Source organism: Aquarana catesbeiana, linkage group LG10, assembly GCF_042186555.1.
Source record: "Aquarana catesbeiana isolate 2022-GZ linkage group LG10, ASM4218655v1, whole genome shotgun sequence".
Lineage (NCBI taxonomy): Eukaryota > Metazoa > Chordata > Amphibia > Anura > Ranidae > Aquarana > Aquarana catesbeiana.
This window is the reverse complement of record NC_133333.1, coordinates 110323553-110900268: the sequence shown is the minus strand read 5'-3', so window position 1 is coordinate 110900268 and position 576716 is coordinate 110323553. Positions and strand designations below refer to the sequence as shown.

The following is a 576716-nucleotide window of genomic DNA, read 5'->3' as shown; positions in this document are numbered from 1 at the left end:
ACTGGAGCAACTTTAACTGGCCTCTGGTGACACAACCCACTTAAAGGGCCAGTTCCCGCCGATGGCAAGGGGTTAAGTTGTTGAACCATTGAACTGTAAACAGGCTTTTCACAACAAAGGCTCAAATTAGATATATGAAAACATAAAAAGGAGCCTATAGCTTCACCTGCTGGCTGTTAAATATTATTATACTTTATTAAATATTTACCTGCTTAAAAAAAAGAAAAATACTTAAATACATAAAAAAATATTAAAGAAAATATATGTAGAACCAATATATCACTCCTTTAACATAATGTGTGCTAAAAACCTTTACTCTCATTTATATAACTATTATATTATAAATAATGTATATGATATATTTTATAGCAGTTTACATATTTTAGCAATTACAAAGCAAATGGTAGAAAGGCCATGCCTATAAGACATTTTATTGTAAATGGGTATAACAAGACTTGAAGAATAAGTGCTTATATATTTAGTAAAAAAGACTAGCAAATTCTAATTATAAAGCTAAATTATCAACAGAAATGGTATAATTACAGTACGATAAAGTTACTGTGCAGCAGATGTTAACCCCACTATAAGCACACTGCTCTTTACTGATGATGTAGGGTTTCCATGTTTCATAGGCTGTTCACCTCTCTTGTAATATAAATGTGGATACAAAAATATTTAGCACATACGGTAAGAATTTATTAGGTGTCTGACCATGAATGTAAGCAGACTTATGAAAGCTGATTAAAGAGTGTTTTTCACTCCCTTAGATGAGACTAGAGAAGGATAAGTTCTCTATAAACCTTGATGTGAAACATTTCTCCCCTGAAGAGCTGAAAGTTAAAGTGTCAGGAGACTTCATTGAAATCCATGGAAAGCATGAGGAGCGCCAGGTAAATTGCACATCTATAATCTTTATTGCCGCACACATTGCCACAAATTGTGTCTTAAGATTGGAAATGCTGTTCCTGTGCCCTTGGGCAAGGATTACTCTTCACCATCACTTCTGTCATGTCAGTAATCTCGCCCATCTCTAGTCCAGTCTGCATTTAGAGAACTGTGTGTCAGACATCAAAGGGTTATGTAGGACCATCCAGTGGAAGCTGCCACTTCATTTTGAAAGGTTGTGTTCTGGAGCTATTATCATTATTCGTTCTTTATTACCTGGCAAGTTAGTTACCTGGAGCAAGAAAGTGTACGTCAGGAGTAGAAACACCTGATATGAAATTGCTTGCTTCATGGTAGTGACTGACTACGTGATGCCATCCCTGAAGCATGCACCATCAAAAAATGGTTAGTATTTTTCTTTTGCGGCTACCAAATGTAATTATGTATACTAATTGCTAAAATTCAATAAACAAATTTGACAAGAAACCCCCTCCCCCCAAAAAAAAAAAAAAAAGTTGGTAGTTGAATATTTCTAACTAGTTCTCTTTTAGGGGCTAAGGAGTGCTGAAGTAATCTCTTTCTGTGCAGTCCAAGGCCATGTAAATACAGCAGCTCTACAATATACTAATTATGGGCATTTAGACTACTTTATGAACCACACAATAGCACCAGTATATCTGGCACATATTTATATAAACTATTCTCACCATGATCAAGTTCCCCTGTTATCCATAGCCACATTCTTCTTTTCATTGTGTCAATTACATAAAAGGTTCCTGATTATGTGTTTTGACCCATCTGGGGCTCAGCAGCTAATTAGAGGCACTAGTCATGGTATGAATCTTTTGTCTGGTTGAAGGAGGATTCTAAATATGATAAGATTATCAAGGGTGAGCTGTCCCTACCTTTTCCATAAATATACATTCATATCTAGACACAGAGTCTTCTAAAGCATTATATATGAATTAATACAAATAGCTAGGTGTGTCCATTCCATAAATGGTGAATTTAGAATGGTGTGTTGTAGTAAAAGAGACCATGTCACTTTCCCCATGTAAAGCTCATTGCCCCGACCCAGTTATGCTCACCTTTCCAGGAATCTCCTGATGCAGCTGGTGTATAATACTTGGTGCGTCCAGGCATGGAGAAGCACGTGACCCGCTCCTATGATGCAGTGTTCAGGCTGATTGGCCAATCACTGTCACTTGATGGAGAGGGCGATGTTTCAGCTCCCTCTAGTCTCCAATACTAGCCAACAATGGGTATTTTGGAAGAAGGAAAGCTGGGGGATGGCTGATGAGGTAAGTAAAACTGGGTGGGTGGGACTTTATACAAACCCTCAATATATTTCCATCTCACACATTCTTGAGCACAGCCTGAAGTAGGTGGGCAATTGCCAACAGGTTGACTGGAATTATCATAAATAAAAAACATATCATATGTTGCCAGCACACCATGAATCCATAATCATTAGTCCATGGTGTACTAACAACAGGTGTTCTTCTTATGCACAAAACCCTGTCACTTTGCCCATTTAGGTGTTTCTTTAAGTGTAATTGTCATTAATAATGCATAGCGTTTAATAATATTTGGTGTAAACAATGTTTGGTGCAAGCCTTCAGCAACATTGATTTGATGGTGGCTTCACCAGAGTCACACAACTCTACACTGTGATTCCAAATTGGCTATACAAATATGGGACATATGTTTTATGCATCAATAATAATTTAACATGGGATGTAACAAGCTCCAGTATTATGGTGACGTTATCACATCAAAAATCAATGAAAAAGTACAGGAAGCTCAGTGTTGATGCTCTTCACATTTTTCAGACTCCTGTATCCATAACTTAATTTACTTGAATATGATGCAATTCTCCAATAGCCCTATGCACATTAATGAATGGTGTAATCTAAACTACCAATCTTTATGGAGATTAGAGTATATTTACTGTGGGTGCAGAGCTAAATGTGTGCAATAATCTCTATTTTATACTATACAGTGCAAGTTATAGGAGAGATAGTTCTGTGTACTAGAGGGGCCATCTTACTGATGTCATGGATACTGGTATGTAAAGTGTGAGGCTTGGGGGTGGGATACAAAGGAAAGCCAATGAGTGTGCTGAGGTCAGGACCAAGTGGAAAGACCAATGTGTGTGCTGCTGATGGGATACAGAGTAAAGACCGATGTGTGTGCTGGTAACGGTATACAGAATAAAGACCGATGTGTGTGCTGGGTTACAGGTGAAAGACCAATGTGCGTGCTGGTGGTGGGATACATGGGAAAGACCAATATTGCTGCTGGTGGTGGGATATATGAGAAAGACCAATGCCTGTTGGTGGTGGGATACATGGGAAAGACCAATGTGTATGTTTGTGGTGGGATACTTGGGGAAGACCAATATTGCTGCTGGTGGTGGGATAGATAGGAAAGATCAATGCGTGTTGGTGGTGGGTTACATGGGAAAGACCAATGTGTGTGTTGGTGCTGGGATACTTGGGAAGACCAATGTGTGTGTTGGTAGTGGAAAACATGGGAAAGACCAATGTGTATGTTTGTGGTGGGATACTTGGGGAAGACCAATATTGCTGCTGGTGGTGGGATAGATAGGAAAGATCAATGCGTGTTGGTGGTGGGTTACATGGGAAAGACCAATGTGTGTGTTGGTGCTGGGATACTTGGGAAGACCAATGTGTGTGTTGGTAGTGGAAAACATGGGAAAGACCAATGTGTGTGTTGGTGGTGGGATACTTGGGAAAGACCAATATCGCTGCTGGTGGTGGGATAGATAGGAAAGACCAAAGCGTGTTGGTGGTGGGATACATGGAAAAGACCAATGTGTGTGCTGCTGTTGGAATACTTGGGAAAGATCAATGTGTGTGTTGGTGGTGGAATACTTGGGAAAGACCAATGTGTGTGCTGAGGGTGGGATATGAGGGAAACATCAATGTGTGTGCGGGGATAGGATCTTGCTGCCCTGCTCTGGATTAGCTGTGGGTTTAGCGTTCTGATGATATGAGGTTTTTGTTTTTCTTTACCTTATATCTTTTGGTTGAAGTCTATGGACATGTGTCTTTTTTTCAACCTGAGTACTTACTGTACCTAAGTAGATGTAATATAATGTTGAATTATATAATTACAGATATTTGATCAATGCAAAAAAACTATAACTAATTTTGTTTATTTCTTCTCAGGATGAGCATGGCTATGTTTCCAGAGACTTCCAGAGAAGATATAAAATCCCAGTGGATGTTGATCCCCTATCCATCACTTCATCCTTGTCCCCAGATGGAGTGCTGACAGTGTGTGGACCCAGGAAACAGGGTGATGTCCCTGAACGCTCTATCCCAATCACTCGTGAAGAGAAGGCAGCTATTGGAGCTGCCCCCAAGAAGTAGAGTCTCTCGCCTATTCCAGACAAACAAGATACCTTTCCACCCTGCCAGAGAGAGTGCGCGCGTACTACATTGCTACATGTATTTATTTGTGCTGTCCTGTGACCAAATCAAATTACTAATACAAATAAAAGCAAGGAGAAGCATCTTCAAGTGTACGAGTGATGATTGTCTTGTGCTGTGTTTAAAATGAGCAAAGTTTATTAAAGTGTATCTAAACCCAGGAACAAAAATGTTATATATTGATCAACTTACCAGTCTTTTGATCTGGTGAATGCATTTGTTTTCTTTTTTCTTTATTCTTACCTGTGATTCTTCCAGGAACATGCTTCCCGTTCTAGGTGACAATGTTCACTCACTGTACTGTATCCATGTAGGAGTAGTGTTGTTACCCTAGGCTGCCTGCTTCTGATTTGAACTACAGAACACCTTCCATCTCTCCTCATCTCCATAGCATAGGTAGGATCAACAGGTATTTTTTTGCAGTTATAGAACAAAACGATTTCAATGGTAAATTTAACAGATCAAAAGATTTGCTACATATACTTTTTGCAGCCCCAGTTATCCAGACAAGTTACAAACCATCCATAGGAATAAAAGGAGTAGCAGAGCAAGTGCGCACAAGTTACAGGACCCAGTCGTGGCCATACAGTAAAGAAATGAGGATGAAGGTAACTATTTTAGTGCAGGTTATACTGAGCGAGACATCAATGTTCATCGATAGTAAATTTAAATCATTTTTGAAGCCACGATCACAGGACCATAAATTGTAAAGCATGCAATAGCCAATATAAATTAAATGCATAGAGGTCTGTTTGTTAATATTTTCACCCATTCACACATTTTTTTTCACTTAAGATTCCATTAGAAAAATGTGTGACTCTTGGGTGAAAATGTTCATAAACAGACCTCATAGTCTCCTGCATTCAGAAATTGTTTTACATCTACTAGCGGAACAGTTTATTATAGTGCATCATTGGTGTAGTAGTTATATGGTATTCCATCCAAATGAAGATAGCTGGGCAGAGAAGGGGGAACTAAAAAGCAGGTCAAAGCAACATCTTATGAAAACAGTATGTAGTAATCTTAACATAAATACCACACTGATAATAAAAAGGCATTTGATCTAAGATGGTGTATTAGCAGAATGGCCCCACCTGCTGCAGTAACAAAAAAAAAAAAAGACTTCACAGTAATTGCCAGGAAAACAGGGCTTAAAGTGATTGTAAAGTCTAATTTTTCTATTAGAATAAAAATTGTGTTATACTTGCCTGCCCTGTGTAATGGTTTTGCCCAGAGCAGCCCAGATCTTCTTCTTCTTCTCGGGTCCCTGGCTGGAGCTCCTGGCCCCTCTCTCCTGTTGAGTGCCCCCACAGCAAGCAGCTTGCTATGAGGGCACCCGAGACGAGCTCCAGCTCCGTGTGTCTATTCAGACACGGAGCTGCTGGTCGGCCCCGTCCCCTCTCTCTCCTGATTGGCTAACTGAGTTTGATTGAAAGCAGCTGGAGCCAATGGCAATGCTGCTGTGTCTCAGCCAATCAGGAGAGAGAGTCCCAGATGGCCGAGGGACTCGTGGACATCGCTGGATAGAGAGGAGGCTCAGGTAAGTATTAGGAGGACTGAAAGTGGCCGCTACACACAGAAGGCTTTTTATCTTAATGCAAAGAATGCATTAACCACTTCCCAAACTGCCTGCTGTACGGGGGGCACGCGCGCTGCCGGGGCCGCTGTCGTGCACTGATTGGCCACAGGGGGAACCAATCTGCAGGCCCGGTGGACGCGATGTCTGCCGGCCACACGCAATTGCTCCCCGCAGAGACAGAACGGTGGTCTGCCGATGTAAACAAGCAGACGGTCATGCTGTCAAACATGGACACTCTGATCTAGTGTTAGAAACACACTGAGGGAACACTGTTAACCCTTTGAGTGCCCCTGATGTTAACCCCTTCCCTGCCAGTGTCATTTATACTGTGTCAGTGCATATTTTTAGCACTGATCACTGTAATAATGTCACTGGTTCCCAAAAAAGTGTCAAGTATCGTTCTAATTTTGTTTATAGCCCAATAAATACAAACCGCAGAGGTGATCGAATACCACCAAGAGTAAGCTGTATTTGTGGGAAAAAAGTCATCAATTTTATTTTGGTACAGTGTTGCAGGACCGCGCAATTGTCAGTTAAAGTTATATATAGTTACATATTTACATAGTAGGTGAGGTTAAAAAAAGACACAAGTCCAACATATGTGTGTGATCATAAGTCAGTATTACATTGTATATCCCTGTATGTTGTGGTCATTCAGGTGCTTATCTAATAGTTTTTTTAAACTATCGATGCCCCCCCACTGAGACCACCGCCTGTGGAAGGGAATTCCACATCCTGGCTGCTCTTACAGTAAAGAACCCTCTACGTAGTTTATGGTTAAAACTCTTTTCTTCTAATTTTAATGAGTGGCCACGTGTCTTGTTGAACTCCCTTGCGCAAAAAAGCTTTATCCCTATTGTGGGGTCAGCAGTATGGTATTTGTAAATTGAAATCAAACCCCCTCTCAAGCGTCTCCTCTCCAGAGAGAATAAGTTCAGTGCTCGCAACCTTTCTTCATAACTAATATCCTCCAGACCCTTTATTAGCTTTGTTGTCCTTCTTTGTACTCGCTCCATTTCCAGTAAATCCTTCCTGAGGACTGGTGCTCAGAACTGGACAGCATACTCCAGGTGAGGCCGGACCAGAGTCTTGTAGAGTGGGAGAATTATCATTTTATCTCTGGAGTTAATCCCTTTTTTAATGCATGCCAATATTCTGTTTGCTTTGCTAGCAGCAGCTTGGTATTGCATGCCATTGCTGAGCCTATCATCTACTAGGACCCCCAGGTCCTTTTCCATCCTAGATTCCCCCAGAGGTTCTCCCCCTAGTGTATAGATTGCCTTCATATTTTTGCCACCCAAATGTATTATTTTACATTTTTCTATATTAAACCTCATTTGCCATGTAGTTGCCCACCCCATTAATTTGTTCAGATCTTCAAGGTTTCCACATCCTGCAGAGAAGTTATTGCCCTGCTTAGCTTAGTATCGTCTGCAAATACAGAGATTGAACTGTTTACCCCATCCTCCAAATCGTAATGAATAAATTAAATAGGATTGGTCCCAGCACAGAACCCTGATGGGTGGATCTCAATGGAACCACGTCACTGACGTATTTTGCCACTAATTGTCTTCAGGGGGGCAATTAAAGTGGTTCTAAAGCATAAACATTTTTCACCTTAATGCATTCCTTGCGTTAAGGTAAAAAATGTTTAGGCATCAGCATTCACCCTCACTCTTCCTTTTACTTACCTGAGCCCTCATTTGATCCAACGCTTCTCTCCCCTCACTTCCAGGTCTTGTTGGCTTTGCTAGGGCACCGAACATGGCAAAAGAACAAGGGTAGGGATGCCAAAAAAAAGTATGGTTTTAATTATAACACATAGCCAACAGAACACCTTACGGCTAAAAATCAACTGGATAAAGTAGCTAGATTCACACCACAGTGACCCAGAACAGCCTTAGTGGAGGCCCATGTTGTCACCCTACAACTATTCCTGGCACCCTTTTAGCAGGAGCCCACGAAGTCTACACATCCTGAGTTGAGTGTGTTACCATTGCTGTCATAGAAACCATGTCCTAAGCCAGTTGGCTAACCGTGATAGACCAACCAGCGATGATTTTGGATGATATCTACAGTTTGTCCTGCTGGTTCTGCTAGAGAGTGACAAAAAAAGATGTCCTTACAGCTTAAGCAAAGCTTTAGCCTGTGAGCTTGCTCAAAGTATCACAATATAAGGGGCATGGAACCAGTTATCCTTAGTGATCCTGCACTAAAGTCACCTTGGATTGCAAGCCAATATGGGTATAAACACTACCCGTACTAGGCAGAATGCCAACAAGGATCCCTCATAGCCTAAGGCCCAGATCCTGGCAAACCTCCTGACTGAGGAAAAAACCCTTGGCGAGGCTGCCTTCATGACTGAGCCTTTACTGAAGCCCTGGACTGAAAGAGATCCAATCTGCAGGAGCAAGTCACCAAAGGGTCCTAAAGGCCTTGGTCCTGGCAAACTTCCTTGTCATCATGGCTCAATTTTTTGCTCCAACTCCAACCAGTCACCAAAGGATCCCTTCTAGCCTAAAGCCCTGATTAAACTTCCTGGCCGATGAGATAGCCCTTAGAGAGGCTATCCTCATAGCTCAGTCTTTACCCAAGCTGGACTGAAAAGAGATCCTACCTTAGACTGACTATGAAGTCCAGAGCAAATAGTAAATCCCACATAGAGAGTCTAGGCTCTCCCTCGAGTCCCAGATGCAGCCCCCCATCAAGGTATTAGATGAGAAAGGGATAGTTCACCCAAGGAGAAATTGAAAATAATAGGGACTTCATAGATCTGCCCGGTAAGAGAGCTTAAGATCAGTTGAAGTCCAGAATGTACCTGACCTGAAGACTGAGGCAGAAGAAAACAAAGCAGTCCAAATCAAACAAGCTTTATTCAAATCCTGTTGTAGGATTTATAAATAGAGAAAAACTGCCAAGTGATCCATCTCTTCATCTCAGGGTGAAAAACTGTAAAAGAGATGAACAAGGGTGGAGTACTGCACCCTGAGACCTTCATTGGCCAATGGAGAATTACTGTGATGATTGCCATGATCTTTAGCAATAGACCCCAAAAGACTGTATATGGATCGGACTGAAGGGAAAGCATATGGCTTGCGAGACCTTTCCTGATCTGTCACAGCAGCAGCACACAGGGCTTGGCCCAGGCTCCCTGGGAAAAGGCTTTCCAGCTTGTAATAGTAAGGATATGCTAGCAGATCTAAGTCTGAAATCTTAACCAGAAATTAATACCACTTAAAGGCTGAATGTAGGAACCAATGGGCCACAAAATATGTATTCCTCCCAGAAGTTCTGAATGTAGACTCATTGAAATTTTACAGCCATTCCTCTCCACCCAGTTCGCATACATCTCTACATCTCTCAGTAGACTGACCCTGCAGGTTCCGACCTGCCCCTGATGTAGAACACCACTGTAATGTTGTTCAGCCTCATTGGAGATTAAAGAGTATTAATTTCTGTCTATCACTTTCTTACTTCCAACAGAACCCTTCTACTGGCCACAAACAGGGATTATCTGTGAAAGCTCAGTGCAATATACAGTATCTCACAAAAGTGAGTACACCCCTCACATTTTTGTAAATATTTTATTATATCTTTTCATGTGACAACACTGAAGAAATTGCACTTTGCTACAATGTAAAGTAGTGAGTGTACAGCTTGTATAACAGTGTAAATTTGCTGTCCACTCAAAATAACTCAATAAACAGCCATTAATGTCTAAACCGCTGGCAACAAATATAGGATTTTTAAAACCGCTTACCTGTAAAATCCTTTTCTTTGAAGTACATCACGGGACACAGAACCATAGTAGTTACTATGTGGGTTATAGGCCACCTTCAGGTGATGGACACTGGCACGCCCTAAAACAAAAAGTCCACTCCCTATATAACCCCTCCCACTACTGGGAGTACCTCAGTTTTGTATCAAAGCAATACACGTGTATACCAAAAGAAGGGAGGGACCTCTGTGTCCCGTAATGTACTTCAAAGAAAAGGATTTTACAGGTAAGCTGTTTTAAAAATCCTATTTTCTTATCGTACATCACGGGACACAGAGCCATAGTAGTTACTATGTGGGATGTACCATAACAATGCCAACTGAAGGGAGGGAGACACAACAAAAGTAGGGCACTAAGCGACTAGAGGACTTATACTGCAAGGTGATATCCTCATGACCTTTTAGGCTCGATGAACATCTATGCATGTTGCTTTTGAGCGTTTCTGCAGTGATTTTTGCGGTGCTTGCCGCGTTTTTAGACGCGCGTTTTTACAGTGATTTGCATTTTTTTACACTGTATATAGTTGGTTGCTAAGGAGGGGGCCGGGAAGCTGGCCGCTGCATCCTTCACAACCGATGAGTCATCAGTTGTCAGCGGGCTTCCCGCTGAATGTAAAAAAAAAAATTGCCGGCTAAAAAAAAAATAGAGAGAAAAAACAGCATGGGGCCCCCCCCAGGTCCATACCAGGCCCTTGGGTCTAGTATGGATTCGGAGGGGACCCCCCACACACCAAAATTAAAAAAAAAAAAAAATGGCGTGGGGGTCCCCCCAAAATCCATACCAGACCCTTATCCGAGCATGCAGCCCGGCAGGACAGGAAAGGGAGGGGACGAGCGAGCGCCCCCCCCCCTCTGAACCATACCAGGCAGCATGCCCTCAACATGGGGGGAAGGGTGCTTTGGACTCTGCGCCCCCCACCCCAAAGCACCTTGCCCCATGTTGATGGGGACAAGGGCCTCTTCCGACAACCCTTGCCCGTTGGTTGTCGGGGTTTGCGGGCAGGGGGCTTATCGGAACCTGGAAGCCCCTTTTAACAAGGGGGCCCCCAGATCCTGGCCGACCCCCATGTGAATGAGTATGGGGTACATTGTACCCCTACCCATTCACTAAAAAAAAAAAGTAGTGTAGTGTTAAAAAATAAAGTAGCCCGTTTTTCACAAGTCTTTTTATTAAAAATCTTCTTCTCCGCTTCTTCCTCCAGTCTCCCTCCATCATCTCTCACATCTTCATCCTCTGGTCTTCTCCTTCTCCCCCTGCCTCTTCTTCTTCCGCTCTTCTTCTGTCTTCTTTGTCCAGTATTCTTCTTCCTCTGCCGCCGCTCCAGCCGACGACCCTCCTCCGATGCTGCGTCCCGCTGATGTGTCAGTGCCGATGTCCTGCCTTTCTTAAATAATGATGGGGGCGTGGCAATCGGATTACGTCATCCGGAGGCCACGCCCCCCTTGTGGCGGCACGGACCCATCATGCCCCAGGCGGTGACGTCACAAGGGGCCGTGGCCTCATGATGACGCAATCCGATTGCCACGCCCCATCATTTAAGAAATGCAGGACATCGGCGCCGACAGATCAGCGTGATGCAGCATCGGAGGAGGGTCGTCGGCTGGAGCAGCGGCAGAGGAAAGGTCATTTCTGTTTTGGACCATTTTTCTTGGACAGATGCTTCTTCCAGGACTGCTCACCAGACCAGAAGGCTGGCATCTGTTGTCACCACCTTCCAGGTAACTGGTAGGAAGGACTTTCCTTTCTGAAGATTCTTGGATATCAACCACCAACTGAGGCTTTGACGCACTTTGGGGGATAAACGCATCGGGAAGTCTAAAGCTTGGATCTTTTTTTTCCAAGTTGACAGGATACTGTTTTGCAGCAGTCTTGAATGAAACTGCGCATAAGGAATGGCCTCGAATAACGCTACCATCTTTCCCAACAATCTCATGCAAAGTCGAATAGAAGCATTCATCTCTGCTTTGACCACCTGAATCAGTTCCCTTATGGAACTGATCTTTGCTGGGGTAAGAACACCCTTTTCTGAGCTGTATCTATGAACAGGCCCAAGTACTGCAATCTCCTTGATGGTTTTAAGGAAGATTTCTCTAGGTTGAGAATCCAACCTAGATATTCCAGGAAGCTGACTGTGGTGACCAAACTCTGGTTTAGACGGGCTACCGACTGATTTATCAAGAGTAGATTGTCTAAATAAGCCAAAATCGTTATCCCCTGAGCCCTTAATCTGGCTAAAGGGGGGCCAGAACCTTTGTAAACACTCGAGGTGCAGTAGCTAGCTCGAAAGGTAGAGCTACAAACTGAAAATGAAGATTTTCTATCTTGAAGCGTAGATATTTCTGGTGAGCGGGGCAAATAGGTATATGTAGATAAGCATCCTTGATGTCGATTGATGCTAACAGTTCTCCACCTTGTAGAATGGAGACCACTGATCGGATTGACTCCATGCGAAAAGAGTGGATATTCTAAAACCGATTTAGATCTTTGAGATCCAAAATGGGTCCGACATCCCCATTTGGTTTTGGTACCGTGAAAAGGTTTGAATAAAACCCTAACCCTCGCTCTTCCATGGGGACGACTGATATCACTTTTTGAGACAAGAGATGATCCAAGGCCAGAAAGAGAGACCTCTTTTTTCCTGGGTCTCTGGGAACGTTTGATCTGAGAAAACGAGGAGACGGGAACTCTCGGAACTCTAGTCTGTAACCTAGACATATTGAGGAAGCCAACCATTTGTCTCAACACTGTTCTTGCCATACCCTTGAGAACTGCAGAAGTCTTCCCCCCACTCGAGCAAGCAGGGGCGCCCCTTCAAACGCTTATGCCGTGTACACACAAGGGCGGACTTTTTGACTGGACTGGTCCGACGGACTTTCCGATGGACTTTCGACGGACTTTTGATGGACTTTTGAACGAACAGACTTGCCTACACACGATCACACCAAAGTCCGACGGATTCGTACGTGATGACGTACGACCGGACTAAAATAAGGGAGTTGATAGCCGGTAGCCAATAGCTGTCCTAGCGTGGGTTTTCGCCTGTCGGACTAGCATACAGACGAGTGGATTTTTCGACCGGACTCGAGTCCGTCGGACAAATTTGAAACATGTTCCAAATCTAAAGCCCGTCAGATTTTTGACCGAAAAAGTCAGCTGCAGGTCCGATGGAGCCCACACACAGTCGGATTGTCCGCCGGATTCGAGTCCACCCAACTTATCTGTTGGATCCTTCAGCATTTGAGCATTGTCTGTCGGACAAGTCAAGTTTTTATCCACAGAGGATATAGCAGCGTCAATAACTGGAATCCCCCATTTCTTTTTAAACTCTTCCTCCATAGGATAAAGTGTTGAAAACTTCTTTGGAGGAAAAAACTGTTTATCTGGGTGCTCCCACTCAGAATACATAAGCTATTTTAGTAATGAATGGATAGGAAAAGCATGAATAGCTTGGGGAGGATTTAGCGAATCCAAACAAGAAGTTGGCTCATCGACTGACTCCGCTACTGGCAGCAAAAATGTGGAGCGGACCAATTCAGTGAGAGATTGTACCAACAACCTTTCCTGTGAACCTGATCCATCCGTATTAGACTCTTCAGAAGAGGAGTCATCAGCCTCTTCCAGGTCCCCTGAGAAAAAAGCATCATCTCTCGCCCCCTTAGTCCCACTCTGGGATGCGATTAAGGCATCAATTTTTTGTTCCAAGCCTAAAATGGTTGAGGAAAAAACCTCTTCAGTAATATATACAGGGGCTGCAGTGCTAAAAGCAGCTGCAACACCCAACGTCCCTGATGACTCACTCTGACCAGCCATATCACTCTCAGGGGAGGAAGCCATCTTTTTTGAGATGATTTTAGGCTTCCTAGTGGCTGAAGAAGTCTTTCTAGAGCCCTTTTTTAGGTGTTTTTACCCCCCCTTCCGGCCATAGCCCGATGCACAAAGCAGAGGTACGACCAGAAGGAACGCATCCACTGCTTGAGCAATAGTCCAGCCCTGCCGCTGCTGTTAATGCTCAGCCTGATGCAATAGTAAATGTGTCAAAAGGAATGCCTGTGTCACCAAACCTCTTTCATGCCCCTCTTGCTCTTGTGTCCCTCCGCAGCTTGCAGCAGTAACAATGGTGCTTTTAAAAAACACACTTTCCCGCGCTGGACCTTGGAGGACGCCAACACTGCGCTAAGCCCTGCCCCCCCTCCGTCGCCTATGGCCCCCCTCCTCTCTTTTTTAAAAAAGAGCTTGGGATCCTATGGGATAATTTTTGTGAGGGAGAAAAATGTTGAGGAGGGAGCCTGGAAGCTGCCGAGTAGGGCGGCGTGCCGTTAGTTTTTTTCTTTTTTCTCCTGGCGCTTCTTCCTTGTGAAGAGGGGGAGAAAACAGCACAGGTGGGGGGTGTCTGGTGGGGAGGAAAATCCCCCCAGACTTACAAGAGGTCTGCTCCATACAGCCCGCAGTGGTAACACTTAGGCATGACAACATTCACTAAATTAAAGGAGACATTCATAAGAAAATTAAAAAATTTCTTAGAAAACTCCACTTACCTTTTCCACCGCAGGGTTTTCTGTGGTAAAACCAACAGACCCAATCTTCACCCTTCACGGTGGGTTCCATTAACAAACCTTCAGGAGCTGGGGTCCCTCGGGGAAACCCACAATCCTGGACCTGTAATAGCACCACCGCCAGCAAAACTTTATAGCCTTAATACCCAAAGTACTGGATCCCGGGGTCCAGCTCTCTAAAAAGAGAAGCGTTTACAGGCAAAACCTTGTTTCTTCTGACACGAGGTACCATTCAATTCGGCCAAAAAGACACATTAAATGGATCTGGCTGCATGGCTATCCACAGCAAGGATTGTTCCAGAGGAGCTCAGCACAGCACATCTTTACTTGTGACCAACACTTTAGACACTGGCGAAAAAACTGTACTCCCAGTAGTGGGAGGGGTTATAAAGGGAGTGGACTTTTTGTCTTAGGGCGTGCCAGTGTCCATCACCTGAAGGTGGCCTATAACCCACATTGTAACTACTATGGCTCTTTGTCCCGTGATGTACGATAAGAATGTGAGTACACCCCTAAGTGAAAATGTCCAAATTGGGCCCAATTAGCCATTTTCCCTCGTCGGTGTCATGTGACTCGTTAGTGTTACAAGGTCTCAGGTGTGAATGGGGAGCAGGTGTAATACATTTGATGTTATCGCTCTCACTCTCTCATACTGGTCACTGGAAGTTCAACATCATGGCACCTCATGGCAAAGAACTCTCTGAGGATCTGAAAAAAAGAATTGTTGCTCTACATAAAGATGGGCTAGGCTATAAGAAGATTGTGAACACAGAAGGCAGCGAAACCGCTCATAGGATACCAAACACTAAGCCAATACAGGAAATACTCCCACACCCACACAGGTGTCGGCTTTGCACGATGAGTAGACAATGAATCAAAGAGGTCTGGATGGCCACACTACCATGAAAAAGCACCTTTATTGTAGTAAAATATTACAGGTCACATTAAGGTGGATACATAGGACAAGAGACAGCTAACGCGTTTCACATCGATAGATGCTTACTCATAGCTAAGAAACAATTATCACAACTGAAGTATATAAAGGAAGGTAAGTGATCAAAAGCATGTATAACACCTGGAGATTAAACTCTGAACCAAGCGAATAAAGACCACACCTCTCAAGACTCATTCAGTTGTGATAACCTGTGAATGCCCAGATACAAATAGCAAGAAGACAAAGAATTAATTAAATATAGGAAAAATAAGGTTAAAAAACATTTGTGCATTTGTGCATTTACATGGAATGAAGTAAAATGAAATACAATCATGCAGAGCTGGGCAATCGCGAAGAAATAACACAATGTAGCAGTACATAGAAAAAAATAAATAAATAATGAAAGTGAAAAATAAACATATAAATTGTTGCATTTACAATGGATAGTGTCATTATAACAGACATAATCTGAACCCCTGTAAATACATAAAGGTAAGGTATCATGAGTATTACTATAAATATGTCCGTCAAATGAAACACCATTAAACATCATAACATCAGATGTGCTAGGTGGTATTATTCTTCACAAGCCAAACCACCACACACCAAACAGATACCCAGAAACACTAATAACATAGCACTGACACTGGGACATATCGAAATGGGGTTTCCAGAGATCGTCCGAAAAAACAGATAGGGTCAGTGGCAACCTATCCCAAGTCAAGTGTCTTAAGACCATATTTAAACTAATCTAAAGGGTATGCTGGAGTGCGGGAAGGAACAAAAAACTCGAACATATAACTAGGATGTACTCTGGTATTTAAAAAAACAAAAGCATTTAAATGCATATATATATAACCCAAAAGGTAATCGTACGCCAGGAACAAGAAAAGAAAAAACTATATGTACCGTATTTATCGGCGTATAACACGCGCCGGCGTATAACACGCACCCCACAAGTTTAGGAGGGAATTTTAAGGAAAAAAAACTTTTAGGAGGGAAGTTTAAGGAAAAAAAACTTACATTAAAATGCCCATCAATGCAGCCTTATCTGTCCATCTGCAGCATTTTCAGTGTCAGTGCAGCCTTGCCCCAGTGCAGCCTTGTCAGTGCAGCCTTGTCAGTGCAGCTTTGCCCCAGTGCAGCCTTGCCCCAGTGCAGCTTTGCCCCAGTGCAGCTTTGCCCCAGTGCAGCTTTGCCCCAGTGCAGCCTTGCCCCAGTGCAGCTTTGCCCCAGTCCAGCCATGTCAGTGCAGCTTTGTGCACTCGCCGCCGACATACACAGCCGTGGGTAGATTCAAATATGGCGCCGAGAATGCAGGGATTCGTCGGAGCCGAGATACACATACCCGAGTGTTCTCGGCTTTTTTCGGCGCCGCCGTCACGCCCAGTTCCGCCCCTTGGACCTGTGTTATGTCCATTATAGGGCGGGACTGGGCGTGACTGTGAGCGGCGCCGAAAAAAGCCGAGAACACTCGGGTATGTGTATCTCGGCTCCGACGAATCCCTGCAGTCTCGGCGCCATATTTGAATCTACCCACGGCTGTGTATGTCAGCGGCGACCGCGGCAATTGCCGCGATCGCTCCGATGACACAAAATCGGCGGGGATCGGCCTATAACACGCACCCACGATTTTCCCCTGATTTTCAGGGGAAAAAAGTGCGTGTTATATGCCGATAAATACGGTATATACTGAGTGACCAATCTAACCACAGTTTTTATATATAATTCAAAATTCATAAGTATAGGAAGAATGTGGTACAGAGGGTCAGACCGTATAGTCTATAGGTTGTAAATTATAATTAATAGAATTCAACTCAGAAACCAAGAAAAAAGCTACAGAAAGGAAGAAGAAACAAAAAACAAAAAACAAGAAACCGAAATAAAAACAGAAAACAAGCAACCACACACTGAAATAATAGATCCGTATATATGGAATATATATTGCTAAAGGATCGCAGGCTGTATGTTCAAACGCCAGATTGCAGCGTTACGGAGTGAGAAGTCTCGCTTCGTGCGCTGCAAACTTTGAATGCAAAAAAAACAGGCACCTAAAGTATCTCTGTCATAACACGCCATAGCAAGGATGTTGCAACGTTTGTATGACTTCATAACATTAAGGGTATTGAATGCAAATGTTGAGTACAACACCAATATCGACATGAAAATTGTGTCTAAAATCCAAAGCAACACAAACAAAGAAAAAAATGTATTACGCTATAAGCCTGACCATATGAGGCTGAACAAGGGTAAAAAATCACAGACTATAAACTAGAATACAGGGCTGCAGCGCTAAGAGGAGAGAAGTCTATCCTCATGTGCTGCAATCCTTGATTGCCAAAAGACCAACGCACTGTTAATGGAATCTATATATTAAAAAATACGTGTGAATATGAATGTGAAAGTTGAGCGAGATGTCACCATAAACATTGAAATACATATAATATTCCGCTATAAACATGACCATATAAGGTTAAACGAGGGTAGAGAACCACATGGACCGGACTGGGGTCGAGAAGGGTAGAGAAGTTAGGGTACAGGACTGCAGCCCTAAGAAGAGAGAAGTCTCACCTCATGCGCTGCAATCCATGGTTACCAAATGTCAAAACATTGTTGATGAAATCTATATATCAAGGATAAGTGTGAAGACTGAGCGAGATGCCACCATGGACATTAAAATACATATAGTATAAGGCAAATAAATGCTGATTTTCCATAATAAAACTATAGATGGAATAAATTTCCTAAAGAGCCAACCAGAGACATTATCGTCAGCATTGATGTATCCATAACATAAAGTGTAGTGTATTGGGAGGTATAATAAACGAACCTCTAAAGCAACTAGTAAAAATGGGATACGTCCCATTCAAAGTTCAACCCAGATGGTTAACGGGTGTCCAAAAAGAAGATCCATTTAACCTCCTGTCTACACAAAATTTTAAATTTGTCTCCTCCTCTGGGTGGTCTCTTGATTTTCTCTAAACCCTGAATAGCAAGACTAGTGGTGTCCTTCTGATGATGGACATTCCAGTGCCGAGCTACATTAGTTGGATGATTCTTAGTGATGTCGTATAGATGGTCATAAAGCCTATCCTTTAGCCTACAAGTGGTCCTGCCAACGTATTGTACTTGGCATTCTGTACAGGTAATTGCATGCACGATGTACTGTGTGTTGCAATTTATAAATGAACGTAATTTATGTATACGACCTGTAGAGGTTGATACCACCTTGTCACCTTTTAGAATAAAAGGACAGTAAGCACACCCATGATTACTGCATTTAAAGGTGCCTCAAAAAGATAACCAGGTGTTATGCCGCGTACACACGGTCGGACTTTTCGTCTACAAAAGTCCAACGGACGCTGACGGACTAAAGCTGGCTGGTAATCCGATCGTGTGTGGGCTTCTCCGGACTTTCAACGTACTTTTTTAGCCTCAAATCCGACGGACTTTAGATTTGAAACATGCTTCAAATCTTTACGTCGTAACTACGACGGACCCCGAAGTCCGCTCGTCTGTATGCTAGTCCGACGGACAAAAAAACGACGCATGCTCATAAGCAAAAACTAAACGGAAGCACTCGGTCTAGTAAAACTAGTGTTCGTATTGTAGGTAGCACATTCATCACGCTGCAAAATCTGTGATCGTTGAATGCAGCGCATTTTATTTCTTCTTTACGAATGCTCTAAAGAACGAAGGTGTTTTGCTGTTCATAATCAGAGTTCTCCCAAACTGATTTCTGGATTCTTTTTCTCTTTGATCTCATGAATGATATAGTATGCTTTTTAAAAACAATGTTTCCATACTAATAATACTTTTTCCCTTTTTTTTTTTTTAGGTTTGTAAAGTTACCACAAAGAACCCATTATTCTATTTTTTTTTTCTAGTGATTATTTTTTAGTTTTTAGATAAAGTTAACCCAAAGCACCGTTTTTGGTTATGTAGATTTTTTTATTTTCAAGACTTACCACTTGAACATTATTAACATTAGTAATGTATTTTTGGTGTGTTTTTTTCAAACTCAATGAGATTGTTGTCCCTTGTTAATTTAACATTGTGTGTAAAATCAATGATTTCAAAGAAAACACATAAAGTCTTTTGCTAAACTCAAAAAAGATCCATTTATTCATGGTCAAAATAAAATAAAGAGCAAGTCAACGCTGGCAAAAGTCGGTGTACAAGAAAATTGGGATCTTGCGGAGTCCATATAAGAGGGAGCACAATCTGGTCCAAGAATCCCAGAGATCAACAGCACCAGCAGATGATCTAGATGTCCCCAGACTGTGGTCCTACAACAGCCTGCGTCTTCTGTCAGACCAGACTGAACCCAGGTCATCACTTTCTTCTCTTCCCTGCAGCCTTTCCTCCACGCTGCCCTGCAGCCTTCCCTGTAGCCTTCTTTTGAGGCTGTGGTTCTGGTGTTTCAGTTGTGGCAGGAGGAGGAGGAGGAGGAGGAGGAGGGGGGGCTGCCTCATGTAGTTGGGTGTTTCGTGTTAGCGTGCCCTGCAGCCCCTTATGGATTGTTTCCCCAAATAGGCGCTCACAAATGAGGCGCTGCTCCCAATCCATCTGAAGAAGCCTGCTGGCTAAGTAGCAGCCATAGGATTCTTCCACTTCGGGGGGGCTCCTTAAAAAACGGGTGGCCTCTTGCATGAGGCGCAGGGATGCGTCCTGTGTGACCATCCCCTTCCTGGCCCTTTTTTTGGGAAGGTGGAGGGGAGGCACTTGGGATTCGGTCAGGCTCCTACTGGGCCCAGCCACCTCACTTGGCCCAGCCACCTCACTGGGAGCAGCCACCTCACTGGGAGCAGCCACCTCCTGCCTGACACTGGGCCCAGCCTCCTCCAGGATGATGGTGAATCCGGCCTCCTCCAGGCTGTCCATGGGCCCGGTCTCCTCCTGCCTGCCACTTTCCCCACATTCCTCCTGGATGGACTCATCCTGTGTATAAAAAAAGGACAATAGTTTGAGTATATTTTTTTGGGTTCATCAATGACACACAGTTTGCTTCTCATGAATAGCAAATTCAATGTGAATACATCTCTTTAATAAAAGAGTCTAATCAGACACCCTAATTATTTCAAGCAGGTGCCAAACATATTTAGCCACTACTGTCAATTGATATGTATACACAATTTTGAGTGCAAAATTATTTTAGACAATTATAACATCCAGTTAACATCATTAATATTAGTACAGTAAATATTTGTTAAAATAATTTACCTGACTCCAGATGGTCATATCCGGTTCATCCAGGATGGAAGACCCAGCTTGCTCCTCATCAGCCTCTGCTGGGGTGGAGGGAAGGGTGGAGGGAAGGGTGGAGGGAAGGGTTGAAAGTGATGGCCTGGCTTCATTCTGGTCATCAAGAAAACGGAGTTGATTGTAGTACCACAGCCTGGGTACATAAACATCATCTGCTGATGCTCCTGATCTCCTTGATTCCTGGATCTTCTTATGCTCCCTCTTATACATGTTCCTCAAGACCCCAATTTTCTTGAGCAATGTCTCCATTGTTGCTTCCGGGATGGTCGCCTGGACAAAGGACAGAAGTCTCTCCAGCGTTGACTTCCTCACATGCTTTGCATAATACTGAGGGTGTTTCACCTCCAACAAATTCCTCATCTCTCGATATTTAGAAATAAAAGCTGTAAGGAACTCTGGATCCTTAAATAGGGGATTCATTATATCTGGAAAAGATAAAGTCACAAGACAAAAAACACTTATTATAGGTTTCTGCTAACCCCTCATCATCTTCTCCCTATGTAGGCCTCATCAATCTATCAAGCCATATAGGCCGCTTGCTACAAAGTCATGACCATAAAACCCCAAAAAAATATATTTAAAATTACCTTCGTTTTGTAACGTCCTGGTCCACTATCACCTACGCACAGAACGTACGTACGACACGTGCGCAAGGGCCCTCTTTATACACTACGCATGTGTGAAACTCCGCCTGCGTCGCCCGCCCCTGACGTTCGAAATTAACTCATGTTCTCCGCCCCCTAATTCGACGCACAGAACGTACGTACAACACGTGCGCAAGGGCCCTCTTTATACACTACGCATGTGTGAAACTCCGCCTGCGTCGCCCGCCCCTGACGTTCGAAATTAACTCATGTTCTCCGCCCCCTAATTCGACGCACAGAACGTACGTACGACACGTGCACAAGGGCCCTCTTTATACACTACGCATGTGTGAAACTCCGCCTGCGTCGCCCGCCCCTGACGTTCGATTTTAACTCAAGTTCTCCGCCCATTTTTTGTTACGGCGCGTAGTGGGGTAAATAATGGCGGAGACACCTGATATGTTGACGACCTCAGGTAGTGGAGACAGCCCGGAGGCCGGAACGTCAAGATCTGTGAGGCCTAGATTTAAGGCCTCTAATATGAGTTTTAAAGAGATGGTGGAGATGGTGGCCATTCTTCACAAAGACGACTATGATGGGAAGTATGGGCCGTACGCACGGCCAAATTTGCGCAAGGCCAAAATAATGGCGAAGGTCGTGGACACTTTGCAGGCATCTTTTGGGGTCCAGCGCTCCAGAGATCAACTTAGAAAAAGATGGTCTGACCTGAAACTCAGGGAGCCGGATCAATACAGACGTATCCGGAAAGTTCTTAAAAAAAGTAAGTACTTGTCGTGTTTTTCTCTTGTGTTTATTACCTTGTATACTGCTCCATGTGCTTTTCCTTCCTATACGATTTTTTTGTTCATCGTTTTAAACGATCTTTTACTAAACCTCGTTACATATCTATAGATAGATCTACCTATCTATCTATCTATCTATATATATATATATATATATATATATATATATATATATATATATATATATATATAGAGAGAGAGAGAGAGAGAGATATATATATATATAGAGATATATATATATATAGAGAGAGATAGAGATATATATATCTATAGATATATATATATATATAGATATAGATATATATAGATATATATATATAGATAGAGAGAGAGAGAGAGAGAGAGAGAGAGAGAGAGAGAGAGAGAGAGAAATATATAGAGAGAGAGAGAAATATAGAGATAGGTAGATAGATAGATATAGAAATGTAAAACATTCTTTTGGAATATTTTAAGTTATCTTTTTTTTTTCTTTACATTTAGTTAGATATTTAGAGATTTTGTTCCAGATATAGAGAGAGAGAGAGAGATCAAAAGATTATTAACTATATTTTGAGATATTGATATCTAGATATCTATCTATACGATATGTCTTTATAATTTTAAATATTGAGGTAAAATAGGAACTCTACACAAACCACTTCACTACAAATGTTGGAAAATTACTATGTACTAAAATATCTGTGTGCTAAGTAGATTAATAATTTTTTGTTTCACATAGGGGAAAAATCACTCAGCCAACAAGAAGACAGTCCACCCCAAGCCAAACATGATTGGGAAATCAGCCCAAGTCCCACTGAGGATGTGGAGGAAGGAGAGGTGGGCGACATGGGCACCCCACCAGGTGAGTGTCTGACACACCAGCTTACGGTAATCTATACATGGCTGCCTTTTGTTTAATGTAATTTGTCTACTCTATTTTAGGGGATCTGGTTGTGCTTGATTCAAGCAACAGTGCCACCCCCGAGGATGTGGAGGAATTATGCTACATGGGCACCCCACCAGGTCAGTGTCTGAGACAACAGCTTTATTATGGTAAGGTAAACTATGTATGTGTGCATATTTCTAAATACATTTTTTGGTTTCATTCCACTTTAGGTACAAGAAGTGACTATTTCACCTCAGAAAGTGCCCAACGGCTAATTGGTCAAATAATGGCCTGGAATAAGGACATTGATGAAATGCGTAATCGGCTGGATCGTATGCAGCAGGAAATGAAGGACATGATTGATGTTTTGGGTCGAATCTAAATGCCCTTTTTGAAACCCCAAAACATCAATCATGTCCTTCATTTCCTGTTTTGCTGACCCCATTCTGGGCCTTCTCTTTATTTTTTTGGCTGAACAGAAATGGCTGTTTAACCTAATTTAAAAAAGGAGGGCTGTTTCTCGTAAATACCTAAAAAATCCACAAAAAAATAAAACTTGATTTTCTCAAAAACCAAAAAAAAAAAAAAAACTTGATTTTAAAAAAACCAAAAAAAATAAAAAAACTTGATTTTAAAAAACACAAAAAAAAAAAAAAATTGATTTAAAAAAAAAAAATTTGATTTTCTCAAAAACCCAAAAAAAAAAAAACTTGATTTAAAAAAAACAAAAAAAATAAAAAAATTGATTTTAAAAAACCAAAAAAAAAACTAAACTTGATTTTAAAAAAACCAAAAAAAAAAAAAAACTTGATTTTAAAACAAAAAAAAAAAAAAAAAAAATTTGATTTTCTCTAAAACCCCAAAAAAAAATAAAACTTGATTTAAAAAAACCCAAAAAAAAAGAAAAAAACTTGATTTGAAAAAAAACAAAAAAAATAAAAAACTTGATTTTTAAAAACAAAAAAAAAAAAAAAAAAAAAAAAAAGCCTGTTTGCGAAAATCAAAAAGCCAAAAATATTTTTTTGTGGATTAGGGAGAAATATTTAAATATAATTATATTTTGCAAAATTATTAAGAGATCATTATATTTTTGTCTATGAACATTTTATACTAAATGCAGAACTGAATGCATAACAACCATTAATAAAAACATCTCCTTATAGGAATTAAATAAATGTGTGGTTTGTTATTTCAATGCTCAGTATCAGTTTGGTTATAATTGTAAAAAAGTTGTTTACAGTGGCAATGGAGCTTATTTAGACATTTAAAATTAAAATACAGTTGGCACTACAACTGCTCGACCATAACCTAGGAGACAGCCCAAAAGAAAGGCAAGCAATAAATATAATGCAAGATTTCATCAATATTTTTTTTATTGTAAAAAATTAAATATCCTGGCCCATTGCAATGGCCCCCCTACCCATAAAATAATTAACATATTGCTGTCTAACTTGACGGGCACTTTGGGGGGCCAAGCCAGTACGGACAGTATCCAGGCCCGTAAGGTTGGCATCTATTTGTCCGGCCTCAGGCCCAACTGTGCCTATATAATTCTGAGAATGTTTGTTTAAAAAGTTGTGCAGAATGCAGCACGATAAAATTATAAAATTAAGTTTGTATTCCGCCAAATTAATGGCTGTTTGAAACAGGCGGAACCGGCTGGCCAGAATTCCAAACGCATTCTCAACCACTCTTCTAGCTCTGGCCAGCCGGAAATTAAAAACCCTCCTCTCCGGGGTGAGGGTTCTTTGGGGGAATGGCCTCATGAGGTGCTTGCTGAGAGCGAAGGCTTCATCGGCAATGAAGACAAAGGGGAGTCCTTCCACGTTATCCGCATCAGGTGGCAATCCCAGGCCACCACTCTGGAGACGCTGGCAGAACTCCGTCTGGGCAAATACTCCTCCATCCGACATCCGGCCATTCTTCCCCACGTCCACATATAAAAATTCATAGTGTGCCGACACCACCGCCATTAAAACAATACTGTGGAACCCCTTATAATTAAAATAGTATGACCCCGAATGGGGTGGTGGCACGATGTGGACATGTTTCCCATCTATAGCCCCTCCACAATTGGGAAAGTCCCAACGGCTGGCAAAATGGGATGCCACAGTCTGCCATTCCTGTGGCGTTGAAGGAAACTGGGGAATCAAACAAGAAAACCAAAATCAATTAATTTGTAAGCTAACATTGCAAGAAAATTAGACAATTAAAAACATTAGTCCCCAGCATCAGTATAACATTCAATAATTTAATTCTTCTGGAATAACTAATATGGAAAGGCACACTTATCAGATTGCTCACCCCCTCTGATGGAACATTGATTACATTTTAGGGGGTTGTGAAATCCCTAAAAAAGATTACTTTTAGGACACGCAGGAATTTAGGGACTAAAAAGGCTACAAGACTGCAGTTGTCGCACTCTGCAGGTGCAGTTGCTAACCAGCTTACAGTAAATGAGGTAATGTAAAAAGGCATTCATGTTGCAAGGAGTACACAATCACATGCAAGGGCAATTAATGAAAACACTTTGAGGCTTGCATATGATTTGATGATGGAAATCAGCAGAGCTTCTGCTCATTTACTAAAGCACTGGAACAAATGCACTTGTAGAGTGCACATGCATTTAGCAAAGTGCAACATATATTTGCTTTAGACAAATCAACACCACAGAACATTCAAGCAAATTTTTACGAGGGGGGGGGGGGTGTGTGAAATCTAGCTAATTGCTAATTAGCAGCACACTATTTGGAGTGAGTTTAGGTGGGGGGGGTTGTGAAATCTAGCTAATTGCTAATTATAAGCACACTAAATACACTCAAACAAAATACATTCAAAATGAGTAAACTAGGTGGATATGTTCACATCACTGCATGCTGGGGGGGTTATTGAAGGAAAATATACATGCATGACAAAAAATAACAGGAAAAAAATCCAGCATGTGTGAGGATAAAAAGGGGACATTCACACTATATTGCAATGATGGTAAGTAGTGTTTGAAGCAAGAAATACATTACATTATCAAAGATTACATAAAAGAACATGTGATGCTAATAAAAGAAAAATATCTTACCTTAATATAGTCCTTCTGCAGGACCTGGATGATGGCAGAACAGGTCTCTGGGATAATGATACCCAGAGCCTGGGGGGAGATGCCTGTCGAGAACTTAAGGTCCTGCAGGCTTCTCCCTGTCGCCAAGTACCGCAACGTGGCAACTAGCCTCTGCTCCGGAGTGATGGCTTGCCTCATGCAGGTATCCTGCCTGCTGATATAGGGGGTCAGCAAAGCCAACAAACGGTCAAAAACGGGGTCCGTCATCCGGAGAAAGTTCCTGAAATCCTCAGGATTATTCTCACGGATCTCACGGAGCAAAGGCATGTGACAGAACTGGTCACGCTGAAGCAACCAATTCTTGGTCCATGAACTCCTCCTCGCCCTGTTCATGGACTGGTCTTGGGCTGAAGAATAAACTACAGCACCAAACACATACAATGCACGAGCTCGACGACGAGTACGTACAGGTAACATGGTTTCAAAACGGTCGGCTGGTCAGAACGCACTTAACAGAACGCACTGAAGAACAGCAAGGCCTGTGAAGAACGACCTGAAAATCAGGAACGAGCGGCCAATAAAACAAAGATTTCTCAATGCCAACTGACCAAACGCACTGAAAAGCAGATACAAACCTCACAAGCACAGACTGAACAACAGTTAAAACGAACTGAAAAATACGAGTCTCACAAGCGCGAATCGTCTCTCACCAAACTTCTACTAACACGAGATAAACACGAGATTAGCAGAAGGAGCCCAAAGGGTGTCGTACGGGCTATTGAACTTCCGTTTTATAGTCTCGTCGGACTTGGTGTACGTCACCGCGTACTAGGCTGTCGTACTTTTGTGTGGTCGTGTGTAGGCAAGTCCGTTCGTAAGAAAGTCTGCCGCAAGTCCGCCGAAGGTACGCCGGAAGTATGTCAGACAGGCTGTCGGACTTCTGTAGGTGAAAAGTCCGACCGTGTGTACGCGGCATTAGAGTTTGCTGTACTAGAAAATAAGCTGGGCGATAAAAGATCACCTAGGGATGGGGGCCTTCTAGAGACCATGCGTATCCCCTTTTGAAGAATGTGAGAATATATAGGGTCATGTTGCAATACCGGAAGGTATTTATTGACTATTTTTTTGATTTTAACAAACTCTTCACTATACGGAGTGGAAAAAGTGGGGATATTAGATTTTATGTGTTTCCCCAGGGGTTTATCAGTGAGTAATTCATGTCTGGGGGTACGATTGGCAATATTAAAACCTCGATCAATGATAGAGCTTGAATACCCCCGAGACTTGAATCTAGCTGTCATAAGTTTAGACTCCTGTTCAAAGTTGTTATCTTTACTACATAAGTAAGACACTGCTCGTAAACCGGAGGTATGAGGTATGGAGGAATAAAGGCTTGAAACATCACAGGAGATCCAACAGTACTCATCATGCCATTCAATGGTGTCTAGCTTGGCCAATAACTGCTTTGTATCATGAAGATAGCTGGGGAGTTCTGTGACTAAAGGCTGTAGTTGTTGATCAACCCATTGTCCCAGGCGCTCATTGAGTGAGCCAATTCCCGCGACAATTGGTCTGCCCGTGAGAGGAGAAAAGCCTTTATGCACTTTAGGTAAGTGGTGAAAAATGGGCATAATCGGAGACTCGGGTATTAACATCTCCTTGTCTTTAATTGACAAAATCCCTGTGGAAACCCCTTTATCAAGGAGAGATGAAAGTTCTTTCTTGAAAACGTCCGTGGGATCTCCCTTAAGAGCAAGGTATGTGTCCCTGTCTGAAAGCTGTCTTAAGGCTTCTTCCTTGTAGGCTGATGCTTGCATAACAACTACAGCTCCACCCTTGTCAGCATTTTTAATTATAATAGACGGATCATTCTGTAGTTCCTGAAGAGACACTTTTTCTTTGCTGTTAAGATTGGAAACAGACTTGTGTGAAATGGTTTTAGCTAGACTAACAAGATCCCTTTCAACCAGTGTTTGGAATAGATCCATCTCACTTCCCCTCGAGTTGATGGGGTAGAAATCGGATCCAATTTTAAATAACACTGGGTTCGGAATGGAGGAACCTGTGTCTATGTCTCGACTTGATTCGTGTGCTAGATCAGTGAGATCAATGTGGGTGCAGACATCTGAAAAAAGTAGAGGAGAAAAGGTAGACTCACCACTAGGAGACAGGTCCGATGGAACTGGTGGAGCATTGTCCCCTTCAGAAAAATAATGTTTCTGTAAAGTAAGTGTACGTGCCAGTTTGTTGACGTCCAGAATCGTGTTGAATAAATCGAAGTGGTGAGATGGACAAAAGTTCAGACCTTTAGAAAGGAGTGAAATATCAGATTCAGATAACAGACGTGTTGATAGATTAATTAAATTCAATCTCTCTGTGTCTTCCGACCCCACAGCTGGTAACGATTTTTGTCTGAATCTTTTGTATCTTTTTCCACCTCTTCTCTTTTACCTTTCTTTTTCCATTTCTTTCAGTTCCGGACCTGTACCCCTTGGTTTAAAGGCGTGCTGTCTGTATAAGAAGATTGCCAAGACCCTGAAACTGAGCTGCAGCATGGTGGTCAAGACCTTACAACGGTTTAACAGGACAGGTTCCACTCAGAACAGGCCTCGCTATGGTCCACCAAAGAAGTTGAGTGCACATGCTCAGCATCATATCCAGAAGTTGTCTTTGGGTAATAGATGTATGAGTGCTGCCAGCATTGCTGCAGAGGTTGAAGGGGTGGAGGGTCAGCCTGTCAGTGCTCAGAACATACGCCGCACACTGTATCAAATTGGTCTGCATGGCTGTCGTTCCAGAAGGAAGCCTCTTCTAAAGATAATGCACAGGAAAGCCAGCAAACAGTTTGCTGAAGACAAGCAGACTAAGGACATAGATTACTGGAACCATGCCCTGTGGTCTGATGAGACCAAGATAAACTTATTTGGTTCAGATGGTGTCAAGCGTGTGTGGAAGCAACCAGGTCAGGAGTAGCATGCTGGTAGGAGTGTCATGCTGGTGGTAGCATGGTGGTAGGACAGTCAAGCATGGTGGTAGGAGAGTCATGGTCTGGGGCTGCATGAGTGCTGCAGGCACTGGGGAGCTACAGTTCATTGAGGGAACCATGAATGCCAACATACAGGGCCGATCCCAGACGGGGTGCACAGGGTGCAGTGCACCCGAGCGCCAGAGAGGTGGGGCGCTGAAGCGCCAGAGTGCTCCGTTCCCTCCTCCTCCTCTTGTTTGTGTCCAGCGCCGGTGTTCTAAGAAGAAAAGGCTCCGCTGTGTTAACTGCTCAAGCCCCTCCCTCCTCCTTTCAGAGAAGGAGAACAGCCAGCCGGAGATGAGAATGGAGGCAAAGCAGCTGGTCTCTCTGTGGAGAGAGACCAGCCGTGCAGTGATGTCGCGTGGAGGGGCGGGGCGGGGCGGTCCGTGCCTGACACGTTTTCCTCTCTGTGTCTCTCACTCCTGCCTGTTGTTTACTGATCTGTACTCTACCCGGGCGGCACGGCTGCAAACTGTCCTCTCCTCTCCAGCTGCCGCCCGGGTGTTTTTACCGTACCCTAATGGAGGGGGGTCTATACTAATGGAGGGGGGGTCTGTCCTGGGGGGTCTATACTAATGGAGGGGGGTCTGTACTAATGGGGGTCTGTAGTAATGGGGGGGTCTGTCCTGGGGGGTCTGTAATGGAGGGGGGTCTGTCCTGGGGGGTCTATACTAATGGAGGGGGGCTCTGTCCTGGGGGGGGTCTTTACTAATGGGGGGTCTGTACTAATGGAGGGGGGTCTGTCCTGGGGGGGTCATTACTAATGGAGGGGGGTCTGTCCTGGGGGGTCTGTACTAATGGAGGGGGGTCTGTCTTGGGGGGTCTGTACTAATAGAGGGGGGTCTGTCCTGGGGGGGTCTATACTAATTGAGGGGGTCTGTACTAATGGAGGGGGGTCTGTTCTGGGGGAGTCTATACTAATTGAGGGGGTCTGTACTAACTGAGGGGGGTCTGTCCAGGTGGGGTCTGTACTAATGGGGGGTCTGTCCTGGGGGGTCTGTACTAATGGGGGGTCTGTCCTGGGGGTCTGTACTAATAGAGGGGGTCTTTCCTGGGGGGTCTGTACTAATGGAGGGGGGGTCTGTACTAATGAAGGGGGGGGTCTGTCCTGGGGGGTCTGTACTAATGGAGGGGGGGTCTGTACTAATGGGGGTCTGTCCTGGGGGGTCTGTACTAATGGAGGGAGGTCTGTCTTGGGGGGTCTGTACTAATGGAGGGGGGTCTGTCCTGGGGGAGTCTATACTAATTGAGGGGGGTCTGTACTAATTGAGGGGGGTCTGTCCAGGTGGGGTCTGTACTAATGGGGGGTCTGTACTAATAGAGGGGGGTCTTTCCTGGGGGTCTGTACTAATGGAGGGGGGTCTGACTAATGAAGGGGGGGGGTCTGTCCTGGGGGGGTCTGTATTAATGGAGGGGGGTCTGTCCTGGGGGGTCTGCACTAATGGGGGGTCTTTACTAATGGAGGGGGGTCTGTCTTGGGGGGTCTGTACTAATGGGGGGGGTCTGTCCTGGGGGGTCTATACTAATGGAGGGGGGTCTGTACTAATGTAGGGGGGTCTGTCCTGCGGGTCTATACTAATTGAGGGGGGTCTGTCCTGGGGGGTCTGTACTAATGGGGGGCCTGCATTAATAGAGGGGGTCTGTCCTGGGGGTCTGTACTAATGGAGGGGGGTCTGTCCTGGGGGGTCTGTACTAATGGGGGGGTCTGTCCTGGGGGGTCATTACTAATGAAGGGGGGGTCTGTACTAATGGAGGGGGTTCTGTCCTGGGGGGTCTGTACTAATGGAGGGGGGTCTGTACTAATGGAGGGGGGGTCTGTACTAATGGAGGGGGGTCTGTACAAATGGAGGGGGGGTTTGCACTAATAGGGGGGGTCTGTACTAATGGGGGGTCTGTACTAATGGAGGGGTGGTTTGTCCTGTGGGGGTCTGTACTAATGGAGGGGGAGATCTGTCCTGGGGGGGTCTGTACTAATGGAGGGGGGGTTTTCCTGGGGGGGGTCTGTACTGAGGTAGTGGTTTATACTTAGTGCGGGTTCTGCACTGATGGAGGGGGGTCTATACTTAGTGGAGGGGGGTCTGTACTGAGGGGCGACTATAGTTGGTGGAAGGGGGGTGACCCCAACCCTAGTGACGCCAATGCAGCTGCGGGCTCTTCTTTCCCCCCTCCCTCTCGCGCGCGCTGCTGTACTAGTGAGCGGTGCTTGCCAGCACAGCCGCCCACTATGTATCTTCCCCCGCCTTCATATGCCCAGGGAAGAAACAGAATAGAAAAAGGGGCAGAGAAGAGGATTGTGGGACATATAGTCCCGAGGACTGGCAGCCCCACTGTAACACAGAAACTGCAGCCCACACAGCATGCTCATCTGAATGGGAGAGAGAGAGAGCCAGGAGCCTGGGAAAGCTTTCAGGGAAGTACACCCAGTACTCCAGAGGGAGAGGACAGTGCTGAGGGAACACCATCAGAGAGAGAACCCCGCTGCCCTGCGCCACCAGAGGGAAAGCCACACAGCCTAGCGCCATCCCTGGCGGAGAAAGGAATGGAGTCATTGCAGGAATACAGATCTGGGTGCTACCCAGCGGAGTCGCCATGGGCAATTCAGAGTGAGCTGACTCCTGATCAGAGGAACCGTTGCTGTATTGCTGGGTCAGGTGAGAGGGCCGATCAGCCATTATCTACTAACGTCCATAGGAACTGCAGTCTCTGACCATCTCCTGTACTGTGTATGCAGTCTCTGACCATCTCCTGTATTATATCTGCAGTCTCTGATCATCTCCTGTACTATGTCTGCAGTCTCTGATCATCTCCTGTATTATGTCTGCAGTCTCTGACCATCTCCTGTACTATGTCTGCAGTCTCTGGGCATCTCCTGTACTATGATTGCAGTCTCTGATCATCTCTTATATCCTGTCTGCAGTCTCTGACCATCTCCTGTACTATGTCTGCAGTCTCTGACCATCTCCTGTAGTACGTCTGCAGTCTCTGACCATCTCCTGTAGTACGTCTGCAGTCTCTGACCATCTCCTGTAGTATGTCTGCAGTCTCTGATCATCTCTTATATCCTGTCTGCAGTCTCTGATCATCTCCTGTACCATGTCTGCAGTCTCTGACCATCTCCTGTACTATGTCTGCAGTCTCTGACCATCTCCTGTACCATGATTGCAGTCTCTGACCATCTCCTGTAATATGCCTGGGGGCTCTTTCTAACAGACTCTTTAACAGAAGCCATCTCTGTGTGCATCAGAGAGACCCCCTCCAGGTCTCATTAGTGTAAGCTCTTTGTTTGAGTCGTTGCCATAGAAACATTTGTAAAGGGGAGGAGTTGGTAAAATGACCATGCCCATGTGGGGGCGTCAGAAATATTTCTGCACCCAGGCGCCGGTGACCCTAGGATCGGCCCTGCCAACATATACTGTGACACACTGAAGGAGAGCATGATCCCCTCCCCTTAGAGACTGGGCCGCAGGGCAGTATTCCAACATGATAACGACCACAAACACACCTCCAAAACGACCACTGCCTTGCTAAAGAAGCTGAGGGTAAAGGAAATGGACTGGCCAAGCATGTCTCCAGACCTAAACCCTATTGAGCATCCGTGGGGCATCCTCAAAAGGAAGGTGGGGGAGCACAAGGTCTCTAACATCTACCAGCTCAGCAATGTCATCATGGAGGAGTGGAAGAGGACTCCAGTGGCAACCTGTGAAGTTCTGGTGAACTCCATGCCCAGGAGGGTTAAGGCAGTGCTGGAAAATAATGGTGGCCACACAAAATATTGACACTTTGGGCCCAATTTGGACATTTTCACTTAGGGGTGTACTCACTTTTGTTGCCAGTGGTTTAGACATTAATGGCTGTGTGTTGAGTTATTTTGAGGGGACAGCAAACTTTCACTGTTATACAAGCTGTACACTCACTACTTTACACTGTAGCAAAGTGTCATTTCTTCAGTGTTGTCACATGAAAAGATATAATAAAATATTTACAAAAATATGATGGTTTGCTCACTTTTGCGAAATACTGTATGTTTTTTTATGATTTACAATAACATCGAAGGCAGAAAGACATATGGTAGCTCAGGCACATCAAGTCAAGTGCAATTGACTATCTTTATCCAAACTGTCATTTATTACTTTTTTACATGAGTATCAGTATTGCTACTAATACTTTTTTTCTTTGAATTGACAGGTATTTTTGGTTTTCACGTTGACAGATTTTCATTTTCACATGCATTTAATATTACCTCTGAGCTTTTGATCTCCAGATAAAAGTTGTGTACTAGTCAGTTGATATCTGGATGGTTTCTATAGATTAATACACTGTAAATCAATGTCCAATACATGTTTAATTAAAAGTTTCATACTTGAAATGTTAAAACTATTTCTACAATAATTCTTAACTATGCTTTTTTTTGGTCATGTGGGTTATTTAGTATAGCATGTTGATCAGAAATATTGGGCGATTAGCTGCCATAGTCACTCATGTAACATGACTTTTGAAGAGTTCTGTATTGTGGTGGACCCAGTTCAGGTTGATGTCCTGGAAACACATGGGGCTCTTTTTTGTAAACTGAAAAAGAATAACACATAGTTTAATAACTTACTGTAGATACAGAACACATATAATGCCTAAGTCAAAGTTTCATGTTGTCACTGTGCAAATCAGCCTTTCTTGGTCTTTACCCAATGACATTGTACCTCCAACACACAGACTGGTCAAATCAACCATTTGCGGGCAGTGTGGGCTCAAGGGGGAAGCTGCCTTGGGCCCCACAACAATGACTAGTCCCTCTGTTCTCAACTGCATAAGAGCTGGGGGAGGAGAAGCAACAGCACACTGAGCTTCCCAGTGAGCTTCCCAGCTAGAGAAATGACCATGGTGTGTTCTCCTGCTTAGTGTGGTCAGTTTATAATAGGAAAGCAGAGGGACTGGCAGGATCACCAGGGATTTCATATAAAAGAAGCAATACAAAGACAACAGGATACTTTCTCATACAAGTGCATGGTACAGCAAGCACATATCAGGAATATGAAATGTTGGGGTAAGAAAAACTCTAAAGTTTTCAAAATGAAAGACAGAAGCAGATGCCATGTGTTACTGCTCCAGATTCTGACTACTCCAAGCTTCAATTTCTCCTCAAAGTCTGGAGGTTCAGCACTCAGAGTAAAGCTCAGTTCAGCAGCCGTTTCTTCCCCATTACCTCTCTGCAGAAATAAATTTGTGATTGCTTTTTAGTAACTGTAGATCCTGAGTATAGTCCAGGATTGTGTTTGGACCAATTGTTTTTTGCCCTGTAGCCTTTCCCTCAACACACAAACAGCACTCCTTGGGCTTCTTTACACAGCTGGTGGCCCTTGCCTCCCCTCATAAAAATAATGATGTCTTAGCAGACAAAATGCGTCGGGTTGAGTCTTTTGCATATCATTGCATTTTGGAATACCTTGGATACCATGTCCTGGTGATATTTTGACAATATGCCTGTTACTTCATATGTTCTACTTTTTAAATACATTTCACAGTGATGGTTTTACACTATGTGGAGGCATTTTATTTTTATGAGTTTTGGACTTCATGATCAAGCAAGAGGACCTGCCTTTTGGGAGGACACGGTGTCAGATTCATAAAGTTACTGCATAGACCACTAGCCTGAGGACATTCTGCTTGCCATGCTTGTTTGACTCAGTGCTGCTGGCATTTGAGTCCATTAACTCCAGTAAGCGTGCTCAATCTCCTCTCTGGGTGGTGGATGCACGTGCTGTGGTGACTCCTTTAGTGGACATTGGTGGTCTCTCATAGCAACTATTGGAATTGAACATCTGTAGTTTTCCTCTTTTGGACTTTTTTGCACATACTCTTTTGGACTTTCCTTTGCACTTTACAGATTGTTTGCATGTAATTATTTGATAATTTGCACTTTGTATCTTATTTTCCACATTTCATTTGTTATTACACTTAGCGCAGCACTTGTTTTTATATTTATCACTACACAATGTTCTGTCAGGTTGTAGCGCTAGCAGCTTTCCTTATTCATTGACATTAGCGCAGTAGTGTTTTGTAAATATCTACTTAGAATATGTGACCTGCTTCATGAGCATATTCATCAATCCCTCAGTGATGAATATTCAGGGGTGTATATTAACTTCCTCAGACGTTTTTCTCAGCATTAACCCTTTAACACCCAGTAACCAGCTGAGGAACATTAACCCAGCATATCTGATAACCACTCAACACTAATTCCTCAGCCTGTGTGAGTCATCTCCTCAGTCCCTGGTCATGTATGTTAACCCATCAGCATCCAAAGTCAGTGATTTGGGAGCAGGGGGCAGGGCCAAATCCCACTGTCTGTATCTATAGATGCAGACAGCGAGGCTTGTGTGCCCCGATATCCCTAGTCATGTAGTTTTTTTTTTTAATCAGGAAATAATTTTATTGAGTATAAAACAACTTCCAATGTACAAACATTTCAGTTTCAGATGTGTATATATACATACCGCATCTATTAATGCAACATCTCATAACATAGGCATAGCATATGATGCCACAATAATCGTACCCCTACTCAGTCATACAACTCACATGACACAAAATATACTGCTCCATAATGAGAGTATTTCCCATATGGGTTATCCATGAGGTAACCGTGGGTGGTGAGGAAGAATTCCATCCCATTAAAACTATCTTTCTAGCCTGGAATAGTGCCCGGGAGAATGCAATTCTAACCATCTCCTCCGGAATCGCCTCCTCTAGGACGTAGACGGTACACAGCAAATCGGATCTAAAGGTACAGCCACCTGAAACACCTGGTTGAATGTTGCAAGTACTCCATTCCAGTAATGAAGGAGCTTCGAGCAATGCCAGAGGAGATGGAAGAGGTCCCCAGGGGTTTGCCTGCATCTACCATACAAGGGTATAATACAATACAATGGGCCAATCTGCCCATCCTATGAAGCTTTTTTGGGGTATAATGTATAGTGGAGACACTTTTTGAGCTACATTTAGAGAGCAGATAGAGATAGATTGAAGAGCTTCCTCCCACTGATCCCCTGTGAGTGGTCCTAGATCTCTCTCCCATAAAGATATCACCGCGTTGGGGTGAGCTTTTAAATATTCCATTAGCAACATTTGATAACACTGGGAAATGATTCCCTTAGTTTTAGTGCTAGATTGTAACATGTGGAAAATAGGAGTAGGTGATATAACCCTCTCCCCTGCATCGCCCTGCACATGTACAGCATGCTGCAGCTAAAGATATGCATAAAGCAAAGTTGTTGGTAGATTAAACTTGATTTGCAGTTTGGGAAATGATTTTAGTTTTCCATTTTTAAATTTGAAAACTGACTAGTATTCGACAAGATAGGCAAACTAGGTTTGAAAAAGTGTGGAACCCCTGGATCGCTTATCTCCAACTCACCCAACCCTACTCTTTTCTGATTCTTTCCCTAACCCCCCCCCCCTTCCCCTTTCCTTTTCTCTTTAATTTTTTTTTTAATTTCCCTGTTCTCAGTTCTGTAATGCCATTCTGGTAGGATGCTGTTAGGGGATGGTAAAGTCTTCTCAACTATGCTTTAGTCGTGATTAACATGTTTTAGTAATGTTTACTGGGTCAGGAAAACTGATCCTATAGGATAACGCATCCATGTTGTAACTATTACATGTCGATTAATGGAACGTAAACATCTGTATGTTGACTTAAACATGTAATAAAAACCATTGAAACAAAAAAATGGGGGAAGTCATTAACAAGTGAAGGTTATTTCAATGTCATACACCAGGGATCCTCAAACTACGGCCCTCCAGCTGTTGCAGAACTACACATCCCATGAGGCATTGTAAAACTCTGACATTCACAGACATGACTGGGCATGATGAGAATTGTAGTTCCTGAACAACTGGAGGGCCATAGTTTGAAGACCCCTGTCATACACTATATATTAAAAAATGTCTGTTTTTTTTATCTAATAAATGGCTCTACAAAGGGCAAAAAGCAAAAAAATATTTCTTAAATATAATTTCACTTTGTAGCTAAACATATTACAGAAACGTTTGAAAAATAATGCAGAAGGAGTGATTCATCTTACCGTGCTTCCCAGCTGAACCCCCTTTTCTAGCGTAGTCAGCAGAATGAGAAGTTTCATAATAGTGGGCGTACTGAAACAGTGAAATCGAATTTATATTAATTCTGCAATGTTTCCATTCTTATAATTACCATCTTTCAAATAATGTAACGCAGAGGGACTTTTCAGTCTCATTGAGAAATGACACTCATGAACATAGAGCTGTGAATGGAGGGTCCCTGACCCCCTCAGGCATCATCAGGTAGCTGCTTAATTAACAGAAACACTTTGCTTAGCATAAGAATAGAGAGGAGAGGAGGAGATGATGATTTATCGTAGGGGCAGCAACAGTAATAAAGACTGGATTATTCTAATCTGTTTGATTTATTTCTCCTTCAGAAAGTGGATAGCCTTTAACCAGCAGTCTAACTAATGCAGCGTATGAATGCATGCACAATTGTGGGTGTACATTGTTGTTTATTGTTATTGGCACCCCAAATGCAACAAAGAGCACATTATTCCTCGCCAAATATTGCACGACAAACTAGCAAAAATGCGTGAAGCTCAAAAAGGTGTATGTGCTTCTTTGCTCCGTTTATAGCATATAAGGCAGCCCACTGAAATGAAGTCAAGGACCACCCATAGACATGAGATCATTCTTCAAAAGCTGAGTACAACTGTTTGGGACAACTATGACCTTGTGTTCAGGAGCACATACAGTGCCTTGAAAAAGTATTTATACCCCTTTAAATTTTCCACATTTTGTCATGTTACAACCAAAAACGTAAATGTATTTTATTGGGATTTCATGTGATAGACCAACACAAAGTGGCACATAATTGTGAAGTGGAAGAAAAATGCTAAATTTTGTTCAAAATTTTTTACAAATATATATGTGAAAAGTTTGGCGTGCATTTGTATTCAGCCCCCCGAGTCAATACTTTGTATCCTTTCACTGCAATTACAGCTGCAAGTCTTTTTGGGGATGTCTCTACCAGCTTTGCACATCTAGAGAGTGACATTTTTGCCCATTCTTCCTTGCAAAATAGCGCAAGTCTTGCCACAGATTCTCAATTGGATTCAGGTCTCGACTTTGACTGGGCCATTCTAACACATGAATATGCTTTGATCTAAACCATTCCTTTGTAGCTCTGGCTGTATGTTTAGGGTCGTTGTGCTGCTGGAAGGTGAACCTCCACCCCAGTCAAAATCCTTTTGCAGACTCTAACATGTTTTCCTCTAAGATTTCCCTGTATTTGGCTCCATCCATCTTCCCATCAACTCTGACCAGCTTCCCTGTCCCTGATGAAGAAAAGCATCCCCACAACATGATGCTGCCACCACCATGTTTCACGGTGTGGATGGTGTGTTCAGGGTGATGTGCAGTGTTAGTTTTCTGCCACACATAGCATTTTGCTTTTAGGCCAAAAGGTTCAATTTTGGTCTCATCTGACAAGAGCACCTTCTTCCACATGTTTGCTGTGTCCCCCACATGGCTTCTCAAAAAACTGCAAATGGGACTTCTTATGGCTTTCTTTCAACAATGGCTTTCTTCTTGCCACTAATAGTTGTCCTGTGGACAGAATCTCCCACCTGAGCTGTGGTTCTCTGTAGCTCCTCCAGTGTTACCATAGGCCTTTTGGCTGTTTCTCTGATTAATGCTCTCCTTGCCTGGCAGTTTAGGTGTATGGCCATGTCTTGGTAGGTCTGCAATTGTGCCATACTCTTTCTAATTTCGGATGATGGATTGAATAGTGTTACGTGAGATGTTCAAAGCTTGGGATATTTTTTATAACCTAACCCTGCTTTAAACTTCTCCACAACTTTATCCCCGACCTGTCTGATGTGTTCTTTGGCCTTCATGATGCTGTTTGTTCACTAATTCCGTGTACACACGATCAGAAATGCCGCCAGCAAAAGACCAATGTGAGCTTTTGGTTGGAAAATGCGACCGTGTGTATGCTCCATCGGTCTTTTGCTGGCGGAATTCCAGCCAGCAAAAGATTGAGAGCATGTTCTCTATTTTACGGTCGGAAAAAGTTCCTATCTGAAAATGCGTTTGTCTGTAGGCAATTCAGACACGCAAAAAATCACGCATGCTCGGAAACAATTTGACGCATGCTCGGAAGCATTGAACTTAATTTTCTCGGCTCGTCGCAGTGTTGTATGTCACCGCGTTCTTGACGGTCGAAAGTTCAGAGAACTTTTATGTGACCGTGTGTATGCAAGGCAAGCTTGAGCGGAATTCCGTCGGAAAAACCATCCAAATTTTTTCTGACGGAATTTCTGATCACGTGTATGGGGCATAAGGTTCTCTAACAAACCTTTGAGGGCTTTATAGAACAGCTGTATTTATACTGAGATAAAATTACACACAGGTGGACTCTGTTTACTAATTAGGTGACTTCTGAGGGCAAATGGCTCCACTAAATTTTAGTTAGGGGTATCAGAGTAAAGGGCGCGGAATACAAATGCACACCACACTTTTTAGATATTTATTTTTTGTGTAAAAATTTTTGAAAACCATTTATAAATTTTCTTTCCACTTCACATTTCTTTCCACTTCACAATTACAGTCAGGTCCATAAATATTGTGACATTGACACATTTCTAATCTTCTTGGCTCTATACACCACCACAATGGATTTGAAATGAAACAAACAAGATGTGCTTTAACTGCAGACTTCCAGCTTTAATTTGAGGGTATTTACATCCAAATCAGGTGAACGGTGTAGGAATTACAACAGTTTGTATATGTGCCTCCCACTTTTTAAAGGACCAAAAGTAATGGGACAATTGGCTGCTCAGCTGTTTCATGGCCAGGTGTGTGTTATTCCCTCATTATCCCATTTACAAGGAGCAGATAAAAGGTCCAGAGTTAATTTCAAGTGTGCTATTTGCATTTGGAATCTGTTTCTGTCATCTCTCAATATGAGATCCAAAGAACTGTCACTATCAGTGAAGCAAGCCATCATTAGGCTGAAAAAACAAGACAAACCCATCAGAGAGATAGCAAAAACATTAGGTGTGGCCAAATCAACTGTTTGGAACATCCTTAAAAAGAAAGAACGCACCGGTGAGCTCAGCAACACCAAAAGAGCCGGAGGAGACCACGGAAAACAACTGTGGTGGATGACCGAAGAATTCTTTCCCTGGTGAAGAACACACCCTTCACAACAGTTGGCCAGATCAAGAACACTCTCCAGGAGGTAGGTGTATGTGTGTCAAAGTCAACAATCAAGAGAAGACTTCACCAGAGTGAATACAGTGTGTTCACCACAAGATGTAAACCATTGGAGAGCCTCAAAAACAGGAAGGCCAGATAAGAGTTTGCCAAACAACATCTAAAAAAGCTTTCACAGTTCTGGAACAACATCCTATGGACAGATGAGACCAAGATCAAATTGTACCAGAGTGATGGGAAGAGAAGAGTATGGAGAAGGAAAGGAACTGCTCATGATCCAAAGCATACCACCTCATCAGTGAAGCATGGTGGTGGTAGTGTCATGGTGTGGGCATGTATGGCTGCCAATGGAACTGGTTCTCTTGTATTTATTGATGATGTGACTGCTGACAAAAGCAGCAGGATGAATTCTGAAGTGTTTTGGGCAATATTATCTACTCATATTCAGCAAAATGCTTCAAAACTCATTGGACGGCGCTTCACAGTGCAGATGGACAATGACCCGAAGCATACTGCAAAAGCAACCAAAGAGTTTTTTAAGGGAAAGAAGTGGAATGTTATGCAATGGCCAAGTCAATCACCTGACCTGAATCTGATCGAGCATGCATTTCACTTGCTTAAGACAAAACTGAAGGGAAAATGCCCCAAGAACAAGCAGGAACTGAAGACAGTTGCAGTAAAGGCCTGGCCATCACCAGGGATGAAACCCAGCGTCTGGTGATTTCAGGCTTCAGGCTGTAACTGACTGCAAAGGATTTGCAACTAAGTATTAAAAAGTGAAAGTTTGATGGACGATTGTTAATCTGTCCCATTACTTTTGGTCCCTTAAAAAGTGGGAGGCACATATACAAACTGTTGTAATTCCTACACCGTTCACCCGATTTGGATGTAAATACCCTTAAATTAAAGCTGAAAGTCTGCAGTTAAAGCACATCTTGTTCGTTTCATTTCAAATCCATTGTGGTGGTGTATAGAGCCAAAAAGATTAGAATTATGTTGATGTCCCAATATTTATGGACCTGACTGTATGTGCCACTTTGTGTTGGTCTACAACATAAAATACCAATAAAATACATTTACGTTTTTGGTTGTAACATGACAAAATGCGGAAAAATGTCAAGGTGTATGAATACTTTTTCAAGGCACTGTAAAGTGGAAAATGTTTGGGAGGACTTGCATTATGGACAGGAGTAGCTCCCTTGAGTTCCAGCTAAATAGGTGGTGGTTGATATAAGGTCAGTAATGGCACATTCATTTCAGAAAGTAATTGAAGCTGGAATAACCAACACAAAAAATAAGCAAAGCTGGGCCAATCGGAGTCCTTTAATAGCCTTCTACCCACTTTCATCAGCAACATAGCAGGTAATTGGTGGTCTGAAAGGGATAACGCCCATCAGTGTTTGAAGGTCCATCCACAAAAGGGTTACTCACTTTCAAAAAGATAATCTGCTTAAAGAGCAACTGAATTCTGGAGGATGTGCCCAAAAAAAGCAGACAAATGGTAAAGGATTAGTCAGTAGTATTGCCTGTGGTTTTTCCGGCAGCTGATCTTTGCTTGTGTGTCTGTGTCATATGGTCAAATTGGTAGAGGCTGGGCTTTGCTTCCTCATGTCAGAGCCTCCAGCAAGGGGAACAGTGAGCAGCACAGTTGTGATGTGACCAATTCTTACTCCAAATCTTCTGAGACTAGCAGATGTAGCAGTGCCTTTGATCTCATATTATCGATATGCATAGCTAGGAGGCTCAATACACAGGATAGCCTAGACCAGTGATGGCGAACCTTTTTGAGCCTGAGTGCCTAAACTGCAACACAAAACCAGCTTCTTTTTTTCAAAGTGCCGAGCGTCGCTATGAAAAAGGTATACAGCGGCATGTCATTTATTGTAACAGAGGGGATTGTAGAAAGAAGACTCAGTGGCTTAACAATCACTAAGTCACAGAATGCATGTCAGACACCTTAAGGCTGGGTTCACACCACAGCACGCAGTGGCTCACAGCCGGGGGTCTGGTGCATCTCCATTCACCGTTTCAGGTCCGATTTCAGCCTGAATTTTGAGCTGAATTTGGACCTGAAACGTACCAAAAGATCCATAGATCTTTAGATCCATATGGATCCATAGATCCATAGAGAGCCGTTTACAATCTCCTACTATGCAAATTGGGTATGGGGAAATTTGCATCCAATTCACATAGGTGTGATACCAGCCTTACTGATCTTGTGGCAGCCACCTGTTGCTGCTCTCTGCATATGATAGCAGCCATGGGGAAGGGTTAGAGGTGGAGATTATGGTCACCATACGGAGCAGCTTGCAAACAGAAAGAATGGGGTGCATATCAAAAACATCTTGGAGCTCTAGTCAAGTTTACTGAGCAAGCAAAGATGGCAAACAGCACTGCACACCTCCTACCTCAAGCCACACCCCTAACAGGGCCTAATCATAGAGATTAGGGCAGTTGTAGGGTGGGGAGACCATTTAAAGATCTGTAATACAACAGGCTTGACTAACCATTTCACAGTTGTTAACCCATTAAAAGCATTCAAAAACAGTATAATGTGTCCCCATTAAAAATCTCACCGGCTCCGGCGTCCAGTGTGGGTGTGACTTCCAACCCGGTATCTCACTCCCGCACACCCCAGGCACGTCACTGCTGGCCCCAGAGCCATGTGGGAGCAGCTTCCTCTAGTCCACTCCAACCCCGGAATCGTCACCGCTGGCCCCAGAGCCGTGTGGGAGCCGCTTCCTTTCGTCCACGCCCACCCCGGACATGACACTCCTGACCCCAGTCAATACTTGTGGGAGATGGGAGGTGTGTTGTGGACGAGATACAGCTCGTATGGATGGCTGGTCAGTGTGCGCTCTTCTTCCTGGCGTCCTGGTGTGCCCACAGAGAGGGCTCCGCGTGCCACAGGTTCGCCATCACTGGCCTAGACATTTTCACATACAAGGAAGTGAACTGCTATCTTTAAAGAAAATCTGTAAAGTGAAAATACCAGAAATTTCCACTGTGGTCTTATTTTTAAAGGTGCAGGCTCTGGAGCTGTTATTCTGATCATATCAACCATGAAATCAGTGAACTCTGTACTGCGTCCTACATGTTTGTCCCTGGTCAGAGATTCACTGGGCTGTAAAGCAAGAATCAAGATGACAGCTCTGAAGTGTACACATTTAAAAGTCAGCAATGGCAGCTTCCATAATACTATTCTCACTAGTTCTCCTTTAATAAAAAATAATATAGTGCTAGTGCAATAGACCCTATGTACGGTCCTGCAATTACTGATCAGTTTTGATCAGTTTTGCTTTTAGACATTTTAATACACAAAGGGGGAGATTTACTAAAGCTGGTACACACAGAATCTGGTTCAGGTGTGCCTAGTAACCAATCAGCTTCCAGGTTTTATCGTCAAAGCTTAAGGACGGGTTCACACTGGTACGACAAACGTTCCAACATTGGGAGCTCATGTAGCATGACATGTGAAAATCAATGTTTCCATATGAGAGCTGTTTTAACTGGTCCGACACAAGTTGGTACGACTTTAAAAATGCTCCCTGCACTACTTTGGCCCGACTTTGATCCTACTTCAGCCCATTGACTATCACTGAAGACGGTCTTAACTGATCAGACTTTGGCATGCGACTTGTGCTCTGATGATCTTGAAGGGGAACTCCACGACAAATTAAAAAAAAAAACGGCATGGGTTCCCCCTCCAAGAGCATAACAGGCCCTTTGGTCTTGTATGGATTTTAAGGGGAACCCCTATGCCGGAAAAACGGTGTGCACGCAGGGCACTCAGCCTGGCAGGTCAGGAAAAGGGGTGGGGACGAGCAAGCCCTGCGCTCCCCACCCCAAAGCACCTTGCCCCCATGTTGATGGGGACAAGGGCCTCTTCCTGACAACCCTGGCCGTTGGTTGTCGGGGGCTGCGGGCGGGGAGCTTATTGAAATCTGAAAGCCCCCTTTAACAAGGGGGCCCTTAGATTCCGGCCCCCCACAGATTCACAGTCGTAGGACTGTTGTGCCGTACCAGTGTGAACCCAGCCCTATTGAAAAGCTGAAGGTAGACGCTGATTGGTTACTATGCACAGCTGAACCAGATTCTGCATGCACCAGTTTTAGTAAATCTCCCCCAAAGTCTTTTTATCAGTGGAACCATATTGTCAGACAGAATAACAGTAACCAAGTCACTCTAAACTGTAGATTTAGTGGATGGCCTCAAACTGATGCATGAATGAAAAAAAAACGACGGGGTCGATTTACTAAAAACAAATATACTGTGCACTGCAAGTGCAGTTTCTCTATATCTGAGGGGAAGCTCTGAAATGAGGGGCAGCTCTGCTGATTTCGATCATCCAATCATGAAATCAAGCAAAAATACAGCTTTTTATTTTCCTTGCATATTCCCCTCAGAACTAGAGCAACTGCACCTGCAGTGCACAGAATATTTACCTTTAGTAAATCCACCCCGAAGTGTGTATGCCCTGCTTTAGTCTGTGGCTAGAATGTCCCTATACCTCAAAAAGTTGGGTCATTGTATTAAGCATACATCAACCACAGCTGTTAAACCTCATGCATGTTTTTAATGCTGCTCTTAAGAGCATCTGGGTTTATTTTTTCTGCCTCTAAACGCCCCTGCATGTTATCCTACTGTATGTGTCCATGCACACATAGGTGTTTAGAGGCAGGAGAAAAAACCCACTACTAGTGTGTCCAGGAACAGTGGCATTTTGGCACATGTATTAAATTTTATAATAAACTGACACGCTAATGGACTATTGTGGTGTCTTGTATAGTGTTATATTATGGCAAACATATAAAAATGTGTATTGACGTGACCATATAAGATCTACTAGAATCTTATTCTAAATGCCGTGATAATCCTTTGTGCAGGTGATAAAATATATAAATATTTGAGATGGTGTTGATTATTGCACTTCTTCCTTACATTAAAAAATGTGTATAAAGCTGCACCTCTGCTAAAGTGTTCTGATACCACTCCAAAATAATTTGTTCTGGCCCCTGAAATTAATTAATGCTCAATCGCTAAACGCACCTACCATTAACATGTGTACACGTGCCAAAATATGAAAATTATATAAAGTGAGATAGTGCGCTAAATACTTTTCCAAAATATAGTGATGAAAATATTAAATAATAAAATCCATAAATAAATATTACCCAGGTAGTTACAATTAATTGAGATCTCTAATATTGTTCCTAAAACAATATGCGAATGTGTATAAACTACACCTCTGCTTTCTAACACCACTCCAAAAAATGAAAATTGTGTGTATAGTGAGATAGTGTTCTGATACCATTCCGAAAAACAGAAATATATAAAGTGAAATAGTGCACTAAATATTTTTCCAAAATATGGTTCTACATTTCTATGTATGGGCTTTCTGGCATCTAAATTTATGAAAGCAGTCAGATATGTGTATTGGAATTAGTGTATTTATAAGATTGCCCACTAGATGGAGTCAACAAGGAATCTATATAGCCTATAGAGAAGGAATAGGTTGGTATACCCATGCAATAAATTGTAATTAATTATTTGACCAATAGAGGGAGTCAATGTTAAATACAAGAAGTGAATCAGTATTGATTGGCAACCGGTACGCTATAAATATGGAGCCCGACCGTCACATGGCTACCCTTGATAAAGTCACGTGACATGTGACGCAACGCGTCGGGAGGAGCCAAGTGACGTCATCCGGAGTGTTTTTGCATTGCTCTGATCCACACTCGCAGAATAGAGCAAGGAGGGGATCGCGGTGGGCGGCTGACTGCTCTATGGGCTCGAGATACGATACTCATACAGTGAGTGCATCTTGTTTTGTGTTACCATAAGGCTTCATTAGTAAAGTTCATTGCGCAATGAAAGTTTTATGTATTTTGTTTGCATGAACGAAAATTGAAATACTGGAGCCAAGACATCATTGAATTCCCAACACTCAGCGGGGTATTGTGGGTGTAATTGGAATGTAAGCTGATTCCCATTCAATCAGGGAGACAGACAATCTACCAGCGAACACCAGCTGTCTTATGAACTTAATATTTACACTCACTGAGGACTATTATATAAATGCATTATAAGACGCTAACAACTGCATATTGACCTAGGATTAACATAAGCAATCTTAATGAACTGAAATTACCTGTGTAATATTTATTTATGGATCATATTATTTAATATTTTTATCACCATATTTTAGAAAAATATTTAGTGCACTATTTCACTTTATATAATTCTGTTTTTCGGAGTGGTATCAGAACACTATCTCACTATATACACATTTTTCATTTTTTGGAGTGGTATTAGAAAGTAGAGGTGTAGTTTATACACATTCGCATATTGTTTTAGGAACAATATTAGAGATCTCAATTAATTGTAACTACCTGGGTAATATTTATTTATGGATTTTATTATTTAATATTTTCATCACTATATTTTGGAAAAGTATTTAGCGCACTATCTCACTTTATATAATTTTCATATTTTGGCACGTGTACACATGTTAATGGTAGGTGCGTTTAGCGATTGAGCATTAATTAATTTCAGGGGCCAGAACAAATTATTCTGTTAATTAAATTATTTAGCACCCAAGTGCTTGTAGTGTTACACGTTACATGCATCAAGCATTTTTTCTGCCAAAATGCCACTGCCAAGCAAAAAGGCATCTAGAAGATATGGCCAAAGCATCCAGTGTGCATAAGGCCTAATGGTAAAACTGTGGTCAGTCACTTCCTAGTCTCCTCACATTCCCATTGGCCAATAAGGCCACCAATCATTTTTGTGACCAAAAGGAAGGCAAGTGAAATGGAACAAGCCATGAACGATGTTTGCCTAACAGTCCGGCTCTCTGGCTACAAATGCATGGTGCATGCAGGCACCTGGAGGCTTTTATTTTTTGCTATAAGGCTTAAGTCATGTGACTTTTTACATGGAGGAAATGCCTGCAGAGTTTTCTTTTTTAAACCTTGGCAAAAGCTTGATATACTTGGGCATATCAGTATTTCTTCATTAGTACCTGAGAAGGCAGTGGCTTCCTTTCTTCGAGTTTACGAAGGTCATAACGTTCCTGGTTCCAGTTTCCAAGTAATGTCTTGTTGGAGTAGGAATCCTCCTTAGTCGTGCACCTCCAACCATATTGCTTGAGCTTGGCATTAGGTCCAAAGTCCACCCATACCTCACCATGTCCATCAGCTTTTAGATCAGAACTAAAATAGGCCATTCTTTTCTAATAAAATAATTTAATTAAATGATTACTCATCTGCACTCACCAAACTTTGGTGTTGATGTTAGCTACAAACAATTGCACAGCCGTCACTGATGCTGATGTGTCAAATAAATGCTTAAAATGAGGGTTTAAAGGGAAGGTGGGTACTATTATGTGTGTGAGAAAACTACACTCATGCTCCTAATCCACTTGAAGTCTTAAGTCATGGACCGGCAGCCTGCCTCTCCACCTCCTCAGCAGTAGGCCTGATCACGCATATGTAGAAATGTTTGTATGCTTTATCATACAGTATCTCATAAAAGTGAGTACAGCCCTCACATTTTTGTAAATATTTTATTCTATCTTTTCATGTGACAACACTGAAAAAATTACACTTTTCTACAATGTAAAGTAGTGAGTGCACAGCCTGTATAACAGTGTAAATTTGCTGTCCCCTCAAAATAACTCAACACACAGCCATTAATGTCTAAACCGCTGGCAAAAAAATGAGTATACCCCTAAGTTAAAATGTCCAAATTGGGCCCAAAGTGTCAATATTTTGTGTGGCCACCATTATTTTCCAGCGCTGCCTTAAACCTCTTGGGCATGGAGTTCACCAGAGCTTCACAGGTTGCCACTGGAGTCCTCTTCAACTCCTCCCTGAGGAGAGCTGGTGGGTATTAGAGACCTTGTGCTCCTCCACCTTCCATTTGAGGATGCCTCACAGATGCTCAATAGGGTTTAGGTCTGGAGACATGCTTGGCCAGTCTATCACCTTTACCCTCAGCTTCTTTAGCAAGGCAGTGGTTGTCTTCGAGGTGTGTTTAGGGTCGTTATCATGTTGGAATACTGCCCTGCGGCCCAGTCTCCAAAGGGAGGGGATCATGCTCTGTATCAGTATGTCACAGTACATATTGGCATTCATGGTTCCCTCAATGAACTGTAACTCCCCAGTGCTGGCAGCACTCATGCTGCCCCAAACCACGACACTCCCAACACCTTTCTTGACTGTAGGCAAGACATAATTGTCTTTGTACTCCTCACCTGGTTGACGCCACACACGCTTGACACCATCTGAACCAAATAAGTTTATCTTGGTCTCATCAGCCCACAGGACATCATTCCAGTAATCCATGTCCTTAGTCTGCTTGTCTTCAGCAAACTGTTTGCAGGCTTTCTTATGCATCATCTTTAGAAGAGGCTTCCTTCTGGGACGACAGTCATGCAGACCAATTTGATGCAGTGTGCGGCGTATGGTCTGAGCACTGACAGGCTGACCCCCCACCCCTTCAACCTCTGCAGCAATGCTGGCAGCACTTATACATCTATTAACCAAAGACAACCTCTGGATATAATGCTGAGCATGTGCACTCAACTTCTTTGGTCGACAATGGCGAGGCTTGTTCTGAGTGGAACCTGCCCTGTTAAACCGTTGTAAGGTCTTGGCCACCATGCTGCAGCTCAGTTTCAGGGTCTTGGCAATCTTCTTATAGCCTAGGCCATCTTTATGTAGAACAACAATTCTTTTTTCAGATCCTCAGAGAGTTCTTTGCCATGAGGTGCCATGTTGAATTTCCAGTGACCAGTATGAGAGAGTGAGAGTGATAACACTAAATTTAACACACCTGCTCCCCATTCACACCTGAGACCTTGTAACACTAATGAGTCACATGACACCGGGGAGGGAAAATGGCTAAATGGGCCCAATTTAGACATTTTCACTTAGGTGTGTACTCACTTTTGTTGCCAGCGGTTTAGACATTAATGGCTGTGTGTTGAGTTATTTTGAGGGGACAGCAAATTTACACTGTTATACAAGCTGTACACTCACTACTTTACATTGTAGCAAAGTGTAAGTTCTTCTGTGTTTTGTCACATGAAAAGATATAATTAAATATTTACAAAAATGTGAGGGGTGTACTCACTTTTGTGAGATACTGTATCTCTGATTTGTAAAGGAAAAAATCACATGCTTTTCAACTTGCTAGAAATTGTGACTACTCGAGGAAAAGTCTATTCTCTAGCAGAGTCCCCTCCCTCCTTATAGGTTATAGCCAACTCCTCTTCTGGGAGTGTCTAATTACTGTCTGTGCTGGCCCAGCTCCTTCGACCCTCCGCTCAGCTTCCTACATAACTTTTCGGTAGCATTAAGGGGAGGAGTGAAAGGGAATACTGTGTCTAAGTCTGTTGGGGCTGCTGACATCACATCCAAAATGCAGTCTCGGGACTTTTGGGTGTCTACATCAACATATCTCCACATTGTTTTCGGCCACTGCACCCTTTAAAAGTATGCAAAATCTCAAGGCACCCCAGTCTAAAATGGAAACATAAATGTTACTTATCAATGGCAAACCTAGGCCTGGGACAATACACACAACTGCCTTGATGAAATTGACTTCACATCAGACATTTCCCCTCCTCATCTGAGGTTCTCCAATCACATAAGAGTCCACCCTTCACAGCAGGCCCACCAGCATCATAGCAACCCATGAAACTGATCTAGGACAAGCTGGGTCCCATGCTCTCACCACCCCAGGGAAACCAGATGGCACCCTGGTTGAAAAACACTGGTCTACACAAAGGAGGATTTTACAAGGAAATAACAATATCATACATACAGTAAAATACATTTAAAGGTTAGTTTGCCTTTGCAGAAAAAATGAAAAGATGACCTAACACCATACACCCGTCCCACCCCTCAGTACCCGCTGCACCTACCTCCATAGGTGATGAGCTGTTAGTGGACAAGCAACCAGTGTAGCAGTTCAGGGATTTGAAATTCCCACTCCTCTCCCCCCTTGATTCTGCATTGCTTCTGGGACAGATCAAAGCAATCGCTCTGATCTTTCCTTGAAGCGCTGCAAAAGAAAAAAAGGAAAGAATAGCGATGGTTTCAAATCCCCAGAGCCCTACACCAGTTTGTGTGTTTGTATGTGTATCATGTAATATGTCCCCAGTCAATTACTTTCTCCTAAAGCATGTGCCAGTAGTGAAACTACCAGGGGCTCAAAGGTGGCAACTGCAACTGGGTCCTGGCGTTCCACCAATGCAAACCTCAGTGGGGTTGACACACCGTAATTCCGATCTAGGTAAAGAGTCTCTGATGGAGGCTCTTTACGATGTGATCAGCCGTGTCCAATCATGGCTGATCATGATGTAAACAGGAAGAGACATTTATCGGATTTTACTCACTCACAGTAAAGTAGAGCCGATCGGCTGCTCCTCTGACAGGGGGGGGGGTCTGCGCCCCCCACGGATGCCCAGCCACCCAGGACCACCAGGGATGCCACCAGGGATGGCCACCACTGATGACCACCAGGGATGGCATTCCCGGTGGCAATGTGTGCCCACACATGATGCCAATCAGTGCCCACTAGCAATACCTGCCATTGCTTCCTAATCAGTGATGCCAATCAGTGCCATCTGTCAGTGTCAATCAGTGCCACTCATCACTGTCCATCAGTGCCACCTATCAGTGCCCATCCATGCCCAGTGCCACCTATCAGTGCCCACCAGTGCCGCCTTTTAGTGCCCATCTGTGCCACCTATGAGCGCCCATCTGTGCCGCCTATGAGTGCCCATCTGGGCTGCATATCAGTGCCCCCTACCAGTGCCCATCAGTGTCGCATATCAGTGCCATCATGAGTGCTCATCAATGTTACCTCATCAGTGTCCAGCAGTGCTGCCTCATCAGTGCCCATCAGTGAAGGAGAAAACATACTTATTTACAAAATTTTACAGAAAAAAATGTTGGTCTTTTTTTATTTGTCTAGCAAAAAATAAAAAGCGCAGAGGTGATAAAATACCACCAAAAGGAAGCTCTATTTGTGGGAAGAAAATTATAAAAATGTTGTTTGGGTACAGCGTAGCATGACCGCGCAATTGTAATTTAAACAGCGACAGCGCTGAAATCTGAAAATTGGCTTGGGCAGGAAGAGGGGAAAGTGCCAAGTATTGAAGTGGTTAACAAGGCTTACAATTCAACACTGCCACAAATATGTGGCAAGTTAACCTTGCTATCTGGGCTCCCATCTGTGGGAGGGAAGAGGGAGAGGGAACTGTCAGCGCAGGCTCTGGGCTGTATGAGAGAGATGCTCTCAGCTTAGAGACCTGCTGAGGAGGAACTGATAAGCAGGCACTGATAGGGGGGGTTGATGGGCACTGATAGCTGGCACTGATAGTGCTAGCTATCAGTGCTCATCAATGATGCCTGATAGCCAACATTGATAAGTACTGATAGGTGGCACTGATAGGCGGCATTGATGAACACTGATAGGCTGCACTGATTGGCGGCATTGATGAGCACTGATAGGCGGCATTGATGAGCACTGATGGGAGGCACCGATAGGCGGCACTGATGGGAACTGATAGGCAGCATTGATGCGCACTGATGGGCAGCATTGATCAGCACTGATAGGGGGCATTGATCAGCACTGATAGGCAGAACTCATAGGCGGCATTAATGAACACTGACAGGTAGCACTGATAGGCTGCATTGATGAGCACTGATAGGTGGCACTGATAGGCAGCACTGATGGACAGCATTAACGAACATTGATAGGCAGCACTGATAGGCAGCATTAATGGGCACTGATAGGTGGCACTGATCATCAGAGCTCTGATGATCAGTGCCCTGATTATCAGTGTAAACAATGTACTGACAATGCCCCTGTTGAAGTTCATGAAGGGTGAACCTTACTCTTTCCTACGCTTGATTTTATTGTTTTCACGTGATCATGTTTTTATATCGTTTGTTGATTATTGGTTATATCCAATAAAATACGTCATTTTCATCTGCACTATTGGCGTCCTATCTATCTTTTTGGGAACCATGCATGCTCTGGAGACTTGTTTGTGGCGGAGAATTCCCCCTTGGGCTTCTGAACGGACAGTCGTGACGTGGACCATAGAGGATAGATCCCCCTTGAGATCCGGGATTTCCAGGACCAACCATCGTCAAACCATCGTCCATTAAGGATCTCAGAGCCCGTTTGATTCAGTGTCACCGGCATCCGAATCTACTCCTGCTGGTAAGCGTATTCCATCTATTCACTTCCTATGATCGTACAACTCATGATATACAAGAGAAGATCAGTCCAACATTCGTATTTAGCCTATGTTTGGGACTCTCTTGTATCAGATTCATAGCCATACATTGGGACTTTACTATATCCCGTCTAATATTAAATTTTTTGGTATTATGCTTCATGTGTTTCAGCTATGTATATATTGGTAATGGTCACCATGTCTGATGTGCCTTTTACCATTGGTTATCATTTTTAGCGCTGCATTTCACTTTTACTTCAATGTACTGACAGTCTTGCCGGTTAACGGCTCTCCTTTCCTCACAAAGACAGTGTTGGAGGAAATGACTGCCAATAACCAGCAAGTTGGTTTACATGTGATCAGCTGAACACATGGTAAAGGTCCACTGTGATTGGCCCTTTACCGTGATTTGTGATCAGGCTTGGATGGAAGGGGGGGTTGGGGAGTGGCCTCTTCATGGTTTCTTGCACTGGGGCCCAGAAGGTTCCTATTACGCCTCTGGCATGTGCCCAGTCTCCAACAAATCCTATTGCATGTTTATGGTCTCTGTCAGTCTCCTGAAGCATGTCCATATTCTCCTGTATCATGTCCCCAGTCTCTGACCATCTCTTGTATCGTGTCCTCAGTCTCTGACCATCTCTTGTATCGTGTCCTCAGTCTCTGACCATCTCTTGTATCGTGTCCTCAGTCTATGACCATCTCTTGTATCGTGTCCTCAGTCTCTGACCATCTCTTGTATCGTGTCCCCAGTCTCTGACCATCTCTTGTATCGTGTCCTCAGTCTCTGACCATCTCTTGTATCGTGTCCTCAGTCTCTGACCATCTCTTGTATCGTGTCCTCAGTCTCTGACCATCTCTTGTATCGTGTCCTCAGTCTATGACCATCTCTTGTATCGTGTCCCCAGTCTCTGACCATCTCTTGTATCGTGTCCCCAGTCTCTGACCATCTCTTGTATCGTGTCCCCAGTCTCTGACCATCTCTTGTATCGTGTCTAACGATGAGCTCAGGCATGTTCGCAAGTCCACGCACCCGTCAGGAAAATGACACTCTGCAGCGCTAATCACAGGTAGTGAGACATTTGCTGATCTGTGCAGCTGCGGATGTCTCACTACTTGTGATTAGCGCTGCAGAGTGTCATCTTCCTGGCGGGCACGTGGCATGTGGACCTGTGAACATGCCTGAGCTCATCCTTAATCATGTACTCAGTCTCTGACTAAAATCTGTTGTGTGTCTGCTGTCTCGGAACATTCAGTTTTATGAGTGGCCCTTGGGTAATGTCAGGCCCTTGGGTAATGTCAGGGGCCACACTTGAGACCCACACTCCTAGGAAGTTGCCCACCATCTCTCTAGGCTGACAGAAAACATGTGATATAAAATGACAGACAGATGCTATAGATGGAAGAGGGGAGGAGCACTGCACCATCTCAATCACATCAGTCAAACTATCAGAACAAGCAGTCCCCGGTTCATGTTGTCATTGCCCCCAGACAGATTACAGATCAGAAATAAGGTGGGGGTCACATCATCATATTCTATAATCTGTATACTCTGCACTGTGTAAACACACACCTGATCCTTCCACAGCTCTTCAATTCACCACCGCGAGGTGAAGCTTCTTTACCGTTGCTTGGTAACAGGGTCCCGTCTGACGTCATTAATATGCGCCTGTTAGGAAGTGACACATGGATGTTCTCAGTGTGTTCGGGAGAGGGTAATGTTTCCTTGCGGGGGGGTCGTGTAAGGGGGGAGCTGGGGTGTCAGGATGTACGTAGTCTCTATAGGTTATCAGGGGTTCCCTGGCTCCAGGGGCACATCGTGCCTAATAATACCGACCGAAATCTTATTCATCTGGGAGTTAATTACTGCTTGAATCACTGAGATCCAACCAGCCGCTGTTCTATGAATGGAGGATTCCCCTCATCACCTGTAATACCGACCACCCTGTACAGTGCGGGTGACAGTCATGTGATCTGTATAATGAATACTCCCTTTACCTGAGGACGTGTGATCATTCATCACATCCACGTAGAATGCCAGTCTGTGCAGCACAAGACACATAGAGCAATTCTCCCCACACCGGATTGGATGTGACCCTTTACTTTTAACCAGCCCTTGGGGTACTATTCCTCCCACTGACACCAATGATGGGGCACTATTCCTCCCACTGACACCAATGATGGGGCACTATTCCTCCCACTGACAGCAATGATGGGGCACTATTCCTCCCACTGACACCAATGATGGGGCACTATTCCTCCCACTGACACCAATGATGGGGCACTATTCCTCCCACTGACAGCAATGATGGGGTACTATTCCTCCCACTGACACCAATGATGGGGCACTATTCCTCCCACTGACAGCAATGATGGGGTACTATTCCTCCCACTGACACCAATGATGGGGCACTATTCCTCCCACTGACAGCAATGATGGGGCACTATTCCTCCCACTGACAGCAATGATGGGGCACTATTCCTCCCACTGACACCAATGATGGGGCACTATTCCTCCCACTGACACCAATGATGGGGCACTATTCCTCCCACTGACACCAATGATGGGGCACTATTCCTCCCACTGACACCAATGATGGGGCACTATTCCTCCCACTGACACCAATGATGGGGCACTATTCCTCCCACTGACACCAATAATGGGGTACTCTTCCTCCCACTGACAGCAATGATGGGGTACTCTTCCTCCCACTGACACCAATGATGGGGTACTATTCCTCCCACTGACACCAATGATGGGGCACTATTCCTCCCACTGACACTAATGATGGGGCACTATTCCTCCCACTGACACCAATGATGGGGCACTATTCCTCCCACTGACACCAATGATGGGGCACTATTCCTCCCACTGACACTAATGATGGGGCACTATTCCTCCCACTGACACTAATGATGGGGCACTATTCCTCCCACTGACACCAATGATGGGGTACTCTTCCTCTCACTGACACCAATGATGGGGCACTATTCCTCGCACTGACACCAATGATGGGGCACTATTCCTCCCACTGACAGCAATGATGGGGTACTCTTCCTCTCACTGACACCAATGATGGGGTACTATTCCTCCCACTGACACCAATGATGGGGCACTATTCCTCCCACTGACAGCAATGATGGGGTACTCTTCCTCTCACTGACACCAATGATGGGGTACTATTCCTCCCACTGACACCAATGATGGGGCACTATTCCTCCCACTGACAGCAATGATGGGGTACTATTCCTCCCACTGACAGCAATGATGGGGCACTATTCCTCCCACTGACAGCAATGATGGGGTACTATTCCTCCCACTGACAGCAATGATGGGGTACTCTTCCTCCCACTGACAGCAATGATGGGGTACTCTTCCTCTCACTGACACCAATGATGGGGTACTCTTCCTCTCACTGACACCAATGATGGGGTACTATTCCTCCCACTGACACCAATGATGGGGCACTATTCCTCCCACTGACACTAATGATGGGGCACTATTCCTCCCACTGACACCAATGATGGGGCACTATTCCTCGCACTGACACCAATGATGGGGCACTATTCCTCCCACTGACACCAATGATGGGGCACTATTCCTCCCACTGACACCAATGATGGGGCACTATTCCTCCCACTGACACCAATGATGGGGCACTATTCCTCCCACTGACACCAATGATGGGGCACTATTCATCCCCCTGACAGCTATGATGTAAGCAACCCTCCCTGATCTCAGTATAAATTAGCATTTAATGGACTTATGATCAGGTGGAGACACAATGTCTGCTCCTCACTCTAAAGACAATAGTGTAGCTTAGTCACTATGCAGACAAAGGACGTTGGTCTTTTGAGATACAGAAAACAGTAACTAGGCCCACCTCTTATGATTAAACCCAAAAATATATTAAGTACACACGTTCCTGTAACAATATATCTATATCACATACATATATAAACAGGGCATGATAATTTAATTAGAAAGTCCTCACAATGGTTCCCTTGAAGCTCCTTGATATAAATATGAATTTCCACACCAGGTTCTGTGATTGGGGGGGGGGGGGTGTCTGTGATTGGAAGCGATCTGTGATGAGGGGGTTGTGTGTTATGGGGGGGGGGGTCAATCATGGGGGATCGATTTGGGGGGTGAGGGAGTGTCTGTGATGGGGGGGTCTGATGAGATGGATTTGTGATGGGAGGATCAGTGTTGGGGGGGGGGGGCGGTCTCTGATGGGATGGGTCTGTGAATGGGGGGGTGTCTGATGGGATGGGTCTGTGATTGGGGGGGGGGAAATCTGTGATTGGAAGCGTTCTCTGATGGGATGGTCTGTGATGAGGAGGGTTCTGTGATTTTTGGGGGGGGGGGGGTGTATGTGATCGGAAGTGATCAGTGATGAGGGGGTTGTCTGTGATGGGGAGGGTTCTGTGATTTGGGGGGGGGGTGTCTGTGATTGGAAGCGATCAGTGATGAGGGGGTTGTCTGTTATGGGGGGGGGGGGATCAATCATGGGGGATCGATTTGGGGGGTGGGGGAGTGTCTGTGATGGGGGGGGTCTGATGAGATGGATTTGTGATGGGAGGATCAGTGTTTGGGGGGGGGGGTCTCTGATGGGATGGGTCTGTGATGGGGGGGGGGGAATCTGTGATTGGAAGCGTTCTCCGATGTAATGGTCTGTGATGGGGAGGGTTCTGTGATTTTTTTTGGGGGGGGGGGTGTATGTGATCGGAAGTGATCTGTGATGAGGGGGTTGTCTGTTATGGGGGGGATCAATCATGGGGGATCGATTTGGGGGGTGGGGGAGTGTCTGTGATTGGGGGTGTCTGATGAGATGGATTTGTGATGGGAGGATCAGTGTTTGGGGGGGGGGGGGTCTCTGATGGGATGGGTCTGTGATGGGATTGGTCTGGGATTGGTCTGTGATTGGGGGGAGGGGGGTGTCTGATGGGATGGGTCTGTGATGGGGAGAGGTCTGTGATTGGAAGCGTTCTCTGATGGGATGGTCTGTGATGAGGGTGAATGGGGACGGATCTGTGATGGGATGGTCTGTGATGAGGGGTGTCTGAAGGGAAAGTCTATGGTTGGGGGGAGGGGGTCTATAATGGCATGCCCTGGGATGGATGGGAGGATCTGTTCATTGTGGGGAGGAGTCTGTAATGGGGGGGATCTATGATGGTGGGATCTGTGATCAGATGGTCTGTGATGAGGAAGTTGTCTGTAATGGGGAGGTATCTGTGATGGGATGGGCTGTGATGGGGAGGGGATCTATGATGGGGGGGTGGTCTGTGATTGGGGTAATCTATGATGGGAAGGGGTCTGTGGGAGGGATCTGTGTTGCGGGGGGTCTGTAAGGGGATGGGTCTGTAATGGGGGGAGGGGTCTCTGATGGGTGGGCTGGGGGATCTGAGATGGGATGGTCTGTGATGAGGAAGTCGTCTGTGATGGGAGGGGATCTGTGATTGGGGGGGTCTGATGGGAGGGGTCTGTAATAGGGGGGCGGATCTGTGATGGTGGTAGGTGTCTGTAATGGGTGGGAGATCTGTGATGGGATGGTCTGTGTTGAGGAAGGGGAGGGATCTGTAATTGGGGTGATCTATGATGGGAAGGGGTCTGCGATGGGAGGGATCTGTGTTGCGGGGAGTCTGTGATGGGATGGGTCTGTAATGGGGGGGGCGTGGATCTGTGATTGGGGGGATTGGTGATTGAGGGGTCTGTGATTGGGGAAGGGGGGGGTCTGTGATGGGGAGTTGGTCTGTGATTTGGGGGTGGGGAGGGGTCTGTGATAGGGAGGGGCCATGATTGGGGGGGAAATCTTTGATGGTGGGACATGTTAAGGGGCAGGGGTTGGATGGGGAAACTGGTGGCTAGTAAAGCCTGGTACACACTATTTTTTTTTGTGTTCAACCGAACGAGTTGAACGAAAAAAAACCTGTTGGCTCCGGTTGGAGCCGCTGTGCTAACTATGCAAAGTTAGTTCAGCGATCTCCCCTGCTAAGCTGTTGTGTTCTGACAGGGGGGCGGCCTTCCCACCAGAACACTCTGATCAGCGCTCTCTGCCATTGGCTGATCGGGAGTCAGTTGGCTGCTGGTTTTCCAGCATGCTCGTCCGACAGAAGTTGGACTGGGTGGCAAACACACAAAGCGAATGTCAGCTGTTTTATTTTTTTAACTGACCAATGTCTCCTGACATTCGGCCCGTGTGTACGGGGCTTTACTCTTAAGGCCTGGCTAGAAGCTCAGGACTTGAAATTTTTAGCCCTTCAATACACTATTTATTGATAGTTTTTATGATGTGGGTTTAATGACACTTTAAATGTAAAAGACTAAATCACTGCAGGTGTCCCAGATCTATTTCACATACTTGTTTGAGGAGCCAGAAATGATGAGGATGGTCGCTTGCACAATTGCTATCTGAGCACCTCTTGAAAATGAGACGGGGTCTGCAAGGATGATGGAAGGGTCCCGAGTGCCAGGGGATGAAGCTGAAGACTGAAGCATGGGAGAGGTGGTATCCAACAAACAGAAATACAGTGAATAGGGCAGGATACACCTTGTTCAGCTATAAGTGGAGGTTGGCAGCAGGGTAGAGTTGATAGGCAAAATCTTGGTCAGAAGTCCTGGCCGAGGTCAATAACAACAGAGATTAGCGGCAAACCTAGGCAGACAAGGATAATCAAGGAGCAGGATGAAGTCTAAGGATGAGCTCAGGCGTGTTCGCAAGCCGCACGTGCCGAGCCCGCCAGGAAGTAGGCGCTGCGCTAATCACAAGCAGTGAGACATTTCCCGATCTCTGCAGCTGCACATCGGGAAAAATGTCTCGCTGCCTGTGATTAACGCTGTGCAGTGCCGACTTCCTGGCGGGCTTGGCACGTGCGGCCTGCGAACACGCCTGAGCTCATCCTTAATGAAGTCAGATGAAATCCAGGTCAAAAACTAGGAGAGACATAAAGTTTAAGATCAGGAATTGCAGGAATTTGGACTGAAAGACCATTCTGCAATGATCCTTTGTAGAACTGGCTTTTCAATATCCCACTAGGTGGCAGCATCTATGGTGGACATGTAAGCACAATGTTTAGTTAAAGGGGTTGTAAACCTTTGAGGTTTGAAAAACTTCCTGTAATGCTGCAGCCCCCCCCCCAAGCCCCCGCTTTACTTACCTGAACCCCCTTAATCACATCCGGGGATGAGCACACCAGCAAAAGCCAGTGTCTCGGGTCCTGATTGGATGCATTGACAGCAGCGCAGCAATTGGCTGCTGTCAATCAAATCCAATGACCGGGGGGGGGGGGGGGGGTGCAAGGACGAGTCATACATTCGGCTTCTCTGGACGCTGAATGAATGACTCGGGAGCATGCCTGCAAGGTAACCCCCCCGGGAGAACGCTTTTCCTAGGGGGTTATCTAATGTGGGAAGGAGCCGTGAGAGCCACCGAGGAACCCCAGAAGAGGATATTCGGGGCCACTCTGTGCAAAACGAGCTGCACAGCGGAGTTAAGTATGACATGTTTGTTATTTAAAAAAAAAAGTGTCACTTTAAGCTTTTGTGCCCAGAAACCTATACTCATTTATGTACATGAGCTTTGGCTCGGTTCACACCTATGCAGTTTGCTTTTGGTGGTTTTTATTTATTTATTTATTTTTTATTTTTTTTTTTTATGCTTGTTTTCTTTTTTTCTTTTTTTTTTTTTGGCCAATTTGTTGTTGGGCAGATAAAAAATGAAATATGTGCTTTTCTGCAGCTTCTCTATTGAACCAAAAATGCACTGTTTTGCATTTAAAAAGTCCCTGACCCTTTCCAAAAATGAAGCAGCTGAAAAAAGCATAGATGTGAACATGTACCATAGGAAAAAAGCACTAAAATATGCATAGGTGTGAACCTGGCCTTATGGCTAGCACAATCTCCCTGATGGCCAATATGATGTTCTAGACACTCTGACTATATTCAGAAAGCATTGCATTAAAATTTAGTCTAACCTTGCTCTTAAATTATCTATAATACTTTCTGTTTCCCTTAATACAGGATTGAAGCAGAAAGATGCCATGTATCTTGTTAGTGGGCGAAGGGAACTTTTCTTATTCCGCATCCCTCGCTAACTTCAACCAAGGGAAGGATCTCATTGTTGCTACCTGTTATGAGACAGAAGATGCAATATCCAAACAGCCTTTCTCATCTACCAATGTGGAGCAGCTTAAAAAAAATGGTAAAAAGGAATACATGCTTTAACCTTTCATCATTATTAACCCAATCATTTCTGCTATTGCTGGAAGTCCAGCAGTGATAGCTTTAGCACTGGTTTTGGCTTGTCACACACAAGCAACTCCCTGAGCTCTAGCCTATCTCTAGTCTTAAAGTGATTTGCAGAAGTCCCAGTAAAATTGCTTATATTTTTTATGACCTGTCATGTTCTAAAACTTTATTATTACAAGTGAAATGCCAAGGCATTGTGTTTGAAACCCTTGTAGTTCCCTCTGTTGACAGCAAATGCAGGGCACCAAAGAAAAGTCTGTAGAAGCCGTTCTGAGATGGACCACCACCAGCATGTCCCCATCTCTGATACCTTTACGTCATGTAGTTGGTGGTAATGAGTGAGCAGTGTATAATTTCCTGAATCCCTGCCTCAGAACCGGGTTTCTATTAGCCCTTAGCAGTCAGACGGATTGTCAAGAGACAATTCTTGAACAGAATTTGAAGCCAATAAAAGGTAAAGAATGAATTAAAGTGGTTGTAAAGGTGAAGGTAAAAATACTTTTTAATAGTAGCACACTGCCCACCCCCCTAAATACTCACCTAAGCCAGATCTGGATCCAGCGCTATGCACATCCGCAGCAGCTCTTCTCCCCTCTCCCTGCTTTCACAGGCTTGGCTAAGAGCAGCGGGAACCACTGGCTTCTGCTGCTGTCAGTCAAAACCTGTGAACAGAGTGGGGCCGAGCTTGGCTATGTGTCTGAACAGACGCAAACAGCACAGCTCGGGATCGAGCACACACGAGTGCCCCAATAGGAAGCAGCTTCCTGTGGTGGGCACTCAGGGAGGGGGAAGAGCCCGGAGTGATGTCAGGGGACCCCAGAGGAGGAGGATCAGGGCTGTTCTGTGCACAACCATTGCCCATAGCCTTTAAGTATAACATGTTTGTAAAAAAATAATAATAATAACTTTAAGACTGACATTTTCATAGGAAACACTGTCCAGCTACTAGAGCTGCACGATTAATTGTTAAAGAATCAAAATCGCAATTCTACTCCCCTCCCGATTTTAAAAAATAATTTCCTGATTCTATGTAACAAGTGCAGAGTTCTCTGCTCACTTCCTGCAGCTGAAGAAAAAAATAAAATAAAAAATCCAGGCAGCCTGCCAAGTTTATCTCAACATTGGAGATAAGGAGAAACATTGTAACACTTGGTACTTCTAGATCAAAGGGATGAACTTCTGTCTGTAAATGAGGTCAGTTTAACCACTTAAAGACACAACCTTTTTTCTGACACTTGTTGCTTACAAGTAAAAATCTGTATTTTTTTGCTAGAAAATTACTTGGAACCCCCAAACATATATATATATATATATATATATATATATATATATATATATATATATATATATATATATATATATATATAAAAATCAAATATTCCGCGCTTAGGATCAGTATTAGCAAGGAACTGCAGCCCCCCAAGCAAAATGGAAACACCGAAGTGAAATCCACATAACAAAAATGTTCTAATAGGGGAATGGCGCTGTTCACAGATAATGGAAAAATCAAAAAACGCACAAACACAACCCACCAGAAAATGGGAATGTGAAAATGTGAATAAAAAATGTGAAAAATTAATGTACAATAAATGTGCAGTGTGCACCAAAGTCCACAGCAAACTATGTGAGAGAATCTGACTAAAATCCTGTAAGTTAATCCATTACATATATTACATGAAGTGTGAATATGCAAGTCACTACCATAAGTGAAAAGATGCAAAATCATACATGGTACAAGATGGATAAAGATGACATAAAAAGTAATATCAGCATTTAAAAAACCCACTCACGTGCCCAATACCATAGACAATACATAAAAAATACATGTAAATGGGCCAAATAAACATCTGTGATCTTACTGATATAAATAGTAAAAAATGTTGATAAAAAAAGTGTAATTTGAAGTGAATTAATCAAAAAATGAGAGTAATAGATATGTGCAATCAAACAAGTATTAAATAAGTTGGTGTATGTGATACAATCAAAATCGTCCAATGTAAATTGTCCAGTGAAGGTATATCAGACAGGTATGTAATCCCCAGCGAATTTCAATGTTAGTGTATCCGTGTTTGGCAGGCCCCCTCTTGTGCCCTCACTCACCAGAAAGCCCAACCCCTGCAGGGGTGAAGGGCATGAATAAATCCTGTGGCCGGAATCCTGGAGACCCGGAATCCCCCTCTCAGGTTGAGCGATCCCCTTCCAACTAGATCCACATTGTTCTTTACATAAGTATCCACCGGAACAAATCCATATGTATGGAGAAACAAGGAATCCTCATAGTGTAAGTCTTAAACTACGCAGAGGGTTCTTTACTGTAGGTGCGGCAAGGATGTGGAATTCCCTTCCCTTCCAGGCGGTAGTCTCAGCGGGGAGCATCGATAGTTTCAAAAAATTGTTAGATAAGCACCTGAACGACCACAACCTAAGGTCTTAAACCCTCTGCGTAGTTTAAGACTTGCACTATGAGGATTCCTTGTTTCTCCATACATATGGATTTGTTCCGGTGGATACTTATGTAAAGAACAACGTGGATCTAGTTGGAAGGGGATCGCTCAACCTGAGAGGGGGATTCCGGGTCTCCAGGATTCCGGCCACAGGATTTATTCATGCCCTTCACCCCTGCAGGGGTTGGGCTTTCTGGTGAGTGAGGGCACAAGAGGGGGCCTGCCAAACACGGATACACTAACATTGAAATTCGCTGGGGATTACATACCTGTCTGATATACCTTCACTGGACAATTTACATTGGACGATTTTGATTGTATCACATACACCAACTTATTTAATACTTGTTTGATTGCACATATCTATTACTCTCATTTTTTGATTAATTCACTTCAAATTACACTTTTTTTATCAACATTTTTTACTATTTATATCAGTAAGATCACAGATGTTTATTTGGCCCATTTACATGTATTTTTTATGTATTGTCTATGGTATTGGGCAGGTGAGTGGGTTTTTTAAATGCTGATATTACTTTTTATGTCATCTTTATCCATCTTGTACCATGTATGATTTTGCATCTTTTCATTTATGGTAGTGACTTGCATATTCACACTTCATGTAATATATGTAATGGATTAACTTACAGGATTTTAGTCAGATTCTCTCACATAGTTTGCTGTGGACTTTGGTGCACACTGCACATTTATTGTACATTAATTTTTCACATTTTCACATTCCCATTTTCTGGTGGGTTGTGTATTTGCGTTTTTTGATTTTTCCATTATCTGTGAACAGCGCCCTTCCCCTATTAGAATATATATATATATATATATATATATATATATATATATATATATATATATATATATATATATATATATATCGTATTTATCGGCATATAACACGCACTTTTTTCCCCTGAAAATCAGGGGAAAATCGTGGGTGCGTGTTATAGGCCGATCCCCCCCCAATTGTGTGTGATCGGAGCGATCGCGGCAATTGCCGCGATCGGCGCCGACATACACAGCCGTGTGGAAATTCAAATACGGCGCCGAGACTGCAGGGACTCGGCGGAGCGGAGCTACACATAGCCGAGAGTCCTCGGGTTTTCTCGGCGCCGCTTACAGTCCCGCCCATAGGGCGGAACTGGGCGGGACTGTAAGCGGCGCCGAGAAAACCCAAGGACTCTCGGCTATGTGTATCAGCGCTCCGCCGAGTCCCTGCAGTCTCGGCGCCATATTTAAATTTACACAGGGCTGTGTATGACGGCAGGGATCGCGGCGATCCCACAAAGCTGCACGGGGGCAAGGCTGCACGGGGGCAAGGCTGCACGGGGGGGGGCAAGGCTGCACGGGGGGGCAAGGCTGCACTGGGGCAAGGCTGCACTGGGGCAAGGCTGCATCGGGGCAAAGCTGCACTGGGGCAAGGCTGCACTGGAGAAAAGCTGCACTGACATGGCTGCACTGACATGGCTGCACTGACATGGCTGCACTGACATGGCTGCACTGGGGCAAAGCTGCACTGACAAGGCTGCAATGGACACTGGGGCAAGGCTGCACTGACAAGGCTGCAATGGACACTGGGGCAAGGCTGCACTGACACTGACAAGGCTGCAGATGGACACCGATAACGCTGCATTGATGGGCATTTTAATGTAAGTTTTTCTTCCTTAAACTTTACTCCTAAAAGTTTTTTTCCTTAAAATTCCCTCCTTAACTTGGGCGCGTGTTATACGCCGATAAATACGGTATTTATTAGCAGAGGCCCTAGAGAATAAAATGGTGGTTGTTGCAATATTTTATGTCACACTTTATTTGCACAGCGGTCTTTCAAACGCAATTTTTTTTGGAAAAAATACACTTTAAAATGGAGTTCCACCCAAAAGTGGAACGTCTGCTCATTTGTCTCCTCCCCCTCCGGTGCCACATTTGGCACCTTTCGGGGCGGGGGGGGGGAAGAGAGGTATCCTGTCCCTACTTCCGGGAGTCCGGGCCACAGCGAATTATGTCACAGCTCGGCTCCCTCCACCGCCAGGCCAGTAGGAGAGTGCAGCTCTGCCTCGCACATGCACAGTAGGGACCCAGCGTGAAGCCATAACTCTACACTGCCGGGTTCCCGTACTTGCAATGGCGGCGGCAGCACCTGACAACTATTGGAAGCATCAGCTGCGGTGCCGACATCGCTGGACTCCAGGACAGGTAACTGTCCTATTATTAAAAATCAGCAGCTGCAGTATTTGTAGCTGCTGGCTTTTAATTTTTGAAAAAAAAAAAAACATTAAAGTTAGCCCAATTTTTTAATTATTTTTTGTGTGATGTGAAAGATGATGTTACACCATGAGTATCATGATCTTTATTCTAGGCAAAAAAATCGTGATTCTCATTTTAGCCAGAATTGTGCAACTCTACCAGCTTTATTACGTTTTTATAAATCGCTACATTTCAAATTTTACATCCACCTGACCCTAATCCCTAAAATGAATGATAACCTCTCCTCCAAAACTGCAAGGGACTCACCTGCCACTTTATTAGGTACACCTTGCTAGTACTGGGTTGGACCCCTTTTGCCTTCAGAACTGCCTTAATTCTTCGTGGCATAGATTCAATAAGGTGTTGGAAACATTTCTCAGAGATTTTGGTCCCTATTGACATGATAGCATCACACAGTTGCTGCAGATTTGTTGGCTGCACATCCATGATGCAAATCTCCGGCTCCACCACATCCCAAAGGTGTTTTATTGGATTGAGATCTGGTGACTGTGGAGGCCATTGGAGTACAGTGACCTCATTGTCATGTTCAAGAAACCAGTGGTGAGATGATTTTAACTTTGTGACATGGTGCGTTATCCTGCTGGAAGGAGCCATCAGAAGATGGGTACACTGTAGTCATAAAGGGATGGACATGGTCAGCAACAATACTCGGGTATGCCGTGGCGTTTAAACTATGTCTAATTGGTACTAAGGGGCCTGAAGTGTGCATTTAAAGTATCCCCCACACCATTGCACCACCAGCCTGAACCATTGATACAAGGCAGGATGGATCAATGATTTCATGCCAAATTCTGACCATTTGAATGTTGCAGCTGAAATCGAGACTTGTGAGACCAGACAACATTTTTCCAATCTTCTATTGTCCAAAATTGGTGAGCCTGTGAGAATTGTAGCCTTGGTTTCCTGTTCTTAGCTGACAGGAGTGGCACCCGGTGTGGTCTTCTGTTGCTGTAGCCCATCTGCTTCAAGTTTCAATGTGTTGTGCGTAGTTATTTGAGTTCCTGTTGCCTTTCTTTCATCTCAAACCAGTCTGCCAATTGCCGCTCACTAGATATTTTTTTTGAACCATTCTCTGTAAACCTTAGAGATGGTTGTGCGTGAACATTCCAGTAGATCAGCAGTTTTTGAAATACTCAGACCAGCCTGTCTGGCTCCAACAACCATGCCATGTTGAAAGTTGCCTAAATCCCCTTTCTGCCCCATTCTGAGGGTTTGAACTTCAGCAATTCGTCTTCACCACATCTAGATGCCTAAATGCATTAAGTTGCTGCCATGTGATTGGCTGGTTAGCAATTTGTGTTACCAAGCAATTGAACAGGTGTACCTAATAAAGTGGTCGATGAGTGTATCATATCCATGTTTTCTTTCATCAAGTTATTTTCAAAACAAAATACTAAAAAAAAAAAAAATGTCAAAAAGAAATAAAAACATGCACACAGTTTTTTTGCCTGTTCCTTTATTAAAAATGAAAAAAACAGTGTCCCCCGATGTAGAGCCATCGTTTATTATGATGCCTGTCGTACCTGAAAAAAGAAGAAAAAAAAAAAAGCTCTGCTCAGGCCAACGTCAACGTTTTTTCATTCAGCTGTCAACGTCCTTGTTAAGGCAACATAGGGACAAGGTGCTTTGGGATGGGGGGCGCAGAGCCCCCCTGCCCCAAAGCACCCACTCCTCTCTGTTGAGGGCATGTTGCCTGGTATGGTTCAGGAGGGGGGGTGGGCGCGCGCTCGCTCATCTAACCCCCCCCCCCCCCCATTCTGACTTGCCAGGCTGCATGCTTTATTTTTTTTTTCATTTTGGTGTAGAGTTTCCCTTAAAATCCATACCAGAATGGAGAGGCCTGGTATGGACTGGGTGGGGAACCCCACACCGTTTTCTTCATAGATTTTTCATCTATATTGCTGGGAGCTTGGCATACATTACAGCCGCGAGCAAGTTTGTATAAAAATTTTTTCGTTAGAAATGTCATTATTGATGCGGCATGTTCTATACATGGCACATATGCGCCACTTTACAGGCAGACTAAGGGGATCCCCAAGCACGATATTTAAAGGAGTATTTCATTTTTATTGTTTTGTTTCACTTTAAGCATCATTAAAATCACTGCTCCTGGAAAAACGTATCAATGCAAAAAAAAGTTTGGGTCCCCATACACTTTTTATGGCAATAACTTGCATATAAGCCTTTAAAATGAGGACTTTGGATTTTTTTTTTTTTTTTTTATGTTCGTGTCCCATAGACTTTAATAGGGTTCGCATGTTCGCTAGAAATTTTTGCCTTTCAAGGTATTCTGGTGCGAACCGAACCAGGGGGGTGTTCAGCCCATCGCTAGTGGTTAGTTACAGAGAGGTTGATTTACTATGCAGCTGTGTATAGTAACCAATCAGCTTCTTGGTTTTATTGTCAAAGCTTTATTGAACAAGCTGATAGGATAAGTTCACCTTTTTTAAAAAAATAAAGAAATGCACCTCTTTTTGCAGGTAAAAAAAATGTGCATTTATTTATTTTGTTTTTTGGGAGCCTGGAAAGCATTTGCACCCACGATCAGCAGATCGTGGGTGCAATACAGGGCTCTTGCAGACTGTGTCCGTATGATATATGGCCAAACAGCTTACTGATTGCCTTCCGCCTGTCACATCAGGGAGCCAGGGAGGTTCAGGGGGGGGCCAGTGGATTTGTAACGCATTACATGTTACACTCTGAATATGGGTGGAAAATGTAACCTGTTACAAAAGGTGAACTTCTCCTTAAAGTTAGAAGCTGATTGGTAACTATGCAGAGCTGTACCAGATTCTGTGTGCACCAGTTTTAGTAAATCTCTCCCACTGTGACAATTGTTATTTTTGTATTACGTCTCTACTAACCCTTATTTTATATGACTTTTTCTGTCTTTGTTCTACAACAGGAGCTCTGGTATACTTTGAAGTGGATGCTACAAGACTAAAAGATTATGTTTTTCTAACTAATCATCTTTATGACCACATTATCTTTAACTTCCCACATTGTGGGAGGAAGGCCGGAGTGAGGAAGAACAGGGATTTGCTCTGGAAGTTTTTTCTTAGGTCAGTAAGCATGCTTTTAATGAAGTGGACATATGTGTTTATGCTTTTATAATCCTATCCTGAATGTGTAACAGATGAAGAGCACTATCCTATGTCCTATCAGCAGCTCCATCTAAATTTTGTCTCTCCTTTAGAGGACTCCTACATCCCCCTGCATTCTCCTGTACAATGTTATATTCTTACCTAGAATGTTTTCCTCCTCTTCATTGCCTGCTCATGCTGTCACAAACACAATAGCTTACACAGTCAGATGTCATTCCGAGAAAGCTTATCTAAAGCACACAGCCAAACTACACAGAATGCATATAATGACCCAGCACACAAACACTTTTTATAATAGCACTATTATTGTTGCATTAAAGGAGAAGTCCAGCCTGAGCATTTTAGACTGGGCTTCTCCTAAGGGTCACAGGAGTGCAATTTTTTTTTGCACTCCTGTGACCCGTTTTCAGTGGAGATCGGTCTGAAGTCCGCATTCATCCGATGTCCGATGACATCACTGCCATTAGTTGAGGCACCGCGTCATCACGACTTCAGAAGTCTGGATCTGCCAGCTGCCTTGATTAATGGCAGTCTGAGACGGCCTCTCCCCGCTCCTCCACAGCTCATCGCTCCAATGAGCGTGTAGAAGCAGACCAGGACTGTCAGTCAGCATCGCTCTGCTCGGGGAGGAGTGAAAACTGAGCCATTGGTGGTCTTCGATGGCTCGGTTCTCAGTGCAGAGATGCCGGGGGAAGATGCACCATCGGTCTGATGCGCCATCCACCGAGGTAAGTATGATTAGAAAGAAAAAAAACCATACTTTTCTTTTAAAGGATAAGTTCACCTTCTTAAAAAAAAAAAATAATAAAATAATGCACGTTTTTTTGCACGTTAAAATAATAAATGCCTTTTTTTTTTTTTTGGGAGCCTGTAAATCAAGGGCCAGATTCAATGTATGTGAATGTATGGAGGGCCGCATTCACCTGCTAATAAATGAAGATAATAATCTGGACACCTTTACATTATTACACAGCCCCCTCACTTCTGGACTCCTTTACATTGCACAGCCCCCGTACCTCTGGACCCCTTTACATTACACAGCCCCCACACACACACACACACACACACGTTATGCCTTAAAATTGCGCACGCCCTTTTTTTTGCACTATCTCTTTAAAAAAAATATCTGATCACTTTTATTGGTGTCAGAAGGAATGTAAACATCCCTTGTGACAGTAATGGGCAGTTACATGTACTCTTTATGGAGGGATTTACAGACCCCAAATCCCTCCTTTGCACTTAAAAGCATTCAAAACGCAGAGTGAATTGCTGTAATTTTTTTAAAATTTGACGGCCCTTTAAAGCGGAACTTCAGTCATTTTTTCATCTTTCCATCTATTAAATCTTCTGCCCTTGTTGTTTTAACTTTGAATAGTAAAAAAAAATTTTTTTCAGCCCACCCACACACCTGTACGCACTCAGCCCCTTCTCATGCCTGTATGCACTCAGCCCCCCCCCCCCCATACCTGTACGCACTCAGCCCCCCTCACACCTGTACGCGCTAAGCTGCCCCCCCTCACATCTGTACACACTCAGCTGCCACACACACACAGCTCTGCCGTCCCCATCGCCCCTACACAAACAGCCTCCTCCCTTGTACTCACGGCTTCCACTTGTAAGATGGTCTTCCTTCTTATCCCAGGCCTTGATTCCACATGTCCTTGTGAATATACATTACTGTACAGCACACACGAGGGGCGCGCATACATGAAGCAGCCAGAGGTGGCAGTATAGAGCTCGATGTGAGCTCAATGAGAGAGCAGCCGACTCACATGAACGAGAGCCAGCCCAGCACAGCTACAGAGCACCTCTTGTACCCGCCACTGTCTTGTCCCAGTTCTGATAGCCAGCCTTAACCCCCCCCAATGTGTGTCATGACATCGCTTCCCTTTTACTAGATCCGAGACCCGGGTCTCCGGACCGCTGGCGGATGCTCCAGTTGGTTGCTCGGGCCTCGCAGTGGGACGGGAGAGCCCAGGCGAGCCGCAGCGGGAGGGGGGGCATTCCGTCCCGCTGCTTGGAATAACAGCAGAGCGGCTTCTTAGCCGCATCAGTTGTTATCCCAAGAAAGATGTCCGGGGTAAAAATGTCTGCGGGCCGGGTGCTTGTGAATTCATCACATGCACTCATGGGCCCGACATTTAGCGGCAGGCTGGGTGTGGCCCACAGGCCATAGGTTGCCGACCCCTGCTGTAAAGCATTGCACCAGTGATCAGCATATTGCTGGTGCCATGCAGGTGTCTACAAGAGCCAGTGTATCTGCTTGCCAGTACATCCTGTAAGGGCAAGCAGATACAATCTGACAGAAAGCATGAAGGAATTACCACGGTGCTTCACAGACGCCGTTGTTCTGTCATAATCTCCAACCTATCAAAAACTCTAACTGCTTGTACTGCATATGTGCAAGAAGGGCTTTCTTCTGCACATCGGATTGCAACGTAAAAGCCATCAACTACACCAACTCCTCTTGCCGCCGCACCACGCCTGTGCGGTTTTCGTGTAATACGCGAAAATAATTCCATCAAATTCTCCAACTGTTATGGCAGCAGTGCGCATGCGCGGGAACACTAACATCCCCTGTCACATCTTCCGACCGTCAGAGTTTTATCATACGAGATTCAAAGCAATGAACATGATGAACTGAGAATATAATGTACGGAACAATGTATTTGCAGAACTATGTTCACACTCGCATACATATCCACACATTGTTCCGTACATTATCTTGCCAGTTCAGGGGATGTGAGTCTTCCCGTGCAATCTAAACGTAAGATTTTCATGTAAAAGGCATCAAATAGACCAACTGCTCTCACCGCCGCAGCGCACCTGAGGCATTAACTAGACCAACTGCTCTCTCACCGCTGCAGAGCGCCTGCATACCACACACTAAAAGAATGCCATCAAATACTCCAACTGCTGTGTTTTTTTCTTCACTCTCCATCTATCTTGTTTGCTTTATGCGTGAAAGAGACGATCGGAAGATCAGACAGGGGATGTCAGTCTTCCCGGGCAGGCGCACTGCTGCGATTTCAGTTGGAGTATTTGATAGGATTCTTTTAGCCTGTAATACGAAGGCTGCGCAGGCACGCTGCGGCGGCGAGAGCAGTTGGTGTATTTGATGGCTTTTACGTGACAATCTGACGTGCAGAACAAACCCCTTCTTGTGCACATGCTTGTGCATAACCAATGCACAATTATTTGATGCCACAGGCGCGCTGTGGCGGTGAGAGCAGTTGGTCTATTTGATGCCACAGGCGCGCTGCGGCGGTGAGAGCAGTTGGACTATTTGATGCCTCAGGCGCGCTGCGGCGGTGAGAGCAGTTGGTCTTTTTGATGCTCAGGCGTGCTGCGGTGGTGAGAGCAGTTGGTCTTTTTGATGCCTCAGGTGCGCTGCGAGAGCAGTTGGTCTATTTGTTGGCTCAGGCGCGCTGCGGCGGTGAAAGAGCAGTTGGTCTATTTTATGCCTCAGGCGCGCTGCGGCGGTGAGAGCAGTTGGTTTATTTGATGCCTTTTACGTGACAATCTTACGTTCAGATTGTGCGGGAAGACTCTCATACCCTGAACTGGCAAGATAATGTATGGAGCAATGTGTGGATATGTATGCGAGTGTGAACATAGTTCTGCAAATACATTGTCCTGTACATTATCTTCCCAGTTCATCATGTTCATTGCTTTGAATCTCGTATGATAAAACTCTATCCATGCATCTCCTTTTTGGTTTATGTGTGTGAGACGGTCGCAAGATTTGGCAGGGGATGTTATTGTTCCCACGCATTTGCACTGCTGCCATAACAGTAGGAGAATTTGATGGAATGATTTTCGTTTGTTACACGAAGACCACGCAGGCTCGATGCGGTGGCAAGAGGTGTTGGCGTAGTTGATGGCTTTTACGTCGCAATCCAATGTGCAGAAGAAAGCCCTTCTAATGCCCGCACTACATTACATTACAAGCATTACAAGCGGTTGGAGTTTTTGATAGGTTGGAGATGACAGAACGCTTGCATGTGAGAGATTCTCCTGTAGTATGTCTGCATAATGGCAGATGGGTTCTAGCAAAATAAGCATATTTACTTGATGCAGATATAATGTGCTCAGCAAAATCCGGTAGATGAGTTCAAGATGGCTTTACAGAGAGGGTGGATGTTTCTTATCGTACATCATGGGACACAGCTATAGTTACTATGTGGGTTATAGGCCACCTTCAGGTGATGGATACTGGCACACCCTAAGACAGGAAGTCCACTCCCTATATAACCCCTCCCACTACGGGGAGTACCTCAGTTTTTTCGCCAGTGTCTAAGGTGTTGGTCACGAGTGAAGATGTGCTGTGCTGAGCTCCACTGGAGCAATCCTTGCAATCCTTGCTGAGGCTAGCTATGCAGCCGGATCCATTCATGTTGGGCCAAACTGAATGGTACCCGGGCCTCATGTCCGAAGAAACGAGGTTTTGCCTGTGACGCTTCTCTTTTTAGAGAGCTGGACCCCGGGATCCAGTACTTTGGTATTTTAAGCCATAAAGTTTTACTGGTGGGGTGCTATTACAGGACCAGAATTGTGGGTTCCCCGAGGGTCCCCGGTTCCTGAAGGTTTGTTAATGGAACCCTCCGTGAAGGGTGAAGATTGGGTCTGTTGGTTTTACCACAGAAAACCCTGTGGCGGGAAAGGTAAGTGGAGCTTGCCGACCAGCTCACGCCAATATACGTTGGCAGAAGGGCACGTACAGGCATATTAACGTACCTGTACTTTGCCCTTTAAGATGCGGCTTGTGGGCGCTCGTGCGCCGCAAGCTCCGTGAGTGTGATCGCAAGTCCCGCGGACTCGATGTCCACGGTCATACCCGCGATCGTCTCACGGAGAGGAAGAACGGGGAAATGATGGCGTAAACAAGCATTTCCCCGTTATGCCTAGTGACACTGACACTGATCACAGCTCCCTGTAATCGGGAGCGGTGATCAGTGTCGTGTCACACATAGCCTATCCCCCCCACAGTTAGAACACATCCCTAGGACACACCTAACCCCTACAGCGCCCCCTACCGGTTAACCCCTTCACTGCCAGCCAAATGGTCCAGGGCTGAAGTGGTAAAAAAAGTAAATGTTATGCCACTGGGGGCTGTATGGAGCACATACCTTCTCATGCTTTCCTCAGAGATCACTCTGTGTCACAGAAGCAGCAGGGTTTTTTCTTCCGGCTAGCAGGCAAACCTCTGGTGAGTTTGGGGGGGTTTTGCTTCCACCAGACACCCCTCACCTGGGCTGGGCTCTCCTTCTCTTCATGAGGCTGAGCATTAGGGGAGAGCTAAAAAACGATTGGCGATGCCATTTTCTTTCACCGCCCCTACACGGCGGCGGCTTTCAGGTGTCCTCCACGCCATCCCTCCCTCACACACAAGCCAATCCCCTTGGATCGGAGGCCCGCGTTGTAAAAACTCCATTGTGCTGGCTGCAAGTTGTTGGAGGGACACAAGAGTTAAGATGGGCATGAAAGAGGTTTGGAGACACAGGCATTTCCTATTTGACACATTTACTATTTGCATCAGGCTGAGCCTTAATAGCAGCGCGAGTGGCTGAACTATTGCTCAAGCAGTGGATGCGATTTCTTCTGGTAGTACCACTGCTTTTGTGCATCGGGCTAAGGTCAGAAGGGGGGTTGAAACAGCCCCCCCCCCCAAAAAAAAAGGACTAAAAGGGTCTCCCTCAAGCTCTGGAAAGCCTACTCATCTCTACAACGGCATCCTCCCCTGAGAGGGGGTGGCTGGTCAGAGTGAGCATCGGGGCCACGAAATTTTTGCAACTGTTTTCAACACTGCAGCCCCTGTTTATGTAACTAAAAAGGTATTTTTTCCTCAGCCATGATAGGATTGAAAAAAAAAAAAAAAAAAGGTTAGCGGCTTTAATCGTATCCCAGTGTGGGACAAAATGTGACAAGTTCTCTTCCATTACCCAGGACCCTCAAACTGAGGAACTAGGGGCAGGAGAAGATGAATTCCCTCAGGGGACCGTGATGAGGCTAATGACTCTTCTGAGGTGTCAAATGCGGGCGGATCAGCTTTCACAATCTGTAAGATTGATGGTGCAATTTCTTGCTGAATGGTCCGCTTCACATTTATGTACCCTTAACTGAGTGTTTGGGTTTGCTAAAGCGTCAAGCTGTGCATACCTTTCCTGTCCATGCATTGCTTTAAAAGCTTTTTTTGTATCTGAGTGGGTCACCCAGATAAGCATATTTTCCCCTCCTAAAAAGTTTTTTTCACACTTTATTCTATGGTGGAGAAAATTTCCAAAAAGTGGGGTATACCAGCAATTAACGCTGCTATATCCTCTGTGAATAAGAGTTTTGTCTTGTCCGGCATGCAATGCTTAGGGATCCAATGGATAAAAAGTTGAAATTCCTATTATTAAAAAAAAAAAAAAACAAAACACTTTTTTTTTCTCTGGCAGATTGAGTGTCTCAGCTTGCACTGATAGTAATTGGTTAATCGTTGAGAGACCAGTTTAAACAGGTGTTCAAGGTTATCCTGCTCAGCAGGCTCAGGATCTGGCAAGCTACTAGCAGTTTTATGTTTGCAATAGTTGCTTTGAGAGATTCTATCCTTCAAGCCTTGCGCCCTTCGCTAAGCGTCGTGCAAAAAGCTCCTGGCTAGTCTTCCTTTTGTGGTGAAACAGCTATTTGGGGATGATTTGGGTAATACGTCCAAAGAAATTCTAGTGGAAAAAGTACCCCTTTGCCATTTAAGAAAAGGAGTAAATGTATTTTCATTTTAACAAGCTCCTTCTCCTGTGCCAGGGGCATCAGCCTCCAGGCAGTCACGACGCCCTCCGCCGTCAAGATCAAAGGTAATCCTCAGGGTCAACCCCAGGGACAAAAGAGGTCTTGGGGGAGGAAACCTACAAAATACTGAAGCCTCCTTATTAGGAGACGCCCTGCTTGCTCGAATAGGGGGAATTCTTCTGCAGTTCTCAAGGATCTGGCAGGAAGAGTGTCGAGACAGATGGGGGACTTCCTCAATAGTTCCAAGGTACAAACTGGAGTTCCGAGAGTTCCCGTCACCTCGTTTTCTCAGATCAAACGTTCCTAAGGATCCAGAGAAAAAGAGGTCTTTCTCTCAAGCATTGGACCATCTTTTGGTATGATCATGGTGGTCCCCATGTAAGAGCAGAGGTTGGGGTTTGGTTCAAACCTTTTTTCCCCAAACCAGATGGACATTCTGGATCTCAAAAATCCAAATTCAATTCCTAAATATAACTACTCTTTTTTCGCATGGAGTTAATCCAATCCGTTATCTCCATCCTACAAGTAGGAGAACTTCTGGCGTCAGACATCAAAGATGCATACCCCCATGTGCCTATTTCCTCGCTCACTAGTAATATCTACTTTTCAAGGTGGAAAATCTTCATTTTCAGTGTGTAGCTCTGCTTTTCGGTCTAGCTACTGCACCTTGACTGTTTACAAAGGTTCTGGCCCCTCTTCTAGCCAGATTAAGGGCCCAAGGTATAAAGATTATGGTTTACCTAGACAATCTGTTCTTGATAGACCAGTCAGTAGCCCACTTATACCACAGTATGGTCACCACATTCAACTACCTGGAATATCTAGTTTGGATTCTCAGCCTAGAAGAAATCTTCTTTAAAACCATGAAGAAGGCTAAAATACTTGGGTCTGATCATAGATACACCCAGAAAAGGGTATTCTTGCCCCAGGCAAAGATCAGTGCCATAAAGGAACTGATTCAGGTGGTCGAAGCAAGATGAATTCTTCTATTCAGCTTTGCATGAGGTTGTTGGGAAAGATGGTAGCTTCATTCGAGGACGTTCATTATGCTCAGTTTCATTCGAGACTGCTGCAAAACAGTATCCTATCGGCTTGGAACAAAGGGTTCAAGCTCTAGATTCCAAATGTGCCTGACTCCAAAGCCTATGGTCACATCACCCTGAAAGCGCCCAATCTCATCGGATCTTGGAGGCTAAGCAGGGTCAGGCCTGGTTAGTGCCTGGATGGGAGACCGCCTGGAAATACCAGGTGCTGTAGGCTGGGTAAGCCGGAGCCTCAGTTTATGGTTAATAACCAAAAATCTGCAAAGGGAAAAATCCTTCCTTCAGTTACCTGGGAAATGGTAACAACATATGCCAACCTTTTTTTGGGTTGGGGAACAGTCCTTGAAGAGGCAACCGTCCAAGAGAAGTGGCCCATATCAGAAATGGCCTTGCCTTTAACATTCTAGAAATTCAGGCAGAGCACTTGGTCCTGAGTGCCTGAACATTCAGTTTACAGAATTGTCGTGCCAGGATTCAATCCGACAATGCCACAGCAATGGCCTATATTAATCACCAAGGGGGCACAAGAAGTTGTGAATTATATCCTATCTTGGGCAGAAAACAATGTACTTTGCCTATTGGCAGTCTTCATTCTAGGAATAGAAAATTTGCAGGCGGACTACTTGAGTCACCAGCAGTTATTCCCGGGAGAATGGTTCCTTCACCCCGATATCTTCATGTCAATATGTCAAAGATGGGGGATCCCAGACGTAGATCTGTTTGCGTCCAGGTTCAACAAAGAAATTGACAACTTTGTGTCAAGAACAAAGGATCCGATATCATGCGGAACAGATGCCTCACTATTCCCGTGGAATCGGTTCTCACTGATTTATGCATTTCCTCCTATTCTGCCTGCGTCCAAGACTTCTTCACAGGATCAAGCAGGAAGAGAAGCCGGTGATTCTTGTGGCACCCAGCGTGGCCCAGGAAATCTTGGTATGCAGAGATCCTAAAGATGGCGGTAGGGGACCCATGGACACTACCGCCATGGCCAGACCTTCTCTCGCAAGGTCCGGTATTCCATCCTACTTTACAAACGCTAAATTTAACAGTTTGGCTATTGACCCACATTCTGGAGACGCATGGGCTGTCAGGTGCAGTGGAGTCTACTCTGGTTAATGCAAGGAACCCGGCCTCCAGAATCATATATTATAGAGTCTGGAAGGCATATGTTTCCTGGTGTGAATCCAGGGGTTGGCACCCCAGGAAGTACTGGTATATCCTAGGTAGAATCCTTGGTTTTCTACAGATGGGATTAGAAGTAAAGCCTGTCTTGAGTACTATCAAGGACCAGGTTTCGGCCTTATCGGTATTTTTTCAGCGACCACTTGCTTCAAACTCTTTGGTTCATAGCTTTATTCAAGGGGTAACGCGGCTTAAATCCTCCGGTTAAGTCACCCCTGAACCCTTGGTACTTGAATTTAGTCCTGTCGGCATTACAGAAACAGCCTTTTGAGTGGACACGACATATGCTTTTGACAAGGAAACTAGTTTTGCTGGTAGCCATATCTTCTGCAAGAACGGTATCAGAGTTGGCTGCTCTTTCTTGTAAAGAGCCATGTTTAATTATTCACAAGGATAAGGTTGTATTGTGTCCTCATCCTCCTTTCTACCTAGGGTAGTCTCAGGTTCTCATTTAAACCAGGATATTGTTCTACCTTCATTTTTTTCCTAGAACCCCGTTCTGCAGAAGAAAAGTCACTACATTCTCTTGATATGGTGAGAGCAGTCAAAATCTATTTAAGAATGACTGTTCGGATTCGAAAAACGGATGTTTTGTTTGTGTTGCCTTAAGGTCCTAAAAGAGGACAGGCAGCATCGAAATCTACTATTTCTAAATGGATTCTACAAGTGATTTTTCAAGCTTATGGGAAACAGATATTCCGCGCTTAGGATCAGTGATAACAAGTAACTGCAGCCCCCCAAGCAAAATGGAGACACCGGAGTGAAATCCACATAAACAAAATATTCTAAAGGGGAATGGCGCTGTTCGCAAATATAAAAAACCAACAAATGTGATGCGCAACCCAAAAAAAATTTTTTTGTTTGTAATAGAAAAAAGAAAAAAACAATATATATTAGAAACAGTAAATGTGCAGAGTGCCCCAAAGGTCACAGCAACGTGTGTAAGAAAACTCTAACTGAAATAGTATAAATTAAACCAATACGTGATAGCATAGGATGTGAATGGGTGGGTCACAACCATAAGTAAAGAATTGTTGCAAAATCGTGCATGGTAAAAAATATCAAAAAGTATATATCATAAAGAATGTCATAAAAAGTAGTGTCCAATATCATATGTAATACATACAAAATGTGTATAGATGACCCAAATGAACTTAATGTTCTTCCTGATGTGAATAGTGAATGAATAAATGTGTTATGAAAGTGAAAAAAGTGAAAAATAAATAAAACATAAAAAATGTTAAATAAAATATAAATAAATTGGCATATATATTGCAATCAAAATCGTCCAATATAAATAGTCCAATGGAGCTATGTCTGACAGGTGTATTATCCTTAACGAACAATGATGTTTGGTGTATCCGTGATTGGCAGGCCCCCTCTTGTGCCCCCACTCACCAGAAAGCCCAACCCCTGCAGGGGTGAAGGGCAGAAGTGGATCCTGTGTCCGGAGTCCTGGAGCCCCGAAATCCCCCTCTCAGGTTCAGCGAGCCCCCTCCTTCTGGATCCGCGTTGTCCTTCACAAAAGTATCCGCCGGAACAAAATCAGAAAGCCCAACCCCTGCAGGGGTGAAGGGCAGAAGTGGATCCTGTGTCCGGAGTCCTGGAGCCCCGAAATCCCCCTCTCAGGTTCAGCGAGCCCCCTCCTTCTGGATCCGCGTTGTCCTTCACAAAAGTATCCGCCGGAACAAAATCAGAAAGCCCAACCCCTGCAGGGGTGAAGGGCAGAAGTGGATCCTGTGTCCGGAGTCCTGGAGCCCCGAAATCCCCCTCTCAGGTTCAGCGAGCCCCCTCCTTCTGGATCCGCGTTGTCCTTCACAAAAGTATCCACCGGAACAAAATATGTGTGGAGAAACAAGGAATCCTCATAGTATAAATCCGTTTGGAAATAAAAGTTTATTATCAAAAGAATAAAAGTTTAAAAACGGGAGCTGACAGTGCTCTCCTGGTAAAACAAAAGCGGATGGTGTATAGGTAGCGAGGTGACGGCGTGCGTTCCACCAGCTCAGCTGGTGGAACGCAGGCCGTCACCTCGCTACCTATACACCATCCGCTTTTGTTTTACCAGGAGAGCACTGTCAGCTCCCGTTTTTAAACTTTTATTCTTTTGATAATAAACTTTTATTTCCAAACGGATTTATACTATGAGGATTCCTTGTTTCTCCACACATATTTTGTTCCGGTGGATACTTTTGTGAAGGACAACGCGGATCCAGAAGGAGGGGGCTCGCTGAACCTGAGAGGGGGATTTCGGGGCTCCAGGACTCCGGACACAGGATCCACTTCTGCCCTTCACCCCTGCAGGGGTTGGGCTTTCTGATTTTGTTCCGGTGGATACTTTTGTGAAGGACAACGCGGATCCAGAAGGAGGGGGCTCGCTGAACCTGAGAGGGGGATTTCGGGGCTCCAGGACTCCGGACACAGGATCCACTTCTGCCCTTCACCCCTGCAGGGGTTGGGCTTTCTGGTGAGTGGGGGCACAAGAGGGGGCCTGCCAATCACGGATACACCAAACATCATTGTTCGTTAAGGATAATACACCTGTCAGACATAGCTCCATTGGACTATTTATATTGGACGATTTTGATTGCAATATATATGCCAATTTATTTATATTTTATTTAACATTTTTTATGTTTTATTTATTTTTCACTTTTTTCACTTTCATAACACATTTATTCATTCACTATTCACATCAGGAAGAACATTAAGTTCATTTGGGTCACCTATACACATTTTGTATGTATTACATATGATATTGGACACTACTTTTTATGACATTCTTTATGATATATACTTTTTGATATTTTTTACCATGCACGATTTTGCAACAATTCTTTACTTATGGTTGTGACCCACCCATTCACACCCTATGCTATCACGTATTGGTTTAATTTATACTATTTCAGTTAGAGTTTTCTTACACACGTTGCTGTGACCTTTGGGGCACTCTGCACATTTACTGTTTCTAATATATATTGTTTTTTTCTTTTTTCTATTACAAACAAAAAAATTTTTTTTGGGTTGCGCATCACATTTGTTGGTTTTTTATATTTGCGAACAGCGCCATTCCCCTTTAGAATATTTTATTTTTCAAGCTTATGGTTTAAGGAGGAAAGTTCCACCTTTTCATGTTAAAGCACACCCCACTAGGGCTGTTAGTCCTTCGTGGGGGTGCATCACCAAGCTTCCATGGTCCAAATCTGCAAGGCCCCAACTTTGCCTTCAGTCCATACATTTACCAGATTTTATCAGGTGAATGTAAAAAAGCATGAGGATATCGCCTTTGGGCGTAGTCTGCTGCAGGCAGCAGTATAACTCCTCTAGTCTCATGTTGCTCTAATTCTGTTGTGTCTCCCTCCCCTCAGTTGGCATTACTATGGGACATCCCACATAGTAACTACTATGGCTCTGTGTCCCGTGATGTACTATAAGAAAATAGGATTTTTATAACAGCTTACCTGTAAAATCCTTTTCTTTGAAGTACATCACGGGACACGTGTATTGCTTTGCTACAAAAACTGAGGTACTGCCAATAGTGGGAGGGGTTATATAGGGAGTGCACTTTTTTGTCTTAGGGCATGCCAGTGTCCATCACCTGAAGGTGGCCAAAGGAATTTTACAGGTAAACTGCTATAAAAATCCTGTTTTTACACAAACATGAAGGTTGCAGATGATGCAAATAATGGCGCATCAGGAGCCCTCACACAATAATATAATTTACAGAGTCACAGAAAGTCTCTGATTTCCTAGATATCTTACTAGTATGTGTATCACTGATGAAGGGGCATTTGATAGCGTTATGTGCATCAATGTCCCTGTGTAACAAAATATAAAATCAAAAAGAACATCACAACAAAGCAGAAATAAAGAGGTCGATTTACTAAAACTGGAGAGTGCAAAATCTGGTGCAGCTGTGCATGGTAGCCAATCAGCTTCTAACTTCAGCTTGTTTAAATAAAATTTGACAATAAAACCTAGAAGCTGATTGGTCTCTATGCAGAGCTGCACCAGATTTTGCACACACCAGTTTTAATAAATCAACCTCAAAGTGTCTAATAAAACTATTCAAAATGATGTAATCAGTAATCTAAATTTTTCTTATTTGAAATATGAACACTTTCATCACGCACTACAGCAATTCACTGAAATCCATGAGCAATCCCACTTCCTGTGTAGACGCAGAGCCCATGCTAGTCCAGGTCTGACCTTTATTCTATGAAAGGTCTGCAGCATTTGCTTAAAATGTATTGCGCTTTCTACGTTCCACCACTAGATGATCATTGTCTACTCAAATCGCCTGTAGCAAATGGCGTCAAAATAGTGTGATCTCATTTAAAATTCTATTGGGATGAAACGCCAAGATATACTCTGTAAGGTGCTTACACTGCACTAGTGTAAAATGCTAATTCATTTCACTTTGCTGTAAGTGTATGCCTAATACTCTAATACGCTCACCTTCCTGCTGTTCCACACTGCACACCAGATGTGATATCTGTAGCAGACACTTCCAAAATATATACACATGGACCGGAAGTGACTGCTGATTATGTGTTTCTGGTTCGCTTGTTGGTTTCCCAGTGCATCCTGGGAAATCTCATACCTGCAATAGCCCCAAAACAAAGCGAAGCTAACGCTAAATAAAAGTCCTTTTTAAAAGCTTCAGGTGCCGTGAACAAGCATTGTCATAGACTTCTGTGGAGGCTTTGGAAATGCTTTAAAGCACCAAGAAAGCGACAGGGGGTATAATTTTTAAATTAAAGCAAATGCAACATATGAATAGAACTGTAAGGTAACCTTTTAATTTAGTGACAGGCGTTTTTGATTGGCAAATCTTTTCTTTTTTTCTTTTTTTTTTCCCACAGTAACTGTGGGCTATAATCCCTATAATGTTTATTTTTGCCCTCTTTGTCACATTGGGGAGATTTACCTTCACTTCCTGTCCCATATCCAAATAGGAAGTAAGAGGAAATCCCTGCAAATTAAGGGAATCTCCAGGTCACCAGAACTAGTGTCCCCATTGGAAGATTTCTCCTCTCTTACTTTTCTGGGCACAACCCAAAATTTGGGATTTTCTTTTACTTTCAATGTTAATGGTAGACAGGACAAATAGAGGGGGAATCTCCCATAACGGGGACACAGACAGCAATACAAACTGACAGGTGTTCTAATCCATCTCCACTCCAACTAATCCATCTCCAACTAAAAAAAAGTTTTTCCTTTTAGTTATACTTTAAATTTTGTTCAGTGGTTTTAGCTGTACATTACGTGTTATTTATTGGACATGTTTTTATGTCAAAAAAGCATATTTTTTAGATTGCTATTGCAATGTTAAGAATTTCCTAAAATCTGTTAATACAGAAAAAACCCGCAATTTTACAAATGCTGAAAACAGGCAATTAAAGATGCCTGAAAGTTCCTGTTTTTCATAGCACCCTGGAAATTCCTAAACATAGGGTTCTCATAGTGAAAAGGATTCCTTTAGCTCTGAAACTAGAGCACTGACACTGTCTTCTGCCTTACATTTCCCTCAGTGCCAACCTCTGAGCTTCTCTAACCAATAGAGACTTGCATTAAAGGAGGGCATGCATAACGGAGCGACAACTTTCTAAACTGAAAATACCAGTTGTTTGCATATTAAGAGTATTTGGTCAGGGTCTTTCGAGACATTGTGTAAAACTACAAAAGGTTCCAATGGACACATTTCGGTTTTATTTCTGATTAACTATAGCAGTCATTCTCAACCAGGGTTCCTTCAGAGTTGGCTAGGGGTTCCTTAAGTTGTGGCTAACTGACGTTCCATGTGAGGGTGCCTGCATAGTTCTAGGTTCAACACCATTTGGCAGAGCGAGAGCTATAACAATAAGGATGGCATTATGATCCCCAGTGTAAGCTGGTAAGTGTAAGCTTTCTTCCCACTGACCACCACCAACGAAAGAGGCATTTTTCCAAAGACCACCAATGGTCTACTCTTAGCTGGGGTTCCCTGAGGCCTGAAAATAATTGCAAGGGTTCTTTTGGGGTAAAAAGGTGAAGGAAACAGCCTGAACCCTAGTGACATTTTATGTAAGTATATACAAAAAATGCACTAACTGCGCATTTGTTTTTATTTGTTCTTTAGCTGTGTGGAAGTCCTTGCTCAGAAAGGAGACATTCATGTGGCTTTGTGCCAAGGACAAGGTGGCACTCCTGCTGATGAGCCTAGGAGGGAGTGGCATAATAGCTGGCAAATAGTGGCTATGGCAGCAAAGGCAGGGTTCATCCTAAGTGCTGTGGCTCCCTTCAGTTACAACCAGTACCATGGTTATCAGAGCACGGGATACAGGTAAACTATAATGTCAGCCTGGATTTAACTTTTTGATGTATGTGGTATGATTGTCTTGGTGAACAGTGATATATGTCTGAAGGGCCTTACCTGGCTCATAAATCTGCTGAAGGTTTGCATGATGTTGTGTTTTTTTTTTTTTATCGAGGAAACAAGGCATATGATCTACAAGTTTTTATTTTATTACCAACAGGCAGTTAATTGAGAACCTTTTACAGATAATACCAACTACTTCTGCTGGATCTGCCGTTCTTCTTTTCCTGCAGAAATTCAAATTTAAAAGAAAAACATGAGGCTGCCAAGCTGGCGAACAATTATGGTTAAGTGGCTTTGTGAGACTGCCTCCTATTCTGAACTCTTAATGGTCCACCTAAAAGTGATTTGTCCGTCACTGAATCACCCACCTGCTTCAAGACCCCATTGGTAGCTTTTCCCTATTAGATTTCCTGCTCTGTCCTCTGCTGCATCATTATGAGGCAGAGTGAGGGGTGTCTTGCCTCCCCAGTTGCATTGTCTGAAAACTCTGTTATGAAACCCTGCTGTCAGACATTAGAAAGCTTGTTTGCCGTTCAGCCTACCTGAACCTTGCATTTGCATAGCAAGAGACAATACTCTGCTTTACTAGAACCCTCATGATGGCCATATCTTCTGCACTTAGGACAAGCTTTTTCAGTAATGTCGTGTCTTGTGAATTTCATATAACCTATTTACAACATTTCAGTTTCTGTAACAATGTTCTCTTATTTTTTTTTTAGAACCTTTGCTCTGTTTAACGTGTGTGTGTATATGTATGTATGTATGTATATATATGTGTGTGTGTGTATATATATATGTATATATGTGTATATATATATATATATATATATAAAATGGGCAGATGGGCCTCCTGTATGCATTCTCACTTTTGTTCTTTTTTTCTTTCTGTTGTGTTTTTTTTTTTTTTCTTTCCTTTTCCCTCACACATCTCATGTGGTAATGGTGATTTGTCCACAGAAGCCAAGAGAAGTCCTTCCATGTGGATGGCTCATTGAATCACATTTTCACCAGAAGTCTACCACTGGATAATTTGACAGCATTACATCTGATAGATAGACTAACAGACTCGTCGGCTTCTGTCCAGGACCAAGAATACTGTGACAACCAAGTATTAAGGTGATTTTAATGAGATGTATATGTTGTGAACATCTCCAGTCACGTCATGCTCAAACCATATGGATTAAATATACAGTACGAAAGGTCAACAGAGAGACTAACATCTCTCCCTCTAGGGAGAGGGAGAGATGTTGACACCAGGATGCTTATGATGGAACACACTTTGGGTCATGAGGTCCACAGTATCGGCAACAAAATTGTTTCAAACTCATAAAAACTAGAACCGATTACAGTGTATGTGCTACTGATAGTAACCATTCAGGTTTAGCTGCAACATTGTAGAAAATTATGTGTATAGATGGAACGAAAAATAAATTGATGACCTTTACTAATTATGATCAGATGATTAAGGGCCTGAACTGGCCAGAAACCCACGTTCCGTGAGTGTTTCCCCCACTGCTTTCAAAATGTACTGCAGTTGCCATCTGCAGCGGGTTTCAGTGTTAATTTAACACCCAAACGCAGGTTGCAAACTCACTGCGTTTGCCTGCACTGGATCGCATGGTACAGTAGTATCATGCGATCCAGTTCCTGTTTGTTTTATAAAGAAGTGCATGCATTTCTTTTGTTGTGGTATGGTGCGATTTCAGCCTGTTCAAATGAATGGGATGAAATTGCACTTCACCCGGATCACATGTGAATCGCATAGTAACGCACAGCACATTCCTGTGCAATTCATGGTGTGTGAACTGGCCCCTAATGCAGACCCCTTCAGGTTTTCCAGGAACCTTAAAACATAGGGCATGTAAACAAAAAGGTTTTTCCACAACTCTCTAGCAATGTTAAGAGCTGGCCTGCTCCTTACTGCCTCCTGTGCCCTCTCTACTTTCCCATCTTTGTGAATAGCAATCTTATTGGCTAGTAGGAAGGGGAAAGCCAACTTTTACCATCTCAGGGAGGTGTTTGGTGTTTTGTGCAGTCACCTATCATGTTACCACATTGGCAGCTTTATGAAACAGACAGCTGTGCTATAAAGTATAACTAAAGACAAAACTTTTTTTTTTTTTAGTTTTGGAGTGCAGAGGGATTAGAATGCTTATGAGTTTTTATTGCTGTCTATGCCCCCGCTAGAGATTCACCCTCTCTATTTGTCCTGATTATCATTACTATTGAAAGCAAAAGTAAAAAAAAAATCTCAAATTTTGGGTTGTCCACAGAAAAGTAATAGAGGGGAAATCTTCCAATGGCATCACTAGTTCTGGTGACCTGGGGGTCCCCAAGGAATTCTCTTAATTTGTAGGGATTTCCTTTCACTTCCTGTTCAGCTATGGGAAAGGAAGTGGCTGATGGATACTCACAAACGAGCTTAAAATATTTTTTAATAAATGTTACCAGTGGTAATGCACTAGGTCGGTGCGCCCTCCTTTCTTTTCTTTTTTGTAGTCTATGAATACCCATTATTCTGAGGAGAGCTGCAAGACGGCAATTACCACTGAGGCATTCGGTCATACCACACATTGAGGAACCCATTACCTGAGCGCAGGAGAGATTTCTGGTTAAAGGAAGTGACGGGAAATCTCCACAACGGGACACAGATGGCAAAAACAAATCTTACAAGGGTTATAACCCTCCCTCGCGCTATCCAAAATGAAAAAACAAAATTCCTATAGTTCTACTTTAAAAGAGAAGTATGGGTGTTGGATTCATACTTACCTAGGTGGATGCAGCATTGGTCCAATGCTGCATCTATCCTTCAGCGCCTCTATCACTGAGAACCGAGCGATTGAATACCGCCGATCGCTCAGTTCTCACAGCTCCTTGAGCAGATGGCTGCTGTGCCCCCTCCTTGCTCACAAGAGATCTAGGCTGGGGAGGGGGAGGGAGAGGCTCGCTGAGAGGCTGAGTCGGGTGCCAGTCCAGGCATGTGGACGGATCCCGACTCCTTGGTCGTGATGCCGCTTGAGCATGTACCGACTCAGCAGACAGCGGACTTCAACTCGCGCTCTGCTGAAAACGGGTCACAGGAGTGCAAAACGAACCGCACTCCTGTGATCCACAGGAGGAGTACAGCAAAACAAGCTATGGCTGTACTTCTTTTTTTAAAGAGGAACTTTTGCCAAAAAAATTGTATATGCTGAAGAAAGCTACAACCTACTGTATGTTAGGTTTATTTAATTTCTGTATGGGGAGTGTTCCTCTTGCATCCTGTCACACCATGTATGAAGATTAGAGAAATCAAAAAAAAAAAAAACTAAAAACTTTAACTTTGCCCACTCTACTAAAATCAAAATAGCATTTGTTTATGTCTGACCATTATGTAGAAATGTTCCTCAGATCCTGTCCTGGTCTCCACACAGGAAGTACAGAAGAATATATTTCAAGTGAAGCAGCAGTGTAAGCCTGAGAAAAATTCCAAAAAGTTTTGCCTTTTACTTTGGTTTTAATCCTTTAACTGCCACGTCCTTGTTCTATAGCTCCAGGCAATCAAAGTGTTAAAAGAAGCTCATGAGCTTGTTTTAAAGTGGTTGTAAAGTCTGATGGGTTTTTTTATCGTAATGCATAAATGCATTTTCTGTGTGGAGCAGCTCCCATAATACTTACCTGAGCCCCATCTCTCTCCAGCGATGTCCACGACGGCCTCAGCCGTCCGGGACTCTCCTTCTGATTGGCTGAGACACAGCAGTGGTGCCATTGGCACCCGCTGCTGTCAATCAAAGTCAGTTAGCCAATCAGGAGAGAGAGGGGGCGGGGCCGAACCGGGGCTCTGTGTCTGAATGGACACACAAAGCTGTGACTCGGCTTGGGTGCCCCTATAGCAAGCTGCTTGCTGTGGGGGCACTTGGCAGGAGGGAGGGGCCAGGAGAGACGAAGAGGGACCCGAGAAGAAGAGGATTCGGGTTGCTCTATGCAAAACCACTACACAGGGCAGGTAAGTACTGTATAACATGTTTGTAAAGCCTCGTATTTTTATTCTCTGAAAATAACAATCATTTTACAGTGTAACTTTCCTGAAAAGCTGCACGATCACTCCTGTAGTTCGCACAGAAGATCCTTTTTGTGTTCGATCATTAGTTATCGGAAAATATATTATTGTTCAAGCCAAAAATCTGAATTTTAATATTTTTGTATTATGGTTTTGGTTCCGAATATGGGAAAAACACCCTAAAAGATAGGCACCACATCCCTGAACAAAATTATGAATACAGAGAAAAGACTAAAGGGATTTTGACGGTGCAAGCAAACTAGACATAGAGGAAAAAAGTTTTTTTTCTAAAAAAGACAATTTATTAATTCAACCATTAAAAAGGAACATACAAATTGTACATAGTATCAGAAATTACAATTCTAAAAACATGGTGGTCAAATGGAATACGAGTGTGTATTATGGTTTAACAGATGATACTTATTGCATACTAGCCCGACATGTTTCGCATTGTCGCTTTTTCAAGGGATATGCAAACTGGTGGTGATATCATCCAACACTCTTAGTGATTCTAAAAAATGAGAAATTGCATAAATAACATTGGATTTTATATTGAAACATAAGATAACACAAAGACTGCGCATTGTCATCACCGAAACAGCATTAGTGGTAATGCTTACCCTCAATATTGACCCAACAAAAAACCTCGTCAGTCCTAGCGTGCACCAACCCACACCGGGGCAGCGATGAGGCCAGAGAATGCAACCACAGGGAACAGAAGGATGGAGCTGAGTATAAATTATAAAATGCCATGTGTCAAAAAAGAGAGAATAATATAGTGGTATTGAAAAGATTTTCACTGATATCTTTACAACCAGTCTTATATCTTTTCAACACCACTATATTATTCTCTCTTTTTTGACACATGGCATTTTATAATTTATACTCAGCTCCATCCTTCTGTTCCCTGTGGTTGCATTCTCTGGCCTCATCGCTGCCCCGGTGTGGGTTGGTGCACGCTAGGACTGACAAGGTTTTCTGTTGGGTCAATATGGGGGTAAGCATTACCACTAATGCTGTTTCGGTGATGACAATGCGCAGTCTTTGTGTTATCTTATGTTTCAATATAAAATACAATGTTATTTATGCAATTTCTCATTTTTTAGAATCACTAAGAGTGTTGGATGATATCACCACCAGTTTGCATATCCCTTGAAAAAGCGACAATGCGAAACATGGGCTAGTATGCAATAAGTATCATCTGTTAAACCATAATACACACTCGTATCCCATCTGACCACCATGTTTTTAGAATTGTAATTTCTGATACTATGTACAATTTGTATGTTCCTTTTTAATGGTTGAATTAATAAATTGTCTTTTTTAGAAAAAAACTTTTTTCCTCTATGTCTAGTTTGCTTGCACCGTCAAAATCCCTTTAGTCTTTTCTCTGTATTCTGAATATTAATATGTTTTGTGAAAAAAATTTGGTTTAGTAGTGAAAAGGGTTGAAGAGGTTATAATACTTTTTTGTTTTTGTTCTTCTTTAGGCAGTTAATTGGAAGAGAGAGATTCCATCCCGTCAATCTGCTGTATGAAGAACTTATTGAACGTTTTCAAACAAACTTTACTTTAAACACTTTTGATGATGAGTTTCCCCTTATTTGTGAAGTGTCCAGTTTCTCGAGTATTTTTAAGTGTCCGGAGTCATGGAAAAATGTTTTCTATGTAACAGATAGAGACGGGATTAGATGTGGAAGTGTTGATGGTACACAGGGGAGCCAAATGAGTAGTTCTCAGCATAATGTTGCTGAAGATTCAGTTCATGATTCCAAAGCTAACAGCAGTGGTCTAAGTTATTTAAGGCCTTCCTTGACTTCTTTCATTAAAGACATAGCTGAGAGATCCAGCCTTATACCAGGTACTCTATATGTGCTCAGTGGGCCTGTTTTCAGAAAATGTTTAATCTCTCCATGGATGATGCCGGTCTACCAAGAACTCATCTTGTTTTTGTGCTGCTCTCCAAGTGACACAAAGTCAAGTCAGCTTCAACTGGTGATGGAAACCATTGAGAATGCCATGGCCTCTATTACAAACTCTGTTTTACTGAATGATGAACTGGATTTCAGTAAACAACCTTTAAATGTCCAAGGCTTACATTTTTATCAAAAGACTAGTGTTTATTATTTTATTAACAATGATTCTAATGAGATGATTGGAACAATCAGGATAGTTACCTCTGAAGAATTGAGCAGTGATCGTAGCTTTATTATAATAACTCTTAATCTGGATTTAATGGCCATGTGCCTTTTGGGCATTGAAGACTGGAGACAGCTTTGGACAGATGATGAGCGATTCATACAACAGTTCAGTCAACGGAAGTTAAAACCATTTAAGAAGTTTTCTCTCTACCCTCCATGTTATACCCATGATATTAGTTTTTGGGTTGAAGATGGTGCTGTGTTTGATGAGATTGAGTTTCACAACATAACCCGGAGAGTGTCTTGGGGAAACATTGTAACTATCGAGCTGCTGGAACAGTATGAGGATGTGAAAATGGGAAAAAACAGTCGGTGTTATAGGATGACCTATCAGTCTTGTGATCAAGCTCTAAGTTATGAATCGGCATTAAAAATTCAACTGCAGTTGAGGGAAGAGCTGGGAAGATGTTTACATATTACTCTGAGATAGACACACTTTAGTGTGACTGGAAATACAATCAGTTATGGTCTGGTACAGACTGGTGTTTTGCAGGCGTTGGTTATTTGTGTCCCTTCAACACAAATGTTCAGTGACCAAGAAGTCATGTATTGTTAATGGAAACATGTATTGGGAGAAGCTAGAGGCTGGTGTTGCTGAAAATGATAGTTGCTTGTTATGACGATACAGTGGATTAATGTATATGTAAATCCTTGCTTTGTATAACGCCTATTAAGGTGAAAGTGCAACCCATTTGCGTGTGTGTGTGTGTGTGTGTGTGTGTGTGTGTGTGTGTATATATATATATATATATATATATATATATATATATATATATATATAAAATTTATATATATTTTTTTTTTTATTTTTTAAGTGATGACATGACCTAAGCTGCATAAGGGGCTTAGAGAGCTGGGGGTAGAGCCTGCAGGGTGTGTGTCAGAGGGAGGAAGAAAAACTGCCGTACGCTGATCTTCCCAGTGATTTGCTTTGCGGGGGGGCGTGTCAGCAAAAATCTGACCATTGGAATGCAGGCATGCTGTGCTCCTAATACAAAGATGAAAGCTGACCACGGTGGGTTAGATGTGCTTCCATGCCTAGCATGGTTCATTTGATATAGGAAAGCAGGAGGACTGGCAGGATCACAAGGTGTTTCCCACAAAGAAAGCAATACGAAGAGAACAGGATACTTTTTAATACAAGTACATGGTACCACAGACAAATATCAAGAATATGAAATGTTGGGGTAACATTCACTTTAACCACTTAATGACCAGGCACTGATGCCGCACTGCGTCGCTTTACCTGACAGTTGTGCGGTCATACGACGCTGTACCCAAATATAATTGTGCTTTTTTTCTCCACAAATAAAGCTTTCTTTTGGTGGTATTTGATCACCTCTGCGGTTTTATTGTTTTGTGCTATAAACAAAAAAAAGTGAAAATTTTGAAAAAAACAGTACTTTTTGCTATAATACATATCCAAAACAAACACATTTTTTTTCATCAGTTTAGGCCTATATGTATTCTTCTACATATTTTTGGTAAAAAAAAGTGTAATAAGTGTATATTGATTGTTCTGCGCAAAAGATATAGCGTCTACAAAATAGGGGATATATTTATGGCATTTTTATTTATTTTTTTATTAGTAATGGCGATCTGCGATTTTTAGCGGGACTGCGACATTGCGGCGGACAGATCGGACACTTTTGACAATTTTTTGGGACCATTGACATTTATACAGCGATCAGAGCTAAAAATAGCCACTGATTACTGTATAAATGTCACTGACAGGGAAGGGGTTAACACTAGGGGGCGATCAAGTGGTTAAATGTGTTACCTAGGGAGTGTTTCTAACTGTGGGGGGATGTGACTGCTTGGAGGAGGGAACAGATTGCTGTTCCTAATCAGTAGGGATAGGAGATCTGTCACTCCTCCCCTCACAGAACGGAGATCTGTCTATTTACATTGACAGATCTCTGTTCTGTCTCTGTCAGGAGCGATCATGGGAGGCCGGCAGGCATTGCGACCGCCGGCCACGCAAGCTCTTAAAACGGCCGACGTACCGTTACGGCGATTCACCCAGGGAAGCCAACCTGGTGCAGTGTAACTGTGGCGGCTGGTCCTTAAGTGGTTAAATATTTGCGAGGGGCTGACAAGGAACAAGCATACAGATCGTGAATTTTACCCCCTTCCTGCCCAGGCCAATTTTCAGCTTTCAGCGCTATCACACTTTGAAAGACATGCACGGTAATGCAACGCTGTACCCATATCATGTTACTTTTTTTTCACACAAATAGAGCTTTCTTCCGGTGGCATTTAATCACCACTGGGTTTTTTATTTTTTGCTAAATAAATGGAAAAAATGCAAAAATTTTGAAATGGAAAAAAAGACATTTTTCTTTGTTTCTGTAACTTAATTTTGCAAATGATAAATCTTTTTTTTATAAATTTAGGCCAGAATGTAATCTGCTACATTTCTTTGGTGAAAATAGCCCAAATCAGTGTATATTATTTAGTCTGTAGGAAAGTTATAGAGTCCACAAACTATGGGATCCATCAATCCTGATGTACTAACTGCCTCCAATCTAATTTCTTGAGGCACGAAAAATGCCAGGACAGTATAAAATATCCCTCAAATGACCCCTTTTTGGAAAGTAGACAATCCAAGGTATTCAGTAAGAGGCATGGTGACAATTTTTTGGAAAATTAAGAACTATTCAAATTTCTATTATATTAAATATATATATATTTTTACATTTTGTAGATACTGTCACCAGTGCAGTACAGCGCCATCATTTAGCTGGTGTGGCGGTGATCAGAAACACTGACTGGTGACCGCATGTTAAAAAAAAAAAAAAAAAAGTATTCAAAAAATAAAAAATCTTTTTGTTTCAATTTTTTACATTATTTTTATTTTTTTACATAGTGACCAGAGCAATACAGTGTTACCACAGAAACACTGTACTACTCCTGTGGGGGTGATCAGGATATTTATTTCATTTTTTGACACACTATGGTTGCTTATAACTGTGAATTTTACAGTTTTAAGCAACCATTTTTTCTGAATGAAAACTAACTCATTCAGTGTTTATATTGTGATTGGCCACAGTTAAACACATGGTACAGATGGGCTGTGATTGGCCCTGTCTGTACCATATGATGACTGTGACTAATCTCAGAGCTCATCATAATAGTACACAGTGGAAGGCATGTAACAAAGCCTTTCATTGTGGTTCAACTGTCATATGATCAGCAGTGATTGGTCACAGTGGTCACATGGTACCAGCAGCGGGGCCAGTAAAGTGATCTGTCATCAGCCGCGTCCGGTGGACACGGCAGGTGACAGATCATGGCCTGTGGCATGATACTGGGAGGACGTCATATGACATCCTCCCAGAACAACAGTGCTCCCCCTGGCCATCATATTACGATCGACCTGGTGGAAAGGTGTTAACTTACTTGTCTTCATGATTGTTTTGTTTCAGTAAATCAGTAAGTTTTGAAGCCAGAGGCAGCCAAAGTTCTAGTCAGCCCCCTTATCTCTATTAGTACAGATTTCTTTTAAAGACACAACAATGCTGCATTAGCTGTCCCTACACAAACAAGTCCCAGAGGTCTCTACAAACTTCCATTCTCTCCCACAATAAATGCATATGGTATTTTGTATGTACTTCAAACTGGTAAGCTGTTTTATTATGACACTGTATGGGGATGATTTACTAAAGGCAAATTGGCTGTTCACATGGCAAGGGAATGTGGTGAAAATTCACTTTGCAAAGAATACAGAGTCATGTCCAAGAGAAAAACGGCATTGCTGGTTTGCACTTGATGGGATGAAAGAGGTCTGCACATCATTTACTAACTGTTGAACTTCCTATACATAGTGAAAATTCCCTTGCAAAGTGAGTAGCCTATTTGCCTTTAGTAAAACAACCCCAACGCATTCAAAGATGTTTGACTTCTATATTACTTATTTATTAAAACATGATGTTTTGACATTATATTTTTAAAGTTTTTTTTATTGGGTAAACTAAAATGCAACTACTGCTAGAGACATCTTAGTGAGCTAACCATTCGGAGTCATTAGAGTTCTTCAATTTTATAACAAAAAATGTCCTTCCTGCTTACTCTGTGTATCTTTGACTAACTTAGTGATATTTATTTAAAAGCACTTTAGAGGTGTCAGAGGTAACCAGTAACAAATAATTAAACAGTATCCTGCATAAGTATTGTTTTACATGCTCATATTACAAGAAGAATTCAGTAAAGAATGCTTCAAGGCTAGTGAAGGCTGGATAATATAGCAAGCTCGGTCTTTGTGAATGCGGTATATGCTGTATTCCTCAGATGAGTAACAATATGCTGATGTAAGGGGGATACTGATGATAAAAGAAAGAAATAAAGAATAGAAAGGACAATTAGAAGGAAAGCATTCATAGTCATCAGGAAAGGCATCTTATTGATCACTATGGATGATGACTTTTGTTGCAGTACTTGTCTGTAGTTTGTTTTGTTAACTCCTCCTGCCACCTCTGGGTGGCTCTTTAAGTGGGCTTTAAAGCCAGATGCTGAGTGGCTTCCCAATCATGTGACCGTTAGGATTAGCTGTTACAGAAGTCACATGATCAGGAGCCATGACTGAGAGCTGTTGGAGAAAGTTTTGGTCAGTGTGCTGGGAGGATGTCGGCACACAACCTCAGACCTCCGTGGACACGTTTGGTGGCTGGGCATTAGGGACCACTTTTCCTGCCACTGCTCCTATGCATTATGTGGTTGGGAGGACGTTATTAGCACTCAAAATCGTTAACCATTCTTTTGAAACACATTTTTCTCCAATCGTATTCCAGGGCAGCATCCAAGAGATAGGTTCCTCCTTCCTGCAACAGGAAACACATTAGTCCACATTATACATTTGTTAGTCTCACCTGTGTGCCTCAGTTGTTTTGAGTTTTCTCCGGACCCACAGGAGCTGCAAACGTTTGTTATTTTATCCAGTCTCTATGCTTTCTGTAGGGGACTCCCTGACCAGCATCCCATTCAGCCCAGGGGGCCTTGGGAGGGCGAGCAGGGGCAGCAATCTGAGCCTCAAGGCTCTGCCTGAAGTTTCGCCTCTACAGAGGGGTATGCAACTATCCCCCCAGCTCCACTACATGCCGCCGGCATTTTTTCCCCTCAGCTACTGCTCCTCGATGGTGGAGGGCCGTCCGGCTGAGCCCTTCAATCCAGGTGCTTTAGTGCTTCCCTCACTGTGCAGGCGACCTGACCGCCGACCCTCCTGCCCACCGATCGTCATTTCCGATCGCGCGGTCCGGTCGGCTGCCATCTTGGTGGAGGCTGGAGCCTCCAGGGCAAGTACTAGAGTGAGTCGCTTCCGGTAACATCACTTCCGGCCGGCTGCAGTGCGGATTTTAAAAAATGACAAAAGGCCTTTAATGCTTCCCTCCCTATTGGAAACCAAGGAAGGAGGACGCCAGGGAGGACATGGCAGGTGTGTCCACCAACCCGCAGGGGGTTAGCTGGGGCTGGAGCAGGAAGCAGAAAGGGCTCTCCAAGCAGAAGATCCCGGTGGCTGGCCGGACGCTTCTCTACCCTGACCTGCAGATCTTGCATGTCAGGACAGCTCCAAGGTAAGTCAGAGCACTCTGGAGTCACCTCTGTCTTTACCTCCCTACAAACCGTACAATTGCATTGTGCACCGCTGACCTCACTCAGGCCCTTTGTGCTTACTTGCAAAGACCCCAGAGGAAAAAAGGGCGCAAATGTAGACAAAAAAGAATTACTCCTGCGCTCGTGAAGGCGTTGTGGGTGTAAATTGGTAGTGCTGTTTAAAGTGAAAAAACTGGAGACTGGAGGGGTCGTCTGGGAAAGACTGCGTGGGAAGGGTGGATGAAAGCGCGTGATCAAACGCTTACGTCAAAAACACAGTTTATTCATGTACAATGGAATACAAACATGTAAGAAATATATAAATACACTACATTTTGTAAGAGTTAGGTTACAAAATATGCAATTAAAAGTGGGACATGCCCGTACAAAGGCAAGTATTTAAAATTAGGCTGATGCGTTTCGAGGATAATCTCTTCATCAGAGCCTTGGGAACAGGAACACAGTCTGTGCAAACCGGTAGACTAACATATACACACACATATAGAGAGGAGTGGCTGGTTGGGAGATGTAACAGGTGATGAATAATTAGTTCTCCTTATCTCCATATCAGTCCACCTCTAAGCGCTCTATGAGGTGTAGCAAAAATATTTGTTTCCTTTTTTAGTGTGGGTCTGTCAGGTGTACCTGTCTCCAAAGCTGTGTAGGGAAGCTGTAGCCTCCGTTCCTCCTTGGGGGCTGGAGGGTCGTAAATACTGTGAGAGTGGGAGGTAGATAATTGCGCTCCCCAGTATTGCTGTCATGTGCCTGTAGAGGTCTGTGGCTGTTTCCGTCCACCTGAGATATGGATAATCTAGTGGGAAGGACGTGCAGGCTCATTTAAGAGCCAGGAGGGGGCGGGCTTGTGTGAGTCCTTGTGGCGGACCTGTAGGTGGGTGGGTCTTGCATTGGATCTTACATCTGCCTGTTCCCGGAGGAGGATGATCTTGCTATAAAGAGCACTATTGGGCCAATACGCTCAGCAATAGAGAAGCTGGAGGTGCCAGCAAGCTCTAGCCAAACCAGTACCTCATCTACCAGCAATGTATATATCCCCTTGGGTAGGAGGGAAGAGGTGGATCAGCCAGAACAGGCGGTCGATTCGGATAACTCCAAACAAGACTCCGAGGGCGGCTTATGCTGGGATTCCGAGGAGGATGACTCGGCATCAGAGGGTACCCTATTTCCCTCAGAAGACACGGTAATCTTCTAATAATAATAATCTAGTGCAACTTGTCGTGCGACTTAGGATTGCAAAGTCGCATGACAAGGCATACCCCATAACTTCCAATGAGTACCGTTCATATCTGTGCGACTTCAAGTCGCAGTGACTTCAAGGTGGTCCCTGTACTACTTTGGTCCCACTTTGATGCGACTTGAGGTCCATAGACCTCAAGAAAACACAGACATGGTTTCAAGTTGGATCAGAATCGTGGCAAAATCACTGCAATAGTGGAACAATAGTGTTGCAATAGTGGAACCCTGATTAAAGGCTATAGCAGACACACTGACATTCAAAGAGCAAAAAGCCGCAGGGCTTTCCCTGCACAACAAAATATACAAGGGATTGCAGCCCAGAAAACCCAGAACGTTTCTGGTGCATCAAGCTCTCAAAAGCATAGTCAAGAGGGAGTGAGAGAAGCCAAAGGAGAAGCTCTTCATACCAGCTACGGTCAAGCGCAGGTATCCATTTGCAGAGGAAGACACCAAGACTTGGGCGAAATGTCCCAAAGTGGATGCCTCTCTCGTGAGAGTCGCAAACAAATCTGACTTAGCTTTGGATGATGCTGAGCATGGGAAGAAGGGGCGGCGATTTTGAATCCGGCAATAGCTTCCACCTGCACAGCTTGTGCCCTGCTAGCTGTCTGTCTCAACTGCAAGCATTGCTAGGAGACATGCCAAGGGAAGAATTAGTGAGGACCATTCCCACATTAACCAGAGTGGCAGCTTTCCTAGCGGATGTCTTGGCTGAAATAGTAAGATATCTTCTAGGGCCATGCCCTGTGGCTGGCAGTCATGGGAGGGGACATCGCCTCCAAGAATAGGCTGTGCGGGATCCCATTAACAGGAAATTTTCTGTTCGGGCCAGACCTGTAAACAGTCCTGGACAGGACCGCAGCGAAGAACAAAGGGTTCCCCCAAGAAAAAAAGAAGAAGGGGAAGGCGCCCTTTCATCATTCCAGGAGATTTAACAATGAAGCTGCTCAACAGAAGAGCGGGGGTATGCATGGCCACAATAGACTTGATAAGACGCATACTTACATGTACCCATAAAGAAAAGTTATCAAAGATACCTAAGGTTCGCTATCCAGGGGCTGGTGGCCACCCTGCATCTGCAGTACACATCTTTTGCTTTTCAGCATCTCTTCTGTGCCCAGATTCTTCTCAAAGATTATGGCAGAAGCACTAAAGGGCCTGAGACAGCAAGGCATAAGCGTGATACCATATCTAGACAATCTGCTGTTCTTTGCAGATACAGCAAAGAACCTAGAAAACAAACTCTGTGCAAGTATTTCCTATCCACAAAACCTGGGGTGGATAGTAAATATAGAAAAATCGTAGCTGACCCCAAGCCAGAGGTTGGTATACTTGGATTATGTGCTAGACACCAGAGTAACCAAAATCTTCCAGACGGAAGAAAAGAACGAGGAAGTGATAGGACTGATGATGTTCTCGATCCCAGCCATCACCTGGACACAGCTCCACATGAGGCCTCTACAGAATCACATTTTGACCCAGTGGGATGGTGATCCATCATTCTTAGAGATGTCCATTCCTGTCCCTCGGTTGGTCAAACAATCTCTTCGGTGGTGTTTCAATCTGCTTCGTTACGCAGAGGGGTGCAGATGGGCGCAAGCCAACCCTGTGAGGATCACCACAGACGCCAGTACCCTAGAATAGGGGGCGCACATGGGGAATCTCTATACACAGGGGAGATGTTACTCCAGATGGTCTCGAGCCTCCTAGTATATGAGGGGATTAAAAGCCGTAGAGGAAGCGCAGGGAGCATTGCAACCAGCTATCCATGGCAGAGATGTCCGAATTCAGTCAGACAACGCCACAACCGTGGCATACCTTAACAGGCAAGGAGAGACAAAATCTCCTTGTTTGAGCCTGACGGAAGCAACTCTGTCATGGGCCAAGACAAACATCCGATCAACCTCGGGCATCCACTTGAAGGGGATAGACAACACGCTGGCAGACTTTCTAAGTCGAAAGACCATAAAACAGACAGTGTGGTCTCTAAACCAAGCAACCTTCTTGTGGATCACGCAAACCTGGAGAGTACCCGAGGTAGATCTGTTTGCCTCAAAGACAAATGTGAAACTGCCAAGGTTCTTCTCGTTGGATCCCACAGATGGCAACATCAGAGTGGACACGTTCAATCAAAGCGAGGCACACTAGTTGTGTTATGCATTCCCTCTGACCGCTCTAATACCAAAGGCGAGCCAAAGAATCAGGGAAGATGGGCAACAGTGATACTCATAGCACCTCATTGGCCCCAGGGAACATGGTTCAGTCACTCGAAGAAACTGTCTCCAGCCACAACTGATACAGCAAGACCTACCGGACCTCCTATCACGAGGGCCAGTCAACCACCTGAATCACAAACTCATGAAGCTTTCGGCTTGGTTACTGAGAGGGTGAGGCTGCAAAATAAAGAACTGTCAGACAGAGTGATTGACCCCATTCTAGCCAGCACAAAACCCCATAACTAGAGTGAGAAGGAAGTTTGTCTCCTGCTACATGAACAAACAGGATTCCGACAAAGAATCATCCCAGCGATTTAGGATTTCCTGCAGGAGGGAGCAGACTTGAACCTCTTTCAGAGCACGCTGAAGATACAAGTGGCAGCACTCTCCCCTTGTCTGGTCACAGAGGACCCGTTTATAAAGAGATTCCTGATCTCGTTAAATAGAGCCAGACCCGCTAAAGTCAGCAGATCTCCGACATGGGACCTCTCCACGGTGCTCAGAGGATTCCTCTCTCCGCCATTCGAACCACTGGAGGAGTGGTCAGATAAAAATCTTACACTAAAAACCGCACTCTTAGTGGCCCTAGCATCGGCCAGGGGAGTGGTTGAAAGTCTCAAGTCACGATCGAACCCTACTGACTGATCCAGACAGATAAAATAGTCCTCTCGCCAAACCAAAGTTTTTCTACCAAAAGTCTCTTCAACCTTTCACGGGATGCAGAATGTGGTTATCCCATCTCTTCCTATGTCAATGGATAGCAGTAAAGAGACACATACAACAAGCTAGACGTAATACTCATAGCTTATCTCGAGAGAACAAAAGGCTGGCAAAGAAGTACCACGTCATTTGTCCTCTATGCAGGAGTCAATAAGGCAAAGCAGGCATCAGGACGCACGGAGGGATAAACCTTGCCATACAGATGGCCTATTGGGCACAAAACATTGCCCCCCAAGTAGGGTCAAAGCCCACTTGACCAAAGTCTGGGCAACCTCAGTCGTAGAAAAGGCAGGGGCAACTCCGGAGCAAATCTGCAGGGCAGTGACATGGTCTAGCTTCAGTACCTTTGCGAGGCACTACCGCATCGACCAGCTGTCAAGGCCAGACATTGGTCGCAAGGTGCTCCAGGCCTTATCCTTATTGCTTGATACATCCTCTCAGATGCTGCCCTGGAAGACGATTGGAGACAACAGTGTTAGGTACCTGGTAACTTTTTCTAGGAAGTCTTCCAGGGCAGCAGTAGTTCCCACCCTAAGCAATGATACCAGGTATTGCGGGGACGCATTGGCTTACTGAGAGTTCCTTCGGTGCTTTAATACTACTGAGGGACACAGGTGAAACTAATGCCCTGTACACACGATCGGACATTGATCGGACATTCCGACAACAAAATCCATGAAATTTTTCCGACGGATGTTGGCTCAAACTTGTCTTGCATACACACGATCGTTCTGAACGCGGTGACGTAAAACACAGTACATCGGGACTATAAACGGGGCAGAAGCCAATAGCTTTCCTCTCTTAATTTATTCTGAGCATGCGTGGCAATTTGTGCGTCGGAATTGTCCACACACGGTTGGAATTTACGCGAACGGATTTTGTTGTCGGAATATTTTATAGCCTGCTCTCAAACTTTGTGTGTTGGAAATTCCGATGGAGCCCACACACGGTCGGAATTTCCGACAACAAGCTCCGATCGCACATATTCCGTCGGAAAGTCCGACCGTGGGCATAACAAATTTATAACAGTGGACTAATGTGTTTCCTGTTGCAGGAAGGAGCAGCCTATCTCTCGGATGCTGCCCTGGAAGACTTCTTAGAAAAAGAGTTACCAGGTACCTAACTCTGTTTTTTTTAACTTTATAATCTTTATTGAAACATTTTTTTTTTTTATCATCATTAACATACAAACAACAGTTTTCCCCCCTCCCCCCTCCATTTTACATATACATATACAAAAGTGAGTAGAAAACGTGATCTTGTTAAAATTCTTAAGTATTTATTATATGGTAATCTCATCTTCTTCCCTTTCATATTCCATTCTACTCTATCAAGACTCCTTCCTCACTCCAGCCATTCAATTTACTTTAAATCGACTTAGTCCACTTATTCATTCTTGCCACACTCATACTCCCATTTTACCCAACATCTCTCTTTTCATTCTTGGTCCTTCTGTCTTCCTAATTTTTATATATCACATCCTGTCTACCCCTCTCCCCACCTTAGCTTTCCTTCTTTTTACTGCTGATTCATTTCTCATTTTCGTCTTTCATATTATTCTATGGGGGTTATCCCTTCACATCCCACCGGGGTTTCCAGATCTCTTCATATTTCTTTACTCGGCCTTGTGTGACATATACTGTTTTTTCCTTCCATATTGTCTCATTCGTGCCACGTTCCCACTCTCCACAAGTTGGGGGCAACACCGATTGCCATCTTTGTGCTATCAATTTTCTTGCCTGGAATAGGCATCTAAGAATTGCAATCTGGGTATTTCCAGGATCTCTCTCCCCCTCTATGTAACCCAACACGCATAACCTTACGTCCATTTTCTTTTTTTTCTTTTTTTTTTTTTTAATTGTTTTTTTATTGTATTTTCAAGACAAACAATACATACACAACTCAAAAACTGTGGTGCATATACAAGGTGACATAAACATCACATGGCGTAATACTGTGATTTGTATTATTAATCCTATAACAAGCTAAACTCATGGTACGCTTCTTCCTGTATCCATTCAAAGGTCTTAAGAGACGTCATGTCCTCTCCCCCAGTTATAACCAAGGAACTCAATACTTTAATTATTCTCAACCCCTATTATGTTATTTTAGAGACTTAATTAGGCTGTTTCTGCTTCATGCAACCATGCACGCCAGACTCTATTGTATTTAATTGGGCATCCTCTATTAAAGTAGGTGTCTATATACAGAGGAAGGTTATTATTAACCAGACTTTTCCATTGTGTGAATGAAGGAGGGGTGGGTTTCTTCCATTGTATGGCAATGTTCTTCCGGGCATAGAAGAGCAACAACCTACGTACTATTTTAAATTGAATCAACCGATCACGCATAGAAACTAATATGCTGAAAGGAAAATCCCAGACATCGTCCCAGTCATCATTGTCCAGCGAGGGTATGTCAAGCTTCCAGCGAGACCAGAGTTTATCAAGAGGTGCGAGAGACACATAGACCAAATGCGCGTATAGCTGTGAGGTAGGTTTCTCTGCACACTTAGTTCTGAGTGTTTTCTCCAGCCCCGACTGAACCATGATGCAGGAGGCGCGTGGAAATTGCGCAGCAAAAGCATGTGACATTTGGAGATAACGAAATTGGTAATGATGTGGTATGTTATGCATAGAAGAAAGATGTGAAAGGGGAGATAATGACATTCGTGACACTATGTGGGAAAGGATTTTTATACCATATTTGGTCCATGCGTAAGGGTCTGGAAGTTTGTAAATGTGGGGTAAAGTGGGGTTCAGCCAGATCGGGGTGTTAGGAGAGATCTCGGTTGATTTGTACTTTTCTATAGCTAGGCCTGCCCGCCAAGCCCGCAGGGTGGTACGCATAGAGGGTGTCAATGGATATGGGGCTCGAAGGCCTCTAAATATAAGAAATTGTAGTGCTTCCAAAGAGCCCACTATCGTAGCCTCTAGGACTGTGGATGAATTAGTTTTGTCAGGGTGCAGCCACCAGGCCACCATCACCAGTTGGATAGCTAGAAAATATTTGTAGCAATGAGGAAATGCCATACCACCCTGCGTTGTCGGCCGCATCAAGGTCGCCAACCGATATCTGGGTGGTGAGGGGCCCCATATAAAGGATGAGAATAATTGATTCAGTTTTTTAAAAAAGGACTTAGGTATTCACTGAGGGGAAAGAAACAAGAAAATACTGCGCTGCCATAACCCCCCCCCCCCCCCAAAAAGCAGCAGTTCAAATTGTGAGATATACACAAAAAACAACAATAAACAAGAAAAACCTGCGCTATAACATTAATAGGTATGTGAGTACATGAAAATCAATTAATGCATAACAAAGTTCATAAGGTAGGAGATCCAGAAAATCTTCCATAAAAGTAAGGAGAGTCCCAAAGCATATTCCCTCAATAATTCACAGTGAAAATTTGTGTAGAAAGCTTGCGATAAACACCACTCATAGTGATCTGCCACCACGTGAAATTCACGCTTACCAGAAAGCAAGCTAATAAAGCTTGTATGTGAACCGGGATCCAAAATGCCCAACCGATGATGCAGCTTCTCTTCTGTTCAGCATGGCTAGGGAAGTGCGATGGATGATGGCTCATAGACCAACCCGAACTCAGAATTATGAGGACAAAAGAGAGGTGGCCATAGTTAAATCCGATACACAGAAGTTTATTATAAAAAGTATAACACTTACAAAAAGGAGTAGTTAAAAGAGCAGTTCGCCGGCCGGCATAACAAGCGCCCATTCTCATCAAAGACGCAATGACGTCAGAGCGGCAACCTCCCGACATACGTTTCGTCTATAACTGACGTCGTCTGGGGAACGGGCAACGCTCTGACTCATCGTAATAAATACACGTAAGTATAACCACGCCTAGTTGTGACTTCTCAATGGCGGAGAAGAAACAGCCAATCCCCTTAGCAGATTGGAATTTCAGAAGCGCTTAAATTAATGATAAAAAACATGTTTACCATGATAAAAGGACAAGAGCAAAAAAAAATTATATAAGTTTAATGTTAAGTGCATCAAAAGTTTACACTATCGTTACCAGGCCGGTGAGTCATAACCCCGGACCGGCACATATATCTGTATAAATTGAACATCACTGCGCCATCTTGTGGAAAACAGGAAAACTGTCACTAATTAAAATAATAAATCTTATCTAATATAAATCGAAAATGAAAAAGATTGAATAATAGTCATAATGGGACCTAAAAAATATATAGAAATATGCTCCAGAGAGTAAAAATACTCCTTGGTATATGGAAAATGTAATAATATAAACCATAAATATACCAAGAACTAAATGGGTGGCTTCAATCAAATGGCAGGCAAAAGTGCTGGAAACCGAAAGAACAAATAATATCAATTAGCTCCATTAAGGTGTCACACCGAGTTCACATCAACGAATAAGATTCAGGCAAGTCTTGAAATACCCTCTCTAGTCTTGAAATACCTTGCATCAAAGATCCGCCCCTCTAATGATATGTATATTTATCTATCCCTAGAAAGATGGTTTTGTCAGGGTTTTTATTATGAACTTCTGAATAGTGTCTAGAGACGGGATGTTTGGGGAAACCATTGAGGATGTTCATCACATGCTCATTGAGTCTTACCCTGAGGGGGCGTTTAGTCCCACCCACATACTGCAGCCCACAAGGGCATTGGAGCAGGTAAACTACCCCCTCAGTGGAACGTGATGAAAGGCCTAATCTCAAACTCTGCTTGGGTACTAGAGGACCTGAAAACATGAGTTCTCCTATGCGACCATCTATTTAATGAACATATCCTACATCTCCTGCATTGATAAAATCCTGTGAGGTTATCGAAAAATCCCTTCCTAATGAGAGGGGGGTCGATAATGTTGGCAGCAACACTATCCCTGAGGGAGGGTGCCCCTCTGCAGACAACCTGCCGTTTTGCAGGAAGAATGGTATTGAGTGTTTGGTCATTAGTAAGAATGTGCCAATGCTTCCTAATCAGTTGACCCACTGTCCTATGTTGGATGGAATAAGTAGTTATAAATGGAATTGAAGGCGCTCTATTATCATTGGGCATTCTTTCCCTGAGCAGATCGCTCCTATTAATTAATACTTCTTCCAGAGTGTTTTTAAGAAGTATGTCTGAATAGCCCTTCTCCAAAAATCGCTTAGTCAGAACATCCGCCTGAAGGAGAAACTCATTGCTGTCCGAGAAATTCCGCCTCAGGTGAATGTACTGACTTTTAGGCACCGACCTAATCCAGGCTTCATGATGACAGCTATCGGTAGGAATATATGAGTTACGGTCAGTGCTCTTGAAGTAGGTAGAAGTGGTAAACTGGCCATCCCTCACTATAATAGTCAAATCCAAGAAGTTGATTTCATGTTGGCAGGCTTCATAATTAAGGAAAATCCCCCTGGTGTTTATATTAAGTTCCCCAAGGAAAGAGTCCAAATCCGCCTTATCGCCATCCCATAGGAGGAGGATGTCGTCGATGTACCTAGCCCACAGAACCACCTGGGGTCTCTGTTGGGCATAGACGACATCCTCCTCCCAAAGTGCCATAAAGAGGTTTGCCAAACTGGGGGCATATTTAGCCCCCATGGCGACCCCTGTATTCTGCTTGTAGAACTGTCCCCCAAACCAGAAATAACTGCGAGATGCAGCAAATTGGAGTAACTCTAAAATAAAAGATATTTGTTCATCCAATAAGCCAGAGTCACGCCTCAGAAAATATTCAACAGCAAAAAGACCTAGAGTATGTGGTATGACAGTATAAAGGGACGTGACATCGGCTGTCACCATCCATAATCCAGGCCTGGGGGTATGCTCAGCCAATAGGTTAATCACATGACGTGAATCCTTTATATAGGAAGGTGTTTTCATGACTATTGGTTGAAGATAGAAATCTATATACCTGCCCACCCGGGACGTGACGGAATCGATGCCACTCACAATAGGACGTCCCGGGGGGCAGGTAGGGTGCTTGTGGATCTTTGGTAAATAATAAATCACCGGTGTCCAAGGCGCCCTTGGTACTAGATGTAACTTCTCTTTCTTATTGAGGATTCCCAATTCGAAGCCCCTTTGTACAAGGACTTCCAATTCCTTTTTAAATCTGACCTTAGGATCATGCTGAAGTGGGTATATGTATTCACATCACCTAATATTCTATGCATTTCTGCAGGATAATCATTTTTATCGAAGATTATAATCCCACCACCCTTGTGAGCAGGTCTGATGACCAAACCCTTATTTTCACACAAGAAGTCCAGACCAGCCACAAACTCTCTATCGGTTTTCACCTTTTTAACAGGCAATTGATCCAAATCCCTGAGTACTACATCCCTGAAAACTTTCAGGGAAGGGGCTAAAGCCCCAGGGGGATTAAATAGGGAAGCATTTGCAAGCCTCGAATGCCTAAAATCAGTAGATAAGATTCTATTGTCCTGAATGGGATTAGAGGCCATGTAATGCTTGATGTTAAGTTTCCGTATAAACTTGTGTACATCCATGTAGGTCTGAAATGTATTCAGCCCACATGGAGGGGCGAATTTTAAACCTATACTCAACACAAATTTCTCAGAGTCGGTCAAAACAGCAGTACTCAGATTGAATATCCCATCATCTGTTATGATTTTTTTCTCTTTAGCTCATAAACTTCTCCCTCCTCTGGACCCTCTTTTTGGTCTATCGGCCTTTTTGTGCCCTGACTGGGTTTGTGAAAACCCCAATGCTGGGCTTGACTGGAAGGACCAGGGCTAGCGAAGTCCTCACAATTACCGGACTTAGAGTGCTGTCGTAGGTTAGGCATACCTTCCCCCCTCATATGGTTGAGATTATCATTCGGGCCTTCCAGATCTCGTAATGGACAGAAGTTATTATATGTGCTCACATTATAATCAACCTCGTCTCTCCTTTCATATATACTATTGGTGTCAAAATGTCAAAATTCGGTTGCATACCTGGATGGTCAGACCTGGGCCCATACAGGGTGTTATACCCATAATGGGAACTAGTCTCATATCCGGGGTCGCGAGGAAATGCGAAAGCCCCGCCATTCTTATAATGATAATTCTGTCGTTCTTGGCCAGCATGGGGGGGAGGGTAACCCTGACTGTTCACCAAGTTCCCATAACCTCCACCACGGCCACAACCAGAAGAGCCACCCGCACCTCGGGGCCGCCGAGGAGGTAAGGGTATATGGTTAGGAGGCACCCCACCTCTACCTCCCGCCCCTTGTCTGAAGGGGGATTGATTGGATCCTTGCTTCCCTCTTCGGGGGGGTCCGGGGTAACCCCTGGTAGGTCGCATAGGGTTGGATGTAGTCTTCGGCGGAGGGGGAGCTGGATCCTCATTTACTGGTACCCCAACCTCCATGGCACTGTTAGTTGTGTTGGCCTGTTCGGCCAGCAACTTTTTTTGCCACTCAAAAACTACCCCCCCTTGATAATCTAACAAATCCCTATTATACTTCTTTTTCTTTTTGATTTTTTTGCTCTTTGTCCTCTTTCTCTAAAATCTTTAAAAGCAAGGATGATTTATCTTTGTACTCAGCACCGTCCTTCAAAGGGCTAAGTTTATCTTTGATGATCTTAATTTCCTCGTCTAACCGTGCAAGTTTTGTGTTTTTCCTTTCAACGAGGAATTTAAGGAAATCAATCCCTGCAGTGTTAAAATACGCAAACCAGTCTTCAAGTTGGATGTCCCCTTTCTGAGGACTGACCTCCCACCTGAGACTACGGGGGACCATCCTGTTCTTGACGTAAGTCTCTAAATAGGCAATGTCCCACTGTGTATGGAGTTCAGAGATGGTCAGATTTTTTAGCCTCATGAAAAGGCCACTTAGATCTCCTTCATCACCTTTATATGTTTCGAACACCCACTCAATATTAACCACCCTAATGGCTCAATATTCAAAGATATCCATAGTGTTTAAACCTAATGTAGATAATAAACAAACCCAAATATGGAGAAGAAACAAATCATAAAAATTGTACATACAAATAAGTGCACGTGTAAAGTGGAGGAAGCTGCAGTAAAAATATCAACATAAGCATAAAGAAACAAGAAAATACTGCTCTGCCATAAAAAACCCCCAAAAGCAGCAGTTCAAATTGTGAGATATACAAAAAAAACAACAATAAACAAGAAAAAACTGCGCTATAACATTAATAGGTATGTGAGTGCATGAAAATCAATTAATGCATAACAAAGTTCATAAGGTAGGAGATCCAGAAAATCTTCCATAAAAGTAAGGAGAGTCCCAAGGCATATTCCCTCAATAATTCACAGTGAAAATTTGTGTAGAAAGCTTGAGATAAACACCACTCATAGTGATCCGCCACCATGTGAAATTCACGCTTACCAGAAAGCAAGCTAATAAAGCTTGTATGTGAACCGGGATCCAAAATGCCCAAACGATGATGCAGCTTCTCCGTGTTCAGCTCCAATGCCCTTGTGGGCTGCAGTATGTGGGTAGAACTAAACGCCCTCTCAGGGTAAGACTCAATGAGCATGTGACGAACATCCTCAATGGTTTCCCCAAACATCCCGTCTCTAGACACTATTCAGAAGTTCATAATAAAAACCCTGACAAAACTATCTTTCTAGGGATAGATAAATATACATGTCATTGGAGGGGCGGATCTTTGGTGCGAGGTATTTCAAGACTAGAGATGGCATGGATACATAGAATTAAATGCTACACACCGTTCGGGTTGAATGTTGAGATAGATCTAAGCGCATTTATTGATAACGCTTAATATTGCCTGAATCTTATTCGTTGATGTGAACGCGGTGTGACACCTTAATGGCACTAATTGATATTATTTGCTCTTTCGGTTTCCAGCACTTTTGCCTGCCATTCGATTGAAGCCACCCATTTAGTTCTTGGTATATTTATGGTTTATATTATTACATTTTCCATATACCAAGGAGTATTTTTACTCTCTGGAGCATATTTCTATAAGTTTTTTTGTTCTTTTATCATGGTAAACATGTTTTTTTATTATTAATTTAAGCGCTTCTGAAATTCCAATCTGCTATCTTCTTCCAGCTCTTTTGCCAGCGGGGACCCGGTCTGCTGCCGCTGTTTTGTCGTCGCTGTCTTGTTGCGTCTTCTCTTCTTCCGATGTTGACACGACGCTCTCTTCGGCTGGAATGCTTTGTGCGAGCTGCGGAGCCATTTATATAGGCGGTGACCCCGCCCCCTTGTGATGTCACGGTCCCAGCATGCGCAGGGACTCTGGCGTCATAAGGGGGCGTGACCCCAGAGTCCCTGCGCATGCTGGGACCATGACGTCACAAGGGGGCGGGGTCACCGCCTATATAAATGGCTCCGCAGCTCGCACAAAGCATTCCAGCCGAAGAGAGCGCCGTGTCAACATCGGAAGAAGAGAAGAAGCGACAAGACAATGGCGACAAGACAACGGCAGCAGACCGGGCCCCCGCTAGCAAAAGAGCTGGAAGAAGATAGCGGAGGGACCTGGGAGAAGAGGCGGAACACCGGGAGAAGTCGGAAGAAGACCCCCCCCGAAGTCGGAAGAAGCTGCCTAATAAATTACTCTTAAAACCTGTGTACTGTGTTTTTTTTTATTGACACTTTTCCCTAGGTGAATGGGTAGGGGTACCATGTACCCCATACTCATTCACATAGGGTGGGGGAGCCGGGACCTCCGCCTGCAGATCCCGACAACCAACGGCCAGGGTTGTCTGGAAGAGGCCCTTGTCCTCATCAACATGGGGACAAGGTGCTTTGGGGTGGGGGGGCCCGCATGGCGCCCACCTCCCCCAAGGCACCCACCCCCCCATGTTGAGGGTATGCGGCCTGGTACGGCTCAGGGGGGGGGGGCGCTCGCTCGTCCCCACCCCCTTCCTGGCCGGCCGGGCTGCGTGCTTGGATAAGGGTCTGGTATGGATTTCGGGGGACCCCCACGACGATTTTTTGGCGTAGGGGGTTCCCCTTACAATCCATACCAGACCTGAGGGCCTGGTATGCCCCTGGGGGGGAACCCACGCCGGTTTTTTCATTTAAAATTTGGCGTGGCGTTCCCCCTCAGGATTCATACCAGACAGCTGTCAGCACTGCCTGTCACTCATCGCGAAAGGAAAAAAAAGTTTTCCTTTCCCGATGAGTGAGCCAGCGTGACATGAACAGTACCCTGTCGCCGAGAACCAGCGCGATGGTATCGCGCTAGAAACACAATCTCGCTGTCAGGTACTGTACGTAGCGCCTCAGCCACCGGTTCAATAGCTAAGGAAAATAAGGCTGGAGAGAGAGGACAGCCCTGCCGGGTTCCTCTAGTAAGCTTAATGGGAGCCGATAGTCCACCCCCCAATCTCACAGATGAAGTGGGGCATTTGTATAATACCTGGAGCCATTGAATAAACAACAAGGGGAATCCCATTCTACGCAATGTTTCCCAAAGAAAAGGCCACTGTACGGTGTCAAAAGCCTTTTCTATGTCAAGTGAGGCTATAGTTCTCAAACCCGTGTTGTGGTGCTGGGTATGTATGTTGGTATACAATCTTCTGAGGTTGACGTCAGTGGATCTACGTGGCATAAAGCCAGTTTGATCTGAATCAATTACTGACGGTAGTAGGGGATATAGTCGTAGAGCGAGTAATTAGGTCAAAATTTTAAAGTCGTTATTTAATAACGCAATTGGCCGGTATGAGGCGCAAGATGTTGGATCTTTAGGGGATTTGTATATTAATGTCAGATATGCATGATACATTGAGTCAGGCAATTTCCCGTCTTTTAAGCATATATTATATAACTGGGCAAACAGGGGTGCCAAGAGGTCTCCATGTGACTTATAAAAGTCAATTGGAAGACCATCGGGCCCCGGTGCCTTTCCAGTGGGGAAGGATTGAATGGCATTCAGAACTTCTAGGGCTGTGAATGGCCGAACTAGTGTCTCACGCTCCTGGTCTGAAAGCCAGCCCAGCGCCAAGGTATCTAACAAGTCCCGCAACCGCTCAGGCTAGAAATCAGAGGGCAACGTGGAGGTATATAACGTTTCGTAAAAGGTATTAAACATTTGCAGAATATCAGAGGGGGAAGTTACCATTTCACCATTAGAGGTCTGTAGGGTGGAGACAAGTGTGAGTGGTTGGTCATTCTGCGCCAATAAGGCCAGCAAGGGGACCATTTTTGTCGCGCTGTTCAAAAGTTCTCTGTCTGCCCCTATGGGCTTCAAGTCGTGTGACCTCTGTCAAGTGCAAATTCAGTTCTCTCTGGGCTGCCATAAGCAAATCAAAGTGAACTGGTGTGGGATCTAAGCTGTACTTAGAGGTATGATTTGTCACCAATTGCTGTAATAGTTGGGTCTCTTTTAATTGTTGCTTCTTAATGTGGGCTATAGATGAGATGTATTGTCCCCTTGTATACGCTTTTAACGGGTCCCAAGTGATTTCAGGGGAGGAGGACCCCGTGTTCCGTTCCCAGAAATCAGCTAGGAGGGGGGGTATCATTTCGGTTAGTTCTGGATGGGAGACCCAATGAGCCCCCAACCTCCACAGTGCAGCACTCCGGGATGCAGGAGAGTGGAGCATCACTACCAATGGGCTGTGATCAGACAATCCACTTGGCAGATAAGATGCCTCCAGCACATCAGCCATCAGTGGGAGATTGGAAAAGGCCAGATCTATACAGGATGCAGTTTTGTGGGATGCTGAAAAACACGAATAGAGTCTGGTTGTAGAGTGCTTCCACCTCCAAATCTCTTCCAGGCCTACTGCCTGAGCCCAAACGGAGAGAGCTGTGCAATGATACTTAGGTGGAGCAGGTCTGTCTAAGTCTGGGGACATGATAGCATTAAAGTCTCCCATAATTAAAATTTTCCCAGGGCAAAAAAGGTGCAATCTTTTCCATAACCGCATATAATATTGCAGGTGAGAAAGGCAGAGGAATATACATATTGATGACAATATACCTGTGAGACCAGAGTGTAAATACAACAATAACAAATTTACCCTGTGGATCCATGCACACCTCTTCAATCACACAAGGGAAGTTCTTGTGTATAAGGATCGACACTCCCCTCGCATAAGTAGAGTATGTGGCGTGTATAGCCCTCTGTATCCACAGTTTTTTCAGTGTCAGGATTTTGCTGCCCATGAGATGGGTTTCTTGAAGAAGAATGAGTTGGGGGAAGTGAGATTTTAAGTACTGGAAAAGGAGAGCTCACTTGAATTTTGATCCAAAACCTCTGACATTCCAGGAAAGGACAGTGAAGGAATCAGCATGGGGATTAGCCATCTAAGATAAAAGGTGAGAACCAACTAGGATGAGTGGGAGAGCGAACCAGAAAGCAAACCATGAACAGCAAAATCCTTGATATATTACACCATGTATTAGCAGCAGTTAGACTTATCCAAAACCATACACCAAAAAAGAAAAAACAGAAAAAAAAATTAGAAACATTTTTCAACCAACCCAGGCACGGTGTGCCTTTCCTACTATGCCCCATCTCTCTTACAAAACAAGGGAGAAGGCTGGGGATAGTTTTACCCCTAAACAAAAAGAAAACCTTAGAACTGTAGTGGCAACCTTAACTTGGTGCACTACACTTACACGCCAGTCCAGAATCAGAGGGTAAACCTCAGTCAGTCTCCTGTAACTGGTGAGGCTCAAGTAGCCAGGAGTGGACTATGACCATCCACCAAAGTCCACCAACAGGGGATGTGAGAGTGGTGGTCTTCGGATCAATGAAAGGGAGAGGGGGGGGGGGTGTGCCAGAAAATAGAGCGTCTGCCTTATATGTGTAGGTGGCTATGTCCGCAGTTCAAGGCAAACAGTCCGGCTCTAATAGATTGCTTAATAACTCCACATGCAAGAAAGGCTGGGAAATGAAAATAACAGGGGGGACTGCAGAATTCCAGTATAAGTCACGGATCATCGTTGCTTAAATAATAAATGAACAGCAAGTCTGGAACACTGTCAAAACAGGGGAGTTGTCAGCAGTATCCACATGTAAAAGTATATTTCGAATAAAGCAGGTTTCCATATTTGCCATATATGAATATCACTTACGACCATCCAGCCAACATAACGCTGTCTCTGGGTCAGTAAAGAAATGTGCCCGATCAGCGTCGATCACACGTAGCTTGCTCGGATAAAGTAGGCTGAATTTCAGGCCTTGTTCCCGGAGGCGGCGTCTGGCTTCACTAAAAGAGCGACGACGTTGTTGTATCTCCGGTGAATAATCGGGGAAGAGCATAATTTTTGCATTGTTGAAACGTAGGTCCTGCTTTTCCCTGGCAGCTGCGAGTATTAGTAGTTTAATAAACGGAGGAGAAAGGGTCTTGGAGGGGCCGAGTAAAAAGATGATCTGCACTCCGATGATTGCTCTTAAGAAGTATAATATTTATTGACAATCCACAGTGACCAAACGCAAATAAGAACAGTTGACGCGTTTCAGCCTATAAGGCCTTAGTCATAAGGGTCTTGGAGGGGCTCCAGGAATCGGTGGAACTGGAGGCACCCTGTGTGCCCTCTCCACTACAAAGGTAGGAGGCATGGCAGGTAAATCTAGCAGGGAGACAAGGAAGGTTTCTGCAAATTCAGCAGGCCTGGTACCCTCCGCTCGTTCAGAAAGGCCTAGCACATGGATGTTATTTCTGCAAAGTCTATTTTCAGTGTCTATAGACTTTTCTTGTAAGGCCTTGACCTGTAATTGTAATGCGCGGAGGTCCCGGGAGTCTGATCTGGTGTCATCCTCTAGCTGGGAGATGCGGCCTTCAGCCTCTGTAAACCGGGACCTAAATTTGTTCATGTCATGTCTAATCAAGCTGACATCTGTGACCAGGTGATCAATTTTGACCATTACCGAGTCATTCCCTGCTTTTATGGCCGCCAATAGCTCCGCATGAGAGGCTGTATGGGCGGCAGTTAGGTCAGAGGGGGTTTCTGTGCTTGCAGACATCATGATTGTTGGAAGCCTCGTGGGTGAGATGGCGGCCGACGACCGGGTGATTGCCGCGGAGGAAGAACGGAGCTTACCCAGAGACGGCGGAGGAGTCCTCGGGGTGCTGTGATTCCTCTTTGACCCCAGGGTGCCGGATTAATGAGGAGTGTTTAGCACAGAAATAAGAGTCAGGATGAAGGTAAGAGCGGAGCTCAGCCTCAGCACGTCTTCTCCCTCTTACATCCGGTCACGTCCCCTCCCCTTACGTCCATTTTCAGAGATCTCCCGAATACCAGGTTTATAATTCCGTTTACTTCCTTCCAATACTGGTAAAGCTTCGGGCACCTCATGTGGATTAAATCCCCTTCTATTTCCCCACACCTAAGGCAGCTGGCATCTTATCTATGGCCAAGCAAAAATAGCTTTTGAGGGGTATAGTATGTCCTATATAACAGAAATAAATGTGACATCCTTTGTGAAGGGGAGAGTGAAACCAACGGGCCCAGTTCCAACGTTCTATTCCACTGCACTTCAGTTATAGTCCCTACATCTTGTTCCCATCTCCTGCTACTTGACGGGGCTTCTGCCCCCTCCAAGCTCCATAAATAAATAAATAAAAAATTATATATATATATATATATATATATATGAGATTAAACCTTTTAAAGTTTTTGCATTGATTATTTTCTTAAGCAAAGGTATCCTGCTTCATTCCAGGGTTCTCTCTCTAAATTGTTCTCCTAGAGCATGTCTAATCTGTAGGTACCTGAAAAAGGACTTATTCGGTATAGAATATTGTTCTCGCAATTCCTGTTCTCTCTAATTGTCCTCATCTTCTGGATTTCTCCCAAATTTCTATTTTCCCAAAGGGGGGCGTACTCTGTGAATCCCCTATACCCCAACAATACCTTCGCTGTATCCCATACTCTTGTCATTGGATTTAATGTGGGGAGCCTAGAGAGGAAAGAACCCGCCTCCCATGGCTTCCATCAATGATCTATGCGGGGTATTTTGTAGCAGCATTTCCTTCCCTGCGTATCCCCCTACCGACCAGTTACTCCCTCCCATATATTGTAGCTGTGCCGCCAAAAAGTAGCTCCAGGGATGTGGGACACGGACTTCTCTGTTGAGGGTAATGGAAATAATTAAAAACTTTGGCCAATTTTCCGGGCTTACCGTAAGCCGGGATAAATCTACATTGTTGCCTGTAGACTCTCTTGAAAAGACCCTAGCCTGATGAGATCGCCCAGATTGAAATATTGGATAAATTAAATACCTGGGAATAAATGTTACGAGAGACCCCAAACAATATATTATAAATAATATTGCCCCGCTTTTAGTTAAATTTAGGGAAAAAAACAAAAATTTGGAATAGACTCCCATTATCTGTAGCAGGACGATGTAACTTGATCAAAATGCTATGGATGCTGCAGCTCCTGTATGTATTACATAATTCCCCAGTGAGGGTGTAAAAAAAGTGGTTCCAAAAGATAGATGTCATCTTTAGAGAATTAATATGGAAAGGAGGGACGGCAAGAATTTGATTGCGACTTACAACGCCAGTTTACTAACACTCAAAAACAACTGATCATCAGATTTTCCCTGAAAACATCCATCTGCACAAAGACACAAGAACTTAATTACAAGATACTAACTAGGTGGTACTATACCCCTACCAGACTTCACAAGTTCTTCCCGGATACCTCTGACAAATGCTGGAGGTGCCAAACAGATAAGGGGACACTCCTCCATATCTTCTGGTCTTGCCCTCTACTGCAAAATTTCTGGACGACAGTCCAAACGATCACTCAAAAATTCACGGACTACCCGATAAGCGATGATCCAGCTTTCATTCTGCTGCACGCCACTACCATTCCAACTCCGAAATACAGAAAATCAATAGTACGACATCTATTAAATGCAGCCAAATCTTGCATCCCACTATTGTGGGAAAAATGCTCACCCCCGACTATAGGGTTATGGCTGCGCAAGGTGGAAGAGATCAGGAGATTGGAGGATTTAGTCCTTACGGCACAGAACAAGCAGGAACAACACCTACAGGCATGGACACTCTGGAGCATGTTCATATACTCAGATGAAGGAATAGCTATGTTAGCTACTTGATGACACAATATAGCGGATATCTCACATAATAGATCCGGGTCTATGGTCCCCACAGGTCTCTCCCCCCCCTCTACCTTTTCCCCCCTCCCCTTTTCCCCTCCCTGATCCTCTCTCCTTTGTTCTCTATCTCTCTATTTTCCTTCTATCCTTTTTTTTCCTTCTTCTCTTTATAGGATCCTTACGTTCCCAATTTGTTTGGTTTCTGGAATATTTCTGAGAGTTTTCTGAACACTGGGAACACATGGTTCAACTAGACATGCAAATACGAAAAAATAGTGCCAGAAACCGTTTTTATATACTCAGTTTCAGTTGATTTATATCAGCTAATGTTAAATACAAACACTGAATGTCTGACCATAAATATTGTGGTACTTATACACGTTAGGTCATATACTCACCAACTATGACGATGGACACTGTATTGTATTTTATATGTTGACTCTCTGTCTATGGAAAATAATAAAATTTATATTTGGAAAAAAAAAAAAAATTTGATTGCGTACCCTACAATTACAAAGAAATGAGGGAGGGGTGGCACCTAAAAATAGTAGCAGGTCATCTGCATATAATGCACCTTTTTCTTCCACTACCCCCTTCTGAATCCTCTTACCTCCGGGGAGGTCCTAATGGCTATTGCCAGGGGTTTGATTGGGGGGAAGAGCAGGGGTGACATAGGGCACCCCTGCCTCGTCCCCCTCAACAACCAGAATTTATCAGAATATTCATTATTTACTCTCACTTTTGCTTCTGGTGTTCTGTATAATATTTTAATCCAGTTGGTGAAGGTCGGCCTAAACTGAAACCCTGCCAATACCCTCCACAGATATTGCCACTCCAAACTATCGAAGGCCTTGGTGGCATCTAGAGACAGAATGGACCTTGATCCCTCCCCATCTGTCAGGACCTGTAAATTCAGATATACCCGTCTTATATTGGTGCTGCTGGATCTTCGAGGTATAAACCCCCGACTGGTCGGAGTGGATATGTTTCTGAATTATTTTATTTAGCCTAGCAGCTAATACTTTGGCTAAGATTTGTATATCTGTGCCCAATAAGGAAATGGGTCTATATGAGGAAGTATGAAGTGGGTCTTTACCTTCCTAATGTACCACCACTATAGTAGATTCCATCATAGATGAGGGAAGCTCTCCCTCTACCGCCGGCCAGTTTAAGACCCTTAGCAGCTCCGGGAGCAAAACCTTCCCGTAGTGTTTGTAGGTCTCTGCTTGTAGACCGTCTGGACCTGGGGATTTCTGGCCTGCCATCTCCATTGTAGCCTGCTGTAGCTCCTCCAATGTTATAGGGGCATCCAGGTCCTCCCTGTCAATGTCAGAGAGTCAGGATATTGAGACCTCTAAAAAAAAAAAAAGAGTTAATTTCCTCCTACCGAGAACTATACAGACCCTCATAATATTCTTTGAACTTATCTACTATTTCTGGTGTATATGAAGAGGTCCTACCCTCCCCTATTCTAATCGTGGGGACCACCGATGGAGATGAGTTAGTCTTAACCAAGTGGGCCAGCATTCGCCCTACACTTTTCCCCTCCCCAAAGTCACCCTGTTTCTGAAAAAGTTGTTTATTCTCTGCTAATCAGGCCTCACCAAAAATAGAGACAATCCGTCGTCAACAACGTTACCCATCTGCGTCCTCAATGGGAATCTATCCATTTTTTGGTCCATGACCGTGTTAAAACCTCCCATTGCGATGACCGGCACACCAGGCTTGTCCAGAACAAACTCCATTAATTTATACAGAATTTCAGTTTTAAAAGGTGGAGGGACATATAGGTTAGCCAACACATAAGTTCTTTTCTCTATCAGACAATATAGAAAGATATATTGTTCATCAATTTTGATCTGCTTGCAAGTGAACATCACCCCAGATCTAATCAAAATGCTCACCCCCCTAGATTAGGAGAACAGAACAGAATGATACTGGGTTCAAAAATCTCCATATCCCAATTGGGGTATAGAGGCCTTGGTAAGGTGCGTCTCTTGCAAGTAGAGCAATCCCAACCCATACATCTTTACTGTAGAAAAGACTGCGCTTTTTTTAACTGGCTCTCCCAATCCCTGGACATTCCAAGAGCATATAATTAACATTTTAGCCTGCATAAAATTAACCATTTAATCATTCAATGTGCCAAATTGCATATAATTCAGGCCCAAAAACTATTTGTGTGAATTCTATAAAAATTGTGTAATCTTTCTTTCTTATCCAATACCTATTTTTCTTGTGTTTCTTCTGTGATACTTTTATAAAAAAAATGTCATATATAAAGTCAATTTCTTCTTCATACAGCCCCTCAGGAACCATTCATACCAATCATACCATTCATATCTCTCCCCTATCTCACTCTTATCCTCTTTGGGTTTGTATTGGGGACTTCTAAAGTGACCATTCCATGTGTTCATAGTGAAAAATATTATTACTTTAGTGTACAACCCCCCCCCCCCCAATAAGTAAAACAACCAATAAAAATACCAAAAAAAGAAATTTCCCCAATATACACATTGTTCCCTTTAACCTAAGTTCAACCCCCAAACCCAAGCTCCTTTTATATTCTAAATCTGTGATCTACTATGTCATTAACTCAATTTGTGCTATCTGTTGTACTCTTGGTTTCAATATTCAAAACATTAATTTTTGGTTCATCTATAGTTTTCCCTTATGGGTTGCCAGCCACCCTGCCACTCCTTCTGGGGTGTAAAAGAACAAAGTCTCCCCTAGGGCGGTTATCCGCAGTCTTGCTAGATATAACAAGGCATAAGTTACTTTCAATTGCTGTAATTTATGTTTAATTTCCACAAACTTAGCCCTCCGTTTTTGCAGTTCTGGTGAAAAGTCTGGGTAAATGGAGACCCTGGCACCATTATAGAGGATGTTTCCCACTTCTTTGGCTTTTTGTAATATGGTCACTCTATCCTTGTAAAACATTTTTACACGGAGCGTTCTTGGGTGACCACCTGGTGGGGAAGGTCTGGAGGGCACCCTATGCGCTCTCTCCATTGCAAAAAAGGATGAGAAAGTGTCCTTTCCAAATAATTCCTTAAACCACTTTTCCAGGAATGCTATAGGGTCTGGGCCCTCACTTCGCTCAGGGAGCCCCACAATCCTTACATTTTCTCTACGCATTCTGTTTTCCATGTCATTCATTTTTATCTCATAGTTAGCTATTTGTTCTCTTACAGTTCTTATCTCCTGCTCAAGCCATCCTCTACTACACTAACTCTCCTCTCCAGGGCAGTTGTCCTCTCACATACTTTTTGAAAGTCATGCCTTACAAAGGATAGCTGGTCAGACACTTCACATAAAGAAAACTTACAGGAGTTGATTGCTTACAGGACCTCTTTCAGTGACGGTTCTCCTTCTGTTAGGGCTCCAGCCTTTGGTGGGGACTCTGGGGTATCTGGGATAACCTCCCCTGTGGATTTCTCTCCTGTGTGATCTGTCTCCAATGCTGTTGCTTGACCTTGGCCTTGGCTTTTTCTCATGACTGAGGCCCCTGACTGCATTTTAGATTGTTCTGTTGCCCTCCTTTTGTGGGTGTCTGCCCTGGGGTATGCGCGAATAGCTCTAATTTAACCGCTGCCTGGTTCCCCTTCACTGTTCGTTGTGGCTTTGTGCTGGCGCTATCCTGCTGTGTCGGGTCTTACCCTCTCTTCCTTGTCGTGGCGAAATATTATGTTAGCCGAGCACCTCCTTCACCAGCCTCCCCCACTTGGGACCAGACAGCACTTACTCCTCACCGAAAAAGGAAAGCGAGGAGGGCACCCAGACATGCACTCAAAACAGCCCCAGGGATATTCTTATTCAACTGCAGATATCCCAATGTCCACCAGCTGCCACTATAGAGCAGGCTAACCCCCCTCTGTTTTCTATGGGATTGTGGTTGTGCAATGTCCACTCACGGTTTACCACGGGATCTCTCTCCTCTCCTGGCTCAGTCTCAGATGACCGTCGCTGCCCAGCGTGTCTAAGCTCTCCCTTTCTCAGTTGCTGGCTGGAGGACACTGGCCTTCCGTGTTCAGCACGCAGCTCGCAGAGGATGCTGTTGGGAACACTGAGGGCTCTCCTCTCCGCTTCCCCGGGTGGTAGTCAGCTCCCCCGGGTAGAGGTGACTCGTTCGCCGTGGCTATAAACTGGCCAGCGTCACTGTCTCTTCATCCGCAGACAGAATCTCTTCTGGAGCTGCGGCGGGAGCAAGGGCACACACGTCCTCCCAGAATATCCGGTCACGCCCCACCTTTCTAACAAATTTAGTACAATCAGGGCCACATATTGGTTTAGTGGTTAGCACAGGATTCTTGGTTCAAATAATAAAAAATATAGGTACCTGTGGTGTACTTCCCTTTAACCGATTGCTGACCGGCCATAGCCGAATGACGGCTACAGCGCGGTCGGATTATTCTGGGAGGCCATCATATGACATCCTCCCAGAATCGCAGGCCCCCCGGGAATGTCCATGACCATTGGGTCTTCCAGACCTTGCGTGTCACGGATCGGGGTAAAGGGCCAATGACAGTGGCCGTTTACCACGTGATCCGACCAGTGACAGAGTGATGACTCGTAAACAAACCGGAGCGGCTGATCCCCTCCTCATGCCGATCGGTACAGTGTGTGAGGAGAGGAAAGAGCCGGTGCAGCAGCGCTGTAGTCTGGATCTGAAGTGCCTACAGCGCTGATCTGTGCCCACCCTTGGTTCATCCATCCATCCTCATTCATGCTCCATCCCTGGTTCATCAATCTTTATTCATGGTCCATCCCGGGCTCATCCATCCTCATTCATGCTCCATCCCTGGCTCATCATTCCCCATCCATGGATCATACCTGCCACATCAGTGCTCATCCCTGCCACATCAGTGCTCAGGCGTGCCACATCAGTGCTCATCCATGCCACATCCATGCCACTACAGTGCCCATCAGTGCCTCACAAAAGTGTAATAGGTAGTCAAATTAGATTTGAATTGTATGTCCCTAGAACACTTGATGGTGCTCCCTGCATGTTGGGCCTCTGTATGTGGCCAGGTTGTGTAAAAGTCTCACACGTGGTATTGTCATACTCAGGAGGAGTAGCAGAATGTATTTTGGGGTGCAATTTGTGGTATGCATATGCTGTGTGTGAAAAATAACCTGTTAATATGACAATTTTGTAAAAAAAAAAAGGATTGTGGGAAAAAATTACAACTTCAGAAAACTCACCATGCCTCTTACTGAATACCTTGGGCTGTCTACTTTCTAAAAAGGGGTCATTTGGAGGATATTTGTACTTTCCTGGCTTGTTGGGGTCTCAAGAAATGAGATTGTCAGTATATCAGGTGTGATCATTTTTCAATGATTGGCACCATAGCTTGTAGACTCTATAACTCTCACAAAGACCAAATAATATGCACTTATTTTGGTTATTTTTACCAAAGATATGTAACAGTATAAATTTTGGCTTAACCTGACTGAGGAGTGTTACAGGCAGCCTCATCATGGGAAATGTAGTTCCAAAACATCTGGGGTGCCAAGGTTTGCCATCACTGGTATAGTCTTTAGTGGCGGCCCCGGTGTCACCCCTCTGGCGGGTGTCACCCGGTGCGGGCCACACCTCCATAGTAACGCCACTGACTAAATACCTTGGAATGTCTACTTTCCAAAAATGGATCATTGGGGGGATTGTACTTTCCTGGCTTGTTAGTGTCTCAAGAAATGAGGCCGAAATGAGGCCAAAATTTATACTGCTACATATCTTTGGTAAAAATAACCAAAACATGTGTATATTATTTGGTCTTTGTGAAAGTGTTAGAGTCTACAAGCTATGGTGCCAGTCACTAAAAATTGATCACACCTGATGTACTGACGGCCTCATTTCTTGAGACACTAACAAGCCAGGAAAGTACAATCCCCCCAATGATCCATTTTTGGAAAGTAGACATTCCAAGGTATTTAGTCAGTGGCATTGCTATGGGGGTGTGGCCCGCACCGGGTGACACCCGCCAGAGGGGTGACTTCGGGGCCACCACTAAAGACTATACCAGTGATGGCAAACCTTGGCACCCCAGATGTTTTGGAACTACATTTCCCATGATGCTCAACTACACTGCAGCATGCATGAGCATCATAAGAAATGTAGTTCCAAAACATATGGGGTGCCAAGGTTAGCCATCACTGCACTATACTATATTGCTTGGAGCGATGTGAGCAGGGTATCCAGACGTGTAAGGGAGGCTGCCTGTAACACTCCTCAGTCAAGTCAAGCTGACACACGGGGATCCCCAATATCAGTCCTGAGGCAGCTGAAGTTGGTGGATGGAGCTGGGGGTGTAGCCGCCCCTCCACTCCTCCCACAGACCCCTTCACTCTGGCTGAAGGAAAGATAGGTGAAGACACAGCCCGGATCTTCATCTGCAGGCATGAGGCATGCTGTAAGTTACTGCACACTGTCACTACATAGAGTCCTAACCTGCCCTATACCACCTCAACCTGTCCTCCTGTGCCACCCTAACCTGCCCTGTACCACCCCTACCTGCCCTGTGCCACCCTAACCTGCCTATACCACCCCAATCTGCCCTATACCACCTCAACCTGTCCTCCTGTGCCACCTTAACCTGCCCTGTACCACCCCTACCAGCCCTGTGCCACCCTAACCTGCCTATACCACCCCAACCTGCCCTATATACTACCTCAACCTGCCCTATACCACCCCAACCTGCCCTGTGCCACCCTAACTTGCCCTGTAAGAAAAAATATGCGGCGCTTACTAATAACGCTCAGAGGATGGTAAGTAAATATGTAAAACCAACAACCATACCAAGAGAAAACAAGAACGGAACTCCAGGTATTGATTATGTCTATACAATTGATCTTCCACTACATTGTGCAATCAAAGGTCACGAAAAACCAGTATTGCATCAAAGGATGAAATATCTAAAACAGGAGCAAATCCTATATATTTAAACAAAATGTGAATAATCAGTAGCTGTTTCTAAATAGTCCATAACATGTGTAACATGAATAAATATCAATAAATCTACTGAGTGTGAGAATAACTGTAATCAATCATTTAGTGGATCACTCAGTGGATCATTTATTGATATAAATGTAGTAATGTAGTGAAAGATCAATTGTATAGACATAATCAATACCTGGAGTTCCGGTCTTGTTGTCTCTTGGTATGGTTGTTGGTTTTACATATTTACTTACCATCCTCTGAGCGTTATTAGTAAGCGCCGCATATTTTTTCTTATTGGTCTTTAATTGGTGTGTGAACACTTGTATGGTGGCAGCTACTGATTATTTTTTATATTTTTAGTGTATATTTTTTATATCTTTTTCATTAGCTTTTTTGTGGTGTGTGCACAAGTATCTATTATTCTGCCTAACTTGCCCTGTATCACCCCTACCTGCCCTATACCACCTCAACCTGCCCTGGGCCACCCTAACCTGCCCTATACCACCCAAAACAAGGTTGCTAAAAAGGGGAAAGCTAGAAAATGCGATGATAAGTTGAAGATCTTGACAGTGGAATTTACACTACTAAGGGAGAGCGAAGTTATTCTCCTCCAGAAGGGTCTTAATTTTGCCCGAGATAGATGGAAAGGAGAAGCTGCGCTATATAAAGATGCGGGTCAGCGATGCCTTATGTGATCCAAAGATAATGAAATGCAGTTCAAACATACGACACCCGGGTGAGCTATATCCTTATCAGTGCCACCGCCTATTAAAAAACTCTCTTACCAGATGGTAAGCAAAGACGAGCGGATGGCTATAGCTCAGCCAAAGCCTTTGCTTAAACGGAAGGGGCGTCCAGGCAGGGGTAGTCACTGAATTGAGTGCGTGCTCCAATCCCTTTATGCCATAGATCTCCCATAAACCTCTGGTACCAGTTTATCCCGCCAACAGCCCCAATCAGAGAGACGGACAAAGTGCCCCTTACCCTACCGAACCACCTGGCTATAGCCATCCGCTCGTCTTTGCTTACCATCTGGTAAGCGAGTTTTTTAATAGATGGTGGCACTGATAAGGATATAGCTCACCCGGGTGTCGTATGTTTGAACTGCATTTCATTATCTTTGGATCACATAAGGCATCGCTGACATCTTTATATAGCGCAGCTTCTCCTTTCCATCTATCTCGTGCAATTTCTGCTATATGCTGCTGCTTTTTGGACTTTGTTATTTTTAAATTTTTGATATTATCAATAATTTTTATTATCTCAATAAGATTGTTATATATATCTAGCGCGTTTTTTTCCTATATATCTTAATTTTGCCCCCAGCAGTAATGCTAATTTATTTGAACTATTTAGGGATTTACATAAGTATATCCGCAATATCACAGTTAAACGTTATTATAGTTTGAAAACGTGAAAATTCTGATATTGCTTTAGAACCGGATGAACCTAGTATGAGCGATATAGACAAAGAGGCAATTAACATCTTGGAAGAATTACTGTTGGAGGGAGGGTTTGAAGGGGAGGTCCCTGTATCTACTCTTTTTGATAACCACCTTTCACATGCTACCTTCCACCCTAAGTCTGCATTTTTATCCATATCATATTAAAAATGAATACATTAAGACTTTCTATGCCACGGTATATGTGGACTTTCGCAAATTGTGTGAATCGCTACAAGGGAAGGTAAACATGCAAAATCTCTCTAAAACTGAGAAAGAGGTTCTGTTTGCCCTTGAAAACAATCATGAGTTAGTTATTCGTATGGCGTATAAGGGGGGAGGCATAGTAGTTCAAGACAAAATACAATATCTGAGGGAGGTGCATAGACTCCTTTCAGATAGCACCACCTATGAATTACTTTATGCAGATCTCCTCCCTGGGTATAAACTAGAATTAAAGTGGTTGTAAACCCTTACAACACACTTTTACCTACAGGTAAGCCTATATTAAGGCTTACCTGTAGGTGCTATAAATATCACCTAAACCTACACGGTTTAGGAGATATTTACAAATCCCCGTACAAGGATTTCTTCTGCGCATGCGCCGACCTATTCGGTGCATGCTCACTTTACAAATCTCTCGCTGTGCCATTCCAAGGGAAAGTCATGCCGTGACTGGCGGCTCCCGCGCGCACGCGCGGGAGTGACGTCACGCGACTCCGGCCAGTCACAGAGCCGGAGTCCGCGACCCCGGAAGGAAGATGGACGCTCCCAGCCGGCAAGAAAATCGGGGACATCGCAGGCTCCTGTGTCAGGTAAGTGACACATAATGGGCTACTATGCGATGCATAGTAGCCCATTATGCTTTACCTTTGCAGGGAAACAAAGAGGAAGTAAACCCATCAGGGTTTACTTCCTCTTTAATAGAATTGATAAATTAAGCTTTTTGCCAAGGTAAAATACAAAAATCTGAAAAACCTATTTTTCTTAAGTAACTATCTCAAGGCACTGTACTTCTGTCCAGGGGCGTAACTACCACCAGAGCGACCCATGCGGGCGTTATGGGGCCCGCAGCCAAGTGGGGCCCAGTGAGGATGAGAGCACCGCCGGCACAGTCTCCCAGCCAGGGGAAGAGAGAGGAGAGGAAGAGGCAAGCTGTGACCTGTGCCCAATGCAGCGTGACCTGTGCCCAATACAGCGTTGCCTGTGCCCAATACAGCCTGGTCTGCCTGTGCCCCATACAGCCTCACCTGTACAGAGGAAGAGGCAAGCCACCCGGATCAGCAGAGAGCTGAATTGCCCAATGTAATAGCTTTCATTAGAACTTCCAGTGTTCCCGGGGCTCACGTCACATAGCTCCACCTCTTGGCCCGGCGCCTTTGATAGATAGAACGCCAATCCAGTGCGGGACATGTGACGTCATCAAAGGCGTCAGGCCAAGAGGTGGGGCTATGTGACGATGAGCCCCGGGAAGACGAGAAATTCAAATGAAAGCTATTACAGTGGGCCATCCTGCTCTCTGCTGATCCGGGTGGCTTGCCTCTTCCTCTGCACAGGTGAGGTTGTATGGGGCACAGGCAGACCAGGCTGTATTGGGCACAGGCAATGCTGTATTGGGCACAGGTCACGCTGCATTGGGCACAGGTCACGCTGTATGGGGCACAGGTCATGCTGTGTGGGGCACAGGTCTCGCTGTATGGGGCACAGGTCACGCTGTATGGGGCACAGGTCACGCTGCATTGGGCACAGGTCATGCTGCATTGGGCACAGGTCACGCTGTATGGGGCACAGGTCACGCTGTATGGGGCACAGGTCACGCTACATTGGGCACAGGTCATGCTGCATTGGGCACAGGTCACGCTGCATTGGGCACAGGTCACGCTGCATGGGGCAAAGGTCACGCTGTATGGGGCACAGGTCACGCTGTATGGGGCACAGGTCACGCTGTATGGGGCACAGGTCACGCTGCATTGGGCACAGGTCATGCTGTATGGGGCACAGGTCACGCTGCATTGTGCACAGGTCATGCTGCATTGGGCACAGGTCACGCTGCATTGTGCACAGGTCACGCTGCATTGACACTAGGGCAGCTGTGGGGGGGGGGGCTGTTTGCAAGGGGGCCCCATACAACATTTTGCTATGGGGCCCTGCTATTTCTAGTTACGCCCCTGCTTCTGTCACATACCTAAAGTTCACAAAGACCCTGTATGTCCACCAGGTAGGCCTAAAGTGGCCAGTATGGATGGAATTACCAGCCGAGTGTCTCAATATGTAGACACTTTTCTCCAACTTCTGGTCACTTCTCTACCTGCATACATCAAGGACTCTGCCCAGGGTATTTGTGGTTTTCGTTGGATGTGAGTTTGTTATACACTTCAATCCCACATGATGGTGGATTAGGGGCAGTTGAATATTTTCTCTCCGAGGCAGATTACATGCATCCAACGCAATCAGAATTTATCTGCCAGTGCACGCGGTTTGCCTTGGAAAGAAATTACTTTTTATTCCAGGGCCTTTCTATAGACAGATATCAGGCACCGCGATGTGTGCACACTTTGCACCATGCTATGTCAATCTGTTTATGGGATTATGGGAGAGGTTTCATATCTGGTCCATTACAGGACCAGATATGACAATGTGATTGTCTGGATTTGTTTCCACATTTTGTCGCTCATAGTTGAGGTATACCTATGATGACAACTACAGGCCTCTCTCATCTTTTTAAGTGGGAGAACTTGCACAATTGGTGGCTGACTAAATACTTTTTTGCCCCACTGTACACACATTCAGAAACATCAAGTGTGTTTTTCCTGATGCCAGAAGATGGACATCTAGGAGTTTTGGCCAAAGCGTCCAGTGTGCATGAGGCCTAAAGTGCTATTTATTCCTACCAAGGTTTTTTTCAGGTTCTAATACAAAGCCAAGCTGATTGTGTCTCATAATAAGCAAACGTGCCCTTTTTTAATTTATTTTTTAACCTTCATTTTACAAATGTGATCTCCCTTGTTAAATGTAATCCACTCTATTTACATCAATTGTTTTGTGTGCATTGATTTACACACTGAAATGCACACACAATGTGTATATATACAGTGCCTTGCAAAAGTATTCACCCCCCTTGGCATTTTTCATGTTTTGTTGCCCACAACTTTGAAGATTTTTTTTTTATTGTGAAGCAAACAACAAATAGGTAAAAATAACAGAAAAAGTCAATGTGCATAACTATTCACCCCCTAAAGTCAATACTTTGTAGAGCCACCTTTTGCGGCTATCACAGCTCCAAGTCACTTTGGATAAGTCTCTATGAGCTTGCCATATCTTACCACTGGGATTTTTGCTGATTCCTCCTTGCAAAACTGCTCCAGCTCCTTCAAATTGCATGGTTTGCGCTTGTGAACAGCAATCTTTAAGTCTGACCACAGATTTTCTATTGGATTGAGGTCTGGGCTATGACTAGGCCATTGCAACACATTTACGTGTTTCCTGTTAAACCACTCAAGTGTTGCTTTAGCAGTGTGTTTGGGGTCATTGTCCTGCTGGAAGATGAACCTCCGTCCTAGCCTCAAATCATACACAGAGTGGTACAGGTTTTGCTCAAGAATATCCCTGTATTTAGCATCATCCATCTTTCCCTCATCTCTGACCAGTTTCCCAGTCCCGACTGCTGAAAAACATCCCCACAGCAAGATGCTGCCACCACCATGTTTCACTGTGGGGATGAGGTTCTTTGGGTGATGTGATGGGTTTGCGCCAGACATAACGTTTTCTTTGATTGCCAAAAAGTTCAATTTTGGTCTCATCAGACCAGAGCACCTTCCTCCATACATTTTGGGAGTCTCCCACGTGTCTTTTCACAAACTCAAAACTTGCCATTTTGTTTTTTCTGAAAGTAATGGCTTTCTTCTGGCCACTCTGCCATAAAGCCCAACTCTATGGAGCGTACAGCTTATTGTCGTCCTATGTACAGATACTCCAGTCTCTGCTGTGGAACTCTGCAGCTCCTCCAGGGTTACCTTAGGTCTCTGTGCTGCCTCTCTGATTAATGCCCTCCTTGCCCGGTCTGTGAATTTTGGTGTGTGGCCGTCTCTTGGCAGGTTTGCTGTTGTGCCATGTTCTTTCCATTTGGTTATGATAGATTTGATGGTGATCCTAGGGATCATCAAAGATTTGGATATTTTTTTATAACCTAACCCTGACTTGTACTTCTCAACAACATTGTCCCTTACTTGTTTGGAGAGTTCCTTGGTCTTCGTGGCAGTGTTTGGTTAGTGGTGCCTCTTGCTTAGGTGTTGCAGCCTATGAGGCCTTTCAAAAAGGTGTGTATATGTAATGACAGATCATGTGACACTTAGATTGCACACAGGTGGACATCATTTCACTAATGATGTGACTTCTGAAGGTAACTGGTTGCACCAGAGATTTTTATGGGCTTCATAACAAAGCCGGTTACGCACATGCCAATTATCATTTTTTTTATTTCTGAAAAATAGTTTTATGTATATATTTTTCTAATTTTACTTCACCAACTTAGACTATTGTGTTCTGATCCATCACATATAATTTAGATTAAAAAAAACATTGAACTAATGTAACAAAATAGGTGAATACTTTTGCAAGGCACTGTGTGTATATATATATATATATATATATATATATATATATATATATATAGTGGGGATCGAAAGTTTGGGCACCCCAGGTAAAAATGTGTATTAATGTGCATAACGAAGCTAAGGAAAGATGGAAAAATCTCCAAATGGCATCAAATTACAGATTAGACATTCTTATAATATGTCAAAAAAAGTTAGATTTTATTCCTATCATTTACACTTTCAAAATTACAGAAAACAAAAAAATGGCGTCTGCAAAAGTTTGGGCACCCTGCAGAATTTATAGCATGCACTGCCCCCTTTGCAAACTTGAGACCTGCCAGTGTCATGGATTGTTCTCAATCATCGTCTGGGAAGACCAGGTGATGTCAGTCTCAAAGGTTTTAAATGGCCAGACTCATCTGACCTTGCCCCAACAATCAGCACCATGGGTTCTTCTAAGCAGTTGTCTAGAAAACTGAAACTGAAAATAGTTGACGCTCACAAAGCTGGAGAAGGCTATAAGAAGATAGCAAAGCGTTTTCAGATGTCAATATCCTCTGTTCGGAATGTAATTAAGAAATGGCAGTCATCAGGAACAGTGGAAGTTAAAGCAAGATCTGGAAGACCAAGAAAAATATCAGACAGAACAGCTCGCAGGATTGTGAGAAAAGCAATTCAAAACCCACGTTTGACTGCACAATCCCTCCAGAAAGATCTGGCAGACACTGGAGTTGTGGTACACTATTCCACTATAAAGAGATACTTGTACAAATATGGTCTTCATGGAAGTGTCATCAGAAGAAAACCTCTTCTACGTCTTCACCACAAAAATCAGCGTTTGAACTTTGCAAATGAACATATAGACAAGCCTGAGGCATTTTGGAAACAAGTTCTGTGGACCGATGAGGTTAAAATAGAACTTTTTGGCCGGAATGAGCAAAGGTAAGTTTGGAGAAGAAAGGGCACAGAATATAATGAAAAGAACCTCTGTCCAACTGTTAAGCATGGGGGTGGATCAATCATGCTTTGGGGTTGTATTGCAGCCAGTGGCACAGGGAACATTTCACGAGTAAAAGGAAAAATTGATTCATTAAAATTTCAGCAAATTTTGGATGGTAACTTGATGCCATCTGTGAAAAAGCTGAAGTTAAAGAGAGGATGGCTTCTACAAATGCATAATGATCCTAAACACACCTCAAAATCTACGGGGGATTACATCAAGAGGCGTAAACTGAAGGTTTTGCCATGGCCTTCACAATCTCCTGACCTCAACATTATTGAAAATCTATGGATAGACCTTAAAAGAGCAGTGCGTGACAGACAGCCTAGAAATCTCAAAGAACTGGAAGACTTTTGTAAGGAAGAATGGGCAAAGATACCTCAAACAAGAATTGAAAGACTCTTGGCTGGCTACAAAAAGCATTTACAAGCTGTGATATTTGCCAAAGGGGGCAGTACAAGATATTAACTGTGCAGGGTGCCCAAACTTTTGCAGACGCCATTTTTTTGTTTTCTGTAATTTTGAAAGTGTAAATGATGAAAATAAAATCTAACTTTTTTTGACATATTATAAGAATGTCTAATCTGTAATTTGATGCCATTTGGAGATTTTTCCATCTTTCCTTGGCTTCGTTATGCACATTAATACACATTTTTACCTGGGGTGCCCAAACTTTCGATCCCCACTGTATATATATATATATATATATATATATATATATATATACATATATACATATATATATATATATATATATATACATATATATATATATATATATATATATATATATATATATATATATATATATATATATATATATATATATATATATATATATATATATATAATGTTTTTATTTTGATAAACTCGTTTGCTTTTTTTTTTCCCCTTTAATTGTTATCTCTAACCCTTTTGTTATCCGGTCCATACATCGTACAGACCTGACAACGGGGGGGGAGGGGGGGGGGGGGGTTTACACACATTCCCAGTTGCTACAGCCACCAAGATTGTGTGTAAAACTTCCAACCAGGCTCCTGCCTGTAAGATGGAAGAATTTGGGCAGATATGCTGCTGCCCGAATTGCTTCCCCACGCCTGTGGTATCGCCCATGTGATAGTAAAAAAAAAATTTAAATAGTAAAAAAATAGTACAATAGTTGGTATGCACACAAATTCAGGGTTTGACATGTTGGCTATCTTTTTACTCGGTGCAAACTCATCTTTTATATTTTACCAAACATTCTGTCATTTTATCGCTCTTGTGTTCCCAGAAATTAACTGTAGTGTATTTTTAACTGAAATTTTGTGTTTCATATTGCCTTTGCGGTAATATCGTATGACATCAAAAAATTGGAGCTACTACTGTTTTATTCTCTAGGGTGTCTGCTTTCAGACAATATATAATTTTTTTTTGTGTTTATGTGATTTTCAGGTCTAAAATTATTTTTTAAGCACGTGTAAAAAAAAACAAAAAAAAAAAGCAGAAATGCTCTGTCAGCAAAAGGGTTTAATCACAGTGAAGCAGCCACACCTAATTTTTTCTAGCCACACCCATATTTTGCCAGTGTACACATAGCATGCCACATTCTTACCCTTTTAAGAATTGTCCCTCTTTGTCAAGTTCAAATGTTGGAAGGTATGCATCCTGTCTTATCACCCTATCCCCTAACAACCCCCCACCTCTTCCTCATACACTGACCCTTCACATAGCTGCCAACTGTCCCGGATTTCCCGGGACATTCCCGGGACTTGGACTTCATTCCCGGATTTGTGGTGTCCCGGGAAATGTCCCGAAAAATCCGGTTCCCGTTTTCGAAACCGCCGCCGCCGTCGCTAGAGGTCGGCGGCCGGCGGAGACATTGTCTCCGCCGGCCGCCATTTTGTGGAAGTTCAGGAAGACGGCTGGGGGGGGCTAGACGAAGCTTCTGCGTCGCCGCCCACCCCCTGCCCCGCTGCCAGTCTGATATGGAAAGGGGCGGGGGTTCTAGCCATGCTGCGGACACACCTCTGAGGTGGGGGGGGAGCGCGCGCACCGCTGTGGGACACCTGATGTGAGTGGGGGGGGGGCACTGGGGACACCTGATGTGAGTGGGGGGGCACTGGGGACACCTGATGTGAGTGGGGGGGGGCACTGGGGACACCTGATGTGAGTGGGGGGGCACTGGGGACACCTGATGTGAGTGGGGGGGGGCACTGGGGACACCTGATGTGAGTGGGGGGGGCACTGGGGACACCTGATGTGAGGGGGGGGCACTGGGGACACCTGATGTGAGGGGGGGCACTGGGGACACCTGATGTGAGGGGGGGCACTGGGGACACTTGATGTGAGGGGGGGCACAGGGGACTCCTAATGTGAGGGGGAGCTCTGCCGGGGACACCTGATGTGAGGGGGGCTCCGCCGGGGACTCCTGATGTGAGGGGGGGCTCCGCCAGGGACTCCTGATGTGAGGGGGGGCTCCGCCGGGGACTCCTGATGTGAGGGGGGGCTCCGCCGGGGACTCCTGATGTGAGGGGGGCTCCGCCGGGGACTACTGATGTGAGGGGGGGCTCCGCCGGGGACTCCTGGTGTGAGGGGGGGCTCCGCCGGGGACTCCTGATGTGAGGGGGAGCTCCACCGGGGACTCCTGATGTGAGGGGGGCTCCGCCGGGGACCCCTGAGGTGAGGGGGGCTCCGCCGGGGACCCCTGATGTGAGGGGGGGCTCCGCCGGGGACTCCTGATGTGAGGGGGGGCTCCGCTGGGGACTCCTGATGTGAGGGGGGGCTCTGCCGGGGATTCCTGGTGTGAGGGGGGCTCCGCCGGGGATTCCTGGTGTGAGGGGGGCTCCGCCGGGGACTCCTGATGTGAGGGGGGGCTCCGCCGGGGACTCCTGGTGTGAGGGGGGGCTCCGCTGGGGACATCTGACGCAAGGACGGACGGCTGGTGGCAGGTGACACACTCAGGGATCCCACTGATTCGGCATTATGGTGAGTTGAATGATTTCATTTTATATTACAATGTAATAATAGAAATATTGCACTTCAATCATCCTGACACCATAACAACCATGGTGCCGGGATGATTGAAGTGCTAACACCAGGTGTTTGGAGTATCTTTACCTGCTGATTGTTAAACTTTCTAGAATACACATATTTCTATTGTGTAGGATCTGGGGCTGCTGTCCCGTCATTGCCCCCTCTCTCCCCCTCTCCATCCCTCATTCATTTCAGACTCTAACCACACCCTCTAGAGCCACGCCCATTTAAGCCACGCCCACAATTTCGCGTAAACCACGCCCATTTTTCGCAGCGCCGCACTTATCTATGTTTGCTAGGCCACGCCTGCTGACGAATGCCCCGCCCCCTAATTATTGGACAGCTCCGCCTACAGCCACAAAAGTGTCCCACGTTTTTTTTTTACAATGTTGGCAACTATGCCTTCAGCATAGCCAGCATGCTTTCACTTCCTGGCATACCCCTCCCAGAAAGCCCATTACATATTTTCTCTGCAGATATTTACAATTATCCAGCCAGGATTGGGTGAGCTGCAGTCTGGAGCAGTAGTGAGCACCCCAATTTTTGTAGAATGGACTGATCTGGGAAAAAGCTGTGATCAGATTGGAGGTGGTCGAGGTGTGCACAGATCTGCACCTATTCAGACCTCTCCTTTGGCCCATTCCCGTGCAGATGTCACTCTCTGTGATGAGCTCTGTACAATTCCATAATGTGTGTGCTCATGTGATCTGTCATTACTGATCCAGGGTTGTCCTCCTCCTCCTGAACCTTACTCCTGACTCATGTCTCCCCTATAATGAGCGGGCAGACAGGTCTGATCTCCTGTCCTACATGCTCCTTACAGGTGATAAGGATGACATCACTTTTCTAAATATATCAGTGGTGGCTTCCATATTTTTTCCTCATAATGTAATAACTAATAGGGATACAGACAGCAATAAAAACCTGACAGGTGTCCTAATCCCTCCCCACACAAAACTAAGAAAAAGTTTGGACATTGTTGATGGGAAAAATGAGCAACCTGTGGTGGAAGGAAAGAAAGTTGCAAAATCTCTGGCCTACTTTAGTTCACCTTTCCCAGAATCTGATGAAGCCAACAGTGTACTGTGATTACAGCTGAATTATGCCCCTTCTGTTGGTGAAGGGCAGGGGTAGGCAACCTGGGGCCCTCCAGCTGTTGTGGAACTTCATTTTCCATGAGGCATTGCAGGGCTGGCAGTTACAATTACTGTCAGAGGCATGATGGGACTTGTAGTTCTGCAACAGCTGGAGGGCCCTAGGTTGCCTACCCCTGGTGTAGGCCATTTACGTACCTCTCAGAGATGGCGACTATCCTGTCCTGCCTTAATGCTAGTATATTGCTAAGATCATTCCTGTGCATGCGTTGTTTGTGCTCTCCTCAGTCAAAGGAGCACTGAGTTCAGAGCTACTGTGATCAGGAAGAGGGAGTACACATGTGCAGGGTTTTGTATGTAGTAACGCCAGGGAACACCCTAGCAATGTTCTAGCAACAAGGCACACAATATTAGCACAACTATTTATGAAATTTCAGTACAAAATTAGACATGTGAGCCGTCAATAAATTTGTTTAGTTTCGTTCCGTTTCGTATGAAAATGAATTCGTATTTCATAATTCGTGTCCGAAAATTCAATTCGGATTCGTACGAAATACGAATTTTCGTTAGATTTGTAAACTTTTCGCAAAATAACGAAAGTTTGTTATGATGAATTTATCATTATGAGGGGCTCCCACCATCCCTGTGCTGACTTCCTGCGTTTTTAACCTTTAGGTTCGTTAACTTTTCGTAAAAATAACAAATGTTTGTTATGATGAATTTATCATTATGAGTGGTTCCCACCATCCCTGTGCTGTGCTGACTTCCTCTGATTGGTGAACAAAATACCAGTCACGTTTCTGTTGTAACGGAATTTGGAATTCGTTACCAAAATTTCGTATTTCGTATAAAATTCGTAAGCATAGAAATTCCCATAGGGTTCCCACCATCCCTGTGCTGAGTTCCCAGGTCTGCACACCTGCTGTGTCCATTATGAGGGGTTCCCACCATCCCTGTGCTGAGTTCCCGGGTCTGAATGTACACCCGCTGTGCCCATTATGAGGAGTTCCCACCATCCCTGTGCTGTGCTGACTTCCTCTGATTGTTGAACAAAACACCAGTCAAGTTTCTGTTAATTTGGATCCGAAATTCCGAAATTACGTTATCGAAATTTCGTATTTCATATAAAATTTGTAAGCATAGAAATTCCCCGTGCTGAGTTCCCGGGTCTAAGTGTACACCCGCTGTGCCCATTATGAGGGGTTCCCACCATCCCTGTGCTGACTTCCTGGGGTTTTAACTTTTATGTTCGTTAACTTTTCGTAACAATTACGAATTTTTGCTATGATGAATTTATCATTATGAGGGGCTCCCACCATCCCTGTGCTGTGCTGACTTCCTGGGTTTTTAACTTTTAGGTTCGTTAACTTTTCATAACATTTACGAATATTCGTTATGAATTTGGAACCGAAATTCATAAACGAAATGTTGTATTTCGTACAGAATTCGTATGCATAAAAATTTGTATTTCGGATTCGTATGAATGTACGAATTTCTGGAAATTCGTACGAATTTTCGATTCGTACGAAACAAATCGCACATGTCTAGTAAAAATACACTACTATGAAGTTAAAAGTAAGTTCTCGCTAAAAGTGAACCTATTGCACACAGCTATATACCCTTCTAGCAAACTTTACATAAAAATAGGGATTTTTAGTTCCCATGCATTGCAATGCATGTTTAAGCTGGCCAACTGCGTCAAAGTAATCCCTCTCTGGCCAGGCCCTACACTACACTGTACTGATCTACACTACACTACATTACACTAATTTACTCTACTCTAATCTGCTCCACCCTGCCCTAATCCTCTCCACCCTTCCGTAATCCACTCCACCCTGCCCTATAACCCAGCCCTAGTCCACTCCACCCTGCCGTAGTCCGCTCCACCCTGCCGTAGTCCGCTCCAACCTGCAATAGTCCGCTCCACCCTGCCATAGTCCGCTCCACCCTTACCTATAACCTAGCCCAAATCCACCCTGCCTGAATCTCCTCCACCCTGCCCTATAACCCAGCCCAAATCCACCCTGCCTTAATCCCCTCCACCCTGCCCTAATCCACCCTGCCTTAATCCCCTCCACCCTGCCCTATAACCCAGTCCAAATCCACCCTGCCTTAATCCCCTCCACCCTGCCCTATAACCCAGCCCAAATCCACCTTGCCTTAATCCCCTCTACCTGCCCTATAACCCAGCCCAAATTCACCCTGCCTTAATCCCCTTCACCCTGCCCTATAAGCCAGCCCTAGTCCACGTTCCATCCTCCTAGTGCCTCTACGGGCCACGCTCTATCCGCCTAGTGCCTCTACAGGCCTGGCTCCATCTGCCTAGTGCCTCTATGAGCCATGCTCCATCCACCTAGTGCCTCTACAGGCTGCGCTCCATCCGCCTAGTTCCTCTACGGGCCTGGCTCCATCCGCCTAGTGCCTCTACGGGCCTTGCTCCATCCGCCTAGTGCCTCTACAGGCCTGGCTCCATCCGCCTAGTTCCTCTACCGGCCTGGCTCCATCCGCCTAGTTCCCCGCTGAGCCTTGTTCCATCCGCCTAGTGCCTCTCCTGGCCTGGCTCCATCCACCTAGTGGCTCTACGGGCCGCGCTCCATCCGCCTAGTGCCTCTACGGGCCATGCTCCATCTGCCTAGTGCCTCTACGGCCCACGCTCCATCTGCCTAGTGCCTCTACGGGCCTTGCTCCATCTGCCTAGTGCCTCTACAGGCCTGGATCCATCTGCCTAGTGCCTCTATGGGCCACGCTCCACCCACCTAGTGCCCAGCCGGGCCTGCCTCCATCTGCCTAGTGCCTCTACGGGCCTTGCTCCATCTGCCTAGTGCCTCTATGGGCCTGGCTCCATCCGCCTAGTTCCCCTACGGGCCTGGCTCCATCTGCCTAGTGCGTCTACGGGCCGCGCTCCATCCGCCTAGTGCCTCCACGGGCCATTCTCCATCCACCTAGTGCCTCTATGGGCCTCGCTCCATCCGCCTAGTGCCTCTACGGGCTGCCCTCCATCTGCCTAGTGCCTCTACGTGCCACGCTCCATCTGCCTAGTGCCTCTACGGGCTGCGCTCCATCAGCCTAGTGCCTCTACGGGCCACGCTCCATCTGCCTAGTGCCTCTACGGGCCTGGCTCCATCTGCCTAGTGCCTCTACAGGCCTGGCTCCATCTGCCTAGTTCCTCTATGGGTCTGGCTCCATCCACCTATTGCCCAGCCGGGCCTTGCTCTATCTGCCTAGTGCCTCTACAGGCCTTGCTCCATCCACCTAGTGCCTTTACGGGCCACGCTCCATCCGTCTAGTGCCACTACGGGCAACGCTCCATCCATCTAGTGCCTCTACGGACCACGCTCCATCCATCTAGTGCCTCTACGGGCCACGCTCCATCCTCCTAGTGCCTCTACGGGCCGCGCTCTATCCGCCTAGTGCCTCTACAGGCATGGCTCCATCTGCCTAGTGCCTCTATGGGCCATGCTCCATCCACCTAGTGCCTCTACAGGCTGCGCTCCATCCGCCTAGTGCCTCAAGGGCCTGGCTCCATCTGCCTAGTGCCTCTACGGGCCTTGCTCCATCTGCCTAGTGCCTCTACAGGCCTGGCTCCATCCGCCTAGTTCCTCTACGGGCCTGGCTCCATCCGCCTAGTTCCCGCTGAGCCTTGTTCCATCCGCCTAGTGCCTCTACGGGCCTGGCTCCATCCACCTAGTGGCTCTACGGGCCGCGCTCCATCCGCCTAGTGCCTCTACGGGCCATGCTCCATCTGCCTAGTGCCTCTACGGGCCACGCTCCATCTGCCTAGTGCCTCTATGGGCCTTGCTCCATCTGCCTAGTGCCTCTACAGGCCTGGATCCATCTGCCTAGTGCCTCTATGGGCCACGCTCCACCCACCTAGTGCCCAGCCGAGCCTGCCTCCATCTGTCTAGTGCCTCTACGGGCCTTGCTCCATCTGCCTAGTGCCTCTATGGGCCTGGCTCCATCCGCCTAGTTCCCCTACGGGCCTAGCTCCATCCGCCTAGTGCCTTCACGGGCCACTCTCCATCCAACTAGTGCCTCTACGGGCCTTGCTCCATCCGCCTAGTGCCTCTACGGGCCTGGCTCCATCCGCCTAGTTCCCCTACGGGCCTAGCTCCATCTGCCTAGTGCCCAACCGGGCCTGCCTCCATCCGCCTAGTTCCTTGCCGAGCCTTGTGCCATCCGCCTAGTGCCTCTACGGGCCTGGCTCCATCCGCCTAGTGCCTCTACGGGCCGCGCTCCATCTGCCTAGTTCCTCTATGGGCCTGGCTCCACCCACCTAGTGCCCAGCCGGGCCTGCCTCCATCCGCCTAGTGCCTCTACAGGCCTTGCTCCATCCGCCTAGTGCCTCTACGGGCCTGGCTTCATCTGCCTAGTTCCCCTATGGGCCTAGCTCCATCTGCCTAGTGTCCAACCGGGCCTGCCTCCATCCGCCTAGTTCCTTGCTGAGCCTTGTTTCATCCGCCTAGTGCCTCTACGGGCCTGGCTCCATCCGCCTAGTGCCTCTACGGGCTGCGCTCCATCCGCCTAGTGCCTCCACGGGCCACTCTCCCTCCACCTAGTGCCTCTACGGGCCTGGCTCCATCCGCCTAGTGCCTCTACGGGCTGCCCTCCATCTGCCTAGTGCCTCTACGTGCCACGCTCCATCTGCCTAGTGCCTCTACGGGCTGCGATCCATCAGCCTAGTGCCTCTACGGGCCACGCTCCATCTGCCTAGTGCCTCTACGGGCCTGGCTCCATCCGCCTAGTGCCTCTACGGGCCTTGCTCCATCTGCCTAGTGCCTCTACAGGCCTGGCTCCATCTGCCTAGTTCCTCTATGGGTCTGGCTCCATCCACCTATTGCCCAGCCGGGCCTTGCTCTATCTGCCTAGTGCCTCTACAGGCCTTGCTCCATCCACCTAGTGCCTTTACGGGCCACGCTCCATCCGTCTAGTGCCACTACGGGCAACGCTCCATCCATCTAGTGCCTCTACGGACCACGCTCCATCCATCTAGTGCCTCTACGGGCCGCGCTCCATCCTCCTAGTGCCTCTACGGGCTGCGCTCTATCCGCCTAGTGCCTCTACAGGCCTGGCTCCATCTGCCTAGTGCCTCTATGGACTGTGCTCCAATCCGCCTGGTGCCTCTACAGGCTGCGCTCCATCCGCCTAGTGCCTCTATGGGCCTGGCTCCATCCGCCTAGTGCCTCTATGGGCCTGGCTTCATCCGCCTAGTTCCCCTATGGGCCTAGCTCCATCCGCCTAGTGCCTCCACGGGCCACTCTCCATCCAACTAGTGCCTCTACGGGCCTTGCTCCATCTGCCTAGTGCCTCTATGGGCCTGGCTCCATCCGCCTAGTTCCCCTACGGGCCTAGCTCCATCCGCCTAGTGCCTCCACGGGCCACTCTCCATCCAACTAGTGCCTCTACGGGCCTGGCTCCATCCACCTAGTGCCTCTACAGGCCTTGCTCCATCTGCCTAGTGCCTCTACAGGCCTGGCTCCATCTGCCTAGTTCCTCTATGGGTCTGGCTCCATACACCTAGTGCCCAGCCGGGCCTTGCTCTATCTGCCTAGTGCCACTACGGGCCTTGCTCCATCCGCCTAGTGCCTCTACGGGCCACGCTCCATCCGTCTAGTGCCTCTACGGGCCACGCTCCATCTATCTAGTGCCTCTACGGACCACGCTCCATCCATCTAGTGCCTCTACGGGCCGCGCTCCATCCTCCTAGTGCCTCTACGGGCTGCGCTCTATCCACCTAGTGCCTCTACAGGCCTGGCTCCATCTGCCTAGTGCCTCTATGGACTGTGCTCCAATCCGCCTAGTGCCTCTACAGGCTGTGCTCCATCCGCCTAGTGCCTCTATGGTCCTGGCTCCATCCGCCTAGTGCCTCTACGGGCCTTGCTCCATCCGCCTAGTGCCTCTACAGGCCTGGCTCCATCTGCCTAGTTCCTCTACGGGCCATGCTCCATCTGCCTAGTGCCTCTACGGGCTGCGATCCATCAGCCTAGTGCCTCTACGGGCCACGCTCCATCTGCCTAGTGCCTCTACGGGCCTGGCTCCATCTGCCTAGTGCCTCTACGGGCCTTGCTCCATCTGCCTAGTGCCTCTACAGGCCTGGCTCCATCTGCCTAGTTCCTCTATGGGTCTGGCTCCATCCACCTATTGCCCAGCCGGGCCTTGCTCTATCTGCCTAGTGCCTCTACAGGCCTTGCTCCATCCACCTAGTGCCTTTACGGGCCACGCTCCATCCGTCTAGTGCCACTACGGGCAACGCTCCATCCATCTAGTGCCTCTACGGACCACGCTCCATCCATCTAGTGCCTCTACGGGCCGCGCTCCATCCTCCTAGTGCCTCTACGGGCTGCGCTCTATCCGCCTAGTGCCTCTACAGGCCTGGCTCCATCTGCCTAGTGCCTCTATGGACTGTGCTCCAATCCGCCTGGTGCCTCTACAGGCTGCGCTCCATCCGCCTAGTGCCTCTATGGGCCTGGCTCCATCCGCCTAGTGCCTCTACGGGCCTGGCTTCATCCGCCTAGTTCCCCTATGGGCCTAGCTCCATCCGCCTAGTGCCTCTACGGGCCACTCTCCATCCAACTAGTGCCTCTACGGGCCTTGCTCCATCTGCCTAGTGCCTCTATGGGCCTGGCTCCATCCGCCTAGTTCCCCTACGGGCCTAGCTCCATCCGCCTAGTGCCTCCACGGGCCACTCTCCATCCAACTAGTGCCTCTACGGGCCTGGCTCCATCCACCTAGTGCCTCTACGGGCTGCGCTCTATCCGCCTAGTGCCTCTACAGGCCTGGCTCCATCTGCCTAGTGCCTCTATGGACTGTGCTCCAATCCGCCTTGTGCCTCTACAGGCTGCGCTCCATCCGCCTAGTGCCTCTATGGGCCTGGCTCCATCCACCTAGTGCCTCTACGGGCCTGGCTTCATCCGCCTAGTTCCCCTATGGGCCTAGCTCCATCCGCCTAGTGCCTCCACGGGCCACTCTCCATCCAACTAGTGCCTCTACGGGCCTTGCTCCATCTGCCTAGTGCCTCTATGGGCCTGGCTCCATCCGCCTAGTTCCCCTACGGGCCTAGCTCCATCCGCCTAGTGCCTCCACGGGCCACTCTCCATCCAACTAGTGCCTCTACGGGCCTGGCTCCATCCACCTAGTGCCTCTACAGGCCTTGCTCCATCTGCCTAGTGCCTCTACAGGCCTGGCTCCATCTGCCTAGTTCCTCTATGGGTCTGGCTCCATACACCTAGTGCCCAGCCGGGCCTTGCTCTATCTGCCTAGTGCCTCTACGGGCCTTGCTCCATCAGCCTAGTGCCTCTACGGGCCACGCTCCATCCGTCTAGTGCCTCTACGGGCCACGCTCTATCTGCCTAGTGCCTCTACGGGCCTGGCTCCATCCACCTAGTGGCTCTACGGGCCGCGCTCCATCCGTCTGTGCCTCTACGGACCACGCTCCATCCATCTAGTGCCTCTACGGGCCACGCTCCATCCTCCTAGTGCCTCTACGGGCCGCGCTCTATCCGCCTAGTGCCTCTACAAGCCTTGCTCCATCTGCCTAGTGCCTCTATGGGCCGTGCTCCATCCACCTAGTGTATCTACAGGCTGCGCTCCATCCGCCTAGTGCCTCTACGGGCCTGGCTCCATCTGCCTAGTGCCTATACAGGCCTTGCTCCATCTACCTAGTGCCTCTACAGGCCTGGCTCCATCCGCCTAGTTCCTCTACGGGCCTGGCTCCATCCGCCTAGTTCCCGCTGAGCCTTGTTCCATCCGCCTAGTGCCTCTACGGGCCTGGCTCCATCCACCTAGTGGCTCTACGGGCCGCGCTCCATCCACCTAGTGCCTCTACGGGCCATGCTCTATCTGCCTAGTGCCTCTACGGGCCACGCTCCATCTGCATAGTGCCTCTACGGGCCTTGCTCCATCTGCCTAGTGCCTCTACAGGCCTGGATCCATCTGCCTAGTGCCTCTATGGGCCACGCTCCACCCACCTAGTGCCCAGCCGGGCCTGCCTCCATCTGCCTAGTGCCTCTACGGGCCTTGCTCCATCTGCCTAGTGCCTCTATGTGCCTGGCTCCATCCGCCTAGTTCCCCTACGGGCCTAGCTCCATCCGCCTAGTGCCTCCACGGGCCACTCTCCATCCAACTAGTGCCTCTACGGGCCTTGCTCCATCCGCCTAGTGCCTCTATGGGCCTGGCTCCATCCGCCTAGAGTCCCTACGGGCCTAGCTCCATCTGCCTAGTGCCCAACCGGGCCTGCCTCCATCCACCTAGTTCCTTGCCGAGCCTTGTGCCATCTGCCTAGTGCCCAACCGGGCCTGCCTCCATCCGCCTAGTTCCTTGCTGAGCCTTGTTTCATCTGCCTAGTGCCTCTACGGGCCTGGCTCCATCCGCCTAGTGCCTCTACGGGCCGCGCTCCATCCACCTAGTGCCTCCACGGGCCACTCTCCATCCACCTAGTGCCTCTACGGGCCTGGCTCCATCCGCCTAGTGCCTCCACGGGCCAATCTCCATCCACCTAGTGCCTCTACGGGCCTGGCTCCATCCACCTAGTGCCTCTACGGGCTGTGCTCCATCCGCCTAGTGCTACAGGCCACGCTCCATCTGCCTAGTGCCTCTACGGGCCTGGCTCCATTCGCCTAGAGCCTCTACGGGCCTTGCTCCATCTGCCTAGTGCCTCTACAGGCCTGGCTCCATCTGCCTAGTTCCTCTATGGGTCTGGCTCCATCGGCCTAGTGCCCAGCCGGGCCTTGCTCCATCTGCCTAGTGCCTCTACGGGCCTTTCTCCATCCGCCTAGTGCTTCTACGGGCCACGCTCCATCTGCCTAGTGCCTCTACGGGCCTGGCTCCATCTGCCTAGTGCCTCTACGGGCCTTGCTCCATCTGCCTAGTGCCTCCACAGGCCTTTCTCAATCCGCCTAGTGCCTCTACGGGCCACGCAACATCCGTCTAGTGCCTCTACGGGCCGCGCTCCATCCTCCTAGTGCGTCTACGGGCCGCGCTCTATCCGCCTAGTGCCTCTACAGGCTGCGTTCCATCCGCCTAGTGCCTCTATGGGCCTGGCTCCATCCGCCTAGTGCTTCTATGGGCCTGGCTCCACCCACCCAGTGCCTTTATGGGGCCTACCTTCATCCGCCTAGTGCCTCTATGGGCCACGCTCCATCTGTCTAGTGCCTCTACGGGCCACGCTCCATCCATCTAGTGCCACTACGGGCCACGCTCCATCCTCCTAGTGCCTCTACGGGCCGCGCTCTATCCGCCTAGTGCCTCTACAGGCCTGGCTCCATCTGTCTAGTGCCTCTATGGGCCGTGCTTCATCCACCTAGTGCCTATACAGGCTGCGCTCCATCCACCTAGTGACTCTATGGGCCTGGCTCCATCCGCCTAGTGCTTCTACGGGCCGGGCTCCACCGACCTATTGCCTCTATGGGGCCTGCCTCTATCCGCCTAGTGCCTCTACGGGCCACGCTCCATCCGTCTAGTGCCTCTACGGGCCACGCTCCATCCATCTAGTGCCACTACGGGCGGCGCTCCATCCTCCTAGTGCCTCTACGGGCCGCGCTCTATCTGCCTAGTGCCTTTAAAGGCCTGTCTCCATCTGCCTAGTGCCTCTATGGGCCGTGCTCCATCCACCTAGTGCCTCTACAGGCTGCGCTCCATCCGCCTAGTGCCTCTACGGGCCTGGCTCCATCCGCCTAGTGTCTCTACGGACCTTGCTCCATCCGCCTAGTTCCCTGCTGAGCCTTGTTCCATCTGCCTAGTGCCTCTACGGGCCTGGCTCCATCCGCCTAGTGCCTTTACGGGCCTGGCTCCATCTGCCTAGTGCCTCTACGGGCCTGGGTCCATCTGCCTCGTGCCTCAATGGGCCTGGCTCCATCTGCCTCGTGCCTCAATGGGCCTGGCTCCATTCGCCTAGTGCCCAGCCGGGTTTGGCTTCATCCACCTAGTGCCCCATCGGGCCTAGCTCCATCCACCTAGTGCCCCACTGGGCCTGGCTCCATCTGCCTAGTGCCCCACTGGGCTTGGCTCCATCCGCCTAGTGCCTCACTGGGCCTTTCTCCATCCACCTAGTGCCTCTACGGGCCACACTCCATCCGCCTAGTGCCTCTATGGGCCTTACTCCATCCGCCTAGTGCCTCTACAGGCCTGGCTCCATCCGCCTAGTGCCTTTACGGGCCTGGCTCCATCCGCCTAGTGCCTCTATGGGCCTTGCTCCATCAGCCTAGTGCCTCTATGGGTCTGACTCCATCCACATAGTGCCTCTTCGGGCCTGGCTCCATCTGCCTAATGCCTCTACAGGCCTTGCTCCACCCGCCTAGTGCCCCTACGGGCCTTGCTCCATCCACCTAGTGCCCAGCCGGGCCTGGCTCCATCTGGCTAGTGCCCCGCCAGGCCTGCCTCCATACACCTAGTGCCCCACTGTGCCTGGGTCCATTTGCCTCGTGCCTCTATGGGCCTGGCTCTGTCCACCTAGTGCCCCACCGGGCCTGCCTCCATCCGTCTAGTGCCTCTACATGCCTGGCTCTGCCTAGTGGGCCTGGGACCATCTACCTCGTGCCTCTACTGGCCTGGTTCCATTCGCCTAGTGCCCAGCCGGGCCTGGCTCCTTCCACCTAGTGCTCCACTGGGTCTGGCTCCATCCGCCTAGTTACTCTACGGGCCAGGCTCCATCCACCTAGTGCTCCGATGGGATTGGCTCCATCCGCCTAGTGCCCCGACGGGCCTTGCTCCATCCGCCTAGTGCCCTGGGAGGCCTGGCTTCATCCACCTACTGCCCTGCCAGGCCCGACTCCATTTGCCTATTGCCGAGTCTGGCTTCATCCGCCTAGTGCCTCTACGGGCCTGGCTCCATCCGTCTAGTGCCGCTTTGGGCCTGGGTCCATCTGCCTCATGCCTCAATGGGCCTGGCTCCGTCCACCTAGTGCCTCTGCAAGCCTGGCTCTGTGCCCCACCGGCTCCATGCCCCCATGGCTCTGTGCCCTACCGGGCCGTGCTCCTTACCCCACCAGCTCTGTGCCCCCGCTGGGCCTGGCTCCATCCGCCTAGTGCCACGCTGGGTCTGGCTTCATCCGCCTAGTGCCCCTTACTGTATCATATATCAAAATATATTTTTTATACATATAGCAACAATATACATTTTTATGCATTTAAATTTTTTTTTTTTTTTTAACAACTTTTCACTATCCTGCTGTAAATGTGAAACAAAAAAAAGGTGTTACACATAGATGACAACACGGTTATGACCAAATTCATCAATTTCATATACAAACTGAAGGTTGATGAAGTCTTCTAGAGTTAGGGTGGCTATCTCCCAGAACTCGATCCTCTGGGGCACTCTTCTGTTTCCATCCTGTGGAGGAAAAAAAACAATTACTGCTCTGCAAAGAGGGCATGTATTGCTTTGCGCCATCCATGTTCCGATGCAGGTCAAGTGAAATAGGTGGGAGCAGGGTAGAGTTGTGTTGTCCTCTCCCACATCCATTTCACTCAAACAGATGGAACAGGTGGGCACCTCCTGATACTCCCTGGCCGGTGGTCTGGCTGGTGCAGGCTGGTCCTCAGCAATGATGCGGTCCCTTGGAGATCGACTTCTATTGGGCCTGGCATTCTGTCGCTGCTGTCGAAGAGCTGCTCGTGTTCGGTGAGCAATGGGTGAATCCATGCCTGTAATAACAATGGCAGAGATTTCAGCATTTCTGTCATGTAACCCTTTCTATCACAATTTTAAACTTAAATGACAAGGGCAAGTGTCTTATTTCTAACAAATTGTGGCATGTGGCTGTCTCATAGGTAAACCTAAAAATAGGAGATAATTTACCTACTTCAGCCTCCACGATGTACCCATACATCGCCAGATTGAAGTGTTTATACCTGCAGCTATAGGCATCATCCCTGTATCTATTCTTTTTAGCCAGCAATGCTCTTTAATGTAAAAGTGATCCTAGGGGCTACTTTAGTAATAAGAAATTAGCCGCTGGATCGCTTTTACAGGCAGCGGAAGAGGCAAACCCCCCCCACTCTGCCGTAGTCTTCCCAGATTCTTCTGTCCCACCCAGGAGCCCAGGACTGAAGCCAACAGTTTCGCCAGCTGACCATATAGATGACTGAGGATAGGAACATCCCCAGATCTCTCCATAAAGAAGATCTGTCACTCTTCTGGCTATCATAAGGGATATTGTTCATCCCTTGTGATAGCCATAAACGTGAACATAGAAACTAAGAAGTGCAAAAATTAAGGAAATCAAAAATAAATAATTATTAACATAGAAAAGGTTGGGGATGAGTGGCGCTGCCTATGAACTGAAACGTGATATAATAAATCACCCTTCACAGGTGGATATTACAGTTAGATACCACAGTTAATTTGAACAGTGTTGAGTGCTCTAATTCTCCTAAAAAAAACCCATAATGCATTCATCAATTGGTTATTGCGTGCATTACTAAAATTTACCAACACTGGCTATAACCATTTTTATTCCTAAATGAAATAAAGTTCATCTTACACACAAGTGTATAACCACACTCAAAGTGATCAGTTGAAGTCCACCTAATGCAAGGTTTTAGGATCACACTTAAGAGTGGTAAAAGTATTTTAAGTGCTTTGCCAAGCACCGTGCAAAAAACAGAAAAAAATATATAGTAACGATAAAAAATAAGCAGTCCATTAAAAAGTCATAACATAATTTTTCAAGTGACTTGTGCTGTTTCAAAGTGACTTGTGCTTGTACTTGATTCCAATCCTAGTGCCAGAGTGATAAAGTGACTGTTGTGCTCCCCCTTTGGATCCCTATTCACCAGATCCTGGCACCCCTGCAGGGATAAAACACATATGGTGAGTGTGCGATAGGCTGCTGGATCGATCGTTCCCTCCTTTCACTCGTCCTGGGAAAGCCAGAGCCTCCAGGCCCTCTGGGGACAGTTTCTGATATCCTGTTGTCACTAGGTCAAGGGGTGGTGGTTTCTTTCTTTGTGACCCCAATAATGTATCCTCGTGTAGAAAAGAGATGGGCTCCAATAGTGTAATTTCGGGTAAACAATTTTTATTAAAAAACCAACAGATTTCTAAAAACAGAATAGATCAAAAGTCCCATAGGTGGATGGGTGGAAAAAGCCAACCCGAATCCACTAATTTATTACTTAACAAGGTATGTAGGCTATTTCAGCCCTGAATTCAATTTTAAACCATAAATTCTTATTTGCTGTGCCTAAACATTGTATTATAAACGGTGGCAAAACAGAGTTTTTCTCTCTAGGGACCAAATCCAGTTGTCCCAGGGGACACTAGAGCAATAGGGGGGTGAATTAGTAGAGGTGAAGGATGTTAGGGACAGGACTTATTGTGGATTGCAATAGATTACAAATACTGCATTCAGTAATAAGGTTCCTTTTGTGCTTGGACTAGCACTTTGGATACTCACTGTACCCGGGTTAGCACCTCCAGATGTGCTTCATATAAGCCTATGACCCACACCATGTCCCCTATTTCTTTGGGAGTTTCTGGGTTTTACTAGGTAATATCTGGATTGCAAAGATTAATTATAGCGGATGGTGTTGGAGGGACCCCCTAGTAATTCCCAATCCGACCACTGGGGTGACTAGAGCAGTGGGACGGATTAACGTAAAGGGGCTTGGAGAGGATAGACTTAGTGGGGATATGTATAACTCTACCACCATTTATAATATAATGTTTAGGCACAGCGTATAAGAATTTATGGTTTAAAATTTAATTCAGGGCTGAAATAGCCTACATACCTTGTTAAGTAGTAAATGTCTGTTTCACTTGTCATATCTAGAAGTGTAATGGGAGAGCAGCGATATGGGATAGTAACCTGATCTGACCCCGGAACATTAACTACTTCTGATTCCTAGGAATATAAGTTAGAATTCAATATATTCCTGAACGGTATAGCATTATGATTATGGATTATTAGTGCTCATTCTAAATACCAATGGGATCAGCATAACCCCCTTTACCGCCCACATGCAATTAATTAAGAAAGGGTGATGGATCCTGCATGGCTGCTCTCCATAAATGACATGAGTTGTACCAAGATGGCACTGCCTCAGACGACGTCCTATGATGAAACACGTAAGGCAGAGCCACGCACACACGTCACTTCCGGTTAAACGAGACTCCGGCTGGTGGAACGCACACAGACTGAGAGCACTCATTTTTCCCCATTCTGTCTTTCAGGACAGCATCATAGAGAGACCTTGGCTCCTCCCATCCCAGGAAACACCGCCTTAGATTTCAAGATTTAAGCCCCACCGTCCCGCTAGCCCCTCAGTTCTGGTGTTTCCTCCGGTGGGGAGACACCGTTAAGGGGCCAAGGGCCAAACAGCCAGGGAGGCTGAGGCAGATCGTTTCCTGAGCGGGAGGGGGGGACCAAGGTCTCTCTTTCTCTCCTTCTCTAGAGAATCCTACAGTCTGAAGGGCTAGCTGGGTACCTGAATGACTGTACATTACGCGCCTCCAGCTTCTCTTGGTGAAGAGTAAAGCTGGGGGAGTCCGCTTTCCTCTGTCCGGTGGTGGCACAAGGGGGAAGTACATTAGGCCGCCCTGCACTGTGCAGCCAGCATGGAGCTCTGAGCGCTGGGTCGCATGGCGGGTGACGTCAGTTCCGGCGGGGGTCAGTGCTTCCGTCTGACCCACGGCTTCCGGTTCCGGCCACGGGGGTTGAAAGCGGGCCGTGCGTTGGGCTGGTGCTGCCTCATTTTTGCTGTGGGGACAGCGCACGGAGGAGAAGAAAACCACTGATCCTCAGCGGGAAATGTCGGACGCGGAGGCTTCACGAACTGCTTCTGGAGAATCCAGCACCAGCCACTCAAAGGTAAGAGGAACCCTGGGGTGGTGTTCCCGTATCCTTTTTTTTCCTGTACGCTCCACGGGTGTTTGTCCCCCTTGGTGGTAGGGGGGAGGATGGATACAACTAGGACTCTGGTGGTGGTTAGTCCTGGGAAGAGCACCCCTAGTGGCCCTCTGTGTGAAGTGCTGGTGGTAATGGTGTTTTTTTTCTGACTGCTCTTCTTTTTGGGTCTGTATTTCAGAGTAAGTCTGCGGACAAGGTCAAATCGCCCCACAATTCAAAGAAAAAAAAATGTCCCTCATGCAGAACCACGATGGGTGAATCCTGGTCCAAGGCACTCTGTAAGGAGTGCATAGAGGGGTTTGTGAGAGAACAGGCAGCTGAACAATGTACGTAACTAGCAGCGTCCGTCAAGGAACTTTCTAGCACCGTGCAGTCCTTTAAATCGTTTGTTTCTAGTTTCCAGTTGCCACAACCCCAGGTTAACCCTCCACCAGCACAACAGAGTATTGCTCCAAGCTTAATGGATGCTCCCTCTGGGAGTGGAGAGAATCCAGGAGGCTCCAGAGAGGAAATTGAGGAGGAGCCTAATAGCATTTCTTCAGATTCCCAAGGCGAGTCGGAGGGAGAGGAAGTGGATGGGGAATCCACAAAAACCTCTCGCTACAAACTTTCTCTGGAAGAAGTGAAGGAGCTCTTAGGAGCTATCCATACCACTTTAGGAATCCAGGAGGAAAGGAAGAAGTTATCGCTCCACGACCAGAAGTATAGGGGCCTAGGGGAACATAAAAAGAAGGTGTTTCCGGTCCATGATGTCTTGGTCGATGCCATCAAGAAGGAGTGGCAAGACCCGGAAAGGAAACCTTTCTTTTCAAGAACTTTGAAACAGAGGTTTTCCTTTGCAGAAGAGGAGGCGCTAGTATGGAATAATTCCCCTAAACTAGACGCTGCCTTCTCACAGGTCTCCAGGCATACTGACCTGGCCTTTGAGGACATGGGGGCGCTCTCAGATCCCATGGACAAGAGGATGCACTCGCTCTTGAAAAAATCCTGGGATTCTTCCCTGGGTAATCTCAAGCCTGCTATGGCGTCCACAGTGGTGGCACGGAACATGGAATATTGGCTGACACAAATTAAAGCGCATATAGAAGCAGGAACGTCTAAAGAAATAATCCCGTCTTCTTTTCCCATGCTCCTTAAGGGGGTGGCTTATCTTGCGGACGCCTTGGCAGAATCAGTGCGTATGTCCGCAAGATCTGCAACCTTATCCAATTCAGCAAGGAGTGCCTTATGGCTTAAGACGTGGCAGAGAGATAGCGCATCTAAGATCAAACTCTGTGGAATCCCCTCTCACAGGGGACTTGTTGTTTGGACCTGGTTTGGAGGCCGTCTTGGATCGGACGGCCAACAAGAAAAAGGTCTTTCCGATAAAAAGGAAATTTGCAGAGACTAAAAGAAAATCTCGCCCTCGGAGGAAGTTTGACCCCCCAAAAACTGAACAACAGAAGAAAGTTTGGGGGCAGAAGGTCAAAGGGCATGGGGGGGCTATTTTTCGCCCTCCTGAACAGCCCAAAAAGACCAAATGACGGAACCACAGTGGGAGGAAGGTGGGAGGAAGATTGGGGTCCTTCCTCCCACAGTGGGAAATTATCACCTCCAACCAGTTTGTATTGGGGATCATAAGAAGAGGATACCGGTTGGAGTTTTGAAAACCTCCACCACTCAGACTCCTTGTCACCGAGCTGCCAAAATGCGCAGAAAGGTCATCAGCTTTTCTTTCCTCCCTACAGGAGTTGGAGGAACAAAAAGTGGTAGTACGAGTCCCAACAGGAGAGACAGGCAGAGGCTTCTACTCCCACATCTTTGTGGTCCGCAAACCGTCGGGAAAGTTCAGGCTCATCCTGAACCTGAAGCCTCTGAATGTCTCAGTCACCTAAAAGAGGTTCCGAATGGACTCGATCTACTCGGTGAAAGCTCTTCTTCCCCCGAACTGCTTCATGGCATCGATAGATTTGAAAGATGCTTATCTGCACATTCCCAACGCAGAAGGATACCAGAAGTTCCTCATGTTGGCGGTAAATACCAGAGAAGGGACATTTCACTTACAGTTCAGGGCCCTCCCCTTCGGGCTATCCTCTTCTCCCCGCATCTTCACCAAGGTCATGGTGGAGGTCCTGGCTTTTCTGCGACTCAGAGGCATCTCGGTAGTCGCATACTTAGACGATCTGCTCCTGTTTGCCTCTTCCCCGGATCAATTGTCTCGGAATCTACAGGTAACAAGAGACATCCTGGAAAATCTAGGGTGGCTCTTGAACCTGGAGAAATCTAACTTGGTGCCGTCACAAAGTCATTTTCCTGGGTTACATGTTGAATTCAACAAAGCAGAAAGTTTTCCTTCCCTTAGAAAAGATCCAGAAGGTGGACAGGGCAATGTTATTACTCCAGGGAAACCATCAGATATCTGTAAGAAAAGCTATGTCAGCTTTGGGCTTACTGACACCTTCGCTCCCAGCAGTTCAGTGGGCAGGGCTGCATTTTCGCCCTTTACAACTGTTCATCTTGAGGGTTTGGGACCACAGTCAGGGGTCTTTGGACTCCCTGATAACTGTGCCGAGTCAAATCAAGAGATCCCTCTGGTGGTGGAGAAAGGGGGCCAATCTTTCACAAGGTCTGGATTGGGTCCTACCAGTGTCCAGGACCATCACGACCGATGCGAGCGGCACAGGTTGGGGTGCGCATCTAGATTCCAGGATGGTTCAGGGCGTCTGGCTGAGAAAGGACGCAAAAAAGTCCTCGAACTGGAGAGAATTGAGAGCTATAGCCTTGGCACTCAGAGCCTTTCAGAGGGAACTCCAGGGACAGCATGTGCGAGTCTGATCAGACAACTCCTCAGCAGTAGCCTATATAAACAGGCAGGGCGGTACCAAAAGCAGATCCCTGTGGGTCCTGGCAAAAACTATTGTCAGATGGATAGAGGCAAACATTCTGTCCCTCTCGGCAGTGCATTTGAAGGGGAACAAAACCAGGTGTCGGATTTCCTCAGCAGGAAAATGCTGAGGGAAGGCAACTGGGTTTTGAATCAGGTGGTCTTCGAGGCAATCTCTCGAAAGTGGGGGATGCCATGTGTAGACCTCTTTGCTTCGAGAGAAAGACGCGTCTCTTCTTTTCCCTTCACAGATGGGACGGAGCACTCGGTGTGGACGCACTGGCTCAGAGCTGGCGTTTCGCCAGGTGCTATGCCTTCCCCCCCTGTACTGATTCCAGCAGTACTGAGAAAGTTCCAGTTGGAGAGCACAACTCTTATTTTGATCGCACCACATTGGTCCAGGAGGCCGTGGTTTTCCATCTTGAAGGGTCTAGCGGTGGAATCTCATTGGATTCTGCCAGTCCAGGAGGATCTTCTTTCTCAGGGGCCGATCTGTTGTCCTCAGGTGGAGCGGTGGAGCCTCGCAGCTTGGCTACTGAGGAGGAATTGCTGAGGGGCAAGGGTTTCTCAGATCGTTTAGGAACAATCCTCCTAAGTTGCAGAAAAAGGGAAACGCAAGCTATCTACCTGAAAGTGTGGAAACGTTTTAATAGCTGGTGCACAGAAAGTTCCTTTGATGTATGCAGCTCTGTAGTGGTATTAGAATTTCTGCAATCAGGGGCGGACAAAGGGTTAGCCCTTAGCACCCTGAAGGGACAAGTATCCGCTTTGAGCGTTTTTCTGGAAAAACAGCTAGCAACATATCCGTGGATAGCCAGGTTTTTTAAAGCCTTGAGCAGACAGAGACCAGTCAGATTCTCCCCCTTCCTGGTGTGGGATCTTCCTTTAGTTTTACAGGCCTTCACGGTGGAACCATTTGAACCATTAGAGGCCTGTACGTTAAAATTGATCACCCTCAAAACGGTGTTTTTGGTGGCGATCGCTACGGTAAGGAGGGTAAGTGAACTTGAAGCCCTCTCTATTAGGGCACCTTTTTTTCAGGTGCTTCCGGACCGTGTAATTTTTAGAACCGATCCGGCCTTTTTGCCGAAGTTGGCCTCTAATTTTCATAGAGGCCAAGAAATTATTTTGCTTACCTTCTGTTCGAATCCTGTGAGGGAACAGGAATATATTTTTCATAAATTGGACGTTAGAAGGTGCGTCCTTCAGTACTTGGATAGTACTAAACAGTTTAGAAAGTCTGATTCCTTTTTTGTGTTATTTTGAGGGGCTAGGAAAGGATTCAAAGCCTCTAGGCATAAAATAGCCAGATGGTTAAGGTTAGCCATTATTCAGGCTTACGTAGTCGGGGGGTTGGAGCCCCCAGAAGGCATTAAGGCACATTCCACCAGGGCAATGGCGACTTCTCAAGCAGAGTGGGCTGGTGCTTCTCCAGAGCAGATCTGTAGGGCTGCAACGTGGTCCAGGTTTGACACATTCATGAAGCACTACAGATTGGACCTGCTGTCAGCAAAAGACCAGGCTTTTGGGCGTAAAGTACTGCTCGCTTATCCTCTCTATGGTGCTGTCCTGAAAGACGGAATGGGGAAAAATTGAGTTACTTACCCGTAACATCCTTTTCCAGGAGTCTTTCAGGACAGCACTGGTACCCACCCAAATTATTGGATACTCCTGAAGAACTCATCGCATGAGACCGTCAGGTATGATAACAGTTAGTATGACGTGTTCTTGTGTCTCCCCAGCTGGCCGGAGGTACTCTTGAAGAACTGAGGGGCCGGCGGGACGGTGGGGTTTAAATCTTGAAATCTAAGGCGGTATTTCCTGAGATGGGAGGAGCCAAGGTCTCTCTATGGTGCTGTCCTGAAAGACTCCTGGAAAAGGATGTTACTGGTAAGTAACTCCGTTTTTTAAATTAGTGGATTTGGGTTGGCTTTTTCCACCCATCCACCTACGGGACTTTTGATCTGTTCTTTTTTTAGAAATCTGTTGTTTTTTTATTAAAAATTGTTTATCCGGAATTACACTATTAGAGCCTATCTCTTTTCTACACGAGGATACATTATTGGGGTCACAAAGAAAGAAACCACCACCCCCTGACCTAGTGACAACAGGATATCAGAAACTGTCCCCAGAGGGCCTGGAGGCTCTGGCTTTCCCAGGACGAGCGTAAGGAGGGAACGATCAGTCCGGCAGCTTATTGCAACTCGCCATATGCGTTTTACCCCTGCAGCGGTGCCAGGATCTGGTGAATAGGGATCCAAAGGGGGAGCACAACAGTCACTTTATCACTCTGGCACTAGGATTGGAATCAAGTACAAGCACAAGTCACTTTGAAACAGCACAAGTAACTTGAAAAATTATGTTATGACTTTTTACTGGACTGCTTATTTTTTATCGTTACATATATTTTTTCTGGTTTTTGCACAGTGCTTGGCAAAGCACTTAAAACACTCTTACCACTATTAAGTGTGATCCTAAAACCTTGCATTAGTTGGACTTTAACTGATTACTTTGAGTGTGGTTATACACTTGTGTGTAAGGTGGACTTTATTTCATTTAGGAATATAAACGGTTATAGCCAGTGTTGGTTAATTTTAGTAAAGCACGCAATAACCAATTGATGAATGTATTATGTTTTTTTTAGGAGAATTAGAGCACTCAACACTGTTCAAATTAACTGTAGTATCTTACTGTAATATCCACCTGTGAAGGGTGATTTATTATATCACTTTTCAGTTCATAGGCAGCGCCACTCATCCCCAACCTACACATCTTTCATTTTATTGGTGCTTCATTTGGGGCATCCTAGGGGAGGCTGCAGCCTAGCCTATACCTAAGCGCAGATTCTTCAATATATATACATAGAAAAAAAATTGAAAGCGCCCCTGTCCCCCCATGCTTATGCACTAAGGCAAACACATACATAGGTCACACACATATATGTAAATGGCATTGCCACCACACATCACACATGAGAGGTATCGCCACAAATGTTATAGGGAGAGCAATAATGTTAGCACCAGACCTCCTGTGTAACTCTAAACTTGTATAAAAATGAAAGTGTAGCACTATTCAACCATAAAAAATTATTAAGGTAAATGAACTCCTTAATACAAATACAAGAAATACCCCAATGTGCAAGGGATATAAAAAAAATATTACAAAACTAACCCAATAGGGAGGTGGTACGTGTTACATATAAACTGCAATGCATTATACATATCTTAGTTGAAAAATGAATAAATCAAATAAAGTGACAAAATAAGTGAATAAAGTGATAATATCACAATAAATGTGAATAAGGTGCCAATATGCAGACACAAAAAGAACAACTGGTGAAAAACAAAAGTCCAGAATATAGCTGACACGTGTGTAAATAAAAGTCCAAGGATGAAGAAAATAATCCTGGAAAACGCTTGGAGAAATATTCATCAGACGTCAACACCTCAGATGAACTAGAATAGTAAGTAAGCCACCACCAACGAACCTAAGGAGGCTTACCAGATGTCGATGATTTGGAGAAGCTTATACCACCCAAATCATAAAGGCTTTTTAAACCAGCTGGCTGAAAGGGTACGACTGTCTGGGTAGGCACAACAGATCCTGGTTCGAATCTACAACTTGGCACAAACGATCTTGGACATCAACTTAGGGGTAGCACTCCAATAGGAGCCAGAGATTCGGTGTTCACATACCATGCAAAAATTGGATAGAAAAACTTGCATAGCATGATACTGCAATGCCACAAGGGCCGTACTGCCCCATTGGTTGTTGTGGTGAGGAGCCCCAGGTGCGCCCCTGACACCTCCCGTCTCTGTACCCTGCAGTACGGCCCTTGTGGCATTGCAGTATCACGCTATGCGAGTTTTTCTATCCAATTTTGCATTGTATGTGAACACCGAATCTCTGGCTCCTATTGGAGTGCTACCCCTATGTTGATGTCCAAGATCGTTTGTGCCAAGTTGTAGATTCGAATCAGGATCTGTTGTGCCTACCCAGACAGTCGTACCCTTCCAGCCAGCTGGTTTAAAAAGCCTTTATGATTTGGGTGGTATAAGCCTCTCCAAATCATCAACATCTGGTAAGCCTCCTTCGGTTCATTGGTGGTGGCTCACTTACCATCCTAGTTCATCTGAGGTGTTGACATCTGATGAATATTTGTCCAAGCGTTTTTCAGGATTATTTTCTTCATCCTTGGACTTTTATTTACACACGTGTCAGCTACATTCTGGACTTTTGTTTTTCACCAGTTGTTCTTTTTGTGTCTGCATATTGGCACCTTATTCATATTTATTGTGATATTATCACTTTATTCACTTATTTTGTCACTTTATTTGATTTATTCATTTTTCAACTAAGATATGTATATATGTATGCATTGCAGTATATATGTAACACACATCACTTCCCTATTGGGTTAGTTTTGTACTATTTTATTGTATTAATATCCCTTGCACATTGGGGTATTTCTTGTATTTGTATTAAGGAGTTCATTTACCTTAATAATTTTTTATGGTTGAATAGCGCTACACTTTCATTTTTACACATATTGCTTTAGTCTATAGCTGTGTTGGCTGCTGTTTATACCTTATTCCACACAGCGCTGTGTTCCCCCCTTTTCTAACTCTAAACTTGTAACCTGTAAAGGCTTTTAATGCGTCGTCTACGGATAATTTAATGTACTGTTATTCGTCATCAGTCCATGAGCATCCTCAATTTTAAAGCGTGACATGTTAGGAATCTTTTTACTATGCGTAATGTTGTCATTTATATTTTACAAAACAATTAGATATTCTATTGTGTTTTTGTGCTTTAAGATTCATTAAAGTGGATCCCCCCCCCCCCCAAAAAAATTGCATTTGAAAAAACGCTGCGCAAATACCGTGTGGCATAAAAAATTGCAACCCCCACAATTTTCTCCTCTAGAGCTCCTGCTTTTAAAAAATATATATTATGTTTTGGGGTTTCAAGTAATTTTATAGCAAAAAAATGCTGATTTTTACAAGTAGGAGAGGAATGTCAGAGGATGAAGTGGTTAAAGCGGAGCTCCACCCAAAGCAGAAGGTATATAACCTCACATGGTCAGTTTGGATTCAATTCGGACATTCTCCAAAGTTTGTCTCTTCTGTATAATTTGTTGCTCTACTGTCTGCCAGTCTCGATTAGATGCCCTGGCTTCATTCCTCCATTGCGCTCGAGTCCCAGCCCCCCTTCCCCCCATTTTTCCCCCCTTCCCTCTTCCCCCTCTCTACCTTACCTCACACTGTACACCCTTTCTCTCTCCTATATAGGTTACTTGCATATTGATTAATTTCCGGATGTCTATATACTGATTACTTAGATTACATCTACCACTTTACTACTTACCACATATTTATGACTACATAGATGGCAGAATTGATACTCGTGTCATTCAAGATATTGGCAGAGGCTCCTTATATACTTGGTTTCATACTGTTTCTATATTGTATTTTTTACAGCTATTAAAGTATTGTGTTTACGCCCATAAGCTCGCCCTTACAGGTGATTACAATAACTTGGTACACACCCTCTATTTGGTCCAGAGTATGCTTACGTTCTTTTTCCTACTAAATGCACCACCAGTCTCTTTGTATCGCCTGTAATGTACCAGTGGTGGAAAGTGCATTCTTTGTGATCTACAATTTCTCTATTTATTAGTTATGTAAGGTTGCTCTCAGCCTCTCATAATCTAGGGACTGCTGTACAGAAAATCCTTGGAGTACTAGGATCCAAAATAATTGTGAAACATAAATAGTGCTCTGTCTAACCGTGACATTCAAAAAACAGCATGTCATATGTGCATCAAAGTATAAATAAAAATCCAAAGTAATCGACCTTGTAAATATATAAATCAGTATAGAATTTAACACATGCAACACTAAAGCCTTAGTGAGTTAATAACTGAATGTACTTAAAGGGGTTGTAAACAATCATGGTTTTTCACCTTAATGCATTCTATGCATTAAGGTGAAAAACCTTCTGTAGTGCTGCAGCCCCCCAGCCCCCCCGTTTTACTTACCTGAACGCTGTCATCCTCCGGCCCTGAACGAGCACACCAGATCTAGCTGGTGTCTTGTGCCTTGATTGAATATATTGATAGCAGTGCAGCCATTGGCTTCCGCTGCTGTCAATCAAATCCAATGACATGGCATCAGGGGCAGGTCTTGGGAAGCACGCCCGCATGGGTGTCTACCAAGGAGAGCCTTCTCCAACGTGGACACTCAATGCGGGAAGGAGTCACCAGCGCCGCTGAGGGACCCCAGAAGAGGAGGACCGGGGCCACTCTGTGCAAAACAAACTGCACAGTGGAGGTAAGTATGTTTGTTTACAACCCCTTTAAAAAGTAGTTCCTAAATACACAAGTACATTCGGTGTTAAATGACTATTACACTCAGAAACCCTATTAAAAGGGATTATGTGACAAAAAATGTAAAAACAAATCAAAGATTATAGTGAAATCAAAAATGTTCATAAACTGGTGAGGAAAAGTCCACTAATATCCATGGTGTCCATACATATTCATGGTATTGCAGTGTCCTCGTGCACAACAAATGCAAAGTGTCAGTGCTCCACCACCGTGTTCTAAGCAAACTAAATGGCCACTTACCAGAAGTTTAGATCCACAAGCGATACTATGCACATTTCAAGTGTACTGATAAAATGGATACCAGTTTATATTTTTGATTTCACTATAATCTTTGTTTGATTTGTTTTTACATTTTTTGTCACATAATCCCTTTTAATTGGGGTTCTGAGTGTAATAGTCACTTCACACTGTTAAATTCAATACTGATTTATATATTTACAAGGTTGATTACTGTGGATTTTTATTTATACTTTGATGCACATAAGACATACTGTTTTTTGAATGTCACTGTTAGTGCACTATTTATGTTTCACAGCAGTTTCTCTATTTGGTTTTCTTGTGTAAAATTTGCAAATGCAATAAAAACAGACTAAACATAAAGGCAGAAGGTTTTTTACCTTAATGCATTTTCTGCATGCAGCTCTCTCCCTTACACTGGCCAGAGCCTGATCTTGATCCAGTGTTATACACAAGAGCAGAGGCTCTCTCTGCTCTCTCCCTCTTCATTGGCTCAGAGACAGCAGCAGGATCCTGTCACAATCACAGCCAGTGAGAAGGGAGCAGGGGAGCAGGGCCGTATGGACACACCGAGCCAGCTTAGGAGCGGGCCCAGGATCTAGGTTGCTCTGTGCAAAACCATTGTAGTATGACTTGTTTGTTATTTCAAAGATACAAAAAAAATAGGTTTAGAATCACTTTAATGGTCAGATTCATGCAAAAGTCCAATGATGACTAGTTGAATTGAAATGAAACCTTCATAATCTTCTATTTACAGAGAACAGAGCCATCTATAATACAACATACTGCACATTTTCATGAAAAATACACTTAAATGAATTTCAGTGCACAAAATAATACCCAATATTGCTGGTAAAATATAAAAGGTGATGTTGTGTCAGGTAATTCATTACCAAACACCAAGATTTAAAATTGCACACTCCTGTGAAAAGGCAACAAACTAAGGTACCTGAAATTGTCCATAGGCCACACACATAAGCCTTTATAGGTTATCTGTTTAAAGTTAAATGTGAGCTCTGGCTCTAGATATATTGCTCTCACTATGAGGTTCACAGTGATACCTCACATGTGTGATGCAATTATTATTATTTTTTTATTACATTTTTACACTTTTTTAAAATGTATTTTTTTCATTCAACTTTATTGCTATTACAACGAGTGGACAAAACCCCTTGTGATAGCTTTGGGCAGTGACAGCCAGGTACTCTTCATGGAGAAATCAGGGGTCTGTTGGTTTCTTGATCCCTCCTCTGCCCTGCAAGACAGCTGATTAGATAGAGGTCTGCTTTTTACTGCCCACAAACACAATATAATACGCAATTTTTTTGATAAAATATAAAAGATAATGATGCGTCAGGTAAATATATGCCAAACAATTAAAAATGTAAAATTGTGAATGCATGTGAAATAGCGACAAAGTACGCCACCTAAAATTGTCCATAGGCAATGATTTAAAAGCCTTTACAGGTTATAAATTTAGAGTAAAAAGGTGAGCTCTGGCATTTAAAATGATTGTTCTCACTCTGATGTTCAAAGCAGTACCTCATTGAGTGATGCAATCGCTGTTTACATATGTGTGCAAGACCTACATGCGCATTTGGGTGTGTGAACAGGAGACGGGGTGGTTTACATTTTTTTTCATATTTTAAAAATAAATAAAAGTGAATGGGCGGCTGTAAAAATTGATAACAGGATTATGGCTGCTGCTGCACCCATAATCCTAGTATAACCGCTTTTCATCCAGAATGTACAGTATATATATGTATGCAGAATGGCAATTGGTTAACCTCCCTGGCGGTATGATTATTTCAGATTTTTGATGCTGAAAGCAGTACAATTATTTTGCATGGAAATTTGGCGTTTTATATTGTAGGTCTGTAATTCCTAGGAATAACTCACTTAAATATGTCCAAACAAGAGTCTAGTAGACATCCCGGATATGATAAAGTTTGAAAAACTAAATCATAAATTATAATATAATAAATAACTATAAATAATTATAACAAATAATAATATAATAATAATAAAAATTATTTAATAATGTAATCAAATCAAAAACACTGAAATTTGCTCAGTTGCAGAATTGTCGCTGTCGTCACTTTCAGTGTTTGATGACGGATTTCCCCACAAATCACTATCGCTCAATTGTGCAAGTGATTCTAATTTATTATCGCTGTTTCCTAGCTGGTCTAAAACCACTTTTGATGTAAAGGGACGGTTTTGGTTGCTATGGACAATCTCCAGTTTCCAGGCAGAAAGAACAGTATTTATAATATAAAACTGCATGTAGGGCACTGGACAAACCACTAGGGACAAAAGGGATGTGAAATAAATTGATACAGTAATGTAATCTGTAAGATTACAGTGTACTGTATATGTATTGTGTGTTTTACTTTTTGAATTTGGCGCCGTTCTCCATCCCCGTGCGTCGCAACGCTCGCAGGGAACGGAGCTCGGCTCCGTGATAGATCGAGCGGAGGACAGCTCGCTCACAGTGTGGGGAGACATTGCAGGATCCTGGGGACAAGGTAAGTAACATGTACCTGGATCCTAGGATGTAATCCCGAGTGTGGCTCGTGTTTACCGCTTTTGGTACTGAAAATCCACCCCGAGCCACACTCAGGAATACCACCAGGGGGGTTAACAAATAAACGCTAAATAAACAATTTGAAACTGGTAGCAAAATTAAATTATTTAACAAGGGTGGAAAAGGAATTCTTCTCCCCTTTAGCCTAGGTTCACACTGACAGCAGGAATGAAATAGATTTTTTTTTACTGCATGTCAGTCACGACATCGGGGGCGATTTCAGAGACATATGTGTGGGTTTCTGCACAGATCCAAAAATGTAAGTTATTCCTGCGCTACCTGGGAAAAAAGGTGTACACACGGACAGCTGCGGACACCGAATGGGATCAAACAAAGCCCATGGGCGGTAAAAATATAATATACAAAATGGGTGCTGCACTGACCTAATAAAATAATGGGGTATGATACCCTATAACAGTGTATACTTAATACAAAAAACTGTGAAATCATATATAAATAAACAGTGGCTATGTACACGGTGTGTAACCTGTAGAACACTCTCTCGTTTTAAAATCATCAATATGTGTCCAATGTAGCAATACCAAGCATGCAGGGAATAAGCATATTCAATCCTCATGCATGTGTAAAAACTTAAAGTGCTATTGTGCTGATGTGAAAAACAAAAAATAAATAAGAATATTCTATAAATATATCTGCCTGTGCAAACGAATATTGTGAACATAATATAAAAGACAAGTGCAGCGCAATAAAAATGTATACAAAAAATTATGATGGGATATCTATAATAAAATATGGATGGAGATAAAGTCCTTATTAACTCATAAATGGAAATAGAACTCCCACTCTCGATCAAAACAGGATAAATCAAATCTTCTCAGATACTCTTGTAAATTCAATCTGTAGGAAATTGCGCTTACCAGAACTGTTGGACCTCTAAATTATAGGAGGTCATACGGGCCTGATAACCAGAAACATCAGCAAAACGGCTTGGATCACTTGGATACTTATCCTCATCCACCAATGGCTCTTACAGGCTGGAGACCGTGTGATTCCTAATACAGCGTTCAAATATTCCTTAATCAGATCTCATAAATGCAACTTACTCCCAGACTGGGAGTAAGTTGCACTGGAGCTGACTGTGGAGACTAAGGATCTGATTAAGGAATATTTGAACGCTGTATTAAGAATCACATGGTCTCCAGCCTGTAAGAGCCATTGGTGGATGAGGATAAGTATCCAAGTGATCCAAGCCGTTTTGCTGATGTTTCTGGTTATCAGGCCCCTATGACCTCCTATAATTTAGAGGTCCAACAGTTCTGGAATATTTGAACGCTGTATTAAGAATCACACGGTCTCCAGCCTGTAAGAGCCATTGGTGGATGAGGATAAGTATCCAAGTGATCCAAGCCGTTTTGCTGATGTTTCTGGTTATCAGGCCCGTATGACCTCCTATAATTTAGAGGTCCAACAGTTCTGGTAAGTGCAATTTCCTACAGATTGAATTTACAAGAGTATCTGAGAAGATTTGATTTATCCTGTTTTGATCAAGAGTGGGAGTTCTATTTCCATTTATGAGTTAATAAGGACTTTATCTCCATCCATATTTTATTATAGATATCCCATCATAATTTTACGTATACATTTTTATTGCGCTGCACTTGTCTTTTATATTATATTACTTTGGGTTGGTGAATCCTTTAGTGTTCAGCTTGCATAGTCCTTTTATTTGTTAATTTTTTGCGCTAATTGTTATTTTATTTTTAAAGAATATTGTGAACATACAGGGATCAAAAACAATTCCTTTTGCATAAAATAACCAAATGGCATATATAGTATACAGTATAGTGCAAATAAGCAAAATTGTGCAAAATCAAGCAAAGTATTGGAAATGGTGCAAACACCGCAAAAAGTACAAGATGAATATGTGGCGTATATATTGGTCACTTCCCAGACCCTATCGCCCCCATCACATAGATATGTCCTTATACACACCAAACGTGTGTCACATATATAATATTTAATAAAGTGCTAATAAACAAAATATGTGCAAAATCAAGCAAAAATATTGCAATCGGTGCAAACAGCGCAAAAAAGTGCAAAGTGAATATGTGGCGTATATATTGGTCACTTTATTTTTTGTTTTTCACATCAGCACAATAGCACTTTAAGTTTTTACACATGAATGAGGATTGAATATGCTTATTCCCTGCATGCTTGGTATTGCTACATTGGACACATATTGATGATTTTAACATGAGAAAGTATTCTACAGGTTACACACCATGTACATAGCCACTGTTTATTTATATATGATTTCACAGTTTTTTGTATTAAGTATACACTGTTATAGGGTATCATACCCCATTATTTTATCAGGTCAGCGCAGCACCCATTTTGTATATTATATTTCTGCACAGATGTCTATTGAAATCGCACCCCAAAGTCCCCAAAAGTAGTACAAGAACTTCTTTCGAGAATCGGTGCAGCGTCGCACAGATTCAGACGGTGCCATTGCCGGCAATTACCGCCGATTTGGCATGCGATTTGACATGTCAAATCACATGCCAAATCGCTGCAATCTGAACAAGAGCTTATGACCAGAGTCAACGCCCAATCCTAATTTTGCAACTTTGACATGTGTTCGTAAAACTATGCATATCATCACAACTACTTGTATCCGGGTGGATTATACTGTACCTTGTTTTTTTTTCAGGACAACTTTCAGCTTTCATTAGGTGGGAAATGTTAAAGGATATCTACTGATTTTTATTATTATCAAAGGGAAAACTGGTCCAAAAAGTAGAAAAAATAATATTCTTTAACCACTTCGTATCCGGGCCAATTCTGACACTTCTCTCCTACATGTAAAAATCTACTTTTTTGTGCTAGAAAATTACTTAGAACCCACAAACATTATATATATATATTTTTTAGCAGAGGCCCTATAGAATAAAATGATGGGTGTTGTCATTTTTTATGTCACACGGTATTTGTGCAGTTTTTCAAACACATTTTTTTTTGAGGAAATAAAATAATAATACATTTTTTAAAAAGCACAATATTTACTCCAATTTGTTTGTATCATGTGAAAGATGAAGTTACGCAGAGTAACCAGATACGTAATATGTCACACTTTAAAATTGCATCTGCCGTGGAATGGCAAACTATGGTGCTTTAAATTCTCCATAGGCAACGCTTTCAACGCCTTTACAGGTTATCAGTTTAGAGTTACACAGGAGGTCTGGTGCTTGAATTATTGCTCTCATACTGATGTTGGCGACAATACCTCACATGTGTGGAACGATCACCCTTTACATATGCTTTCGCATTTGCGCGTAAGCACAGTGGGGTGGAAGTGCTTTAATTTTTTTTTTTATTATTACTATTTATTTTATCCAAACATTTTTTTTTTTTTTAAACGTTTAGAGCTCGGGAAAGGCGGCAGAGGGAGGGGGTGACCCCCTTCCGCCACCCACAGAAGTGATTAAGTAGCTATTTAGCCAATCAAATCACTTCTGCCACAAACAGAATCGCTGGCTGAAAACAACCCATACTGGAATGAGGCCTGTAGGTGCAGACATCATCCTGGTATATCTACTTCAACCCGAGGACTTCCGTAAATGTCCCACGGGCAGGAAGTAGTTAAATTTAGCTGTATATTTTAGGACATCACAATGTATCACCACCAAAAAAACCTGCACAATAAACTCTCCTGTTCTTGATGATTGCAGCGATACCACATATGTGTGTGTGATTTGTTTTTTGTGCCCATAATAGAGCCAAGAAACAATAGTATGTATTGTGAGAACACATATATGGAGCACCCAGGTTTAAAGTCCACTTCCTGGATGCCTCATATATGTGTTATGCGGTCATGAAGGGGTTAATATGGTACAATTGTCATACCTGTTGGGTCACGTGGTGGTATTTCACGATTGTTGCGGTGTGGGTGCCGCGGCATCTTGATGGTACTAGATGGTATCGCAGGTGAATGAAGGTTTACCTAAAAAGAAATAATATTAATACTAATAATAATATACAACGCTATAATAATAAGAAAAATGTAGAATAATAGTAGTTAATGGCGGTTATTGCTGGAGTCTAGCTTCAGAGAAGCGCCTCAGTCGAGATCCTCTTCACATCTGCCTGTCAGGACCCCTAGAGGACCCCCAAACATCTGCACCTGTGCAGAGATCAACTGCCAACCAATTACAGTGCTGGCCTTCTCACACTAGCTGCCCCTATCCTTTGTCTGAAATATACTGGCTCATACAACACAGTACCTAAATGAAATTGAGCTTATTCCATTGTTATTAAACAAAAAAAGCTTTATTATGGTATTTAATAAACACTGGATTTGATCATTTCATAATATAAAGGAACTGTGACAGTTGCTCTGGTATCAGGCAGTGAGAAGGACAGACTGGGAATCCTTTGTGGGGTCCTGAGAGCTGTAGGGGAACCAGGAAGTGGGTTATGGAGTTGGGCTGAATGTTGATTCAGTCGGTACATATATCTGTGTTCTGTGTGTGTAGTACTGTGTATGGAGGGGACCCGGGTCACTTCTGTCCGCAGGCAGGCTAGGCTTTCATATTGTGTGGTGACTGAGCCCTTCCATGTCTGAGAGAGGGCTGAGTGTCACTGGTAACCATAGCAACGGTGTATACACTTCATCCCTGTGTGTACTACATAACCCTGTGTGTATAAAGAGCCCCCTAAAACATACATACCTACCTGTATACTATGTGTAATGAGCACCCACATGTCTACCTTCCTGTATACTGTATATATAAAACCTACCCCTGTATACCTACCTGTATCCTGTGTGTATAGAGCCTACTCATGTATACCTACCTGTATACTGTGTATAATTAGAGCCAACTCATATATACCTAACTGTATACTGTGTATATTGAGCCTACGCATGTATACTGTACCTACCTGTATACTCTATAACTGATAATTGTGCGGTCAGTGCAACAATGTACCCAAATCAAATTAATGTCCTTTTTTCCCACAAATAGAGCTTTCTTTTGGTGGTATTTGATCTGCATTTTTATTTTTTTGCATTATAAACAAAAAAATACTGACAATTAAAAAAAAAAAAAAAAAAAAAAAATATATATATATATATATATATATATATATATATATATATATATATATATATATATATATATATATATATATATATATATATATATATATATATATATATATAATTTTCTGCTATAAAACATATCCAGTAAAAAAAAATTTAAAAAAATCTAATTTCTTCATAATTGTAGGCCAATATGTATTCTGCTACATATTTTTGTTAAAAAAATCCCAATAAGCGTATATTGATTGGTTTGTGCAAAAGTTATATCATCTACAAACTATAGGACATTTTTATTTAATTTTTACTAGTAATGGTGGTGATCAGTGATGTATAGTGGGCTATGATGTTAACTGACACTTTTTTGGGGACCAGTGACAGTAATACTGTGATCAGTGCTAAAAATATGCACTGTCACTGTACTAATGACACTGGCTGGGAAGGGGTTAACATCAGGGGCGATCAATAGATTAACGGTGTGCCTCACCAGTGTTTATGTGAACTGCGTGAGGTGCTTTTACTAGGGAAAGAGATGGAATGTAGCAGGGACACAAACGCCATCCCTTCCCCCTGTCAGAACAGCAATCTGCCTTGTTTACATAGGCAGATCAGAGTTCTGTCTCTCTGCCTGACGATCGGCTAGCGGACATCTAGTACCTTGCACCCGCCAATTGGCTTTCGCTGTGTATAGTGAAACGAGATGTATTTATACATGATCCGGCACACAGCTGCCACCCTGTAGCAATAAAGCTAGTATAAGGCAGTCTGGAAGTGGTTAAAGGAGACGTTCAGCCTGGGCTCATTCAGTCTGATGCTGCATCCACCTAGATAAGTATGAATATGGGATAAAAAAAAAAATCCTATACTTCTCTTTTAATATTCAAAGTAAACTCACTCATCCATACATGTCTCCATGCTTTATTTTGTTGAGAAAAACATCCCCAGCTTTTTTTAGCAATGACCATCTTGAGTAGGGGCAAATGATTCATGTAGCATTTACTTCCTGGAATCCATCTGCCCTTAGTTCAGACATGCAGGCAGGAGTGTGTGCTTAGCTGAGAAAGCCTCTCCTTCCCTCCCCCAGATGAAAGAAGAAAATACCCATGAAGACTCCTGGGAAGTATGACATCATTTTAGCCTAGACCAGAAACCAGGAAGTAACTGAAAAAATTAAAAAAAAAAAAAGATTAAAACAAGTAAATATGATATATCTTCTTATCTAATTACTCATGCTAGCAGCATAAACATTTAAAATAGTTAATGTGATTGAGAGAGTTTAGTTGCACATTAAGACTCCTTTCACGCTGAGGTGGTTTTCAGACATTTTAGCAATAGAAATAGCCTCTAGCACCTGAGAACTGCCTCCCATTCATTTCAGTGTGTCTTTTCACACTGGGGCGGTGCATTTGGGGGACGTTAGGAAAAGTCCTGCAAGCAGCATCTTTGGGGCGGTGTGGGAGCGCTGTATACAGCAATCCCAAAATGCCCTGCCCATTGAAATGAATAGGCAGCGCTTCCAAAGCGCCTGAAAAGCGTTTCGGAAGCGCCACAACATGGGCGTTTTAAACCCGTTTGGGGTTAAAAGCGCCCCTGCTAGCGGCCGAAAAGTGTCACTAAAACAAGCTGCGCTTTAGCGCTAATGCAGCCCCTGTGTGAAAGGGGTCTAATGTGTTTATCTTTGATTGATTGACAACACCTGCTCACCACCATCCCATATAAGAAAGTGGAGAGATTGGCAATCTTATGAGAACACAGCGCACCTGGCACTATGATATGGCAATAACAGAACACAGCGCGGTGTACTGCAGCTTTTATTGTATATACGCTTTGGACTGTAAATCTAGCCATTTTTTTCCTTTCTATTTTTAGTTTGAAGATTAGTTCAAAACTTTGTTGTGTTTTTTTATTGCTCACTTTGTCACATTTATGACTTATTCTGTCCCAGTTACAGCTACCATAGCACCAGTATGCTGTCATCAACATGCCATTTCATGTTTTTTTTAATTCTTTATTTATTCCAGATATGCCAGGAAGTAAAGACATAAAACTGGTCACAAGTTAAACTGACTACAGATTGTTTCACAATTGAAAACAAGATCAACAATCATGAGAGGTCCTCCCCCCGAAACAAGGTGGTAGAGAAATGACTTTTCAGGTAATTTCAGCAAATAGAGAGGAAGCACCAGCAAATACAGACATGCTTATGAATTGTGTCATAACACTTGACCACAATTAGGAGACGCTAATGAAATTACAATCCATTCCTTATTTTAGATGTCATTATATTACATTTTTATGTTTCTGTGCTTCTTTATGTAATGCAGGGAGATCATGGTTGGTGCGAGGTGCTGGCAGGGAGCTGTACAATAGCTTCCTGAAAGCATCACCGCACCGTCCCTCGGTACTCTTCTTAACATGCCACAGCCCTGATGCAAGCAGTGTGTTGGCTCTTGAAACGAGTTATGCAAAAATGCCTTGATGCACAGATGGCAATCTGGAGGAGTGGGTCTTCCTAGGCAGGCTTTAAAGAGGAAGGAAAGTCCACTTTTTAACTCGTACCTATAATAAGGCTTACCTGTAGGTACAGTGAATATCTTCTAAACTTGCATTGTTTAGGAGAAATTCACATGGGATGCAGCCATTGATGTCACCGGTGCATGCGCTATGAAGGGACAGTAAACCCTACCCAGAGCATCCATACAGCCCTCAAACTCAGAAGGGTGAGGATGGAAGCACAGGGGAGCCGTGACAGCACTACGCTAGACTCCATGTGCGGGTAAGTCTGTCATAATGTGCTTGTATGCAGTGCATACTAGTACATAATGACTTAAACCTGCAGGGGGCTTTTTTTATATTTTTGTGGTGGTTTACTACCACTTTAATTAGCTGAAGTTTGCCTTTAATTTGTTAGTCAGGTCCATCTAAATCTGCTAGTACATCTAATGCCGTGTACACACCGGCAGACTTTTCGACCAAACTCGTCCGCCGGAACGAATCCGTCGGACAATCCGACGGATTCGTGTGTGGGCTTCATCGGACTTCCGACTGACCTTTTCGGTCGAAAATCAGACGGACTTTAGATTTGAAACATGTTTGAAATCTTTCCGACGGATTTAAGTCCGGTCGAAAAATTAGTTTGTCTGTATACTAGTCCGACGGACGGAAACCAGCTCTAGGGCAGCTATTGGCTACTGGCTATCAACTTCCTTATTTTAGTCCAGTCGTACGTCATCACGTACGAATCCGTCGGACTTTGGTGTGATCGTGTGTAGCCATGTCCGTTCGAAAAGTCTGTCGGAAGTCCGTCAAAAGTCCGTTGAAAGTCCGTCGGAAAGACCGTCGGATCTTTGATGCCGAAAAGTCCGCCCGTGTGTACACGGCATTACACTACCCTTTCCCTAGATTGACAATGCTGTTGTCCAAAGGTGGAGATGCTCTTAAGCTGTACAAAAATTCTTTGTACATTCAATCGAAAATCGCAAAAAAATAGTGCAGGAACCTTTTTTTCAAATCGGTGTGGCACTGCAAAGTAGGAGCCGCACCAATTTGAACCATTGCCGACAATAGGTTGAGACTTTTCATGCGATTTGGAACCGCATGACAAGCAGCAACGGTGTGAACGGGGGCTTAATGATTTCTATTTCTGCCAGTCCTGAGAATTACACAGCTCTGCCACACAGCACAGCCAGGCTTGAAGTATAGTAGATCTGATTTTTCTCTGCTGCCTGGATACTGAAAAGATATGCTGTAGTCTGATGAGCTCATTTCTCTGTTACTTTGCTCTCTCCTCCCAAAACTCACTCGCTCACTATGTTGCTTCTCCCTCCCCAATCTGAACTCTGCTGTACAGGGACTATGAGTGGCTGATACCAGATTGAATATAGGTGTTTACACTGCTTGCATTGTAAAAAAAAATGAAAGATCATAGCTGCCAACTGTCCCGAATTTCCCGGGACATTCCTGGGACTTGGACTTCATTCCCGGATTTGTGGCGTCCCGGGAAATGTCCCGAAAAATTCGGTTCCGGTTTTTGAAACCGCCGCCGCCGCCGCCGCTAGAGGTCGGCGGGCGGCGGAGACATTGTCTCCGCCGGCCGCCATTTTGTTGGAGTTCAGGAAGACGGCTGGGGGGGGCTAGACGAAGCTTCTGCGTCGCCGCCCACCCCCTGCCCCGCTCCGCCTCGGCCCGCCCCGCTCCGCCTCGGCCTGCCTCGGCCCGCCCCGCCTCGGCCCGCTCCGCTCCGCCTCGCCCCGCCTCGGCCCGCCCCGCCTCGGCCCGCCCCGCTCCGCCTCGCCCCGCCTACCCCCCGCCCCGCTGCCAGTCTGTTATGGAAAGGGGCGGGGGTTCTAGGTGGGGGGTTGAGCGCGCGCACCGCTGTGGGACACGATGTGAGTGGGGGGGGGCACAGGGGACACCTGATGTGAGTGGGGGGGGCACTGGGGACACCTGATGTGAGTGGGGGGGGCATTGGGGACACCTGATGTGAGTGGGGGGGGCACTGGGGACACCTGATGTGAGGGGGGGGCACTGGGGACACCTGATGTGAGGGGGGGACACCTGATGTGAGGGGGGGGCACTGGGGACACCTGATGTGAGGGGGGACACCTGATGTGAGGGGGGGGGCACTGGGGACACCTGATGTGAGGGGGGGGCACTGGGGACACCTGATGTGAGGGGGGGGCACTGGGGACACCTGATGTGAGGGGGGGAGGGCACTGGGGACACCTGATGTGAGGGGGGGAGGGCACTGGGGACACCTGATGTGAGGGGGGACACCTGATGTGAGTGGGGGGGGCACTGGGGACACCTGATGTGAGTGGGGGGGGGCATTGGGGACACCTGATGTGAGTGGGGGGGGGCACTGGGGACACCTGATGTGAGGGGGGGGGGCACTGGGGACACCTGATGTGAGGGGGGGACACCTGATGTGAGGGGGGGGCACTGGGGACACCTGATGTGAGGGGGGGACACCTGATGTGAGGGGGGGGCACTGGGGACACCTGATGTGAGGGGGGGACACCTGATGTGAGGGGGGGGCACTGGGGACACCTGATGTGAGGGGGGGCACTGGGGACACCTGATGTGAGGGGGGGAGGGCACTGGGGACACCTGATGTGAGGGGGGGAGGGCACTGGGGACACCTGATGTGAGGGGGGGACACCTGATGTGAGTGGGGGGGGCACTGGGGACACCTGATGTGAGTGGGGGGGGCACTGGGGACACCTGATGTGAGGGGGGGACACCTGATGTGAGTGGGGGGGGCACTGGGGACACCTGATGTGAGGGGGGGACACCTGATGTGAGTGGGGGGGGCACTGGGGACACCTGATGTGAGGGGGGGACACCTGATGTGAGGGGGGGCACTGGGGACACCTGATGTGAGTGGGGGGGCACTGGGGACACCTGATGTGAGGGGGGGGGCACTGGGGACACCTGATGTGAGGCGGGGGCACTGGGGACACCTGATGTGAGGGGGAGCTCCGCCGGGGACTCCTGATGTGAGGGGGGGCTCCGCCGGGGACTCCTGATGTGAGGGGGGGCTCCGCCGGGGACTCCTGATGTGAGGGGGGGCTCCGCCGGGGACTCCTGATGTGAGGGGGGGCTCCGCCGGGGACTCCTGGTGTGAGGGGGGCTCCGCTGGGGACTCCTGGTGTGAGGGGGGCTCCGCTGGGGACTTCTGATGTGAGGGGGGCTCCGCCGGGGACTCCTGGTGTGAGGGGGGCTCCGCCGGGGACTCCTGGTGTGAGGGGGGCTCCGCTGGGGACTCCTGGTGTGAGGGGGGGCTCCGCCGGGGACACCTGATGTGAGGGGGGCTCCGCCGGGGACTCCTGATGTGAGGGGGGCTCCGCTGGGGACTCTTGATGTGAGGGGGGCTCCGCTGGGGACTTCTGATGTGAGGGGGGGCTCCGCCGGGGACTCCTGGTGTGAGGGGGGCTCCGCTGGGGGCACCTGATGCAAGGACGGACTCTGCTCGGACATCTGAAGCAAGGACGGACGGCTGGTGGCAGGCGACGTGGCAGGTGACACGCTCAGGGATCCCACTGATTCTGCATTATGGTGAGTTGAATGATTTCATTTTATATTACAATGTAATAATAGAAATAATGCGCTTCAATCATCCTGACACCATAACAACCATGGTGCCGGGATGATTGAAGCATTAACACCAGGTGTTTGGAGTATCTTTATCTGCTGATTGTTAAACTTTCTAGAATACACATATTTTTATTGTGTAGGATCTGGGGCTGCTGTCCCGTCATTTCCCTCTCTCTCCCCCTCTCCCCCCCTCTCCATCCCTCATTCATTTCAGACTCTAACCACACCCTCTAGAGCCACGCCCATTTAAGCCACGCCCACAATTTCACGTAAACCACGCCCATTTTTCGGCGCGGCGCGCTTCGCACGCCGCACTTGTCTGTTTTTGATAGGCCACGCCTGCTGGTGAATGCCCCGCCCCCTAATTATTGGACAGCTCCGCCTACAGCCACAAAAGTGTCCCACATTTTTTTTTTACAATGTTGGCAACTATGAAAGATGTAGTAATGAATATCCAGCAGATTCGTGTATGTATTTTAAAGTAGAGCTAATGGCAAAACCTTTCATTTGGGACAGAGTAAGGGAGGGTTATAATCCCTGTTGTATTTTATTATTATTTTTTTGCCATCTGTGCCCCATTAGGGAGATTTTCCTTCACGTCATGCCCCATAGCCAAGACAGGAAGTGAAAGGAAATCCCTCCAGAATGAGGGAACTCCTGGTTATCACCAGGGTCACCAGAACTAGTGTCCTCATTGGAAAATTTCCCCTCTATTACTGCTTTAAGTGTCAAGCCAAAAATGGGATTTTCTTTCACTTTCATGGGGGCAAAAACAGCCAAATAAACCTGATGTTCTAATACTTCTCCACTCTATCCAAAACAAAAAAAAAAAAAGTTTTGTCTTTATTTATACATAAAATCTGCCCGGAGTGAGCCATTAAATTTAATATTTAGGAAGGAGTTAAAGTATAGCTAAAAGAAAAACATTTTAGTTTTGGATAAAGTGGAAAGGGATGAGAACACCTGTCAGGTATTTATTGCTGTCTGTGCTCCTGTTAGGCCCTATTTACACCTGTGTGTTCTAGAAATGAACGCAGAAGTGTGCATTTTTGCGCATCTTGCTGGGACATGTGCAAAACATGCATTGTGCTTGCAGTGGCATTATCTTTCAATGGTACCCCAAAGGCTGACAGCATACGAGCAATTTGTGCATAGCAAAACAGGCCACAAATGCGCCAAAATGCGCTGTAAAATATAAATAAAATGTGAAGCTTCTTTGTCATGTTTGCCACGCATAGGGCAGCCCATTTAAGTGAATGGGCTGCCCTATGTGTGTAGAGTGAAAAGACGTGAGGTGTGAATGGGACCTTAGTGAGATTTACCCTCTCTATTTGTCCCTTTAGGTTACCAAGCGTGAAAGTAAAAGAAAATCCCACATTTTGAGCTGTCACCAAAATAGAAATAGTGGGGAAATCTTTTCATTGAGACACTAGTTCTAGAATACCTCCAATATGGAGGGTTTTTCTCTCAATTTTTGTTTCAGCTATTGAACAGGAAGTGAAGGGAAATCTCCCCAATAGGCTGCAGTGAGGAGCAATGCTGCAGATGGGCACTGATCAGGCTGCAGTGAGGAGCAATGCTGCAGATGGGCACTGATCAGGCTGTAGTGAGGCGCAAGGCTGCAGATGGGCACTAATCAGACTGCAGATGGGCACTGATAAAACTGCAGTGATGAGCAAGGTTTCAGATGTGCACTGATCAGGCTGCAGTGAGGAGCAAGGCTGCAGATGGGCACTAATCAGGCTGCATAGAGGAGCAATGCTGCAGATGGGCACTAATCAGGCTGTAGTGAGGAGCAAGGCTGCAGATGGGCACTGATTAGACAGCAGTGAGGAGCAATGCTGCAGATGGGCACTGATTAGGCTGCAGATGGGCACTGATTAGACAGCAGTGAGGAGCAATGCTGCAGATGGGCACTGATTAGGCTGCAGATGGTCACTGGTTAGACTGCAGTGAGGAGCAAGGCTGCAGATGGGCACTGATTAGGCTGCAGATGGGCACTGGTTAGACTGCAGTGAGGAGCAAGGCTGCAGATGGGCACTGATTAGGCTGCAGTGAGGAGCAAGGCTGCAGATGGGCACAGATCAGGCTGCACTGAAGCTGCAAATGGGCACAGATCAGGCTGCATTGAGGCTGCAGATGGGCACAGATCAGGCTGCATTGATGCTCACTGACTATTATTTTGCTTCAAAGTGGTTTATTTAAAAAAAAAAAAAAAAATTCCCTGAAACTTCCCTCTTAAATTGGGGTACATGTTATACGCTGGCACATGCTATACGCTGATAAATATGGTAATTAGCTGAGGTTATATGCAAATTTCTACATTGCCTGTAACTGTAGAGCTTGGCTAGCCCCCTCCTGCTTATCACACTTTCCAATTAGCCTGTTATTGCAGTGGGCATCTTCATGTAGAAAAAAGGGACTGGAGATGTACAAACAGCAGATGCAGTATTTTACCAATCAATGTGTTTTTTTTTTTTTTTAACACTCTTTTCCATTAGAGCCCACTTACATAGTTGTAGTATGTCATGTGTTAAAAGGCATTGTGTTCAGGTAGCCTATTCATTTGAATGGGCTTTCTAAAGCACCAGAAAAGGTGCATGTGCTATTTATATAAGGCTTCTTATATTCTCATCCACACCTTGCTGGAAAAGACTAAAGCCTCATACACGATCGGATTTTCCGCAGACAAAACCTCAGACTTTTGTCCGAAGGCGTGTGCCTGGATTTTGTCTTGCATACAAACAGCAAGGAATTTTCAGCCAACAAACACGAACGTACTGACGTACTATGTGGTTTTTTAGCTCTTTAGCGCCACCCTTCGGGCTCCTTCTGCTAATTTCGTGTTAGTACTAATACTTGGCTATGTGTTTTACTTCAAATGACAGTTTGAGAGTAGGCAGTTACATAAAAAAAAAAAATACAATGTAAAATTAACAAGGGACACCAACATAGTTGTATCTTTGATCTTAAAAACTACGGGATAATGGTGTTGTGGTAACTTGCCCCCCCCCAAAAAAAAAGCATAATAATATTATTCTTGATATCACTAGAAAAAAAAGTCTTTGAAAATTCGTTTGCAATAACTCCATCAGTATCACCAGCAAAGCAGCTTCATTATTATCCCATTTAAGAAGAAGAGAATGTGCGCTGCATTTGGAGATTTCATAATTTGCCACGTCACAAATGTTAATTCTCCATTATGAATGCTAGTTTACAAGACCGACCACTCCTGGCTCGTCCTTGCTTCCGAGCATGCGTGTTTGTACTTTGGAGTTTTGTCCGACTGACTTGTGTACACACGCTCGGAAAATCCGACAACAGACATCTGTCCACGGAAAATTTTAAAGCCTGCCATCCAACATTTGTCTGCGGAAAATCCGACAACAATTATCCGATGGATCGTACAAATGGTCGGATTTTCCGCCAACAGCCTGTCATCACACAATTCCCACCGGAAAATCCGATCGTGTGCATGCGGCTTTAGAGTTCAAAGGGTGCTATGGCAATTGGCAGTTCGTTAACCGATAGACCACATAGAGGAAATGCACCAATCAGCCATAACATTATACCCATCCACCTAATATTGAGTAGGTCCCCTTTTGTTGCCAAAACAGTCCTGACCCATCAAGGCATGGATGGCACTAGACCTCTGAAGGTTTGCTGTGGTATCTGTCACCAAGCTGTCAGTAGCAGACCCTTTAAGCCTCCGCTGGCTTGCTCCAGTTCTGTTGCTCATGTGCCCATTGTATACTCTCCTTTAGCTGTGGACTCAGGTCAGCACGAGCACCCTGACCTGTCTGCCACTACTCAATACACAATAAACTGCAATGCATTGTGTGTTCTGACACCTTTCTATTGGCACCTGCATTAGCATATTCAGCAATTTGAGCTACAGCAGCTCTTCTATTAGATCAGACTACAAGGGCCAAACTTGGTAAGTCCTGACCACTGCAGATCGGGAACATCCCACAAGAGCTGCGGTTTTGGAGTTGCTCCTACCCAGTCATGCAATCCTTACGTTTGGCCATTTTTTTTTTGCTTTCAACACATCAACTTCAGAGACAAAATGTTCACTTGCTGCCTAGTGCCTAATATATCCCACCCACTTTCATATGCCATTGTAACAAGATAATCAATATTATTCACTTCACTTGTCAGTGGTCATAATGTTATGGCTGATTGATGTACAGTACGTCACGAGCACACCATGGATCTTTGTGAGGCGACTTAAAGGCTGGTTTCACATGGGTGTTCTCCGTAATGTGCATCCGGCTGCTCAGCAGTGGATCTCTCTGCTGATCCCTGCTGAGTAGGCATAAAACAGGCGCGTGTCCGCTCCGCTATGTAGAGCGGACATGGACACGGTCCCGCTGTTCTCTAAGACGCTGTCAGGTGGAAATGGACTGATTGTCCGTTTCCATCCTACTGTAATCCGATCCGCCGGAGGGAACACAGTCAAAGTGGTAGTAAACCGCATTAATAAATAAAAAAAGAAAGGCCCCGGGCAGTTTAAGTCATAATGTGCTAGTATGCATCACATAGCCAGTGATGTCACTGGCTGCATCTAAAGTAAATATCTCCTAAACGTGCACCGTAAAGTTTGGGGGTTGTTTAGCTCAAGTGTAGCACCCACTAGCGAGAACAGTCCACACAACTGATTCCTTTTCAGGGCTTTTTGGCCCACTTTTAATAAAGAAAATCAAACAAGGTTCCAGTAAAAGTGGTTTCCCTCACAGGGGGTTTTCACCGCCAGCAACAAATAAAAGGATATTCAGCCTCCTGGCTTACACATGCAGCATTGCAAACAAAAAAACAAAGCCACTTGGCTCTCTTCAGCAGCAGACGCACCACTGGTCAGGCTCCCACACGGAGCTCTCCTGACTAATGTCAGCAACCTCAGACTCAAGTCCCTCTCCAAAAAGGGGTCATTTGGGGGGTGTTTGTACTGTCCTGGCATTTTAGGGTCTCAAGAAATGAGATAGGCCATCAGTACATCAGGATCGATTAATTTTCATATATATATATATATATATATATATATATATATATATATATATATATATATATATATATATATATATATATACCATATTTTGTGGATTCTATAACTTTCACACAGACTAATTAATATACACTGTTTGGGTTATTTTTACAAAAGAAATACTACTACATTTTGACATTTTGCAAAATTTTATAACAGATTTTTTTTTTAACCACTTCCCCTGGAAGATTTACCCCCCTTCATGACCAGGCTATTTTTTGCGATATGGCACTGCGTTAATTTAAAGTGGAAGTCCATGCTAAAGCTAAAATCCCTGCATCTATAGCCACCAGCAATTCTAACACTAACCTCTCTAGCCCTGTAAAGAAAAAAATCAGTATCCATACCATACCTAATGACACTGGCAGGGAGGGGGTTAACATCAAGGGCGATCAAAGGGTTAAATGTGTGCCTAGCCAGTGTTTTTGTGTACTATGGGAGGTGCTTTCACTAGGGGAAGATATGCAGGGACACAGGATCCATGCCGTCTCTACTGACAGACTGCTGTTCTGCCTCTGTACCGAAGAATCGACGGGTGCTGGTGGACATTGAGCCTGGGTTCACACATATGCGAACACAGACATCGCATGTGATTCACACCCGCATTGCTGCGCCGATCACATGCGATGTCTGTGCAATGCGAGTTCAATTGGATTCGCACAAAAAAGGTGCAGGGACTCTTTTTTCCCGCACTGGAATCGGGTCCAATTCCTGTCCGAATCCACAGTTCACACTGCGATCTGTGAACCGATCTGGGGGTGTCATTAACATTGTATTGACACCCACAGCGGTTTGCAGAGGGCAATGTGAACTGCCTGCGGGAGAGATGCGATGCGGGAAACTGCACTGGAATCGCACTGGTTCCCTCATCACTATAGTGTGAGCCTAGGCTGAGTCATTTTCACCCGCTGACCGACAGAGCTGGATCTCGTGTATGTATATGTGATCTGGAGCAGAGGTGCTGCCCTGTAAAAGTAAAATTGCTATAGGTTGGAACTTAAAGAGGAGGTCCACCCCACAGCAAAAAAGCTAAACATACTGTAGCTGCTGACTTTTAATATTAGGACACTTACCTTACCTTAGGACACTTACCGAGCCGGTGTTTCTATCGGCTCTCGAGTTATGCCGCCGCTATTCCTAGTAAGAGAACCTGGCATTGAAACCCAGTTCCCTACTGCACTGCACTTCCTGAATGGCCTGGCGGCGGGGGAAGGAGGCAAAACTTCTGGGGGATCGCGCCACATTGTGATGTCCCGGAAGTGGGCACAGGTACCTGTCAAAAACCTGCTCCTTCCTGAAAGGTGCCAAATGTGGCACTGGAAGGGGGGGGGGGGGGGTCAGACCAGCGGAGCTTCTACTTTTGGGTGGAACTCCGCTTTAAGTGGTTAATTTCAATATTTTTTTTGTTTATTTGGCAAAAATAAAAAAGCCCAGTGGTGATTAAATACTGCCAATAGAAAGCTCTATTTGTGTGAAAAAAATGGTCTAAATTTCATTTATGTACAGTGTTGCACGAGCACACAATTGCCAGTTAAAGTAGCATAGTACTAAATAGCTAAAAAAGCCTTGGTTCTGAAGAGGGTAAAACCTTCCGGTGCTCAACCCAATTCCATTAATACAGGACATTTTTGTATAGATGAGGCACTTTTTTCTTTTTTTTTCCAAGGAGTGAAACTATAAGAATTATTTCTTTAATCCTTTATTTTTCAGTAATAACCTAATAAAATCAGCTCGGACTTCTGTCTCAAAGCTGATTAGCACTTTAACTTTTACACGTCAGAGAAAACCTCAGCACAACGCGCATGCGCTGTTTTGCCAGAAGGAAACATGGCGGCCAGCTGCTTTCCAAGGAGTTCTGTCACCCGGAAGTGAGTTCTATTGCCCACGACAGTAATGGCGTCCAAGGGGGCTCGGCAGCGGAGTAAAGGAACCGGTGGTGGTGAAAGGGAGGATAATAGCGGAAAGCATAGAGAAGAAAGCCGGGTGTCCGAGCACCGAGCCGAGTGAGGGGAGCTCTTTGTATGACACGCATGCTTGCTTTGGGAATGGCGGTTCTCTGCCCAGTGTCCATAGAATACAAGTAGAGCTGGAGTGCACATGTCTGTGTACAGTGATGGGGCACCTCATATACATGAATGGGGGAGGGGGAGTACTAGATGATGGGGCTTATCACATTTATAGTGGAAATGGTTTGGAATGAGATTTTTTTTTTTAGTTCCAGCCTTTTATTCATTTGTGTCAGGGGCTTAAAGTGTGTCAGTAGCCTGGACTTTGCTTCCAATTTTAGATAGAGAAGGGTTCAAATCCTTGCCAGCTTATTTTTTCCGCTGTGTCTTGCTGGGGAGATTTTTCTTCACTTCCTGTTTTTGAGACACAACAGGAAGTAGGAAGAAATTGTCTCTTTGTAGACAGTAGTCACTAAAACAGTTGTCCTTATTGGAAGATTTTCCCTTAACACCACCTGCAGCCAAGACAACCCAAGTGGCCTTTATGCACATGGCCATATGATGTAAAATTCAGGTGTATATCCCCGATCAGGAGCCACAGCTGCTGCATACAGCCGCCCATGGAAATTTGTTACAAGATGCGGCTGTATGCAAAGGATACAATAGTACCTGTGTGAATGTGCGCCTGAGCAGAGACGCATAACCCTGGATGCAGACAGCCTGTATGCACGTGTGTTTACGTCACTACCGGTGTATAGCACATCTTTTAATTGATTTCTATGAGCAGCCCTACACAGCAGCTGTAGCTAGTGGGTGGGGAAATGCACCCAAATGTTATGCCATGCACCTATGTGCGTGAGGTCTAAGGGTACATCGCCATAATCAATTTAAAAATCATCAACACAGGATCTGGCTGGCAGAAGGATCCCGTGTACAAGACACATAAAATGGTCCATTGAAGTGGTTCTAAATCCCCCCCCCCCCCCGCCATACTTACCTGAGCCCAATCCAGCAATGTGCATGAGAGCAGTGGCTCTCACTAAGGATGTGCTCTGGCGTATTCGCACAGCCCATGTGCAGAGCCCGACAGGAAGTTGGCACTGTGCTGCGCTAATCACAGGCAGTGAGACATTTTCCTATCTGCAGCCGCGCATCGGGACAATGTCTCACAGCCTGTGATTAGCATAGCGCAGTGCTGACTTCCTGGCGGGCTCTGCACGTGGGCTGTGCGAACACGCCTGAGCTCATTCTTAGCTCTCCCTGCCGTCTCACTCCTTCCTGGGCATATCAATAGCAGCAGGAGTCATTGGCTCCCGCTGCTGTCAAATGCTGTGCAGAGAGGGGGGCAGGGCCGATCCTCCTGCTCTGTGTCAATAGATGCAGGCAGGGCAGCTCGGGAGCAGGCATGCACAGGTGCCCCCATGAAAAGCAGCTTTCCATGGGGGCACTTGCCGAAAAGGAGGAGCATGGAGCACCAGCGGGGAACCCCAGAAGAAGAGGATAGAGGCTACTCTGTGAAAAACTATTGCGCAGAGCAGGTAAGTATAGGCATGTTTGTTACTTTAATAAAAAAAAAAAACCCAACGTTTTGGGAAAAGGGACAATTTCATGAATTTTAAAAAACCAAACAGTAAAGTTAGCCCAATTTTATTGTATAATGTGAAAGATGATGTTACGCCGAGTAAATAGATACCAAACATGTCACGCTTTATAATTGCACGCACTCGTGGAATGGCGACAAACTATGGTACCTAAAAAATCTCCATAGGGGACACTTTAAATTTTTTTTATGGTTACCAGGTTAGAGTTACAGAGGAGGTCTAATGCTAGAATTATTGCTCTCGCTCTGACGATCGCACATGTGTGATTTGAACACTGTTTACATATGCTGGCGTGACTTCCGTATGCGTTTTCTTTGCTGTGCGAGCTCGCGGGGACGGGGGCGCTTTAAAAAAAAATGTTTTAATTTATTTTATTTTTATATTAATAAATTGTTTTAATTTTTTTTTTTTTTTTTATCACTTTTATTGCTGTCACAAGGAATGTAAACATCCCTTGTGACAGTAATAGGTGGTGACAGGTACTCTTTATGAAGGGATCGGGGGTCTAAAAGACCCCCAATCCCTCCTTTGCACTTCAAAGTATTCAGATTGCTGTTTTCGGTGATTCTGAATACTGTATATTTTTTTTAAAACTGGTGCCATTGGTGAACAAACTGGAAGTGACGTCATGACGTCGCTTCCGTGTTTACAATTAGGAGACTGGAACGAAGCCGCTTACCGCTTCGTTCCAGTCTGTCCCTAGCCGCCGGAGGCGGCGGATTGGTGATTGGGCCTCCCGGTGGAATGGGAGGCAGCAGGAGGGGGGGACATCCCCTCCCGCTCCTCCGGTATAACATATATAATTGGGAAAGCGATCGCCGGCTCTAAAAAACAGTACGGGGATGATGCCTGCAGCTGCGGGCATCATCCCGATATAACCCCCGAAAGCTGAGTACGCACATCTGCGTACGCTCGGTGGGAAGGGGTTAAATAATTGCCTCTGTATTTGATTATTACTAGTTTTAGTAATAATTTAACCACTTGCCATCCAGGCCAATTCTGACATTTCTCTCCTACATGTAAAATTCTTCATTTTTTTGCTAGAAAATTACATTGAACCCCCAAACCTTATATATGTTTTTTAGCAAAGACCCTAGAGAATACAATGGCGGTCGTTCCAAATTTTTATCTCGCACGGTATTTGCGCAGCAATTTTTCAAACACTTTTTTTTTTTTGGAAAAAAAAAACAGTATCATGCTTTAAAAAAAAACAAAACGTTAAAGTTAGCCCAATTGTTTTGCATAATGTGAAAGATGAAGTTACGCCGAGTAAATAGATACCTAACATGTCATGCTTCAAAATTGCACACATTCGTGGAATGGCGCCAAACTTCAGTACTTAAACATCCTCATAGGCGATGCTTTAAAATTTTTTACTGGTTACATGTTTTGAGTTACAGAGGGCTAGAATTATTGTTCTCACGCTAACGTTCGTGGTGATACCTCACGTGTAATTTGAACAACGTTTTCATATGTGGGCGGGATCCGTTCTCTGACTCACTGATGGAAGCGGTGAGTTGGTAGAAGCACCGGAGGGCGGCGGGAGGGGGGATGTCCCCTCTCGCCACCCGTAAGAAAGATCAATCGGTGCAACAGCCGCTATGATCGTTATTATGGTGTAGGGAATCACCAGCTGAAAAAGACGATATCTGAATGATGCTTGTAGATGCAAGCATCATTCAGATATCCCCTCTCAGTCAAGGACGTCCTATTACGTACCTTGGGCGGGAAGTAGTTAAAGTGGTTGTAAACCTCAGACCTGAAATATCAACCTTCTGTAGTGTGTACTTGTCTCAGTCCAGAGCACCAAGTGTCATTTCTGTCTGCTGATTCCTTCCTCTACTATCAGCATGAGTCGCTTCCAACAAGTTTTCCTGACACCAAAAGAAAAAAAGGTGATGGGAGGGATCTCCAGCTGATTGACAACCTCAGCTCTGTTCCTGTGTGAAGGGGGGTATATCCCTTACCTCCAATCAGCTCTCAGAGTTCTCCTCACTGAGCTCTGCAGTGTGTAATTTCAGATTTTCGCCCCCTTTATTCTGATAGTTCAAACAAGTTTTTATAAATTCTGCACTTTGAACAGATGTAGAGAAGAGAAGACTACAGGTACAACTTGTGTAAGAGGATTTGTTTCATCTGTGTATCACCAGTCACTTCACTGGGTGTATGTAAGGGCTTACAACCACATTAGGTAATGACTAACTCTTGAAAGTAGAAGTCAAGGAAAAAATTGATGGAGGAAGAGCTGCTTTAATCAGTAAAAATGTAAATTAAAGCAATAAGTCCACGAGGCAGCATGCACCTCGTTGGAATTAACCCATAGTAATCCAGCATATTTTACAAAGTACCGTATTTATCGGCGTATAACATGCACTTTTTTCCCCCTTAAAATCAGGGGAAAATCGTGGGTGCATGTTATACGCCGATCCCCCGCTGATTGTGAGCGGAGGATCGAGCCTCCGAGATACATAGCCGAGTGTACTCGGCTCCGCTCACAGTCACGCCCAGTCCCGCCCTATGATGGACATAACACAGGGACTGGGCGTGACTGGCTCCGCTCGGGACTGCGAGAGGACCCGAGAGCTGCCGAGATACACAGGACATCCGGCTCTGTATGTCGGCGGCACCATTTTTAACTGGAAGGCTGCACTGACAAGGCTGCAATGACACTGGACAAGGCTGCAGATGTACACTGAGGAGGCTGCATTGATGGGCATTGAAATGTTTTTTTTCCTTAAAATTCCCTCCTAAACTTAGGGTGCGTGTTATACGCCGATAAATACGGTAACTGAATTCCTGGACTTCAGCTTTAAATACATGAGTTTGTTATTATTTCCCTCAATTGTTTATATATGGTTTCCAAACACATTCTGTTTTTAAGAAGTAAGGCCCCTTTCACACGAACGGATAGGCGGACCTAAACAGACGCTCCATGCAGGTCTATGGAGCGATGGATGTTAGCGGGGACCATGTATGCTGACATCCGATCCGCTAAAATCAGACGTATGGCCCTACGTTCGCATCCGTCCTGGCAGATTGGATGAGATCTGATGAAAACGGACATGCTGTCCGTTTTTGTCCGATCCCTCCATAGGAATCAGCGGCGCACTGACAGGCCCCTCCCCGCTCAGTGAGCAGAGACGGACCTGTCATCCGCCGGCTCAGCGGAGTGCAACGGAGAGATCTCCTGCTGAGCTGGCGGACTCCGCTGAGCGGATCCGCCTTGTATGACTGAAGCCTAAAATAGTTGTATGTAATTTATTTGCTTTATCTATACATTTGTGTTTTGAATTTACAACAGAAATAACCACTGGGTTAAAGCAGAGGTCCGACAAAAAAAAAAAAAAGTTAAAAGCCGAGCTACCCGAGCCGCCCCCCCCCCCCAATCAAATCATTCCCTGCATCTATTACCTTTTGTACCACCACCCCCTCCCTTTAGAATGTAAGCTCTATGAGCAGGGCCCTCCTGTCCCTTCTGTATTGAACTGTACTGTAATTGTGTTGTCCCCCCTCTACATTGTAAAGCGCTGCATAAACTGTTGGCGCTATATAAATCGTGAATAATAATAATAGAACACTTACCTGTCCTGGAGTCCAGCGATGTCGGGTGCTGGGTAAGGGAACCCAGCAATGTAGCCTTACGGCTTCACGCCGGGAAACCTACTGCCCATCCATGAGGCCCCACTCCTTTCTCCTACTGGCCCGGTGAGAGGGGGAGGAGGAGGGAGCCCCGCGGTGATGTCATGGGCCGTGGCACGGACTCTGGAAAGTGCAATCAGGATACCTGTCAAAGACAAGTATCCTGCCCCCCCCCCCCGAAAGGTGCCAATTGTGGTACCGGAGGGAGGGGGGGAGACAAATGAGCGAAAGTTCCACTTTTGGGTGGAACTCCGCTTTAATAACATTTGCCATGTGCAAAGTGCTAAACTTCCTTTCTTGCCCTGATAGTTTTGAGTTGTCGTGGTTTAATGTCTCGTACATAGCCTTTAGATTTGCTTTTGTTAAAATGCTATTGTAAGAACCTACTATTTTATTTTTTCCTGAAAATAAAGCAAAGTATGATTTACTATTAGTTGGGCCAATAAACATTTTTGTTTTTTCTATTTTTTAGGTCTACGTGTAGTAAAGCGGGCCAGGTATGGGCACCAGAAGGAGCTACTGCATTTAAATGCCTAATATCTGCTAGGTTTTGTGCAGCTCTTCTCAGCAATATCTCAGACTGCGATGAAACCTTCAATTACTGGGAGCCGGTGAGTATAGAAAATGCAGTGCTGCATGGTTGGGCTACTTCTATCACGTTGATTTTTATAGCTGATTTATATATAGAAGTTTAAGGGTACCTTCACACTGGGCCGGCGTGTCCCTTAGTTTTAGTGGTGCTTTTAGGCTGCTAGCGCTGCGCTTTTAACCCCCGCTAGCGGCCGAAGAAAGGGTTATTAGCACCTGTGTTGCGGTGCTTCTGAATCGCTTTTCAGGTGCTTCAGAAACGCTGCCCATTCATTCCAATGGGCAGGGGTGTTTTAAGAGCGCTGTATACAGTGCTCCCATACAGCCCCAAAGACGCTGCTTGCAGGACTTTTCCTGTCCCGCAAGCGGACCCCCCCAGTGGGAAAGCACTCGGGCTCACACTGGGGAGGCATAAGAGGCAGTTTTCAGGAGCTATTTTTAGCGCCAAAACGTCTGAAAACGGCCTCAGTGTGAAAGTAGCTTAAAGGAAAATTACATCTTATATTAGGTTGTTTTTAAACAGATGCAGAACCACTAGGTTCTATAATAGGTGTTGATAAAGGATAAGGACATTTATCCAGAGCTGAAACTAAAGGTGGCCAGAGATGGATCGAAATTTGACCCGTGTGTATGGCTACTGCAGTTGAACAGAAATTAATATACCGGTCATCTTCTGTTCAACCGCCATGTTGTGGAAAAAAAAAGTTCTGATCTGTGTATTCTGACAGCAGGGTAGTCTTCCCGATGTCAGAATAAAATAGCGCAGTGGGGAGAGACTCCCATCTACACAGTGGGATGGGAAAATCTGTTCAGTTTTTATTCCTTAAGCCTGAAAACTGAACCATGTATGGCCAGTTCCAGCTGGAGTATGCTGATCACAGAGGCTTGCTTGCTCTGCAGCTTGTCTATTCTGAAACAAGGTTAAAGAAACCCTGTCACTATTTAGGCCAAGGTCATTGTGCATCTTGATAGTCCACCCCCCACAGGGTAAACTCCCTGGGGACCTTGATGTAATGAGGGGGGCTCTGGGGACCCTGATGTAAGGGGGGATCCGCACTCAGACATGTAATGATTATATACCTGCGTATGACTTTCTTTTTTTCGCTGCTATGGGCTCTAGCCCCAGATCTTTTGTAGACCTAGAAACGCCCCTGGTGGGGGGGCCCCTTTATGGTTTCTTACACCGGGGCCCTGAAGATTCTAGTTACGCCTCTGCACCAGGCTAATCTCCAGAACTAGCTTTTACTGGTAGACTCCAGCAGGGAGGCAGGGTGGCAAGGGAACATGAATGGATACATATACTTGGTGGGAGAGTGGACTATCAGTTTATCTTCTTAACTTTGCAATAACTTTTTTTTTTTTTTTTCCCATGAAGACTCACTACCTCGTTTATGGCAAAGGATTTCAAACATGGGAATATTCACCAGCCTATGCCATACGCTCTTATGCTTACCTTTGGTTACATGCATTACCAGCTTGGTTCCATGCAAATATCCTTCAGGCAAATAAGGCAAGTCGTGATTTATTTTTAACTATATATACAAATGTTTGACATGTTGGATGAGACTAAACCCATTGATTTAAGGCTACTTTCACACTGGGGCGGGGGGCTTTACCGCTGTAATAAAAGCGCCCCATTGATTCCAATGGCAGGGGCAGTAGAGGAGTGGTGTATACACTGCTCACGCACTGCCCCAAAGATGCTTCTTGCAGGACTTTTTCTAACGTCCTGCAAGCGCACCGCCCCAGTGTGAAACCACTCGGGCTCTCACACTGGGGCTGCAGGGGAGGTGTTTTTCAGGCGCTTTACAGGCGCTATTTTCTTTATCCTACATCACATGGACACAGAGCAGCCATAATAACTAACTGGGTTATACGCCACCTACTGGTGAATGGACACTGGTAAATCAATCAAACAAGAAGTCCTCCCCTATATAAACCCTCCTACACAGGAAGTACCTCCGTTTTTTTCGCTAGTGTCTGTTAGGTGGATGGTCACTGATGTGACATGTGGTCCTTGGAGCATACTTGGAGGTCTGAAAGGTTCTATTAGGAATCATGGACTTAATCACATCCATTCGAAAAAGCTATCAGCCAAAATGGCTGGTACCTAAGCCTCATTGGAAGGAGAGAAGATTCCTTTGCCTGTAATGCAGCCTTATGGCGCTGGACCCTGCGTAATGAAACCCTGTGCAGTGTTTGTTCTGACCATGGTGCTTTCTGGCAGGGTGCTATACAGGTCCAGGTGAGTGGACCCCAGATTAAGGGGGACCCAGTCTCTGTAGGTCTTTTATGACAAAGCTCGCCATGATGGGTGAAGATTGGTCTCCTGTTATGTTCGGACATCTGCAGCAGGAATGGTAAGTCTGAATTTTTGCAGTTTTCTCAAAAAAAATCTATCTGTTCTCCCGGTGGCCACTAGGGGCAGTGTGCTGTTTAAACATGCTTGCTGTGTAGAGCTGCACAATTAATCGTTAAAAGATTGCAATCTCAATTCAACCCCTCTGACGAGTTTCCCAGTTCTTTCATGTAACAAGTATAGAGAGTTCTCTGCTCACTCTGCCAGTCTGCCAAGTTTTTACCAACATTATAACTCTTCCAGCTTAGATCAAAGGGATAAAACTTCTGTGTGTAAATGCAGGAAGTTTAACCACTTAAAGTCTAAACCTTTTTCTTACACTTGTTAAAATCAGATTTTTTTTGCTAGAAAATTACTTGGAACCCCCAAACATTATATATATTTTCCCTAAACGTCTTTCAGGACAGCACTTGAGAGAGTGACTCCTCCCCTTGCAAACAGGAAACACCTCTTCCACCAAACTTTAAAAGGAGGCTCCTTTCCACACATTGTCAGTTTTTGTGTTTCCTCCGGAGGGAACACTTCGTGGGGAAGTCAGGTGCTGTCCTGGGAGCTCAGGTTTCCCGTGTTTTCACCAAATGCTTTTTTACCTCATGAGAGCTTTTCCTCCCATTCCACAGCTGAGGTTAGGTGCTGCTGGCTGGGCTCCCTCTCCCTCTTCATCTGGGCTCAGGGTGAGTCTGACTGTCGTGGGCATCGCTCCTAGGCGGCGGCAAGGCAGGCGGTGGCCGTTTATTGTGTTTTTTTTCTCCGGTCCACCACCTGTTGCTATTTTCACCACCGTCATCTTGGGGATGGCAGCGGGGCTCCATCCGCCGGAAGTGAGGCATCCGGGAAGGGGGCGGTGCCCACGGAACAGGCGTACGGCGTCATTTCCGCCGGAATTCGCAGAGGGAAAGGGGAGGAATGGGGCTGGTGCTTATTTAGCGGTTCTGGTCCGGTGCATTGGCGCTATTGGAGTCCAGAACCGGCGTTTTAGCCACACAACACAGCAAGCGCTCCCGATGGAATCGATGATGGCAGCGAGTGGGACAGGCACCAGCAAGGCCCAGGTAAGGGGCAGTTGTATACTGTCGTCCTTGTACTGTGGGGTGTCTCTCTGTCTCTCTCTGTCTCTCTCTGTCTCTCTCTGTCTCTCTCTGTCTCTCTCTGTCTCTCTCTGTGTCTCTCTCTCTCTCTCTCTCTCTCTCTCTCTCTCTCTCTCTCTCTCTCTTCCCCCCCCCCCCCGGTGGCAGCGGCCTGTCTGGGCACATGAGGCAGTTTAGTTCTTACTGTGCACCTGTGGTGAGCATCCTTGGAAAAAGGACAGGTTGTCTCACTGGGATGGTTTCTTCTTTTTGCCTTATGGCAGGCCAAGAGCTCTGATCCAGTGGCAAAAAGGAAATGCCCTTCATGTAAATCCAAACTACCTGAAGGATAGAAGAAGACGTTATGTGAAGCCTGTATTGATTTGCTAGTTAAAGAAGAAGCTTCTTCCGCTTGCAGCGACTTGCGTCTGTTAAAAAAGAACTTGATGCGACTATCCAATCATTTCGCTCTTCGCTAGCAAACCCATCCCTGGGTCAGCCTACCACCTCACAGTCCTCTCAAGGCTCACTTATAGTCCCGGCGGTGGAGACTGAGGCATCTCCTACCCCAGAGGGACATTCCCCCTCTCAATCTGAGGATTCTGATGAGGGGGAGGAAGGAGAAAATTTACCTTCAAAATTTAAATTGTCTTTAGAACAGGTAGATGGCCTGTCAAAAGCAATCTATACCACACTGGGTCTGGAAGAGGAAAGAAAGGAGTTATCTCTGCATGATAAAATGTATGCAGGGCTCAGGGAGCACAAAAATCGCAATTTCCCAGTACACTCAGTTATTTTTGAGACTATTAAGAAAGAGTGGACAGAGCCAGAGAGAAAAACTTTCTTTCCCAAAGCCTTAAAAAGACGTTTTCCTTTTGATGAAGATCCAGCGGCGGTTTGGAACAAAAGCCCCAAACTAGATGCCACGTTTTCCCAAGTCTCGAGGTCAACAGATTTGGTATTCGAGGACATGGGGGTGTTAAGAGATCCCATGGATAAAAGCATGGACCAGCTACTAAAAAGGGCATGGCAATCCATCATGGGAAATCTTAAACCTGCTATGGCTACTACGGTGGTATCCAGGAATATGGAGTTCTGGTTAGATCAACTTAAGGCCCATATCTCAGCAGACTCACCAAAACAAGAAATTTTGGATTCATTTTCGACTCTGTCTGCCGCTGTTGCATTTATTTCTGATGCATCAGCGGAATCAATTAAAATGGCAGCTAGATCTGCTGCCTTAGCTAACTCGGCCAGAAGGGCTCTGTGTTTGTAAACTTGGCCGGGGGACGTGGCATCCAAAAACAAGCTGTGTGGGATACCGTTCCTGGGAGACTTGCTTTTTGGTCCTGACTTAGATGCGGTTCTAGATAGAACAGCTAATAAAAAGAAGTCTTATCCCAATCAAAAAGAAAAACGCAATGACTTGTGCGTACCAGTGGGGGGAAGGCTTCAAAGTTTCCTCCTCCTTTGGGCCAGCATGACAGAAAGTCAATATATTTTAGACATGCTGTCCCAAAGTTACAGGATAGAGTTTTCGGATCACCCGCCAGAAAGATTCTTTGTAACAAACTTACCAAGGGGTCTAACAAAGGCCCTGGCCATGAAAAACCTTTTAAAGGATCTGAGGCACCAGAGGGTAGTGATACCAGTATCCCCAGTAGAACAGGGTTAGGGCTTCTATTCACACATATTTCTGATAAAAAAAACATCCGGAAACTTCTGTCTTATCCTCAACCTAAAACCCCTGAACAAGTCAGTCCTATACAAAAAGTTTTGTATGGACTCAATTTTCACAGTCAGGAACATTCTGACAAAAGATTGTTTTATGGCATCAATCGATCTGAGGGATGCTTATCTTCATGTTCCTGTAGCACCTCAGTCCCAGAGATTCCTGAGGTTTGCAGTGAATATGGGCAAAGAGAATATTTATCTTCAGTTCAGGGCTCTTCCCTTCGGCCTGTCGTCATTACGAAAATAATGGTGGAAGCCCTTGCCCCTCTTCGACTCCGGGGGATTGCGGTAATTCCATTGGACGACCTCCTCTTTTTTGCCCCATCCAGGGAAAAGTTGCAGGAGGATCTGAACAGAGCCCGCAGTCATTTGGAGTCACTAGGGTGGATAGTGAATGTTCAAAAATCGAATTTCATTCCAGCTCAGCGAGTACTGTTTCTGGGATGCTTGATAAATTCGGTGGAGCAAAAGATTTTTCTCCCAGAGGACAAAAAGATCAAGGTTCAGAGGGTAATAACGGCCCTACAAACATATCAACTAATTTCAGTCCGAAAGGTTATGTCGGCTCTGGGGACATTAACCTCTTCTATGCCAGCCATCCAATGGGAAAGGCTGCATTTCATTGCTCTCCAGAGGTTCCTTCTAAGAACATGGAACCACAGGACAGAGAGTTTGGATACGAAAATAAAGATCCCCACCAGAGTCAAACGTTCACTTTGGTGGTGGAAAACTCAGGTGGTACTGCAAAGAGGTCTTCTTTGATCTTTTCCAAACGGAAAAGTGGTCACAACAGATGCCAGTTTGCGGGGATGGGGGGCCCACATGGGTCAGGCCTTAGCACAGGGAACATGGTCCCAGTTCGAGGCCCAAAAATCCTCAAATTGGAGAGAGCTAAAAGCGGTTGCCCTAGCATTAGCTTTCTTCTCTCAAGACCTCATAGGTTGCCACGTCCAGATTTTGTCGGACAATGCCACTACCATAGCCTACCTGAACAAACAGGGAGGCACAAGAAGCAGGGCTCTTCACTTACTCTCAGTAGAGATTCTGGAGTGGGCGGAGAACCTCTTACTATCTCTATCTGCAGTCCATCTCAAAGGCACATTAAACAATGTGGCGGATTATCTGAGCCAACAAAGTTCAGGAATCAGAGTGGAGTCTGAACAGGGAGGTATTTGCATTAATCACCAGTACTTGGGGCCTTCCGCAGGTAGACCTGTTTGCTTCAAAACAAAACACGCAGCTCCCGAATTTTTTCTCCCTTCAGAGAGACAATTGTTCTCAGGGGATACATGCTCTGGCACATCCGTGGGATTTTCACCTAGGGTATGCTTTTCCTCCATTCCGGTTAATCCCACTAGTGTTGTGGAAAATACTGAAAGAGAAGAGTATCAATAATTTTGATTACTCCATATTGGCCAAAGAGAGCTTGGTTTTCCACGATTCTTCAGTTGGCAATCAAACCATGTTGGCATCTTCCGCTCAGTCAGGATCTGTTGATTCAGGGGCCAGTGCATCATCCAGATGTAGGCAGGTTAAAGCTCACTGCCTGGTATTTGAGGAGCAATTAATGAGAAGCAAAGGCTTTTCAGAACATTTAACTACTACGTTGCTTTCCAGTAGGAAAAAGGTAACCAGGGATATTTACGCCAAAGTATGGAAAGTCTTTGTTTCTTTCTGTCTTTCAGAACATAGGGAGGTTAAAGACCTAGTTTCAGTGCTGGAGTTTTTGCAAAAAGGTGCAGACAAGAATCTTGCGGTCAGCACTCTTAAAGTGCAGGTGGCCGCTTTGGGAGTTTATCTGGAGAGATCCTTATCTTCAGAAACTCAGATCATGAGATTTTTCAAAGCACTTTCCAGGTTTAGACCGGTCCCAGTGAGGCATTTCCCAAATTGGGGTCTCTTGGTGGTTCTGCAAGCTCTGGCAAAAGAACCATTTGAGCCTTTACAGGCCATATCCCTAAAGAATTTAACTTTGAAAACTATTTTTCTGGTCGCAATTACTTCAGCAAGAAGGATCAGCGAACTGCACGCCCTATCAGTAAAAGCCTTTTTTGTCAGTTTTTCCTGATAGAGTTGTACTTAAAGTAGATCCAGGGTTTTTGCCAAACGTGGCAAGCTTTAGTAACAGGTCTCAGGAGATTACTCTACCAACCTTTTGTGCTAACCCTACGGGTGAAAAGGAAGAGCAGTTTCATAACTTGGACGTAAGACGTATCCTATTACATTATTTGGAAGTAACAGAAGGGTTTAGAGCTTCAGATTCCTCATTTGTTCTTTTTTCTGGAAACAAAAAAGGCCAACAAGCATCGAAAGGATCATTGGCTAGATGGCTTAAGACCGCTATTTCTGTAGCCTATTCTCAAATGAGTTTATCTTCCCCGCTGGGAATTAGGGCTCATTCAACGAGAGCCCAGGCCACTACATGGGCAGAAAGCGCTGTTGCCACCCCAGATCAGATTTGTAAGGCGGCTACGTGGTCAAGCTACTTAACGTTTGTCCATCATTACAGACTGGATCTCCTGTCAGCAGGGGATCAGGCTTTTGGCAGAAAGGTTCTGCAGGCTGTGGTCCCTCCCTAGGGGGGTAAGTCTCTATTATCCTCTCAAGTGCTGTCCTGAAAGACGTTTAGGGAAAATTCAAGTTAGACTTACCGGTAACTTGTTTTCCAAGAGTCTTTCAGGACTATTATATATACTGTGACTAATCATATCTCGATTATGTGTTCCAGTTTGGGGCCGGAGGTTCCCTACTACTACTGACAATGTGTGGAAAGGAGCCTCCTTTTAAAGTTTTGTGAAAGAGGTGTTTCCTGTTTGCAAGGGGAGGAGTCACTCTCTCAAGTGCTATCCTGAAAGACTCTTGGAAAACAAGTTACCGGTAAGTCTATCTTGAATTTTTTTTAGCAGAGACCCTAGGGAATAAAATGGCGATTGTTGCAATATTTTATGTCACACTGTATTTGCACAGTGGTCTTTCAAACGCAATTTTTTGTGAAAAATACACTTCAATGAACAATAAATAAAAGAAACAGCAAAGTTAGCCCAATTTTTTTGTTTAATGTGAAAGATGATGTTAACGACGTGAGAATTGTGATCTATCTTCTAATCAAAAAATTTGCGATTCTCATTTTAGCCAGAATCATGCAGCTCTATTGCTGTGTACTGTTTAGTCATGTGGGCTGCCACTAGAGGGTGCAGGCTTGCTCAGTATGGTCTATTTTCATATAGGTAGGACGTGGAAGGGGCGGCCATGTGGTTAGCAGGGACTCTGGAGACATAACAGCAACCCATGGATACTAACAAAGTGTGAGTACTTACTATGGGAGAACTGTGTGGCATACAAGTCATGATTATATGCTGCATATTTACAACTTATCTGGGGGAACTGTACAACTGTAAGTCTATACAACCCTGAATGGATTGCAGTTCACTTTAAAGTGCTGTTGACTGCTCGGAAGGCAGGTGCAGCGTAGTATACATGCTTGCAAACTTGTTACTTAAATGCATGTTTAAAGATACACCTTTGGAAAAACATGAGCATGGGTGGCCCCAGGCCCGCCCTCCACTCGATGCCCCGACGAGGCGGGCGGTGCCCCCCAGAACGCAGCCCTCTCCCCCCTGCAGAGGCTGGACCGAAGACGGGCATGGGGCCAACTGCAGTTAAGCAGGTGCATGGTTGCTGAAACGCACGGTGGCTGAAACACACAGTTGCTAAAGATACATGTTTTTACATATTCGCATAAATATACATGGTTATACGTGTTGGCATAAAGATACACGGTTGCACAAAGATGCATATTTTATTAATGTTTGCATAAATATACATGATTGCATGAAGATGCATGATTCCATAAAGATGCATGTTTATACATGTTTGCATAGATACGTGTTGTATAATATAAGTTGCATAAACGCATGCTTGCTTATTGCGTAAATGCATGTTTCCAGGGGCATGTATTGCATAAGTGCGTGTTTTGCCTAATCACATAGTTGCATAAGCACATGCTTACATGCTTCCATAAATGCATATTGCTTGAACGCATAACTGTCGTGTCTTCATTGTACTACATACGTATATGCTTATTTACATGAAACTACATACATGTGTGCTCATTTTCTTGGGACTACGTGCATATGTGCTTGTTTGCCTGGGATTACATGCATATGTGCTTGTTTGCATGGCAAGAATACTTGTATACCTGCATGTTTGCATACTTGGGTACCTACATAACGGCATGCCTGGGTACCTGCATACTTGCATGCATAAGGGGTTGTATAGCAGTAAACCAACATTGTTTTAAGCGTGCATCCTTGGAGGACTGTGTATTAGGTTGGCTAATATAGTTGCTACGTTATTTACCGGTTATACCAGTTAAATGGTTCCAGAAAGGAGAGGCAGCTGGGGGAGGCAGGTGCACCGCTCTCAGGTTCAATGATCTGGCAGTGTCCACATCCCCCGATGGACAGTGGTGTCAGATGCATCTGAGCCACTGTGGGGTTTGGCATTGCAGTATTTTCCTGATGCATTCATTTTTTATCAGATGGACTGCAGCCACATCACCTTGATCATGCCTGATCTCTGTTGATCGAAGACTAAGCAGGATCAAGCCTGATTAGTATATGGAGGTGAGACTGCCCGGGAACACCAGATGCTGTAAGCTTTTCCCCACCTGTGTGAGGGAGGCATCTGAGGTTGCTGTGTTTTTTTGAGAGTATCTCAGGCCAGAAGATCTTAGGGCAGTCTCTGAGGTGGTTTTTTGCTTCATCTTTAGCCAGTCAAAGCTTGGTAGGTAGGTACGCCTCTTTTTGGGCTTCGGGGTCTGCCACAGTGTCAACAGTCTTTTGCCTTGCATTTGACTTTTGGAGTAGAAGGTATGAGCTCATTATATAAAAAAACAAACAAAAAAAAAAAACCCTCAACCGGTAGCGGTCCCAAAACCAAATGGGGACATAAGGTCTAGCTTAGAGCTTAAGCCGCTGGACATCCTTCTGTTTCAGATAGGCTCTGTCCATTTAGATTTGACCTCTGCGAGAGGTAGATTTGGCGGTCCATAGTCATCAATGACGCATATCATGTGCGTTTTTTCCAGGCTCATCAAGAGTCTTTATGCAAATTGCAGTGCCAAGTTGTCTTTTTTTATTCCTGTGACTCTGCTCTTCGGGCTAGCCACAGCCCTGAGGGTTCACAAAGCCCCCAGTATTGGACTTGCTGAAAACGCAGATTTGCCAATCTCAGTTTACCTCAAAAATCTTGGTTTAGGAAGCAGTCTGTTCCAGATTTTCCTTTGATACATTTCTGCAGGAGGAAGTTGTATCTAGGTCAAGGCACATTCCCTATGTACTGTCCCTACTCCAGGTCTTTTGTAGAGGATCATTCTCTCTGGAACATGAAGTTCCAGGCATTGGATTGCCAGAGGGCTCTGTTACATCTTGGTCATGCTATTTCCGGTTCCCTTGGTTGATCGTGCTGGCCAGTGGAACGCACGCCAGTAAAGAGTGCAAGCCGGAAGACACCATTAGATCCAGATACACGCGATCAGCCTCAGTGCTGGGCTAAGGCACGATATATATGTATGCAGCCACTTGGCCTTGTCTTTTATTTGATGTTTTAATAAACAGGATTACACTATTGGTTTCCCTTTTATATCTTTTCTCACATACCCCATCCATGGTTTTGGTGAGGAGGGATATTTGCCTCAACAGTCTCCTTCATTGAAGCAAGTCTATCTTGCTAAAAGCTTGATTTAGCCTGCTTTTTAATTAGCCTCCCTGGCGGTTTTCCCGAGTGTGGCTCGGGGTTAAAATTCAGGACCATTAGCGGTAATCCCGAGCCACACTCGGGATTACATTGCAGGATCCTGGTGCGGCTTTACTTACCTTGTCCCTGGGATCCTGCGATGTCCCCCGCTGTGTCTGCGGGCTCTGTCCTCCTCCGAAGCCTCTCCGTTCCCTGCGAGCGGCGTGACGCACGGGGGCGGAGCCTGGCGGCAAATTCAAAAAATTGTAAAAACATAACACATACAGTACTGTAATCTTACAGATTACAGTACTGTGTGAAATTATTTCACATCCCTTTTGTTCCCAGTGCTTTGTCCTATGTCCTGCATGCAGTTTTATGTTATATATACTGTTCTTTCTGCCTGGAAACTGGAGATTGTCCATAGCAACCAAAAAGTGTCCCTTTACATCAAAAGTGGCTTTAGACCAGCTAGAAAACAGCGATAGTAAATTAGAACACTTGCAGAATTGAGCGATAGTGAATCGTGGGGAAATTTATTTTATTATTATTTATTATTATTTTTTTTAATTATTTATTTTTATTTATTATATTATAATTTATGTTTTTGTGTTTCAAACTTTATCATACCCGGGATATCTACTAGACTCTTGTTTGTACAGATTTAAGTGTGTTATTGTTAAGAATTACAGACCTACAATATAAAATGCCAAATTTCCATGCAAAATAATGGTACCGCTTTCAGCACCTAAAATCTGAAATAATCATACCGCCAGGGAGGTTAAAGAGGTCACTTCTATCTGGTAAGCTGAACCCACATATGGAGCACATTGGGTGTATTTATTCCAGTTGGTGATGGACTGTTTACTAATGATGCCACTTAGAAGATAACCAGCACAGAAGAGTCCTATGCAATAGGACTTTTTGTTATTAATTCTTTATCAATTTTTCACTATTTTGTTCACAATTATTATGTATATGGATTGTATTATTTTATTATATGGCACATTGCACTTTAATATGAATATAGAGGTATTGCTTTATAGGAATACATAAATACTATTGCACATTATATTGGACCTTATGAGCGCCCCCTCACATCCCACCAACTATAGCTGAGGATGTCCTAGTGAGGTCTCGCTTCCCCCATGTTATTTTTCAGACCTTGATATATCCACCCTGACTGTGCCCTGGGCACACCCCACCGCATGAGTACAACCCTTAGAAGATTACTAACCTTCTATGTTTACCTATAACCTATACACTTTACAAACCCTAGATTGCTGATTTTTACCTTAAGAGGAGTTCCAGTCAAAAAAAAAAAAAAAAATTAAAAGTCAGCAGCTACAAATACTGCAGCTGCTGACTTTTAATTGGACACTTACCTGTCCCTGGGTCCAGCGATGTGGGGGATCAAAGCCCCGCTCGTCTCCCCCTCCGTTCACCGGCATTGCAACTGTGGGCGCCGGGCTGTGGCTTCACAGCCTGGCACCCACTGCGCATGCGCGAGCGGCACCGCGCGCCGTGATTGGCCGCTCAGTCACCTGGGACCTTTAATGGGTCCCAGATGATTGACAGGAGAGAGGGAGCAGAGCCGAGCCCTTCCTGTGCCGAGGGGGAAGTGATGTCACCAGCCCAGGCACTGGAAGAGGCAGACTATGAGGGACCCCTAGCAACAGGCATTTAGAGGTAAGTAAAAAAAATATCCAAATGTTTTTTTGTATTTTTTTTTTTTTTTTTTTTTTTAGGATTTTTCATGTAGTTTTTTTTTTTTTTGGGTGGAACCCCACGTTAGTGCTGGGAATTCTACTGTAAATCCTACTCACTGATTGGCTTATGCAGCTGTAAAACTGATAACAGGAAGGTTGCCCTAAACTTGCTAAATGTTTTGTAAATGCTCAGTAAATCTAATTCTCCTCAGAATTGTCTTTAAAGGCGAAAATTAAAACTCTGTCGCTTCATCCCAAAAATCTACAAAATGGACTCTGCAATAGAAGACTGAATACCTTTCTCTCAGGCACATGGCAATTTCTTTACGTTTGTCACACTTCTGGGTGTGTTAAAGTTTAGTCCCTGCTGCGCTCTGTGGTTCCTCCTCTGACATCACTACTCTGTCCTGTAGAAACATTGTAACTCATGGGAGAAACCATGGCATGTAGTCGGGCCTCCCAGAGGAGAGGTAAGCAGCCACAGTCTTGAGACCGATAATGACGCATAATATTCCATTATTTTAGTAATGCTGGTGGATTGAAATTTATAACGGCATTACCCATTTAGTTTAATCTGTAATATATTTGTTAATGGCTTTAATTCAGGAAGTATCATTACAATCTAAGATGACTATTTCTGACTGTGACATTTTTTATAACATTGTTTTGAATCTTTATACTTGTGCAGTAGGCTGTATGATACATTTTATTTATTCTCTGTTATTTCTTCCAACAGGTTCTCGTGTTTTACTTCATACGATGTTTCTTAGCTTTCATTAGTTGCGTGTGTGAACTTTATTTCTACAAGTAAGTGTCCCATATTACATTTACTCCAGGTCAAAAAGTTTAACATTTTTGTAATAAAAGAAATGCTGAATGCTTATTTCACGTTCATATATACATACTGTACCTACAGGCCAGGACAAAGCTTCTTTGAAGAAAAATAGGAAGTGGACGTGGGACTTTAGATGAAGCATGTCATTGTGGATAATGGATATGAGTTGATATTAAATTTAAATTGATATTATTAACCCCTAGGGGTGGTCCATGATGTTTGAGAGCATAATGAATAAATAATATATTAAATTAATATATAATACAAATATAATCATAAAAGATTAACATAATTAAAATAATACATTTAATACCGACAATCACAATCAATGGATATGATACAATTGTTAGATAAATGTAAAATTACATATCAAAAATACTTTTCTTGACAATGAAGGGATCACTTTGGGCCATACTCATACTACATAGTTTTTGGTGTTCAGAATGTGCACACACAACACTCATCAGATAGGTGGCGAGAGTATCTGTGTCAGTCCATGGCTGCTGGTTCCCCTGGTCCTTTTTCCGATTGCTCGGGGGGCTGGATGTTACCCTGCCTCAACCCCGGGTGAGACAGTTCATTCCAGACCACCTTGCAATCCTGTTGCTGGAGTTGGGTTTAATTTACGGGCTGTTCTCTTACATATGCATCTTACCCCTGATGATTGGCAGAAGTAATGAAACGCATCGGGTTGTCAACCAAGGGTGCCCAGCTTAGCTAGTTCCAATCATAAATTTCAACAACATTACCATCCATTGTCTGCTTTGATTATGTGATTTAAGTATTTTTGATATGTGATTTTACATTTATCTGTACCAATTGTATTAATCATGTCCATTGATTGTCGGTATTAAATGTATTATTATAATTAAGTTAATCTTTTATGATTATATTTGTATTATATATTATTATATTCTATTATTCATTCATTATTCTCTCAAACATCATGGACCACCCCCTAGGAGTTAATAATAACAATTTAAATTTAATATCAACTCGTACATCTATTTATATCTATTATCCACAATGACATGCTTCATCTAAAGTCCCATGTCCACTTCCTATTTTTCTACAATGTATTTAGGGATGGAAGCATGCTATTGTCTTTTTAAGGTTGCGATGGGTCACATTTGATCTTCATTTTCTCAAAGCTTCTTTGAAATCTAGAATCCAGCTCTAAAAATAATGGAGCCAGCAATAATTAGCTAGCTTTGATCTATATATACAGTAACCCCTCCCATAGCAGCAATGATATTTTATTTACTACAGGTACTTATATAGCGCCATCAATTTACACAGCACATTACGTATATATTGTACATTCATATCAGTCCCTGCCCTCAAGGAGCTTACAATCTAAGGTCCCTAACTCACATTCATACACTACAATTAATTTATACAGGACCCAATTAACCTACCAGCATGTTTTTGGAGTATGGGAGGAGACTGGAGAGCCCAAAGTAAACCCATGCAGGCACAGGGAAAACGTGCAAATTTCAGGCAGGTGGTGCCATGGTTAGGATTCGAACCAGCGACCCTAGTGCTGCTAGGCAGAATTATAAAGTTCTCTTCCTACCTGCTTCCCAGCAGCTATAACTGGACATTGATGCTACAATATTTAATGATTACCTATATGTCTTACAGCAGCTGGGCATAGTGGTGTTCATTAGTATAATCACCTTGCAGATTTACTAGCCAGATTAATGACTGGTATGCATTGCTATGAAGTGGGTCCCAGCAACCCCTCCGCTCTGTGTCGTTATATGATTTATGTTAACCCTCTTGGTAGACTCCAAAGGACTGAGTGGCACTCAAAATTCCACCACTTTTCCCCTCTGAAGGTAAAACAGGTGCTGGCTTGAAGAGCCCTTCTCCGTTAAGTATGTGTCTATTAGTGTCCCACAGAGGCCGCGCACATGATGACGCCACTCCACATAAAAGTTTTATTCAGCCAGTACTGACATGCTGAAGGTCCCCCCCTAAAGCCATGTCTCTTTGATGCATTTCACCCTGATTGAACTTTTTTGTTTTTATAGAGAACCATGAAGCCCATTTGGGATGAAATACATCAGAATGGTGTGGCTTTAGGCACAAACCTTCAGCATTTACAGAATCGGATTCAAAGATTTCTTTATTTTCTTGAATATGGAATTTTGTGTTCTAACACTGCACACTAAGAGTGGACTGAAGAGTTGGTTGTGCATCTTTGACACTGGCAAATTACAAGAGCAGAATAAGCAAGACAACTGATCTTTTTGCATTTATGTTACTGTAGCCAAGGGTTTGCTACTATGGTTATTATAGTTGAACAGTTTGTTGTTTCAAATGAGTTTGGCTCCCTCTAGTGACCGCTGGGCTCTGTTAGGATTTTTCCCTATTCCTTAAGAAGGAATGCAGCAAAGTATTGTGGGAGATTTAGTTTGGAGGAGGAAGTGACTCTGTTAGCTGGATCAGCCCTGAACTACAGGAGAGACAATGCAAAGCACGCAGCACTGCCTGCTCGGAGGAGGGATAAAAGAACCAGCGCCGCCTGCTTTCAGCCTCTCTGGACGCCATTCAACACCTGCCAGAAGGAGGTCTGTGTGTGACCAGGAGTGAGAGACTGAGGCCTATACAGCGCAGAGCCGGATCGCCCGCCTCTGGGGGATCTTGAAGTACAGCCTTGCTGTCCCATCAAACGGACCGGCCTGCGCTTCAGGGCAACTGGAAGCCCCTGCACTTCAGCCCAATCGGCGGCGCCATCTTCACCAGGTGGAGACACCAGGAGGGGATTCCGGATCGAGCCTCACAGCTGTTGGAGTCCATTGTGGTGAGAGGGCACCTGCCCGTTCCAGTAGAGAGTACAGTACTGCTGAGTGAGTTCTTTCTACAGACTGATGGTGAGACTTGTAGTTCCACGGAGGTGAATCTACTTCTTCACAGTCATCATACAGCTGGACTTTGGGGCCTTGTCTTTCTCCCCTGCGCTGTAAGGTCAGTACTGTATTGCACTCACATGTAAGAAGGAATCTACAAGTGGTGATATTTCTTCAAGTAATCAGTCATCAGCATATTTTTTGTTCTACAGTCATTTCTTTTCCCTTTGTCTTTGTGGATTACAAATACTGCAGTTTAAACATCAGGCTAGCTGAAGATATCTGGAGTTGAAAGAACTTTATTCGTTTTCCTCTTTTACCAAGCACTGCTGCTCTACTTAAAAGTTGAACTCTGGCATATAGCCTAGGGGGAGCCTTTGAGTATATGCTAGACTTTACAGAGAACTCAAGAACTGTGTTCTTGAATTCAAAGAATATATACGGCATTTTGGTCTGTGAGTTGAGGCCTCAGCGGGAAGGTATTTAATATATGTTTTGAAGATATTGAGTACTTATCCCTCTGCCCACCTCTTCACATGTACTCCTTAAAGCAATTATAAGGTTATAAGTTCTGTATATTTGTATTAAGTGATAACAACTGTCAATTAAAATTTGTGTTTATTCATGCTCTTTATTGAGCTCCATTACTTATTTTAGTAAACTTTTCTGAGTGGTTCAGTGATATTGTGTGAGTTTCTCATTGCTAAGGTCACATTGTAGAATGGAACCCAAGGTGTCAGAGGTAAGAGAGGATCTGCAGAGTCGGTGTAGCCAATGGGGTATAGAGTCAATCAGCATCCCTCACGGGGGTACCGCTACATTACTTTAATTCTGTTGTATATAATTACATGAGTGAAGTTTTTGTAAACGTTACCTTTCCAGGCGGTTTTATAAAACTTCGTGTGATTGCTCACTACTGCTGAAGTTGTGTAGACATATCAAGTTTTAGTATATGCCCATACATATAAAGCATTCTCAGGAAGTGTATGAAAACCTTGATTGTGTTACATTTTCTATCCCATCTATTTTGAAATATGCAATAAGAGCTAATGTATTTTTTTTTTTTCTAGAGCTGTATGTAAAAAGTTTGGGCTCCATGTTGGGCGAATCATGTTGGCTTTCCTAGTCCTCAGCACAGGAATGTTTTCTGCAGCTGCTGGTAAGTGTGGTGTAATTAGAGGACTGCATATTTTCATTGTGGGGCAGTGAGCAGATTAAGGGTGCTCAATTCTGTTATAACCAGAAAAAAAGGAATTCGGTTCCACTTTTTTCCCTAGAACACAATCCTACTTTGGGATTGCTGTAACCAAAAAGTTCTCATTACTGGTTTCAATTAGAGTTAAGATTCTGGTACATAATAAAACAGTCAATGCTTGAAGTAGAAACCATATTTATTGATATACCCCAGTATATATAGATTTTTGTCTACATTTCATAAATACCCTCTGAAATGCATTATGACACACTGCCCTTTAGTCGTACACTCCTTTTTTTTTTTTTTTTTTTTTTTTTTTTTTTTTTAGGTTGGTTTCTTTACATCTGTTGCATTAAACAGGCCCATTAATTTTCCACATATCAAAAATGCACTTGACTGACTTATTCCAGTGCACCAAAAGGCAACACATTTTCAGTGCAATCATTGTGCGCAGTGGGGTACCATTAAAAACAAATGGATACATAGTCCATAGTGTATACATCACATGTTGTGCCAAACATTAAAGCACATGAATGCGTGCATATACGCAAGTGTAAGCATGACCACTTTAGTTAAATGTTACACAGGGACTGGGACTAAATCTCCCATCATTCTTAGTTGCTTATTCATACTTTCAAATACCAATTTCGCAGTAAGCAGAAGAATTTTGCTGTACCATATTTTCTTTGAGGTCAATTATATCTATAAGTGTTAATACAAATGCTTTTTGTTTGGCAGCTTATCTTCCTAGCACATTCTGTATGTATACTACTGTAATAGCCATGACCGGCTGGTATATGGAGAAGATCTCTGTGGCGGTACTCGGTGTGGCTGCTGGAGCTATCTGGGGCTGGCCATTTAGTGCTGTTCTTGGGTAAGAAGCAGTTGAAACAAAAAATGCTTCAAGGAAACTGTTTATAAACAAAAAAAAAATATCTGTCCTCAAAGGGAAACTCCCTATTTTTTATGTGTTGACACATCATCACCAATCTAGACCTCAATGACCTCAAACTACCTAACAATCCTGGTATATTGCAATTGTATGTTTCCAGAAGTTTCTATATCTCTCCCTTGATTACATGATAATTACACCTGAACTACAGGTACAGTATAAAGGATACAAATTAAAGTGATTCTAAAGGAAGGATTTTTTTTAAAATAACAAACATGTTATACTAACCTGCTCTGTGCAATGGTTTTGCACAGAGCAGCCCCAATCCTCTTTTGGGTCCCCCGCTGGTGGTCCTTGCTCCTCCCGCCCCTGCCTAGTGCCCCCAATAGCAAGCCTCTCGCCATGGTGGCACTCGAGCAGGATCAAACTCAAAACAGCGCTCTTTGTGTATAATTACACACACAGCGAGGCTCAGCCCTTTCCCCTGCTCTCTCGTCATTGGCTCACTGGGTGTGATTGACAGCAGCAGGGGCCAATGCCTCCCACTGCTGTGTGAGCCAGTGAGGGGAGAGAGACCCGGGAGAGCTGCTGCTCTAGTGCACATTGCTAGATGGAGATGGGGCTCAAGTAAGGGAGGGGAGCTGCACGCAGAAGGTTTTTTACCTTCATGCATAGAATTAATCACTTCAGCCCCGGAAGATTTGGCTGCTCAATGACCAGGCCATTTTTTGTGATACGGCACTGCGTTGCTTTAACTGACAATTGCGCAGTTGAAGCGATGTTGTACCCAAACAAAATTGACCTACTTTTTTTCCCCACAAATAGAGCTTTCTTTTGGTGGTATTTGATCACCTCTGCGGTTTTTATTTTTTGCGCTATAAACAAATGAAGAGCGACAATTTTGAAAAAAAAAAACACTATCTTTTACTTTTTGCTATAGTAAATATCCCAATTTTGTAAAAACAAAAACTTTTTTTTCCCTCAATTTAGGCCGATATGTATTCTGCTACATATTTTTGGTTAAAAAAAAAATCGCAATAAGTGTATATTGATTGGTTTGCGCAAAAGTTATAGCGTCTACAAACTATGGGAAAAATTTATGGCATTTATATGGCGTTTTAATTTTAAAATTTTTTTTCCTAGTAATGGCGGGGATCTGTGATTTTTAGCGGTATTGTGGCGGACAGGTCGGACACTTTTGACACATTTTTGGGACCATTGACATTTACAAAGCGATCAGTGATATAAATATGCACTGATTACTATGTAAATGTCACTGGCAGGAAAGGGGTTAACACTAGGGGGCGATCAAGGGGATAACTGTGTTCCCTTTGTGTGTGTTCTAACTCGGGGGGGGGGGTGTGGGACTAACTAACACACACAAACCCCCATGCTGCCGCTCGTGCACATGATCGCGCTCGCCGGCCACACGAATTGGGTCTTGTGCTGTGTAGCGCTCGCGCGCCCTCTGGTGGCTTTCCTGGGCAAAGCCGTATATGTACGGGATTTCGCCCAGGAGAGACATTCTGCTGCAGTATATCTACATGAGCCGGTCGGGAACCGGTTAAGGTAAAGACGTTGAGCCTTTGGAACCACTTTAAGCTGCATTCACACCTGGGCCTTTTGAATCGCTGGCAGAATCGCCACGATTCTGTCAGTGATTTCAAAACGCTCTGGTAAAATGAAAAATCACACAATGTGCATTTCAGATGCCATTTATTTAAATGGCCCTTATAAACGTGGTGCGGTTGGGCCACGACTGTGACTGCAATCACAGCAAACTGCGCCACGTGAAGCTTGTCACCCAAAAGTAGCTCCTGAACTCGGCGATAAACTATTCTAAATACATGACCTCATCAGTCTACTGCTTCTATTTCAAGTCAGTAGGATGGGGTGTGGAGTAGACACCTTCTTTTTATTCCTTCTAAAAAGCGTCATCCACCTGCTTGTGCTCTCTAGCAAGGCTGTGTAAGTCTCAGAACTAAGTGTAAGGAAATACAAATCCTTTGGCAGATAACACAGCTCCTATATATGTATGCGTTTAAAGCCTAAGTTTAGCTTAAAACAGAGAAATTGGCACAAGGGACATAACTTACTTTTAATTTGATGTGTCCATTCTGCTGATTCTTCGTGCTTTTAGGAGAAATCCCAGTCCCACTGCCAGTGTAGCGGGGGGGTTATACTACACTAAGGGGCTGTCAGAAGCTCATCACAAGAGCTTGACTATGTCCGCCCTTTGCTGGCAGGTCTGCCATTTCATAGAAGCTGTGCTACAACTTCAATGAATGACCCAGGATATCTAAATGGTGGGGGGATAGCTATCAATCATCCACCCATCCCCCCCATTTAGAGATCCAGTGTCATTTGTTGAAGCTGTAGTGCAGTTTCTATAAATGTGGGATCTGCCAGGAAAAGGCAGATCACATACTCAATGTAAGTTATATTAGGGACCTTAGATTGTAAGCTCCTTGAGGGTAGGGACTGATGTGAATGTACAATGTATATGTAAAGCGCTGTGTAAATTGACGGCGCTATATAAGTACTTGAAATAAATAAATATCCCTTCTTCTGTTTTTAATTTAGCCTAACTTAGTCTTTAATCTGTGTATTTAGCTTGTTCACCTGGAGTTCAGCATTGATGCCCATGCTGCTCCAGTGAGCGCTAGGGGAGCAGAGCAGAAAGCAGGTGACTGATAGTCACTGTCCTCTGCTCAGTGAAGGCTGAGTGATCAGTGGTCATGTTATCGCTCAGTTCTCGGTCTTAGAGCTGTCGGGAGACAGCTCCAGCATCGGATCGATGATGCAGCCATTTAGGTAAGTATGAATGTTTGTTTATTTTTTTTTGCAATCCCGCAGTTGTCCTTTTAATTGTGCTCATGGTTTGTATTTGTAATCTTTGTCTGTGTTCTATTATTTTTGGAAATGTCACATAAATATAGCGAAAAGAAAAAACAAAGGAATCTAAACAGCACCTTGGTGTCAAATATTGCCAAGTTTAGTAAGACAGTTTTCTGCTCAGAAAATAAATGAGTCTTTCCAGGAGCAACTACTTATAATCCAGGTTTTTGCTGACTCCAGTAGAAATATGTGTACTGTTTATCCACATTCATCATTTTTATGAGCGGAGGCAATTAATAATATTAATATTAATAATTTGTAAATATCTTTTACATGCATGGGAGCTGGTATGATTTGGTCTTTTTTTTGTCTAGATCCAAGTTACCTGTTTTAATAATTGATTAAAGATACAGATAGTATGATAAAGTTTATATTTGATTTCACCAGTTTATGTAAATGTCTGTAATGACAAACTATATCCTGCACATCTCAAATCTACAGGCTTTGTCTTGCCATACATACTTACATTTCTCTGTTCTAGCCCTGTGGGGTGAATGAGAGAAGTTAGTAGATTCCAACAGAACACTAAACAGGGTGGATGGAAGAATCTCCACTGCTAGCTATTGTATTCAAACAGCACCTACGGCTGTCAGAATACCTGAACAATAGATTCAGTCACTGTTCAGCCAACAATTTTCCACCAGCTAATTTCATCAAAGCTTGCCAAGCTGGGTGGTGCGAACAGGGCCACCACCCACAGCTTGGAATTTTAGCTATTTATGACCAACTTTTAGAGCTAAAAATGGAAGCCAAGCTGTTTGCATTTATCGAATATGTCCTTTCTCTTAGAATCAGGAATTATTGGATGTAAGCAATTTAGCAATGTGATAAGACTTAAGGACACAATTATTCAGTAATATTTCATCTTGTTTTTAAGGTTTCCCATTGCCTTTGACTTGCTGTTTATGAAACAAAAGTGGAAGAGTTTTATAAATTGGTGTGTGGTTGCACTGATAATATTTCTGGTAAGTCTGTGAGAACATACCAAAGCATGGTTTTCACTATTAGTATATTTACACTTGGACATAGATGCACAAGGGTGTCATAAACTGTTTTATTAAGTTATGTTTATAGTGTTTTACTGGTTTAAGGATTAGATTATAGTGTGGCTTTTTTTGTCTTTATATGGTGTATCTGTGAAAATATCTTTTCTTTTTCATACATCATGGGACAGAGTTAGGCTAATATTCATTACCTGCTGGGTTATACTTCATCTCCAGGTGAATGGACACTTGTAGACCAAAGGTCTTTAGACAGGAAGTTATCCCATATATAACCACTCCCATGCAGGAAGTACTTCAGTTTTTTACCAATGTGTGCAAGGTGGATGGCACGTTTGTTTGAGCTCTCTGAGCTCCAGGTCTCTAGTCCCACAAACGGTTCTTAAATGAATTAAGGGATTGACCGATTGGATCCATTTGACACAGGCCCTATATGCTTAGATAAATGGTACCCAAGCCTCCCAAAGAAGACTCAAGATCCTGCAAGGTTTTGCCTGTAATGCGACCTCTGGGTGCTGGTCCCTGCGAAGTGGAATCCTGGGCACCACAGCGCTAAGGCATTCCTGCAGGGTGCTGTACAGGTCCAAGGGAGTGGACCCCAAACATAAAAAGGGCACCCAGTCCTTGAGGGGCCTCAAGTGACAAGAACCTGCCGTGAAGGGTGAAGATTGGGCTCTTAGTTTCTTGTTTTGTAAAATTCTTTTTGTTAAAGTATTTTTTGAGACAAACAAGTAAACATTGAAAAAGGGACGGTCCTGACACAACGCCCGTCCCCTCCATGACCAACATGGTCAACTATGACACAACATTCCAATCTAGCTAACATAGGTAACTGACTGTGTGTACTCATTGAAAAACCTTCCCTTACCCCCCTCCCCCCCTCCCCCCAACAGCCCATAACTCAGTTCACCACAGTCCTCGGATGGCAGATTCACCCTAAATCACAAAAGGGACACTCCGGGATACATACCACGGACATACTGATGTGGCCAATGTAATGACAAGGCAATGCACGTCTATCACCATCTGATTATTTCAGTACCCAGAGGACATATCTGCAATTATTTAATCCCCACCTTCAGCATAACCGGGAAATATTAGAGGTCTTTTTAGCCCAGGCTCCTGGGTCCAATTTTACAGCAGATGAAACTGTGGGCAGACCTATTCAACAGTTTCATCTGAGTTAAACCATGCTTGCCAGACTTTGTTAAACTTTTTCCCGCACCCCCTGGAGTGATACGTTGCCTTATAGTGGGGCATCATGGAATTCACAATCCCCTTCCAAAAGGGTACACTGGGGGGTGCGGAGGACCTCAATTTAAGTAATATAGCCTTCCTCCCATAGAAGAATAGGATGTTCAGTAACGTTCTAAGAGCCCTGGAGGGAACCACCTCCTCTACCAGGCCCAATAGACATACCCTAATTGATATCGGGATAGTTACCTTCAGTATGCCTTCTAAGCAGGAGGCCACTCCTTCCCAGAAGGTCTTTGATCTGCGGGGCATTCCCAGAAGATGTGTTTAGCATCAGCCGGAGAAAAACTACATCTCCAGCACTCCGAGGAGACTGACGGGTAGATTAGTGCTAACCTGGCAGGAGTGAAGTAAATTCTGTGTAAAATTTTGAAGTGTATTAGTCTATCCCTTGCAGAAACCAAGTGTTTTTAGGGGTGATCCCACATATCGTCCCATTCCTCCCCCTCTATGTCAGGGACTTCCCCCGTCCCATCTCTCCCTACACTTAGTGCCACCGGATTCCTCTTAAACAGTTCTTTATACGTAACAGACGTAACACACAAAGTTTTAGGAAGGTCTTCCACCATAAGCATATCTTTCAGAGCCGACGGGATGGACTCGCACGCTCCCTGAATTGAGCTTGGAAGGCGTGGCGAAGTTGTATAAACCTGAAAAAAATATGAGTTTGGGAGATCGTGCCTTATCTTAAATTGATCAAAGGACAGGAGTACCCCATCCCTTGTGATGTCCTTTAGGAGCTTTATTCCCTTGACCGCCCACACTATGGGATCCGAGAACGAGTAGAAATGTGGCAATTTAGGGTTCCCCCACAGCGGTGTCTGTGGTGAGAAGCCCAAATAACTCGGGCACGCTAACCCAACCACCTCCTCCCATGCCTTAATAGTAGCCTTCATGGCCAATGTGAGGGGTAGATCCGATTTTGTACCTCTGTGGATGGCCAAACGAAGGGCCTCGTACGACCCTAAGTGAGCTGCTTCCACGACAGTAGCGGAATCCCCATCGTCAGATGTCAACCATTTATGGGCAAACACCATTTGACAGGCAAGATAATATTTCCTCCAGTCCCCTCTTGTCCCCAGGGTTCTTGAAGCACCTTGAGTCCTATGCGTGGCTGTTTGGGGGCCCAGAGGAATGAAGTAGTAATGCCATCCAATTGTTTGAAAAAGGACTTAGGAACCCACATAGGAGCATGTCTTAAGAAGTACAAAATGACTGTGAGAATTTTCATTTTCAGTAAGTTTATCCTCCCTATAAGCGACAGTGGGAGCCTTTGCCAGGCCTAAGCCTTTTGCTTAAAGAGTTTCAATAGGGGCACCAAGTTAAGTGTCATATAATCAGTACTGTCAGCTGTAATCTTAACTCCTAGATATGTGATGGAGGAAACCCACTTTAGCGGCAAACTGTGGTCAGCCTTCTCGCTAGCTTCATCATCCAAAGGCAGAATGGAGGATTTATTTAAATTCACCTTCAGGACCGAAAAGGTGGTAAAGTCATTCAGAATTTTCAGGGCCGCCTGCAGCGAGGACCCAGGGTCCTCTAGAAACAGAAGCATGTCATCCGCATATAATGCCAGACTTTCCTTGTCGGATGGACACAACGATTCTGGTACCAGCATCAGGCCCCGAAAGCTTAAGATGGGTAAATAACCTTCTTAAATTAGTATCAGTAGACTTTCTGGGCATGAAACCCGTTTGGTCAATATTGACCAGGGAGGAGATCACCCCGACTAGCCTATTGGCCAATACCTTTTGTCAAAATTTTCAGATCCGTGTTTAGCAGAGCAATAGGCCTGTAAAAGGAGCAATCTAGAGGATCTTTACCTGGTTTCAGTAGTAAGACCATATACGCATCCAGCATGGAGGCTGGAAGCCTATTTAGTTCCAAACATTGGGCCAGAAGTGTGTTCAGTCTTGGAGCTAACTCATCAGCATAACTTTTGTAGAAGTCTTCAGGAAAGCCATCCGGCCCCGGAGCCTTATAGGGGGTAAAATAAAAAATAGCTGCAACTATCTCCTCATTTCTGATCTTATCATCCAACGCCAACTGTTCCGCTTCAGATAACCTCGGGAGGGCTAGACCCTCCAAGAGGGCATCCAAAGCAACCAGGTAATAGCTCGGAATAAGGGCATAAAGATCGGCCAAGAAATCCCTAAATTCGGCTAATACTTCCACAGGGTCACTGACCAGATCTCCACCCTTACCTCTAATAACCGGGATGTTTGTTATCTTATTATCTACAGCCACCAATCTTGCCAGTAACTTCCCATTTTTGTCTCCCTCCGAGAAAACAGAGTTCGCCCTGTGTTTTGCCTCCTTATGAGCCAAATCCGTGAAATGCAGGGAGTGAAGACGCCTGGCCTCCATCAGAGGCAAATAAGTGGTATCAGAGGGACTGCTGGCGTGTTTCTCCGCACATTCCTTTTCCGTGTCTTGTAACCTGAGGATTTCAGCATTATGGGCCATCCTTTCAGATTTAATAGCAGAGATACACTCCCCCCTTACCACTGCCTTGAATGTGTCCCACACCACAGGAGGGTCTGCTGTATCCTCATTAGTTGACCAGTACGAGGTGATTGACTCCTGTATGCGGGAGGACACCCGCTCATTTTGCAACCATCCTGGAGAAATCCGCCTTCCCCCTCCCAGCAGAAAAGCTAAGATTGAGGGATAAGGGGCATTGATCAGATATACCCCTGGCCATGTAATCAATGTCCTTCACAAATGGCAGCAAGGCCTGGCTACCAAACGCTAAGTCTATCCTGGCCGATGAGCAGTGGGTTAACGAGACGTGAGAGTAGGCCCTGCGAGAAGGGTTTCTAGATCACCACAGCTCAGTTAACCCAGTCACTGAAGCCCAGGAGAGAAGATCAGCAGAACCCATCCTCCCTGGATTGGACGAGTCCAACGCATCTAGAATAGCGTTGAAATCGCCCATCAGTATAAGAGGGAGGTGAGCAAAGGGAGCCAATCTGGTAAATATATCATGTAATACTTGCACATTAACAGGAGGAGGTACGTAAACATTCGCCAGTAACATTTTGTGTTGATAAATGTCCAGCAGAGAACACCTGGTGAACAGTACATGGTAGAGCCTTACTGATAAGAATCGAGTCCCCTCTAGCAAATGTAGAAAAAGTGGCATGAAAGGCTTTTTGAACCCTGGGCCTGCGCATGAGGCTCGTTTGAACTTGTTATTCAGTCCTCTCACATTCCAGGACACAATTTTTGCATATTTAGCCATTAACCTGTTGAAACAGTTTTGAGTACCAGGAACCTGAGTGCAGCACCCTGTATAATCTACAGGTGCTAGCTGAAAGAGAGACCAGTGCCACACACAAACTGTATATTTTCCCCCTTGTGAGTAGTGAACTGAGTTATAACAATCCCCCCCCCCTCCCCGCTATCATACCAGAACTGAACAAAAAAGAAAAAGAAAAACACACAACCACTGGTATGCGGCTTAATCTCAAACTCCTAAAAAAGGGGAGAACAAAAATAGAATAGGAAGTCTTCAACCTTGTGACGAACTGTTTGGCAAATTAAGATGACTGTCTTGCGTGTCCTCATGGAGCCCCGTGGGATAAGGATCAAGGAGCTTTATTCTGCCTATACTTGGCTTTATAGCAGAGCTTTTGACTTGGTCTCATGGAGCCATCTAGTGGCTCCCAACAGGTATAACAATGTAAAAGTATAAACTTGTGGGCAACAGGAGTGCTGCAATGCAGGTAGTCAGATACAGCCCTTTTATTTTCATTGGAAAGGGGATAAAAACCAAAATGATAAATGAAAACAACACAAAAGGAGCACGGCAAGTGTAGCATACCACACTGGTTTAAACCTCCATGGCCCCAGGAAATCTTGGAACAAACATGTAGTACCTTGCAGACTTAGGGATTTCTGTCAAGCCATTCACTGGCCTCCAACGGGTTATCAAAGAATTTAATTGTTCCTTTATATTGCACCCTGCTGGGATACAGCATGCTGTACTGGATCTCCCTTTCTCTCATCCTCTTGCGGACATCATTAAAGGATCTCCTTTTCCGTTGAGTTTCAGCTGAGAAGTCGGGGAACAGCATTACTTTTGTATTCTCAAAGCGCAGTTCCTGATGTTTCCTAGATTACGCCAGGATCATATCCCTGTCGCGATAATTGAGGAATCTAACCAAAAATGGTTGCGGGAAAGCACCAGGGTGGCGAACACCTGTGGGCACCCTGTGTGCACGTTCTACTACATATGTAGGGTGTAGGTCGCCCAATTACAGGATCTGCTTTAAAAATTGCTCAGCAAACATGGCGGTTTTAGCCCCCCCAGCCCCTTCAGATAACCCCACCACCCGGACATTATTCCTCCTTTGTCTGTCCTCGGCGTCATCGGCTCTATGCTGGAGGGATCTTACCAGCTCCTGCAGCTCAGTCAATTGCGTGCCCTGTGAGTGTGATGCATCCTCCACTTCGGAAATCCAGTCTTCTGCTGTAGTGAGCCAGCCTCGGATTTTATCCAGGTCATGCCTGATAAGCGTGCACTCTGTAGCAAGATGGTCGATTCTTACCATTACTACGGCCTTGCTGGCGTCTATGGCCTCCAGAATGGGTCTGGTAATCGCGTATGAATCGCATCCCCCATTAAATCACCTATATTTCCTTGGGACTTGAATTTGGTGCTGTCTGTGTTACAGAAACAACCATTTGAACCTATTAAGTAAAATCCGTTAGACATGCTGTCCCGCAAGCTAGTCTTCCTGATGGCCATCACCTCGGCTAGAAGGGTGTCGGAGTAGGCGGCCCTTTTGTGCAGGGAACCATACTTGATCCTTCTCGACCTATTATGACTTGTACCATCCTTTTTGCCAAAAGTGGTGTCAGCCTTTCATTTAAATCAGGACATTATTTTTGCCTTTTTTTTTCTCTCAGCTTTGTTCGGCGGAAGAGAGACGACTGTAATCTTTGGACGGTGTCCGGGCAGTTAAGGTTTATTTGTCTAGATCTGCGGAGATCCGAAGATCAGACTCCTTTTTTTGTTTTACCAAAGGGACCCAAGAAGGGGCAGGCAGCTTCCAAAGCTTCCATTGCCAATTGGGTCCGTCAGTTGGTCATTCAGGCCTATGGTCTGATTGTAGGGCTCCTCCCTTTTAGGGTGAGAGCTCATTCTACCAGGGGTGTTGGAACCTTCTGGGCTTTTTGCCATTAGGTATCTGTGTCTCAGATTTGCAAGGCTGCCACCTGGTCTTCAGTGGATACGTTCACAAAATTTTTTCAAGTGGATGTTCGAGCAGCCGAGGATTCGGCTTTCGGCCGCAGTGTACTGCGGGCTGCCGTATAAGGTCTGATGGCTTTTGTTTGGCAGGGTGTCTCCCTCCCCTCAAGGCTATTGCTCTGGGACGCCCCGTATTGAATATTAGCCTAACTCTGTGTCCAATGATGTATATAAAAGAAAATAGGATTTTTTTCGTCTTACTTACCTGTAAAATCCTTTTCTTTGAGTTAGGGGTGCAACGGATCGTCATCGATCCGTGATCCGTACGGATCAACCTCCGCGGATCAGGACACCCGCGATCCGCGGCTTTGGCCTAGCTCCGGAGCGGCGGCCATCTTGGTACACCCGGCGGCCATTTACCACGTGATCGCTCCGTCAAATGACGGAGCGATCACTTGTAACAAACCGGCGTCATGTCATGACGCCGGTTCCTCTCTCCCCTCTGTGTACTGATCTGTACAGTGGAGGGGAGAGATCAGATGGCAGCAGTGCCAATACTCTGCAATGCCCTGCCAATACTCTGCAATACCCTGACGATACTCTGCAATACTCTGCAATGCCCTGCCAATACTCTGCAATGCCCTGCCAATACTCTGCAATGCCCTGACAACACTCTGCAATGCCCTGCCAATACTTTGCAATGCCCTGCAATGCCCTACCAATACTCTGCAATGCCCTGCCAATACTCTGCAATGCCCTGCCAATACTCTGCAATGCCCTGCCAATACTCTGCAATGTCCTGCCAATACTCTGCCAATACTCTGCCAATACTCTGCCAATACTCTGCCAATACTCTGCCAATATACCCGCCAATACCCTGGCAATACCCTGCAATACTCTGTCATACCCTGCTAATATATTATTACAGTGGGGGAGATTGTGGATATTACAGTGGGGGAGATTTTTTTTTGTTGATCCGAACCGTGTCTCCTGATCTGAGGAATGATCCGAACCGTGAGTTTTTTGATCCGTTGCACCCCTACTTTGAGTACATCATGGGACACAGAGATCCCTCCCCTCATTTTTGAGGATTCGGTGCTTGCTACAAAACTGAATTACTTCCTGTATGGGAGGTTATATAGGGGATCACTTCCTGTCTAAAGACCTTTGGTCTACCAGTGTCCATTCACCTGAAGAATTATAACCCAGTAGGTAATGAATATTAGCCTAACTCTGTGTCCCATGATGTACTCAAAGAAAGGTTTTACAGGTAAGTATGACGAAAAAATCCTACTTTTCAGCAATTTCATATTTTTCAGTTTTTGAGGTTCTTGAAGCGCAGTTAATCATTTCAGATACCAAAGCATGCTTGTGATCTGTAACTTTCTGTGACCAGTCTAAAATCTATGGTCACAGTGAAGATGCTTGTTGCTAAACATGTTGACCTCTAGCTAGTGATTACTGTCAAGCTATTGATGGGAACCATTAGATCCAAAGTGGATAAGGCTATTGGATGTATACAAAAAAGATTTACTTTTTAGGCACAGGTACGCAAGTTTGATAAAAACATTCAGTTTATAAAAAAAAAAGGGATAAAAACATTCACGTCTCATAAAATATCACATGAAACACATATTGCCTAAAAGGAATTTGTATCCAATACCACTAAAACCACCACAACCTAGTTCTGGTAAGTATCACATGTCCATGTGGAACAATAATCAGTGTCCAGTCAGGTTTGGTGTACGTGGATATGATATACAGTTGCTCTACATGTTGCGCGCTTCCTCGGGAGCTTAGGCTAGTGTTCTAAATAGACAAAACACATAATTCAAAAAAAATAATCATAATAACATTGAAACACATAACCTGCTGATCATACATTACACCAACCGACTCCTGGAGCAAACCAAAACCATGGAGACACACATAAGACAGAAGGCCGCCACAGCAGGAAGTATGATGAAATCAACCACAGCGGTGCCAAATTAGATAAAGATATATCAAGAGTCTTGTCAACAATATAATGCCCCGTACACACGGTCGGATTTTCCGATGGACATTCCGACCGTGTGTGTGCTCCATCGGACATTTTCCATCGGATTTTCCAACACACAAAGTTTGAGAGCAGGCTATAAAATTTTCCGACAACAAAATCCGATCGCGTCAATTCTGACCGTGTGTGGCCAGTTCCGACGCCCAAAGTGCCACGCATGCTCAGAAGAAATTCCGAGACGGAACAGCTCGGTCTGGTAAAATTAGCGTTCGCCACGGATACAGCACTTTCGTCACGGTGCAATGTAAAAAATGGTTTAATACAGCGCACTCTCTTCTTCTTTATAATGTGAGAAGAATGAAGTAGTTTTGCTGCTCATATTCACACAGACTTCTCACAAACGTCTTTCTTTATTATTTATTATGATTCCCTCAATATATTTTGATTTGTCACATCTGACCAATTTTTTTTTGTTTTGTTTTTAATTGTAAAAAATTTTTTTTCAAGGCTGTTTTATTTTTTTTTAATTGGTTTGCTTTTTAACCAGTTAACCTCCGCCATACCCCGCCATACCCCGCCATACCCCGCCATACTCCGCCATACCCTGCAATACCCCGCCATACTCCGCAATACCCCGCCATACCCTGCCATGCTGAGCCATGCTCAGCTGTACTCGCCCTCTGTATGTGGCCAGGCTGTGGAAGTCTCACACATGGGGTATCGCCGTACTCAGGAGGAGCAGGAGAATCTATTTTGGGGTGTCATTTTTGGTATGTACATGTTATGTGGTAGAAATATTGTATAAATGGACAACTTTGTGTTAAAAAAAAAAGCGTTTTAACCACTTCCCGCCCGCCGGCCGTCATACAACGTTTTTGACTTTGTGCGGAGATATCTGAATGATGGTTGCAGCTACAGGCATCATTCAGATATCAGCTTTTTCAGCCGGCGATTCCCTACACCATGAGAATGATCATAGCAGCTGTTCCACTGCTTGATCGTTCTTACGGGAGGCGAGAGGGGACGTCCCCCCTTCCCGCCGCCTTGCGGTGCTTCTACCGACTCACCGCTACGATCGAAGCCAGGATCTTTTTTTTTTTTTTTTTTTTTTTTTAATTTCAGGCTTCCCAGCCTAGAGGTGAGATGTGGGGTCTTATTGACCCCATATCTCACTGTAAAGAGGACCTGTCATGCCATATTCCTATTACAAGGATGTTTATATTCCTTGTAATAGGAATAAAAGTGGTCAAAAATTTTTTTTTTTTTGGAAAAAAGCATCAAACTAAAATAAAGTAAAATGAACAATAAAAAAAAATTTTTTAAAGCGCCCCTGTCCCTGTGTGCTCGCATGCAGAAGCGAACGCATACGTAAGTCCCGCCCACATATGAAAACGGTGTTCAAACCACACATGTGAGGTATCACTGCGATCGGTAGAGCGAGAGCAATAATTTTGGCCCTAGACCTCCTCTGTAACTCAAAACATGTAACCAGTAAAAAATTTTAAAGCGTCGCCTATGGGGATTTTTGAGTAGCAAAGTTTGGCGCCATTCCACAAGCGCGTGCAATTTTGAAGGGTGACATGTTGGGTATCTATTTACTCGGCGTAACTTCATCTTTCACATTATGCAAAAACATTGGGCTAAATTTACTGTTTTGGTTTTTTGTAAAGCACAAAACAGTTTTTTTTCCAAAAAAAAGCGTTAAAAAAATTGGTGCGCAAATACCGTGCAAGATAAAAAGTTGCAACGACCGCCATTGTATTCTCTAGGGTCTTTGCTAAAAAAACATATATAATGTTTTGGGGTTCTAAGTAATTTTCTAGCTAATAAATGATGATTTTTACATGTAGGAGAGAAATGTCAGAATTGGCCTGGGTGCTCCATAACGCCTGAAGGTGCTCCCCTGCATGTTGGGCCTCTGTATGTGGCCACGCTGTGTAAAAGTCTCACACATGTGGTATCACCATACTCGGGAGTAATAGCAGAATGTGTTTTGGGGTGTAATTTGTGGTATGCATATGCGGTCTGTGAGAAATACCCTGCTAATATGGCAATTTTGTGGAAAAAAAAAAAAAGTAAATAAAAAACCTTGATTTTGCAAAGAATTGTGGGAAAAAATGACAACTTCAAAAAACTCACCATGCATCTTTCTAAATACCTTGGAATGTCTTCTTTCCAAAAAGGGGTCATTTGGGGGGTATTTGTACTTTTCTGGCATGTTAGGGTCTCAAGAAATGAGATAGGCCGTCAGTACTTCAGGTGTGATCAATTTTCAGATATTCGCACCATAGCTTTTGGACTCTATAACTTTCAAAAAGACCAAATAATATCCACCGATTTGGGTTATTTTTACCAAAGATATGTAGCGGTATAAATTTTGGCCAAAATATATGAAGAAAAATTACTAATTTGCAAAATATTATAACAGAAATGAAGAAAAATGTATTTTTTTACAGATTTTTCGGTCTTTTTTCTTTTACGGCGCAAAAAATAAAGAACCCAGCAGTGATTAAATACCACCAAAAGAAAGCTCTATTTGTGTGAAAAAAAAGGACAAAAATTTCATAAAGATACAGTGTTGCATGACTGAGTAATTGTCATTCAAAATGTGAGAGCACCAAAAGCTGAAAATTGGTCTGGTTAGGAAGGGGGTTTAAGTGCCCAGTTGTCAAGTGGTTAATAAAGAATATTTTTGTGTGTGTTTTGTGTGTCAAGTTACCACAACACCATTATTATCTTATATTATTGAATCTCAATGAGATTGTTTGGTGTTGGTGTCTCTTGTTAATTTAACATTGTATATTTGAAATGTACCTGCCTCCTCACCAACAAACTGTTTTTTTGGAAGGAAAACACACATAGGCGAGTATAATTGAACCAAAAATGCCTTTATTAAGGGCTCAGGACCAAACAAAGAGGGAGGAAACGCTTGAGAAACAGCAGAAATTGGTGAAGCCTTTGACCCCCAGGGCAGACATCACTTATTTTACTGCAAAATTGGTGGCCTGAGGAGTCCATATATAAGGGAGTGCAGTCTGGTCCAGAAGTCCCAGAGATCATAAAAGCATGCAGATGACATGTATGTTCCCAGGCTGTGGTCATACAAGAGCCTGCATCTTTGGCCAGACCAGACTGAACCCAGGTCATCACTCTCTGGTCTTCCTTCCAGGCTTCCTTCCACGCTGTGGCTCTGGTGGTGGAGTTGTGGCAGCAGGAGGAGGAGGAGGATGGTCCAACTCAATCACGTCGGTCTTGGGTGTGATTTTGCCACTCACCCCCTTAGGACTTTATAAATAAGTTTCTCACACATGAGGCGTTGACCCTCCTGCATGCACTTAAGTTTGGTGGCAGCCATGCAGGCAAAGGCCTCTTCAGGAGTGGGTAAGGCTCTGAGGGACGCAGAAGCCTCCTGAATGAGCCTGAGCGCAGAATCCTGCATGTGAGTCACCTTCCTCTGTCTTTTGTATGGAAGGTGGAGGGGAGGAACCTGCGATTTGGTCAGGCTGCAACTGGTCCCAGGCTTCTCCTGGCTGCAACTTAGCCCCGCCTCCTCCTGGCTGCAACTTAGCCCTGCCTCCTCCTGGCTGCCACATTCCACAGCCTCGTCCTGGCTGACGTCTTCCTGTGTATGAAAAAGGGACATAGTTTTAGTTTTTTATTCATCAGTCACACACAATTGTCACCTCATGACTGTTGCAAATTGAATGTTAACAAATATAACAGACTATCATTCTGAGCCCAGCATTTTTCATTCTTGACCCAATTATTTTTGCCCACTACTGTCTATTGATATGTAAAAAACTTTATTAAATCAGCAATTAGTGATCAATAATGACATCTAGTAAAGATCATTTATTTATTGACCAGAAATCTGTAGAAGAATGCTATACCTGGCTCAAGCTGGGCTCCTCCACTTCTTCCTGGCTGGAAGTCCCAGGTTGGACATCAGAAGCCTCAGTTGGGGTGAAAGGAAGAGTGGAAGGAAGGGTTGAGAGGGATTCCCTGACTTCAGTGTGGTCTGACAGAAATCGCAGTCTCTCATAGTACCACAGCCTGGGGACATAAACGTCATCTGCTCCAGCTCCTGATCTCTGGGAATCCTTGACCTTCTTGCGCTCCCTAAGATAAGTGCTCCTCAGGCCACCAATTTTGGCTTTTAAATAGGGGATGGTTGCCGTGGGGACCACCGGCTTCACCAACTCCAGCAGTTTCTCCAGCGCTGTCTGCCTCTTTTGTTTATTATTGTAATGTGGATGTTTCACCTGCCACAGACAGGGCAGCTCCCTGTACTTGTCTATGAACAGGGGGAGGAAGTTGTGGTCATTGACGTTATCCATTTTATCTGCAAGACACAACACAAGATAAACCCTAATGTCAGGCAAAACTCTCCTAATCTTGTTACAATATAGGCCTCAATCTAGAAGCAGTATAGGCCGAAGTTTAGAACTTACCTTCGTTATCACAATCGGCGCCTCCTATACTCCTTCCTCCGCTCACAGATCGTACGTACTACGCACGCGTGTTACGCTTTATACACACTGCGCATGCGTTTAACTCTGCCCACCCCTGACGTTCTTTCTAGTCTATTCTCCGCCCCTTTTCGTTTGGCGCAGTGGGGGAAGAGCACATGGCGGAGTCAGAGCAGGTGCGTGCTAATTATAGCAACGAGGAGGAGGGGGAGGAAAGCCTGGAGCCGGAAACGTCTGGATCCAGAAGGAGACGATTTAAGGCATCCAATATGTCCTCTGGGGAGATGTTGGAGATGGTCGACATCCTGAAGAAGGACGAATATGACGGGAAGTATGGACCTTACCCCAACCCCAATGTCTGAAAGGCCAAGATCATGGCGAAAGTAGTCAAGAGTCTGCACCGGAATTTCGGGGTACGACGATCGAAAGATCAGCTCAGGAAGCGGTGGTCGGACCTGAAATTAAAAGAGCATGAGCAGTACCGAAAGATCCGGAGAGTGCTGAAAAAAAGTAAGTAGTTGTCCTGTGTTCCTATTCTTTTTGTATTTATTACGTTCGTGCTGCTCCATGTGCTTTTCTTAACTGTTGTACAGTTTAAAATGGCAACTTTCATGTTCATTGGCACATTATTCGTTCGTAGCAAACATATTTCTTTCGGCCTATAAAACACCATTGTTTTGGCCATATGCATTTGCCCACGTTTTTTAGGGCCTACTTGTCTGAAAATAATTTGGTTGTGTAGATGGGTTTGTTACTAGAATGAAATGCAAACTAGATTCTGTGTAAGGAGAGGACACTCAGCAGCTGTTTACACATCTGGACGCTGGAGCACTAGTGTGGGACACATGAACACCCTTTTTATTAGGGGGCCCACACAGGTGCTCCAGTGTATACTATAGGGGTGTCTCCATCTGTGAAGCTTGTACAAGACAGGTAAAGTATTGAAGCTTGACAAAGGACACTGAAAATTCTACATCTTGGAACTCTGCCAAAACAGACAATTGTACCCCACTTCCAAGCAATGTTTCATATTTATAGTTCTGCCATCAAATATCTGTGTGCAAAGTATACCATTTTTTATTTTACATAGGGGAGAAAAGACTCAGAGGACACCCCTCATCCGAGGAGACCAGAGACCCCCCACCTCTGGAAGAAGGGGAAATACACCAAAGACAAGAAGAGCAGGAGGAGGGAGAAGACGTGGTGGAACTAGTCACCACAACAGGTGAGTGTCTGCGACCACAGGCTCAGGTAAGAGATGGATGCCGGCATATTTATAATACATTTTTTTTTGGGTTTCTATCTTTTTAGGTAATCGTGATGTTGTGGATCCAGGGCATTTCACCTCGGAAAGTGCACAGATCCTGATCGGGGAAATCATGGGGTGTAATGTTGCATTGGAAAACATCAAGAAAAATATCAATGATGTTATTCAAAAAAATAAGAACATCCTTGATGTTTTGGGGAGAGTTTAAAACCCCTCCAAAGACCTTTCTTTTATGGTGTGCTACAATTTTTAAATTTTTTGAAGAATTGTAGAAAAGCCAAATTTTGAAGATGCACACAGTGTGTCAACATGTGCTATCTGCCATCACGGGAGATCAATGGACGCGTTTTGGGGGTGCAAACCCTTCCTCAATAATAAAGTAGCTGAGAGGAAGGGGTTGCTCCCCCAAAACACGTCCCTTGATCCCCCGTGATGGCAGCTAGCATATGTTGACATTTGTAAATTGGTGTGCATCTTCAAAATTTGGCTTTTCCTGGGGTGACTTCACCCCATCTGAACGCAATATCAAACACAGTTCCTAAATACTCATGTCTGATATTGCCTTCAAGTTATACCTAATGTGAACTTTGTAAGTTCAAGATTTGTGTCTTGTTGGTTTGAAACATGCCTGTTTTATCTTAAATGGACATTTCTACTTTTTCTGATGCCACCCCAAAAATTGTTATACAACAAACATGTTGGTTTGTTTTACAAACCTTTTCTAAATGCACATGTGATTGTGCAGGTATTAAAAAGATTGTTAATCAAGAATGTATGGATAATTGTATCAACGCTACAACACTTTTGTGTTGCTCCAATTGCTGCTTTCTGTGACAATGGGTGTTATTTCATAAGGGCAAATCCACTTTGCACTACAAGTGCAGTTTCATCTGCACTTGTAGTGCAAAGTGTCTTTGCCTTTAGTAAATAACACCCAACAGTGCTTTGTATAAGGTTACACAATCACGCCATTTTCAGGACTCCACACATTTCTGTCAGGATCAGCTAAAACAAACACAAGCAGTAAATGTCACCAAAGATTTGCTTAATTATTTATTTTTATTTAATAAAGGTTTCACACAGTGTCTGGCATATTGATAGCCCCCCTACCCGCAAAGAATTCAAGGTATCTTAGCAGGACATCACGGGCACTCGGGGGGGGCAAGCCAGGACGGCCACTTTCAAGCGCCGTCAGGGTTGGTTCATTTTGAATTCCAGCTTCAGGCCCAACTGAGCCAGCATAGTTGGCAGAATGTTGCCGTAAAAAGTTATGTAGAACACAGCACACCAGGATAATATGATTCAGTTTATACTCCGCCATATGTATGGGTGTAAGAAATAGGCGGAACCGGCTGGCCATAATTCAAAATGTGTTCTCCACCACTCTTCTGGCTCTGGCCAGCCGGTAATTAAAAACCCTCTGGTCCGGAGTGAGGGTCCTCATCAGGAATGGCCGCATAAGATGGTCCCCCAGCGCAAAAGCTTCATCCGCAATGAAGACGAATGGGAGTCCTTCCACATTGTCTTCTGGAGGTGGCAAGTCCAAGCTGCCATTCTGGAGACGCCTGTAGAACTCCGTCTGGGCGATGACTTCACCATCAGACATCCGGCCATTCTTCCCCACGTCCACATACAGGAACTCATAATTAGCCGACACCACCGCCAACATCACAATACTATAGAACCCCTTATAATTATAATAGTATGACCCCGAGTTGGGTGGTGGGATGATGTGGACGTGTTTCCCATCAATTGCCCCTCCGCAGTTAGGAAAGTCCCACCGCTGGGCAAAGTGGGAGGCCACAGTCTGCCATTCCTGTGGCGTGGAAGGAAACTGTTGAGGAAAATAAAAAAAAATGTGTCTTTTTGCACATTAAAACATGGAAAGCAGATTAGACACAAACATTCTTGGCCAACATCAAGATAACATTTATTAATGGGAATTTTTAAAGACCAAAGTATAAGGTACACCTATCATATCCCCCCCCCCCCCCCCCCCCATGGGCCATTTCTAACATTTTGGGGGGGGGGGGAACTCTTGGACAGGTAACCCTCACCACTTCATTGAGAGATGAGGGCCTAAATAATATGTGTTACTTTGAACAGCCCCTCCTTAGTTACACTATTGGCAGCCCACTGGACAGGTAAGAAGTGTCATAATACAAAGATATAAATACATATTGTTCACATTTGAGCACCTTTGGAAATTCTGCTATTACCTATCAAGATGATAATAATAGTATACAAAAACTTTAAACAGTACCATTTGAAAGTATACAGGCAGGCCTTGTCACTACATGCTTTAAGGAATTCATCCATAAATCTGACCACTAAAGAGATGGGTATAGTGTGTATGGGTTTGGCAAAGTCAGCAGATAGATGATTGAGGATAGATAGAGAATTGGTATCAGCTGACTTAGCAGTTGGGGGAGGGAGGGTTCCAAATGATTTGTGGACCCCCAAAAAAAGCCTCTGGCACTCTGCCTGAATTTAAATTACAAATCACATTTAAAAACATTTTAGGGGTGTTTGGGGTAAAGCACTACTATGGAGCTGACAAAATATATTGTTAAGTGACTACATGAGGTGAATATAGGGCCAGGAGAGCATGCTGGGGAGGTAAGTGAAGGCAAATATGTATGAAGGACAAAAAATGATTACATAAAAATCCAGCATGCATGAGGACAAAGGGGACATTCACAGCATATTACAATCATGGTAATTAGGGAATGAGGAAAGAAATACAATATATTATCAAACATTATATACAATAAAATGTGATATTAAAGGATAAAAATCTTACCTTAATATACTCCTTCTGCAGGACCTGTATGACGGCAAAACGGGTCTCTGGGATAATGATCCCCAGAGCCTGGGGGGAGATGCCTGTCGAGAACTTGAGGTCCTGCAGGCTTCTCCCCATCGCCAAGTACCGCAGGGTGGCGACGAGCCTCTGCTCCGGAGTGATGGCTTGCCTCATGCAGGTATCCTGCCTGCTAATATAAGGGGTCAGCAAAGCCAACAAACGGTGAAATACGGGGTCCGTCATCCGGAGAAAGTTCCTGAAATCAACAGGATTATTCTTACGGATCTCACGGAGCAAAGGCATATGACAGAACTGGTCACGCTGGAGCAACCAATTCTTGGTCCATGAACTCCTCCCCACCCTGTTCATGGACTGGACTTGTGTCAAGGTCAGGACCCCAACACCAAGCCCCCGCACAGCACGAACTCTATGAGGAGTACGTATACGCAACATGGCTAGAAAACGGTCGGCTGCTCAGAACGAAGTAACACAACGCACTGAAGAACAGCAAGGCCTGTGAAGAGTGACTTGAAAAACAGTAACGAACGAACAAGAACACAATGACTAATAAAAGTCACGCGTAGCTTGCTTGCACGCACTGAAGAGCAGATATAAACCCACAAGCACAAACTGAACAGCAGAAAACGATCTGAAAACCACGAGTCTGAAAAAGCGCGAATAGTCTCTCACCAAACTTTTACTAAGACGAGATTAGCAAAAGGAGCCCAAAGGGTGCCGCGCTTGGTTCTGAACTTGCCTTTTCTAGTCTCATCGTAAGTGGTTTACGTCACCGCATTCTTGGCGATCGGAAATTCTGACAACTTTGTGCGACCGTGTGTACGCAAAACAAGTAGGGGCCAACATCCGTCGGAAAAAATCCTAGGGTTTTGTTGTCGGAATGTCCAATCAATGTCCGACCGTGTGTACGGGGCATTAGAGTTTGAATAAAGTAAAAAAAAATATAAGTAAAATAAGGCTAATAAAAAACATGGTCACACAGGCTATGTAGGTGGGCTGGCTGAAAAAAATGCGAACGATAAGGGCGAAAGGTATGGTATGTATCGCCCCTCCCACACTGTATCTAGAAAAAATAAGAATATATATATATATATATAATATATATATATATATAAAATTTCAATTCAAAGTGGATAAGGAATTGTTTGTGTTGATGTGTGCCTTATTGAGTATAAACAAGTATATCCGTTTTTTATTTATTTAATTTTACAAAATTTCAATACAAAAACCCCCAACAATTGGGGGGGACAAAGAGAAACATACAACAGAATGTGCCTATCTCACAGGATATAAGTAAGAAAATAAATAAACCCCCCAATTGTCCCTCCCCTGCCCGCCCTCCCGCCCTCCCTCCCCCCCTCGTCCCCTGCAGACTGTTCACTTCCACTATAAACATAGCGGGTTAAAGTGCTCCTGTACCTGAATTACTGCGTAATGGCTTCCACGTAACACTCGTTTTTATTTAAGGCTTCCCATCTGCCCCATTTACCCCTCTCTTCCACTTGGTCCCTTTCTAAGTAATCCCCTACCTCTACTTTCTCTAGAATGTAGGTTTCATTTACTCTTGCGATCTAATTCCTAATCCTCGGTGCTTCCGATTCCTGCCATTTCTTTGGAATTACGTTCTTTGCTGAATTTAGCAACACCGGGATTAGTGAGGTCTTATACCCTCTTTTTGCACCTTCCGACCCGTGGAACAAACAGTCCCATGGGTCGAACTGGATAGTCTTGCCTGTTATCACTTCTATTAAGCTAATCACTTCCTGCCAGAATATTTTAATTTTGGGGCAATCCCACCATAGATGCGCCATAGTTCCCGGTGTCCCACACCCTCTCCAGCAATTGGGGGACCTATCCGGTAGAAACTTACTAACGTTGACAGGAGTCATATACCACCTGGCCAGACACTTATAATTGCTCTCAGTCATTTTCATGTCGGCTGCCGTTCCATGCGTCACCCCCAGGATACTCCTCACCACTCCTCTATCACAGAGTGCTCCCAATTCCTCTTCCCATTTTTTAATAAATGGCGGTAGTTCCAGCCCCGCTCTACTTATCAAAATTTTATAAATTTCAGAAATATTCCTCTTTGCTGTGTCGCTACAAAACAATTTCTCTATCGCTCTGTAATCAGCTTCCTCCCTTAAGGGGCCAGGAAGACTAACAAAGTGCGTGAGCTGGCCATATTGCCACCCATTTAATAACATTAAATCCCCTTGTGCTACTAATTCCTGAAGTGTTCGAATTTTCCCTCTATTAATAATATCCCTTAATTGTGTTTCCCTATCCAAAATCCAATTTCCACCCACCTTCTCCATCCCCGGAGGGAAATAAATATTATCTTTTAAGAAAATTAAGGGAGAGTTATACTCCCACTTATTAGTGAGGTGGATCTGATCCCAAATTTTGAATGTGAGGTGCGTTATATAATGTGTGTCAGTACCTAGATTCCTGTGCTGAGGGGGGTTCCAAATCATATGGTTCAAACGTGTATTACTTAACCCTATTTCTAAATTGACCCACCTTTTATTTTTACTGCCTTTTTCCCAATCTAGTGCCCGTGATATTACAATCGCTTTGTAATAATTTCTGAAATCGGGGATAGCTAGCCCACCCCGTGCTTTTTCTCTACTCAACACTGTGTACGTTATCCTAGGTTTCTTATTATCCCATACATATCTACATATTAAATCTGTCAATATTCGAAAAAAAATTTGCGGTAAAGGAATAGGGAGCATCTGCATCTTGTATAACACCTTAGGGGCTAACACCATCTTCACGATATTAATTCTTGAGATTAATTTTAAAGTTTGAGAGCTCACTAAATTTTCTCAGTGTGGACAACAAATTGGGTATCGTAATTCTAGGTTTAGAGATATAGAAGAGTACATCATCGGCAAAAGCAGCCAGTTTGTGTTCCACCTTACCCACCAAGCAGCCGCTAATGTCCGGATTTTTTCGGATCGTAGCTAGTAGGGGTTCTAGGGTTAGGACGAAAAGAAGCTGGGACAGCGGGCATCCTTGTCTAGTCCCGTTTTCCATGACGAACAGTGTTGAAGGTAGATTATTAACCTTCACAAATGCGGTTGGTTGGTTATACAGTATTTTTATCCATTTTAGCATTGTTGGCCCCATTCCCATTACTTTGAGCGTTCTAAACATGAATCCCCAGTCTACTCTGTCGAATGCCTTCTCGGCGTCTATCGACAGAAATAGACCTGGGGAACCACTTGCTTTAAATGCCTCCATTATAAGAAGAGACCACACCCTGTTATCTCTTCCTTCTCTCCCTGGAACAAATCCCACATGGTCCGGATGGACCAGGTAGGCCATTTTTTACTTGAGCCGAAGTGCCAACACCTTGGCATATAATTTAGTATCCACGTTTAAAAGCGCAATCGGCCTATAACTCGAGCACAAGGTGCAGTCTTTCCCCTCCTTAGGAATAAGTGTCACTGATGCCATTAATGCATCCCTGCACAATTCTCCCTGCTTCCCCAGCCCATTCCAAACCTGGCATAGCCGAGGGACCAGGGAGTCTTTACATTTTTTATAAAAGTTGGTTGTAAAACCATCCGGCCCAGGACTCTTACCCGGGGGGGATGATTTTAGGGCCAAGTGTACCTCCTCTACCGTTATCGGTCTCTCTAGCTCTATTCTATCTGTTTCTGACAGAGTAGGAAGTCCCGCCCCTTTTAAGAAATCTCTCATCTTCTCCTCCTTATTTCCACCACATTTTTCCCTCTGCCCAACCGAGTAAAGAGAGGAAAAAAAATGTCTAAATTCTTCTATCTCTCTGGAAGTATGTCTCAGTTCGCCTTTTTTATTTTTGATCTTCTCTATAAAGTTCTCGTCCTTTTTTTCCTTATAATTGATGCCAGGTGTTTCCCTACCTTATTTCCCCTCTGATGGAAATCTTTTAGCTATTTATTCCTAATTTTAAATGACTCTTCTTCTAATAACTCCCTTAGCTCTTCTCTTTTTATTATCAGTTCTTTAAATACGGACCTTTCATTTCCCCTGGAGGCTTTATGAAGCTGTTCTAGCTGATGTATTTTGACTATGAGACTTTTTCTTTTTTTTTCTTTCTCTCTTCTCCCCCATACCGATAGATATTAAGACCCCCCTTACGTATGCCTTAAAGGTCTCCCAAATGACTACCTCCGAGATCTCTCTAGAATCATTATTTAGGAAGAACCCATCTATCTCCTGCTGGATTTTCTCAACAATATTATCTTTCTCAAGGAGTTTTTCATTTAACCGCCATGTGAAAGGGGCCCTTTGAAGTCCTTTAATCCTTACTGTTATCGTGGCAGGGTCGTGATCTGACAGAGTCAGAATCTCTATCTTCGACTCCTCTATCGAGTCCAATAAACTGTGGTCTACCATCAGATAGTCCAGCCTTGAATAGGTCCTGTGGACCGGTGAGAAGAAGGTGTAGTCCCTCTCCTTAGGATGCTGCACCCTCCAGACATCTATCAATTGGCTGTCATGGAGCTTTCTCCCTAAGCTCAATAACAGATTTTTACCTGCCTCCCGGATTCCAGGTGACCTATCCAAAGCTGGATCTAAACAGAAATTAAAATCTCCTGCTATATCTGTTTTTAAAGGGTCATTTCATCTTCACTAAAAACTGCCTCTGCAGGTAAGGGGCGTCTGTAGATTAAAACAAACTGCAGCTCTGACTGAAGTTGAATAATGCCTTTTGCTATAGGTGTAGGCCATTTACAAACCTCTCCAAGCCTGACTGGAATACTCCCAGAACCATGCTAGCATGTTTCTAGGTAAGGCCTAGTTGTTACGGTTTGCCTCCACCATCACGGGAATAAGCTTTTTCTCTAATTCAAACCCCCTCACATGTACAGTATCTCACAAAAGGGAGTACACCCCTCACATTTTTGTAAATATTTTTTTATATCTTTTCATGTGACAACACTAAAGAAATGACACTTTGCTACAATGTAAATTATTAAGTGTATAGCTTGTATAACAGTGTAAATTTGCTGTCCCCTCAAAATAACTCAATACACAGGCATTAATGTCTAAACCGCTGGCAACAAAAGTGAGTATGCCACTAACTGAAAATGTCTAAATTGGGCCCCAAAGTGTCAATATTTTGTGTGGCCACCATTATTTTCCAGCACTGACTTGACCCACTGGAGTCCTCTTCCACTCCTCCATGACGACATCACGGAGCTGGTGGATGTTAGAGACCTTGCTCACCTCCACCTTCCGTTTGAGGATGCCTCACAGATGCTCAATAGGGCTTAGGTCTGGAAACATGCTTGGCCAGTCCATCACCTTTACCCTCATTTTCTTTAGCAAGTCAGTGGTCGTCTTGGAGGTGTGTTTGGGGTTGTTGTTATGTTGGAATACTGCCCTGCGACCCAGTCTCCGAAGGGAGGAGATCATGCTCTGCTTCATTACGTCACAGTACATGTTGACATTCATAGTTTCCTCAATGAACTGCTGCTCCCCAGTGCCGGCAGCTCTCATGCAGCCCCAGACTATGACACTCCCACCACCATGCGTGACGGTAGGCAAGACATACTTGTCTTAGTACGTCTTACCTGGTTGCTGCCACACACGCTTTTTTGTGCATTATCTTTAGAAGAGGCTTCCTTCTGGGATGACAGCCATGCAGACCAATTTGATGCAGTGTGTGGCCTATTGTCTGAGCACTGACAGGCTGACCCCCCCACCCCTTCAACCTCTGCAGCAATGCTGGCAGCACTCATACGTCTATTTCCCAAAGGCAACCTCTGGATATGACGCTGAGCACGTGCACTCAACACCTCTGGTCGACCATGACGAGGCCTGTTCTGAGTGGAACCTGTCATGTTAAACCGCTGTATGGTCTTGGCCACCGTGCTGCAGCTCAGTTTCAGGGTCTTGGCAATCTTCTTATAGCCTAGGCCATCTTTATGTAGAGCAACAATTCTTTTTTTTCAGAGCCTCAGAGAGCTCTTTGCCATGAGGTGCCATGTTGAACTTCCAGTGACCAGTATGAGAGAGTGAGAGCGATAATATCAAATTTAACACACCTGCTCCCCATTCACACCTGAGACCTTGTAACACTAACGAGTCGCGTGACACCAGCGAGGGAAAATTGCTAATTGGGCCAAATTTGGACATTTTCACTTAGGGGTGTACTCACTTTTTTTTTTTGTGTGGTTGAATAGGTGAACATATTTGAATGTAAAGAGCAAAAAATGTAATGTACAGTTATAATCCCAGTCAGACCCCCCCCCCAATGTCTGTAATTCACCGTGAATATATAAAAACTACAATGCACTTGAAATAAAATGACAAAGATGCACTGCAGTAAAACAAAGTGGTCACGGGTAAAACTAGAAGTCCAGCATTTCAGGAGAAGCAAAAGATCTAATGCTGCTGGATGGCCAGGGGGGAAGCTCCAGGATCATGTAAACCAGGGGTCTCCAAACTGCGGCCCGGGGGCCAGATGTGGCCCTTTACTTGCTTTTATCAGGCCCTTGGGGCATTATTTCATCCACTGATACCGACAATGGGGCATAATTCCCCCCCCCCTACTGAGAACAATTACGGGGCACAATTCCTCCCAATTACACCAACGATGGATACAATTCCTCCCAATTACACCAACGACGGATACAATTCCTCCCAATTAATTACACCAGTTATGAGGCAAAATTCCTCCCAATGACACCAACAATGGGGCACAAATACTCCCACTGACACCAACGAAGTTGCACAATTCCTCCTAATAACACCAACAATTGGGCAAAATGACACCAACGATGGGGCACAATTCCTCCTAATGACACCAACAATAGGGTCAATGTTACCAATTATGGGGCACAATTCCTCCCAATGACATCAATGATGGGGTACAGTTCCTCCCAATTACACCAATGATGGGGCAAAATACCTCCCAAAGACACCAACAATGGGGCAAAATGACACCAACGATGGGGCACAACTACTCCCACCGACACCAACGAAGTTGCACAATTCCTCCTAATAACACCAACAATTGGGCCCAATGACACCAACGATGGGGCACAATTCCTCCTAATGACACCAACAATTGGGCCAATGTCACCAATTATGGGGCACAATTCCTCCCACTGACAATAAAGATGGGGCATTGTTAATTCCCACAGATTACTTCCAGTGGCCACAGTCCGGCCCCCCTAAAGTCCGAGGGACAGTAAACTGGCCCCCTGTTTAGAAAGTTTGGAGGCCCCTGATGTAAACAAACAAAGACATAGAAATACAGCCCTGAAGGATCATAGTGCAGTATATTTAGTGACCATTTACTGGTAGAAGATTAAAATAAAATGCAGTCACAAACATTGGTGTGAAAGAAGGGCATGTTATGTAATGTGCTGGCAGGCTAATCAAGTCCGCACCGACCCTCAGAGGTGCTGTGAAAGCCCAGCTGGGCTGGATGGATAGACGACTGTAGCTAAAGTGCCTCCATGCACAAGGGGGAAAGCCGCCACTGACAGTCCAGACACGCCCATGGGATGCCATCACACATCGGGGAGGCTAAAATGCCGGTGCAGAGAGATGTGTTTCTAGGGCAGTTCCTCTTTCATTAGTCTCCATATTTGAATGTTGGTTGATAATGACAGTTGGTAGACTAAATTATCGCTGGTCTTGATATCCAGACTTGCTTATCTGAGAAGTGACAGTCACATTTACTGGGTTACTGCTGTAAATTTTTGCAGGCACTATATGCAGGACCCTGTATCTGTACCCACTGATAGAATTGAATGTCTTTCGATGCAACAGACATTTTGTTTTGTGTGCAATTGGTATAATGATAATGACACACCCAGGGGAAAGCAGAGAAAACCAGGAAAGTTTATTTTAGCAATAGACTAAGAGCAACAGACAACCTTGTAGCTTTATGTATACATTACAATAACTATAATAACTCAATAACTTTCTGGACAGAAAAAGCAAAGCTTTTACAGGTTAGCCAGCCAAACATAACCAGTAATGTGTTTCAGTTTTTGCTCTGGGCTGATATTGTATCTTTCTTGGAAGAGGTTTCTCCTGGAAGTGCCTCATACTGTCTTGACATTCATTAGCTTTGCTTTATTATGGTTATAAAACAAAATTAGTAAATTTGGATTTCTCTGTTGCAGGTTCCCCTGGTGGCCATAGACAGTTATTACTATGGAAAGCTTGTCATAGCGCCTCTTAATATTGTGCTGTACAATGTCTTTACACCTCATGGACCTGATTTGTATGGTAAGTGGCTATTTCTCATAAAGCTGTATACATTTTTATATATTAAGTTAAGTCTTGACTTGTTGTTGAAGCTTTTGTTACGGTAAAAAAAAAAAAATCCTGTTCCCTTTAAAGCATGTTATACAGCATAGTGCTTTGTGCTATGTAATTTGGCCCCCTGTATAACCTAAAATAGCTGGCTGATTCTGCATGGTTCCTTCCTCCCACCTGGTCTATTATGGCTGCTAAACCCTGACACCGTGGTCAGTTTACGTGCCTCCATCATTCGCAGCCCTGCTCTCCTCTGTCCTCTCCCCCTCCCTTCCCTGCCTGATACCTCCGTACACTCCTCAGAGTTCTCGGGCCCTCCCGCTATAGCTGTCAGCCAGGGAGAGGAGAGAGCCAAGGAGTCAGCATTTTTTCTATATAGCAAAGACACTGGGATACTTAATATTATTTTACAGAGGGGATAGCATTATCATAATTTAGTGGCTTGACAGCCACTTTAACTATTTTATATAATGCTAAATGTAAAATAATGGACCTAGGAAAACAGAATTTCATGCTGGAGTACAATATTGGGGGTACAGTGTTGGCCAGCGCTACAGAGGAAAAAGATTTGGGGGTACTTATTTCAGATGATTGCAAAATGAGCAGTGTGGCTATGCAGTAAGAAAAGAAGATTCTAGGATTCATCACTACAGGTATCACCAGCAGGAGGAAGAAGGTCCTGATTCCCCTGTATACAGTATCTTACAAAAGTGAGTATGCCGCTTTCTGTTGCGGGCATCCGCCTTCTTTCCTCGGCTCTAGCCTGGTCCGGTCCCCATGCGGACCTGTGCACTTGCGGCGTGCGGCCAAAAATTTAGGTTGCGGCCTGCTAGTCCGCACGGCCACGCCGGACGCATCCGTAGGTGCCCTCTCTGCAGGGTCTCAGCCAGTGCCCCCTGTGAGGGGTTCAGTGGTGCCCCCTGTGTGGGGTTTCCGTAGGCGCCCCTTGTGCGGGGTCCAGTGGTGCCACCTGTGTGGGGTATCCGTAGATGCCCCCTGTGCGGGGTCTCGGCCGGTGCTCCTCGTGAGGAGCCTGCGTCAGCGCACCCTGTGCGGGACCTCGGTTGACGTCCCCCGTGTGGGACCTCAATGACGCCCCTGTGCGGGGCCTAAGGCGGTGGAGGTCTCAGTCGGCGCCCTCCCCTGCCTCATCGGTCTCGACTGATCCTTTGTCTTGCTCTGCCATTGTGGATGTGGCCCACCTTGCGGGGTTGGTGGCCACACTCCCTGTCCTGTCAGTGAGGTTGTTCCTCCACAACTGCAGTGGCGCACAAGAAGGTGTTGGTTGTTTCCCTTATTACATCTGTGCAGGAAACTTTAAAGATGGAGGATGCAGCTGTGGCTGCAGTAGAAGTGCCAGTTCCCTTGGCACCCATAAACTGTCTCACACGGCAAAAGCGTTCCCTTCTCCCTCCTATTTTGGGATATTTGTTCATAAAGACTGGGAGTGTCCAAAGCGTCCCTTTGTGGTTCAAAAAACGCTTCACTGTGAGGTACCCCTTTGTGGGGTCCTCCCTTAAGGAGTGGACTGTTCCACCAGTAGTGGATCCCCCTGTCTCTAGGGTGCACAAGGCAACCATGATTCTGGGAGGAGTCTCTGGCTTTTAAGGATCCGGCTGTCATGGAGGGGGGGCAGATTCCCTCTGCTTTCGCTGAGTTGGCGGACCAGTTGGTCTGGGGGCTGCAGTTTGTATGCGATGTCTCTTGGACACAGTTCCCTTGGTTGCTAAGCTCTCTGTTTCTACAGTGGTGCTTAGACATGTATTGGGGCTTAAGTGTTGGTCTGCGGACTGGGCTTCTAAAAAAGCTCTGACTCGGTTACCATTTCAAGGCAATTGTCTGTTTGGGGCTACCCTGGATGACATTGTTACGAATCTCAGAGGAGGGAAGTATAAATGCCTTCGACAGTCTGAAATGGGGAAAAGGGCCTCGTAGCGGATGCGGTCCTTCTTCTCAGCATACAATGGACCTGATCTGGTGAGACGAGAGCGGGGCTCCCTAGACCCATGGACATGAAGGCGCGCCCTCACCTATGTCCTAGTGTCCCGGCCTTGAACCCCGAAAAGGGTTTTTTCCTTCCAATTGGCGTCTGTCACCGTACTGTTGGCAGTTCTCCTTGGGGCTGCGCAAGCCCTGTTGCTTCAGGGTGTGCTTGTCCCGGTTTCAGTGGGTACAGAATGGAGTCTGTTCACATGGTGGTGGCATCCCTTCATCATGGGGACTTTTGGGCTTCTGTCGACATCACAGATGCTTATTTGCGCACTCCAATGTGTGCCCAACAACACTTCCTCCATTTTTCTGTGGGAAAAGAGCATTTTCAGCTCGCGGTGTTGACGTTTGGTTTCTCCTCCACCCCTCGTGTAATCACAAAGTTGTTAGCCCCAGTTCTGGCGTGGTTATGTACGCGAGGGATTGCGGTCCTGGATTGCTTGGACGATCTTCTTCTGCAAGCAGAGTCCTCGACTACCCTGAGGGGGCGACGTAGCTCGCTTTACAGACCTCAGTTTTCAGTTGGCTTCTATACTACCTGAAGTCTGCTCCGGCTCCTTCCAGAAAATTGGATTATCTGGGCCTGACTCTGGCTTCATCTCTGGCCAGAGTGTTTCTTCCTCTGGACAAACTCCAGAAGTTGCATGCTGCGTTTCAACTACTGTTGTCTTGCAGGTGGGCCTCCCGGCGGTCCTGCAGGTTGGTGTTGGGCCTTATGGTATCTACCTTCGAGGTGGTTCCACTTGCGTAGTTCCATACAAGCGCCTTTCAAGTGAGATCCTGGCGTAAAGTGCCCGAGGTCTCTGTGCTACCGGATTCGGCTGAGCCAGAAAACCGGGGGTCCCTGATCTGGTGGCTTTGCTCTCCGGGATTTTGGCAGGGCACATCCTTTCTCCCCTTGTATTGGACAGTGGTCACCACCAATGCCAGTCTGTCCTTGTGGGGAGGTGTCCTGGGACTGGGTTCTGCTCAGGGTCATTGGACGCTGGAGGAATCCGGACTGCTGATTGATATCCTGGGACTTTGAGCGATCAGACCATGTATGGATCGTGGAGATTGACTTTGGGGGGTACGGATCCAGTCGGACGATGCCACGGTGGTGGTCTATGTCGATCACCAGGGAGGAATGAAGAGTGTGTTGGTAGCCCTGACAGTAGCCAGCATCCGGTGGGCAGAACGCCTTGTTCCAGCCCTCTCCGCTGTATGCATTCTAGGAGTGGAAAAATGGCAGGCGGTTGCCTCAGTCGGCTAGTGTTGGTTCACGGGGTGGTCCCTTCACCAGGACATGTTTCATCATATATGTCAACGATGGGGCACTCCAGAGGTGGACCTGTTGGCATCCTGGCTTAACAGAACGGTACTGAGGTTTCTGGCAAGGTCACAGGCTCCTTGTGTGGCAACTGCAGACACTCTGGTGGCCCCGTGGGGCCAGTATAGTCAGATTTACGCCTCTTCACCTCTCAAGATTCTGCTGCGGCTTTTGCGCAGGATCGAGGCTGAAGGGATTCCTGTCATTCTAGTGGGCCCGGATGGTCTTGTCGGTCTTGGTACGCCAACCTGGTGCTCTTGGACACTGACGTCCCTTGGCGACAGCCTCTCATGGAGGTTCTACTGTCCCAAGGGCCGATTTTCCATCCTGCTTCAGTCGCTGTTTTTTTGAAGGCCTGGCTGTTATGAGCCAGGTGCTGAAGTTACGATGCTGCTGAAGGCTAGGAAGCCTTCCTCTGGGAAGATTTACCACTGGACATGGATAGCATACATATCCTGATGTGAGGCTCTTACCATTTACCCTCGTTTTTTCTCGGTGGCTCGGATTTTGACCTTCCTTCACAGGGGGGGTTGAGCAGAACTTGACTTGAGTACCATCAAGGGCCAGGTGTCGGCCTTGGCGGCTTTCTTCGGCGTCCCCTGGTCTCGCACTCCCTAAAGCGGACTCTTAATCAAGAGGTTTGACATCTGCCTCCACCGGTGCGGTCGCTTCTACTGCCGTGGGATCTACTCTTGGTGCGTTCAGTTCTATGGGAGCCTCCCTTTGAAAATATTCGAGAGGTTCTTCTGCTTGCTGTGTTTCAGATGGTGGCTTTATGGTTGCTATCACCTCTGCTCACAGAGTGTCGGAACTGTAGGCGTTACTGTGTCATACGTCTTACCTGGTGATCCACAAAGATGAAGTGGTTCTTCTCCCTTGTCCATGGTTCCCTCCTGATTCCTTTTGATTAAGGACGTTGTATTGCCTTTCCTGTGTCCCAGGTCAAAATGTCCTAAGGGATCTACCTTACATGCCCTGGATGTGTTCGGGCGATTCGAGTGTATTTGGCAGACACAGGGCCTTTTCGGAGATCAGACTCACTGTGATCACGGACGGGCCAAAAAGGGGGCTGTCTGCTTCTTCTGTGACCTTTCTAGGTGGCTCAGACAGACGATGACTCTGGTCTATTTTATCAGGGGTTGGGTTCCTCCTTTCCCTGTTACGGTGCATTCAACCTGGCTGCTTATTGCTTCTGGGGCCTTCCATCATCAGGCGCCAACTGCGCTGGTTTGCAAGGTGGCCACTTGGTCGTTGGTGTACACTTTCACAAAATTCAACAACTTGGCTGTGCTGGCATCTGAGGATGCTTCTTTTGGCCGAAAGGTGTTGCAGGCTGCTGTTTAGAGGGTCTATTCCCTCTTGAAGGGGTATTGTTCAGGTTGGGCTCCAGTTTGTTTCTGTGTTGAGCTCCTGTTACCTGGTTGGCTCTTGTGTTAGCCTTGGGATTTTTCGTTGTCCCACCCCTCATGTTTGGCACTGCTTTGGGATGTCCCTATGGTTCTGGATAAGGAAGCGCTGTGTCAGTGAACGAATGAAGTGTCATTCCTGATGAAGTGTCTTTACACGAAATGCATAGATAGGATGCAACCTCGTTTTAGTTATTCATCTTTGTAATTATCAACCTCCTTATTATTTGCTATTCTCTTACACGGAGTACACACTCCATACATTAACTGGAATGTGCTGCCATTTTGGTTTAAAGGTTGTATGTACATGAACTATCTGAATATGTGTTTGTCATTTTCATATGTCTAAACTGTACTTCTTTCAACATTTACATTATGTAGTGGCTTTTAATGTACTGCATACTGAGTGCGATTCTATACCCTCTTTTATGTGAATAAAGTAATTTAGTCACTATATATATCTTGTCTTGTTTAGCTGCCACCTTCCTCATACAAAGTTCCAACTTCCCTTCTATTATTCAAATGAACGAATGAGAAAATAGGATTTTTGACTTACCGTAAAATCCATTTCTCTGAGTTCATTGACAGACACAGCACCCATCCCTCTATGGAGTTTTTAATGCTTCTGACACTGCTTGGGACAAAACTGAAGGCCTATAGCAGAGAGGGGGGTGTATATTACCTAGGACTGCTCATGGGCGTAGTCAAGTCTTTTTTCTGCCTGGTGTCCTACTCCTGTAGGGAGCGATATAACCCTATGGTTCTGAATAAGGAAGAGCTGTGTCTGTCGATGAACTCAGAGAAACAGATTTTACGGTAAGTCAAAAATCCTATTTTTTTTACTTTTTGATTTAATTTTTAATATTCTATCCCTGTTCAGAAGTGTCACACTCTTCCTCTAGATGTCTTTTATATGGTTCTTCTTCCAATTCCCTAAGATTCTCCTTATCCATTATGGAAAGAACGTCATCAAATGGAGACTAGCCAAAATAAATACATTGCAGGAAACAAAAATCTAAATGTTCCTTTAATAAATAGATTGGGGGCAGCTACCTGCCGTGGTGATTGCGCCGTGATAAGGAACAACCGGAGGCCCGTCCCAGTGTCCAGACGAAGCTACGTGATCCATTTGCGAAACGTGTTGACGTCACCAGCGTCACATGATGCCTCTCTCCAACATGTCCCGGAAGGGATCCCTTTGAGGGCCAGTGAAGATTGAGGGATATATGCGTTACTTGGCACCTATATCAGATGGCATCTGGAGGATTTGCATGAAGAGAACATAGAAGCTGTGGAGGAGTTTACCATCCGAGGCCATCAATGGAGGAGGGCACTGTCCCAAGAGGGTTTTGTATAGCCAGTGTTTTGTACCTTATGTTGACTCACACATACTGTGTGGTGGAGTGACAAGGCTAGCTACCCTAACCATTATATATCCTATATTGAATATGGAGTGCATGTTTTTTTTGCTACATGACCGGTGTACTGATAGAAAATGACAGTTTGAATTGCTTTGATGAGCCCATTTATTCAGCACTACACGGTCTTTCTATCTCTCCTCCCAGCTCCAGTGTTCAATCTGCTTACATGCAGGATACCGCACAGTCTCCAATATATCCGTGATTAGGACTATTGCTTTGTATTACAGGATTACAAGAGCCTATTGCCAGTGCATGCGCATATTCCATCTGTTGATGAACATTATCTTTGTGTAGGCGTGGCATGACTGCCTGTGCATAGATTATCTGGCGTCCAGACGAGTGTATACATGTTTTATGTGTAATTGTTTTTTGTTTATGTTCATTGTGGTTTGTGTTGCCCTATCCACTGACTATTTAGCACAGTAGCCACTTGATTTACATCACGTTTAGGTGCTAACCAATTTTCCTTCAATGGAGGGTGATATATGAATTTTAATCATTCAATAAATATTTTTTTCCTTAATCCCTACACTGTATGCTGTGTTGCTCATTTGGTCATTCAGTTTTCCACTACTATAGTGGGAATAATTTTTTGCATTATATGCAGTATACTGACTAGAGTGATACTACCTACACAAGGTAAACGGTGACTATTAGTATACTGACTAGAGCGATACTACCTACACAAGGTAAACGGTGATTATGGGATATTCGTGTGAATTGTCACACATAATTCCTTGCCCTTTCAATCCCTTTTTCTTTTTGCCCCATTACATCTAGGGCATAGGGGTGCGTCTCTAGGCTTCCATTTAAATAGCTTCTCGGGTGTATAATAGGTCCTATGTAAGATAAATAATTGGGTTAGTTTTTGCGTAGGGGATAAAGAGACCATGGGAAAGGCTGACAGTACCGCTGCCCATTAGTCATCTGATATAGGCCCCAGACCTCGTACCCATTGTATCCTTGATGGTATGTCCATCGATTCTTTGAGCTTATTATAAAGTATACTGTATAATTGTGAAATTAAACCATATCTGGTATCCCTTTTATCCAGTAGTGATATTATTATGGATTTATTAAGTTTTTATTTCTTGGGTAGGGGCCTGCGCCTGTATGGCATGTCTAAGCTGTAAGAATTGAAAGAATCTTTGGTTTGGGATCCCATATAATTTAGTACTTAATTGTGCAAAGGTTTTTAACACATCATTCTGAAATAATTGTGCTATATACCTCAGACCTTTTAGCCTTCCACAAATCAAACCCTTCCAATTTCATGAATTATCCATAGCTAAAATTATTCCATGTTGGAGTGAATAGTGTATACCCCTCTATACCTGTAATATATTTTTCATGTCCTGCCATACTTTATCAAAAAGTTTACCCTTTAAAAAAAACCTTTATCACGTAACTGGTTTCTTGTCTCCAATAAGGATATTAATGGATGTTCGCCATATACCGACAGCAGTAGGCCCTGCACAAGGTCAGAGTCCAAAGCTGTCATCCATCCGACAAAATGCAACTGTGAGGCTAAAAAATAACTTTTAGGATGGGGTATAGCAAGCCCCCCCTGCATCTTTAGCTAACATTACTATAGTCAATTTAATATGGGGTTGTTTTTTTTGCCAGATAAGTTCTCTGAATAGGGATTCAATCTTCCTAAACCAGAGTGAGGTAATCCATATGGGGGAATTGTGAAGTATATAAAGCAATTGCGGGGTCCAAACCATTTTAATAAGGTTAGCTCTGCTGATCACTGTCAGTGGGAGTTTACACTAGCTTCGGCATTTAGCTAATAATAGTTTGATTCAGATTGGTATAATCCTTTACATTTCAGGATATCTCTACCCCTAAATATTTCATTGTGTGCTTAATTTGGATTTGAGAGGCTTGATCTGGCAATCATCTAGTGGCAACAATATAGATTTATCCCAATTGATCCAGAAGCCTGAAAATAGCCAAAATGCAGAATTGAGGCTCATAAGTTCTATTAATGACTTTTAGGTATCCCCCCAAAAAATAAGAGCATCATCTACATATAGGGCTATTTTAGTTTCTTTACCTTCGCGGAGGAATCCCGTTATTCCCGTTGATTGTCAATAATAGCTATAGCAAACAATGGAGACAGGGAACAGCCCTGTCTTGTTCTTCTGGACTGTGGGAAGGACGTGGATACAGTATCGTATTCTCAACCTCGCTTTAGGGTCTTTATACAACAATTTCAACCAATTTAAAAAACCATAACCTATACCAAAAGCAGTAAATACGTCCCCTAGATATTCCCATTCCATCATATCAAAAGCTTTCTGGGCATCCAGGCACAGTATGGCTCTTGTGCCTACATTATCCATAGGTAGTTGCATATATAAAAAAGTCTGCAAATATTTGTTGATGATGCTCTTGTAGGGATAAAACCGTTTGATCTTCATGGATTAGAGTATTAATATACAGTGGGTACGGAAAGTATTCAGACCGCCTTAAATTTTTCACTCTTTGTTATATTGCAGCCATTTGCTAAAACCATTTAAGTTCATTTTTTTCCTCATTAACGTACACACAACACCCCATATTGACAGAAAAACACAGTATTGTTGACATTTTTGCAGATTTATTAAAGAAGAAAAACTGAAATATCACATGGTCCTAAGTATACCGACCCTTTGCTCAGTATTTAGTAGAAGCACCCTTTTGATCTAATACAGCCATGAGTCTTTTTGGGAAAGATGCAACAAGTTTTTCACACCTGGATTTGGGGATCCTCTGCCATTCCTCCTTGCAGATCCTCTCCAGTTCAGTCAGGTTGGATGGTACACGTTGGTGGACAGCCATTTTTTAGGTCTCTCCAGAGATGCTCAATTAGGTTTAAGTCAGGGCTCTGGCTGGGCCATTCAAGAACAGTCACGGAGTTGTTGTGAAGCCACTCATTCGTTATTGTAGCTGTGTGCTTAGGGTCATTGTCTTGTTGGAAGGTAAACCTTCGGCCCAGTCTGAGGTCCTGAGCACTCTGGAGAAGGTTTTCATCCAGGATATCCCTGTACTTGGCTGCATTCATCTTTCTCTCGACTGCAACCAGTCGTCCTGTCCCTGTAGCTGAAAAACACCCCCACAGCATGATGCTGCCACCATCATGCTTCACTGTTGGGACTGTATTGGACAGGTGATGAGCAGTGCCTCTACCATAAAGCCCCGACTGGTGGAGGGCTGCAGTGATGGTTGACTTTCTACAACTTTCTCCCATCTCCAGACTGCATCTTTGAAGCTCAGCCACAGTGATCTTTGGGTTCTTCTTTACCTCTCTCACCAAGGCTCTTCTCCCCCGATAGCTCAGTTTGGCCGGACGACCAGCTCTAGGAAGGGTTCTGGTCATCCCAAACGTCTTCCATTTAAGGATTATGGAGGCCACTGTGCTCTTAGGAACCTTAAGTGCAGCAGAAATTTTTTCGTAACCTTGGCCAGATCTGTGCCTTGTCACAATTCTGTCTCTGAGCTCTTCAGGCAATTCCTTTTGACCTCATGATTCTCATTTGCTCTGACATGCACTGTGAGCTGTACGGTCTTATATAGACAGGTGTGTGGCTTTCCAATCAGTATAATCAAACACAGCTGAACTCAAATGAAGGTGTAGAACCATCTCAAGGATGATCAGAAGAAATGGACAGCACCTGAGTTAAATATATGAGTGTCACAGCAAAGGGTCTGAATATTTAGGACCATGTGATATTTCAGTTTTTCTTTTTTAATAAATCTGCAAAAATGTCAACAATTCTGTGTTTTTCTGTCAATATGGGGTGCTGTGTGTACATTAATGAGGAAAAATGAACTTAAATGATTTTAGCAAATGGCTGCAATATAACAAAGAGTGAAAAATTTAAGGGGGTCTGAATACTTTCCGTCCCCACTGTATCTAGATAACCTGATTGCAAGCACCCTGGCTAGGATCTTAACATCTGAGGTGAGGAGAGAAATAGGGCGATAGGAATCTTGTATTAATGGATCCTTTCCCTGCTTTAGAATCACTGCTATTATTATTTCTTGTATTGGTTCCTTTGAGTTTTTGTGTTCTAGAAGCAAAATTTAACACTTCCAGAAGTTCAGGTAATAAAATCTGACCATATTTTTTGTAAATTTCTGTCAGCAATCCATCCCTGGGGCTTTATTATTACGAGTCTGTTCTACTGCTTGTTTTAGCTCTTCTAGAGAGATAGGGCCATCTAGAAATTCTCTTTCTATTGGTTTAAGTTTGGGGATATCCAATTTATCAAAAAATTGTTTAGTTTGATTCGTTACCTTTGACATCTTATGCCGCGTACACACGAGCGGACTTTCTATCCTACTTGGTCCGGCACACTTTCCGACGGACTTTGTCCGCCAGGTGCGCCGGACTTTAAAACGAACGGACTTGCCCACACACGCCGGGATTTTCCGGCGGGCTAAGTCCGCCCGTCTTTCCGACGGACTTTCGCCGGAGTTCCGGCGGACTTTCAGAATGAACGGACTTGCCCACACACGGACAAGTCCGTTCATTTTGAACGTGACTCAGGTGCGACGGGACTAGAAAAGGATGTCAATCTTGCCGCTTTTATCGGCTAGATTGACACCTTGCGAGCCCCGTCGCGGGGCATACCAGGCCCTTAGGTCTGGTATGGATTATAAAGGGGAACCCCACTACGCCGAAAAAACGGCGTGGGGCCCCCCCTAAAATCCATACCAGACCCCGATCCGAGCACGCAGCCTGGCCGGTCAGGAAAGGGGGTGGGGACGAGCGAGCGCCCCCCCCCTCCTGAACCGTACCAGGCCGCATGCCCTCAACATGGGGGGGTGGGTGCTTTGGGGGAGGGGGGCGCCCTGCGCCCCCCCCCCAAAGCACCTTGTCCCCATGTTGATGAGGACAAGGACCTCTTCCCGACAACCCTGGCCGTTGGTTGTCGGGGTCTGCGGGCGGGGGCTTATCGGAATCTGGGAGCCCCCTTTAATAAGGGGGCCCCCAGATCCCGGCCCCCCACCCTATGTAAATGAGTATGGGGTACATGGTACCCCTACCCATTTACCTAGGAAAAAAGTGTAAGTAATAAAACACACCACACAGGTTTTTAAAATATTTTATTAAACAGCTCCGGGGGGGGGGGATCTTCCTCCGGCTTCGGGGGTCCCTCCGCTTCATCTTCTCCCGGCGTCCGGTTGGTTCTTCTCCGCTCTCCGGCCTCTTCTCCCGGTGTCGCAGGTCTTCGGCCGGCCCCTCCGCTCTCTTCATGTAGCTCTATTGCGAGCGGAGGTCCGGACTTCTGGGCTTCTTGGCTTCTTGGCTTGGCTTGGCTTGGCTTGGCTTCTCTTCTCTTCCCCCAGATGTTGACACGACGCTCTCTCCGGCTGGACTGGTCTCTGAGGGCTGCGTTGTGACTTATATAGGCGGAGACCCCGCCCCCATATGATGTCACAGTCCCTGGGCATGCTGGGACTGTGACGTTTTAGGGGGCGTGGTCGACCACGCCCCCTAAAACGTCACAGTCCCAGCATGCCCAAGGACTGTGACATCATATGGGGGTGGGGTCTCCGCCTATATAAGTCACAACGCAGCCCTCAGAGACCAGTCCATCCGGAGAGAGCGTCGTGTCAACATCTGGGGGAAGAGAAGAGAAGAGAAGCCAAGCCAAGCCAAGAAGCCAAGAAGCCCAGAAGCCCAGAAGTCCGGACCTCCGCTCGCAATAGAGCTACATGAAGAGAGCGGAGGGGCCGGCCGAAGACCTGCGACACCGGGAGAAGAGGCCGGAGAGCGGAGAAGAACCAACCGGACGCCGGGAGAAGATGAAGCGGAGGGACCCCCGAAGCCGGAGGAAGATCCCCCCCCGGAGCTGTTTAATAAAATATTTTAAAAACCTGTGTGGTGTGTTTTATTACTTACACTTTTTTCCTAGGTAAATGGGTAGGGGTACCATGTACCCCATACTCATTTACATAGGGTGGGGGGCCGGGATCTGGGGGCCCCCTTATTAAAGGGGGCTCCCAGATTCCGATAAGCCCCCGCCCGCAGACCCCGACAACCAACGGCCAGGGTTGTCGGGAAGAGGCCCTTGTCCTCATCAACATGGGGACAAGGTGCTTTGGGGGGGGGGGGGGCGCAGGGCGCCCCCCTCCCCCAAAGCACCCACCCCCCATGTTGAGGGCATGCGGCCTGGTACGGTTCAGGAGGGGGGGGGGGCGCTCGCTCGTCCCCACCCCCTTTCCTGACCGGCCAGGCTGCGTGCTCGGATCGGGGTCTGGTATGGATTTTAGGGGGGGCCCCACGCCGTTTTTTCGGCGTAGCGGGGTTCCCCTTTATAATCCATACCAGACCTAAGGGCCTGGTATGCCCCGCGCTCGCCGCAATAGGAAGATTTGTTTTTCCTATTGCAGCGAGCGCGAGATGCAACACCATGCCCTCGTGTCGTATTTGGTCTGTCGGACCAGCCTACACACGAGCGGGCTTTCCGTCGGACCAGCACACACACGAGCGGACTTTCCGCCCGAAACTGAGTCCGACGGAAAGATTTAAAACATGTTTCAAATCTTGGTCCGGCGGGCTTTTGGGAAAAAGTCCGCCGGAAAAGTCCGCCGCCGCCCACACACGGGCGGATTGTCCGGCACACTCTGGTCCGCCGGACCAAGTATGCCGGAAAGTCCGACCGTGTGTACGCGGCATTAGACTCATACTTAGGATCAACAAATATACTCTGAATACTACATTATCAACCTCCTTGTATTTTTAACTGGTGCAGTAGCTATTGGGTCCTCTTCGGCTTGAGCTTTGACAGCCAGCATATGCCCTACCTGCTCCCCTGTCTCATAATGTTTTTGACTTTGAAAAAAATCTAGTATTTTCTGCTTTTGTTAAAGATAAGTTTCTATATATTTTCTGGGCAGCCTGCCAAACTAAACGCCCCTCATAGGTAGGATCCGTGATAAATTCCTGCTCTGCCTGATTAATCATTACTCCTTGTAGATAAACCTTCATGGCACCCCACACCATCAATGTGGAAGCCGTGACCTTGTTGTTTTTAAAAAATTCTACTAGTAATAATTCTATTAAGTTCTCCTCTGGGATTAAAGATAACCACTGTGGATTGATTTTTCATGGTGGGGGGGATAATTGCCCCCCCAAGCTCCGTGGTCAGTACAAGAGGGCAGTGACCCGAAAGGCCTCTAGCGCCATATTGAATTGAATCGAACCATGGGAGAAAATTAACATTCCCTAGGGCCAAATCACTTCTTGATAAAGATCCATAAGTGCTCGAGGAGCATGAGTATTCTCTTATTAACTTATGTCTTAATCTCCACACATCTACCAGCCCCATCTCCTGTATTTGTCTGGCAAACCCTAGTTTTATTCACCTTCCTTTTATCTATAGTGGTGTTAAGTCTATCTTCCTCCTCATTCAATGTGTTATTAAAGTCTCCCATCAATAAGATTGGGAGACCTGGCCATTGTGCCATTTAAAAAAAAAAAACAGTTTTCAGCACTTCATCATTATAAGGAGGGGGGGATATAGACATTCACCAACAAAAATTTTATATCATTCAATGAACATAGTAACATAATATAGCAACCTGTAGGGTCTTTAAACGCTGTTTGCATGAGAACCGTAAGGATCGACAGATCAGAATACTCACACCTCCTACGTATATAGGGTGGAACTGATACGGAAATCTTGATGTGTCAAAAAATGCTATATCCTCTCGCTCAAAATGGGTCTCCTGCAAAAAACTATTGCTGGTTTGTAGAACTTTGTTTCAAGAACTTCTTGCAAACCAATTTGATGCAGTGTGCCGCGTATGGTCTGAGCACTGACAAGCTGACCTCCCCCACCCCTTCAACCTCTGCAGCAATGCTGGCAGGCTCATACTTCTATTTCCCAAAGACAACCTCTGGATATGACGCTGAGCATATGCACTCAACTTCTTTGGTCGACCATGACAAGGCCTGTTCTGATTGGGACCTGTTCTGTTAAACTGCTGTATGGTCTTGGCCACTGTGCTGCACCTCAGTTTCAGGGCCTAGGCCATCTTTATGTAGAGCAACAATTCTTTTTTTCAGATCCTCAGAGTTCTTTGTCATGAGGTGCCATGTCGAACTTCAAGTGACCAGTATGAGAGAGTGAGAGCGATAACACCAAATTTAACACACCTGCTCCCCATTCATACCCAAGACCTTGTAACATTAACGAGTCATATGACACCGGGGAGGGAAAATGGCTTATTGGATATTTTCTCTTACTCACTTTTCTTGTCAGCGTTTTAGACATCAATGGCTGTGTGTAGATTTATTTTGAGGGGACAGCAAATTTACACTGTTATACAAGCTGTACACTCACTACTTTACATTGTAGCAAAGTTTAATTTCTTCAGTGTTGTCACATGAAAAGATGTAATAAAATATTTACAGAAATGTGAGGGGTGTACTCACTTTTGTGATATACTGTGTGACAATGTAAAATACTGCATGTGTATATTAAAATTTCTATATTAAGATTTTTTTGGCGATAAAATAGTAATTCATAAAGAAATGCAGACATTTCTTACTGGTTCAATTGACTGTGATCTTTTTTTTTTTTTTTTTTTTTTTTTTTGTATTAAATAATTTTTCTTTTTTGTAAATTTAAACTTGTCTCACATTTGAATGTTTCTTGAAAAGTTAAAATTGCATTTTGTCCGCTATGCGCCATGTGCTTGAAAAGATGATTGTCTGGATAACATTTTTCGAAAGAACAATACATTTAAAGTGATTGTAAACAATCACCTTGTAAAACAACCCATTCCATTTAAAATAGAAATGAAAGGCAAAACATTTTTGTATAGATATAAAAAAAAACATTATAGATACCTTTTTTTTTTTTTCTTTTTTTCTTTTCTTTTTTATAAATGATCACCTTCCCTCTGTTCTCAGCTGCATAAGAAGCTGGGGGGAGAACAAGCAGCAGGACACTGAGCTTCCCAGTGAATGGCTGTGCAGCAGGGGTGTGTCAGAACAAGTCTGATCATTGAAGAAGAGTACACTGCGTTCCCAGCATAGCTAGTTAACTGCCCACACTGTGCTCTCCTGCTTAGTGTGGTTAGTTTTTAATAGGAAAGCAGAGGGACTGACAGGAACACCAATGATTTACATAAATTAAGCAATACAAAGAGAATGGAATAATTTCTCATACAAGTACATGGTACAGCAGGCACAAATCAGGAGTATGAAGTGTTGGGGTAACAAACACTTTAAAATGCAGTAGTGGTAGTACATGTAGTAGTTCTTGAAAATTTGAAATACTTAACATGGTAATGTGTTGCAGTCCTAATTTAGACAACAAAAATATTTTCGTCAACTAAAACATTTCCGATGACTAAAATACAGCTAAAACTAAAATGGCATTTTAGTCAAAAGACTATGATTTAAACTAAATCGAAATTTTACGTCAAAATTAACACTGGTTATATATCACAAGGGCTAAATCTGTGTCTGTAGTGTATGTTCAAACCTTAAAGTGGTTGTAAACCCTTACAGACCACTTTCCCCTGCAGGTAAGTCTATAATAAGGCTTACCTGTAGGTACTGGAAATATCTCCTAAACCTGCACAGTTTAGGAGATATTTACCATATACACTTGCGCCGACATAATCGGAGCATGCACACTAAAGAAAGGGCAAGATCATGCCGTTTCTATAGGGCCCGTACCGTGACCGTCATCTCCCGTGACTCCGGCCAGTCATAGAGCCGCAGTCCGCGGCCCAGAAGGAAGAGGGGTGAAGATGGATGCTTCCACCAACGGGACATCGCGGGCTTCGTTTGCAGGTAAGTGCCACATAATGGGCTAGTATACGATGCATATTAGCCCATTATGCTTTTACTTTGCAGGGGAATTGAGGAAGTAAAACCCATTAGGGGTTTACCAATACCATAAATACTTGTTTTTAGATTTTTATTCCAGGGGTATATGAGTTGGGAAATTCTAGAGGAATGCTTAAAACTTTTTTTTAAAAGTCAACAGCTACAAATACTGCAGCTGCTGACTTTTAAAATAAGGACACTTACCTGTCCAGGGCGCCGGCAATGTCCTCACCCAAAGCCGATCTGTCTCTCGGGTGGAGGGCGCTGACATCTTCGGTAAGGGAATCAGGAAGTGAAGCCTCGCAGGCTTCACAGCCTGGTTACCTACTGCGCATGCACGAGTCACGGTGTGCGTCCTCACTGGTTCCTGCTGCCTTCTGGGACCTGTGTGTCTCCCAGAAGACAGCAGGGGGATGGAGGAGGGGCCGGACATGGCGTAGATCACCACGGAGCCTGCAGTTATCTATGCCCGGAAGTGGGAGAAAATACCTGGATTATACAGTTATCTGCTCCCCCCTCCCCCCTGAAAGGTGCCAAATGTGACACCAGAGGGGAGGAGGAATCCGATCAGCAGAAGTTCCATTTTTGGGTGGCATTCCACTTTAAATAATCATTTACAATTTAACTAAACTTGTACGACTATACCTAAAACAGTTCAGACGACTAAAATACGACTAAAACTAAAATGGCATTTTAGTCAAAAGACTATGACTAAAACCTAAGCCAGTGCAATATGTTTCCCAAACCTGCAAATTAATTTAAAGCTTTTACATAATGAATCTTCTACCTCTCAAGCTCCTCACATACTTTAGAATCTGACTGTTCGATCTCCTTTAGGCTCCATTCACACCTAGGTGATATGAATGGCGGGCATAAGTGCCGAGATTCTGCTTGCGATTCCAAATTGCGGGATGCGTTTGTGATGACATTACTTTTTAATGGCACCCCAATGGCGATGCCATTTTTTGCTGTGATGAATTGGAACGTGCGAAGCTTGTCGCTCAAAAAGGAGCAGTACGATTTATCAATGCAAAATCGCACCCTGATTGGGGCGCCATTAAAAAGTAATGGCATCGGAAACGCGTCCCACGTTTTGCTGTGATTTTGGATTTGCGGGCAGAAGCGCGGAAATTACGTATAGATGGTGGAATTGCTGCAGCGATCTGACCGGAGGTGGGAGCGGGTTCCTGCTAAAACCAGCTACCTACTCTCCTCCCCCTCCCCCAAAAAAGTGCCAAAAGTAGAAGAGTAGGGGGAAGGAGGGTATAAAACCAAACTTCCCATTTCCAGTGGATGCCACCTCGCACAAGAGATTTTTCAGCCTTCCGCCAAAAGTTATTTGGCTGTTCCTTATATGCACATCTAGCTAGAGGTAATTGCAATTATGTATTCATTTCAACTTGGCACAGTTACACCAAATAAAATATCTCACATATGCTCAAAAGGATCTTTACAGATGCCACAAATCCATCAGCCTAAATACCATTATAAGTCCATTAAAGCGGTATTAAACCCAAAATCAAAAATGTAATATATTGCATAGAAATTTTGGTGCTGAACCGAAAATTCAGGATGCACTTGGCCGTAACCGAAAATTACAGTTTTTTTAAATAAAGATATATTTTTTATAAATAATTGTATTATATTTTACTTTTTAATTAATATTATTAATTTAAATGAATATGAATTTATTGTCGGCCATTATCGACATTTTCAGCACAAGAAAAGCTCAAGAAAAATGCATCCCTTTAAATTCTATGTATGTCTTCAAACTGGCCCATTGCGCTTCCATTGTGGTAAAAATCTCGCTTGCTGCATTTTTGGTCAGTTAAAAAAATGCACCTTCCTCTTGATATACATTAAGAACGCATCAATAACGCACCCATGTTACCGTTTTTGCTGCAGTTTTTGAGTCCCATGACCTATGACAAACACATGGTGGCAAAATTGCATTGAATGGCTGCATTAGTTTCCTTTTTTTTAGGCTTTTCTCCCCTCTGTTTTTACCTGGTGGTCTGGACAATAACATACAGAGTGCCCCCACTCTGGATGGAGGAGCCCAGGGGGCACCTTTTGGAAAGCAGCATTATCGGTCTGGTGGTGGGAAGTGTTAGATGTACTAGCATTTTAAAATGCACTAACATATTGAAGCCAAACTCCAGCTAAAACTTTGTAAGTTACAGCAGGAGCAGCTGACTCAGGCTTTCAGTGGCGCACTGAGAGGCTGACCCAGCTGCCAGGCATCTAAGCAGATTCTGACATTATTGTCAAGATCCCTACTCATCCTGGACCGTCTCTGTGACCTCAGTCAACAGCAGGCTTTAGTCCACTGTCGGCTGAATTTCGGTCACAGGAGTCCAGAAATAAGTGCACTCCCTGTGACCCACAGGAGAAGTATAGCCAAAAGAGCTTTGGCCGTACTTCTCCTTTAATACCACTTTAAATTTCCTTCAAGCTCTGTGCAGACTCCCTGGACAAGCAGTGATATATTTCACATGAGCAGAGAATTTGATTTCTGATACATTACTGTTGACACGCCTGCAAGAAAGTCAAATTAGTTTCTGTACCTTTCAAAAAGAACACACTTGCCTGCAAACGGTATGAAATAGAAAGGCAAATTTTAATATAAAATAATATTGATTATTAAATAAAAACAATAATGTGTAAGTATCTGTTAGCTTTGGAAGAGTACATTCTGATTATTTTCTTTGGGTTACTGTAGCTAGGAATTAGCACTTTTCTTCTCTATAAATCAGTTTTCCTTTAAAGTGGTAAAAAAGTCTAAAAAAATGCTGGTCTCCGTGAAAGTTTAAGGGCACAGTGTGCTAGTATGCAGTGCATTGAAAGACTTGACTATAAAATGAAGCCCTCCGGCGGCATACTGTCACCGCTGACAGGGCTTTCACCTTCACCTGGTCTTCCTTCTGGGTTTGCGGGCTGCAGCAGCTTGAGTGGCCGAGCCACGATGACATCACAGCCGCTGCACAGAGCTCTGGATTGACAGCACAGTCATTGGCACTGACACTAAACCTGGTGCACTCAGAATCTGCTGCAGCTGTGCATGGTAGCCAATCGGCTTCTAATATTCAATTAAGCTTTGGCAATAAAACCTGGAAGCTAATTGGTATCAATGCAAAGCTGCACCACATTTTGCACCCTTCGGTTTTAGTAAAAAGCCCCCATTGTGCCCTCAATTCAGAGCGCAGTGTGCATGTGCTGGTGACGTCACTGGCTGCAAAACATGCAAATATCTCCTAAACGGTGCACATTTAGGAGATATTATTTTTACCTACAGGTAAGCTTTATTACAAGATCACCTGTAGCTAAAAGTGACCAAGCAGAGTTTACTACCACTTCAGACATTCTTCTAAAGATGCAAATTAAATGATGTTTCATTCCATAAATACCTTTACCAGGTAGCAGCTGAGTGCAGTTTGTAAAACGATCAACAATTTAAGAAAATAATCTGCATAAAAAACAGCTGGGGTTTAGGGGTTTTTGTGGACAACAGTGATAATCTTCCCAGATTGGTTTGCTTTGCATTAAAAGTGTGTTAACCCTTCTTTCTTCTGATAACCATCTGTCAACTACAGTATGTATCAAGAGATCTCCTTTTTATCACCTTGCTCTAGCCTTTTTGTATTGTTGCAAGTCTTTATTGGTGGGCACACTTTTACATTGGGGAAAAAAAGATTTATCTTTTGTCCAGCAGGGTGCAGAATTGAACCATCTTCAAAGCAAAACCAGCAAAACCTTGATTTCACATCCTTATATATTACCAACGATCCTATTAAAAGGTGTATTAATGCAAAATGACATTGATCTGTATCTGTGTTTAAAAGGATAATATTCATAATAGTAATTACAAAATCAAATACATCTACATATTGGAATTAATGAAGATTCTGTATTTCCAGATGTCTCAAAGAGTTTTCTTTTTTCAGTCTCCTTAACAAGGTCAGTTATGGTTGCATTAATAAAAAAATAGGATAGCAAAGTAGGATATCACTTTTACTTGGATAGAAGGTCTTTAGTGGATGAAGAGAGACCTTCTCTATGCTGAAACAATAAATATGAGAGTTCATCCATTAGCTCCACAGTGAAGTCCGGACACAAACTCAGGTGAACTACATTCTTGGCAATGTAGCAAACCTATGGACTAACAACGTTCTATTCCTTTTTCCCAATTGTGCTTCTGTGTGGTCACACTGTTAAATGCATCCCTGGTGAAGTGGCTGTACCAACACACATTGCAACAGCATAGTTCAGTTTTGTTACAGTCAGGCGGTGTTCCAGGGCAATGATATTCAGCTGACACTAAGACCCCTTTCACACTGAGGCGCTTTTGTGCTAAAAAATACACCTGAAAAGCTCACGAAAACCTATTTCCATTTAGATCAATGAATGCTTTCACACTGGGGCGCTGCGCTGGTGGGGTGGTGAAAAAATCCTGCAAGCAGCATCTTTGGAGCGCTTAAAAAAAGCACCTCAAAAATGCCCCACTAATGCCGCAAAAGCGATTGAAAAGCGCTGCATTAATGCCGCAAAAAACGCCTGATGTTTATGGGCACTTTTCGAAGGCCTCAGTGTGAAAGAGGTCTAATTTATATGTGCATGTGGACAGGAAGTGACTGAGATATATATATTTCTTATCGTACATCACGGGACACAGAGCCATAGTTACTATGTGGATTATAGGCCACACTGGCACACCCTAAGACAAGAAGTCCATGTCCTATATAACCCTTCCCACTACTGGGAGTACCTCAGTTTTTTCGCCAGTGTCTAAGGTGTTGGTCACGAGTGAAGATGTGCTGTGCTGTACTCCACTGGAGCAATCCTTGCTGGGGCTAGCTATGCAGCCGGATCCATTCAAAGTGTCTTTTAGGCTGAATTGAATGGTACCTGGGCCTTGTGTCCGAAGAAACGAGGTTTTGCCTGTAAACGCTTCTCTTTTTAGAGAGCTGGATCCCGGGATCCAGTACTTTTTGGTATTAAGGCCATAAAGGTTTACTGGCGGGATGCTATTACAGGTCCAGGATTGTGGGTTCCCTGAGGGTCCACGGCTCCTGAAAGTTTGTTAACAAAACCCACCGTGAAGGGTGAAGATTGGGTCTGTTGGTTTTTGCCACAGAAAACCCTGCGGCGGGAAAGGTAAGTGGAGTTTTCTAAGAATTTTTTGAATTTTCTTATGAAATGTCTCCTTTTGTTTAGTAAATGTTGTCATGCCTAAGTCACCACTGGGGGCTGTATGGAGCACATATCTTCTCATGCTTCCTCAAGAGATCATGCTGTGTCTGGAACAGCAGGCTTCTTTTTTTCTCCAGCTAGCAGACCTCCAGTAAGTCTGGGGGGGTATTCCTCTTCTCCAGACACCCCCACCTGGGCTGTACTCTCCCCCTCTTCACTAGGAAGAGCGTTAGGAGAGAACAAAAAAAACCAAAAACAAAACATTGGCACACCGCCTTACTCGGCGGCTTCCAGGTTCCCTCCTCGCCATTTTCTCCCTCACAGAACGATCCTGTAGGCTCAGAGGCTCGTGCTCGCGAAAACTCTTTATTTAAAAAAGAGGAGGGGGGCTGAATGCGACGGAGGGGGGCTGGGCTTAGCGCGGCGTTGGCGTCCTCCAATGTCCAGCGCGGGAATGTGCTTTTTAAAAGCTCCATTGTTGTTGCTGAAGGAGGGACACAAGAGCAAAGAGGGGCATGAAAGAGGTTTGGTGACATGGGCATTCCTTTTGACACATTTACTATTGCATTAATAGCAGCTGCAGAGCTGGACTATTGCTCAAGCAGGGGATGTGTTCCTTCTCGTAGTACCTCTGCTTTGTGCATTGGGCTATGGTGGGAAGGGGGGGTAAAACACCTCAAAAAATGGCTATAGAAAGACTTCTACAGCCACAAGGAAGCCTAGAACCATCTAAAAAAAGATGGCATTCTTCCCTTGAGAGTGAAATGGCTGGTCAGAGTGAGCCATCAGGGACGTCGGGTGTTGCAGCTGCTCTTAACACAGCAGCCCCTTTATATATTACTGAAGAGGTTTTTTTCACAACCATTTTAGACTTGGAACAAAAGATTGATGCGTTAATCACATCCCAGAGTGGGACTAAGCGTGACAGGTCCCCTTCCATTACCCACGACCCTCAAACTGAGGAACAGGGGATGAGAGATGACGAATTTCTCTCAGGAGACCAGGAAGAGGCTGATGACTCCTCTTCTGAAGAGTCTAATACAGAAGGATCGGGCTCACAAGAAAGGTTGTTGGTACAATCTCTCACTGAATTGGTTCACAATTTTTCTGCCAGTAGCAGAGTTAGTCGATAAACCCACTTTTTGTTTGGGTTCGCTAAAGCCTCCCCAAGCTATTCATGCTTTTCCTATCCATTCATTACTAAAAAAGTTTATGTATACTGAGTGGGAGCACCCAGATAAACAGTTTTTTCCTCCAAAAAAGTTTTCAACACTTTATCCTATGGAGGAATAGTTTAATAAGAAATGGGGGATTCCAGCAATTGATGCTGCTATATCCTCTGTGAATAAAAACTTGACTTGACCGGTAGACAATGCTAAAATGCTGAAGGATCCAACGGATAAGAAGTTGGAATTCCTATTTAAAAATAATATTTCGCTGGCAGGTTCACTAGCTCAGCCTGCGCTGGCAGCGGTGCATGTCAGTCCTTAAAAGACCAGTTTAAACATGTGCTCAAGATTATTCCTGATCAGCAGTACCAAGATTTGGCCTGGATATCAGAGGCGTTATGTTTTACAATAGACGCTATAAGAGATTCTATTCTCCAGGCCTCACGGCTTATGCTCTGGCTGGTGCATGTGTGTAGAGTTCTATGGTTGAAAAATTGGTCAGCCGAAGAGCCATGCAAAAAGCTTTTGGCTAGTTTTCCATTTCACGGAGAACGGTTGTTTGGGGACGATCTGGATAAATACATCCAAAGAGTTTCTAATGCAAAAAGTTCCCTTTTACCAGTTAAAAAGAAGTTTAAGCGTTTTTCTTTTAAACAAGCTTCTTCTCCTCCAGTGCCAGGAGCATCAGCCTCCAGACAGTCACGACTGCCTCCACCGTCAGGTTCAAGAGGGTTGACCCCAGGGTCAACCCCAGGGACAAAAGAGGCCCTGGGGAGGAAACCCACAAAACAAAATACTAAAACCTCCTTATGAAGGGGCGCCCCCACTCGCTCGAGTGGGGGGAAGACTTCTGCATTTCTCAAGGGTCTGGCAGAAGATCCAGAAAAAAAGAAGTCTCTTTCTGGTTTTGGACCATCTCTTGTCTCAAAAGGTGATATCGGTGGTCCCCATGGAAGAGCAAGGGTTAGGGTTTTATTCAAACCTTTTCCCGGTAACAAAACCAAACGGGCATGTCAGACCCATTTTAGATCTCAAATATTTAGACCGGTTTTTGAATATCCACTCTTTTTTGGCATGGAGTCAATCCGATCAGTGGTCTCCATTCTACAAGGTGGAGAACTGCTAGCGTCAATTGACATCAAGGATTCTTACCTCCATTTAACTATTTTTCCCGCTCAGCAGAAATAGCTACACTTCGAGATAGAAAATCTTCATTTTCATTTTGTAGCTCTGCCTGTCAGTCTAGCTATTGCACCTCAAGTATTTACAAAGGTCTTGGCTCCCCCTTTAGCCAGATTAAGGGCTCAGGGTATAACGATTCTAGCTTACTTAGACGATCTACTCTTGATAGATCAGTCGGTAGCCCGCTTAAACCAAAGTTTGGTCACCACGGTCAGCTACCTGAAATACCTAGGTTGGATTCTCAACCTAGAGAAATCTTCCTTAAAACCATCAAGCAGATTGGAGTACTTGGGTCTGATCATAGATGCAGCTCAGAGGGTGTTTTTACCCCAGGTAAAGATCAGTTCCATAAGGAAACTGATTCAGGTCAAAGCAAAGAAGAATCCTTCTATTCAACTTTGCATGAAATTGTTGGGAAATATGGTGGCTTCATTCGAGGCCGTTCCTTATGCTCAGTTTCATTCGAGACTGCTGCAAAACAGTATCCTGTCAACTTGGAACAAGAAGGTCCAAGCTCTAGACTTCCCAATGCGTTTATCCCCAAAAGTGCATCAAAGCCTCAGTTGGTGGTTGATAACCAAGAATCTCCAAAAAAGAAAATCCTTTCTACCAGTTACCTGGAAAGTGGTAACAACAGATGCCAGCCTTCTGGGCTGGGGAGCAATCCTAGAAGAAGCGTCTGTCCAGGGAAGACGGTCCAAATCAGAAATGACCTTGTCCATCGATATTCTAGAGATTCGGGCAGCTCGTCTGGCCCTGAAAGCCTGGACGCTCAGATTACGGAATTGTCCTGTCAGAATCCAATCCGACAATGCCACTGCAGTGGCCTATATCAATCACCAAGGGGGCACGAGAAGTCGTGCGGCCCAGAGAGGTGAATCATATCCTATCTTGATCAGAAGACAACATTCCTTGTCTATCGGCAGTCTTCATTCCAGGAATAGAGAATTGGCAGGCGGACTACTTGAGTCGCCAACAGTTACATATAGTTACATAGTAGGTGAGGTTGAAAAAAGACATAAGTCCATCATGTCCAACCTGTGTGTGTGATTATATGTCAGTATTACATTGTATATCCCTGTATGTTGTGGTCATTCAGGTGCTTATCTAATAGTTTCTTGAAACTATCGATGCTCCTCGCTGAGACCACAGCCTGTGGAAGGGAATTCCACATCCTTGCCGCTCTTACAGTAAAGAGCCCTTTGTTGTTGTTCCCGGGAGAATTGTCTCTTCATCCCGACATCTTTCTATCAATATGTCTAAGATGGGGAATTCCGGACCTGGATCTGTTTGCGTCCAGGTTCAACAAAAAGATCAACAACTTTGTGTCAAGGACAAAGGATTCGCTGGCATGCGGAACAGATGCCTTGGTTTTTCTGTGGGATCAGTTTTCACTGATTTATACGTTCCCTCCTGTTCTGTTGCTTCCGTGACTTCTTTGCAGGATCAAGCAAGAAGGGAAGGAGGTGATTCTTGTGGTCCAGGAGATCTTGGTATGCAGAGATCGTAAAGATGGCGGTAGGGGACCCATGGACCGTACCACCACGGCCAGACCTTCTATCACAAGGTCCGATATTCCATCCTATCTTACAAACACTAAATTTAATGGTTTGGCTATTGAGACCCACATTCTGAAGGAGCGTGGGCTGTCAGATTCAGTAGTTTCTACTTTGGTTAATGCTGGGAAGCCGGCCTCCAGAGTCATATATTATAGAGCCTGGAAGGCATATGTCTCCTGTTGTGAATCCAGGGGTTGGCATCCCAGGAAATATGTCAAAGGTAGGATGCTTGAATTTCTATAGATGGGAGTACAAATGAAGCTGGCCTTGAGTACTATCAAAGGCCAGGTGTCAGCCTTATCGGTTTTTCTTCAACGACCACTTGCTTCGCACTCTTTGGTTCATAGCTTTACTCAGGGGGTAACGCGGATTAATCCTCCAGTTAGGTCACCCCTGAACCCTTGGGACTTGAATTTAGGCCTGTTGGCATTACAGAAACAGCCTTTTGAGTGGATACGAGATATTCCCTTGGTCCTTTTGACAAGGAAATTTGTTTTTCTGGTTGCCATACTTTCTGCAAGAAGGGATTCAGAGTTGGCTGCTCTTTCTTGTAAAGAGCCATATTTGATTATTCATAAGGATAAGGTTGTATTACGTCCCCATCCTAATTTCCTACCGAAGGAAGTGTCAGATTTTCATTTAAACCAGGATATTGTTCTGCCCTCATTTTTTCCAGAACCTCGTTCTGCGGAAGAAAGGTCACTACATTCTCTTGATGTGGTGAGAGCAGTCAAGGTCTACTTGAAGGCGACTGCTCAGATTCGTAAAACAGATGTTTTGTTTGTGTTGCCAGAAGGTCCTAAGAGAGGACAGGCAGCATCGAAATCTACTATCTCTAAATGGATTCGTCAAGTGATTGTTCAAGCTTATGGTTTAAAGAGGAAAATTCTGCCTTTTCATATTAAAGCGCACTCCACCAAGGCTGTTAGTACTTCCTGGGCAGTGCATCACCAAGCCTCCATAGCTCAAATCTGCAAGGCCGCAACTTGGTCTTCAATCCATACATTTACCAGATTCTATCAAGTAGATGTAAAAGGTCATGAGGATATCGCCTTTGGGCGCAGTGTACTGCAGGCAGCAGTATAAGTCCTCTAGTCTCTTAGTGCACTACTTTTGTTGTGTCTCCCTCCCTTCAGTTGGCATTGCTATGGGACATCCCACATAGTAACTACTATGGCTCTGTGTCCCGTGATGTACGATAAGAAAATAGGATTTTTAAAACAACTTACCTGTAAAATCCTTTCTTTGAAGTACATCACGGGACAAAGAGGTCCCTCCCTTCCTTCTTTTTGGTATACATGTGTATTGCTTTGCTACAAAACTGAGGTACTCCCAGTAGTGGGAGGGGTTATATAGGTAGTGGACTTCTTGTCTTAGGGTGTGCCAGTGTCCATCACCTGAAGGTGGCCTATAACCCACATAGTAACTACTATGGCTCTGTGTCCCATGAAGAACTTCAAAGAAAAGGATTTTAAGCTGTTTTAAAAATCCTATTATTAAAAAAAAAAGGTGAAATTCAGACGTGGCACATTTGCATCATGGCAGGTTGTTTAAGTGCAGCATAAAGCTGTTGCTTTTAAAAAGGCCTTCTCCATCTTCCATTATTAAAGCGGAGTTCCACACATTTAAAAGTCAGCAGCTACAAAAAGTGTAGCTGCTGACCTTTAATAACCAGACACTCACCTGTCCTACGGTCCAGCGATGTGGGCTCACAAAGCCCCGCTCCTCTCCCCCTCCTCTCTGCGGCGCCGGTTTTCTAACTGTGGGTGCCTGGCTGTGACTTTACAGCCTGACGCACACTGCGCTTGCGCGAGGTGCGCTGTGAATGGCTGGGCAATCTTCTGGGACCTGTGAGGTGTCCCAGAAGATTGCGGGGAGGGAGGGGGGAGAGGTGATCTTCCTTCTGGCGCGGCGGCGCCAGGAGAGGAAGTGGGTGCAGGGTGCCTGTAAAAACAGTGTGAGGTGAGGAGAGCCGATAAACGGCATCTCCTTATTTACATGTGTTCAGCTGTGATTGAACACAGCTGATCACATGGTTAAAGAACGGCATGCACACCCCTGCGGCGAGACTGGGCGGCATCATATGAACAAAGCATTTCCCTCTACTAGCCTGAATCCAAAGCACCTACTGTGATTCCTCTCTTATTGCTCATCTCTGCTATCTGCATGAGTCACTGATGAGACGTTAGGCAGTGGCTACAGCCAAACAACAGTTCTTACTACTAATACATTGATATGTGAGACCCCACATTTTTGATTCCTCTAATGACAAAAAGAATAGAATGTATCTCTGTGCAGAAAAACAGATCCATCTATTAAAAGTAATATTTTGTGACTTTGTACTTATATTAGTTATGGTCAGGACTAATGAATAATAATTGTGTAAAATAGTTGCTGTATTGTCCATTGAGGGACAAAGGAATGTAGTAATTACTTAATTCCTTGGGGTTATACTGCCTCCTTCAGGAGGCTTGGACACTGGCAAACAAAAAACAAAAAAAAAATGGTAAGCCAGCCCTCGCATAACCCCACCTCCAACCATCGTGCCTCATTTTTTTCGTAGGAGTTTGGATGCCTTTTCCTCAGCTCTGTGATATGGAAGAACTGGCTAGTTCTGCTAATTGAACAGACCTGAAGAATCGTGATCAGATATAGAAGTGTGTTCAGCAGTTGCGTCAGTATGGTTTTGACAAAGCACGTTTGCTGTGTGAAACCTGTTAACCTCTTCCCTTTCCTGTCTATACGTCTGTATACTGTGTTGCTCTTATGGATTTTAAATAAAGGCATTTTCTAGATTTTGGAGTTCAGCCATCTGCGTTTCTTGTTCATTTGTATTATTGCAGCTGCGACTGGGTGTACACCTCATTCTAGAGAACATACAGCCATGCCGCTGTTGTGTCAAAATACCCAATTCATCAAGAACTCCAGTCACATCACTTCCGGTTTCTGTAAAGCATCAGTAATTGGAAATTTAGACGAGTTGCTGTTTTGACACGCCGGCAATCGTATACACTCTGGTACGTGATATGAGCAAACGTTGTTCGTCTGCCCGATACTAACCAACAACATGGTCGCCTCTGAGGCGGCAACAACTTTTTCCTCCTTACCAGCTGTTCTGTTAAAACAGCAAACTCTTCATGTACCGGAGTGTACACGTTTGCCGGTGTTGTGTCAAAACAGCAATTCGTCTAAATTTCCAATTACTGATGCTTTACAGTAACCGGAAGTGATGTGTTTGGAGATCTCAATGAAATGGCTATTTTGACAGAACACCAGCTCACCTTTGAGCAGGTGGACTTTGTCTACCCAGCAGCTGATGTAGGACCCTGATGGACTGAAAGATTAAAACTCATTCCTTGCAGATGATTAGTTTTGGGTTACACCCATTGTGCTGCTTGACTTTCTTCAGGACTTACAGTATCCCACTTTGGATGGATTTTGTGTCTTGCATCTACTAATAAGTCAACCTTAGGGCCTTTTCTTTCTAGCTTGTGGAATACCAATTAGACCTCTTCTGCTAAGCCAAGAATCATATAGTCTACGCTTTGAGCTTAGCAGATTTATTTTCCATTTTATGGGATTATGTGGGGAGTTCCTTTTCACATAGCCCCCCCACCTATTCTTGTGTTGCCTCTCAGTACTTTCCATTTCTTCTTCTTTTGATATATCTGGAATTTGAGCAAGGCACAAAACTGGTCTTTTGAACCTGTGGTCATTTAGTCCCACTAAATATTTTCCAAAATCAAGTCCGGGTGGTAATTTATACCTTCCCCTTCTCTCATCCTGGGAGGATTATCCTTACGACTGTTTTAACTTCACTACATCGGGTCAGTTCTTTAATTTTTTTCCGCTTTGTCTGGAGCCTCCAAAATCTGCACCTCCAGAACAATTTTAGTACTTCTCCTGTACCTGACTGGATCACTGACTCGCTGCTGTATCCATTCTTGTATCCATCCATACTGAACACAGACTGTATAGTCTCAATTATAGCTTCCATTTTCCTGTATCTAATGTTCCACTCTTTATACAGTAGGGGTTATGCATGCGAGGGCGCCTACTTTATTCCTTACAAGGAAATATCTATTTTTTATAAGGCCTTTACTTTCCTGTGAGGTCAGTAGATGGGACATTCTATTACCCAGTTGCGGAGTTCCCCTCAGTGGGCTATTGTATGTCCAGATGCTTTCATGAAGTCCATTTACTGAAAGATCCTCTTCCTACCCTCTGTCAGGCTAATTGTTCTTAGTGCTAGTACATGGATTGTCTTGCCTATCGACTATGGGGAGAGTTTCTCCTTTTACAGGGCTCTACTTCATAATTCCTACTGTAGAGTTGTGTACTTAGTAAATGGGCAGACAGGCTATACAGTGGCTACTACTCTGCTGACAGACCTTTAGGTGTGAGTTTGGAATTATCCTAATCTTTCCGGTCCTGATGTCCTTGTAGTCCAATCTGCATTATAGTAAATCCTCCTCATTGCCTACCCTTTTATAATGATGCTGCAAATCCTCTCCCCTTTTCTTTTGAAGGGATTTAGGATTACTATTCTTCTTTTTCCAGTATATGGATTCTTCCCTCTCTTCATTTGCATTTACGTATGAGAGGATAATTCTTTCCAAGCAAATCTCTTGAGATATTGTTTATCTATCAGGTACATCCTTCAATTTATGGACTTCCATATCCCAGAGCTTAAAGGTTAAGAGTGCCTCCAGCTGTTAACTGTATTTTTTTTTTTTGGACGTACCCAACCCTTCTTTCCCTGAAGTTTGGGGTTAAGGGTATTGCTGTTGTTTGGTAGAGAGTTTTGTTTTTACATATCATACCTTGTCTGTTTGCTCTTCCTTTCCCTGTAATTAAGGGTTGAGTATATAAGATTTCAGCGTTAATCCCAGTATACATACATTTTTTGTAGATCGCCTTAGCTATTGGTCAAAAATATTTCTCCTGTTCAGGTAGTTTCTCCTCATATCTGTTTTTCTTTTGGTGGGCGATTGGTTGTCCTTTACATAGATAATTGTGGTCCATCATTCTTTCAGGTAGCAGTTTTCTTTTCGTGTTAATTACCTGTCCTGTTCTGGACCTCCAGGTTGATCCTTGATGTCCTATTTCAGTTGTAGCAATTTCTATATTTGCTTTTGTCTTTGTTATCTAGCCTTTGTTCAGTCATTGATTACTTATAAGATTACCCTTATAATACGAATAACACATCTATTGGATTTTTTAATGGCTATTGGCCACCCTTCAGTTGGACTGCTTATGGACATCCCAAATGTCTAAGAATTACTTCATTCCTTGTCCCTCAAAAGATGATCAAGGAAATTATTTTATTTATTTTTTTTTTTACTTACCGGCGTCTTGTAGCTTATTAAGTCCAAATCTCCTGAAGGAGGCATTATAACCAGAATGTATAAGAATTAACTACATTCCTATGTCCATCAATGAACTTAATAAAAAAAAAGATTTTACACCAAGGAAAAAATATCCAGCCAGCAGGGGAAGTATTGTGCTTCTTTTATTTAGATTTTGTATCTTATTAGCTTCTGCTGTGAAAGTCCTGTTGATTTATAGAGCTCCGTAGCTTTGAAGTTATTCTAAAGGCTTGCTTTTTTACCCAAAATAAAAGGAGGTTTATGCTTACCTGCTTGGTGCAGTGGTCCTTTTCTGGGGTTCCCCGACGATTCTCTTGGCTCCTTCTTTTCTGTGTGTGACATCAGATGTGCAGGCTTGCTTCTGAGTGAGGGCTGTGTGTGTCTATAGGCAAACACAGCGTGGCTTGGCCCTTGCTCCTGCGCCCCCTCACTGGATTTGATTGGCAGTAGAAGGAGCCAATGGCTCCCGCTGCTATCAATATGTTCTGTGAGACTAGGGAGAAAGAGCAGCACTGCTCAAGGATGCACACATTGGTATTGATGTACTAAAACTGGAAAGTGAAAAATGTGGTGCAGCTCTGCATAGAAACCAGCTTTCGTTTTTTTTTTTTTGTTAAAGCTTAATTGAACAAGCTGAAGTTGAAAGCTGATTGGCTACCATGCACAGCTGCACCAGATTTTGCGCTCTCCAGTTTTAGTAAATCAACCCCATAGTTTTGTTCCTCTGTTTCTGGCCTTGAGGGGTAGACCCCTTATCTATTTTCCAATGTCTTCTGCGTTTCTTGTGTATAGCTTGGTACTCTTCTAGGTCATTCTTTTTCTCTTACCTGGGTAAGTGTAATAGTTTAAGAATATAATTAATGCTCTGTGGGTGTGTCAGCTTTTTTGTTGTGTTTTTTTTTTGTACTTTCACAATGGCTCCTGCCAAAAGGGGTGATTGCAACACCTGTAAATATTTGAAGTATATCTTTACGTTTTAGTTGAGTTATCATTTAGCATGTTTGACTCAAATGTGATAATATGCAATGCACTTTAAGGTGACTCTGTCACTAATTTAAAACCATAAAAAAGGTTTCTTGTGAAATAAAACTCACCCATCTCCCTCTCGTGGCAGAGCTGATCTTTGCTCTTTTGCAGAACTAAAACTTACTGAAGGATCTTCATCCAATGCTTCGTATCAGATGCCTGATGCCTCTCTGTGTGCCATGGTTCCTTCTACCAGCCCTTACATTATTACAGGACATTGTATGGCGGTCGGAAGACACCACAGCATGCATGCGGGGAGCAAGCATTCTTTAAGGGTAGCTCAACAAGAGACCAAAGATCAGTGATAGGACAGATACGATTTAAATCTTTTATTTGCAGGGAAACTATTTTTATTCTAATAAAGAAAATGTCTATAAAAACAAAACAAAAATATATAAATTTGTATTTATATATATATATATATATATATATATATATATATATATATATATATATATATATATATATATAAACTCCCTTAATATAAAAGGGATGCTAATATGTGATAGCAATACACTTTAAAAAACACAGTTCAAAACAAGGTGCACTGGATGTTTCTTTCCAAAAAGTAAAACAAACAACACCGTATGGCCGAAACAACTAATTGATTAGTTGATTAATCGATTATGAAACTAATCAATTACTATTTTCATAATGGATTAACTTCAGCCCCGGAGGATTTGGCAGCTCAATGACCGGAGGACTTTTTACAATTTGGCGCTGCGCTGCTTTAACTGGTAATTGCGCGGCCATGCAATTGTTTTTTTTTTTTTTTTTTCACAAATAGAGCTTTCTTTTGATGGTATTTGATTGCCTTTGCGATTTTTATTTTTTTGGGATATAAACGGAAAAAGACTGAAAATGTTGAAAAAAAAATTATATTTTCTACTTTTTGTTATAAAAAAAAAATTAATGAACTCAATTTTAGTCATACATTTAGGCCAAATGCCTTTGGTAAAAAGTCAAGTGTATATTTATTGGCTTATGCAAAAGTTATAGCGTGTACAAACAAGGGTACATTTTCTGGAATTTACGCAGCTTTTAGTTTATGACTACTTATCTCATTTCTTGAGGTGCTAAAATGGCAGGGCAGTACAAACCCCCCATAAATGACCCCATTTTGGAAAGTAGACACCCCAAGAAAATTGCTGAGAGGCATGTTGAACCCATTGAATATTTTATTTTTTTGTCACAAGTGATTTGAAAAATGAGAAAAAAAATACACACTAAATGTTGTCACTAAATGATATATTGCTCACACATGCCATGGTTATATGTGGCATTACACCCAAAATGCATTCTGCTGCTTCTCCTGAGTATGGGGATACCACATGTGTGAGACTTTTTGGGAGCCTAGCCACGTACAGGACCCAGAAATCTAAGCACCACCTTCAGGCTTTCTAAGGGTGTAATTTTTGATTTCACTCCTCACTACCTATCACAGTTTCGAAGGCCATAAAATGCCAAGATAGCACAAAACCTCCCCAAATGACCCCATTTTGGAAAGTCGACACCCCAAGCTATTTACTGAGAGGCATGTTGAGTCTGCGGAATATTTTGCCACAAGTTGCGGGAATATGAATTGTTTTTTTTTTTTTCACAAAGTTGTCACTAAATAATTTATTGCTCAAACATGCCATCTGCATATGTGGAATGACACCCCAAAATACATTCTGCTGCTTCTCCTGAGTACGGGGATACCACATGTGTGAGACTTTTTGGGAGCCTAGCCTTGTACAGGACCCCGAAAACCAATCACCGCCTTCAGGCTTTCTAAGGGCGTAAAATGGTGATTTCATTTCCCCACTACCTATCACAGTTTCGGAGGCCATGAAATGACAAGATAGCACAAAACCCCCCCCAAATGACCCCATTTTGGAAAGTATAGACACCCCAAGCTATTTGCTGAGAGGCATGTTGAGTCCATGGAATATTTTATATTCTGCCACAAGTTTCGGGAAAATTACAATTATTTATTTTTTTTACACAACATTGTCACTAAATGATTTATTGTTCAAAAGTGTCATGGTTATATGTGGAATTACACCCCAAAATACATTCTGCTGCTTCTGAGTACGGGGATACCACATGTGTGGAACTTTTTGGCAGTCTAACCGTGTACAGGACCCCAAAAATCAATCACCGCCTTCAGGCTTTCTAAGGGCGTAAATTTTTGATTTCACTCCTTACTGCCTATCACAGTTTCGGAGGCCATGAAATGCCCAGATTTCACAACCCCCCCCCCCCCAAATTACCCCATTTTGGAAAGTAGACACCCCAAGCTATCTGTTGAAAGGCTTGTTGAGTATTCTGCAGATCTTGCTTTTTGTCACAAAGTTTTGAAAATTTAAAAAAGAAAAAAAAATACATTTTTCTTTTCTTCTTCATTTTCAAAACTAAATGAGATCTGCAAAATACTCACCATGCCTCTTAGCAAATACCTTGGGGTTTCCAAAATGGGGTCATTTGGGGGGAGTTTGTGCTATCTGAACATTTCAGGGCCTCCGTAACTATGATAGGTAGTGAGAAGTAAAATCACAATTTTACGCCTTTAGAAATCCTGAAGGGGTCCTGTCTGCGGCTAGGCTCCCAAAAAGTCCCACACATGTGGTGTCCCTGTACACAGGAGAAGCAGCAGAATGTATTTTGTGGTGTAATTTCACATATAACCATGCCATGTTTGAACTTTGTGTAAAAAAAAAAAAAATAAAAAATGTAATTTTCCCGCAACTTGTGGCAAAATATAAAATATTCCATGGACTCAACATGCCTCTCATCAAATAGCTTGGGGTGTCTACTGCTCCATAGGAGGGACCTGCGGTTCTTGCACCTCAATGTCAGGAGAAGAAGGTCTGGGTCTGGTACGCCTGACCTTGGCAGGGGCTACAACTCCATCGTCAGAGCTATCTGTCAGGGTGCCGCTTCTGTCTACAGGTTCATATTCTGAGCCTAATTCTGACAGATGAGTGACTTCCTCTTCACTATCTGTCATGTTCAGAAACGTGTAGGCCTCTTCACTAGTGTACCTTCAATTTGACGTTTTGCTCTCTAAATTTACTGGTCCACTAGTGAGACTTGCAGGTAAAAAAAGTTCCTGACTGTTAGCGACTGATTCAAACGCTACCAAAAAAAACTGTTAGCGTTCGCAGGGATCAGGCCTGACTCTGCGAATGCTGCAGTTATGTGTGTTGTGTTTTGTAAGTGACAGTGATCGATTGATACTGCACTTGGGTGGGCAGGGCTTGGCTGGGCGGAGGGGATAAACGCAGGTGCTAGCAGGTATCTGGGCTGATCCAGCAAACACTGTGTTTTTGGGAACACAGTGTTTTTGCCGCTTAGCAGATTTGATTGGTCTCAAATTATAGGGATCAAACAAGCTCATCACAGGATCACTCAGATCAGGGATATTCCTCCACAGGTTCATCATATGTGGGGATACTTGTAATGCAGCAAACTCTCCAGCGGTATAGTTGTCCTGTAGCTGAAACGATATCCTTATCCAGGAAATCTCCAACAGTGGGATAAATCATATGGTAGAAAAGAGAGGCTTCATGGTGCAGTATTCTAGTTATAAAAATGTATTGAAAAACTTCTTAGGCACTGACATCCAAAAAAGATGGTGAACAGTACATTCAAACAGTCGCGGCTCAAGCCAGCCAGATGGTACGTAGTGACGTCAAAAACAAGTGCTCCACCCGACGCGTTTACTCATACAAGGCATTGGCTTGCCTCCGTTCCCAGTCGATGCCTTGTATGAGGAAACGCTTCGGGGGGAGCACTTGTTTTTGATGTCACCACGTACCAGCAGTGCCTAAGAAGCCTTCCAATAGATTTTTAACTGGAATACTGCACCATGAAGCCTCTCTTTTCTACCATATGATTTATCCCACTGTTGGAGATTTCCTGGATAAGGATATCGTTGCAGCTACAGGACAACTATACCGCTGGAGAGTTTGCTGCATTACAAGTTATCCCCACATTGGATGAACCTGTGGAGGAATATCCCTGATCGAAGTGATCCTGTGATGAGCTTGTTTGAGATCTATAATTTGAGAACCATCAAATCTGGTAAGTGGCATTGTTTGTTTTACTTTTTGGAAAGAAGCATCCAGTGATTTCTTTAGTGTCCTGCAATATTGTTCACTATTGGAGCACCTTGTTTTGGACTTTTTGTGTTTTTTAAAGAGTATTGCTATTACATATTAGCAGCACCCTTCCCTTTTATATTAAGGGAGTTATATATATTGTTTGGTTGCACACTTTTTCTTTTTATACACATGTTATTAGCTGAATATTCAGGCTACTTAAGTTTCAGCACCAGTGTGTCATATTTTTCTTTAGGGGTAGCGCAGATATTCCACTATACACAATAAAGAAAATGTGCTTTAACGGATAGGCACCCCCTTTTTTTAAGCTAGATTTAGCCCTCCTGTATCCTTCACAACAATTTGCTAAACAGATCCACCTACTGGAACTCTCGAGAAAGCCAAGTTGACATTGTCCAGCCTTCCTAGGGCTGGCACAGGCTTCACGTTCTCTTCACCCTGAATGCTTTGTCATCTGTTGAATGTGCAAAATCAGATACATTTGGGATGTAAATTGCAGAGCTATATAACACTGTACATCATGATCCATATACTCTATTTGTGTGATAGAGGCCTGGAATAATGAGAAACCACTTTTTCAGTGTCTACCAAAATAGAAAGCATGTATCTCTGCAAATTGAAATGAAGCTCCGCTCGTGAAGCTTTACACAAGGAAGCCATGGGTCTGTAATTTTCAAATCCCTACACCACTGTCACTATTTTGAAAATGAGGAACCTTATCCTAGTGTTCTAGCTTTGTGAATTGAACGTTTTCTATATCTTTTTTTTTTGTAATGTGTTTTTTAAAGGGTTTCCTAGTGCAGTCTTTTAATCTATGTATTGTAATTATTTGATCAAAAACACGGTTTATAGAGTATTGCAATTTTAGTTTCTGTCTGTAAGATGCTTCTGCACTAGTATGTACCTAAATGATAAAAGCTACATGCCTTTAAACATGACGCACTATGAACTTTTATGTACTCCGTTCTTTTTTACTTCTTTGCAGACACCTTGCGTCAGCAGCTGCCTGATACTGTTTCCAGTGACGCATTGTGTCCATCCAGTTCAGCTGTGACACACGTAGGGAAGAGCTCCTGATTATAACCCTGAGCAGAGATAAAGGCTGCTTCTGCTTTTTTAATGAGCTCACTGGGGGAGTCAGGGAGCGTGTTTATACTGAAATGTAAAAAACTGTCCTCCATGCAGGGCAAACATTTTCCTTTATAATCATCTGAAAACAGCTTTTAGCTAGTGCTTTGTTCATTCTAATTGCATTTCCATTGAAATTTCTCACAGAACTGCCTATATAAATCAGAATGGAAATATACAGTTTGACACTAGCTAAAAATTCAGTTTTCAGTACCCATCAGTTGGCAGAAACAATACTTCCTATTAACACAGGTCCAGTATATTGAATTGTTGACTGGTTCCAAAAAAATAAAAATGAGCACAGTAATGATAGATATGTGATGATGCTTAAATGATAGTTTTATTTATTTATACATTTGGCTAAATTCAAACTGACTTGCAATAAAATGCAGGGAAAATTAATGTACATTTCTATCCATTTTAATGCATGTTTTGACATGCATTGACACACATTTTAGCGTGCGTTAAAATGCTCTGCAATATGCAGGATTTCCTGTGACGTCACATCCTTGCAGTGAATGAAGTGTATGTATTCTACACTTCACTTTAAGTAGGTACAAAACAAAAAAAATGTAGCTGTGTGATATGCTAAATTGTGCATCACACTGCCCCCTAGCGCAGCTAACAATAAAGAGCGGCCGCAGTGGTGAATTGCTCCGGCTGCTCTGCGATTTAACGGCTTTTCTGTGTGCATTTGCCCTTAAAGCTTAACTCCAAGCTGATCTAAAAGGCACACATTAGCCAAAGCTTTTTTTGCCATACTTCTCTTTTAATTCAGCTCTGTAATCATGAACACATCTTTATTTATCTTTTTATTGTAGGTATCTGAATTTGACATGGTATCCGCCTCCTAAAGTCTTATGTTTTTTTCTTAAAAATAAACATGTTATACTTACCTGCACTGCGCAATGGATTTCCAAAGAGCAGCTCCCAATCTCCTCTTCTTGGGTCCCCCTCCAGTGCTTCTGGTCCCTTCCTCTTGCAGAGCGCCCCATAGCGAGCTACTTGCTATGGGGGCACCTGTGCATGCTCACTCTCGAGCTGCCTCTGTGTCCATAAGATTCGCAGAGCATGGCTCAGCCCTGCCCCTCATCACTGGCTGTGATTGACAGCAGCGGAAGTTAATGGCTCCCACTGTTGTGTCTCAACCAGTGAGAATGGAGAGACCCGGGAGAGCTGCTGCTCTCGTACACACCTCTGGATCGGGCTCAGGTAAGTATTGGGGGGCTGAGAGAGGAGCTGCACACAAAATTAATAGAATGCAGAAAGGTAAAAAACCTTCAGCCTTTACAACCACTTTAAAATCTAGTTTAAAGATTATATAGCAGAGATTGGGTGGGGGTTGAGAGGATAAACATCACAAGGATCAGTCAGGTGCAATGCAGTTAAAGGTGTATATTGATAGGAGAATAATTAGTGTGACAGAGAGATTAGCTCCTCAATGTGCTGTTTCTCCTTTCACTGTCCAGTTATAGGGGGGTGGTGGTGGAGAGTTGACCTACAAGTAGAAGTGAAAATGCAGCAGAGAAAGATGAAAGTCTCCTACCCTGCCAGAATGGTCTGTGCTGTGTAGCAGAACTGTAAATCTCTAGAGTATGGACAGAAATACAAATCATTTGGCATGTAAAACATCCTGCATATATACAATTGTGCTCATAAGTTTACATACCCTGGTAGAATTTATGATTTATTGGCCATTTTTCAGAGAATATGAATTATAACACAAAAACTTTTCTTTCACTCATGGTTAGTGTTTGGCTGAAGCCATTTATTATCAATCAACTGTGTTTACTCTTTTTAAATCATAATCACAACAGAAACTACCCAAATGACCCTGCTTAAAAGTTTACATACCCCAGTTCTTAATACTGTGTATTGCCCCCTTTAACATCAAAGACAGCTTGAAGTCTTTTGTGGTATTTGTGGATAAGGCTCTTTATCTTTGCAAATGGTAAAGCTGCCTATTCCTCTTGGCAAAAAGCCTCCAGTTCCTGGAAATTCTTGGGCTGTCTTGAATGAACTGCACGTTTGGGATCTCCCCAGAGTGGGAATGATAATGAGGTCTTGTGACTGAGATGGCCACTCCAGAACCTTCACTTTATTCTGCTGTAGCCAATGACTGGTCGACTTGGCCTTGTGTTTTGGATCATTGTCATGTTGGAATGTCCAAGTACGTCCCATGCGCAGCTTCCTGGCTCATGAATGCAAATGTTCCTCCAGTATTTTTTGATAACATACTGCATTCATCTTGCCATCAATTTTGACCAAATTTCCTGTACCTTTGTAGCTCACACATCCCCAAAACATCTGTGATCCACCTCCATGTTTCATAGTAGAAATGGTGTACCTTTCATCATAGGCCTTGTTGACTCCTTTCCAAATGTAGTGTTTATGGTTGTGGGCAAAAAGCTCAACTTTGGTCTCATCACTCCAAATGACTTTGTGCCAGAAGGTTTGAGGCTTGTCTTTGTGCTGTTTGGCGTATTGTAAGCGGGATACTTTGTGGCATTTGCGTAGTAATGGCTTCTGGTGACTCGACTGTGCAGCCCATCTTTCTTCAAGTGCCTCCTTATTGTGCATCTTGAAACGGCCACACCACATGTTTTCAGAGTCCTGTATTTCACCTGAAGTTATTTGTGGGTTTTTCTTTGCATCTCGAACAATTTTCCTGGCGGTTGTGGCTGAAACCTTAGTTGGTCTACCTGACCGTGGTTTGGTTTCAACAGAACCCCTCATTTTCCACTTCTTGATTAGAGTTTGAACACTGCTGATTGGCATTCTCAATTCCTTGGATATCTTTTTATATCCCTTTCCTGTTTTATACAGTTCAACTACCTTTTCCCACAGATCCTTTGACAATTCTTTTGCTTTCCCCATGACTCAGAATCCAGAAACGTCAGTGCAGCACTGGATGAATAGTGCAAGGAAGGGTCTGTCAGGAGTCCAGAAACTCATTGACCTTTTAGAGCCCTTTCACACTGAGGCTGTAAAGAGCCTCTCCTGTCTCTCCAATGTGAAAGCCCGATTGCTTTCACACTGGAGCGGTGCACTTTCAGGGTGGTAAAAAAAGTCCTGCAAGCCGCATCTTTGCAGCGCTGTAGGAGCGGTGCATACGCCGCTCCTAAAGCGCTCCTGGCCATTAAAAACAATGGGGCAGCACCGCCAAACTGCCAAATTTGCATGTAAAACTTGGCAGGCTGCCTGGATTTTTTTTTTCCAGCTTTGAGAACTCTTTGCACTTGTTGGAAAGATTGTGACATGCTGTTTTAAAGATCGGGAAGGGAAAAAGATTGCGATTTCGATTCTTAATGATTAATCGTGCAGCTCTAATACACACACAGGCACTAATTACAAGCAAACAGATCCCAGGTGAGGATGGTTGCCTTTAATAGCCATTCTAACCTCTTTGTGTCAACTTGTGTGCATGTTATCCGGCCAAATTCACCAGGGTATGTAAACTTTTGAACAGGGACATTTGGGTAGTTTCTCTTGCAACTATGATTTAAAAATAGTAAACACAGTTGATTGATAAATGGCGTCAGCCAAACACTAACCATGAGTGAAAGAAAAGTTTTTGTGTTATTCATATTCTCTGAAAAATGGCCAAGAAATCATAAATTCTGCCAGGGTATGTAAACTTATGAGCACAACTGTATATTTTATCTGTGTATTCAGTGGTTTGCCGGTGTTCAGCTGTAATACTATTTTTTGACACCCCTAAATGTATAACCCAGTGTTTCCTCCTACTTGGTTTTCATTCATTTTGATGATGCTCAATACATATACCGTATATCGAGCAGCAAGATCTTGCTTAGGGTCCACTGTTTAAGATGGCAGAATTCTATGCACTACTTTTTCTAGCTTTAGAAGTTAGCCCAATGCAATCTAGGCTGCTGTCAGCCAGTGCTTTAGCTGAGTTAAAAGCGAACACCTGCAGATGGTAGTGAACCTCTTAGCTGGGTCACTGAATGTCCACGATTAGTCCAAATCTTAATTTTCACAGCCATATGTAATTTTCTGGCAGTTACTTACCTTCTTATGTGTAGACGCTGTCCTGCCGGGCATCTCAAGTTGACACCTCGCTGGTGCTTGTCTTGTTTAAATTTTACTCTGCTAAACATGTTCAGGATACTTATAAAATTCTCTAAATACAATCTCTGATGAAGAGCAGAAGTACTAGTCTTTGAACATTCAAAAAAACACTTCAGCTTCATAAAGATTATCAGTTTTTAGATCTTTCTTTTGGGTGCAGGTGTTGCCCCTGTTAATGGAGTGCATTTCTTTATCTTCAATTCAACAGTTACTAGTTATAGCTAAGAATGATAAAGCTTTACACTTGGTGATACTTTTCACCTGTCCTGTTTGCCAGGTTCCCACTGGTACAGGGAACTCTAGCAAGAAGTTTGTAAAATGAATTTGAGTGCAAAATTTAGGATGTATAAATTTCAGTCGGACCTTACTGCATCCAGCAGGAGAATTACACAGTATGTATTACTTATACCCTTAAAAAAAAAAAAAAAAAAGCGCTGGTCTCCTGGTCGGTTACATTTATCACAAGGGCCAGATTTTCCTAATGGATTCCATGGCATTCATAGGCCAGCCAGAAGATGAAATTCCTCTAGCATTTTCTGAGTTCAGCCTATGTTGGAGGCTTTGTTTGGGTGTCTTTGAGATCCAAAGTAAAGGGACGGATTCCTGTACCACTGTCTGCCCTCCTCTGTGAGTTCTGACAGTGTGTGCTCTCCAATAAGATAGAAACCAGGGATAAGTACAAAGTTTATTGAAGTTTCAACAAGCTAATCCTGTTGTATAAGGTCTCTTCTGTCTCTCCTGACGCTAAAGCTTTACAATGTTTTTGCTGTTTTGCCACCACAGAGACTCTCCCTCTTCTCATTCACCTCAGTTCTCTCCAGCTACCCTCCCCCCACCACTTCTCTCTGTGCTGTACCCTTTTTAAGTGGCATTGATTGCAGCAAATTGCCGTAGCTGGTAGCAGCTGTCACAACACTGCGGTGATTAAGAGCAGCGCTTGTGATTTCCCGGCTGATTGCATCGATCAGATAGATGGGGAGCAGATTTATGAAGGAAGGTGAACTCCCGCAGCAGTCAAGCAGTGTTGTTTGTCTTCTTAACTCTGTTTATGCCATAGCTTTCATTGGGTTTCAGTCATATTCAGTGTTTTTTGTTTTGTCCACATGTGTAACACTGCATACATATCAAGTTGCAAAATTGCACTTAGCATCCCAATGTTGACAGATAATTACGGTTCAGAACTATAGTGATGACTTTAAAATAATCTTTCTTTTGTCTGTAGAGCCAGATCATCCACAAGGCAGTGTAGGCAGAAGCCTACGACCCAGTGGATGTCCAGCTACAACCTCCTGCAGTATACCAGGGGATATCACATTTGGTCAAAGCTGTGCACCTGCCAGTCATTTCACAAAGCAAGATGTGGTTGTAGGCAGTTGGTGACCTATTGGCTGAGCAAATGGGTTAGCTTCTATGTGCCTAATACAGTCCTTAATAGAGTTAATTGAACAGATGCTCTGGTTGCGCCTGAATCTATGCCTACAGAAATTAAGGCTAGTCTGCGCACCAGCTGCATTTACTTTTTGCCCAGAGAATCTCTTTACGCTTTAACGCAATATCTGGATTTAACCCTCACCTGTCCTAAAATCCTGAATATAATTGTTTTCCTTAAAGTGTTACTAAACCCACAACAATAAAATCAGTGTGTATATGCAGTAAAGCATGCTTGTTATACTCACTGTGGAAACTAAGGGGTTAATCCTCTACATTATGTAAAAAGGCTGTTCGATCCAGTCTCCTCTGATCATCTCCTTCCACTGACTCCAATCTATTTCTTGATATTTACAGAGTCAGGGAACAGGCTACACATGCTCAGTTTGGTGTGTATTGCTAGAGAGTTTTTTTTTTTCTTGGGAGAGTGCATGTGATCAGCACAGGGCCAATCGGCACTGTCCAGACAGAGGGTCAGGGGTCCTGCATTCTCATAAGACAATCGTGGGAGAATGATAACTCCTACAAGCTTTAACCAGACACTTATAGAAGTCACAAGACCGCTGCTATATACTGCTAATGAGAAAAGGTATTTAGCAGTTTATATTTACTAAAATAATTGCATTTCCATGTTCTGTGTACTATGGAGGATCAGATATAGTGAATGCAGGGTCCTGGGTTTAGTAACACTTTAAATGTGGAGTCTACATTTCCTGGATTGTTTAGGGCCTGGGACATTGTTTTAGCGCTTCAGAACCTCCATTGCACTTTTACAGATTTCACATGTGATAGAAGATACCATAGGATATTATGACAATACTGACCTCTGGCTCAGCACATGTATCTGGTGGCCCCTTTTACTCTATTGTAGATGCTGGCATGTCACATTGTAAAAAAGAAGTGGGAATATTTGAGGCATGTAATGACTTTTATTTCTAAAGCTGTTGTGAAGCAGGGGCAGAATCCTTACAATGCATTTCACAGTGGACTTATCCTTGAATACTTTCACTGCCAGTGACGTAAGGCTTACACCAGAACAGAAATGTTTTCAATTGGCTAGCTTGGTAAGCCTTATGTCCTTGGAATTTTTTTCTGCAGTAAGCTCATGGTTGGTTTAAGAACCATGACCTTGAACGGTTTAGATTAAAAGAATAGCTGTTGTAGGCGACTGACAAGCTGCTGATGGCAGCCATTCATTACATCTTTTTAAAAATACATTCATTCAACTCTAAATGTGGCAGTGCACTGTGTTGCAGTATCCTGTATGCCTGCATCATTTTATCACAGCGCACCTATGCGGATTGGGCATTAATTACCATGATGAATAGGTATGAAGCCAACCTCCAGATTTTTAATGTCTTATTTATGGTTTTGTGTACCTTCAAATAATTATTAACTCAATGTAGTTGTTTTTCTTATAGGCCCCTTTCACGCTGGGGTGGTTTGCAGGCGCTATTGCGCTAAAAATAGCGCCTGTAAACCGACCCGAAAGTGCCGCTGCTGTCTCTCCAATGTGAAAGCCCCGAGGGCTTTCACCCTGGAGCGGTGCGCTAGCAGGACGGGAAAAAAAGTCCCGTTAGCAGCATCTTCGGAGCGGTGTATTCACCGCTCCTGCCCATTGAAATCAGTGGGACAGCGCGGCTATACCGCCGGCAAAGCGCCTCTGCAGAGGCGCTTTGCAGTGGTTTTTAACCCTTTCTCGGCCGCTAGCGGGAGTAAAACTGCCCCGCTAGCGGCCAAATACCGACGGTAAAGCACCGCTAACAATAGCGGCGCTTTACTGCCAATGCCGCTCCCGCCCCAGTGTGAAAGGGGCCTTAGATTTAGTAGGAATCTTTTAAGTTGTGTTTTATTTGTGTGTACTAATAGAGATTTTAGTGTGTTTGTGAAAATACTGTTTTGATAAACACTTGCGCATGTACATAATAGGTAGCATCACCTTTTTACTTTTATCATTTCTGTTCTTTCAGAAATTGTATGGTTTGAAGGGTCTTTTACAAAGATTGTAAGTGGAAAATTTGCAAAAATGGTGTGGTGACCTGAGGTTAAAAGGGGAGCACAGGCTCTGGCAGTGAAAGGGATTAAAGCAGATCTTTGCTGAATGTGAGCACCACAAATGAAAAACACTGTTTAATTCTTTTTTAGTATTCAAAGCAAACTCTCCCATCCATCCATGTCTCCATTCTTTATTTTGTTGAGAAATCACTTTGAAGAACATCCCCCTAGCATTTCTGGTTGTGGCCATCTCGAGTAAAGGCAAATTATTAATGTAGCATACTTTATAGAATCCATCTGCCCTTAGCTCAAGCATGCATGCAGGAGAGTGTGCTTAGCTGAGAAAACCCCTCCTCTTCTCCTTCCCTCTTGAAGACTCCTGGGATTCATGACATAATTTGCCTAGGCAAGAAGCCAGCAAGTAACTGAAGAAATGTAAAAAAAAAAAAAAAAAAGTTTAAAATCGGTAAATATTATATACTTTCCTATCTACAGTGAGGAAAAAAAGTATTTATTTTCCAATAATTTTTATGGAAAATTGTACATGTCAAATTCCAAGGCAAAAGATTGTTTACATGAGAGGTATTTCTGTATACAAAGTGATGTCTTAAGATACTGGAGATATGGGCAAAATGATATATTTCAACAAATGTACTTTTTGTATTTCTTATCTCAATATACTATAACATAATGAACTACAAGAGAATACCTGCAACAAAAAAAAAACAAAAAAAAGAAGAAAGGGTTAGCACATTCTTGGATCCCTGTCATTAATTTAGAATTCCTGAGGATGAAGAGGAGGGATCCAAGGTTCATATCGGCATGTGATGTTACATGATTGTGGGAGAGGAGGCTAAGCCATGAATCCTTGTTGTAATTTGAGTCTGGTAGAATCCCCACCATTTTTCATGTTAGGAAGTTGGTATTTATCTAATTGGGTTTGTTTCAATAAGATAACTTTGTGGTCGCACATGTCAGCAATACGTATCAAGCCCTTGTTAGTCCACCATGCGAGCCCTTGAGGTTTAAGACCTGGGGTCAAATCAGGATTACCAGTCAAGGGAGCCAAGGTGGCATGAGAAGATTTAAATGCATGAGGTTTCAGCAATCTGCCCCATAGGCTTAGAGAAAAGGATAATGTGGGGCACATTATGATTGGTCTATCTCTCGTTCGTAGCCACATCCTGTGATCAGTTTGGGATGGAGAGATGATTCAATTTTCATCCTATTTTCACCTATTCACCCTGGGTCTCTTGTCCCCCCAGATAAATTTCATAATCTTGCTCTGCAGCATATTAGGATCGGACATGCGAATTGCAACCGGAAGTGTTCTAAATAAGTACAACAACCTTGAAAGAAGATTCATCTTTGAGTACAGTCTACCGCACCACGACGGCGTATTGCTGGCCCAGCGTAGGAGATCCGCTGTCAGTTTCCTATATAAAGGAGGATAGCTGGCCTGATACAGGGTATGTAAGGAGGGAGTTAAAGAAATTCCCAAATACGGAAGAGCCTCTCTTTGCCATTTAAACTGAAACAAGTTTTGCATTAATTTCACAGTGTCTGCCTCCAATGTCAGGTTAAAAGCACCGATTTTGAATGATTAATTGCAAGACCCGAGATAGCTGTAAAACGGCAATATAAGGTAGGTAGCAACGTTACTGGGGATGAGAGAAGCATCAATATATCGTCAGGGAAAAGGGCACATTTGTGCTCCCTATCTCCACAATATATGCCTTTCATATCTGGGTGACCTCTAAGTTTGATAACCAAGGGTTCCAGGCCCATTATAAATATGTGTACAGTGGGGACGGAAAGTATTCATACCCCCTTAAATTTTTCACTCTTTGTTATATTGCAGCCATTTGCTAAAATCATTTAAGTTCATTTTTTTCCTCATTAATGTACACACAGCACCCCATATTGACAGAAAAACACAGAATTGTTGACATTTTTGTGAGCTGTAAGGTCTTATATAGACAGGTGTGTGGCTTTCCTAGTCAAGTCCAATCAAACACAGCTGAATGTGTAGAACCATCTCAAGGATGATCAGAAGAAATGGACAGCACCTGAGTTAAAATATATGTGTGTCACAGCAAAGGGTCTGAATACTTAGGACCATGTGATATTTTAGTTTTTCTTTTTTAACCACTTAACAACCGGCCCATAGCCGAATGATGGCTACAGGGTGGTTTCTTAACTCTGGGAGGGCGTACAGTGACGTCGTCCCAGAATACCATGGCGCGCACCTGAGAACATCCGTGACCGCCATCACGGATCCTGGTAAATGGCTGCTGATCGCGGCCATTTACCATGTGATAGCTCCGTCAAATGACGGAGCGATCACATGTAAACCGGCGTCATCTCATGACGCCGGTTCCTCTCCGCTCACACTGTACCGATCAGTACACAGAGGGGAGGAGAGGGGGAGGGATCGGATGGCAGCAGCGCTGTGGGCTGGATGTGCAGTGCCCACAGCGCTGCTCTGTGACATCCAGCCATCCATCCCTCAATGCCCTGCAATACTCTGTAATACCCCACAATACTGTGCAATACCCTGCAATACCCCACAATACTGTGCAATGCTCTGCAATACCCCGCAATACTGTGCAATACCCCGCAATACTCTGCAGTACCCCACAATACTCTGCAATACCCCGCGATACTCTGCAATACCCTGCGATACTCTGCGATACCCAACCATACTCTGCCATTCCCCACAATACTCTGCCATTCCCCGCAATACACTGCCATACCCTGCAGTACTCTGCCATACCCTGCAATACCCAGCCATACTCTGCCATACTTGGCGATACCCCGCCATACTCAGCCATACCCAGCCATGCTCAGCCATACTCGGCGATACCCCGCAATACTCTGCCATACCTAGCCATACTCTGCAATACTCTGCCATACCCAGTCATACTCGGCGATACCCGGCCATACCCTGCCATGCTCGCCCATACTCTGCCATGCTCGGCTGTACTCGGCCTCTGTATGGGGCCAGGCTGTGGAAGTCTCACACATGTGGTATCGCCGTACTCAGGAGGAGTAGGAGAATCTATTTTGGGGTGTCATTTTTGGTATGTACATGTTATGTGTTAGAAATATTGTATAAATGGACAACTTTGTGTTAAAAAAAAAAAGCGTTTTAACCACTTCCTGCCCGCCAGCCGTCATACGACGTCCTTGAATTTATGCGGGGATAGCTGAATGATGCCTGCAGCTACAGGCATCATTCAGATATCAGCTTTTTCAGCCAGCGATTCCCTACACCATAAGGACGCTCACAGCGGCTGTTTTACTGCTAGATCGTTCTTATGGGAGGCGAGAGGGGACATCCCCCGCCGCCCTCCGGTGCTTCTACCGACTCACCGCTGCGATCGAAGCCAGGATCTTTTTTTTTTTTTTTATTTCAGGCTTCCTAGCCTAGAGGTGAGATGTGGGGTCTTATTCACCCCATATCTCACTGTAAAGAGGACCTGTCATGCCATATTCCTATTACAAGGGATGTTTACATTCCTAGTAATAGGAATAAAAGTGATCAAAAACATTTTTTGGGGGAAGCCTAAAATAAATAAAGTAAAATGAGCAATAAAAAACAAAAAACAAATTTAAAGCCCCGCTGTCCCCGTGTGCTCGCATGCAGAAGCGAACGCATATGTAAGTCCCGCCCACATATGAAAACGGTGTTCAAACCACACATGTGAGGTATCGCTGCGATTGGTAGAGCAAGAGCAATAATTTTGGCCCTAGACCTCCTCTGTAACTCAAAACATGTAACCAGTAACATTTTTTATACCGTCGCCATTCACAAGCGTGTGCAATTTTGAAAGGTGACATATTGGGTATCTATTTACTCAGTGTAACTTCATCTTTCATATTATGCAAAAACATTGGGCTAACTTTACTGTTTTGTTTTTTTTTTTAAGCACAAAAACGCGTTCGAAAAATTGCTGCGCAAATATAGTGCGAGAGAAAAAAACGACCCCCATTGTATTCTCTAGGTTCTTTGATAAAAAAACATATATAATGTTTTGGAGTTCTATGTAATTTTCTAGCAAATAAATGATGATTTTTACATGTAGGAGAGAAATGTCAGAATTGGACTGGGTGCTCCAGAACACCTGAAGGTGCTCCCTGCATGTTGGGCCATTGTATGTGGTCACGCTGTGTAAAACTCTCACACGTGGTATGCATATGCTGTGTGAGAAATAACCTGCTAATATGACAATTTTGTGGAAAAAAAAAAAAATCTTGATTTTGCAAAGAATTGTGGGGAAAAAACTTCAAAAAACTCACCATGCATCTTTCTAAATACCTTGGAATGTCTTCTTTCCAAAAAGGGGTCATTTGGGGGGTATTTGTACTTTTCTGGCTTGTTAGGGTCTCAAGAAATTACTTCAGGTGTGATCAATTTTCAGATATTGGCACCATAGCTTTTGGACGCTATAACTTTCACAAAGACCAAATAATATCCACCGATTTGGGTTATTTTTGCCAAAGATATGTAGCAGTATAAATTTTGGCCAAAATATATGAAGAAAAATTACTAATTTGCAAAATTTTATAACAGAAACGAAGAAAAAGCATTTTTTTACAGATTTTTCTGTCTTTTTTCTTTTATAGCACAAAAAATAAAGAACCCAGCGGTGGTTACATACCACCAAAAGAAAGCTCTATTTGTGTGAAAAAAGGGACAAAAATTTCATATAGATACAGTGTTGCATGACTGAGTAATTGTCATTCAAAATGTGAGAGCACCGAAAGCTGAAAATTGGTCTGGTTATTAAGGGGGTTTAAGTGCCCAGTGGTCAAGTGGTTAATAAATCTGCAAAAATGTCAACAATTCTGTGTTTTTCTGTCAATATGGGGCGCTGTGTGTACATTAATGAGGAAAAAAAAAAGAACTTAAATGATTTTAGCAAATGGCTGCAATATAACAAAGAGTGAAAAATTTAAGAGGGTCTGAATACTTTCTGTCCCCACTGTATATCTATTTTATGCAAACTATATCCTTTTACCAGGATTCTAGCAGTATATTGCAGTATGTCTGCAATATAGTTAAAAGAGTAGGTCCAAATCCATATAGTTTCAATACATAGAGTATATAATCTCATGATACAGAGTCGAATGCCTTGCAAAGATCTAACGACAATAGCATGCCCTTACTTTTGCCATGTTTTTCCCAGTTTGAATGTAGTGCTGCTATTATATTTATCACCCGATTGGTTTGGTCAGGAGCCTGTCGATTGGGAACAAACCCTATCTGGTCTGGGTGGATATAACTGGATAGAAAAATATTCATTCTAGTCGCTAAAATTTTAGTCATCAATTTAAGAGCCACGTTTATAAATGAGATCGGGCGATAGTTGGCACAGTCCCTATGGTCCTTCCCTGGTTTGGGGATGACATATATGAAAGCGGCATTTTCATGCCTGGCTAAGGGGGAACCTCTTCTTAATTCATTGAAATAGGAGCATAGATGAGGTGTCAATAGCGCTGTGTACTTTCTATAATAATGACCAGTAAAGCCACCCGGGCCCGGTGCCTTTGACGGGTTCAAACTTTTAATTGCTTTCTTGATTTCTCCCTCCGTAAAGTCACCCTCCATTAACTCTATGTGGTCCTGTGCTACCTGCGGAAGGGGGATGTTGTGGAAGAATTTATCCGCTTAAGCTGTGGGGAATGGGTTTGGTGTTGTGTAAAGTTTAGAAAATTTTTTTTTTTAAATTCTGCAATGATTAATTGGGGGTTTTGAGTCAATTTCCCATCTTGCATCTGTAATCTTGGCAAGGCCAGATTGTATGGTCGAGGGGTAAGTTTCCTAGCCAATAGTATAGTAGGTTTGTCTCCCAAGGTATAGAATTGATGCCTAGACCAACATAAAAACTTCTCAGCCTTAGTGGTAAGGCTAAGATTTAATGCCGTACGTGCCACTTCAATTTTATGTCTCAAATCTAATTGGGGATTAGACTTTTGCTCTTGCACTATACGTTGTAACTCCTCCCCTTGTTGTTTTATCGTTTGTGCATGACTGCGTTTGGTTCTGGAGGCTATTTGGATTAGTTTGCCACAAATTGTTGCTTTATGTGCTGCCCAGTTATTACTAGGGGAGGTATCAGTTGCATGATTGTCAGTAAAGTATTGCCGTAGGGCAGTCTCTATTCCCATTATAAATGGTAGGGTCATTAAGCAACGAGGCATTAAGACACTACGTTGAGGGTTTCGGTCTAGTCCACAGATCTGATGATGAAATCTGGACTGGCGAATGGTCAGACCACGAGGTAAACAATATTTTGGCCGAGTCAATGGAGGGAAGCAGTGGTGACAGTCTAAATATATGGTCTATTCGTGAATATGTTTTATGGACCTGAGAATAATGGGTATAATCTCTGGTCGTAGGGTGGAGATCTCTCCAGATATCTATAAGGTCATGAGAGTGCAGTATCCAAACTAGTTTGCAACCCTGTTTTGGGACGTGTTTCAAAATCGGTTTGTGTGCATTAATTCTATCCAGGGCTTGGTCCAAAGACACATTACTATCTCCCCCTATTATAATGTGACCCAGCACATGAGGCATCAGTACTGTGAGCGTGGTCTCAAAAAATGTTACTTGACCCACATTGGGAGCATAGTATGAAATGAGGGTGATTGCGTGTTCATTAATTTTCCCTACCACCATGATGTATCTCCCTTCTTTATCTTTGATCACTATAGTAGAAGTGAATGAGACTTTTTTCGCTATACAAATCGCTACACCTCCTTCCTTATCTGGGCCATTAGACAGGTAGAATGTGGGGTATATGGCATTTAAGTATCTGGGGCTGAGGTACGAGAGAAGTGTTTCTTGAAGTAGCAGTATGTCTAAGCCCAATTTGTGATAATTTTGGAAGGCCATTGTACGTTTTGTAGGGGAATTAAAACCCTGAATATTGTGAGTTGAAATTTGAATTTTAGAGGAAAGGGTACTTAACATAAGGGTTCGGTAGACTGTACTCACCTGTTGTCATTATCCATCATCTCTTCCGAGGGTCTCGCGCCTAGGATGAAAGCTTTTGGCTTTGGAAGCAGGGGTGCACGTAAATGAAGAAACATTAGGAAGAAGAAAGAAAAGATGAAATTAGTGTTGGGATGTGGTACACTGGACCATCGCATACCAGCAAATCAAAAACAAAGAAACTGTGTCTGACAGATTAGTGAACAAATCACAGAGGTCCGGGAAATTTAAGTTCCCATCAGGTAGTGTGAGGTTGCCGCTTCCCACCAGGTAAGGACAAGCTCACTAACGAGTGGCATGTGTTTCTGCCCCGTAAGGGAATTGGGGAAAACCAATAGAACTAATTGAACAGATAACATTTTTATGTAAGCATGGGGAAGAGCCAAAATGAACCTTACAGGCAAAACCCACAACAATAACATATTGCAATCTCCTATGGTGGAGCCCACTCATGCAATATAGTAAAACCCCCCTCCCCCCAGAACTGGGGTAACTGTGTTGAGGGTATGTAGAATAAATGAAAACATCTGGGTATGTCCCAAACCACTTGAGAAAGGCCTTTTACAGGTGATTGGTGATTGTGATTATCACAGAGCGGGCAACCTCCTCAAATTACAGTCAACACGGTCAGCCATAGGATCCTGCGAGAGGAGGGAGTTTCTTGAAAGAAGAATGCTGTTGAGCCCACAAAGGTGAAACTGGGCGATTTCCTGCTTGCTGTCATTTGGGGGATATAGATTCCCTAAAGATCAAGCCTAGGCTCAAGAGGACTTCCTCTCCATCCGGAAAGTTGGCAAAGGAGTGTGACTTGCCCTTATAGGTGAAAGACAAGCAGGATGGAATTGACCAGCGATATTTGATGGTTAGTTAGACGAGCCAGTAATGATTTCAGTGCGCACCTCTTCTGTATCATCAGTTGAGAAATATCTGTGAATATTTGTATGCTGTGGCCCAAGAGGGTAATGTCGCTCCTGGTGTGAGCCGTGGACATTTTTTCCTTTTTTCTGTAGAAATGTGGGTTAACTATAACATCTCTAGGTAGGCCATCCTGTCTAGGAGCCGTCAGGGCGCGATGCACTCTATCTATTTCCAAATGGTGTGGTGAAATGTCTAGAATTAAGTCCTGCATCAGGACATTTACAGCATCCTCCATATCAGTTACCGCTCTGGCAGGCCACAAATTCAAAAATTATACCTTCTGGACCTATTTTCCTGATCTTCAATTTTAGCGTTAGCCTGGTCCAATTGGTCTTATAGAGAAGAGATCAAGGTAGAGTTTTGATTAACTCTCCTCACTGTGACATCCATCTTAGACTCAGTGGTTTCTAACCGTTCACCAGTGCTGTGGAAATCATGCTTCATTTCAGCAGTGGTAGACAGGCATGCTTTTGATAACTCCTGCCAGGAGTAGTGCTGTAAAGCGAGCCAACAGAACAGAGTCCCCAGAGTATGGAGGTGGGGGGGTTATTCACTCCCCAAACTATTCTGGCTCAAAGCTATCTCTGCCATTTCAGCCATATTCCTGTCCATGGATGAAGCTGGGGAATCAGCATAGTCCAAGCCCTCCCCCTGATATGCTGAGGAGGGAGAGAACTGTGGGGACTCCCCCTCTGTGGCTGGAGCATGTCTTCCTGTGACTGGGAGAAGGGATCCGGAGCACGGCCGACTTGTGAGGTCACTGTATTGTGTGGTGAGATAGCTGCTTGTGGGGGGGAAGCCGAGCCACATTGCGACTTGGTTGCATGCTGGGCTGCACATGTCTGTCCTCCGGTCCGGCGCCATCTTAGATGAGGGAGACTGATGTGCCGCCGTAGAAGAGTTCCCTGAATAGAACAAATAGGTGGGTAGAGGAGGCTTCTTTTTGGCAGATCCCGCTACCCTCCATTGCATGATGCAGTCCGTGAGCTGCAAGTGGTGTTCCTGGTGCCCCAATCGCTGTTTAAAGCAGGGAAAGTCCGGTGTCGAACGGAGCAGGTCAGATCATATCCGCTCCCGTGCCTGCGCGCAAGCACACCTGGGGAAAAAAGTACTTGAATCCCCTGCTGATTTTGTACATTTGCACACTGACAAAGAAATGATCAGTCTATAATTTTAATGGTAGGTTTATTTTAACAGTGAGAGACAGAATAACAACAAAAATATCCAGAAAAACTGCATTTCTAAAAAGTTATAAATTGATTTGCATTTTAACTACTTTACCCAGGCCAATTCTGTCTTTTCTCTCCTACATGTAAATAATTTGTTTGCTAGAAAATTACACAGAACCCCCAAACATTATATATGTTTTTTTTTAGCAGAGACCCTAAAGAATAAAATGGCAGTCGCTGCAGCTTTTTACCTCACACAGTATTTGCGCAGCAATTTTCCAAATGCGTATTTTTTGGAAGAAAAACATGTTTCATGCATGTAAAAAAAAACAGTAAAGTTAGCTAAATTTTTTTGTATAATGTGAAAGAGGATGTTACGCTGAGTAAATAGATACCCAACATGTCATGCTTCAAAATTGCAAACGCTTGTGTGATGGCGCCAAACTTCGGTATTTGAAAATCCCAATAGGCGTCGCTTTAAGGTTTTTTACAGGTTACATGTTTTGAGTTACAGAGGAGGTCTAGTGCCAGAATTATTGCTCTAACGTTCGCGGTGATAGCTCACATGTGTGTAAAGCCGTTTACATATATGGGTGCGACTTACATATGCGTTCGTTTCTGCAAGCGGGATCAGGGGCTCTTAAATTTTTATTTTTTTTTATTGTTAATTTTACTTTAATTTTTCTAGTTTGATGCTTTCTTTTTTACATTTATTCTTTTTTAATCACTTTTATTCCTATTACAAGGAATGTAAACACCCTTTGTAAAAAAAAAAAAAAAAAAAAAAGAGAAGATTTTGGCTTTCCAGCCGAGGCCGGGGTTGACGTCATAACATCTGGCCCACCAGAAATCTCTATGATCAACATCCGGCGCTAGCGGGTCCCTTTTCCGGTTCACCGATCGCACGGGTGAGTCAGTAGAAGCACCAGAGGGCGGGGGTGAGGGGGAGATGTCCCCTCTCGCTGTCCCCAAGAACGATCAAGCGGCTAAACAACCCCTATGATTGTTCTTATGGTGCAGGGAATCGCCGGCTCTAAAAGAAGATATCTTAATGATGATGGTAGCTGCAGGCATCATTCAGATATCAACTCTTAAAGTCTGCAACGTCATATGACGGGCAGGCGGCAAGTGGTAATGATTGAAATAAGTATTTGATCCCATATTAATCAGCAAGATTTCTGGCTCCCAGGTGTCTTCTATACAGATAGCGAGCTGAAATTAGGAGCACTCTCTTAAAGGGAGTGATCCTAATCTCAGCTTGGTAACTGTATAAAGGACACCTGTCCACCCAACCAATTAATCAATCAGATTCCAATCTCTTCACCATGGCCAAGACCAAAGAGCTGTCCAAGGATGTCAGGGACAAGATTACAGACCTACACAAGGTTGAAATGCACTAAAAGACCATCGCTAGGCAGCTTGATGAGAGGGTGACAACAGTTGGTGTGAATATTCACAAATGGAAAAAACACAGAATTACTGTCGATCTCCCTTGGTCTGGGGCTCTATGCAAGATCTCACCTCACGGAGTTTCAATGATCATGAGAACGGTGAGGATTCAGCCCAGAACTACACAGGACAATCTTGTCAATGATCTCAAGGCAGCTGGGACCATAGTCACCAAGAAAACAATTGGTAACACACTACGCTGTGAAGGAATGAAATCCTGCAGTGCCGGCAAGGTCCCCCTGCTCAAGAAAGCATATGTGCAGGCCCATCTGAAGTTTGCTAATGAACATCTAAATGATTCAGAAGTGAACTGGGTAAAAGTGTTGTGGTCAGATGAGACCAAAATCAAGCTCTTTGGCATCAACTCAAGTTGCCGTGTTTGGAGGAGGAATGCTGCCTATGACCCCAAGAACACCATCCCCATCATCAAACATGGAGGTGGAAACATTATGTTTTGGGGATGTTTTTCTGCTAAGGGGACAGGACAACTTCACTGCATCAAAGGGACGATGGACAGGGCCATGTACTGTCAAATCTTGGGTAAGAACCTCCTTCCCTCAGCCAGTGCATTACAAATGGGTGGTGGATGGGTATTCCAGCATGACAATGACCCAAAACACACTGCCAAGGCAACAAAGGAGTGGCTCAAGAAGAAGCATATTAAGGTCCTGGAGTGGCCTATCCAGTCTCCAGACCTTAATCCATAGCAAATATGTGCAGGGAGCTGAAGGTTCGAGTTGCCAAACAGCCTTGAAAACTTAATGACTTGGAGAGGATCTGCAAAGAGGAGTAGGACAAAATCTCTCCTGAGATGTGTGCAAACCTGGTGGCCAACTACAAGAAACGTCTGACCTCTGTGATTGCCAACAAGGGTTTTGCCACCAAAAGTACTAAGTCATGTTTTGCGAAGGGGTCAAATACATATTTCACTCATTAAAATGCAAATAAATTTATAACTTTTTTGAAATGTTTTTCTGTTTTTTTTTATTTTTTTTATTCTGTCTTACTGTTAAATTAAACCTACCATTAAAAAACACCCCAAATTTACTGGCACGGCCAAGTTTTTACTGACATTTCCAAAAGTTGCAAAATTACAGTTTTAAGTGCAAATGAGAGTATTTAGGCTACAAACAAATACAATATGCAATTAGAAATATGATTTAAAGTAGATAAGGCAAAAAAACATATTTCTTATTTTATTTTCCATATAGTAAGTAAGTAGCTCAGGGACAGGACTCAGGAGGGCAAGAAATTAGAATGGGCGCACACACACATAAAATTGACTCTCACAGTGACACTGACAGCAGTGTGCAGCAGCCCGTTTTTTACTGGCTGCCAGTAAAAATACTGACGGTTGACAACACTGCTTGATTGGGAGAGTGAAATTCCACTTTAACCACTTCAGCCCCGGAAGGGTTACCTCACCTTTATGACCAGGCCATTTTTTGCAATATGGCAGTACAATAATTTAACTGACAATTGTGCGGTCATGTGATGCTGTACCCAAATAAAATTGATGTCCCTTTTTTCTTACAAATAGAGCTTTCTATTGGTGGTATTTGATCACCTCTGCTGCTTTTATTTTTTGCACTATAAACAAAAAAAGACAGACAATTTTGAAAAAAATTAATATTTTTTACTTTATGCTATAAAACATATACAATAAAAAAATGTAAAAAATCTAATTTATTCATCAGTTTAGGCCAATATATATTCTCCTACATGTTTTTGGTAAAAAAAAAAAAATCCCTATAAGCGTATATTGATTGGTTTGCACAAAAGTTATATTGTCTTGACACAATACAGTGATCAATGCTAAAAAAAAAAAGCACTGTTACTTTACTAATGACACTGGCAGGGAAAGGGTTAACAGTGGCGATCAAGGGGTTAAATGTATTTCCTGGGAATGCTTTCTAATAGTGCGGTGGATGGTTTAATTGGGGGAAGACAGAGATATGTGTTCCTACTTAGCAGAAACACAAGATCTCCATCTTCCTCTCACAGAACGGCGGTCTGCCTTGTTTATATAGGCAGACCGCCGTTCTGCCTCTTCTGAGAACGATCGTGGGGTGCCGGTGAACATCAGGTCGCTGGCGGCGTGTGCCCCAGACCCAGTGCATGAAATCACATACGGGTACGATTTCACGTAGGAGGGCTGCCCTGCTGCATTATATCTGCGTGGGGCATTTCAGAAGAGGTTAAAGTATATGTATAGTCCAAATTATTTTTTTGTCGTTTAGCATGGAGTCGTTTATTTTTTACTTGCTTTGTGCCATTGGTGAGATTTCCATTTACTTCCTGTCCTGGAGACAACAGAAAGTAACAGGAAGTGAGGGTAAATCTGCCTATGGAGACCAAACCTAAATTTTTTACCTATATATGCACAGGCTACCATTATATGAGGAATGATAGATATATTTAATTAGTGGCCATTCTCAAACCACTTCCAAACCACTAGGACGTGCAGTCATGGGAAGAACACCTGTGTACAGCCTTACCATTCTATTACGTCACTTGTTTTTATTGGGCTGTCTTTGACCAGTCTGACTTACCATCTGTGTAATATTTCCAGAGCACTGAAGCACCTGTACAGAATTACTCAGTGATGTGACTTCCAAGGGACTAGTACGCCGCTGTTGGGTCAGACAGTGCCATCATCTATTAGACTCCTCATAGATTTTCTTTGGGACAAATGTTTTTCATTATTAGGATTTGAAGCATTCCTACGATTGCTACCTGGCAACTGAACAAAATTTTCTCTAAGGAAGTGACATATTTCTGTTTATTATGAAGTTACTGGGTTCACTTTTGCAGTCATAAGTTATCTCATTTACTTTTTATTTCTTCAACATTAATATAAATACTCTTTTCTTTTGAAGTTAAAGCCTGTTACTTTTGCCGGTCCCATTAAGAGTTCCATAATTTAAATGGGATCGGTGATTCACCACAAAGAAATGACAGGTTTATCAGCAGAGCACTCACGTAAAAGTGTTTGTTTACTGTTGGAATGTTAAGTGTAAAATAAATTGTGTATGTTTGACGTACTCTGTCACTCACACTTCAACACATATCACAGTACTCAGGTTTTAATGAAAGCAACCCTATCATGGGACATATTGCGTGTTTGGCAATTCATCTTTTGTTTAAGATTTGAAAATGGATAATTTATCTTCACATATTGAAAGATTATCTAGTAGTGTCACCTGTTTTCTACCTCATTGCCCCTGGAAAGGGTTTTGCTTTTGCCACCTACTTTTTTTTTGTTGAAAATTCTGTTTATTGGTTTTTAAGGCATAGCATACAACATTGGACGTGTCAATTGGACACTGTCCACAATAGGTCAACATGACCTATATCATCTAACTAACAAAGACCAACTGTCTAAACCCCCCCCCCACCCTTCCTCCCAATTCCCCCCTCCTCCCTCCACCCACGAACCACAGCTCGACAATAGAAAGGATCCTTCGTTTTCCATCAAGATGCTAGAGCTAGGACCCATGTAGTTGATCATATAACAATGGTCTCAACAGTAGTTCTTCTATAAGTATACCTTATAATATGAGACCTCCAAAAGACTTATTCAGCTAATTACATCATCATTAGTCAGTATTCCATTTCCACTATCCTACTGTGGCACTAGAATTAAACCACGAGTACCATACTTTATCAAATTTTTTCATACAGCCTCTAGCCTCATACGTAGCTTTGTAATAAAGTAACATGGAGTTTACTAGGCCCTTCCAGGAGGAGATACTCGGTGCCACTGACTTTTTCCAGGCCAGCAAAATAGCCTTCCTACCATAGAAAACTAGTATATTCAATATTGTTCGCATGGCACGTGTTGGTACTACCTCATCCACCAGACCCAGCAGACAAGCCCTGACAGTCATTGGTATCGGTACTGATATTAATTCATGAATACAAGACGTGATGACATCCCCAAATCTTTGAATATGAGGGCAGTGCCAAAAAATGTGGTCAGCATCCGCAGGTGAGTGAGAACATCTCCAACACTCTGCCGAGGCTGTGGGGAAGATCTTGTTCAGTCTAGCTGGGATATAATAGCTTCTATGCAAAAATGTGAACTGGATCAGCCTATCCCTTCCAGACACCAGATGTTTGAACGGTTGGGTCCATAGGTCATCCCAATCCTCCCCCTGCATATCTGAAACCTCCGACTCCCATTTCTCTCTGCATCTAGTGATCGCCAGTGGGGTTACCTTAAAAAACTCTTTATAAGTTATCGAGAGAGGCTTGGCCAAGTCCCCGTCCGCCAATAACGTTTCAAGAGGCGAGGGCAGAGACTCCATCCCCGCCTCTCGAAACTGTACCTGAAAGGCACGTCGAACCTGTAGAAACCTGAACAGATACGAATTAGGAAGGTCATGTCTCGATTGTAATTAGGAGAAGGTTAATAGCTCACCATAAGATGTTATATCCCCTAACGTTTTAATGCCTTTCACCGCCCAGATCATGGGGTCTGGTAGGTTGTAAAACTGTGGTAAGGCCGGGTTCATCCAAATGGGAGTTGAAGGGGACACCCCCTTTTAGCTAGGGCATGCCAATTTCACTGCTGTCGTCCATGCCTTAATAGTGGCTTTCATTGTTGATGTCAAAGGCAATTCTGATCTGAGGCCCCTAAACAACGCAAACCGAAGAGTGTCTCATGACCCCAGGTGGGCAGCCTCCAATACTGTATCTGCATCCCCATCCTCAGCCATCAACCATCTACAAGCAAAGACCATTTGTCCCGCTATATAATATTTATGCCAGTCAGGCAAAGCCAAGCCCCCTTGATCCCCAGGTTCCTGCAGTTCCTTAAGACCTATTCTTGGAGACCTAGGTGCCCATAGAAAAGATGAGATGATGCTATCCAGCTTCTGAAAGTATGATCTCGGAATCCAAACAGGTGCATGTCTCAATAAGTATAAAATGACAGGGAGAAATTTCATTTTTAACAAACTTATGCGACCTATGAGGCATAACGGGAGTTTAACCTAAGTTTGGACATTTTGCTTTAATAATGTTATTAATGGCAGCAAATTAAGGGACATATAATCCTGGACATTCGCTGTAATTTGTACTCCCAAGTATTTCATGGACGAGACCCACTGGAGTGGAAGATTGGGATCCGCCCTCGCCTTGGTCTCTGTATCTCTTGGCAAAATGGAAGACTTACCCCAATTTACTTTTAACCCTGAAAAGGTGGCAAAGTGTTCAATAATTCCTAATGCTGCCCTTAAGGAGTTTTCCGGGTCATCAAGGAAGAGTAGCATATCGTCTGCGTATAGCGCCAGAGACTCATCTATCATTCCCACCTGTATGGATCGTATATCTTTAGATGACCTAAGTGCTACCGCCAGAGGCTCCAGGGTAAGAGCAAATAAAAAAGGGGATAGCGGGCAACCCTGTCGTGTTCCCCTACCCACCCCAAAGAAATCCGAGATGGAGGGTCCCTGTCAGACCGCCACTTTCGGATGTCTGTATAGCATGGCCACCCATTTTCTGAACCGAGGGCCAAACCCCATAATCTCCAAGACCTTAAACATAAACCTCCAGTCTACAGAATCAAAGGCCTTTTCAAAGTCTATAGAGACCACTACTCTAGTGCTGACAGACCTTGACTGAATTTGTAAGTGGGTGAAGATTCTTCTTAGATTTGTGTCAGTCGACTTCCCCAGCATGAAGCCTGTTTGATCTATATTGAAAATAGAGCAGAGTACTGCAGCCAACCAGAGGGCCAGTATCTTTGTCAAAATTTTTAAGTCCGTGTTTAGCAAAGCTATGGGCCGGTACGAAGCACACTCCTGTGGTCCTTCCCTGGTTTTAATAAAAGGACCATATAAGCCTCCAGCATAGAGTCAGGCAAGGTGTCACGCTCGTGACAATATTCCAATAGCAGGTTAATTCTAGGAGTCAGTACTTCAACATTAGCCTTATAGAAGTCGGCAGGGAAGCCATCTGATCCAGGGGCTTTATTCTGGGGGAATGCAACGATCGCTTTCTCAATTTCCTTGGTTGTAATTTCAGCCTCAAAACTAATCATGTCATTTTCTGAGAGTTTTGGTATTGGTAGGTCATCTAAAATGGAGTCCACGTCTGTGTGGTCATAGGATGTAATTGGGGAGTAAAGAGAAGAATAGAACCTGACAAACTCTTGCATAATACCCCCGGGTTCACTAATTAATCTTCGCCCCTGGTCTCTAATTACCGGAATGTTGGTAAGCGGATGGTAATCAGCAACCAGCATGGCCAGGAGTTTCCCGTTTTTATCCCCCTCCGCAAAAACTGCCTGAGCCCTTTTCACCATGTCTGCGCAAGCCTGACCCGTAAAATGTATTGATAAAGAACGTCTCGCCTCTAGAAAAGAGTCATACGATTCCCCCGTAGGGGACTCCGCATGAGCCCTTGCATACTCCCGTTCCCTCTGCTGCAAAAGTTCAGTATCCTCACTATCCTGTTTCCGTGCTGTTTTGATAGCTGAGATGTATTCCCCTCGTGTCACTGCCTTAAAGGCATCCCAAACAATATGGGGGTCCGCAGTATCGGCATTGGAGGACCAATATAACTGTATGGCTTCTTTTAGCTGAGCCGAAACTGATTCATTTTTTAGCCATCCGGGTAAGAGTCGCCACCTAGGGGGTTATGGTCAGTCAGGCCTCCAGTCAAATATGCCACATCTTTCCCGTAAGGCAGCAAGAGAGAATTCCCGAAGGCCAGATCAATCCTTGCAGAGGACCTGTGGGCCGTTGACACATGCGAAAAGCATCTGTCAGATGGGTGCTTCCAGCGCCACAGCTCCTTAAGATCCGCCACCGACTTCCATCCATTCAGATCAGTGGAGCCCCCCCTGGCTGGATTGGAAGTGTCCAACGCTGCATCAAGAACAGCATTGAAATCCCCCATTAGAACCATAGGGAGATGAGCATAAGGGGCTATTTTGGCCAAGAGATCATAAAACATCTTGACCTGAAAGGGGGGAGGCACATAAATATTCACCATCACGATAGTTTTATGACATGTCTATGACTACCGCCACATATCTGCCTCCTGGGTCAGAAAACACCTGATGAATTGTACATGGTATGGTTCTACTAATAAGGACCGAGACTCCTCTAGCAAAAGTGGAGTATGTTGAATGAACAGCTTTTTGGATCCATGATTTACGCAAAGAAAGGATCCTGCTGCCATCTAGGTGTGTCTCTTGCAAGAAAATGATATGTGGTTGGGTCTGTTTGAGATTTTGGAATAACGAGGCCCTCTTGAGTTTGTGATTAAGGCCACGAATATTCCAAGAAACAATCTTAATATCATCCGCCATTACAATTTGTATTGTCAAACATGAACCAGAATATCATCTGTGAAGGGGAGTGAACCCCTGAAATAATACATATCAGGTCTGTTAGGAAAACATATTTGAAACATGAAACCCCAAGTCGAGCTGTGGCTCTAGAACAACCCACCCTTGCTTTTATGCCAGAAACTAACAAACCCAGTCCGGCCTATAGCTTTATCCCTAAACAAAAATACAAAAAAATTGTGGCGAATTCCCGCCGCAGCAATCAAAAGTTCGGCAGTTCTTTTAATAGTTCCATGTTTCCTCCATATGCTCCAATGAGGGGTGATGGAGCTGGATATGGCTACGGAAAGTAGTTGCATATATGTCTTCCTCAGAAGAGGTGCAAACAGAAAAAGAGAAAGGAGATATATAAAAATGACCCTGCAATATAGGAGGAAGGGGCCTTCACCTCATATAGTTAAGAGCCTGTACTTTCAAATCCGATTCTGTGGAGGTCAGTCAGGATGACAAATAGGAGGAGGATACCGGATCATGTGTGGCATCCAAACTCCCAGACACTCCACTATCCTTCAGTCTCCCTCAAGGAACAATACTTGGTATGAGGAGAGATCAGCCCTTCAATCTTAACCCTTCAGGGGTAGGAGTAACAGACTCCCCAAAACATTCCTGACTGCAGGACTGACAGTTAACCTTGAAACTTGATGATTATAGGCAGGGTAGGAGAGAATCATACAATAAAACATACCAGCTTTGTTTGCAGGGCAGAACGTTGAGAGTAGGGCATTAGAATTCTTTATCCAGCCATTCACAGGCGTCTTCCGGGTGCTCAAAGAATTTCACCGATCCTTTGTGTTGAATTCTGAGTTTGCTGGGATACAGCATACTGTACTTGACCTCCTTCTCCCTCAGGTGCCTTCGGACCTCATTGAACGATTGTCATTTTTGTTGTGTAGCAGCCGAGAAATCTTAAAATAGCATTATCCTTGTATTTTCATGCCGTAGCTCTTGTTGTTTCCTGGCCTGAGTCAGGATCATGCCTCGGTCGCGAAAGTTCAAATATCGGACCAGGAATGGCCGAGAAAAGGCACCCGGAGGTCTACTGCCAGTAGGGACCCTGTGAGCCCTCTCGACCACATAGGTAGGAGGCATATCATGCATGGACAGCATCTGCTTGAAAAAATGTAAAGCAAACTGAGCGGGCCTATCTCCTTCAGCCCCCTCCGAGAGCCTGACCACCCGGATGTTGTTTCTTCTCTGGCGGTCCTCTGCATCTATAGCTTTGTGTTGCAGTGACCTAACTTGATCCCTGAGTTCGGCTAGCTGAGCTCCATGGTCCTGAGAGGTGTCCTCTATGTCAGAGACCCGTGTTTCCACTGTAGTCAGGCGGCCCCTGATCTTATCTAAATCGTGCCTGATCAGATTACATTCAGATGACAGGTGATCTATGCGGCCCATAAGTTCTGCTTTGCTAGCACTGATGGCTTCCAAGATCGGCTGTGTTATTGCCTCAGTGTCTACTGCAGGAGCCTGGTCAGGAACTGTATTAACCCCTTCCACATCCTTAGTCTGTGCCATCTTAGCGGCCGCTGTCTTGGCACGTTGTTCTTTCGGTGGGTAAGACAAGATGGCGGGGGCGGGGCCTGGAGCCTTGTCCTTGATGGCGCGGGTCTGTCGCTGATCCGAGAGCGCCTTAACAGACTTCTTTGATGCTGATGAAGGCATTGCCGGATTCCGTACACCCTCTCCTGTCTGGTGGTAAGATTTTAGACCGGGATAGACACTGCAAAGTCACTGAGATTGATCAGGAGTAGCGGAGCTGTGGAGGGAGGTATGCTGCCTCAATCACATCCGGCCGGAAGTCCCTTTTGCCACCTACTTAAAGTAGATCTAGTCCAATCTCCACATTTTCTAATATTCTCAATATGTACTCTATATGTAATCTCAAATTGTCTTCAGTCTTTTTTTTTTGTTTAATTTGTAGCTTGCAAAAAAATACCTAGTGATAACTGCCATTAAGCTCTTTGTTAAGGCGCTTCCTGTTATGGGACGACCACTCCCCCCCCCCCCCCCTCCTCCAAAATGTGATTCTGCATCATTCTGTCACATGGACCCCTAGTGAAGACTACAACTGGCTTTGCTGACAAACATTGTACAGGCATGCTACACCATTGAATAAAGAAAGTGTTGCGCTGTCACAATTGTGATATAGTATAATATAGACTTCCTCGATGTGTTATTTATTTTATAAAGTCCACCACATGATCCAAAAAATTGCGATATACAGTAATAATATAAGTGTCCAAGTGAAAAAAGGGTAGTGTCCTTCCAATTATCAACAGGTGTACCACCTCATCCTCCCCCAGAGGATAGACAAAGCAAATCTTAACAGAAAATACGACCTTTCAAGGCCTATATACGCATTAGTGAGTAATCGCCCCTCACTTCGAGTATGAGCCAGCTTTACTGTTCAGCCTATTAAGGGACGCCAGTGAAGCATATACGGTCTCATAGGAGCCTCAGACCCGATCATACAATAAGCCAGAAAGAAAAGGAAACAAACTAATTGCGCAACATTCGATAAAAAGCACAAGACTTTAATATCAGATCTACTTACAGCAGATTAGTTACACAGGCATATCGGAAACACATCTGTCAAACACCCACCTCTATTCCTTGCCTTGCTTGACATACATTTTGTTCAATAGAGCATCTTCTGTGAATCAGTAGGGTCTATGGAAGACTTTTCCTCTATTTCTTTAATTGGCATACGATACTTTTTTAAATTTGCCTTCGCATTTTTTTTTTTTTTTTATACCCATGACAGTGATTACCCTAATACAAAAGCTCTATTGAGCAGAGCTATCTCATGCCTCTTATATTTGAATTGTGTTATAACTGTACTGTCTACCTCCATTTTGTAATGCGCTGCACAAACTGTTGGCACTATTTAAATCCTGTATCATATTAATATTAAAAATAGAGGGGAAATCCCCTAAGTTAGGATAGGGGAAAAAATAGAGAAACTATTGTCTTTTGGTCCACGTTAGGCCCCTTTCACAGGGGGTGTACTCCATTTTTATCAGCAGTGGAACAGTCCACTTATCCCCTGCTGTTCAGAGCAGAGCGGGCGGATGAAACGTCCTTGTCTGCTCAGTTTATGCAGATTGGACATAGACTGAGCCTGCTCTGCTCTGGGCAGCCAGGTATAAACAGACTCTGCTGTCCATTACACCAGACTGCCCTCCAATTCAATTCACCAAGACAGAGAAAAACAGATCCCCTTCTGTTTTTTTTTGTTTTTTGTTTTTTTTAAGCAAACGGTATCAGACCAGAGGTAGGCGGGTATAAACAGATACAAGTCAATTTACACCTAACGGTCCATAGGATTATAAGGTTGAATATGTCATCCGATCAGGTCTGCCTGAAAAAACTGACAGGCGGAACTGATGGGACCCTACGTGTGAAAGTGGCCTTAGAAGTATGTTCTAAATTGGACATGCCCATCTGACTGAAAGTGTTCTTTACCATTTCTTGATGGATGTAATCATCAAAAGCTCATAGGATTGATGGCAGTTTGTCCAAGGTGTATAAGATGTCTTTTTAAAGTTGCATGTCAGTAGCACCTTTTCCTGTCATGTCTGTAGTACAAAACAGCCACAGCCTAAAGTGGAGTCATGATTCCAAATCTGTTTGGAGTGAAGAATGGTGAATTTAGATCATCCCTTACTGTCTCTGAGGATTTCAAGTGATGGTTGAGAGCCCTTGGGCACCAAACAGGAGTCTGTGAAGTTAATGAAAACCTGCAGGCGTTTAAATGCAATGTAATATAGTTCCACTCTTACACTTGCATTTGCTGCTTGCTGTCTAGCTCAAACAAGTACACTTGACATGTTCCATTTCACATCAAGTGTTTAATCATTTGTTACAAGAAAATCATGCAGAACATTTTGTTAGCTCTAGTTTGTATTTGAATTAAATATGAGCTGTCCATTGCATAGCAATTACTCTAACAATAGTCTTTAAATTTGGTTTAAATCCTACAAGTTTAGTCATTTTGAGACCACAAGAAAACCTGTATTTCTTGTGTTTTTTATTGTGAATAATGTAAACCTTGTGTGGTGCATGGCTGGAGACATCTTAGGAGCCGCTTAGCCAGTACTCTTGAAATCAACCTTGTCATGCAATTTGACAGTTCCAAATCTCATGACAAGTTGCACCCTATTGCTGGCAATGGAACATTTCATATCAACACGACTCATGTCGCAGCGATTATGAAAAAGATTCCTGCATTACTTTTTACCAATTTTATTGCAACTTCTGTTAAATTAAGTCGCAAGCCGCAATTAAATTGGCAGTGCAAATCGCACTGATGTGCATCTTTGAAACTGCGCTGAAGTTTCCTGCGGTACCATCAGCCATTGCTACTAATAGCTTGTAGTTTTCATTGAACTGTGAGGGCACTGGTGAGTGTCCTTGCAGTTCATTGATTCTTCCTGTGTGCAGGTAATCGCCTGCCCATAGGAGGTACAGGTCGATAGCTATGCTGAGAGTCTGCAGGAGCTGGACATTGCACCCGAGATCTGCTGATTAGAAAAAAATAATAAATGCACATTTTTCTAAAATGTCAACTCATCTTTTAAACATGAGGCATGTGTCATGGCACTTCACAGGTTACTGCACTTCACAGGTCTCTGCTGCTACATCGATGAACAAGATATAATTTTTTACTGCCGGCAATTTCCTAAAAAGTAATAATGATCCAGCATTTATACAGCTGCTGAATCACTTTTACAGGAGGCAGAAGGGGGTCTGCCCTCTGTCTGTTGCCATTACTGGGCACTCCCGAGCAATAAGGGAGCCTGGTACTGCTGCTGCTCGAATTGGTGAAGCACTGGAAGGGGAGGAAGGTACGTCTATACCCACCTCCCCCTGTGATTTAAGAAAGGCAAAGTGACGGGGAAGACGAGGATTTCCTCTTTTCCAATCTTGTTTTTTCAGATGCTTTGGAGGCCAGAGGAGAGAGTCTAAAAAATTCCAGATCTCTCCGTAAAGGTGACCTGTCATTCGATCACAAGGGATGCTGTGAAATTCCATAAAAAAAAAAAATTAAAAGGTAAAATGTGAAAAAAGAAAATAAATATTTAAAAAAATGTATTTAAAGTGTCCCCATTCCCCCATGCTGATGTGCAAATGCAAACACACACAGGTCCCACAAGCATGTGAAATTAGTGATCGTACCACTTGTGAGGTATCGCCGCAAACGTCAGGGCAAGAGCTATAATTCTAGCCCCAGACCTCCTGTGTAACACTAAACTAGTAACCTGTAAAGGCTTTTAAAGCATGGACTATGGAGATTTTTAGGTTCCGTAGTTTGGTGTGGTTCCACAGGCGTACACAATTTTAAAGTGCCACATGTTGGGTAACTATTTACTCTACGTAACATCGTTATTATGTTTCACCCAAAAATTGGGTATTATATTGTGTTCGTGTGCAGTACAATTCATGTGTGTTTTCTGCTTAAAATATATATAATGTTTGGGGGTTCCCAAAAAATTTTCTAGCAAAAAAATGCTGATATTACATGTATGAGAAAAATGTCAGAATTCACCTGGTCTGGAGGTGGTTAAAGAATAAAAAAAAACATTTGAAAGTGTCCAATTTCTTAAAGCTGCTGTCCAGAGTACAGTTTTAAAGTGCACAGTAAAATACATAAGTTCTGTTCAGCTAGCTGTGTAACCCAGCCATAGAGCCATGTGCGGAACCTCCACTGCAGCAGTATAGCGTAGCTGTATTGTAGTCACATTTGTGCAAGAATAAATATGTTGATATTTTATTGATATTTGGTTTGTTTTATTTCAGGAACAGAACCCTGGCCATTCTATTTCATCAATGGCTTTCTCAACTTCAATGTAGTCTTCATTTTGGCCCTGTTAGCTTTGCCCATGACGTGGCTGATGGAGTACCTTTTGCAGAAAATTAACAGTGAGTGTTTATCAAACCTTGCACTTTATTTATTTTTTAAGTGGATCATGTCATTCTAGTATTCATCAACTTTATGGACTCTTGGGCTACCTCCACTCTGGTGCTCATTACACACTTCGCAGCATTGAAAATGTATATATTGCATCTCTCGTACACAAAGTGAGGCTTGGAAGAATATGCAGCTCCAAAAACGAAACTAATATATTGCTGCATACCAGTCCTTGGATGTGATGACTGCATTTGTTTTCTTAGTTATTAATTTTGGCTACAAAAAACACACTAGGGCTTATTTTTCAGGGGATGTCTTTATTTACGGTATGCATTTATTCAAATACAGTCATGTCATCATGATGATCTTAAAGTGGTTGTAACCCTAAAAAAATAAAAATAAAATGTATATAGATATATAGATATATATCTATAAAAAAAAGTGCAAGGGGTGAGGTGCACGTCGGTCACAGTAGATTGTGCTTAGCAATCAAGCCTTCCCACGGGCTTCGATATAGAGAAAATTCAGATGGGATTGCTGCACAAAATATCTTTATTAGAAAAAAATCATCAAAAAGACATCAACACGATATCCTTAAAATCAGGCATACATGATATAAATGTTTTCGGGCTATTGTAGATCGCGCCCTTCCTCAGAAAATCATGCCTATCTAATGATCATAAATGTAGTAGTATATATAGTTCACTAATAATCAATTAAAGCGAACAAACAATTTATATGGAATCAATCAATTCTTCTAAAAGAATCTAAATCAGTTCCAGAAGATCCGCTCCTTTCTATGGAGTTGATCAGGTCAGTAGTTTCTATCGTATAAGAAGGAGAACTTCTGGCGTCTATCGGCATCAGGGAAGCATATCTGCATGTCCATATATTTCCCGCTCACCAAAGGTTTCTGCGGTTCGAAGTAGAACAACAGCATTTCAGTTTTTAGCCTTGCCCTTCGGGCCAGCTATAGCACCCCGAGTGTTCACAAAAGTGCTAGCCCCACCTCTAGCCAGGTTAAAGGCACAGGGCATAAACAGTCTTGCCATACCTAGACGATCTATTGCTAATAGACCAATCGGTGTTCGGAGTAAAGTGTACGCATTACAACCAGCTGCCTGGAAAAGTCTGAGTTGCATTCTCAACCTAGAGAAGTCTCCCTTAAAACCGCTAAAAAAGCTGGAGTATTTGGGTCTAATCATAGATACAGCCTAGAAAAAGGGTGTTCTTGCCCCAGGCAAAAGACAACTCCATAATAGAGTTGGTGTGGAGGGTCAGGTCAAAGGAGATCTCTCCATTTGCCTTTGCGTGAGGTTGTTAGGAAAAATGGTGGCTTCATCAGAAGCAGTTCCCTATGCCCAGTTCCATTCTAGACTGTTGCAAAACAGTATTCTATCTGTTTGGAACAAAACGATCCAAGCTTTGGACTTGCCAATGCGGCTGCCCCCAATGGTGTCCCAAAGCCTCAATTGGTGGTTACTAAAGAATCTGCTAAAAGGAAAATCCTTCAGACCAGTTCTCTTGAAAGTGGTAATGACAGATGCCAGCCTTTCAGGCTGGGGAGCAGTACTAGAGAAGACAACTGTCCAAGGACAGTGTTAAAGAACCGAAAGAGCCTTGCCCATCAACATCCTACAGATTCGGGCAGTGCGTCTGGCTCTGAAAGCCTGGACTTCCAGGTTAAGGGATTGTCCTGTCAGGATCCAATCCGACAATGCCACGGCTGTGGCCTATTCAATTGCTGCCTTGGCTTCTTTGCAGGATCAAGCTGGAAAGAAAACCGTTAATTTTGGCAGCACCAGCATGGCCCAGAAGGTCATGGTATGCAGAAATCGTAAAGATGGCAGTGGAGGATCCATGGTCCCTTCCACTAAGGCCAGACATGCTCTCGCAGGGGCCGATATTCCATCCTACTTTACGAATGTTAAATTGAACAGCCTGGCTATTGAAACCCACATTCTGAAGAAACGTGGGCTTTCTGGGTCAGTTATCTCTACTTTTGATTATTGCAAGGAAACCAGCTTCCAGAACTATATATTATAGAGTCTGGAAGGCTTATGTTTCCTGGTGTGAATCCAGGGGTTGCCACCCTCGGAGATATATCATAGGCAGAATTCTTGCCTTTCTACAATTAGGCGTAGAGATGAGGTTGGCCTTGAGTACTATTAAGGGACAAGTCTCAGCCTTATCGATTTTATTTCAAAGACCGGTTGCTATGCATTCCTAGTCCCGGGGTTTCATGCAAGGGGTGATGCGGATTAATCCGCCAGTTAAATCACCTTTAAGCCGTTGGGACTTGAACTTAGTTTTGTCAGTGTTACAAAAACAGCCATTTGAACCGATACAGCATATTCCCTTAGTCCTTCTGACAAGGAAGCTGGTATTTTTGGTTGCTCGATCCTCAGCAAGGAGGGTTTTGGAATTGGCTGCTCTTTCTTGAGCCATATTTGATTATTCATGAGGACAGAGTGGTGTTACGCCCTCGTCCAGGTTTTTTTGCCAAAAGTAGTTTCAGGTTTTCACCTGAACCAAGATATTGTCCTGCCATAATTTTTTTCCAAAACCATGTTCTAGGGAAGAGAAGTCACTACATTGTCTTGATGTGGTGAGAACAGTGAGAATGTATTTAAAGACAACTGCTCAGATTCGTAAGACTGTTGTCTTATTTTTTTCTGTCAGAGGGTCCTAAGAAAGGGCAGGCAGTGTCAAAATCCACAGTCGCTAAGTGGATTCAGCAAGTTATAATTCAAACTTATAATTTAAGGGGGTAAGATTCCCCCTTTTCAAGTTAAGGCGCATTCTACCAGGGCGGTTAGTGCTTCTTGGGCAGTGCATCACCAGGCCTCCATGGCTTAGATCTGTAAGGCTGCAACTTGGTCTTCAGTGCAAACATTCACAAAACTTTTATCAGGTGGATGTAAGGAGGTATGAGGATATCGCCTTTGGGCGCAGTGTGCTGCAGGCAGCAGTATAAGTCCTCAAGTCTGAGGGTACCCGGCGGGTTGTCTCTCCCTCCCCTCAAGTAGCATTGCTATGGGGCGTCCCATTAAGTAATTACTTAAGGCTCTGTGTCTCATGATGTACGATAAAGAAAATAGGATTTTTATTACAGCTTGCCTGAAAAATCCTTTACTTGGAGTACATCATGGGACACAGAGGTCCCTCCCTCTTTTAACTATATTGCTTTGCTACAAAAACTGATATGCTCCTGTAAGAAGGAGGGGTTATATAGGGAGTGACCTTCCTTGATTGGGTATACCAGTGTCCACACCTGAAGGTGGTCCATAACCCATTAAGTAATTACTTAAGGCTCTGTGTCCCATGATGTACTCCAAGAGAAGGATTTTACAGGTAAGTTGTAATAAAAATCCTATTATTTACAAAAACAAGAAAACATTTTTTTTTCAAAAATCTTTTTTTGAACACATCCATTTAACAATTCTAGTGCTGGGGGGAAAGTAAGTGAACCAGGTGACTACTTCAATGAAAGCTAATTGGAGTCAGTAGTTTACACACCTGGAATCCAATGAATGAAATAAGTTTGGAGGTGTAGTTTAAAGCTACTTGATAAAAAGACACTCAAACATTTTAAAATTGCTGTTCATAAGAAGCATCAGTTGATATGCACCATGCCTCACAATAAGGAGATCTTTGAAGACTTATGATCAAGATTAGTTGATCTGCATAAGGCTGGAAAGGGATACAAAGCAATCTGAAAGTGTTTAGGCATCCATCAGTCGACAGACAAATTGTCTTTAAAAGGAGACTTTTTATTACTGTGGGTACTCTTCCCAGAACTGGGCGCCAAGCCAAGATGATTCCCAAGGCACAACACAGAATCCTCAATAAGATAAAGAAGAACCTATGAGTAAAAATCTAAAGGCTTGAGACATCACTGGAACTTGTAAACATTGCTATTCACGAGTCTACCATAAGTAGGTCTTTTAACAGGCAGGGTATCCATGACAAAACACTAAAAAAAAAAAAAAAAAAAAATACTCAGCACTATGTATGGAGCAAAAAGGGCACTACTTACCAGCATCAAAATATCATCCCAACAGTGAAAAATGGTGGAGGGAACATCATGATTTTGGCTTGCTTTGCTGACTCAGGGTCTGGACCACTTGCCATCCTTGAAGGGAAAGTGAATTCCAAAGTTTACCAAAATATCCTACAGGATATTGTCAGGGTGGCTGTCCGGCAGCTGAAGCTTAGTAGTAGTAAAGTGATTCTGCAGGACAATGACCCTAAGCATTGGTTTAGGGTCAGAAAAAGAAAATGCACCTTTTGGAGTGGCTCAGTCAAAGCCCAGGCCTTAACCCCCTAGACATGCTGTGGAGTGATTTCAAGAGAGCTTGTTACACCAGACATCCTACAAATGTGTCTGAGCTGAAGCAGCTTTGTAAAGAGGAATGGTCAAACCTTTTGTGTTAACAGTTTAAGGACATTGCGTTTCTCTATTGTTGTGACCTAAATGAGGATCAGATAACTAGTTTTCTGCAGTATTTTGCCAAAAATGTTAATTCCAATGGGGTTCACATACTTTTTCTTTCAACTGTATGTGGTGTCACAAAAGTGGACCTTCTTCCTAGGTGTCACATACAGTATATGCACACCAGCGTTTGTGCTCTCCATGGTGCACTGTCAGCACGGAGAATTTATTTGGATGCTCTTTTGGTGGTGGGTCATGGTAATGACAAAAAATATACAGCTAAAGTTAAAAATATGTATTACATTTTGGGACAGTTTTTCTGCTACATAAAAAATCTGATAGATAAAAAAGGATGTATCCATTAACATTTGCCACCAAAATGAAGGACCAGTTTATCCTGAAAAAATCCAAATTTAATTCACCTGGATACACAGAGTAGTTCCAGTGAGATATAAACAAAACCTCAATCAGCGCAAATCAAAAAAAATCAATCCAAAATATATATGTGAAAAATAAATAAATACTAAAGTTTCTGCTGTCACCTAAAGTGTTCTCACTCACTTCAACCTATAAATAAACAATCATAAATGTGTAGCGCAACTAGCAGTAATGTAACAAGGTATAAGTTAATACATGTGAATATTGTAAGTGCAACAATGTAACATCCAAGGTTTACAACTACTGAACATTAATCCTATCACTGGTGGAGGATTGCGTTTGAGCACTGTTATATTTATTCAACATAGAGATGGAAGATCAAGAGAACAGTGAACTTTCAACCAGTTTAATTATCTTGTTCTTTTGTGGGACTTTCTTTCCTTGTATCTATCATTTTGGACATGATGTATTGATTGGATTGATATTCAGTAGTTGTTACCTTGGATGTTACATTGTTGCACTTATATTCACATGTATTCACTTATAACTTGTTACATTATTGCTAGTTGTGCTACACATTTCTGATAGTTCTAGTGATATATAAAGTTTTACTAACATATGCCAAAGTCGCAAAAACTGTGTTTGGGTGGTAAAATATAAATAAAGGCAAAACCATTTTTTTTCAGTTTTGGATAGCACTGAGAGGGATTAGAACAATTGCCCAGTTTTTATTGCTATCTGTGACATCATTAGGGAGATTCACCCTCTCTATTTGTCCTGTTAACTGTTATTGAAATTTAAAGCAAACCCTACAGTTTGGGTTGACACCAGAACAGAAATAGAGGGAAATTCTTCCAGTGAGGCACATTTGCAGCTGGGGCTCTTTCTTAAAGTGGGGGTATTTCTATAAGTGTGAGTACTTCTGACTCTGCACAAAGCGAATGGACACAAGAAAATACTTTGAAAAACACCACACAGTCTACAAGTGACCTTGTTTACCCCTTCAACTCTTTCTCCTTGTAACATGCACTCTCCACCACTCCTCCTGACAACTGTGTCCTCTATCCTTAAACTAACTCTCCTTCACCCCTCTACTCCACCCCACAGCTTATATACATCACCCTTACTTTCTCCCTTCGTCTTTCAGGACAGCACCTGGAGAGAGCGCAGCTCCACCCACTTTCCCAGGAAACACTGCAGTCAGTTTCTTTAAAGACCGGACACTTCCACCATGGCCTCAGTTGTAGTGTTTCCTCCGCCATGGTGGAAGCGCTGCAGGGAACCAGGGGTGTGCTGCGCTTTCTCCAGGTGGTGAAAGTATGGGCATACCGGATCGTTTTTTTCTTTTCCTAAGACAGCCCAGCATCCTCCCTGACGTGTGGGGGATTCTCCGGTGCCTCCTCCTCTTCATGCTCGGCGAGAGCCAGGCTGCGAGGGTCCCGCTCCTACAGACCGGTGGCAGGACTGTGGAGTAGAGCGGCGTCTATTCCACGGGCCGCACGCCTTCCGGGTTCGGATGGCAAGCGCGTCATTTCCGACCGGGGGCGGGGCCTCGAGCGGCGCGACGCGGCTTCCGGTTCCGGCCGCTGGAACGCAGGAGGGGGGGGGCGGTCTCCACGGCTGATTTCATTTCCGGCCCTCACAGCGGTGAGCGGCCCGGGAAAATCAAATAAAAGAGCACAAACGCCGCTGTGTGTCCTGTCAATAATGGAGGACGATCAGACGGCGGTGGCAGGAGCAGGAGCCACAACAATCAGCCAGGCACAGGTAAGCAGGGATACTGGTCTCTGTCTTTACTCTATGGGCATTTATAATGTTTATATATTATCCCTTCCCTAAAAAAAAAAAAAAAAAAAAAAGGGGAGCCTGCAGATCACTTGGTCCTGAGTACTAAAGGAGGGATAAGTGATTAATTATGTTTTAAGGTGGATCTGTGGGGTGATTCACCGGCTGTGGAACAGATCATAGGTGTTAAAGGGTTAACTTCCTTGGTGGTGTTTTTTTCTGTGTTCCTTTTTATACAGCATGTAAGCGGTTGTTTGTGAAATATGGTTCAGCAATTGTCTTTTTTCCCTTGGGATATTGCAGAAGGCTAAAGAAAAGACCAAGCATGTCTCCCCTATTGTTAAAAGGAAGTGTCCCTCTTGTAAGGGGTTACTGAGGGATTCCTGGCCCAAAATATTATGCAAATCTTGCATTACGGACATAGTTAAGGAGGAGACAGCTCCTGCTAGTCCTGCAGCTCAGCAAAGCGAATTGCTAAGCTCTTTCAGGAAGGAACTGGCAGACACCTTTGAGTCCTTCAGGTCCTACCTAGATAGGCGTCCAACGGCGCATAGCAGTGTGGTGCCACATTCTCAATCCTCTGTTTCAGCATCCAGAGGGGGCAGCGACTCAGAGGAGGAGGAAAGTAACATTTTACTAAATTCGGATGAGGAAGCAGAAGAAGTAAATGAAGCTTCTTCTCCTTCTTCTAGGTACAAGTTATCCCTTGAGGAGGTAGATGATCTACTAAGAACAATTCATACTACCCTTAACATCACAGAGGATAAGGCTCAGCTATCCCTACACGATAAGATGTTCCAAGGCCTCGGGGAGGAAAAACACAGGGTTTTTCCTGTACATAAATTCCTATCAGAGACCATTAAGAGGGAGTGGAAGGATCCAGAGAGAGCCCCCTTCTTTTCTAAATCCCTCAAGCGAAGGTTTCCGTTTGATGAGGATAGCTCGCATATTTGGAATAAAAAGCCAAGACTGGACGCAGCTTTTTCCCAGGTATCTAGGAATACTGACCTGGCCTTTGAGGACATGGGTATCCTTAAAGATACCATGGACAAAAAGGCAGACTCCCTATTAAGGAAGGCATGGGATTCTTCTTTAGCAAATTTGAAGCCTGCCATGGCCTCAACGGTGGTAGCCAGAAATCTGGAACACTGGCTGGAGCAGCTGAAAGTCCACATTGAGGCAGGGACGCCTCGTAAGGATCTGCTAGATACGCTCCCGGTGTTATCAAAGGCGGTAGGGTATATAGCAGATGCCTCAGCGGAGTCAATCAGGATGTCAGCCAGATCCACAGCTCTGATAAACTCAGCTCGCAGGGCGTTATGGGTCAAGACATGGACAGGGGATACTGCTTCAAAGACAAAATTATGCGGTTTACCCTTTGAAGGTGATCTAGTGTTTGGCCCTGGGCTGGAAGCTATTCTTGACAGAACAGCTGACAAAAAGAAGGCTTTCCCTATAAAGAAGAAGGTACTTCCGCAAGGCAACAAAAATTTTTGTGCTTTTCGGAAAACCCCAGATACCAAAGAGGCAGGCTACAAAAGGCCTTGGAAGTCTCAAAGAGGGAGGGGTAAGTCAGGAGTACTTTTTCGCCCCCCAACCACAAGCCCAAAAACCCAGTGACGGTCACCCAACTGTGGGAGCAAGGTTACAGACCTTCTTTTTACAGTGGAAGACTATAACAAGCAGCCAGTTTATCCTCAAGACCATCTTGGAGGGTTACAGGCTGGAATTTTCTCAACCTCCTCCTGTGCGTTTTTACATAACCCAGGCTCCCCGGGACTCAGAAAAGTCACTAGCAATGACAGCTATCCTGAAGGACTTGATGCTACAAAAGGTGATAGTGAACGTGCCCCCTGGGGAATTAGAACAGGGGTGCTATTCACACATATTTCTTGTGAAGAAACCGTCGGGAAAATTCAGGCTCATCCTGAACCTGAAGATTCTAAACAAGACTATCAGGTACAAGAAGTTCAGGATGGACACAATATTCTCAGTGAAGAATCTCCTGACCCCGGGATGTTTTATGGCTTCCATAGACCTGAGAGATGCATACTTACATGTACCAGTAGCATCAACATCTCAGAAACACCTAAGGTTTGCGATAAAACTGGGGGAATCTACCCTTCATCTCCAGTTCAGAGCTCTCCCTTTCGGGCTGTCATCCTCTCCGAGGATTTTTACAAAAATCCTGGCGGAGGCCTTGGCCCCACTCAGAGTAGAGGGGGTATCAGTCCTGCCCTATCTAGACGATCTACTAATTTTTGCCAAAACAAGGGACCTGTTAGTGAGAGATCTGGAAAAGACAATGAGACACCTGGTGGGTCTAGGATGGATAATCAACGAGGAGAAATCAAACTTGATTCCATCTCAGACCATACTATTCTTGGGCTACACGATAGATTCCATCCAGGAGAAAATTTTTCTCCCCGAAGGGAAGAGGGAGAAGCTTCAGGGGGCAGTGAAGAAGACGCAGACAAATATGCCAATCTCCATAAGAGCAGCTATGTCGGTCTTAGGGCTACTCACTGCGACTATTCCAGCGGTGCAGTGGGCACGTCTACATGCAAGGGAGCTCCAGCAGACAATTTTAACGAGTTGTTCCTATGGAGAGTCCCTAGAAAAATTAATAAGGATACCTGCGCGGGTTCAGAGGAAGCTTTGGTGGTGGAGAAATCACTCAAACCTGAACAGGGGTCTGCTCTGGAGTTTTCCTTTGCAGAAAAGATTAACAACAGACGCAAGTTCCTGGGGTTGGGGCGCCCACCTGGACGAGCAGATGGCTCAGGGGAGTTGGACAGACTGGGAAGCCAGAAAGTCCTCCAATTGGAGAGAGCTGAGGGCTATTCTCTTGGGTCTATGGGCCTTCGAAAGAACAGTCCGGGGCCATCATGTTCAGGTCCTATCGGACAATGCCACAGCGGTGGCTTATATATCAAGGCAGGGAGGAACAAGGAGCAGGGCTCCGCTATCCTTGGCACTCCAGATTCTAGCCTGGGCAGAAAACAGGCTAAACTCCATAACAGCGATACATCTGAAGGGAGATTTAAACCTTCTAGCAGACTTTCTGAGCAGAGAAAGAATACTGGAAGCAGAATGGAGTCTGAATGTAGAGACTTTCCAACAACTAACAGAAAGATGGGGAATGCCCCAAATAGATCTTTTCGCATCCCAAAAGAATGCAAAAGTAGAGGCCTTCTTCTCACTGAACAGGCAGGATCAGGCAGAGGGATTGGATGCATTAGCGCAGCCATGGAAATTCCAGTTGTGCTACGCCTTTCCCCCCTTTCAGATGATACCCTTGGTCTTAAGAAAGCTACAGAAAGAGAACACGACTATGATTCTGGTGGCTCCTTTCTGGCCCAAACGGGCTTGGTTCGCAACAATACAGGGGATGGCGGTGGAACCTTATTGGGAGCTTCCGCTTCGGAAGGACCTCCTAACGCAGGGCCCCCTTCATCACCCAAATACCCAGCATCTCAGGTTGACAGGTTGGTTACTGAGGAGCAGATGTTAAAAAATAAGGGCCTTTCAGATAAACTGGTCTCTACCCTGCTGAATAGTCGTAAGGAGGTTACCAGGGCCATCTACTTCAAAACGTGGAAGCGATTTAATAGCTGGTGTGCGACTAGGATACTTTCGCCACAGGAAATTGCTCCAGTGCTAGAGTTTCTCCATGAGGGAATGGAGATGGGGTTGGCAGCTAGCACCCTAAAAGTGCAGGTAGCTGCATTATCGGTTTTCCTTGAGAGGCAATTATCAAGGGAGCCGCTTATTATTAGGTTTTTCAAGGCATTGGCCAGAGCTAGGCCAATACCTTTTAAGTTTTTTCCTAGATGGGACCTGTCTGTGGTTCTGCGGGGTCTAATCAAAGGGCCTTTTGAACCTCCAGAGGAAGCATCAATCAGGCTATGGTCGTTAAAGATAGTCCTGTTAGTAGCAGTAACTTCAGCTAGGAGAGTAAGCGAGTTACAAGCTCTTTCCATAAGAGAACCCTTTTGTTATATTTTTCCAGACCGGGTAGTGCTAAAAACTGACCCGGGTTTCTTGCCAAGGGTGGCATCAGCATTTCATAGGGAACAAGAGATAATTCTCCCTACCTTTTGTCCTAACCCGTCCAGTGCTAAGGAGAGGTCTTTCCATTCCCTGGACGTGAGAAGGTGTTTATTACACTATATAGAGATAACGAAAGATTTTAGAAGATCAGATTCGCTCTTTGTTCTCTTCTCTGGTCCACGGAAGGGGTATAGAGCATCCAAAAGCACCATAGGTAGATGGCTCAGAATGGCCATCAGCGAAGCTTATAAAGCTTCAGGAGCAGAGCCCCCTAAGGGGGTAGTAGCCCATTCAACAAGGGCAGTAGCAACGTCCTGGGCAGAGAGGGCAGGGGCTTCCCCGGGTCGGATCTGTAAAGCGGCCACGTGGACAAGTTTCTCCACCTTCACCCGCCACTACAGGTTGGACTTGCTATCAGCAGCGGAACAGTCGTTTGGCAGGAAGGTCCTGCAGGCGGTGGTCCCACCCTAGAGTAAGTACTCTTTTATCATCTCCAGGTGCTGTCCTGAAAGACGAAGGGAGAAAACCCTAGTTAGACTTACCGGTAACGGTATTTCTACGAGTCTTTCAGGACAGCGCCGATGACCCGCCCTAAGTTTTGAGGTTGTAAGATGTGTTATTGCTGTGTTCTGCTTATCTAATTTCAGCATGGCTGGAGGTACTCTATGAACAACTGAGGCCATGGTGGAAGTGTCCGGTCTTTAAAGAAACTGACTGCAGTGTTTCCTGGGAAAGTGGGTGGAGCTGCGCTCTCTCCAGGTGCTGTCCTGAAAGACTCGTAGAAATACCGTTACCGGTAAGTCTAACTAGGGTTTTTGTGTCATTCTTATTACTGCACTTACCAACTCCTGCTAATTCTAAATCCACACTCACAAAAAATGCCAGGACACTGGGGCATGTCCCTTCATATAGATCGCACTCCCACATTTCCTCCTTCACCCTACTGCTTCTCCTAACCTCTGGAGATATATCCCCAAACCCTGGGCCTCCATTTAACTGTACACAACACACCCCATTACCCTGCACCCTCTGGCTGCAGCTGCAATCCACACAATTTAGTTTCCAGTTCTCTTCTTCCCAAGACCAGACTCCCTTTCTCTTGTGCACTTTGGAATGTCCGCTCTGTAACAAACTCGCCTCTCTCCATGACCTTATTTATTGCTACTTCATTTAATCCACTCGCCATTACCGAAACCTGGCTTCATGAATCTGACACTGTCTTCTGCTGCCCTATCCCATGGTGGTCTTCTCTGAACTCCCTTCCCCAGATACAGTAGACATAAGGGAGGTGGTGTCTGAATCCTTTTAGCCCCACATAGCACCTTTCAGGTACTTTACCTACCTCCCTCTCTGTCACTTTCCTCATTTGAGGCACACTGCAATCGTCTTTTCTCTCCAGTTTCTCTAAGGATAGCTGTGATCTACTGGCCCCCTGGACCAGTATCAACCTTTCTTGATAACGTGTCTGCCTGGCTACCCTACTTTTTCTCTTCTGAAATCCCACAATCATTCTCAGGGGCTTTAACATCCCTATTAATACTAACACTCCTGACACTTTCAAACTTCTCAGTCTAACCTCCTCCCTTGACCTGAAGCAATGGATACATGCTTCTACTCACTCTCAAGGCAATACCCTTGACCTCGTTTTCTGCCACTTATGCACTCTGTGCAACCTCTCCAACTATCCATTCCCGCTCTCTGATTACAACCTTATTAGTTTCACTCTCTCCATCTCCTCCACCTCCTCTCCCTCCAACCGTCTAACAGTTACCTGTAGAAACCTATGCTATCTCAACCCTTCTTTTCTCTCCTCTGCTACCGACCACCTCTATGACAAAATCTCACACCTATCCTGCACCGACCTAGCCACTTCTGTTTAGAACACTTCACTTCTAGCCTCTCTGGACACACTGGCCCCCTCACTACACACAGAATTAGGCCTCGACCCCTTCAACCTTGGCAAACAGATGACACTAGAAGTCTGAGAAAACATAGCCGTGCTCATGAGCACCTGTGTGGTAAGACTAAGTCTCAGAAAGATTTCAAGCAACATAAATCTGCCCTCCAAAAATACAATTCCAGCCGCTTCACTGCCAAGCAGACCTATTTTATCACTCTCATTAACAACTTATCCCGTCCCCGTCAACTCTTCTCTACCTTCAACTCTCTAATTCGTCCTCCACCCACAAACTCACTCACTGCCCAGGAGATCGCCAATCACTTCAAACAAAAGATTGATACAATTTGCGAGGAGATCTCTGCTGTTTAGATACCCTCTACGCTTTACACTTTATACCCACAGGTACAATCATTACTTCCCTTATTCAACCCCACCACTATAGTCGAGGTTGCTAAACTACTTGCTAACGTCCAGCTAACCACCTGCCCTCTGGACCCTGTTACCTCGCAAATGCTACGTTCACCCTCTGGCTCTATTCTACACTTTCTAACCGAACCTATCTAACATTTTCAATGTCTCCCTCTCTTTTGGCATCTTCCCCAACTCTCTAAAACATGCACTAGTCTGCCCCATACTTAAAAAGCCCTCTCTGGACCCAACCAATCTTAACAACCTACACCCCATCCCCTTGCTCCCCTTTTTATCCAAATTCATTGAATCTCTGATCTACAAATGACTGAGCGACCACCTTGCTGAGAATAGCCTTCTTGATCCCCTTTAGTCAGGATTTTGTCCTCAACACTCCACAGAAACTGCTCTCCTAAAACTTATAAACGATCTACTAATTGCCAAAACCAATTGATACTGTTCTGTACTCCTATTCCTGGACCCTACTGCTGCCTTTGATATGGTTGACCACCCCCTCCTCCTCAAAAAAACTCCATGCCTTCGGTCTCCGTGACTGTACTCTTCCTACTTATCCAACCGCACCTTTAGTGTTATTTACAATTCTACTTCATCTTCTCCTCTTCCTTTCTCTTTTTGGGGTCCCCCAAGGTTCTGTTCTTGGACCTCTCCTATTTTCAATCTACATCTCCTCCCTGGGTCAGCTGATAGCCTTCCATGGCTTCCAATACCATCTCTACGCTGACAACACCCAAATCTATTTATCTACCCCTCAGCTCACTCCCTCCATCTCCTCACATATCACTAATTTACTAACAGATATATCAATCTGGATGATTAATCCAAAACCATAAACTTGAAAACACAAAACCTCACGCCAATTTGATAATAAATAACTAAATAGCTGCTCCCAAAAAAGTGTAGATAAACTACTGTGTTAAAAAGAAAAAGTGATAGGGGGCGCTATATAGTGAGCCCACTGTGTGAATAACAAGACCACATATAAAACATGGAAGACAAATTGTTGAATAATTTTGAAACAGTAAAATCACAAGTGTCTTTAAAAGTCCATAAATCTTCAGTGAAATAACTTCAATTAGCCAATAACGTGCAATATAAATCCTCCACCACTTGACAATGGATTAACCACTTCAGCCCCGGAAGGATTTATGTTCAATAAGTTTTTATTTTTTAATACATTTTAAACATGAAGAAACAAAAACTGGGCCAAACACCAAACAGAAGGCGTGTTGGTTCAGTATGATTGAAATCTGTTAACATCTATATAATGCGGGGGGGGCGGTTAGACAGCGGGCCTCACTCTTTAATTGGTGAATCGGTTGTATATAAATCCGTGTAAATTTGGGGAGATTTCTATAGCTCAAGGAGTATTTATTAATGAAAGTCTATTCTTCAATTTGTCTGAAGTAGAGTAATGCCTCCAGATACTCCAGATGAAAGAAAACTTTGCTTCTTTTTCTATAGATTTAGCCTGCATCTCCTCCGTAAGCATAATGTCGTTGATCTCTGCCACCCATTCTGTGAGGGATGGGGGGGGGGGTAGTTTTCCAGTGTCTGGGAATTAAGAGTCTCCCCGCATTCAGGAAAAATTTGAGAAGGGTATGTTTTTGGGATTTAATGGAACCAGGCAGGATAGAAAGAAGTGCTACAACAGGGGAAGGCATGAGTGGTTTATCATATATTTCAGTATATATTTGGAAAATATGTGTCCAAAAATGGACGGATCACCTCGCATTCCCACCAGATGTGCTTATACGTACCCTTCTCTGCGTTACATCTCCAACAGATATCGGTAGCCGATGGGAACATGATCTTGAGATTGGTTGGGACTCGATACCACCTTGATACCAGCTTATAATTTTTTTCCTGAATATAACTTGAAATGGATGATTTATGTGCAAAGATAAAAGCCTTACTCCATTCCGCCTCTGTTAACTCCCTCCCGAGCTCCTCTGACCAGACAGCAGTGTATTTAGGAAGAGTGTCAGTAGTGCGATCTAGGATCATCTTGTAGAACAATGATAGAGTATGACGCGGGTTTCCGTATGAGTGCATAATTGTTTAAATCCAGTCAAGGGTCTGTGTATTTGTTTAGATTCGTGAAGTGTCTTACAATACGAAGTCAAATGTAAACGAGTAAGCCATGTGATCCTAGAGGTCACTGTGCTGAGATGAGTCACATAGGTACCACTGTCGATATCAACAAATTGTTGAGCAGTGGGCCATGAATCTCTAGTGTAGGTGTCTAGAGTAAGTGTAGATCTACCTTCCGGTAGGGCCGGGTTATCGAATAGAGGTGTTAGGGGGCTCGGTTCGGTGGACAGTGAATATGTATTTCCTTCGGTACCATATCGCCAATGCATCTCTGGTGAGGGGGGGCAGAAGATTAAGAGATTTATGAGTCTTATTAAAGCTCCAGAGGAGAGCTCTGAGGTCAACTGAAGAAAGATCCTGTTCCACCAGGGTTGAGGCTTTGCACAGGGGTCAGAGGAACCACTCCAGTATGCGAGAAAATATTACCGAGTTATGATATAACTCAAAATCTGGTAGGCTCAACCCCCCTTTAGAGGTGGGGGAGCATAACAGTTTATGCTTCAGTCTGGGGTGGCTCCCCCTCCATACAAACCGAATTGCCATGGAACGGAGGGCACGGAAGAATGCGGATGGGAGAGCTATCGGGAGTGCTTGGAACAAATACAATCATTTGGGAAGTATGTCCATTTTTAATGTACTCATGCGACCGAACCATGACAACGGTATGTCTTTCCGATCCTCGGAGAGGCGTTTCAGTTTCGTTAGGAGTTGGCTATAATTTAGAGTGTAGATCTCCGACGCCCATTTTGGGATGGCAGTACCTAGATAGGAGATGGAATTTGTCTGCCATTGAAAGGAGAAGTTGGCTTTGAGGGAGGCCAGGGTGTGTTGTGCTAATGAGAGGTTCAGTGCTTCAGTTTTAGAAATATTTAGCTTGTAATTACTAAAGTGGCCGAACCTGTCAATCTCAGTGAGAATTGATGGGATACTAATATGGGGTTGGGTCACATAAAGAAGAAGATCGTCCGCATATAGAGAAAGTTTATATTGGGAGGAGGTGGTCTGGATACCATGTATATTTGGGTTTGACCTGATAGCTTGGGCTAGATGTTCAATTACTAGGGCAAACAAAAGTGGGGATAGTGGACAGCCCTGACTGGTGCCATTTGAAATCGTAAGTTTTTCTGATTGTGTACCATTTACCAATATGGTGGCTGTAGGATTAGAGTAAAGGGACATAATGCATGTTAGCATTCTAGGACCTAATCCTATTTGTGTGAGGGTGGAGTGTAGAAAGGACCAACTAACCCTATCAAAGGCCTTCTCTGCATCACAGGAGAGAAGGTAGGTTGGAGTCTTGGTACGTTGGGCATGTGTTATTAAGTTTATGGTTTTGGTAGTGTTGTCCCTGGCTTCACGTCCAGGGACAAACCCCACCTGATCTCTATGTATGATCTTGGGTAGGAAGGGTGAGAGACGATTTGCGAGAATCTTGGCGAACAGTTTGAGATCTATATTTAATAGGGATATCGGTCTATAGTTAGGGCATAATGAAGGGTCCTTACCTGGTTTTGGAATAACTACAATTTGGGCCTGAAGCAGGGTTGAAGAGGGGGATATCTTCTCATCTAGAACAGAAAAGGCTTTCGCCAAGAGGGGTGACAATAGTAAAGGGAAAGTTTTATAAAAGCGAGGAGAAAACCCATCTGGGCCTGGGCTCTTGCCATTTTTGAGATGCTTTATGGCCTGTATAAAGTCAGTATCAGACAGAGCGGACTCCAAATCCTCCAGATAGGAAGATGGGATGGTGGGGAGAGCAGTTTCTTTAATATATTAACCACTTGCCGACCGGGCCATAGCCGAAAGACGGCTGCAGCGCGGTCGGCTAGTTCTGGGTGGACGTCCGTGGGACGTCCTCCCAGAATACTGCTCTCGCGCGCCCCCTGGGGCGCGCACCCGAGAACTTCCGTGACCGCCGGGTCCAGAGGACCCGGCGCATCACGGATCACGGTAAACGGCCGCTGATCGCGGCCGTTTACCATGTGATCGCTCCGTCAAATGACGGAGCGATCACATGTCAACAGACCGGCGTCATGTCATGACGCCGGTTCCTCCCGCCCCTCTCTGTACCGATCGGTACAGTGCGAGGGGAGAGGGGGAGGGATCGGATGGCAGCACCGCTGTGGGCTGTATGTGTAGTGCCCACAGCGGTGCTCAGTGACAAATACAGTCACATCCATCCATCCCTCCATGCTCAGCCATCCCTGCAATATGCCCAGCAATACTCTGCATAATACTCTGCATAATACCCTGCAATACTCTGCATAATACCCCGCAATACTCTGCATAATACCCCGCAATACTCTGCATAATACCCCAAAATACTCTGCATAATACCCCAAAATACTCTGCATAATACCCTGCAATACTCTGCATAATACCCCGCAATACTCTGCATAATACCCCGCAATACTCTGCATAATACCCCGCAATACTCTGCATAATACCCCGCAATACTCTGCATAATACCCCGCAATACTCTGCATAATACCCCGCAATACTCTGCATAATACCCCGCAATACTCTGCATAATACCCCGCAATACTCTGCATAATACCCCGCAATACTCTGCATAATACCCGCAATACTCTGTATAATACCCCGAAATACTCTGCATAATACCCTGAAATACTCTGCATAATACCCTGCAATACTCTGCATTATACCCTGCAATACTCTGCATTATACCCCGCAATATTCTGCATTATACACGGCACTACTCTGCAATATACACGGCACTACTCTGCATAATACCCCGCAATACTCTGCATAATACCCCGAAATACTCTGCATAATACCCCAAAATACTCTGCATAATACCCTGAAATACTCTGCATAATACATACAATACTCTGCATTATACCCCGAAATACTCTGCATTATACCCCGCAATACTCTGCATTATACCCCGCAATACTCTGCATTATACCCCGCAATACTCTGCATTATACACGGCACTACTCTGCAATATACACGGCACTACTCTGCAATATACCCCACAATACTCTGCAATATGCCCAGCAATACTCTGCAATATACCCTGCACTACTCCGCAATACTCTGCAATACCCCGCAATTTTTAACCAGTTCCCGCCCACAGTCATATGACGTCCTTGACTTTGAGCGGGGATATCTGAATGATGGGTGCAGCTACAGGCATCATTCAGATATCAGCTTTTTCAGCTGGCGATTTCCTACACCATAAGAATGATCATAGTGGCTGTTACACTGCTTGATCGTTCTTACGGGAGGCGAGAGGGGACGCCCCCCCCTTCCCGCCACCCTCCGGTGCTTCTACCGACTCACCGCTACGATCGAAGCCAAGATCGTTTTTTTTTTTTTTTTAATTTCAGGCTTCCCAGCCTAGAGGTGAGATGTGAGGTCTTATTGACCCCATATGTCACTGTAAAGAGGACCTGTCATGCCATATTCCTATTACAAGGATGTTTACATTCCTTGTAATAGAAATAAAAGTGATCAAAAATTTTTTTTGGGGGGAAAAAGTGTCAAACTAAAATAAATAAAGTAAAATAAACAATAAAAAAAAAAAAAAAAAATGTTTAAAGCGCCCATGTCCGTGTGCTCACATGCAGAAGCGAACACATACGTAAGTCCCGCCCACATATGAAAACGGTGTTCAAACCACACATGTGAGGTATCACTGCGAACGTTGGAGCGAGAGCAATGATTTTGGCCCTAGACCTCCTCTGTAACTCAAAACATGTAACCAGTAAAAAATTTTAAAGCATCACCTATGGAGATTTTTAAGTAGCGACGTTTGGCACCATTCCACGAGCGTGTGCAATTTTGAAGGGTGACATGTTAGGTATCTATTTACTCGGCGTAACTTCATCTTTCACATTATGCAAAAACATTGGGCTAACTTTACTGTTTTATTTTTTTTTAAAGCACAAAACTGTTTTTTTTCCAAAAAAAACGCGTTCGAAAAATTGCTGCGCAAATACCGTGCGAGATAAAAAGTTGCAACAACCGCCATTGTATTCTCTAGGGTCGTTGCTAAAAAAAATATATATAATGTTTTGGGGTTCTATGTAATTTTCTAGCAAATAAATTATTATTTTTACATGTAGGAGAGAAATATAAGAATTGGCCTGGGTGCTCCAGAACGCCTGGAGGTGCTCCGTGCATGTTGGGCCTCTGTATGTGGCCACGCTGTGTAAAAGTCTCACACATGTGGTATCACCATACTCGGGAGTAATAGCAGAATGTGTTTTGGGGTGTAATTTGTGGTATGCATATGCTGTGTGTGAGAAATAACCTGCTAATATGACAATTTTGTAAAAAAAAAAAAAAGAAAAAAAAAATCTTGATTTTGCAAAGAATTGTGGGAAAAGATGACAATTTCAAAAAACTCACCATGCATCTTTCTAAATACCTTGGAATGTCTTCTTTCCAAATAGGGGTCATTTGGGGGGTATTTGTACTTTTCTGGCATGTTAGGGCCTCAAGAAATTAGATAGGCCGTCAGTACTTCAGGTGTGATCAATTTTCAGATATTGGCACCATAGCATTTGGACTCTCTAACACTCACAAAGACCAAATAATATACACAAAGTTGTACTTATTTTTACCAAAGATATGTAGCAGTATAAATTTTGGCCAAAATTTACGAAGAAAAATTACTAATTTGCTAAATTTTATAACAGAAACAAAAAAAAATTCATTTTTTTACCAAATTTTCAGTCTTTTTTCTTTTATAGCGCAAAAAATAAAAAACCCAACGGTGATTAAATACCACCAAAAGAAAGCTCTATTTGTGTGAAAAAAAGGACAAAAATTTTATATGGGTACAGTATTGTATGACTGAGTAATTGTCATTCAAAGTGTGAGAGCACCGAAAGCTGAAAATTGGTCTGGTTAGGAAGGGGGTTTAAGTGCCCAGTGGTCAAGTGGTTAAGAAAGGTCTTGCGGAGGGGTACCAGAGTGGGGTTTAAATGGTGATGTCTGTGGAGATAGGTTGTATAAGGTCGCATAGTATTGGCGGAATTCTTCAGCTATGGCCGAATTGTTCAGTATTTTCCCTTTAGTGGAGGAGTTAATAAATGGGATAGGGCTTCTTAGCTGGCGAGGATGTAACGAATTTGCTAGGTGTCTACCACATTTATTGGCTTGGGAGTAGTGAACGAATCTCCCTTTGCTTCTAGCCACCAACGATCTTTCCGCAAAAATTTGCAAAAGATCCTTCCTGGCATTAATCAATTCTAGCTGTGTGGATGAGTCTGGATTGTGTTTGTGTGAATTTTCCAAAGCAGCTATGGTGGCAAGGAGGCGTGTTATATCCGCCGTGCGTTCCCGTTTTAGTCTAGAGCCATGTTGAATGAATTTACCTCTAAGAACGCATTTAAGTGCTTCCCATTTCGTGAGAGGGTTTGTGTCGTCACGTGCATGGTCGGTGACAAAATGTTTAATGGTTTGTATGATATCCTGATTACAAACTGAATCAAATAACAAGTTGTCATTCAGTCTCCATGAGGTTCTAGTTTTGCACGTTGGGATCTTCCCTAAACTTAGGTGAATAGGAGCGTGGTCTGACCAAAGAGTGAGGCCTATGGAGGTGTCTGGTTTGTAGTCTAGTAACGATTGGGAGATGAAGATGTAGTCAAGTCTTCTATAAGACGAATGTGCAGGGGAGTAGTATGTGTAGTCCTTAGTAGTAGGGTGAAGGACTCTCCATACATCCACCAAAGAAAGGTCAGCGAAGAGTGTTCGCATTTTGGTCAGAGAGGCTGGGGAGAGTGAGGACTTACCAGTGGAGGTGTCGAGACGAGGTATCAAGGCTGCATTAAGGTCTCCTCCCAGGATCATATTGGTCGTGCTGAAGTGTTTCAGACGCGACATCACCGTAGAAAGAAATTGTTGCTGGTCCTGTTTTGGAGAATAAATAATAATAGTATAAATCATGTTCATATATGACAATTTAAGGAAGACCCTTGAGGGTCTACATAGGAATCTAGCACATCTGGTGTAAATGTAACGTGAAATGCAATGGAAACCCCTTTGGATTTGGCAGATGGGTTAGTACTGTGGAACCAGGTAGGGTATTGCCTATGGAATAATTGCGGGATGGTGTCGGATCTAAAGTGAGTTTCCTGGAGGAGGAGAATTTGCGTACGGAGTTTATGAAAATGATATAATATTTGTCTCCTTTTCTCCGGGGTATTAAAGCCCCTACAATTTAAAGAGGAGACCTTCAGGGAGGGTTGCGTTGCCATAAGAGGAGTAAAAGGAGAGAGGTACTGTAATGGATACGGATGAGGCCTGCTATCTCAATAGAGGGGAGAGAGAAAAGGGATAGTGGCAGGCTTAAACGCCACCTAGTGGTGGACATCAAGAGGGTAAGTATATAGGGTGAGAAAGTGAGAAAAAAGAAAGAGAAGAAAAGAGCCAAGGCCTTAAGGGCCATACTAGGGTGTTGTAGTCAACAAGTCAGCTTATACCAATATGGAAGCTGAAATTTCTAAGGGGGGGGGGGTACGAGGTTAGCGCATGGAGGGGCCCGCACACACCGGGCACCAACATCAAACTTTTTATAATAATGTTACGGCTCAAGGCCCTTCCCAAAAGGTTAAACTTTATCCGACTATATTTCCGTAGGCCTCCAGAGGGTAAAACCCCATGAATGGTAATTTATCTGGCTTCCAGATAAGACTAGGTTCAATCAAATATTGTAGAGGGTGCGATGGGGGGGGGGGGGGGGATTCAGTGAGGGGTGGGGCAAGTGAGCACCAACAGATATAAATCTCGGATATAAAAATAACACACATCTAAGGAAAATATCAAAACCTGCAAATAAAACTGTAAAAGTGTTAAAGTGGTATAGGAGCTCAAAGTTCCAACATATATCCTATAAGGGGCTTCAAGGCACGACGCATGTCAAGGGTCAGCTTAGAGATGTCCGGGAGCAAAAATATTTGAGTGCCATTAAAGTAGATTGGGGTTTTTGGGGCCCAAAGCTCTGTGCACCCGATCCAATTCCAGAGGGGCGTTTTTGTCTTTCTATATTAGATCGTTGAAAATGGCAATGACTGCAGGAGCCAGATCCTTGGTCTCGATCGACTCTGGAAGGCCGCGGATGCGTATGTTATTACGTCTGGCCCTGTTTTCTTGGTCATCTTGGTGGTATATTAATTGCTGTATCTGTAGAGTATGCTCATGTAGGATAGTTTCATGAGTTTGCAAGGCAGTGACAGTTTCTTCTACATTATGCTCCACATCCTCCAGTCTGTTAGTGACATCTCTGCGCAGCTCTGCAATCTCCTGTTTATATGAACGCTCCAGCCTCTGCACACAGGCCTCAAAGTCATGCTCGTTTGGGAGGGCTTTGATGTAAGCTTTCATGTCCCAGCTATTGACTGACCTGTGCGATTCTGGGAAATGGCAAGCTTTTTTTGTTAGAAAAAAAATCCAATAAGCTCAATTTTAGTCATACATTTAGGCGAAAATGTATTCGGCCACATGTCTTTGGTAAAAAAAAAATGTCAATAAGCGTATATTTATTGGTTTGCGCAAAAGTTATAGCGCCTACAAACTAGGGTACATTTTCTGTAATTTACACAGCTTTTGGTTTGACTGCCTATGTCATTTCTTGAGGTGCTAAAATGGCAGGGCAGTACAAACCCCTCCCAAATGACCCCATTTTGGAAAGTAGACAGCCCAAGGAAATTGCTAAGAGGCATGTTGAGTCCATTGAATATTACTTTTTTTTGTCCCAAGTGATGACAAAAAAAAAAAAAATTACAAAAAGTTGTCACCAAATGATATATTGCTCACATAGGCCATGGGCTATGTGGAATTGCCCCCCAAAATACATTCAGCTGCTTCTCCTGAGTATGGGGATACCACATGTGTGGGACTTTTTGGGAGCCTAGCCACGTACGGGGCCCCGAAAACCAATCACCGCCTTCAGGATTTCTAAGGGCGTAAATTTTTTATTTCACTCCTCACTACCTATCACAGTTTTGAAGGCCATAAAATGACCCCATTTTGGAAAGTAGACACCCCAAGCTATTTGCTGAGAGGCATGTTGAGTCCATGGAATATTTTATATTTTGACACAAGTTGCAGGAAAGTGACACTTTTTTTTTTTTTTTGCACAAAGTTGTCACTAAATAATATATTGCTCACACAGGCCATGGTCATATGTGGAATTGCACCCCAAAATACATTTAGCTGCTTCTCCTGAGTACGGGGATACCACATGTGTGGGACTTTTTGGGAGCCTAACCGTGTACGGGGCCCCGAAAACCAATCACCGCCTTCAGGATTTCTAAGGGTGTAAATTTTTGATTTCACTCTTCACTGCCTATCACAGTTTCGGAGGCCATGGAATGCCCAGGTGGCACAACCCCCCCCCCCCCCCCAATGACCCCATTTTGGAAAGTAGACACCCCAAGCTTTTTGCTGAGAGACATGGTGAGTATTTTGCAGCTCTCATTTGTTTTTGAAAATGAAAAAAGACAAGAAAAACATTTTTTTTTTTTTCTTTTTTCAATTTTCAAAATTTTGTGACAAAAAGTGAGGTCTGCAAAATACTCACTATACCTCTCAGCAAATAGCTTGGGGTGCCTACTTTCCAAAATAGGGTCATTTTGGGGGGGGGGGGGGGTTGAACTGTCCTGGCATTTTATGCACAACATTTAGAAGCTTATATCACACATTACCCACTCTTCTAACCACTTGAAGACAAAGCCCTTTCTGACACTTTTTGTTTACATGAAAAAATTATTTTTTTTTGCAAGAAAATTACTTTGAACCCCCAAACATTATATATTTTTTTTAAAGCAAATGCCCTACAGATTAAAATGGTGGGGGTTTCATTTTTTTTTTTCCACACAGTATTTGCACAGCGATTTTTCAAACGCATATTTTGGGGAAAAAAACACACTTTTTAAAATTTTAATGCACTAAAATACACTATATTGCCCAAATGTTTGATGAAATAAAAAAGATGATCTTAGGCCGAGTACATGGATACCAAACATGACATGCTTTAAAATTGCGCACAAACGTGCAGTGGCAACAAAATAAATACATTTTTAAAAGCCTTTACAGGTTACCACTTTACATTTACAGAGGAGGTCTACTGCTAAAATTACTACCCTCGATCTGACCTTCGCGGTGATACCTCACATGCATGGTGCAATTGCTGTTTACATTTGACGCCAGACCGACGCTTGCGTTCGCCTTAGCGCGAGAGCAGGGGGGGACAGGGGTGCTTTTTTTTTTCTTTTTTTTTTCCTTTATTATTTTTTTGCTTTTTTATCTTATGTTTAAACTGTTCCTTTCATTTATTTATTTTGTTTTAAACCATTTTTATTATCTCAGGGAATGTAAATATCCCCTATGATAGCAATAGGTAGTGACAGGTACTCTTTTTTGAAAAAATTGGGGTCTATTAGACTCTAGATCTCTCCTCTGCCCTCAAAGCATCTGACCACACCAAGATCGGTGTGATAAAATGCTTTCCCAATTTCCCAATGGCGCTGTTTACATCCGGCGAAATCTAAGTCGTGAAATGCTCATAGCTTCCGGTTTCTTAGGCCATAGAGATGTTTGGAGCCACTTTGGTCTCTGATCAGCTCTATGGTCAGCTGGCTGAACCACCGGCTGCATTCTCGGGTTCCCTGTTGAGACAGGAGAGCCAGAGAAAAACAGGGAATACGGTGGGGGGGGGGGGGCATTCCCTCCCACTGCTTGTAAAAGCAGTCTAGAGGCTAATTAGCCGCTAGGATTGCTTTTACATGGAAGCCGACCGCTGGCTGAAAAGAATGATACCAAGATGATACCTAAACCTGCAGGCATCATTCTGGTATAACCACTCAAAGTCGTGAATTGCGTACCTGAAGACAAAAAAATGGTTAACAATAAAACACAGTAAACGGTAAAGTATAAAAAATTGCATACCTGAAAAGCAAACATGATAAAACATAATAACAATAAAACATTGCAGAATAGAATACAGTAGAGCAGAACAATAGAGAGAGAGAGAGAGAACAATGAAACAACTATTTTTTTTTATTTTATATATTTTTTTGTTTTTGTTTTTTGTTTTGTTGTTTACACTTTTTTTGTAACTGTAACTTTTATAACTGTAACCGGTTCCAGGTTCGGGTCTCTCAAAAAGCGATGGCATCTTGGGAGACCCTGTGAAAGTGTGTCTAGTCTGTGCAATGCTGTACCCTACGCTAATACTCAACTAGTGTATGGTAGCCTTCAAACATTCACCAATGCAAAGACCAGGATTATCAGGACAGGAGGGACAATAATAGCGAGTGTCACGCCTATATCCGCGTTTGCTGTAGACACGACATCTTTTTTGGGGGGGCTCGTTGGGTAGGGGTACTCAGTAGGACATAAAAATGCCTCTCATGCAGCATTTGGTTGGGGATGTGAATGGGGGAAGTACGGGTGCTGCAGAAGTGGTGGGTTCCCAATTAGGATTGGCGAATGCAGCAGGAAGGGCACTATGGGCACGACGGGCCTGTGTTTGTCTTCTTCTTGGTGGCAGCGGGACACTACTTGTGCTTGCCACCTCACCAGCTTGAACTGCATTTATGGGACTCGCCACGTCACCAAGTGTTACTGCAGTGCTGGTTTGACTACGACGGGGGTGTACTGGGCCGCTGGTGCTTGCCAATTCACCAAAACGCTACCAAAAAAAAAACTGTTAGCGATCGCAGGGATCAGGCTTGACTCTGCGAACACTGCAGTTATGCGTTTAGTGTTTTGTAAGTGACAGTGTTTGATCGATACTGCACTTGGGTGGGCTGAGCTGGGCCGGGCGGAGGGGCAAAACGCAGGTGCTAGCAGGTATCTGGGCTGATCCCGCTAACACTGCGTTTTTGGGAACCCTAAACTGCTGGGGATGCTAGTATAGATCTGATCGGATCAGATATTGATCTGTTCAGATACTATACCACTAAGGGAGGTGTACGGTGCGTGCATGGGTGTTAGCGGTACTGGCGCTAACCTGATGCTGCCTGGGGCTGGTGCTTGCCAGCTCACCAAAATGCTACCAAAAAAACTGTTAGCGATCGCAGGGATCAAGCCTGACTCTGCGAACGCTGCAGTTATGCGTTTAGTGTTTTGTAAGTGACAGTGATCGATCGATACTGCACTTGAGTGGGCTGGGCTGGGCGGAGGGGCAAAACGCAGGTGCTAGCAGGTATTTGGGCTGATCCCGCTAACACGGCGTTTTTGGGAACCCTAAACTGCTGGGGACGCTAGTATAGATCTGATCGGATCAGATATTGATCCGTTCAGATACTATACCACTAAGGGAGGCGTATGCTGCGTGCGTGGGTGTTAGCGGTACTGGTGCTAATCTGACGCTGCCTGGGGCGACGCATATCACTGCCGGGCGATCAGGGGGCTAAACCTTTATTCAGTTATAAACGGCGGGTGCCCTGACACTATAAAAAATTAACTAACCAGCGTCACCAGTAATATACGGTGATCACTGGTGAAAGGGTTAACTAGGGGGCAATCAAGGGGTTAAAACATTTATTAGATAGTATATGGGGGTCCCTGTTGCTATAAAACGCTGACGGCGAACCTAAATATTTACCTCCCTAACTAGCGTCACCAGTGACACTAATACAGCGATCAGAAGAATGATTGCTTACTGACACTGGCGACGGGGGGGGGGGGGTGATCAAGGGGTTAGAACTTTATTAGGGGGGTATCCTAGACCTAAAGGGGGCTAATACTAACTGCCCTACCACACTAACTGTCACAAACTGACACCATGCAGTAATCAGAAAAAAAAAAACTGCTTGGTGTCAGTGTGACGGGGGGAACGGGGGTGTATTGTGTGCCTGGCATGTTCTACTGAGTGTGTATGTGTTGTGCACTCACATTGAAGTCTTCTCTCCTCGTCGCCGGAACGGAAAATACTGAGCCGAGAAGAGATGATATCATTTCCTCTGCTGCTGTTTACAGCAGCAGAGGAAGAATCTGATTGGCTGGGAGCGATCGCGAGGGAGCGGCCACGATTGGATGGTCTCCCCCTCACCTCTCATCGCTCCCAGACAGAAGCCGACCGCCTCAGGCACCGGGGGGGGGGTCCGATAGGACCCCCCAGCCCGCGGGAGGCAGATCACGTACAGGTACATGATTCTGCCTGCTGTGCCATTCTGCCGCAGTATATCTGCGTGAGGCGGTGGGCAAGTGGTTAAAAAACACACCAAGTGCTCGAATAGAAAGACCTGCTCACCAGATAGCCATGACCTCTTTAATTAAAAATAAGTTCTGGAAGCGCTTGGTTGAGAAATCCTGTGGTTTGTTTAAAATAGGGATGAATCAGGAGACTTATTTAGCTGCATCCTCCTCTCCACAATGGTGACCCATTTGGAGTGAAAGACAGGAACGGAACCAAATAGCGTAATACTGCTTTATTAAAATGGAGGTACATACATAAAATGCCTGCTTACCTTTTCCAGTGCCTTGTCCCGGCACTAGGGATGTCTTGCATGAAATACTGATGACACCACCCAGGTCGCGCTCAGTGATGGGCGTGCGTTCCACTGCCATTGGGAGACAAAACCCGGAAGCAACAGGACCCTGGTCCTTGCTTCTGGTTTGCTCTCCCAACGGTGTAGTGTAGGTGTAGTCCTGGACTCTGAATGCTCTTTTAAGCCCCACGTCCAATCACTGTCTTAATCTTGTCGCCTCATCCTCCGCAACATCTCCAAAATACACCCATTTCTAACCAATGACACAACAAAGCTCTTAATTCACTCCCTGGTCATCTCTCGCCTCGACTACTGCAACTCCCTTCTCATTGGCTTACCCCTACATAGTCTATCCCCCTTCAATCCATCATGAATGCTGCTGCCAGACTCATCCACCTTGCCAATTACTCTGTGTCTGCTACTCTACTCTCTGTCAATCCCTCCACTGGCCTGCGCTCACCCAACATATTAAATTCAAAATACTAACAACAACTTACAAAGCCATCCACAACTTGGCCCCAAGCTACATCACTAGCCTAGTCTCAAAATACCAACCTAATCGTTCTCTTCAAGACCTCCTGCTCTCTAGCTCCCTCATCATTTTCTATCTCATCACACCTAACACTCGCCTCCAGGACTTTTTCAGAGCCTCTCCAATCCTATGGAACTCTTTACCACAATCTGTCCAATTATCTCCTACTCTATTAGCTTTTAGACGATCCCTGAAAACCCTCCACTTCAGAGAAACTTATCCTACCCACACCTAACAACTGTATTTTCATTTTCTCCATCTCATTTCCCACCATTATTACCTTTTGTTTCACTTGACCCTCCCTTCTAGATTGTAAGCTCTAACGAGCTCTGATTCCTCCTGTATTGAATTGTATAGTAACTGTGCTGCACAAACTGTTGGCACTATATAAATCCTGTATAAAAATAATAATTCCCTCACTTTGGAGGGATTTTTTTCTCACTTCCTCTTGGCTATGGAACAGGTTGTGAAGGAAAATCTCCCCAATGTGACACAGATGGCAAAAAACTTACAAGATATATAATCCTCCCTGAAAATGAAAAAAAAAATGTTTTGTCTTTAGTTACACTTAAAGGTTTGCTATACCTTCAGACAATAAAGTGGCTGTAAAGTTGGAAGGTTTTTTATGTTAATGCATGGTATGCATTAACATAAAAAATCTTCTGTGTGCAGCAGCCCCCCTAATACTTACCTGAGCCCATCTCGATACAGCGATGTTGCAGGATTGTCTCAAGTTCCCAGGACTCTACCCCCTCATTGGCTGAGATGGCAGTGTGGCTCCTGCTGCTGTCAAAGTCAGTGAGCCAATGAGGAGAGAGGGGGCGGCGCTGAACCACGGCTCTGTCTGAATGGACACCTTGAGCAGCACGGCTTGGGTGCCTCCATAGCAAGCTGCTTTCTGTGGGGGGCACTCGTCATGGGGAGGGGCCCAAAGCGCTGGCGTGGGACCCCGAGAAGAGGAGGATCGGGGCTGCTCTGTGCAAAACCACTTCACAGAGCAGCTAAGTATAACATGTTTGTTATTTTTAAAGAAAAAAAAATAGACTTTAGTATCACTTTAAGGTTAAACGGACACAAAAGGAGCACATGAGTGAAGTTCATTGTTAGGGATTACACATACTTTAAAGGCTGTTAAAGGACCTGAACACAGATTACATGGTTTTCTTTCCCCTTTTCAAAGTGACCTCAAATGTGTGCCCTTGCAGTGCATCAAGTGTACCAATCTGATATGCAGTGCATGTGCAGAAAACAGACTATTAGTATATGTAGATGTCATATACAGGTAATTTAATGTATGGAACAGTTATAACTTAGAGTGGGCATAATGTGGTGAATCCAAATAGAATGAGCAAATAGATTCACTAGTCTTATAAAGTGGAAATACTAGGAACCCCCAAGGAATCTAGTGTTGTGTATTTTCCATGAAAACACGCAACACTAGATTCTTTGGGGGTTCCAAAGAATCAGAAGTGTGTTTCTTTGAAAAAACAATATGTTAGCATGGCATAAATGTAACATTTCTGTAAAAGCAGTTTGTTGAATGTTTGTTGCTTCTGTAAAGAATTTGTCATTCTTCCATCATTAGAAATCACCCCAGCAGCCGGCTTTTTAGGGATGTTTTACACACTTTAAGAATGTAATACTAACAACATTGTGTTATTGCTCCAGCAGTTCAGAATCTTGGGAGTCCATACTGGCTAACACTGGCTCCAATGTACATTTGGATTTTGATTTTCTTCACAAGGCCTCATAAGGAGGAGCGATTTCTTTTCCCCATTTACCCATTGATCTGCTTGTGTGGGGCAGTGGCCCTTGCTGCGCTACAGGTAATGAACTTTTGAAACAATATAATTACTGACATATATTGAACACACATACTTAGGGTCCCTTTCAAAAGCTTACAAAATGCAAGTAAAAACACAAAAAAATCAAGTATTTGAAATGCTTACTTGGAGTGTTTTTTCCCTATTTCCATAATTGACTTTTATTTACTTGCAATGTACCTTTGAAGCTGCTATAAAATGTGGCAATTCCAAGAAGAGTCAGTTCTTTAGCACAACTTACTAGAGCTCTCTTTCTGTCTGTGCTTAACTGCTGTGCATGGAAATGAAGGAATTGTCAGCTATATTTGATAATTCAATGCAGTTAAGGAAATAAAAGGTAAACAGACCAGTCCATGCATTGTAAAAACAGAAGGTACCACCCTCCACTTCCCATACAAAACAGACAGCAGCCTGAACAGGAAATGGATGTTGCACCTCAGTGTAGTACTGATCTCCTGCAGCTATTCTTTTGTACATGCATGCACTGCATGGCATTTCTCATGTCTGAATTCCTTATTACAACAACAGTGGACCATGACTTTATTGTATATTGTTATTGAAATGGCACTTATAGTTTCCATTGGCATCCCATGTAATGGGGTGACAAGGCAGGAGCAAAATTGGAAGACAGGGACAAAGTGTTGTCACCATGTAACAGGAAGTGTCTAAACAGTGACCTTTAATGGCAGGATCACCAGGTATCATTTTAGTGAAAGTTGCAGATTCAATAAAATAGTGAAAATTACTTTTAGAATGACATTAACATGTTAAAGCTTATTTGAGATTTTAAAGATGGTATACTTATATTTTAAAGTGTATGTTAGCCCCCTTTCACAATGATTTGGTGTGCTTCTCCTGCAGTGCAGTGTACCCACGGTTTTCATGTGGGTTAGCTGCGCTTTGCCTTAGACTTCTATTAAGGCCCATGGTTTTGGTGCACTTTCTGAAAGTTCACCAAAAATTCTACATGCAGGACTTTTGGTATGCTGACAGTGCACCAAAACTGCGAGACATAATAGAAGTATAAGGCAAAGTGCAGCTAACCCACACGAAAACCGGCAGTGGGAAAAGCACACCAGATCATTGTGAAAGGAGCCTAAAGCCCAAGCTTTTTTTTACTTAGTTTTTTTTTTTTTTACTTTACTTCAACTTCCATATCCCAGGTCTCAAATAATTTCATAATTATAATTTTAAATGGGAATTTTGAGTTAGAAAAACTATTTTGCTAGTAAACAAAGGCTACCCCTTTACACATGCAGTAGACACCTGAACAACTGGCAAAATTATAATTGGATTGAATGACGCAGAGTCTTTCAGGAACACAAGGAAGTAATTTATTTTAAAGAAAACTTACGCAACACAACATGCAGGATTTCAAAGAAAATCCATGTCGCTTGGAAATTGCCTGACAACATCTCTCTCGGACCGTTTTACATAGTCCGTATTGATTTATTACCTGGTTATACCAAGGGCTGAGACAGTGTATTCATGTATAAACAGATTACCTTTGTTCAGCACATTGGCTTTAAGCCAACAGACAAGGAGTTTATGTTTATGTATGTTTGCTGCAAAGGATCGGGTATATGTCTGTACTACTTAGGTTACTGGCTGTTTTTGAACCATATCTTTTAAATGGTCCATTGATAATCTGCTTAGCTTTGCATCGTATCATGATGTTGGCACATAGTGTGATATGGAGACTGAGTTATCAGTACACCAAATGGTGGTTAGCCAAGTAACAATTCTAACACCAAAGCAAGATATGCTGCCTTTCCATTGACTGTGATGTATATATGCAAGTGTAATGCAACTATACAATGTTTACCTCTGCACTGACAATAGATCAGAAGCAGAAAATATCAGGTGCAGATCAGTTTTGATGAGCATGCTTCAGCTATATCCATTTTAAACCTAGCCTAGATAGGACAGTGGGTCCAACAGTGAGTATTTTGTACGGATAATGGCTTTTTTCACTTCACTCTCTTCACCCTAGGGCAGTGTTTCTCAACCTACTAGTGCCGTGACCCCTTGATAAAATTTCCCCAGTTGTGTGGACCCCTAGCAGTAAAATTATTTTTGTAGCATGGGTTGTCGGCAGCCAAGGCAAGACAAGTAATTTGCGCCCCTAACCCATGGACATTTAGCGCTCCCAGAGTCCCTTCCACTCGTACTGTATTAAAACCCTTTATGGTACATTTTAGGATGTACCACTCTTTCTCTTTGTTCTCCCTTCTTTCCCTTTTATCTCTCTCTATTCTAATTTCTTGTTTTTTTTTCCCCCATCCCTCTCTTTAGCTGCCTTTCTTGTTTTCTCTTATTCTTTCTCTCCCTTTTTCTTTGTCGTCCCCCCCCCTTTTCCTCTCCTATACATGTTTTCTCTATTTTTATTCCTTCTCTTACTCCTTGGTGGGGGGGTGGGGGGAATGGGATGAGTGGCAGTGCTGGGGGGAGTTCTGATCAGCCAACTTAGGTGCTCTTGAGCAAGGTCCTCTGAGAACTGTAGTGGGGAATTTTAATGGCAACTATAATCACAGGTACTGTTACTCGCTGTGTCTCCGACTTTGTGGTGTCTCGTAGCAGTGACACCTATGCCAAAATCAGGAGATAGGGTCTCCTCTAGCCCCTCCCACTTCACATTCCTCACCAGTCAGCTGACTGCTAGTCACTGCCCCCCAGCCATGCCGTGAACTGATTGGGCGGCTGCAAAGAGCCTGAGTGGGCAGTCACAGGCTCCAGGGACAGCCCTGCTGGGTAGCCGCAAAAAGGCTGGGAGAGCTGAGTGGCTTCAGGAACAGCCCAGGATTCGGTGACCCCTGGCAAATCATCATTTGACCCCCAGGTTGAGAACCACTACCCTAGGGGGTATAAAGTATAGTTTATTTTTTATGGCGTGTATATTTTTAATTATTAATGAAGTGTTTATTTTAGATAATAAGTGCACTTTCACTTTTAAATAGTTTGTTTTGGGCCAAGGTGGCCCAAACAAACTTTCCTTCACTAGCATGTGCTGCCACTGGTGGCCAAGGTGGCCCAAACAAACTATTTCCTTCACTAGCATGTGCTTTCACTGGGTGCACTGTATAAACTGTATGTGGCCTCAGCTACATAAAGTATACAGCACTATGTTCTGGGTGTGAGACAAGACTTTACTGTCTCACACCTGGAACAAAATAGCATCGGGCTGAGCGGCACTTAGCCAATTATAGGCAGCTATGTATTATATCATCAAATACAAAGCTTCCTGTGAGTCAGAGATTGCGACATCAGCCTGCCTCTCCAACTTGGTCTATTAGAGGAAGCTTTGTATTCATTGATAGAACTAATTATACTAACATTTATGGCTGTATTAAAGTTGCAATTTGCAGGATAAGAATGGGAAAACCCAGGTGTGGAGATGGGCTTTTTAGAGGGAACAGTTAATATTTTATAACAGTGGGGGTATACACATGCCGTGGCAAAAATTTCATTTGGCAGACAGTGCTGAATGCTGTCTGTTCGAGTCAGTGGCTGTCTCGCAATTGTCTGCAATGCAAACAGTTGCAGTGCTGTTTTGTGGACTATGGTTAAAACAGGTAATGAGGAGGTGGTAAAACACCTTCTCACTGCCTCTTAAAAGCAATCCAGAAGGCTACTGCAAGTGTAGACAAGGGTTGGCAATGAGGGATGGACAAGAGAGGAGAGCCGGCAGGAAATAGCACACCAGAATAAGTAGTACTGTCACAGCAGCTTCCCTGCACCACTGTTGTGCACTGTCCTACATACAGGCACTGCCAGGGAGGATTACGCACTGACAGGAGAGACATCTAAAGGGGGGGGGGGGGGGCTAAAGGCTGCACATACACCACGCTCTCCACTGAAGGACCACCGAGGGCTATGCTTGATTTTTATCATGGCATCACTTCTGTGAGTGATCATATTTGATATATGTTTTAATAAATATTGTTTTTTAAATAATTTTTGGTGGTGGTGTTGCCAATTAAAATTCCATTTCAGGGGGTATCTCCATTTTCTCTATCATCCACCTACCATGTTTTGTTATGGTGGAAACATTTAAAGTGGTTGTAAACCCTTTCCAACCACTTTATACTACAGGCAAGCCTATAATTAGGCTTACCTGTAGCTACACTGGACATCTCCTAAACCTGCACGGTTTAGGAGATATCCCTGTATTTTCATGTGCTGACATCATCGGCACATGCGCACTCAAGCAAACTGAAGCAATGGCATGTAAGTGCCGTTGCTTCAGTTGTACTGTGCCATTACCGGTGGCTCCTGCGCTCATGCGCGGGAGTGACATCATCGTGGCTCCGGCCAATCACATGGCCGGAGCTGCGATACCTGGAAGTAACCCCTGGGGGGATGTCGGAGCGGTGAACGAGGACTGCTGCGGGGGCTTCGATCTCAGGTAAGTAATTCATAATGAGCTAGTATGCTATGCATACTAGCTCATTATGCCTTTGTCTTGCAGGTTTTTGTTTTTTTTAGGAATCTTTTAAGAGGGTTTACAACCACTTTAATGCACTGTCCTACATATAACGTACATTGTCCTACATACAACTTACACTGGCCAGAACTCAGAACAGATAGCTAAGCTAGAACTGAGGCTAGTTCTGCATCACAAAACCACTTCTGTGCCCCCTGACCCCTCTGTGATGTGCCCTTCTGACCTGCCAGCACTGTGCCCCCCTGACCCTCCAGTATTATGCCCTCCTTAACTCCCCTGTGCCGTTCCCTACTGATACCCCAGTACTGTACCCTCCTGATTTCCCAGTAACTTGCCTTTCTGACCTCCCAGTGCTTTTCCCTCCTGACCCATCTGTACTATACTTTCCTGATCCCCCTGTGCTGTACCCTTTTAACTTGCCAGTACTGTGCCCTCCAGAACCCCCTGTACTGTGCCCTTTTGACTCCTTTGTTCTGTGCCATCCTGACCCCCCTGTACCACGCACTTCCGTGCTTCCCTGAACACTGCCATACTAACTGCCCAGTTCTCTGTCTTTCTGACTCCCTCTCCTGCTCACACCTGTCTTCTGCCATACTGATCCCTCTATACTGCTCTTCATACTACTGAGCTATGTAGCCTGCTCTTCATACTACTGAGCTATGTAGCCTGCTCTTCATACTACTGAGCTATGTAGCCTGCTCTTCATACTACTGAGCTATGTAGCCTGCTCTTCATACTACTGACCTCTATAGCCTGCTCTTCATACTACTGACCTCTATAGCCTGCTCTTCATACTACTGACCTCTGTACACTGCCCTACATCATAACGACATCTGTACACTGAAATATATTGTACTGACCTCTGTACACTGAAATATATTGTACTGACCTCTGTACACTGCCCTACATACCACTAATCTGCCCTACCTACACTGGACACTACCCTACCTACTACTGTCTTCTGTACACTGCCCTACTAACTACTGACCTCTGTACACTGCCCTACAGTGCCTTGAAAAATTATTCATACCTTTTTGACATTTTCCACATTTTGTCATGTTACAACCAAAAACGCAAATGTATTTTATTGGGATTTTATGTGATAGACCAACATAAAGTGACACATAATTGTGAAGTGGAAGGAAAATGATAAATGGTTTTCCAAATTTTTTACAAATAAATATCTGAAAATGTGGCTTAAAATCTAGTGGAACCAATCGCATTCAGAAGTCATCTGATTAGTAAATAGAGTCCACCTTTGTGTAATTTAATCTCAGTATAAATACAAGTTGTTCTGTGAAGCCCTCAGAGGTTTGTTAGAGAACCTTAGTGAACAAACCGCATCATGGAGGCCAAGGAACACACCAGACAGGTCAGTGATAAAGTTGCGGAGAAGTTTAAGGCAGGGTTAGGTTATAAAAAAATATCCCAAGCTTTGAACATCTCACGGAGCACTGTGTGCAATCCATCATCTGAAAATGGAAAGTGTGGCATAACTGCAAACCTACCAAGACATGGCCATTCACCTAAACTGACAAGCCGGGCAAGGAGTGTATTGATCAGAGAAGCAGCCAAGAGACCCGTGGTAACTTTGGAGGAGCTGCAGAGATCCACAGCTCAGGTGGAAGAATCTGTGCACAGGACAACTATTAGTCTTGCACTCCACAAATCTTGCCTTTATGGAAGAGTAGAATCTTACCCCAAAAGACTTGCAGCTGTAATTGCAGTGAAAGGTGGTTCTACATAGTATTGACTCAGGGGGGGCTGAATACAAATGCACGCCACACTTTTCACATATTTATTTGTAAAAAATGTTGAAAATCATTTATCATTTTCCTTCCACTTCACAATTATGTGTCACTTTGCATTGGTCTATCACATAAAATCCCAATAAAATACATTTATGTTTTTGGCTGTAACATGACAAAATGTGGACAATTTCAATGGGTATAAATACTTTTTCAAGACACTGTACGTACTACTGTTCTCTGTATATTGCCCTTCATATTACTGACCTCTGCACATGACCCTGCCAACACTGGACACTGCCCGACCTACTACTGCCCTTTGTACACTGCCCTACCAACTACTGACCTCTGTACACTGCCTTACCTACTGCAGTGGAACCTCAGATTGCGAGTAATGCAGTTTACGAGCGTTTCGCAATATAAGCTATTATTTTTTTTTTAAATCCTGACTTGCTTTGCGAGCGTTGTCTTGCAAAACGAGCAGGATTTAAGCCGCTGGTGTGTGCAGTACCGCATTTGGCCAGAGTTGCAGGGGTGCCAGTGACGCTGGGAGACACTTGGAAAACGCCGTCTCCGAGTGATCTTCGAGGGTTTCCCAGTGTCTCTGGCGCTCCCGCACTTCTGGCCACATGCGGTACTGCATAGACAAGCATTGGCTATGGAACGGATTACCTGAGTTTCCATTATTTCCCATGGGGAAACTCGCTTTGATATACGAGAGCTTTGGATTACAAGCATTCTTCTGGAATGAAGAATTATGCTCGTAATCCAAGGTAGTACTGTACTGACCTCTGTACACTGTCCTACTTACTGCGGACCTCTGTACACTGTCCTACTTACTGCGGACCTCTGTACACTGTCCTACTTACTGCTGACCTCTGTACACTGTCCTACATACTGCTGACCTCTGTACACTGTTCTACATACTGCTGACCTCTGTACACTGTCCTACATACAACTTACACTGGCCAGAACTCAGAGTAGACAGCCAAGCTAGAACTGAGGCTAGTCAGGCCTGAAACTAGTTGAGCAAGTCAGCCTGCAGTTCTGGTTTCTCTGCGTTCATGATGGACTCCTACATTGAACTTGTTGGATGACCAAGTACTTTCCGGACCTGAAAAAATTGTGAGTGAAAGTGAACATAGAGTATCCCGCTGAAGCTTACTTTTAAGATAGGTTTAATTTTTTGCAATGACATGTTTTACTGTATTTTTCTAAGTTTTCATCATGCTGGCCTTGGCTAGGCAGCTAGCTTTTTCTACATTTAGCTCTTCTGCGGGCAAGCAGCAGGGCTCACTTGTCAGGTGGAAGCATTCGTGTGGCCCCTTTGCTGCCCGATTGCTTCCACACACTCGGGTAAAGTCCGCTCTCCTCCCTATCTTGTTCCTTACCCGAAAGCGGCGTGTATGAAGTGGTTAAAGAGTACCTGTCACCAAAAAATCATCACATAGGGAACTTTGTCCCCTGTGTAATGAAAAAGTAAGTAAAAAAACCCCAAAACGTCGGCAGAATGGCATGGCTGGGCAAAACATTGTATGGGTACGTTGATCCCTTTAAGAGCGGCTGGAGGAACGGCCGCAGCATGGCGGGAGACCCTCTGCGCGTGGGCGGCGGGCGCGATCGCTGACGGCCACGCGCGATCGTGGGCACAAGGATTTGTGTGTGTAAACACACAAATCCCTGTTTTGTCAGGAGAGAGGAGACATATACTTTGTTCATACTAAATAGGAACAACCATATGTTTCCTCCCCCAGTCAGTCCTATCCCCATACAGTTAGAACACATCAAGGGAACACACATTTAACCCCCTTGATTGCCCCCTATTGTTAACCCCTTCCCTTCCAGTGACATTTACACAGTAATCAGTGCATTTGTATAGCTCTGATCGCTGTATAAATGTCGATGGTCCCAAAAAATGTGTCAAAAGTGCCTGATCTGTCCACCGCAATGTCGCAGTACCACTAAAAATCGCAGATCACCGCCATTACTAGTAAAAAAATACATAATAAAAATGCCATAAATCTTTCCCATAGTTTGTAGACGCTATAACTTTCGCGCAAACCAATCAATATACGCTTATTGTGATTTTTTTTTTTTTACCAAAAATATGTAGAAGAATATATATTGACCTAAACTGATGAAGACATTTTGTTTTTTAAAAACATTTTTGGGGATATTTATTATAGCAAAAAGTAAAAAATATTGTGTTTTTTTTTTTTTTTTCACAATTGTCGCTCTTTTTTTGTTAATAGCACGAAAATAAAAACCGCAGAGGTGATCAAATACCACCAGAAGAAAGCTTGATTTGTGGGGGAAAAAAAAGAACGCAAATTTTGTTTGGGTACAGCATTGCATGACCGCGCAGTTTTCAGTCAAAGCGACGCAGTGCCAAATTGTAAAAAGTGCTCTGGTCAGGAAGGGGGTAAAATCTTCCGGGGCTGAAGTGGTTAATGTAAAAAAAATAGTTATACCCAAGTACATAAAATCTCCCCTCCCCCCCAAAATTTTTTTGAGCCCTCCCATATATGCACATACAAACGTAAATGCACGCGTTGGGGCACCTACACATGAAATAGTTTTATTGCGATACACATGTTACATATAGCTGCACATGCTGGAATGAGAGCAACAATTCTAGCACCAGACCTCCTCCGTAACGCCCAAGGGATGACCTATAGGGGGCTTGTAAAGCATTGCCTATAGAAAATACAGGGTATTGAAGTGTTGACATGTTTGGTATCTATTTACTGCAACCTCATATTTTTTATTTTACTAAAACATTGGGTAATTCATTGTGTTTTTGTGCCCTAAAATGAACTTAAAATGGGAGTAAACTCGGCGCATGTGCTCTGAAGGAACCCCGTGCCATTCCTTCACAGCCGTGCCGTAAATAGTGACGCCATCGCTGGCTCGGCCATTTATATCGCCGAAGCGTGCAAACCTGGAAAGATAATGGGTGAAGGAAGCGCCTTCAGCGGTGACAGCACGCCGTTGGAGAGCTATGTTTTCAGGTAAGTCTCTCATAATGTGCTAATGCACTTTTTTTTTTTTTTTATGTGGCTTACTAAGTGTGTTTTTTACTGAAATTTTGCTTTTCCTAGACCTTTTGCGGTAATATTGTAAGCCATCCCTTGAAATTACCTAGTGAGAAAGCTGTCTCATTCAGTAACATTGTAACTGAATGAGACACTTGTTTGATTTTTTTTTTAAATAAATTAAATAAAAGCCATAAATTAAATAAACTTGCTACTAACTTTTTTTTTAGCTGACTCCTAGATTTAGGCTGGGTTCACACTTGTGCGATCACAGACATCGCATGTGATTCACACCGCATTGCTGTGCAGATTACATGCGCTGTCTGTGTGATGCAAATTCAGCCATACAAAATGTATGACTGAAATCGAATTGCATTCTCACCAAAATGGTGCAGGACCCTCTTTTTGTCTGCAGTGGAATTGAATCACATGGGTGTTCATACCTATGCGATTCAATTCCTGCACCAATTCACAGTTCGTACTGCGATCTGCGAACCGATCTGGGGGTGTCATTAACTTTACATTGACACCTGCAGTGGTTCGCAGATGTCAGTGTGAACCGTCGGCGATTCAGGTGCGATGCGGGAACCTGCACAGGAATCGCGCTGGTTCCCGCATCGCACAAGTGTGAACCAGGATTTAAAGCAAATTTGTCAAGCTCCGTATATCTATCTATATACAGTGGATATAAAAAGTCTACACACCCCTGTTAAAATGTCAGTTTTCTGTGATGTAAAAAAATGAGACAAAGCTAAATAATTTCAGAACTTTTTCTACCTTTATGTGATCCAAAAACTGTACAAGAGTCAGGCTAATATTCATTACCTGCTGGGTTATACTTCATCTCCAGGTGAATGGACACTGGTAGACCAAAGGTCTTTAGACGGGAAGTGATCCCCTATATAACCCCTCCCATACAGGAAGTACTTCAATTTTATACCAGTTTCTACCAAGGTGGATGGCACAATTTGTTTGAGCTCTCTGAGTGCCAGGTCTCTAGTCCCACAAACGGTTCTTAAATGAATCAAGGGATTGACAGATTGGATCCATTTGGCACAGGCTTTATATGTTTAGATAAATGGTACCCGAGCCTTGCAAAGAAGACTCAAGATCCTGCAAGGTTTTGCCTGTAATGCGGCCCCCGGGTGTTGGAAACTGCAAAGTGGAATCCTGGATACCACAGCGCTAAGGCATTCCTTCAGGGTGCTGTACAGGTCCAAGGGAGTGAACCCTAAACATGAAAAGGGTACCCAGTCCTTGAAGGTCCTCAAGTGACAGGAACCCGCTGTGATGGGTGAAGTTTTGGCTCTTAGTTTCTAAGCTGCCTTACGCCTGGACGGAAGTGAGTGAAACCCCTTTTATTTATTATTGTGGGGTGTCCCAGTGATTGTAACAATCAGTCAAGCTAGCTAGAGGCTGGACACCTGTGTGTGGTGACCATACGGGGGAGTTTTGCACTAGTTGTGGGTGTTTGCAAAGTGTACGCCTCGGTTCGCCATGGCGCACGTGCATTCGCAAGAGTGCCCCTGTGCACAGCAGTTTGTTGGCGATCACGGCGCACGTGCATTCGCAAAAGCGCCGCTGGGCTTAGCTGTTTGGTGGCCATGGCGCACTCGGCTTGGTTGCACATGCGCGGTAGCCCTTATTTGGGCTAATGAAGATTCCGAATATAGCCACACTTGGCAGGCTAAAGGTGCTTAGTAGGATTTTTACCTAGGGGCTTGGTGAGCCCTATTAAAGGGTCTCCCTTTTGAGGTGTTTTAATATTGCACCCAAGTACTCTCTTTTTGTGGCTAGTAAATGTCTTCAAAAAAGAGGTGCAGGACTAACACTACAGGGAAGGGCACACCTATGTCGTCAGTAGTTCCTGATGAACCTAGTCGTATCCCTAGTATTGTATCCCCTGAAGGACCAGAGGCTTCTGGGCAATCTGAGCCCCTGCACCTATCTGGTATTGTGCCTACAGTCAACGTTGCTGCTTCACCCTTTATCACCAAGGATGAACTGTCCTCGACCCTAGCTGAGTTAGAGCACAGGATTGCTGGCATGATTGCCTCCATCCCATAGGGTGGCAAGAAGCGTGACAGATCTGCCTCTCCGGAGCCTCCTAGTTTTGAGCAGGAATGGGTTGAGGATAGGAAAGCGCTGAAGACTCAGGATTCTGTGGAGGGCCTGGCAGATGAGTCTGCTTCCGAGCAATCTGCACAAGAAGATATCCAGTTGATGTCTGCCTCTCAGTTGCAAAGGCTTTTGGTCCTGACTCTGACCAAAATGGTTCGTTCTGCCTTTAAGTTGCCTCATGCAGAGCCGACTGAGCCCCCCTGGTCCTCTTTGGAATCCCTGAGGCCTCTTCAGGCCGCCCAGGCTTTCCCCCTACACCCACTGTTGGAACAGGCGGTGTATGCTGATTGAGAACATCCTGACAGGATTTTTGTTCCTCCTAAGAGGTTTTCCCCTTTTATACACCATGGATCAAAAGTTTGTTCAAAAATGGAGCATGCCAGCCGTTGATGCAGCAGTCTCTTCCTTAAACAAGAGCTTAAAGTGGTGTTCCGGCCGAAATTATACTTTTTAAATAAAAATACCCCTATAATACACAAGCTTAATGTATTCTAGTAAAGTTAGTCTGTAAACTAAGGTCTGTTTTGTTAGTTTATTGCAGTAGTTTGTTATTTTATTAACTTACAGCAGGCCGAGGCCATCTTAAGTGTGGGCATCTGAAGCCAGACTGTATTTCTTCCTGGATCTCATCCTTGCAGATCTCGCACATGCTCAGTGCAGCACAAGCAGTGTAATAGGTTTCAGGTCAGGTTTCCATAGCAACGGCAGTTTCAGAGGAAGTTGCTGCCCCTTCCCAGAAGGCATTGCAAACAGGAAATGATGCGATGGGCCACGGCCAGGGAGGAGGAAGTGAAAAATAAATACAGCAGATATACAGTAAGTGCTGAGAAAAAAAATAAAAAAATATCCAATTTGTTTACAGTGCACAGTTTAGTGAGGGATTCTGAAGAGTTGTAAAAGTGGGTGGAACTCCACTTTAACTTGTCTGGTAGATAACGCATAGGGCTTGAAAGACCCTGTTGACAAGAAATTGGAGTAGTTATTAAAAGCTTCCTTTCTTATCGTACATCACGGGACACAGAGCCATAGTAGTTACTATGCGGTTTATAAGCCACCTTCAGGTGATGGAACTGGCACACCCTAAGACAGGAAGTCAGCTCCCTATATAACCCCTCCCACTACTGGGAGTACCTCAGTTTTTTTACCAGTGTCTAAGGTGTTGGTCGTGAGTAAAGATGTGCTGTGCTGAGCTCCTCTGGAGCAATCCTTGCTGGGGCCAGCTATGCAGCCGGATCCATTCAAAGTGTCTTTTCAGGCCGAATTGAATGGTACCTGGGCCTCGTGGCGGAAGAAACAAGGTTTTGCCTGTAACGCTTCTCTTTTTAGAGAGCTAGACCCCGGGATCCATAGCTTTGGCTTTTTTCAGCCATAAAGTTTTTCCTGGTGGGGTGGTTTACAGGTCCAGGAGTGTGGGTTCCCCAAGGGTCCCTGGTTCCTGAAGGTTTTATAACGGGGCCCACCATGAGAGGTGAAGACTGGGTCTGTTGGTTTTTACCATAAAAAAACCTGCGGCAGGAAAGGTAAGTGGAGGTTTCTAAGGAATTTTTAAATTTTCTTATAAAATGTCTCCTTTAAAAAAGTAAATGTCATGCCTAAGAGTCACCACTGGGAGCTGTATAGAGCATGTACCTTGTCATGCTTTCCTCAAACATCACGCTTGTCACAGAAGCAGCAGGCTTTATCCGGCGAGCAGCTCAGACCTCCGGTAAGATTGGGGGGATTTTCTTCCACGAAACACCCCCACCTGGACAAAGCTCTCCCCCCTCTTCCTGCATGGGGGAAGCCAAAAACGATCGGCGATGCCGCTCCGTTTTTTCACCGCCCCTGCATGGTGGCCTGTTACAGGTCTCCTCCTTACCATCCCCCACCACCCACACGCCGATCCCGTCGGATCAGAGGCCCGTGCGGGAAAACCCTCTTTTGAAAAGAGATGGGGGGCGCGGTGTGATGGAAGGGGCTGGGCTGGGTGTTGGCAGCTCGTCCAGCGCGGGAGTATGTTTAAAAGCTCCATTTTTTGCTGGCTTCAGATGTCGGAGGGACACAATTGCAAAAAAGGGGCATATAAGGGGTTGGTGACACAGGCATTCCCTGACACATGTACTAAAAGCATCAGGCTGAGCGTTAATAGCAGCGGCAGTGGCTGGACTATTGCTCAAGCAGTGGATACGATTTCTTCTGATAGTACCTCTGCTTTTGTGCATCGGGCTAAGGTCAGGAGGGGGGGTTGAAACACCCCCAAAAAAAGGGCTAAAAGGGTCTCCCTCAGGCTCTGGAAAACCTACTCATCTTTACAATGGCATCCTCCCCTGAGAGGGGGTGGCTGGTCAGAGTGAGTATCGGGGCCATGAAATGTTTGCAACTGTTTTCAACACTACAGCCTAGAGCTGCATGATTCTGGCCAAAATGAGAATCACGAATTTTTTTCTTAGAATAAAAAGATCACAATTCTCTCACGATTCTCGCAATGTAATTTTTTTTTTAGGAGAGAGAGCGATTGATAGAGCGATTGATAGATAGAGCGATTGATAGAGAGATAGATTGATAGCGATTGATTGATTGAGAGAGCGATTGAGAGCTATTGTTTGAGATTGATTAATTGAGATTGATTGAGACCAGTTTAAACAGGTGCTCGAGATTATCCTGTTCAGCAGGCCCAGGATCTGGCAAGCTACTAGCAGCTTTATGTTTGAAAAAGTTACTATGAGAGATTCTATCCTTCAGGCCTTGTGCCTTTCGCTAAGCACCATGCAAGAAGCTCCTGGCTAGTCTTCCTTTTTGCGGTGAAACGGCTGTTTGGGGATGATTTGGATAATACTTCCAAAGAAATTCTAGTGGAAAGTACTCCTTTGCCATTTAAGACAAGGAGTAAACGTATTTCATTTTAACAAGTTCCTTCTCCTGTGCCAGGACCATTAGCCTCTAGGCAGTCACGACGGCCTCCACCGTCAAGTTCAAAAGGTAATCCTCAGGGTCAACCCCAGGGACAAAAGAGGTCTTGGGGGAGGAAACCTACAAAACGCTAAAGCCTCCTTATGAGGAGGCACCCCCGCTTGCTCGAGTAGGGGGAATACTTCTGCAGTTCTCAAGGATCTGGCAGGAAGAGTGTCGAGACAGATGGGGGACTTCCTCAATAGCTCCAGGGTACAAACTGGAGTTCCAAGAGTTCCCGTCTCCTCGTTTTCTCAGATAACTTTCCTAAGGATCCAGGGAAATAGAAGTCTTTCTTTCAAGCATTGGACCATCTTTTGGCAAAAAGTGATCATGGTGGTCCCCATGTAAGAGCAGGGGTTGGGGTTTGGTTCAAACCTTTTTTCACAGTGCCAAAACTGAATAGACATTCTGGATCTCAAAAATCGAATTCGATTCCTGAATATAACCGTTCTTTTTTTCGCATGGAGTCAATCCAATCAGTTGTTTCCATCCTACAAGGAGGAGAACTTCTGGCATCGATTGACATCAAAGATGCAAACCTCCATGGGCCTATTTTCTCGCTCACCAGTAATATCTACTTTTCAAGGTAGAAAATCTTCATTTTCAGTGTGTAGCCCTACTTTTCGGTCTAGCTACTGCACCTTGAGTGTACAAAGGTTCTGGCCCCTCCTCTAGCCAGATAAGGGGCCCAAGGTATAATGATTAGAGTTTACCTAGATGATCCGTTCTTGATAGACCAGTCGCTAGCCCGTTTAGACCAACGTATGGTCACCACATTCAACTACCTGGAATACCTAGGTAGGATTCTCAACTTAGAAGAAATTTTCCTTAAATCCATGAAGAAGGCTAAAATACTTGGGTCTAATCATAGATACACCCAGAAAAGGGTATTCTTGCCCCAGGCAAAGATTAGCGCCATAAAGGAACTGATTCAGGTGGTCGAAGCAAGATGAATTCTTCTATTCAACTTTGGATGAGCTTGTTGGGAAAGATGGTGGCTTCATTCGAGGCCGTTCCTTATGCTCATTTTCATTCAAGACTGCTGCAAAACAGTATCCTATCGGCTTGGAACAAAAGGGTTCAAGCTCTAGATTTCCCAATGTGTCTGACTCCAAAGGTGCGCCAGAGCCTCAGTTTATGGTTAATAACCAAAAATCTGCTAAGGGGAAAATCCTTCCTTCAGTTACCTGTGAAGTGGTAACATGTGCCAACCTTTTTTGGGTTGGGGTGCAGTCCTGGAAGAGGCAACTTCTGGTGGGCGTGACCGAAGGTTGAGGGGAAGGGGAGGGCGTTGCAGACCCGGACCAAGCTGCTCCTCCTGATGCCCACGCTGGAAGCCTGAACGCCGGAGCAGTTATTTCCATGCCTGTGACGGCCGGATTTCAGTAAGATAGGGGAGACATCTAACGAGCGGCTCACCCGAGGACCGGACCAGCGCCGCTGCTTTCACCTCTCTGGAGACGGGAGTGTGTGTCCCGTGGGATCCCTCTTTGGAGCGCTTGCGCTGGCTGAATACTAGCAGGAGGACGCCGTTGAGCAGAACAGCAGACTGGTTGGTGGGGTAAGGAAGACTGCACAGGTACGCTCGCTGTATGATATGTGCTGTATGCCCTAGGAAAAGCCTGATTGTAATCTCCCTGGACGAGACTTTTAGAAGCTTCCCCTTGGGGGCACCCCCTGGTGAGGTCCTATTTTTGAAGAGTGGGGAGGAGGACATTGTAGGCTGGAGAAGCGGCTGTGAGGAGGAGAGTGAATACACTGGCTAACGCTTCACTGTATGCTATATCTTGTTTTCTGAAGGTGGCGCTCCTGTGGGGCTATTAATAGAATCTCAAACCATCTGGGGAGAGATATATAGCAGGATTGTATAATTTTCTGTTCTTGAAGTCCCAAGGGGTGAGGGAGGACAGGATGACCAAAAAAAAAGGGTCAGAGGAGACCGCAGCACAAGAAGGAGCTGGGGCGCACAATTTGCGCGGCCCCAAGGATAAAGCAGGTCAGGGTGCGGCAGCAAAACTGGAACGCTTTGCCCATATACCAAATTGTACACCTAAAAAAGGTAGCCAGATGGGGAGTGCGCAACATCAAGGGGGCGCAGGCCAATCACCCTGGGGGGAGGAAAAGTCAAGGCCCAGCCCAAGCTTGCGTACCCACAGTCACCGAACCAGTGTCGCAGACACATTTGGGTGGGGAGAATGGTCTGGGCAATGAAACAATAGAGGATAAGGGGACACCAGAGCAGGAACCATCTTTAAAGGACATTTTCCTAGCAACTAATGCCTGTAAGACCGTGCTGTCGGATTTATCGGACCAGCTCAGAGGTATTAGAGACGATTTAGCTATGCTGAAAAGGGATATGCAGGAGGTATGCGCTCGGACCACCGTTCTCGAAGAGAGACTTAGCCAGGTGGAAGACGATGTGAATCCACTGAGACAGGAGGTTAAAAGGATGAAGGAACAATTGGACACATGCCTAAGGAAAATGGATGAATACGAGAACAGGGCACGCAGGAAGAACGTGAGGGTTCTGGGTCTCCCCGAAAGAAGCGAGGGCAATAACCTGGCAGAATTTATGGAGGGATGGTTCAGGGACATGTTCGGCAAGGACGCATTCTCTAACTTGTTCACTATTGAACAAGCACATAAAGTGGCCCCTAGGATTCCATCTTCAGGGGGTCAGCCAAGGCCCCTCATAGTTAAACTTTTGTTTTTCAGAGACAAAGTTACTATCCTCCAGAAAGCAAGGGAGATATAAAAAATATTCTGTACAATGGAGCAAGAATATCCCTGTATCCAGATTTCTCCCCTGAGCTACAGAGACAGAGGGCAAAGTTTACAGAGTGCAAACGGAGTCTACAGCAGCATAAAATAGGCTATGCGCTGTTATACCCAGCTCGTCTACGGGTAACAGTAAATGGTGAGTGTGACGAAAATGTAAGCGTAGGATAGTTTTTCCTTAACAAGATGTGGTGTGATCTGTAGAAGTAGTGTAATTGTAGATGTAGTTTAATTCTGGGTTATTAGAAATATAGTATTCTATGTCAGTCATGCACATATGTTCTTTCATTAGCATTTGAAAAGGACAGAGCCACTTTTTTTAGGATCGAAGTGACACCTAGATGCCAATAAAAGTTCCCATTAGAGTAAACATTGATTGCCTTCTTCCTGAGGCTCAAAGAAAACTGCTAGTCATCTTGGCTACACGGATCTGCAGGGGGCATTCATAAGGCCCCAGCCAGTCTGCAAGCTTTGATTAATATCAAGAGATCTAAGGAACCTATTTTATCTCTCATAAAAGCTAAACTATTAACGGCAGAGAGATGAAAATAATTCCTTTTGATCGTACATCTGATGGGTTACGTGTACATGTAACTCTGTATGTTTAGTGGGTGTGGAATCCTAGGGAATCGCACAAAACCGCTATATGGCGCCTGATTGCGGCAGGCAGGCAGCGATTGGTACTGTTGCGATCGGACTGATGCGCTGGTATTGGAAATCCTACCCATGACCCAGCAATCAGCGCCGTTCTGGGCCAATTTGACTCTGGTCATTTCAGAACACAAAACATTTGTGGGCTGAGACAGGAACACCCCCCAGGGTTGATTGGCCAAGGGCTAAAGTCCAGCCCACATCCATATTTCAATAAATTGGTTAGCCTGAGATATGGACATTGTTCTTCCACTAAGCCAGTTCGAAACTGGGGAGTTCCCACATGTTCCAGTATGCTTCTACTAACAAATAGACTTGGGTAAAGTTTATTTCTGTTTTTATCCCTTTTTATTTTCATAGCAAATTGCCATTTGTGTGTCTTTCGGCATTTTTTGTATCTTTTTTCGTAACTCCTTTTTCTTTGTATATCTTTTATGCACTGCCCACTTTCGGGATATTAAATAATAAAATTAATAAGTGACTTCTGTGTACTAAGCTAGGACTCGTATCTCTGGAGAGGTTGTTGTATTTTAGTGCCTAAGTACTCGGTCTAAGATACGTGCCAATTGGTATGCAATTGCACTGTGTGTTGGCAGATTGCATGCAGATTGTAAGCTAACAGATCTTCCAGACACAGATCTGTGTGTGTGGTGGCTCAGCAGACCAGTCTGCGGACAAACTGTTGGGTGGTGGCAGGCTATCGTTTATTGTGTGTCTGGTGTGTGGGTGTGGTGACAGTGGGGAGAGTGATTAACACCGGGGTTCAAGCTTGCAGGATAGCTGGAGGAACCCTAGAAGTGTATAGTAATTGCTACACTGCTCCCCAACCCTTAGAGTGCACCAGATTGTATGGAAGATTTGTATCTGCCTGTGTGTGGTCAGCTAGCTGGATTGGAGTGGAGTCTCCCTCTAGTGGTGGCCAAAGGTAGTGAAGGCTGTGAAAGTACTGCAGCCAGTCTTACATGCGCAGTATAAGTTCCCCCTTAGTTCCTCATTTACCCCGGTCACGGAACGCACGTCGCGGTTAGTTAGTCACCATGGGCGGGCGAATCCGTGACAGTGAGGTACAGTTTTTTAATGCTCCCGCGGAAGTGTTCTCATGGCTGGAGAAGAATGAGGGAAGGTTACGGCTGGGAGAAAGGCCTTAGAAGAAGAGCGGGGGGAAGAGGAGGAGGACAGAATTTGGGGCTTTTGCCCAGCGAGCAGATGCATATTTGGGGACGTGATTTGTCTTTTTTGATTTTTTTTCAGTTTTTTTTTTTTTTTCTTTTTTTTCCTCTGTCTTCTTCTCCTCCCTTCTTTTACAGATATATTTGCAGAGGCGTGGGTTTAAGGGGGTAGTAGATATGAATCCTTTACACATTGGTTATGTTGGGGGTAATCCCCCCTATTATAAAGGTTTGGGTTGCAATGCAAAAGGGGGAAGGAGGTGTATCCACGGTTTGTGGGTTAACACGGTCACTTTATAAGCTCGGTGAGATGGGCCCAAGGTTGGGTCGGTGGGGGATGGGGGAGGAATGGGGGGATGGGATGGAGGGAGGGGGGATGGGATGGGGGAGGGAGGGGGGTTGGGAGGGATTGGGGAAGGGGATGTGTAAATGGATGTATGGGGGAGGGGGGGGGGGGAGAGGGCAGAGTGGAGTGAAGTAGGAAGTATTGAAGAATCACAAAAAGTAAAAGCACTACAATTTCAAATACTAACCACAATAGTTTGGGGAATTGAGAATTATTTTGAGTCAAGATATAGGAATAGGTGAATGGTAGGCACAAAAATAGATAAGAGGGTAACCTCAGGAAAATTTAAATGTATGAAGATATGTTCATGGAATGTGAGGGGGGTAAAAGATGTATGTAAGAAACAAGCAATTTTCTCTATGGCCAGAACAAGGGATGTCAGGATACTCTGTCTCCAGGAGACCCACCTAGATAAGGGTACAGTGGACACTCTGAGGAATAGGAACTATCAAGAGCAGTATCAGTCAACTCATACCTCATACTCAAGGGGTGTGAGTGTGCTGATAAACACTGGGTTGGTCTTCTCCTGCAGACAGAGTAAACTGGATAAGTATGGTCGATATGTTTTTCTCTCCTGTAATATTGAGGGGCGGGACTGTATTCTTGCAAGTGTGTATATTCCTCCACCATTTAAAACAGAGATACTCAGCGAATTGATAAGTTTCATAGCGGACAAACCTGGGGTGCCGGTTGTAGTGACAGGGGACTTTAATACGACCATGGACAACTGCGTAGATAGATTTCCGACAAAGGGGACTCCTGGAGGGCCATCTAAGGGCCCGCTCCTCCAATTCTGTGAGGAAGTAGGATGGGAAGAAAAGATATTAAGCCCTAGCAAACAGGTTAAAAAAGATAATTCCTAAAGTAATCCACTCAGACCAAACTGGTTTCATACCGGATAGATCGGTGAGCATGAATATTAGAAGAATGTATAGCAATATACAAGTACTGACGGAGAAAGAAGGGAATAGAGCTATCCTATCACTAGATGCGGTCAAGGCATTTGATAGCCTTGAGTGGCATTATTTGTGGAAAGTATTGGCAGAGTTCAAATTTGGCCCTAATTTTGTGAAGTGGCTGAGTCTTTTATATGACAAACCGAGAGCCAGAGTCAGGGTCAATGGTGAGTGCTCTGAGTGGTTTCAGCTGGGGAGGGGGACGAGACAGGGGTGCCCATTGTCGCTCCTGCTCTTCGCCCTTGCATTAGAGCCTCTGGCGGTCACTCTAAGAATGTCGCAAGAATTTCAGGGTTTTAAAAGAAGGGGTGCAGAGGAGAAAGTCGCAATGTATGCGGATGATATCCTGCTGTTCCTAGAAGACACAGAAGCCTCCTTGCTAGCAGCTATGAAACTGATTAAAGAATTTGGGCGCTTTTCGGGTTTGAGAATTAATTGGGAAAAATCGTCTCTTTTACCAATAGACCCCCTGGTAAATCCGCTCCCAAGACAGGTGAATTCCATAAAAATTGTAAATCAAATGAGGTACTTGGGGGTGAACATAACCAAAGACCCAGGACAGTACATAACTGGCAATGTAGTACCACTAATGGTAACGTTAAAACAGAAGAGCTGGGTGTGGGGGGGGTCTTCCTCTCTCGGTCGCCGGTAGATGTAATCTTGTCAAAATGATATGGATGCTGCAAATTCTATTTGTGCTACACAATTCTCCTGTCTGGATTCCAAAGCATTGGTTTAGGAGGCTGGATAGTTTGTTTAGGGAATTAATCTGGAAAAACAGAGTGGCAAGAATTAGCCTGAAAGCGCTGCGGCGGCCGAGAGAGGAGGGAGGCCTGGCGCTACCGGACCCCTGAAGTTACTTTTTGGCAGCCCAAATACAGTTTATGAGAGGCAGTAATCTGGTTGAAGAAAGAGTAGGAAGAAACAGTGTATGGATGTATAACATCAGGCATGATACAGAGGTGGAAGCAGTGGAGGCTGAATTTTTTTGGATATAGCTGCCAAACAACTCAGCTAATGATTAGATGCTGGAAGACGGTAAAGGCTGTATTGGGATACACGGGGTTCTCCGAGTTTTCCCCGATATGGAATAACAAAAATCTGAACGAGCTTAGTGTGATGGGGAAAATAGAAGAATGGGACAGGAGGGGTATTCACTGCTTGGTGCAATTATATAGGGCAGGGAGGTTGAAAACATTTCAAGAGATAAGAGAGGAGTTTGCAGTGCCCAACAGATTGTTTTTTAGCTACTTGCAAGTGAGGCATGCCCTGGAGGTACAATTTAGAGGTAAGGCGATAGAGTGGAGCGAAATGCCCTTGTTAAGGAAATTGGTAAATACTAAGGGGTCTAAAGGGCTGATTTCAGAAATGTACAGGAGTATAAACAAGGCGGGGCAAGAAGGGGAGGTGGAGTCCAGGAAGAGAACTAAATGGGAGGAAGAGGTTGGTACAATAACGGAGGAACAATGGAAGTTTATTCTGGCATTAGGGCCAAGGATATCTCTATCACCGTCATAGGGGGTCTCTTATTTGTATTTGATTTATAGACTTTATTACACACCAGAGAAATTATTTAGGTTTGGTAAGAGGCAGGATGCGAAATGTCAGCGTTGTGGAGATGGGAGAGGAGACCTAGTACATATGCTTTGGCGATGCCCCCAAGTTATATAGGTACTGGGAAAAATTAGTGGAGGAAATCAACGCAATATTTGGGTCCTCATTGGTAATGGAGGCTAGAACTTGTCTTTTGAGTTTGCTGGAGGGAAATGATATGCTGAAAGACACCCAGACCACAATTATAAGATGCCTGTTCCAGGGAAGGAAAATTATAGCACGGAGGTGGCAGACGAAAGAACCCCCAACAGTAGGAGAATGGAGAAAAGAGGTTAAGGATATGATCATGAAAGAGGAATTCTGGTATAGAAGGAGAGGCAGTTTAGGAATATAAGAACATATGGAAGTTATGGCTGGAGTATGAATGGGCTGGATAGGTGTAAGAGTATTAGGTGGAGTGGGGGGTGTGTGTATGGGGTGAGAGGAGGGTGAGGCGAACGGGGTGATAGGGGGGGGGGGTGTATGAGGGAAAAATGAAGAGTAAAATGTTTGTGGATACCACTGAAGATTGTACATGTGGTGTTTATGTTATCTGTTCGCTTGGAGGAAAACTGTGCTTTACCTTTACTTTTAATTATAATGTTCAGGATTAATAAAGATAAGTAAAATACTAGCCACAATGATGTGAAAAAAAAGAGATGGGAGAAATTTTTGATTTCCAAAGTTGATACGACTTCTCTTAAAATAAATTTCGCTGAAGTGGCAAAAAAAAAAAAAAGAAATAGACAACTTTGTGTCAAGACCAAAGGATCCCCTAGCATGCGGAACAGATGCCTTGCTATTCCCGTGGAATTGGTTCTCACTGATTTATGCATTCCCTCCTATTCTGCCTGCGTCCACAACTTCTTCGCAGGATAAGGCAGGAAGGGAAGTCAGTGATTCTTATGGCCCAGGAGACCTTGGTATGCAGAGATCGTAAAGATGGCGGCAGGGGACCCATGGGCCCTACCGCCACGACCAGACCTTCTCTCACAAGGTCCGGTATTTCATCCTACTTTACAAACGCTAAATTTAACGGTTTGGCTATTGAGACCCACATTCTGAAGAAGCATGGGCTGTCAGGTTCAGTGGTGTCTACTCTGGTTAATGCAAGGAACCCGGCCTCCAGAGTTATATATTATAGAGTCTGGAAGGCATATGTCTCCTGGTGTGAATCCAGGAGTTGGCACCCCAGGAAGTATGTCATAGGTAGAATGCTTGACTTTCTACAGATGGGATTAGAAATAAAGCTGGTCTTGAGTACTATCAAGGGCCAGGTTTCGGCCTTATCAGTATTATTTCAGCAACCACTTGCTTCACACTCTGGTTCGTAGCTTTATTCAGGGGGTAACGCGGATTAATCCTCCGGTGAGGTCACCCCTGAACCCTTGGGACTTGAATTTAGTCCTGTCAGCATTATAGGAACAGCCTTTTGAGCCGATACCACATCTTCCCTTGGTCCTTTTGACAAGGAAACTAGTTTTTCTGGTAGCCATATCTTCTGCAAGAAGGGTATCAGAGTTGGCTGCTCTTTCTTGTAAAAAGCCATATTTAAATATTCACAAGGATAAGGTTGTATTACTTGCTTCCTCATCCTAATTTTCTACCGAAGGTAGTGTCAGGTTTTCATTTAAACCAGGATATTGCTCTACCTTAATTGTTCCCAGAACCCCGTTCTGCGGAAGAAAAGTCACTACATTCTGTTGATGTGGTGAGAGCAGTCAAAATCTATTTGAAGGCGACTGCTCAAAACGGATGTTTTGTTTGGGCTGCCTGAAGGTCCTAAAAGAGGACAGGCAGCATCAAAATCTACTATTTCTAAATGAGTTCGACAAGTTTCGACAACCTTTTCCTATTAAAGCAAACTCCACCAGGGCTGTTAGTACTTCCTGGGCAGTGCATCACCAAGCCTCCATGCTCAAATCTGCAAGGCCACAACTTGGTCTTCAGTCCATACATTTACCAGATTCTATCAAGTATATGTATGTATCATGAGGATATCGCCTTTGGGCGCAGTGTGCTGCAGGCAGCAGTAAAAGTCCTCTGGTCTCATGATGCCCTACTTTTGTTGCGTCTCCCTCCCTTCACTTGGCATTGCTATGGGACATCCCACATAGTAACTACTATGGCTCTGTGTCCCATGATGTACGATAAGAAAATAGGTTTTTTCTAAACAGCTTACCTGTAAAATCCTTTTCTTCAAAATACATCACGGAACACAGAGGGCCCTCCCTTCTTTCTGGTATACACGTGTATTGCTTTGCTACAAAAACTGAGGTACTCCCAGTAGTGGGAGGGATTATATAGGGAGTGGACTTCCTGTCTTAGGGTGTGCCAGTGTCCATCACCTGAAGGTGGCCTATAACCCACATAGTAACTACTATGGCTCTGTGTCCCGTGATGTACTTCAAAGAAAAGGATTTTACAGGTAAGCTATTATAAAAATCCTATTTTTCTTTGGCCAGTTCAGCTATTCAGCCAGCTGTTGCAGCAATTGGTATCTGCCAATACATAAAGGATCATGTCAAACGGCCTGATAGGCCTAACCAGGAGGATGATCTGCCTGAAAGAACGACAGATATACCTCAAGCTCTGTGTTTTGCTGTTGACGCCTTAAAGGATTTAATACAGCAGGTTTCTCATTTGGCTCTCTTGTCTGTACATATGCGCAGACTCTTGTGGCTTAAGAACTGGTCAGCCGAGCTTCCTTGTAAAAAGATATTGGCAGGTTTCCCTTTTCATGGGGAACGTTTATTTATTGATCACTTGGACAAATATATCCAAAAGATTTCCGGAGGGAAGAGTTCTCTACTTTCTGTGAAGAAAAGCACCAGACGTTCCTTTAAAATCGTAGGGACTGCTTCCTCAAATGTCTCAGCGCCACAGTCAGTTCCACCACCAACAGGGCGCTAGGGCCAGGGGCAAGCCGCAGGGCAGGGGCCAGAAAAAGCCCTGGGTCCAAAATTCTTCTAAACCCAGCACCAAGCCCTCATTTTGAGGAGACGCCCCCACTCCAGCACTTTGCAGACATTTGGAGAAAGGTTATTTAGGACAAGTGGGTCACCTCAATTATATCCCGCGGTTACAAGTTGGAGTTGCAGGTGGTCCCCCTCAGAGGTTTTTAAGATCCAACATTCCCTTGGGTCCTCCAAAAAGGAACTTATTGCTTATTACATCATCTAGTGCATCAAAGAGTGATTGTAGAGGTTCCGGTATCTGAAAGGGGCACATGGTTTAAACCTGTTTACGGTTCAGAAACCAAACTGGAACACAAGGCCCATTTTGGACCTAAGATCCCTGAACAAGTATCTACTAATAAAGTCCTTTTGAATGGAGTCTGTCCGCTCAGTAGTAGCCTCACTCCAGAGGGGAGACTTTTTAGCCTCCATCGATATAAAAAAAACGTTTTTACACGTACCTATCTTTCAGCCTCATCACAGGTTCCCACGTTTTGCAGTAGAGGAACGTCATTTTCAGTTTGTGGCTCTACCCTTCGGGTTTGCTACAGCTCCCCGGGTATTCACAAAGGTCCTAGCACCATTGCTGTGTCTTTTAAGGGCCCAAGGGATCCTGGTGCTCGAGTATCTGGACGACCTTCTGCTCAGATCACTCACTACAGGCTCTAGAACAGAGCATAACGTGCACAGTGTGGTATTTGAAAAGCTTAGGCTGGATCATAAATACCGAAAAGTCAGCCTTGAAACCAGCTCAAAGTCTAAAGTATTTAGGTCTGATCCTAGATACGGTCCAAGCAAGAGTATTCTTGCCAATTGTAAGGATCTGTGCCCTGAAGGATCAGGTGCATCAGATAAGGGGCACCAGACAACCCTCCATTCGGCTCTGTTGGTATCCTCCTTCGAGGCAGTGCCCTATGCCCAGTTCCATTCCAGGCCTTTACAACAGGACATCTTGTTGGCTTGGAACAGAAGAGGACAAGCCCTGGATTATCCAAAGAGCTTATCTCCTCGAGCACGCTTAAGCCTAAACTGGTGGTTGCAGGATCAGAACCTGCGAAAGGGAAAATCCTTCCTCCCTGTAATTTGGAGAATACTGACTACAGATGCCAGTCTCTCAGGCTGGGGAGCGACCCTAGAAGGGCTCACAGCTCAGAGGAAATGGTCAAGGACAGAACAGATCCTGCCCATTAACATCCTGGAATTACGGGCAGTGTGACTCGCTCTACGGTCCTGGATGATGGAGCTCCAGGACTACCCTATCAGGGCTCAGTTTGACAATGCCACTGCAGTGGCCTATATAAACCACGAAGGCGGTACCAGGAGTCGTTTGGCTCTGAAGGAGGTGAACCACATACTAGCCTGGGCAGAGGGACATGTGCCGATTCTGTCAGCAGTCCATATCCCGGGAGTGGAGAACTGGAAGGGAGATTATCTCAGCCGCCAGCAGATCTGCCCAGGGGAATGGTCCCTACACCCAGGGGTGTTCCAGGAAATTTGCCAACGTTTGGGATGCCCAGAGGTCGACTTACTGGCATCCAGGTTCAACAACAAGCTACAGCAGTTTGTGTCCCGAACAAGAGCTTCTCCCACAATCGGAGCAGATGCTCTGGTAGTTCTATGGAGCCAGTTCTCCCTGGTTGGTTTATGCTTTCTCTCCGATGCCCTCTCCTTCCACATTTGTTGCACAGGATTTGGAGAGAGGGAGTTCCAGTCATTCTGGTGGCACCAGCCTGGCCCAGAAGGCCCTGGTTCCCGGAGATTGTGAGACTGACAATAGACGGGCCATGGACGCTTCCACGGATCTACTGTCTCAAGGTCCTATATTCCACCCGAATTTACAGTCTCTAAATTTGACAGCAGGGCTATTGAAGCCAGGGTGTTAAAGACCGTGGCATCTCGGGACAGTGGTGTCTACCCTAGTGAATGCTAGAAAAGCTGTCACTAGGAAGATCTATCATAAGGTCTGGAAGACTTATGCCGCATACACAAGAGCGGAATTTCTGACAGAAAGAGTCCGATGGGAGCTTTTCATCATAAATTTCGACCGTGTGTATGCCCCATTGGACTTTTTCTGTCGAAAATTCAGATGGACTTAGATAGAAAACATATTCTATATTTTTCTGACGGAACAAATTACGAACGGAAAAAAAACGCTTGTCTGTATGCTGTTCTGACGCACCAATAATAACGCATGCTCTAAAGCAAGTACCAGACGGAAGCTATTGGCTACTGACTATTGAATTTCCGTTTTCTAGTCCAGTCGTACGTGTTGTACGTCACCGCGTTCTGGATGGTCGGAATTAGGTGTGACCGTGTGTATGCAAGACAGCTTGAGCGGAATTCCCTCGGAACTCCGTCGTAAAAACCTTCAGTTTATTCCGACGGCAAAACCGGTCGTGTGTACAGGGCATTACACTATCTAACAAAAGTAAATACACCCCTCACATTTTTGTAAATATTTTATTATATCTTTTCATGTGACAACACTGAAGAAATGACACTACTACAATGTAAAGTAGTGAGTGTACAGCTTGTAGAACAGTGTAAATTTGCTGTCCCCTCAAAAAACACACAGCCGTTAATGTCTAAGCTGCTGGCAACAAAGGTGAGTACACCCCTAAGTGAAAATGTCCAAATTGGGTCCAAAGTGTCAATATTTTGTGTGGCCACCATTATTTTCCAGCACTGCCTTAACCCTCTTGGGCATGGAGTTTACTAGAGCTTCACAGGTTGCCACTGGATTCCTCTTTCACTCCTCCATCACGGAGCTAGTGGATGTTAGAGACCTTGCGCTCCTCCACCTTCCATTTGATGATGTCCCACAGATGCTCAATAGGGTTTATGTCTGGAGACATGCTTGGCCAGTCCATCACCTTTACCCTCAGCTTCTTTAGCAAGGCAGTGGTCGTCTTGGAGGTGTGTTTGGGGTCGTTATCATGCTGGAATACTGCCCTACTGCCCTGCCGCCCAGCCTCCAAAGGGAGGGGATCATGCTCTGGTTCATGTCACAGTATCTGTTGGCTTTCATGGTTCCCTCTATGAACTGTAGCTCCCCAATGCTGGCAGCACTCATGCAGCCCCAGACCATGACACTCCCACCACTATGCTTGACTGTAGGCAAGACACTCTTGTCTTTGTACTCCTCACCTGGTTGCCGCCACACGCTTGACACCATCTGAACCCAATAAGTTTATCTTGGTCTCATCAGACCACAGGACATGGTTCCAGTAATCCATGCCCTTAGTCTGCTTGTCTTCAGCAAACTGATTGCGGGCTTTCTTGTGCATCATCTTTACAAGAGGCTTCCTTCTGGGACGACAGCCATGCAGACCAATGTGATGCAGTGTGCAGCGTATGGTCTGAGCACTGACAGGCTGACCCCTCTACCTCTTCAACCTCTGGATATGACGCTGAGCACGTGCACTTAACTTATTTGGTCGACCATGGCGAGGCCTGTTCTGAGTAGAACATGTCCTGTTAAACCACTGTATGGTCTTGGCCACCATGCTGCAGCCCAGTTTCAGGGTCTCGTCAATCTTCTTATAGCCTAGGTCATCTTTACTTAGAGCAACAATTCTTTTTTCAGATCCTCACAGAGTTCTTTGCCATGAGGTGCCATGTTGAGCTTCCTGTGACCAGTATAAGAGAGTGAGAGCGATAACACAAAATTTAACACACCTGCTCCCCATTCACACCTGAAACCTTGTAACACTAATGAGTCACATGACATCAGGGAGGGAAAATGGCTAATTGAGCTCAATTTGGACATTTTCACTTAGGGGCATACTCACTTTTGTTGGCAGCGGTTTAGACATTAATCGCTGTGTTGCGTTATATTGAGGGGACAGCAAATTTACACTGTTATGCAAGCTGTACACCCACTACTTTACATTGTAGCAAATTGTCATTTCTTCAGTGTTATCACATGAAAAGATATAATAAAATATTTACAAAAATGTGAGGGGTGTACTCACTTTTGTGAGATACTGTATATTTCTTGGTGTGAAGCCAAAACATGGCATCCGCGGAAATACGTGATTGGGAGAATTCTCTCTCTCCTACAGTCTGCTGTGGAAGTAAAATTGGCTTTGAGTACAATCAGAGGTCAAGTTTCGGCTCTATCAGTATTCTTCCAAAGGCCTTTAGCCTCCCATTCACTGATCCGAACCTCTATGCAGGGGGCAACTCGCTTGCTTCCCCCCATTAGGTCACCTATTTGTCCTTGGGACTTGAACTTGGTGCTGCATGTGTTACAGAAGCAACCATTTGAACCTATCAAGGAAATTCCATTAGACTTGCTATCACGCAAGTTAGCCTTCCTGATGGCTATCACCTCGGCTAGAAGGGTGTCGGAGTTGGCGGCTCTGTCATGCAGGGAACCGTACTTGATCCTTCACCACGACAGGGTTGTGTTACGACCTATTCCATCTTTTTTGCTAAAGGTGGCGTCTGCCTTTCATTAAAATCGGGACATTATTTTGCCTTGTTTTTTCTCTGCCTTGTTCGGCGGAAGAGAGACCGCTGTATTCTTTGTCCGGGTAGTCAAGTTTTATTTGTCTAGATCTGAGGAGATCCGAGGATTAGACTCTCTTTTTTGTTTTACCAAAGGGACCCAAGAAGGGGCAGGCAGCTTCCATTGCCAATTGGGTCTGTCAATTGGTCATTCAGGCCTACGGTCTGAAGCGTAAAGCTCCTCCCTTTAGGGTGAGAGCTCATTCTACCAGGGGTGTAGGTCCCTCCTGGGCATTTCGCCATAAGGTATCTGTGGCTCAGATTTGGAAGGCTGCTACCTGGTCTTCAGTGCATACGTTCACAAAGTTTTAGTGAATTGCGTGAAAAGTGGATGTTCGAGCAGCCGAGGATTCAGCTCTCGGCCGCAGTGTACTGCTGGCTGCCGTATAAGTTCTGATGGCTATTGTTTGGCAGGGTGTCTCCCTCCCCTCAAGGCTATTGCTCTGGGACGTCCCAGCAGGTAATGAATATTAGCCTGACTCTGTGTCCCATGATGTATGAAAAAGAAAATAGGATTTTTTTTGTCATACTTACCTATAAAATCCTTTTCTTTGAGTACATCATGGGACACAGAGATCCATCCCCTCTTTTTGACTCTTTATGAATCATTGCTGGAACTGTGCAATCATTGTACATCGGGGTCTGGTCCTCAACATGTCCTGGGCCAGAGTGTTCATTCCTTGGGAGAAGCTTCTGACTCTTTTATCTGGTTCAAACTCTTCAATCCAGAATCTGTCCATCTGTAGGCTCCTGACAGTTTGTCATGGGGCTGATTGTATCCTATTTCAAGGCAGGTTCTTTGAGACTTAATTTCACCCCAGATATCTGCAACACAATACTCTGTCATTGTGGGATAAATCAATCCCGTTTCTGGACAGGCCGATTTGGTTAAAGCCAACGACCAGGCTATACCTGGCTTGATGACTCAGGATTTCAACTCTGGAATCTGGGCTATCTTACTAATTGTGTTTTGCAAAATTCTCACCATGGACACTATCCTGTGTGCTGGGGGGGATGGTATAGGCAACTTATCACGGAATGCGACTTGGTTGATGAGAGGAATCTCATCTACTGATGAATATCTTGGAGCTTTGGGCAATATGTCTGTAACTTCCACGTTAGACCAACATGTTAGAAGGCCATCTGATCCTGATTCAGTCAGACAATACCACAGCTGCAGTGTACCGCAATCATCAAGGAAAAACCAGAAGTCTTTCAGCAGGACTTTGCAATCTAGCCTTGTCAGCTGTATACAACACAAGCATAGAAAATTAGCAGGCAGATTTTCTCAGCAGGTAGCATTTGCAACTGAGAGAGGTGTGTCTACACCTGGGGATTTTCCAGGGCCAGTGTCTCGGGTGGGAGATGCCAGATGTGGACCACATGGCCTCCAGGTTAAACAGATTGGGCAGGTTTACATCCAGGCACAGGGTTCCACTGGTGGTAACATGGGATGGTCTGGTAGCTCCATAGGATCATCAGTACCCCCTGATCTATGTCTTTACTATCATGAAACTTCTTTCTTGTCTGCATCTGGAGAGCATTGCTGTGTTTCTTATAGCTCCAGACTTGCACAGGAAGATGCAGTACACCCGGTAAGACTGCTGCTCCAGGTATGGCATCTTTGATTCTGTGATTCCTACGGTGCACCCTGGCTTCTCTTTTCACCATTCCTGGGTGGCTCAGACAGACCGTCTTGCTTATGATCTCAAGGATCACCCTTCTCTTTTCCTGTAGAAGCTAAACTCGGGGCCAGAAATATAAAAAAAGTACTACAAGGGTTAAATGTTTAGTCTAGTGGAAAACAAATAAGGTGCAATAATATGTACCTGTTGCTGCCCATCCATCATTTGGACTTCTCTTGGACATCTTAAAGGTTTAGGGCTATTTGCGTTTGTCAATCGACAAGAAATAAAAACGCTTTTTATTTACTGTAAAACCATTTTCTAGGTGTTCATTGAGGGACATATGTCACACCCAACCCCTCTCTCACGTTTATGATCATAATCTTGGTAGTCTTCAGTTTTTTGTTTGCCATTCTCAATCCACCCATAGGCAGCAGTATAATCGAAAATGTAACATTTCTTGTGTCCCTCGTTGGACTCCAAAAATTTTTTTTTTACTGTAAGTACAAAAATACTCTTTTACTGTGATACAAAATGACCTTTCTTTGTGTATTCATGAGTTTTGATGGTAATTTAGAAAATATTGTTTGTATCGTTCCAGAAATGTTACCATTTCCTATTTCAGCGATATCGTCTGGAACATTACACAGTCTCTTCCAACTGGTTGGCACTTGGTACCGTTTTGCTATTTGGTTTCTTGTCATTTTCCCGCTCTATAGCCTTGTTCAGAGGTGAGTTCATATGCTTGGTTATTTTTATTATAATATTATATTATATTTGTTTGTCCATATATATAGCTTTCTAACCGATTTAAATTTGTAGGCAAAAGATAACTTTAATATAAGTTTAGAGCGGGGATCAGCAACCAGTAGATCGTGATCTACCAGTAAATCATGGCCAGGTGACTGGAAGATCATGGTCTGGGTTTGCTGACCCACCATCCCAGAGCATTAGAGTGGAATGCAGAGGGACTACTTGAAAAGTTGGAGCTGTAGTAGGTAGCAAGAGCCACATAAGCCGATGCCTCTGTAGCGCTGGCTCCTGTCCTTTGCGGAGTTATACCAACTGCACTCCATCTCTTATCCCAGCTAGTGGTCTCCAGAGTGGTGCCAGCAGCAGGAAAGAAGAGATTTTCAGGCCAGTGTGAAGCAATACTTTGGGCATAATAGTATACGGGTGCTTTCACACTGATATGCTGCTGTTTACCCACACTGCATGTGCAGTGCAGTGTACAGTACCTGACCGCGAGATTGTATTTCCAGCGCGATCCCATCGCGCTGGTTCTCGGCGACATGGTACTGTACATGTTGCGCTGGCTCACTCATCGGGAAAGGAAAACTTTTTTTCCTTTCACGATGAGCGACAGGCAGTGCTGACAGCTGTCTGGTATGAATCCTGAGGGGGAACGCCGCGCCAAATTTTAAATGAAAAAAACGGCGTGGGTTCCCCCCAGGGGCATACCAGGCCCTTAGCCTGGTATGGATTGTAAGGGGAACCCCCTTCACCGAAAAAACGGCGTGGGGGTCCCCCCAAAATCCATACCAGACCGTTATCCGTGCACGCAGCCCGGCCGGTCAGGAAAGGGGGTCGGGACGAGCGAGCCCCCCCCCCCCCCCTCCTGAACCGTACCAGGCCGCATGCCCTCAACATGGGGGGCAAGAGAAGAAGAGGGGACAAGACAGTGCAGCAGACCGGGTCCCCCGCTAGCAATAGAGCTGGAAGAAGATAGCGGGGGAGTCCGGCAGAAGATATGGGAGAAGAACCGGACAGCGGCAGCAGACCGGGCCCCCGCTAGCAAGAGAGCTGGAAGAAGATAGCGGAGGGGCCCGGGAGAAGAGACGGAACACCGGGAGAAGAAGACCCCCGAAGTCGGAAGAGACCCCCCCCCCCCCCAGAGCTGCCTAATAAATTTCTTTTAAAACCTGTGTAGTGTGTTTTTTTTTAATAACACTTAATTTTCCTAGGTGAATAGGTAGGAGTACCATGTACTCCATGCTCATTCACATAGGGTGGGGGGCCGGGATCTGGGGGCACCCTTATTAAAGGGGGCTCCCGGATTCCGATAAGCCCCCCGCCGGCAGACCCCGACAAGCAACGGCCAGGGTTGTCGGGAAGAGGCCCTTGTCCTCATCAACATGGGGGCAAGGTGCTTTGGGGTGGGGGGGGGGGGCCCGCAGGGCGCCCCCCTCCCCCAAGGCACCAACCCCCCCATGTTAAGGGCATGCGGCCTGGTTACTGTTCAGGAGGGTGGGGGGCGTTCGCTCGTCCCCACCCCCTTTCCTGACTGGCCGGGCTGCGTGCTCGGATAACGGTCTGGTATGGATTTTGGGGGGACCCCCACGCCGTAGGGGGTTCCCCTTACAATCCATACCAGACCTAAGGGCCTGGTATGCCCCTGGGGGGGAACCCACGCCGTTTTTTTCATTTAAAATTTGGCGCGGCGTTCCCCCTCAGGATTCATACCAGACAGCTGTCAGTACTGCCTGTCGCTCATCGTGAAAGGAAAAAAAAGTTTTCCTTTCCCGATGAGTGAGCCATCTCAGCGCTGGCTTCCGCGATGGGTCTCGTAGGTGTCAAATCTCGCCGAGAAAAGCGGTGAGATTGACACAATATCGCGGTCACCTACTGTACCTGCAGCTTCCCTGTGGGATTGCTGTGCTTAGCCATAGACTTCTATTATATTCTCCAGGTGTGGTGCACTTTCTGAATGCATGAGTTTTGGTGCGCTTTCAGAAAGTGCACCACACCTGCAGGCTATAATAGAAGTATATGGTACAGCGCAGCTAACCCAGGAAGGTGGAAGATGCGGTGCAGGTAAACTGCAGCACATCAGTGTGAAAGCAGTTTTATAGGGGGCTCAGAACAGTAAGGGTTAATTTACATTTGTAGTTTGGGGGTGGAAAAAACCCCATAGTTGAGATGTGTTTTTACCACCCCTGCCCCAACCGCACACCCTTTAGCTGCAGTGGCCAGAGGTGTACACATGCCGCAGCAGAGTTATATGCCCTGTCATGGTTGGTGAATGTAGCACCTGCAAAGCATGACCTATCCAAGTGCATGAGGCCACTCTGCAAATGCCCTGCAACATTGTGTAGTACAGCAAACAAGGGGTTAAAGCAGGCAGTGTTGTGTTGCTTTCTCATCTGCTTTAACCCCTTGGACCCCAAAGAAGCATGCAGCTGCGGGAAGCTTGCAGAGTGACCTAATTTACTTGAATGGGTCATGTTTGGCAGGTGGTAGCACCCACCAAAAGCAATGGGGTTTAATTCCTGCTGTGGCATGTGTACACCTTTGACTGCTGCCTCAGCAGCTCAAGGGGGTAGGGATTGGGGGCAGTAAATCCTTGAATCAACCACAGATTTACCACCCCCCAACTTTGTGCGAACGAGCCCTAAGGGCGCCTCTGCTGAATGCAACTAAGGGCTCATTCACAAGCGCAGCAGGCACTGCTGCTCCTCTGAAAAGCTATCTGAGTGTGTTTGACAGGCAGTAAGGAGGCAATATTTTGTATTCTTCACCAACTAGTTTAAACCCATGATGAATGCACGCAATTGTGACATGGTAGTACGGCAATTTGAGGTTTAAAGTAATTGTAAAGCTTTGTTATTTAAAAAAAAACATGTTATACTTACCTTCTCTGTGCAAGGGTTTTGCACAGAGTGGCCCCGATTCTCCTTTTCTGGGGTTCCCCCCCCCGCGGCACTCCTGGCTCCTCTTCTCGAGTGCCCCCACAGAGAGCCACTTTCCATGGGCGCACATGAGCGGGTGCACTCCAGAGTCTTGCTGCTGTGTCCATTGACCCTGCCCCCTGACTCCCGTGTCACTGGATTTGATTGACAGCAGCGGGGGGGGGGGGGCATTAAGGTGAAAAACCATGAGGGTTTAAGACCCCTTTAAATCAGGTGTGAGGAGGCAAAACTGGGTGAGACTATCCCCAGAGATCTTTGACTTCTCCTATGTTCTACAGGTAGATCACCACCTCCTTAAGTTACCTGCCTACCCCTGGTCTAGTATGTTGTATGCAGCAGGTTAAACCAAGGATTGCAGTGGTGCTGGCAGTTTCAGTTTAACACTACTATAATTACCCAAATGAATTTCGTACATTCTTCTTTGCTAATGGAATGCTAAAACCTGGTTTGTGAGCCTTATGCTGCGTACACACGAGAAGACTTTCCAGCATACTTGGTCCGGCGGACCAGAGTCGGTCACACAATCCGATCGTGTGTAGGCTCCAGCGCACTTTTTTTTCCCCAAAAGTCCGCTGTACCTAGATTTGAAACATGTTTCTTAGTCCGCCGGACTCCGTTCCTGACGGAAAGTCCGTTCGTCTGTATGCTGGTCTGACGGACAGGGTATTGCATCCCGCGCTCGCTGCAATAGGAAAAACACATTTTCCTATTGCGGCGAGCGCGGGGCATACCAGGCCCTTAGGTCTGGTATGGATTTTAAGGGGAACCCCCTATGCCGAAAAAACGGCGAAGGGTCACCCCTAAAATCCATACCAAATCCGAGCACGTAGCCCAGCCGGTCAGGAAAGGGGGTGGGGACGAGCGAGCGCCCCCCCCCCCCCTGAACTGTACCAGGCCGCATGCCCTCAACATGGGGAGGTAGGTGCTTTGGGGGAGGGGGCGCCCTGCAGGGCCCCCCCCACCACAAAGCACCTTGTCCCCATGTTGATGAGGACAAGGGCCTCTTCCCGACAACCCTGGCCGTTGGTTGTCGGGGTCTGCGGGCGGGGGGCTTATTGGAATCCGGGAGCCCCCTACAATAAGAAGGCCCCCTACAATAAGAAGGCCCCCAGATCCCGGCCCTCCACCCTATGTGAATGAGTATGGGGTACATGGTACCCCTACCCATTTACCTAGGGAAAAAGTGTCAATAATAAAAAACACTACACAGGTTTTTAAAATAATTTATTAGACAGCTCCGGGGGGGAGTCTTCCTCCGGCTTCGGGGGTCTTCTTCTGGCTTCGGGGGTCTTCCGACTTCAGGGGTTCTTCTTCTCCGCTCTCTCTGGCCTCTTCTCCCGGTGTTCCAGTTCTTCTGCCAGCTCCTCCGCTGTCTTCATGCCGCTCTTTTGCCAGCGGAGGCCCGGGCTTCTGGCTTCTGGCCTTCTCCCCTCTTCTCTTCTGTTCTCCAGATGTTGACACGACGGTGACGGTTTAGGGGGGCGTGGTCACCGGGTGATGACCACGCCCCCTAAAACGTCACAGTCCCAGCATGCCCAGGGACTGTGACGGCATAAGGGGGCGGGGTCTCCGCCTATATAAGTCACATCGGAGCGCTCACAGAGCATTCCAGCTGGAGAGACCGTTGTGTCGAATCTGGAGAAGAGAAGAGGGGAGAAGGCCAGAAGTCCGGGCCTCCGCTGACAAAAGAGCGGCATGAAGACAGCGGAGGAGCCGGCAGAAGAACCGCAACACTGGGAGAAGAGGCCAGAGAGAGCGGAGAAGAGGAACCGGAGGGACCCCCGAAGTCTGAAGAGGACCCCCGAAGCCGGAGGAAGACCCCCCCGGAGCTGTCTTATAAATTATTTTAAAAACCTGTGTAGTGTTTTTTATTATTGACACTTTTTCCCTAGGTAAATGGGTAGGGGTAGCATGTACCCCATACTCATTCACATAGAGTGGGGGGCCAGGATCTGGGGGCCTTCTTATTGTAGGGGGCTCCCGGATTTCGATAAGCCCCCCCGCCCGCAGACCCCGACAACCAACAGCCAGGGTTGTCGGGAAGAGGCCCTTGTCCTCATCAACATGGGGACAAGGTGCTTTGGGGTAGGGGGGCCCCGCAGAGCGCCCCCTCCCCCAAAGCACCTACCCCCCCATGTTAAGGGCATGCGGCCTGGTACGGTTCAGGAGGGGGGCGCTCGCTCGTCCCCACCCCCTTTCCTGACCGGCCAGGCTGCATGCTCGGATCGGGGTCTGGTATGGATTTTAGGGGGGACCCTACGCCGTTTTTTTGGCGTAGGGGGTTCCCCTTAAAAGCCATACCAGACTTAAGGGCCTGGTATGCCCCGCGACGGGGCTCGCAAGGTGTCAATCTCGCCAATAAAAGCGGCGAGATTGACTTCCTTTTCTAGTCCCGTCGTACCCGAGTCACGTTCAAAATGAATGGACTTGGCCGTGTGTGGGCAAGTCCGTTCATTCTGAAAGTCCGCCGTAACTCCGGTGAAAGTCCGTCGGAAAGATGGGCGGACTTAGCCTGCCAGAAAGTCCGGTCGTGTGTAGGCAAATCCGTCCGTTCAGAAAGTCCGGCAGTAGTCCGGCGGGAAGAATGTCGGACCAAGTATGCTGTAAAGTCCGATCGTGTGTACGCGGCATTAGGCCACTTTCACACGGGTGTTCTGCCTGTCCGTTTTCCATCTGTCTATTGACAAATGAAATAACGGACAGCAATGCATTCCTATGGGCAAACGTCTGTAAACAAATGATCATCTGTTTACGTTTGTGTCTGTTCAGGTTTGTTTTTTTTAAAATGGAACAAGTCTCTATTTTTATACCATTTTAAAAAATGAAAGCGGCCCTAAAAGATGTAAACGGACAATGGTCTGTTTTTGTTATCAGTTTGCTTTGGTTGATAGGAGCTGACACCCGCCAGTGTCCTAATAACCAGTGACTCACTCCCGCTGTCAGGGTGAGGGGGAAGCAGATCTGTCATTTGATGTAACACAGGGGCAGGGTCACCAGGTAATGTCACTAGGTGACCCTGTCCCTTATGGTGTCATTACAGTGCCATCATAGGGGCAGTGTTACGTCACCAGCACATATCCATATATGGTTAGTGACTGCACAAGGGGACAGGTTACATCACCTTGTCAGCCGCCCCTTTGTTTACATCAGCAGCGGGGTCAAATGACAGCTCCGCTCCTCCCACTGCTTAAAGTAAACAACCCAGCTGGCAAGCAATTGTCCTGCAAGTTTGAAAATTACTTGCTAAGTTGTCGCTAGATTTGCCAGGCTTCACAAGTTTGTTGCACAATTGCAGCAAGTCCACATTGCATGACTCCAGATCAAATTTCTTTACAAACATTTTGCAAGTCTGCTACAAGTTCTGGTTCAGTTATGTTGTGCAATAATCATCCCACCACAGGGGTCACTCTGGCTGAATTTTCATGCTGCAGACTTGCAGAGCTTTTGCTGTAGACCCACCACTGCAACTTTGCTCTTGCTAGGAACTTGCCACGCAAATTTGCTACAAATTGGAAAAGTGTTAACTTAGAACCATTGGCTACCAGTGCTGTCAATCAATGTCAGCTAGCCAATCGGGAGAGAGGGGGCGGGACCAGGTCAGGGCTCCATGTCTGAATAGACACAGGAAGCTGTGACTCGGCTAGGGTGCCCCCATAGCAAGCTGCTTGCTGTGGGGGCACTTAACAGGAGGGAGGGGCTAGGAGCACAGAAGAGGGACCTGAGGAGAGGAGGATCCGGGCTGCTCTGTGCAAATCCACTGCAACAGAGCAGGTAAGTATAAGATGTTTGTTATTTTTATAGGAAATAAAACAAGACTTTACAATCACTTTAAGCTGGCAATGCATTGGCAAATTTTGACCAGTCTCTCGGTAACAAATTTGCTCAGTGAGTGACCCTGTCTGTCACTTTCCACCTGACATCGCTTGAGTGACAAATCAAGAGGCGGACAGAAAGGTGGCTGCATCCACTGTCAAATGGTCAACTGTCAAAATACAATACCAATGTATGAAGGGATCAGTTTTTTTTGTTTTTGTTTTGTTCAGCCTGTTCAGTTGTGTGGCCAGCTTTTATAATTGTATGAATAGTAGTGTGGCCAGCTTTACTTTTTGTTGTCTGGTTGTCTAAAGCCCCATACAGACGGACCGAAATCAGCTGGTACAGTAGAGACCAGCCGACATTTGGCCCATGTGTACAGATCCTCATTTGACAGAAGACGATCTCACTACTGGCTTCTGTCGAACGTGCATTCTGTGAAACCAGCAGCTGATCGGCATCCGATCAGTGCTCTCAGCCAATGGGTGACCAGTGTGTTCTGGCGGAGGAGGAACGGTCTTCCTGTCGGAACACATTTGCTCAGCTGGGAGATTGCTGTACTATTGTTGCATCATTCATACAGAATCTCCTTGCAAGCTCCTCAGTTTTTTTCTTGCTGTGTGTACCAGGCTTTACTGCTTACTATCCCTGCAAGTAATCCCAGAATGCTAATGGCATTGCTACCTTGTTTTACTCTGCACTGCAGACGGTTATCTATGATTTAAAGTGGACTAAACCCTCCTATCTTTTACAGCCACGGAAGCTACCATTTTAGCTTCAGTTTGATATGTAGTTGCCATGGTGCTGTGCCTGTGATCAAATTTGAAACAATTTGAAGCAATTTTAGGGCTTGAACATTTGGTTACGAGAAAAAGCAACTGTTAGTTACCATATATGGCATGGCTTGAATATTAGGCCTGGTTCACACTATTGTGGGTGGTTGCAGGTGCTCTATGTCAATATGTGCTGCTCTTTAAAAACATGCAGGGCTGTCATTTATTCTTAATTGCACCCCCATGCATCTAAAAATACAGCACCGCTGCACTTTGACAATAGTGCAGGCACCTTATTTTTTTCTGTGGGAAATGCAGGCACAGCAGCCCATTCAAATGGATGGGTTGCCATGCCCACGCAAGAGTGGGCCGTAAACCCACATTTTTGCTAATCACCTGCCGCCTTTTTTTTTGCAACTTTATCCTATCCCAGTTTATATGTAAGTGTGTCATTTGGTTTTGTCTTTCTTAGAGGAATGGCTTTTTGGTTACAACTCCTCCATGAATACTAATGCTGATTAGATTTCTCAATTGTAATTAGTTATACTAGGGCCCCGCTGGTTTCTGCCAGTTCTGAGCACAGCTGGAACAGTGCTGAGCATCTTATGGTTTCAGTGCAAACTTGATGTATTTCTTGTCAAAAGAAGTTTGAGTATACAATGTTATAAAGATACATAAAGTAAGTTTACAAGGATCTATAAAGTAAGCTCATTGTTTTACAGTAGGGTTTATATAGGTAAATATCATGAAATTTCAAATATTAAACATTGGGTTCACGTAAACCTAAATTAAAGATATATATCATTTCCTTAGTTACTTTTGTAGGTATTTAAAACTTGATGTATTTCTAATCTTCACTCAGTTGCTGCTCTATTCAGGCCACTTCCGAGCAGAGTTTTCACAGCTGTAAATAACTGTACCAGGTGTAAGACCCAGTTCGCACTGCTGCAAATTCTGATGCAATTTTGATTTGTTCTGATTGCATAGATTCGTATGTCATCTGAAATAACATTGTTTTCTATGAAGGCCATTCACATCAATGCTGTGTGATTCTAATATAGCTTAAAAAAAAAAAAAATTGTGTGAGTTTGATCCGGTGTGGTGCAAATTGAGCCTAATGGGACCAGATTAACGACTTCAGCCCCGGGAAATTTGGCTGCTCAATGACCAGAGCATTTTTTGTGATACGGCACTGCGTCGCTTTAACTGACAATTGAGAGGTTGTGCGACGCTGTACCCAAACAAAATCGACGTCCTTTTTTTTCCCACAAATAGAGCTTTCTTTTGGTGGTATTTGATCATCTCTGCGTTTTTTATTTTTTGCTCTATAAGCAAAAAAATAGCGACAATTTTGAAAAAAAACACAATATTTTGTAGTTTTTGCTATAATAAATATCCCCAATTTTTTTTAAAAAAAGCCATTATTTTCTCTGTTTAGGCTGATATGTATTCTTCTACATATTTTTGGTAAAAAAAATCGCAATAGGCGTATATTGATTGGTTTGCGTAAAAGTTATAGCGTCTACAAAATAGGGGATAGATTCATGGCATTTTTATTATAATTTTTTTATAATTTATTGTCTTTATGACTTGGAGCACTATTGACAGTGTTTTATTGATGAATTCAGCAGTAAAGTATATACAGTGCATCCGGAAAGTATTCACCTTTTCCACATTTTGTTATGTTACAGCCTTATTTCAAAATGGATTAAATTAAATTTTTTCTTCAAAAATCTACAAAATCTACAAACCATACACCATAATGACAATGTGAAAGAAGTTGGATTGAAATCTTTGCAAATTTATTAAAAATAAAAAATGAAAAAAATCACATGTACATAAGTATTCACAGCCACTGCTCAATACTTTGTTGAAGCACCTTTGGCACCAATTACAGCCTCAAGTCTTTTTGAGGATGATGCTACAAACTTGGCACACCTATTTTTGGGCAGTTTCTCCTATTTTTCTTTGCAGATCCTCTCAAGCTCCCTCAGGTTGAATGGGGAGCGTCGGTGCACAGACATTTTCAGATCTTTCCAGAGATGTTCAATTGGGTTCAAGTCTAGGCTCTGGCTGGGCCACTCAAGGACATTCACAGAGTTGTCCCTTAGCCACTCCTTTGTTATCTTGGCTGTGTGCTTAGGGTTGTTGTCCTGTTGGAAGATGAACCTTTACCCCAGTCTGAGGTCTGGAGCGCTCTGGAGCAGGTTTTCATTAAGGATGTCTCTGTACATTTCTGCAGTCATCTCTCCCTTGATCCTGATTAGTCTCCCAGTTCCAGCCGCTGAAAAACATTCCCACAGCATGATGTTGCCACTACCATGCTTCACTGTAGGTATGGTATTGTGGCCAGGTGATGAGCGATACCTGGTTTCCTCCAGACCTGGTGCTTACCATTCGGGCCAAAGAGTTCAGTCTTTGTTTCATCAGATCAAAGAATTTTGTTTCTCATGGTCTGAGAGTCCTTCAGGTACCTTCCTCCAGGCGGGCTGTCGTGCCTTCTATTGAGGAGTGGCTTCCGTCTGGCACCTCTACCATATAGACCTGACTGGTGGAGTCCTGCAGAAATGGTTGTTCGTATGGAAGTTTCTCCTCTCTCCACAGAGAAACATTGGAGCTCTGTCAGAGTAACCATCGGGTTCTTGGTAATCTAAGGCCCTTCTCACCTGATCACTCAGTTTGGCTGGGTGGTGTGCTTTAGGAAGAGTCCTGGTGGTTCCAAACTTCTTTTATTTATGGATAATGGAGGCCTCTGTGCACATTGGGACCTTCAATGCTGCAGAAATGTTTCTGTACCTTTCCCCAGATCTGTGCCTCTATACAATCCTGTCTCAGAGGTTTACAGACAATTCCTTGGACTCCATGGCTTGGTTTGTGCTCTGACATGCACTGGTAACTGTGGGACCTTATATAGACAGGTGTGTGCCTTTCAAAATCTTACCCAATCAACTAAATTTACCACATGTGGATCAAGTTGTATAAATATCTCAAAGATGATCAGTGGAAACAGGATGCACCTGAGCTCAACTTTGAGTGTCCTGGCAAAGGTCAGGACATTCGTTTTTTATTTTTAATACATTTGCAAAGATTTCAAACAAGCATCTTTCACGTTGTCATTATGGGGTATTATTTGTAGAATTTTGAGGACAATAATGAATTTAATCAGTTTTGGAATAAGGCTGTAACATAAAAAGGGCTTTGCTGCGAGTACTTTCCGGATACACTGAAACAATTGCTTTATCATTTTCTGCAGCCTTCAGTTTTGTGTAAAAGGGCATTTCAGTGAATTTCAGTTCAGGAAGCAAACTAAACAGAATTGATTTTTGCTTTTTTTTTTTTTTTTTTTTAATGTATTTTCCATGACAGCAAGTACAGAGGATACACATGAGCCTATCTGGGTAATAATGATGCAACTTAATGAACAAGACCCAATGTCTGAAACAGTGGTCTGCTTAACATAGCATAGCAGCATGCCATTCAATGGAGAAATTGTTACAGAACTATTTTCTGGTCCCAATGTGGCTAAGCATAATGCACAATAAAGACTAAAGCTACCACATACAGCATATCATACCCTTTGCACACTAAAGAAAAACACTCAGAAGACAAAATAGAGCAAACTAGGGGGAGTAAAATATAAAAAACGGGGGGGGGGGGGGGGGGCTTGGGGTTGGCTCCCGGAGTGGGGAGGTGGACAGCAAGGGTCTGATCTCCATGGATCCCAATTTTAGGGTAATTTGGCTTACCATTTATCAAAAGCTATGGAGCTTACTACAGGCCCAAAAAATATGCAGTACATCACCCACCACTTTCCTGCATTGCTAGCATGTCTCCATGCACTGTGGGAACATTCTGTGGATTCTGTGTAGTACCATCTGGTAAGGATTTTAAATCCCAACTCTTGATATCTAGAGCAAATTGACGTTTAGTATGTAAAGAGGAAAATCCTTTCCATTTGGCAAAATATGGCAGCATAATATCTGATTTGAGGGAGTTGAGTAAGCAGTAAGTTTGAGAGATTGTATAACGCAAAGGCGTCTGGTAATCACACAGCCGTGTAAGTTTATGAGTGAAAGATGAAGCTGTGAGAAGGGAGGACAAAAAGTGAAATATTTGTATTTAGTTCCAAAATGACAAAAAAGGAGAGAACTGGGTTTTCAGCTATCGGTGCCCTAGAAGGCCACTGGCCTAAGCGTATGAATTCTATAGCTTGGAATAGCCACTGTTGTCGTAATGCCTTAAATTTCTTTCATGACTAAGCCTATTTTTGAAATTTGGTGTTTACAAGTTAAAATCCGTATTTTTTGCTAGAAAATTACTTAGAACCCCCAAACATTATATATATTTTTTTAGAAGAGAATCTAGAGAATAAAATGGCGATTGTTGCAATATTTTTTATCACACGGTATTTGTGCAGCTGTGTTTTAAACGCAAATTTTTGGAAAAGTGACACTTTCATGAATTTTAAAAAATCCAAACAGTAAAGTTACCCCAATTTTTTTGTATATGGTGAAAGATGATGTTACGCCGAGTAAATAGATACCAAACATGTCACCCTTTATAATTGCACGCACTCGTGGAATGGCGACGAACTACGGTACCTATGAATTTCCATAGGCGACGCTTTAAATTTTTTTTACGGTTACCAGGTTTGAGCTACAGAGGAGGTCTAGGGCTAGAATTATTGCTCTCGCTCTGACGATCGCGGCGATACCTCACATGTGTGGTTTGAACACCGTTTACATATGCGGGCGCGACTTCCGTATGCGTTTTCTTCGCTGCGCGAGCTCGCGGGGACAGGGGCACTTTAAAAATTTTTTTTTTTTTTTTATTTATTTTATTTATTTTTGTACTTTTATAAATTGTGTTTAAAATTTTTTTTTTTTTTTTTTTACTTTTATTGCTGTCACAAGCAATGTAAACATCCCTTGTGACAGTAATAGGTGGTGACAGGTACTCTTTATGGAGGGATGGGGGGTCTAAAAGACCCCCCATCCCTCCTTTACACTTCAAAGTATTCAGATCGCCGAAAACGGCGATTCTGAATACTGTGTACTTTTTTAAATTCGCCGCCATTGGCAGCCGAGTAAACGGGAAGTGACGTCATGACGTCGCTTTCGCGTTTACAACAAAGAGGCTGGAAAGAAGCCGCTCACAGCTTCGTTCCAGCCCGCCCCCAGCCGCCGAAGATTCCCGATTGGACACCGGGCCGCCCGGTAACAGCGGCGGGAGGCGGCGGGAGGGGGGGGATGTCCCCTCCCGCTCCTCCGGTATAACAGCCGAGCGGCTTTTAGCCGCATCGGTTGTTATACTCGGGTAGCCGATCGCCCGCTGAAAACAACGGTACCGGGATGATGCCTGCAGCTGCGGGCATCATCCCGGTATAACCCCGGAAAGCCGAGTACGCATATGTGAGTACGGTCGGCGGGAAAGGGTTAACCATCTCTGGCTAGGCAGAGATGGCAGCCTGGTAGGAAGCTATACCGCAATCCCCCCCCCAAGCGCCATGATCCCCTGTAGTTTTGGGAGACTTAAGATTGCCTGGGACAAGCATGGTGGTTTCAGGCTCATAAGAACTGTGCGAATGTTCAGTTTTAAGCTGCCCTCAGCTATAAGCTTGGAATATGAACCAGCAAAGCCTGCAGAAAGTACAATAAACAAGGCCTAATGTTAATTTTAATAATATTGCATCTGTCAAACCATGAAAAATTGCCTCTGTGTCAGGTTGATAGGTCCTGCTTGATCATTGAGTGTGGGGAGGGTGGGTGAAGGGGGCTATTGGGAGTTAATCCCCAGATATCAGATGTGATGTGTTGCTCATTTAAATGGGAAATTAGACTTCACATGTCTAACAGTGGATTCTGGCAGGGAGATGTTTAATGCTTCCCTCTTCTGACTGTTTATTTAGAAGACTGAGAGTGTGTGTCAAGCTCGGCCATGAGGTTTGGAAGTGAGATCATCGGATTGATATTTGCTTTTTTTTAAAAAAAAGTAATCTGTTGTGTGTAGTTATATATTATGCCCTACATTAGCCTTTTTCAACCGGAATTCCTTCAGGTTTCTTCAGGGGTGTCTTGACAAAATGCCTAAAAATTGCCCAAAAATTATATATAAGCCAGCGGGTGGAGTTCGGTTCGCACCAGAACCTGCGAACGGACCGAAAGTTTGCGCAAACTTTAGAACCCTATTAAAGTCTATGGGACTTGAACGTTCAAAATCAAAAGTGCTAATTTTAAAGGCTAATATGCAAGTTATTGTCCTAAAAAGGGTTTGGGGACCTGGGTCCTGCCCCAGGGGACATGTATCAATGCAATAAAAAGTTTTAAAAACGGCTGTTTTTTCAGGAGCAGTGATTTTAATGATGCTTAAAGTGAAAAAAACCACTTCCCGCCCGCCCTATGGCGGATTGACGTCCGGGAAGTGGTTCTGTTATCCTGACTGGAAGTCATATGACGTCCAGCAGGATAACATGCCGTAGCGCGCCCCCGGGGGCGCGCATCGCGGCGATCGGTGGAGCGGTGTGTCAGTCTGACACACCGCTCCACCGATCTTGGTAAAGAGCCTCCGGTGGAGGCTCTTTACCACGTGATCAGCCGTGTCCAATCACGGCTGATCACGCTGTCAATAGGAAGAGCCGTTGATCGGCTCTTCCTCACTCGCGTCTGACAGACGCGAGTAGAGGAGAGCCGATCGGCGGCTCTCCTGGCAGGGGGGGTCTGCGCTGATTGTTTATCAGCGCAGCCCCCCCCCGCAGATCACCACACTGGACCACCAGGGATCGCCACTAGGGAAGGGGCAACATGTGGATGGCCAGGTATGTACCCCATGGCCATCCACATGTGCCCAGTGTGCCCAATCTGTGCCAATCAGTGCCCACAAATGGGCACTGATTGGCACCATCATGTTGCAGTGATGCCCAGCAATGCCACCCTTAGGGGCATCACTGCAAACAAGCAGTGCCATCAGTGCCACCCATCAGTGTCCATTCATGCCACCTGTCAGTGCCCATCCATGCCCATCAGTGCCCATATATCAGTGCCCATCCGTGCCCATCTGTGCCAACTATCAGTGCCACCCATAAGTAACCATCAATGCCACCTACGAGTGCCCATCAATGCCACCTATGAGTGCCTATCAGTGCCGCCTATAAGTGCCCATCAGTGCCACCTATCAGTGCCCATCAGTGCAACCTATCAGTGCCCGTCAGTGCCACCTCATCAGTGCCACCTCATTGGTGCCACCTCATCGGTGCCCATCAGTGCCGCCGTATCAGTGCCCGTCAGTGCCGCCGTATCAGTGCCCGTCAGTGCAGCCATATCAGTGCCCATCAGTGCAGCCATATCAGTGCCCGTCAGTGCAGCCATATCAGTGCCCGTCATTGAAGAAGAAAACGTACTTATTTGTAAAAAGTTTTAACAGAAACAAAAAAAAAAATTGTTTTTTTTCAAAATTTTCGGTCTTTTTTTATTTGTTGCGCAAAAAATAAAAACCGCAGAGGTGATCAAATACCACCAAAAGAAAGCTCTATTTGTGGGAACAAAATGATAAAAAATTTGTTTGGGTACAGTGTAGCATGACCGCGCAATTGTCATTCAAATTGCGACAGCACTGAAAGGTGAAAATTGGGTTGGGCGGGAAGGTGTCTAAGTGCCTGGTATTGAAGTGGTTAAATATCGTACCTGGGGGGTGTCTATAGTATGCCTGTAAAGTGGCGCGTGTTTCCCGTGCTTAGAATAGTCCCTGCACAAAATGACATTTTTAAAGGAATAAAAGTTATTTAAAACTGCTTGCGGCTTTAATGTAATGTCAGGTCCCAGCAATATGGATGAAAATCAGTGAGACAAATGGCATGGGTGCCCCTCACCCCCCAGTCCATTACCAGGCCCTTTGGGTCTTGTATGGATATTAAGGGGAACCCCACACCCAAATTAAAAAAAGGAAAGGCGTGGCGCCCCCAGGCCCTATATACTCTGAACAGCAGTATACAGGCGGTGCAAACAAGAGAGGGACTGTAGGTTTGTTGTTAAGTAGAATCTTTATGTAATTTTGAACTGGTACATTCTTAGAGTGTAGCTCCAGCCAAAAAATCTATTTTTAAGCTTTTTCGAAAACATAGAAAAGGGTTATCACCCCTGTAACATTTGTTTTGCTGTTTGTGCAACTCTTCAAAAGATTTCACCTCACTTTCTGTCCTAATGACAAATGTTTTTTGAAAATGTGGGGTTTTTAGTGAAACAAAAACTTGGTGATAAAGTACCAGCGAAGAGGAGACACGTTGTTCCCATATTAACTCTTACAGGAGAGAATTTCCCTTCCTAGGGGTAGATTTCATCTCACTTCCTGTTGTCTCCTTCCGTTTGCAAGTAGGAGTCGTTTGTAAGTTGGATGTTTGAAAGTACCCTATATACTCTGCAGAAATTGGTGTTGGTGTTGCCACAACACTGTAAGCCCTCACAGTTACTCTTGGTGGGAGCAGGAACGGGCCCTGCTGTGAAATATTAGATCAAAAATTGTAATTACATGCCGTTGTTGAACAGTGGTAGAAAAATTGGGCCTTTGGTGGTGGTGTTGCCACAACACTGTAAGCCCTCACAGTTACTCTTGGTGGGCGCAGGAATGGGCCCTGCTGTGAAATATTAGATCAAGAATTGTAATTACATGTCCCTGTTGAACAGGGGCGTAAAAACTGGGCCTTAGGCACTGGTGCCACAACACTGCAACCCCTCACAGATACTCTAGTTGGAGCACAGGAATGAGCCCTGCTGCAAGGTATTGCATCAAAAATTGTAATTACATGCCCCTGTTAAACAGGGGCAGAAAAATTGGGCCTTGGCCAATGGTGGCGGTGCCCAGAACCAAAAATGTTCTTACAAGCTATCAGCATCAAAATTGAGGAGGAAGAGGATTGTGACTCAGCATAACAGGATAGTCACTCAGCATCAGCATAGGCAGTCTTGAAGGGATCTCACATTAAAAAAAAAAAAAAATCAATCGGTTACATCAGCATCAGGTGCTTGGTAGCTGGTCATCCAAGACGAATTCATTTTTATGAAGGTCAGCCGATCGACCGATTCGGTAGACAGGCGCACCCTGTGATCGGTTACAAAGCCTCCAGCAGCACTGAATGTGCGTTCCAAAAGAACGCTGGATGCAGGACAGGCCAGTAGCTCAATTGCATACTGTGCAAGCTCTGGCCAGTGATCCATCCTCAAGACCCAGTAACCCAGAGGATTTTCGGTGGGAAAGGTGTCCAAGTTTGATCTTGCCCCTAGGTAATCCTGCACCATGTGAATCAGACGCTGGCAATGGTTGCTGGAACCGATCAGACCTTGGGGCTGCAGACTAAAAAATTGTCTGAACGCATTGGTCAGACGGCCACCTTCTCCACCGCTCCTTCTGTGACTGACCGAAGCCTCAGCAACACGTTGTCCAGGAGGACCAGGAAATTGTAACCTCCCAGGCTCTGGAAACACGTTGCACAAACCTTTCTGCAAGGCCTCCCGAAGATGTTTCATCCTCTGCTCCCTCTGCGACGGCAAGATAAGGTCCACAACCTTACCCTTGTAACGTGGATCAAGGAGGGTTGCCAGCCAGTAATCATCCCTCCCCTTGATACCACCAATATGAGGATCCTTCCGCAGGCTTTGCAGGATCAGGGAGGCCATGCAGTGTAGGTTTGCTGAGGCATTCGGTCCAGAGTCCTCTGGGTCACTAAGGACGACATGATCCGCAGCCACCTCCTACCAGCCACGTACAAGTCCATGGGTTTCTTCAGACTGTAAATGATCTCTTGAAGACTGCTGCTGATGCTGAGTGCCAGGCTCCACCTCCATGTTGACACAATCCTCCTCCTCCTCCTCTTCCTGTGCGATCGGCGAGCACGCAGGAACACTGTCTGGATAAAGGGGGTCTTGAGAGGTGAGGAAGTCCTCCTCTTCCTGCCTCTGTTCTGCCTCAAGTGCCCTGTCCATTATTCCACACCGCGTGTGCTCCAACAGGTGGACAAGAGGGACAGTGTCACTGATGCATGCACTGTCACTGCTCACCATCCTCGTGGCCTCCTCAAATTTTGACAGGACAGTGCATGTATTCCTGATCATAGCCCACTGGAGTGGGGAAAAAAAAACAAGGTCTCCTGACCCTGTCCTGGTACCATAGTCGCATAGGTACTCATTGATGGCCCTCTGCTGCAGTGTGCAGCCGCTGCAGCATGGCCAACGTTGAATTCCACCTGGTGGGCATGTCATAGATTAGGCGGTTCTTGGACAGGTTAAATTCCTTTTGGAGGTCAGCCAGCCGAGCACTGACATATGACCTGCGGAAATGCACACAGACTTTCCTGGCCTGCCTCCGGACATCCTGTAAGCCCGGGTACCTGCCCAAGAACCGCTGCACCACCAAGTTAAGGACATGAGCCAAACAGGGCACATTGGTCAGTTGTCCCTGTCGGAGGGTGGAGAGGAGGTTGGTGCCATTGTCGCAAACCACCATACCTTCTTTAAGCTGGCATGGCGTCAACCACCTCTGAACCTGCCCCTGCAGAGCTGACAGAATCTGCCCCAGTGTGGCTCCTGTCCCTCAAGCACACCAGCTCAAGCACCGCATGGCATCTTTTTGCCCGCGTGCTTGTGTAGCCCCTTGAACGCCTACGGAGCGCCGCTGGTTCCGAGGACAAATCAGCACAGGAAGAGGCCATGGAGGAAGAAGAGGAGGGGGTGGAGGAGAGAGGTGTGGCAGAATCACAACTAGTAGAATTTTGAAGGCGTGGTGGCGGAACCACCTCCAACACTACTGCACCCTGTCCTGCATCCTTCCCAGCTGCCAAAAGAGTCACCCAGTGCGCAGTGAAAGATAGGTAACGTCCCTGTCCATGCCTGCTGGACCATGAATCAGCGGTAATATGCACCCTGCCGTTGACCGCCCTGTCCAGCGAGGCCAAGACATTGCCTTCCACATGCAGAGAGCCGGAATCGCCTCCCGTGAGAAAAAGTGGTGTTTGGGAACCTGCCACTGAGGAACCACACATTCCACAAACTCACGGAAGGGGCAGAGTCTACCAACTGAAAAGGCAGCAGTTGAAGTGCTAGCCAAGCTAGCATTCAACCGCTGGGCATGTGGATGGCTGGGAGCAAACTTCTTTCGGCGGTGCAACAGCTGGGGCAGGGAAATTTGCCTGGTACAATCTGACGTCGGTGTACCGATAGCAGATTGCCCGCAAGTACTTGGCTGTGACACACCTAATTCTACACCTTCATTCCTCTCAGTGCAGGTTTCAGAGAGGACTGAAGGTATAGTGGGGTTGGAGATCCCAGCTGATGAGGAGCAAGGAGAGGTCCGCTTTGTTCTTTGGTGTGGTTCTTTTAGGTACGCTTGCCAACGAACTGCATGGCAGGTCGACATATGTCTGGTCAAGCATGTGGTGCCCAAGCGGGTGATGTTTTGGCCACGCGAGATACGCTTGAGACGTATGTTGCAAATAGCAGCGATGGGACCTGATGCACTCATCTCAAAAAAGGCCCGCAACAAAGAACTTTTGGAATAACATGCAGAGACAGCAGCGCCCTGCATATGCGGAGCTCTGCGGTGTGATGCAGTTGGTGTGCTGCCCTTAAGCTGGCCCCTGGAGGGCATCCTGCCTCGTTGGAGATGTTCCTCCTCCTCATCCTCCTCCCCTCTCCTATCAGGCACCCACGTTGAGTCAGGGACCTCATCATCCCCCTCCCTCCTCATCACTGGAGCAAAGCTGGCAGTATGCTGCAGCTGGGGAAACATGACTGCCAGATTGCTGTCCTTCTTGGGCACCCCCTCTCTCTGGGTTCATGTTACTGCCTTCTTCTAGCTGGGTACCATCATCGGAGCCTTCAAAACGCTGGGCAACCTCCTGGAGCATGTACCCAACACTGTGGTCAAACAGTTCGGGGGACTCCTCAGGAGGACATGGTGGGGCTAGGGAAGGAGTGACTGATGCCATTGAGCCGAGGGAAGAGGCCGTGTTGGCAACTGCTTTGCCAGACAAAGTACCCTGAGCCTGGGTGAGAGAGGATGAGGAGGATGAGGACGGCTTGGTCATCCACTCTACCAAGTATTCTGCATGTTGCGGCTCAAGGCCAGCTGCCAAAAAAAAGGACAAGCGTGTCCCACGGCCACGTGCTGATGAGGATGCACCGTCTCCACGACCAGCACTGTTGCCTCTAGACACAGAGCCTGCTTGCCCTCTTTTATTGGCTTGTGACTGTCTGCCTCTCCTTGTTGGCCTTCCAGACATACTAATGGCCTACAGTGAGATGTAGCTGCACGAAGCTGGGATGTATATATGTGTGTGTGTATATATATATATATATATATATATATATATATATATATTAGAGGTCGAACGATATATCGGCCGGCCGATATATCGGCCGATATTTGGCTTTTTTTACTTAATCGGCATCAGCCGATTGTGCTGATAAAAAAAGCCGATTATAACTTCAGCGGGACTTGCAAATGACTTCTGTAATAGAAGTCAATTGCAAGTTGTCTGAAGGTTTCTTCTCTCCTCCTCTGGGCAGCCTGCCAAATCTGATAAGAAGAAGCATTTGTATCTCTTCGGGTTCTTTTATCAATAGACTGAACTCCTGTGTAGAAGTTCTCAGTTTAACCATTTAAAGACTAAATCTTTTTTGACATTTGTTGCTTACAAGTAAAAATTCTGTATTTTCTGCTAGAAAATCACTTGGAACCCGTAAACATTATATATATTTTTTTAGCAGAGACCCTAGGGAATAAAATAGCGGTTGTTGCAATATTTTATGTCACACGGTATTTGCGCAGCGGTCTTTCAAACGCAATTTTTTAACATAAAATACACTAATTAAAAAAAAAAAAAAATAAGCAGTAAAGTTAGCCCATTTTTTTTCGTCCAAAAGTTTTGGTTACCTGTTTTTGTGTATTTAATATTTAAGATATAGTTATTTTTTTTTTTAATCTAAATTATACATACAAGTGAACTGATTGGAGGTTTGTTTTGTTCAATAAATGTTTAAATGTAAAAAAATTTCTGTATCACTTATTACTTAAGGTTGCTGTCACACTGGAGCGGGCAGGCGTTGACGGTAAAACGCTGTTAGTTTTAGCGGCGCTTTACCGTCATTTTAGCGGCGCTATTTGGCTGCTAGCGGGGCGCTTATAACCCAGCTAGCGGCCGAGGAAGGGGTTAAATGCGCCCCTGAAGTGCTGCTGCCGAAACGCTTTGCAGCCGCTTCGGCAGCGGTGCGCATTCATTTCAATGGGCAGGAGTGGTGGAGGAGCGGTATACGCCACTCCAAAGACATCCTGCCAGCGCATCGCCTCAGTGTGAAAGCACTCGGGATATCACACTGAGACTGTAGGGAAGCCGTTTTACAGGCACTTTACAGGCGCTATTTTTAGCCCAAAAGCACCTAAAAAAACGCCCCAGTGTGAAAGGGGTCTAACTGTTAGATTTTATGAGATGAAGGGGGAAAAAAAAAGAAAAAATCGGCCTAATATATCGTCCCAAAAAAATCGGCATCAAATATCGGCCATCGGCCACCGCGATTTCTAAATATCGGCATCGGCATCGGCATCGGCCAGAGAAAAACCCATATCGGTCGACCTCTAATATATATATACACTGATACTGCAGCTAGCAGAATCAACTGCCTGCCTGTGGTACTAATAGGATCAGAAGAACACCACCAATTTTCTTCAGGTAGCTTTAGGTGCACACTGTGCAGAGGACACAGTACACTAACTGTAAATACTGTAGCTGCCTGCCTGTGGTATTAATAGGAGCAGAACAACAGCAATTTTCTTCAGGTAGCTTTAGGTGCACACTGTGCAGAGGACGCACCACACTAACTTGTAAATACTGCAGCTGCCTGCGGTACTAATAGGATCAGAAGAACACCACCAATTTTCTTCAGGTAGCTTTAGGTGCACACTGTGCAGAGGACGCACTACACTAACTTGTAAATACTGCTACTGCCTGCGGTACTAATAGGATCAGAAGAACACCACCAATTTTCTTCAGGTAGCTTTAGGTGCACACTGTGCAGAGGACGCACTACACTAACTTGTATATACTACAGCTGCCTGCGGTACTAATAGGATCAGATGAACACCACCAATTTTCTTCAGGTAGCTTTAGGTGCACAGTGCAGAGGACGCACTACACTAACTGTAAATACTGTAGCTAATAGGCTTAATTAATATTGTTAGGGGCAACTCTTAAATAAGTTGCTTTAAGTTTATATTGCTTTGTCAAATTATTGCTTCTATAAGAATAATGACACGGAGTCAGATATGTCTGTGTCACAGTCCAGAGCAAAAGAGGACCGCGCCCTTTACTTCTTTCAAAGGCCTTTTATAGGCAGCTCTACAAGCAGTAATCTTATCGGCATTACCATATGAGGTGAAGGTACAAAAAGTTTATTATCAATAATCACGTAATGATTATTCAGCAGTTCCAAATTCCATCTAGAGACAGATTGATAAATGAAAAGGCACAAACAATTTGTTTAAGTAGAACTCTAAGTCATTATTTCAACCCTATCAATTTCCCCCTTTGACATCATCCTCTCCCTCCCCCTGTGTCCTCATGAACAAGTTCTAGTCAGCTTTTCCTAAAGTACTATCCCTGACCGCGGGTTGTCAGAGGGGAAAATCCCATCCCTCCAGGTGTTGCTCACATCTTAAATTCAAGAAGAGGAGTTTTATGGTAGAAGGGTGATGTCAATTTACCTTAATAGCCCCTTTCTATTCTTTTTATCTTTTTCTGTATTCTCCGATATATGCATATATTGGTGACAGTGAGTATCATTAATGTTAATATTATAATTACCATAGGACTGAATAACCAACTGAATATGCTAGTTGCCGTGGGAGACATACCATTAAAAATATCGTACCATTGTGGAGTTATGTCATGTTGTATCTGGGAGGATAGATGTACGAGTCTGCCTTTGTCTATTACAGCGGATATAAAATTATTCTGTAACTTGTGTTCAAGCATTTCAATATACTGCCTCAAAATTTCTGATTGCTCCAGAACCTCTCTTAGTGGATCTAATGAAATGACGAAGGGTGTAGTATCACCTGGTAAGATTGGATACTTTATAAATTGAGGAGAATACTTTTTCTGCATCTGGCTCGAAGAGGTATGTATCATTACCCCACTTTAGTAACTTTATATTCTTAATACATCCTGAAAAGGTAGCTGATCTATTTAATGCTGACATGGTATAGTTACTACTTGTAATAATACATATGTGCTGGGGTCCTATTTCAATAAATCTATTACTTTCATTCACCGGTGTTCTCTGGAGCCTGCATATACTAGTCTGATAGTTTAACAGGCAAGGTTCATACACCGGAGAACTTCTCCCACACACCATTCCTTTGTTCGTTCTTCCACATAGACCAAGATTATGGGTTCTGTTCTGCTTATCTACATACTTTCCATAGATTTCAGGATACCGGAACTCATTTTTTTATGTTGAGGGGCATTACCACTAATTTGCACATTTCTACTATCTTCTCCACCCTGTAAGCCTCAAACCTGCCCGTACACCACCCATCTTCACATTCTATTTCATTCCCTTCTACTTGGAACCATATGCCATCATTATCTAGTCCCTTGAAGTATTTCATCCAGGTGTGATAATTTCCTAATTGTAGCTCGGTTCTAGCCCGGTTTATTTGTATATGGTAGGATAAAAGATTAAAGGAACACTGGGTAAAATTTATGAATTGTTGAGTCTGATTCCACAGCCCGAGTTCACTTGTTATTGTATAATTTATTAATCTCCCCATAAACTGTAGTAAGGGTATTTCTTTAAGTTGGGTTTCAAAAGCTGTGGGTAGCCATTTACTTGTAATTGTAAAACTATCTGCTATATGTCCTCCTGCATGTTTCCATCTATTATTCATTTCTTCTATTTCTATCGAGTTTAGAACTCCCATCCCTATACCTGACAGTCCCAGTAAAGTGTCATACCATGCTCCTCAGTACCTACATTTTGGAATTTCAGGAAAAGTTACATTAAATTTGACTTTTGTCTTTTGTTGTGATACTGATACATTGATACAAGTGTGGGGCACGGGTGTTAGCATTGATGATTCAAATGTGGGAACTACTTCTTCCTCCATCTGTATGTGAAACCCATAGGACTGTGCATTCCAATACCACCCGTCCGTTCTGTTTTCTCTCCACCAGGAGGCACAGAGAAAGGTACTTGATTGATTAACCCCCCTAATGTCCGTTAGATTGAACATTTCTTCGGATATATTTTCTCCTTCTGACACTGCTACCAAGATCTGATACATCTGACCCAGAACTTGTTCTTGGGCTTGTTTCCATACCTGAGAGGATTTTAATTTCTGACATCTATGGTTTCTGGTATAATTAAAAGAAATCCCATACTAGTGTTTAATTGAAATGTTATATCTACCTTTGATGATGGGTCTGCCCTTATCCATCCTATGTTTTCATCAATGTGCAACGGCTTCCTATGTCCTTTGACTGTGAAATTACCCACTACTATGTACTCGTCCATTGTATATCCTGAAACATTCGCTACATTAGGATCGTCTATAACCCATTGTAAATTGGCTGTTTCCTCTACCTCAATTACATTAATACCAGGAGTCCATGCATGTATTTGTAAAACAACAATTTTCAACAAACAACATGTAAGTAGATATTTCATCATGTTGTTTTCTCGGGTTGTTTCTTGCAATGTGATGCGTGTATCCAGGTAGGTTTTCTCTCCAGCTTTACTGAAGTGGCTGTGGTCAAGAGTACTTGATAAGGACCTTCGAACCTCGGCTCCAATGTCTTTCTGGTGTGTTTCTTTACATATACATAATCCCCTGGTAGCAGAGTATGTGTACCTGCTATTGAATTAGGGTCTGGAAGAGAAGAATACACACTTTTGTGGATCTTAGTTAGACGTTGTTGTAATTGTATCACATATGCAGTTAAACTGTCACATTGCAATTGCATACTCTGTGGAAAGTATAACCCTAATCTAGGCGCATTCCCAAAAAGTATCTCATATGGGGACACTCCTGTTTTTCCTGTTGGAGTGTACCTTATAGAGAATAAAGCCATGGCTTGTTTAACTCTTGCATGGCTTTTTGTATTTTTAACTTTATTGTCCCATTTACTCTCTCCACTGATCCCGAACTCTGTGGTGGTAAGGGGTGTGGAAACTTTGTTGAACCCCTAACATGGTCATCACATTCTGCATGATTTCTCCTGTAAAGTGTGTCCCCCTATCTGATTCTATGGTTTCAGGAAGACCAAACCTAGGTATTAACTCAGTGATCAGTTTCTTAGCTGTGGCTTTTGCTGTAGCTGATTTTACTGGATAACTTTCGGGCCAACCTGAGAATAAATCGATACACACGAGGACAAACTCAAAGGGGCCGCTCTTGGGCATTTGTATGTAGTCAATTTGCAGTCTCTGGAAGGGGTATTGGGCCCGGACCTGGTGTTTTCGTGGGGTTTTTACTCTCTGTCCTGGGTTATTCAGGAGACAGATTTGGCAGGCTGCACAGTAGTTTCTTGCAGTACTACTGAATCCAGGGGCGAGCCATCCTTGGTTCACAATCCTATACATGGAATTGGAACTAACATGTGTGGGTAGGTGAACTGCCGCTGCCATTGCTGGGTACAGAGAGGCAGGTAGGCATATTTTGCCTCCTTCCCTCCATACATTGTCAAGGTCTGGTGCTGCTCCCATTCTGACCCACTTATCTTTCTCGCTCTCCCCTGCTTGCTCCTGTAATTTACTCAGCTGCTGCCATGTTGGTTCTGGGATACTCACCTCTACCGCTGCTAAGGTCTCAGAGCTTCCTTCCCCTAGAGCTGCCTGTTTTGCAGTCAAATCTGCAAATGCATTTCCTTTTGCCTCAATTGTTTTTGCGCTCGTGTGTGCCGCTATCTTCATAATGGCCACTCCTTTAACCTTTTGAAGATTGTTCAGGACTCTCCTAATCCCTTCTCCATGTTTTACAGGTGTACCTGCTGCTGTCAGATAACCTCTAGCCCTCCATATGTAGCCATAATCATGCGCTACACCATAAGCGTAGGCAGAGTCAGTGTAAATATTCCCTTCTCGTCCTTTTAAGTATTCTAGGGCTTGTTCTAAAGCTTTTAATTCTGCTTCCTTTGCTGACATGTGGGCTGGTAAGGGCTATGCTTCAATCACCTGTGTATCAGTCACTACAGCATACCCTGTGTGATATTTACCCTTGTCATCAGCAAACCTACTGCCATCTATATACAAAGTGTGCTCAGCATTTAAAATCGGTGTATCTGTAACATGTGGGAATCCCATTGTCTCCTGCTCCATGAGCTGAAAACAATCGTGTTCATCTACCTCTTTAAACAAAAGAGTGTCAGTTTCCTCATCTCCTTCCTTATTAGCACTATTATTCCCCCTTGCCAAATCTGGTGACTGAAGAGGCAAAAAGGTGGCCAAATTTAAAGTTGTACAGCGCTGAAAAGTGACATTTGGAGGTAAAAGTAAAGTACACTGTAACCTTAATTGCCTAGCCATGGAAATGTGTTTGGGCTGTACCTGAGACAAGATTGCATGTATGTCATGTGTGGTATGCACTACAACTGGAAAAAATATTAATATTTTTTATGGTCACTTGACAGTGCGTTTGGGATATTCATCATACACATTAGTGTGTCACTTTTTTTTTTTTTTTTGGTTTTGCACATCGCTATCTCATTATCCCATATTTTTGCACTCATTCTGAATGAGCTACTAGCTTCATTCCGCATTTCTTATTGCACTTTTTATTATTCATTATTGCGCTTTATGTTTGGTTCTTATTGCCTTATATTATGCTCTTGAATTTATGGATTTAATGTGTATCACTATTGCACTTGATTGCACTTTATGATTTTATTGCCTTTTTGACTTCTATTGTGATTTAGAATTTATGGATTGTCCATTTATCATTATTGCACCTGATTGTTTATTTGTTAATTTCACTCAGGGTTAGTGAGCGCCACATATTTTGTTTTTATTTGTTTGAGTTATGTGAGTACACTTTTTTATGTAGGCAGCTCCTTTCCAGCGTATTTGATTATTGTGGTTTTGCGCATTAGCAATTTTAGACTTGTTTGGCCAATTACGGCTCTCTGTACAGACGGTGCTGTGATTGGCCAAGCATGCGGGTCATAGTGCATGCTTGGCCAATCATCAGCCAGCAATGTACTGTGATGCCGCAGTGAATTATGGGCCGTGATGCGCCACTTGAATTTGGCACGAACAGCCCATATCGTTCGCAATTTGACGAACTGTCGAACATGCGATGTTCGAGTCGAACATGGGTTCGACTCGAACTCGAAGCTCATCCCTACTCTCCATCAGCACTAAGGTCTCATTTGCTGAGTGAGGGAGAGAAACTAGGGAGAAGAGAAACATTGGAATACTAATCAGCACCAGTGTGCAAAGCTATATTTGCTCTGGAAGAATAAGTCACCTCTAACATTGGGTGTCCAACATGTGTGGATGCTGCTACGTTATGTAAAACTATTAGTTTAGTTTTTTACATTTTAGAATGGGATGCCTCAAAATTGTGCAGAATTTTAAAGAGTGCCTTGACTGAACGAAGGTAAATAAACGTACCCTGCATTATAAATTGGTGTAAGGTATTTTAAGTTACAGTAACCCTAAGAAATTTTATCAAGTGTGTCTTTTAAAAGGTGTGAATTTTTCCTCATTTGTACTTAAATTGAATGTTGAGTAACCTTTTTAGAGTCTTGTATGTACACATATGCAGGCCAGGGCATGCAAATACACTTTATGGTCAAAAGATTCTGGTTGCCTGACAGTTAAACTTGGGGCCCCATTCACACCTAAGTGTTTTGTAGTTGAAAGCTCCGAAACACTCAACATCCGAAATCCTATGTTTTTTTTTTAGTTGTACCTTTTTCACACCTGTGCATAGTATCACTTAAAGCTGTAGCGCGAAAAAGTATATGAGCTTCTTTTAGGCTACAAGCTTCAAGCATTTTTGGCACCTATAGACTTCAGTGGGAGCACCTGAAAAACACACAAATATGAGTGAAAATTCCCATATTGCTAATTTCTTTTCCCTAGTAATTATCTTCCCATGGGTTAAAAATACTTAAAAAACTGTGCAAAACGCCTGTACAAAGCCTGCAAAATAACTAAAGACACTCCGCTTAAGTGTGAATGCAGCCTTAGGTCCCATTCACCATGGATGTTTAGATGTGGGTGAAATGCACAGGTGCACCATCCAGGCCCGCTACCAGTGGCCTGTTAAACTCTGAGTTTATGCCCAGACACAGGAAGTCTGCATCCCTATGTCATACAGCCCTAATCGATATTAAAGCTTTGTGCATCATTCAGCTGCAGCAGCTGCTAGAGTTTAACAGGCTGCCAAGTGCAGGACTGCATGGTACACTTCCACCTTCTGCCCTCATCTAAATTCTGAAGCCTCATGCACTGGGAATAAGTCATACTGGGACTCCTTGGAGATGCCATTTGGAAAGCATAACCATTTTTATGCCTCCCAGATCACTCTTACCTGCATTTTTTAGATGTTCCTTTTTAACCACTTGTGGACCACCCGCCCGCAGTGCACTATGGACGGGCGGCCTGCATGGGTAGTACGTCACTGCCTGGTTTAGGCTGCGTGCATGCATTCCTTTTCCTTCTTGCACCTGCTGTGATTGTACACAGCAGGTGTCTGTCAGCAAGTTCCAGCCAATGATTCATGGCTGGGACCTGCTGATCGACTGTGTCCAATCACTGCCCAGAGCCCTGTGAAGGGCGTGATACCTTCCAGAGCTGAGGTGATTAAACCAGATTTAGTTGAATTTACTTTTGTGTACAAACATTTAATAAGTCTAATCAGATCCTGGATGCCCAGAACTCTATTTTCTCCAAAGCAGCTAAACTGATTACACCTAAATGCAGGTAAACTACCTGATGAATGGCATCAATAAAAACGCATTTATGTGTGTTTAGAAATGTTCTTAATGCATATAAATGCAGATACAGAAAAGGAGAACGTAGCTTTTTCTCGCCAGGCCACACCCCCTCTCTGACATATTTCACCCTTATTGGCGTAGTCATAGAGCTGGGAAGGTCTAAAGAGAGAGTAATTAAATACCATGATCAGTTCAACATTGAGGTGAAATAATTATGCAAACTCAGGATACAACAGATGCAAAAAAGACAAAAGAGATCATACTGCTTATGACCCACAAAATATAAACAGGGATGCATGCAGTACAATACACAGCGGGTAAAATAAGTATTGAACATGTCACTATTTTTCTAGAGAAACATATTTCTAAAGGTGCTGTTGACATGAAATTTCCACCACGTCGGTAACAACCAGTACCGTATGCTGAAAAACAGCCCCACGACATCATGTTCCCAGCTCTAAAATTCACTGTTGGTATGGTGTTTTGGGGGTGATGTGCTGTGCCATTTGACCTACAAACATATATTATGGCATTCGAAGAGTTCAACTTTGGTCTCATCTGACCAGACTATATTCTCCCAGTATTTCACAGGCTTGTCTAACTGTTGTGCAGCAAACTTTGAACAAGCTTCAACATGCTTTTTCTTCAGAAATAGAGTCTTGCGTGGTGAGCGTGCATACAGACAATGGTGGGTGAGTGCATTACTTATTGTTTTCTTTGAAACAATTGTACCTGCTAATTCCAGGTCTTTCTGAAGCTGTCCACAAGTTGGCTCTTGGACAACTCTTCTGATAATTCTGATTATTCTTTTCACTCCTCAGTCAGAAATCTTGCGAGGAGCACCTGGTCACAGCCGGTTTAGGATAAAAATGTTCTTTCCACTTCTGGAAATGTGTATGGCCCCAACAGTGTTCACTGGAACATTCAGAAGTTTAGAAATCCTCTCTAACCAAAGCCATCAGTATGTTTTGCAACAATATGGTTGCAAAGGTCTTGAGAGAGCTCTTTGCTTTTACCCATCATGAGATGTTTCTTGTGTGACACCTTTTTATTGGCGATCCATTGAGACTGAACCAGCTGATATTAATTTGCACTGACAAGGGATTGCTTTCTAATAACTGATAGATTTCAGCTGGTGTCTTGTCTTTCCATGCCTTTTTGCACCTCCCTTTCTTCATGTGCTCAATACCTTTTCCTTGTGTCATTACATTTTATTACACATAACTTAAAGCGGAGTTCCACCCAAAAGTGGAACTCTCGCTTATATGCTTCCTCCCCTCCTCCGGTGCCACATTTGACACCTTTCATGGGGGAGGGGGGAACGGGGGACCTGTTTTTGACAGGTCCCCTTCCCCACTTCTGGAGACGTTCCGCAGCCTGATCTCCCAGAGGTTCGGCCCCCTCCTCTTTCCCCCTGCCGCCGGACCAATTAGAAAGTGCAGCGCTCTTCGCGCTTGCGCAGTAGGGAACCAGGAGAGAAGCCGAAAGTCTTCACTGCCTGTTCCCTTACCAGGAATGGCAGTGGCAGCACCCGAGAGTCGATTCGAAGACCAACTGGGGTGCCGACTTCGCAGGCTCCCTGGACGGGTAAGTGCCCTAATATTAAAAGTCAGCAGCTACAGTATTTTGTAGTTGCTGACTTTAATTTTTTTTTCACCTAGGCTGGACCTCCTCTTTAAGTTTTGAACATATTTGTTTTGGTTTCTTTATATGTATGGATTGCATGGGTTGTTACCAACATGAAAATTGCATGTCAATAGCACCTTTAGAAATATATTTACCTAGAAAAATGGTGACGTGTTCAATACTTATTTTACCCTCTGTATGTAGCGTAATAAATACATTAACATACAAAATATTGCCACTTTATGTACCTCTAAACATCTTTTAATTATCTGAGTCAAGTGACATCATCGATGTGCGTTTTTTTTTCTTTTCTGTATCTTCACAGAGCAAGGACAGGCTTCCCAGACCAGCCCCAATCGAATTTGCAGCAGTGAAGACTCAAAGCGTATACAGTGGGCACGGAAAGTATTCAGACCCCCTTAAATTTTTCACTCTTTGTTATATTACAGCCATTTGCTAAAATCATTTAAGTTCATTTTTTTCCTCATTAATGTACACACAGCACTCCCTATTGACAGAAAAACAAAGAATTGTTGACATTTTTGCAGATCTATTAAAAAAAGAAAAACTGAAATATCACATGGTCCTAAGTATTCAGACCCTTTGCTCAGTATTTAGTAGAAGCACCCTTTTGATCTAATACAGCCATGAGTCTTTTTGGGAAAGATGCAACAAGTTTTTCACACCTGGATTTGGGGATCCTCTGCCATTCCTCCTTGCAGATCCTCTCCAGTTCTGTCAGGTTGGATGGTAAACATTGGTGGACAGCCATTTATAGGTCTCTCCATAGATGCTCAATTGGGTTTAAGTCAGGGCTCTGGCTGGGCCTTTCAAGAACAGTCACGGAGTTGTTGTGAAGCCACTCCTTCGTTATTTTGCTTTAAGCTGTGTGCTTAGGGTCATTGTCTTGTTGGAAGGTAAACCTTCGGCCCAGTCTGTGGTCCCGAGCACTCTGGAGAAGGTGTTCCCTGTACTTGGCCGCATTCATCTTTCCCTTAATTGCAAGCAGTCGTCCTGTCCCTACAGCTGAAAAACACCCCCACAGCATGATGCTGCCACCACCATGCTTCACTGTTGGGACTGTATTGGACAGGTGATGAGCAGTGCCTGGTTTTCACCACACATACCGCTTAGAATTAAGGCCAAAAAGTTCTATCTTGGTCTCATCAGACCAAAGAATCTTATTTCTCACCATCTTGGAGTCCTTCAGGTGTTTTTTTAGCAAACTCCATGCGGGTCTTTCATGTGTCTTGCACTGAGGAGAGGCTTCCGTTGGGCCACTCTGCCATAAAGCCCCGACTGGTGGAAGGCTGCATCTCTGGAGCTCAGCCACAGTGATCTTTGGGTTCTTCTTTACCTCTCTCACCAAGGCTGTTCTCCCCCGACAGCTCAGTTTGGCTGGACGACCAGCTCTAGGAAGGGTTCTGGTCATCCCAAACGTCTTCCATTTAAGGATTATGGAGGCCACTGTGCTCTTAGGAACCTTGAGTGCAGCAGACATTTTTTTGTAACCTTGGCCAGATCTGTGCCTTGCCACAATTCTGTCTCTGAGCTCTTCAGGCAGTTCTTTTGACCTCATGATTCTCATTTGCTCTGACATGCCCTGTGAGCTGTAAGGTCTTATATAGCCAGGTGTGTGGCTTTCCTAATCAAGTCCAATCAATATAATCAAACACAGCTGGACTCAAATGAAGGTGTAGAACCATCTCAAGGATGATCAGAAGAAATGGACAGCACCTGAGTTATATGAGTGTCACAGCAAAGGGTCTGAATACTTAGGACCATGTGATATTTCAATTTTTCTTTTTTAAGAAATCAGCAAAAATGTCAACAATTCTGTGTTTTTCTGTCAATATGGGGTGCTGTGTGTGTACATTGAGGGAAAAAAATGAACTTAAATGATTTTAGCAAATGGCTGCAATATAACAAAGAGTAAAAAATTTAAGGGGGTCTGAATACTTTCCATCCCCACTGTAAATGCACTGCCCGTGTAAACGAGGCCTTATGTGAGCTCATTGGCCAGACATTAAAGCATGGGCATTAATAAGGAGTTGGAATCCCCCTAATGAGGACATAACAGTCTCCACTCTTCCAAGATAACTTCCCACAAGATTTTGGAGCATGTTTGTGGGAATTTCAACATTTGTGAGGTCACGTATTGATGCTGCAGCAGAAGACCTGGCTCACAATCTTTATTCCCCTTAATTCCAAAGGTTTTGTTAATACGGCTGGGGTTAGGGCTCTGTGCAGGCTACTTTCATTTTCTCCACACCCAACTGTCCGAACCATGTTTTCATGGAGTGGCTTTGTGTACAGGGCCATAGTCATGATGATAAAAAAAAACAGCCTCCCCCAAACTGTTGTCGCAAGGTTGGAAACACACCATTGCATAAAATGTCTTTTGTATGGTGTAGCAATAACAGTACCCTTAAGTGGTAAACATGAACTTATAATAATTATTTGCAGAGGTGTCCACATACATTTGACCATTAGTAGGTGTGATGCCCAGTTGTCCGCAAAGTTTTTCATGTGGTGGTTATTTACTAAAACTAGAGAGTGTAAAATCTGGTGCAGCTCTGCTCTGCATAGAAACCAATCAGCTTCCAGGTTTTATTGCCAAAGCTTAAAGTGGAGTTCCACCCACATTTACAACTCTTCAGCATCCCTCACTAAACTGTGCACTGTAAACAAATTGGATATTTTTAAATTTTTTTTCTCAGCACCTACTGTATATCTGCTGTATTCATTTTTCACTTCCTCCTCCCTGGCCGCGGCCCATCGCATCATTTCCTGTTTGCAATGCCTTCTGGGAAGGGGCGGCAACTTCCTCTGAAACTGCCGTTGCTATGGAAACCTGACCTGAAACCTATTACACTGCTTGTGCTGTGCTGAGCATGTGCAAGATCTGCAAGGATGAGATCCAGGAAGAAATACAGTCTGGCTTCAGATGCCCACACTTAAGATGGCCACGGCCTGCTGTAAATTTATAAAATAACAAACTACTGCTATAAACTAACAAAACAAACCTTAGTTTACAGACTAACTTTACTAGAATACATTAAGCTTGTGTATTATAGGGGTATTTTTATTTAAAAAGTATAATTTCGGCCGGAACACCACTTTAAGTGAACAACATGAAGTTAGAAGCTGATTGGCTACCATGCACAGCTGCACCAGATTCTGAACCTACAAATAATTGTATGGTCATGGTAAGCCATCACATATAATGTTTTGTTAAGCCCAAACGTGGAGCAGTGGAAAGTTCTTTGCATTGAATATGTTTAAAAACTAGTAAAATTAGGAATATTAAGAGATCTTAAGGCTTATTTTTCTGTATATGCATAACAGCGTTTGAAGAAAGAACACCTCTTGTTCCCCATGGAAACCATTCACATTCTCACATTGCATTTACTCACTATTATGGGAAGGCTGAATCTGGGCACTTTTTTGGTAAGCAAAAACGGTTCTTCTTTCAGACACTATTATACATAAAGCCTATTGTTTTTTTCTGTATGAGTTACAGCATAAAGCTGGGTACACATGGGCCAAAAATTGGCTAAAAACAATCATGGTAGCAGGAACTGGCCTACTTTTGGACGTGTGTATAGCTCCTCGTCCAACAGAAGCCAGTCTCATGACCGGTTTATGGCGAGGGAGCATACTGGAAGACCATTAACCAATCAGCGCTCGCAACCAGTGGCATCGAGCGTTGATCAAAGCTCTGACGGGGGGGCAGTTGCCCTGTCAGATGGATTAAACGGAAATAAACTTAGTGTGTACCCCACATTAGTCTAAAGACCCTGTTTCAAGGTTGTTTAAATGATTCTATCTGTTCTATCTGGAAAATAAATTTGTCTCTGGTCATCTGATGAGCTTGATGTGATTTAAAAGAAGAGAAACATCGAAGCTCAAGTTGCGATGCGATCCCAATTGAGTAAACTCTGCTTGATGACTTATACATATGTTTGGTGGTTTCTTTACTTATATTCAGGTTACCATGCCCCATTGGATTTATACCCAGAGTTCCATCGCATTGCCAAAGACCCATCTATCCACGCTGTTCCAGAGGGCAAAAGTGTGAATGTGTGTGTTGGAAAGGAATGGTACCGGTTTCCCAGCAACTTCCTTCTTCCAGATAAGTAAGTGTTATTACATTAACAGGTATTCTACTAGCAAAATATCTTCTTTTCTGTTTTTTTTTTTTTTTAAGCTTACATGTGACCTGAAATATAAATGGCAGATAAGGTCAACCCTCAGAGTATGTTCTTCCCATCTCCTCTAACAGATTTGCTGAGACTGTGCTTTTTAGCCTTGCCGAGCAATGCAAGACGAAGCATTTTGCTTTGTGTACAAATTGCTAGTTCATACTACTTCAATGTGGTGGTGTGCGCTCAAAAAAAAGTATGGCATGCAATACTCCGCAGAAGTGACACCATGCTGTTCATCACTTCAGCTTCAGCCAGTAGAACTGAATGAAATGTCTCTGTGACAAAAAGCTTGCCATGTGATGTGCTTTTTCGAAGCACATCGGCACTGTAGCCCTCTCGCTGTCCACCAGCCACCAGTGTCCTAACACAGGTGCTGGTATGAGTCCTAACAATCCTTTCCTTCATTTTGACCACCCTTGCATTGCTATAACTGATTGAAGTGTAATCTAGTTTTCTTTTTAGCTCATGGAATGTTAGAAGGAAATATCTCCAAATATACAGTATGTTGCTTGTGTTGACAGCACTCATATTGTTTTTTGCCAAACTGTGACATTAAGTCCAGGTAGCAAGTAAAAAAAGGCATTATGAAGTTTTAAGCTAGCCATACAGTAATTGTATTTTGTACGACGTTTCTAATAAATGTAATTTTCGAGCTGGTAAATTTTTCGGCGGAAGTTTTTGCTGCGTTGCCCACATGCTGAGCATGGTTTCTTCATAATTTGTCAGTCTTCAATCAGAATAAGACCCAACATTCTGCATGCCTATTTGTGGACCTGAGTCAGAAGCCATTTTTATTTCTGACTGCATGCAGCTAGTAACAAACATTGACGTCATCACACCATGAGCACCATCTGCATTGACACACTGTTTGTTTTTTATAAACATGAAAAAGTGGCTTTAATCTGTACATTTTTCAATATATACAGATTTATGCATATCTGGGGCTTAATTAGCTGTTGGTGAATTTCACATTTATGTTTACGTGCATAATACCACTTCCAATATAGTGCAAATATTTGCTTTGTGCACCTATGAGCACATGAGAAATTTTGCTAGTGTATGGCCAGCTTTAGGCTGCATTTGCATGGGTTTTTAGCCATGCTGTGAAGCTCAGTGGTAAGAATCTACTGAATCCTGTCGCTGGGATTGACAGCTATGTTAGGATAGCCATTGAGCTTGTAAAATGCAATGACAGGCTGTCTGTGGCCACAGCTATTAATGACTATTCGCACAGCCAGCGATTACTTGGACAAAGTGTGTATCCAGCCACAATCACCGCAGGTAGACGTTGGCTGTGCAAACAGTCATGAATAGCTGCAGCCACTGACAGACTGCAATTGCACAAGCTGCCCGTGCACAACTGTCAATCCCAACCACAAGAACCAGTAGAGTCTTGCCACTGGGATGCGCAGCATGGCTAAATGCCCGTTCAGCTTCAGCCTTTGGTCCATTTCACACAGGCTTCAGCTTATATAAGAGCAGTGCGAACAGCAAGCTTTGTTAAAGCATTTGCAGAGCTTTCAGCAAACTTTGTTGAAGCTTTTAAACTACTGATAATGTAAAGTACAATTACTACACCAGAGCTTCAATCCTTATCTCCCTTATTTTATATTGCACACGTGTCTTCCACAGTTGGAATCTCCAGTTCATTGAATCAGAATTCAGGGGACAGCTACCTAAACCGTATGGTAAGGGCAGACGGGCAACCAAAATAGTCCCCAAGGACATGAACGATCAAAATCTGGAGGAGACATCAAGATATGTAAGTTTACTGTTAATTTTTTTGTTTGGTTAATTTTTATGAATGACCTTATCCAGCTAATTAAACAGATGTAGAATTCCAGGTCAAAATTCAGGCATTGTGTGCAGTTAGTATGCCTAACTTTTGAAATAAGCGCTCCCTACTTTCATTGTGGTATCCTCTGTGACCACAAATATTTTAGGCAGCTCAGGTATACTCTTTTCAATTTACATTAGTGCGTTTTACATGATGAAATGTTAACAGTGTTAAATGTTTACCTATAAACTGTTAAAGTGACAATAAACTCTAGTTAACATAAAAAATAAAAAATTCAGGTATGTATTTAAAAAAGCATCTTCTATTGCTCTCAGCCACCACCAAACCTCCAAATTCCCTTTGCCTTTTGATGTAGCCACCCTATACTTCCTGTTAGAGGATGACTATGATCCTCTCTATGGTCCCAGTGTATGAAGGAAAGTAGTCACCCTCTCTTGCTCGCGTCTGACATGTAATCGAAACTATGGACTATGAGATGTGTAGTGCGCATGTAGCAGTGAACATGATTACAACTACTGTGCAATGCTCATTCCAAACAGATGGGAAGTGAGGAGGAAAAGGAGCTCACAGAGGACGTTAAAGGAGGCAAAAAAACGCAAACCATTTTATAAGAAATTGATTACAGGGCCAATAAATAGTATGTGGGTGGAAATATTTTTGAAGAATAAAGCAGCCCAGACATTGAAATTTTTTTTTTGGTCAACCAGGGGGTTGAATGAAAAATAAGATCCATTTCCCCCATCCACACATTTGAGATGGATGGGGGAATGTTTCCCGCTGTGGTTTTGTATTCTGACAGTGGGGAGCTTTCCCCGTCAGCAGAATGCAATGATCAGAGATGCTGGCTGTAGCCAGCGGCATTGAACGTTTGGGAAAAAATATTGACTATTTGTACAAACAGCCTGCCCATACATCGATCAAAATTTGGCTGGTTCCTGCTGAACCAAATTTTGATCCATATATGCCTGGCTTAAAGCAACATTGAACCCAAAAACAAATATTTATTATATTGCAAGCCTACCAATTCTTAGATGTGATGTCTGCATTAGTTTCCTTTTTTAGGCATTCTTTCTTCTATTTCCATCCGGTGATCCAGTCAGTAAATCTGTTTTTCAGTAGCACAAGCTTCCAGCAGAATGTATACGTTTACATGGATGAGACAAACCTCTTAATACTTGTAGGAGTTAGTAAAATTATCAGCTTTTATACAGTATATTCATCCAAAACCTTTATCCCAATAGGGAAAAAATGTCTGGTGTAACTGATTATAAAGTGTGAGCTGGAGTTTGGCTTCAGTTTGTTAGTGTATCTAAATCTTGCGAATACATTTAACACTACCCTCCCCCCCAAACTGACAATGCTCCCGTCTGCTGTGCCTCTTGTACTCATTCATCCAGAGTTGTGTCTCACTAATAAAGGAGGTGTGTTACTGGCCAGATCACCAGGTGAAAACAGAGGGATAAAAGAAAACTGATGCAGCCGCCACATCTAATGATTGGTAAGCTGCAATCCATGTTTGGTTTTGAGTTTAATACCACTTTAAGAATATTGTTATAGTGTCACTTTACCTTGACTTAAGTGGAATTTAAGGGAGAAAACCCTTTAAGAAGGAATTACTATAACAAACACTGTACCACAAAGGGTTATAAACATGTGTAAGCAAATTGGAGCTGTGTATGGTCACTCACATTTGCAGATCATATTTCTAGTGGTGGTGGGAGAGACCAGAGATACAACATGAGTCCCAATGATTTTAGCTAGTACAGGTGGTCCCGGGGATACAAACATCTGACTTACAAACAGAGGGGTGGAACAGGAAGTGAGAGGAAATCTCCCATTAGGAAGGGAAATTTACTCCAGTAAGCATTATCATGGGGAAAAAGGTGTCTCCACTGAAGCTTTATCACCATTCCACAACAAACCAAAATTTTCAAAATCCAATTGGCATAGGGACAGAAATTCAAGTGAAATCCTCCGAACAGGGGCACAGACAGCAAACCAAATGATACAGGGGTGTTAACCCTTCCCTATGCTATCAAAAAAAACGTAAAAATATTTTTTTTTTTTGGCTGGAGCTACACTTAAAAAAATATACCTGTTCCGACTTGCATACAAATTCAACTTGAGAACAAACCTACAGACCCTATCTTGTTTGTAACCTGGGGACTGCCAGTAGATAACTTCAGTCTGTATTTTAAGGTTCGCTGACACAGCTCCCTAGAACTTTAAATAAGAAGCTAAGAACAAAGAGTGCACACCTGTGCATGCTGCTAGTTCTCAGACAATGCTGCCACTGACAGCTGCAAGCCTCAGACAAACTATTGGTAACTGATTAGTGTGGATTCCAATCGTGATTATCCGTAGATGATGATCACATGTAGGCGGAAGAGGTTTATTTATTTATTTTTTATAATCTTTATTTTTCCTTCTCAATTATACAAACAAATTGAAAAAAAAAGAAAGAAAGTAAAATGCATATTGCAAAAAAGATGCATACAGAAATACATAAAACAAACCTCCACAAAAAAATACAAACTAACTTAACCTAAGCCATAATACATACAGTATATTTCCTATACATTAAAAAAATACACCAAAGAAAACAAAAAGGAGGGGACAGGGAGGAGTACAATGGTCGTCTTGATGAAGCTCTTGGTCACGTGCAAAACACGTTGACTTAGGCAGTGCCATCTCCGCCCTGCGCTCCACCATGCGTTCCAACAAGTGTGCAGCATAACATCGAGCTGCCTCTTCCGCATGGATTGACTGGACAAGCCTGCTCCACAAACATGTACTGGCTTCATGACCTGGCGTATCTACATCCGACCAGATGTCCAGCGTCTAGCTGTTGCTTGACAGAAAACCAATGTAACAACACAAGGACGCATCAAGGATTCACCCACAGCGTTCATGAAGTAAGGTTATCTACATACCATCTTCATCTCAGCGAATACCATGGAGTGGTGAGAGCCCCACAGGCACCCCCCCCACACACACACACACACACACACTTTTCTCTTTCTTTATAAACTCCCAAGTCCAGCTCCCAGTAGTGACATGTTATACCCCTTCAGTACTGGACTGTGACGTCTCAGCATGCCATACTGATAGCTACCTTCTCATATGACTGGGATCGTACTGTCCTCCGTAATTTGAGAGATTTATTTATTTTCATGCTGTATGGACGAGCTCAGTCAATTGGCTACATGCTGGCATATGTATCCTGCATGACCGGCTCAGGACGTCGAACTCCTGTGTGCCTTTTTATCCTGTGTGACATACATAATTACCAATTTAACTAATCTATACAATTGTTGCACAAGCCCTACTCATGGACATGCCAGGTATAGAGTACGGTACCACAGATTATTAGAATTTCTATCGTCCTTCCATACTGGATTAGTTACCTTGAGCAGCTCCAATTCTTCCATAGCTGGTTATGCATGGGTGTTTGTGTGGGGCCCCAAGATTGGCGCCATATTGTGACAACGTTGTCATTTTTTTGTACATGTTTTTATTTGGGTGTGCTGGGGGGATGGTCCACTATAATGGTGCTATTCTACCTACAGAGGACTAATCTTATTGTTGAATTTTCAATAAAGTTTTTCTAAATTTTTCATACACCATGGTTGATCCTCCTAATTGCTATCCTCTTGGAGACATCTTTGTCTAACCTCAGTTTTATATATATATATATATATATATATATATATATATATATTGATTTCAAATAGCTTTGGAGGTATCCCGTCCACAGGATGAATCCATGACAATTATATATGTTTTTATTTCCATAACTTGGAGAGTGGGTCCAGTGTTCGATTTTATTTTTATACTGAGGAGTACAATGGTCCCTAAATTACCAACACCATGGAGCTAAAATTCCCAAAACAATAAAAATACTTTGGGAAAATCAACAAAGACTGTAAACTTTGGTGGCCTTGTAATTTCCACGTACCGTGGCATGCATGACTGTTTGACTCTAATACTCTATGCTATTTATAAAATGTATCCAGGTTGCCCAATTAGGCTGGAATTTTCAAATCTGTTTTTACAAATATGCAAAGAGCAAAAGCATCTGTAGGATAAGGAAAAAAGGGGACATTCTCAGTACAGAGAACAAGGAATGACTCCAAAACATTAAAAATATTTCTTATAAGTTTTTATTATAACAAGATGTGACTAAAAATATATACACATATTGCGCCTCCTCAAGACTCCCATATAGTTGTGACTTGTCCCCATGCAGTATAAACATACAGCTGTTCAAACCAACTTTGACTTTAGACAATGTCTCAACAAATGAGCGATATCAGAATGATACTGATAAACATATAGGAGGTAATTCCACATTTGTAGTTCCTCTACATGTTTCCCGACACACAGCCACTTCCTCAGAAGGTATGAATGGTGGAACAGACCATTGTATGGATGAGACATATGGAGAGAGTACGCAAGATGGCCTTTGTGTTTGTATACATGAAAGCATATTCTCACGCCCCTTTTACTCAAGTACTGTGATATTCATCTCAAACATTCAGATATTATGGTTGAATATATTTTTATTAATCATTTTCAAGTAAAGCAATAGAGGATACAGAATAAAGAAATAGGGGAAGGGAGAACAGTGTTAAACAAATACAACAAAGCATTCGATACATGACCTAGAAATATACATGTGTGAGAAACCGTTCTCAAAATTGCAGTCAGTACCAAAAATAACATGAACCATGCGTGGGTAAACACAGAAACTGTTAAATAGGACAAGGATAGAGGTGAGGAGGAGGGTAAGGGAAGGACATAAACACAGTGTTTGGGATATAAATGTATCATAGTGCTCTATAATCAAAATCATTTTAAGGCAACCATCAGTATCGTGATCGCTGCGACACACGGTTACCGTCCTCTGGGGAGAATTTTGGTTGTGGGCACCTAAAACAAAAAATTACTCTTCATACAGACAGTCTGTTCAGACTGTTTCAATGAAGCCACATATACCACAGTTTAAGGTGTTTGTGCCAAGTGTCTCCTTCTCTAGCCTGCATCTCCTCCATGAGCATAGCGTCATTGAGCATAAAAATCCACTTATGAAGGGGGGTGGGGAACAACCTCCGATTTCCAGAACTTCGTTATCAGTTGGCGTGCTGCTTACATGAAAAATCTGAGAAGGTTTTTTTATGGGATTTAGCTGGGGTGAGAGTGTCATAATACATTTTGTTGTAGACCTCAAAAATCCACTCCCACAAAGGGCGAACTCGACCGCACTCCCACCAAACGTGGAGGTAGGTTTCTCTTCCTCTGTGACAGCGCAAACCAGTATCAGGAGTGTTGAGAAAAGTTCTTTTAACAGAGGCTGGATCTCTATACCATGTAGAGAGCAGTTTGTAGTTCTTCTCCTGAGTGAAACTGGAAATCGAAGACTTGTGGGAGAAAATAAATGAGGCTTGCCTCTGTCTCCAGGTCTCTGAACCATTTTCGTGTATAGGTGGGTAAAATGTTATTTCTTTAATCGTACATCACGGTACACAGAGCCATAGTAATTACTATGTGGGTTATAGTCCACCTTCAGGTGCTAGATAATGGCACACCCTAAACAGGAAGTTGCCTCCCTATATAACCCCTCCCATACCGGGAGCATCTCAGTTTTTTCGCCAGTGTCTAAGGTGTTGGTCACGAGTGAAGATGTGCTGTGCTGAGCAATCCTTGCTGGGGCTAGCTATGCAGCCGGATCCATTCAAAGTGTCTTTTTTGGGCCAAATTGAATGGTACCCGGGCCTTGTATCTGAAGAAACGAGGTTTCGCTTGTAAACGCTTCTCTTTTTAGAGAACTGGACCCCGGGATCCAGTACTTTTGGTATTAAGTCCTTGATAGAGGTTTGACGTTTGCCCCTATTCACAATTTAAATACATTTCAAGCCTATATCAATATACAGAAATATATTTGCAACTTAAATATCAAAAAATACTTTCTCTCTAATCCAGTACAACGGATTACTCCCCAATTGGATACTACCTCTAGGCATTCCAACCTTCGTAATCGATCTGTTTTTAATCCTCTTTGCAGTGACAATAGGCATTTGGAAGTATTTAGGAACATGGTTTGTCATGATCTTCATCAACTCAAGATCAAGAAGGCTAGAGACTCTCAGGCCATTAAAAGAGGCATTTCCTCCCTGGAGCAAAGGAAGGATTTAGTGATCCGGCCAGCGGATAAGGGGGGAGGGTTGGTTGTGCTTAGTAAAGCGTACTATCAGGCTGAAATGGAAAAATTATTGAATGACCAGAACACCTATCAACTCTTGAGGGGTGATCCTATGCTGACTTTTAAGAATAATCTACACTTCTTAGTAGAAAAAGGTAAAAGCAAGGGAATCCTGAATCCTAAAGAGGCGGCCTACTTGGACCCATTCTATTGTAGGACTCCCATAATTTATATTTTACCAAAATTACATAAAAATCCTGAACATCCACCTGGTCGTCCGATTGTGAACGGAATTGATTCCGTCACCTCGAGGCTAGGCCAATATCTTGATTTTTTTCTTCAGCCACTTGTCACAAAAACCAAAGCATTTTTACGTGAATCTAAACAAATTCTTCAAATTTTGTCCACCCTCCCATGCCCTTCGTCCAGTATACTGATAACTGCAGACGTCGGTTCTTTATATACAATTATTGATCATAAGCAGGCCTTGGATTCCGTTAAATGGGCTCTAGCAGCCACTGACCTCCCAAGTGACCATATCTCCTTCTTATTAGAAAGTTTAGAATCTTGTTTGTTGAATAATTATTTTTGGTTTAATGAGGATTACTTTCTGCAGACGCGAGGTGTGGCCATGGGGGCTAGGTTTGCTCTCCCAGTGTGGCCAACCTTTTTAGGGCCCACTGGGAGGAAGATACCATATTTCATGACCCACCATCACAATTATCATGCTACAGAAGGTACATTGATGATTTAATCATGGTGTGGGAAGGTGATTTAGTGAGTCTGCAAGTTTTTATGGATAAGCTGAATGATAACAATAAAAATATCGAGCTAACATGGACGATCAATCAACAACAGATCACATTTTTAGACCTGGAAATATTTAAAGGGGAGGCGGGCTTTCAAACCAGAAATCACTTTAAAGCAACAGATAGGAATGCGTACATTCCGCTGACTAGTTGCCACCACAAGTCTTGGCTTTGCAATATTCCAAGAGGCCAATTTATCCGCTTGCGTCGTAATTTTACCTCAGATGATGACTTTTTATTACAGTCACATGTGTTGGCAACTAGGTTTAAAGAGAAAGGGTATACACAAGCTATGGTTGACTCAGAAATTGCTAAATTACTGTCAACAGAAAGGAACACTATTGTGGCAGATAGGTTAAACCCACGGAAACAGAAGACAAATGCCACCAGCTATCGTATTATACTGGATTACAATATCCAGTATAAAAAACTTGAGCAAATTATAGCTAGACACTGGCCTATTCTTAAAGGTGATCGTACTCTAGGGTCTGTTCTCCCCGAGCACCCACGGTTCATATACCGCAAAGCCCCCTCTTTACGTGACCGGCTAGCACCAGGGGTCATTGATCCACCAAAAATAGGGACTAATAGGATGTTTGGTTTTTTGTCTGGATTCTATGCGTGTGGCAAATGTGCCACTTGCAGGAAAGCCAGCAAAAATATCAAAAGGCGGAAAGAATTTGTCTCAAATGTCACACACAAAAGTTATCAAATTGAAGGTTTAATTACGTGTTCGTCTGTGGGGGTGGTCTACATGCTGGAGTGCGATTGTGGCCTCCAGTATGTGGGCCGCATCTCAAGAGCATTACATGTTAGAGTTGGCGAACACATTAGTAATATCAAACGGGGGGTAAAAACCCATAGTGTGTCTAGGCATTTTCGCCTTTGCAATCATAGGGACCCCAAATGCCTCAAGTTCTGGGGGATAGAAAAAGTTCCCCGCCACTGGAGAGGTGGCCATTACATCAGACAACTTAGTCGTAGAGAATCCTTCTGGATTTATGAGACCAAGGTCCTATCCCCAGCTGGAATGAACGTTGATTTTGATATAAATTGTTTTATTTCTAATAGATAATTTTAATTATCATATTTATGTTGTTTATTTTATTTTGTAATAGGGTTATTTGTCTGCAATTTTTGCAATTGATTATGTGTATGTGATCGTATCCAGGTGATGCCCGCGGTCTGATGTCTGTCACTTTTTATTATTTCCTTTTTATGCGATTTTTTTATGCGATTCTATGTGATTTTAGTAGTGAATTGCCATTTTCCCCTATCTGAAATAGGTAATAAGCTGGCCACTTTTTTTATGAGGATTTATATGTTCCGGGGTTGCTCCTAAGCTTTTTCTTTTAAGCCTTATGAGCTGTTATTAAAATTTCCGATCTGGGGAATTATATATAGGTACATTGTACTAATTATTTCTTCACTCCGTGTGAGGCTGATGTTCTTTTGCGTGCCGATGATATGTTCGGGTGCAGCTGGTGTGACGTGCTCTGTTCATGTTTTCCCGGGATTACTGCATCTGTACTGTGATTGGCGCATTGCCGTTGCTATGGCGCTATATATAAATAAAGCGGGCCATCAATGCGCATCCCGCCCCACGCTGAAGAAGTCCCGCCCACGGACATAACGCGTATGGGAGCCAGGAGCGCATGACGTCACCTGCGGCCATCAGCCTGTTTGTTACGATCACACGCTGTCTAGCCGTCACTCGGCTCTGAGTGCCGGTTTCTGTAAGTGCATTGTTTTACTCTTTTAATTCAATAAATTATACACAGAGAGCACTATATTTGCTATTTTTATTTGCATATACAACATTCCTTTTAAACTGATGAGTGCTGAAAACGAAGCTACCATCACCTGGACCGGTTTACCCATTGTATGGTGTATATGTTGTATGACCTGTTTCAGGTTGAATGTCTCAGGTGAGGGGCCATCCATGTGCGGTGAAGGGATCACAGTCACTGTAGATTTATCCCCTGTCGTCTTGAGTGTCCACTGGTGGTTCCATCTCCTCACTTCACCTGTTACATCTGATGTATTATTTCAAGGACATTTATATTTGCGCAGCACTGCTTTCTATTATATGTAATTGAGGTGTTGTTGAATTTGCCTTAGTGTCTGCTTGCATTTACCTTTTTTGAGTTGTCCGTTGGTTAGTCAGCGCTGAATTTATCTCTACTAGCTTTTGGTATTAGGGCCATAAAGTTTTACTGGCGGGGTGCTATTACAGGTCCAGGATTGTGGGTTCCCCGAGGGTCCCTGGTTCCTGAAGGTTTGTTAACGGAACCCACCGTGAAGGGTGAAGATTGGGTCTGTTGGTTTTACCAGAAAACCCTGCGGCGGGAAAGGTAAGTGGAGTTTTCTAAGGAATTTTTACATTTTCTTATGAAATTTCTCTTTTAAAGTAAATTTTGTCATGCCTAAGTGTCATCACTGGGAGCTGTATGGAGCACGTACCTTCTCATGCTTTGCTCAGAGATCATGCTGTGTCACAGAAGTAGCAGACTTTTTTTTCCTCCGGCTAGCAGGCAGACCTCTGGTAAGTTTGGGGGTTTTTGCTTCCTCCAGACACCCCCACCTGGGCTGAACTCTTCTCCTCTTCATGAGGCTGAGTATAAGGAGAACTAAAAACAATCGGCATTGCCATTTTCTTTCACCGCCCCTACACGGCGGCGGCGGCTTCCAGGTCTCCTCCACGCCATCCCTCCCTCACTCACAAGCCGATCCCGTCAGATCCAAGGAGGCCCGTGCTTGCGTGGGAAAACTTTTTTTTAAAGAGAAAGGAGGGGGAAGCGATGCGAGGGGGGGCGGGGCTTAGCAATGTGTTGGCGTCCTCCAACGCGGGAGTATGTTTAAAAAAAATAAAAAGAAAAACTCCAATTGTGCTGGCTGCAAAATTGTTGGATAGACATAAGAGCAAAGAGGAGCATGAAAGAGGTTTTGGTGACACAGGCATTTCCTATTTGACACATTTACTATTTGCATCAGGCTGAGCATTAATAGCAGCGGCAGTGGCTGGACTATTGCTCAAGCAGTGGATGCAGTTTCTTCTGGTAGTACCTGTGCATTGGGCTAATGTCAGAAGGGGGGGTTGAAACACCCCCAAAAAAGAGCTAAAAGGGTCTCCCACAAGCTCTGGAAAGCCTACTCATCTCTACAAATGGCATCTTCCCCTGAGAGGGGGTGGCTGGTGAGAGTGAACATCGGGGCCATGAAATGTTTGCAACTGTTTTCAACACTGCAGCGCCTGTTTATTTTACTAAAAAAGATCTTTTTTCCTCAGCCATGATAGGTTTTTAAAAAAAAAAAAGTTTAGCGACTTTAATCGCATCCCAGGGTGGGTCAAAATGCGACAGGTTCTCTTCCATTACCCAGGACCCTCAAACTGAGGAACTAGGGGCAGGGGAAGACGAATTCCCTCTGGGGTCCGTGGTGAGGCTGATGACTCCTTTTCTGAGGTGTCAAATGTGGGAGAATCAGCTGTTTCAATCTTAAGATTAAGATGGTGCAATTTCTTGCTGAATGGTCCGCTCCACATTTATGTACCCTTAACTGAGTGTTTGGGTTCGCTAATGCCTCCTGAAGCTGTGCATGCCTTTTCCTGTCCATTCGTTGTTGGAAAAGCGTTTTTGTATCTGAGAGGATCACCCAGATAAGCATTATTTTCCCTTCTAAAAAAGTTTTCACACTTTATCCTATGGTGGAGGAAATTCACTAAGTTTGACTTGTCCGGCAGACAATGCTCAAATGCTTAGGGATCCAACGGATAAAAAAACACTTTTTTCTCTGGCAGATTGAGTGTATCAGCCTGCGCTGACAGTAATTGCTTAATTGTTGAGAGACCAGTTTAAACAGGTGTTCAAGGTTATCCTGCTCAGCAAGCCCAGGATCTGGCTGCGTTATGTTTGCAATAGTTGCTATGAGAGATTCTATCCTTCAGGCCTTGCGCCGTTCGCTAAGCACCATGCAGAAGCTCCTGGCTAGTCTTCCTTTTTGCAGTAAAGCAGCTATTTGGGGATGTTTTGGATAATACATCCAAAGAAATTCTAGTGGAAAAAGTACCCCTTTTGCCATTTAAGAAAAGGAGTAAATGTATTTTCATTTTAAAGCTCCTTCTTCTCTGCCAGGGGCATCAGGCTCCAGGCAATCACGACGGCTTCTGCCGTCAAGTTCAAAGGATAACCCTAGGGACAAAAGAGGTCTTTGGGGAGGAAACCTACAAGATACTGAAGCCTCCTTATGAGGAGGCGCCCCCGCTCACTCAATAGGGGGAATTCTGCAATTCTCAAGGATCTGGCAGGAAGAGAATCAAGATGAATGGAGGACTTCCTCAATAGCTCCAAGGTACAAACTGGAGTTCCAAGAGTTCCTGTCTCTTCATTTTTCTCAGATCAAACGTTCCTAAGGTTCCAGAGAAAAATAAGTCTTTCTCTCAAGCATTGGACCATCTTTTGGCAAAAAATGATCATGGTAGCCCTGATGTAAGAGTAGAGGTTGGGGTTTGGTTAAATCCAAATGGACATTCTGGATCTCAAAAATTTAAATTCAATTCCTGAATTTAACCACTCTTTTTTCGCATGGAGTCAATCCAATCAGTTATCTCCATCCTACAAGGAGGAGAACTTCTGGCGTCAATCGTCGTCAAAAATGCATACCTCCATATGCCTTTTTCCTCGCTCACTAGTAAATATCTACTTTTCAAGGTGTAAAATCTTAATTTTCAGTGTGTAGCTCTGCTTTCTGGTCTAGCCATTGCACCTTGAGTGTTTACAAAGGTTCTGGCCCCTCTTCTAGCCAGATTAAGAGCCCAAGGTATAAAGATTATGGTTTACCTGGACAATCTGTTCTTGATAGTCCAGTCGGTAGCCAAAGTATGGTCACCACATTCAACTACCTGGAATATCTAGGTCGGATTCTCAACCTAGGAGAAATCTTCTCTAAATCCATGAAAAGCTAAAATACTTGGGTCTGATCTTAGGTACACCCAGAAAAGGGGTATTCTTGTCCCAGGCAAAGATCAGCGCCATAAAGGAACTGATTTAGGTGGTTGAAGCAAGATGAATTCTTCTATTCAACTTTGCATGAGGTTGTTGGGAAAGATGGTGGATTCATTCAAGGCCGTTCCTTATGCTCAGTTTCATTCGAGACTGCTGCAAAACAGTATCCTATTGGCTGGGAACCAAGGGTTCAAGCTCTAGATTCCCAATGTGTCTGACTCCAAAGCCCACAGCCACATCACCCTGTAAGCGCCAGAGCCTCCGTTTATGGTTAATATCCAAAAATCTGCAAAGAAAAAAGGAAAGGAGTTTGGGACTTTAAATGAGGCCCACGGACAACAGGAGGTGAAGGAAAAATGTTGTTTATTGGTCATTAAGTCTGTATCAAAGCATATCACAATTATAGACTGCATGTCAAAGAAGAACATTGTAATGTCATTCAATATACCTACGCACATATGTGTGAGCGCATGCAATAAGCATCAAGAATACATCAATATGTCAAACTAGAGGCCACATGATAGTCACAAGTGATCAATGGATACATACAATGATAAAAGATATATATACACATAAAAGCAGCATAGGACAGTAATCGTAAAAAATATGTAAACCCGTAATTGATTGAAGAAAGATGTTCTGAGTTGATAGTGTGATGTGAGCATGTATCTGCGTAACAAAATGCCCGACGCGTTTCGTGTAAACCACTCATCAGGGGCACAGTGCTCAAACATATCTATGGGGTATAGTAGAGTAAACAATTAATCTATATGCAACCAATAGTAGCCGGGGGAAGCAAACGTGCACCCCAGAGTACTTACATAAAATCATTGCAGAGGAGGTGTGGTGATGATGGAGCCAAGGCCATATTAGTAGTCTGTACCGGGAGCTGAGGTGACCGAAACATGCACTGGCGGGGTGCATGCACAGAACCCCCCCCACATACACAGAACCCGGAGCACTGGATCTAGGGATGAGACAGTGATCTGCCAGTAATGACTGCCAAACGGAGTCTGAGAAAGAGGGAAGGTACATAATCAGTAAACCATATTGTACTGATAGGGTAATTAAGAAATATATATGTATCAGATGCGTAGAAACTGAAATTGGAGAAGTCAAAGCAATAAAGGGAAACCCAGCTGGGGATAAAAGAAAACAGGGGAAAATGAGAAACAAAAGGAAAATATATTGAAAGGATAAGAATTAGAAATAAAATAAAAATAAAAATAAAATAAAAAATAATAATAAATGAATGGAAAATTATAAGTGAAATGAGTGATAAAATAGACTAAATATGAATAAAAGATGAAGGGATGAATAACATACAATCCCCATGGGATGTGGTATGAATAAGAAAGTAACAAACGCAGACCTAATTGGTAAGTGAAACCAAAAAGACAGGGGGGAAAACAAGGGGGAGAAAAAAGGAAAAATAGAAAAAGAAATAGTGACTGATTGTGAAAAAAAAAATAAATATGTGGATGGGGTAGCTGAGTAGGAGCTTACATGTTTCCCAGGATGTATACATGTGCTATGGTGAGGTCTGTCATCATCTCTATGCGGCGCCCAGACTGTGTCGGGAGGGGCCATATATGTACACCCGCCCTAACCACGTGCACGCTAACGGACACCAGCGTCACGCAGGTACGGTATATGCAGGGAAGGGCTCCAGCGTGGGCGAAAAGCGCCGCCCACAGGGGATACCCACATTCATTCATTCAAGGCCGTTCCTTATGCTCAGTTTCATTCGAGACTGCTGCAAAACAGTATCCTATTGGCTGGGAACCAAGGGTTCAAGCTCTAGATTCCCAATGTGTCTGACTCCAAAGCCCACAGCCACATCACCCTGTAAGCGCCAGAGCCTCCGTTTATGGTTAATATCCAAAAATCTGCAAAGGGGAAAATCCTTTCTTCAGTTACCACGGAAATGGCCCAGATCAGAAATGGCCTTGCCTATTATCATTCTAGAAATTCAGGCAGAGCCCTTGGTTCTGAGGGCCTGAACGTTCAGTTTACGGTATTGTCCTGCCAGGATTCAGTCCGACCATGGCACAGCAATGGCCTATATTAATTACCAAGGGGGCACAAGAAATTGTGCGGCCCAGAGAAAGGTGAATCATATCCTATCTTGGGCAGAAAACTATGTACTTTGCCTATTGGCAGTCTTCATCCTAGGAATAGAAAATTGGCAGGCGGACTACTTGAGTCGCCAGCAGTTGTTCCCGGGAGAATGGTTCCTTCACCTCGATATCTTCCTGTCAATATGTCAAAGATTGGGGATCCCAGACATAGATCTGTTTACGTCCAGAAATCTGCTAGCATGCGGAACAGATGCCTTGCTATTCCCGTGGAATCGGTTATCACTGATTTATGCATTCCCTCCTATTCTGCCTGCGTCCATGACTTCTTCCAGGATCAAGCAGGAAGGGAAGTCAGTGATTCTTGTGGTCCCCAGCGGGTCCCAGGAAATCTTGGTATGCAGAGATCGTAAAGATGACAGTAGGGGACCCATGGACCCTACCACCACGGCCAGACCTTCTTTCGCAAGTTCCGGTATTCCATCCTACTTTACAAACGCTAAATTTAACGGTTTGGCTATTGAGACCCACGGAGGGGAGGGCAGGTGCACAGTTTTCATGTCTTATAGGAAGTATGCCAGAAAGCCATGGAGGAGTTTTCTATAAAGGAAACTGGATGCTGAGCAACAGCGGGAGTCCTGGATTTCCCATAAGAGTTCAGAGAGACCTTACTTCCCTAGGCTGGGCGAGACTGCTGTGGCGCTCATCGCTTTCTGGTAAGCAGGTTATTTATACACTTTGGGTGGTGATCTGGATGCACTTCGTTTGCTTTGAAGACTTTTTCACTTTGGTATTTACTCACCAATTTTTTATGTACGCATCCTCATCCATCCATGTAAGTACTTACATGTCAATTAAGTCTAAACCAGGTGAACATGAAAACTGATGGCTGCTTAAAATGTTCATCCCAGGAGCTGAGGAAGGGGCCCGTAGGAAAGCCGGACACACATCATGATCCCCAGAGAAAAAAAGAAAACCATTTGGGCTCCAATGCTGTAAAAGTGAATAGTACAGAAACTACTTATGGTGCCATTGCCGGCAATAGCCGCTGATTTAGCATGCGATTTGACATGTCAAATCACATAAAAATATATATAAATATACCGCGCTACCTGATAGCAATAAGTGTGAAGCTGCAGCTCAAAATATGTGGGATATGCACAAATCAAATAGTATTATAAAAACCGTGAGCAGCGCTAAAAAAACACTGAAAAAACATATAAGAAATAATGTATATGCAAACAATCAAGGGATCCTCTTAGATCCAAAGAATATATGTATATATACCACAATTGACAAATATGAGTGCCAAAAAAACACATAAAAGGCTGGTAAAAATGAGTCCAAAGTGAACAACCAATCCGTGGGAAAAGAGAAAAATCCAACCAAAGATGTACGGATAAAATAATAATGATAATGTTCAGTCACAAAAACACCAGCATGTGAGGAGATCCACCATTGTATGTAGTAAACGCTTACCAGATGGCAAGCTTGTATGGCAACCTGATAATCGGTGTTGGTAACGTCACACCACGGCTTTTAGTGAGGGACCAGGACCAGACAGGATGGCTCCATCCAACCCGGCATTCAATAGGCAGGACCCAGAAAAATAATCAAACAGTGGCTCTCCATAGTGTAATAACGTTAAGACCAAGGTTTAAAAGTTCTTTCGGAAAGAGGGACAGAGGGACATTTGTCCTAATCAGGGACAGTTGGATCTATGGTTTGTGTACTCTCAGTGTTATAATAACGCGCTGATGTCATCGCTGAGCATTTCGTATCTCGTCCTGAACGGGTGTCCATTAGCCAGCCGGCTGTATTTCCTTATGCTTTTTATTTCCATTTTACATGTAAGTGCAACTTTTAAACCTATTAAACCTTGGTCTTAACGTTATTACACTATGGAGAGTCCCTGTTTGATTATTTTTCTGGGTCCTGCCTATTGAATGGGTTGGATGGAGCCATCCTGTCTGGTCCTGGTCCCTCACTGAAAGCCGTGGTGTGACGTTACCAACACTGATTATCAGGTTGCCATACAAGCTTGCCAAAGCTTGCCATCTTGTAAGCGTTTAGTACATATGGTGGTGGATCTCCTCACATGCTGGTGTCTTTGTGACTGAACATTATCATTATTATTTTATCCGTACATCTTTGGTTGGATTTTTCTCTTTTCCCACGGATTGGTTGTTCACTTATTCATTATTTGGACTCATTTTTACCACCCTTTTATGTGTTTTTTTGGCACTCATATTTGTCAATTGTGGTATATATACATATATTCTTTGGATCTAAGAGGATCCCTTGATTGTTTGCATATACATTATTTCTTATATGTTTTTTTAGCGCTGCTCACGTTTTTTATAATACTGTCAAATCACATGCCAAATCACTGCAATGTGTAGGGCTTAAGATCCACTTTTAGGCAGCTTCTGTCACCACTAGTCATCCAAAATCTAAAAAAGGACAGAGACTCACCCAGGGGGGATCCAGCAAAATCCACCTAGCATAAGTAAAGGGGATATTGTTGGAATTAGGGCTCCCTGTTAATGAAATCCCAGAGTTTAGGGTGTGAATCTTAAGAAAAGAAATAGAATCTGAAAGGCCTCTATATAAATACGGAAACCAAGGGGCGCAGGCCAAGTTATGGCCCTCTAATGTCCCCTCCAATGACACCCATGCTGTTTGAGTAGCATATCTCCAACTGACGATTCTAGTTAAAGCAATTGCTGTATAATAATTCCTCGAATTGGGGAGCCCGTACCTATTATCAGATTTAGCCCCTCATAGGCGTATAATAAGCCAATCTAGGTATTGCCTTTCATCATACAAAATCTGTAAGAATTCACAGCATTTTAACCCCTTCCTGCCGACCGTATGCAAATTTACATTTATGGCTTGAAGGGGTTAAACTGGTGTGATCCCTGCAGCTGCAGGCATCACCCCGGTACCATTTTTTTAAACCGGGCGGTTGGCTTTTTAGTGATAACTGATGGGGCTAAACGCCGCTCGGCTGTTATCCTCCCACCGCTCTTCCTGGGCCTCCCGTCCCACCGGGAGACCCAAGCCACCACCCAAACAAAGCCAAATTCGGCTTTGATCCAGTCTCTGATGTAAAACCCCACAAGCGACGTCGTCCGTTCCGGTTTACTCGGCTGCCAATGGCGCCGATAAAAAAAAGAAAAATCTTTTAGATCCCTGAATCCCTCCATAAAGAGTACCTGTCACCACCTATTACTGTCACAAGGGATGTTTATATTGTGATCAGAATTTATTTTTTTAAAGGGACAAAAAAAAAAAAGAAGAAAAAAAAATGAAACATTTTTAAAGCGCCCCTGTCCCCGCGTGCTCGCGCAGCAAAGAAAGCGCATCCGTAAGTCGCGGCCGCAAATGTAAACGGTGTTTGAATCACACATGTGAGTCAGTGCCGCGATTGTCAGTGGGAGCAATAATTCTAGCAAAAGACCTCCTCTGTAACTCTAACCTGGCAACCGTTAAATTTTTTTAAAGCGTGGCCTATGGAGATTTTTAGGTACTGTAGTTTGTCGCCATTCCACGAGTGTGCGCAATTTCAAAGCATGACATGTTAGGTATCCATTTACTTAGTGTAACATCACCTTTCACATTATACAAAAAAAATTGGGCTAACTTTACTGTTTAGTATTTTAATAATTCATGAAAGTGTCTTTTTTCCTAAAAAATTGCGTTTGAAAGACCGCTGAGCAAATACCATGTGACATAAAATATTGGAACGATCGCCATTTTATTCTCTAGGGTCTCTGATAAAAAATATATGTTTGGGGGTTCTAATTTTCCAACAAAAAATACGGACTTGTAAGCAACAAATGTCAGAAATAGGCTTAAGCATGAAAGGGTTAATAAAGAATGCCTTTGGAAGCAGGATGGATACCATCTGCAGAACAAATAATCTTTTTGGCAATACCCTCATTTTTAGAATTCTAATTCTACCAAGCCAAGTAAAGGCCCCTTTATCCCAACCTTCCAAGTCACCTTTATTATTTGAAGCAGTGGAATATAATTTTCTTCATACAGCTTGGATAAATATGATGTCACGTTGCTACCCAAATATTTAGTAGATTGTTTATTCCATGTGAAAGAAAAGGCTTGTTTGAGAATCCTTTTTGGCTTGAGGTAAATATAATGGCAAGCTTTCAGATTTATTATAGTTTATTTTGAAATTTCACAAGGCTCTAAATTCCCTTAAATCCGCCATTAAGTTAGATAACGTTATTAATGGGTCAGAGATGAAATAAAATATTATCCGCATAGGCAGATAATTTAAGGACCATGAACACATGAATATTTGAGTTCCCTCTAACCTTACACAACAATGCCTCTGTAACTAAGGTAAGGTATCTCAAAGGAAGGGGAGAGGGTGCCATTAACCTTGACGTTTGCTGAGGGCTTCCCATAAAAGGCCATAATCCAACCCAACATTTTTGGGTCAGGCCTAGGGTGATCATGGTCTCCTCTTAAAACACCTAGTCTACCCTGTGAAACTCCTTTTTGGCATCTGTAGACAGGAGTAGACTGGGTGGATTTGCTGATTGAGCAGACAACCAGTAGGCCAAATAGACAGCCCTTATTGAATTGTCCCTGGCTTCCCTGCTCATAATAAACCTTGTCTGATCCAGGTGGATCAAAGATGGTAAGAAATGCTGCAATCTAGAAGCTAACAGTTTTTCCAAAATCTTTACATCTAGGTTTAAAAGGGATTTTGGACAATGCCTAGCACATAATGTTGGGTCCTTACCTTCCTTGGGGATGTCCGTTACATAGGCCATAAGGACCTAATACTATTGTGTTTAGTCAAAGAATTAAAAAAAAAAAAATTACACATATGAGGAAGCAAGAAAAGCGAAAATCTTCCATAAGTACTGCTAAAACCGTTCAGACCAGGACTTTTCCCTTTTAGAAAGGTTCCAAATAATGGCCTCCAACTTGTCCTGAGTGATTGGTTTCTCTAAAGAAGCAATATATTCAAGAAATAATTTTGGATAATTTATGCCAAATAGTTCTTAATCTTAAACCTACATTCCATGGAAGCATGCGGCAATTTATTTGTTTGTAAGTAGTAAAGACAATGGTAAAAATCATGAAATTGCCTAATCAAGCCATACGTTATAAAATTTTCCGAACGAAAACTTCAGACTGGTTGTACTGAACTTGATAGATCGATTGAATTCAGTACAACCAGCCTGCCCATAGATAAAAATTTGTCAGGTTCCTGAATCGGCCAAATTTCGATCCGTCTATGGCTGACCTTAGCTATCCTAGATGAGTGAAGGACAGGCTGACCATCAGGGGAGGACTGTTTATGAACATGGAACATCTCCCTCTTCTTTCTCAAGGCTCTAGCCAACATCTTCCCAGATTTATTACCATGTTCATCAAAGTTATGTGCGCAATATCTCATTTTTTTCTTTACCTGTTGATCCAGGAGGCATGACAATTTGTCTTGCAACTTGTTGAAACGACTTTCAGAATCTAGAGATTGACAGCATTTATATATATTCTCGAATTATATCTTTAAGATCTATTGCTGGGTGACCCGAAGTCTCAACTTTGTAAAGATGAATTCATCTTTTGATATACCTTACATAGTTTGTTTGGTCCAGCTATGTCCCTCACTAAAACCAGCATTAATTTTTATTTCAGAAGTGAACAGAATGAACGATTTTAGTTTAATCAGACTAGTATGCAAAAAAAAAAAAAAAAAAGACGATCATTCATGCAATATTCTCATCATATGTACGAGGCCTAAAGCGGAGTTCCGCCGTTTTTTTTTTTTTGTTTTTTTTTTAAAGTCAGCAGCTACAAATACTGCAGCTGCTGCCTTTAAAATATGGACACTCACCTGTCCAGGGCGCCTGCGATGTCGGCACCCGAAGCCGATCTGTCCCTCGGTCCTCGGGTGCTGCTGCCGCCATCTTCGGTAAGGGAATCAGGAAGTGAAGCCTTGTGAGCTTCACCTCCTGGTTCCCTACTGCGCATGCGCGTTCCCACTGGTCCCTGTTGTTTCCTGGGACCCGTGTGTCTCCCAGAAAACACCGGGGGGACGGCAAGTGGCATAGATACCTGCCGGGTATCTATGCCTGGAAGTGGGAGCAAGATACCTGTATTAGACAGGTATCTGCTCCCCCCTGAAAGGTGCCAAATGTGACACCGGAGGGAGGGTTCCGAAAAGCAGAAGTTCCATTTTTGTGTGGAACTCCGCTTTAAGGCTCATGGAACTCAACTTGGTAACTATAATTCCTTAAAGACGCGTTAAGCAACCCCCAGCAATCGACTAAATGGTGTGGTTGCATACCGTTGCCATTTTAAGTACCGCCTTTCTAGCTAAAGTATCCAATTTTGGGTCAGGATTCAATTTAAAATACACCATGAGGATTAAAATGCCCTCTTGAAATGCAGCTAAATTAGACAAAACCCCATTCATAAATGTTATTTGTCGAGTATTAGGAGAGTATATTGTAGCAAAAGTATAAATCCTACCCTGAATCTGATCTTTCACAAAAATATACTCTATACAAGAGTCAAAAGCTGACAAAGGACAATGCTTATGAATGGCTATGGCGACCCCTCTGACCTAAATACTTGGGTACCATTGATTATACATATACAGTATCTCACAAAAGGGAGTACACCACTCCCATTTTTGTTAATAAATTTACTATATCTTTTCATGTGACAACACTGAAGAAATTACACTTTGCTACAATGTAAAGTAGTGAGTGTACAGTTTGTATAACAGTGTAAATTTGCTGTCCCCTCAAAATAACTCGACACACAGCCATTAATGTCTAAACCGCTGACAACAAAGTGAGTACACCCCTGAGTGAAAATGTCCAAATTGGGCCCAATTAGCCATTTTTCCTCCCCAGTGTCATGTGGCTCGTTAGTGTTACAAGGGGGAGCAGGTGTGTTAAATTTGGTGTTATCGCTCTCACTCTCTCATACTGGTCACTGGAAGTTCAACATGGCACCTCATGGCAAAGAACTCTCAGAGGATCTGAAAAAAAGAATTGTTGCTCTACCTAAAGATGGCCTAGACTATAAAAAGATTGTCAAGACCCTGAAACTGAGCTGCAGCACGATGGCCAAGACCATACAGCAGTTTAAAAGGACAGATTCCACTCAGAACAGGCATCGCCATTGGTCGACCAAAGAAGTTGAGTACATGTGCTCAGCATCATATCCAGGGGTTGTCTTTGGGAAATAGACGTATAAATTCTGCCAGCATTGCTGCAAAGGTGGAAGGGGTGGGGGGTCAGCCTGTCAGTGCTCAGACCATATGCCACACACTGCATCAAATTGGTCTGAATGGGTGTCGTCCCAGAAGGAAGCCTCTTCTGAAGGTGATGCACAAGAAGGCCTGCAAACAGTGTGCTGAAGACAGGCAGGCTAAGGACATGGATTACTGGAACCATGTCCTGTGGTCTGATGAGACCAAGATAAACGTATTTGGTTCAGATGGTGTCAAGCGTGTGTGGCAGCAACCAGATGAGGAGTACAAACACAAGTGTGTCTTGCCTACAGTCAAGCATTGTGGTGGGAGTGTCATGAGTGCCTAGCATGTCTCCAGACCTAAACCCTATTGAGCATCTGTGGGGCATCCTCAAATGGAAGGTGGAGGAGCGCAAGATCTCTAACAACCACCAGCTCCGTGATGTCGTCATGGAGAAGTGGAAGAAGACTCCAGTAGCAACCTGTGAAGCTCTGGTGAACTCCAAGCCCAGGAGGGTTAAGGCAGTGCTGGAAAATAATGGTGGCCACACAAAATATTGACACTTTGGGTCAAATTCGGACATTTTCAATTAGGGGAGTACTCTAGACATTAATGGCTGTGTGTTGTTATTTTGAGGGGACAGCAAATTCACACTGTTATACAAGCTGTACACACTACTTTACAGTTTTCTGTAAAGTAGTGTGTACACTGTTGTGCCATATTTTCTCCACTTGATGATGACTGTCTTCACTGTGTTCCATTTTATATCTCATGCCTTGGAAATTCTTTTGTACCCTTCTCTTGACTGACACCGTTTAACACTGAGAGCCCTCTGATGCTTTGGAAGCTCTCTGCGGACCATGGCTTTTGCTGTAGGATACCGTACACACGATCTGAATATCGTACGACAGATCGTACGACTTTTTTCACTTAATAGTCGCAAGTAGTCGCAATTGAATAGATTACTAAAGTCACGAAAGTTCTCGTATGACAGAAAAAAAAATCAGAAGTGATGTCATGTGTTGTAATATATTTGTATTGTATTTTCGGACGGCAACTCTACTGACTAAACGAAAATCGTACGATCTGGTATCGTACAAGGAAAATTTTCATGCTTGTCTGTTCGAATACTATCGGATGAATTGTTGTGATCGGCTCTTGAAAGCTTTTTACTAACAAGCCGATTATCGTTCGATCGCGTCGAAAGTGGTATTTTTTTGTCTGATTTTCAGATCGTGTGTACGGGCCATAGGAAGATGTCAGGAAAAACCTACTAGAACAGCTGAACTTTATTTGGGGTTAATCAGAGGCACTTTAACCCCTTCCCGCCGACCGTACGCATATGTGCGTACTCGGCTTTCCGGGGTTATACCGGGATGATGCCCGCAGCGGCAGGCATCATCCCAGTACCGTTGTTTTGAGCGGGCGATCGGCTACCCGTATATAACAACCGATGCTGCTAAAAGCCACTTGGCTGTTATACCGGAGGAGCGGGAGGGGACAACCCCCCTCCCGCCGCTCTTACCGGGCTTCCCGTGCGATCGGGAGGCCCAGTGTCCAATCGGCTGCCTCCGGCGGCTGTGGGCAGGCTGGAACGAAGCTGTGGGCGGCTTCGTTCCAGCCTTCTCAATGTAAACGCAGAAGCGACGTCATGACGTCACTTCCCGTCTACTCGGCTGCCAATGGCGCCAAATTTAAAAAAATACACAGTATTCAGAATCGCCATTTTCGGCGATCTGAATACTTTGAAGTGCAGAGGAGGGATCGGGGGTCTTTTAGACCCCCGATCCCTCCATAAAGAGTACCTGTCACCACCTATTACTGTCACAAGGGATGTTTACATTCCTTGTGACAGCAATAAAAGTAAAAAAAAAAACATTTTTTTTTTAAAACACAATTTATAAGTCTAAAAATAAATAAAATTAAAAAAAAAAAAAAAAAATTTAAAGTGCCCCCCGTCCCCACGCAGCGAAGAAAACGCATCCGGAAGTCACGTCCGCATATGTAAACGGTGTTCAAATCACACATGTGAGGTATCACCACGATCGTCAGAGCGAGAGCAATAATTCTAGCCCTAGACCTCCTCTGTAACTCTAACCTGGTAACCGTAAAAAAAAATTTAAAGCGTCGCCTATGGAAATTCATAGCTACCATAGTTTGTCGCCATTCCACAAGTGCGTCCAATTATAAAGCTTGACATGTTTGGTATCTATTTACTCGGCCTAACATCATCTTTCACATTATACAAAAAAATTGGGGTAACTTTACTGTTTGGATTTTTTAAAATTCATGGAAGTGTCCCTTTTCCAAAAATTTGCGTTTAAAACACTGCTGCACAAATACCGTGTGATATAAAATATTGCAACAATCTCCATTTTATTCTCTAGATTCTCTGCTAAAAAAATATATATAATGTTTGGGGGTTCTAAGTAATTTTCTAGCAAAAAATATGGATTTTAACTTGTAAACACCAAATTTCAAAAATAGGCTTAGTCATGAAAGGTTTAAATTATGGCAGGTGTGTACAGACTCCTATTTAACACGAAATTGAATGTGAATGCTTAATTCTGAGCACAGCTACATCTCCAGCTATAAGAGGGTATGCACTCTTATCCAACCGCATTATTTTAGTTTTTTATTTTTACTCCCCCCCCCAAAAAAGATTTTATTTTGTTTTTCAATTGAATTGTACAGTTTATAGGTCACATTAAAGGTGGAAAAAGTTCTGTTTTAATTTTCTTTATTGTTTCAGAAGACTCAACATATAAAAAATACAACCATATACATTACATATTTACATAACACATTGCAATTAACAAGTAACATTCCTGCAGTGTAGTATCTAGAAAAGAAGAATTTGTACCAAGTTAGATCTTATAATTTTTACTCTGGGGTGGAAAAAGTTCTGAAATGATTTCTTTTTGTCTGATTTTTTTAAATCCCAGAAACCTGACATTTTAACAGAGGTGTGTAGACTTTTTATATCCATTGTATACTGTGGCAGGGTGTCCAATCACAGCCCCGAGCCCTTTGTTGACAATGAACACAGGGCTCTTTACAGAGGGAACTATCTCTCTGTTTCTAATCCCTGAAAGCAGGCATAAGAAACAAGAAATATTTAGTAAAAAGCGGCACACATTACAAATTTTTATGACTACAGTGTATATTATTAGCAGTGATCACTGTATTAGTGTTACTGGTGATTTCAGTTAGCCAGTTCCCACAAAGTGTCAATAAATGTGAAATTGCCCGCCACACTATCACAGTCCCACCATACATCGCTGATCACCACCATTACTAGCATAAAAAAAAAATTCAAGAATATATTCCGTCGTTTGTAGAAGCTATAACTTTCGCACAAACCAATTAACCACTTTATGACCACCCACCGCACATATACTGCAGCAGGGCGGCTCTATTGCACGAACCAACGTACCTGTATGTCGTTTGTGTAATAGATACTGTGGGCGCACCGACAGGGGACAACATTGAGATCTGCTGTTCCTAGTGATCAGTTGTGCTGTCCTCGTGAGCCCAGCCCCCACACAGCTATAACATACCAAGGGAACACAGTTAACCCCTTGATCGCCCCATAGTGTTAAACCCTGCCCTGCCAGTGTCATTTATACATTGATCAGTGCATTTTTTAGCAGTGATCACTGCAATAATGTCACTGGTCCCCAAAAAGTGTCACTTGGGGTCAGATTTGTCCCCCGTAATGTCTCAGTCCCGCAAAAAATCACAGATCACCTCCATAAATCTATCCCCTATTTTGTAGACACTAAAACTTGTGCGTAAACCAATCAATATACGCTTATTGCGATTTTTTTTTTTTTTTTTTTACCAAAAATATGTAGCAGAATACATATTGGCCTAAACTGAATACATTTGTTTTTTATATATATATATTTTTTAATATATATTATAGCAGAAAGTAAAGAATATATATTTTTTTTTTTTTCAAAATTGTCGGTCTTTTTTTGTTTATAGCGCAAAAAATAAAAACCGCAGAGGTGATCAAATACCACCAAAAGAAAGCTCTATTTGTGGGGAAAAAAAGGACAATTTCGTTTGGGTACAATGTTGCATGACTGCGCAATTGTCAGTTAAAGCGACCCAGTACCATATCGCAAAAAATGGCCTGCTCATTACCCCTTAAATCCTTCCAGGGCTGAAGTGGTTAATATATGCTGAGTGGTATTTTTTTTAGTCCAAGAGGTAGCAGAATACATTTTGGCCTAAATTTATAAAGAAATTCCTCAGGGAGACCCAAAACTTCCAAAAATCTTGAGTTATATATGCACTCTATAGACCACTTTCATTTCTCCTTTTCTCGCATGTAACCCAAAAGGGAATCCTTAGCAACAGGAAGTATCAGCTTGACAGGAGGGCCTCCAAAAGTGGTCCTAGGAAACAGCATTTCAGGTGCTGTGTACAGCCTGCTATACAAGTGCATGGATGTCTTACTCTTATTTATACTGATACTTTAGTGCATTGGCGTTTACCCTCTCATGTGCATACAGTGTGTTGAAAGTGACGCTTATAGATTGGTATTCTTGTTTTGGGTCATTATCTCAGAAAGTACTGAATCTAGGGAGTCCACTAAGCAGCTAGCATTTTCAGGATGTGTTCAACAGTCGAAACATCTGTATTTCTGTCATGACAGAGTTCCTGTAAAATTTTCTTAAAAAGGTATGTGAAATAAAATGCATCAAGGTGAAATCTGCCATGCAGGTCTGCATCACATCCTGTCAACCTTATTTCTTCTGTTTGCATGTCATGGACTCCTTTATAAAATTTTGTCCATTGGAATATGTATTTTTTTACCAATCTCTCCTAAGGTCTACATGCTTTGAAATTGTATGAAGGAATGCAGTGCTTTGACATTATGAAAAGTCTCAACGTCCTGTGAATAATATAGAAAAATTATATACTCTTGAAGCGATTGTTAAAATCTTGTTCAGCCTTGACTTCCAAAATATCCAGGTTAATTTGTTGTGACTTTGGTAACTTTTTTAGCTTAAGTGCTGCTGCGTTGTTCACATGCTGAGCATGATTTCTTGAAAATCTGTCAGTCTTCAATCAGAATAAGACCCAACATTCTGCATGTCTATTTGCAGACCTGAGTCAGAAGCCATTTCTATTTCTGACTGCACGCAGCAAGTAGCAAACATTGACGTCATCACACCATGAGCACCGTCTGCATTCACACACTGGTTATTTTTATAAACATGAAAAAGTAGCTTAAATTTGAACATTTTTATATATATATATATACAGATGTATGCATATTTGGGATTTTATTACAGCGTCGAGAAAAAGTATGTGAACCCATTGGAATTAACTTGTTTTCTGCAGTAATTTGCCATAAAATGTGATCTGATCCTCCTCTTAAGTCACAACAATAGACAAACACAGTGTACTTAAGTTGATAACACACAAACAATATATTTTTTTGTAGCTGTTGGTGAATTTCATTAAATGTGTGTGTGTGTGTGTATATATATATATATATATATATATATATATATATATATATATATATGATCGAGGGAAAAGTGAATGCTGCAAAGTACAGAGACATCCTTGATGAAAACCTGTTCCTGAGCGAAAAAAGTGAGTGAAGCACTGTAAATACACACACACACATATATATATATATATATATATATATATATATATATATATATATATATATATATATATATATGTGTGTGTATTTACAGTGCTTCACTTTTTCCACATTTTGTTAGGTTACTGCTTTATTCCTAAATTAATTAAATTCAATATTGTCCTCAAAATTCTACAAATAATACCCCATAATGACAGTGGGAAAGAAATGTGTTTGAAATCTTTGCAAATGTATTAAAAAGAAAAAAAAAAACCCATGTACTGAAGTATTCACATCCTTTGCTTTGTTGTCCCGTAGCCACTCCTTTGTTATCTTGGCTGTGTGCTTAGGGTCGTTGTCCTGTTGGAAGATGAATCTTTGCCCCAGTCTGAGGTCCAGAGCGCTCTGGAACAGGTTTTCATCAAGGATGTCTCTGTACTTTGCAGCATTCATTTTTCCCTCGATCATGACTAGTCTCCCAGTTCCTGCCATTAAAAAACATCCCCACAGCATGATGCTGCCACCACCATACTTCGCTGTAGGGATAGTATTGGCCAGATGATGAGCGGTGCCTGGTTTTCCTAAAGACATGATGCTTGCCATTCAAGTCAAAGAGTTCAATCTTTGTTTCATCAGACCAGAGAATTTTGTTTCTCATGGTCTGAGAGTCCTTCAGGTGCCTTTTGGCAAACTTCAGTCATGTGCTTTTTACAGAGGAGTTGCTTCTGTCTGGCCACTCTACCATACAGGCCTGATTGGTGGAGTGCTGCAGAGATGGTTGTTCTTCAGTGTGATCATCAGTTTCTTGGTCACCTCCCTAAGACCCTTCTCCCCCGATTGCTCAGTTTGGCCAGGCGGCCGCTCTAGAAAGAGTCCTGGTGGTTCCAAACTTATTCCATTTATGGATGATGGGGGCCACTGTGCTCATTGGCACCTTCAATGCTGCAGAAATGTTTCTGTACCCTTCCCCAAATCTGTGCCTCGATACAATCCTGTCTCGGAGGTCTACAGACAATTCCTTGGACTTCATGGCTTGGTTTGTGCTCTGACATGCACTGTTAACTGTGGGACCTTATATAGACAGTTGTGTGCCTTTCCAAATCATGCTCAATCAACTGAATTTACCACAAGTGGACTCCAGTCAAGTCGTAGAAACATCAGTGGAAACAGGATGCACCTGAGCAAATTTTTTTCTTTTTTTCTTTTTAATAAATTTGCAAAGATTTCAAGTTCCCTGTACTGTCTATGTGCTGACCAGTGGCAGCTGGTGCTCAAAATTTTTGGGGGGGACGCAAACAAACTGAAAAATACTGAACCTCCGCCAGCAAACGCAGCCACTGTGCCCATCAAACGCAGCCACTGTGCCCATCAAACGCAGCCACTGCGCCCATCAAACGCAGCCACTGCGCCCATCAAACGCAGCCACTGCGCCCATCAAACGCAGCCACTGCGCCCATCAAACGCAGCCACTGCGCCCATCAAACGCAGCCACTGCGCCCATCAAACGCAGCCACTGCGCCCATCAAACGCAGCCACTGCGCCCATCAAACGCAGCCACTGCGCCCATCAAACGCAGCCACTGCGCCCATCAAACGCAGCCACTGCGCCCATCAAACGCAGCCACTGCGCCCATCAAACGCAGCCACTGCGCCCATCAAACGCAGCCACTGCGCCCATCAAACGCAGCCACTGCGCCCATCCAATGCAGCCAGTTATGCCCGTCAAATGCAACCACTTGTGCCCGTCAAATGCAACCACTTGTGCCCGTCAAATGCAACCACTTGTGCCCGTCAAACACAGCCACTGTGCCCATTAAATGCAGCCACCTGTGCCCATTAAATGCAGCCATCATTTCACTAACCACCCACAATGCACGGGCCGCCACTGGTGCTGAGAGTTCCTTGGCATTCCTGTTTGCACCTTCCAGCACACTAGGAGTTAACAGTGGAATGTGCAAAGGGAAGCCCAGGGACCTGTCAGGACGGAGTGTGAGGTGTAAGAGTACAAACACATTTTTACTCCACTTACTGTTGTTAAAATTCTTTGTTTTAATAAATGCTGTGTTACAATGAATGATGTGCCCCGTTGTATGTGCTTTTTAAAAAAATATGGAACTTCATACCGAATTTCACAGTACAATACATCCGCTCATGTGACTACCCGGCCCATCCCGCCTGTCTCCGCTCTCCTCTCACATCTCTCCTGAGTCCTGACGTCAGCGGGGCATTCTCAGCCCCGCCCGCCTCTCTTCTGATATGATAGCTATAGTCAGCTAAAAATTCCCTGCTGATGTTAGGACTCAGTAGAGACGTGAGAGGAGAGAGGCAGGACGGGCCGGGCAATCACATGAGCGGGATGTATTGTACCGTGAAATTCGGTATGAAGTTCCATATTTTTTTTAAAAAGCACATACAGCGGGGCACATCATTCATTGTAACACGGCATTTATTAAAACAAAGTAATTTTAACAATACGCTCGGAGCGCTCTCCCGGGAGGGGTGGGTCAAATCGGCATGACTTCACCTGGCAATTGATTTTCCAGTCCTTATGCATCGATGCCGCATCGGGGACTCCCGAATCGCGATGCAACGATTAATTTCAGAACCCCTACTGTATATACACTATATTGGCAAAAATATTGGGACACCTGCCTTTACACGCACATTAACTTTAATGGCATCCCAGTCTTAGTCCGTAGGGTTCAATATTGAGTTGGCTCACCTTTTGGAGCTATAACCACTTCAAATCTTCTGTGAAAGCTGTCCACAAGGTTTAGGAGTGTGTCTATGAGAATGTTTGACCGTTCTTCCAGAAGTGAATTTGTGAGGTCAGGAACCAGAACATTTCTGCGGAGGAAACACTGGTGGCATCACCACGCCCGCCAGGGCGCAGGACGAGTGTACATACTGAATGCCTGTTTATTTATTTGGCTTTGTGAGTAGATTTCTTTTAATAAATAGCTTTTAACATTTAAGGGCCCATTCACACCAGAAACAGCACATAACTGCGCCTTTTAACCTGCATGTTTACATGCACTTGATGCACGTTTGAAGTGTGCTTGACGTGCATTTGACACGCGTTTGATGCACGTTTGAGTGCTGCATTTTTTATTTAGTTGCAGTGCATTTTTCTATGTTTTTGGGCTTGGCTTTCTTGTATTTCCTTTGAGGTCACTTCCTCCTTCTTCGTAGTGTGTGGAGAGAAGTAAGAATGTCTGCTCTTGTCGGCATAATTCTTGTGCTGGCCATTGCCAGTTTGAGATGTCATACTCGGAGGAGGTATCGTTACTGGGATCATCCGCTACTGATGGAAAGACAGACCAAAGGGGAATTCTGGACCCTTTGCAATGCCTTTGTTCACATCCAGACAAGTTTATTTAGGCAGCAAATGATTTTTGTGGTCATTTTTGTCTGTAATTAAAAAAATATATATATGTATATATATATATACAGTATCTCACAAAAGTGAGTACACCCCTCACATTTTTGTAAATATTTTATTATATCTTTTCATGTGACAACACTGAAGAATTTATACTTTGCTACAATGTAAAGTAGTGAGTGTACAGCTTGTATAACAGTGTAAATTTGCTGTCCCCTTAAAATAACTCATCACACAGCCATTAATGTCTAAACCGCTGGCAACAAAAGTCAGTACACCCCTAAGTGAAAATATCCAAATTGGGCCCAAAGTGTCAATATTTTGTGTGGCCACCATTATTTTCCAGCACTGCCTTAACCCTCTTGGGCATGGAGTTCACCGGAGCTTCACAGGTTGCCACTGGAGTCCTCTTCCACTCCTCCATGAGGACATCACAGAGCTGGGGAATGTTAGAGACCTTGCGCTCCTCCACCTTCCATTTGGGGATGCCCCACAGATGCTCAATAGGGTTTAGGTCTGGAGACATGTACAAAATGATTTCGCGCAAAACCATAAAAAGTAATCCGTGAAATAAATTACAATATAATCAAGAGTGAGTGTATCGAAACATAAATCAAAAATTCATTAAAATAGTGAAGATCTAAAAAATGAAAATGAAAAAAGTCCTAATGCTGAATAGCTATGTATAAGCTCCTAAAAGAAATTAATAAACAATCCAAGAAACACGATAGAGATGTGCATCAAAAGAATTAAATAAAAATGAAAAAGAAAAGTCCAGTGGACAAAATCACAATGTGCAAACGTGACGAAATCATGATGAGTGGTAAAAAATATATATATATAAAATAAGGCCACCAAAATGGTGAAAAGCCGTTCAGGAATCTTCTCAGTGGATGTAACAAATTGAAAACATGTGCTACATGATGAGATGACAGCTGAAATATGTGCTCACAGAGCCCTTACCTTAAAAGGCATGGGTAAATGCCTTGAAGATCATGAGTAGATGGTGGTTTGAGACCAGCAATTTCTTCTGGAGAATAGATGATGAATGTAGGGCCGGATCAGGCTCGCATCAGAATCCGGATGATAATAAAAAAGAACAACAAAAAGGAGCCTCCAATCGAGTAGTACCATAGACCACAATTTAATAAATAAAAAAAAGCTGTACAGGGCAATGAAAAAGTAACGTACAGCCAACAGGACGGCATGGCGGCGTTACCTAGTACATCACTTCCGGTCCGCAACAAAAACATTCGGGTCAAAGGTGTTTAACTTCCGGTTGCGTCTAGTACATCAGTCCTACGCGTTGCGTCACGTACCTCGTGACTTCCTATGAGCACATATTTCAGCTGTCATCTCATCATTTAGCACACATTTTCAATGTTTCGATACACTCACTCTTGATTATATTGTAATTTATTTCACGGATTACTTTTTATGGTTTTGCGCGAAATCATTTTTTACATTCACTTTTATTACTGGTTGATTTGTGAACACCATTAGATTTTGCAGCATCTCTTCATCCTCACTTGTTAGTAGCACAGAGGTTCTTGTATTGCATTAGGTCTGGAGACATGCTTGGCCAGTCCATTACCTTTACTCTCAGCTTCTTTAGCAAGGCAGTGGTCATCTTGGTGTGTTTGGGGTTGTTATGTTGGAATACTGCCCTGAGGCCCAGTCTCCGAAGGGAGGTGATCATGCGCTGCTTCAGTATGTCACAGTACACGTTGGCATTCATGGTTCCCTCAATGAACTGTAGCTCCCCAGTGCCGGCAGCACTCATGCAGCCCCAGACCATGACACTCCCACCACCATGCTTGACTGTAGACAAGACACACTTGTCTTTGTACTCATCACCTGGTTGCCACCACGCACGTTTGATACCACCTGAACAAAATGTTTATTTTGGTCTCATCAGACGACAGGACATGGTTCCAGTAATTCATGTTCTTAGTCTGCTTGTCTTCAACAAACTGTTTGTGGGCTTTCTTGTGCATCATCTTTAGAAGAGGCTTTCTTCTAGGATGACAGCAATGCAGACCAATTTTATGCAGTGTCAGACGTATGGTCTGAGCACTGACAGGCTGACCCCCCACTCCTTCAACCTCTGCATCAATGCTGCCAGAACTCATACGTCTATTTCTCAAAGACAACCTCTGGATATGACACTGAGCATGTGCACTCAACTTCTTTTGTCGACCATGGGGAGGCCTGTTCTGAGTGGAACCCGTCCTGTTAAACTGCTGTATGGTCTTGGCCACTGTGCTGCAGCTCAGTTTCAGGGTCTTGGCAATCTTCTTATAGCCTAGGCCATCTTTATGTACAGCAACAATTCTTTTTTTCAGATCCCCAGAGAGTTCTTTGCCATGAGGTGCCATGTTGAACTTCCAGTGACCAGTATAAGAGAGTGAGAATGATAACACCAAATATAACACACCTGCTCCCCTTTCACACCTGACACCTTGTAACACTAATGAGTCACATGACACCAGGGAGGGAAAATGGCTAATTGGGCCCAATTTGGACATTTTCACTAAGGGGTGTACTGACTTTTGTTGCCAGCAGTTTAGACATTAATGGCTGTGTGTTGAGTTATTTTGAGGAGACAGCAAATTTACACTGTTATACAAGCTGTACACTCACTACTTTACATTGTAACAAAGTGTCATTTCTTCAGTGTAGTCACATGAAAAGGCATAATAAAATATTTACAAAAATGTGAGGGGTGTACTCACTTTTGTGAGATAGTGTGTGTGTGTGTGTGTATATAAATATATATATATATATATATATATATTAGTGGCAGAGCGTTGCCCTGCCAGGGTCTAGAAGGAGGTTGTGACCCAGAATTCTCAACCGGACAGGTTGAGGGGCTCCAGGGAGCTTGTAACATGAAGAGGACCTGGTACCTGGAGCTTGTGGATTTCTGAGAGATCCGGGTGGGATGAAATTACTAGTCCTGGGTCCTGATTTTGAGAATAGCCAGCATACTGTTTGGTCAGGTGTGTGCTATGAAACAGTCTGTACGAGACAGACAAGGACCTGGAGTGTAAGGCCAGAGCAGCAGTGCTGCAAGTGAGAGCCAACTAGGCTGAATGTAATTTTGTTGATGGAAAAAGGAATGCTAAAAACCCCTGCGAACTTGCTGAACTTGCTTTTTAATAAAAATTGGCAAACTAAGCCCTTAAAAAGAAGAACCAGCGAGTGGCGGTGTCCTTAAAGCTCTACATTTGACGCTAGTCCTTTACAATATATAAATATATATATATATATATATATATATATAATTTATATTTATATTGTAAATATATAGTGAGCGTCCCTGCAAATACAGGACTAAGGAGCATTTATTTTGGGCAGAAGGAACTGCGCTGGCAGCTTTCTCTGGATTATGGTATTTCTTGATGGGGCTCTGTAATTTGAATATTCTCAAGAGTCTTGGCAGAATGGAATCTCCAACCCTGTGTCTGGGTGTTGTGGACAACCAGCAGGGTATGTTCCCAGGTGCAGAGGCCAGTGAGTCCAGGGGTGGTATTTGATCACCTCTGCGGTTTTTATTTTTTGCGCTATAAAAAAAAAAAAAAAAAAAAAAAAAAAAAAAGCTTCAATTTTGAAACAAAAACAATTTTTTAAATTTTTTGCTATAATAAATATCCCCAAAAAAATATATAAAAAAATGTCTTTCTCAGTTTAGGTCCTTATGTATTCTACATATTTTTGGTAAAAATCGCAATAAGCATATATTGATTGGTTTGCGCAAAAATTAGAGCGTCTACAAAATAGGGAATAGATTTATGGCATTTTTATTATAATTTTTTTTTTTTATTAGTAATGGCGGTGATTTGCGATTTTTATCGTGACTGCGACATATAGCGGACACATCGGACACTTTTGACACTATTGTAGGACTATTGTCATTTATACAGTGATCAGTGCTATAAAAATGCACTGATTACTGTGTAAATGACACTGGCAGGGAAGGGGTTAAACACTACGGGGCGATCAAGGGGTTAAGTGTGTCCTAGGGAGTGATTCTAACTGGGGGGGATGGGCTAGCACTGACATGACAGCGATCACTGCTCCCGATGACAGGGAGCAGTGATCTGTCATGTCACTAGGCAGAACAGGGAAATGCCTTGTTTACATAGGCATCTCCCCATTCTGCAGCTCTGTGACACGATCGTGTGTCCCCAGCGGATATCGAGCCTGCGGGACCCGCGGCCATGGTCACGGAGTTCACCGCGGGCAACGCCGTGATTTAAAGGGGACGTAACTGTGCGCCCATCTCCCCAGCCATGCCACTGTGCCAACGTGCATTAGCGCTCGCTGCTCGGCATGTGGTTAATTGGCATATAAACAAAGCATACCTCATAAACATATGATACATGGTGGAACATGAGTATTTTTATCTGTATACAAGGCGAAGGCATACAAAAAAGAAGAATATATATATATGAATAGGAAAAACACGTGGAACGATGCTTTGATGCAAAAAGTGTCCTTTTACTGAAAATTATTCCATTACATGATTCAAAATACAAGCAAGCCACTGTACAGTTCCGAGCGCAAGTCGCTCTTCGTCAGGCTTTTCTGGCTGTGTGTGAAAAGCCAAACCACACTATGTTCTCTTATCACCACCCAGTCCAGTCCACACCTGTATTCACTTAACTAATTGTCCTACACAAACCACCTATATACATTCAAGCATTTAACCCTACTACATAAATCTAATTCCAGTAAACCATCCTAGATTTCCTAATCAAGAAATATTTACAACAGATTCATCCTTTTATGTATCATGTATCATCAGCACATCATTATGAACTGACTAAATTCTCTCACTTAATTAATTAGATCTTCCCAATTATTTATCACAAATGTACATATGTTAATGTTCTTAATCATGTCTCAAATTTCTTCATAGACTCCAGCTGATATTCTGCTATCTAGTATTCCCAACGGGAGCTCTTTGTGATCGATCTAAAGAAAATACAATACATTCAAAATATGATCGTAACTTCTTTTCAATCTCATACCAAAAACTTCTACACAAATAAGTATAAATCATAGTCCTTGTTCATACCATCAGGATGCAAGGACTGTAATTTATTAATCCACCAAACTTCACGTCTTTTCAATTTCAAAATCCTATCACCCCCTCTTTTGTCATGAGGAATCTCTTCTAGCACCATAAATCGTAAATCGGTGTCTTTGTGTCCCATTTCTGAAAAATAACGCGATACGGGAAGACCTGATTGAGGATGTCTAATTGTACTACGATGTTGTGCGATACGATCTTTAATTTTTTGGGTCGTTTCCCCCACATACAGGAGATTACAGGGGCATGTGAGAATGTAAATCACATATGATGACTGACAGGTGTAAAAGCCATTGATTATTATCTTATTATTAGTTCTAGGATGACAGAAATTGTTGCCCTTAATCATTAGGTTACATTGGATGCAATTAAGGCAGGGGTAACAGCCCTTCCTTTTACTACCGAGAAAAGTCATTCTTTTCTCCTCCTGCCTATCAGGTTTAAATTCAGATCGTACCAAAAGATCGCGCAAGGTTTTATTGCGCCGATACGCTTTCATGGGAGTTAATTGAAACTCCTCTACCTGAGGATATGATCGTTTCAGTATCGTCCAGTGTTTTCTCAATACATTAAAGATCCTATCACTGTAACTATTAAATTGAAAGACAAATGGAATCCTAGGTTTGTCAGATGAATATCTCTTCTTATTGGAGATCTTAATAGGGTTCAACATTTTATTTAATTCCTGTCTAATTAGACCTTTTGGATAGCCCCGCTCCTTAAATTTACAGCACATTTCATCTAGTCTCTGATCTCTTATTACAGTATCACTCACAATCCGCATCACTCTGAGAAGTTGGCTTCTAATGATAGAGTTGAAGACGTGGGGGGGATGGTAACTGTCATATCTTAGTAACTGGTTCCTGTCTGTGGGTTTAGTATATATGTCAGTTTCAATCCGTCCTTGTTTTGTGTATGCCCGTATATCTAGAAAGGGGACTGAATCCCCGCCGATGTGGATTTTAAACTGAATATTTGGTGAAATACTGTTAATCATCTCATCAAAGGTTTTAAGTGATTCAATGTTGCCCCGCCATATGGCAAAAATGTCATCTATATAGCGCCACCAGGTGGCGCAATGTTCCCGAAAAATATCATTAACAAAAACATATTTCTGCTCAAAATCATGCATAAATGAACAAGCATATGGCGGGGCAACATTGGAACCCATAGCAACCCCCGTCAATTGCATATAGTAACGATCCCTGAAAAGAAAATCGTTATTATATAAGATCAACTTAAATAACTTTTCAAAGAAGGCAATCTGAGCTTCTGAGTACTCGTGACAGTTCTTAATTAGGCTCAATGCTGCTTCGATGCCATCCACATGAGGAATTGATGTATATAGACTTGTTACATCCCAAGTGACAAGGATACATTCATCTTGAATTTGTATATATATATATATATATATACACACACACACACACAGTGGGGATGGAAAGTATTCAGACCCCCTTACATTTTTCACTCTTTGTTATATTGCAGCCATTTGCTAAAATCTTTTAAGTTCATTTTTTTCCTCATTAATGTACACACAGCACCCCATATTGACATAAAAACACAGAATTGTTGACATTTTTGCAGATTTATTAAAAAAGAAAAACTGAAATATCACATGGTCCTAAGTATTCAGACCCTTTGCTGTGACACTCATATATTTAACTCAGGTGCTGTCCATTTCTTCTGATCATCCTTGAGATGGTTCTACGCCTTCATTTGAGTCCAGCTGTGTTTGATTATACTGATTGGACTCGATTAGGAAAGCCACACACGTCTATGTAAGACTTTACAGCTCACAGTGCACGTCAGAGCAAAGTATTCAGACCCTTTGCTCAGTATTTAGTAGAAGCACCCTTTTGATCTAATACAGCCATGAGTTTTTTTGGGAAAGATGCAACAAGTTTTTCACATCTGGAATTGGGGATCCTCTGCTATTCTTCTTTGCAGATCCTCTCCAGTTCTGTCAGGTTGGATGGTAAACGTTGGTGGACAGCCATTTTTAGGTCTCTCCAGAGATGTTCAATTGGGTTTAAGTCAGGGCTCTGGCTGGGCCATTCAAGAACAGACACAGAGTTGTTGTGAAGCCACTCCTTTGTTATTTTAGCTGTGTGCTTAGGGTCATTGTCTTGTTGGAAGGTAAACCATTGGCCTAGTCTGAGGTCCTGAGCACTCTGGAGAAGGTTTTCGTCCAGGATATCCCTTTACTTGGCCTCGTTCATCTTTCCCTCGAGTGCAACCAGTTGTCCTGTCCCTGCAGCTAAAAAACACCCCCACAGCATGATGCTGCCACCACCATCCTTCACTGTTGGGACTGTATTGGACAGGTGATGAGCAGTGCCTGGTTTTCTCCACACATACCGCTTAGAATTAAGGCCAAAAAGTTCTATCTTGGTCTCATCAGACCAGAGAATCTTATTTCTCACCATCTTGGAGTCCTTCAGGTGTTTTTTTTTTTTTTTTTTTTTTAGCAAACTCCATGCGGGTCTTTCATGTGTCTTGCACTGAGGAGAGGCTTCCGTCGGGCCACTCTGCCATAAAGCCCCGACTGGTGGAGGGCTGCAGTGATGGTTGACTTTCTACAACTTTCTCCCATCTCCCGACTGCATCTCTGGAGCTCAACCACAGTGATCTTTGGGTTCTTCTTTACCTCTCTCACCAAGGCTCTTTCCTCCCTGATAGCTCAGTTTGGCCAGATGGCCAGCTCTAGGAAGGGTTCTGGTCGTCCCAAACGTCTTCCATTTAAGGATTATGGAGGCCACTGTGCTCTTAGGAACCTTAAGTGCAGCACAAATTTTTTTGTAACCTTGGCCAGATCCTTGCCTTGTCACAATTCTGTCTCTGAGCTCTTCAGGCAGTTTCTTTGACCTCATGATTCTCATTTGCTCTGACATGCACTGTGAGCTGTAAGGTCTTATATAAACAGGTGTGTGGCTTTCCTAATCAAGTCCAATCAGTATAATCAAACACAGCTTGACTCAAATGAAGGTGTAGAACTATCTTAGAAATGGACAGCACCTGAGTTAAATATATGAGTGTCACAGCAAAGGGTCTGAATACTTAGGACCATGTGATATTTCAGTTTTTCTTTTTTAATAAATCTGCAAAAATGTCAACAATTCTGTGTTTTTCTGTCAATATGGGGTGCTGTGTGTACATTAATGAGGAAAAAACGAACTTAAATGATTTTACCAAAGGGCTGCAATATAACAAAGAGTGAAAAATGTAAGGGGGTCTGAATACTTTCCGTCCCCACTGTATATTAATATACACACACACACACACATATATATATATACATACATACATGCATCTGAAATCGCATAGTATCCCATGAAATTATTAATATAAAAAGCCAAATGCTTATTTAGTAATGGATACAAATGGGTTATAAGATACAAATGAATCAAGCTATGTGTTGGGAACATGACATTAATAGTCTCAACGCGTTTCGTGGCCAGTTGCCATTCATCAGGAGAAACGTATAGCATATCTGAAAAGTATGAAAAAAAGGTACCAAATAGGATCTAATGTTTTGCCCAGATAATAAGAAAGAAGGTAGGGGCAAGAGGAAACAAGATGTGTATCTCCCTGGAATACTTATTTAAAAATTGTTCTAAATAAGCAGTGTAAACTAGGCGAGGCCATCTCTCTTCGATCTTCCATGCTTAGCGTGAGGCTGGGAGTATCTTATAACCCATTTGTATCCATTACTAAATAAGCATTTGGCTTTTTATACTAATTACTTCCATATGATACTATGTGATTTTAAATGTGTGTATATATATATGTATGTGTGTGTGTATATATATATATTATTTTTTGTATGCCATGGCCTTGTATACATATAAAAATGCTCATGTATCCTATGTTCATGAGGTATGCTTAGTTTTTATGCCAATTAAACAATTTTATAATTTCTCCTACCACATCTCTTGTGCCTCACTCAAAGTCCCAAAAACCCCTTTCTTATTTCTGATTTAGGGATGGAGGTGCATCATCACCTCATTTAAAGTCCCAAAAGCCTTTTGCTTTCCTTTTTGGAGCACTTCATGTCTGATATGGATATCCTGATAAACACATGCAGTAAGCAACTTACTTTCTGTCTATGTCCATTTCTTCATAATCAAGTAAATTCTTGCTGTAATTCCCTCCCAGATCCTCCCTTTTCTTCTGTTGTCCTTATAATGCGGAGGTCTGGGGTCATAAAGCACAGGGTACTCCTGGATCATGGTAATGAAGTCCTCTGGATTTATTGGTGTCCTGTATGCCATTTTGGCTGTACTCTGCCCTGAACACACACCACATGCACAGAGCCAGGAAGTTAATGGGAGCGACAGATTATAATATTTAGTACAATTATTATTATATTTTCTTAAGGGTGCAGCGTATTTGTAGCACATTTCCTGCATTTGCGGTGCAGAAAAATACAGCATGCTCTTTTTTTTTTTTTTTTTTTACACTGCACTGAACTGTAATGCAATGATGTGAACTATGCCCATTGGATTAGCTTGACTTTGGTCTGTCTATGCAGTTGGAGTGCAGTTCAAAATGCATCCAACTGCACTCAGTGTGAAAGGGCCTTAAGAGGATGTTGCGCAATGATCATTTCTTCTTTTTATTCATGTGTTCCATAATATCCTGTCTGAGCATCCAAAGTGAAGAGTTTGAATTACTACCTCTAAACTATACCATCTGATGGTCGGCTGGAACCGAAAGATACTGTATAGTGAGCGGTGAGCTCACTAAAGCGATTACAGTCCTGGATAAGGTCTGGTTATCTGGTAAAAAGCTGATTATGCTCATCTTGGTGGGGAGCACTGTTTGGTGATCAGTTGCAGCATTAAGGAGTTTGAAGTTCAATCTTTGAATATCACCTTAAGGATTATATATTGGGACTGTTTTTTGGTTGTTTATTGCACTCTACCTTTTATGCATGATGGCATTGATGATATGAATTGGTATAATTATTTTGTTTTAATTTATTAAATTTAATCTTTAGTAATTCAGACTTTAATTCACTTGCCACTTCACATTTTAGGGTTGAGTCTCATTGGCTGCCAGGGGTCAGTGCAAAAACTAAATTGTTAATAAATCTAGCTAAATACTTTGGAAGCCTATTGAAATCAGTGGGTGTTTCGAGTTGTCAGAGGCAGTGTGGTTGTAGAATTATTGTATATACCTAGTGTGATGCCTTTGAACACACATTATACAGCAACGACAATTTGGCACATTATTTTTGTCTCTTAAACTGTAAACCGTTACACCCAAAATCTTCTCTTATTCCTAATCATATACTGTAACTACCTTTTGCCTCTTTTACAAAAAATGCATGCTGCAATATTTCAGGTGGGATGCAAACTTTTAAAGAAAGTGGAGAAGGGTTAAAAAGCTTTTAAATTTATATTCTAGATTTGTGGCAGGAAGTGAGGGGAAAAACCCCAATTTAACAGTTGTCACTCGAGCAAAGAAAAATATCCCTCATACTTCTGTTCCAGTGATTGCTGTAAACATTTTGAAGTTCTTCAATATCTAATGATTTTTGTTTGAGTGTTCAGTGTTTGGGGTATAACATTTTTCTTAATCTGTATTACTTTTATGTTTTGTTCAGTGGTTCTGTGTTATTGTTATATTGCTAAAATGAAAAAAAAAAAAGATAATTCATAGTTGAGCCCTATAATGAGAGGTCCAAAAGTGTCGAATTAGATGCTTCTATAGTGCAGAAAGGAATTTATGTCTTAGGAAGGCCATAGAAATGCAGATTTCTCACTTATTGACAGATGGTGAGACATTTTCCTATCCTCTCTTGCTTAACCAGAGTGCCAGGAGCCACTGCAATCTTCTCTTTGATGAGCAGATTTTGGAAGCTGCAAAGCCACAATGAAATTTTCATTCCATTGGATTCCCACCGATGCGTGTTTTCCCTGATGTGTTTTCCATTAAAATAAAAGGAAATGCATCAAAGCACAATGCTTGCCTATGAGCTTTGTACTTTTCACATATCAGCCTTCATCAGGGGAAAATCCAATTGGTCAGTCTTTGGGCATGTCAGGCAGATGTAACGTTGGGCACTACTATGGGCCGTGTAAAGGTGACTGTTACGTTTAAAAAAAAAAATGTTAGTATCAATTATATTATGATCATCTGCACGATCCAGAACATGTTTCCTTCTTTCATATTGGTAATGAGCATTTTAGATTGCCTCCAATTGCTGATTATTGAAGGAGTAAAGGGGGAAACCTGCTCAGACGACCGGCAGCTACTGGCCTTACACAAGTGCTGTCTGACCCAGTACATACCCTGGTTCGGATAATTCTTTTTTTTATAAGTTTGTAGATGTGTGCATGGTCTGTCTAAAAACATGGGCCAGGTGCGCGCACATGCACATGGCTATCCAGAGACATGTTGAGACGCACCACCTAGCGTGAAGTACCTGTGACCGTCAGGGTAAACCCGCACAAAGTGTGAGAGGGAGGATCACATGCAATGGAGCAGGTTCTGCTACACATTGGGGAAAATGGCGACAGAGACGCATGAAATGTTGGTGTACGGGATGGAAGCCGTGAGCAGAAAATGAGTTTACGGCTGGTTCATATCCTTTTGCGGCGGGAAGGAAATGACTGAGGATGAGCCACATTCGGGTCGGCCGCCGACAAGCAAAACCCCAGACGCTATTGAGCGAGTGCGACAAATGCTGGCACGAGATCTACGACTGATGGCGGAGGAATTGGGCATTAGGAAGGACACTGTGCGCACCATCGTCCGCGAAGATTTGGGTAAAAGCGAAAGATCTGTTTGCGGTTTGTGTCACACGCTGACAGATGAACAGAAAGCAAAACGGATGGAATCCTCTGGAGATTTCATTACCATGTGTGTCTAGGATGGAATGGCGTTCACCATCTTCCCCACGACCCAAAAAGAGTCGTCTGCAAAAGTCCAAGGTCAATACAATGTTGATCGCGATCATCATCCTCAGGGAAATCCAAGAATATGTGACGACGGTTCTGCATTCGATTCCTAAAGAGGCCTTTACTGACAGTTTACAGAAGCTTTATGAATGTTGCCAGAAGTGTTTTGAAGGATGGCGATTATTTTGAAGGCCAATAAAGGTAATTTATTTATCTTCTATTTTGTTTGTTTTCTGATACCATTCACCAAACTTTTTAGGCACACCTCGTATACTATTATAGCTGGCTGCTTACTTGTGAGAGAAAGGAGTGTGAGAATTTTTTTTTTTTTTTTTAATACTACTTTGGGGTCAATTCACTAACGTTTACCGAATGCGATAACGCAATCATGTGACTCATTCGCATAAATTATCGCATGCGGCAAATAAAGTCCAATTCACAAAACAAAAATCCAGATGATGCGCTGGTAAATCTCGTTTAAAAAAAACACGCGGTAAGATCTTATGTCCAATTCACAAATGGAACAGAGAGTAAAAAACATGCGATATTTATCACCAGGGTTTTTCTGGTGGTATCACATGCTGTATTTGTTAAGAAAGGATGAATCATCAATGTAAAAAAAACTTGCCAGCAATCACAAATTTTAAAAAATAAACAGCGTGGCGTCCCCATGCCAAAATAAAAAAGAAACTGGCGTGGGGTCCCCTCCCCAAATCAGTTCCAGACCCTTATTCGTGCATGCAGCCCAGTAGGTCAGGAAAGGAGAGGGGGTCGAGCGAGCGCCCCCTCCCCGAACCATACCAGGTCACATGGCCTCAACATGGGGGGGTGGGTGCTTTGGGGCAGGGGGAGCTCTGCCCCCCCACAGCACCTTGACCCTATGTTGATGGGGACAAGGGCCTCATGCCCACCACCTTGGTCGGTGGTTGTCTGCAGGCAGGGGGCTTATCGGAATCTGGAGGCCACCTTTAACAAGGGAGCCCCCAATCCCAACCCCCCCTCCCCATGTGAATGCGTATAGGGTATAGAGTACCTCTTCTTATTCACCAAAAAAAGTGTCAAAAAGGAAAAGAACACACAGTTTTTGACAAGTCCTTTATTAAAAATATCCCCCGATGTAGATCCACAGGGGGACCCGTAAAAATAAGAGAAGAAAAAAGCTCCGCTCGTCACGAATGCTACAGGGGTCTGCCTGCTCCTCCATGTGACAGTTCTCAAATAGGTAAGGGCCAGGGCCTCCTGGCGACATCACCTGGTGGCACTGCCCCTTGTGGCGTCATCGACCCAACATGCACGGGTCGATGACGTCACAAGGGGGAGGTGCCACCAGGTGACATTGCCAAATGGCCCTGCCCTTTACCTATTTAAGAACTGTCACACGGTGGAGCAGGCAGACCGTGGGAGCGTTCGTCTGGAGTGGAGCTGTTTTTTTTCTGGTCGCCAATGACAGGGGCATCGTGATTGACTATAGATCAACATCAGGGGGACAACTGTTTTTTTTTTTTTTTAATAAAGGAATTGTCCAAAACTGCCTCCCATCTTTATTCACTGTTACACTTTTTTGGCGAATGTACCCCATACTCATTCACATGGAGGGGGTGAGGGATCTGGGGGCTTCCAGATTACCATGAGCCCCCACCTGCAGACCACCACAACCACCTGCCTGGGTTGTGAGGATGAGGCCCTTGTCCCCATCAACATGGAGACAAGGTGCTGTGGGGGAGTGGCAGACAACCCCTGCCCCAAAGCACCCACCCCCCATGTTGATGGCACGTGTCTTGGTATGGTTCCCCCCCCCCTTCCTGACTTGCCGGTCTGCATGCTCTGATAAGGGTCTAGTATGGCTCTCCACCAGGCAACATGTCCTGTCTCTCACTGCACTCTCATGGACCTCATACAAATATATTTTGTACCACTACGTCAGAATTTGAACCCACACTTACCACCATTTGGTTATGCGTTTCCTATCTTTGTTGGGATCATGGTATGCGCCCAGTCTCATTGCTGGGTTCAGACCTCAGCTCCCGGGTATGATACCTTTGGCAGCCCTCCCTGTCTGGATTCACAGACTCAGACTCTACAGGCTTACCAAGTGCACCTGCCCCTGAAGAGTATAATTTTATATACACGAAACACATCAGGCTTACTGGATGCACTTATTCTGTAGATGATTTATTGATGATTATAATATACTGTATGTACTAGATTTCTGTGATCTTATTTTATTTCCACATGGAAGATATTACCATTTACCCTACTATGGGCCTGCATTACTGGTTTCACCATACATGGTTTTTAACATGTAATTGCATATTTACTTATTGCATTTATGTTATGCTGTGATGCTTTTTAACAATAAAGGTATCCTTTTGAAAACAGACTTATCATTTAACCACTCTCACCCACCTCATTCAAAGTCCAAAAATCCCCCCTCTCTCTTAATATGGATCTTGGGGGGACCCCACAGCGTTTTTTGTTTTTTTAAATTTTGGAGTGGGGTTCCCAATAAAATCCATATCAGACCCGAAGAGCCTGTTATGCATTGGAGGGGGAACCCCACGTTGTTGTTTTTTTTCATCATTTTTATTTGCCAGCATTTTTTTTTTTTTTTTTAACATTGAGAGCTGATGAGTCATCCGTTGTTAAGGACGCAGCGACCGGCTTCCCAGCCCACTCCTTAGCAACCAGCTCAATACGATAAATTACCGCATTAAACAATGCTGTAATAATCACTAAATTGAACAAACACTGCATTCGCTATTTAACGCAAAATTCTTAGTAAATTGCACTTTCAAAACTGATTTATCATAAGCATTATTTTACTGCATTTTTTGGTTGTTATTTAACTCTTAGTAAATTGACCCCTATGTATTGAGCGTCGAACCACACATCTTAATGCATTCATTGATGTGTTTTGATGCATTTCTATTGATTACAGTGGAAATTGCATCAAGCAAAAACAAAACAGGTGAGATTACCTTAAATTGAAGCCAGAGACAAGGCAGCTAGCATTTTCAGGAGGTCACTAATGAATGCCTACAAGTACGCAGTTGATATACTTGTATATTGCCCTTCATGACAATGCAAAATAAAATCAGTTCTCAATTTTCAGCACATTTGTCATCCCCAAAACCCCTCCCCCATCCTGCAGTACCTCTCCTTAGGTCAGCTAGATGGCATACTCGTGCCTCTGCCTCATGTCAACTGCAGTCTTGCAATGAGTACTTTGGTTCTAGTAGGGAGGAGGGTGACTGTTTCCAGTCATATGTGCACTTCAATCGTCTGTCCCCTCAGCCTTACAGGAACAAATAGGAAATAATATTCATTTTTATAATGTATAGCGCATTGATACCAGTGTTAAACTTAAACTATCCGTGGACTTCACTTACACATGTTTATATGTATTGCCTATAAATTTACTTTACATCTTTCTGCATCCAAGAGATCTGTTTTGCATGGACCAAACTTTTAAGCCGCAGGAAGGATGTTTATTGTCTTTTCAGTTACAACTGCATATTAGCTGATCCGAAATTGTAAAATGGGAAGTGTTGCTGAGCACATAAAAGGTTAATACTGAGTTAATATATATAGATTTTACATCCCCACTACTTCCCCTTGCCAACCACTGACTTAGTTAATTGTAGTATGTTGTAACAAGAAGTAGGGCTAATGAGACTTAAATAAGCTCGCTGGTGGGGACAAAAGAAGAATGAAGTACCAATCTGGATTTTTGGCCAGCAGTCACAGTTTATAAACCAGGCTTTGTCTTTCCTCAGCTCTCTTCCCCATTATCAGGGTAATAGCGTTGCTTGTGTCCCATCTTCCAATAGACCAGTTTCCCAAAGGGTGGGTTGAACACAGGCAGAAGTGTTACTTGTTACCATCCTATTCAGGGCATGTCTTATGAGGGGAAAACGTATCTCCACACGTTGCCATCAGCAGCACATTCAGGAGAAATCAGCACGGGCTGCAAGTCTGAAAAGCTCGTCAGCTCTATTGTCAAAGGCTATTAGAGGAATGGTATAGATTGAATCAACGGGTAAGGAGTGAGGGGAGTAATAATAATGTGCGCATTTTGGCTGGAGATGTGCTGCGGGAATGCTACTTTCTTCAGCAGGTCGGAAATTCTGCATATATTATTAACTGTTGCACTTCCAAGCTGAGTTGTAAAGTATGTGCTCTTTCCATTATCCTAGTAGATTAGTGTCTGTGTCTTAATGTAAGAAAAACAAGAATGAAGATGTGGAGCAAGTGCAATATTAAAGTGGGCTCCCAGCCCAATTGTTTTAGAACGTCTGCCTGTGTGTTATATCCTCTGTCAGGGCTGTGTCTGTGGAGTAGAGCCTTGAAATGTCATGCACTGTATAGTTTTTGAGACTGGATAAAAGCTCTTCAAATTTTGGATCACTGCTATCATCAATATAGTCCTTGAGTTGATTGCAGTGCTGCTATCCATTTATTATGTTGTTTCAGCACCTAGAAAACAAAGCAGTCCCTTTTGCTCTGTGAATTGCATCGGGTATCTTTAGATTTCTTTTCACCTCCTATCCCAGAAACCGGGTCTAACCCTTCCCCTTCTGCTCAAAATGAGTAAAAATGTTGCTTGCAGTTGTATTTTAGGTTACTAAACCATTTGGAATCTTTGTTGGTACACCATACATACATACATACATACATACATACATTAGAAGCTGATCAGTTTAAGTATCTCAAGCCAAAACGTTTTTCTTTTTTTGCTGTGCCCCACTGGTAGATTTTGCTTCACTTCCTGTCCCGGAAACAACAGGAACTGAGAGGAACTATCTACAAAGTAAGTGGAAATCCCCCTCCTGTAAAATTTCTTGGAAATAGGTATCCCCCATTGCAAGGTTCTAATCCTTCCCCTCTAACATCAAATAATGAATCTGAGGTCTGTGCATTGTTACTCAAAAGAGAGGGGGGGGGGCTTCTTTAATCAGAATACATTTTTGTACCTATTCATTAAATTGCTGCCTTGAAGCATTTTTGAATAGCATAGTTTAATTAAATTACTTTCTCATAAACTGTCATTTCTTAATCGTACATCACGGGACACAGAGCCATAGTAATTACTATGTGGGTTATAGGCCACCTTCAGGTGATGGACACTGGCACACCAGTGTCAAACAGGAAGTTGCCTCCCTATATAACCCCTCCCACTACTGGGAGTACCTCTGTTTTTTCGCCAGTGTCTAAGGTGTTGGTCACGAGTAAAGATGTGCTGTACTGAGCTCCACTGGAGCAATCCTTGATGGGCCTAGCTATGCAGCTGGATCCATTCAAAGTGTCTTTTAGGCCGAATTGAATGGTACCCGGGCCTCATGTCCGAAGAAACGAGATTTTGCCAGTAAACGTTTCTCTTTTTAGAGAGCTGGATCCCGGGATCCAGTACTTTTGGTATTAAGGCCATAAAGTTTTACTGGCGGGATGCTATTACAGGTCCAGGATTGTGGGTTCCCTGAGGGTCCCCAGCTCCTGAAAGTTTGTTAACGGAACCCACCGTGAAGGGTGAAGATTGGGTCTGTTGGTTTTACCACAGAAAACCCTGTGGCGGGAAAGGTAAGTGGCGTTTTCTAAGAAATTTTTTAATTTTCTTATGAAATGTCTCCTTTACTGAGTAAATGTTGTCATGCCTGTGTCACCACTGGGGGCTTTGTGGAGCACATACCTTCTCATGCTTCCTCAAAGAGATCACACTGTGTCCGGAACAGCAGGCTTCCTTTTCTCTCCAGCCAGCAGCAGACCTCCGGTAAGTCTGGGGGGGGTTTCTTCCTCACCAGACACCCTCCACCTGTGCTGTATTCTCCCCTCTTCACGAGGAAGAGCGTCAGGAGAAAAATTAAAAAACGAAACAATCAGCACGCCGCCCTACTCGGCGGCTTCCTTGCTCTCTCCCCGCCATTTTTTCCCCTCTCAGACTGATCCCGTGGGATCAGAGGCCCAGGCTTGTGCGGGTAAAGCTCTTTTTTTTTAAAAAAAGAGGAGGGGTTGGCGTCGTCCAGCGCGGGAATGTGTGTTTTAAAAGCACCATTATTGCTGCTGCAAGCTGACGGAGGGACACAAGAGCAAGAGGGGCATAAAAGAGGTTTGGTGACACAGGCATTCCTTTTTACACATTTACTAGTGCATCAGGCTGAGCATTAATAGCAGCGACAGGGCTGGACTATTACTCAAGCAGTGGATGCGTTCCTTCTGGTAGTACCTCTGCTTTGTGCATCGGGCTATGGTTGGAAGGGGGGGTAAAAACACCTCAAAAAAGGGCTATAGAAAGACTTCTACAGCCACAAGGAAGCCTAGAACCATCTCAAAAAAGTTGGCATCCTCCCCTGAGAGTGCTTTGGCTGGTCAGATTGAGCCATCAGGGACATTGTGTGTTGCAGCTGCTCTTAACACTGCAGCCCCTGTATATATTACTGAAGAGGTTTTTCCCTCAACCATTTTAGGCTAGGAACAAAAGATTGATGCCTTAATCGCATCCCAAAGTGGGACTAAGCGTAACAGGCCCCCGTCCATTACCCAGGACCCTCAAACTGAGGAACAGGGAGTGAGAGATGACGAATTTCTCTCGGGGGACCAGGAAGAGCCCGATGACTCCTCTTCTGAAGAGTCTAATACAGAAGGATTGGGTTCACAAGAAAGGTTGTTGGTACAATCTCTCACTGAATTGGTCCGCTCCACATTTTTGTTGCCAGTAGCGGAGTCAGTCGATGAGCCCACTTCTTGTTTGGGTTTGCTAAAGCCTCCCCAAGCTATTCATGCTTTTCCTATCCATTCATTACTAAAAAAGCTTATGTATTCTGAGTGGGAGCACCCAGATAAACAGTTTTTTCCTCCAAAAAAGTTTTCAACACTTTATCCTATGGAGAAAGAGTTTAATAAGAAATGGGGGTTTCCAGCAATTGATGCTGTTATATCCTCTGTGAACAAAAACTTGACTTGTCCGGTAGACAATTCTCAAATGCTGCAGGATCCAACAGATACGAAGTTGGAATTCCTATTTAAAAACAATATCTCTCTGGCAGGCTCAGTGGTTCAACCTGTGCTGGCAGCGATCGGGGTATGTCAGTCCTTAAAAGACCAGTTTAAACAGGTGCTCAAGATTATTCCTGATCAGCAGGCCCAAGATTTGGCCAGGATATCGGAGGTGTTATGTCTTACAGTAGACGCTATGAGAGATTCTATTCTCCAGGCCTCATGGCTTATGCTCAGGCTGGTGCATGTGTGTAGAATTCTATGGTTGAAAAATTGGTCAGCTGAAGCGACATGCAAAAAGCTCTTGGCTAGTTTTCCATTTCACGGTGAACGGTTGTTTGGAGACGATCTGGATAAATACATCCAAAGAATTTCTAATGGAAAAAGTTCCTTTTTACCAGTTAAAAAGAAGTTTAAGCGTTTTTCTTTTAAACAAGCTTCTTCTCCAGTGCCAAGAACATCAGCCTCCAGGCAGTCTCGACGGCCTCCACCGTCAAGGTCAAGAGGTAAGCCTCAGGGTCAACCTCAGGGTCAAAAGAGGCCCTGGGGGAGGAAACCCACAAAACAAAATCCTAAAACCTCCTTATGAAGGGGCGCCACCCCTCGCTCGAGTGGGTGGAAGGCTTCTGCAGTTTTCAGGGGTCTGGCAGGAGACAAATGGGTGGCTTTATCAATATCTCTAGGTTACAAATTAGAGTTCCGAGAGTTCCCATCCCCTCGTTTTCTCAGATCAAACGTTCGCAGAGATCCAGAAAAAAGAAGTCTCTCTTTCTGGCTTTAGATCATCTCTCCTCTCAAAAAGTGATATTGGTGGTCCCCATGGAAGAGCGAGGGTTAGGGTTTTATTCAAACCTTTTCACGGTACCAAAACCAAATGGGGATGTCAGACCCATTTTAGATCTCAAAGATCTAAACCGTTTTTTGAATATCCGCTCTTTTTGCATGGAGTCAATCCGATCAGTGGGCTCCATTCTACAAGGTGGAGAACTGCTAGCATCCATCGACATCAGGGATGATTATCTCCATGTACCTATTTTTCCCACTCACCAGAAAATCTTCATTTTCAGTTTGTAGCTCTGCCTTTCGGTCTAACTACTGCACCTAGAGTGTTTACAAAGGTTCTGGCTCCCCCTTTAGCCAGATTAGGGGCTATAACGATTCTAGCTTATTTAGACGATCTACTCTTGATAGATCAGTCGGTAGCCCGCTTAAACCAAAGTTTGGTCACCACAGTCAGCTACCTGGAATGCCTAGATTAGATTCTCAACCTAGAGAAATCCTCCTTAAAACCATCAAGGAGGTTGCAGTACTTGGGGCTGATCATAGATACAGCTCAGAAGATGGTTTTCTTGCCCCAGGCAAGATCAGTTCCATAAGGGAACTGATTCAGGTGGTCAAAGCAAAGAAGAATCCTTCTATTCGACTTTGCATGAGATTGTTGGGAAAGATGGTGGCTTCATTCAAGTCCGTTCCTTATGCGCAGTTTCATTTGAGACTGCTGCAAAACAGTATCCTGTCAACTTGGAGCAAGAAGGTCCAAGCTCTGGACTTCCCAATGCATTTATCTCCCAAAGTGCGTCAAAGCCTCAGTTGGTGGTTGATATCCAAGAATCTTCAAAAAGGAAGATCCTTTCTACCAGTTAACTGGAAGGTGGTAACAACAGATGCCAGCCTTCTGGGCTGGGGAGCAGTCCTGGAAGAAGCGTCTGTCCAAGGAAAATGGTCCAAAACAGAAATGACCTTGCCTATCAATATTCCAGAGATTCGGGCAGCACGCCTGGCCCTGAAGACCTGGAGGTTCAGATTATGGAATTGTCCTGTCAAGATCCAATCCGAAAATGCCACAACAGTGGCCTATAGCAATCACCAAGGGGGCACGAGAAGTCATGCGGCCCAGAGAGAGGTGAATCATATCCTATCTTGGGCAGAAGACAACATTCCTTGCCTATCGGCAGTCTTCATTCCAGTAATAGAGAATTGGCAGGCGGACTACTTGAGTCGCCAACAGTTGTTCCCGGTAGAATGGTCTCTTCACCCCGACACCTTTCTGTAAATATGTCAAAGATGGGTAATTCCGGACATGGATTTGTTTGCGCCCAGGTTCCACAAAAAGATCAACAACTTTGTGTCAAGGACAAAGGATCTGCTGGCATGCGGAACAGATGCCTCTGTTTTTCCGTGGGATGAGTTTTCACTGATCAATGCGTTCCCTCCTGTTCTGCTGCTTCCGTGCCTACTTCGCAGGAACAAGCAGGGAGGGAAGGAGGTGATTCTTGTGGCCCAGGAGATCTTGGTATGCAGAGATCGTAAAGATGGCGGTAGGGGACCCATGGACCCTACCACCATGGCCAGACCTTCTCTCACAAGGTCCGGTATTCCATCCTACCTTACAAACGCTAAATTTAACGGTTTGGCTATTGAGACCCACATTCTGAAAGACCGGCCTCATCTGTGTTTTTTCAACGACCACTTACTTCACACTCTCTGGTTCGTAGCTGTATTCAGGGGGTAACGCAGATTAATCTTCCAGTTAGGTCACCCCTGAACCCTTGGGACTTGAATTTTGTCCTGTCGGCATTACAGAAACAGCCTTTTGAGCCGATACGAAGAGTAGAAGAGTATCGGAGTTGGCTGCTCTTTCTTGTAAAGAGCCATATTTGATTATTCATAAGGATAAGGTTGTATTGCGTCCTCATCCTAATTTCCTACCGAAGGTAGTGTCAGGTTTTCATTTAAACCAGGATATTGTTCTGCCTTCATTTTTTCCAGAACCTCGTTCTGCGGAAGAAAGGTCACTACATTCTCTTGATGTGGTGAGAGCAGTCAAGGTCTATTTTAAGGTGACCGCTCAGATTCGTAAAACAGATGTTTTGTTTGTGTTGCCAGAAGGTCCTAAGAGAGGACAGGCAGCGTCGAAATTTACTATTTCTAAATGGTTTCGTCAAGTGATTGTTCAAGCTTATGGTTTAAAGAGGAAAATTCCACCTTTTCATATTAGCCACTTCAGCCCCGGAAGAATTTACCCCCTTCCTGACCAGAGCACTTTTTGCGATTCGGCACTGCGTTGCATTAACTCACAATTGCGCAGTCGTGCGATGTGGCTCCCAAACAAAATTAACGTCCTTTTTTTTTCACACAAATAGAGCTTTCTTTTGGTGGTATTTGATCAGCTCTGTGTTTTTTATTTTTTGCGCTATAAACAAAAAAAAGCGACAATTTTGAAAAAAATGCATTATTTTTTGCTTTTTGCTATAATATATATATCCCCAAAAAATATATAAAAAAAAAATTTTTCCCCTCAGTTTAGGCCGATACGTATTCTTCTACATATTTTTGGTACAAAAAATTGCAATAAGCGTTTATTGATTGGTTTGCGCAAAAGTTTTTAAAAAATGAATAAAAACCAAGCGCTGATGTGGATAGATATGTGTGATATAAATAAATTGTGCTTAAAAATATATATATACCAATATAGTTAGTGCTATGATAAAATCAGTAAATTAAAGCTGCTATCAATATAGGGTGATCAGATAACCAAACAAATAGTACTAAGTATAAAATTGATGCGCTTTAAATAAATAGTGCACAATATGCTGCTGCGACTAAGCTTAAATCCAGGAATAAAAAATGCATGCATGTGAATAAAATAGATAAATAATTATGGTGCTAATACATGTGTTAAAATTGCCAAAATAAATCTTCAAATTGGTGATGTGACGGTGAATATAAATAAAATAATAATGACACTCTGAGTACAATGTCCAGGCAGAGATAAATAGTGGGGGAAAGTAAAAATAATTAAACAGTTCCTTCCCTTAATCCAGATTGATTGACTCACTGGGTTAGATCGTTTGTATCAGGATATTTAGTTTTTCTTGCATCCCACTTTAGCCATAATACTGCTGGTGATTCGGCTCTCAGGATAAAGGTTTTATGCAAAGCAAGCAAAGAAAAAATAGATCATTGTGCAGTGAACTTACTAGATAGTACACAAGCAAAACAGGGACAAGAGATACACTCACAAACTCCCGGTCTATTTAGAAACATTCAAATATGCACATTGCAGTCAGCCGCTGTGGACGAGGTTTCCCATAGAGAAACAGCTGCTGTTAACCTTCAGGTGTATTGCAGCACTGAACGTCCTAAGCTCCTCCCACGCGTTGCATCACTGACACGTGACTTTTTCAAGGATCAAGGACTTGAAAAAGTCACGTGTCAGTGATGCAACGCGTGGGAGGAGCTTAGGACGTTCAGTGCTGCAATACACCTGAAGGTTAACAGCAGCTGTTTCTCTTTGGGAAATCTCGTCCACAACGGGTGACTGCAATCTGCATATTTGAATGCTTCTAAATAGACCGGGAGTTTGTGAGTGTATCTCTTGTCCCTGTTTTGCTTGTGTACTATCTAGTAAGTTCACTGCACAATGATCTATTTTTTCTTTGCTTGCTTTGCATAAAACCTTTATCCTGAGAGCCGAATCACCAGCAGTATTATGGCTAAAGTGGGATGCAAGAAAAACTAAATATCCTGATACAAATGATCTAACCCAGTGAGTCAATCAATCTGGATTAAGGGAAGGAACTGTTTAATTATTTTTACTTTCCCCCACTATTTATATCTGCCTGGACATTGTACTCAGAGTGTCATTATTATTTTATTTATATTCACCGTCACATCACCAATTTGAAGATTTATTTTGGCAATTTTAACACATGTATTAGCACCATAATTATTTATCTATTTTATTCACATGTATGCATTTTTTATTCCTGGATTTAAGCTTAGTCGCAGCAGCATATTGTGCACTATTTATTTAAAGCGCATCAATTTTATACTTAGTACTATTTGCGCAAAAGTTATAGCGTCTACAAAATAGGGGATAGTTTTATGGCATTTTTATTGATAATTTTTTTTCTACTAGTAATGGCGGCGATCAGCGATTTTTATCGTGACTGCGACATTATGGCGGACACATCGGACAATTTTGACACATTTTTGGGATCATTGGCATTAATACAGCGATCAATGCTAAAAAATTGCATTGATTACTGTAAAAATATCACTGGCAGTGAAGGGGTTAAGTGTGTCCTAGGGAGTGATTCTAACTGTAGGGGGGGAGGGGCTGTGTGTGACATGTCACTGATCACCGCTCCCTATTACAGGGAGCGGTGATCAGTGACAGTGTCATTAGGCAGAACGAGGAGATGCTTGTTTACATTAGCATCTCCCCATTCTCCCTCACCATGAGACAATCGCGGGTATGCCCGCAGACATCGAAACCGCGGGACCCACGGTCACGGAGCTCCAGGCAGGGGCCCACGAGCTGCCTCTTAAAGGGCAACGTACAGGTACGTTAATCTGCCTGTACCTGCCCTTCTACCGCAGTATATCTGCGTGAGGCGGTCGGGAAGCGGTTAAAGCGCACTCCACCAGGGCTGTTAGTGCTTCCTGGGCAGTGCATCACCAAGCCTCCATGGCTCAAATCTGCAAGGCCGCAACTTGGTCTTCAGTCCATACATTTGCCAGATTCTGTCAAATAGATGTAAAAGGTCATGAGGATATCACCTTTGGGCGCAGTGTACTGCAGGCTGCAGTATAAGTCCTCTAGTCTCTTAGTGTCCTACTTTTGTAGTGTCTCCCTCCCTTCAGTTGGCATTGCTATGGGACATCCCACATAGTAACTACTATGGCTCTGTGTCCTGTGATGTACGATAAGAAAATATGATATTTCAAACAACTTACCTGTAAAATCCTTTTTTTTAAGTACATCACGGAACACAGAGGTCCCTCCCTTCTTTTTGGTATACACGTGTATTGATTGGTATACTACTATGGCTCTGTGTCCTGTGATGTACGATAAGAAAATATGATATTTCAAACAACTTACCTGTAAAATCCTTTTTTTAAGTACATCACGGGACACAGAGGTCCCTCCCTTCTTTTTGGTATACACGTGTATTGATTTTGGTATACACGTGTAGTGGGAGGGGTTATATAAGTGGAAGTGGACTTCTTGTCTAAGGGTGTGCCAGTGTCCATCACCTGAAGGTGGCCTATAACCCACATAGTAACTACTATGGCTCTGTGTCCCGTGATGTACTTAAAAGAAAAGGATTTTACAGGTAAGCTGTTTTAAAAATCATATTTTTTGAACCGATACAAATTATTCCCTTGGTTCTTTTGACAAGGAAACTAGTTTTTCTGGTAACCATATCCTCTGCAAGAAGGGTATCAGAGTTGAATGCTCTTTCTTGTAAAGAGCCATATTATTATTCACAAGGATAAGGTAGTATTGCGTCCTCATCCTAACTTTCTACCGAAGGTAGTGTCAGGTCTTTATCTAAACCAGGATATTTTTCTACCTTCATTTTTTCCAAAACCCTGCTCTATGGAAGAAAAATCCCTACATTCTCTTAAAGTGGTGAAAGCAGTCAAGGTCTACTTAAAGGCGACTGCTCAGTTTTGAAAAACGGATGTTTTGTTTGTGTTGCCTGAAGGTCCTAAAAGAGGACAGGCAGCATCGAAATCTACTATTTCTAAATGGATTCAGCAAGTAACTATTCAGGCTTATAGTTTAAAGAGGAGGATTTCACCCTCTCAAATCAAAAGCGCATTCCACTAGGACTGTTAGGGCTTCGTGGGGATGCACCACCAAACTTCCATGGTTCAAATCTGCAAGGCCTCAACTTGGTCTTCAGTCCATACATTTACCAGATTTTATCAGGTGAATGTAAAAAGGCTTGAGGATATCTCCTTTGGGCGTAGTGTGCTGCAGGCAGCAGTATAACTCCTCTAGTCTCATGTTGCCCTAATTCTGTTGTGTCTCCCTCCCCTCAGTTGGCATTGCTCTGGGACATGCCACATAGTAATTACTATGGCTCTGTGTCCCGTGATGTACGATTAAGAAAAGAGGTTTTTTTATAAAAGCTTACCTGTAAAATCCTTTTCTTTGAAGTACATCACGGGACACAGAGGCCCCTCCCCTCTTTCTGGTATACACATTTATTGCTTTGCTACAAAAACTGAGGTACTCCCAGTAGTGAGAGGGGTTATATATAGGGAAGCAACTTCCTGTTTAGGGTGTGCCAGTGTCCATCACCTGAAGGTGACCTATAACCCACATAGTAATTACTATGGCTCTGTGTCCCGTGATGTACTTCAAAGAAAAGGTTTTTTACAGGTAAGCTGTTATAAAAATCCTATTTTTCCTCTTTGATTTAAAAGTTACATTCATGGCTACTACACATAACAACATGAATGCTTCGGCAACCTGGGTGCATTTGGGGCCATGCACCCTCACGAATGATACATTGGGACACTGTGACTTGTGTCTGCAGCCACGTTTCCCAATAGAAATCTATAGGACTGCTGGCACAGGGTTGCTTGGAACACCTGTGCACCCCCGTGCCGGCAAAACACGACTTTACACAGGGCACACAAGTAATCGGTCTTGTGAATAAATCCACAATCAAACATGCCAGTGTTGTTTTCTGCAGTGTTTTCATTGACAACCCCAGTTCCAAAAAAGTTGGGATGCTGTGTAAAATATATATAAAAACAGAATGCAACGATCTGCTAATCTCCCAAAGTTATAATTTATTCACAATAGAAAACATATCATGTTTAAACTGAGAAAATGTACCATTATTGGGTATAAAAAGAGCATCTTAGAGAGTCAGAGTGTCTCTGAAGTAGAGATGGGCAGAGGTCTGTGAAAAGTGCATCTAAAAATTGTCAAACAATTTCAGAAAAGATTTCTGAAAGTAAAATTGCAAAAACTTTAAATCTATCATCATCTGCAGTACATAAATTCATGAAAAGATTCTGAGAATCTGGAGAAATCTCTGTGCACAAGGAATACGTGCAAACCCAATATTGGATGCCTGTGATCTTCCAACCCTCTGAAGGCACTGCTTTTAAAAGAGGCATGGTTCTGTGATAGACATCACTGCATGGGCTCTGGAATACTCCCAAAAGTAACTGTGTGTGGACACAGTTCACCGTTCCATCCAAAAATGCAAGGTGAAGTCCTATAATGCAAAGAATCTATATTCGAGCATGGTTCAGAAACGTTGCTGTCTTCTCTGGGCCAAAGCTCATTTAAAATGGTCTGTTGCAAAGTGGAAAACTGTACCGTGGTCATATAAATCAAAATGTTGACATTCTATATGGCAACTATGGGTGCCGCATCTTCCAGAATAAAGAGGAGTTGATCTCCCAAGTTATCAGCACTCAGTTTAAAAGCCTGCATCTCTGATGGTATGGGGGTGCATTAGTGCATATTGAATGGCCAGCTTGCATATCTGGAAAGGCACCAACAATGCTGAGATATATCCAGGTTTTATAGCATCATATGCTCCCATCAGCATAATGTTTTTTTTTTTCAGGGAAGGCCTTGCATATTTCAGCAGGACAGTGCTTTGTCGTAGAAGAGTCTTTGTGCTTAACTGGCCTGCCTGCAGTGCAGACCTTTCAACAATTGTAAATATTTGGTGCATCTTGAAACAAAAAATTTGACAAAGAAAACCCTGGACTGTTAAGCAGTTAGGATCCCAAGCCAGGAAAGAATGGGAGAATGGGACAACATTCCTCTCCCAAAACTCCAGCAACAGGTCTCCTCTGTTTGCATACTTTTACAAAGTGTTAGAAGAAGCAGGGATGCTACACGGTGGTAAACATAGCCCTATCCCAGCTTTTTAGACACATAATGCTGCCATCATACTCAAAATGACTTTATTTTTTTCTTAAAGCGGTACAATTTTTCGGTTTAAACATTAGATATAATTTTTATTGTGAATACAATATGGGTTTATGAGATTTGCAAATCATTGCATTTTGTGTTTATAAAAGTAGGGGACTCACGCTCAGCCGCTATTTAGGTGAGACTGCTGCACTAGACTAAATCCTGAATATGGGACCTCCACAAATTTAGTTTACAAATAATGCGCTGTCTCTTTAGGTATTGCGTGTTAGTCAGTGAATAAAAGTATTACACAATACCCTAAATTATCCCATGTCCTATACCAGGTTGACAATATATGATGGTAGGTATGAAGTGCAAATCATGTCCAAAAAAAATACATCCAATATTCCAAATACTTTTTTCCCCTCACTGTATATGCAACTCTGACCTGCATGCCCCAGGTATTATTATATTGCGTTATAATCATCTCACGTCCCCTTCGGCCAACATGCCTCCTTATGCTGTACGATGTTCTAGAGACCTGGAGATTGACTTGGAGGCGGAGGATTGGGATGATATCTGGGCGACTACTAAATCTTCTCTCAAAACATCGTAGCACTTGAGACTAATTATAAAGTTCTGCAGTGGCTTTTCGTAAGGATTTCTAAATTTCTATCGGGGTACCCTCCTGTTTGTTTTCGTGCCTGTGGCCAAGAAGGCACTCATATCCATATCTGGTGGATGACCTGTTGTACAACAATTTTGGGCTAAGATTTTCAGAATGGCCTCTACCCTGATTAACACCATGCTAGACCTAGACCCATGTCTTGCGCTGCTGAATCATAATACTCTGGACTGTACCAAAGCCCAGTTCCGTCTTATCCTGCAGGTCATTACAGCAGCCAAACAAACCATAGCATGAGCCTGGAAGACCCCTGTACTTTGCATTACAGAAACCAAACATAGAATAACCCAGGCCATAATCCACAGTGGAATTGAAGCTATCATCCAAGACAAAATACCCAAGCATCTCAAAATCTGGCAACCCTGAGTTGACTACTTTCTACCCCCTGGTTTTGATGAGTCTCTCCTTAAACCCTGAGTGTCCGATGGACAGATTCTCCCACCTGAGCTGTGAATCTCTACAGCTCCTATAGAGTTACCATGGGCCTCTTGGCTGCTTCTCTGATGATTGCTCTCCTTGCCTGACCTGTCAGTTTGGGTGGACTGATGTTTCTTGGTAGGTTTGAAGTTGTGCCATACTCTTTTCATTTTTGGAAGATGGATTGAACAGTGCTCCATGAGCTGTTCAAAGCTTGGGATATTTTTTTTTATTGTACATCACGGGACACAGAGCCATAGTAGTTACTATGTGGGTTATAGGCCACCTTCAGGTGATGGACACTGGCGCGCCCTAAATTAAAAAGTGCACTCCCTGTATAACCCCTCCCACTGGTGGGAATACCTCAGTTTTTTCGCCAGTGTCTAAGTTGTTGGTCACAAGTGAAGATGTGCTGTGCTGAGCTCCACTGGAGCAATCCTTGCTGGGGCTAGCCATACAGCCAGAACCATTCAAAGTGTCTTTTTTGGCCGAATTGAATGGTACCCGGGCCTCGTATACGAAGAAACGAGGTCTTGCCTGTAACGCTTCTTTTTTTAGAGAGCTGGACCCCGGGATCCAGTACTTTTTGGTATTAAGGGCATAAAGTTTTACTGGCAGTGGTGCTATTACAGGTCCAGGATTGTGGGTTTCCTCGAGGGTCCCCAGCTCCTGAATGTTTAACAGAACCCACCGTGAAGGGTGAAGATTGGGTCTGTTGGTTTACCACAGAAAACCCTGCGGCGGGAAAGGTAAGTGGAGTTTTTCTAAGAAATTTTTAAAAATTTTCTTATGCCTCCGTTAATTAGTAAATGTCATGTTTTTTATAACCTAACCCTGCTTTAAAGTTTTCTACATCTTCCCTGACCTGTCTGGTGTGTTCCCTGGCCTTCATGATGCTGTTTGTTCACTAAGGTATTCTGAGAGCTTCACACAACAGCTCTATAAGGGGCTGAATACAAATGCATGCCACACTTTTTTGATATTTATTTGTAAAACATTTTGAAAACCATTTATCATTTTCCTTCCACCACACATATATCTGCCACTTTGTGTTGGTCTAGCACATAAAATCCCGAAAAAAATACACTTATGTTTTTGGTTGTAACATGACAAAATGTGGAACATTTCAAGGGGTATGAATACTTTTTCAAGGCACTGTAAAGGCAAATGGTAAAGTGCAAAGTTCCATAGCAACTTCATCAGAATTCATATGTCACTGGATCAACATACTTTAACTGAAAATGAATAATGAATAACATCAATGAACCAACCTTGGCCTTTTAACCCATTTGCCGCCAGGTCGGTACTTTGTACGGACCTAACGGCGGGGGGGGATATTGCACACAATCCGGTGGCTGCAGACACCGGGATTGTGTGTGAAACTGACAGGCAACCTTCTGCCTCTCAGGTGAGAGCGTTCGGACGGTGCCGCTGCCGCCCCGATCGCTCTCACACACCCCCTGGTACCGCTCCCCCCCAGATTGCGCGCTCCCGCCATTCTTACAATTGCCCATTGGCGGGCCCTGGACAGTCATGGCGGGTGCCGACGGGTAGAGGGGAAGGAGAAGAGCGGATACACGTCCACTCTCCTCCCCTTCTTGCAGTGACCCGGAAAGCAACGTCTCTGACATCACTTCCGGGTCACATTCTCGGTGTCCCCGGCTCGCTTTGCGTCCACTCTCTTCCCCAGACGTCCACTCTCCTCCCCTTCTTGCAGTGACCCGGAAAGCAACGTCTCTGACGTCACATTCTCGGTGTCCCCGGCTCGCTTTGCCGATGTAGGATGTTTTGCAATGCAATCTTTTAGACCCTGCATTTCTCAATAAAGAGAACTTGTCACTAAAAAATCATCACATAGGGGACTGTTTGTCCCCTATGTCATGAATAAAAAAGGTAAGTAAAAAGTTTTTACAAAAAAATAGTTACACTCAAGCACATAAAATCCCCCCCAAAAATTTTTTGAGGCCCCCCCACATATACACACGCACGAACGTAAAAGCATGCGTCAGGGCGCCTACACATGAAAACATCAATTGCGATACACATGGCCGCGTACCCCGGAGTGAGAGCAAAAATTCTAGCACCAGACCTCCTCTGTAACACTAAACTGATACCTATAGGGGGCCTTTGAAGCCCCCTATAGGTATCAGTTTATATATAGGGTACAGTAATATAGGGTACTGAAGTTTGACACCATTTCTCGGGCTTAAAAAAAATTTAAGGTTTGGCATGTTGGGTATCTATTTACTTGGCGCAACCTCGTCTTTTATATTTTATCAAAAATGTGTGTAATGTATTGCGTTTTTTCGCCCTAAAATTCACGTTAGTGTGTTTTTTACTGAAATATTGCATTTCCTAGACCTTTGCGGTAATATCATGCGACATAAAAAATTGGAACTACCGCTGTTTTATTCCCTAGGGTGTGTGCTTTCAGAAAATATATAATGTTTGGGGTTTTGTATAACCTTCAGGCCTAAAATGATTTTTTAAAAGTGTGCAAAAAAACCCAGCAAAAACGGCTCTGGTAGCGAAAGGGTTAAAAGGTGCATTCTACCTGTAGATGTATCTACTTAGTGATATTGAACCTCTTGGCAAATACAATAAAGTGTCAGTATGTTGAGTAGGACAGTGGTTTTGAAGGTTGCAATGGCTGTCTGTAGGTCCTCCTTAAAGTGTGCATTCTCCTGCATTCTGGTGAAAGTATATTTTAACGAAAAGTGTAGTTTTGTTAAAGTGTATAATTGGGCTCATGTTTTGTGGCTATCTCAACTACAAATAGTGTTTTATTGGCGTTTCAGACTATGCAATAGGTAAAGACGTGCTAGTTTTTACCAAGCAGAGGCAGCTGCAGCTTTTACCATTCATTGAGGTGTATGTCAGTGGCGTCCCGTAATGCAGGGTGCAGGGGCACCGCCCCCCTAATCCATGCGTCCAGCCCCCTAATCTACATGCAGGGGTTTTTCTTTTTTCTTTTAGAAGCACGTGATTAGAGCAAGAGGCTCTAATAGGCTTCAAAAATAGGGTGGTCTCTGCGTGCCGAGCCCACCCAGTTGTGTGACAATAGCAAATTAATGTTTGCTATTGTCTGCCTGATTCTCCTCCTGGCCAATCAGGAAGTGGGTCCTCAGACCCGTCACCCGATTGGCCGAGAGGAAAAGCGATCCTATTGGCCACCGAGGAGGGAGGAGGAGACGCAGATCTCTTGTAATTTGTGGTTCCTCACCGCCATCTTTTTTTCTTTCATCAGTGGGACACGGTTCTCTCTTCTGGGTTCTTGCTTTGAGTGACAAAACATCTGTATGATTTGCCGTAGCACACCTTCATTATATACAGCCGTGGCCAGAATTTTGAGAATGACGAAAATAAAAATGTTTACAAGTCTGTTGCTTCAGTGTTTTTAGATCTTTTTACAGATGTTACTATGGTATACTGAAGTATAATTACAAGCATTTCATAAGTGTCAAAGGCTTTTATCGACAATTACATTAAAGTGTTACTAAACCCACAACAGTAAAATTTGTCTGTATATGCAGCATAGCTTGCTTGTTATACTTACTGTGGAACTTAAGGGGTTAATCCTCTGTATTGTGTAAAAGGCTCTTTGATCCTATATGGACAGATCCTCCCCCTCCTGCAAACTCTTGGCAAAGCCAGATAAGACACGGTCAGAGTAGTAAAGCTGCACATGGTCAGTTTGGTCTCTGTTTCCTCATTGAACTGAGCATTTCAGGTCACATGGTATTGACATCATACATTTGGGCATGTATACAGATCCTAAATGACAGTGCAGTCCCTCCCTCCCTCTTCCACGCCCAGTAACTAAAAAAAGAACACAGTGGGTGGGATGTCACATCTTGATTCATGGATGATCCACCTACCATAACAGCATGAGCACGCAGACTGTAGTGAAAATCCCCTCCTACCTGAACATTCAGCGCACTGGCAACCCCTGCAGTTTATCTTGTGACCATGGCACTGTGGGGGAGGGGGGGCTGATGAACTATTTTCATATTACTGGGTTTAGTAACACTTTAAGTTTGTCAGGAAAGGTTCCCTCCACTTGTAATATCTATCATTTGGCGTGCAGTACTGAGGTCCACCAGCAGGTGTCTCCTGGCAATTTTGAACTGTCAGAAGAGCTTTTCCCTGCTGGTATTATATCATCTTTGGGTCGCGGTACTGGAGTCCACCAGCGGATGGATCCTGGCAGTGTGGAGCAGGCATTGCCTTCTGCAATCAGGCATCACCTGACTTTGATAGCAGCTATAGTATAAATACCCGGCAAGTGCACACACACCTTGCCCTGGTATTGTCCTTGTGCCCTGTCCTGCAGCCTGTTTATCTGTGATCCTGGACCTGAACCCTGATTCCTTTATCCTGAACCTGTTTGTTTCTGTTCCTGTATCACTGGATACTTGCCTTGCAGCCTGATTCCTTCCATCTTGTTACCTGTCTGTTTACTCCTGGCCCACCATCTGCTGATCTCCAGTTTCTGACCCTGGCTTGGCTTGACTACGATTCTAGTACTCCCTTTTGCTATAATATACTGGTTGGTTTATTATCACTGTTTGGTTGTTCAGTTTGTTCACTCTGTTTGTATTGGTCGTGTGTTCACATTTATATGCATTTACTTTAATAAACTTATTTACTTTCACCTGTTTATGTCTGGTTCACTCTGTCGCAGTCACGCAGTTCTGGTCACATCTGGTTTATGACAAAGTTTATGCAAAGCGTCAATATTTGCAATGTTGGCCCTTCTTTTTCGAGACCTCTGCAACTCGCCCTGGCATGCTGTCAGTCAACTTCTGGGTCTCGTCCTGACTAATGGCAGCCCATTCTTGCATAATCAGTGCTTGGAGTTTGTCACAATTTGTGGGGTTTTTGTTCACCTGCCTCTTAAAGATGGACAACAAGTTCACACTGGGATTTAGTTGGGGGGGGGTTCCTGGCCATGGACCCAAAGTGTTGATATTTTGTTCCCCAAGCCACTTAGTTATCATTTTTGCTTTATGGCTTCATCATGCTGGAGAAGGCATTGTTCGTCACCAAACTGTTCTTGGATGGTTGGAAGAAGTTGCTCTCGGAGGATGTTTTTGTACCATTCTTTATTCATGGCTGTGTTCTTAGGCAAAATTGTGAGTGAACCCACTCCCTTGGCTGAGAAGCAATCTTACACATAATGGGTCTCAGGATGCTTTACTGTTGGCATGACACAGGACTGAAGGTAGCACTCACCTTTTCGTCTCCAGACAAGGCTTTTTCTGGCTGTCCCAAACAATTGGAAAGAAAATTACTTTACCCCAGTCCTCAGCAGTCCAATCCCTGTACCTTTAGCAGAATATCAGTCTGTTCCTGATGTTTTTCCTGGAGAGAAGTAGCTTCTTTGCTGCCCTTCTGGACACCAGGCCATTTTCCAAAAGTCTTCGCCTCACTGTGCGTGCAGATGCACCCACACCTGCCTGCTGCCATTCTCTGCACTGGTGGTGCCCCAATCCTGCAGCTGAATTAACTGTAGGAGACTGTCCTGGCACTTGTTGGACGTCCTTTGGTGTCCCGAAGCCTTCTTCCCCAATGCAGTGGAAATGTTTTTTTATGGGATTAAGTTAATTTTCATGGCAAAGAGGGACTTTGCAATTAATTGCAATTCATCTGATCACTCTTCATAACATTCTGGAGTATATGCTTGTTGCCATCATAAAAACTGAGGCAGCAGACTTTGCGAAAATTAATATTTGTGTCATTCTCAAAACGTTTGGCCGTGGATGTAGTATGTACAAAGTCTAATACATTGCTTAGTACCTTTTCTTACTGCTAAATAAGTAACCCAAAGGTTTGGAATATGTTGCAATGTGAATGATTATTTTGTTTTTCTCTTGATAAGGATATTTTAAGTTGCCAAAGCTATTAATGAGAGGCAGCCAAAGCCAGAAAGCTTTAACATCCGCAAAATAGGATGGCAACTTGGCCCCTAAATTGAATGTAATTGCTTATACACAGCATGCAGCTTCTCCTTTTGTGCTTCTCTTAGCTTTGTACAGCTGAGTAATTCTAAGCATGTGATTTATTTCTTCTCGGCTCTGCAAGAGACATATTTGTGGAGAAGATAATATCCCTGGCTGGAAGTGGCCTCTGTGACGTCAATCCCAATGTGTTTTGTTGTGCCCTGGAGAAGCACCCCATTTGCACACACTGCTTGGCTTTATCAACATTTGGTACAGGGATGCAGTACTGGATCCTGTGGCACCGTACAGAGTAGAACAAAACACGTTTTATACATGCTTTGCAGAAAGCTTGTCATTTTAAGCATTCTGGAAAAAATGTTTTAAGGAGCACATGAAAATGCATAAATCCGCTCCTGAGATTCCTGCTTGGAATTGTTTTATGTGCATTTCCATAAATTCCCAAAAAGGAAAACGTGAGAAAAATATATTAATACATTTTATAGTTATTTTATGATTTCCTTCAGAAGACGTTAAATATGTTTTTCAGTTCATACAGTATGTTTTGATTACCTGTGATTTCCCTTTATACTGAGTTGCATCAGTTAAAATGTGAAATCAGGCTTTAGGTCTGTAAGCTGATGGGAGAGGAAGGTATTTCGATAAGTTTTTGGGGATGAGGACTGGTAGAGAATTCCAGAGAGCAAGTAGAAAACAGGTTAGTGACCTAAACTACACTGTATTGTCAAAAGTATTGAGACACCTGCCTTTATACGCACATAAACTTTAATGGCATCCCAGTCTTAGTCCGTAAGGTTCAGTATTGCGTTCGCCCACCCTTTTCAGCTATAACAGCTTCAGCTCTTCTGGGAAGGCTGCCAAGAAGGTTTAGGAGTGTGTCTATGGGAATGTTTGACCATTCTTCCAGAAGCGCATTTGTGAGGTCAGGCACTGCTGTTGGATGAGAAGGCCTGGCTTGCAGTCTCCACTCTAATTCATTCCAAAGGTGTTCTATGGGGTTGAGGTCAGGACTTTGTGCAAACCAGTCAAGTTCTTTCACCCCAAATCTCGCTCATCTATGTCTTTATGGACCTTGCTTTGTGTACTGGTCCAAATAAATTGGTGGAGGGGGGATTATGATGTGGGGTTGTTTTTCAGTGGTTGGGCTTATCCCCTTATTTCCAGTAAAGGGAACTCTTAAGGCATCAGCATGCCAAGACATTTTTAACAATTTCATGCTCCCATGCTCCCAACTTTGTGGAAACAGTTTGGGGATGGCCCCTTCCTTTTCCAATATGACTGCGTACCAGTGCAAAGCAAGGTCCATAAAGACATGTATTAGTGAGTTTGGGGTGGAGGAACTTGACTGGTCCGCACAGAGTCCTGACCTCAACACAATAGAACACCTTTGGGATAAATTAGAGCGGAGACTGAGAGCCAGGCCTACTCGTCCAACATCAGTGCCTGACCTCACAAATGCGCTTCTGGAAGAATGGTCAAACTTTCCCATAGACACATTCCTAAACCTTGTGGACAGCCTTCCCAGAAGAGTTGAAGCTGGTATAGCTGCAAAAGGTGGGCTAACTCAATGTTGTATCCTATGGACTAAGACTGAGATGCCATTAAAGTTCATGTGCGTTTAAAGGCAGTTGTCCCAATACTTTTGACAATATAGTGTGTCTTTGGAGGTCACATGAACCTTGGAAAACAAAAGTGAGTACACCCCTACGTGAAAATGTCCGAATTGGGCCAAAAGTGTCAATATTTTGTGTGGCCACAATTATTTTCCAGCACTGCCTTAACCCTCTTGGGCATGGAGTTCACCAGAGCTTCACAAGTTGCCACTGGAGTCCTCTTCCACTCCTCCATGACAACATCACAGCTGGTGGATGTTAGAGACCTTGCACTCCTCCACCTTCCATTTGAGGATTCCCCACAGATGCTCAATAAGGTTTAGGTCTTAAGACATGCTTGGCCAGTCCATCACCTTTACCCTCAGCTTCTTTAGCAAGGCAGTGGTCGTCTTGGAGATGTGTTTGGGGTTGTTATCATGTTGGAATACTGCCCTGCTGCCCAGTCTCCAAAGGGATGGGATCATGCTCTGCTTCAGTATGTCACAGTACATGTTGGCATTCATGGTTCCCTCAATGAACTGTAGCTCTCCAGTGCTGGCAGCACTCATGCAGCCCCAGACCATGACATCCTACCACCTTGCTTGACTGTAGGCAAGACACACTTGTCTTTGTATCTTTATGTAGAGCAACAATTCTTTTTTTCAGATCCTCAGAGAGTTCTTTGCCATGAGGTGCCATGTTCTAGTGACCAGTATGAGAGAGTGAGAGCGATAACACGAAATTTAACACACCTGCTCCCCATTCACACCTGAGACCTTGTAACACTAACGAGTCACAGGACACCGGTCAGGGAAAATGGCTAATTGGGCCCAATTTTGGACATATTCACTTAGGGGTGTACTCACTTTTGTTTCCAGCGGTTTAGCCATTAATGACTGTGTGTTGAGTTATTTTGAGGGGACAGCAAATTTAGACTGTTATACAAACTGTACACTGACTACTTTACATTGTAGCAAAGTGTCATTTCTTCAGTGTTGTCACTTGAAAAGATATAATAAAATATATACAAAAATGTGAGGGGTGTACTCACTTTTGTGAGATACTGTATGTAAACTCCCTCACCATGTTAAACAACAATATTTCAGAGAATATGAATGATAACACAAAAACATTTCTTTCACTCATGGTTAGTGTTTGGCTGAAGCCATTTATTATTGATCAACAGTGTTTTCTCTTTTTAAATCATAATCACAACAGAAACTAGCCAAATGACCCTGATCAAAAGTTTACATACCCTGGTGATTTTGGCCTGATAACATGCACACAAGTTGACACAAAGGGGTTTGAATGGCTATTAAAGGTAACCTTTCTCACCTGTGGTCTGTTTGTTTGTACTTAGTGTGTGTGTGTGTGTGTGTGTGTGTGTACAAAAGGTCAATGAGTTTCTGGACCCCCAACAGACCCTTGCATCATTCATCCAGTGCTGTACTGACGTTTCTCGATTCTGAATCATGGGGAAAGCAAAATAATTGTCAAAGGATTTGCAGGAAAAGGTAGTTGAACCATATAAAAAGATATCCAAGGAATTGAGATTGCCAATCAGCAGTGGAAAATGAGGGGCTCTGTTGAAACCAAACCACGGTCAGGTAGACCAACTAAAATTTCAGCCACAACTGCCAGGAAAATTGTCCGGGATGTAAAGAAAAACCCACAAATAACTTCAGGTGATATACAGGACTCTCTGAAAACATGTGGTGTGGCTGTTTCAAGATGCACAATAAGGAGGCACTTGAAGAAAGATGGGCTGCATGGTCGAGTCGCTAGAAGAAAGCCATTACGCCACTACTCAAATGCCACAAAGTATCCCGCTTACAATACGTCAACAAGGAGGAGTCAACAAGGCCTATGATGAAAGGTACATCATTTCTACTGTTTTACATGGAGGTGGATGGCTGATGTTTTGGGGAAGTGTGAGCTACAAAGGCACAGGAAATTTGGTCAAAATTGATGGCAAGATGAATGCAATATGTTATCAAAAAATACTGGATTCATCAGCCAGGAAGCTGCGCATGGAACGTACTTAGACATTCCAACATGACAATGATCCAAAACACAAGGCCAAGTTGACCTGTCATTGACTACAGCAGAATAAAGTGAAGGTTTTGGAGTGGTCATCTCAGTCTCCTGACCTCAATATCATTGAGCCACTCTGGGGAGATCTCAAACGTGCAGTTCATGCACGACAGTCCAAGAATTTACAGGAACTGGAGACTTTTTGCCAAGAGGAATGGGCAGCTTTACCATCTGAGAAGATAAAGAGGCTCATCCACAAATACCACAAAAAACTTCAAGCTGTCATTAATGTTAAAGGGGGCAATACACGGTATTAAGAACTGGGGTATGTAAACTTTTGATCAGGGTCATTTGGGTAGTTCCTGTTGTCATTTTGATTTAAAAAGAGTAAACACAGTTGATTGATAAAAAACTCTAGTGGGGAATGTGGCGCTGTTCAAAAGTGTATATTATTAAAATGATACCATAAGGAATGTGTGGTGGCAATATGTGAAAAGTACTGTGAACAAATGTATAATTGTTAAACGAAACGTGTCATGCGTATATCACAAATGTAAAACATCACATAGTATAAAAACCAAAAGTGCAAATGCGTTGTAAATAATAATAAAAGGAATACATGCACTCAAAAACGTAAATCATAACCAATATATAAATGTGCGTAATATTGGTGTGAGTGAGCAAAATTGCAAAAGAAACGCACAAAAATGCCAAAAAATGCACAAGTCTCATCAATGGTGTAGTAGATAACTAATGTGATAGTGCACCAAAATTTTTTAAAAAATCAAGTCCAAATGGTGTAGGTGTCCAAGCAAAATTAAAGTTCTGCATAAAAAAGAAGAAAAAATCTGTGAAGAGTGTCTTGGCCTTCCAAACAGGTCCCATGTAAATTATTGTGATTGTTGTGTAAACTTTTCTCCTGGAGCCCCCACTTGTGTCCCCACTCACCGGAAGACCCAACCCCTGCAGGGGTAATGGGCAAGTAAAAGTAAATCCACTGGTAGGAATCAATCGGTGTCCCCCTCTGTGGTTCCGCAATCTCCTTCCTGGTTGGGTTGTCACTGGTCCTTTAAGAAATTCCACCAGAGCGTATCCATCTCATTAAGTTCCCATATACAGGAGATGTCGTATGTGTTCTTGACAAGATGGTATCGTACACCGGTTCGACTGGCTCAGATATACCCATTGGCGGATGTTAACTCCCGGCAAATCAGCAGCACCTCCTCTTTGCTAAAGAGGGACCTTGCCATGTCCACCTAGATGGAGATCCTGATTGATAATAAATGGCTTCAGCCAAACACTAACCATGAGTGAAAGAAAAGTTTTTGTGTTAGCATTCATATTCTCTGAAAAATGGCCAACAAATCATAAATTCTAACAGGGTATGTAAACTTATGAGCACAACTGTATGTGTGTAGTTTAATCACTTGAAAAGCAGGTCATTTCTGACATTTCCCCACATGTAAAAAATGTAATATTTTGCTAGAAAATTACTTAGAACCCCAAAGATGATTGATATATATATATATGTGTGTGTGTTACCTTTTATGAGTAATATGACAATGCTGGGAAGGATGTGCTCTCATGGCTAGCGTGGTCATTTTGAAATGGGTAAGCATCAGGACTGACAGGAACAGCAGGTATTTCCCACAAAGGAAGTAATAGAACGGGAACAGGATACGCTTAACACGAGTATATGACACAACAGGCACATATCAGGAATAGTGTTGGGGTAACAAAAAATATTGCTTTTAGGGTAAAATTGTAATAATTGTATCGCATACATTTCTTCTGTAATTGGCTCACACAGTCTGCTTATTGGTATTGGGCATAGAGCACTTCTTTCGGCCAGCCTTGTTCAGATCTGCATGGACAGACACATCTGTGCTGTGTGCTCTGTTGCTTGCTGTTTGGAAATACTGACCTCTGCCAGGACTTAAACCTTAGTTAATGCCAGGTGGATCTTTGCAAAACGACAAATAGAGAGCTGACTCATGAGCAAGTGTATAGCACATGCATACCCAATCATAATGTACATAAAATACAGTAGAATGTACTGAGAGTGGCTCATTAGAGATCTCTAAAGTGCAGGTTATGGCTGCCATGGCCACTCATTTTTTAAAGTATTTGCAACTATTCATTTAAGTCCCTTGTGCTGTTATGGCTGTGTTACATAAGCTTTAAAAAAAGGTGAATGTGTAGCAGGATCCAAAGTCTGCATTCTAAAACCAGGTCTGTGAGGAGTTGTACACTGATGTATATTTGTGATTAAGTTGGCACAATCTTGTATGCTGAAAATAAATTGTGTCTGCGCAGTAGTATTTATCAGAAGAGGCTCTGAGATTGTTGTGCATATTTTCTTAACAAGTTTGTGACCTTTTTCGAGTTGTACAACCTTCAACTGATCAGAGACATATGTGAAATAGATTTATTGCTCTTTCCACTATCAGAAGTATTTTCACTAGAATCTGTTAGCAGCATTTGTTACTATTTTTCAGCTGATGGCAAAAGTTCTGCCATTGTGAGTGTACACTGTCAGTGGCCCCCTCCAGTGACTTTTGCCTCCTTTCCTGCTAACCACAGAGTTCAATTGACAACATATTACCCCCCCCCCCTTTCCCCCGTATCAAGCCTTTTAGAGGGAATATCTTTCCAACTTCATGTAACTATATCACATGTTACCAGCTAGAGCCTCTTCAAGAATCCCGCTTCCTAGCCTGCATCTCTTCAAGTAGGAAGCGCAACAGCCAGATCAAGAAGACCAAAAAACAGAAGCACGGGATCCCATTAGAAACATAGCAACATTTATTAATTCCATAAATAAAGCACACTTGCATAAAAGCAGCTGTGTCAGCGTGAGCAAGCAAAGGATGTAATCACAACCAAGGACTGCATGTAACAGCGCCAATTAGCTCAAACCCAAAGCTGTCTCAATAGGGACCTGCTCAGTATGACAGGTGGCGTATAACTTGTAAAGCGTCAGCTGCCACAGTTCAGCCTTGTAGCTGCACTTTGCGACTGATGGGGGTGGTAACGCGTTTCGTAGGTGTGCCTTCTTTGTCAAAAATAAGAAGATTTGACAAAGAAGGAACACATTCAAAATGTGTTACCACCCCTCTGTAAATTGTAAAGTGCAGCCACAAGGCTGAACTGTGGTGTTCGACGCTATACAGATTATACACCACCTGTAATACTGAGCAGGTCCCTCTTGAGCCAGCTTTAGGATCGCTCTTTGCTGCTGTGCTTACAATAATAAGCTTTTATTCATTTGTGTAAAACATTTAATTGAAAAGTAACAAATCAGTTGCTGTAACTGCTTAAAAAGTGTAAGCTGGAATTTGACTTCAGTGTGTTAGTAAATCTAAATCTGCTAGTACAAATAATACTCCCCTCCCCCTGAACTGAAAATGCTGCTATCCAAAGGTGCCCCCTGTGCTCCTTCATCCAGTGTGTAGGCACTACACACTACTACTACTAGCCAGATCACCAGATGAAAACCGAGGGAAAAAGCCTGAAAAAAAAAAAAACGAATGCACCCACCAAATCTAAGGATTAGTAAGCTGCAATATATCACATTTTAGGTTTAATACTTCTTTAATTTGGGTTTCAGCAAGGCCGCCTATTCATTTTGAATGAGCTGTAAACACACTGCAATGCAGGGTTTAACTAACCGTTAACTTTTTTTTTTTTCAATTCCGCACACCCCATCGCACAAATGGTGTACACCTGTGTGTAGTGATGTGCTAAAATGCTAGTCCATTTGGGTGCCATTCATAAGTAATGGCGCCGTAGTAAGACACACGTTACCAGAGTACAAAGATGTGAATCCGGTCTAAGGACCAGGTCACACCAAAATGCGGTGCAGGAAAGGCTCCTTACGTTTTTGCATTTTCTGCAACACAGGTAAACTCATTACCCTTGCAGTCTGCATATGGATGCCAATTTATTGTTAATTTTCACCCCAAACAAATGCTGTGTGCTTTCTTGTACCAGATCACATGGTACTGCAGTTCCACGCAGTATGGTGCAGCGCATTATGAAAAAGTAGTGCTTGCAGTACTTTTTCCTTGTCAAAAGAAGTTTATTGAGTATACAATGTTATAAAGATACATAAAGTAAGTTTACAAGGATCTATAAAGTAAGCTCATTGTTTTACAGTAGGGTTTATATAGGTAAATATCATGAAATTTCAAATATTAAACATTGGGTTCACGTAAACCTAAATTAAAGATATATATCATTTCCTTAGTTACTTTTGTAGGTATTTAAATGATTTATACCTACTATACATATTGTTTACAAGTAGAGTGTATATAGGTCAAATAAATTCTGATAATGAGCTTTAATCGTAAGGTGGAGAAAAGGAAAGAGAAAGAAGAAAAAGGGTTGAAAGGTAGAGGTATGGTCCGCAAGGTTGTCCCGCTCGTCAGTTTATTATTCTTTTTAGTTCTCTTTGAAGCATTAGAATGGGTGTCTCTGTAAGTCATTTAATCTGTTACCATGGCAACAGGACAGAGTCATTGAAGTTTGACAGGAACTGTTGTTTTATCCAAGGATGCCAAAGTTTTTCAAATTTTGGAATTTGATTTTGATCGATGGCTACCATCTTAGCATGGGACATTGTATTATTCATTCTGTGAATTGTTTCTCCTAGTACCAATGTAGGAGATTTCCATGCCTTGGCCACTGTTTATTTTGCAGCCGTTATTAGTTGGAACATAAGTTTGAATTGAGAGAGTGTTAACCATTCCGGTTTTAGATTAAGTAAAGTTAAATATGGATCTGGTTGTATTATTTTTTTAAATATTTTAGATGCAATCACGAAGACTTCCTTCCAGAAGGTTTGGATTACTGGGCACGTCCACCATATGTGTAAATATGTGCCTATTTCTGGGCATCCTCGAAAACAAAGAGCTGAGGTATTAGGTGAATATTTTGCCACTCTAGCGGGTACAAGGTACCAGCGAGTTAGGACTTTATAATTTGTCTCCAGTGTTAAGATGTTGGGTGAAGATGACTTCGATGTGAGCCATATGTTAGACCAGTCCGTGTCTTCTAAAGTTCGTCCCAGGTCCTCCTCCCACCTCTGAACGTAAGAGGGTCTATTAAGATTTGCTACTCCATATAATTGATTATAAAGTGATGAAATTGTACCTTTAGCAAATGGATCTTTTGTACAGATTGATTCAAAAATGGATAATTGGGATAATGGTGTATCCCCCTTTAGGAATGGTGTATAGAAATTTTTGATTTGGAGATATCTAAATATCTCAGAGTTTGGTAGATCATATTTTTCTCTAAGCGATGGGAATGAAAGGAATGATTTAGATGCTATGAAGTCATTTAGTGTCTGAATGCCTGATGTTGTCCAAGCTTTAAAAGAATTTGGGTAGATCCATGCCGGATTTCTGATAAAAGAAAGGAGAGGATTGTGTGGAGATTGTAACTGATATTTGGTTTTTAGTTTATCCCAGAGAGATAAGAAGTGTTTAGTTATGGGATTATGAATTTTAAAGCGGTCTTTAGGATCAAGCCATAATAAATTTGATATTAATAGAGGGTCATTTTCTGAAGCCTCTATAAATACCCATAATGGGATTTCCTGTTTTGCATGGTATTTGGACAGATTGGCCAAATGTGCTGCTCTGTAGTAGTTAGTAAAATTAGGGTATCCCAGACCTCCTTTATTTTTGGGAAGATGTAGTGTGTGTATAGGTATACGTGGTTTAGAAGAGCCCCATATAAACGAAGTTGCTCTTTTTTGTACTATTCTCAAAAAATAGGAAGGAATTGGAATAGGGAGGACTCTGAATAGATAAAGCAATTTGGGTAGAATAGTCATTTTGATTGCATTAATCTTCCCTATCCAGGATAAAGGAAGTTGCGACCATTGTTTTATTAGATTTGTGATCTGTCTTAATACAGGAGGATAATTGGTTGAGAATAAGTCAGAATGAGATGCTGTTAAATTAATTCCAAGATATGGGATTGATTTTTCTGCCCATGTGAATGGGAGTGCAGCCCTAGCCGGGATCAATTCCATGTTTGTGAGTGAAATATTAAGCACTAGGCATTTCTTAGGATTAATCATAAGGCCGGATAGGGCTGCAAATCCATCAAGAGCTGGTATTAAGTTAGGACCAGAGACCTGTGGTGATGATAGAAAAAGTAATATATCGTCTGCAAATATACATAATTTGTGTGTAATACCTCCTACTTCAATGCCAGTTATAGTTTGGTTTGTTCTGATGTATTGGGCCATGGGTTCGAGTATAAGGGCAAATAATAAGGGAGCTAATGGGCAACCCTGTCGGGTACCTCTTTCGATATTAAAGGCTTCAGATTTGTATCCAGCATATTTTATATAGGCTTTGGGTTTATTATATAATGCTTTGATCCATGTTAAAAAGTGGGGTCCAAAACCCCATTTTTGTAATGAATATTGCATATATTGCCAGGATACTGTGTCAAATGCCCTCTTAATATCGAGAGATAGAAAACATAAAGGGATTTTCCGTTTTTTAGCAATATGTGCCAATAACACTGCCCTGCGTATATTATCGCCTGCCTGTCTATTTGGCATGAAGCCTACTTGATCTCTATGTATTAATTTTCCTATAATGCTATTGAGGCGTTTTGCTATTATTTTTGCTAATAATTTAATATCGAGGTTTAACAGAGAGATAGGCCGATAATTCACACAGGAAGTATCATCAGAAAGGGGTTTTGGGATCATACAAACAATTGCCATTAGTGTTTCTTGCCGAAAAGAATGTCCATCTAGAAGTTTGTTAAAAGTTTCAGTGAGAATGGGAGAGAGTATTTCTGAGAATGTTTTATAGTATAAAGCCGAGTAGCCGTCTGGGCCTGGTCTTTTGTTAAGTTTTAGGTCTTTTATGGCGTTAGTAACTTCATCTATAGTTATAGGCTCATCCAAACTGCTTTTTTGATTCTGAGATAACTCAGGTAAGGTTATTTTTGAGAAGAAGGATTCAGCTTCTGTAGGATTAAATTCATTGTTTGTCTTGTATAAAGTTGCGAGATGTGAGTGAAATTTATGGACTATTTTAACTGGATTACAAGTGTAAACATTTTTTGATAATTTCAAACGTATTGGTTTGAAAGATTTGTTAGTTGAATTTAATGCCCGAGCCAAATATGTACCTGGTTTGTTTGTATTCATGTAGAAATTGTGTTTGGAGCGTTTGAGGGATTTATCAACTGACTCAGTGAGAAATAGATCGTATTCCAATCTAGATTTTTCCAGATGAGATTTTGTACTCTGAGATGGATTATCTTGAAATGATATGTAGGCTGCATTAAAATTGAGTTCTAGTTTTTTTGCTAGATTTTTGCGTTCCCGTTTAAATAGTGCAATTTGTCTTTGTATTGTACCACGCAAGACAGGCTTATGAGCTTCCCACAGTGTTATTGGGGAGATGTCTGTTGTATTATTAATTGATATGTATTCCTTTAAAGCTTGTTCAATGGCCATCTGATGTAGTGGGTGTTTGAGCATTATGTCCGGTAAGTACCACGTTGGGTCATGCGCTTTTGGTATGGCTGAGGCTATAGTAGTGTATACTGCATTATGGTCAGACCACGGAATCGGAATTATATCTGATGCAATAATTTCTGGTATCATTCCTATTGTTAGAAAAATATGATCTATTCTGGTGAAGGTTTGATGAGGGTGTGAGAAATAAGTGAATTTCTTTTTCATTGGGTTACTTTCTCTCCATGAATCTACCAGATTGTATTTGGAAAGAAGTTGAGAAAAAGGTAATCTAGAGGTTATTTTGGATGGTGTAAAAGGTGATTTATCTAGAAATGGGAGGAGGACCTGGTTCGAATCCCCACACATTATCACTGTTCCTATTTTGTGTGTATTAATCACTTGTAATATATGTGAGAGGAATGGTGTAGGTTGTTTGTTAGGAGCGTAGTAGGAAATCACCGTGATTGCTGTATCCATTATATAACCCATGAGTATCAGGTATCTACCTTCTGGGTCTTTAATTTCTGATGATAAGGTGAATGGTGTGGATCGGTGAAATGCAATTAGAGTTCCCCTTTGCTTGGTACAGGCAGAAGCCGTGTAAATTTGTTGATAAAAAGGAGAAATATATTTTGGAGTAGAATCTTTGGTGAAGTGTGTTTCTTGGAGGCATACTATGTGAGCCTTCTTGTTATGGAAAGTACGGAAGGCTTTGGTCCTTTTTTGAGGGACATTTATTCCCTGAACATTCAGGGAAAGTATATTCAGTGGTGCCATGGCAATAGATCAAATAGTTTTGACTTACTTTTTGTTATGCAGAGCTGACTGCGCAGATCAACCTGTGTGGACTGAAGAGATGAATAGATAGAAAAGAAACCAGTGAATTCTGGAGTAAAGAGTAGACAAAAAACATATGAGATTAGATGATACATTGTATAAATTATTTTTTGCAAGTAATCACAATTTACCCGTGAAAGAGAATAAATATCTCTCTCAGGGGAATAAGTGCCTTCGTCACTGTCACGAAGATCCTGCCAGTAACCGGCGTCCCAGGCACACGGGAACCCGGCCACGGGTCCCATTGCGCATGTGCGCGCGTTCACGGGTGCGGTCACGCACGGGCACGCGCGCGCGCACTCCCGCTGGTGTCAGGCGGGCTATTTAAACCTGCCTGTCACACTCCATCCCCGCTGTCTGCTCTACAGCGTTCTGTGAGTGTTACCTGATCTGATCTGTGTTTCCTGTTATCTGACCCGGCTTCCTGTTTGACGATCCTGCTATCTGCCTGCACCAGACCCTCTTGGCTTGCCTGACCATCCCTCTGCATTACCCCTGGTACCTCTGCTGTCCAAACGTTACTGACCACCGGCTTGTTGACCCTCCGCTGTGTTCATCAGCTTCCAGTCTGCTATTACCTGCTGTTGTTCCTGGTTCCAGTCCAGCTTCCAGTCTGCTATTACCTGCTGTTGTTCCTGGTTCCAGTCCAGCGTTCCAGGCTACCTTCTGCTGGTTCCAGTCCAGCGTTCCAGGCTATCTTCTGCTGTGTTCCAGTCCAGCATTCCAGTCTATCTTCTGCTGTGTTCCAGTCCAGCGTTCCAGTCTATTACCTGCTGTTGTTCCTGGTTCCAGTCCAGCGTTCCAGGCTACCTTCTGCTGTGTTCCAGCCCAGCGTTCCAGGCTATCTTCTGCTGTGTTCCAGTCCAGCGTTCCAGTCTATTACCTGCTGTTGTTCCTGGTTCCAGTCCAGTGTTCCAGGCTATCTTCTGCTGTTGTTCCAGTCCAGCTTCCAGTCTGCTATTACCTGCTGTTGTTCCTGGTTCCAGTCCTGCATTCCAGTCTCTGTCCTCAGTCTACTCCTCAGACTACTGACTCCAGAGGGTGCCACCACTACTGGACTTTCAGCAACTGTTGATCCTGCCAGGCACCCATACCACTCTTCACTCCTGGCCCTCTGTCTCCATTCCAGGGGAACGGGAGTGGGAGCTGTAAGGGAGGTCTTTTCCTGTACTTCAGGCTCACAACCTACCAGGTACGTGACAGTCACACTCCCACATAATATGGTTGGGAGAATGAGGAGGGCTAATGGGGGTACACGGATCTTCCGCTTACAGGAGAGAAGTGCTATGTCAAAAGACATCAAAATGATGTTTCATTAATTGGAGTGCAGAATATAGTTTTTGTTGAAATTATTTATTCCAGGGTGGTTGTATATGGTTAGTCTTGCCCTAGGCTAAATAATTCAGTTAGAAAGGTACTGTTAATAACTTTGGTATTGATGAAGATAGTTTGAATTATTTTGGGATTTTAACCCTTTTAGAGTAAACAATTACATATTTTATTCATATGTAACTGTTTAGATATGTTAACTCATAAAATTGAGGTTGTATTGCTTCAGATTAGAATAAACAAAAACATAATTCTAGGAACTAGTTAGGTAATAATATATTTGTTTTAAGAAAAGAAAGAAAAAGCTTCCATTACTTCTGGATTATTGAACATATTTGTCCTAAAAAGTAATAAATCTATTGTTATTACCTGATAATATATAACTGAACAAGAATTTCCTTATTTCACTTATATATTCTAAGGCTATATGAATCAGAAGTAATAAGAAATATAACTGGAATGTAACATGATCCCACACAGTGTGTGACTATCAGAATGCAGTTACATTCAGTTATAAATATAGGTTTTTTTATAGAGAACCATCTCTTAGTATAATAAATGAAGAGATATCAGGAATTAGGATGTCAGTCCATTGAATCTTCTTGGTCCATGGATGATGTGGCATAACGGCCTCTTTTGTGAGAATGATGATTCCCATTTTGTTCTGAAATGTTCTGGGTGCTGCCTGAAGGTGAAGATGACGCCATTCTTCTGCGTGTGGGAGTGTTGCTGCTTGTGGGTTCTGTCAGATTTAATTTTAAAAGGGTTTGTTGTAGTTCATCTGCTGATCTGCTTCTGTAAATTGTACCTTGGTAGTTAAATCTGACTGAAAAGGGGAAGCCCCATTGATACATAATGTTGTGGCGTTGCAGTTCCATTAGTTGGGGTTTCATGGATCGTCTTTTAGTTGGGATAGGTCAGCAAAAATTTGATAATTGTGTCCTTGAAAATTAAGTTCCTTTTTTTCTCTTGCAGCAATTAGTATTTGTTCTTTCGTTCTGTAATAATGAAATTTTGTGATTATATCACGTGGGGGTCCATCTTTCTTTTTGGCTGTGAGGGCTCTGTGTACTCTGTCCAGTTCTAAACGCTCAATAGGGATATCTGGCTTTAGTTCTTGTAATAGAGCAGTAATAGTAGATTGCAGGTCTGTCACAGTTTCAGGTATTCCCCTTATGCGCAAGTTTGAACGTCTGGCTCTATTTTCGTAATCTTCGAGCTTAGTTTGAAGTATTAAATTCTCTTTTTTTAATTGTTCCAATTCTGTTATATTTTCTTGGGTTGTAATTTCAATTTCATCCATTTTTATTTCTAAGGCTGCGGTGCGGTTTCCCAGCTCTCTTATTTCTTTGGTTAGGCTGTTTGTTATTTGGTCTGAGGTTTGTTTTAAAGCCTTATGAAGCATCTTTTCAAATTGTAATAATATTACTGGGGATACTGAGGAGGCTTGTGGAGAAGTTTGTGAGAGGATTTGTTCTGTATCTGACTCAAATGGAGAGTCTTGCTGTGACATTTTCTGTCTGTGAGAGCGCCCTGATGCTGTATCTTGTGAGGTGACTGGAGCTGCTTCAGCTGCAGTGAGTGCCTGTGAGCTCTTTGTGAGGTGATTTTTATTTCTGCCACGGTTTCCTCCCAGTACCATATTTCCTGCCCAAACTTTCACAGTTTGTTCCCTGGGGCAAAAAGGTTCAAATGGATACCTTTTGAGCCTGCAGGCTCCGCTTTGTCCTTCTCTTCTCTCCTCAGCGGTGTGGAGCTCTAACAATGCATGTCTGCTCTGCTAGGCTCCGCCTCCTGCCCCTCGCAGTACTTTTTCCATGGTCCTGTGCCTTTTTGTAAACCCATTCAAATGAATGTGCAGTCAAAATGCATGCGTTCCAGTGTAAACCGGCCCTAAAACTGATTGCGCAGATTGCCTGGATCTTTTACACAGTATCGGCGTTGGACAATATTGCTCAAGTCTTATTGTAACCCTTTCTTGTGACTGCTGACATAAAAATACTTTTTTATTGCTAACACTTTGCAGCAGCAAAGCACAAGTTAGATGAGTTGGGCCATAGATCACCTAGCTTTACATTAGGTTGTGGCAGCTGTCTCTACATATTGTGGCATGGCTGCATTCTCTAGTTGTCTAATGTAACTTGGCGGCAGTCTCTTAACAGTTTCTTGCAGATGACAGACTTGTCTTTTTCAGAAATCTTTGTACTGCAGGCCAACATCAACAAATAATATTTTATCAAGCAGGAGCTGACGTCCAGAGTCTAACTGAAATGAGAATGATAAAGGGAAAATAAGCTTTGATTTTGCTGCCTTTTTTTGGCCTTCTGTGTAAATATGTCTGGAAAATAGGAGAGAGCAGAAACAGAGAGGTCTGCCATACCTAATTTGTCGCTGCATCTTTTAGTAATTTTGGCAGGTTTATGACACTTTTAATCAGTATTTCTAATTGCTGTTTAACATTCTAAATAATCTTAGGACCTCAGATTAATTTTTCATGCTTCTAGCTTAGGTTTGATTATAGGCCCCGGTTCACACTATTACAATGAAGGAACCAGCGCAAATTACAGTGCCGGTTCCTGCATCGCACCTCTCTCGCAGACCATACAAATTTAATTAAGCGAAGTGTGAATTCGGACAGAAATCGGATCGCATGGGCGTGAACACCCATGCAATCAGATTCAAGTGCAGGGGTAAAAAAGGTTCCTGCACCATTTTCATCCGACTCCAATGTGAGTTCAGCCTTACAAACTGCAGCAATGCAGTGCGAATCACATGCGATGTGTGTGTTCGCAATAGTGTGAACCCAGGCTTGAGGTTATATATTTCATTGCATTGTCTGTGCTATCGTTGTCAGAACACATTTTATTTTCCTGAACATTAAAGAGATCCTGATGTGTCACAATATACAGCAACAGTATCATTTTTCACAGAAAAATCGCTTGAGCACCAGGCAAGTGATTTTTGCCTAGACTGAAAGGATGTCATCAGTATGCTGTAGGCAGAAAGTGGCATTTTTCTCGGGGCAAGTTCACATCATATGTTTTAAGCGTCACTGGGCAGCCCTGCCCAACGTAGTCCTAAAGCATAGACATGACACATTACCTTGTGTTCTGTATTTTCAGTTCACAACTCTGCACTGCAGGGGTGGTGCACTAAAAAAGAAGTAGAATGTGCGTTACTTTTTCACTACAGCATGTTGCAAAAACTACACCCTCTGCTGTGAATAAAATGACTAAAATGTCACATGGGGAATCTAGTAGACGATTGTAAAAGAGCACACAGGAGGGCACAAATGCCTAGTGCATTACCAAAGGTTTATTGCATCAAAGACATACAGCCAATCGAGTACTCACAAAGGTAAAATATGTACAAGCATTGTATAACACCAAATCACAATCCAGTGTGGGAATAGTGTGGCCAAACACACCATGACGCTGCCCAGGCAAGCTTATGTGTTTCGGGGGACATGATTCCTTATTCAGAGCTAAACCCCCAGCATAGCTATTGCCATATAAATAGATACTACAACTAGTGGCACGCACAGGAAGGGGCGATTACTTTGCGTCAGACAGGGTCAGAGGTGAATAGGAGGTAATCTCCTATTAGGTGCGCACAAACTAGCAATCAAAAAGTTTGCATGATATAGATAAAAAAAAACAAAATAATAACCCAAACAATAAAAAATATATTTAAAAAATATATATTTATTTTGGCGGACCCCTACATATACAGTATATGTATTTTTTTTATTGTTTGGATTATGTTGTGCTTTTTTCCCTTTTATATTATGCAAACTTTTTGTCTGCATTGCTGTTGTAGATTCTCCCTGTTCAGTAAAACCATTGTAACTCCCAACAGTAACTGAGTAAAAATCTCTGTAATGGAATCCAAGCTGTTAAAACGCCTAACTGTGGTTCTAAACCTTTTTAACGTGTTGCTAAACCCACAACAGTAAAATCAGTCTGTATATGCAGTAAAGTATGCAGGGGTTAATCCTCCGTATTGTGTAAAAAGATTGTTTGATCCTGGCTTCTGTGATACTACCCTTCTGCTACTGTCCCTAGTCCATCTCCTGATCGCACAGAGCCCTGGGAGGTACTCTGCACATGCTCAGTTTGGTCTGTATTGCTAGAGAGTTGTGTTTTTTTTTTTTTGGAGGGTGCATGTGATCAGCACAGGGCCAACCAGCACTGTCCAGACAGAGCGTTAGGGATCATGCAGCCTCATAGGACAGTCAAAGGAGAATGAAAACTCCTTCTACATGCTTTAACCAGTGCTCAGCCAAGCACTGATAGAGACTACTCTAACTGCTGATGAGAAAAGGTATTTAGCGGTTCATATTTACTAAAATAATTGTATTTCCATGTTCTGTTTACTGTGAAAGTACAGATATAGTGAATGCAGGGTCCTTGGTTTAAAAACTGAGGATATGGCGATCGGCTGCTGATTTTTCAGAATGCCCATTCGATAGCAGCGGGACAGACTGGCTGAATGTTGGACAGTTGGATTGGCTGAATGTTGGACAGTTTCCCTTGAACCAACTGAAGTTCGACCAGTGTGTACTAGCCTTAAGAATGTATTGTGTGTGCCATTACAACAAAATATGCAACACAATTGTTGGTGAATTCTAGCAGCACAGGAGTTAACTTTTGTTTCACATATTCCTTACAAGTTAACTCCTGCACTGCCAGAATTCACCTTTTTGTTTTCACATATTCCTTACAAATTAACTCCTGCGCTGCCAGAATTCACCTTTTGTTTTCACATATTCCTTACAAGTTAACTCCTGCACTGCCAGAATTCACCTTTTGTTTTCACATATTCCTTACAAACTGTATGAACATAGAATTGTCGATTTTAACAAGAATGATTTTAATGTAACCTAATTTTGTGTTTTTTTTCCACATTAAATTTCTTGTAGGTTGATATTGGTAAGTGTCATTATTTGGTTGATCTGGACACAACTAGAGAAACTACACGGGAGCCTCGTTATTCTTCAAAAGACGAGTGGGTAGCCATAGCTTACAAACCGTTCCTGGATACGTCAAGGTAAGAAACTGTGCCTAAATTCATTTTTTTTTTAGTTTTTAGATACTTTGGGGAAGAGTGGGAACTTTTGTCAGATTCATTGTTCCTGTTGAAGAGATTTATCTCTCAGGTTTTAAATTTTGTTTCTGTCTTTATATAGGGGTTTCTCTTCCTTACTTCCTGTACACACTGTATTTGCACAGCAGTCTTTCAAATGCAGTTTCTTATTGTACATCACGGGACACAGAGCCATAGTAGTTACTATGTGGGTTATAGGCCACCGTCAGGTGATGGACACTGAATTAAAAAGTGCACTCCCTATATAACCCCTCCCACTGGTGGGAGTACCTCAGTTTTTTTGCCAGTGTCTAATGTGTTGGTCACGAGTAAAGATGTTCTGTGCTGAGCTCCACTGGAGCAATCCTTCGTGGGGCTAGCCATGCAGCCGGATCCATTCAAAGTGTCTTTTTGGCCGAATTGAATGGTACCCGGGCCTCGTATCCGAAGAAACGAGGTCTTGCCTGTAACGCTTCCCTTTTTTAGAGAGCTGGACCCCGGGATCCAGTACTTTTTGGTATTAAGGCCATAAAGTTTTACTGATGGTGGTGCTATTACAGATCCAGGATTATAGGTTTCCTCGAGGATCCCCAGCTCCTGAAGGTTTAACAGAACCCACCATGAAGAGGGAAGATTGGGTCTGTTGGTTTACCACAGAAAACCCTGCGGTGGGAAAGGTAAGTGGAGTTTTTCTAAGAAATTTTGAAAAATGTTCTTATGAATGTCTCCTTTAATTAGTAAATGTTGTCATGCCTATGTGTCACCACTGGGGGCTGTATAGAGCACTTACGTCTCATGCTTCTCAGAGAGCCCACGATATGTCCAGTAAACAGCAGTTTTCTCTTCCTCCGGACCGGCAGCAGACCTCCAGTAAGTCTGGGGGGTTTTGCCTGGGGCTTAGCGCGGCATTGCTGTCCTTCAATGCCCAGCGAGGGGAATATGTGTTATAAAGGCACCATTGTTACTGGCAAGCTGCGGAGGGACACAAGAGCGAAGGTATATATGAGGTTTGGTGACCCAAGCATTCCTTTGGCACATTTACTACTGCATCAGGCTGAGCATTAATATCAGCAGCAGAGCTGGACTATTGCTCAAGCAATGCATGCATTCCTTCTGGTAGTACCTCTGCTTTGTGCATCAGGCTATGGTCAGAAGGGAGGTTAATCGCACCTCAAAAAAGGGGCTCTAGAAAGACTATAGTCACTGGAGAGCCTAGACCCATCTCGGAAAAGATGGCATCCTCCCCTGAAAGTAATATGGCTGGTCAGAATGAGCCATCAGGAGGGGCAAGTGTTGCAGCTGCTTTTAGTATTGCAGCCCCATTTTTTCTCCAACCATTCTAAGTTTGGAGCAAAAAATTGATGATTTAATCGCATCCCAGAGTGGGACTAAGCATAAACAGGTCCCCGCCCTTTGCTCAGGACCCTCATGCTGAGGAACAAGGGGCGAGAAATGACAAATTTCTCTCAAGGGACCAGGAAGAGGCTGATGTCCGAAGAACCTAATATGAAAGGATCAGGTTCGCAGGAAAGGTGGTTGGTACAGTCTCTCACTGAATTGGTCCGCTCCACATTTTTACTGCCAATAAGCGCAGTCAATCGATGAGCCCACCTTTGATCTGGGTTCACTAAAGCCCCCTCAATCTGTTCATGCTTTTCCTATCCATTTATGGCTAAAAAGGCTTATGTGAGTGGGAGCACCCAGATAAACAGTTTTTTTTTTTCCTCCAAAAAAGTTTTCAATATTTTATCCTATGGATGAAGAGTTCTAAAAGAAATGGGGATTTCCAGCAGTTGACGCTGCTATATCCTCTGTACCGGACTTGTCCAGTAGACAATGCTCATATGCTAAAGGATCCAACAGATATGAAATTGGAATTCCTTTTTAAAAGCTATATTTCTCTCGCAGGTTCAGCCTGCGCTGTCTGTGATCAGAGTATCTTAGTCCTTAAAGGACCAGTTTATGGAGGTACTCAAGATTATTCCTGATCAGCAGGCCCAAGATTTGGCCGGGATATCAGAAGCGTTATGTTTTACAGTAGACGCTATAAAAGATTCTATTCTCCAGGCCTCACGGCTCATGCTAGGGCAGGTACATGTGCGCAGAATCCTATGGTTATAAAATTGGTCAGCCAAAGCGCTATGCAAAAGCTCTTGGCCAGTTTCCCATTTCATGGTGAATGGTTAATTGGAAACGATCTGGATAGGTATATCCAAATAATTTCTAGTGGGAAAAGTTCCCTTTTACCGGTTAAAATGAAGTTTAAGCATTTTATTCTTTTAAAACGTGCTTCTTCTCTGGTGCCAGGGGCATTAGCCTCCAGGCAGTCATGACGGCCTCCACCGTCAGGTTCATAAGGTAAGCTCAGGGTCAGTCGCAGGGCCAAAAGAGGACCTGAGGGAGGAAACCCAGAAAACAAAATACTAAAGCCTCTTTATGAAAGGGCACCCCCGCTCGCCCAAGAGTGGGGGGAAGGATTCTACAGTTTTCAAGGGTCTGGCAGGAACAATGTCAAGACAGACGGATGGCTTCCTCAATTTCTCTAGGTTACAGACTAGAGTTCCAAGGTCTCTCTTTCTAGCTTTGGATCATCTCTTGTCTCAGAGTGATATCAGTGGTCCCCTTGGAAGAGCAAGGATTAGGGTTTTTATTCAAACCTTTTCACGGTTCCAAAGCCAAACGGGGATGTCAGACCCATTTTAGGCCTCAAAGATCTAAACCAGTTTTTGAATATCCGTTCTTTTTGCATGGAGTCAATCCGATCAGTAGTCTCCATCCTACAAGGGGGAGAACTTCTGGCGTCAATCAACATTAAGGATGCTTTTCTCCATGTGCCGATTTTCCCCACTCACCAGAAATTTCTACGCTTCAAGGTAGAAAATCTTCATTCCAGTTTGTAGCTCTGCCTTCGATCTAGCTACTGCACCTCAAGTGTTTACAAAGGTCCTGGCTCCTCCTTTAGCCAGGTTAGGGGCTCAAGGTATAACGATACTAGCCTACTTAGATGATCTACTCTTGATAGATCAATCGGTAGCCTGCTTAAAACCAAAGTTTGGTCACCACAGTCAGCTACCTGGAGTACCTAGGTTGGATTCTCAACCTAGAAAAATCCTCCTTAAAACCATCAAGGAGATTGCAGTACTTGGGGCTGATCATAGATACAGCTCAGAAGAGGGTGTTTTTGCCCCAGGAATGGATCAGTTCCATAAGGGAACTGATTCAGTTGATCAAAACAAAGAATCCTTCTATTTGACTTTGCATGAAATTGTTGGGAAAGATGGTGGCTTAATTCAAGGCCGTTCTATATGCGCAGTTTTATTCAAGACTGCTGCAACACAGTATCCTGTCAACTTAGAACAAGAAGCTCTGGAATTCCCAAAGCGTTGATCCCCCAAGATGCGTCAGAGCCTCAATTGGTGGTTAATATCCAAAAATCTTCAAAAAGGGAAATCCTTTCTACCAGTTACATGGAAAGTGGTAACAACAAATGCCAGCCTTCTGGGCTGGGGAAGAAGCACCTGTCCAAGGGAAATGGTCTAAATTAGAGATGACCTTGCCCATCAATATTCTAGAGATTCGGGCAGTACGCCTGGCCCTGGAGGCCTGGATGCTCAGACTACCGAATTGTCCTGTCAGGATCCAATCCGACAATGCCACAGCTGGGGCCATATCTTCTGCAGGAAGAGTATCAGAGTTGGCTGCTCTTTCTTGTAAAGAGCCATATTTGATTATTCATAAGGATAAGGTTGTATTGCGGCCTCATCCTAAATTCCTACAGAAGGTAGTGTCAGGTTTTCATTTAAACCAGGATATTGTTCTGCCTTCATTTCTTCCAGAACCTCGTTCTGTGGAAGAGAGGTCACTACATTCTCTTGATGTGGTGAGAACAGTCAAGGTCTATTTGAAAGTGACCGCTCAGATTCGTAAAACAGATGTTTTGTTTGTGTTGCCAGACGGTCCTAAAAGAGGACAGGCAGCGTCGAAATCTACTATTTCTAAATGGATTCGTCAAGTGATTGTTCAAGCTTATGGTTTAAAGAGGAAAATTCCTCCTTTTCATGTTAAAGCGCATTCCACCAGGGCTGTTAGTGCTTCTTGGGCAGTGCATCACCAAGCCCCCATGGCTCAAGGCCTCAACTTGGTCTTCAGTCCATACATTTACCAGATTCTATCAAGTAGATGTAAAAGATCATGAACACATCGCCTTTGGGCGTAGTGTACTGCTGCAGAATGAATCCTTTAGTCTCTTGGTGCCCTACTTTTGTTGTGTCTCCCTCTCTTCAGTTGGCATTGCTATGGGACAGCCCACATAGTATTTACTATGGCTCTGTGTCCTGTGATGTACGATAAGAAAATAGGATTTTTATAACCGCTTACCTGTAAAATCCTTTCCTTTGAAGTACATCACGGGACACAGAGGTCCCTCCCTTCTTTGGTATACACGTGTATTGCTTTGCTACAAAACTGAGGTACTTCCATCAGTGGGAGGGGTTATGTAGGGAGTGCACTTTTTAATTGACGCCGTGCCAGTGTCCATCACCTGAAGGTGGCCTATAACCCACATAGTAACTACTATGGCGCTGTGTCCCATGATGTACTTCAAAGAAAAGGATTTTACAGGTAAGCTGTTATAAAAATCCTATTTTTTTGGAAAAAAATACACTTTAATGAATTTTTGAAAAAAAACCCAAAACCGTAAAGTTAACCCAATTTTTTGTATAATGTGAAAGATGATGTTACACCGCAAGAATCGTGATCTTTTTTCTAAGCAAAAAGAAAAACGTGATTCTCATTTTTCCCAGAATCGTGCAGCTCTAAAACACATCCAACAATAAAATTAGGACACTGATTCTAAACCTCTTCTAGAATATGTGTTTATTGCTTTATTGCTCTGTACCATTGCTCTGTGGTACCCCCTCATTTCCTGTTTTGTTTGACACTGATTAAAGTAGAACTGTAGGCAAAACTTTTTTTTTTTTTTGGATAGAGTAAGGGACGATTATAACCCATGTCAGATTTTTATTCGCTATCTGTGTCCCATTGCAGAGATTTCCCTTCACTTCCCGTCCCATAGCCAAACAGGAGGTAAGAGGAAATCCCTTTAAATTAAGGGAATTTTTTGGGGACCCCAAGATCAGCAGAACTAGTTTCACCATGGGCAGGTTTCCCCTCTTACTTTTCTGGGGTCAACCCAAAATTTTAGATTTTCTTTTACTTTCATTTTCATTGATAATGGTAAACAGGACAAATAGAGAGGGTGAATCTCCCTAAGTCCCCTTTCACACTTGTACGACTTGTCGTACGATTTGGGACTGCAAAATCGCATGACAAGTCATTCCCCATGATTTCCAATGACTACCATTCATATTGGTCCCTGCACTACTTTGGTCTGACTTTGATCCTACTTCAGCCCATTGAATATCTCTGAAGTCGGATCAGAGTTGGATATCCGTCTTAACTGATCCGACTTTGGCATGCAACTTGTGCTCTGATGATCTTGAAGGCGAATTAAAAAAAAAAAATATGGCATGGGTTCCCCCCTCAAGAGCATACCAGGCCGTTCGGTGTGGTATGGATTTTAAGGGGAACCCCCACGCCGAAAAAGCTGCATGGGGGTCCCCCCCAAAATCCATACCAGACCCTTATCCGAGTACACAGCCTGGCAGGTCAGGAAAGGGGGTGGGGACAAGCGAACGCCCCCCCTCCTGAACCATACCAGGCCGCATGCCCTCAACATGGAGGGGTGGGTGCTTTGAGGCAGGGGTCCCTGCGCCCCCCCCACCCCAAAGCACCTTGTCGCCATGTTAATGAGGACAAGGCCCTCTACCTGACTACCTTGGCCGTTGGTTGTCAGGGTCTGCGGGCGGGGAGCTTATCGGAGTCTGGAAGCCCCCTTTAACAAGGGGACCCCCAGATCCCGGCCCCCCACCCTATGTGAATGAGTATCTGGTACATTGTACCCCTACCCATTCACCTAAAAAAAAAAAAGTGTCAAAAATAAAACACAGTACACAGGTTTTTAAAGTAATTTATTAAGCAGCTCCGGCGACTCTTCCAACGACTTTTCCCCTCTCCGGCTCTTTTGTCTCCTCCGCTGATGCCTTCTGCCGGTTCTTCTCCCCTCTCCGGGTCTTCTCCGCTCTCCGCTGATGTCTTCTAGCCCTCTCCAGGTTCTTCTCCCTCTATCTGCTGTTTTCTGCCTCTGCCAGGTCTTCTCCGCTGTCTTCTCGCACATTTGCATGGTCTTCTCCGCTGTCTTCTCCGCTGTCTTCTCCGCTGTCTTCTCCCTCTGTTCTTCTTCCGATGTTGACTCGACGCTCTCTCCCGCTCTAATGCTGGGTGCGCGGTGTGCCACTACTTCTATTAGCATGTGACATCATCTGGAGGCCCGTCCCTTATGACGTCACCGCCCGGGGCATGATTGGCAGCAACGCCCTCCGGTGACCCCGCCCCATGTCAATATAAGTAGTGGCACACAGTGCACCCAGCATTAGAGCAGAACACAGCAATGAGTCAACATCGGAAGAACAACAGAGGGAAAAGACTGTGCAAAAGAGCAAGAAGACAGCGGACAGAGGGAGAAGAACCGGAGAGGGCTAGAAGACATCAGCGGAGGAGGCAGAAGAGGGAGAAGAGCTGGAGAGGGCAGAAGAAGTCGGAAGAGACCCCAGAGCTGCCAAATAAATTACTTTAAAAACCTGTGAACTTTGTTGTAATTTTTTTGTAGATGAATGGGTAGGGGTACGATGTACCCCATACTCATTCACATAGGGTGGGGGGCCGAGATCTGGGGGCCCCCTTGTTAAAGGGGGCTTCCAGATTCCGATAAGCTCCCCAACAACCAACGGCCAGAGTTGTCAAGAAGAGGCAAATGTCCTCATCAACATGGGGACAAGGTGCTTTGGGGTGGGGAGTGCAGGACCCCCTCTTCCCCAAATCACCCACCCCCCCTCATGCGGCCTGGAACGGTTCAGGAGGTGGGGGGGCGCTCGCTCGTCCCCACCCACCTTTCCTGACCTGCCGGGCTATGTGCTCGGATAAGGGTCTGGTATGGTTTTTAGGGGGGGACCCCACGCCGCTTTTTTTTTTTTTTGGCATCAGGGTTCCCCTTAAAATCCATGCCAGACCGAAGGGCCTGGTATGCTCTTGGAGGGGGGCATCCATGCCATTTTTTTTTTTACATTGTGCCTGGAGTTCCCCCTAAAGATTCATGCCAGACAGTGCCTGGTATTGTTTGGGATCAAAGTCGGATCCCTGTTAATTGAAGTCGGATGCATGTTGGACTTCAAGTCGCAGGGCAAAGTCTGATCCACAGTTGTTACAACTGTTGTGTCGTACAAGTGTGAAAGGGGCCTAATGGGGACACAGACAGCAATAAACACTATCAGGTGTTCTAACCCTCCTCTACTCTATCCAAAACTTAAAAACATTTTGCCGTTAGTTAACCGCTTGCTCACGCCGATATAAGTCGGCAGAAGGGCACGTACAGGCAGATTAACGTACCTGTATGTTGCCCTTTAAGAAGCGGTTTGCGGGCGTGCGTGCCTACCGCGACCTCCGTGAGTGTCCACAGGGATACCCGTGATCGTCTTACGGAGAGGAAGAACGGGGAAATGCTGATGTAAACAAGCATTTCCCCGTTCTGCCTAGTGACAGGACACTGATCACCGCTCCCTGTAATCGGGAGCGGTGATCAGTGTCGTGTCACACATAGCCATGCCCCCCCCCACTTTTAGAATCACTCCCTAGGACACACTTAACCCCTTCACTGCCCCCTAGTGGTTAACCCCTTCACTGCCAGTCACATTCACACAGTAATCAATGCATTTTTAATTGCACTGATCGCTGTATAAATGTGAATAGTCCCAAAATCACGCCAAAAGTGTCCGATCTGTCCGCCATAACGTCGCAGTCACGATAAAAATCGCTGATCGCCACCATTACTAGTAGAAAAAAAATTAATAAAAATGCCATAAAACTATCCCCTAATTTGTAGACGCTATAACTTTTGCGCAAACCAATAACTAAATGTAGAAGAATACGTTTTGGCCTAAACTGAGGAAAAAATGTTTTTTTATATATTTTTGGGGGATATTTATTATAGCAAAACATAAAAAATAATGCGTTTTTTTTTTTCAAAAATGACGCTTTTTTTGTTAACCACTTCAGCCCCGGAAGGATTTACCCCCTTCCTGACCAGAGCACTTTTTACAATTTGGCACTGCGTCGCTTTAACTGCTAATTGCGCGGTCATGCAATGCTGTAACCAAACGAAATTTGCGTCCTTTTTCTTTAGCTTTCTTTTGATGGTATTTGATCACCTCTGCTGTTTTTATTTTTTGCGCTATAAACGGAAAAAGACCGAAAATTTTGAAAAAAAATGATATTTTCTACTTTTTGTTATAAAAAAAATCCAATAAACTCAATTTTAGTCATACATTTAGGCCAAAATGTATTTGGCCACATGTCTTTGGTAAAAAAAATGTCAATAAGCGTATATTTATTGGTTTGCGCAAAAGTTATAGCGTCTACAAACTAGGGTACATTTTCTGGAATTTACACAGCTTTTAGTTTGACTGCCTATGTCATTTCATGAGGTGCTAAAATGGCAGGGCAGTACAAACCCCCCCCAAATGACCCCATTTTGGAAAGTAGACACCCCAAGGAAATTGCTGAGAGGCATGTTGAACTCATTGAATATTTATTTTTTTTGTCCCAAGTGATTGAATAATGACAAAAAAAGAAAAAATAAATAAAAAAAGAAAAAAATTACAAAAAGTTGTCACTAAATGATATATTGCTCACACAAGCCATGGGCATATGTGGAATTGCACCCCAAAATACATTCAGCTGCTTCTCCTGAGTATGGGGATACCACATGTGTGGGACTTTTTGGGAGCCTAGCCGCGTACGGGGCCCCGAAAACCAAGCACCGCCTTCAGGATTTCTAAGGGCATAAATTTTTGATTTCACTCCTCACTACCTATCGCAGTTTTGAAGGCCATAAAATGCCAAGATGGCACAAACCCCCCCCAAATGACCCCATTTTGGAAAGTAGACATCCCAAGCTATTTGCTGAGAGGCATGTTGAGTCCATGGAATATTTTATTTTTTGACACAAGTTGCGGGAAAGTGACAATTTTTTTTTTTTTTTTGCACAAAGTTGTCACTAAATGATATATTGCTCACACAGGCCATGGGCATATGTGGAATTACACCCCAAAATACATTCTGCTGCTTCTCCTGAGTATGGGGATACCACATGAGTGGCACTTTTTGGGAGCCTAGCTTCATACGGGGCCCCGAAATCCAATCACCGCCTTCAGGATTTCTAAGGGCGTTAATTTTTGATTTCACTCCTCACTACCCATCACAGTTTCGAAGGCCATAAAATGCCAAGATAGCACAAAACCCCCCAAAATGACCCCATTTTGGAAAGTAGACACCCCAAGCACATCCAGGTTTGGGTCTCTCAAAATGCGATGGCATCTTGGGAGACCCTGTGAAAGTGTGTCCTAGTCTGTGCAGTGCTGTACCCTACGCTAAAACTCAACTAGTGTATGGTAGCGTTCAAAACATTCACCAATGCAAAGACCAGGATTGCCAGGACAGGAGGGACAATAATACCGGGTGTCACGCCTAAATCCGCGCTTGCTGCAGACACGACATTTTCTTTGGGGGGGGCTTGTTGGGTAGGGGTACTCGGGATGGCATAAGGAAAATGCCTCTCATGCAGCCGGCCTACTGCATTTGGTTGGGGAAGGTGAGGTGGAGCACCGTCTGGAAACAGAAGGGCTCTGACGATCTCTTCCTGGAATTTAAGGAAGGATCCAGTCCGTCCTGAAGCTCTGTATAGCACATGAGCGTTCAGCAAAGCCAATTGAAATAAGTATACAGACACTTTTTTGTACCAGCGTCTGGCCTTACGGGCAATTAGGTACGGCGCCAACAACTTGTCGTTGAGGTCCACCCCTCCCATATTTTGGTTATATTCGTGGACACAGAGGGGTTTCTCCACAACACCAGTCGCCGTAGTAATTTGGGTCGTCGTGTCTGCATGAAGGGAGGTAAGAACGAAAACATTCTTATTGTCCCTCCACTTCATAGCGAGCAAGTTATTACACTGCAAGCAGGCTCTCTCCCCCAGCCTAAGACGGGAATCTACAAGCCGCTGAGGAAAGCCCCGGCGATTAGGTCGCACGGTGCCACATGCTCCAATTTGATGATCAAAAAGGTGACTAAAAAGTGGCACGCTCGTGTAATAATTGTCCACGTACAAGTGGTACCCCTTTCCGAATAAGGGTGACACCAAGTCCCACACTATCTTGCCAGCGCTTCCTATGTAGTCAGGGCAGTTTGTCGGCTCTACGTGACTATCTTTGCCCTCGTAAACCATAAATCTACATGTATAGCCTGTGGCCCTGTCACAGAGCTTATACATCTTGACCCCGTATCTGGCACGCTTGCTGGGAAGGTACTGTTTGAATGACAAGCGGCCAGAAAATGTAATCAGGGACTCATCAACGCAGACAACTTGATGGGGAGTAAACAAGTCTGCAAAACGTTGGTTGAAGTGGTTTACGAGGGGCCGAATTTTGTAGAGCCGATCGTATTCAGGGTCTCCACGAGGATGACAGAGTTCATTGTCGTTGAAGTGCATGAACCGCAAAATCTGCTCGTATCGTGCCCTGGTCATGGAGGCAGAGAACACGGGCATATGGTGAATTGGGTCAGTGGACCAATATGACCGCAACTCACTCTTTTTGGTTATGCCCATGTTGAGGGAAAGGCCCAGAAAGACCTTAAATTCGGAGACCGTAATCGGTCTCCAATCTCTGGCAAGGGAGGACTGGGGAATAGTGGCGATGTGTTGACCAGCGTACAAATTGCTTTGGTCCACAATAGATCTATAGAGATCTTCGGTGAAAAACAGTGAATAAAAATCCAGTGGCGTAAAATCAACTGTTTCCACCTGAATTCCGGGTTAGCCAGTGAATGGGGGCAATACGGGTGCTGCAGAAGTGGTGGGTACCCAATTCGGATTGGCCAATGCAGCAGGAAGGGCACTATGGGCACGACGGGCCTGTCTTTGTCTTCTTGGTGGCAGCGGGACCCTACTAGTGCTTGCCACCTCACCAGCTTGAACTGCACTTATGGGACTCGCCACGTCACCACGTGATACTGCAGTGCTGGATGTACGACCAGGGTGTACTAGGCCGCTGGTGCTTGCCAGTTCACCAGAAGGAGTAGCGGCACTAGTACTGCTCTGCTCCATACGAGGGACCTGCGGTTCTTGCACTTCAAGGACAGAAGAAGAAGTTCGGGGTCTGGTACGCCTGACCCTAGCAGGGACCACAACTCCGTCGTCAGAGCTATCTGTCATGGAGCCGCTGTCCTCTACAGGATCGTATTCTGAGCCTGAACTTGACAGATGAGTGACTTCCTCTTCACTATCTGTCATACTCAGAAACGTGTAGGCCTCTTCACTAGTGTACCTTCGATTTGCCATTTTGGCCTCTAAATTTAGGGGTACACTAGTGAGACTCACAGGCAAAAAAGCTCCTGACTGTCAGCGACTGATTCAAAACGCTACCAAAAAACTGTTAGCGATCGCAGGGATCAGGCCTGACTCTGCGAACGCTGCAGTTATGTGTGCTTAGTGTTTTGTGACAGTTATCGATCGATACTGCACTTGGGTGGGCTGGGCCGAGGAGCAAAACGCAGGTGCTAGCAGGAATATGGGCTGATCCCGCTAACACTGCGTTTTTTGGGGGGACCCTAAACTGCTGGGGAGTATAGATCTGATCGGATCAGATATCGATCCGCTCAGATACTATAGCACTAAGGGAGGTGTATGCTGCGTGCGTGGGTGTTAGCGGTACTGGCGCTAACCTGACGCTGCCTGGGGCGACGCAGACCTTATCTGACCCTAAAAACTTAACTTATATCACCGCCGGGCAATTAGGGGGTTAAACCTTTATAAGGTAATAAACGGCGGGTGCCCTAAAACTATAATAAACTGTAATAAACTATAATAAACTACAAAAAACAAACCAACTAACCAGCGTCACCCGTAACAATTATATGGTGATCACTGGTGAAAGGGTTAACTAGGGGGCAATCAAGGGGTTAAAACCTTTAGAAGGTAGTATATGGGGGTCCCTGTCGCTATAAAACACTGACAGCGAACCTATATACTTACCTCCCTAACTAGCGTCACCTGTGTCACTAATACAGCGATCAGAAAAACGATCGCTTAGTGACACTGGCGACGGGGGGTGATCACGGGGTTAAAACTTTATTAGGGGGGGTTAGGGGGGTACCCTGGACCTAAGGGGGGTACCCTAGACCTAAAGGGGGCTAACCTAACTGCCCTAACACTTATAACTGACACAAACTGACACCAATGCAATAATCAGAAGAAAAAAAAAACCTGCTATTGGTGTCAGTATGTGTGGGGGTACAGGGGGGTGATCGGGGGGTGACAGGGGGGTGACAAGTGTGCCTGCGTGTTCTACTGTATGTGTAGTGTTGGTGCACTTACTTGGATGTCTTCTCTCCTCGGCGCCGGACGAAAAGACCGTCTCGAGGAGAGATGACATCACTTCCTCCGCTTCTGTTTACATTCACAGAAGCCGAGGAAGCACATCATTGGCCAGGAGCGATCGCGAGGGGGGAGCCACGAATGAGTGGCCTCCCCCTCACCTTCGATCGACCCTGACCTCGATCTGACCGCCGCTGGCACCGGGGGGGGGGTCCGATCGGACCCCCCACCCGCGGGCAGGCAAGGACGTACCTGTACGTCCTTTTGCCTGCCCGTGCCATTCTGCCGACGTATATAGTCGTGCGGCGGTCGGCAAGTGGTTAAAGCGCAAAAAATAAAAACCTTAGAGGTAATCAAATACCACCAAAAGAAAGCTCTATTTGTGGGGAAAAAAGGACGTCAATTTCGTTTGGGAGCCACGTCGCACAACCACGCAATTGTCAGTTAAAGCGACGCAGTGCCGAATTGCAAAAAGTGCTCCGGTCTTTGGGCAGCCAAATGGTCCAGGGCTTAAGTGGTTAAACTTTAACCACTTAAGGACCGAGCCTCTTTTTGAGACTTGTTTACAAGTTAAAAACTGGGGGGGTTTATTGCTTATTTAGAACCCCCAAACATATATTTTTTTCAGACACCCTAGAGAATAAAATGGCGGTCTTTGCAATACTTTGTCACACCGTTTTTGCGCAGCGGTCTTACAAGCGCAATTTTTTTCGGTTAAAAAATATACTTTTTTGAATTAAAAAATAAGACAGCAGTGAAGTTAGCCCAATTTTTTTCTATATTGTGAATGATAATGTTACGCTGAGTAAATTGATACCCAACATGTCACGCTTCAAAATTGTGCCCGCTCGTGGAATGACAACAAACTTTGGCACTTAAAAATCTCCATTGGCGACGTTTACAAATTTTTACAGGTTACCAGTTTTGAGTTACAGAGAAAGTCTAGTGCTAGAATTATTGCTCTCGCTCTAACGATCACGGCAATACCTCACATGTGTTGTTTAAACACCGTTTTCATATGCGGGCGCGACTTACGTATGCATTCGCTTCTGCGCTTGTACTCAGTGCGACGGAGCGCTTAAAATTTTTTTTTTTTTTTTTTAATTTTATTTATTTACACTATCCTTTTAAAACTTTTATTCCTATTACAAGGAATGTAAACATCCCTTGTAATAGAAAAGAAGCATGACAGGACCTCTTAAAGAGGTTTGTTTCACTGCAAAGGTAAAGCATAATGGGCTACTATGCATCGCATAGTAGCCCATTGTGTGTCACTTACCTGACACAGGAGCCTGCGATGTCACTGCTGTCCTCTCTGCTACGGAGCGTCCATCTTCTTTCCGGGTATCGTGGCTCCGGCACTGTGATTGGCTGGAGCCGCGATTATGTCACTCCCGCGCATGCGCTTGGGAGCCGCCACTAACGGCATATCGCCCTTGGCAGCGGCATGCTCAGTGCGCGCCGCTGTCTACGGCGCATGCGCCGTAGACAGCGGTGCTTGTCTTTTTACAAATACCTCCTAAACCCTGTAGGTTTAGGAGATATAAGGCTTACCTGTAGATCAAAGTGGTCTGTAAGGGTTTACAACCACTTTAAATGTGAGATCTGCAGTCAAAAAGACCTCAGATCTCATATTTACACTTAAATGCAATTAAAAAAAATAAAAAATAAATCCCCCCTTTAAGACCATTGGGCAGAAGTGATGTTTGACATTGCTTCCACCATCTAATGTTATGGAGCCGAGTGGGGGCCATCTTTCCCTCACTCTGCATCCAGACTCAAGGGGGAAAGGACTTGATCGTCTCCGCCACTACCGACGGCTCCGGTAAGCGGTGGAAACGAATGGAGCATGGTAGGAGGGTCCTCCCGCCCCCGATAAAAGTGATCTCGCAGCGAATCCGCTGCAGAAACTACTTTTACCTTAAAGAGAACTGCACATCGTTGCTGAAAATACTAGCTAGCTGCCGCCATAACAATGGTATTTATTTATCGTCAAAGTACCAACGTACGGCGATTTGCGTGCAGTGGTTAAATACAGTTGGTTAGGAGAAATCTCCCAAGTAGATATACAGACAGCAATGTAAAATTGACAGAGGTTCTAACCCTAGAGTTGGGCATTAAAGCATACTATCTGCCTATACTTATTACTAATACTAATTATTACTATACTAATTATTAAAATAGCAAACATGTTATACTTACCTGCTCTGTGAAAACCTCCTCTTCTGGGGTCCCCCACCGGCTCTCTGCTTGCAGGATTTGATTGAGGGCAGCAGGAGCCAATGGCTCCCACTGCTGCCTCTGAGACACTGCAGATGGGCACAGCACTGGATCAAGATAGGGCTCAGGTAAGTATAAAGGGGGGGGGGTGATACAAACATTTGGACATTTTTTACCTTAATGCAAGGGAATGCATTAAGATAAAAAATGTCTAGGATTTAGAATCACTTTAAAGAATTCCAGAAATATTTATCATGTATTGTTTGGAGGTTCAATAAAGGAGGTTCAGGTTCACTATTGCCAACCACTGGGAAGCCTACTTGTAACTTTGAAGTTTCAATCATTTGTAAAACTCGGAGAGTGATGTGCTGTATTGCTTTTGCTTATGTTATCTGTACAAACACAATACCCTTGTGAGTTGTTGGTATAAATGAAGGTTGTTATCTGAATACAAGCAGGGCCCTGCATCTAGGTTTTAAGAGTTTTGACCTGTTATGTTGGAAATAAAATGGTCTTTATGGTACTTTACTATTTTTGTCTGTCCTGAAAATAGTGATTGTTTAACATGCATATTTTCATGCATAAGATTTAAGAGTTTTGGGTTTAAAGACCATTTAATTTGTGATTGCATTGCTGTAAAATATTAAGCTTTTTTCAAAAAGGTAATTTACCATGTGTTATACATATTTGTGCTCTAAAGAATATTTCATAAAATACATTGCTATGGTAAAATTTTAGTAGCTAAAGTAGATGTAAATGCTCATTGGATGCCAAAATAATAGTAAGATAATGTGGCGCTAAGGCTGGGTTCACACTGGTGCGACACGACAGCCGTCCTACTTTGGATCCGACTTTGCCCTGCGACATGAAGCCGGCATGTGTCCGACTTTCAATGAACGAGGATCCGACTTGGATCCCCGCCAATGCCGGCACTGTGTTTGGTATGAATCTTTAGGGGGGAACTCCGCGCCAAATTTTAAATAAAAAACCGGCATGGGTTCCCCCTCCAGAGGCATACCAGGCCCTTGGGTCTGGTATGGACCTTGAAGGGAACCCCCTACGCCGAAAAAACGGCATGGGGGGTCGCCCCCAATCCATACCAGACCCTTATCCGAGCACGCAGCCCGGCCGGACAGGAATGGGGGTGGGGACGAGCGAGCGCCCCCCCCCTCCTGAACCGTACCAGGCCGCATGCCCTCAACATGGGGGGTGGTGCCTTGGGGGAGGGGGGCGCGCTGCGGCCCCCCCACCCCAAAGCACCTTGTCCCCATGTCGATGAGGACAAGGGCCTCTTCCCGACAACCCTGGCCGTTGGTTGTCGGGGTCTGCGGGCGGGGGGCTTATCGGAATCCGGGAGCCCCCTTTAATAAGGGAGCCCCCAGATCCCGGCCCCCCACCCTATGTGAATGAGTATGGGGTACAGCGTACCCCTACCCATTCACCTAGGAAAAAAGTGTCAATTTAAAAAAAAACACTACACAGATTTTTAAAGCATTTTATTAGACAGCTCCGGGGGTCTTCTTCCGACTTCGGGGGTCTCTCCGGTTCTTCTCCACGCTCTCCGGATCTTCTGCCGGGCTCCTCCGCTCTCTTCTGCTCTTTTGCCGCTCTTTTGCTAAAGCGGAGGAGCCCGGTCTTCGGTCTTCAATCTTCTGCCTTCTGCCTTCTGCCCTCTTCTCCTGATGTTGACACGACGCTCTCTGGGGCTAGAATGCTCTCTGTGCGCTCTGCTCTGACTTATATAGGCGGTGACCCCGCCCCCTTATGCCGTCACAGTCCCTGGGCATGCTGGGACTGTGACGTTTTAGGGGGCGTGGTCATCGGGTGATGACCACGCCCCCTAAAACGTCACAGTCCCAGCATGCCCAGGGACTGTGACGGCATAAGGGGGCGGGGTCACCGCCTATATAAGTCAGAGCAGAGCGCACAGAGAGCATTCTAGCCCCAGAGAGCGTCGTGTCAACATCAGGAGAAGAGGGCAGAAGGCAGAAGGCAGAAGATTGAAGACCGAAGACCGGGCTCCTCCGCTTTAGCAAAAGAGCGGCAAAAGAGCAGAAGAGAGCGGAGGAGCCCGGCAGAAGAACCGGAGAGACCCCCGAAGTCGGAAGAAGACCCCCGGAGCTGTCTAATAAAATGCTTTAAAAATCTGTGTAGTGTTTTTTTTTAAATTGACACTTTTTTCCTAGGTGAATGGGTAGGGGTACGCTGTACCCCATACTCATTCACATAGGGTGGGGGGCCGGGATCTGGGGGCTCCCTTATTAAAGGGGGCTCCCGGATTCCGATAAGCCCCCCGCCCGCAGACCCCGACAACCAACGGCCAGGGTTGTCGGGAAGAGGCCCTTGTCCTCATCGACATGGGGACAAGGTGCTTTGGGGTGGGGGGGCCGCAGCGCGCCCCCCTCCCCCAAGGCACCACCCCCCATGTTGAGGGCATGCGGCCTGGTACGGTTCAGGAGGGGGGGGGCGCTCGCTCGTCCCCACCCCCATTCCTGTCCGGCCGGGCTGCGTGCTCGGATAAGGGTCTGGTATGGATTGGGGGCGACCCCCCACGCCGTTTTTTCGGCGTAGGGGGTTCCCCTCAAGGTCCATACCAGACCCAAGGGCCTGGTATGCTCTTGGAGGGGGAACCCATGCCGGATTTTTATCTAAAATTTGGCGCGGAGTTCCCCCTCAAGATCATCTGAGCACAAGTCGCGTGCCGAAGTCGGATCATGCGAGACGGCAATCCGACTTTGATCCGACTTCAATGATAGTCAATAGGCTGAAGTAGGATCAAAGTCGGACCAAAGTAGTACAGGGAGCATTTCTAAAGTCGGAACGACTTGTGTCGGACCAGTTAGGACGGCTCCCATAGGAAAACATTAAATTTCACACGTCATGCGACATGAGCTCCCAATGTCGGAGCGTTTGTCGGACCAGTGTGAACCCAGCCTAAATCTAAAAATTGCGCAATACAATATAAATAATGTGAAAATTGCTAATGAGATAATAATGTGAGACAACCACGTGAACGGAGATTCTATACGAAAATCCAGATAACTGTGTCAACAACAATTAATTTACCATCATACTGTGTACCCAAGGTTATGATGAACCATCGCTACAACAGAAATAGGTGTGTATTTATTTGTAAATCACTTATAAACCACGTACATAAGTAAAACAAATGGATCATCAAATAATCCAAATACCAAAAAATAAGGGAAGGAAGGAAGGAATACTCCATGGTGTAGTATTAAATGTAACAAATTTTATTTAAAATATCCACTTACACTGATATAATGAAACGAGCAACACGCTACAGCTGATTCCCGATCCCGGCCGTGATCGGGAAAAGCCGGACAAGACAAGCCCCGCCTCTCCTCGCTGACGCGTTGCGTCATGTCACTTTTTCAAAGGGCGTCATTTGTAATGTAATTTTAAAAGTAATTTGTTACATTTAATACTACACCATGGATTATTCCTTCCCCTCTTTTATATTGCTGGGATGATTGATTGGGGTGCCCTGAGAGCGGAGGGCTGTGCCAAAACAAGAGACCCATAGGAGAGTCCTGTAAAGGAGGTTCGTGGAGCTGTCTTTCCATTTTGATTGCATCTACTGGGTTGTAACCGATCAGCCTTAAGGTGAGAGGCTGGGGGGACCACATCTGGGCTGCACTGGGGAGCTGTTGCCACCACTATTATTTTCACCATTTCCTGGAGATTGTCATTATCGGGATTGCACAGTCTATGGGACTTTTCATTAGGGGCACTATTTTTGCATGTATTCTAAAACAATATTTTTTTGGTATTATTGAATTGCAACCCTATTTATTTTTTCTTCACTTGTTTGTTATATTGTGATTACACAGAATCTATTTTGCACTATTTTCACTCATTTTTATTATTTTGCATCTCATTTAATTCAATATTTTTTGGTATTTGGATTATTTGATGATCTATTTGTTTTATTTAAGTACGTGGTTTATAAGTGATTTACAAATAGGGAAACCCACACCTATTTCTGTTGTAGCGATGGTTCATCATAACCTTGGGTACACAGTATGATGGTAAATTAATTGTTGTTGACACAATTATTATCTGGATTTTCGTATAGAATCTCCGTTCACGTGGTTGTCTCACATTATTATCTCATTAGCAATTTTCACATTAGTTATATTGTATTGCGCAATTTTTAGATTTAGCGCTACATTACCTTACTATTATTTTGGCAGACATTTCTGGTGTGGGAACACCTTTGGGGTGGCAGCTTGATCATTTGTTTGTTTATATTGTATTTTATGGTTTGCGCACCAGTACTTATTATTACCTATAATCAATGCTCATTGGATGACATCTAGTTTGCTAAAGCATTGTGTATCATCAATTGTTACTTTTTTTTATAAAATACATTTTTCATTCTTCTTTTTGTATATCATCGCTGCTGATCTGCTCCACCCCTTATCAGCCACTTCCTGTTTGCTTGCATGTTGCTGCTCTGAACCAGCTTTGTGAAAGTTACAACAGTGGACCATTCCTGGGCAATGTGTGTCAGCTCAGCCATTTGTGGTCTCAACAAGGGATGTGCTTGAAAGGGTGACAACAGGAGCACAAATGGGAGCATAGTTGTCACCCCAGAGCAGGAAGTACCTGAACAAGGACCTGCATGGCAGAATCACCACTTGATTTCATGAAAGCTGCAGATTTTAGGAGATTGAAAACAACTATTGAATTTGCACTATCATTTTAATGCCACATTTAAATAGGTCTTGCACTGGTACTGTGCATAGGCTACCTTTGTTTTGGTATCTACATCTGCCCTGAGCCTGCATGCAGACAGCCTATGGAGATGGATGCAGCGGCTGCACGGACACAGCAGCATGTCAAAATTTGACAGTTGTGCAGCTGCTCCTGCATGGCTGCCAAATTTTGACATGCAGTTATTTATTTATTTCAGGTGCTTATATAGCGCCATCAATTTACGCAGAGCTTTACATATACATTGAACATTCACATCAGTCCCTGCCCTCAAGTTGCTTACAACCTAAGGTCCCTAACACATTCATACATACTAGGGCCAATTTAGACAGGATCAGATTAACCTACCTGCATGTTTTTAGATTGTGAGAGGAAACTGAACTACCCAGAGGAAACCCACGCAGGCACAGGGAGAACATGCAAACTCCCAGCATATGGTGTAGTGATTGGGATTCGAACCAGCGACCCTTTTTGCTGCTAGGTGAAAGTGCTAACCACTATACCACTGTGCAGTTGTGTCTGCGCAGCCGCTGTATCTGCATCCACCTCTGTAGGCTGCCTGAACACACCAAGGCCATCACCTGTCTGAACTAAGCCTAAAGCTTGTATGATATTTTAGTAGTTGTGTTGTGTTGTCTCCTTCATTGATATCACACTCTCACTAGTTCTCTATAGGAATACTGTTAATGTCACCTTTAAACGTCCTTTTGTGCAGCTAACACAGCTAGATTATCTATATGTCAGATACCTAGCCATCTGTCCCAGTGTGTTTTCTGTAATAATTGATTCGTTTAAATAGCAACTTCCTACATAAAGTAATATTTTTTTTTCTTTTAGTAGTTCTTCTCTTTTTCTGTGTAGCTGCTAAACATCTTAACTGATTGAATAATGTAGTATGGATCATTGGTGGCCATAGCAACTGCATTTGGACTCTGGGTACTGAAACTGTTCAGCCCAAGCAGATGTCCTTAGTACCCTGGCATTAAGTCATTTTAAAATGCTATAGAGAAGTTAGGGTTATGCCCTATAAATGAGGATGAAAAGTTGCTGCCTCCATGCATTCACTGCAGTAACAAGTTTTTTAATGGCTCCACATTAGATAATGGAGGAAGCTGCAGAAATTGATTCAGATGGTACGGCTGACTGCTTCTGACAGAGGAAAATTTGTTAGCATCATAAAGGGCACCTTAGCTTATGTATGTTCTCACAAAGTATAGTGGCAGCAGCTAAAAGTTCTCCTGCCTCCATGTCTGTGCACATTGCCCTAAGGAAAATAATAAAAGCAAAACTGTCCCATCATATTTTTTTTTTTCTGTGCACTTGCGTCAATGCTCTCCCCTCAGGTGTAGAGGACAGTGTTCTGATTCCTGAGGTTATGGCATTACCATTCGTTACATATATAGTCCCAACACGCAGACAGCTCCACATTCCCCTCTGGAGATCAGACAAGCATTTTGCTTTCTGGTCCCAAGTGGCCCAGAAAATAAAAAAAAAAAGAGCTTCGCTCAGCATGGCTTTCATTGTTCTCCTGCTATTTGTCAGAGTAAGGCACAGCACTGACGTAAAAAGCCTACGTCTCCGCTTAAGTTAGAATACAAGATAGACAGCTCCTCTGCTGCATGGATTTCATCAGTTTCACTGCTTCAGCACACATCCCAGCATGCAGATCTTACTGCATGGATTAACTCGTTCTCTCTGCTCAAGTGTAGCTATGGGCACATTTTTAACAGTGTGTGGTGGTGATTTATTAAAGGGACACAACAATTTATTTCTTTTAAACATATTTGTTTAGCATGTAACTCATTACTTTCATTTTATTTAATTTTTTAACTTTTAAAGGTATTTACAGTGGGGCAAAAAAGTATTTAGTCAGCCACCAATTGTACAAGTTCTCCCACTTAAAAAGATGAGAGAGGCCTGTAATTGTCATCACAGGTGTACCTCAACTATGAGAGACAAAATGTGGAAACAAATCCAGACAATCACATGTCTGATTTTTTAAAGAATTTATTTGCAAATTATGGTGGAAAATAAGTATTTGGTCAATATCAAAAGTTATTCTCAATACTTTGTTATATATCCTTTGTTGGCAATGACAGAGGTCAAACGTTTTCTGTAAGTCTTCACAAGGTTGTCACACACTGTTGCTGGTACGTTGGCCCATTCCTCCATGCAGATCTCCTCTAGAGCAGTGATGTTTTGGGGCTGTCGCTGGGCAACACGGACTTTCAACTCCCTCCAAAGGTTTTCTATGGGGTTGAGATCTGGAGACTGGCTAGGCCACTCCAGGACCTTGAAATGCTTCTTACGAAGCCACTTCTTTGTTGCCTGGGTGATGTGTTTGGGATCATTGTCATGCTGAAAGACCCAGCCATGTTTCATCTTCAATGCCTTTGCTGATGGGTGGAGGTTTGCACTCAAAATCTCACGATACATGGCCCCATTCATTCTTTCATGTACACGGATCAGTCGTCCTGTTCCCTTTGCAGAGAAACAGCCCCAAAGCATGATGTTGCCACCCCCATGCTTCACAGTAGGTATTGTGGTCTTTGGTTGCAACTCAGCATTCTCTCTCCTCCAAACACGACGAGTTGTGTTTCTACCGAACAGTTCTACTTTGGTTTCATCTGACCATATGACATTCTCCCAATCCTCTTCTGGATCATCCAAATGCTCTCTAGCAAACCTCAGACGGGCCCGGACATGTACTGACTTAAGCAGGGGGGCACGTCTGGCACTGCAGAATCTGAGTCCCTGGCGGCGTAGTGTGTTACTGATGGTAGCCTTTGTTACGTTGGTCCCAGCTCTCTGCAGGTCATTCATTAGGTCCCCCGTGTGGTTCTGGGATTTTTGCTCACCGTTCTTGTGATCATTTTGACCCCACGGGTTGAGATCTTGCATGGAGCCCCAGATCGAGGGAGATTATCAGTGGTCTTGTATGTCTTCCATTTTCTAATTATTGCTCCCACAGTTGATTTCTTCACACCAAGCTGCTTGCCTATTACAGATTCAGTCTTCCCAGCCTGGTGCAGGTCTACAATTTTGTTTCTGGTGTCCTTCGACAGCTCTTTGGTCTTCACCATAGTGGAGTTTGGAGTGTGACTGAGGTTGTGGACAGGTGTCTTTTATACTGATAACATGTTCAAACAGGTGCCATTAATACAGGTAATGAGTGGAGGACAGAGGAGCCTCTTAAAGAAGAAGATACAGGTCTGTGAGAGCCAGAAATCTTGCTTGTTTGTAGGTGACCAAATACCATATTTATCGGCTTATAACATGCACTTTTTTCCCCTTAAAATCAGGGGAAAATCGTGGGTGCGTGTTATACGCCGAACCCCGCTAATTGTGAGCTATCGGCGGCGATCGCCGCCGACATTCACATAGCGAGTAGTTTTAAATATGGCGCCGCGGAGTTCAGGGGGACTCGGCAGAGCTGAACGAGCGCCGCCGAAATCACAGAGCCGAGATACACATAGTCGAGTGTATTCGGCTCTTTCCGGCGCCGCTCACAGTCACGCCCAGTCCCGCCCAGTCCCGCCATTGGACCTGTGTTATGTCCATCATAGGGCGGGACTGTGAGCGGCAACAAGAAGAGCCGAATACACTCGACTATGTGTATCTCGGCGGCGTTCGTTCAGTTCCGCCGGCGCCGAGTCCCTCCGAACTCCGCGGCGCCATATTTAAAACATGCAGCTATGTGTATGTCGGCGGCAATCAAGCATGGACACTGGGAGCAAGGCTGCACTGACCACTGAGGCAAAGCTGCACTGACAAGATTGCACTGGGGCAAGGCTGCACTGACAAGGCTGCACTGACACTGAAAAGGCTGCAATGACACTAACAAGGCTGCAGATGAACACTGATGAGGCTGCATTGATGGGCATTTAAATGTAAGTTTTTTTTCCTTAAACTTCCCTCCTAAAAGTTTTTTTCCTTAAAATTCTCTCCTAAACTTGGGGTGCGTGTTATACACCGGCGCGTGTTATACGCCGATAAATACGGTACTTATTTTCCACCATAATTTGCAAATAAATTCTTTCAAAAATCAGACAATGTGATTGTCTGGATTTGTTTCCACATTTTGTCTCTCATAGTTGAGGTATACCTATGATGACAATTACAGGCCTCTCTCATCTTTTTTTAAGTGGGAGAACTTGCACAATTGGTGGCTGACTAAATACTTTTTTGCCCCACTGTATACTGTGCTGCAATTTTCCCCAGTGCCTTTCACTCATTGTACACTCACTTCAATCCCTGCCCTCATGAAGCTTACAATCTGAGGTCTCTATCTTGCATACATACACATAAATGGACCATTATATACAAGAGCCAATTAAATACAAGCATGTCTTTGGAGTGTGGAAGGAAACTAGGGCACCTGGGGGAAACCCACACAAGCAAGAGGAGAACATGCAAACTCTATGCAGGTAATGGCCTAGTTAGTGTTTGAACCGATGACCCTAGTGCTGCAAGGCAGAAGTGCCTTGCTCATGAACAAGCTTGTTCTTCTACATATTAAGTGCTGCTCTCCAGAAACCCAAGATCTGAATAGAGCACAAAGCTCTCAAAACAATGTTCATATAGTACATTAAAAATGATAAAATATAAAACATAACCACTTTCAGTATTTCAGTGCCAGATATTTATATGCATTCATTTTGTAATGTGCAATCCTTCCATGAAACCTTCACCATCTGAATGGTATATGCGTGAATGATTGGATCCTTAACCACTTCAGCCCTGGAAGATTTGGCTGCTGAATGACCAGGCTATTTTTTGCGATTTGGCACTGCATCGCTTTAACTGACAATTGCGTGGTTGTGCGGCATTGCGCCCAAACAAAATTGACGTCCTTTTTTTCCCACAAATAGAGCTTTTTTTGGTGGTATTTGATCATCTCTGCGTTTTTTATTTTTTGCACTATAAACAAAAAAAGTGACAATTTTGAAAAAAAACACTATTTTGTACTTTTTTGCTATAATAAATATCCCCATTTCTTTTTAAAAAAAGCTATTTTTTTTCTCAGTTTAGGCCGATATGTATTCTTCTACATATTTTTGGTAATAAAAATCGCAATAAGCGTATATTGATTGGTTTGCGCAAAAGTATAGTTAGCGTCTACAAAATAGGGAATAGATTTATAGCATTTTTATTATTATTTTTTTTTTTTTAGTAGTAATGGCGGCAGTCTGTGATTTTTATGGGGACTGTGACATTATGGCAGACTCATCGGACACTTTTGACACATTTTTGGGACCATTGGCATTTATACAGCGATCAGTGCTATAAAAATGCACTAATTACTGTATAAATATCACTGGCAGGGAAGGGGTTAACACTAGGGGCGATCAAGGGGTTAACTGTGTTCCCTGTGTGTGTTTCTAACTGTAGGGGGAGGGGACTGACCTAGAGGAAATGACAGATCGTGATTCCTAGCTATTAGGAACTCTCGATCTGTCTCTCCTCACAGAACAGAGATTTGTGTGTTTACTGTTCAGATATCAAGCAGCCGCAGGTGTCATGCTGCTTAAATAAAATAACCAGCCTTAAAGTGGTTGTAAAGGTTCGGTATAAAAAAAAAATAACAAACATGTCATACTTACCTCCACTACTACTTACCTCCGCTGTGCAGTTGGTTTTGCACAGAGTGGCCCCGATCCTCCTCTTCTGGGGTCCCTCCGTGGTGCTCCTGGCTCCTCCTCTTTTCGAGTGTCCCACCGGAGAAGCCCCCCCCCCCCAGCACCCGTGTCATTGGATTTGATTGACCGCAGCGGGAGCCAATGGCTGCGCTGCTATCAATCTATCCAATCAGGACACGAGACACCGGCCAGAGCTGGTGTGCTCGTTCCCGTCGTGGGAATTACAGGGCTCAGGTAAGTATCTCGGGGGTGCTGCTGCTGCAGCACAGGAGGTTTAGGCGATGGTTTACAACACCTTTAACCATCCCTGTTTCTTGTAGATCATAACTGCAGCTGCCTGGTAGTTGTTCAGCCTACTTAACAAAAAAGACTAGGCACCATGTGCACTAGAATTGCCAAATCATTCCACAGAAAGGCCATCCACTATTTGAAACCCATAGTAGATAGCATTTCCAAAGAAATTGATGGGAATTCTACAGTGCATGCACAGTCCGGCTGGAGACTTTGGCCCCTTCCACACTAAGGTTCTGATCAGGTCCACCTGTCAGTTTTTCAGGCGAACCCCCACACCGGCCCGTGACACCCACATCCCCCGAGAGCACGCGGATGAAACTACTTATATGCTGGTTTTTAGCAACTCAAATGTGAGTGTTTTTATCTATTGTAATAAATATTTTTAACATACATGCTGCACTTAGAGGGCACCGTCCTTCTTTCTTTTTTATTGTTCCAGAGCCTCTTCTAGCTTTTATAGACTGGCTGCCTTCCATTTATTCAGCATCATTTTATCCTTACATGGACTAATACCTGAACTTGTTGTGAAACATTAACTACCACCACCAAGTTCCTTCCCCCCACCATTTTTAGTTATATGTACTCGGCTACATCCATTGTGCGCCATATTAACCCCTTGACAGTTTTTCAGGCGAACCTGATCAGATGGTTCATTTAGCCCTATGGCAGGTGTAAACTGACTTGTGTCCGTTTTCGCTCGCCTACCTCTGATTCGATCCGCTAAAAAAACGTAAGGGCATCTACGCTTCTCTGTCTAGGCCACATGTGTCAAACACAAGGCCTGTGATTCAAATTCGGCCTACTAGGCCAATTCATGTGACCCTTGCACCCAGGGCTTTTTTTCAGCAGTAATGTGGCAGAACTCTGCTTCACCATCTCCGGCTCTTGCCCTCCACACCCTGCTCCCCACTGTCACTTGTAAACGCAGAAGCCTTCTTCTGAGGACTGTGGAGGAAGATGTGTACAAGGGTGGGGGAAGTGGGCCAATGGTGTTGCAGAGGTCAGAGCCGTGGAGGGGTGGAAGTAAGATGCGGAAAGCCTGTGAAGGACCCTGCTCACTGAACATACAGTAGCACACCCCTAAACCCTGCACTCTGTAATGCGCTCCTCAACCCTGCACTATGTATGTAGTGCACCCCTGATCTCTGCACTCTGTATGTAACACACACCTGAAACTGCATTTTGTGCATAGGACACTCCTGAACTCTGCACTAAATGCACTTATGGTATTTTTTTGCCCCTTTAAGTTCCTCTCACAATTTGGCCACATCCACCATTCAGTGCAGGTCGGCACCTATTCTTAGGAAAAAAGCCATGTTTATATAGTCTTACAGATGCAATCTGCCCTTTAAAGACAACCATAATGCTGATGCGGCCCACAATTAAATTTGAGTTCAACACCCCTGGTCTAGGCAGTTCGAATCAGAGGGAAATTGGGTGTAAACGGACAGTGCAATCTGTTTATTCCTGCCCGCTCATAGAGCAGAGTGGGCTCTGTCCATGTCCACTCTACAGAAACTGAGTTGTCACAGATGACTCATCTGCCCGCTCTGATCAGCAGGGGATCAGCAGACAGAAAAAGGGGATGTGTGCCTTCTAGCTAGCCATACAGTGAAGAGATCTGCAGGATACAGTATGTAGATGGGTAAATGTAGGATTTGATAGGGTGATGCTTGGTGGTAGGGGATGGGAGTTATTTAAAGGATAACTATATTCAAATTACAGTAATCTTTTAACAACCATAAAGAGATCTAATATACCAGACTGCATTGCTTTCAATGAGTAAACCCAAAGACTTGCATTGTGAAGAGTAACTGTAAGGCAGATCACGGTTCCATACTTCTAGATAGGCCTGCACCTTGAGAGTCAGGATGCTTTTTGCTTATCTGTTGACTACACTGGACAACCAACTGAGAAAAAAAAGCCTCAAAACTGATATCTGTACTTCTGACCTACCTTGTAGATCCATGACCGCTTTAGCCCTTTGTCCCATATGCTAATTCACTAGTCTTTAGGCAATGTTTGCTGATCCATGATTGACTGTAGCTGTTGATCTAAATAGGCACATACATATACCCATTTTAATAGTATTAACAGATTTTCATGGAAAAATTCAGTGTTTCATTCCCACATAGTAATTGTTGTGCAGATGGATAGAAAAACCAGGCAGCAAGTGCAGTTCACAGCAGGGCATGCGATGTGCAACGTAATGTGCAGATATGTATTCCTTATCGGCAGCTGCAGGTCGAGCAATCAGGAAGACAAAGTCAGGGAGGTTGCCAAGGTAACGAAGTGATTAGAATTCCTGCCGTTCACCTCACAGTTGGAGCTGTCAGGGCTCACGGCTCCCTAATAGGATCAAGTTGAAGAAGATGCTGGTCTGGTCAAAACACAAACCAGCAGATATTAGTACTTGAAAATGGGATTAGCGCACACTGTGGCACCCTACATTGATTGCAGCTAATGAACTCTTTTGTAGCTTTGCCAATACCATGTTCTTTGTAAGCTCTCTGATAAGACAGACAGTATGATATACTTTGGATTGTTTTTAATAATTTAAAGATATTATAAGATGGCATTTTTTTTTTTTTTTTTTTGGTGGTCCAAAATTCCTGACTGCAATGATTTTCTTTTTACTATTTAAATAAAAACATTTCAAATTTTACTGCCAAGTAGCATTACTATGAGGGCGGGGGGATGGGCAGTCAGTAGGGTTTCTTTGTCTTTCTTGCTGAGATGGCTGGGGACTCTGTGGTAAGAGATTAAACATATATAAATTTACATACAAGCAGTGCCAGTACAAGGTCCTTTAGCAACTAAGGTGAAAAGTAATTAGAAGGAGGAAGATCTGGACAGTCGCACTCCAATATAAAAGCCTTTATTGTATAAAATAACAAAAGTTCAAACAACAGCAGGGTACAGGATGGATTAACTGACGCATTTCACTCCTTAAATAGTGCTTAGTCATAGCTACCACCAGTAGTGCTATGACTAAGCACTATTAAGAGTGTGAAATGCATCAGCTAAACCATCCTGTACCCTGCTGTTTGAACTTTTGTTATTTTATACAATAAAGGCTTTTATATTGGAGTGCGACTGTCCAGATCTTCCTCCTTCTAATTACTTTTCACTTTCGTCTTCAGCATGAGGCTTGAGGCACGCAGGAGTCCAGGCGGAGAGTGATGACGTCACCGGAATGCGAAGCTTTTCACGAGCGTGCGAGCTGTGGATGGCAAGAACAGCCGCGCTCCTTCTTAAAGCTGTTTAGACAGGGACTGGTTGGATATTAATAAAGGGGACGGGGAGTGGCTATCGTAAGAAGCATAATGCCTGGGTGGCGCTATGGGGCAGAACAGCATAGGCGGAGTCAATGAAAGTTGATGAAAATAAATATAAAAATGAATGATAAAATTAAATTAAAATGGGGGGGAGAACGGGGGTGTAGTATAGGAATTCAGAAAATAGGTAAGTGGGCATGGGAACACTGAAAAGAAGGGGGGGGGGGGAGACGACAAGAAGTGGATGAAAAGGCATGGCACAAAAGCACTGTATGCAGTGCATGTGTACAGTAAAATCAATAAAAATAAATGAAAAACCAACAAAGTAAAAAATGGAAAATGATGATAAATAATAAATGGTAAATAGTGAATGGTAATGAAAATAAAAATTTGAAAAATAATAATGGTAGAAAAATTGAAAAAAAAAAAAATAAAGTAAATATAAGTATAAAAAATAAAATAACAAGGAAATGAAGTAGAAAATGAAAAATAAAAAATGACAATAAAGATAAAAATTATAATAATAAATGTGAATGAGTATGGAAGTAAATATAGGGTGTGAAAATGGTGCGTGAATGCACGTATCAATCTGCAGGGTGGGGACAGGTGGGTTTGCAATTATCGTGGTTATGAATATAAGGGAATATACTGGTATGTGTAGTGGGCATATGTTAGTAAAAATGGACTGAATGAGAAATTAGGGAATGTAAATGGGGTATGGATGTAATGTTGGTGTATGTGTTCAATATGCATGTATACGGAGATACGTGTATAGAGGGGATGGGGTGGGGGAGGGGAATGGGAGTATGGTGGGATGTGGATGAGAAGGCCAACCTAAAAGGGTACTGTAAGGTGTGGGAAGGTGAAGATGTTTGGACCCGTGAATGATAGTGTGAGCATATATGCTAAATGGGGGAGCATGATGTTATATATATCTATATACATACACATGTATATGCATACACATACACACATATGGGGACAGGCAGAGGGGTAAGTGTGTGTGGTTAAAGTACGGTGGCTATTTCTATGCATTCGTTGAGTCCTCCAGGTGAGAGGACGTCAAGGCTGTAGATGCAGTAAGTTTCTCTGGCGCACAGTTTTTTTAAACGTTTGGCTGTCGGAAGAGCTCTAGGAATCTGTTCTATTACCCAGACCTTAAGACCCACAGTGGATCCATGGTGAGTCGAGGTGAAATGTCTGGGGACGCTGTGTGGGTCGGTACCACCTTCGATGAGCCTTCTGTGTTCTACAAACCATTGTCTTAGTGGTCTGATTGTTCGACCCACGTAGATGAGGCCACATGGGCAACTAAGGCCATACACTACGTAGTCTGAGGAACAGTTGTAGAACTCTTTTAGTGTGTAAGTGTTTCCTTTGGTGCAGAAGGTTTTTTGGCCGTGTTCTACGAATTGGCAAGTCTTACGGAGTGCTTTCCGGCACTGATACATCCCTGTTATCGGTATCAGGATGGGTACTGAAGGTGGGGCAGTAGTGGGTTTCATTTTGCTGGGGGCAATTTTATTCTTGAATTTGGGGGCTCTTCTGTAGGTAACTCTCGGATGTGATGGAAGAATGGTTTTCAGGTGTGGGTCTTGTAGAATTTTCCAGTGACCAGACAATATTTTTTCCATCTTTTTGTATTTGGAATGGAACATGGTGATGAACCTGCTGGAGCAGTCTTGGATGGGTGGGTTGACTTTTGGAGGTTTCCCATGAAGCTATAGATGGTATGCTTCATCTACTAGGCTCTCTGGATATTGCTTTTCTAGGAATTTGTTTTTTAGGGGGGCTCCTAGTTCAACATAATCAGTGTCTCTGGTGCAGTTTTGTCTGAGGTGGCAAAATTGGCCTTTGGGGATGTTTGTGATCCATTTTGGGTGATGGCAGCTTTTGAAGTGTAGATCTGAATTACCATCCGTTGGTTTTGTGTAGTTTTTGGCGTAGATTTTGTGTCCTTCATGTCCTAGTTCAAGATCCAGGAAGGCTAGAGAAGTTGGGTTGCTTTCATGAGTGAAGAACAATCCGTACGTGTTGTTATTACAATGCTGGACGAATGAGGTGATGAGTTCTGGGGGTGCCATCCCAAATGATGATTAGGTCATCAATGTATCTTCCAAAAAATACGATGTTGGCAGAAAAGGGGTGGTTGTTGTAGATATATTGTTTCTCCCAGAAGCCCATCGCCAAATTGGCATAGGAGGGAGCGAAGTTTGTGCCCATGGCAGTGCCTTGTTGCTGTAGGTAAAAATCTCCATTAAAAGTAAAATAGTTGTGCGTTAAGCAGAATTTGGTTGCTTCCACAATGAAGGACGCTTGACAGGTTGATGAGGGGGTCCATGGCCAGGAATTGCTCTAAAGCCATAATGCCAAATGTGTGAGGAATGGAGGTGTACAGGGAGCTCACATCTAATGATAACCAGATGTAGATTGGTTCCCAGGTGTAGAGAGACAAGAGTTCCATTAGATGTGTGCCATCGCGGATGTATGACTGGAGGAGAAGAACTATGGGCTGTAGGAATTGATCTACGTATAAACTGAACCCAGAGGTGACGCTGTCCATGGAGGCCACTGTTGGTCTGCCGGGTGGGGGTAGGGGGTCTTTGTGGATGTTGGGTAAATGATAAAATATGGAGTATGGAGTAGAAGGATTTTTGTAGGAAAGAGCTCTCAGTTTTGGTAATGATACCGTCCAACAGGGCGGTGGAGATCAGAAGTTCTGCTTCTTTGGCAAATTCGGTATTGGGATCTTGTTTTAGCTTGGTGTATGTAGCTTGGTCGGATAGAAGTCTGCCTCTCTAATGTAGTCTGCTTTGTTTTGGAGTACAATTCCTCCTCCTTTATCTGCAGATTTGATTACAAGATCTTCAGCGTGCATGAGTTTTCCGAGGGCTTTGGATTCTTGTGGTGAGAGATTGTAAGTTTTGGATGCAGATGTGGAGTTGCACATTTCCACCAGGTCTGCAAACACTACCCTATAAAAGGTTTCTAGGTATGGACCTTTGGAGTGTGTGGGGAAAAATATAGATTTGGGTTTGAGAGATGAGTGGACAATGGGGGGGGGAGTGGCTAGGTGTTGTGTGAGCAATCTCATGGTATCCTCTTCGGAGAAAGGTGTATCAATGTAGTCAAAGACTTCAGGAGTCATTTCTGACTCATTCGATGGAGATTCAGGAGAAGGACTGGTACAGCAGATGTTTGTGTCTGTCCTGGTTTTGGACAAGGATTGTGGTTTACTAGCTAACCCACATCCCTTGCCTCAGCTGTGGGCTAAAGCAGTTGGCAATATTTGAAAATAATGATCCTGAAGATAGGAGAAATTGTGGCAGTTAGGCTGGCCATACATAGCCTGAAATTTTGGAAGTGATAGGTCCACTTCAAAGAAAGCTTGATACACTCAAGTAACATAAGCATAAAATATTGAGCAGTAACAGCCAAACATTGCAAACAATAGTATAGAGATATGCATAGGTTTTCTGTCATTTTACTTCATTGAAGAAACTTGGAATTGTCTTCCACTGACTTGACTATATGTTTCTGACTCAGGGATAATAGGTGCAGCAGGTCCTATTAGTACAGTAGCCTGGACTAGTTGGGGTAGATCTATTCTACCATGCTAGTCTCACGGTCCTTCCCTGCATATAGTCAGCCTTCACCATGCAAGAGTAGACATCTATGCACTTTAAAGTACAGAAGCTACTCTTCTTCAGGGGAGCCACTTGAGATAGTTTGGGGTTTACCCTGCAAGTGTAGGACTGAAAATATACCATCCAGTTAGGAGATCCATGGACAGGACCACAACATGCTATAGGAGCTTAAAACTTGTGATAGGGTGACTTGGGAAACCATGAAATTGACCATAGAGAGCTATGATTTGTGACTATACATGGAGAAGCTTGGAGTACCCTTTTCAGCTTGCTGTGCATGTATTGCACTTCAACTCCAGGAACTAGGAATTAAAGATTATAAAAACATACATCAATATGAGTGTCCTATTTTAAAAAACATAACCCAGCAGCACAAAAAGTCTACCTTTCTCACTAGTAAAAATGTTAATGCCCTTGATTTTCCATCGCCAGATTCGAGTCTAACAGCTTAGTTTCCTGGGGATTCATTTGCTAATATTTTATTTTAAGGGGAGAAGATAAACATATTAAATTGTCTATGTTGACTGACAATGGATTCTCGTGTTTAAAAAGTATGTATTTAGTTCTTTAATATTTATGCTTCGAGCGTCTTTTTAAACTATTGTTTCTTACCTGGTACACTTCATTCAAACAAGAACATTTTGTATTTAAATTGTCTTAGGGGAATGAAAACTATGTACTGAATGGATTCGATATTTATCCCACTTCTCATTTGCTAATTTCCCTATAGCCAACCCCCTACAGTTGTTTTGTTTCCTTATCATTTAAATGGCCCTGAGTCTGAGCATGGTAAAATGAAGGCTACGTTGGTATTATACTAGTCATGTCAAAGCATTGGAGGATTTATTACCACAATCAATAAACAAATTTCAACAGTTTTCCAAGAGCAGCCTGAAAAAACTTTCAAAACGTGCTTCCTTATAAGGCTTATAAGTAATCACTTCTTTGTGTAACATTTGTTAAGGGAATCTTAAAAAACACTAACCTTGTTCTTCAAGTCTAATAATCCCCTAAATGCTTGAAGTTTACTAGTGTTGACTTTATTCATAAAGGGCTCTCGGAGAATGTTGTGTATGTGAAAAAAACACAAAAAATGCAAATAACTACTGCAATAAATATAAATTGATGTGATTAAATAAAGGAATATTCAAGTGATAAATTGAGAAAAATAATCCTATGCAGTATAGTCCCTAAAATACTGAAAGACATGGCACCTGGATACAAGCTTCATAGGGTAGCAAAAAATTTTTTTCTGTTCATCAATAATTAGAACAAACAGCGCCGTTTACCAGATACGGTGGATCTCAGGTTATAGAGATCAAACGAGCACACACAGGAAGGATTACTAGGCAGAAGATGTCTCCAGACTCAGCAATAGCGGGAACCTTCCTCCTGTCACGGCTCGGCACTGTTACGATGTTCCTTACTGGATTTTCCAGGAGGTAAACTCCATTCAAGTGTCTATAAATGCCAGTGTTTTAGATGGTTTTGCTGTACTTCTGGATGTTCTCTATGTTCTACAGTTCACTATGGTTTTTCCATCCATGTAGTTTGCAGATAATTTCAGAAACTTCATGGTAGACAGAGGACAGACCAGCCAGTATGACCTGGTCATACTGGCTGGTCTCAGTATATCAGTATGTACAGAGTTTGATTCATAGGCAGCAGCAGGCCTACTATATTGGAAATCAGCCTAGTATGTTCCATAGTTCCAGCACAACCTACTGTAATATTGCTGATATGTACCATGCAACATGAGGTTGTAGGCCTACCAGTGGAGGCTGGTGCTCAAAATTTTTGGGGGGGCGCAAACAAGTTCTGGAAAAAAAACCCCATCAGTCGCAGCCACTGTGCCTATCAAATGCAGCCACTGTGTCCATCAAATGCAGCCATTGTGCCCATCAAACGCAGCCACTGTGCCATCAAATATAAACAAAAAAGTCAGTGCTATTACCCATACATCACATAGAAAGCAGAGATCCCAGGTGCTCGATCCACAGTCGCTGGCTGAGTAGGGAAATGAGGAAAAGATGATGTGCACTCCGGTGATTGCTCTTAAGAAGTATATTTATTGACAAGCCACAGTGACCAAACGCAAATAAGAACAGTTCATGCGTTTCAGCCTATAAGGCCTTAGTCATAACCACATTACAGACATGAAACTTTGAAAATAAATAGTAGCTCCAAGGATCACTGGCTCCACCCATTAATTGTCTTAATTAACTACAGGCAATTATCCAAAAAAGAGGAATCAGCTATACTGCATATTGGGTGATCCATATGTATGCCACTATTTGTCACACACCTTAGAGTGATGATAAGTATATGTGTGCACACACTCATGCATGCACTCATGCACATATACATGATTAAAACACGCCATGAAATACAAAAAACATTAGATACAAAAAGTAAAAAATAAAATAAAAATAATAATTCAGGTATTTGAAAAAGACACCAGAGGAGGAAAAGAGAGAAAGAGAGAGGAGGCTCTGGGGAGAGGCATGCTTAATGTAAGTGCAAATCCAGATCCCACCTCAGGTTTAACTCCTGAGGCGATCTAGTTTTTAATCTAAAAATCCACCATGCTTCTCTCCCCTGTAGCCTTCTCTCCCTGTCCCTTCCTCTGGGCGAGTGAGACAATTGTTCTATTCTTCTAAATCGGAAAGAGGCGAGATCGCCCTGGTGACATTCCCTAAAGTGAGGTGTTGCATTCAAAATATTTCTAGCATTTGGGTTAATTGTGTCATAGTAATGTTCCCCTATATGGGCTCTGAGGACGTGTGGTACAGCCTACATATTGGAGGCTGCATGATATACAGGTGATCAGGTAAATTACATAGTTTGTGCCACAGTTGATGTATTGCTGTATAGTAAACTCTTCACCTGTAGCTGTGGCAACAAATGTTTTACCCAGATCACACAAGTTACAGTACCTACAGGTTTTTATATTACAAGGGTAACTGCCAGGATAGGAGAGCCAGGTGGGTTGGCATTGTTTGGAAGAAAATAGACTAGGTGTGGGCGCACGTCGGCTAGAAAAAAGGCAACCTGCTTGCAGAATTTCATTGAAATCTTTATCTGTATGTAATATTGGCAGATTCTTTTTTAATATTCTGACTATTTGATTATATTCTTGGGAAAATGTGGTTACAAATGTGAATTGGTTTACCCGTTTTTCTATTCCTAGAGTTGTAAGGTTGATGAGGTTTGTTAATATTTTTATGCTCTCTGTTTTAGGCTTATCTGACAGTAATTCCTCTCTGTCCATCATCAAAGCCCTTTCTAGTCCTTGGTGTATAACAGATTCGTTATAACCTCGGTCCAATAAGCGCTGATGGATGACCTTACATTCTAGTTCAAAGGTTGAGTTTGTTGAACAGTTATGTTTAGTTCGAATAAACTCCCCATAAGGGATGGCATTGATGGTGTGGGATGGATGACAACTGGTTGCAAAAAGCGTAGTGTTACCAGAGCAAGGTTTCCTATAGGTGCATGTTGAAACATCACCTGTGGTTGGATCACCCTTCAGGGTGATGTCTAAAAAGTTGATACTGGAAACATCATGCTCAATTGAAAAATGTAGATTTAACTGATTATCATTCAGAAATTTCAAAAATTCCTGCAATCCCATAATGTCACCATCCCACACCATCACGAGGTCATCGATGAAACGACCATACCAAACAATCTGCCTAGCAAAAGGGTTGCTGGGAGAGAACAAAACTTGTTCCTCCCACCAACCCATATAGAGGTTTGCCATGGACGGTGAGAATCTAGCACCCATCGACGCCCCGCAGCGCTGGACATAATATGCGTCATCAAAAAAAAATGATTATACTTTAATAAAAGCTCAACACTTAACAGAATAAACTCCTGTAGCTCCTGAGAGTAGGAGCTGTAGCGTTGAAGATGATATTGGATGGCCTGCAATCCAATCCAAAAGATAGACCCCGTGACAACAGAGATAATTCAGAATCAGTCAAAACCTCATCCGTTAAATTAACTACTGAGGTAATGGTTGATAATTCACTACTTACAGTGGGGATCGAAAGTTTGGGCACCCCAGGTAAAAATGTGTATTAATGTGCATAACGAAGCCAAGGAAAGATGGAAAAATCTCCAAATGGCATCAAATTACAGATTAGACATTCTTATAATATGTCAAAAAAGTTAGATTTTATTTCCATCATTTACACTTTTAAAATTACAGAAAACAAAAAAATGGGGTCTGCAAAAGTTTGGGCACCCTGCAGAGTTAATATCTTGTACTGCCCTCTTTGGCATGTGTCACAGCTTGTAAATGCTTTTTGTAGCCAGCCAAGAGTATTTCAATTCTTGTTTGAGGTATTCTTGCCCATTCTTCCTTACAAAAGTCTTCCAGTTCTTTGAGATTCCTGGGCTGTCTGTCACGCACTGCTCTTTTAAGGTCTATCCATAGATTTTCAATAATGTTGAGGTCAGGAGATTGTGAAGGCCATGGCAAAACCTTCAGTTTACGCCTCTTGATGTAATCCCCCATGGATTTTGAGGTGTGTTTAGGATCATTATCCATTTGTAGAAGCCATCCTCTCTTTAACTTCAGCTTTTTCACAGGTGGCATCAAGTTACCATCCAAAATTTGCTGAAATTTTATTGAATCCATTTTTCCTTCTACTCGTGAAATGTTCCCTGTGCCACTGGCTGCAATACAACCCCAAAGCATGATTGATCCACCCCCATGCTTAACAGTTGGACAAAGGTTCTTTTCATTAAATTCTGCGCCCTTTCTTCTCCAAACGTACCTTTGCTCATTCCGGCCAAAAAGTTCTATTTTAACCTCATCGGTCCACAGAACTTGTTTCCAAAATGCCTCAGGCTTGTCTATATGTTCATTTGCAAAGTTCAAACACTGATTTTTGTGGTGAGGACATAGAAGAGGTTTTCTTCTGATGACTCTTCCATGAAGACCATATTTGTACAAGTATCTCTTTATAGTGGAATAGTGTACCACAACTCCAGTGTCTGCCAGATCTTTCTGGAGGGATCGTGCAGTCAAACGTGGGTTTTGAATTGCTTTTCTCACAATCCTGCGAGCTGTTCTGTCTGATATTTTTCTTGGTCTTCCAGATCTTGCTTTAACTTCCACTGTTTCCGATGACTGCCATTTCTTAATTACATTCCAAACAGAGGATATTGACATCTGAAAACGCTTTGCTGTCTTCTTATAGCCTTCTCCAGCTTTGTGAGCGTCAACTATTTTCAGTTTCAGTTTTCTAGACAACTGCTTAGAAGAACCCATGGTGCTGATTGTTGGGGCAAGGTCAGATGAGTCTGGCCATTTAAAACCTTTGAGATTGACATCACCTGGTCTTCCCAGACTATGATTGAGAACAGTCCATGACACTGGCAGGTCTCAGCTTTGCAAAGGGGGCAGTGCATGCTATAAATTCTGCAGGGTGCCCAAACTTTTGCAGACGCCATTTTTTGGTTTTCTGTAATTTTGAAAGTGTAAATGACGGAAATAAAATCTAACTTTTTTTGACATATTATAAGAATGTCTAATCTGTAATTTGATGCCATTTGGAGATTTTTCCATCTTTCCTTGGCTTCGTAATGCACATTAATACACATTTTAACCTGGGGTGCCAGACTTTCGATCCCCACTGTATTTCTTTTTTCTCTGTGGATATCGCCAATCTCAGTCTTTTCCCCCCTCGCCTTTGCCTTTTCTTGCTGTGTCCTGTTTTCTGGTTGGTTGTTTTTTCTTCGGCTGCTGGTAGTATGTTGCAGACATGGCGTTTTTGACCCCTCGGGGTTAACACTTCCACCGGAAAAAACCTTGTCTGAAGGGATTCGGGGAGTAGATGTTCCCATCAAATGCTGCCACTGTGCCCATCTTATGCAGACACTGTGCCCATCTTATGCAGCCTCACTGTGCCCATCTTATGCAGCCTCACTGTGCCCCATCAAATGCAGCCTCACTGTCCCATCAAATGCAGCCTCACTGTCCCATCAAATGCAGCCTCACTGTCCCATCAAATGCAGCCTCACTGTCCCATCAAATGCAGCCTGTGCCCCATCAAATGCAGCCTCACTGTCCCATCAAATGCAGCCTCACTGTCCCATCAAATGCAGCCTCACTGTCCCATCAAATGAAGCCTCACTGTCCCATCAAATGCAGCCTCACTGTCCCATCAAATGCAGCCTGTGTCCCATCAAACTCCCCCCCCCCCCCTCTGTGGGAGGTCCGGACCGGCACAGCAGCACTTACCTTGCTGTGGTGTCCTCTTCTGCGGTGTCTCCTTCAGACGGGCACTGGCAGCGGCGATGGAGGACTCCACTCCTCATACTTCTGGTTTTCTCTCTCGGGCGCAATGGGAGAGAGAAAACCGGAAGTGACATCTAACACGGATGGAAATCAAACCACCCAGCCGTAGTAATAGATACTACGGGCACCGGGCGGAAGCTACTCGGCGATTCGTAATGCGCCGCAAGGCGGGACAAAACCCTTGACAAAAAACCTTGTCTGAAGGGATTCGGGGAGTAGATGTTCCCATCAAATGCTGCCACTGTGCCATCAAATACAGCTACTGTGCCCATCTTATGCAGACACTGTGCCCATCTTATGCAGACACTGTGCCCATCTTATGCAGCCTCACTGTGCCCCATCAAATGCACCCTCACTGTCCCATCAAATGCAGCCTCACTATCCCATCAAATGCAGCCTCACTATCCCATCAAATGCAGCCTCACTATCCCATCAAATGCAGCATGTGTCCCATCAAATCCAGCCTGTGCCCCATCAAATTCAGCCTGTGCCCCATCAAATTCAGCCTGTGCCCCATCAAATCCAGCCTGTGCCCCATCAAATCCAGCCTGTGCCCCATCAAATCCAGCCTGTGCCCCATCAAATCCAGCCTGTGCCCCATCAAATCCAGCCTGTGCCCCATCAAATCCAGCCTGTGCCCCATCAAATCCAGCCTGTGCCCATTCAAATGCAGCCTCACTGTCCCATCAAATGCAGCCTCACTGTCCCATCAAATGCAGCCTCACTGTCCCATCAAATGCAGCCTCACTGTCCCATCAAATGCAGCCTCACTGTCCCATCAAATGCAGCCTGTGTCCCATCAAATGCAGCCTGTGTCCCATCAAACCCCCCCTCTCTGCGGGAGGTCCGGACCGGCACAGCGGCACTTACCTTGCTGTGGTGTCCTCTTCTGCTGTGTCTCCTTCAGACGGGCACTGGCAGCGGCGATGGAGGACTCCGCTCCTCATACTTCTGGTTTTCTCTCTCGGGCGCAATGGGAGAGAGAAAACCGGAAGTGACATCTAACACGGATGGCAATCAAACCACCCAGCCGTAGTAATAGATACTGCGGGCACCGGGCGGAAGCTACTCGGCGATCCGTAATGCGCCGCAAGGCGGGACAAAAGCCCGCAAATGAAGCGCCGCGTCTGCAATCTTGTGATTGCATAGACGTGGCGCTTCCCATAAATGCACTGTGTCCAGCGTCCGAACACATTGCACTTATAGACCTTTTTTTCTTTTTAAAGGGCCAGTTTTAAAACAATTTTTAAATTTTTTTTTTTGTGACTGCCTGGAGGGGGCGGCGCCCATGCGCCCCCCCTATGGATGGGCCTCCACTCAGGCCTACCCAGATGTGAGAAGCCTGGTAAATCTAGCTTCATGAGATTATATGGCGACAAAAAAGTTCTAACACTCATAGTCGTACACCCGATGGTGTCTCAAGGTATGCTACATTTGAAATCATCCACTTGCCTACATTTTACAGAACAGCTAGATAGTTACTAGCATAAAGTAATAGCCAACAGTCAGTAAATATAGTGGAAAAATCCACCATGATCAAATTAAAACATGCTTGAGATAAGCACAGATCTATCCTTAAAGTGGATGTAAACCCAATGTCATCCTTTCTAAACTACTGCCATAGGGGTTATCTATAAGGATATACATGCCTCCTGCATGTATCCTTACCTGTAAAATGTCTCCCCTCTCTCTGTTATTAGACCCGAAAAACTGCATATTCTGTGGGTGGGTCTGTTGTTTGGAGCTCCGTGGGTGGAGTCGTGATGTCAGTAGACTCCCCGTCCACCTCTACACTCCCCTTGTCACAATGCATTTTCTCTGTGTATTTCTAACACTGAACTTCTGCTATGATCTCTAACATCCAGTGAAAAGACAGGAAAGTAACCACATGACTTCAGCATGTAAAATCATGGTGAGGTGTGGAACAGCCAATCCTTGCAGTGCTGCTGAAGAAAGGAGTGAGGGAGGGAATTTAAAAATACAGCATGTCTCTTAGGCTAGTGCACGAGATGTAAATCACCTGTCACTCACAGCAAGGGGGTGGATTTGACAAAGTTTTTCTCAGTTTGTCAAGAATTGTCTCACTGAACAATAAAAGAGGATTGCTCAGAGATGGATTAACTCTGTGTGGCAAGACTGGGCTCAAATGATAGGAAATCTTATACTCTACAGTATGATTACAAAAAAAAATTCAGGTTTACATCCACTTTAAGATAAACTAGTATTAATAAAACAAGTGGGAAAAATGTGCTCACTATCTTGGTTTACATGACGTCCCTGTTCTAAGTAAAAAAAAAAAAACAATTTAAAGGTGAGCAGCAAAAGTACAGACCAGAAGAGGAAATAAATCTTTACATTACTGAGTTGAAAGATTGTAAATATCCTCAGTTAACATCTGCTGCCACTGATAATACACTAAAAAAAGAAAAAAAATGTATATATAACCTCTGAGAGGTTGCTTTAGTGCCTGAAAATGCATAAGATGTGTTGTGCATTTACATCAGTCAACGATATAAATGTATATGTTGTTGTGTTACTCATAGCCCCCTAGCACTTAACCATAAGACACATGTCTGCATAAGTGCTCCGCATCATTAATCAGATGTCACAGCCAGGCTCCCTTGTAGGCATTGTGCAGCACTAGCATAAGATGCCCCAGTGTTCTACAGTCTCTGCAGGCAGCTGCGCTTCTTAATCCCCTCTGACGCACTTTCTTACGTATGCTGTATTGCTTTTTTTTCCATGGAGGACACGTACACTTACTCTAGGCTACTCTCTGCACAAAAGACAACCCTGAATTCAGACAGATTTAACCTCTAGGTTTGCTTTTCTACTTTATTTCTGTGGCAGTTTTTAGCATCAGCTGGCAGTGTGCCCTTCAAATAAAGATCTAAAAAAGATGGCATAAGTAGAAAGTAGATGCATATTTTTCTAAATGTTGCCAACAAAGGCGACATATTTTTTTTCAATTAAAGGCTAATATAGGTGTTTTTTGTGGGTTATTCCCTTAAATAAGGTATGTTGCATCATTACATATTGACTCATGCTGCATTATGTGACAACAGAAAATTTTATACTCAGCGCTGCCCCTCTAAATCATGAATATACATATACTCGCATCAAATATGTGTCATGTAACAACATGTATAGCAAAGTGCCAATCAAGTGCAAAAAAAATGCATTCAATAAAGTTCAAAAAAAAAGTGCAAAATAAGGTGCAATCAATAAAGTTCATCAAGTGTGAGGTATAGGGCTGGTGACACGTTGTAATCTTGGTGACTTCCTGTGCTCCCCTCCTGGGTCCCCACTCACCAGATGAAGATGATAAATACGCCTGTGTATACCAAGATGGTGTCTCCTGTCCAGCAGATATGTGGATTGGTTGTGCCTCAGAGGATGGAATCTCCTCTCCTCCACCACTTGATGTAGATCCTACATACTTTACTTGGTCAAAGACGATCGAGGTAGTAAAGTTTGGACAAGTGAAGAAAAGAGGGCATATAGTGTAATAATACAAGGTTTATTAAAAGGTTTAAAATCATTACACTTACATCAGAATCTTTAAAATGTGCAAAAATTGCCACCTTGGCATCCAAACAGCCTTCACAGATTATCCTTAGCTTGACATGTTTCGCCCGTCCCACTGGGTGTCATCAGTAGCTGAGCATAAAATTTTCTGTTGTCACATCTTTTGGGGTACTCACCTTGCACTACAGCGGCAGCCCTACTACTTATGTACATGGGGGTGTGTGTGTAAACGCACACATATGTGGTACATTTTGTATTTATTCAATATTTATTTATAATTTTATTTACAATTTTTTATTTATTTTTCTCCATGGCGCGGGTTCTATCTTTATTAGTTTTATCATGCTGCATTATGTTTGCCATGCAAGGTTCAGCATCAGTAGGTGCTCTATCACCTCATGCATTGCCTTTGTGGAAGCTCCTGTCATCTCACCTCCTACTGAGCTCCTGAATGCTTTCGTTGAGGTACAGCCCACTCTTAATATGAAGAAATTTCAGATGCCAGCAGTTCTTAGTAGCTAAAATTAAAGAGGTTCTTTAGCCTTTTTTTAAAAAAATTAAATAAAAGTCAGCAGCTACAAATACTGTAGCTGCTGATTTTTATTAAAGAGGCACTTACCTGTCCAGGGATCCAGCGCTGGGCCGGTTCTTTGCCAGTCTTCGGGTCCCCAGTGCCTCCATGTTGACTGTGGGAAGCCGGCTGTGACTCCCTGTGGCTTCACAGCCACCTTCCCACTGTGCATGCGTGAGCCACGCTGCACTCTGTGAATAGCCCTACATCCTGCTAGTTCCTGTGACTTGTCCCAGGAGGTTGCGGGCAGGTGGGAGTGGGTACCGGTACCTGCCATAAATGGATATCCACTCTCCCAAAAAAATGAGACACACAAGTGGAAGAGGATCAGCTGGACTTCCTTTTTAAGGTGAAGTTTACATTCAATATTGAATGCTTTACATTCAATAAGTATAGCATTCCTTTGAGAAAAGATTTTTGCATAATTGGTTAAAGTCTATCTATAGCCAGAACGTATTTATTGGTTTTAGAATGGAGAAGTGTTAAAGCCAAATCAGGTTTTTGTTGCCTGTGTTTCCTGACGACTTCTTACAACATTTGATGACACAACTGGGGAATTGTACCCCTGCAACCTCATAGGTTATCCATTGACCTCTATTAGTGGGCACATAATTAAACTGTTCTGATCAAGGCTGCCGCAAAGAGTATAGCTTGCCAAAGCATGTATTACTGGTGATTTTATCACTAGAGCATACAAATTCTACAAAACTGGGCCATGAGGAGCAGAAAAGAACTGTCAACTGCATAAAAGTTTAGGTTCTGTTCACACCTAAACTTTGCTTTGGATATAAAAAGAAATTCAAAGCTTTAAATTTGCCAGTAAGTACTGTTCAATCACTTATTAGGAAGTGGAACATTTGGGGATCTCTGGATACCAAGCCAAGGTCAGGGAGACCAAGAAAGATTGCAGCCCTAACTGCCAGAAGAATTGTTCGGGATACAAAGAAAAACCCACAGGTTACCTCATGAGAAATATAAGCTACTCTGGAAAAAGACAGAGTGGTTGTTTTTAAAGCGGAGTTCCACCCAAAAGTGGAGCTTCCACTTTAAGTCCTCCTCCCTAGCTCCTGTTTGTAAAACTGAGCTTTTGGGGAGGAGGAGGGAGCAGGTACCTGATTTTGACAGGTACCTGCTCCCACTTCCATTCCAGTCGCCTAGGTGACTGGAAGCGGAAGCTCTCCCTCCCGAAGACTACGGGACCAGTCACAGAGCGCAGCGCTGCTCATGCATTTGCAGTTGGCACTTGGTTGTGAAGCCACAAGCTGTTACAGTTGGGTTCCCATAATAGAGATGCTGGCGCCACCAAGGGAGGACACAGGGAGAACACAGCGTGGGTGAGTGCACTGCTGGATCGTGGGACAGGTGAGTGGCTGTTTATTAAAAGCCAGCAGCTACACTTTTTGTAGCTGCTGACTTTTAATAAACAAAAATATGACTGAACAAAAAATTATCAGCGTGGTCTAGTTGCCAGAAAGAAGCCTTTACTGCGCTAGTGCCACTGGCTACAATATGTCCGACAATGCCTTGACATGCCACCAAGCTTTTTTGTAGCATTGGCACAGTAAAGGCTTCTTTCTGCCAACTTGACCATGCAGCTTATTTTTGTTCACGTATTGTCATATTCTGCTCCTTAAAAACAACCACACCATCATTTTCCAGAGCAGCCTGTGTTTCCCTTGAGGTTACCTGTGGGTTTCTCTTTGTATCCTAAACAATTTCCCTGGCAGTTGTGGCTGCAATCTTTCTTGGTCTTCCTGACCTTGATTTGGTATCAAGAGATCCTTGAATTGTCCACTTCTTAATGATTGAACAGTACTTACTGGCAAATGTAAGGTTTTGGATATCTTTTTATATTCTTTTCCATCTTAATAAAGTTCCATTTCCTTGTTACACATGTCTTTTGACAGTTATTTTTGCGCTCCATGGCTCAGTATCCAGCCTGCTCAGTGCATTCACGTGAGAACTAACAAACTCATTGTCAATGTATACACAGACACTAATTGCGATTTAAAAAGCCACAGATATGGGAAATGAACCTTTACTTGCCATTTTAACCTGTGTGTGTCACCTTGTATGTCTGTACCAAGGCCAAACATTCCAGGGTATGTACACTTTGGCTCCTTTTTAAATCATAATGAAAACAGAAATCACCCAAATGGCCTTGATCCAAACAACTATGTGAATATAAATGGCTGCATATGATCACTATCCTTAAAGGAAAAAATGTTCCAGCATCAGGAGAATATAGTGTTTATTGGTCACCACATCCCAGTTTTAAAGTAAGAGAAGAAAGAACCACTTTGGGAAATGAGACTTTGAAAGTGACCAATACCCAAATTAATGTCAATAAAAATTTAATTTATTGTATAAATCTAAACATGATAAAAATTGTCACAATAGAGTATGAAATACACAATTGATACATATACAGACGTTGATTACATCTCTGAAGACCCAATGTTTCTGGCTAAATGCCTTTCTTCAGGGGTTATTAACAAACAGAGCGCAAACGTCTATTGAAGAAACATATATATCATTAAAAGAACAGTAAACACAGGTTGAAACAGACAACTGCATGCAAATATTGATAATGTCAAATTCATACCAATAATATAAATTGTTTGTGTAAAGAATAAAAAAGGAGGTACCTAGAGGGGCCCCCTCCAAGAAGAACAGAGAGACTGGACAGATGGGTCTTGAACGCTAGATCCCTCACAGGCAGGGGCGATATCTCAGCGAAGGTCCAAATACTGATCACATGTATGACATCAGAACTAGTACAATCTAGGTGAACAGAGAAACACAGTAATAGTCCATATGTCTTCCTAATTATACCAAATGGGTATGTGCTGTATTAGTATGTGCATAAAAGTATAAAGTATACACACCTATAGAGTAAATACTCATCACATACCCATGGGTATCCCCAAGGAATGGGTCCCACAAAATAGCAGGGAAAGTTCCAATAAGTCCCTCTGCTCAGGAGGAATGCCTGTGCTGGACCAGAAAGGGGGAATGGGGAGAGGAGTGCTGTTAGATTGTAAATCACCAAAATTGGATCAGAAAGCCAAGGGAGTCATGATGAGTAACACCATCCTTACCTCCTGTAGATCGATCATGTACACCTCTGATGCCCTGTCCGTCACAGCCCTGTCAATGACCGGCCGCGGTGGAAGCTTTATACACACTGCGACGCGTGCGCTGTGGTCCCGTGTGTATCGCGCAGGGGTGTTTGTGATCAGGAAGGACCATCTATCCTCAGAGCGCATGGCATCGCCCCAGGGAGAGACGTGTTGGCACCCTGCGCTCCAATGGCACCGACGCATAACACACGGCCTACTGGCAAAGGGGGGAACCAACACAATGGTCCAACCTCGCCAATGCCCTGTAAACATAAGGGGGAGCCTACGCTGAAACAGCGAGGAGAAACCCCCCCCCCCCCCCCCCAGTGCCCCGGGTGAAACATCACCAGCCAGAAGAAAGTTTTTTGGTATGATCAGTCATAGTTTTAATATTGATGCCAAAATGTCACCATTTCTGCCAGGGTATGCAAACTTTTGAGCATAACTGTGTGTGTATACAGTATCTCATAAAAGTGAGTACACCCCTCATATTTTTGTAAATATTTTATTATATCTTTTCATGTGACAACACTGAAGAAATTACACTTTGCTACAATGTAAAGTAGTGAGTGTACAACTTGTATAACAGTGTAAATTTGCTGTCCCCTCAAAATAACTTAACACACAGCCATTATTGTCTAAACCGCTGGCAACAAAAGTGAGTACACCCCTAAGTGAAAATGTCCAAATTGGGCCCAAAGTGTCAATATTTTGTGTGGTCACCATTATTTTCCAGCACTGCCTTAACCCTCTTGGGCATGGAGTTCACCAAAGCTTCACAGGTTGCCACTGGAGTCCTCTTCTACTCCTCCATGATGACATCACGGAGCTGGTGGATGTTGGAGACCTTGCGCTCCTCAACCTCCTGTTTGAGGGTGCACCACAGATGCTCAATAGGGTTTAGGTCTGGAGACATGTTTGGATAGAGGTGTACTCACTTTTGTTATATACTGTGTATATATGTATATATTTAGATATATTTAGTATCTCACAAAAGTAAGTACACCCCTCCCATTTTTGTAAATATTTTATTATATCTTTTCATGTGACAACACTGAAGAAATTACACTTTGCTACAATGTAAAGTAGTGCGTGTACAGCTTGTATAACAGTATAAATTTGCTGTCCCCTCAAAATAATTCAACACACAGCCATTAATGTCTAAACAGCTGGCAACAAAAGTGAGTACACTCCTAAGTGAAAATGTCCAAATTGGGCCCAATTAGCCAATTTCCCTCCCCGGTGTCATGTGACTCGTTAGTGTTACAAGGTCTCAGATGTGAATGGGGAGCAGGTGTGTTAAATTTGGTGTTATCGCTCTCACTCACTCATACTGGTCACTGGAAGTTCAACATGGCACCTCATGGCAAAGAACTCTCTGAGGACTTGAAAAAAAGAATTGTTGCTCTACATAACGATGGCCTAGGCTATAAGAAGATTGCTAAGACCTAGAAACTGAGCTGCAGCACGGTGGCCAAGACCATACAGCGGTTTAACAGAACAAGTTATACTCAGAACAGGCCACGCCATGGTCGACTAAAGGAGTTGGGAGAACGCGCTTAGCGTCATATCCAGAGGTTGTCTTTGGGAAATAGAGGTATGAATGTTAACAGCATTGCTGCAGAGGTTGAAGGGGTGGGGGGTCAGCCTGTCAGTGCTCAGACCATACGCCGTACACTGCATCAAATCGGTCTGCATGGCTGTCGTCCCAGAAGGAAGCATCTTCTAAAGATGATTCACAAGAAAGCCTGCAAACAGTTTGCTGAAGACAAGCAGACTAAGGTCATGTATTACTGGAACCATGTCCTATGGTCTGATGAGACCAACATAAACTTATTTGGTTCAGATGGTGTCAAGCGTGTGTGGCGGCAACCAGGTGAGGAGTATAAAGACAAGTGTGTACAGTCAAGCATGGTGGTAGGAGTTTTATGGTCTGGGGCTGCATGAGTGCTCGGCACTGGGGAGCTACAGTTCATTGAGGGAACCATGAATACCAACATGTCGCAGAGCATGATCCCCTCCCTTCAAAGACTTGTCCGCAGGGCAATATTCCAACATAACCCCAAACACACATCCAAGATGACCACTGCCTTGCTAAAGAAGCTGAGGGTAAAGGTAATGGACTGGCCAAGCATGTCTCCAGACCTAAACCCTATTGAGCATCTGTGGGGCATCCTCAAACGGAAGGTAGAGGAGTGCAAGGTCTCTAACATCCACCAGCTCCATGATGTCATCATGGAGGAGTGGTAGAGGACTCCAGTGGCAACCTATGAAGCTCTGGTAAAATCCATGCCCAAAGAGGGTTAAGGCAGTGCTGGAAAAAAATGGTGGCCACATAAAATATTGACACTTTGGGCCCAATTTGGACATTTTCACTTAGGGGTGTACTCTCTTTTGTTGCCAGCGGTTTAGACAGTAGTGGCTGTGTGTTGGGTTATTTTGAGGGGACAACAAATTTACACTGTTACACAAGCTGTACAATCACTACTCTACATTGTAGCAAAGTGTCATTTCTTCAGTGTTGCCACATGAAAAGATATAATATGTGAGATACTGTATATATATATATATATATATATATATATATATATATATATACACACACACACACACACACATACACAGGCAGCTCTCCAGCCTGTCATTTAATACTGAAGCCAGTAGAGGAGGTTTTCTGCACAGCACACTTCCTCTACTGGCTTATCTGTGCTAGCGCTGCACAATCAGGACTGCTGCCCTTGATCGCTGTGAGGTCCCATGTCCCAACCTTCAGCTGCTGCAGTGATTCGGGAGGAAGCTTCCATCCCTGCCTGCTGCCGCTACTCAGCCTTTGTAGCACGGAGCCGAGGAAGCCTGAAACACCTCCTCAGCTCTGTGCTACACTAGAGGGGGCTCTCCAGTCCACTGCCCTGTGCAGAAAAAAAGCCTGCACATACCATGGAGAGCAGTGATGGCAGAAGAGGTGAGGCATTTGTCACTGTGAAAATGAGGGAAAGCTTTGCAGAGACCAGAGAGTTTATTCAGAGGAGTGCACTGTGGAAGTGTGTGGGGGAGGGGGAATATGTTGAGAGAGGTAAAGTTTGTGTGTGTTTTTCAGAGTGGAGAGCATTGTACACAGAGGTGAGCTGGGGGGAACTTGTGATGAGAGGGGATCTGAGAAAGTATGAAGGGGGAGGTCAGCAGAGAGGAGAGCTGGGGGGATTTGTGATGAGAGGAGAGCTGGGGTGATTTGTGATGAGAATAGAGCTGGGGGCGATTTGTGATGAGAGGAGAGCTGGGGGGATTTGTGATGAGAGGGGAGCTTGGGGGATTTGTGATGAGAGGAGAGCTTGGGGGGATTTGTGATGAGAGGGGACCTGGGGGGTGATTTGTGATGAGAGGAGAGCTGGGGGGATTTTGATGAGAGGAGAGCTGGGGGATTTGTGATGAGAGGAGAGCTGGGGGGGATTTGTGATGAGAGGGGAGCCTGGGGGGGGATTTGTGATGAGAGGGGAGCTGGGGGGATTTGTGATGAGAGGGGAGCTGGGGAGTGACTTGTGATGAGAGGGAAGCTGTGGAGGATAGTTGGACAGAGAGGGTGAGTTCATGCACCTTTTCTCTGAGAAAAAAAGCCCTGTATGTGTGTGTGTGTATATATATATATATATAGATATACATATATATATATCTATATAGATAGATATATATATATATATATATCTATATATATATATATATCTAATGGTCCCTGGAAAAATTGCTGACATTTCCCTGTTTTCTTTGTTCCCATAACACTCTGCAGTTATCTCAAGGAGTCCTCACAGTTTTAGCCATGGTCTACAAAACGTTTACTATCTGTGTTGTGCAGATGAGGATAGAGGGACAGTCAGTATTTTAACAATAGACAGCTAGTCTGGGCTGACACAATTTAGTCTGGAAACATACATGTGGCGTCGGCCTACAAAAAAGCAATTGGGAGCTGCGTGCATTTCTGGCAGATCAACATTTTTTTTTCCTGCAATTTGCAGGGTCTGTAAAGCATTATAAGCTAGGAAATGGGCATTTACTACTTTAAGGAAGTTTTTGTACTTTGCTGTTTCTAAATAATTTTGCTTTTGCAAAACATATTGGAGTGGAAAAATCCACACAGACAGTTATAAGCTCTCACCAATAGAGTTACTAATCAGTTATGTGAACCAGCAGCTAAGAGACTGTAGAAAATATTCTGAATGACGTGGAATAGTACCAGGAAATCTAGAGAATATTGCTTTCGCACACAGTTTTATGGGAATATTTGTATGCGTCATTGCTCAAGAAACATATTGACCTGCATTTGTAAACATGTCATGTTTGATTAAATTACATTTGCAAACACATCATACAATTAAACAGATCTATCTACCTGTTTTCATACATCATTTTGTGCAGGTTTATTGATGAATGTACAGGTGGATATGACCGTTTTTAATGCTTTTACTCAAGATAACATTCCCAAAATGTGCCTGTTATACCTTAAAAAATAAGTATAGGTTCATAATGTGTTTTCAGAAACTCTTTACATTGTAAGGCAGAACACTATTGATAATGATGTTCATCCAATTGACTCTTGGCGAATCCAATTGACTCTTGGCTATTCAATGAGCCAGCTCTCTCTGCTTTTTCCATTTATGTTCTGGCTGGTGTCTAACCATAAGTTCATTTGGATGCCAGGCTTCCTTTTGCTGCTAACAGATTTCAATCATTATTGCCTTCTCCGGTGAGTCTGATTGCTTATATATCAACAATAAGTGAGCCTGAGTTTTTTTTTTTTTGTTTTTTGAACTTGTCAGGTTGTTTTAGGCACATTCAAAACAATGTTAGTGCAGCGCATAAATAAAACAGTCCATAATATGTAAAGACATCCAGAAGAAAAGAAGATCCCTCATGAGAAGCAGGGGAACAGGTTCTTCTGTATACAGTGACGATATCCTCCACCCCAGACACACAGATGTGCTTACCAGATTGGATGGACCTCTTGTTACTGGAGGTCATGAGCGCATGTGTCTGCTAGGAGGTGGGTGAACACTCCACAACCACTATGGATATCCAATTCGACCCCGTAGGAGGACACTCCGGTTACAGTAGTAAGGGTAATAAGAGTGTCCTCCTATGGGGTCGAATTAGAATGCCAATTGTTAGCACGGTCTTTTTGTCTGCCATCAGTTTCTGGCTCCACAAAAGCTATTTTGGAAAATTGGAAATTCCACAAACACACCAAAATCTTGTGGAAAGCCTTTCTAGGTTAGAGGCAATTATAGTAGTAAAGGGGATTGGGGAGATTGTGGATAACTCCTCCTAAATGCTGATTGTTGTGAAATGGGATGTCCAACACACTGGTATATGTGTAATAGTTGCCTGTCCACAAACTTTTGGCCATATAGTGTAAGACACAATCAGTTTCCTGCTATGAGCCAAGTTGGTTGACTTGATACTCAGACAAATCTCCACAGTTTGGAAGATACCTACCAAATGGATGCCCTTTACTTGTGTCCAAGCAGTATATGACTACATAAGTGGATCTCATGATTCAAGATTTCTAAAGTAAGACTTATTCTGACTGTTCATAACAGTGATCTGGTTCTTTGTCATGTTTCACTGTATAGTTAGTATGAGAATGTGATTTTTTGAGCTGAGCAATAAGGACATTTTTGCTTGCCTACGATTTTACTCTGTTCGGAAAAATGCAGTACAGCTTTTCTGACATTTTACTAATTGTGCGTTTACAAATGGCTGGCAGCCCTGCATAAGCCTTGTATATAAAAGGTGTATAATGGTGGTTTTGCAAGAAATGCAAGATTTGTACCTAATCGGTATGTTTATTTTCCTGTAGAGAAAATTATTCTTGCTTCTCCACACAGTAACTAAGGGACACATTCATTTCATCTGTATTCCAGAGTGATTTATCTTGGTTAGGCAATGGATAAAGACAGCAGCTCACTAGTTTTGTCAGTCATATGCACAAATTGCAGCATAGCAGAGGTTAATAATGAAGAAGAGCTTGCAGGCACGTTGGCCAAGTATTATACTCTTGGGGATTCATAGAGCTGAATTGACGTCAAGTCCTGTACAGTCACAGATGAGCGTCTGATACATAGAGATGGTAATTGAATTAGAGAGCAGCCACCTAATTACACCGTGCAGACACTTCATTGTCAGGAAGCATTTCATTACAGATAAGGCGAGAGCTAGAATTTCTGTGTATCATGGTACAGCCGTTTCAGCTCCCGGCTATGACATGCTCATCCCTTACTCACTGCGTAATTAGTCTCCTGAGATACAGCTCTTCAACTGGCAGCATATCCATTCCTATTTACAGTGTAAGTGTGACTATAGTAGTCACGTTGTGGATTTTTCCTCAGTAAGAACTATTAAAACTGTATTTACCAGCATCTTTTAATTGCAAATTCAGATGTTTACACCAAATGCATGTATAGTATATGAACCTGTTTTCATTTGTGTATTTTTTATCACCCTGACGTTTAGCCCATTTCTGATTCAGTGCTGTGCATGAGAGCAGCGTCTCTCTCTGCTCTCTCTCCTCACTGGGCAGATTGACAGCAGCAGGAGCCATTGGCTCCTACTGCTGTCAATCAAATCCTATGACGGGGGTGGGACAGAGCCGCTTTGTGTCAAAAGATGCAGACAGGGAGGCTTGGGCGAGAGCCTACGTGAGTGCCCCTATAGAAAGTGGCTCTTTGTAAAACTATTGCACAGAGTAGGTAAGTATAACATGTTTGTTATTTTATTTACAAAAAAAAACAAAGCTTTATTATCACTATAATGTAATTGCCATACCTGTAAGCCTGTTCTGGCCTCGCTTGAAGTCTGGCTGAAATGCTCCATTGCTGTTCACATTCCCATGTTCTGGCTAGTTTCCAGGGCATGTCAGAGATTGGGTTCCTGCCCCTGACATTACATGAGTAATGAGGGCAGATTAACCCTCATTTTCTGTCCCACACACAGATACACATAGAAAAAAGTTGGCGCTTGCACCAGCCTCAGTGAAGATCCACCTAACTGTTACATACCTAAAAGTAAGGGGGACTTTAAGAAAAATAAATGAAAGTAAATTACTCTAATAAGTCCATATTAGTCCATGATGTAGCACCTTGAAGGCAGCCCAGTGAAGATGAGAAGCAACTCTTGAGAAGGCTGAGGGAAAAAGCAAAGAGACGCCACACTAAGTGCAGTATAGCATGAGTTTTTAATGAACAAATCATGCATATATACTCACAAGAGTAGAAATAAAATAGGCATGTCAAGTGTGGGTGAACAAACGTCCGGGAGGGAGTCCGTCTGTACAGCCACGGATGGACTCCCTCACGGATGTTTGTTCACCCACACTCTACATGCCTATTTTAATTCTACTCTTGTGAGTATATATATTCACGATTTGTTCATTAAAAACGTATTGCTATACTGCACTTAGAGTGGCGCCTCTGTGCTTTTTCCCTCTGTCCCACACACAACAGAAGGTAAGGAAAAAATCTCACCTTTTACAGCTGTCAGTGGACCTGGTGTTTTCATTGAAGATTTTTCCTCTGCACCTGGTAAGCTGGTTACTTTTAGGTTTTAAATTTTAGGTTTCCATCACAATAGCATTCGAGATAACTAGCCAACAATAAAATCTTAACAGGCTCTATCCCTTCCTTGTTCTATTTGAAAGTAGAAAAAATTTTTTTCTGGTGGTCCATGGTAAATATTGTTTCCCATGTCTCAATTCCCTAGATTTCCAACCTAGTCAATACTCCGTTGTTCTGACAGCATCGTTTCTTGGTTGACTACATCAACCTCTGGCATGCCATAAGCTGCTACATTTTTTTCAGACTTGCCGAAGTAGTATGTATCAGTTTATAGGTGCATATTATGTATAGGTACTAAAAGCAGAAGGGTAGCCACCATTCTATAGAATAACCCACTGTTACAGCAAATTGTGCACCATTTTTATACATATGTAAGTATGTTAATGTTTGTACTCCCAAATGTCTGGGTACCTTGTTAGGAAATGTCCGAGCTATCAAAAATATACAGTTTTTAGCTCATATGATATAATTCCGTTGCCAAATGTATATGGCTATAGGCTAAAATGCTGTATTGCTGTGGACCCTATTAATACACTTTCTAATTATGGAATGTGCTCACAACAGTCATAAGAGTATTTTTGTTTGTATGAGGACATCTCATCAATTAATAAAATGTACAAGTTTTCTCAAAGTTGTAAAAGTAAGTACGCAATTGTAATTGTCTCAAAGGTGCAAGGCTGGAAGCAACTCATTGTAATTGTACTGAATTCAGTTTTATAAAATTGCATTTAACTGAAGAGTGCATATGGCAATGCATAATTTATTGAAGGATTATTAAATTAAATTATTTATTAAAATTTTGTAAACCTCTGACATATTGTAGAGTGGCTGGTGTACACTTGGGGCCTTTTAGATGTATGCATTTGCATAGAGCATCAATGTGTGTTTCCTTTGTGTTTTTGACATGCATTTTCATGCGCTTTGGTGTGCTTTTTAAATGTGTTTTTTTATTTCGAATTGGGAGTGGATCGAATTACCAGTCATTAAAAGAGAAGTGAGGGAATTAAAAAAACACACTCACCTAGATAGCTGCAGCACCAATCCGATGCTGCAACTGTCCTCCATCGGCTCTACACCAAGAACTGAGCATTTGAAGACCACTGATCGCTCAGTTCTTGGGTCCACTCTGAGCACAGAGCAGTGACTGACAGCACTTACTAGCGCACTGGTCTGTGGAGGGGATGGGAGCAGTTGGCTCAGGCTCTCAGTGGCGCACTGAAAGACTGAGCTAGCTGCCAGACAGGCAGTTTGGCAGAACCCAACATTATTGGAGGAGGAAACATTGCCTTTTATTCTTCTCTCCCTCTACTGAGATACTGATGTTATGCTTCATTATTCTCCTCTGGCCAGCAAGGGGAGAGCTAAAGCCAAGCAAGCCCATACACTTCTATGCAGAGCGCTGAGAATTATGGGCATTATAATTTGGGATGTATATAACACAATGTGCAGCGCTAATATGCATAAAATTAATCAAATACTAATGCAAATGTATAAAACCTATAGAGGGCTATATAAAGCGTAAATATATAAAACGTGACATTCTATAGAAAATATATATATAAAGTGCTTGTGCTCCATGAGTCACACTCAGTCCTTAATAAGATATTGAACTAATCAGCAAAAGTCCAAAATAGCATTGACATGTGATAATTGTGTCTTCATGCGGTGTGCACAAGACCCCCACCAGGTGTACCCTCACCTTAAGGACTTAAGCCTGTAATTTGATAGCAATAACCTGCACAGATCCTCCTTTGTTTCCTTTATCCTATGCAGGTTTACGGAATACTGATATGGACCACAAGCCACTTGCTCCTCCCGGTGATAGCACAGCTCAAAAGCCACTATTTTATCCTGGTATGTTCAGACTCTCCTCATATACATTTAATGCGAAAAATGACAGAGGCATGCAATAGCGTAATAACGTTTAAAAAAATGTAATTTCAAACAGAACTCCACATACATACGACTCACATTTCCAATAAATAAAAATCGCCTTTAAAGTGCTATAGTGCTGAGGGGTGATAGTCACCTGTGGTCCGGTTCTGCAGCCCCGGTTTCACAGCGTTCCCCCTATCCTGTGCCTGCTCTGTAACACTTTCCGGTGGAGCTTGATCGGCTGACACAGGAGGCACCAGGAAGTGTTACAGAGCAGGCACAGGATAGGGGGAACGCCATGAAACTGGGGCTGCAGAACTGGACCACAGGTGACTCTATCACCCCTCAGCACTATAGCACTTTAAAGGCGATTTTTATTTATTGGAAATGTGAGTTGTATGTATGTGGAGTTCTGTTTGAAATTAAATCTTTTTTAAACGTTATCACGCTATTGCATGCCTTTGTCATTTTTCGCATGTAATGTATATGAGGAGAGTCTGAACATACCAGGAGAAAATAGTGGCTTTTGAGCGGGGCTATCACCAGGAGGAGCAAGTGGCTTGTGGTCCATATCAGTATTCTGTAAACCTGCATTGGATAAAGAAAACAAAGGAGGATCTCTGCAGGCTATTGCTATCAAATTACAGGCTTATTTTTTAAGCCCTCAAGGTGAGGGTACACCTGGTGGGGGTCGTGTGCACATCGCATGAAGAAACAATTATCACACGTCAATGCTATTTTGGACTTTTGCTGATTATTTCAATATCTTATTAAGGACTGAGTGTGACTCACGTAGCACGAGCACTATATATTTTTTTTTTTTTTTCTATAGAATGCCACGTTTTATATACTTATGCTTTATATAGCCCTCTATAGATTTTATACATTTGCATTAGTATTTGTTTCATTTTATGCATATTAACGCTGCACATTGTGTTATGTATATTGTATTATCACATTTTGGGGAAGTGTGGGAAGTGCAGGCAGCTGATTATAGTTATAATTTATAGTGATTTAGGTTTAGTGTGGCAGCTCACAAGGTTTTCACTTATATATAATTTGGGATGGCAACCAAATAATGGGACGCATAGACTCATTGGACTACAGATCACAATGGACACTGTGCAGGAGGAGGAGTGGAGAGGATTTTGTTAAACTGCCCGGAAAAGTTCTTTCTCGACGCTGAGGAGAGAGGGAGAGCAGGGCACCTCTATACAAGTATTCATCTGCCAGCAGGGATGGGAGCCTGAGACTGAGGACACCCGGGGGCAGCGCAGCTCTGCCCACATCATGGATTCTGCACCACTGCTGCATAGAGGTTGGGAGTGTCCACTTTCTCTCCTTCCCACCGCTGATCACTGGAGGCTTTCAGGGTGAGACTGAGGGCACTCCCTTCTACAGCGAGCGTTCACAGCAGCATCCTGGGAACCGTTGAGCAGGCTGTCCACCCATTATTGACACTGCTGGTAGAGAATGAGCTACTGAGAGCAGGACATTAAGTGCACCCATTCCATACTGCATACTCTACCATACTTTTTCCAGACCTAGACTGCACCAATACCAACCCTATACTGCATTATACCGAAACTTTACCATATCTACCTTTCACCTGTACCGAGGCTATACAATACCTAAACTGCATGCAGGCTAACTGGGACGGTTGTTAAGTGTAAAGACACTCTTAAAAGTCCCAATGATAGCTGGAAGATGAACATCTCAAAAGACTGCCCCTCCCGTAATAACTACCCTTCTTTACCATTTGAATACTCTACTAGGGTTTTAGGGATATTGAGGGAATGTGGGTTGCAGATATCCTTTAAAATGTGTATAGATCTATGAATGAAAATTTAATATATTGCAGCTTACCAGTCCTTAGATGTGTTTGCTGCATTTGTTTTTATTTTTTTCCTTTATTTTCACCTACTGATCCTGTCGGTAACAGACATCCCGTTTTATGTTGACACTGCTTATTCACTGTACTGTACAGTATCAGTGTATAAACAGTGTTGTCATCCTGGACTACTCACTCCTGATTTGGATAATAGAACACTTTTCTCTCTCCTCATCTCCATAACATATGCTGGAGGTGTTCTGTAGCTCAGAGAGGAAACCTGAGCAAAGCTTTTAATACTACTTCGGATTTCAGTGCAACAGAGGTACTATGGTGTCAGCTCACTAGAGGAAATTAGGCGCTCACTATGCTTATTCAGACGTTCATTTTATCTGTTTTGGCGCACTTTAAATAGAAATTAGTATATGCAAATCACTTCTTGTAATATTGACAGCATGATTTTTGGATGTGTGCTTTGGAATGCTATTTGTGTACAGATTATACTAGGCAAAATATACCAAATTTTAAAGCCACAAACCGTTGCAATTTAAATTTATTTAACTTTCTTCTACTTTTCAGATCTTCAAAATTATTCCGCGCATTTTATGTCCCATTTGTCTCTAGCTGGCACACAACGTATGCTAATTACACCATTCTGAAAGCCCGACGGTCTAAGCAGGTAAAGAAGAAGAACATTGGATAAAAGGAGGCAGAAGTGACACCATCAGTCAGTGATGTTTTCTGTTCACCTGCTAACACTGCCAAAGAAGCTTTTGAAAAACTTGTTGTCTACTGCGGCAGATGAGCATCCAAAAGTCTTGCTACTTTCTTAATGTACCCAACAGTCTACTGATATGTTATTAATACTTCTGTCTTTGCAATGGGCAGTACCCGGCAAAATCCCACTTTACATTGTGAACTTAGGATTTTTACCAGGGGATAGCTTGTGTAAAGGCAGATTTCATAAGTGTTCTGTGTGTTCCTGGTGTGTGTATGGGGGTGTATGTCAGTAGATACATATACAATCCAAACCCTGGCATTGGGAAGTGCAGAAATCTTATTTAAAGGACTGGGAAGTTGTTTAATAATTCTATACAAATTTAGATAATTTTGTGTTCATTTTCATGTATTCAGTTTTGAACTTCCATTTCAATGATTCTGACTGTTTCAGTATTGTAAGATACAGCAAGAGAATAATCAACTCTTATATTGCAATTGGCATTCAATACTTACTCTGCTCCCTGTACGTACTTACTCTTGAAATTGTAAATGTCCACCATGTCAAATATTCAGTTAGTGGAGCTCCATGCAGACATATCTTATTTGTGTTCCTCACTTTTATCATCTTCCTTACTATAGTAGCTAAAAATTTCACAGATTAACACCTCTAACCTCCATCCTCTCAAATGCTCTCCCATGGAAGAAGTGAACTCAGCCTATCAACTTTTGCTGCTGTATAAATATTTTCTGCAAGAAATTAGTTTGATTTTGATTGAATGAATGTAAAAATAAAGATGGATCATTGGAAGTAAGGTTGTATATAAAAGAAGGTTAAATATATCCTGTCATGGGAAAGACAGGGGTTGCCATTACTTGACTTCACCTTCTGAGAAGCTAGTTTCTCCGTTTCAGGATGAGCCTCTGGCTTCATGAATTTGAGTTATCTGCTTCAAGGAATCATGCAAATATTAAAACTTCTGACTCTTCTTTGACTTTTCCTTAATTTTTCTTAATCAGTTAGTCTGATACATGTTAAAAAAGAAGTTGTTTTTTTTTTTTCTATTCATACATACCTAGGTGGATGCAGCCATCAGACCGATGCTGCAGCGTTCCCCTGGCATCTCTGCACTGAGAACCGAGCCACCGAACACTGGCTCGGGTCTCACTCCTCTCCGAGCGGAGAGCTGTTGACTGTCAGTCAGCATCTCTCCTGCTCTGCTCTTCCATGCTCACTGGAGCGCTGAGCTGTAGAGAGGCGGGTAGCGGCTGTCTCAGCGGCTCGCTGAGAGGCTGAGACGGCCATCAGTCCAGGCAGCTGGCGGATCGAGACTTCGGAAGTCGGAATGATGCGCTGCCTCAACTGATTACAGTGACGTCAGCGAGAGCGGACTGCAGACCGATCTCCGCTGAAAACAGGTCACAGGAATGCAAAACGAATTGCACTCCTGTGACCCATAGGAGAAGCCCAGCCTAAAAAGCTCAGGCTGGACTTCTCCTTTAAGGCAGATAGAGTCCAATGCAGAGTAGAAGCTTTAAACCCTTATCCCTTCAATAAAATGAGCCAAGAGAAACTGCTCAATTTGCAGTGTCTGTGCTGACATGGTCCCATCAGACACCAACTTGCCTACAAGTGTGTCCTCAATTATGAAGTGACAGGCAGGTGCACAGCTTTGACCAATTACACTATCCCCCTGGCTTAACAGCAGAAGAATTAAAGTTATAACTAGGCCCCTGAACATCCACCGGCCCTGGGAGACTGCCCAGGTTGCCTTGATCATGATGCTGCTCTAATCCCCTTGGTTCTTTCATGACTGCTTCACTTCAGCTGAATGTGTTAAAAGTAAAAATGTTTTTAGTTTTTAATAGAGAAAGGGAGGATTATAACCCCTGTCAAATGTTGTTTCGCCATCTGTGTCTCATTAGGGAGACTTCCCTTCACTTCCTGTCCTGTAGCCAAATAGTAAGTGAGAGGAAATCCCTGCAAATTAAGGGAATTCCTTGGGGACCCCCAGGTCACCAGAACTGGTGTCTCCATTCGAAGATTTCACCTATTATTACTTTTCTGCAGAGATCCCAAAATTTGAGATTTACTTTTACTTTTAATGATAATGCTAAACAGGACAAATGTTGAGGGGGAGTCTCCTTATCGGGGTCACAAACAGCAATAAAAACTGAAAGGGGTTTTAATCCCTCTCCACTCTATCCAAAGCTAGAAAAAATGTTTCCTTTAGTTATAATTTAACATATAATAAAATGCAAAACTTTTTTTTTTTTTTTAGTTTTGGAAAGAGTAGAGATGGATTAGAGCACCAATTAGATTTTTACTGCCGTCTGTGCCCCCATTAGGGAGATTCACCCTCTCTATTTGCCCTGTTTACCATCATCATTGAACGTGAAAGTAAAATACATTCCCAAATTTTGGGTTTTCCCCAGAAAAGTAATAGAGGGCTAATCTTCCGATGGGGATACAAGTTCTAGTGAGCTGGGGGCCCCAAGGGATTCTCTTAACCACTTTCCGACTGGCTCACGCCGATATGTCGGCAAAGTGGCATGGCTGCGCAAAATCACGTAGGGGTATGTCTCCCCTTTAAGAGCTGCCAGAGGGCGCACGCGCGTGCTGCTCGGCGGGGGACCCGATGGGCGTGGCCAGTGGGCACGATCGCCTGCACGAGATCCCTGTGCTGTCAGAGGAAAGGAGACAGATCGTGTGTTTCTACTAAATAGAAACAGCGATCCATCATCTCTTTTAGTTAGTCCCATCCCCACACAGTTGGAACACAGTGAGGTAACACAGTTAACTCCTTGATCGCCCCCTAGTGTTAACCCCTTCCCTGCCAGTGACATTTATACAGTAATCTGTGCATTTTTATAGCACTGATGGCTCTATAAATGTCAAAGGTTCCAAAAATGTGTCAAGTGTCCAATGTGTCCGACTCAATGTCCCAGTCACAATAAAAATCGCAGATCGCCGCCATTACTAATAAAAAAAAATTAATAATAGAAATGCCATAAATCTATCTTCTATTTTGTAGACGTGATAACTTTTGCGCAAACCAATCAATATACGCTTTGATTTGGCTATGGGACAGGAAGTGTAGGTAAATCTCCCCAATGGGGCAGAGTTGGAAAAAAAGACTTAAAGGTTATAACCCTCCCTTTCTCTATCCAAAATGAAAAAAAAAAGTTTTGCCTATAGTTTTACTTAAGAGTAACTCTAATTTTATTGAGAAAAAATTCATTCCCTTCTGGGTAATCTATGTACATTACAGGGTTTTTAACAAACTTTGTGACATATTCTACCTTTTGTTATTCTTAAGAAATAGCGGTTTGTGTCCATGTGGATAGTGAATCTGTATGGAAGTGGTTTTATAATTATCAATCAGTTTCTGTACCTGCAGGGCTATAATGAGGAAATTGGCAAGTTCTGCATCACTTTAGACATGATTTCCCTTTGGGAGTGTCTCACGAAAATTACATTTTTGTTGCAGGGGATGCTCAAAACCTGACTTGTATCTTAGTGCAGACTTCTGGGAAAATCAGTGAGCCAATCACACAAGCAGGACTACATTTCTGGAGGGTGTTGTGTATACCATCTGTGTACAGAACGCCTCCAGGTAGTCAAATTGTATTGCATATTACAGAAAATTACAGCTCTGCAGATTGAAAAGGAAAGGTAGTTTTTAACAAAATTCAATTACAATATAACTTGAGTTGCAATTGTATACCCTATATTGTTTTTTTTTTTTTTGTTTTTGTAATTGCTCATTTTTTTTTCACACGAAAGTGGAGTAACCCTTTAATATAGTTTACTGTCTAAAGCACTAAAGCAACTTTAGTGGCAACTTAAACAGTTGTGCTCATAAGTTTACTTACCCTGGCAGAATTTATGATTTTGTGGCCATTTTTCAGAGAATATGAATGATAACACAAAAACTTTTCTTTCACTCATGGTTAGTGTTTGGCTGAAGCCATTTTTCCCAAGGCGTCTTTCAGGACAGCAAAAGAAACCTGAGATCGTGACTCCCAACGTAAACCAGGAAACACCTCCTTCCTCCAGATCTTTAAAGGGAGGCACCTCCCTACCACCCATCTGTTTTTGTGTTTCCTCCAGCCTGGAGGGAACATCCGGGGGGGGGGGCATGGTCTCTTAGGTGCTCCTGAGAGACAGGGATTCCTCACCATTTTCCTCCTTTTTTTTCCAAGGACCTCAGCCCTCCCGGTTTATCCAGGCTTCTGCAGCGGTACATCCTGGCTCCTCCTTCCCCTTTGGTGCTCAGGGAGAGCCGCAGTGGATCCAGCCAGCCCGCTCTCCTCCGGCTGAGCGGCGGCTGCATGTTCAACGCCACCATTTTTCAGTGGCCGAGAAGAGTCTCGACCATGACAGAAGTGACATCACTTAAGGGCAGGTCGGCGCCTGGCATTATTTCCGGCGGTCCGGTGCAGTGGCACTATGGAAGTCTGGAAGTGGAGCGTAAAGTTACGACTGCACACCCGCTATGGAGGACGCGGCGGGCTCTGCAATGGTGGGGACAGGCGCCAGCAAGGCCCAGGTAGGGGGCCGCTTAAATCTGCCCGATCCTTTACTTGGGGTTTCCGGTCCTCTTTTTTTCCCTCTGGTGGCGGGGGCCTGTCTGGGCACTTTAGGCTGTTTCTACCTATTCTTAACGAGCACCTTGGGGTGGTCCACAGGCGAGGACTGGGTCTCAGCAAAGGCCTCCTGTTTTTTTTTTTTTGTTTCCCCTTTAGGCCAAAAGCTCTGATTAATGCAAAAAGAAATGTCCCTGGGGCGTGGCCTGACGAGCTATGGAGTAGGACGTCTGCATAGAGAGCTCCTCTGCCCAAAATCCTACAACAGCCATCCTGCCTGTATCCTGTCAATCCTACCCAAAAACACACCCCAGCAGAGATACCCTGGTGCCTGCAAAGCCTCTGGAGCGGTTGGATTGCCAGGAACGCTCCCCGAGGCCGCGAAAACCGGAGCGCTCCGTTCTGGGGCCGGAAATCTAGGAAAGTCCCCGGCTTCGGCCTAGTGCCTGGAGCGGCGGCCATTTTGCTCCACCCGGCGGCGGCTCCGATCCGTTCCACGGGCGTGCTGGGACCCCCCGAGGTTGACCCCTGTATACACCGGCCCCCGGACTGCCTGTGGCCCCTGAAGCTGTGCCTCTGTGCCCTGTACCAGCCTGTGGAGCGGCCCGTGGCTCTGGCCTGGCCCTGAGAGTGGCGGCCATATTGCTACACCCAGAAACGGCTCCACTAGTTCCCCTGGCCTGCCTGGCTCCCCTAGAGAGGACTGATCCGCAAGAACCTGGACCCCAGGACATCTTCAAAGAGTGCAGCACCCCGGGGGGGGGACCAGGTATGTGGTAAAGTGTGAACCTGCACACAAAACCCCCCAAAGAGAAGAGATCCTGTGGAGCGCTTCACAGGAATATTCCACCCCACGGGCTCCCCCTCCTATCCCGGGACAGAAGCAGACTATGTCCCCACCGAGACGGAACACTGGGACGGCAGACAAGCTCGCTCAATATCGCCGCCAGGACAAAGACATGCAACAAGATAATGGAGCCGGCGCAAGCGCGGACCCCGCTCCTCAGGCGACAGATACCGCCAAAGTTCTGGATGCCATAGCCGCCCTACAAGGTACCTTGACTGCAAAGATAGACGAAGTGAAAATTGATATATCCCTGATAAGACAGGACTTCTCAAAACTGAAAGACAGAGTCACAGAGGCTGAAACCAGGATCAGCAACGCGGAAGATGCCTTACACCCCATGAGACATACTACAGAGGAGATGCAGAGACAGATACAACAACTCCATGCCCATCAAGATGACATGGAAAACCGCCTCAGGCGTTGCAACCTCCGATTCATAGGACTGCCAGAGAAAGAGGAAGGCGCAGACCCAGCGACATACCTAGAAACGCTCCTGATCAAAACATACGGCCGAGAAGCCTTTTCAGCAATGTTTGCGGTGGAGAGAGCGCACCGCATTCCCGCGCGGCCACCACCACCCGGAGCGCCATCCCGCACATTCATCGCCAAATTTCTAAACTTTCGGGACAGAGACAAAATCCTCAAACTCACCCGGGAAAGAGGAAATATACAGATCGGGAATAGTCAGATTGCAGTATTCCCGGATTTTTCCAGCGAAGTGCAAAGGAGAAGAGCACAATATCAGGAGGTGAAACGCAGATTGAGGATCCTCCATCTTAAATATGCCATGTTATTTCCTGCTAGGCTGCGGGTGGAGGAGGACGGAAGAGTACAGTTCTTCGACGACCCGGCGGCAGCGACAGCATGGCTGGATCGCAGAAACGGACCCGCTTAATCTGTCTAAGAACACGTAACAACAGTGAGTACTTTCTGACTTTGAACAAAACTCGTTAATACTAGGGTCGCGGGATCCCCCCCCCCCCTTTTTTTTTTTTTTTTTTTTTTTTTTTTGGGGGGGAGCCGGAGTCCAGCTGAGGGATATGAAGAATGGGGGCATACACAGCTTGTGTGCGGGTGGGGCGGATGGGAACAAGAACGCTAGCTCATGTGTAACGTAGCTATGGAACTTGGGGGATTATAAAATAGGATTGCGCAGGTTACCGGTTGCGCCTTTACAGTTTGAAAAGATTGGGGACAGTTTAAAGTGATCTGCTTTGCAAGACCTCTAAAGAACAGGAACGAACGCTACTATAGTATCCTGGAACAAGGGACTTAAATTAACCCGCTGCAAAGAGGGTGAAAAGGGCAAGAGGAACTCAATAACTGCAATGTGTGGTAGCCCTGAATATCAATGCTCCACGTTCGACAGGGGAACAGTCGCCCCTTTAGCAAAGTTGGATCAGCACAAAAGAAAAACTCATCTATTGCTTTTAAGAAATGTGCCTCCAGTGGAAGGTAACCGCTGGATGATTTGTTATATGCTGACAGTTTGGGTTTATATGCTCACATCAGGTTGGGGAGATGTGCAGCTGGGAGGGATGGGAACAGTTAAAGGGATATGTTACATGTTTTACCTTGGGAATATAAGAATTGTTATGACCTTAAAGTGGCTGAACAGGCAATACACAGTCAACAACAAATATGCATTAGCACACTGGTACTATGGAAAAGGCAGACTGAGGGGGTATTATCAGTATGAGATCTTACAAGATGGCAAATACACTAATCACATCCAGAAACTAACATGGCCAGTGTAAAGTTTTTAACATGGAACGTCCGCGGAATGCGGAATAAGGTTAATCGAACCGCAGCATTAACATTTCTAAAATCACAAAAAGCAGATATTATAGCGTTAACAGAAACGCATATCACAGGTCAGATGCAGGTAGCCTTAAAAAAACCATGGATAGGATGGCTATACCACAGTACGCATACCAATCAATCAAGGGGGGTATCGATATTAGTAGCCAAAAGAGTGCCCTTTGAACTAATCGCACTAGAATCAGATAGAGTGGGAAGATACATCTTCCTACACGCCACCATAGGAGGCAACTCCCTATTGATTCTGGCATGTTATATCCCCCCCCCTTTTTCGATTGAGGTAGTATTGAAGGGATTGGCATTCATGGCACAAAACCCATCAGTTCCAGCTATTTGGTTGGGTGATTTTAACCAAACCATGAATCCAAATTTGGACAGACCAGACCTGGGAGGTGCGTCCAGGAATGTGCCGCACCAAACCAGACTCTGCAGACTTTTTACAGAATTTGCGTTAACAGACGTATGGAGATGGCAAAACCCGACCAAAAAAGCATACACATGTCACTCGGTAAGCTGCGACACGATGTCCAGGATTGATTTTATAATGGCCTCAAATGCACTGCTACCCAAAATTACAGGGTCGGGTATGGCTCCACGAGCTCTATCAGACCACTCACCTTGTTGGATAACAGCATCTCTATTAAAAGCGGTGCCCACCTCTGGGTGGAGGCTGAATCCATTCTGGTTATTGGTCCTGCCAGATCTCGAGAGCGTGGGGCAAGAACTACAGTATATGCTAAACAACTTAATAACCACAGATTCAGATACTGCAGCATGGGACAACTTCAAAAACCAAGCCAGTAGACTATTATCACTAAGAATAAACAGATTTAAAATTTCATCTAAACTGCTATTACAGATGACCACTGACAAACTACAGGAACTGGAACAGGTATACGCACAAGAACCCAATACAGATAATCTCCATAAAGTACAAATGCAATCCAGAGTAATAACCCAAATGCACATAGAGAAAGCTAAGCAACAGGTTTTTTTCAAAAAACAAAAAATTTTTGAACACGGGGAGCGAGCAGGTAAATTACTGGCATATTTAGCACATTTAAATGAAAAACCCCCAGTAGTGGTGACCCTAGCCACCCCACAGGGAGAAGAGGTGACAGACCCACACCAGGTAGCAGACATATTCCTAAACTTCTACAGGAATTTATATAAAACCCAGACAATATACTCCGCACAAGAAATTAAAAACCACCTACACAGAATTCAGTTCCCTAGACTCACATTAGAACAGGCCAAGCAACTAGACGCCCCCATTAGCCAAGACGATATATCCGAAGCACTGTCCCAACTAGCTAAATCTAAGGCCCCCGGACTAGATGGCCTGCCACTAGAATTCTACACTGCATTCCCTGAAATACTAGTCCCGAAATTGCAAAAACTATACCAACAAATATTTGAACATAAATCACTCCCTCCATCAATGCAGGAAGCACAGATAATAGTTCTACCTAAACCAGGAAAAGACCTCAGATACCCCGAATCCTACCGCCCAATCTCACTACTTCAAGTGGATATTAAGATACTGGCCAAAATTCTAGCATCCCGCCTAAACAAAGTTATTCTTTCCTTAATACACCCAGACCAAACCGGCTTTATGCCTGGGAAAAATACGGCCATGAATATAAGAAGACTTTTTCTAAATATTCAAGCACAACACGACAATCGAGGTACCAGAGTAGTGGTGGCCCTAGACACAGCAAAGGCCTTTGACTCAGTGGAATGGCCTTTTCTATGGGAATGTCTACAGGAATATGGATTCGGTCCCAATTTTGTACAGTGGGTACAAATACTCTACCAGTCACCAAAAGCACGAGTTTTCGTCAATGGTTGTATGTCAGAGCAATTTCCCCTTGAGAGGGGCACACGCCAGGGGTGTCCCCTCTCTCCACTGCTATATGCCCTGGCTGCGGAACCATTGGCCATAGCTATAAGAGCTGACATGGACATAGTGGGTCTCAGAATAGGCGACTATATAGAGAAGATCGGACTTTACGCTGATGACACGATACTCTATTTAGCGGATCAGGGCCCATCACTTCAAGCAGCTCTAGACACAATAGACAAAATGGGGAAGTTCTCAGGCCTACGGATAAATTGGGAAAAATCACAGATACTCCCTATAGACCAATTTCCCCCAAACAATATACACCCGGAACTACCATTAGTCAGAGTAAACACTATCAAATATCTAGGGGTACTGGTTACAAGAGACTTACGCGAATATACAGCCAATAACATAGAGCCATTGTTTAACATGATAAAAACCAAAACGCAAGCATGGTCCAAACTACCTCTGGGAGTAATGGGGAGGATAAATATTATAAAAATGATCATCCTACCTAAGATCCTCTACATGGTATGGCATGCCCCACTATATATCCCCATAGGGATTTTCAAAAAAATGGAATCTATTTTGAACACCTTTGTCTGGGGACATCAAAGACATAAGGTAGCTTGGAATATCCTTAAAAACCCTACAGATATGGGGGGAACATCACTGCCAGATCTGCAGGAATACTACATAGCGGCACAACTGTCACATATGCACCACTACCATAACAATGAAAGACAAAGATACAGTACACTAGTAGCGAGTAGCCAAGACAGTCCCTTATCTACCCCTCTTCAAACTATACTACGAGGGGGTCAGGTTCATAGGAAAGGTCCACAATTTAATGACGGGTTACTTAAACATCACCAACGAATATGGGGACTGGCCCAGAAAAAACTTAAAATAGGGAATATCCACACGCACACTCCTTTATGGGCTAACGACCAGCTTGTGGAACTCAAAAAAATCCCAGACCCTATTATGTGGGCCAGATATGGAATTATATACCTGCACCAAGTAATGGTAAGCGCTAGGCCCAAAGCGTTTCAAACTCTTAAGGAAGAATACTCTATTCCGCAACAATTATTCTTTAAATACCTACAACTCCGACATGCCTTACGTTCTCAATTCAGAAACGAAAGTAGCATCTTGGAATATCCCCAAATCCTGGATATAATTATGGGAGCTGATTCGCAAAAATTGATATCCAACCTTTACTACTCTATAAGATTACCCAGAATTAGAGAAGTAATGCAAAAAGCCAAAACAAAATGGGAAAGAGATATAGGAGCCATTGGTGAATCAGACTGGGAGGAAATTCTAGAAAATGTTAAAGTAACATCTCCAAAACTGTCTGACAGGCTAACACAGATATACATCATCCACCAAGCATACCTCACACCTAACATAATAAGGAAATTTCAACCTACACGGCCCGTAGTATGTCCTCACTGCCAGGCAGAGAGAGGTAGCTTCTTTCACTTAATCTGGAAATGCACTATTATTCAAACATACTGGAGTCAAGTGATTAAGTTCTTACACGACCAAATGGGTTCCCCTGTGGTGCTGGATCCAAAACTGTGCATTCTCGGTCTTCTTCCAGACGTGGATATTGATAAATACCAAGCCACATTTATATCTGAAGTCCTGTTTTTGGCCAGGAAAGTGATTGCTAAGACTTGGATGCAGAATGTAACCCCCACCATAACAAGCTGGAAGAGGGATGTTAATAATTCCCTCCCATACAAGCAGTTGATCTACAAACACAGGGGAAACAGTCACAAATACTCAAGGATATGGGACGGATGGTTGGGAGACGGGGAGACATGTGTATAGTAATGCGTGAAAACAAGAATATCAACACCTAATAACCAAAACGCACAACTATATAATAAACGTTCCAACTCAGTCTGTTAGAACTTTACAGAGCTATCAACAATAGATATATCTTTGCTATGCAATGCCAGCCTTGTAAGGCGCTAATGTATGTAATCGTACCACATGTGACAATATTGTATGTATCTATGCATAGATCTCAAATGTGCTGTATAAATTTATGCCTAATTTCAATAAAGACTATTTTCCCAAAAAAAAAAAAAAAAAAAGAAATGTCCCTCATGCAAAGCTAAAATGGGGAAGAATTGGAAGAATGCCTTGTGCAGCACTTGCATTGCTTCCTTAGTCAAAGAGGAATCTGCTTCCGTTTGTGATGACTTTGTTGCCTCAGTAAAAAAGGAGCTGTATGCCACGATTCAGTCATTCCGTGACTCGTTGGTTAATCCAGCGGCTAGTCAGCCTTCCACATCTGAATCTTCCCAGGTTTCTCTTTCTGTCCCAGAGAATCTTTCAGAAGGTCCTTCTACCAGGAGTCAATCCCCTGCTCCTTCCAATGATGGTTCAGAAGAGGAGGAGGGTGAAGGGGCGGAAGCGGCCCCTTCTAACTTTAAATTATCCCTGGAAGAAGTTGATGGGCTTCTTAGAGCCATACATGTTACCCTTGGCCTAAGTTAAGAAAAGAAGGAACTAACACTGCACGACCGCATGTACGTGGGTCTACGTGAGCCTAAATTTCAGACATTTCCCATTCATGCTGTCATTTCTGTCATTTCGGACTCCATAAAGAAAGATTGGCAGGAACCAGAGAACAAAACTTTTTTTTCTCAAGAGCCCATAAGAGATGTTTTCCGTTTTGAGGAAGACCCCTCTGCGGTATGGAACAAAGTCCCCAGGCTGGATTCTGCCTTCTCCCAGGTCTCTAGATCCACCGACCTGGCTTTTGAAGAAATGGGGGTCCTAAGGGATCCAATGGATAAGCGTATGGATCTCTTGCTCAAGAGATCTTGGCAATTGGTTATGAGCAATTTAAAGCCACCTATGGCCACGACATGCGTAGCCAGTAACCTGTAATACTGGGTTAACCAGATGAAAGCTCATGTAGTAGCGGATTCACCCAAACAGGAGATTTTGGATTCCTTTTCTACCTTGTCCTCTGCGGTAGCCTATATAGCGGAAGCAATTAGAATGTCGGCTAGATCAGCAGTCTTAACAAATTCATCAAGAAGAGCATTATGGCTTGAGACTTGGCCAGGTGATGCAGCATTGAAGAGTGTAAACTGTGAGACTCCCTTTTCGGGTGATCTTCTCTTTGGCCCTGATCTAGATATCATTTTAGACAGGACTGCCGATAGGAAGAAGTCCTTCCCGGTAAAGAAGAAGAAACAACCCCCAAATCGCTTTTTTTTACTTCAAAGAGCTCAGGAGCAGGACAACAAGGCCCAGGGGAGGAAGAAGAATTGGTCCGCACAAAAAGCTAAAGGCAAAGGCTGAATACTTTCCATCCTCCTACGCAAGCCGAAAAATCCCAATGACTCGATCCTGCGGGTGGGCCGGAAAGGCTGCAGAATTTCCTTCCGCAGTGATCAGACATCAAATCAGTTTATACTGACCACTCTTTCTCAAGGCTACTCAATAAAGTTTACGGAATCCCCCTATAAAGATTTCTTGTGGTGAATACCCCAAAGGATCCAGTAAAAGCCCTGGCCATAAAGTCCTCATTAAAGGAGCTGATGCAGTATGGTGTAGTGATCCAAGTGCCACCAGAAGAGCGGCAAAAGGGTTTTTATTCTCACATTTTCTTGGTAAGAAAGCCAACAGGGTAATTCCGATTGGTCCTCAATCTAAAACCTCTGAACAAATCCGTCAAGTACAGAAAGTTCAAGATGGACTCAATTTTTTTCAGTCAGAAATCTGCTGACCCCAGAATGTTACATGGCGTCAATAGATTTAAGGGATGCGTACCTGCATAGCCCAATCTCACTCCAGTCCCAGAAGTATCTCAAGTTGGCGGTAAAGATGGAAGGCATAATTCATCATCTGCAGTTCAAGAACTTGCCGTTCGGGCTGTCATCCTCACCTCGGATCTTTACCAAGATGATGTCGGAAGCCCTAGCTTTGCTACGTCTTCAGGGAATCGCAGTCATTTCCTATTTGGACGACCTACTATTCTTCGCCCCCTCAAGGGAAAGGTTGCAGGACAACTTAGGCCAAAGCACGCAACCATCTGGAATCTCTAGCCTCCTTGGCGATATGATTATTTCGGATTTTAGGTGCTGAAAGCGGTACAATTAATTTTGCATGGAAATTTGGCGTTTTATATTGTAGGCCTGTAATTCTTAACAATAACACACTTAAATCTGTCCAAACAAGAGTCTAGTAGATATCCCGGGTATGATGAAGTTTGAAACACAAAAACATAAATTATAATATAATAAATAAATATAAATAATTAAAAAAAATATATAATAATAATAAAATAAATTTCCCCACGATTCACTATCGCTCAATTCTGCAAGTGTTCTAATTTACTATCGCTGTTTTCTAGCTGTTCTAAAGCCACTTTTGACATAAAGGGACACTTTTTGGTTGCTATGGACAATCTCCAGTTTCCAGGCAGAAAGAACAGTATATCTCATATAAAGCATTGGGGACAAAAGGGATGTAAAATGATTTCATACAGTACTGTAATCTGTAAGATTACAGTACTGTATGTGTTAAGGTTTGTACATTTTTTTGAATTTGCCGCCAGGCTCCGCCCCCGTTAGCAGGGAACGGAGCCTGGCACTGAGGGGTTTCGGAGGAGACAGAGCCCGCAGACACAGCGGGGGGCATCGCAGGATCCTGGGGACAAGGTAAGTAACGCCGCACCAGGATCCTGCAATGTAATCCCAAGTGTGGCTCGGGGTTACCGCTAATGGGACTGAAATTTAACCCCGAGCCACACTCGGGAATACCGTCAGGGAGGCTAGGATGGATTCTAAACCTCCAGAAATCCTCCCTAAACCCGTCACAGGAGGTTTGCTTTCTGGGCTATTAAATCAATTCGATAGAACAGAAGATTTTTCTCCCACCAGAGAAAAGGGACAAGGTTCAGTGCACGTGTCGATGCTGCAGACCAACCAGCCGATAACGATAAGGCAAGTTATATCGGCATTAGGGGGACTAACCTCAACAATGCTGGCTTTTCTCCTGAGGTCATGGGATCACAGCTTAATATCCCTGGACACGGAGTTAAAGATTCCAACTGGGTGAAGAGGTCACTATGGTGGTGGAAGAGTCAGGAGTTCCTATCAAGGGGTCAAGATTGGGCCTTTCCAGTCAAAAGAAGACTGACAACAGACGCCAGCTTTTGAGGATGGTGGGCCCACCTAGAGAAAAACTTCACTCAAGGAAGTTGGTCTAAGAGGGAGGCGACAAGGTCCTCAAATTGAAGAGAACTGAAGACGATCGTTTTATCTCTAGTAATATTCACGCAAGATCTCCAGTTTCACCACGTTCAAGTGTTAACAGACAACGCCATGGCTGCGGCTTATCTACACAGACAGGGGGGCAGAAGGAGCAGGTCCTTACAAGCACTGGCAACGGAAATCCTTCTGTGGGCAGAGAAGCACTTGCTATCCCTGTCAGCAATCCACCTAAAGGGGACCCTGAACAGAGTGGCGGATTTCCTGAGCAGGCAATCCATTCAAGGAAGCAGAGTGGTCTCTGTATCCGGAGGTCTTCGCAACGATTTCCATTATGTGGGGACAGCCAGAGGTGCAGAGGTGGACCTGTTTGCCTCAGAGAAGGCACAGGTTCCTCAGTTCTTTTCTTTAAACAATCTTGAGGGATCGCTAGGGATAGACGCACTGGCGCATCCATGGAGATTTCACCTTTGCTACGCTTGCCCCCCATTCCAGTTAATCCCACTGGTATTAAGGAAGATCCAACAGGAAAGGGTATCAGTCATCCTAATTACTCAATTTTGGCCGAAAAGGGCCTTGTTCTCAACCGTTCTGGGAATGGCGACCAAGCCTTGTTGGCATCTACCTCTCAGGCAGGATCTGCTAATCCAAGGTCCAGTAAATCATCCAGAAGTGGCCAGCCTGTCTCTCGCAGCCTGGTATCTGAGGAGCAGCTCCTAAAGAGCAAGGGGTTTTCAGACCGTCTAGTTACAACATTACTATCAAGCAGGAAAAGGGTAACGAGCCAATTATACTAAAGTCTGTAAGGTCTATAATTCATGGTGCAATTCAGCTGCCCAAGACCCAGGGAGCCTTGTTTCCATCTTGGAGTTCTTGCAAGATGGAGCAGATAAGGGACTAGCAGTCAGTACCTTGAAAGTACAGGTTGTTGCACTAGCGGTGTTCTTAGAAAAATCCGTGGCCTCTGAACTGCTGGTAGTCAGATTTTTTTAGAGCTCTTGCAAGATCTAAGCCAGCACCGGTCAAAATTTTCTCTAAATGGGACCTGTCGGTAGTCCTGCAATCCCTAGTAAGGAGTCCATTTGAGCTTCTGGAAGAAGCGTCACTCAGATGCCTCACTCTTAAAGCTGTGTTCCTGATCGCCATTACTTCAGCACGCAGGATCAGTGAGTTAATGCTCTGTCAATTAGGGAACCTTACCTGTCAGTGTTTCCGGATAGAGTTATACTTAGGACAGATCCAAAGTTCTTACCCAAAGTACCTCAATGCATAATCGTTCACAAATCATTATGCTCCCAATCTTCTGTGCAAACCCTTTCGGGGAGAAGAAGACTTTTTCATATGTTGGATGTCAAAAGGATTTTGTTATGTTCCCTAGAAATAACAAAGGATTTTAGGCGTATAGACTCGTTATTTGTCCTTTTTTTGGGCAACAAGAAAGGTTGCCAGGCTTCTAAAAGTACTTAAGCCAGATGTCTGAAATTATCCATCCTGGGAGCATACTCGCATGCAGGTTTGTCTCCACCAGCGGGAGTTCGTGCACACTCAACCAGAGCGCTTGTGGCCACTTGGGCAGAGAGAGCTGGTGCCACCCCTGAACAAACTTGCAAGTCGGCAACGTGGTCAAGTTTCTGCACCTTTGTGCGACATTACAAGCTGAACCTCACATCTGCCAGCGACCAGGCATTTGGCAGGAAGGTCCTGCAGGCTGTTGTCCCACCCTAAAGGGGGTAAGTCTCTGTTATCCTCTCAGGTACTGTCCTGAAAGACATCTTGGGAAAATTCAAGTTAGACTTACAGGTAACTTGTTTTCCAGAAGTCTTTCAGGACAGCAATGACCCGCCCTATTAGTTTTATGTACTATGCTGTGACTAACGTATGTGCTTATGTGTTCCAGCCGGGGGGACGGAGGTTCTCTTCTACAACTGATGGGTGGTAGGGAGGTGCCTCCCTTTAAAGATCTGGAGGAAGGAGGGGTTTCCTGGTTTCCATTGGGAGGAGTCACGATCTCTCAAGTGACGTCCTGAAAGACTTCTGGAAAACAAGTTACCGGTAAGTCTAACTTGAATTATTAATCAACTGTGTTTACTCTTTTTAAAGCATAATCACAACAGAAACTACCCAAATGACCCTGATCAAAAGTTTACATACCCTGGTGATTTTGGCCTGATAACATGCACACAAGTTGACACTAAGTGGTTTGAATGGCTAAAATAAGGTAACCATCCTCACCTGTGATCTGTTTGCTTGTAATTAGTGTGTGTGTATAAAAGGTCATTGATTTTCTGGACTCCTGACATACCCTTGCATCTTTCATCCAGTGCTGCACTGATGTTTCTGGATTCTGAGTCAAAGGGAAAGCAAAATGATTGTCAAAGGATCTGCGGGAAAAGGTAGTTGAACTGTATACAACAGGAAAGGGATATAAAATGATATCCAAGGAATTGAGAATGCCAATCAGCAGTGTTCATACTCTAATTAAGAAGTGGAAAATGAGGGGTTCTGTTGATAAAATTTCAGCCACAACTGCAAGGAAAATTTTTTGGGATGCAAAGAAAAACCCACAAATAACTTCAGGTGAAATACAGGACTCTCTAAAAACATGTGTGAGACTGTTTCAAGAAGCACAATAAGGAGGCACTTGAAGAAAGATTGGCTGCATGGTCGAGTCGCCAGAAGAAAACCATTACTACGCAAATGCCACAAAGTATCCCACTTACAATATGCCAAACAGCACACATACAAGCCTCAAACCTTCTGGCACAAAGTCCTTTGGAGTGATGAGACCAAAATTGAGCTTTTTGGCCACAACCATAAACGCTTCATTTGGAGAGGAGTAAACAAGGCCTATGATGAAAGTTACACCATTCTCACTGTGAAACACGGAGGTGGATCGCTGATGTTTTGGGGATGTCTAAGCTACAAAGGCACAGGAAATGTCAAAATTGATGGCAAGATGAATGCAGTATCTTATCAAAAAATACTGGAGGAACATTTGAAGAAAGATGGGCTGCATGGTCGAGTTGCCAGAAGAAAGCCATTACTACTCAAATGCCACAAAGTATCCCACTTACAATACGCCAAACAGCACAGAGACAAGCCTCAAACCTTCTGGCACAAAGTCATTTGGAGTGATGAGACCAAAATTGAACTTTCTGGCCACAACCATAAACGCTACATTTAGAGAGGAGTCAACAAGGGCTATGAAGAAAGGTACAGTGGTTTTATCAAAAAATACTGGAAGAACAGTGGCATTCATCAGCTAGGAAGCTGCACATGGGACCCACTTGGACATTCCAACATGACAATGATCCAAAACACAAGGCCAAGTCGACCTGTCATTGGCTACAGCAGAATAAAGTGAAGGTTCTGGAGTGGCCATCTCAGTCTCCTGACCTCAATATCATCGAGCCACTCTGGGGAGATCTCAAACATGCAGTTCATCCAAGACAGCCCAAGAATTTACAGGAACTGGAGGCTTTTTGCCAAGAGGAATGGGAAGCTTTACCATCTGAGAAGATAAAGAGCCTCATCCACAAATACCACAAAAGACTTCAAGCTGTCATTGATGTTAAAGGTGACAATACACGGTATTAAGAACTGGGGTATGTAAACTTTTGATCAGGGTCATTTGAGTAGTTTCTGTTGTGATTATAAATTAAAAAGAGTAAACGCAGTTGATTGATAATAAATGGCTTAAGCCAAACACTAACCATGAGTGAAAGAAAAGTTTTTGTGTTATCCTTCATATTCTCTGAAAAATGGCCAAGAAATCATACATTCTCCCAGGGTATGTAAACTTATGAGCACAACTGTATGTAATATTTTAAGTTTTGTAGATTACTGTAGCTTGATATGATGGAATACAAAATTTTAACTGCTGCTTGCCGTACATTCTGATCTTATTGCTGTATTACCTAGAGAAAGTTTTGGGTCATTGTAAGGGCCTTTGTGTACTGGTGAATGAATAATACCCGATACTGTAGGTGCTATTGGCATACAGCCAGCATTTACCTTGCGATTAATGTACACATATGGTACCCATCAGCAGAATTTGTTAGACAGCCTGTGTTGGTAAAGGCACCAGTGTACAGGTAGCCTAATATTGGTGCCCGGTTAATGGCAGAGGCTGACTGAGACACAGTAAAAAAAGGTTTTGAAATGTATACAAGAAAAAGGTCTGATATGTTTACCTTCTTATTCCTTAAAAATAAATATCTGGTACTATCTTTATATGGAAACTGATTGAATATAATTATATTGAAACTAACTCTGGGAGCAAGCTGCATAGATGCTTGTAAAGATGGTTGACTGTACACAGCTGCTGATTTCTATCTGAGCTAGATACAGCCATGTAGTAGGGTTGCATTATGCATTTATTTACTGATAACAGAATTCAATAAACAATTACAGGCATTTGTGAAATTAAAAATCGCCATAGATGGATCGAATCTCGGCTGGTTCAGCGGGGGCTGGTCAAGATTCAATCCATCTATAGGTAGCCTGGTTGTAATGAAGTAGATCCATCGATCGACTTCAGTACAACTAGCCTATAAAATATTTTTTTTTGCAAGAACTACCTCTTTTTAGACCATGTGACATCATTACTGGGTCTGTATCCTGCTTTTTGCTCTGTGTGTGATGGGAAGGCTTGACAGGCTTCTGTAAACATCACTGTGTTGGATTTTTTCAAAAACAATATAAGTAATAACAAATCCCAGATGCCTTTAGGCATGCATGCTCCTTCCTGCTAGCTACTGGGTGCAGCAGATGTTGGCTTAGAGCAGTTGCCTCAGCATACATGTCTACAGGGATGCCAGGGATATGTTCTTTTACAAAATGATTGCCAAGAAAGTTAATAGTTGTGAGAGGGGAGGCCAATGACAGTACGGATCGGGAAATAAGTTATTGATGAATGAATTAAATTGTTCAGACAGGAAATGAAGAAAGGCTCAAGATAGCTGCTGCACCTTCAGAAGGTTATATTGTGGACGTGCAAGTTTTCAGGTAAGGCAGCAGTTTAGCTTTAAAGCAAAACACCCATGTAAGGGCCAACTATGCTACTGGCAACGGCAATAATTGTTCATCATGTTTTTCTTTCTTCCAAAGAGAATTGTTTGTTTCCTTCTAATAGCTGAATTATGTAGGAAATGAATTACTCAGTTTATCTCCCACATGATATTAGTACACTTGCAGAAGTTCCTTCACCAATTCCACTTAGTCAGGGATCAGAAATCCAGATCTTTCGAGGAGGTAAGAGGTAACATTGACTGTTATCTTCTAATACTGTATATTCCATCTACAACCAATCAGATTCCATCGTACATTCTTCACATTTCTGGAATACATGGGTAGCTTCCCTGGTTTATCCCTGTAATCACCTTTAGTAGAGAAAAATAACTGTTGATGTGCCAGAATGATCGCGTTCTCCTACCTTCCTCTTTGACGTGACAATGCATGCATTTTTGGCTCTAAATTCCAAAGCTTGTGATGTCAGTCCTTCATATTTTATTTCTGATGCTTTACAAAGAACGCACACCTGTCCTTATCTTTTCTCTCCTCCTTATCCCCCCCCACCCCCCCCACCCCCCCCCCCTGCACAGACAGAGTACAGGAGGTTATCAGCTTGCACAATTTTTAAGATAAAACTTAACTTAACAAATATTACAGAACACTTTTAAATGTGTAATTTTAAAAGAGAAGCTCAGTGTTGGGGTTTTCATACAGTGTAAGGGAGCATTTTCTTTTTTCACACATCTCAATGTATAATGCAGATCATTTTTATTTGTTAGAATGAAATGTCCTACCTAATATTATGTTTACAGAACATGAACATTCTCAAGCTTGTGTTTAACTGGAAAGGGTTAGTAATGATATGGTCAGTCTTGTATATTGTATGCATAAAGCAACACAATACACTATGAGACAACGCCAGATTGACTTAATATGTGATTAGTGTTTTTCATGCTCATGTCGTCAAACTTTATCTGTAAATTTTTAATAAAGATTTTATGCAAAATATATTTGACTGTTTTTCTTCAATAGGTTTTTTTATTAGGATTTAAAGCAAAGTTCCGCCTAAAAAAAAAAAAAATTAAAAGTCAGCAGCTACAAATACTACAGCTGCTGACTTTTAATAATCGGACACTTACCTGTTCCAGGGTCCAGCAATGCTGGGGAATGAAGCCCCGCTCGTCTCCCCCTCCGCTCGGCGGCGCCGGCATTGTGACTGTGGGCGCCTGGCTTTGGCTTCACAGCTGGGCACCCACTGCGCATGCGCGAGCCGTGACTGGCCGCTCAATCACCTGGGACCTGTTACCTGTCCCAGATGATTGCCTAGAGGTTGAGGGGAGAGCTGATCTCCCTTCCTGTGCCGAGGGAAGTGAAGTCGGGAGCCCAGGCGCCGAAGGAAGCAGATTACGAGGGACCCCCTAGCAACAGGCATTAAAGAGCTGAGTAAAAAAAAAATTTTATCCAAATTTTTTTTTTCATGCACATTAACCACTAGCTGCCAGCCCACTGTCATATGACTGCGGGATGAGGGAGCTCTCGTTCTGGGCGGACGTCATATGACGTGACCGCCTTCCCACGCCACCAGGGGGCGCGTCCGCGCCGCCGCGTCTCTGGGGACCCGATGCGCGTGCCCAGCGGCCGCGATGTCTGCCGGGCACCCGCGACTGCCCAGCAACCGAGCAGGATCGTGGATCTGTGTGTGTAAACTGTCAGAGAGGAGAGGAGACCGAAGTGTGTCCCTTGTACATAGGGACACAGATCGGTCACCTCCCCCAGTCAGTCCCCTCCCCCCACAGTTAGAATCACCTCCCTAGGACACACATTAACCCCTCGATCACCCCCTAGTGTTAACCCCTTCCCTGCCAGTCACATTTACACAGTAATCAATGCATTTTTATAGCACGGATCGCTGTATAAATGTGAATGGTCTCAAAAATGTGTCAAAAGTGTCCGATATGTCCGCCGCAATATCGCAGTCACAATGAAAATCGCAGATCGCCACCATTACTAGTAAAAAAAATTAATAAAATAATAAAAATGCTATAAATCTATCCCCTATTTGGAGACGCTATAACTTTTGCGCAAACCAATCAATAAACGCTTTTTGCGATTTTTTTTTTTTTCTTTTTTTTTTTTTTTACCAAAAATATGTAGAAGAATACATATCGGCCTAAACTGAGGGAAAAAATTGGATATTTACTATAGCAAAAAGTAAAAAATATTGTGTTTTTTCAAACTTGTCCCTCTTCTTTTGTTTATAGCGCAATAAATAAAAAACGCAGAGGTGATCAAATACCATCAAAAGAAAGCTCTATTTGTGGGGAAAAAAATGATAAAAATCTCATTAGGGTGTAGTGTAACATGACCGCGCAATTGTCATTCAAAATGCGACAGCGCTGAAAGCTGAAAAATGGCTTGGGCAGGAAGGGGGTGAAAGTGCCCTGTATTTGAGGTGGTTAATGATTTTGTTTTTTTGTTTTTTTTGGGTGGAACTCCACTTTAAAGAAAGTAACAAGGAAAATATCTGGTTTATTCACAATAAAAGCACAAACTGAACAAATTTGCAGAAATTATAAATGTTCGACAGCTGGTGCTACCAGCATAAGGTATCCTAATGCAGGCAATTCATAGTGGTCAGATATAAGGGTAAGAATACAATATTTGACTGTTTTAGACAGATGTTTCTGCTTAAACATTTTCATGTGCCCCAATCCGAATTCCCAACAGGTCTTCCTTGGGATTGATAGACATTTAAAGATGGCCATAGTTGTAACAAACATCTGACAAATGATCTTTACAAGTAAAGTAAAAAATGACATCCACTCAGATCCATTTATACCTAAAATAAGCAAAGTACACATGGGTAGGGCAGTTCACAGAATAATACAATACAAGTACCACAGCAAACCAGCCCAATATCCAGCACAAAAACAAAGTCTAAATAGTTTCAACAATTTTTATTAAAACCCGTAGGTTTTGTTGCATATATTTGCAGATTTACAGTGCCTTGCAAAAGTATTCACCCCCTTGGCATTTTTCGTGTTTTGTTGCCTCACAACCTGGAATTAACATGGATTGTTTGAGGATTTGCATCATTTAATTTACAGAACATGCCCACAACTTTGAAGATGTTTTTTTTTTTTTTGTGAAGCAAACAACAAATAGGACAAAATAACAGAAAAGGTCAATATGCATAACTATTCACCACCCTAAAGTCAATACTTTGTAGAGCCACCTTTTGTGTCTATCACAGCTTGCCACATCTTACCACTGGGATTTTGCCCTTTCCTCCTTGCAAAACTGCTCCAGCTCCTTCCAAGTTGGATGGTTTGCGCTTGTGAACAGCAATCTTTAAGTCTGATCACAGATTTTCTATTGGATTGAGGTCTGGTTTTGACTAGGCCATTCCAACACATTTACATGTTCCCCCTTAAACCACTCAAGTGTTGCTTTAGCAGTGTGTTTGGGGTCATTGTGCTACTGGAAGGTGAACCTCCATCCTATCATCAAATCACACACAGATTGGTACAGGCTTTGCTCAAGAATATCCCTGTTTTTAGCACCATCCATCTTTCTCTCAATTCTGACCAGTTTCCCAGTCCCGACTGCTGAAAAACATCCCCACAGCATGATGCTGCCATCACCATGTTTCACTGATGGTGTTCTTTGGGTGATGTGATGTGTTGGGTTTGCGCCAGACATAGCGTTTTCTTTGATGGCCAAAAAGTAACATTTTAGTCTCATCAGACCAGAGCACCTTCCTCCATACATTTTGGGAGTCTCCCACATGCCTTTTTGCAAACTCAAAACGTGCCATTTTGTTTTTTGCTGAAAGTAATGGCTTTCTTCTGGCCACTCTGCCATAATGCCCAAGTCTATGGAGCGTACGGCTTATTGTTGTCCTATGTACAGATACTCCAGTCTCTGCTGTGGAACTCTGCAGCTCCTCCAGGGTTACCTTAGGTCTCTGTGCTGCCTCTCCGATTAATGCCCTCCTTGCCCGGTCCATGAGTTTTGGTGTGCGGCCGTCTCTTGGCAGGTTTGCTGGTGTGCCATGTTCTTTCCATTTGGTTATGATAGATTTGATGGTGCTCCTAGGGATCATCAAAGATTTTGATATTTTTTTTATAACCTAACCCTGACTTGTACTTCTCAACAACATTGTCCCTTACTTGTTTGGAGAGTTCCCTGGTCTTCATGGCAGTGTTTGGTTAGGGGTGCCTCTTGCTTAGGTGTTGCAGCCTCTGGGGCCTTTCAAAAAGGTGTGTGTATATGTAATGACAGATCATGTGACACATAGATTGCACACAGGTGGACATCATTTCACTAATTATGTGACTTCTGAAGGTAATTGGTTGCACCAGAGCTTTTTATGGGCTTCATAACAAAGGGGGTGAATACATACGCACATGCCAATTATCAGTTTTTAATTTCTGAAAAATTGTTTTATGTATATATTTTTCAAATTTTACTTCGCCAACTTAGACTATTGTGTTCTGATACATCACATATAATTCAGATTAAAAAAAACATTGAACTAAAGGCTGTAATGTAACAAAAAAGGGGGGGTGAATACTTTTGCAAGGCACTGTATGTAAAGCCACACTGCAGCGCCAAAATACGCCTCTGAAAAGTGTGGTCCCTAACTGCAATCTTATATACCATAATGCATATTAACAGGGCTTTTTTTCAGGGGGAAGTTGGTGGAACTCAGTTCTACCACCTCTGGCTCAGACCCTTTGGTGCCTGCTCAGCACTATCACTTGTAAACACAGAAGTCTGGTTTCTGTGTTTACAAGTGACAGCTCTGCACTCTGTATGCAATGCAGTCCTGGTATTTAATGCCCCTTTAAGACCCTCCTACTGTTTTCGTGAAATTTGACTGAACACACCCACTATTTGATGTGATTTGGAGGGTGTGTGTAGGGGGAGGGGTTTTGTGGGGCCGTGGTTAAGTTCCAGCACCCACTGTTTGAGAAAAAAAGCCCTGCATATTAATGATATATAATACATTCATAAAGTATTCAGACCCTCTTCACTTTTTAAATTTTGTTATGTTGCAGCCTGGTACTACAGTTGTTTAAATTCATTTTTTTGCCTCATTAATCTACACCCCTTATCAGTACCCCATAATGACAAAGTGAAAACAGAATTTTATAAATGTCTGTGAATTAACCACTTCCATACCGCAGGCCATCATATGACGTCCTCGGCTTTCAGTGGTGACATCTGAATGATGCCTGCAGCTACAGGCATCACCCAGATATCGTTTTTTTCCCACCGGCGATTCCCTACACCCAAAGAACAATCTTAGCGGCTGTTCAGCTGCTTGATCGTGCTTACTGGCGACGGGAGGGGAAGTCCCCCCTCCCGCCGCAATCGAGTGCTTCTCCGGGCTCTCCCGTGCGATTGGGGTCTCAGGGAAGGAATCGGCTGGCGCCGGAAGGAAGGCATAGAATTTTGCGAGGGACAGATGGTCCACGGAAATCTCTATGACGTCCAGGCCGCCTGAAGTAAACAAAGCTGTTTACTCAGCTGGAAAGCGTCAGATCGTTCATTTTTTTTTTTTTGATCTGATGCTTTCCAGCCTGGAGGAGAGATGTGGGGTCCATAAAGAGGACCGATCATGCACTATTCCCATTACAGGGGATGTTTACATTCCTTGTAATAGGAATAAAAGTGATCAAAACATCAAATTTTTTTTTTAAAAAGGAAAGTGTCCACGAGCCCGCACGCAAAAGCGAACGCATAAGTAAGTAAATACAGTATGTAAACATCGTTCAAACCACACATGTGAGGTATCACCGTGAACGATAGAGCGAGAGCAGTAATTCTAGCATTAGACCTCCTCTGTAACTCTAAAATTGTAACCTGTAAAAAAAATGTAAAACGTCGCCTATGGAGATTTTACAGTACCGAAATTTGGCGCCATACCACGAGTGTACGCAATTTTAAAGTGTGAGGTGAGGTACCTATTTACTCAGCGTAACATCATCTGTCACATTATACTAAAAAATTGGACTAACTTTACTTTTTTTTTGTTTTTGTTATGAAAATGTTTTTTTTTCCAAAAAAATTGCGTTTGAAAAATTACTGCGCATATACCATATGACATAAAAAGTTGCAATGACCACAATTTTATTCCCTAGGCTGTCTGCTAATATAATATTTGGGGGTTCTGAGTAATTTTGTAGAAAAAAAATGAGGGTTTTTACATGTAGGAGAAGGGTGCTGGAATTTGCGCGGTATGGAAGTGGTTAAAAAGCAAAAACTGAAATATTACATGTACTTAAGTATTTAGATGCTTTACTTTGTACTTTGTTGAAGAACGTTTGGCAGCAATTACATCCTCACGTCTTTTTTGGTATAACGTAAGAAGCTTTCCACACTCTGGATTGGGGGATTTCCTGCTATTCTTCTTTGCAGATCTTCTCAAGCTCAGTTAGGCAAGGTGGGGACCATCAGTGTACAGCCATTTTCTGGTCTCTCCAGAGTTGTTCGATAGAGTTCAAGTCAGGGCTCTGGCTGGGCCACTCTAGGACTTCCACAGAGTTGTCCCTATGCACTCCTGTATTGTTTTGGCTGTGTGCTTAGGATGATTATGTTGGAAGGTGAACCTTCTGCACAATCTGAGGTCCTGAGCGCTGTGGAACAGGTTTTCATTGAAGAAATCTCTCTTCAGCTTCCCCTTAAACCTGACCAGTCTCCCATTCCCTGCTGCTAAAAAGTTCCCCAACAGCATGATTCTGCCACCACCATGCTTTACTGTTGGGATGGTATTGGGCTGGTGATGAGTGGTGCCCGGTTTCCTCCAGACATAACATTTCGAACTGATGCCAAACAGTTTAATCTTGGTTTTGTCAGACCGGAGAATCGTGTTCCTCAGAGTCTGAGAGTCCTTCAGTTGGGCGAGTAGGCTTCCATCTAGCCACTCTGCCAGAAAGCCAAATTAGTGGAGGGCTACAACAAGGGTTCCTCCTGGAATTTTGTCCCATCTCCGGACAGGATCTCCGGAGCTCAATCAGTGACCATGGGGTGACAAAAGGAGACAATATATGCTTTTATGACCATTTCCTGCAGCTTTCCTAAGTTTCTACAGTGTTCTGCAGTTTTTGTTCTCTACAGTGCAATAAACAAGTTTGTATTCAGTTACAGTTTATATGTACTTTCTGGTTTCTACCCATAGAGCGCTGCTTTGTAGTTGGAATGGGCTACAAGACCATCGCCAAGAAGCTTGGTAAGAGTGCGATTATTCAAAAATGGTAGAAACACAAAATAACTGTCAATCTCCCTCGGTCTGGGGCTCCATACAAGTTATCACCTAGTGGAGTTTCATGATCATGAGAACGGTGAGGCATCAACCCAGAACTACACGGGAGAATCTTGTCAATGATCTCAAGGCAGCTGGGACCATAGTCACCAAAAAAACAATTGGTAAAATACTACGCCTTGAAGGACTGAAATCCTGCAGTGCCCACAATGGTCCCCTGCTCAAGAAAGCAGGCTTGTCTGAAGTTTGCTAATGAACATCTGAATGATTCAGAGGAGAACTGGTGAAAGTGTTGTGGTCAGATGAGACCAAAATCAAACTTTATCATCAACTTAACTTGCCGTGTTTGGAGGAGGAGGCATGCTGCCTATGACCAAAAAGAACACTATCCCCACCGTCAAACATGGAGGTGGAATCATTATGATTTGGGGGTGTTTTTCTGCTAACGGGACAGGACAATTCCACCTCATCAAAGGGACGATGGAAGAGGCCATGTACTGTCAAATCTTGAGTAAGAACCTCTTTCCCTCAGCCAGGGCATTGAAAATGGGTCGTGGATGGGTATTCCAGCATGACAGTGACCCAAAACACATGGCCAAGGCAACAAAGGAGTGAGATATGTGCAAACCTGGTGGCCAATTACAAGAAACATCTGACCTCTGTGATTGTCAACAAGGATTTTGCCACCAAGTACTAAGTTATCTTTTGCGAAGGGGTCGAATACTTATTTCACTCATTAAGATGCAAGTCAATTTATAACTTTTTTGCAATATGTTTTTCTGGATTTTTTTGTTATTCTGTCTCTCACTGTTAAAATAAACCTACCATTAAAACTATAGACTGATCATTTTTTTGTCAGTGAGCAAATGTACAAAATCAGCAGGGGATCAAATACTTTTTCCCCATCACTGTAAGTAAGGGCAGCTGATTCTTGTAGTATTTATTTCCTGGAATCCGTATATCCTTAGCTCAGGCATGCAGACAGGAGGGTGTCCTTAGCTGAGAAAGCCAATTCTACCCTCCTGAAGACTCCTGGGATGTATGACATCATTTGCCTAGGCCAGAAACCAGGAAGTAACTGAAGAAATGTGAAAACAAAGTTTAAAACAAGTAAATATTATATACCCTCCTATCTATTTACTAATGCTAGCAGCATAAAACTAGTCAATGTTGATTGAGAGAGTAAAGTTCTGCTCTAACCACTTGCCAATCGCCCACAGTACTTTTACTGTGGGTGCCTGGCACCGGCAGGATGGATCATATACATGTACATCATATCCAGCTTGTTCTGGGTTAGGGGCGTGCAGCACGCCCATGTACCACATGATCACAATGTCAACAAAGCTGGTATGTATGAATTTAATTCAAAACAGCTGTTTCCTGCAGAGTGATGCTGTGATTGGCCCACAGCTATCACATGGTACCTGGGCCAATCACAGCATCCTGTACCTTAGCTGAAACAAATCACAGATCAGTAGTAATCACAGCCATCATGAATTTAACCCATTCATGGCAGTTGAAAACCTTGTTACAATGATCATCATTGTAACGGCAATCAAAGTGTACCGAGTGGTACAGTGTTACTATGGTGACACTGAACTACTCTGATGAGAGTTTGTAAAAAAACAACATATATTGTATTAAAGTTTGTAATTGCACTTCTTTTTCATGATCAGTGTTGCGTTCTTGAATTACAAGACCTTGTGATATCTGCCTCCGGTAGCACCAATGCGCCCACCTCTCTTCATTCTTCCTTGGGAAGTCATGTGATGAGTGACGAAATGTGCCAGAAAGAGTCTGTGACATCATGACAATGGACTGGAAGTGAGGTCAGTTTGAATGGTTTAGAGGTGATGCCAATTTCCTGATGCTCCTTAAGGGGGAAATGTACTGACTACCCACAAGTTATATATCTATGTGCAAAAAGGAAGGAGGGTGCGACTTTATATGAAGCATGCATCCAGGGTGCATACATGATAAAAATGAGTCTGGCAGGTACCTAATATAATAGAACTATGAACGTTGCATGAAAGCATTGCATAACAACAATTGGCAATCAATAGTTTGTATATAAAATATGACAATAATAACATGATAATATAATAGCATAATTAGTTCATACTGTATACATTATAAAGAACCAAATTCATTGAAGCGTGTCTCCATAGTAAATAATCGTAACCCTGATTGATTGGTACAATCCAATTGGCATATGAGGTAATAGTAATATTGCAATATATAAGCGAGGGAGTATATATATATATATATATATATATATATATATATATATATATATTTATTATATAATCTATTGGCTTGTCACGTTTCGTGGCGACTGCCACTCTTCAGGAGCAGGTATGAGGTAGATGTCTATAAATATTAAAACATATATTTTAATTATGGAAAGATTGTATAGTAGGTCTTACTATAGGGAGAGGAGGGGAAAAACGATTTCCCAGAACTACTTACAGATATGCCTATGAATCTGGGCGCAGGCGTGGAGGGCTGGAGGCAGACCCAAAGAACATCAGCTCCGGGAGCTGAGGTGGACTAACCCCGATGTACAACGATGGAAATCCAGTGGGAGACATTAGCCCCTGAGGATGAGCCCCATAAGACTTGAAAATTGGTATCAGCCACGTAAATGTAACCCTCTATAAAAAAAAAGGGGGTATATAGTAGGATGTGAACTATATCGTGGAAATATACAATAAGTGACTAATAAAAAGGAATATTATAGTGCAGGGAGCGATCAGTGGTAGGGATCTAAAACAAGGTGTAGGATAGGTGCAGAGTGATTGGAATGACAAAGTATGCCCCATTGTGATAGCAAAATAAATGGTGAATAGGAGTACAGACCAAACCCCATTGCTAAGGTGTTAAACCAAAGACAGAGGGGAAATTGGGACACAATATAATTTGAATAAAAATGTAAAAAGTAGAAGAGGAAAAAAGGTTTTCAAAGGGCCAAAAAGATTACCTATAATACGATGTGAGCAATAGGGGTCCAATAGTGCACAATGACCACGGGGGTATCAGCCATATGGGGGGTATGAATCGACTGGAGGGTGTATAAATACTCCAGTGTGGTCGTGGGTGTCCACCAACGACATGCTAGCGGACAATAGTAGGAGACGCACCAAACAACTGAGCGGCGTAGGCTACTCGCCATTTGGCGCCAGCTACCTCGTGGAGGATGCCAGAATGGAATCAACAGCCTCAGTGCGCAGACGCGTGACATCGATGTGCAACTGGACGTCTGCCCAAACCCCTGCATCACCCGAAAGAGGAGGAGGGGGAAGGGGAGGGCCCTAGGAGCACATCGCAGCTCCCAGGACTGGCCAAAAACTGCAGGAATCAACCAGCCCAAACTACACCATAGCCCAGTGCATATACACAGCATAACCAAGAACACACACTGTAGAAATATATCTATGTGCACTTTCAAATATAAGTGTATTTTTTTGTTTTAATTTGTTTTTAATTAAAAAAATTACTTTTTTTTTTTAAAGGTAAAAGCTCGATGATGGCTTATTTATGATTTCTGTTTGAGGTGGAATTGGAATACTGGAACTATTGATCTATGGTTGAAGGAGAGTTGTTGGTGAATTTGAAGAAATCCAAAACCAGTGGATAAGATCCATGGAGGGGGAAGACAGTTTGGAATCTATTTATATATAGGTCAAATGGAGAGGTGAGCGCTTGGTGGTACTGGTGGCGGATATCACGAGGTGTTGCGATTCAAGAACACAACGTTGATCACAGGAGAGGAATGCAATTAAGAACTTTTTTTCAATACGGACAATTTATGTTCAACTCTTTTCAAATATCATATTGTGCACAAGACATTTGAGCATATACCCGAAGTGGTTCTCACTACTGTTCATATGTGCATTGGTTATCTGAATATATACCTTAAAGGAGGTTTCCACCATCATTTAAAATTGCAGTTTTATTTATTTGTTCTTTATTTTGATTTCACAGTCTGTGATATTCGATCTGTTGGATATTTCTAATGATTTATTTCACTGCATCACACTTCATGTGTTTAAATATGGATGTTGTTACGAGTACTTCGTGAGTAGTAGTCAAGTAGTTTCTTCATTGTGATTTCTTAATAATTTAGAGTTTAATTGGTTCACTCATAGGGAGGAGAGTTACACCACAATTCAAAAAGCTATATAAATTAATAACAGGGTAGAGCTACACTTTTTTGCATTGCAAGTTTGATTGGTGTGGAAACATTTAACCGTGCTTAGCAGCAAGCCCGTCACATATAATTATTAGTTAGTATTGCATTTTTTTTTCGTTTTTCCACTCCATTATCATGTGGATTGAGTTTCACAGGAGATAGTAGCATGGTGGCATTCATATTTATCCTATATTTTTTTAGGGCCGACACCCACTACAAACCTTAGAAACACCTGCGTGTGGTGTCACGCAAGTCTCCCTACTTACCCGATTGCTCATGTGCAAAGTGTGAGATGTGGCTAAAAAATTGCTGGGGGTCCCCTCGTTTTTTTTAAATAATACTCCTATTTTTGCCATTGGCTCCTGCTACTTTTAGTCACACATGTGAGCACAGAGCCAGAGGCAGGGCTGAGTTGGCCTGTGTGTCTGAATACATACAAACAGCCCAGCTCAGGAGCAAGCCCGCACGAGTGCCCCTATAGAAAGCAGCTTCCTATGTGGGCACTCAGCAGGAGGAGGAGCCAGATGTGCCAGTGCTGGATTCAAGAAGAGCAGGATCAGGGCTGCCCTGTGTGAAACCATTGCACAGAGCAGGTAAGTATAGGCATGTTTATTATTTTATTGAAAAAAAGGGAAGCTTTACACTCACTTTAAGTATAATGTAAATCTTTTCCCTTATAAAAAAATGTGTTTAAACTAGGAAAGCAAGACAATGTGTTTGTGAATATATTTAAAAAACATAAATATTCTCTTTTTTTTATAAATTGATCACATGACCTCTGTTCTCAGCTGCATAAAGAGCTTAGAGAGGTGGGGGTGGAGTCTATTTGTGATGATGGTGGGGGCGGGGTCTCTTTGTGATGATGGTGGAGGCATGGCGGCGGCAGCAACAGCAGCTCAAAACTGGGCACAGTCCAGTGTAAAGTGCAGAGACAGAAATATAATGTGATGAGTTGGTCAGGGGAACATGTCAGTATGAGACAGAGAAACAGCAGTACTGTACATTGATCTTCTCAGTGAAAAGCTGCAGGGTAAGGGGAGGGGGGCCTATCAGCTGTCCGCACAAGTCTGACCAATAGCGGATAGGCAGGCTGTGTTCTAAGTAGAATGCAAAGAAGCGAACTGACCACACTGGATGGATGTGCTTCCATGCCTAGCATGGTCAGTTTGAAATAGTAAAGCAGGGGGACTGGCAGGATTACCAGGAATTTCACAAAAAGTAACAAAGGGAACAGGATACTTTTTCATATAAGTACGTAGTACAACAGACACATATCAGAAATATGAAATGTTGGGGTAATATCCGCTTTAAATAGCAATTGATGGCCACATAGTAGTAAAGTAAATAAAGCGATACAGTTTTTGAGATAAGCAATTCTGCAACAGTCAAAGCAAAGTGAATTTCTGAACCGTCATTGTGTTATAGCAGCTTACTAGTGATTTTGTTGGGACTGTACCTGTATTGATATGTAGGCTGCCATTCTAAAAATGTCAGAGGGATAGCGCATCAACATCCTCTGTCCTTTTTTCAATAAGGGGAAAAAAGTCTTTGTAAGTACATGGCTGTTCTAGTTTTCTATGGCATTAGCTTGTAATGCATATTACAAACAACTCAGTACCCACTGAATCATTATTTTCCAGTCATCTTCTATCCTTGTGCTGCAGAACATTTTCAGAAGAAGACAACAATGTAAACTCTGTGTGTAATTAGATTCACACCTCTGAAACGATCTTGGCCTTGTCATCACCTTTTTATTTATTTATTTAAACAATTGCGACCATTGTTTGTTCTTTCATTCAGAAAATAACTGCCATAAGCTCAATAATTAGAGCACAATGACAGCTAAACTAAATTATATAGTTACAACAATGGGGTTATAGAGGCTTTCACAGAAAAAAGGTTATACAAGGACCTCTGCATTAACAATTACGAACACAAAGTTACAATAACGGTTTTGTGTCTTATATAATGTATGATACATGTAGACATAACTGGCCTTATTTATTAAAGAGTAGCTTTGCCCATAGTACCCAAAGTCTCATTTTCCATCTACCATTCTGTACTTGAAGAAAAATAGAGGAATCTTGTTGCTTTGGGCAGAGTAAGAACATTTCTTCTTTCTCGCATTGATATGCAAGGTTCATAGACTTTGGATGGAGCACCGTACATTCCTGATAGGGATGCAAGTCAGATTCAGCCTTTTTATATTTCCACTTCTGATATAGTCAGAATTTGCCCTTGTAGAAATTTGCACATGATATTTATTACATACAGATCAGTGGACCAAAGTCAGCTTAGATCAATAACGGAGTGGACTTTTCATTAATCCCCAAACAGTGGAAAAGATTGATCAAGCAATTTATCAACATAATTAGGTGTATTTCTAATGCCAATCTTACAGTAGATGCCTTTTTTTTGCCGTGGCATGTATACAACCTCATCTGGGATGCTGTTACAGCTTAAAGTGTTCCTAAACCCAGGACCCTGCATTCACTATATCTGGTCTCCCACAGTACACAGAACATGGAAATGCATTTATTTTAGGACATATAAACTGCTAAATACCTTTTCTCATCAGCAGTATATAGCAGTCTTGTGACTTCTATCAGTGTCTGGTTAAAGCTTGTAGGAGGAGTTTTTATTAACCCCTCACTGTCTTATGAGGCTGCAGGACCCCTGACCTTCTGTCTGGACTGTGCTGATTGGCCCTGTGCTGATCACATGCACTCTCCCAAGGTAAAAAAAAAACACTCTAGCAATGCACACCAAACTGAGCATGTACAGAGTGACTCCAAAGACACCGTAATATCAGGAGATGGATTGGGGACAGTGGAAGAAGGGGAGGATCAGAGAAGACAGGATTAAACAGCCTTTTTACACAATGCAGAGGATTAACCATTTGGGTTCCACAGTGAGTAAAACAAGCATGTTTTACTGTATATATAGTACTGTTCTGGGTTGAAAACTTTAAGGGGCGTTTGATCAGTGGTAAAATCATGGCTCATCTGTCTATTTTTACTGCCCCATGGCCGGTCATTTGAACAACCCCTAAGGCATGTGAGAGGTGGAGGTAGAAGGCACTGGATCTAAATGTAGATTGATCTTGTATATGGTCTCTGGTCTCATATAAAGAACTCTGGTTGGTATCTCATTGACATGAAGAAGCCTTTGGGGCACATCAGGTGAAAGCCAAGAGGTACAAGAATGCGGCCTGTCAGACCAAAGTTTGAAAGACTTGGAAGAGTTTTTCATCATATAACATTCAAAGGACAAGCCAACATGTTCTGAGCTCCATTTATCAGGGTTTAACATTGCAATTAAGAATTCTGATGGTCTTGGACTTGAATGGATTAAAATTAAAAACATGAATATCTTCGTGTTATAAGCAGCCACCAGCTAATTGTTTTCCAATGTAACATTAATCTTAAGAATTAAAAAAAAAAAAAAAAACATCTATTATCCTCAAAATATCTAAGAATTAGTGCAGTGATATTTTTGTTATCAGAATATATTATGTTCATATACAAGTCAAAGGGAATGTAAAAGCAGCTTGATGCTGCTTAGAAGGTCAGAAGCATCTCAAACTGGCCCCAAATGTCTTGTGAATACACCTAAAAGTATGCTGCATTTGCCCATCTACACACGCTTTTTGTTTCCCATTTCCACGCTGACAAGCTGATGTCAAGGAGCCCAAATTTGCATAACCACAAAAACAGATATGGAGCATTATTTATTGTGCCAAGCTGTGCGTTCCAATAAGGAAAACACGTGCAAGTAATTAACCAATTGCCCAGCATATGTAATAATGTATTCAGTGGTTTGTCTGCTTCTACATTAATATACACAAATGAAAGAAAAAAAAAAACTGCTAGTAAAAAAATTGTGTATGCGCTATGAACAGCCGTGTAGATTTTGTATCCAGGGTGAGCATAGAGCAAAGACACAGCTGTAGCTGCCGACGATGACAGATGAGTTGTCATTAGCAGCTCTGCAGGCCAACACTATTAGGTACAAAGTGCACATTGCTGTTTTAGCCATAAACTCCGCATTGACATCAAGTCAGCCCCACGTTTTGTTCACCAAGCCTCTAGTTTAAAGCAGACCTAGAGAGTACTCACTTCCTAAAAGAATGTATATTTTACTGATAACCTTGCAGTTGTACAGTCAATGTCATTCTATTCTCAGCAATGAGGTTTAACTACCTGTGTGGACTTTTACAAACCATAAATTCTTAGACATAAGGACAGGTGTGAAAAACACTATTGGTTTAGAACAGGTATAAAAAAAAAAATCAGTTTTGCATATGTTAAAAAATTATAACTTTATTTTTACATGTTGCTAGTATAAGTAGCTAAATATGAGTTGGTATCGGCCCCCATCCAACAAGCACTCAGACTGGCAGAAGGAGGGGCAGTGTTTGAAGCATTTTGGTTAGAGGACTGAACACCCAACGGTGGTAGACATTGGATTGATTCCTAACAATTATTATTTACCCCCATTGGCTTTTCTTATATTTGCAGTGTAAGAAGGCCATCAGGGAGGTGCATGCCTATGTATGTACGCAGGGCTGAGGAATACTTTTAGTGAGGTGCCTCCCCTAGGGAAGAATCTAGTAGGCAGAGTTGTGTATCCCTATATATTCTGGAGTGGGAGAAGTCTGGGCAGAGGAGTGATGGGAATAGGCTACCCCTAGTATAAGTCATGTAAGCCTGTAGTCTATTAAGGGTAGGCCTATAAAGACTCTGTAGTAGAGCCCATCTTTGGGGAATATGTATTAAGGAGTACAGAAGAGACATTTTTTATCAATGTGCATTTACACTGTGGTGTAGTTTTCAGGTCCTGAAGCTGAAAGTGATTCTAAAGGCTTAAGCTTTTTTCCTTAATGCAGTCTATGCAGTAACCACTTCAATACAGGGCACTTGTACACCTTCCTGCCCAGACCAATTTTCAGATTTCAGCGCTGTCGCACTTTGAATGACAATTGCGTGGTCATACAACACTGTACCAAAACTACATTTTTATAATTGTGTTCCCAAAATTGGGCTTTCTTTTGGTGGTATTTGATCACCTCTGGGATTTTTATTTTCTGCTAAACAAATAAAAAAAAATTTTGAAAAAAAAAAAGTTTTTTTTTGTTTTAGGTACAGAACTTTGTAAATAAGTAAGTTTTCTCCTTCACTGATGGGGCTGCACTGATGGGCACTGATAAGCCAGCACTGATGGGCACCAATGAGGTGGCATTGATGGGCACTAATATGGGGCACTGATAGGCAGCACTGATGTACTTCAATGTATTGTACTGATGGATGCCAATCAGTATCAAACAATAATGCCTGCCAATCAGTGATGCCCATTGTGGGCACTGATTGGCATTCATTGTGGGCACTGATTGGCATCCATTGTGGGCACTGATTGGCATCCCTGGTGGGCTAGGGTGGCATACCTGGTGGTGGGCATGCCTGGTGGTCTGGCATCCCTGGTGGTCCAGTGTGGGCATCCTCGGGGGAACTGCGCTGATAATCGATCAGCACTGACCCCCCCTGATCACGGCTGATCACGTGGTAAAGAGTCTCCATCAGAGACTTTTTACCTAGATCAGAGTTGCGGTGTGTCAGACTGACACACCGCATCAACGAGTGGTGCGCAGTGGCATAATATCCTGAAGACATCATATGACATCCGGTCAGGATATTAAAACCACTTTGTCGCCGTCATTTTGCTATATGGCGGGCGGCAAGTGGTTAAGGTAAAAAACCTTCTTGGTGCAGCTTCCCCTCTTATACTTATCTGAGCCCCATCTTGATCCAGGGATGTGCATCAGAGCAGTGGCTTTCCCAGGTCTCTCTCCTCATTGACTCACACAGCAGCGGGAGCCATTGACTCCTGCTGCTGTCAATCACAGCCAGTGAGCCAATTAGGAGAGAGTGGGGGCAGGGCCGAGTCACTTTCTGTGTGTGAATGGACTCACAAAGCATCGTTCTGGATCGAGCCGGCTCGAATGCCCCTATAGCAAGAGGCGGGAGGAGCCAGGACTGCTGCGGGGGACCCAAAAGAAGAGGATCGGGGCTGTTCTGTGCAAAAACCATTGTACAGGGCAGGAAAGTATGACTTTTTTTTCCCTTTAAAATCACTTGAAGGTTGTGATGTGCAGAATTGTTTTTGTCTTTCTACCATAGTAAAACTTGTTAAAATGTCAGTAACAGAGATGGTAGAGTTTCCTTGTATTACTGGTGTGTGTGTACCTTATCTCATCTCTGATCATGAAGGAGATGGGGGGAGTCCCTGGCCAGCTTGGAAGGAGCCAGAGGTGAAACAGGGAAGCCAACGTGTTTACAAGGAGCATGCTAGAGGGGAAGAGAGCAGAGTGAGAATATAAATGAGATCGTCAGTGTGTTACTGCTGCTTTACTGCTCACACACACTCAGACCACCAACCTGGCTGTGTTGTATGCCTAGGATGTGTAAATCTTAGGACTGGCTGGAAATTCTTCATCAGTTAAAAAAGCTCCTGTATATGTATAAAACTCAACAAATATATCTGGATGAGACTTTTTAAGCATCAAAATATCCATATATTAATAATCAAATCT

At 43.7% G+C, this 576716-nt stretch overlaps 4 protein-coding genes and 1 pseudogene across 10 annotated transcripts in view; 4 read left to right on the top strand and 1 right to left on the bottom strand.

The window, feature by feature from the left end:
* CRYAB (crystallin alpha B) overlaps window positions 1–4428 on the top strand; it is a 10259-nt gene extending 5831 nt beyond the window's left edge. Inside the window, exons 3-4 of the mRNA XM_073602435.1 lie at window positions 768–890; window positions 4080–4428. Of these exons, the coding sequence (XP_073458536.1) occupies window positions 768–890; window positions 4080–4283 (327 nt within the window). The 3' untranslated portion in view covers window positions 4284–4428. The remainder of the gene's footprint in view (window positions 1–767; window positions 891–4079) is intronic.
* Window positions 4429–32892: 28464 nt separating this feature from the next.
* On the bottom strand, window positions 32893–53973 carry CFAP68 (cilia and flagella associated protein 68). Its single transcript, XM_073602434.1, has 4 exons — window positions 53849–53973; window positions 47044–47253; window positions 36857–36926; window positions 32893–33347 (listed from the first exon to the last, which is right to left on the bottom strand). The coding sequence occupies exons 2-4, from the start codon at window positions 47245–47247 to the stop codon at window positions 33241–33243; spliced, it is 381 nt and encodes a 126-aa protein (XP_073458535.1). The 5' UTR covers window positions 47248–47253; window positions 53849–53973; the 3' UTR covers window positions 32893–33240.
* On the top strand, window positions 53926–93859 carry FDXACB1 (ferredoxin-fold anticodon binding domain containing 1). 3 transcript variants are annotated; one of them, XM_073602433.1, is made up of 6 exons: window positions 53926–53990; window positions 60296–60476; window positions 68147–68303; window positions 83466–83669; window positions 84666–84821; window positions 89235–93859. In XM_073602433.1, the coding sequence occupies exons 2-6, from the start codon at window positions 60311–60313 to the stop codon at window positions 90373–90375; spliced, it is 1824 nt and encodes a 607-aa protein (XP_073458534.1). In that variant the 5' UTR covers window positions 53926–53990; window positions 60296–60310; the 3' UTR covers window positions 90376–93859. The 3 variants fall into 3 exon arrangements, with proteins under 3 accessions (XP_073458534.1, XP_073458532.1, XP_073458533.1); XM_073602431.1 differs by having other exon boundaries at window positions 84663–84821; XM_073602432.1 differs by lacking the exon at window positions 53926–53990 and adding an exon at window positions 59128–59770 and having other exon boundaries at window positions 84663–84821.
* Window positions 76258–76376, top strand: LOC141111503 (5S ribosomal RNA; annotated as a pseudogene).
* Window positions 93860–178729: 84870 nt separating the features above from the next.
* On the top strand, window positions 178730–540292 carry ALG9 (ALG9 alpha-1,2-mannosyltransferase). Of its 5 annotated transcripts, none has more exons than XM_073602427.1 (16): window positions 178730–178799; window positions 184590–184728; window positions 186081–186215; window positions 198047–198117; window positions 202071–202159; window positions 202934–203069; window positions 206863–206950; window positions 232132–232237; window positions 300173–300295; window positions 330029–330186; window positions 361651–361780; window positions 395925–396072; window positions 397774–397903; window positions 457683–457799; window positions 481222–481349; window positions 539165–540292. In XM_073602427.1, exons 1-16 carry the CDS (start codon window positions 178759–178761, stop codon window positions 539286–539288), a joined length of 1863 nt encoding a protein of 620 aa, XP_073458528.1. In that variant the 5' UTR covers window positions 178730–178758; the 3' UTR covers window positions 539289–540292. The 5 variants fall into 5 exon arrangements, with proteins under 5 accessions (XP_073458528.1, XP_073458527.1, XP_073458526.1 ...); XM_073602426.1 differs by having other exon boundaries at window positions 178797–178934; window positions 330032–330186; XM_073602425.1 differs by having other exon boundaries at window positions 178797–178934.
* Window positions 540293–576716: the final 36424 nt, after the last annotated feature.

What these genes read in the sequence shown, in the direction of transcription:
- CFAP68 (XM_073602434.1), bottom strand. Translation starts at nt 47,247, where the DNA reads ATGGCCTATTTTAGTTCTGATCTAAAAGCTGATGGACATGGTGAGGTA. An exon ending in GGAAGCCACTGCCTTCTCAG is followed by an intron (nt 36,927 to 47,043) that starts GTACTAATGAAG and finishes TCACTGTTTCAG; the next exon opens with TACGCCCACTATTATGAAAC. An exon ending in GGGTTCAGCTGGGAAGCACG is followed by an intron (nt 33,348 to 36,856) that starts GTAAGATGAATC and finishes ATTCTTTTTCAG; the next exon opens with TTTACAAAAAAGAGCCCCAT.
- FDXACB1 (XM_073602431.1), top strand. Translation starts at nt 60,311, where the DNA reads ATGCCATGTATCTTGTTAGTGGGCGAAGGGAACTTTTCTTATTCCGCA. An exon ending in GGAGCAGCTTAAAAAAAATG is followed by an intron (nt 60,477 to 68,146) that starts GTAAAAAGGAAT and finishes GTTCTACAACAG; the next exon opens with GAGCTCTGGTATACTTTGAA. An exon ending in TATCAGAGCACGGGATACAG is followed by an intron (nt 83,670 to 84,662) that starts GTAAACTATAAT and finishes ATTTGTCCACAG; the next exon opens with AAGCCAAGAGAAGTCCTTCC.
- ALG9 (XM_073602425.1), top strand. Translation starts at nt 178,825, where the DNA reads ATGGCGTCCAAGGGGGCTCGGCAGCGGAGTAAAGGAACCGGTGGTGGT. An exon ending in TGGCCCTTGCTGCGCTACAG is followed by an intron (nt 330,187 to 361,650) that starts GTAATGAACTTT and finishes GTATCGTTCCAG; the next exon opens with AAATGTTACCATTTCCTATT. An exon ending in AAAACCCTGCGGCGGGAAAG is followed by an intron (nt 457,800 to 481,221) that starts GTAAGTGGAGTT and finishes AATTTCTTGTAG; the next exon opens with GTTGATATTGGTAAGTGTCA.